The 534,873-nt window shown below is 48.3% G+C and overlaps 30 protein-coding genes, 3 long non-coding RNA genes and 1 pseudogene across 35 annotated transcripts; all 34 read right to left on the reverse strand.

Annotated features, from left to right (window-relative positions):
• Window positions 1-29,722: 29,722 nt before the first annotated feature.
• Window positions 29,723-96,795, reverse strand: LOC143956091 (uncharacterized). Its single transcript, XM_077466222.1, has 3 exons — window positions 94,281-96,795; window positions 53,749-54,590; window positions 29,723-30,997 (listed from the first exon to the last, which is right to left on the reverse strand). Exons 1-3 carry the CDS (start codon window positions 96,275-96,277, stop codon window positions 29,886-29,888), a joined length of 3,951 nt encoding a protein of 1,316 aa, XP_077322348.1. The 5' UTR covers window positions 96,278-96,795; the 3' UTR covers window positions 29,723-29,885.
• LOC143956006 (uncharacterized) lies at window positions 34,526-36,130 on the reverse strand. The gene is made up of 2 exons (XM_077466135.1): window positions 35,624-36,130; window positions 34,526-35,495 (listed from the first exon to the last, which is right to left on the reverse strand). Exons 1-2 carry the CDS (start codon window positions 35,858-35,860, stop codon window positions 35,292-35,294), a joined length of 441 nt encoding a protein of 146 aa, XP_077322261.1. The 5' UTR covers window positions 35,861-36,130; the 3' UTR covers window positions 34,526-35,291.
• On the reverse strand, window positions 60,710-212,652 carry LOC143955957 (uncharacterized). Its single transcript, XM_077466082.1, has 3 exons — window positions 211,374-212,652; window positions 61,654-62,013; window positions 60,710-61,536 (listed from the first exon to the last, which is right to left on the reverse strand). Exons 2-3 carry the CDS (start codon window positions 61,939-61,941, stop codon window positions 61,333-61,335), a joined length of 492 nt encoding a protein of 163 aa, XP_077322208.1. The 5' UTR covers window positions 61,942-62,013; window positions 211,374-212,652; the 3' UTR covers window positions 60,710-61,332.
• Window positions 62,037-62,721, reverse strand: LOC143955229 (uncharacterized). Its single transcript, XM_077465311.1, has 2 exons — window positions 62,452-62,721; window positions 62,037-62,335 (listed from the first exon to the last, which is right to left on the reverse strand). Exons 1-2 carry the CDS (start codon window positions 62,534-62,536, stop codon window positions 62,037-62,039), a joined length of 384 nt encoding a protein of 127 aa, XP_077321437.1. The 5' UTR covers window positions 62,537-62,721.
• Window positions 99,308-155,255, reverse strand: LOC143955934 (uncharacterized). The gene is made up of 4 exons (XM_077466058.1): window positions 154,668-155,255; window positions 154,363-154,578; window positions 100,413-100,619; window positions 99,308-100,289 (listed from the first exon to the last, which is right to left on the reverse strand). The coding sequence occupies exons 2-4, from the start codon at window positions 154,510-154,512 to the stop codon at window positions 100,086-100,088; spliced, it is 561 nt and encodes a 186-aa protein (XP_077322184.1). The 5' UTR covers window positions 154,513-154,578; window positions 154,668-155,255; the 3' UTR covers window positions 99,308-100,085.
• LOC143956026 (gastrula zinc finger protein XlCGF66.1-like) lies at window positions 101,003-108,791 on the reverse strand. Its single transcript, XM_077466159.1, has 3 exons — window positions 108,638-108,791; window positions 101,427-101,561; window positions 101,003-101,338 (listed from the first exon to the last, which is right to left on the reverse strand). Exons 1-3 carry the CDS (start codon window positions 108,731-108,733, stop codon window positions 101,147-101,149), a joined length of 423 nt encoding a protein of 140 aa, XP_077322285.1. The 5' UTR covers window positions 108,734-108,791; the 3' UTR covers window positions 101,003-101,146.
• LOC143956109 (uncharacterized) lies at window positions 115,513-150,298 on the reverse strand. Its single transcript, XM_077466244.1, has 2 exons — window positions 147,340-150,298; window positions 115,513-127,020 (listed from the first exon to the last, which is right to left on the reverse strand). The coding sequence occupies exons 1-2, from the start codon at window positions 149,541-149,543 to the stop codon at window positions 125,898-125,900; spliced, it is 3,327 nt and encodes a 1,108-aa protein (XP_077322370.1). The 5' UTR covers window positions 149,544-150,298; the 3' UTR covers window positions 115,513-125,897.
• On the reverse strand, window positions 171,897-203,405 carry LOC143955430 (uncharacterized). The gene is made up of 3 exons (XM_077465478.1): window positions 199,845-203,405; window positions 175,097-175,122; window positions 171,897-174,985 (listed from the first exon to the last, which is right to left on the reverse strand). Exons 1-3 carry the CDS (start codon window positions 202,204-202,206, stop codon window positions 173,324-173,326), a joined length of 4,050 nt encoding a protein of 1,349 aa, XP_077321604.1. The 5' UTR covers window positions 202,207-203,405; the 3' UTR covers window positions 171,897-173,323.
• On the reverse strand, window positions 174,981-180,894 carry LOC143955882 (uncharacterized). The gene is made up of 5 exons (XM_077466003.1): window positions 180,332-180,894; window positions 180,118-180,215; window positions 179,834-180,040; window positions 179,535-179,744; window positions 174,981-179,441 (listed from the first exon to the last, which is right to left on the reverse strand). The coding sequence occupies exons 1-5, from the start codon at window positions 180,414-180,416 to the stop codon at window positions 179,259-179,261; spliced, it is 783 nt and encodes a 260-aa protein (XP_077322129.1). The 5' UTR covers window positions 180,417-180,894; the 3' UTR covers window positions 174,981-179,258.
• Window positions 210,185-378,890, reverse strand: LOC143955898 (uncharacterized). Its single transcript, XM_077466021.1, has 4 exons — window positions 378,780-378,890; window positions 378,496-378,699; window positions 210,791-210,991; window positions 210,185-210,695 (listed from the first exon to the last, which is right to left on the reverse strand). Exons 2-4 carry the CDS (start codon window positions 378,628-378,630, stop codon window positions 210,315-210,317), a joined length of 717 nt encoding a protein of 238 aa, XP_077322147.1. The 5' UTR covers window positions 378,631-378,699; window positions 378,780-378,890; the 3' UTR covers window positions 210,185-210,314.
• Window positions 247,616-251,382, reverse strand: LOC143955610 (uncharacterized). Its single transcript, XM_077465699.1, has one exon. The coding sequence runs from the start codon at window positions 251,269-251,271 to the stop codon at window positions 248,989-248,991; it is 2,283 nt and encodes a 760-aa protein (XP_077321825.1). The 5' UTR covers window positions 251,272-251,382; the 3' UTR covers window positions 247,616-248,988.
• LOC143955969 (oocyte zinc finger protein XlCOF29-like) lies at window positions 257,567-259,962 on the reverse strand. The gene is made up of 3 exons (XM_077466095.1): window positions 259,523-259,962; window positions 258,306-258,414; window positions 257,567-257,965 (listed from the first exon to the last, which is right to left on the reverse strand). The coding sequence occupies exons 2-3, from the start codon at window positions 258,387-258,389 to the stop codon at window positions 257,582-257,584; spliced, it is 468 nt and encodes a 155-aa protein (XP_077322221.1). The 5' UTR covers window positions 258,390-258,414; window positions 259,523-259,962; the 3' UTR covers window positions 257,567-257,581.
• LOC143955603 (uncharacterized) lies at window positions 260,517-263,174 on the reverse strand. Its single transcript, XM_077465688.1, has one exon. It carries the CDS (start codon window positions 263,132-263,134, stop codon window positions 260,792-260,794), a length of 2,343 nt encoding a protein of 780 aa, XP_077321814.1. The 5' UTR covers window positions 263,135-263,174; the 3' UTR covers window positions 260,517-260,791.
• LOC143956104 (uncharacterized) lies at window positions 271,502-289,486 on the reverse strand. Its single transcript, XM_077466239.1, has 2 exons — window positions 283,896-289,486; window positions 271,502-272,839 (listed from the first exon to the last, which is right to left on the reverse strand). Exons 1-2 carry the CDS (start codon window positions 287,515-287,517, stop codon window positions 272,037-272,039), a joined length of 4,425 nt encoding a protein of 1,474 aa, XP_077322365.1. The 5' UTR covers window positions 287,518-289,486; the 3' UTR covers window positions 271,502-272,036.
• LOC143955324 (uncharacterized) lies at window positions 272,858-283,852 on the reverse strand. Its single transcript, XM_077465396.1, has 8 exons — window positions 281,819-283,852; window positions 281,245-281,624; window positions 281,031-281,128; window positions 280,729-280,941; window positions 280,517-280,646; window positions 274,031-274,627; window positions 272,980-273,133; window positions 272,858-272,879 (listed from the first exon to the last, which is right to left on the reverse strand). The coding sequence occupies exons 2-8, from the start codon at window positions 281,327-281,329 to the stop codon at window positions 272,858-272,860; spliced, it is 1,299 nt and encodes a 432-aa protein (XP_077321522.1). The 5' UTR covers window positions 281,330-281,624; window positions 281,819-283,852.
• On the reverse strand, window positions 292,013-293,256 carry LOC143955325 (uncharacterized; the record flags this gene model as incomplete). Its single annotated transcript, XR_013269798.1, has 2 exons — window positions 292,013-293,069; window positions 293,152-293,256. It is a non-coding gene; the product is annotated as an uncharacterized LOC143955325 (long non-coding RNA).
• Window positions 293,340-310,633, reverse strand: LOC143956011 (uncharacterized). Of its 2 annotated transcripts, none has more exons than XM_077466141.1 (3): window positions 310,563-310,633; window positions 309,882-309,990; window positions 293,340-293,712 (listed from the first exon to the last, which is right to left on the reverse strand). In XM_077466141.1, exons 2-3 carry the CDS (start codon window positions 309,963-309,965, stop codon window positions 293,362-293,364), a joined length of 435 nt encoding a protein of 144 aa, XP_077322267.1. In that variant the 5' UTR covers window positions 309,966-309,990; window positions 310,563-310,633; the 3' UTR covers window positions 293,340-293,361. The 2 variants fall into 2 exon arrangements, with proteins under 2 accessions (XP_077322267.1, XP_077322268.1); XM_077466142.1 differs by lacking the exons at window positions 309,882-309,990; window positions 310,563-310,633 and adding exons at window positions 295,320-295,422; window positions 301,154-302,015 and having other exon boundaries at window positions 293,347-293,712.
• LOC143955570 (uncharacterized) lies at window positions 302,163-305,122 on the reverse strand. The gene has a single exon (XM_077465647.1). The coding sequence runs from the start codon at window positions 305,065-305,067 to the stop codon at window positions 302,443-302,445; it is 2,625 nt and encodes an 874-aa protein (XP_077321773.1). The 5' UTR covers window positions 305,068-305,122; the 3' UTR covers window positions 302,163-302,442.
• Window positions 312,210-312,291, reverse strand: LOC143956433 (U2 spliceosomal RNA; annotated as a pseudogene).
• Window positions 323,008-344,485, reverse strand: LOC143956122 (uncharacterized). Its single transcript, XM_077466255.1, has 3 exons — window positions 341,805-344,485; window positions 331,744-331,757; window positions 323,008-324,237 (listed from the first exon to the last, which is right to left on the reverse strand). Exons 1-3 carry the CDS (start codon window positions 343,410-343,412, stop codon window positions 323,295-323,297), a joined length of 2,565 nt encoding a protein of 854 aa, XP_077322381.1. The 5' UTR covers window positions 343,413-344,485; the 3' UTR covers window positions 323,008-323,294.
• On the reverse strand, window positions 324,269-326,227 carry LOC143955326 (uncharacterized). The gene is made up of 3 exons (XM_077465397.1): window positions 326,085-326,227; window positions 324,857-325,963; window positions 324,269-324,284 (listed from the first exon to the last, which is right to left on the reverse strand). Exons 2-3 carry the CDS (start codon window positions 325,339-325,341, stop codon window positions 324,269-324,271), a joined length of 501 nt encoding a protein of 166 aa, XP_077321523.1. The 5' UTR covers window positions 325,342-325,963; window positions 326,085-326,227.
• On the reverse strand, window positions 345,300-346,926 carry LOC143956146 (uncharacterized). Its single transcript, XR_013269845.1, has 3 exons — window positions 346,856-346,926; window positions 346,218-346,326; window positions 345,300-345,950 (listed from the first exon to the last, which is right to left on the reverse strand). It is a non-coding gene; the product is annotated as an uncharacterized LOC143956146 (long non-coding RNA).
• Window positions 354,623-374,807, reverse strand: LOC143956105 (uncharacterized). Its single transcript, XM_077466240.1, has 3 exons — window positions 370,809-374,807; window positions 370,294-370,300; window positions 354,623-355,654 (listed from the first exon to the last, which is right to left on the reverse strand). The coding sequence occupies exons 1-3, from the start codon at window positions 373,004-373,006 to the stop codon at window positions 354,893-354,895; spliced, it is 2,967 nt and encodes a 988-aa protein (XP_077322366.1). The 5' UTR covers window positions 373,007-374,807; the 3' UTR covers window positions 354,623-354,892.
• Window positions 359,418-362,606, reverse strand: LOC143955968 (oocyte zinc finger protein XlCOF29-like). Its single transcript, XM_077466094.1, has 3 exons — window positions 361,248-362,606; window positions 360,616-360,724; window positions 359,418-359,833 (listed from the first exon to the last, which is right to left on the reverse strand). The coding sequence occupies exons 2-3, from the start codon at window positions 360,697-360,699 to the stop codon at window positions 359,450-359,452; spliced, it is 468 nt and encodes a 155-aa protein (XP_077322220.1). The 5' UTR covers window positions 360,700-360,724; window positions 361,248-362,606; the 3' UTR covers window positions 359,418-359,449.
• Window positions 378,891-379,207: 317 nt separating the features above from the next.
• LOC143956134 (uncharacterized) lies at window positions 379,208-380,062 on the reverse strand. The gene is made up of 3 exons (XR_013269833.1): window positions 379,982-380,062; window positions 379,461-379,566; window positions 379,208-379,334 (listed from the first exon to the last, which is right to left on the reverse strand). It is a non-coding gene; the product is annotated as an uncharacterized LOC143956134 (long non-coding RNA).
• An 8,058-nt stretch (window positions 380,063-388,120) lies between these two features.
• LOC143955876 (uncharacterized) lies at window positions 388,121-389,916 on the reverse strand. Its single transcript, XM_077465995.1, has one exon. It carries the CDS (start codon window positions 389,208-389,210, stop codon window positions 388,389-388,391), a length of 822 nt encoding a protein of 273 aa, XP_077322121.1. The 5' UTR covers window positions 389,211-389,916; the 3' UTR covers window positions 388,121-388,388.
• A 146-nt stretch (window positions 389,917-390,062) lies between these two features.
• LOC143955912 (uncharacterized) lies at window positions 390,063-397,013 on the reverse strand. The gene is made up of 5 exons (XM_077466035.1): window positions 396,928-397,013; window positions 396,326-396,434; window positions 395,699-395,833; window positions 395,365-395,571; window positions 390,063-395,275 (listed from the first exon to the last, which is right to left on the reverse strand). Exons 2-5 carry the CDS (start codon window positions 396,407-396,409, stop codon window positions 395,069-395,071), a joined length of 633 nt encoding a protein of 210 aa, XP_077322161.1. The 5' UTR covers window positions 396,410-396,434; window positions 396,928-397,013; the 3' UTR covers window positions 390,063-395,068.
• A 5,856-nt stretch (window positions 397,014-402,869) lies between these two features.
• Window positions 402,870-476,961, reverse strand: LOC143955431 (uncharacterized). The gene is given in 7 exon segments (XM_077465479.1): window positions 402,870-404,595; window positions 437,665-438,956; window positions 439,513-439,657; window positions 439,783-440,142; window positions 440,232-440,330; window positions 450,801-453,524; window positions 470,587-476,961. Coding segments are annotated over 7 exon segments (8,619 nt in total). The 5' UTR covers window positions 473,215-476,961; the 3' UTR covers window positions 402,870-403,224.
• Window positions 411,043-419,546, reverse strand: LOC143956062 (uncharacterized). 2 transcript variants are annotated; one of them, XM_077466189.1, is made up of 4 exons: window positions 419,422-419,546; window positions 411,821-413,070; window positions 411,535-411,741; window positions 411,043-411,394 (listed from the first exon to the last, which is right to left on the reverse strand). In XM_077466189.1, the coding sequence occupies exons 3-4, from the start codon at window positions 411,667-411,669 to the stop codon at window positions 411,209-411,211; spliced, it is 321 nt and encodes a 106-aa protein (XP_077322315.1). In that variant the 5' UTR covers window positions 411,670-411,741; window positions 411,821-413,070; window positions 419,422-419,546; the 3' UTR covers window positions 411,043-411,208. The 2 variants fall into 2 exon arrangements, 1 of the variants encoding a protein (XP_077322315.1); XR_013269823.1 differs by lacking the exon at window positions 411,535-411,741 and having other exon boundaries at window positions 411,274-411,394.
• Window positions 453,509-461,656, reverse strand: LOC143955926 (uncharacterized). The gene is made up of 2 exons (XM_077466049.1): window positions 460,721-461,656; window positions 453,509-460,592 (listed from the first exon to the last, which is right to left on the reverse strand). The coding sequence occupies exons 1-2, from the start codon at window positions 461,102-461,104 to the stop codon at window positions 460,389-460,391; spliced, it is 588 nt and encodes a 195-aa protein (XP_077322175.1). The 5' UTR covers window positions 461,105-461,656; the 3' UTR covers window positions 453,509-460,388.
• A 5,173-nt stretch (window positions 476,962-482,134) lies between the features above and the next one.
• Window positions 482,135-484,877, reverse strand: LOC143955685 (uncharacterized). Its single transcript, XM_077465795.1, has one exon. The coding sequence runs from the start codon at window positions 484,687-484,689 to the stop codon at window positions 482,842-482,844; it is 1,848 nt and encodes a 615-aa protein (XP_077321921.1). The 5' UTR covers window positions 484,690-484,877; the 3' UTR covers window positions 482,135-482,841.
• Window positions 484,878-497,809: 12,932 nt separating this feature from the next.
• Window positions 497,810-500,938, reverse strand: LOC143955825 (uncharacterized). The gene has a single exon (XM_077465944.1). It carries the CDS (start codon window positions 499,203-499,205, stop codon window positions 498,090-498,092), a length of 1,116 nt encoding a protein of 371 aa, XP_077322070.1. The 5' UTR covers window positions 499,206-500,938; the 3' UTR covers window positions 497,810-498,089.
• Window positions 500,939-508,550: 7,612 nt separating this feature from the next.
• On the reverse strand, window positions 508,551-509,764 carry LOC143955964 (uncharacterized). The gene is made up of 3 exons (XM_077466091.1): window positions 509,297-509,764; window positions 508,848-509,207; window positions 508,551-508,737 (listed from the first exon to the last, which is right to left on the reverse strand). Exons 2-3 carry the CDS (start codon window positions 509,133-509,135, stop codon window positions 508,552-508,554), a joined length of 474 nt encoding a protein of 157 aa, XP_077322217.1. The 5' UTR covers window positions 509,136-509,207; window positions 509,297-509,764; the 3' UTR covers window position 508,551.
• Window positions 509,765-516,883: 7,119 nt separating this feature from the next.
• On the reverse strand, window positions 516,884-524,005 carry LOC143955601 (uncharacterized). The gene is made up of 2 exons (XM_077465685.1): window positions 522,038-524,005; window positions 516,884-521,626 (listed from the first exon to the last, which is right to left on the reverse strand). Exon 2 carries the CDS (start codon window positions 519,528-519,530, stop codon window positions 517,167-517,169), a length of 2,364 nt encoding a protein of 787 aa, XP_077321811.1. The 5' UTR covers window positions 519,531-521,626; window positions 522,038-524,005; the 3' UTR covers window positions 516,884-517,166.
• Window positions 524,006-534,873: the final 10,868 nt, after the last annotated feature.

Here is a 534,873-nt window from a genome sequence, read left to right on the forward strand (position 1 = left end):
CCAATTACACAGAAGGAATGTACTTTCCCCGGGTGAATTTCTATGCAAATGTTTTATGTTTCAAGACACATCACAGGAAGCCCCTCCATGGTTATTAGAGGACAGAATTAAAATTAGACTTGGGAAACTTAACATTAATAAATCACGGGGACCAGATGTCTTGCACCCGAGGGTACTTAGGGAACTCAGTCAAGTAATTGCCAGACCATGGTTCCTCATTTTTACTGACAGTCTACTGACTGGAATGGTACCAGCTGATTGGAGAAAAGCCAATGTAGCACCAATATTTAAAAAGGGCCCAAACTACATCCCTGGGAATTAATAGTATGTAAACTCTTGGAGGGGATGATAAGGGACTATATACAAGATTTTAGTAATGAGAACGCTATCATTAGCAGTAATCACCATGGATTCTAGACATGTGCAAAAGGAAAAAATTTGTTTAGTTTCGCTTCGTTTTAATTAGTTAATTTCGTTTAGTTATATTAGTTAAATTCGTTTTCAGATTTCGTTTTCTACTGAATTCGAAAAATCGGTCGCATTCGAAAATATTCCAACCAAATTCGAAAATATTTCTACCGGATTCTAAATGATTTCAACTGCATTGGAAACTTTCAACCGGATTCGAAAATATTTAGCGACCCCACTTATCTCTATCCATGTATCTCGGGGTCACTTGGTGCTAGTAACCCCAAATTTGGAGATGTTGTAGTGCTAGTTCTATTGTGTTTGCATACCAAATTTCGGGTTTCTAGCTATAAGTGACCCCCGAGACACGTGGCCCCAAATTCGGGTTGCAAAATGTCATTCTCTGCTGCAGAAAAGTGCTTGACATTTTACGACCCGACTTTGGGGCCACGTAACTCGGGGTCACTTAGAGCTAGAAACACCAAATTTGGTATACAAACAGAATAGACCTAGCACTACAACATCTCCAATTTGGGGTTACTAGCACCAAGTCACCCCGAGATGCATGGCCCTAAAGTCGGGTCACAAAATATTTTCAAATCCGGTTGAAATAGTTTCAAATGCGGTTGAAATAATTTTGAATCATGTTGAAATCATTTAAAATCTGGTAGAAATATTTTAAAATTTGGTTGAAATAACCCCAAGTGGTGATTTTGTAGTGCTAGTTCTACTCTGTTTGCATACCAAATTTTGGGGTTCCTAGCCACAAGTGGCCCCGAGATACGTGGCCCCAAAGTCGGGTCGCAAAAGCACATTCTCTTCTGCAGAAAAGTACTTGACATATTGTCCATATCTCTGGGTCACTTGGTGCTAGGAACCCCACAACTTGTGGCAGGTGATGTGTCAAGTGGACAATCCACAACTTGGTCATGTGGCAGGTCACGTGGCACTCGTGGCAGGTGTCATGGCAAGTGGACAATACACAACTTGTGGCAGGTGATGTAGCAAGTGGACAATACACAACTTGTGGCAGGTGACGTGGCAAGTGGACAATGACATACAGCATATGTACTTGCCTTGCGATCGACATCTGGAATCCGGTAGAAATATTTTCGAATTTGGTTGAAATAACCCCAATTGGTGATTTTGTAGTGCTAGTTCTACTCTGTTTGCATACCAAATTTGGGGTTCCTAGCTACAAGTGGCCCTGAGATACGTGGCCCCAAAGTCAGGTCGCAAAATGTCATTCTCTGCTGCAGAAAAGTACTTGGCATATTGCCCATATCTGGGGTCACTTGGTGGCAGGTGACATGGCAAGTGGACAATCCACAACTTGGCCATGTGGCACTCGTGGCCGATCACATGGCACTTGTGTCAGGTCACGTGGCACTCGTGGCCGGCCATGTGGCAGGTCATGTGGCACTCATGGCAGGTCACGTGGCACTTGTGGCAAGTGGACAATACACAACTTGTGGCAAGTGGACAATACACAACTTGTGGCAAGTGGGCAATACACAACTTGTGGCAGGTGACGTGGCAAGTGGACAATACACAACTTGTGGCAGGTGACGTGGCAAGTGGACAATACACAACTTGTGGCAGGTGACGTGGCAAGTGGACAATACACAACTTGTGGCAAGTGGACAATGACAAGTATGAAAAGTTGATGTGACAGATATATATATATATATATAAGTAAGTAACTAACCATCTTCCAAAATTTCTAATTCAAATAGAAAAGATTAGAACAGAATAGAAAAAAAATATAATTTAATAGAATAAAATAGAATATACAACCATCTTCTGAAATTCAAATTTGAATAGAATAAATTTTGAATAGTATGAATTCAAAATTTTTAATTAATTAATTTTAAATTTGGATAGAAAAGATTATAATAAAATAGAAAATAGACTAGAAAAACGATAGAACAGGATAGAATATATTATACTTTATTCTGTTCTGTTCTATTGTTTTTCTAGTCTATTCTTTAATATTCTATTAAAATCGAAATCATTATATACTAAATTCGAATTTCGGAAGATGGTTTTATATATATATATATATATATATATATATATATATATATTTCTTTCCGTAATTCGAATTTCGTATAGAATGAATTCGAATTTGAATAAGAAAGATTAGAATAGAAATAGAGAATAGACTAGAACAATAGAACAGAATAGAATATAGATACTATCTATTTCATTTTACATTTTTTTGCAGATTACCATTTGTTTTAATAAGATCTCCTGCAGACTATTAGTATCTATTTCATTTTTTCAACAGATCTGCAGACTATTAGCATCTATTTCATTTTTTTTGCAGATCTCATGCAGACTATTAGTATCTACTTTGTTTTCTCACCAGATCTCCTGTAGACTATTAGCATTTTTTTTTGCAGATCTCCTGCAGACTGTTAGAATCTATTTCATTTTTCTTTTTTTCAGATTACTATTTATTTCCATCAGATCTCCTGCAGTATATTAACATCTATTTCGTTTTTTTTGCAGATCTCCTGCAGACTATTAGCATCTATTTCATTTTTTTTGCATTAGAACAGCCATTTCCTTTAGTTCAGCAGATCTCCTGCAGACTATTAGCATCTATTTCATTTTTTTTGCAGATTACTATTTATTTCCATCAGATCTCCTGCAGACTATTAGCATTTATATATTTTTTTTGCAGATCTCCTACAAACTATTAGTATCTATTTAATTTTCTCATCAGATCTGCAGACTATAAGCATCTATTTATTTTTTGCTGGACTCCTGCCGACTATTAGCAGCCATTTCCCTGTGTATAGAGATATAAGCGGTGATGTCTTTCTTGTTGTCTCTTCCTCATACCGTTCCTCCATTCATAAATGAAATAGATGCTAATAGTCTGCAGGAGATCTGCTGAAATAAAGGAAATGGCTGCTCTAATGCAAAATAAGAAAAGAAAAATGAAATAGATGCTAATAGTCTGCAGGAGATCTGCAAAAAAAATGAAATAGATGTTAATATACTGCAGGAGATCTGATGGAAATAAATAGTAATCTGCAAAAAAAAAATGAAATTGATTCTAACAGTCTGCAGGAGGTCTGCAAAAAAAAAGTGAAATGGCTGTTAATAGTCTACATGAGATCTGCTAAAAAAAGAAATAGATGCTAATAGTCTGCAGGAGATCTGGCGAGAAAAGGAAATAAATTCCAATAGTCTGCAGAAGATCTGCAAAAAATGAAATAGATGCTAATGGTTACAAATAGTAATCTGCAAAAGAAATTTAAAATGAAATAGATAGTATATATATTCTATTCTGTTCTATTGTTTTTCTAGTCTATTCTCTATTTCTTTTCAAATCTTTTCTATTCAAATTCATTCTATACGAAATTCGAATGTCGGAAATATATATTATAAAACCACCATCTTCCGAAATTCGAATTTAGTATATAATGATTTCGATTTTAATAGAATATAAAAGAATAGACTAGAAAATCAATAGAACAGAACAGAATAAAATATAATCTATTCTATTCTGTTCTATCGTTTTTCTAGTCTATTTTCTATTTTATTATAATCTTTTCTATCCAAATTTAAAATTAATTAAAAAATTTGAATTCATACTATTCGAAATTCTAATTTATTCTATTTGAATTTCAGAAGATGGTTGTATATTCTTTCTATTTTATTCTATTAAATTGTATTTTTTTCTAATCTTTTCTATTTGAATTAGAAATTTTGGAAGATGGTTAGTTACTTATATACATCTGTCACATCAACTTCTCATACTTGCAGTGTACAGTGCATAAAAAAAAAAAACATCTTATTTCATTTATATTTATCACATCAATGAAGTTGTCAGCATGCCTGATTGAAGAAGTCACGGATGTCGATCGCAAGGCAAGTGCATATGCTGTATGTCATTGTCCACTTGCTACGTCACCTACCACAAGTTGTGTATTGTCCACTTGCCATTAAACCTGCCACGAGTGCCACGTGACCTGCCACATGACCAAGTTGTGGATTGTCCACTTGCCACATCACCTGCCACAAGTTGTGTATTGTCCACTTGCCATGACACCTGCCACGAGTGCCACGTGACCTGCCACATGACCAAGTTGTGGATTGTCCATTTGCCACATCACCTGCCACAATTTGTGGGGTTCCTAGCACCAAGTGACCCCGAGATATGGACAATATGTCAAGTACTTTTCTGCAGAAGAGAATGAGCTTTTGCGACCCGACTTTGGGGCCACGTATCTCGGGGCCACTTGTAGCTAGGAACCCCAAAATTTGGTATGCAAACAGAGTAGAACTAGCACTACAAAATCACCACTTGGGGTTATTTCAACCAAATTCGAAAATATTTCTACCGGATTCTAAATAATTTCAACATGATTCGAAATTATTTCAACCGCATTTGAAACTATTTCTACCGGATTCGAAAATATTTTCCATCCCGAATTTAGGGCCATGTATCTCGGGGTGACTCGGTGCCAGAAACCCCAAATTTCTAGATGTTGTAGTGCTAGTTCTATTGTGTTTGTATACCAAATTTGGTGTTTCTAGCTCTAAGTGACCCCGAGATACGTAGCCCCAAAGTCGGATCACAAAATGCCATTCTCTGCTGCAGAAAAGTGCTTGACGTTTTGTGACCAGACTTTGGGGCACTGTAACTCGGGGTCACTTGGAGCTAGAAACCCCGAGATACGTGGCCCCAAATTCGGGTCGCAAAATGTAATTTTTTGAATTCGTTAGCATTGTAATTCGGTAATTTGGATGCATCCGAATGTCCGAATAATGAAAATTCGTCCGAATTTCGATTCGGAACTAAACAAAATGCACATGTCTAATGGATTCATGAAGAATCGTTCTTGCCAAACCAATCCACTAACCTTCTATGAGGAGGTGAGTTGCCATCTCAAAAAAAGAAGGCCTGTAGACGTGGTGTATCTGGATAAAATGAAGGCTCGTAGATGTGGTGTAGCTTGATAAAGGAAGGCCCGTAGACATGGTGTAGCTGGATAAAGGAAGGCCCGTAGACGTGGTGTATCTAGATAAAGGAAGGCCCGTAGACATGGTGTAGCTGGATAAAGGAAGGCCCGTAGATGTGGCGTATATGGATAAAGGAAGGCCCGTAGACGTGGTGTATCTAGATAAAGGAAGGCCCGTAGACGTGGTGTATCTAGATAAAGGAAGGCCCGTAGACGTGGTGTATCTAGATAAAGGAAGGCCCGTAGACGTGGTGTATCTAGATAAAGGAAGGCCCGTAGACGTGGTGTATCTAGATAAAGGAAGACCTGTAGACGTGTATCTAGATAAAGTAAGGCCCGTAGACGTGGTGTATCTAGATAAAGGAAGGCCCGTAGACGTGGTGTATCTAGATAAAGGAAGGCCTGTAGATGTGTATCTAGATAAAGTAAGGCCCGTAGACATGGTGTAGCTGGATAAAGGAAGGCCCGTAGATGTGGCGTATATGGATAAAGGAAGGCCCGTAGACGTGCTGTATCTAGATAAAGGAAGGCCCGTAGACGTGGTGTATCTAGACAAAGGAAGACCTGTAGACGTGTATCTAGATAAAGGAAGGTCCGTAGACGTGGTGTATCTAGATAAAGGAAGGCCCGTAGACGTGGTGTATCTAGATAAAGGAAGGCCCGTAGACGTGGTGTATCTAGATAAAGGAAGGCCCGTAGACGTGGTGTATCTAGATAAAGGAAGACCCGTAGACGTGGTGTATCTAGATAAAGGAATGCCCGTAGACATGGTGTATCTAGATAAAGGAAGGCCCGTAGACGTGGTGTATCTGGATAAAGGAAGGCCCGTAGACGTGGTGTATCTAGATAAAGGAAGACCTGTAGACGTGTATCTAGATAAAGGAAGGTCCGTAGACGTGGTGTATCTAGATAAAGGAAGGCCCGTAGACGTGGTGTATCTAGATAAAGGAAGGCCCGTAGACGTGGTGTATCTAGATAAAGGAAGGCCCGTAGACATGGTGTATCTAGATAAAGGAAGACCCGTAGACGTGGTGTATCTAGATAAAGGAATGCCCGTAGACATGGTGTATCTAGATAAAGGAAGGCCCGTAGACGTGGTGTATCTGGATAAAGGAAGGCCCGTAGACGTGGTGTATCTAGATAAAGGAAGGCCCGTAGATGTGGTGTATCTAGATAAAGGAAGGCCCGTAGACGTGGTGTATCTGGATAAAGGAAGGCCCGTAGACGTGGTGTATCTAGATAAAGGAAGGCCCGTAGATGTGGTGTATCTAGATAAAGGAAGGCCCGTAGACGTGGTGTATCTAGATAAAGGAAGGCCCGTAGACGTGGTGTATCTAGATAAAGGAAGGCCCGTAGATGTGGTGTATCTAGATAAAGGAAGGTCCGTAGACGTGGTGTATCTAGATAAAGGAAGGCCCGTAGACGTGGTGTATCTAGATAAAGGAAGGCCCGTAGATGTGGTGTATCTAGATAAAGGAAGGTCCGTAGACGTGGTGTATCTAGATAAAGGAAGGCCCGTAGACGTGGTGTATCTAGATAAAGGAAGGCCCGTAGATGTGGTGTATCTAGATAAAGGAAGGCCCGTAGACGTGGTGTATCTAGATAAAGGAAGGCCTGTAGATGTGGTGTATCTAGATAAAGGAAGGCCCGTAGACGTGGTGTATCTAGATAAAGGAAGGCCCGTAGACGTGGTGTATCTAGATAAAGGAAGACCCGTAGACGTGGTGTATCTAGATAAAGGAAGGCCCGTAGACGTGGTGTATCTAGATAAAGGAAGGCCCGTAGACGTGGTGTATCTGGATTTTGCAAAAACATTTGACACAATTCCCCATAAACATTTAATGTACAAAATAAGGTGGGTTGCCATGGACCATAGGGTGAGTACATGGATTGAAAACTGGCTACAAGGAGTTCAGAGGGTAGTGATAAATGGGGGGTACTCGGAATGGTCGGGGTGGGTAGTGGGGTCCCCCAGGGTTCGGTGCTGGGACCAATCCTATTTAATTTGTACATAGATGACCTGGAGGAGGGGGATGGGGGAAACAGTTCAATCTCTGTATTTGCAGACAATACTAAGCTAAGCAGGGCAATAAATTCTCCGCAGGATGTGGAAACCTTCCAAGAAGATCTGAACAAATGAATGGGGGGGAGGGGCAACTACATGGCAAATGAGGTTCAATGTAGAAAAATGTAAAATAATGCATTTGGGGGGTAAAAATCTGAATGCAATCTATAGACTGGGGGGAGGGGAACCTCTGGGGGGATCTAGGATGGAGAAGGACCTGGGGGTCCTAGTAGATGATGGGCTCAGCAATGCCAAGCTGCTGCTAACAAAGCAAACAGAATATTGGCATTAAAAAGAGATCAACTCCAGAGATAAAAGGATAATTCTCCCCTCTACAAGACTCTGGTCCGGCCGCACCTGGAGTATACTGTCCAGTTCTGGGCACCAGTCCTCAGGAAGGATGTACTGGAAATGGAGCGACTACAAAGAAGGGCAACAAAGCTAATAAAGGGTCTGGAGGATATTAGATATGAGGAAAGGTTGTGAGCTCTGAACTTATTCTCTCTGGAGAAGAGACGCCTGAGAGGGGATATGATGTCATTATATAAATACCGGACTGGTGACCCCACAATATATAAATACCGGACTGGTGACCCCACAATATATAAATACCGGACTGGTGACCCCACAATATATAAATACCGGACTGGAGACCCCACAATGTATAAATACCGGACTGGAGACCCCACAATATATAAATACTGGACTGGTGACCCCACAATATATAAATACTGGACTGGTGACCCCGCAATATATAAATACCGGACTGGTTACCACGCAATATATAAATACTGGACTGGTGACCCCACAATATATAAATACTGGACTGGTGACCCCACAATGTATAAATACCGGACTGGTGACCCCACAATATATAAATACCGGACTGGTGACCCCACAATATATAAATACCGGACTGGTGACCCCACAATATATAAATACCGGACTGGTGACCCCACAATATATAAATACCAGACTGGTGACCCCACAATAGGGAAAAAACTTTTTCGCAGAAGGGAGTTTAACAAGACTCGTGGTCACTCATTAAAATGAGAAGAAAAGAGATTTAACCTTAAACTACGTAGAGGGTTTTTTACTGTAAGAGCGGCAAGGATGTGGAATTCCCTTCCACCGGCGGTGGTCTCAGCGGGGGGCATCTATAGTTTCAAGAATTTATTAGATAATCACCTGAACGACCACAACATACAGGATATACAATGTAATACTGATATATAATCACACAACATACATGATATACAATGTAATGATGACATATAATCACACAACATACATGATATACAATGTAATGATGACATATAATCACACAACATACATGATATACAATGTAATGATGACATATAATCACACAACATACATGATATACAATGTAATACTGACATATAATCACATAACATACATGATATACAATGTAATACTGACATATAATCACACAACATACATGATATACAATGTAATACTGACATATAATCACACACATAGGTTGGACTCGATGGACTTGTGTCTTTTTTCGACCTCACCTACTATGTAACTGGGGAGAAATCAGTGGCCCTTTTGGGGGTGAGCAATGCAGTAGCATGCAGGCTGAGAGGGCAAGAATAAAGGCTTCCACCAGTGCCTTCTCACACAGGTATTTTCTTTTTTTTATTTTTTTTTAACAAAGTTCTTTTTAGAAACAAGCCTGTCCTCACCTATGGGAGCTGCGATGCACATTGTGGGCTCCTCCCCCTCCTCCCTGTACATATAATTTTTATGTCCGGGAGGTTCGGGTGGTTGTCCCTCCGTGCATCGACGCCACGGTTTGCGCGCCATGCGCGTCACGTGGGTTTTTTTTTTTTTTTCCGCGTCATCGCGCTGACGCTGCAGGAACCACCTACGTGACCCTGACGGGGGTGTTTGGTCGGCGCCAATTGCTGGGCGGCTCCACCTGCTCTAGTGCTGGCGCCCCTCCCCCCCCCCCCCCCTCGGTTCACACACGTGGCGCTGGCGGCTTGTATTTGGGCTTTCCCAGTTGAGGATGGCTGTTGATACAGCCGGTTTCCTCCTGTGGTTCCTGCACACCAGTTGATTTCTTACTGGGTGATGCTGGGCTTACAGCTATCGGGTAGGTGTAATTTGGTCCTGGGTTTACTTTGATTGTTATGCTTTTGTTTGCCCACCTTTTGTTATATCACTTCATATTTTATTTTATTTTTATCACCCATACACTCACTTGCTTTACATTTTTACCCTCTCACCACACTCACTTAGCACTCCCTCTGCTTTGGCTCACTTCATTTCACACCCCACACTTTTATCACACTGTTCACCTCTGCAGGCACATCACAACCAACATATATATGTCTATACTTCATCCTCGAGTTTTTACTCGCATTGTTCTACACTCTTCCTATATTTTATTCCCATACACTTTTATTCCCAAACACTATTTCTCATTATCATGTAATTTTTGTAGATTCATCTTTTCACCCCCCACACATTTACAATCTCTTTCAGTTCATCACATTTTTTTTTTTTTTTTTTTTACATGCTCACTTAACGTTCATGTACATACTTTGTTTTAGATACGTCTATTTGATGATCTATATACCAGCACTGTTAGCACATGGAACTCATCTTCATACCCAGCACCTGTTCACTATATCCGTCGCCCAAATATGCCGCCTCAGCTCCCGGGGGGGGGGGGGGGGGGGGGGGCGATCTGGGCCTCCGACACACCATGGACCAGTTACTGTTTGCTGTGTTCACTGCGGGGGATGGTAGATATGCTTAGTTAATCTCTTTTGAAAGCACTCTATGTACTGTACCTATTCCCCTCTATACAGAGTGTGGTTTACCATATCCATATATTTTACAGGTGTCTGTCGCATCTGCTCCTGATGAGTGGAGAATACATCCACGAAACGCGTAGAGCTACATTTGATGCCACAGTGATACTTACTACGTCCCGACGTTACTTTTAATATTAATTCAGTACATTTATGTTTACATTATGTGATTATAAACATAGGTACCGGATATGTCGCCCTGAGGCATTTTTAGGCTATGCTGTTGCTCCACATACTATTTATTGTTTATATATGTTTTTTGACTTTATGTGTCTTTACATACACCTTGATGTCTTCATATAACACATTTTGTGCCCTACAATGGCACATGTATGTATGTATATATATGAATTTACTTTGTATCATATATTATGAATTCAATTAAATTACCTTTTTCTGACCCTCACACTTCAGCCGCTTCATTTTAAAGTCCCACTTTTCCCTCTTTATTGTGTTTAGAAACAAGCCTGTCACTTGGATGATTGTGTTTAGGTCAGAAAGGGGCCTAAAAATACAAACTTCATGGTGCTTCTATGTACTCTATGGATTCCATGTACTCTATGGATTCTATGTACTCTATGGATTCTATGTACTCTATGGATTCCATGCACTCTATGGATTCTATGTACTCTATGGATTCCATGTACTCTATGGATTCTATATACTCTATGGATTCCATGTACTCTATGGATTCTATGTACTCTATGGATTCCATGTACTCTATGGATTCTATGTACTCTATTGGTTCTATGGATTCCATGCACTCTATGGATTCTATGTACTCTATTGGTTCTATGGATTCCATGTACTCTATGGATTCTATGTACTCTATGGATTCCATGTACTCTATGGATTCTATGTACTCTATGGATTCTATGTACTCTATGGATTCCATGTACTCTATGGATTCTATGTACTCTATTGGTTCTATGGATTCTATGTACTCTATTGGTTCTATGGATTCTATGTACTCTATTGGTTCTATGGATTCTATGTACTCTATGGATTCCATGTACTCTATGGATTCTATGTACTCTATGGATTCCATGTACTCTATGGATTCTATGTACTCTATGGATTCCATGTACTCTATGGATTCTATGTACTCTATGGATTCCATGTACTCTATGGATTCTATTGGTTCTATGGATTCCATGTACTCTATGGATTCTATGTACTCTATGGATTCCATGTACTCTATGGATTCTATGTACTCTATGGATTCCATGTACTCTATGGATTCCATGTACTCTATGGATTCTATGTACTCTATGGATTCTATGTACTCTATGGATTCCATGTACTCTATGGATTCTATGTACTCTATTGGTTCTATGGATTCCATGCACTCTATGGATTCTATGTACTCTATTGGTTCTATGGATTCTATGTACTCTATTGGTTCTATGGATTCCATGCACTCTATGGATTCTATGTACTCTATTGGTTCTATGGATTCCATGTACTCTATGGATTCTATGTACTCTATGGATTCTATGTACTCTATGGATTCCATGTACTCTATGGATTCTATGTACTCTATGGATTCCATGCACTCTATGGATTCTATGTACTCTATTGGTTCTATGGATTCTATGTACTCTATTGGTTCTATGTACTCTATTGGTTCTATGGATTCCATGTACTCTATGGATTCTATGTACCTTATTGGTTCTATGGATTCCATGCACTCTATGGATTCTATGTACTCTATTGGTTCTATGGATTCTATGTACTCTATTGGTTCTATGTACTCTATTGGTTCTATGGATTCCATGTACTCTATGGATTCCATGTACTCTATGGATTCTATTGGTTCTATGGATTCCATGTACTCTATGGATTCTATGTACTCTATGGATTCTATGTACTCTATGGATTCCATGTACTCTATGGATTCCATGTACTCTATGGATTCTATGTACTCTATGGATTCTATGTACTCTATGGATTCCATGTACTCTATGGATTCTATGTACTCTATTGGTTCTATGGATTCCATGCACTCTATGGATTCTATGTACTCTATTGGTTCTATGGATTCTATGTACTCTATTGGTTCTATGGATTCCATGTACTCTATGGATTCTATGTACCTTATTGGTTCTATGGATTCCATGTACTCTATGAACTCTATGGATCTATGAACTCTGTGTACTCTATGGACTCTATGGGCTCTTAGTTCTGAAGGGCCCCATGTAAAGCACAGAGCGTCAATTTGGAAAGCCCGTATGTTCCTCAGGCATTGCAGAGTGCTGTGTTCATCTGAAGGTCACATGCATTTATTGGCCTGGGCTGGGCCCTCATGCCAATAGCTTTCTGCCAGGGGAGCGATAGCAGCTCAGTCTGGTTGTCGGCCAAAATAGACTCAGCTTCTGGATGTGCTTTGCATCCAATGTCCATGTAGATGCCTTCTAACTGAGCCTGGACCCATAAAGATAACCTGCCAGGATAAAAAATAAAATTGTAGCCACCAACCACCAGTGTCTAATTTTGGAAGCTGTAACCCGTACCTTTTGCTTTACTGCTTAGTGACTCTCTAACCCGGCACTGATTTGTGGCCAATAAAATGAGGGCTGAATTTATCACGTAGAAAGGTCTGCAGAGGAGATGACGATGTGCTCTTCATGTAGCTCAATGTATAGAGCGCTCGTCTTGCACCTTCAAGGTGGTGTGTTCAAATCTGCATGTAGAAAGCCCAATCTTCATGTTTTACGAGCCACCAAATGCTTTTCAATCGTTCTCACATGTCGTATGTGGGATATAGTTACTACAGAGAAGGTATATGGTGGGTTAGAGCATGTGGTGCATGGTGTTGGTGTGTTCCTGTTGAATGCTGAAAGCTCTGGATTTCTTAGTTTGATTATGATGTGGTAACAATAAAGTCTTTTGTGGGCCACTAAATGTTTTCTGATTGTTCCCATCATGTCGTCTTCGGTATAGAAGTCCTATTGCTACCTGGAGCCTGTGGTGCACGGTGTTGGTGTGTTGATGTTCAATGTAGGGACCTGTGCATTTCTTAGTTCGAATCTCTGATGTGGTAATTGTTTTATGCTTTCAAAGGGTAAGATAGCCTAGATCCATGATATAGGGAAACTAGCAACTACTCCTTCTGTCTTCTGGTTCTGTGGCGCATCGTGTAAGCTCCTGATGGTTGGACCAGAAGGCTGAAGGTTCGATTCCCATGTGTGAGCAGAGATGGTTCCTCAAAGTTATCACCAAGACTTTGGGGATTGTGTGACGGGCGGATGAAATTGCAAAGAGGTGGTTGGGACTTGACCAAGTTGGTGCTGTGAGCCACTGAGGGAGCCTGTGACCCTAGAACTGGGGCAGGGATACTGTGAAGGAGATGCAGGCATGTTGCTGAAAAACATGAGATTTATTGGTTAAAAATAAAAAAAAAAGAAGAGTTTGCCTATGCTATGTTTACTTGATCATTGTGGTTTGTTCTTAACCCTTCATCCCTCATTGTATAATCTCTCCTGTGCTTTCTATGTGCCCCAGTATCCACTGATTGCAGCTTTCAAGGACACCCACTTGATGGTTACGTGGCTGGAATGCATTTCATTGAGACTTTATTCACATGGTGCCAAGGTTGGTTACCCATGTGGTGGTTACATGGCTGACACTCATTTCATTGCAACTTCTGTGACATGGTGCCAAGGTCACCGACTGGGTGATTACATAGCTGGAATTCACTTCATTGAGACTTCATCCACATGGTGCCAAGGTCACCTAGTTGGTGATTACATAGCTGGAACTCATTTCATTGAGGCTTCATCCACATGGTGCCAAGGTCACCTAGTTGGTGATTACATAGCTGGAACTCATTTCATTGAGGCTTCAATCACATGGTGCCAAGGTCACCCACAACATGGTTACTGAGTGAGAAGGTCTGCTCCTTAACCTCTTCCAACACAGAGATGCCTCTTGACCACCAAGCACGTGGTTTCTGTTCCGCCCCAAACCGCAGTGGGTAGACACCTCTTTGATACGCTTTGGGAATCGAACTCATCGCCTTCAGATTCCACATTCGCCGCCCTGCATGCCGCGCCACAGATCTGGACACTCAAGCCTGACAACAGTGCCTATAGATCCTAAACTCAACCTGCAAAGTGTACTAACCGATATGCAGAGGATGCAAAAGAGGATTGGCTGCTATTGGTTTCGGCAGTTTGTACAGCGTTAATAAATAAATATGGAAAGGTGACCACCTGAGGAATTGAACCTACGACCATTCCAATGATATTATTACCGACAAACCCCCAAGACCATAGTCTCAGATGGTGGGTTTTTCCTCAAACCAGAGTTGTAATATCATGACATACCATGTGATCAGTGGATTAATGTTCAAACATTGAACTAAACTGCCCTCATCTAACAAAAACTTGTCTCTCAGTGGACCTTCCGATATAAAGAGGATTGGTTGCTATTGGTTTCGGCAGTTTGTACAGAGTTAATAAATAAATGTGGAAAGGTGACCACCAGAGGAATTGAACTTACGACCATTGCAATGATGATGTTACCAAGAAACCCTCAAGACCATAGTCTCAGATGGTGGAAATAACCTCAAACCAGAGTTGTAATATCATGACATACCATGTGATCAGTGGATTAATGTTCAAACATTGAACTAAACTGCCCTCATCTAACAAAAACTTGTCAGTTGACCTTCCAAAGGATATTCCCATCTGGTATAAATGTACCTTCAATAATACGTTGTCTTCATCATTATCTTAGTTGCTGTTTGCAAAGTACAATAACCCAAAGCTACCATAATGAAATAATACGTAAGTCTGAAAGTTGATTGGTTATTACGGAGAGTCTTCGGTTTGTGTAATGTTAATAAATGAACGGTGGAAAGGTGGTGGCTCGAGGATTTGAACCTGCAAACTTATCGTTTGTGAGATTGGCGGCGTACATGGAAGGCCATAGTCTCAGATGGTGGGTGGGGCCTAAAACTAGAGCTTGAATATCATGAAATAACACATGACGGGGGGCTTAATATTTGAATATTGCGTTCATCAGATCCTGGACTGGTCTGCCGCTTGGCCTAGAGGAAATTCTGATTTGGTAAAACTGTACTTTGATGAGTCCATTGCCACGAACCACAGAGAACTCAACTGCTGCCTACAAAGTGCAATAATCCACAGCAATTCATGAGAAAGGATAAGTCATCTATCTGAAATGTGATTGGTTACTTTAGGTTTTTTGCATGTTTAATAAATGAATGTGGAAAGGTGACCACCTGGGGATTCGAACCTCCAAACCTTTTACTTGCTAGTCTAGTGTCTTACATACAAGTCCATTGCCTCGGATGGTGGGTGGCACTCAAAACCAGATCTTTAATGGGATGGAATACCATATGACTAGTGGATTAATAGTCACACGATTTACTAAAACTGCTACCATCAGACCTAGGGAAATCTCTCACCCGGCCTAGAGGAAATTCCCATCCGGAAAATCTGTATATTCAAGAGTTCATGGCCACAAACCACAGGGCACTATCTTAATTGATGCCTACAAAGTGCAATAACACATGGCAACCAATATGGAAGGACACCTCGTCTCAAAGATGATTGGTTGTATAAGGTTTCTGTTACTTTAATAACTCAATCTGGAAAGGCAGCCACCTAAGGATTTGAACTTGCAACCAATTTACTTGCTAGCTCAGAGGAATCACATACAAGGGCATGTCCTCTGATGGTAAGCAGTTCTCAGAACTAGAGCTTTAATATCATGGAATGCCGTATGACCAGCGCATTCATATTCAAACATTTTACTAAATTGCTACCATCTGACCTAGACTAGTCTTGAAAGTGCACCCCATTGCCTTGAACCACAGGACACCATCTCAACTGCTGCCTACAAGGTGCAGCAACCCCCAGCAACCAAGTACCTAAGACTGAAAGACAATTGGTTGCTATGAGTTTCTGCATTTTTTTTAATAAATAAGACCAACTGAGGATTCAAACTCACAAGCATGGAACCACTGTCCTACACACAATGTGTTTGCTGTCCTGTATACTGCACCACAGAGCTGGACGCTCAAGCCTGACAGCAGTGCCTATACATCCTAAATTCAACCTACAAAGTGTAGTAACCCATAGCAACCGATATGAAGAGGATTCAAAAGAGGATTGGTTTCTAATGGTTTTGGCAGTATTAATAAATATGGAAAGGTGATCACCTGAGAAATTGAACGTAAGCCCATGCCGATGATGAGATTACCAACAAACCCCCAAGGCCATAGTCTCAGACAGTGGGTGTTACCTCAAACCAGAGTTGTAATATCATGACATACCATGTGATCAGTGGATTAATGTTCAAACATTGAACTAAACTGCCCTCATCTAACAAAAACTTGTCTCTCAGTTGACCTTCCAAAGGATATTCCCATCTGGTAAAAATGTACCTTCAATAATACGTTGCCTTCATCATTATCTTAGTTGCTGTTTGCAAAGTACAATAACCCAAAGATACCATAATGAAATAATACGTAAGTCTGAAAGTTGATTGGTTATTACGGGCGTCTTCGGTTTATGTAACGTTAATAAATGAATCGTGGAAAGGTGGTGGCTTGAGGATTTGAACTTGCAAACTTATTGTTTGTGAGATTGGCAACATACATGGAAGGCCATTGTCTCAGACAGAGGGTAGTGTATCTAGATAAAGGAAGGCCCGTAGACGTGGTGTATCTGGATAAAGGAAGGCCCGTAGACGTGGTGTATCTAGATAAAGGAAGACCCGTAGACGTGGTGTATCTAGATAAAGGAAGGCCCGTAGACGTAGAGTATCTGGATAAAGGAAGGCCCGTAGACATGGTGTATCTAGATAAAGGAAGGCCCGTAGACGTGGTGTATCTAGATAAATGAAGGCCCGTAGATGTGGTGTATCTGGATGAAGGAAGGCCCGTAGATGTGGTGTATCTAGATAAAGGAAGGCCCATAGACGTGGTGTACCTAGATAAAGGAAGGCCCGTAGACGTGGTGTATCTAGATAAAGGAAGGCCCGTAGACGTGGTGTATCTGGATAAAGGAAGGCCCGTAGACGTGGTGTATCTGAATAAAGAAAGGTCCGTAGACGTGGTGTACCTAGATAAAGGAAGGTCCGTAGACGTGGTGTATCTAGATAAAGGAAGGCCCGTAGATGTGGAGTACCTAGATAAAGGAAGGCCCGTAGGCATGGTGTATCTGGATAAAGGAAGGCCCGTAGACGTGGTGTATCTAGATAAAGGAAGGCCCGTAGACGTGGTGTACCTAGATAAAGGAAGGCCCGTAGACGTGGTGTATCTAGATAAAGGAAGGCCCGTAGACGTGGTGTATCTGGATAAATGAAGGTCCATAGACGTGGTGTATCTAGATAAAGAAAGGCCCGTGGATGTGGTGTATCTAGATAAAGGAAGGCCCGTAGATGTGGTGTATCTAGATAAAGGAAGGCCCGTAGACGTGGTGTATCTATATAAAGGAAGACCCGTAGATGTGGTGTATCTAGATAAAGGAAGGCCCGTAGATGTGGTGTATCTAGATAAAGGAAGGCCCGTAGACGTGGTGTATCTGGATAAATGAAGGCCCGTAGATGTGGTGTATCTAGATAAAGGAAGGCCCGTAGACGTGGTGTATCTGGATAAATGAAGGCCCGTAGATGTGGTGTATCTAGATAAAGGAAGGCCCGTAGACGTGGTGTATCTAGATAAAGGAAGACCCGTAGATGTGGTGTATCTAGATAAAGGAAGGCCAGTAGACGTGGTGTATCTGGATAAATGAAGGCCCGTAGATGTGGTGTATCTAGATAAAGGAAGGCCCGTAGACGTGGTGTATCTAGATAAAGGAAGACCCGTAGACGTGGTGTATCTAGATAAAGGAAGGCCTGTAGACGTGGTGTATCTAGATAAAGGAAGGCCGGTAGATGTGGTGTATCTAGATAAAGGAAAGCCTGTAGACGTGGTGTATCTAGATAAAGGAAGGCCCGTAGATGTGGTGTATCTAGATAAAGGAAGGCCCATAGATGTGGTGTATCTGGATAAAGGAAGGCCCGTAGACGTGGTGTATCTAGATAAAGGAAGGCCCGTAGACGTGGTGTATCTAGATAAAGGGAAGACCCGTAGATGTGGTGTATCTAGATAAAGGAAGGCCCGTAGACGTGGTGTATCTAGATAAAGGAAGGCCCGTAGACGTGGTGTATCTAGATAAAGGAAGGCCCGTAGACGTGGTGTATCTAGATAAAGGAAGGCCCGTAGATGTGGTGTATCTAGATAAAGGAAGGCCCGTAGATGTGGTGTATCTGGATAAAGGAAGGCCCGTAGACGTGGTGTATCTAGATAAAGGAAGGCCCGTAGACGTGGTGTATCTAGATAAAGGGAAGACCCATAGATGTGGTGTATCTAGATAAAGGAAGGCCCATAGACGTGGTGTATCTAGATAAAGGAAGGCCCGTAGACGTGGTGTATCTAGATAAAGGAAGGCCCGTAGACGTGGTGTATCTAGATAAAGGAAGGCCCGTAGATGTGGTGTATCTGGATAAAGTAAGGCCCGTAGACGTGGTGTATCTAGATAAAGGAAGGACTGTAGACGTGGTGTATTTGGATTTTGCAAAAGCATTTGACACAGTTCCCCATAAACATTTACTGTACAAAGTAAGGTGGGTTGGCATGGACCATAGGGTGAGTACATGGATTGAAAACTGGCTACAAGGGTGAGTTCAGAGGGTGGTGATAAATGGGGGGTACTCGGAATGGTCGGGGGTGGGTAGTGGGGTCCCCCAGGGTTCTGTGCTGGGACCAATCCTATTTAATTTGTACATAGATGATCTGGAGGATGGGGATGGGGGAAACAGCTCAATCTCTGTATTTGTGGACGATACTAAGCTAAGCAGGGCAATAACTTCTCCGCAGGATGTGGAAAACTTCCAAGAAGATCTGAACAAATGAATGGGGGGAGGGGCAACTACATGGCAAATGAGGATCAATGTAGAAAAATGTAAAATAATGCATTTGGGTGGCAAAAATTTGAATGCAATCTATAGACTGGGGGGAGGGGAACCTCTGGGGGGATGTAGGATGGAGAAGGACCTGGGGGGAGAACCTCTGGGGGGATGTAGGATAGAGAAGGACCTGGGGGGAGGGGAACCTCTGGGGGGGTCTAGGATGAAGAAGGATCTGGGGGTCCTAGTAGATGATGGGCTCAGCAATGCCAAGCTGCTGCTAACAAAGCAAACAGAATATTGGCATTAAAAAAGGGATCAACTCCAGAGATAAAAGGATAATTCTCCCTCTACAAGACTCTGGTCCGGCCGCACCTGGAGTATACTGTCCAGTTCTGGGCACCAGTCCTCAGGAAGGATGTACTGGAAATGGAGCGACTACAAAGAAGGGCAACAAAGCTAATAAAGGGTCTGGAGGATATTAGATATGAGGAAAGGTTGTGAGCTCTGAACTTATTCTCTCTGGAGAAGAGACGCCTGAGAGGGGATATGATTTCATTATATAAATACCGGACTGGTGACCCCACATTATATAAATACCGGACTGGTGATCCCACAATATAGAAATACCGGACTGGAGACCCCACAATATATAAATACCGGACTGGTGACCCCACAATATATAAATACCAGACTGGTGACCCCACAATATATAAATACCGGACTGGTGACCCCACAATAGGGGGAAAACTTTTTTGCAGAAGGGAGTATAACAAAACTTGTGGCCACTCATTAAAATTAGAAGAAAAGAGGTTTAACCTTAAACGATGTAGAGGGTTTTTTACTGTAAGTAAGCGACATGGATGTGGATTTCCCTTCCACAGGCGGTGGTCTCAGCGGGGGGCATCGATCGTTTCAAGAATTTATTAGATAATCACCTGAACGACCACAACATACAGGATATACAATGTAATACTGACATATAATCACACAACATACATGATATACAACGTAATACTGACATATAATCACACACATGGGTTGGACTCGATGGACTTGTGTCTTTTTTCGACCTCACCTACTATGTAACTGGGGGGAAATCAGTGGCCCTTTTGGGGGTGAGCAATGCAGTAGCATGCAGGCTGAGAGGGCAAGAATAAAGGCTTCCACCAGTGCCTTCTCACACAGGTATTTTATTTTTTATTTTTTTAACAAAGTCCTTTTTAGAAACAAGCCTGTCACTTGGATGATTGTGTTTAGGTCAGAAAGGGGCCTAAAAGTACAAACTTCATGGTGCTTCTATGTACTCTATGGATTCCATGTACTCTATGGATTCTATGTACTCTATGGATTCTATGTACTCTATGGATTCCATGTACTCTATGGATTCCATGTAATCTATGGATTCCATGTACTCTATGGATTCCATGTACTCTATGGATTCTATGTACTCTATGGATTCTATGTACTCTATGGATCTATGAACTCTGTGTACTCTATGGATCTATGAACTCTATGGGCTCTATGAACTCTATGGGCTCTTAGTTCTGAAGGGCCCCATGTAAAGCACAGAGCGTCAATTTGGAAAGCCCGTATGTTCCTCAGGCATTGCAGAGTGCTGTGTTCATCTGAAGGTCACATGCATTTATTGGCCTGGGCTGGGCACTCATTCCAATAGCCTTCTGCCAGGGGAGCGATAGCAACTCAGTCTGGTTGTCGGCCAAAATAGACTCAGCTTCTGGATGTGCTTTGCATCCAATGTCCATGTAGATGCCTTCTAACTGAGCCTGGACCCATAAAGATAACCTGCCAGGATAAAAAATAAAATTGTAGCCACCAACCACCAGTGTCTAATTTTGGAAGCTGTAGCCGGTACCTTTTGCTTTACTGCTTAGTGACTCTCTAACCCGGCACTGATTTGTGGTCAATAAAATGAGGGCTGAATTTATCACGTAGAAAGGTCTGCAGAGGTGATGGCTCTGTGCTCTTCATGTAGCTCAATGTATAGAGCACTCGTCTTGTAGCTTCAAGCTGGTGTGTTCAAATCTGCATGTAGAAAGCCCAATCTTCATGTTTTACGAGCCACCAAATGCTTTTCAATCGTTCTCACATGTGGTATGTGGGATATAGTTACTACAGAGAAAGCACATGGCAGGTTAGAGCATGTGGTGCTTGGTGTTGGTGTGTTGCTGTTGAATGCTGAAAGCTCTGGATTTGTTAGTTTGATTCTCTTGTGGTAACAATAAAGTCTTTTGTGGACCACTAAATGTTTTCTGATTGTTCCCATCATGTCGTCTTCGGTATATAGCTCTACAGAGAAGTCCTATTGCTCCCTGGAGCCTGTGGTGCATGGTGTTGGTGTGTTGATGTACAATGAAGGAACCTGTGCATTTCTTAGTTCGAATCTCTGATGTGGTAATCATTTTATGCTTTTAAAGGGTAAGATAGCCTAGATCCATGATATAGGGGAACTAGCAACTATTCCTTATGTCTTCTGGTTCTGTGGCGCATTGTGTAACCTCCTGATGGTTGGACCAGAAGGCTGAAGGTTCGATTCCCATGAGTGAGCAGAGATGGTTCCTCAAAGTTATCACCAAGACTTTGGGGATTGTGTGACGGGCGGGTGAAATTGCAAAGAAGTGGTCAGGACTTGACCAAGTTGGTGCTGTGAGCCACTGTTGGTTGTGCTTGAGGGAGCCTGTGACCCGAGACCAGGGGTGGAGATACTGTGAAGGAGATGGGGGCATGTTGCTGAAAAATATGAGGTTTAGTGGTTAAAATTCACAAAAAAGTGGTTTTCCTCTGAATTGTGGTTCGTTCTTAAGCCTTCATTGCCCATTCTAATCTCTCCTATGTTTTACATGTCCCTTTGTGGCACATTATCCACTGCTTGCGGCTCACATGGTTTCAAGGACCCACTTGATGGTTACGTGGCTGGAATGCATTTCATTGAGACCTTATTGACATGGTGCCAAGGTTACCCATGTGGTGGTTACATGGCTGAACGTCATTTCATTGCGGCTTCATTCACATGGTGCCAAGGTCACCTACTGGGTGATTGCATAGCTGGAATTCACTTCATTGAGGCTTCATTCACATGGTGCCAAGGTCTCCCACACCATGGTTACTGAGTGAGAAGGTCCACTCCTTAATCTCTCCCAACACCGATATGCCTCTAGGCCACCAAGCACGTGGTTTCTGTTCCGCCCCCAAGCCACACTGAATAGACACCTCTTTGATATGCTTTGGGAATCGAACTCATGGCCTTCAGATTCCACATTCACCCCCCTGCATGCCGCGCCACAGATCTGGACACTCAAGCCTGACAACAGTGCCTATAGATCTTAAACTCAACCTGCAAAGTGTAGTAACCCATAGCAACCGATATGCGGAGGATGCAAAAGAGGAATGGCTGCTATTGGTTTCGGCAGTTTGTGCAGCATTAATTAATATGGAGAGGTGACCACCTGAAGAATTGAACTTGCGACCATTCCAATGTAGCGATTACCAACAAACCCCCAAGACCATAGTCTCAGACAGTGGGCAGTACCTCAAACCAGAGTTGTAATATCATGACATACCATGTGATCAGTGGATTAATGTTCAAACATTGAACTAAACTGCCCTCATCTAACAAAAACTTGTCTCTCAGTGGACCTTTCCGATATAAAGAGGATTGGTTGCTATTGGTTTCGGCAGTTTGTACAGCGTTAATAAATAAATATGGAAAGGTGACCACCAGAGGAATTGAACTTATGACCATTCCAATGATGATGTTACCAACAAACCCTCAAGGCCATAGTCTCAGATAGTGGGTGGTGCCTCAAACCAGAGTTGTAATATCATGACATACGACATGATCAATATTCAAACATTGAACTAAACTGCCCTCATCTAACAAAAACTTGTCTCTCAGTTGACCTTCCAAAGGATATTCCCATCTGGTAAAAATTTACCTTCAGTAATACGTTGTCTTCATCATTATCTTAATTGCTGTTTGCAAAGTACAATAACCCAAAGCAACCATAATGAAATAATACGTAAGTCTGAAAGTTGATTGGTTATTACGGGCGTCTTCGGTTTATGTAATGTTAATAAATGAATCGTGGAAAGGTGGTGGCTTGAGGATTTGAACTTGCAAACTTATCGTTTGTGAGATTGGCGGTATACATGGAAGGCCATTGTCTCAGATGGTGGGTGGTCCCTAAAACTAGAGCTTGAATATCATGAAATAACACATGACGAGGGGCTTAATATTTGAATATTGCGTTCATCAGATCCTGGACTGGTCTGCCGCTTGGCCTAGAGGAAATTCTGATTTGGTAAAACTGTACTTTGACGAGTCCATTGCCACGAACCACAGAGAACTCAACTGCTGCCTACAAAGTGCAATAATCCACAGCAATTCATGAGAAAGGATAAGTCGTCTATCTGAAATGTGATTGGTTACTTTAGGTTTTTTGCATGTTTAATAAATGAATGTGAAAAGGTGACCACCTGGGGATTCGAACCTCCAAACCTTTTACTTGCTAGTCTAGAGTCTTACATACAAGTCCATTGCCTTGGATGGGGGGGTGGGGCTCAAAACCAGATCTTTAATGGAATGGAATACCATATGACTAGTGGATTAATAGTCACACGATTTACTAAAACTGCTACCATCAGACCCAGACAAATCTCTCACCCGGCCTAGAGGAAATTCCCATCTGGAAAATCTGTATATTCAAGAGTTCATGGCCACAAACCACAGGGCACTATCTCAATTGATGTCTACAAAGTGCAATAACACATGGCAACCAATATGGAAGGACACCTCGTCTCAAAGATGATTGATTATATAAGGTTTCTGCTACTTTAATAACTCAATCTGGAAAGGTAGACACCTAAGGATTTGAACTTGCAACCAATTTACTTGCTAGCTCAGAGGAATCACATACAAGGGCATGTCCTCTGATGGTAAGCAGTTCTCAGAACTAGAGCTTTAATATCATGGAATTCCATATGACCAGCGCATTCATATTCAAACATTTTACTAAATTGCTAACATCTGACCTAGACTAGTCTTGAAAGTGCACCCCATTGCCTTGAACCACAGGACACCATCTCAACTGCTGCCTACAAGGTGCAGCAACCCCCAGCAACCAAGTACCTGAGACTGAAAGACAATTGGTTGCTATGAGTTTCTGCATTTTCTTAATAAATAAGACCAAATGAGGATTCAAACTCACAAGCATGGAACCACTGCCCTACACACAATGTGTTTGCTGTCCTGTATACTGCACCACTGAGCTGGACACTCAAGCCTGACAGCAGTGCCTATACATCCTAAATTCAACCTGCAAAGTGTAGTAACCCATAGCAACCGATATGAAGAGGATTCAAAAGAGGATTGGTTTCTATTGGTTTCGGCAGTTTGTGCAGCATTAATAAATATGGAGAGGTGACCACCTGAGGAATTTAACGTAAGCCCATGCCGATGATGAGATTACCAGCAAACACCCAAGGCCATAGTCTCAGACGGTGGGTGGTGCCTCAAACCAGAGTTGTAATATCATGACATACCATATGATCAGTGGATTAATGTTTAAACATTGAACTAAACTGCCCTCATCTAACAAAAAATTGTCTCTCAGTTGACCTTCCAAAGGATATTCCCATCTGGTAAAAATGTACCTTCAATAATGCGTTGCCTTCATCATTATATTAGTTGCTGTTTGCAAAGTACAATAACCCAAAGATACCATAATGAAATGATACGTAAGTCTGAAAGTTGATTGGTTATTACGGAGCGTCTTCAGTTTATGTAACGTTAATAAATGAATGGTGGAAAGGTGGTGGCTTGAGGATTTGAACTTGCAAACTTATTGTTTGTGAGATTGGCAGCATACATGGAAGGCCATTGTCTCAGACGGAGGGTAGTGTATCTTGATAAAGGAAGGTCTGTAGACATGGTGTATCTAGATAAAGGAAGGCCCGTAGACGTGGTGTATCTAGATAAAGGAAGGCCCGTAGACGTGGTGTATCTGGATAAAGGAAGGCCCGTAGACGTGGTGTATCTAGATAAAGGAAGGCCCGTAGACGTGGTGTATCTAGATAAAGGAAGGCCCGTAGACGTGGTGTATCTAGATAAAGGAAGGCCCGTAGATGTGGTGTATCTGGATAAAAGAAGGCCCGTAGACGTGGTGTATCTGGATAAAGGAAGGCCTGTAGACGTGGTTTATCTAGATAAAAGAAGGCCCGTAGACTTGGTGTATCTAGATAAAGGAAGGCCCGTAGATGTGGTGTATCTGGATAAAAGATGTGACTCTTCAGGGTGATTATCTGTAACTATCCTGTAAGAAATAAAGCCCAGAGAAGTATCCTTTGTTTCCCAGTAGAAGTGTTTTCTGTAAGTAAGGTAGAGTGGCCTTAAACAGATCCTCCTTGGCTAGTAATGGTTGAGGGGGGGGAGGGGCATTCACAGATGCAATAATTGCACCCGAGGCAGAGAACTGTAATGACTCCAAGTAGCCCATATGGCGTAGAACCTTTCTTATCTCCCCTTGCACGTTGCCATCCATTCCTGAGCCGCCATTTTATCTGCAACTTTCTTTATCCGATCTCCTGAGCTCGGCTCTTGAGGTCTCTTCCAAAAGATGGGAATGAGTCTTCTGGCAGCATCGAAGGGAAGTGGCAACACATGTTTCTTATAATGGCTGATGGGGATGGTGGGTACATGGAGAAAAAAAGTGTATTGAGAATCAGGTGTGTCTACATCTAAGATAGATTGAATCTGGGACCTAATGTCTGACCAGAACAGACCAATCTTGAGACGGTCCCACCAAATATGTAGGAGACCTCCATGTCCACAACCCCTCCAGCAACGCTTGGACTGCAAGGGATACATGTTCCTGACCACTGCACTCTGTTGTGGTATTTTGGGGTCAGGATCTCTAGCCAGCCATAAAAGCAAACAGTTTTTATTTCTTCAAAATCAGGAAAAGTAGCTTTTCTTTAACATAAACCAGTGCACACACTTCTGGTACGAAAACAAAGCTTGGGCTCACCGCCAGCATAAACCTGTCCCACCATAGGGGTTAGAGTTCCCACTTGCTTCGGGCAAAAGGTCTCTGCAGATGAACACCCTACAGCCCTCTCACCACTGTGTGCTGTTCTATACAACCCCTCGTGGACCACCATTGGCTGCTAATAGTGTGAATTATAGGATTTTTACAAGCATTTTCACTCGATTCACACTGGGGATTCCTAAAAGACAAGGAGGGAGAGAAGACACACTACATAAGACCTACCCAAATAAGCCCTAGTGCGTCCTTTGATGCCAAAATTAATATAAGACGTGGGCTTATTTTCGGGGGAAACACAGTATGTATGTGTCCTGGAATTCAGGGGCTCAGAGAGATCTCTGGGTGGGAAACTAACACTGACTATGGGTACTTTGGACCTGAAATGGGTAACCTACCTGTGAGAGAGGGCTGACCAGGGCAGGAAGTAGCCAATGGTGGTCCATGAGGGGTTGTATAGAACAGCACACAGTGGTGAGAGGGCTGTAGGCTGTTTATCTGCTGAGACCTTTTGCCCGAAGCAAGTGGGAACTCTAACCCCTATGGTGAGACAGGTTTATGCTGGCGGTGAGCCCAAGCTTTGTTTTCGTACCAGAAGTGTGTGCACTGGTTTATGTTAAAGAAAAGCTACTTTTCCTGATTTTGAAGAAATAAAAACTGTTTGCTTTTATGGCTGGCTACAGATCCTGACCCCAAAATACCACAACAGAGTGCAGTGGTCAGGAACATGTAATATACTGCCCTTTGTATATGGTGCAGTGCAGACTCTTTCCAGTTCTGTAGGCACTAAGATGCAGGAGAACGATTACAAATGACTTACCCGTTGGTACAGAGTCCCCTCCAAGCTAGCCACCATTTATCCCTTGCAGTCCAAGCGTTGCTGGAGGGGTTGTGGACATGGAGGTCTCCTACATATTTGGTGGGACCGTCTCAAGATTACTATAATAATGTGGATTATAGGATTTTTTACAAGCATTTTAAACCAGGGCTTATTTTCGGTTCAGGGCTTATATTGCAGCCCTCTTGGAAAATAACAGTAGGTCTTATTTTGTGAGTAGGCCTTATTTCCCGGGGAAATACGGCAGACTTAATAATCCCTGTGGGGGAATTGCAAAACTGTTTTATACCCAGCATGGGGGAGAATCCACCAATACTATACCTGCTTCTTTTGTCATCCTCCAGGTCTGGTTATATACTCCTGACCACTGCACAGGATATACTCCTGACCACTGCACTCTATACCCATTATCATTTAATAGGCAAGCATGATGGAGTGTCATCATCCCAATGTATATAGGAAACCAAATATCCTCCAAGCAACAGACGGGACTATAAATCTATAATATATAAATCTATAATATATAACTCTGTAGTCCCGTTGGGTTGCTTGGAGGGCATTTCTGTTTTCTGGTCCCATTATTGAGGGGTTCACTCAACACTGATGACCTGTGAAGGTTTTTTGTAGCGTCTCCTATGAGTAATATTTGGATACAAAGTTTGTCCTCATTGCACCGACACACACAATCTTTTCCTCATTGCAGGAGGAGGGTCTCTCGTTGAAGCCAAAAGAGTGGAATATAGCAGTTGATTTCATTAAGAACCAAGTGTTTCTGATCCCTATAACTTGGGATCCATCCTTTCTGGTAAGAGGCTGCATTTTCCCTATGGATGGATCCCATCCTTTCTTACCAGAAAGGATGGGATCCATCCTCTCTGGTAAGAGGCTGAAAACACAGCATAGGACAGCATGGAATCCTCATGATTCTACACTAAGAATAATAATGGACCAACTTTGATTATTAATGTGGACTTTACACATGTAGAGAATTTGTTTACTTTTTCTATTTTTTACCTTATTGGAAATGTATCCTTAGGGTTGCGCACTTTCTTCTATACACAGTATATAAATCTATACTATATCAATCTATATAAATCTATAGCACATAAATCTATAATATATAAATCTATAGCACATAAATATACAATATATAAATCTATAATATATAAATCTATAATATATAACTCTGTAGTCCTGTTGGGTTGCTTGGAGGGTATTTCTGTTTTCTGGTCCCGTTATTGGAGGTTCCCTCTACACTGATGACCTGTGAAGGCTTTTATAGCGTCTCCTATGAGTAATATTTGGATACAAAGTTTGTCCTCATTGCACCGACACACAATCTTTTCCTCATTGCAGGAGGAGGGGTCTCTCGAAGCCAAGAGTGGAATATCACAGTTGGTTTCCTTAAGAACCAAGCGTGTCTGATCCCTGTAACTTGGGATCCATCCTTTCTGGTAAGAGGCTGAATTTTCCCTATGGATGGATCCCATCAGAAAGGATGGGGTCCATCCTTTCTGGTAAGAGGCTGAAAACACACCATAGGACAGCATGGAATCTCATGATTCTACACTAAGAACAATAATGGACCAACTTTGATTATTAATGTGGACTTTACACATGTAGAGAATTTGTTTACTTTTTCTATTTTTTACCTTATTGGAAATTCATCCTTAGGGTTGCGCACTTTCTACTATACACAGTATATAAATCTATATTATATCAATCTATATAAATCTATAAAATAAATCTATAATATATAAATCTATAGCACATAAATATACAATATATAAATCTATAATATATAACTCTGTAGTCCCGTTGGGTTGCTTGGAGGGTATTTTCTGGGCCCGTTATTGGGGGTTCCCTCTACACTGATGACCTGTGAAGGCTTTTTGTTGCGTCTCCTATGAGCAATATTTGGATACAAAGTTTGTCCTCATTGCACCGACACACACAATCTTTTCCTCATTGCAGGAGGGGTCTCTCGTTGAAGCCAAAAGAGTGGAATATCACAGTTGGTTTCATTAAGAACCAAGCATGTCTGATCCCTATAACTTGGGATCCATCCTTTCTGGTAAGAGGCTGAATTTTCCCTATGGATGGATTCCATCCTTTCTTACCAGACTTTGGGATCCATCCTTTCTGGTAAGAGGCTGAATTTTCCCTATGGATGGATCCAATCCTTTCTGGTAAGAGGCTGAAAACACACTAAGAACAATAATGGACCAACTTTGATTATTAATGTGGACTTTACACATGTAGAGAATTTGTTTACTTTTTCTATTTTTTACCTTATTGGAAATTCATCCTTAGGGTTGCGCACTTTCTTCTATACACAGTATATAAATATATAATATAGCAATCTATATAAATCTTTAACATAAATCTATAATATATAAATCTATAGCACATAAATATACAATATATAAATCTATAAAATCTAACTCTGTAGTCCCGTTGGGTTGCTTGGAGGGTATTTCTGTTTTCTGGGCCCGTTATTGGGGGTTCCCTCTACACTGATGACCTGTGAAGGCTTTTATAGCGTCTCCTATGAGTAATATTTGGATACAAAGTTTGTCCTCATTGCACCGACACACACAATCTTTTCCTCATTCAATACAATTTTTATTATCATTTTACTTTTAACAAGACTGCAGTCATCAAATCAGGAAATAGTAAAGGTCGAAATCCAACGAATACACCTCGAGGGTTGTGTGGGACCCCCTGATGTACAGGAAGACAGGACTTCAGCGAGGAACATTTCCCTCACTCAGGACAGGGATACAGCTTCTCCCCCCCTGTGTGAGATCTCTGATGTGCGTTAAGACCGGACTTCTGTGAAAAACATTTCCCGCACTCAGGACAGGAATACGGCTTCTCCCCCGTGTGCAATCTGTGATGTGTGTAAAGATTGGACTTCCGAGAAAAACATTTCCCGCACTCGGGACAGGGAAACGGCTTCTCCCCCGTGTGGGAGCTCTGATGAGCGTTAAGACCGGACTTCTGTGAAAAACATTTCCCGCACACAGGACAGGAATACGGCTTCTCCCCCGTGTGCAATCTGTGATGTTTGAAAAGGCTGGCCTTTTCTGAAAAACATTTCCCGCAATCGGCACAGGAATAGGGCTTCTCCCCCGTGTGAGACCTTCGGTGTTTGGTGAGATTGGATTTCCTTGAAAAACATTTCCCGCAATCGAAACAGATATACGGTTTTTCCCCCGTGTGACACCTTTGATGTGTGGCAAGTTTTGATTTTCTTATAAAACATTTTCCGCACTCAGAACAGGAATACAGCTTCTCACCCGTGTGAAATCTCTGATGATTACAAAGATCAGATGTGTTTGAAAAACATTTACCGCACTCAGCACAGGAATACGGCTTCTCAGTCAAGTGAGACCTCTGATGTATGGTAAGAAGGGACTTCTGTGAAAACATTTTCCCACACTCAGGACAGGAAAATGGCTTCTCCCCTGTGTGAGATCTCTGATGTATGATAAGTACTGATTTTTGTACAAAAGATTTTCCACACTCAGGACAGGAATACGGCTTATCCCCCGTGTGAGACCTTTGGTGTCTGTTGAGGTCTGATTTCCCTGAAAAGCATTTCCCGCACTCAGGACAAGAATACGGCTTCTCCCCCGTGTGAGCCCTTTGGTGTCTGTTGAGGTCTGATTTCCCTGAAAAACATTTCCCGCACTCAGAACAGAAATATGGTTTTTCCCCCGTGTGAGATCTCTGATGTCTGTATAGATGTGACGTCTGTGAAAAACATTTCCCGCACTCAGGACAAGAATACGGCTTCTCTCCCGTGTGCAATCTCTGATGAATATAAAGTTCGGACTTCTTTGAAAAACATTTCCCGCATTCAAGGCAGGAATGTGGCTTCTCACCTGTGTGAGATCTTTTATGCGCATTAAGAGTGAATTTATAACGAAAACACTTCCCGCACTCAGGACAGGAAAACTTCTTTTCTGCTGGAAGGACGGCACCGTCCCGCACAGTCTGAGGTTCCTCAGGATAAGAGGAATACGATGGTCTGGCACCGTCCCGCACAGTCTGAGGTTCCTCGGGATAAGAGGAATACGATGGTCCGGCACCGTCCCGCACAGTCTGAGGTTCCTCGGGATAAGAGGAATACGATGGTCCGGCACCGTCCCGCACAGTCTGAGGTTCCTCGGGATAAGAGGAATACGATGGTACGGCACCGTCCCTCACAGTCTGAGGTTCCTCGGGATAAGAGGAATACGATGGTCCGGCACCGTCCCGCACAGTCTGAGGTTCCTCAGGATAAGAGGAATACGATGGTCCGGCACCGTCCCGCACAGTCTGAGGTTCCTCGGGATAAGAGGAATACGATGGTCCATCTACACTGTGTGGTGCCGGATGGACATTTGAGGTAGTCGGGTTTTCTCCTGGACTATACTGTGTGATGTCCTCATCTTCTACTTTACAGTCTGGAGACAAAGTGAGACAATCCTCTGAGGTTTTCCTCATCTCCCGTCCATCTACTAAAATAGAAATACAAAGATTATTACTAGACATCAGATGATTGGTTCATTTAAATCAAGTGGTTTTCCTCTTAAGGTGGCTTGATGGATAATCTACAGCAGGGGTTGGCCGGGCCGATGGGTAGATCGTGAATACATTGTTGATTTGCCAGCCCCCACCCTAAACCAGGACTCCGCCCACATCAGGCAGCTTTGTCTCTGAGGATCATTCAAAAGTCATTCAAATTATACATATTATATTCCAGGCCACAGATACGATTACAATTTTAGTATCTACTGACCTAATGATAATTCTGTAATAAGGTAAAAATATAAAGGTTGTGACTTAGGACAAATTATAAGTAGAATTGTTTAACCACTTTAGCCCCGGACCATTTGGCTTATTATTACTAGACATGAGCTGATTGGTTCCCCTAAACCAGGACTCCGCCCACATCAGGCAGCTTTGTCTCTGAGGATCTTACAATTCCCCCCTCAAGGTAACTAGTAAATGGGTCCTCTGATCTCCTACCAGATCATTTCTTTATTCATGGACCTTAGTCAGAGAGGGAGGAAACAACGAGAACTGTCTTCTATAGGAGTGACAGTGATGAGGGGATTATAGGACGAGTGTCCCCTCCCCCTCTATCACTCACTGTTTCGAATGCTTAGGCAAAATCCAGATACACCACATCCACTGACCTACCCCTGTCTAGAATGTTAACAGATAGGTCTGGCAGGAACAACCCTTCGTAAACCCATGCTGGTTACTACTAATGATACTGTTTTCATCTGCAAACTCTTGGATATAGTCCCTTATCATCTCCTCCAATAATTTACATACTATTAATGTTAGGCTGACCGGCCTGTAGTTCCCCCAGAATATGTCTCTGCTCTTTTTTAAACATTGGTACCACGTTGGCTTTTCTCCAATCAGCTGGTACCATTCCTGTCAGTATGCTTCCCACAAACATTAGGAATAATGGTCTGGCTGTAACCCAACTAAGTTCTTTGAGGACTCTCGGGTGTAAGCCATCCGGTCCTGGTGATTTATTTGTGTTAAGCTCTTCTAGTCTTTTATTGACTCCGGCCTCTGTTAGCCACAAGAGTACGTCCTGTGATGTGTTATTAACAATACTGTCGTGGTCGGTATACCCCTCCTTTTCCTGTATATAGACTGAGAAGAAGGCATTTGGTACAGTTTCCTTCTCTGTGTCATCTATAACCATCCTCCCACCCTTGTCTTTTATGTGTGCAATGTGCTCTGATTTTGCTTTTTTACTGTTAATATATCTAAAAAATTCCTTGGGATTTTTTTTTTTTACTTTCCTCTGCTATGTGTCTCTCGTAGTCTTTTGCATTCTTACACTTTTTATTGCATTCCATGTAGTGTTGGAATGCTGACAATGCCCCCTCTGCTTTATATTTTCTAAAGACCATTTTCTTACTCTTTAATAAGACTTTTTTACGTTACAATTTAGCTACTCAGGTTTAACCTTCTCTCTTCTATATTTATTGCTCATTGGAAAGCAATGTGTGAGACCTTTGTTTAATATGTTCCTAAAACATTCCCATTTTTTTTTCCTGTGTTCAATGTTTCTAGGATTTGGTCCCAATTGATATGTCATGTAGTATTGGACACAGTTCAGAAAAGTTTGCCCGTTTGAAATTTAGAGTTCTTGTGCTGCCATCATGCATTCCTTTCCTATGATTTACACCAGGGGTCTCCAAACTTTCTAAGCAAAGGGCCATTTTATTGTCCTTAAGGCTTTTGTGGGGCCAGACTATGGCCATTGGGAGCAGAAAAGGTCTCGATGTCAATGGAAAAAAAAAAAAACAATTCCCCATCTTTGGTGTCAGTGGGAGACATTGTGCCCTATCGGTGTCATTGGGAGGAATTTTGCCCCATTATTAGTATCATTGGGAGGAATTTTGCCCCATTATTAGTATCATTGGGAGGAATTTTGATCCATTATTAGTATCATTGAGAGGAATTGTCTCCCTTTATTGGGGTCAAGTGAATTATGCCCCATTGTTGGGATCAATGGATGAAATAGTGCCCCAGGGGCCAGATAAAACAAGCAAAGGGCTGCATCTGCCCCCCCCCCCCCCCCCCGGGCCGCAGTTTGAAGACCACTGATTTACACTAAATGTGTTGATCCCGTGAACCCTAGATCCCAAGTTGTCTCATATTGCCACATCTGAGATCAGACTTGGATCGTTCGTAATTAATAGATGCAATAGCAATGCATTCTTTCTAGTCGGGGGGAGTCCACCAATCGGGACATGAAGTTGTCCTGTAAGACATTCATGAAATGACGGGCCTTTAATGAGTGAGCTGTCCCCCTCTGCCCAGTCAATGTCTGGACAATGGAAGTCCCCCATTATGATGACATTTCCCTGCCTCACCGCTATTTATAACTGTGATCGTAGGTCCAGCTCCTCCTTCAGCTTGGGGGGGGGCCTGTAACATACCCAACTATTAATCTCCCACTTACTTCTTCTCTTTGGAGTCCTACCCACAAGGTTTCCACCTCCCCCTCCTCATGGCATTCACACTCTCTGCCACCCTTACGTCGTTTTTGATATACAGACACACCCCTCCCCCCCTCTTCTACCTTCCAATACAAGGAATACCCCTGGATATTTGCCAGCCAGTCGCGTGAGCCGTCAAGCCAAGTTTCTGTTATTCCCGCAAAGTCTAGGTCCTCCTCGTGTAATAGCAGCTCCTCCATTTTGTTAGCCTCTCAGTGTTGTATGAGTGCAAATTAATTTCTCCTTGTGTTTTCTCAGGCTTTGTTCTTGGTTTGTCCACTCACACCCCCCACCCCCCCCCCCCCCCCACTACCGCTATATCATCACTACTGGCTCCACTATTACCCTCTGTCCTTTGCTCACCTCCGGCTGTCGTTCCCTCTGAACTCCACCCCCCCCCCCCCACCAACAGCTAGTTTAAAAGCCCCTTCAACTTTGCGGCCATCTTTCTTCCCAATAGAGCTGAACTATCCCCATTAAGGTGCAGCCCGTCCATAATAAAGAGCCGGTAACCGACTGAGAATTCAGCCCAGTTCTCACCGAACCCGTCCTTCCTACACCAGTTCCTCAGCCATTTGTTCAGCTCCCTGATCTTCTGCTGCCTCTGTGGTGTGGCTCGAGGCACAGGTAGCATTTCTGAGAAAACCACTTTGGAGGTCCTTTTCTTCAATCCACCTTCCTCTTAATGTCATTGGTTCCAATGTGTACCATGACCGCTGGGTCCACCCCAGCCCCGCCCAATAATCTGCCCACTCCGATCCATGATGTACCGATAAGCAACATGTAAAAGTCTGCGCTCCAATCACATCATCAGATATAAAATGTCCAGCTGGTAGGAAATGGGTGTAACAAAATAGAATACATATTATGTGTATATATAGCAGTGGGGGGAGGGGAGAGAGCAGAAGTCAGGACTATGTAATGTACAATATAAATGGTTTATGATAGGATTAGCAATGCCTATGGTGAAAATCAACATTTTGCTGCCAGCTGATCCCCAGAATCTCCATAAATCCAGTCTAGATCCATAAATTGTGTCGGCAGCACAGAGAAGGAAGATTATCGGAGAGAAATCCAGGAATACAGGACGGGGAACACAGCTCAGGAAAGTGACCAGGGGATTACAGGCTGATATCACCCAGCCCCCGCCCTACTCTGGACCAATCAGTGAGCAGTATGGGTGGAGGAATGTATTTAGTGTTAATGACCCACCTGTGCTGATCTCTGTAGGAGTGTCCTCCTCTATAAATGTCCCCGTTATTCCATCCTCCTCCATAGACTGCGGATCATCCCTCACACACCTCTCTTCTTCTTCTGATTTCACCTCAACTTTTATATCCATTGGATCTTCACCCTAAACCAAGGAAAAAGATAGAAAATGTCATCTATAAAATATAAGCTTTAATATTGTGACATAATATTTAAAAAAAATTCACACATTGTCTCTAGGAGTCCATGTTCTAGATACTCCGTCCCACCAACCTTGTAATGGTGGGGGATGGTGTGACCTTCCTGTGTGGAATCCCGGGAATACAGAGGACGGGGACATCTCTCTGGTGGGTTCCTGTATCTGGATGACTCCTCCATGGTGTCCTGGTACAGATCTTTGTGTTCTTCCTCCATCACCCCATCCTCATCATCCTCCTCTTTTATCTCTTCTTTCACCTGAACTTTAGGATCTCTCAGGTTTCCACTCTGAATATATAATAAAAATGACATCAATGGTAACAATGCAGATAATGTACAGATCCTAATGATACTATCAGTGATTGTTCCTCATCTACCTGATGATGGTGGGGGATGGTGTGACCTTCCTGTGTGGAATCCCGGGAATACAGAGGACGGGGACATCTCTCTGGTGGGTTCCTGGTATTTGGTGGCTCCATCATATCCTTGTGTCCTTCAGAAAACGCCTCCATCACTCCATACTCCTCATCCTCCTCTTTATACTCTTCTTTAACAACAATATTATCATCCCCGAGGTTTCCACTCTGAATATATAATAAAATATTCATTGTAATAAACATGCTGTGTATAAATCATGACTACCAATAATTGTTCCTCACCTACCTGGTGATGGTGGGGGATGGTGTGACCTTCCTGTGTGGAATCCCGGGAATACAGAGGACGGGGACATCTCTCTGGTGGGTTCCCATTACTGGATCCATCTGTAGGAAACACACACACTGACTGAATACATTGTTTCTATGTGTTTATCAGATGATGGGGGATCTAGGTGGAGCCTCCGTACTGCTCTCTCCTTTACAATAAAGTCTCCTCTTACCCGGTGATGTGAGGGGCGGCTGATTGTCCATCATGACGTCCTTGTAGAGATCCTTGTGTCCTTCTAAATACTCCCACTCCTCCATGGAGAAATAGACAGTGACATCCTGACACCTTATAGGAACCTGACACACACAATGATACAGTCAATCATCCACCTCTAAATAAAGCCCCCACCCCGTATCATTGCATAATCCGTTATATATACTGAAGTATAAACTGAAAAGGTAAAATTGATGGAACAACGACACATCTCCTATATGAAGAGAATGTTCCGGCCCCGTAAGTGGGGGAATGTTGTGCCCCTGAAGGGGGTAATCTAGGTTTCCACACTATATATGTGAGTATCATCATCTGCTGGAGATAAAAGACATCACAGTGACTATGGAGGAAGAGGACGGACATGACGGGGGGTTACTGGGTGTAAATAGAAGATAAAATATTATTACCTCCTCTACTGCCACTTCCAGCTTTGTCTCCTCTCTACTTCTTCCCGACTCACCTCTTACCCGGAACTTCCTGTCTGTACCTGACATCACTTCCTGTCTTCCATAGAGACTTCCTGTCTGGGTAGAATTGAGATTACCACCTTGTGGAGATCAGAGGAACTGCAGCCCCGAGAAACGTCTCATAGTGTGAACACGGCCTTGTGCTGTGTGTGTATGTACTGTATATCCTTATCGATGGGGTCATCTCCACTCCTATCAAGGGGGAGAGAAATACAGACCTCCCATCTTTTTTAAATGGGAATGAAGAACACCTATTAGCAAATGTATGTAGGCATGGGACACACCCCCTGCCACGCCGCTTTAAAGGAGAATTATGAAAAAAAATTATTGGATTAGTTAAACCCACACATTGTCAGGTCTGCCAGGAAATTCCAACTGCCTCTCCAGTTTCCTGACCGGTAGTCTTGTTATCCCAGTATCAGGTGGAGAGACAGTTGAGATCCTGCAGCCAGAATAAAGGGACCGCAATAGATGGTGAAAACAGCCTAACAGGGAGCCATCAATAAATAACTCACGAGTTAGTAGAGGCCGAAGACAGGAACCCGGTGGGTGAAAGGACAGCGGACCAAGGCAGAATTACACAGGGGTCAACCAGAAGGCACGGTCAAGGCAGGGTCGAGATCAGAGTAAATCCAAGGGGTAATCCAAGAATCAGAGTCAGGAACGAGCAAAGTCAGCAACCAGAAGATCAGAGTAAATCCAAGGGGTAATTCAAGAATCAGGGTCAGGAACGAGCAAAGTCAGCAACCAGAAGATCAGAGTAAATCCAAGGGGTAATCCAAAAATCAGAGTCAGGAACGAGCAAAGTCAGCAACCAGAAGATCAGAGTAAATCCAAGGGGTAATCCAAAAATCAGAGTCAGGAACGAGCAAAGTCAGCAACCAGAAGATCAGAGTAAATCCAAGGGGTAATTCAAGAATCAGAGTCAGGAACGAGCAAAGTCAGCAACCAGAAGATCAGAGTAAATCCAAGGGGTAATCCAAGAATCAGAGTCAGGAACAAGCAAAGTCAGCAACCAGAAGATCAGAGTAAATCCAAGGGGTAATCCAAGAATCAGGGTCAGGAACGAGCAAAGTCAGCAACCAGAAGATCAGAGTAAATCCAAGGGGTAATCCAAAAATCAGAGTCAGGAACGAGCAAAGTCAGCAACCAGAAGATCAGAGTAAATCCAAGGGGTAATCCAAGAATCAGGGTCAGGAACAAGCAAAGTCAGCAACCAGAAGATCAGAGTAAATCCAAGGGGTAATCCAAGAATCAGGGTCAGGAACGAGCAAAGTCAGCAACCAGAAGATCAGAGTAAATCCAAGGGGTAATCCAAGAATCAGAGTCAGGAACGAGCAAAGTCAGCAACCAGAAGATCAGAGTAAATCCAAGGGGTAATCCAAGAATTAGAGTCAGGAACGAGCAAAGTCAGCAACCAGAAGATCAGAGTAAATCCAAGGGGTAATCCAAGAATTAGAGTCAGGAACGAGCAAAATCAGCAACCAGAAGATCAGAGTAAATCCAAGGGGTAATCCAAGAATTAGAGTCAGGAACGAGCAAAGTCAGCAACCAGAAGATCAGAGTAAATCCAAGGGGTAATCCAAAAATCAGAGTCAGGAACGAGCAAAGTCAGCAACCAGAAGATCAGAGTAAATCCAAGGGGTAATCCAAAAATCAGAGTCAGGAACGAGCAAAGTCAGCAACCAGAAGATCAGAGTAAATCCAAGGGGTAATCCAAGAATTAGAGTCAGGAACGAGCAAAGTCAGCAACCAGAAGATCAGAGTAAATCCAAGGGGTAATCCAAGAATTAGAGTCAGGAACGAGCAAAGTCAGCAACCAGAAGATCAGAGTAAATCCAAGGGGTAATCCAAAAATCAGAGTCAGGAACGAGCAAAGTCAGCAACCAGAAGATCAGAGTAAATCCAAGGGGTAATCCAAGAATCAGAGTCAGGAACGAGCAAAGTCAGCAACCAGAAGATCAGAGTAAATCCAAGGGGTAATCCAAGAATCAGAGTCAGGAACGAGCAAAGTCAGCAACCAGAAGATCAGAGTAAATCCAAGGGGTAATCCTAGAAATAGAGTCAGGAACGAGCAAAGTCAGCAACCAGAAGATCAGAGTAAATCCAAGGGGTAATCCAAAAATCAGAGTCAGGAACGAGCAAAGTCAGCAACCAGAAGATCAGAGTAAATCCAAGGGGTAATCCAAAAATCAGAGTCAGGAACGAGCAAAGTCAGCAACCAGAAGATCAGAGTAAATCCAAGGGGTAATCCAAGAATTAGAGTCAGGAACGAGCAAAGTCAGCAACCAGAAGATCAGAGTAAATCCAAGGGGTAATCCAAGAATCAGGGTCAGGAACGAGCAAAGTCAGCAACCAGAAGATCAGAGTAAATCCAAGGGGTAATCCAAAAATCAGAGTCAGGAACGAGCAAAGTCAGCAACCAGAAGATCAGAGTAAATCCAAGGGGTAATCCAAAAATCAGAGTCAGGAACGAGCAAAGTCAGCAACCAGAAGATCAGAGTAAATCCAAGGGGTAATCCAAAAATCAGAGTCAGGAACGAGCAAAGTCAGCAACCAGAAGATCAGAGTAAATCCAAGGGGTAATTCAAGAATCAGAGTCAGGAACGAGCAAAGTCAGCAACCAGAAGATCAGAGTAAATCCAAGGGGTAATCCAAAAATCAGAGTCAGGAACGAGCAAAGTCAGCAACCAGAAGATCAGAGTAAATCCAAGGGGTAATCCAAAAATCAGAGTCAGGAACGAGCAAAGTCAGCAACCAGAAGATCAGAGTAAATCCAAGGGGTAATCCAAGAATCAGAGTCAGGAACGAGCAAAGTCAGCAACCAGAAGATCAGAGTAAATCCAAGGGGTAATTCAAGAATCAGGGTCAGGAACGAGCAAAGTCAGCAACCAGAAACAAATGGCATCCACCAAACTAGCACCAACAGGAACCCATACTAGGGCAAGGACAGGAAGGGAAAGTGAAAATTTATAGGGTCACTGACTCATCCTTGATGCTTTCCGCCAAACCTTGCCAGAAGGTGGCCATAAGTGCTTCATTGTCCCAGGAAAGCTTAACTGCAAGGGTGCAGAACTGAATAGCGTACTGTCCAATGGTGAGGTTGCCTTGACGGAGGCGAAGAAGTGCCCCTGCAGTGGGCAGCAGAGCAATAAATGCTGTGATATCATGGAATGCAGGATCGACCTTTTCCCACAGCGGAGAGGCCCATGCCAAAGCCTCACCAGAAAGAAAAGACATCCTGCATGCGACCTTGGCCCGACCAGAAGGGAAATTCTGCAGGTGTAATTCCAAATGAATGTTTAGAAACCCATGGCAGGCTTAGGACGGTGCTGGCGATCCTTGGCACCCCAGAAGTTTTGGAACTACATTTCCCATGATGCTGAACTACACTGCAGAGTGCATGAGAAATGTAATTCCAAAACATCTGGGGTGCCGAGGTTCGTCATCATTGCTTTAGGATCTCCAGTGGGGTCAGAAGGTGAAGCGTGGACGACACCACAAGAGTGGTTTGCGGCACGGGGACCACCTGAGGTAAGTCTCCAGGTGCCGGAAACAAAGTTTGGAATTGCTCCACACGAGTGGTTAAAGTCTGGAGGTGACGAATGACTTGACCCTGACTAGATTCTTAAGCAGGGAGCCTTTAGAGAAATTGCTCATGGTTTGCTCATGTCATGGTTTGAGCAGGCTGTCACAATCAGGGGGAAAGATCACCTGGGACTGTAACTCAAGGTCTAGCGACCAACACAACAACTAAACCAATGTACCCGGGTACAGGTCCTCGCAGTGTGACCACAATGCAAACAAAGGTGTGCCAGAGTTGCAGGGTCCAAGGAGCCGCCCAATCTTCACCAGACCCACTGGTGGTGTGGATGTTGCCTTGTGTGGCAGCCCCCCGAGGGTTGTGGCTCTCTAGCTCACCCGTGGGGGCACAGTGCAACCAAATAGCACGCAGGAAGGACACGGGGAGCACACAGAGACTATACTGAGGTAGACACACACAGCAACAGGATATGAGGAACCCACGGACAGAAAGCTAAGGGAATATAATGCACATCCAGAGGGAAACACTGAGAACAAAGACAGGATCAAACAACACACAGAATACGGGGAATCCTTAGCAACAGCAAACTTCAGAGGAACAGGAGGGTCCGGGTTCAGCATGGAGACACGTTTCTCGAACACTAAGCCACGGGTGCAGAGGCCCAATAACACCTAGGTTCAAGGCGGATCTTCAGGAACCTGAGGAGCTTGAACCGGAGGTAAAACCCGGAGCCGGATCAATGGACACGGAACCGTGACACCGAGTGTCTGAACTAACCTCAGCCAAGTCGAACCTCCACCATTTGCAGTATTATTATCGCTGCTAAATGTGGTAGCTTCCCGCTCAGGCTGGTTGATGGGGAGCCAGAGGCTGCAGGCAAAACCTTCATGGGGCCTCCAAAAAAAAAAAAATCACACTAGGCCCTTGAGGTCTGTATGTATTTTAGGAGGCAACCCTATGCAAAATAAAGGAAGAATAAATATGTGGGGTACCCCCAAAATCCATACCGGATCCTCAGCTGAGCATGCAGCCTGACTGGACAGGGAAGGGTGGGGAGTGGGGACAGAGAATGCCTATATAATACATAAATCTATAATATATATGTAGCACCCTGATTTTTAGGCAGGGTTGCTCCTAAATTTACGTGCCAGGACTAGTTGCCTCGCCAATCGCTGGGATCAATTGGTTTCACCCCAAGTCTGGAAATGCTGCACTTCTTCCTTCTGTCAATAGGTGGCCGGGTGATTGGTGACATTAGATAAGACAAGGGCATTGCAAGGACCGATTAGGAGTATATGGGGAATCTCAGCCAATGGGCAGGCGTTTTATTGGATCCCTTGGCCTGCTGGGAGAACCCATTTATTTGGGTGGAGTCAGGCGATCGGTATTTTTGCCTTCTGCAAACTCCGAGACGTAGTTTTGTAGGCAGGGGGAGGATGTAGCACCCTGAAGTTGAAGCAGAGTTGCTCCTCAATTTACCTGCCAGGCATAGTTGCCTTGGCCAATTGTTAGGGATCAATTGATTTCACCCTAAGTCTGGAATTTCTGCACTTCTCTCTTCTGTCACTAGGTGGCTGGGTGATTGGTGACATTAGATAAGACAAGGGCATTGCAAGGCCCGATTAGGAGTATATGGGGAATCTCAGCCAATGGGCAGGGATTTTCTTGGATCCCTTGGCCTGCTGGGAGAACCCATTTATTTGGGTGGAGTCAGGTGATCGGTGTTCTGTGGATAGCTGTCTGGGGGGGGGACATGTGTTGTATTGCCCAGGCTTCTAGGCCGGAGATTGGGCCTATCCTAGGGGCACCTGGCTGCTAGGCTGTATGAGGGCCTATCCAGAAAAGGAGAGCAGCATAGGGTTGGGATTGCGGCTTGCAGTCCAACCAGAAGTGACTGTTCTGCCAGACAGAGAAGCTGTCGTGGTCGGACGTAGAGGGGAAGCTGTCGCCAATAAGGGACCAACCACCTTATTACCAGGGACCACAGTGAGTAGCTGAAGCAAGTACCGGAGCAGTATTCTCACCAACCGGGGACGGTGAAGAAGTGGGAAACTTCAGCAGGTGTCAAGTCAGGGACCCAGCCAGCGGAGGTGACGCTTGCAGAGCAGCCTTGTGTGCCAAGCCACAGAGCGAGCAGACCAGTGGGGTGACGCTTGAGGAGTATCTGTGAATGCCAAGCTAGGGACCCAGCAGGGAAGCGGGGGGGTGACGCTTTAGGAAGATACTCAGAGAGAAGGTTGGAGGAGCTCAGGTGATCCAGTGGCAGTGAATCAGCAAGTTCTATTGAGAGAGACTGGGAGCTCAGTTGAGTGAAGATCTACAAGAAGTGATTGTAGGAAGTACAGAAGTTCATTACAACTTGTGTTAGAAACTGCTATAAGACTGTTGCCATAGGAGACAGCGATCCTACGCCTGCAGATGTGGTGTCTTGCTGGAGGCCTTTCCCTGCATGGCTGTCTACCTGTAGAAGTCTCAGAGTCTGCTAATTAGCATTGCAACTACTTAAGGGTGCCCTGGCCCTAAACCCTCTCTCCCACAGTTCTGTTCGAGAAAATAAATCTCTTTGCATTCAAGAAGTGTCTGGCGCCCATGAATCTACCTTTCATTACAACCACCATGCCTTGTAACCCACTCTACATTGAAGGATGTCAGCTTTCCCTAACTCTGGAGGTAACTATTAGGCCTAAAGAGGTGCCGGGATCTTGCTACATTTGGCGCCCAACATGGGGCAAAGGCGTTATCCTCGAGGCAGTTGCCCATAGCAACCGGCTACAGCTCCATCAGGATTTCGTCTTGCTCTGTGGGAAAGTGGCAAGTAACATCTCTAATGCCGCGTACACACGTAGCCAACTATCCAGCGGACTTAGTCTGTTGGACTTCCCGCCGGACTATCCGCTGTACTTTTGAAATGAACGGACTCGCCCACACGCGGAGAAAAGTCCACTCATTTTGAGCGCGTCTCCAGGTAGCCAGGGCCAGCGAAGGAGGCGTCACTAGCCCCGTCACCTGGTATGGAGTTAAAGGGGAATCCCTACGCCGAAAAATCGGCGTGGGGGTTCCCCCCTAGGTCCACATCAGACCCTTATCCGAGCACGCTACCCGGCCAGCCAGGAAAGGGGATGGGGACAAGCGAGCGCCCCCCCCCCCTCCTGAGCCATGCCAGGCCGCGTGCCCTCAACATGGGGGGTGCCTTGGGGAAGGGGGGCCGCGCGGCCCCCCCACCCAAAGCACCTTGTCCCCATGTTGAGGAGGACAAGGGCCTCTTCCCGACAACCCTGGCCGTTGGTTGTCGAGGTCTGCAGGCGGGGGGCTTATCAGAATCCGGGAGCCCCCTTTAATAAGGGGGCCCCCGGATACCGGCCCCCCACCCTATGTGAATGAGTATGGGGTACAATGTACCCCTACCCATTCACCTGTAAAAAAAAAGTAAAAAAAAAAACACAACACACAAGGGTTAAAATAGTTTATTGCACAGCTCCGGGGGTGTTCTCTCCGTCTTCAGGGGTCTTCCCGCCGGACTCCTCCGCTATCTTCTGCTCTTTTGCTAGCTATTTCACTAGCGGAGGAGTCCGGCTTTCTTCTTCGCCGCCGCCCTCTTCTTCCGACTTCGGGGGTCTTGTCCCCCTCGGTTCTTCTTGCCAGGCCACCGCGCCTTCTTCTAGCTCTTTTACAGGCGGTGGCCCGGTCTACTGTCGCCGTCTTCTGTTCTTCTCTTCTTCTGTTCGCTTGTTCCCACCCCCTTTCCTGGCTGGCCGGGTAGCGTGCTCGGATAAGGGTCTGATGTGGACCTAGGGGGGAACCCCCACGCCGATTTTTCAGCGTAGGGATTCCCCTTAAACTCCATACCAGGTGATGGCACCAGCGACGCCTCCTTCGCTGGCCCCGGCTACCTGGAGACGCACTCAAAATGAGCGGACTTTTCTCCGCGCGGGAAAAGTCCGCTCATTTCAAAAGTACGGCGGACTAGCACACACACGGCCGGATTGTCTGCCGAAAAGCTAGTCCGGCGGACAGATTGGAGTGCAAAAATACTTTCTTAGTCCGACAGACTTTTGGGTAAAAAAAAGTCAGCCGGAGGCTACACACGGGCGGATTGTCCGGCGGACTTGAGTTTGCCGGACTTTTCCACCGGATTGTTTGATCGTGTGTACGCGGCATTATTCTTATAGCCTGTGTTATCATGCATTTTAACAACCTGTGGAAGAACCAACAAGTCTCATTGCTCATGAGAGAGTACCAGGCTGGTCTTTTGACACTTCCCGCCAGTGCTGTGAGGGTTAAAACAGAGTCCATTAAAGATTTGGCGTGCTACAGAAGCAAACAGGCTGGCGCTAAAGTTTCCAGAAAGTATCTGCCCCAATCTTCCGCTCTGCAGAGGAGGATAAGGAAGTGCTGCCACGTGTGCCTGGTTGTGGGTTGGAGAAGATGGCACAGTTGGGAAATGAAATGACGGATTGGAGAAAGTACGCTCCGGGTGTTGGCTTTGGTCTGAACGAGTCCAAACCTGTTCTGACTGACACCGGAGTGAGGTATACACCTAAGGGTAGTATAGGGTAGGTAAGCTTGCCCTGTATACGGCTGGAGGCTATGAGGCCTTGGGACTGATGTATGGGAAGCAGGGGCGGACTAACAACTCATGGGGCCCCCGGGCAATAGGAGATTATGGGGCCCCCAGGCAATCAGAGATTATGGGGCCACACAGTATACACACACACAATATACAATCACACAGTATACACAGACATGTTTCTATTGGCTGAGAAGGTACTGGAGAGGCGGGGCAGCTATAATCTCGGGATTTTTAGACCAAAAGGATGTCGGTAAGGGACATTTCAGAGACAGATGTAAAAAAAAAAAAAACACAGATTTTTACATACTGTCCCTGGTTTTACTTAGGCTGGCAACCCTGATGGGGCCCCCTAGTGGCCTGGGGCCCTCGGGCAGTGCCCGAATGGCTGAATGGTCAGTCTGCCCCTGACGGGAAGTGTTCCAGTCTGGTCATGCATTTGAGGCCTTGGATCGTCTGTGGACGTTGCGGGGAACACCTGCTCGAGGTAGTCTCACCAGCTCAACCTCCACGGATACTAGAGGCCGATTGATTGCCATCCCCCGTGTCGTGCAGGAAGCTGTTACCCCCGTTTTAATGACTGCCCCAGGACCCAGTGCTCCGGTCGCACCTTGAGGTCGCAGTCGGGGACATCTGCTCGCTTTAATTTCTGAGTCACCGGGGAAAAGATTACTGGAGTCGGGTAAGCCTGCAAGGGGTGAAAGCAATGTGCCTGTAGGGGAGGGGATACCTGTGGCCATTAAGGGAGACAACACAGTTGTGCCAGCTAAATTCGGTGCCAAGTGCAACTACCTCCCGGCCGAAGAGTGCTCCACCATAACTAATTCAGACATCCCCTCTGATGGATGGTCTGAACTGTTTTCGGACACTTTGTCTCGGACGGGGAAGTGGAGTGACAGTGATGAGGAGCAAATGTGCGACATAGAGGGGGATGAAGTTCCCTTTGCTACTGCTGCTAGTGTAAAAATTTAGCTGTCTACCAATGCAGCTCCATCAGTACGGATTACCAGATCCCTTGAAGAGGATCGTTGGGCCCGTTGGGTTCCCAAAGTCCACACTACTAAGCCAAAACCTGTGACCAAACCTGATTGCAAGCCAGATGTTGTTGCTGGGTATACCCGGTTTGGGCGTGCTCCAGATACACGGGTTCTACCCGGGTATTGAGATCCTAAGACCCTGCCCAGGCTGTCCAAAGTGCAGCGAATTATCAGAAAGAAAGCGGCTGAGGACTACGGGTACGTGTATCACTACATACCGGCTCACCAAGAGGAGGAAATTCTGGATAAAGACACCCAGAGGGTAGATGAAGCTGTGGGCAGTTTCCTCCGGATCCCCCTGCAAGTAGAATATCCAAAGCTGTCACCAAAAGTTTGCTGAGAGGTATGTCTGGGGCTAAGGCCGGAAAATCGATCTGGGCAGTGTAATCCTCCGCAGGCCAGACAAGAAGGACATTAAACACTATGTCGTCACAGTAAATGCCAAAGGAGAAGATGTAGCATTGCCAGATCTCAGATACTACTGGTAAATTCCATGGAAATACATCTGTTCACTAAACCTTGTGGATTACAAATGTGTGCTGTGTGAAGTTAAGGACGCTATGCTGGAAGCCACTTCATATCTGCACAAAAGTTGTTGTCAGTGGGGAACATTCCTGCCGGCTGTACCGCCAAGATTGTGCTGGACTGAATGGTGCCGGCAGAAACACGGAGTGCCCACTTGAGTCATGCTGCCCAGTGCTTTGAAAGTTGCCAGTCTCCCTCGGAAAATTAACCTGCGATGTGATGCTCAGCAGGGTTGCTTCTCAAGTGATGGGGAAATCTTCCTTAGCTCCTGGCTGTCGTGCGGACAGACTGAGGCAACCATTGCAAGGGGACCTGTCTTCAAAGTGCGATCGTGGCCTGGCTGCTTGTGTCCTGAATGCAGCTGTGCCTCCTATTCCCAGAGTCACCTTTAAAGAAGAAGGGAAACTGCTGGGAAGTATTGTTCTCCCCGAGTGAAAATTCGATGGACTGTGACAGGGCAAGGACATTGGGGGTGTTGAGCTGTGGCAAAGGGGGAAATTCTCACCTTCCATGTGAATACTGGACTAATCCATGCATCAAAACCCGTTTCTAGTGTTGGTCACCAGGTGGCGTGAGCGGTGCTGACCTGAGTGAACCTCTGTTCATTTTATGAGAACATGCTAAGTAAAGTTCTTTAGATTAATGGAAAAGGGGTGGCATTCTCACCTGAGAATGGGGCCACCTTCCATATGTATATGGTTCAGACCTGTTATGCCGTGTACAAATGATCAGACTATCCGGCGGACTTGGTCCGGCAGACAATCTGCCCGTGTGTGGGCTCCGGCTGACTTTTTTTCCCCAAAAGGCCGCCGGACTTGGAAAGAAGTTTTGACTCAAAAATTGTCCGCCGGACCTTGAAATGAACGGAATTTCCCGCACACGGAGCATCCTCTGGGACCAGCATCCTCTGGGACTGTGACATCATAAGGGGTGGGACATCACCCGGTGACCCCACCCATTGTCCCTATATAAGTCGCCGCACAACGCATCCCTGTCATTAGGGCCAGAGACAGCGTCGAGTCAACATCTGAAGGAAGAAGAGGAAGAAGAAGAAAAGAGAAGGCGGCGACAGCGACGATGACAGAAGACCGGGCCACCGCTAGTAAAAGAGCTGGAAGAAGGAGCGGAGGCCCGGCGAGAAGAACCCAAGAGGGGGACAAGACCCCCGAAGTCGGAAGAAGAGGCGGCGGTGACAGAAGACCGGGCCACCGCTAGTAAAAGGGCTATAGGAAGAAAGCGGAGGCCCGGCAAGAAGAACTGAAGAGTGGGACAAGACCCCCGAAGTCGGAAGAAGAGGCGGCGGTGACAGAAGACCGGGCCACCGCTAGTAAAAGGGTTATAGGAAGAAAGCGGAGGCCCGGCAAGAAGAACCGAAGAGGGGGACAAGACCCCCGAAGTCGGAAGAAGACCCCCGGACGGCGAGGAAGAAGAAAGCCGGGCTCCTCTACTAGTAAAAGAGCTAGCAAAACAGCAGAAGATAGCGGAGGAGTCCGGCGAAAAGACCCCCCCAAGACGGAAGAAGACCCCCAGAGCTGTGCAATGAATTATTTTAAAACCTTGTGTTGTGTTTTATTTCCATTTTTTTTCACCAGGTGAATGGGTAGGGGTACATTGTACCCCATACTCATTCACATAGGGCGGGGGGCCGGTATCTGGGGGCACCCGGATTCCTGATAAGCCCCCCGCCCGCAGACCCCGACAACCAACGGCCAGGGTTGTCGGGAAGAGGCCCTTGTCCTCATCAACATGGGGACAAGGTGCTTTGGGGTGGGGGCACATTGACTTCCTTTACTAGTCCCTTCTACCTGGAGCCGTGTTCAAAATGAACGGACTTTCCTCCATGTGTGGGCAAGTTCGTTCATTTCAAAAGTCCGGCGGACTCCCGCCGTAGTCTGGCGGACCTAGTCTGCCGGAAAAGTCCGGTTGTTTGTGGGCAGGTCCGCTCGTTCGGAAAGTCCGGCGGACTTTCCGGCGGTTTGTCCGCCAGACTAAGTCCGCCGGATAGTCTGATCGTGTGTACGTGGCATTATAGGGTGTACTTACACTGCTATGCTGTCCTTGGCTAAGGACAAGTGTCCATTACTTAACCACTCATGTATATATTGCACTATGTTATTATAGGGATAGGGTGCATTTGCATTACGTTTTTTTCTCTTTTAGGTGTTTTTGTACCGCTTACACTGTACTGTGTCTTCCTTGGATAAGAAGAGACAGTGATCCAACGTGGATGATAATGCTAACCATTCATGCTGTCTTTATTACTGTAAATATTAAATAGATAGTTAGGATATAAGGCCATTATTTATATTTTCCTCTCCATTATTTGGGTGGTACGCCACACGTAAATTGTACATAGTGTCTGATATTCATCTGTCCTGTGTGAACTTCCAGTTATACATGTTTATTCCATGTGGTACACCACGTGCATTGTTTGTTATTGTTATTCTTTCCTTGTTTCCCCACCCATCACAGTTTTTGCCAGGACATTCGCTCTCAGGCTTGAGAGCACAAATTATTTTTTTCCTTCTGCAAACTCCGAGACGTAGTTTTGTAGGCAAGGGGAGGATGTGGCACCCTGATGTTGAGGCAGGGTTGCTCCTCAATTTACCTGCCAGGCATATTTGCCTTGGCCAATTGTAAGCCCTTGTACACACGGTCGGAGAATCCGTCGGAATGTGTCCTATCGGACCGTGTTGTCGGATAATCCGACTGTGTGTGGTCTGCATCGGACTGTTTCCGTCGGAATATCCGTCGGACCAAATTTTCAAACTTGCTGGAAATATTTTCCGACAAACTGGTCCGATAGGACATACTCCGATCATGTGTAGAGAATTCCGATCGGACAAAGTGCCACGCATGCTCAGATCAAATTCCTACATCAAAGCTATTGGCTACTAGCCTGAACGTAGTCCCATCGTAACGAAATTACGTCATCACGTTCTGAAAGATCGGATTTTTCGACAACTTTTTCCGACCGTGTGTAAGCAACAGTTTCGGACAAAATCCGACGGATTTGGTTGTCGGAATCTCCGACCGTGTGTACAAGGGCTTAGTGATCAATTGATTTCACCCTAAGTCTGGAATTGCTGCACTTCTCTCTTCTGTCACTAGGTGGCCCGGGTGATTGGTGACATTAGATAAGGCAAGGGCAATGCAAGGACCGATTAGGAGTATATGGGTTATCTCAGCCAATGGGCAGGGCTTTTTTTTTTCTAATCCATTGGCCTGCTGGGAGCACCTATATATTTGGGTGGGGTCAAGTGATCTTGCTTCGGTGTCACCTGGATGACTGGGTGGACGTGTGTTGCGCTGCCCGTGTTGCTAGGCCAGAGTCTGAGGCCTATCTCAGGGACATACGGCTGCTAGGCTGTCTGAAGGCCTATCCAGAAGCAAGAGAGCAAAGAAGGGTTGGGAATGTGGCTTGTAGTCCAACCAGAAGTGACGTTTCTGCTGGCCGGAGTACCTGCCGTGGTCGGAAGTGGTCAGGAAGCTGTCGCCACTAAGGGACCAACCACCTTATTGAAAAAGAAAAAAGAAAGAGCATCTCCTGCGCTCGTGAAGGCGTTATAAATGAAGGGTGGTAGTACTTTCAAATAAATAAAAAAAATATATATATTTTGAAACAAGAGATCATCTTGCGTGTCCCGCCGCCTAAACCAACCAGGGGTGGTCCGAAAGAAGCCAAGTGGAAAGTAAGGAGTGGAAGGCGCGTGATCTGACGCTTAGATGAACAAAATATATATATAAAAAATATGTATAAAAATATGTGTATGAATTAAAGTACTTCTTTTACATTCTACATATATTATATATATATTTTCTTAATCTAAGCATCAGATCACACGCTTTCCACTCCTTTCTTTCCACTTGACCAATCACCTTATTACCAGGGACCACAGTGAGTAGCTTAAGCAAGTACCGTCAAGCCAGCGGAGGTGACGCTTGCAGAGCAGCCTTGTGCCCCAAGCAGGCCAGTGGGGTGACGCTTGAGGAGTATCTATGAATGCCAAGCTAGGGACCCAGCAGGGAAACGGGGGGGGGGGGGGGGGTGAGGAGAAGGTTGGAGGAGGTTTGAGGAGCTCGGGAGGTGCAGTGGATCAGCAAATTCTACTGAGAGAGACTGGGAGCTCAGTTGAGTGAAGATCTACAAGAAGTGATTGTAGAGGAAGTACAGAAGTTCATTACAACTTGTGTTAGAAACTGCTATAAGACTGTTGCCATAGGAGACAGCGATCCTACGCCTGCAGATGTGGTGTCTTGCTGGAGGCCTTTCCCTGCATGGCTGTCTACCCGTAGAAGTCTCAGAGTCTGCTAATTAGCATTGCAACTACTTAAGGGTGCCCCGGCCCTAAACCCTCTCTCCCACAGTTCTGTTCGAGAAAATAAATCTCTTTGCATTCAAGAAGTGTCTGGCGCCCATGAATCTACCTTGCATTACAACCGCCATGCCTTGTAACCCACTCTACATTGAAGGATGTCAGCTGTCCCTAACTCTGGGAGGTAACTATTAAGCCTAAAGAGGCCCGGGACCTTGCTACATTTGGCGCCCAATGTGGGGCAAAGGCGTTATCCTCGTGGCAATTGCCCATAGCAACCAGCTACAGCTCCATCAGGATTTCGTCTTGCTCTGTGGGAAAGCGGCAAGTAACATCTCTAATTCTCATAGACTGTGTTATCATGCATTCTAATAACCTGTGGAAGAACCAACAAGTCTCATTGCTCATGAGAGAGTACCAGCCTGGTCTTTTGACACTTCCCGCCAGTGCTGTGAGGGTTAAAACAGACTCCGTACAGAAGTTCGTCACAACTTGTGTTAGAAACTGCTATAAGCCCTTGTGCACGCGGTCGGACATTCCGACGGAAAGGGTCCGATCGGACTGCGTTGTCGGATAATCCGACCGTGTGTGGGCACCATCGGACTTTTTCCGTCGGAATGTCCGACCAACAAAGTTTGAGAGCTGGATATAAAATTTTCCGACAACAAGATCCGATCGCACTTTGTCCGATCCGATTGTAGAGAATTCCGTGCCACGCATGCTCAGATCAAATTACGAGATCAAAGCTATTGGCTACTGGCCTGAACGTAGTCCCGTCGTGACGACAGAACGTCATCACATTCCCAACTATCGGATTTTCCGACAACTTTGTCCGACCGCGCGTATGCAACACCACTTTCGGACAAAATCCCTCGGGGGAAAAAAATACGACGGATTTTGTTGTCGGAATGTCCGACCCGTGTGTACAATGGGCTAAGACTGTTGCCATAGGAGACAGCGATCCTACACCTGCAGATGCGGTGTCTTGCTGGAGGCCTTTCCCTGCATGGCTGTCTATCCTGTAGAAGTCTCGGAGTCTGCTAATTAGCATTGCAACTACTTAAGGGTGCACCCGGCCCTAAACCCTCTCTCCCACAGTTCTGTTCCAAGAGAAAATAAACCTCTTTGCATTCAAGAAGTGTCTGGCGCCCATGAATCTAACTTGCATTACACCCACCATGCCTTGTAACCCACTCTACATAGAAGGATGTCAGCTCTCCCTGACTCTGGAGGTAACGGTTAGGCTTAAAGCTACATTTGGCGCCAAATGTGGGGGAAATGCATTATCCTCACAGCAGTTGCCCATAGCAACTGGCTACACCTCCAACGATTAGGCCTAAAGAGGCCCGGGACCTCGTTTCATATAAATATATAATATATAACTCTGTAGTCCTGTTGGGTTGCTTTGAGGGTATTTTCTGTTTTCTGGGCCCGTTATTGGGGGTTCCCTCTACACTGATGACCTGTGAAGGCTTTTATAGCGTCTCCTATGAGTAATATTTGGATACAAAGTTTGTCCTCATTGCACCGACACACACAATCTTTTCCTCATTGCAGGAGGAGGGGTCTCTCATTGAAGCCAAAAGAGTGGAATATCGCAGTTGGTTTCATTAAGAACCAAGCCTGTCTGATCCCTGTAACTTGGGATCCATCCTTTCTGGTAAGAGGCTGAATTTTCCCTATGGATGGATCCAATCCTTTCTGGTAAGAGGCTGAAAACACACTAAGAACAATAATTGACCAACTTTGATTATTAATGTGGACTTTACACATGTAGAGAATTTGTTTACTTTTTCTATTTTTTACCTTATTGGAAATTCATCCTTAGGGTTGCGCACTTTCTTCTATACACAGTATATAAATCTATAATATAGCAATCTATATAAATCTTTAACATAAATCTATAATATATAAATCTATAATATATAACTCTGTAGTCCCGTTGGGTTGCTTTGAGGGTATTTTCTGTTTTCTGGGCCCGTTATTGGGGGTTCCCTCTACACTGATGACCTGTGAAGGCTTTTATAGCGTCTCCTATGAGTAATATTTGGATACAAAGTTTGTCCTCATTGCGCCGACACACACAATCTTTTACTCATTGCAGGAGGAGGGGTCTCTCATTGAAGCCAAAAGAGTGGAATATCGCAGTTGGTTTCATTAAGAACCAAGCCTGTCTGATCCCTGTAACTTGGGATCCATCCTTTCTGGTAAGAGGCTGAATTTTCCCTATGGATGGATCCAATCCTTTCTGGTAAGAGGCTGAAAACACACTAAGAACAATAGTGGACCAACTTTGATTATTAATGTGGACTTTACACATGTAGAGAATTTGTTTACTTTTTCTATTTTTTACCTTATTGGAAATTCATCCTTAGGGTTGCGCACTTTCTTCTATACACAGTATATAAATATATAATATATAAATCTATACTATATCAATCTATATAAATTTTTAACATAAATCTATAATATATAAATCTATAATATATAACTCTGTAGTCCCGTTGGGTTGCTTGGAGGGTATTTTCTGTTTTCTGGGCCCGTTATTGGGGGTTCCCTCTACACTGATGACCTGTGAAGGCTTTTATAGCGTCTCCTATGAGTAATATTTGGATACAAAGTTTGTCCTCATTGCACCGACACACACAATCTTTTCCTCATTCAATACAATTTTTATTATCATTTTACTTTTAACAAGACTGCAGTCATCAAATCAGGAAATATTGAAGGTCGAAATCCAACGAATACACCTCGAGGGTTGTGTGGGACCCCCTGATGTACAGGAAGACAGGACTTCAGCGTGGAACATTTCCCTCGTTCAGGAATGCGGCTTCTCCCCTGTGTGCAATCTCCGATGATTGTAAACACTGGCCCGATCTGAAAAACATTTCCCGCACTCGGGACAGGAATACGGCTTCTCCCCCGTGTGAGATCTCCGATGTCTGCAAAGAGTGGCCTTCTCTGAAAAAGATTTCCCACACTCAGGACAGGAATACGGCTTCTCCCCAGTGTGAGACCTCTGATGTCTGGAAAGATGGGACTTCTCTGAAAAACATTTCCCGCACTCGGGACAGGAATACGGCTTCTCCCCCGTGTGCAATCTCTGATGTGCGTTAAGACTGGACTTCAGTGAAAAACATTTCTTGCACTCAGGACAGGAATACGGCTTCTCCCCCGTGTGGGTTCTCTGATGTATGACAAGACTGGACTTCACTGAAAAACATTTCCCGCACTCAGGACAGGGATACGGCTTCTCTCCCGTGTGCAATCTCTGATGTTTGTAAAGACTGACACTTTGTGTAAAACATTTCCCGCACTCGGAACAGGAATAGGGCTTCTCCCCCGTGTGAGACCTTTGGTGTTTGTCGAGATCGAATTTCCTTGAAAAACATTTCCCACAATCAAAACAGAAATATGGTTTTTCCCCCGTGTGAGACATTTGATGTGTGACGAGTTTTGATTTTTTTACAAAACATTTTCCACACTCAGAACAGGAATACAGATTTTCACCAGTGTGAAATCTCTGATGATTATAAAGATCGGACTTATCTGAAAAACATTTCCCGCACTCAGTACAGGTATATGGTTTTTCCCCCGTGTGAGATCTCTGATGTCTGGAAAGATGTGACTTCTGTGAAAAACATTTGCCGCACTCAGTACAGGGAAACCTCTTATGTGTTGGAAGGACGGCACCGTCCCGCACAGTCTGAGGTTCCTCGGGATAAGAGGAATACGATGGTCCGGCACCGTCCCGCACAGTCTGAGGTTCCTCGGGATAAGAGGAATACGATGGTCCGGCACCGTCCCGCACAGTCTGAGGTTCCTCGGGATAAGAGGAATACGATGGTCCGGCACCGTCCCGCACAGTCTGAGGTTCCTCGGGATAAGAGGAATACGATGGTCCATGTACACTGTGTGGTGCCGGATGGACATTTGAGGTAGTCGGGTTTTCTCCTGGACTATACTGTGTGATGTCCTCATCTTCTACTTTACAGTCTGGAGACAAAGTGAGACAATCCTCTGAGGTTTTCCTCATCTCCCGTCCATCTACTAAAATAGAAATACAAAGATTATTACTAGACATCAGCTGATTGGTTCCCCTAAACCAGGACTCCGCCCACATCAGGCAGCTTTGTCTCTGAGGATCTTACAATTCCCCCCTCAAGGTAACTAGTAAATGGGTCCTCTGATCTCCTACCAGATCATTTCTTTATTCATGGACCTTAGTCAGAGAGTGAGGAAACAACGAGAACTGTCTTTTATAGGAGTGACAGTGATGAGGGGATTATAGGACGAGTGTCCCCTCCCCCTCTATCACTCATTGCCATCTTCCCAACACAAGAAGTCCTGCACTTCCTTATTTAGTCCATGATTTAGTCATGAATAACAGCGGGGCTGAGCCCCACCAGAGGTCAGAGAGTGAGGATGGGGGGAGGACAACCAAGATGAAGACTGGACTGATCCTGAAGACCCCATCATTGGGTTATTGACTCCTCCCACATTATCACTTTCTGTTTAAGGGTCCAAAGTTTGAGGAAGTTATCACATTATTATCACCATGTAAAAGTCTGTCCTCCAATCACATCATCAGATATAAAATGTCCAGCTGGTAGGAAATGGGTGTAACAAAAGAGAATACATATTATGTGTATATATTAGGGATGAGCTTGGTGTTCGACTCGAACACCGGCTGTTCGCCCGTTCGGCGAAGCCAGAACTCTGTGGGCCGTTTGCGCCAAATTCGTGTGGCGCTCGCGGTCCACAATGCACTGCGCCATCGCAGTGCATTGCTGGCTCATGATTGGCCAAGCATGCACTGTGACCTCGCATGCTTGGCCAATCACAGCGCCAGCAACGAGGAGAGCCATGATTGGCCAATTATAGCTCAGGCTGTGTAGTACATGCCCCACACTATATAAGGCCGCCAGCGCAGCGGCCTTGTGTAGTGTTCTGGCGTCTGCAGGAGTTAGTGGATGTTGTCTGTGTGCCTCCAGCGCAGTATACGCCTGTATCTACCTATATTGCTCTTCTCTAATTGAGCCATCTGCCATCTGCAGGAGTTAGTGGGTGTTGTGTGCCTCCAGCCCAGTATACACCTATATCTGCCCTTTATTGCTGGTGTTCTATAATAAAGGCATCTGCAGGAGTTAGTGGGTGTTGTGTGCCTCCAGCACAATATACACTACCCAATTGCTGGTTTTCCCATCTCCCTGCAGGCCATTACCATGTCTGGAAGGCCAGCAAGGAGAGGCAGACAGGCGCGAGCCGATAAAAGAGGGCAAGCAGGCTCTGTGTCTAGAGACAACAGTGCTGGTCATGGACGCGGTGCATTGTCATCAGCACGTGGCCATGGGACACGCTTGTCCTTCTTTTCGGCAGCTGGACATGTTGAACCGCAACATGCCAACGACTTGGTAGAGTGGATGACCAAGCCCTCTTCATCCTCCTCATCCTCTCTCACCCAGTCTCAGGGTACTAGCAAAGCAGCTGCCAACGCATCGTCTTCCCTCGTCTTAAAGTCATCATCAGTGACTCCTTCCCTAGACCCACCACGTCCTCCTGAGGAGTCTCCTGAACTCTTTGAGCACAGTGTTGGGTACATGCTCCAGGAGGATGCCCAGTGTTTTGTAGGCTCTGATGATGACATCAGCTAGAGGAAGGCAGTAACGTGAGCGCAGAGAGAGGGGATGCTCAAGAAGGACAGCAATCTGGCAGTCATGTTCCATAAGCTGCAGCATACTGCCAGGTTTGCTACAGCGATGAAGAGGGAGGGGATGATGAGGTCACTGACTCCACGTGGGTGCCTGGTAGGAGAGTGGAGGAGGAGGAGGCACATGTCCAACGAGGCAGGATGCCCTCCGGGGGCCAGCTTAGGGGCAGCACACCGACTGAATCACACCGCAGAGCTCCGCCTGTGCAGGGCGCTGCCTCTGCACGTTATTCTAGAAGTTCTTTGGTGTGGGCCTTTTTTGAGACGAGTGCATCAGATCGCACCGCTGCTATTTGCAACATATGTCTCAAGCGTATCTCACGTGGCCAAAACATCAGCCGCTTGGGCACCACATGCTTGACCAGACATATGTTGACCTGCCATGCAGCTCGTTGACAAGCGTACCTCAAAGACCCACACCAAAGAACAAAGCGGACCTCTCCTTGCTCCTCATCAGCTGGGATCTCCAACCCCACTAGACCTTCAGTCCTCTCTGAAACCTGCTCTGAGAGGAATGAAGGTGTAGAATTAGGTGTGTCACAGCCAAGTGCTTGCGGGCAATCTGCTAGTTTGGAGGAAACACCTATTGGAGTTTCTCTCCTTGTGGGTGGCAGCAACCTGATATAATTAGTATTTGGCCGTAGCCACTGCTATTGCTATCCTTTCCTACTTCCCACCGTTGTTGAGCGCGGTTTTTCCTTAACTTTATACTTAATTAATCTGCTAGCAGTACACCCACGTCCGATTATAGCAGGCAAATGTCCCTGCCCCAGCTGCTGGACCGTAGAAAGAAGTTCACTCCCAGCCATCCACATGCCCAGCGGTTGAATGTTAGCTTGGCTAAATTGCTAGCACTTCAACTGCTGCCTTTTCAGTTGGTAGACTCGGCCCCCTTCCGTGAGTTTGTACAATGTGCGGTTCCTCAGTGGCAGGTACCCAAACGCCACTTTTTCTCACGGAAGGTGATTCCGGCTCTCTACCGGCATGTGGAAGGCAATGTCCTTGCCTCGCTGGACAGGGCGGTCAGCGGTAAGGTGAATATTACCGCTGACTCATGGTCCAGCAGGCATGGACAGGGATGTTACCTGTCTTTCACGACCCATTGGGTCACTCTTCTGGCAGCTGGGAAGGATGCAGGACAAGGTGCAGTAGTGTTGGAGGTTGTTCCGCCACCACGCCTCCAAAATGCTACTATTGGTTGTGACACACCTCTCTCCTCCACCCCCTCCTCTTCTTCTTCCTCCATGGCCTCTTCCAGTGCTCTGTCCTCAGAACCAGCGGTGCTCCGTAGGCGTTCCAGGGGCTACGCAAGTACGCAGGCAAAAAGATACCATGCCGTGCTTGCGCTGGTTTGTTTGGGGGACAGGAGCCACACTGGGGCAGATATTTTGTCAGCTCTGCAGGGGCAGGCCGAGAGGTTGTTGACGCCACTTCAGCTTAAGCCAGGAATGGTGGTTTGCGACAATGGCACCAGCCTCCTCTCCGCCCTCCGACAGGGACAACTGACCCATGTGCCCTGTGTAGCTCACGTCCTTAACCTGGTGGTGCAGCGGTTCTTGGGCAGGTACCCCGGCTTACAGGATGTCCTGAAGCAAGCCAGGAAAGTCTGTGTGCAATTCCACCAATCATTTAAAGCCTGTGCTCGGCTGGCTGAGCTCCAAAAGGAGTTGAACCTGCCCAAGAACCGCCTTATATGTGACATGCCCACCAGGTGGAACTCAATGTTGGCCATGCTGCATCGGCTGCACACGCAACAGAGGGCCATCAATGAGTACCTGTGTGACTACGGCACCAGGATAGGGTCAGGGGAGCTCGGTTTTTTCTCACCACGCCAGTGGGGCATGATCAGGGATGCATGCACTGTCCTGTCACCGTTTGAGGAGGCCACAAGGATGGTGAGCAGTGACAGTGCATGCATCAGTGACACTGTACCTCTTGTCCACCTATTGGAGCATACACTGCGTGGAATAATGGACAGGGCACTTGAGGCAGAACAGAGGCAGGAAGAGGAGGACTTCCTTGCCTCTCAAGGCCCCCTTTATCCAGACAGTGTTCCTGCTGTGCCACCCATCACACAGGAAGAGGAGGAGGAGGAGGATGATTGTGTCAGCATGGAGGTGTAGCCTGGCACTCAGTAGCAACAGTCTTGTAGGGATGATTTACAGTCCTAAGAAACCTGTGGACTTGTATGTGGCTAGGAGGAGGTAGCTGAGGATCATGTTGTCCTTAGTGACCCAGAGGACTCTGGACCGAATGCCTCAGCTAACCTATGCTGCATGGCCTCCCTGATCCTGCAAAGCCTGCGGAAGGATCCTCGTATTCTTCGGATCAAGGAGAGGGACCATTACTGGCTGGCCACTCTCCTTGATCCACGGTACAAGGGTAAGGTTGCCGACCTTATCTTACCGTTGCAGAGGGAGAAGAGGATGAGACATCTCCGGGAGGCCTTGCAGAAAGATCTGTGCAACGCGTTCCCAGAGACTGGGAGGTCACAAACTCCTGGTCCTGGACAACGTGTTGCTGAGGCATCAGTCAGAAGGAGCGGTGGAGAAGGTGGCCGTCTGACCGATGCTTTCAGGCAATTTTTTAGTCCGCAGCCCCAAGGTATGATCGGTTCCAGCAACCATCGCCAGCGTCTGATTTACATGGTGCAGGAATACCTAGGGGCAAGGTCAGACTTGGACACCTTTCCCACCGAAAATCCTCTGGCTTACTGGGTCTTGAGGATGGATCACTGGCCAGAGCTTGCACAGTATGCAATTGAGCTACTGGCCTGTCCTGCATCCAGCGTTCTTTCGGAACGCACCTTCAGTGCTGCTGGTGGCTTTGTAACCGATCACAGGGTGCGCCTGTCCACCGACTCGGTTGATCGACTGACCTTCATAAAGATGAATCAATCTTGGATCCCCCACAGCTACCAAGCACCTGAAGCTGATGTAACCGAATAATTTTTTTTGAAATATCACATCCCTTCAAGACTGCCTATGCTGATGCTGAGTGACTGTCCTGTTATGTTGATTGTCTATCCTCTTCCTCCTCCGCTGATATCTTGGAAGAACATTTTTGGTTCTGGGTGATGCCACGAGCCCAATTTTTCAGCCCCTGTTGAACAGGGGCGTTTAATTACAATTTTTGATGCAATGCTTTGCAGCAGGGCTAATTCCTGCACTAAAACTAGAGTATATGGGAGAGGTTGCAGTGTTGTGGCACCAGCAAGCATTGCCTAAGGTCCAATTTTTCAGCCCCTGTTTAACAGGGACATGTAATTACAATTCTTGATATAATATTTCACAGGAGGGCCCGTTCCTGTGCCCACCCAGAGTAACTGTGAGGACTTATAGTGTTGTGGCACCAGCACCACAACCACCAAAGGCCCTATTTTTCTACCACTGTTCAACAATTCTTGGTATAATCGTTCACAGCAGGGCGCTCCAGCGCCCACCAAGAGTCACTTTGAGGGCTTACAATGTTGTGGCAACACCAACACCTTGTTCCGCCATTTCTGCAGAGCATATAGGGCAGGCCCCTACTTTCAAACATCCAACTTACAAACGTCTCCTACTTGCAAACGGAAGGAGACAGCAGCAAGTGAGATGAAAAAAGATGGACGACAAAACAAATTATACAGGGGTGATAACCCTTCCCTATGTTTTCCAAAAAGCTTAAAAATATTTTTTTTGGACTGGAGCTACACTTTAAAAATGTACCAGTTGAAAATTACAAACAGATTCAACTTAACACAACAAACCTACACAGTCCCTGTCTTGTTTGCACCGCCTGTATACTGCTGTTCTGAGTATATAGGGCCTGGGGGCCACACGTATTTCCTTTTTTTAATATGGGTACGGGGTTGCCCTTAATATGCGTACAAGACCCAAAGGGGCTGGTAATGGGCAGGGAGGGCTACCCATGCCATTTTTCTCAATGATTTTCATCCATATTGCAGGAACCAGATATAACATTAAAAAACGCAAGCAGTTTTAAATGACTTTTTTTCCATTAAATGTAATTTTGCGCAGGGACTGTTCTAAACACGGGAAACACGTGGCACTTCACAGGCATACTACAGACACCCCCCAGGCACCATATTTAAAGGAATATTTCACTTTTTTTTCCACTTTAATCATCATTAAAATCAGTGCTCCCGCCAAAACAGCCATTTTTAAAAACATTTTAGGCATTGACCCATGTCCCCTGAGGCAGGAGCCAGGTCCCCAAACCCTTTTTAGGACAGTATCTTGCATATTATCCATTAAAATTAGCACTTTTTATTTTGAACGTTCGAGTCCCATAGACTTCAATGGGGTTCTAAAGTTACACAAATTTTCAGTCCGTTCGAAAGTTCTGGTGTGAACCGAACCGGGGGGGGGTGTTGGGCTCATCCCTAGTATATATAGCAGTGGGTGGAGGAGAGAGAGCAGAAGTCAGGAGTATGTAATGTACAGCATAGTGCAGGGGTCAGGAGTATGTAATGTATAATATAAATGATTTATGATAGGTTTAGCAACGCCTATGGTGAAAACCATAATTTTGCTGCCAGCTGATCCCCAGAATCTCCATAAATCCAGTCTAGATACATAAATTGTGTCGGCAGCACAGAGAAGGAAGATTATCGGAGAGAAATCCAGGAATACAGGATGGGGAACACAGCTCAGGAAAGTGACCAGGGGATTACAGGCTGATATCACCCAGCCCCCGCCCTACTCTGGACCAATCAGTGAGCAGTATGGGGGGAGGAATGTATTTAGTGTTAATGACCCACCTGTGCTGATCTCTGTAGGAGTGTCCTCCTCTATAAATGTCCCTGTTATTCCATCCTCCTCCATAGACTGCTGATCATCCCTCACATACCTCTCTTCTTCTTCTGATTTCACCTCAAATTCTATATCCATTGGATCTCCACTCTAAACCAAGAAAATGAGAGAGAAAATATCAGATATAAGCTTTATTATGGTGACATCACATAGTAAAGCCACACATCGTCCCATAAGTCTGTGTTTTATAATCTCCGTCCCACCAACCTTGCAATATTGAGGGATGGTGTGACCTTCCTGTGTGGAATCCCGGGAATACAGAGGACGGGGACATCTCTCTGGGGGGTTCCTGGTATTTGGTGGCTCCATCATATCCTTGTGTCCTTCTGAAAACTCCTCCATCACTCCATACTCCTCATCCTCCTCTTTATACTCTTCTTTAATATCAATATTATCATCCCCGAGGTTTCCACGGGGACATCTCTCTGGTGGGTTCCTGTATCTGGATGACTCCTCCATGGTGTCCTGGTACAGATCTTTGTGTTCTTCCTCCATCCCCCCATCCTCATCATCCTCCTCTTTTATCTCTTCTTTAACCTCAACTTTAGGATCTCTCAGGTTTCCACTCTGAATATATAATAAAAATGACATCAATGGTAACAATGCAGATAATGTACAGATCCTAATGATACTATCAGTGATTGTTCCTCATCTACCTGAGGATGGTGGGGGATGGTGTGACCTCCCTGTGGGGAATCCCGGGAATACAGAGGACGGGGACATCTCTCTGGTGGGTTCCTGGTATTTGGTGGCTCCATCATATCCTTGTGTCCTTCAGAAAACTCCTCCATCACTCCATACTCCTCATCCTCCTCTTTATACTCTTCTTTAACAACAATATTATAATCACCACGACTTCTCTCTGGTGGGTTCCCATTACTGGATCCATCTGTAGGAAACACACACACTGACTGAATACATTGTTTCTATGTGTTTATCAGATGATGGGGGATCTAGGTGGAGCCTCCGTACTGCTCTCTCCTTTACAATAAAGTCTCCTCTTACCCGGTGATGTGAGGGGCGGCTGATTGGCCATCATGACGTCCTTGTAGAGATCCTTGTGTCCTTCTAAATACTCCCACTCCTCCATGGAGAAATAGACAGTGACATCCTGACACCTTATAGGAACCTGACACACACAATGATACAGTCAATCATCCACCTCTGTATAAAACCCTCATCCATCCCGTGTCATCGCACGATCCATTCGTATAAACTGAAAAGGTGACATTAATGGAACAAGCGACACATCTCCAAAATGAAGAGAATGTTTCGCCGCCCCCCACCCCCCCGTAATAAGGGTTTTGCTACCCGTCGGAGATTCACCCAGACGGTCTGGTTTTTTAATCATGTTTCCAGCTGCCAGACACCCGGACACACAGTGGCAGCGCCACCCCCCAAAACTTCAGAGTACCCTCACAGCACCCCCAAAAATCAGATGCCACTACATATGTGACTATTTTTTATTTATTTTTTTATTGTACCTGCACATCTTATTTTGATGTCAAAAGACTGGGGACTCTTTTTTTTTTTCCTGTGGAGGGATACAGCTGCTTCCGGCCGCATAAGTCGATAATCTTTAGTTAGACCCAGCAGGCAGGATTCAGAGGTGGTCTGAACTGATATACAGCCTCTCTGCTGCCTCCTCAGCCAATGAGAAAGAAATGTACCCGCCCCCCTTCCTCAGCCGGCCTGTGCTGACTTCTAAGCTAATCTATATCAGGAGGAGGTGCCAGCAGATCGATAAGAGGAGGAGAGAACACAGCCTGCTATGGGGGATGCAGGGATGTCTTTAACGCGGGGCAAAAGGGACAGCCGCCCAGGGCCCTGTCATAGTTGGGGGGCCCTTAGCTGCCCGCCTCTTGAGCCCCACGCTGCCCGCCGGAGTTCGACCTCCTCCGGCGCTGGTCGCTGGCTGGCTGCTCGCTAATGTCACCACCTCACTCTCTGCACTCTGCATCCACCTCACCCCCTGCACTCACCTCACCTACCTCATACTCTGCACCCACCTCACCCACCTCATACTCTGCACCCACCTCACCCACCTCATACTCTGCACCCACCTCACACTCTGCACCCACCTCACCCACCTCATACTCTGCACCCACCTCACCCACCTCATACTCTGCACCCACCTCACCCACCTCATACTCTGCACCCACCTCACCCACCTCATACTCTGCACCCACCTCACCCACCTCATACTCTGCACCCACCTCACCCACCTCATACTCTGCACCCACCTCACCCACCTCATACTCTGCACCCACCTCACACTCTGCACCCACCTCACCCACCTCACACTCTGCACCCACCTCACCCACCTCATACTCTGCACCCACCTCACCCACCTCATACTCTGCACCCACCTCACACTCTGCACCCACCTCACCCACCTCATACTCTGCACCCACCTCACCCACCTCATACTCTGCACCCACCTCACCCACCTCATACTCTGCACCCACCTCACCCACCTCATACTCTGCACCCACCTCATACTCTGCACCCACCTCACCCACCTCATACTCTGCACCCACCTCACCCACCTCATACTCTGCATCCACCTCACCCCCTGCACTCACCTCACCTACCTCATACTCTGCACCCACCTCACCCACCTCATACTCTGCACCCACCTCACCCACCTCATACTCTGCACCCACCTCACCCACCTCATACTCTGCACCCACCTCATACTCTGCACCCACCTCATACTCTGCACCCACCTCATACTCTGCACCCACCTCACCCACCTCATACTCTGCACCCACCTCATACTCTGCACCCACCTCACCCACCTCATACTCTGCACCCACCTCACTCCCTGCACTCACCTCATACTCTGCACCCAGCTCACCCCCTGCACTCACCTCACCTACCTCATACTTTGCACCCACCGCACCCACCTCACCCCCTGCACTCACCTCACCCACCTCACCCCCTGCACTCACCTCATACTCTGCACCCAGCTCACCCCCTGCACTCACCTCACCTACCTCATACTTTGCACCCACCTCACCCCCCTGCACTCACCTCACCCACTTCACTCCCTGCACTCACCTCACCCCCTGCACTCTGCACCCACCTCACCCCCTGCACTCTGCACCCACCTCACCCCCTGCACTCTGCACCCACCTCACCACATAGCACACTCCTGATCTCTGCACTGTGTACATAGCACACTCCTGATCTCTGCACATCTCTTCACTCTGTACATAGCACACTCCTGATCTCTGCACTGTGTACATAACACACTCCTGATCTCTGCACATCTCTGCACTCTGTACATAGCACACTCCTGATCTCTGCACTCTGTACATAGCACACTCCTGATCTCTGCACTCTGTACATAGCACACTCCTGATCTCTGCACTCTGTACATAGCACACTCCTGATCTCTGCACTCTGTACATAGCACACTCCTGATCTCTGCACTCTGTACATAGCACACTCCTGATCTCTGCACTCTGTACATAGCACACTCCTGATCTCTGCACTGTGTACATAGCACACTCTTGATCTCTGCACTCTGTACAAAGCTCACTCCTGATCTCTGCACTGTGTACATATCGCACTCTTAAGCTCTGTATGTAGTGCACTCCTGATCTCTGAACTGTGTACATCAATCCGCTACTCTCCAGTCCACCCCACTGCCCCGTCCATCCCACTGCCCCCCTGACCACTCTGCAGCCCCCCGGTCCACCCCTCTGCCTCCCCCTGTGCATCCCTCGCCCCCCCCCCCCCCGAGTCCATCTGGCTGCTGTAAGGTTGTTTTGGGTGCTGTAGTTAGGGTAGTCCGCTTTGGATATGATGGACTGATTTGGGGGTGTTGTAGACAGAATGGGCCATTTTGGTGTGGTGTTGATGGTGTGGGTTGCTATAGGTAGGTGGAGGCTACTTTGGACTGTCAGTGGAAGGTTGGGTTGGTTGCACTGGATAGTAAGGGGTGCTTTCGGTAGGGTGGGCTAATGTAGGCCCCTCCCACTGTTAACGCAATGTGGCCATACCCTCTATTCGCCACGGGACGCACAGCACGCCGTGTTACTATTCTCTTCAAGCCACTCCAAAAGTGTCCAAGGCCTTTTACAATCCTATTTTGTCTGTATTGTATACTACAAAAAAAAAAATGCCGTGCGCCAGTAAAGTGTTTGGGTTCGTCTTCAAGAAAGGGCAACCCCTCCCGTAACTCTGGGAATGTTCTGCCCCTGAAGGGGGTAATCTAGGTCTCCACACTATATATGTGTGTATCATCATCTGCTGGAGATAAAAGACGTCACAGTGACTATGGAGGAAGAGGACGGACATGACGGGGGATTACTGGGTGTAAATAGAAAATAAGATCTTATTACCTCGTCTTCTGCCACTTCCAGCAACGTCTTCTCTCCACTTCCTCCCGCCTCACCTCTCACCCGGAACTTCCTGTCTGTGCCTGACATCACTTCCTGTCTTCCATAGAGACTTCCTGTGTGTACCAGACATCACTTCCTGTCTTCCCTAGAGACTTCCTGCCTGGGCCGACGTGAGAAGATCACCACCTTGTGGAGCTCAGAGGAACTGCAGCCCCCAAGAGACATCTCACGGCCTTGTGCTGTGTGTGTGTATGTACTGTATATCCTTATAGATGGGGGTCGTCTCCGCTCCCACCAAGGGGGAATAGAAATACTTACCTCCCATCTTTTAAAAATGGGAATGAAGGACACTAATTATCAAAAGTATGTAGGCACAGGACACACGCCCCCTTAAAGAAGAATTATAAAAAAAAAAGATCAGTTAAACCCACTCGTGTTTTTTTTTTTTTTAACCACTACTATTCCTTTATATTGGCTTTTAAAGATTACAAACGTCGCAATTTAGAAATTGGATGAAAGGTTTAGCTCTGGGGAACACTCTTTGAAAGATAAATAGTGTACTTTATATACAACTGTATGGATCAGACCAACGTGAGGGACAAATGCGGGGGGGGGGAAAGAGGGACTTTGTTCCAAATCTGGGACAGTCCCTCGAAATGAGGGACAGTTGGGAGCTATGGCAACTATTTTTTTTTTTTTTTCGAATATTTTATTTAAACCAGGAAAAGACAGTCCCAGGTCCTCACGTCTATGGTACATAGATATCGGTAACGTAGCGTATAGCATGTCTAATCAGCAAGTGACCGCTAAATCTTAATAGGCTTCAAGGCATCAAAAAAGGGGGACTTTTTTTTTAGCATAGATTAATCAACTACTTACAGAGCCTACAAGATCTCATAAGGTTGGACACTGAAAGATATGGGGCTGCCCATTTCCATTTTCATTTTTCTTTAACCACTTGCAGACCGGACCATTTTGCTGGTCAAAGACCAGACCACTTTTTGCGATTCGGCACTGCGTCGCTTTAACTGACAATCGCGCGGTCGTGCGACGTGGCTCCCAAACAAAATTGACGTCCTTTTTTTTCCCCACAAATAGAGCTTTCTTTTGGTGGTATTTGATCACCCCTGCGGTTTTTATTTTTTGCGCTATAAACAAAAATAGAGCGACAATTTTGAAAAAAAAAACGCATTATTTTTTACTTTTTGTTATAATAAATATCCCCCAAAAATATATAAAAAAAAATTTTTTCCCTCAGTTGAGGCCGATGCGTATTCTTCTACATATTTTTGGTAAAAAAAATCGCAATAAGCAATTATTGATTGGTTTGCGCAAAAGTTATAGCGTTTACAAAATAGGGATAGTTTTTTTTTTTTTTTTATCAGAAAATAACTTTTATTTCGCTTGTTGCACAGTACAAAATATACAACAGACAGTGCAGAAAGAGACATAAAAATCAAAAACAAAATATTGATTACAACAACATAAGATGCAGTGAGAGAAGAATCAAGTCCCAAAAAGAGTGATTTCACAACCCATTCCCTTGCATTTGTGCATTTAATCTCTTCCGTTACATACCCTCGTTATTCCCAGGTTCTTGTTACAACGTACCATTATTCTGTCTACTGACTCTCCCCTTCATCTCTTATACACCAATCTATCCACTGTGCAACAATTCCAATATCGTGTATCTTAGATAGAAGATACCATAACAACTGATATGTCGAAAACAAACATTACATCCAAAGTAAACCTTTGCAGTACTTTTAGTTCCTTGTGTACACATTCTAGATAAGAACATCATAATAAAGTGGTATTCCAACGTTCCCTCTTCCATTGGCAGAAATGCCTTGGTTTCGTACGGCCCACTCTCTGCCCCTATCAGCAACCTTTGGGCAATCATGCTCCGAGTGTCTATCCCAGAATCAGTCTGTCTTTGATAAGTTGGTAGGGGACCAACCCCGGAACCTCCAGCCATGCTTGCCACATTAAATAAAATTTTTGTGGGACTTTCCTATGCTGGTATGTTAATTTTTCTTTAATTAATAATTTGCTCACACTGTCCACCCATTGCCCCCTGGTAGGCACTCTTGGGGTGATCCACCGTTGGGCAATCAGTTTACGTGCTTCATAGAGCAATCTTAGGACTGCGGTGCGTGTGTGTGAAGTCAGCGTATCATCTTCCAGCGCACCCAGCAGGCAAACGGCCGGGTCCATTGGGATGGTCACATTATATACTGTAGAAATCATTACTGTAATCTCCTTCCAGAATCTAAAAAGCTTGGGGCACTTCCACAGCATATGAAGAAGATCACCATGGTCTGTCTCACACTTTGGGCACAGGGGGGAATCTCTAATGCCCCATGAATGGAGTCTCTTGGGTGTCCTATAGGCCCTATGTAATAGGTATACAGTGGTGTGAAAAAGTGTTTGCCCCCTTCCTCATTTCCTGTTCCTTTGCATGTTTGTCACACTTAAGTGTTTCGGAACATCAAACCAATTTAAACAATAGTCAAGGACAACACAAGTAAACACAAAATGCAATTTGTAAATGAAGGTGTTTATTATTAAAGGTGAAAAAAAATCCAAACCATCATGGCCCTGTGTGAAAAAGTGATTGCCCCCTAAACCTAATAACTGGTTGGGCCACCCTTAGCAGCAACAACTGCAACCAAGCGTTTGCGATAACGTGCAATGAGGCTTTTACAGCGTCCTGGAGGAATTTTGGCCCACTCATCTTTGCAGAATTGTCCTAATTCAGTTACATTAGAGGGTTTTCGAGCATGAACGGCCTTTTTAAGGTCATACCACAACATCTCAATAGGATTCAGGTCAGGACTTTGGCTAGGCCACTCCAAAGTCTTCATTTTGTTTTTCTTCAGCCATTCGGTGGTGGACTTGCTGGTGTGTTTAGGATCATTGTCCTGCTGCAGAACCCAAGTTGGTTTCAGCTTGAGTACACGAACAGATGGTCGGACATTCTCCTTCAGGATCTCTTGGTAGACAGCAGAATTCATAGTTCCTTTTATCACGGCAAGTCTTCCAGGTCCTGAAGCAGCAAAACAGCCCCAGACCATCACACTACCACCACCATATTTTACTGTTGGTATAATGTTCTTTTTATGAAATGCAGTGTTCCTTCTACGCCAGATATACTTGGACACACACCTTCCAAAGAGTTCCACTTTTGTCTCATCGCTCCACAGAATGTTGTCCCAAAAGTCTTGGGGATCATCAAGATGTGTTGTGGAGAAATTGAGACGAGCTTTGATGTTCTTTTTGCTCAGCAATGGTTTTCTCCTTGGAACTCTGCCATGCAGGCCATTTTTGCCCAGTCTTTTCCTGATGGTGGAGGCATGAACGCTGACCTTAACTGAGGCAAGTGAGGCCTGCAGTTCCTTGGACGTTGTTGTGGGGTCTTTTGTGACCTCTTGGATGAGTCGTCGCTGCGCTCTTGGGGTAATTTTGGGCGGCCGGCCACTCCTGGGAAGGTTTACCACTGTTCCATGTCTTCGCCATTTGTGGATAATGGCTCTCACTGTGGTTCGCTGGATTCCCAAAGCTTTGAAATGGCTTTATAACCCTTTCCAGACTGATAGATCTCAATTACTTTCTTTCTCAATTGTTCCTGAATTTCTTTGGGTCTCGGCATGATGTGTAGCTTTTAAGGATCTTCTGGTGGACCTTACTGTGTCAAGCAGCTCCTATTTAAGTGATGCCTTGATTGTGAACAGGTGTGGCAATAATCAGGCCTGGGTGTGGCTAGAGAAATTGAACTCAGGTGTGGACAACCACAGTTATAGTATGTTTTAACAAGGGGGGCAATCACTTTTTCACACAGGGCCATGATGGTTTGGATTTTTTTTCACCTTTAATAATAAACACCTTCATTTACAAATTGCATTTTGTGTTTACTTGTGTTGTCCTTGACTATTGTTTAAATTGGTTTGATGTTCCGAAACACTTAAGTGTGACAAACATGCAAAGGAACAGGAAATGAGGAAGGGGGCAAACACTTTTTCACACCACTGTAATTGTGACAGTTTGTGGGACGCTGACAGTGAGACTAAAGGGGTTGCCGCTAGACACAATTCCCATTTTTCCCCGTCAATGGGGCCAAGATCTGCCTCCCACCCCTGTCTACATGGCAGCTTAGCAGGGTCCTGTATTCGTGCAAGGAGTATACTGTAGCAGCCCGAGATCATCCCCTTCTTGTCCTGTTTCATAAGGATGGATTGAAGAATAGCGTGATCTGCAGGCCGCAGCACAGTGGACCTTGCCTGTATTTGCAGCGCATGACACAGCTGTAGGTATTTAAAAAAATTGTTGTGCGGAACCCCAAATTCCATTTGAATATCAGAGAACAACTTAAATATATGACCAGCATACAGCTGGGAGACATATTTAATACCCGCCCTTTCCCAGTTGCTAAAGCCTGTCAGTTTCTGAAGTTCTTTGAATTGTTTGTTACGCCATATAGGTGTGTCGGGCAGGTACCCCCGTAATCCGAGTGTCTTTTTGACATACGGCCACAAAGTATTCAACAGTTTCACAGTGGGAGCCATTGAATCTAGATGCGGATAACCCGCCTCCAACCTCGTGAGTGCAGTCTCGCTGTCCCCCTTAGTGTCTAACAGCTTACGGATAGGGTCGGTCAGGTCTATCAAGCCCCACCCCCCTAGTTGTTGCAGTTGGGATGCTAAAAAGTAAGTCCTGGGATGCGGGACCGCCATCCCACCTTCTTCCTTATTATAATGGAGGGTAGACAACTTAATCCTGGCTGTTTTTTTCCGCCAAATCAACTCCCGAAATTGCGACTCAATTTTTTCAAACCATCTCCTAGGGATCCACACCGGAGAATTATGAAATATATATAGTAATTGCGGAGCCCAGATCATTTTAATTAGGTTAATTCTCCCGGCAATCGACAGAGGCAGTTTACACCAGGCCGTGCATTTTTTCCTAAAGTTGCTAAGAAGGGGGCCAAGTTGCGCGCAATATAGTGGGATGGGTGCAGGGTTACCTGAACCCCCAAATACTTAAATTCAGTTACTATCTGGACCATCGCTGCACAACTAGGGATAGGGACAAGCAAGGGATCCAAGGGCATCAGCACTGACTTATCCCAATTGATGGCAAAACCTGACAATTCCCCAAAGGCTTTAATAAGGCCCATAACTGCCTGCAAAGATCCCTGCGTGTCTCCCAGGTACAGCAGGGTGTCATCAGCGTACAGGGACACCACATCCGTATTCATAGATCTTTGGAACCCAATTATATCTTTGTCCCCGCGTATCCTGGCCGCCAGTGGCTCCAGAGCCAGAGCAAACAACAGGGGTGTCACGGTCGTTCCGCTACCCCGATCGTACAGAGGAGACGTACCTGCAGGGTTCCTGTACGAAAGGATCTCCGACGCCCTCGGACGCGGGTTGGCGCGAACAAACACGCGCGGGTGCACGCAGGTTCCAACAGACGTTCACAGGTGCGCGTTGACACAAGCGGGCGCTCGCACCGTACGGACGTGCGCGGGGTCACGAGCGTAACCACGGCCACCCGCGGGGGTACGCAAACGTGCCGCACGACCAATCCTGGCGCCCAATAGACTATTTAAGGCCACAGCTCCTGCTCCTCAGTGCTGTTCGGTCTACAGCGTTCCTGAGACTTCTGCTGTTTGTTTGTGATCGTGTTCCTGATATTATACCCGACCTGTTCCTGGACTTTGCCTGTTTTCCGCCTGCCTTGACCTTTTGCCTGATTGACTACGCCTCTGCCTTCCGCTTCTGTACCTCCGCTGCCAGATTGTTGCCGACCCAGCCTGATTGACTACGCCTCTGTCTTCCGCTCCTGTACCTCCACTGCCAGACTGTTGCCGACCCAGCCTGATTGACTACGCCTGTCTGCCTGAAGTCCGGCACCCGTTGCCTCTACCACCTTGCCGGTCCACTTGTGCCAGCTGTTCAGCAGTCCTTGACCGATATCCAGCGCTGGTTGCACCCGCCGTTCCTGTCTACCATCTGTTCCGGCTGTACCCGCTATCTGCTATCCGGCCAGGCACTTGTGTTCTCCGGGCTCCTGAACCCCTGTCTCCATCACCAGGGGCTCGAGAGCCGGAGGCTTACGAGGCGCCACTCCCTGCACGTTGGGGCTCTCTAACCAGGTACGTGACAGTACCGAACAGCCAGAATGTCTGAGCCCTCGCAGGGAGCATCTCCTATGGATGAACTCTGTCATCATCTAGCCGGCCTCACCCAGGCCGTGAAGAGCCTACAAGAAGGCTACGGACGCTTGGAGGAACAGATCCAGGTCCTATCTGCCGCAGCCCCGGCTGCCTCTGGGTCTACAGGACCACCGTCAGTGGTCATGATGCCGCCAGAACCAAGGGTACCTACACCAGATCGCTTCTCCGGTAACCGGAACAAGTTCAGGGCCTTCCGGAACTCCTGCGAGCTCTTTTTCGCCCTCCAACCCCGGACTTTTTCTCTCGAGGCGACAAAGGTGGGGTTCGTCATTTCTCTATTAACCGACGAACCTCAGGCCTGGGCACATCGTCTCCTCGAACGAAAGGACCCCTCTCTGGACTCTTTGAACGCTTTCTTCCAAGCCATGTCTCAACTGTATGAGGACCCGCAACTTGCCGCCACCGCAGAAGCAGCTTTGCACGCACTCCAACAGGGTCGCAGGCCAGTGGAGGACTATGTGTCTGAATTCAGGCGTTGGAGTGCCGACACCGAGTGGAATAGCTCAGCCCTCCGCTACCAGTTCCGCATGGGACTCTCGGAAGCATTGAAGGATGAACTGGCTCGCGTGGGAATCCCTGAAACCCTCGAAGCGCTCATCGACCTTTCGATCCAGATCGACAGGCGTTTGAGAGAGCGTCGTTTAGAGCGCTCAACCCCCACTTCTCGCCCAGTCTGGATGATGCCACGGGTTCCAAGTCCCAACCCGCCGGTCCTGCCTGCTCCACCTTCTCTGGATCCTTCGGAGCCTATGCAATTGGGTCTACTTCGTCCCTCCTTGACGCCCGAGGAGCGCCAACGCCGGAGAACTGGCAACCTTTGCCTCTATTGTGGGGAATCTGGACATTTTGTTCGCACCTGTCCCGCCAAGTCACGTAAGTGCCTTCTTGCACCTTCTGCTTCTCCTACCACTCTGCCCAGTACCAATACCGCTTCTCACCTGGTTGTACCTCTTCTCCTACAGTTCTCCGGAGAGACTCTCAGCGTTGACGCCATCATAGACTCTGGAGCTTGCAGCGGCTTCATGGACTTGTCTTTTGCCCTGAGAAATAACATTCCTCTTCGGCCTAGGGTAAAGGGACTTTCAATCTTTCTGGCCGACGGCTCCTCCCTTAAATCCGGACCTGTTACCCAGGAGACGTCCCCGCTTCTTGTCACCATTGCCGGAGCTCACCAGGAACTCCTGAGTCTGGATATCATCAAATCCCCCCTGTTTCCTGTGATCCTGGGCATGCCCTGGTTGAAGGCCCACAACCCTCTGATTAACTGGTGCACTGGAGAAGTAGAATTCCCATCTGCGTATTGTCATCAAAACTGCTTCCCAGCCACCAATACTGATCCTGCCTCTTCTTCTCTGCTCTGCATGGAGACAGACACCGGGCTCCGACAGGCTGTGCCCGAAGCTTACCACCAGTTTTTAGATGTGTTCAGTAAAAAGGGCGCAGAGACTTTACCTCCCCACAGACAATACGATTGCCCTATTGACCTACTCCCTGGAGCAGAGATTCCGTTCGGGAGGATCTTCCCCTTATCTGAAACCGAGCTGGGTGCTTTGAAAACTTACCTGGACGACAACCTGAAGAAGGGCTTCATACGACCATCCACTTCCCCAGCAGGCGCAGGGATCTTCTTTGTTCAGAAGAAGGACCATTCCTTACGGCCCTGTGTGGACTACCGAGCACTCAACAAAGTCACAATTAAGAACCGTTACCCCTTACCGTTAGTGCCCGAATTATTTCAGAGACTGGGGTCGGCCAAGGTGTTCTCCAAGTTAGATTTACGGGGCGCTTACAACCTCATTCGCATCCGTAAAGGCGACGAATGGAAGACCGCCTTCCGTACCCGCTTCGGACATTACGAGTACCGAGTTATGCCCTTTGGACTTTGTAACGCTCCCGCTACATTTCAACACTTCGTTAACGATGTCTTTAGAGAGTACCTTGATTTGTTTGTTGTTATATATCTTGATGACATCTTGATCTTCTCTTCCTCTTTAGCTGAACACCGGGAGCATGTGAAGAGTGTCCTAGCCCGTCTCCGCCTCCATGGCCTTTACGCCAAACCAGAAAAGTGCGTTTTCGAACAGCGAAGCGTCCAATTCCTGGGCTTGATCATTTCCGTAAACGGCATAGAAATGGACCCCCAGAAGATTTCAGCTATCGTAGACTGGCCCGCTCCCTCGGACAAAAAAGGGGTCCAACGCTTCGTGGGATTCGCGAACTTTTACAGGAAGTTCATCAGGGGATTTTCTTCCATTATTTCCCCCATCACTGAACTGACCAAACAGAACCGGAAATTTCAGTGGACCCCTAGGGCTCAGGAGGCCTTCGAAACCCTGAAAAACCTGTTTGTCTCTGCCTCAATCCTAAAACACCCCGACGCTTCGCTGCCTTATATCCTGGAGGTGGATGCTTCGGAAGTGGCCGTTGGGGCAGTACTTTCCCAGAGACAGGGACCTAAGTCACTACTGTACCCGGTGGCTTTCTTCTCCCGCAAACTCTCGGAAGCAGAGCGCAACTATGATGTCGGTGACCGAGAGCTCCTAGCAATCAAGGCAGCATTGGAGGAATGGCGCTATCTCCTTGAAGGCGCTTCTCATCCAATCCTGGTCTATACCGACCACAAAAACCTCGAATACTTGAAAGCAGCCAAGCGACTGAAACCTCGACAGGCCCGGTGGGCACTTTTCTTTTCTAGATTCGTGTTCCACATCACGTACCGGCCCGGGTCGAAGAATGTGAAGCCTGATGCTCTTTCCCGGATGTACAACGAAGCTGTGGAACTTCCTACCCCCGACACCATCCTGCCTCCAGGAAACTTCCTTCTGCTCCAGGAAGGTCTCCTATCCCAAATTAAACAGGCCTCCAGCGATCCAGCCATCCCACCGGACATCTCCTTAACCTCCAAGGACGGTCTTCTCTGGCATCAGGACAGAATCTTCGTCCCCCAAGTGACACGTACGGCGGTCCTCAGTTCCTGTCACGACCACCCATTGGCCGGTCACTTTGGGGTGTTCAAAACCACGGACCTGCTCCAGCGCACGTTTTGGTGGCCCCAGATGAAGAAGCATTGCAGGGAATATGTGAAGGCATGCACCACCTGCATCAGGAATAAAGGTAGCAAATTAGGGGCATGGGGCTTGTTGAGACCATTACCCATCCCGGACAGACCATGGAAAATGATATCTATGGATTTTATAGTGGATCTGCCCCTCTCTGAAGGCTTCTCCTCTGTCCTGGTAGTGGTAGACAGGTTTACCAAGATGGCCCACTTCATACCTATGAGGGGGACCCCGTCGGCCACAGAAACGGCCAGGGCCTTTATTAAGGAAGTAGTAAGGCTCCACGGTATTCCTGCTGACATTACCTCCGACAGAGGAGTACAGTTTACGTCCAGGTTCTGGAAAGCTCTCTGTGAAACTCTGAAAATTGAGCTTCGTCTCTCTTCGGCCTATCACCCTCAAACCAATGGCCAGACCGAGCGAACCAACCAGACGTTGGAGCAATATCTGCGTTGTTTCTCCTCCTTCTCTCAGGACGATTGGGCATCACTTTTACCGCTTGCAGAGTTTGCTTATAATAACTCTACTCATTCTGCCACTAAACAGTCACCATTTTTCGCAAATTTTGGTTTCCATCCATCTTTTTTGTCCGGTAGTCTCCCCGAATGTTCAGTACCTGCAGTCCTGGAGGACCTTAATTTTTTTTTGAACAACAACAAGTTTCTTCAAGAGACCCTGGCGAAGACCCAGAAATGTTATAAAGAGGCCTTTGACAAGAGGAGAAGAGGGGAACTTGACCTCCAGGTCGGGGACCAGGTCTGGTTGTCTACACTAAATTTGAAGCTAGCCTGCCCATCCAAAAAGCTGGGCCCGAAGTTTGTGGGTCCATTTCCCATTATAAGGAAACTAAATGACGTGGCCGTTGAGCTGAAACTCCCGGAGTCATTTCGGATACACCCGGTCTTTCATGTCTCGCTACTGAAGCCCGCAGTTCCTGATCCCTTTGCTGACCGGAATATCAACCCTCCTGAGCCCGTGACAATTGATGGGGAACTAGAGTACGAGGTCGAGTCCATTCTGGACTGCAGGAAGAGACAGAACCAGATCCAGTTCTTGGTTAAGTGGAAGGGCTATGGTCCTGAGGAAAATTCGTGGGAACCAGAGTCCAACCTGCATGCTGAAAAACTAATCCAAGCCTTCAAGAGGTCCCATCCAGATAGGATGACACAGTTGGGCATCCGGAGGTTGCCCCTTGGGGGGGGGCAATGTCACGGTCGTTCCGCTACCCCGATCGTACAGAGGAGACGTACCTGCAGGGTTCCTGTACGAAAGGATCTCCGACGCCCTCGGACGCGGGTTGGCACGAACAAACACGCGCGGGTGCACGCAGGTTCCAACAGACGTTCACAGGTGCGCGTTGACACAAGCGGGCGCTCGCACCGTACGGACGTGCGCGGGGTCACGAGCGTAACCACGGCCACCCGCGGGGGTACGCAAACGTGCCGCACGACCAATCCTGGCGCCCAATAGACTATTTAAGGCCACAGCTCCTGCTCCTCAGTGCTGTTCGGTCTACAGCGTTCCTGAGACTTCTGCTGTTTGTTTGTGATCGTGTTCCTGATATTATACCCGACCTGTTCCTGGACTTTGCCTGTTTTCCGCCTGCCTTGACCTTTTGCCTGATTGACTACGCCTCTGCCTTCCGCTTCTGTACCTCCGCTGCCAGATTGTTGCCGACCCAGCCTGATTGACTACGCCTCTGTCTTCCGCTCCTGTACCTCCACTGCCAGACTGTTGCCGACCCAGCCTGATTGACTACGCCTGTCTGCCTGAAGTCCGGCACCCGTTGCCTCTACCACCTTGCCGGTCCACTTGTGCCAGCTGTTCAGCAGTCCTTGACCGATATCCAGCGCTGGTTGCACCCGCCGTTCCTGTCTACCATCTGTTCCGGCTGTACCCGCTATCTGCTATCCGGCCAGGCACTTGTGTCCTCCGGGCTCCTGAACCCCTGTCTCCATCACCAGGGGCTCGAGAGCCGGAGGCTTACGAGGCGCCACTCCCTGCACGTTGGGGCTCTCTAACCAGGTACGTGACAAGGGGTGACAAAGGACACCCCTGCCGAGTGCCCATGTACAATGAAAACGGCTCAGACAAGTCCCCATTTACCCTAAGTCTCGCTGTGGGCCTAGCGTATAGTAACTGAACCCATTTGATAAAAGTGTCTCCCAGTCCCACACACCGCAGCACTTGCCACAGATAAGGCCACTCAACACTGTCAAAGGCCTTAGCTGCGTCAAGGGAGAAAATTGCTCTATTGCCAGTGTTATCTGTTGGGATTTGCAGGTTCAAAAAGAGCCTCCTAATATTTTGCGCTGTGGATCTAGAAGGGATAAATCCGGATTGGTCTTTATGCACTAATTTATGTATTACCCTGGCCAGTCTGTTCGCCAATACCCTTGCCAGCAGCTTAACATCCGCCGTCAGCAAGGATATGGGCCTATATGAGCCCGGGGATCTAGCCTCCTTGCCTGGTTTCAACAAGACCACAATAATTGCCTCATTCATGGAGCTCGGCAAAGACCCTTGCTCAAGAGCCTCAGTATAAACTTTCAAAAGGGTGGGGAGTAAAGTACAGGGGTACCCAGAGGCGGCTCTCTAATTAGGCAAATTAGGCGGCCGCCTAAGGCCTCGCCCTCACAGGGGCCTCGTGGCCGCCTAATTTACATCTGCTCGATCACTGGACTGAACAACAGGCTCCAGGTGCCATCTGTAAAAGCCGTGCGGGCAGCCATAGGGCACACCGGGCGGGCCGCAAGTCCATGTGGGGCCCTAAAGCAACTGAGCTGCTCCTGCTCCTGCAGCCCGCGCCGCTCACCCACCTGGCCTCTCCACGTCTGGCCGGCTGCCTATTGGGGTCAGGAGTCCGGCCAGGCTGCGGAAAATATCCCTGCCCTATGACTGTGAAGGGGAAGGAGGAGCTCCGGTGATCCCATCCCAGCGCCTGCTGCATTCTGGCCGACTACCCCCAGAGATCGTGAGTGCCCGGCCGTGCCGCCCTCCTGTGTGCCTGGATAGGAGGAGCGGCGGGGACAGCTGCATATGGAGGAATTGAGCTTTCCATATTCCTCCTGCAGCCGCTGAATGACCGCTTCTTCTGCGGGCATTCGCCGACTGCAGAAAGAATATGGAAAGCTCAATTCCTCCATATGCAGCTGTCCCCGCCGCTCCTCCTATCCAGGCACACAGGAGGGCGGCACGGCCGGGCACTCACGATCTCTGGCGGGGGTCGGCCAGGCTGCAGCAAGCGCTGGGATGGGATCACCGGAGCTCCTCCTATCTAACTCTTTTACTGCCCCGATGCTTCCTGGTTCCTCACAGTTCTCCCTGCATACCCTCTCTGCTTCCTGGCTCCCCCCAGTGCTCTCTGGTCCTCCGTGCTCTCCCACTGTGCTGTCCAGCCCCCCCCCACTTCTCCCCCCATGCTCTCCCCCCACTGTGCTGTCCAGTCCCCCATTCCTGTGCTCCCTCACAGTGCTCCCCCACAGTGCTCTCTGGTCCCCACAGTGCTCTGTGCTCCCTGGCTCCCCCCATGCTCTCCCCCCACTGTCATGTTCAGTCGCCTCCCCACTTCTCTCCACCTCTCCCCCAGTGCTCTGTGCTCCCTGGCTCCCCCCCCACTGATTCCCCCCCCCCCCAGTGCTCTCTGGTCCTCCCTGTCTCCCCCATACACTCCCCCAGTGCTCTCCGACCAACCCGTGCTCCCTGGCTCCCCCCAACAGTGCTCTCCAGCTCCCCCGAGCTCTCTGCTCCCAGTGCTCCCTAACCTCTCCCAGTTCTAACTGCACCCCCAGTGTCCAGTGCTGTCCAGTCCCCCCCCCCAGTGCTCTCTGCCCCCCATGCTCCCGCTGTGCTTTCAACTTACCCCTGTGCTCTCCAGCTCCCCCCACAGTGCTCTCCAGCTCCCCTTTGTGCTTTCCAGCCCCCACTATTCTCCCTGGCTCCCCCCATGCTCTCCACTCCACTATGCTATCCAGCTCCCCCCAGTACTTTCCAACTCCCCCCACCTCCCCCGTGCTCCCTGGCTTCCCCCATGCTCTCTACCACACTGTGCTATCCAGCTCCCCCGGTGCTCTCCACCCCCCACCCTCCCTATGCTCTTCTGCCCCTTCCCCAGGTCTCTCTGGCCCCTATGCTCTCCATCACCCCCCATGCTCTCTGCCCCTGCCAGGCTCCCCACTCCCGCCAGTGCACCCCTCCAGTGCCCTAGCTCCCCCAGTGCTCTCTTCCCCCTAGTGCTTATGCCCCCCACACTCTTGCCCCCCCTGCTGCTCTCAGCCTCACTCCAATGCTCTCCGCCACCCCTGTTCTCTTTCTGGGTTCACCCCCGGGCAGCTCTGCTAGGTTTCCCCTCTTTTCACTTAGGCTGCTGCAGGGGTCTCTCAGGCTGGGGAGTGTGGAAGAGACCGCTATTATGGGCTGCTCAGTCTATTTTTTGTCCCAGTCTGGGCCTGGTGGGCAAGTTGAGCAGCGAGACTTGCAAGGATCGATAGTCCTGGAGACGAGCTCTAAAGACTTCCCAGGACTGGAGTACAGGCTGACTGGGGCCGGAAAACGAGGACAGATGGAAGGTACCAGATCCTCTGGAAGGAGCAGGACACTGTCCCCACCCAGACTGAAAATGGACCCTGCCTGCTGCTGGCCGTCATGAACACCCTGCTGGCATGGAAGGTAACGTACCGAGCATCACACACAGCTTTCCATAGACAGGCACTGCAGACTGGGACATGGTACACAGGAGGGGCTACAGACAGGAACGGGGCTAGAGATCTCTCTCTCCACCTTCCTCCCTCTCCCCCTCCCCTCTCTTCCCCTCTCTCTCCCCCGCTCCCCCTCTCTCTTTCTTCCTCCCCCCTCTCTCCCGCCTTCCCCCCTCCCCTCTCTCTCTCCCTTCCCCCCTCTCTCTCTCTCTCCCTTCCCCCCTCTCTCTCTCACCCTTCCCCCCTCTCTCTCCCTTCCCCCCCTCTCACCCTTCCCCCTTCTCTCTCTCCCTTCCCCCTTCTCTCTCTCCTCCCTCTCTTCCCCTCCCCCCCTCTCTCTCTCTTCCCCTCCCCCTCTCTCTCTCTTCCTCTCCCCCTCTCTCTTTCTTCCTCCCTCTCTCCCCCTCTCTCTCTCTTCCTCCCTCCCTCCCCCTTTCCTCTCCCTCCCCCCCTCTTCCTCCCCCTCCCTCCCTCTCCCTCTTCCCCTCCCCCTCTCTCTCTTCCTTCCTCTCCCCCCTCTCCCTCTCTCTTCCTCCCTCTCTCACTCCCTCTCTTCCCCTCCCCCCTCTCTCTCTCCCCCGCTCCCTCACTCTCTTTCCCTCCCTGTCACCCTCCCTCACTGCGCTGGGATCCCCCCACTCTCCTTCCTCTGTGGATGTGGAATGATTCAATGACACCTCTTCCCATTCTCCCAAGGCAAAGGGGGAAATCCTAGAGGGCTTGTCACCTGTCCCAGATGTTGTATTGGCTGCATATATCTGAGGAGGGTGCTCTGGAGGTGGTGCTGATCGCCTGTGAGCTAGATCCACGCATCTTTCTGCAGCCATTTTTACTTGCTTGAATTTTTTTTTTATCCATTATGGGCGTGAGTGGGGCCTCGTGTCTAAATTTTGCCTAAGGCCTCACAAAGCCTAGAGCCGCCTCTGGGGGTACCGTTTATAAAATTCAGACGGAAGGCCATCCATCCCTGGCGACTTGTTATTTTGGGAATGTGACAGAGCCACACCCAGTTCTTCCTCTGTCAGTGGCGCATTAAGCATGTCGGTGTCTTCTAATGACAGGACCGGGAGTTCGCTTCTATTTAGAAAGTCCCCAATCTCCTCCTCCATGGGCCTCACTTTAGATGTGTACAGGTCCTCATAGAAATCTTTAAAAATACGAACAATGTCTGAGGTGGATGAATATTCAATCCCCTGGTCGTCGCAGATAGCTGAAATGGTGGAGGACAACTGTTGCGCCCGCGCCATAACCGCCAGCATATGTCCAGTCGCCTCACCCTCCTCAAAATGTGTCTGTCGCAAAAAAAAGCGTTTATTTTCAGCCAGCTGCAAGGCCAGTTGCCTAGACATTGATTGTGCTCCTAACCACGCCCTTTTTGTGTCGTCTGTGGGATTGGCAATATACCTGTCTTCTGTGTCGGAGACCACTCCGCGCACTGTCACCTCCCAAGTGTCTGTTTTGATTCGATTGATAATATGTATGCATTGCCCCCTTGTATAAGCCTTCAATGCATCCCACACCACCCCCAGATTCGTAGTGCCAACATTATCCAGTAGAAAGGATTTAATTGCGTCCCGGAGTGGGTCTGGCTCCGGGAACAGCGTAAGCCAGAAGGGGTTGAGCTTCCAAACTGTGCACCCAACCATGTCAGGAAATGATACCTGGATGCGGAGCGAGGAGTGGTCAGAAAGGTGTCTGTCAGCGTAGTCCGAGTCTCTAATATGTGGCAACATCCTGTCATTACCCAGGCCCAGGTCTATTCTAGAGAGGCCCCCATAGGAGGCCGAGTGGCAAGAATACTTTTTAAGGTCCGGGTTCCTGCTACGCCATACGTCTGTCAGCCCCAATTCCTTCAAGACCCTGGCAAAAGGAGTACAGCCCGCTGCGCCTGGCTCTATATTACTGGGTATGGGGAACTTGTCTTTGGTATGACTCAAGTAGTTGTTGAAGTCTCCCACTGCCAGTAGGGGAACCTCCTGATATTGTGCCATAAATTTTGCCAGGCTCCCGAGAACCCCTGCCGAGTACGGCGGAGGCACATAAATATTAGCCAGGATGCAGGTTAGCCTATGGACCTTGCACAGTAAAAAAATATATCTGCCACCTGGGTCAATCTGTACCTGAGAACATTGAAACTGGACACCTTTACGTACAAGCACGCTTACCCCCCTGGAGTATGAGGAATACGTGGAGTGGTACTGAACATCATACATACGTGGGCTCAGGCTAGGGGGGGGATCAGCCGCAAAATGTGTTTCCTGCAAACATACAACACTTGCATTCATTGATTTTAAATGTCTCAATACAGCTATTTTTTTCACCGGGTTACCTAGACCCCGCACATTCCAAGTGAGGACATTTAACTCAACCGCCATTGGGGCCTACCACAAATAATGCCAGGAGAACATACAATACTCGGCACCACCCCACAGCCAAAAAGGTCATGGCATTGTACCAAGGAAAAATTACAGTTAACAGAGCATCAAAATTACCCAGTATGCAAATAAGTATCCGTACATAGGCAAACATCATAACTACTATGAGCAGAAGAGTGGAAGAGTCAAAAAAGGAACAGGAGAAACCTTGGAACACTTTGCGATTGTAGATAACAGACTGCGAGCTCAGTTCTATGTGTGGGACCAACAGGGCCCCCAGCCGCTCGGGCTGCGGAACAAACAAACCCCCTGCTTCTGCCGAGGGGGGGGAAGGCAGAGGAAGCTCCCATGAACCCACAGGTTAGTTCAACTAGGAGCTTCACATCAACGGCACCTGAGAAGTGCGCCGTGTCGCGTAGGGTATATCGTGACAGTTGGTCTCCCTCTGCTGCCTTGCTCTTAATGTAGGACGGAGATCAGACATGTAATGAGAAAGGAGAAAAAATAACTCAAACAGAATGAGCCCATACATGGCCACTGCAGAATTTGACTTAGCTTCTTCAAGGCAGTCAGCAGCGTCCAGGTCCCCGAAACCTTCTCCTCAGGCCGGGGCATTGTGTTGCACACGGTTAGCTTTGAGGGCCCTATCTTCTCTGTCCAACCATTGAGCTGCGTTGATAGGCCGATCAAAGAAATGGGTTTCTCCCAGAGCAACAACTCTGAGGCACGCTGGGTAAAGCATGGCATAAGGAAGGTTAAGCTCCCGCAATCTTTTCTTTACATCAATGAACTTTGCATGTTGCTTCTGCAGCTCAGCTGAAAAATCCGGGTACAAGGAAACTTTAGCATTGTCAATAGCCAGTGTGCCTCCCATAATTCTGGCCTTGGATAGTATAGCGTCCCTGTCCTTGTAATTCAACAATTTAAAGAGGAAAGCCCTAGGATGATTGCCAGGTGGCAGGGGCCTGGACGGGACTCTGTGCGCGCGTTCAACTGCAAAGAGTGGAGAAAAGGCCTCCTTGCCAAATACTGTAAGCAGCCAATTCTCAATAAATGCGACCGGGTCTTTGCCCTCAGCCCGCTCCGGGATGCCTATTGCACGGATGTTGTTTCGTCTCATGCGATTTTCGAGGTCGTCTAGGCGAGACGCATGCTGTGCAGTAAGGTGACAGTTGTATTGCAAGTCTCTTTGCATAGGGGGGATATCATCCTCTATGGCACTCACTCTGTCTTCAATGGCTGCCGCGCGTTCCCGCAGCTTTTGCATGTCCTGCCGCACATAAGAAATCTCAGCTTTCACCCCTTTCACTTCATTAGCAAGTGCTGAGATAGACATATTGCAAGCGGTTACAGCGGAGAAAATGTCCCTGAGAGTGGGTTCTGTGCCATCAGATGGAGAGGGAAGAGAAGTAGGCCCCACTAATCCGCCCCGTGGTGTACTCACAGCGTTCCAGGCCGGGGACAATCCGTCTGCATCCTCCAGCGGGACCGTGTCATCCGCAGCCGAGTGATCGCTCATGGCATCCTCAGTACCTGAGGGGGGAGAGGGCATCCCTTTCGAGGCTTTACCTCCATAAAGAAGCTTCTGGGCAGCCTCCCTGTATTGATCCCTGGAGGAGCGCTGTGGCAAGGCGCCATCTTGGGATAGTTCGGCCTGCATGCTCCGGGAGTCTCTACCGCTCCTGGACATGGATGTAAGCGTCCCGGATCCCCTCGAGACGTGCCGCCGTCTCCGTGGTATCGTGGCGGTCGCAGCGGGGCTCGCTCCGGAGCGTGTCCTCAACAATGCCGGATAAGTGTCAGGATTTTCGGCGGGGCAGGAGAGAAGTGCGACCGTCTACATGCACCGCTCAGCCACGCCCCCTCAAAATAGGGATAGTTTTATAGCATTTTTATTAATAATTTTTTATTATTATTTTTTTTTACTAGTAATGGCGGCGATCACCGATTTTTATTGTGACTGCGACATTGTGGGGGACCCATCGGACATTTTTGGGACCATTGTCATTTATACAGTAATCAGTGCTATATAAATGCAGTGATTCCTGTGTAAATGACACTGGCAGTGAAGGGGTTAACCAGTGGGTGGCAGTGTAGGGGTTAAGTGTTCCTAGGGGTGTGTTACTAACTGTGGGGGGCTGGGCTTTCATTTAGTGAACACTGATCTCTGCTCCAATCACATGGAGCAGAGATCAGCGTCACTAGTTGCTAGGCAGAATGGAGAAATGCTGTTTACACGGCATTTCCTCCATTCGGCCGCTCCGTGAGATGATCGCGGGTATGCCCGCGGCGATCGAGTCCATGGGTCCCGCGACCAGACTCACGGGGGTCCCAACCAGATGGCAGGGCGGCATTGAATATTGGACGTACCTGTACGCCAATATGCCTACCCGTGCCATTCTGTCGACGTACATCGTCGTGCGCTGGTCGGGAACCGGTTAAAGATAGAAAATAGAGGAAACAGAAAAGACTGGAGGTGAGGAGCGATGAAGGGGGGTGGAGGACAAAAAAAAATTAGGCTTTGAAATGGAGAAGGGAGATTTGAGGTGGTGTGATCAGGGCCATCTTTAATATTGATTGGACCTTGGGCAAACATTTTCTTGGGCCCACTTATCAACTATTTGCAGAAAGTGCAGGCTCAAGGGGAGGCTGCCTTTGGGCCCCACAACAATGATGGGCCCTGGGGCAGCTGCCCACTTTGCCCTGCGCTAAAGACGCCCCCTGCTCCGGGCCATCTTTAATATTGATTGGACCCTGGGAAAACATTTTTTTTCTTGAGCCCTCTGAAATCCACTTATCAACTATTTGCGGGCAGTGCAGGCTCAAGGGGAAGCTGCCTTGGGCCCCACAAAAATGACTGGGCCTGGGGCAGCTGCCCCTTTTGCCCTGCCTTAAAGAGAGCCCTGGGTGTGATGGTACGTTACAATAAAGGCAGTTAGAACGAAATTATTTGATGGGTAAGTCATGGTTCAAAAAGAGCTGCCCCCTCTTCAGAGAGGACAAACATATTCCATAGCCTCCGAGTCTCATGCCGCGTACACACACGATCGGAATTCTCGTGGGAAAAAGCTCTGATGGTTTTCCCGACCGAATTCCGCTCAAGCTGTCTCGCCTACACACGGCCCACACCAGATTTCCAATCGTTAAGAACGCGGTGACGTACAACACGTACGGCGGGACTAGAAAAAGGAAGTTCAATAGCCAGTAGCCAATAGCTTCCGTCTCGTAGTTGAATCTGAGCATTGCGTGATTTTTGGCGTGTCGGAATTGCATTACACACGATCGGAATTTCCGATAGAACGTTTTTTTCCGTCTGGGAAATGTGCAAAGATAGTTGGAAGGGGATTATCACGGTGCTTACAAATAATAATGGAAACCATATATATGTAAAAATAAACACATTTATTATAAACATGTTTAAAAACTAAACCTATCAAGTCGTTGAGTTTTATTGGACATCTCCATTATGGTGGTCATGTAGGAAGAGTTCCAGTTTTACAAACATTAGATATTCGTATGATATCCCGACATGTTTCACCTTATGGCTTCATCAGGGGATATACAAATCAACCAATGAACACGAGAAACACCTCAAGGGCCCCAGGAAGGTCACCACTGGAGGAAGGACCACCAAGAAGAGGAGGCACCATGCTGCCACAGAGAACACATAATAACCAGGTTAGAGGAAATGTATTCCGAGCCTACACAAGGGGGCGCCTGTATGTGGGGCAACGTATGTCCAATGGAAATGAGTTTTAACTAATGCTGGCAAGCAAACAAATGTTGTTCACAGGTCGCCCTCGATCTCTGGACTTTGGAACTATATTACGGCCTAGTCCAGCCATTCTCAACCAGGGTTCCTCCAAAGGTTTCTAGGGGTTCTTTGATCAATGAACAATTTCTGTCTCAAACATATCAAGTCGTTGAGTTTTATTGGACATCTCCATTATGGTGGTCATGTAGGAAGAGTTCCAGTTTTACAAAGATTAGATATTCGTATAATATCCTGACATGTTTCACCTTATGTCTTCATCAGGGGATATATACGAATCAACCAATGAACATGAAAAACACCCCAGGAAGGTCACCAATGGAGGAAGGACTGTTGTGGAAATTTTATGAAGATGTATTTTAATATGTATTGTCACAGTGTCTCCCAGTGTAAGTTCTCGCGCGGGTTTAAGTAACACAGATTATTTAAAGATGTATTATACCGTTATAGTGAAAGGGTGCTTATTAGCGCAAGAGTATAGTGGAATATCCACGACAGTTAAGATGGCGGGCCATGGTACGAGTGAACAGAACCTCCATAGTTGCCAACTGTCCCGAATTTCCCGGGACATTCCCGGGATTAGGACATTTGTCCCGAATTAATTTTGTCCCGGGAAATTCGGTTTGTCCCTGGAAATTGAATTTCATGTTTTTTTGCCGCCGGCCGCCATTTTTAAGAAGACCAGAAGCTGGTCTTCAATAGAGAACCTGTTGCGCCACCCACCCCCGCTGCCAGTGTGTGTGAAGAGCACAGTTCAAAGTCAGCGCGGCAACGACGGCTGCTGCTTGGAGGCCAGGAGATGTAATGTCCTCCGTGCAGTGAGTATGTGGGGGCCAGTCTGTGGATGTGGGGGCCAGGATGTGGGGGCCAGTCTGTGGATGTGGGGGCCAGTCTGTAGATGTGGGGGCCAGTCTGTGGATGCGGGGGCCAGTCTGTGGATGCGGGGGCCAGTCTGTGGATGCGGGGGCCAGTCTGTGGATGCGGGGGCCAGTCTGTGGATGTCGGGGCCAGTCTGTGGATGTGGGGGCCAGTCTGTGGATGCGGGGGTCAGTCTGTGAATGTGAGGGTCAGTCTGTTGATGTGGGGGCCAGTTTTTGGATGTGGGGGTCAGTCTGTGGATGCGGGGGCCAGTCTGTGGATGCGGGGGACAGTCTGTGAATGCGGGGGCCAGGATGTGGGGGCCAGTCTGTGGATGTGGGGGCCAGTCTGTGGATGTGGGGGCCAGTCTGTGGATGTGGGGGGCGGTCTGTGGAGTATGTGGGGGGGGGCGGTCTGTGGATGTGGGGGGGGCGGTCTGTGGATGTGGGGGGGGGCGGTCTGTGGATGTGGGGGGGGCGGTCTGTGGATGTGGGGGGGGCGGTCTGTGGATGTGGGGGGGGCGGTCTGTGAAGTATGTGGGGGCCGGTCTGTGGATGTGGGGGGGGCGGTCTGTGGATGTCAGAGGGGCACCAGATGTAAGGAGGGGCTCCGCTGATGGACACAGATGTGAGGAAGGTACCTCTGATGGGGCACCTGATGTAAGGACAGACTCCGCTTGGGACACCTGATGGCATCTGGTGGCAGGCAACGTGGCTAGTGACGCGCTCAGGGCTCCCACTGATTCTGCATTATGGTGAGTTGAATGATTTCATTTCATATTACAATGTAACAATAGAAATAATGCGCTTCAATCACCCTGACACCATAACAATCATGGCGCCGGGATGATTGAAGCGCCAACACCAGGTATTTGGAGTATCTTTATCTGCTGATTGTCAAACTCTGGCAAACACATATTGCTATTGTGGTGTAGGATCGGGGGGCTGCTGTCCCTCCTTTCTCTCTGCCCCCCCCCTCCTTTCCCGCATTTTCACCTTTTTTATGCCACACCTATAACCGCATGCCCCGCCCCCTAATTATAATAAAACTCCGCCTACTGCCAAAAAAAGTGTCCTGAATTTATTTTTATTTTTTTACAATGTTGGCAACTATGAGCCTCCTCCACATCGGATCAATCTTTGTCCCAAGCTTTAGGTAGGTTCTGCTTTGCAAAGGAACACATTATCCATGTGTTGGTGTTTTAGTGTGGCCCTTTTGTCATCGGTCCATTTTGTGGTCGCCGCGCGGCCGCGGCTCGACGTTCGTCTGTTGCAACTACCATTTTGTGTTTTATGTAACTTTGTCTTTTTCGGATGTGTTGTTTGGTTGGAGAGCCCTGCGTTTGAGGCCTCCCAAAGTCCCAAGTGGTGTGTAGAATGAAATGTTCATTTGGGGTCTCAAATGTGTCATTTTGTGGGGAGAAGTTTATGTGAAATCTCGATTTTTGGCGGGATCAACAACTACATTTTCACGTGTTAATTTTGTTGTGGCCTGGCTTTCGTCTGCCCTTTTCTTTTGTTTTTTGTCTGCCGTGCGGCCATTGTCGGCGGGCATTTTGAGAAGCGCAGTTTAAGGATTTTGTGCTGTTTGGTAGACTTGAGCACAACGGAAAATTTCGTTTCGTTTCGTTGTCATTCGTAAAATACATCATTTTGTTCTTTTATATTCGTTGTGTTACGTTAATACGTTTTCGGCTAATTCATAGTTGCCAACATTGTAAAAAAAAAAAAATTCGGGACACTTTTTTGGCAGTGGGCGGAGTCGTGGTATAATTAGGGGGGCGGGGCATGCGTTTATAGGTGTAGCATAGGAAAAGGTAAAAATGCGGCGTGGTTTACGTAAAATAGTGGGTGTGGCTTACATGGGGCGTGGCTCAAAGGGGTGTGGTTAGAGTCTGAGATGAATGTGGGATGGAGAGGGAAATGAGGGGGATGGAGGGACAGCAGCCCCCCGATCCTACACCACAATAGCAATATGTGATTTCAAGAGTTTGGCAATCAGCAGATAAAGATACTCCAAATACCTGGTGTTGGCGCTTCAATCATCCCGGCGCCATGATTGTTATGGTGTCAGGATGATTGAAGCGCATTATTTCTATTATTACATTGTAATATAAAATGAAATCATTCAACTCACCATAATGCAGAATCAGTGGGAGCCCTGAGCGCGTCACTAGCCACGTTGCCTGCCACCAGATGCCATCAGGTGTCCCAAGCGGAGTCTGTCCTTACATCAAGTGCCCCATCAGAGGTACCTTCCTCACATCTGTGTCCATCAGCGGAGCCCCTCCTTACATCTGGTGCCCCTCTGACATCCACAGACCGCCCCCCCCCCCACATCCACAGACCGCCCCCCCCACATCCTGCACGGACCTGCCCCCACATCTCCAGACTGGCCCCCGACATACCATTGGCCCCCCACATCCACAGACCGCCCCCCCCCACATCCTGCACAGACCTGCCCCCACATCTCCAGACTGGCCCCCGACATACCATTGGCCCCCAACATCCACAGACTGGCCCCCAACATACCACTGGCCCCCGACATCCACAGACTAGCCCCCACATCCACAGACTGGCCCGCGACATCCACAGACTGGCCCCCACATTCACAGACTGGCCCCTGACATCCACAGACTGGCCCCCACATTCACAGACTGGCCCCCGACATCCACAGACTGGCCCCCAACATCCACAGACTGGCCCCCACATTCACAGACTGGCCCCCGACATCCACAGACTGGCCCCCACATTCACAGACTGGCCCCCGACATCCACAGACTGGCCCCAACATCCACAGACTGGCCCCCACATTCACAGACTGGCCCCCAACATCCACAGACTGGCCCCCGACATCCACAGACTGGCCCCCACATACATTCACAGACTGGCCCCCGACATCCACAGACTGGCCCCCACATTCACAGACTGGCCCCCCCGACATCCACAGACTGGCCCCCACATTCACAGACTGGCCCCCACATTCACAGACTGGCCCCCGACATCCACAGACTGGCCCCCACATTCACAGACTGGCCCCCACATCCACAGACTGGCCCCCGACATACCACTGGCCCCCACATTCCCAGACTGGCCCCCGACATCCACATACCATGACTGTCACTGGCCCCCGACATCCGACTGGCCCCCGACATCCACATTGACAGACTTGCCCCCGTCATGCCTCCGTTGCCGCGCGGAGACATTTAACTGTGGCGCCGCCCACCGCCCTTTACACTGACACACACTAGCAGCGGGGGTGGGCGGCGCCACAGGTGTAGACCAACTTCTGGTCTTCTTAAAAATGCTTATATATAAATATTTGTCTGTCTGCTTGAAACGTATATTTTCAGTTATTGAGATAGGTGCCTTTAAGCGCTGCACTGATTTATATATCTCAAAACTTGTGGTTTGACTTCCCAGGGGTTTTGTGAGTCAAGGGGGATTCCCTCCCATTTGCAATAAGGGGGATCCACCCTTTCCTGGACAAAAGATTTTTAAATTGTTGAAATGTATATGACTTCAAGGGAACATTCATAGAAAAATCTATCGGTTATATCAGCATCAGGTGCTTGGTAGCCGGTGATCCAAGACTGATTCATTTTTGTGGAGGTGAGCCGATCAACAGAGTCTGTGGACAGGCACACTCTGTGATCGTTTACAAAGCCTCCAGCAGCACTGAATGCCATGCTCGGGGCGAAACTTGCCCTGAGCATAGCTAATCTTTTCATGGCTAAGTGGGAGGAGGATGTCGTCTATCAGGAGTCCAGATCTGAGCTGGTACTCTGAAGGAGATACATAGACGACATCTTCCTCCTATGGTATGGTAGCCTTGAACCCCACAACAATTTCATCACTGGCTTGAATGGTAATGATAGGGGTATCTGTCTAACACATGAAGCCAGTAGAAGCCAGTAGAACGGAGATTCATTTTCTCGATCTCAGAATAAGGGTGATAGATGGACAATTTGTAAGATCAATGTATTTCAAGGAAACCGACCGATTGTCACAGGGAAGCCTCAATCCTTAGAGGACGTTTTCTGGAAAAAGGTTATGGGGAAAGAAAACTTGGTGATGCATTTGATGTAGCCGTAATGAAGAGTAGAGATGACTTATTGGTTACTAGACTAAAAACACAGTATGATTCATTCAAGTTCTCTTTTATTACTGGTTATTCCAACCAGCACTATGAAGTAAAAAAAATAATGCAAAAGTATTGGAAAGTGTTGAAAGGGGATCAGGTTTTAGGCCCGGTTCTACCTGAACAACCTCAAATTGTTTATCGAGGTGTTCCTCCCTTGAAGTTGCAAATTGTCCCCAATAGAGTTGACCCATCCAAACAACTGTCTTTTTTCCAAAACATGGGAGGTTTCTATCCATGCAGAAAGTGTCCTATCTGCAAATTAAATGCTTGTAGAAGAAGGAAGGTAGATTCCTTTCAGTCAACATCAACTCAAGAGAACTTTCCCATTAAACCCTTCATCACGTGCACTACTAAATATGTGGTTTATGTGATTAAGTGTCCATGTGGAAAGCAATACATAGGACGAACGAAGCGCATGCTTCATGTGAGGCTGAGTGAGCATGTGGCCAACATCAGACATGGCTTCCCTAAACATAGTCTCTTTCAGAAATACACATTGAAGCATGATTGCTTTCAGGATGGTACCATATTTTTGGGTATAGACAAATTTTGTGGACATTGGATGGGCAGTAACATGGTCAGGGAGGTGTCACGCCTGGAAACAAAGTGGATCTACCAAGCTCAGACTTATACCCCATTCGGTATGAACATTGAATGGGACAACTCCTGAATCATACCAGACAACCTACCTCACGGACAACAACTTTCTCGACCCCCTACAGTCTGGCTTCCGTCCACAACATTCTACTGAAACTGCCCTACTAACTGCTAAAACTCCATACTCATACACTTAGACCTCTCTGTTGCCTTCAACACAGTTGACCACCTGCTCCTCCGCAGCAAACTACACTCCCTTGGATTCCATGATTCTACTTTATACTGGTTCTCCTCCTACCTATCTCAGCGTCACTTACAACTCCATCTCCTCCGCTCCTCTTCCTCTCTCTGTTGGGGCACCCCAAGGCTCCGTCCTTGGGCCCCTCCTATTCTCGCTCTATACCTCTTCCCTGGGACAGTTGATAACCTTCCGTTGGCTTCCAATACCACCTCTACGCTGTGGTCTATCTCTCCACTCCTCAACTCACCCCCTTGATCTCCTCACGGATCACAAACTTACTGAATGACATCTCGGTATGGATGTCACACCACTTCCTCCAACTCAATCTTTCTACAACTGAGCTTGTAATATTTCCTCCTTCCCGGTCCCCTCCCCCCATACCATGCAGACATTCACCCTTATCTGAAGCCAGGTTTTCGTAATAAGAATTATTGGGGAAGGTCCTCGAATTGCAGGAAGTTCACAGCCGTGCTGTCAGGTCACCTTGAGGCGAGGTGACAGATGCACACTGTAGGGATCAGGAGTGCACCGCAAGGAAGGTTGTGGACCCTATGGCTGACTGCTGCGGACGGGAGACAGATCCCACTGGGGTTAGAGCGTAAGATTCCCTGGGGCGCGGAGTCTAAGAGCCAGAAGGTGTTCACCAGCGCCTCTAGTGGTGAGGATGGACTTGGCTGCAACTGGCTCCAGGTCGCAACCCCCAGCTCACACCCACAGTAAGCAACAGGAGGATAGGGATGGTGAGGGACAAAGCCAAGGTCAGGGCCACAAGCAGACAGGAATAGTCAGGGACACGCCAAAAGGTCAGGATCACAGGCAAACGGGGATAGTCAAGGACACGCCAAAGTCGGTAACGGAACAACAGAAGAGCACACGGCAGGTAACAGGAAGCTAAACACACAAAGGTTGATCAGCAGGTTTGGCCTGCAGTGCACAGGTTAATATAGAGCTCTCTGATAGGAGCTAGGGTGGAGCCATGCCAGAGGATGGATTACAAAAGCAGTCAGGTGAGGGTCGGCTGGTCTCTAGAGATGAACACATGGAAACAGGTAAGCAAACTATTGCAAAACCATGACACTTGCTGTTGTCATGGCTTGAAGAGCCTGCAGGCATTTTCTTGCCTATCCCATAGAGAGATGTCAGCCAGCATGGCAGGCAGGGGAGCCAATCCGGTTCTATTATGGCGAATTCTTTCAGCATTACTGATGGGCTTAGAAGTCCTCACTATACTTGTCTTTGGCAGGACTTACTCACTTTCTTATGATAGAATTTGCCGGAGCTTCCCACCCTGATAGCTAGTTATCTATCTATCACCCGTATGCTGCCACGGAGGCACCAGGAAAACAGAAAATTGTATCCTACTTACCGTAAATTTTCTTTTCCTGGTGCCCATCCATGGCAGCATACCGAAGCCACCCAGTTGGTTCCTAGCGATGTACGGGGAATGGGCTGTTGTGTGGGGGGGGGGGTTAACTTTTTATAGCTATGCATTGGTCCTGTGGGCAGAAGTGGGCGGGGCTACTATAACACGTATGCTGCCACGGAGGCACCAGGAAAACAGAAAATTGTATCCTACTTACCGTAAATTTTATTTTCCTGATGCCCATCCATGGCAGCATACCGAAGCCACCCAGTTGGTTCCTAGCGATGTACGGGGAATGGGCTGTTGTGTGGACAGGTGGGGGCTTAACTTTTTATAGCTATGCATTGGTCCTGTGGGCGGGGCTACTATAACACGTATGCTGCCATGGAGAGGCACCAGGAAAAGAAAATTATGGTAAGTAGGATCCAATTTTCTGTTTTCTGGGCGCGTTATTGGGGGTTCCCTCTACACTGATGACCTGTGAAGGCTTTTATAGCGTCTCCTATGAGTAATATTTGGATACAAAGTTTGTCCTCATTGCACCGACACACACAATCTTTTCCTCATTCAATACAATTTTTTATTATCATTTTACTTTTAACAAGACTGCAACACTACAATCTTTTCCTCATTGCAGGTGCAGGGGTCTCTCGTTGAAGCCAAAAAGAGTGGAATATCGCAGTTGGTTTCATTAAGAACCAAGTGTTTCTGATCCCTATAACTTGGGATCCATCCTTTCTGGTAAGAGGCAGAATTTTCCCTATGGATGGATCCCATCCTTTCTTACCAGAAAGGATGAGATCCATCCTTTCTGGTAAGAGGCTGAAAACACCAACAACGTTTGTCCTCATTGCACCGACACACACACAATCTTTTCCTCATTCAATACATTTTTTATTATCATTTTCCTTTGAAAAAGACTGCAGTCATAAAATCAGGAAATAGTAAAGGTCGAAATCCAACGAACACACCTCGAGGGTTGTCTGGGACCCCCTGATGTACAGGAAGACAGGACTTCGGTTTGGAACAATTCCCTCACTCAGGACAGGAATACGGCTTCTCCCCCCGTGTGCAATCTCTGATGTCTGCAAAGACTGGACTTGTCTAAAAAACATTTCCCGCACTCAGGACAGGAATACGGCTTCTCCCCCGTGTGAGATCTCTGATGTCTGCAAAGACTGGACTTCAGTGAAAAACATTTCCCGCACTCAGGACAGGAAAGTGGCTTCTCCCTCGTGTGCAATCTCTGATGTGTGTTAAGATTAGACTTCTGCGAAAAACATTTCCCGCACTCAGGACAGGAATACGGCTTCTCCCCCGTGTGAGATCTCTGATGTTTGCAAAAATTGGACTGATCTGAAAAACATTTCCCGCACTCAGAACAGGAATACGGCTTGTCTCCCGTGTGGGATCTCTGATGTGTGATAAGACTGGACTTTTCCGAAAAACATTTCCCGCATTCGGGACAGGAATACGGCTTCTCCCCCGTGTGAGACCTCTGATGTGTGATAAGACTAGACTTATGTGAAAAACATTTTCCGCACTCAGGACAGGAATACGACATCACGCTCGTGTGCAATTTGTGATGTTTGTAAAGACTGGCCTTGTCTGAAAAACATTTCCCGCACTCAGAACAGGAATACGGCTTGTCTCCTGTGTGGGATCTCTGATGTGTGTTAAGATTGGACTTTTCTGAAAAACATTTCCCACATTCGGGACAGGAATACGGTTTCTCCCCCGTGTGAGACCTTCGGTGTTTGTTGAGATTGGATTTCCTTGAAAAACATTTCCCACAATCAAAGCAGAAATATGGTTTTTCCCCCGTTTGACAAATTTGATGTGTGATGAGTTTTGATTTTTTTAAAAAACATTTTCCGCACTCAGATTGGGAATATGTTTTTTCCCCCGTGTCAGACCTCAGATGTCTGTAAAGATGCGACTTCTGTGAAAAACATTTCCCACACTCAGGACAGGGAAAGCTCTTATGTGTTTGAAGGACGGCACCGTCCCGCACAGTCTGAGGTTCCTCAGGATAAGAGGAATATGATGGTCCGGCACCGTCCCGCACAGTCTGAGGTTCCTCAGGATAAGAGGAATACGATGGTCCGGCACCGTCCCGCACAGTCTGAGGTTCCTCAGGATAAGAGGAATACGATGGTCCGGCACCGTCCCGCACAGTCTGAGGTTCCTCAGGATAAGAGGAATACGATGGTCCGGCACCGTCCCGCACAGTCTGAGGTTCCTCGGGATAAGAGGAATACGATGGTCCGGCACCGTCCCGCACAGTCTGAGGTTCCTCGGGATAAGAGGAATACGATGGTCCGGCACCGTCCCGCACAGTCTGAGGTTCCTCAGGATAAGAGGAATACGATGGTCCGGCACCGTCCCGCACAGTCTGAGGTTCCTCGGGATAAGAAGAATACGATGGTCCGGCACCGTCCCGCACAGTCTGAGGTTCCTCGGGATAAGAAGAATACGATGGTCCGGCACCGTCCCGCACAGTCTGAGGTTCCTCGGGATAAGAGGAATACGATGGTCCGGCACCGTCCCGCACAGTCTGAGGTTCCTCGGGATAAGAGGAATACGATGGTCCGGCACCGTCCCGCACAGTCTGAGGTTCCTCGGGATAAGAGGAATACGATGGTCCGGCACCGTCCCGCACAGTCTGAGGTTCCTCGGGATAAAAGGAATACGATGGTCCGGCACCGTCCCGCACAGTCTGAGGTTCCTCAGGATAAGAGGAATACGATGGTCCGGCACCGTCCCGCACAGTCTGAGGTTCCTCGGGATAAGAGGAATACGATGGTCCGGCACCGTCCCGCACAGTCTGAGGTTCCTCGGGATAAGAGGAATACGATGGTCCGGCACCGTCCCGCACAGTCTGAGGTTCCTCAGGATAAGAGGAATACGATGGTCCATCTACACTGTGTGGTGCCGGATGGACATTTGAGGTAGTCGGGTTTTCTCCTGGACTATACTGTGTGATGTCCTCATCTTCTACTTTACAGTCTGGAGACAAAGTGAGACAATCCTCTGAGGTTTTCCTCATCTCCCGTCCATCTACTAAAATAGAAATACAAAGATTATTACTAGACATGAGCTGATTGGTTCCCCTAAACCAGGACTCCGCCCACATCGGGCAGCTTTGTCTCTGAGGATCTTACAATTCCCCCCTCAAGGTAACTAGTAAATGGGTCCTCTGATCTCCTACCAGATCATTTCTTTATTCATGGACCTTAGTCAGAGAGGGAGGAAACAACGAGAACTGTCTTCTATAGGAGTGACAAAACAAAAAAATGGCGGATCCATTGAAAACTTGGAAAACATATGATTTCAATGGATCAACCATTTTTAGATTATACAAACCTGGTGTTGAAACAGATTTGCCTGAACAATAAAGTCCCATTTCACAAAACAAAGAAGATATTTTCCTATCTTTGGTGGGTAAAGAAAAGCGACAGACAGCCTTAGACAAAAGGGTTATACAGACTGTTATCACGTAGAAATCACCCTCGTCCAGCAAAACCCATTGTGTTAGATTTTAGGAGCTGTGTAGATACCTAATCCATCTCTAAATATCCACTGAGTTTGTCCAAAGTTCACTTCAAATGGTGCAGTCAGTATTGTGTTTAAAATACATGTGGTTATAAGTCATTCAAAGACAAAGGGGGGTAATAGATATGGCGCTTATACCTATATGTGGGGACTAGTAGTGTGTTGGTGTATAAAAATGTATTGTATTGTATAGGTCAATTTTCACATGTGTGGCAATATATAATTCTTAAAGTGCTGACTAATTTTGGGCCAAAGTGTATATAATATATATTTTCCAGCGTGCTGGTTCAAAACCCAAAATTTTAAAATTAAATGAAAATTAAATAAAAATACAATAAACTCAAAGTGCACGCCAATGGCAACAGGTTACAATGTAGCAAACCATATAACTTATTAATCTAAATAGCAATATGCAGTTATTAAAGTATTAATCTAAATGGCAATATGCAGTTATTAAAGTGCGCGTGCAAATAAATTCTTACAGACCTATAGGTGAAGACTAATTGTGATAGCTGGTGGATTAGTCGTGAAAAAAGAATATTAAAGTATATTACGTATACTGTGGTGCCAAACTATAATAAATAAACATATATGAAATATCACGGTGGTAGCATAAACTGGTCTGATAGTGATGCTTTACATAAATTAGTATAAAATTAATGAAAATTAAAAATTAAAAATTAAAATACCATCTACATGAAGCATAAATGTGCTAAAATGATAAAACACAGAAAAATTAAATAAAATTAAAAAATCCAAAAAAAAAAAAAAAAAAAAAAAACGTGCAAAATTAGTGCAAGAAAATGTGCAAACAATGCAGGCAAATTTTAAACATTGGACGTGATGGAGCAAGTCTCTATTGGGTGGCGGAAAAAACCGCAGGTGCAGAAAAGGAGGGGGGTGATGTTTTCCAACTGTGTTCTTCACATTCGGTGGCTTAAAAGGGTGTTAAAATTATTATGCTCTCACCAGAAGGAGGACCCCATCCGGGGTGGATCAACATTCACAATATTAGCTATTGTGCGGCTCTCTGGCTTCCTTCCACTTTAAAGATTAGGGATCCCTCGTTCCTCCGTGAGTAGCAATAAGCCCCGTTTATATGGAGTAGAGAAGAGGCACAACCATAGTGTGATACCGTTTTTAAAGAATTTTATTGCAGAAAATAGTTAAAAAATTACTCACAAACAACTGGTTTAAAAGTGCGGTGTGTACAGCTTTTAAAATTCCCGCTGTTGCAATCTCCGTCTGAGCTCGAGGTGTACGCTGCCTGGCCACGCCCAGATGACGTCCGTGTGACGAAACGCGTAGGGCGTGGCCAGGCAGCGTACACCTCGAGCTCAGACGGAGATTGCAACAGCGGGAATTTTAAAAGCTGTACACACCGCACTTTTAAACCAGTTGTTTGTGAGTAATTTTTTAACTATTTTCTGCAATAAAATTCTTTAAAAACGGTATCACACTATGGTTGTGCCTCTTCTCTACTCCATATAAACGGGGCTTATTGCTACTCACGGAGGAACGAGGGATCCCTAATCTTTAAAGTGGAAGGAAGCCAGAGAGCCGCACAATAGCTAATATTGTGAATGTTGATCCACCCCGGATGGGGTCCTCCTTCTGGTGAGAGCATAATAATTTTAACACCCTTTTAAGCCACCGAATGTGAAGAACACAGTTGGAAAACATCACCCCCCTCCTTTTCTGCACCTGCGGTTTTTTCCGCCACCCAATAGAGACTTGCTCCATCACGTCCAATGTTTAAAATTTGCCTGCATTGTTTGCACATTTTCTTGCACTAATTTTGCACGTTTTTTTTTTTTTTTTTTTGGATTTTTTAATTTTATTTAATTTTTCTGTGTTTTATCATTTTAGCACATTTATGCTTCATGTAGATGGTATTTTAATTTTTAATTTTTAATTTTCATTAATTTTATACTAATTTATGTAAAGCATCACTATCAGACCAGTTTATGCTACCACCGTGATATTTCATATATGTTTATTTATTATAGTTTGGCACCACAGTATACGTAATATACTTTAATATTCTTTTTTCACGACTAATCCACCAGCTATCACAATTAGTCTTCACCTATAGGTCTGTAAGAATTTATTTGCACGCGCACTTTAATAACTGCATATTGCCATTTAGATTAATACTTTAATAACTGCATATTGCTATTTAGATTAATAAGTTATATGGTTTGCTACATTGTAACCTGTTGCCATTGGCGTGCACTTTGAGTTTATTGTATTTTTATTTAATTTTCATTTAATTTTAAAATTTTGGGTTTTGAACCAGCACGCTGGAAAATATATATTATATACACTTTGGCCCAAAATTAGTCAGCACTTTAAGAATTATATATTGCCACACATGTGAAAATTGACCTATACAATACAATACATTTTTATACACCAACACACTACTAGTCCCCACATATAGGTATAAGCGCCATATCTATTACCCCCCTTTGTCTTTGCATCGTTCCACCCGTGGGTGGAAATCAATAGAGGCTGCTCTTACCTTTTAACTTTTCTTTTCTTTTCCTTTCTACATTCACTCTTAAGGATCCATAGCGCAACCCACCCCCCAGTTATACATCTTTATAAGTCATTCAAATTATACATATTATATTCCAGGCCACAGATACGATTACAATTTTAGTATCTACTGACCTAATGATAATTCTGTTATAAGGTAAAAATATAAAGGTTGTGACTTAGGACAAATTATAAGTAGAATTGTTTAACCTCTTCAGCCCCGGACCATTTGGCTTATTATTATCTCCTACCAGTTAATTTCTTTATTCATGGACCTTAGTCAGAGAGGGAGGAAACAACGAGAACTGTCTTCTATAGGAGTGACAGTGATGAGGGAATTATAGGACGAGTGTCAGGACTATGTAATGTACAATATAGAGTATATAGTGCAGGGGTCAGGACTCATAATATTGACAATCAGTGGTGGATGAAATGTTTACATGAGACAAGTTGCAGAGGTCCCACACCGCTCCTCCCATCTCCTGAGACTGCACTCAGTGACTTGGGTCTGAGACTATACAGACATATCCCTCCACCCGGCACAGCCAGCAAATAACAGAGCAAGAAACCCCGGGGGGGATTGTTCTGTCTGAGATCTTACTAGACCCGGGTATGGGGCAGAAGACCCAAATCACATACCCCAGGTGTCTAGGTCAAGCAACACCTATGGTGAAAATCAACATTTTGATTGAACCCCAGAATCTCCATAAATCCAGTCTAGATCCATAAATTGTGTCGGCAGCACAGAGAAGGAAGATTATCGGAGAGAAATCCAGGAATACAGGACGGGGAACACAGCTCAGGAAAGTGACCAGGGGATTACAGGCTGATATCACCCAGCCCCCGCCCTACTCTGGACCAATCAGTGAGCAGTATGGGTGGAGGAATGTATTTAGTGTTAATGACCCACCTGTGCTGATCTCTGTAGGAGTGTCCTCCTCTATAAATGTCCCCGTTATTCCATCCTCCTCCATAGACTGCTGATCATCCCTCACATACCTCTCTTCTTCTTCTGATTTCACCTCAAATTCTATATCCATTGGATCTCCACTCTAAACCAAGAAAATGAGAGAAAATATCATCTGTAAGATAGAAGATTTATTATTGTGACATCACATAGAAAATCCACACATCATCTCTAGGAGTCCATGTTCTAGATGTTCCATCCCACCAACCTTGTAACAGTGGGGGATGGTGTGATCTTCCTGTGTGGAATCCCGGGAATACAGAGGACGGGGACATCTCTCTGGTGGATTCCTGGTATTTGGTGGCTCCATCATATCCTTGTGTCCTTCTGAAAACTCCTTCATCACCCCATACTCCTCATCCTCCTCTTTATACTCTTCTTTAACATCAATATTATCATCCCCGAGGTTTCCACTCTGAATATATAATAAAACATTCATTGTAACAATCATGCTGTGTATAAATCAGAACTACCAATAATTGTTCCTCATCTACCTGATGATGTTTTGTGTAGTTGTGATCTTCCTGTGTAGAGTAACGGGAATACAGAGGACGGGGACATCTCTCTGGTGGGTTCCTGTATCTGGATGACTCCTCCATGGTGTCCTGGTACAGATCTTTGTGTTCTTCCTCCATCACCCCATCCTCATCATCCTCCTCTTTTATCTCTTCTTTAACCTCAACTTTAGGATCTCTCAGGCTTCCACTCTGAATATATAATAAAAATGACATCAATGGTAACAATGCAGATAATGTACAGATCCTAATGATACTATCAGTGATTGTTCCTCATCTACCTGATGATGGTGGGGGATGGTGTGATCTTCCTGTGTGGAATCCCGGGAATACAGAGGACGGGGACATCTCTCTGGTGGGTTCCCATTACTGGATCCATCTGTAGGAAACACACACACTGACTGAATACATTGTTTCTATGTGTTTATCAGATGATGGGGGATCTAGGTGGAGCCTCCGTACTGCTCTCTCCTTTACAATAAAGTCTCCTCTTACCCGGTGATGTGAGGGGCGGCTGATTGTCCATCATGACGTCCTTGTAGAGATCCTTGTGTCCTTCTAAATACTCCCACTCCTCCATGGAGAAATAGACAGTGACATCCTGACACCTTATAGGAACCTGACACACACAATGATACAGTCACCATCCAGACACATCCCTTGTCTGTTACTGGATAATGTCCCAGAATTCCCAGAATCCTCCTCACCTCTCCTGTCAGCAGCTCCATCATCTTCTTGGTGACTTCTAGAATCTTCTCCATGTTGTGTCTCTCAGGTTTTAGGGAGTCACATGGAGGCACTGTGATGGTCATATGATCACCGGACTTCACAAGAGGAAATCTCTGTAATGAGGAACCAATAGGAATATCATGTTAGAATCCCAGAATCCTCCTCACCTCTCCAGTCAGGTCTGTGTTTTATTAATAGAGATAAGAGTGATGTCATGTGACCTCCCAGAATCCTCCTCACCTCTCCGGTCAGGTCTGTGTTTTATATAATAGAGATAAGAGTGATGTCATGTGACCTCCCAGAATCCTCCTCACCTCTCCGGTCAGGTCTGTGTTTTATATAATAGAGATAAGAGTGATGTCATGTGACCTCCCAGAATCCTCCTCACCTCTCCGGTCAGATCTGTGTTTTATTAATAGAGATAAGAGTGATGTCATGTGACCTCCCAGAATCCTCCTCACCTCTCCGGTCAGGTCTGTGTTTTATTAATAGAGATAAGAGTGATGTCATGTGACCTCCCAGAATCCTCCTCACCTCTCCGGTCAGGTCTGTGTTTTATTAATAGAGATAAGAGTGATGTCATGTGACCTCCCAGAATCCTCCTCACCTCTCCGGTCAGGTCTGTGTTTTATTAATAGAGATAAGAGTGATGTCATGTGACCTCCCAGAATCATCCTCACCTCTCCGGTCAGGTCCGTGTATTATTAATAGAGATAAGAGTGATGTCATGTGACCTCCCAGAATCCTCCTCACCTCTCCAGTCAGCAGGTAGATGATCTCCAGGGTGAGGTTTAGTATCTTCTCAGTCATGTGACTCTGGTCCTCCTCCATCCTCATTGGTCATGTGATCTATAAAGGTTTCCTGTAGACCAATAATTTATGACAGAGAATGATCTGGACTGTACTGGTTGTATAATATTAGGATGGGGGTTTGGGGGGGGGGGGGGGGGTTAATATGAGGGTTCTATCAGGGAGGAACCATCCCCAATGGGATTACACACAGAGGAACGTTCCTTTTAACATATATGCCATGGTTTTGGGGTCCAGTAGCCTCTTACTCTTTATATCTATAGGAATCCCCTATCCTCTGTACCTCTCTAAAATGAAATTAATTTTCCAGCCCCGTAAGTGGGGGAATGTTCTGCCCCTGAAGGGGTTAATCTAGGTTTCCACACTATATATGTGTGTATCATCATCTGCTGGAGATAAAAGACGTCACAGTGACTATGGAGGAAGAGGACGGACATGACGGGGGGTTACTGGGTGTAAATAGAAAATAAGATCTTATTACCTCCTCTACTGCCGATTCCAGCAACGTCTCCTCTCTATTTTCTCCCGACTCAGCTCTCACCCGGAACTTCCTATTTATAACCTGACATCACTTCCTGTCTTCCATAGAGACTTCCTGTCTGGGTAGAAGTGAGATCACCATCTTGTGGAGATCAGAGGAAATGCAGCCCCGAGAAACACCTCATAGTGTGAACACGGCCTTATGGTGTGTGTATGTACTGTATATCCTTATAGATTGATAATTAGGGGATAATTCTCCCATTGTTTACCAATGTAAGGGACTACTACACTGACCATTGATATAAGGGGGTCCTTATCCCATTGGTCACCAATGTAATAGTGATTTTAATGATGCTTAAAGTTGTAGCGGCGGCTCCTGAAGAGAACGCACTATGGGTTTTTTCAAAGTTAAAGTTTTGCCTAAACGGCAGTTTGGTTTGGGTGCAATTGTCTAAATTTAGACTTCAGCATCAGTCTGACTGGACTATGAGATGTTCAGCCTGGCCACAGGGGACTCTGTCTCTTCTGGCAGGCATGGAACTATGGTCTGGTTGGGTGCTTAAGTTACTCTCTCTCGGAAGCTTGCCCAGTGGGAGTGGCGCTCTCGCTGTGATTTCTGGGAAAGGGTATTTAAGATGCGGACGTCACGTGGTTCGGGGTTCCGGTATAGAATGATGTACTGACTTCATGGTCCTGGTCCTCCTGACCAGCCCCCAGGAAGGCTATGGCCTGGGGTGCGGATCCACTCGATTTTGATGTCTCGGGGTTGGCTAGCCCGAGGCAAGGAAACTAAAGAAGGATTCTGAGGTGGTTGGGTGCCGTCTCTGGTTTGGGAGAGACCCAGTGACTTTAAGCATTCCAGGGAAGGACTCTTCAGAAGAACACCACATACGGGTTGGTTTTCTTAGTAAGAGCCTGGAAGGGCCGAAGTACCCGAGAGAATCCGGTCTTGTGGATGTCACCAAGCTGGCTGAAAGATCCAGGTATCCTACAAGTGTTCTTCAAGCTTAGGTTCCTACGTGTTCTACAACAACATCTGTGGCAGAGACATTATCTTGTACGTTCTACAACAACGTCTGTGGCAGAGACTTGTTCCTGAGGAAGCACCTTGTTGGCTGCTAGGCCTTGTGAGAGAGGGACTGTCCAACCTGAGTGATCATCCAGTTGTGAATGGCTATTCTCTGGATGCAGTCATAGTGAGCAAGTTCTTCAACATTTTGACTTTGACACTAAGAGTACCTGAACTTCCTTTCCATCCCTCTGATCCCAATTTAAGAGACTGTTCATTGTCTACGTTTTGCAAATAAAATCCACTCAAGTGGATCTGTTGTCGGTCTTTCAAGTTACTGGGCCATTTACCATGGGACACCCCTAGACGTGAAGTGAGGAGAACAGAAGGTAACGGTAAGCCCAAATCTAACCAGCAGCTCCTTCGGGGGGGGTTAGTGCTACAAAGTGAAACAATATAAATGAAAAATTCCTTTAAATGTCGTGCCTGGGTGGTCCCCTTAGTCTGCCTATAAAGTGGCACATCTGTGTGATGTATAGAAATGTCTGGTAGTGTGAACACGGCCTTGTGCTGTGTGTGTATGTACTGTATATCCTTATAGATGGGGGTCATCTCCACTCCCACCAAGGGGGAGAGAAATATATTACTGCCTAGTCCAGCCTTTCTCAGCCAGGGTTCCTCCAAAGGGTTCCCTGAGCAATTAACAATTTCTGTCTCTAAGTAACAACTGACATCAATAATCTTTACGGGGGTCCTTCTCCCATTGACCACTGATATAAGGGGGTCTTTCTCCCATTTGTCACTAATGTAAGGGACCACTACACTGACCACTGATATAAGGGGGTCTTTCTCCCATTGGTCACCAATGTAAGGGACCACTACACCAACCTCTGATATAAGGGGGTCCTTCTCCCATTAGGTCCCTGAAGGGACCACTACACTGACCACCAGGGATGGGCTGAGCACCCCCCCTGTTCGTTTCGCAGCAGAACTTCCGAACATGGGAAGTGTTCTAACCTGAAAAGCGAACGCCATTGAAGGCAAAAATCAAAAGTGCCCATTTTGAAGGGTTATATTCAAGTAATTGGCCATAAAAGGGGTATGGGGGCCCTGGGTTCTGCCCCAGGGGACATAGTTCAATAAGATTTTTTTTTTTTTTTAAATGATCATTTTTTCAGGAACAGTGATTTTAATGATGCTTAAAGTGAAACAATAAAAATGAAAAATTCCTTTAAATCTCATGCCTGGTGGTCCCCTTAGTCTGCCTGTGTGATGTATAGACCATGCCACAGCAATAATGACATTTCTAAAGGAAAAAATGTAATTTAAACTTGCTTGCGGCTGTAATGCATTGCTGGTTCTCTGAAATACAGATAAAAAAAAACGAAAAAAAAAAAAAACAGCGTAGGTCCCCCCCCCCCCCCCAGTTCCTACCAGGTGCCCCTCAGGTTGGATCTTAAGGGGAACGTCATGCCAAAATGTTGAAAAAACAAATGGCATGGGGTCCCCCCAAAATTTATACCAGACCCTTATCCGAGCAAGCAGCCTGGAAGGTCAGGATAGGGGGAGATGAGCGTGCATCCCCCCATCCTGAACCGTAACATGGTCTCAACATGGGGCTGTGGGTGCTTTGGGGGAGGGGGGCTCTGCGCCTACCCCCCCCCGCCCAAAAGCACCTTGTCCTCATGTTGATGGGGACAAGGGCCTCTTCCCAATAACCCTGGGCTGTGGTTGTGGGGGGCTTATCGGAATCTTGTTATCCTGATCCCGTCATATGTTGTCCAATCAGGATAACAGAACCACTTTGCGGTTGCTATATGGCGGGCGGCAAGTAGTTAAGCATCATTAAAATCACTGCTCCCCGAAAAAAAACTTTATTTTTTTAAAATTATTGATACATGTCCCCCCCCGGGGCAGTAGAGAGAGGCTTCCGTCCAGCCACTCTTCCATAAAGCCCCCAGATTGCTGGAGGGCTGCAGTGATGGTTGTCCTTCTGGAACTTTGTCCCATCTCCATCCAGGATCAGACAAAGTGACCATCAGGTTCTTGGTCACCTCTCTTAGTAAGGGTTCTTGGTCACCTCTCTTAGTAAGGGTTCTTGGTCACCTCTCTTAGTAAGGGTTCTTGGTCACCTCTCTTAGTAAGGGTTCTTGGTCACCTCTCTTAGTAAGGGTTCTTGGTCGTAAGGGTTCTTGGTCACCTCTCTTAGTAAGGGTTCTTGGTTACCTCTCTTAGTAAGGGTTCTTGGTCACCTCTCTTAGTAAGGGTTCTTGGTCACCTCTCTTAGTAAGGGTTCTTGGTCGTAAGGGTTCTTGGTCACCTCTCTTGGTAAGGGTTCTTGGACACCTCTCTTGGTAAGGGTTCTTGGTCAACTCTCTTAGTAAGGGTTCTTGGTCACCTCTCTTAGTAAGGGTTCTTGGTCACCTCTCTTGGTAAGGGTTCTTGGTCACCTCTCTTGGTAAGGGTTCTTGGTCACCTCTCTTAGTAAGGGTTCTTGGTTACCTCTCTTGGTAAGGGTTCTTGGTCACCTCTCTTGGTAAGGGTTCTTAGTCACCTCTCTTAGTAAGGGTTCTTGGTTACCTCTCTTGGTAAGGGTTCTCGGTTACCTCTCTTGGTAAGGGTTCTCGGTTACCTCTCTTGGTAAGGGTTCTTGGTCACCTCTCTTGGTAAGGGTTCTTGGTCACCTCTCTTAGTAAGGGTTCTTGGTCACCTCTCTTAGTAAGGGTTCTTGGTCACCTCTCTTAGTAAGGGTTCTTGGTCACCTCTTAGTAAGGGTTCTTGGTCACCTCTCTTGGTAAGGGTTCTTGGCCACCTCTCTTAGTAAGGGTTCTTGGACACCTCTCTTAGTAAGGGTTCTTGGTCACCTCTCTTAGTAAGGGTTCTTGGTCACCTCTATTAGTAAGGGTTCTCGGTCACCTCTCTTGGTAAGGGTTCTCGGTTACCTCTCTTGGTAAGGGTTCTCGGTTACCTCTCTTGGTAAGGGTTCTCGGTCACCTCTCTTGGTAAGGGTTCTTGGTCACCTCTCTTGGTAAGGGTTCTTGGTCACCTCTCTTAGTAAGGGTTCTTGGTCACCTCTCTTAGTAAGGGTTCTTGGTCACCTCTCTTATTAAGGGTTCTTGGTCACCTCTCTTGGTAAGGGTTCTTGGTCACCTCTCTTGGTAAGGGTTCTTGGTCACCTCTCTTGGTAAGGGTTCTTGGTCACCTCTCTTGGTAAGGGTTCTTGGTCACCTCTCTTGGTAAGGGTCCTTGGTCACCTCTCTTGGTAAGGGTCCTTGGTCACCTCTCTCTACTGCTCAGTTTGGCCAGGTGAACAGCTCTAGGAAGAGTCCTGGTTGTACCAGACTTCTTCCATTCGAGAATTATGGAGGCCACTGTGCTCTTGAAAACCTTCGGTGCAGCAGAACTTATTTTAGACTTCCCCAGATTCGTGCCTTGCAATACTAACCTGGCTCTAAGCTCTGCAGGCACTTCCTTTGACCTCATGGCTTTTGCTCTGATACAGTATGCATTGTCAGCTGTGAGGACTTTTATGTGTGCCTTTCCAGATCACGTCCAATCAATTGAGTTGACCACAGGTGGAGCTCACTCAAGGTGTAGAAAAATCTTAGGAAACCATCAAGATTAATGGGAGGCACTTGAGCTAAATTTGAAATGTTGTTGCAAAGAGTCCCCTCCCCCTCTATCACTCATTGCCATCTTCCCAACACAAGAAGTCCTGCACTTCCTTATTTAGTCCATGATTTAGTCATGAATAACAGCGGGGCTGAGCCCCACCAGAGGTCAGAGAGTGAGAGTCAGGACTATGTAATGTACAACATAGAGTATATAGTGAAGTGGCCAAAACTCATATATTGGTATTCAGTGGAAGCTGAATTTTTTTTATCAGTGACAAGTTGCAGAGATCCCACACCGCTCCTCCCATCTCCTGAGACTGCACTCAGTGACTTGGGTCTGAGACTATACAGACATATCCCTCCACCCGGCACAGCCAGCAAATAACAGAGCAAGTAACCCCGGGGGGGATTGTTCTGTCAGAGGTCTTACTAGACCCGGGTATGGGGCAGAAGACCCAAGGTACATACCCCGGGTGTCTAGGCCAGTGATGGCGAACCTTGGAACCCCAGATGTTTTGGAACTGCTCTCTCCTTTACAATAAAGTCTCCTCTTACCCGGTGATGTGAGGGGCGGCTGATTGTCCATCATGACGTCCTTGTAGAGATCCTTGTGTCCTTCTAAATACTCCCACTCCTCCATGGAGAAATAGACAGTGACATCCTGACACCTTATAGGAACCTGACACACACAATGATACAGTCACCATCCAGACACATCCCTTGTGTGTTACTGGATAATGTCCCAGAATTCCCAGAATCCTCCTCACCTCTCCTGTCAGCAGATGGACCATCATGGTGGTCAGTTCCAGGATCTTCTGCTCTTTGCTCCTCTCAGGTATGGGAGGAGGAGGGGGAGGCACCATGGTGGGGCTCTGGGGTCCTGCTCCATCCTCCTGAGATTGGCTCCCCACTAGACTTCTTCACTACAACATAATCCTACAGATCAGGAGAAAGATAAACCGACATCAATCATCTGACATCATCTACAAGAAGAACATGGACTACTGACCACACTAGACCAGAGTGATGTCATGTGACCTCCCAGAATCCTCCTCACCTCTCCGGTCAGGTCTGTGTTTTATTAATAGAGATAAGAGTGATGTCATGTGACCTCCCAGAATCCTCCTCACCTCTCCGGTCAGGTCTGTGTTTTATTACTAGAGATAAGAGTGATGTCATGTGACCTCCCAGAATCCTCCTCACCTCTCCGGTCAGGTCTGTGTCTTATTAATAGAGATAAGAGTGATGTCATGTGACCTCCCAGAATCCTCCTCACCTCTCCGGTCAGCAGGTAGATGATCTCCAGGGTGAGGTTTAGTATCTTCTCAGTCATGTGACTCCGGTCCTCCTCCGTTCTGATTTGGATAGTCATGTGGTTTATACAGATTTCTGCCTAGGCAGGTAAGGATTATATTGGAGGTATAATAACAAGATGTGGATGGGGGGGGGGGGGGGTGGGGGGTAATATTTTCCATGAAGGAAGAAGATAATCATTGTCCATAATCTGGACTCCTCCCCTTTACACTTTCAGCCGGTGATGGGAAAAGGAAAACAACTTTGTGATCCTGAGCCAGCGGACTACATTATGCCTTCTGGAACCTCCAACAACGAATTAGAATGGAGGTTTCGATGGAGCACTTGGTCTTTTTCTCTCGTCATTCTTGGTGACTTTGAGCGAGCCGGTGATAACTTTGGCGCATTAAGCACTTGCCGGCTGTGCTATAGCCGAAAGGCGGCTACAGCGGGGTTGTCCAGTTCTGGGGGGGGATCTACTGACTTCCTCCCAGAACTGCACCCCCAGTGCGCCCGCTGCGGTGTGCCCCTGGTGCACTCTGTAATTGCTGTATCCTTCGGACACAGCTGATCACAGATCAGGGTAAAGGACCAATCACAGCTGATCAGAATGTAAACACACTTGCCGGTTATCGGCATGCCTTTCCTCACTCTGACAGCATGAGGAGAGGAGAGCCGGTAAACAGCCAACGTGACAGCCGACATCTACACTGATAATCAGGGCACTGATCATTGGTGTCCTGGTTATCAGTGCAGTCCCAACAGTGCCCAGCAGTGCTGCCAATCAGTGCCTCCTCATCATTTCCGCCTATCAGTGCCCTTCCGTGCAGCCTACTAGTACCCATTAGTAATGCATATCAGTGCCCATAAGTACATTCTCATCAGAGAGATAGAGAGAGGGGGGAGATAGAGAGTGGGGAGAGAGACAGAGAGAGAGAGGGGGAGAGAGACAGAGATAGAGAGAGATAGAGAGTGGGGGAGAGGAGATAGAGAGAGGGGTGAGAGAGGAGAGAGACAGGGAGAGGGGGGAGAGACAGAGAGAGAGGGGGGGGAGAGAGAGACAGAGATAGAGAGGGGGAGAAAGGGGGGAGGAGATAGAGAGGGGTGAGAGGAGAGAGACAGAGATAGAGAGGGGGGGGAGAGACAGAGATAGAGAGAGGGGGGAGAGAAGTGAGAGAGGAGAGAGACAGAGAAAGAGAGAGGGGGAGACAGAGATAGAGAGAAGGGGGAGAGAGAGGGGGCGAGAGAGGGGGCGAGAGAGGGGGAGAGAGAGGGGGAGAGAGAGGGGGAGGAGATAGAGAGAGGGGTGAGAGAGGAGAGAGACAGAGATAGAGAGAGGGGGAGAGAGAGGAGAGAGACAGAGATAGAGAGAGGGGGAGAGAGAGAGGGGAGAGGAGATAGAGAGGGGTGAGAGAGGAGAGAGACAGAGATAGAGAGAGGGGGAGAGAGAGCGGGGGTAAAGAGACAGAGATAGAGAGAGGGGGAGAGAGAGAGGGAGAGGAGATAGAGAGGGGCGAGAGAGGAGAGAGACAGAGATAGAGAGAGGGGGAGAGAGAGAGAGGGGGTAGAGACAGAGATAGAGAGGGGGGGAGGAGATAGAGAGAGGGGTGAGAGATAGAGAGGGGGGAGGAGATAGAGAGAGGGGTAAGAGATAGAGAGGGGGGAGGAGATAGAGAGAGGGGTGAGAGATAGAGAGGGAGAGAGGGGGAGAGAGACAGAGATAGAGAGAGAGAGAGGGGGGAGATAGAGAGCGGGGTGAGAGAGGCGAGAGACAGAGATAGAGAGAGGGGGGGAGAGAGAGGAGATAGAGAGGGGGTGAGAGAGGAGAGAGATAGAGAGAGAGGGGGAGAGAGATAGAGAGAGGGGAGAGAGACAGAGAGAGAGGGGGAGAGAGACAGAGATAGAGAGAGGGGGAGAGAGAGAGGAGGTAGAGAGACAGAGATAGAGAGAGGGGGGAGAACGAGGGGGGATGAGATAGAGAGAGGGGTGAGAGATAGAGAGAGAGGGGGAGAGAGACAAAGATAGAGAGAGGGGGGGAGGGGATAGAGAGAGAGACAGAGATAGAGAGAGAGAGGGGGGAGGAGATAGAGAGAGGGGGAAGAGAGAGGAGATAGAGAGAGGGGTGAGAGAGGAGAGAGAGACAGAGATAGAGAGAGAGGGGGGGAGGGGATAGAGAGAGAGAGAGATAGAGAGAGAGAGGGGGGAGGAGATAGAGAGAGGGGTGAGAGAGGAGAGAGACAGAGATAGAGAGAGGGGGAAGAGAGAGGAGATAGAGAGAGGGGTGAGAGAGGAGAGAGACAGAGATAGAGAGAGGGAGAGAGAGAGGAGATAGAGATAGAGAGAGGGGAGAGAAACAGAGAGAGAGGGGGAGAGAGACAGAGAGAGAGAGAGGGGGAGAGAGAGAGGGGAGGAGAGAGACAGAGAAGAAAAGAGAGAAGAGAAAGGGGGAAGAGAGAGAGAAGGAAAAGAAAGAGGGGGGAAGAGATGGAGGAAGGTTGAGAGGAGAAGAGAGAGATGGAGAAGAAAGAGGTGAAGGGGAAGAGATGGATGGAGAAGAGGGGGGAGAGAGAGAAAGAGAGGGAGAAGAGAGAGAGAGCTAGTGAAGAGAGAGACAGAGAGGTGGAGAAGAGAGAGTGGGAGAGAGAGAGAGGTAAAGAGAGAGATATGGAGAAGAGGGCGATAGGGAGGTGCCCATGCCGTGAATATCTCTTGCCTTTGCCTATACTCCAGCTTACCTTCTCCCAGATCAGGTTCTGCTTCTCTGCTTTTCCTGCCCAGCTTGGCTCCTTCTCTCCACAAGTCCGCTCCGCTCCTCCTACATATCTGCAATCTCCCTCTTATCTTCTCAGTCACTGGTAGGCTCTGGAAGGGGCGGGTTACAGCAGCTCCCATTGGCTGGGAAAAAAATTTGCAACTTTCCTGGTGAAGATTCTTAGTGTACCCCAGTGTTTCCTGGTGAAGATTCCTAGTGTACCCCAGTGTTTCCTGGTGAAGATTCCTAGTGTACCCCAGTGTTTCCTGGTGAAGATTCCTAGTGTACCCCAGTGTTTCCTGGTGAAGATTCTTAGTGTACCCCAGTGTTTCCTGGTGAAGATTCCTAGTGTACCCCAGTGTTTCCTGGTGAAGATTCCTAGTGTCCCCCAGTGTTTCCTGGTGAAGATTCTTAGTGTACCCCAGTGTTTCCTAGAGGAGAAGATTCCTAGTGTCCCCCAGTGTTTCCTGGTGAAGATTCTTAGTGTACCCCAGTGTTTCCTAGAGGAGAAGATTCCTAGTGTCCACCAGTGTTCCCTAGTGCAGAGGATCCCTAATGCCCCCCAGTTTTTCCTGGTGGAGAAGATTCCTAGTGTCCCCAAGTGTTTCCTATTGGGGAAGATGTCTAGTGTCCTCCAGTGCTTCCTAGTGAAGATTCCCAGTATCCTCCGGTGTTTCCTAGTGGAGAAGATCCCTAGTGTCCCCAAGTGTTTCCTAGTTGAGAAAATACCTAGTGTCCTCTAGTGTTTCCTAGCAGAGAAGATCCCCAGTGTTTCCTGGTGAAGATTCTTAGTGTACCCCAGTGTTTCCTAGTGGAGAAGATTCCTAGTGTCCCCCAGTGTTCCCTAGTGGAGAGGATCCCTAATGCCCCCCCCCCCCCAGTGTTTCCTAGTGGGAAGATTTCTAAACTCCTCCAATGTTTCTAGTGGAGAAGTTTCCCAGTATCCTCTCGTGTTTCCTAGTGGAGAATATCCCTAGTGTCCCTCAGTGTTTCCTAGTGGAGAGAATTCCTAGTGTTCTCTAGTGGAGAAGATTCCCAGTATCCTCCAGTGTTTCCTGGTGGAGAAGATCCCTAGTGTCCCCCAGTGCTTCCTAGTGGAGAAAATTCCTAGTGTCCTCTAGTGTTTCCTAGCAGAGAAGATCCCCAGTGTTTCCTGGTGAAGATTCTTAGTGTACCCCAGTGTTTCCTGGTGAAGATTCATAGTGTACCCCAGTGTTTCCTGGTGAAGATTCCCAGTGTCCCCAAGTGTTTCCTGGTGAAGATTCCTAGTGTCCCCCAGTGTTTCCTGGTGAAGATTCTTAGTGTACCCCAGTGTTTCCTAGTGGAGAAGATTCCTAGTGTCCACCAGTGTTCCCTAGTGCAGAGGATCCCTAATGCCCCCCAGTTTTTCCTGGTGGAGAAGATTCCTAGTGTCCCCAAGTGTTTCCTATTGGGGAAGATGTCTAGTGTCCTCCAGTGTTTCCTAGTGAAGATTCCCAGTATCCTCTGGTGTTTCCTAGTGGAGATGATTCCTAGTGTCCCCCAGTGTTTCCTAGTGGATATGATTCCCAGTGTCCCCAAGTGTTTCCTAGTGGAGAAGATCCCTAGTGTCCCCAAGTGTTTCCTAGTGGAGAAGATCCCTAGTGTCCCCAAGTGTTTCCTAGTGGAGAAAATTCCTAGTGTCCTCTAGTGTTTCCTAGCAGAGAAGATCCCCAGTGTTTCCTGGTGAAGATTCTTAGTGTACCCCAGTGTTTCCTAGAGGAGAAGATTCCTAGTGTCCTCCAGTGTTTCTTAGTGGAGGGGATCCCCAATGCCCCCAGTTTTTCCTGGTGGAGAAGATTCCTAGTGTCCCCAAGTGTTTCCTATTGGGGAAGATGTCTACTGTCCTCCAGTGTTTCCTAGTGAAGATTCCCAGTGTCCTCCAGTGTTTCCTAGTGGAGATGATTCCTAGTGTCCCCCAGTGTTTCCTAGTGGAGAAGATTCCCAGTAGCCTCTTGTGTTTCCTAGTGGAGAAAAATCCTAGTGTCCCTCAGTGTTTCCTAGCAGAGAAGATCCCCAGTGTTTCCTGGTGAAGATTCTTAGTGTACCCCAGTGTTTCCTAGTGGAAAGAATTCCTAGTGTTCTCTAGAGGAGAAGATTCCTGGTGTTCTCCAGTGTTTCCTAGTGGAGAAGATCCCCAGCATCCTCCAGTGTTTCCTGGTGGAGAAGATCCCTAGTGTCCCCCAGTGCTTCCTAGTGGAGAAGATCCCTAGTGTCCCCAAGTGTTTCCTAGTGGAGAAGATCCCTAGTGTCCCCAAGTGCTTCCTAGTGGAGAAAATACCTAGTGTCCTCTAGTGTTTCCTAGCAGAGAAGATCTCCAGTGTTTCCTGGTGAAGATTCTTAGTGTACCCCAGTGTTTCCTAGTGGAGAAGATTCCTAGTGTCCACCAGTGTTCCCTAGTGCAGAGGATCCCTAATGCCCCCCAGTGTTTCCTGGTGGAGAAGATTCCTAGTGTCCCCAAGTGTTTCCTATTGGGGAAGATGTCTAGTGTCCTCCAGTGTTTCCTAGTGAAGATTCCCAGTGTTCTCTAGTGTTTCCTCATGGAGATGATTCCTAGTGTCCCCCAGTGTTTCCTAGTGGAGAATATTCCCAGTATTCTCTCGTGTTTCCTAGTGGAGAAGATTCGTAGTGTTCTCCAGTGTCTCGTAGTGGAGAAGATTCCTAGTGTTCTCCAGTGTCTCGTAGCAGAGAAGATTCCTAGTGTTCTCCAGTGTCTCGTAGCGGAGAAGATTCCTAGTGTTCTCCAGTGTCTCGTAGCGGAGAAGATTCCTTGTGTTCTCCAGTGTCTGGTAGCGGAGAAGATTCCTAGTGTTCTCCAGTGTCTCGTAGCGGAGAAGATTCCTTGTGTTCTCCAGTGTCACGTAGTGGAGAAGATTCCTAGTGTCCCCCAGTGTTTCCTAGCAGAGAAGATCCCTAGTGGAGAAGATTCGTAGTGCCTCCGAGTGGAGAAGATTTCTAGTTTCTTCCAGTGTTTCCTAGTGGAGAAGATTCCTAGTGTCCCCCAGTGTTTCCTAGCAGAGAAGATCCCTAGTGGAGAAGATTCGTAGTGCCTCCGAGTGGAGAAGATTTCTAGTTTCTTCCGGTGTTTCCTAGTGGAGAAGATTCTCGGTGTCCCCCAGTGTTTCCTAATGAAGAAGATTCCAAATATACTCTTATGCTCCGTACACACGATAGGATTTTCTGACGGAAAATGTTTGATAGGAGCTTGTTGTCGTAAATTCCGACCGTGTGTGGGCTCCATCAGACATTTTTCCATCGGAATTTCCGTCACACAAAACTTGAGAGCTGGTTCTCAAAAATTTTCCCACAACAAAATCAGTTTTCGTAAATTCCGATCGGGTGTACACAATTCCGACGCACAAAGTGCCGCGCATGCTCGGAATCAAGCAGAAGAGCCGCACTGGCTATTGAACTTCATTTTTCTTGGCTCGTCGTACGTGTTGTACGTCACCGCGTTCTTGACGTTCGGAATTTCCGACAACATTTGTGTGACTGTGTGTATGCAAGACAAGTTTCAGCCAACATCCTTCGGAAAATCCTATTGTGTGTACAGGGCATAAGTGTTCTATGTTCTGAGAGACTCCTAGAGCCCCTGATATTCCTAGTGATCATGAGGTTGGATTCCTTTGTTTCTAGTGCCTATATGAAAGCTTCTTCCAGTGTTTTTCCAGGGTGAACCCCATATCCTTGTGGGTCTATGAAATGGACTTATCAAGGCAGTCTACTACAGACGTCCTGAGATTTAGGAAAAGCGGGATTGTGAGCTCCTAAAACAAAAACCAACGTGGCTCAACCAAATAAACACAGTGGCTAAGTGGTTAGCACCTCCATGTGGCAGCACCGGTGTTCGATGGTCTGCATCCCAACCATGGCACTACCTGCAAAGAGTTTGCATGTTCTCCTCGTGGCTCCGGGGTATACTCCCACACTACAAAGACATGATGGTGGATAAATTGGCTGAAATATATGAATGTGAGTTAGGGACCTTAGATTGTGAGCTCCTTGGGGCAGGGACTGATATGAATGTATAAGCATATAAATGGATTGTGCTAAATACAGTATGAACCTGTAATAATAAATAACAAACATTTAATAGCACTGTTCTGAAGACAGACTTTTATTGATCAGTTTTCAAAGAAAATAATGATTTTCAATATAAAATGTATCTTTTCACCACTTCAGCTCTGGAAGATTTACCCCCTTCCTGACCAGTCCGTTCTGCTCCTCTCTGGCTTCTGAGGAGTTCACGGTGAGCCAAAATGCCCTTTGAGCTCAAATTGCAACTTGAGAACCACATTGTCAGGTCACCTTGAGGCCAGGTGACAGGTGCACGCCGTAGGGCTTAGGAGTGCACCGCAAGGTTGTGGACCCTACGGCTGACTGCTGCGGACGGGAGTCAAGGTGATAGGAAGGCAGGGCTGCCAGAACACCAAGACGGATCCCACCGGGGTTAGAGCGTAAGATTCCCTGGGGCGCGGAGTCTAAGAGCCAGCAGGTGTTCACCAGAGCCTCTAGTGGTGAGGATGGACTTGGCTGCAACTGGCTCCAAGTCGTGACCCCCAGGGTCCCCCAGCTCACACCCACAGTAGGCAACAGGAGGATAGGGATGGTGAGGGACAAGCCAAGATCAGGGCCACAAGCAGACAGGAATAGTCAGGGACACGCCAAAAGGTCAGGATCACAGGCAAACAGGGATAGTCAAGGACACGCCAAAGTCGGTAACGGAATAACAGCAGAGCACACGGCAGGAAACAGGAAGCTAACACACAAAGGTTGATCAGCAGGATTGGCTAGCAGTGCACAGGTTAATATAGAGTTCTCTGATAGGAGCTAGGGTGGAGCCATGCCAGAGGATGGATTATAAAAGCAGTCAGGTGAGGTTCGGCTGGTCTCTAGAAATGAACACATGGAGACAGGTAAGCAGACGAACTCTATTGCATAACCACGACAGTACCCCCCCCTCTTACGAGGCCTCCCCCTTCCCCGCCTGGGACCAGGTTTAGAGGGGATCTTCAAATGAAACTTCCTCAACAGACGAGGTGCAAAGACCTCGGAAGCCGAAATCCACGACCTCTCCTCAGGACCAAATCCTTTCCAGTGCACGAGGTACTGGAGAATGCCTCTACAGAGTCGGGAATCCAAAATTTGGCTAACCTCGTACTCCTGATCATTCTCAGAGACCGGTGCTACGGTAGAGAGAGGACTTGTTGAGGACTAAAGGCTGCAGAAGGGCAACATGGAAGGAGTTAGAGATTTTGAGGCTTTTGGGAATCTGGAGCTTGAAACAAACTGGATTCAGTTTAGAAATTATGGTGTACGGACCAATGAATCTTGGGGCAAATTTGAGGGAAGGAACCCGGAGTTTGATGTTCCTGGTGGAGAGCCAGACTTTGTCTCCTGGCTGAAGAGAATTTGGCTTACGCCTGCGACGGTCAGAAAAACTCTTGAATTTGTTGGCAACTTTCTGGAGGGAATCATGAACGTCAGCCCACATGGAATTGAATGATTCCTGAACAGTAGCCAAAGCTGGAATGTCAGAAGAACAAGTCATAGGAAGAGGAAGCTGAGGATGTCTTCCATAAACAGTGACAAAGGGTGTTTTCTGAGAACTGACGTTGACATGATTATTGTGGGAGAACTCAGCCCACGGTAATAGTGATGCCCAATCATCATGATGGGCAGAGACCAAGGTACGGAGAAAGACCTCCAACTCCTGATTAACTCTCTCAGTCTGGCCATTGGATTGGGGATGATAAGAAGAGGTAAAATCCAAGGTAATGTCGAGGGATTTGCAAAAGGCTCTCCAAAAAACGAGAAGTAAACTGCACACCCCTGTCCGAAACGACATGAGAAGGAACACCATGAAGGCGGAAAATCTCTCGTACAAAAATGGGAACCAAGGCAGGGGCAGAAGGGAGACCAGGAGGGAACAAAATGAGCCATCTTGGAGAACCGATCGATTACTACCCAAATGGCCGTATTATTCTCCGACAGTGGAAGATCAGTGATAAAATCCATGGCCATATGAGACCAGGGCTCCTTAGGAATGGGCAAGGGCATGAGATGACCAGCAGGGGCTTGAGTGGAAGATTTAGACTGAGCACAGACGTGACAAGCCTTAACGTAGTATTTAACATCCGAGCGGAGATTAGGCCACCAGTAGTGACGACTGATGAGCAGGAAGGATCGGAGGAACCCAGCATGACCTGCCACCTTGGAATCATGTCCCCAACGAAGGATCTTAGTTCTTAGCTTCATGGGAACAAAGGTCTTACCAGGAGGAATTTTTGATTCCAGGGTGGTAGAATGGGCAACAATGCATGGAGGTAGGAATGATCGGCTCAGGATCAGGGTTGGACTCCTCGTCCAAAGTGTCAAATGACCTAGAGAGCGCATCAGCTCGACCGTTGCAGGAACCAGGTTTGTATGTAATCGTGAATTTAAAAACGGGAAAAGAAGAGACTCCACCTGGCCTGTCTGGGGTTCAGACGTTTAGCATTCTGTAGGTACTGTAGATTCTTATGATCAGTAAAGATCGTTATGGAGTGAGGGGAACCTTCCAAGAGATGACGCCACTCCTCCAACGCCAATTTAATTGCGAGAAGTTCCCGATCACCAATGGCATAATTTCTCTCTGCCTGAGAATTTTTTTTTGGAGAAGAACACACATGGTTGACGTTTCTTCTCAAAGTCCTGAAGAAGCACAGCTCCCACCCCCATCGAAGAAGCGTCTACTTCAATAAAAAATGGGTCCTCAGGATTTGGTCTCCTCAAGAGAGGTCCAGAGACAAAGGCCTGTTTCAGATCGTGAAACGCAGAGATAGGCGCAGCAATGGAAGAGTAATTCCTTATGAACTGCCTATAATAATTTGTGAAGCCAAGAAAGCGCTGTGTGGCCTTGAGGCTAGCAGGAAGGGGCCAGTTGGTAATGGCTGAGACCTTTCCAGGATCCATGCGAAGACCCGCACTAGAAACAAAACATCCCAAAAACAGGACCTCGGAACGTTCAAAGGAACATTTCTCCATCTTGGCATAGAGATTGTTCTCTCTAAGGCGCTGAAGTACGGTGCGTACATGGTTTCTGTGAGCAGGCAGATTTTCGGAAAAGATGAGAATATCATCCAGATAGATGACAACAAACTGGTACAGTAGATCCCTGAATATTTCATTGACAAAGTTCTGGAACACAGCTGGAGCATTACACAAACCAAAAGGCATAACCGTAATGCCGTAATGCCCGTCCCTAGTGTTAAACGCGGTCTTCCATTTGTCACCTTCCCGTATTCGAATGAGATTGTATGCACCTCTGAGATCCAACTTAGTAAAAATGGAAGCCCCCTTCAACCTGTCAAATAGCTCAGATATTAGAGGTAAGGGGTATCGGTTTTTGATAGTCACAGCGTTTAAACCTCTATAGTCGATGCAGGATCTGAGGGTACCTCCTTTTTGGCAACGAAAAAGAACCCTGCTCCTGCAGGAGATGAGTATTTCCGGATGAAACCTGTCTCCAGATTCTCGGCGACATACTCAGACATGGCCTGGGTCTCTGGAATGGACAGAGGGTAGGTACGACCCCTGGGCAGGGTTGCTCTAGGGACAAGGTCAATAGCACAGTCAAAAGATCTGTGGGGAGGAAGCACCTCAGCAGACTTCTTACAGAACACATCCCGGAAATCGCTGTATGCCGCGGGAAGATCAGACGATACGGATGTGGTAGCAATGGGAAGTTTCCCCTTGGGGGTCACCTTGAGAAGACAGGATGAGAAACACGAAGGACCCCAAGCCAGGATCTGCCCAGAGACCCAGTCCACATGTGGCGAGTGGAGCTGTAGCCAAGGAAGGCCCAATACAATGGGGGTAGAGGCCTTGGGTAGGATGAGGAAGGAGATCCACTGCTGGTGGAGTATCCCTACCGACATCCTAATAGGTAGCGTCTGGAAACGGATAGGGCCCCCTGGGAGCACAGTGCCATCAATTGCCGAGACTACCAGTGGAGTAGCGAGGGGAGAAAGGGAAAGCTTCATAGAAGAAGCAGTTCCCCAGTCCATAAAATTGCCGGCAGCCCCGGAGTCCAGATATGCTTGGACCGATTGGAGAGAATTGCCTACATGGAGGAACACTGGAAGAAGAAGACGAGAAGGTGATGTTTCTGGGTCCAATACTCAAAGCGAGCAGGAGTCACGAAAATGACCCTTGCCCCCACAATAAAGACACAAGCCCAGAGTTCTGCGTCTAGCACGTTCTTCGGGGGTTAGTCTGGTCCGGCCCAGCTGCATGGGTTCCTCGGCAGACAGAGGAAGCTCCACAGGGTGACTGGGAAAAAGCTCAGGCTGACTAGGACCTGGGGGGTACTGGCGTCTTTTTTTCTAAGGACCTCTCCTGGAAACGAATGTCAATCTGATTACATAAGGAAATTACATCGTCCAGACCGGCGGGGATAGCTCTTCCTGCTAATTCGTCCTTCACTCGGTCAGAGAGGCCATGTAAAAAGGTTGAGACCAGGGCCTCATTGTTCCAACTCAATTCCGCTGTGAGGATACGGAACTGAAGTGCATATTGGCCCACTGAACAAGATTCTTGGCGAAGGCGTAAAAGGGCACTAGCCGCAGAAGAAACCCGAGCTGGCTCCTCGAAGATGTTACGAAAGAGCTTCAAGAAGTTGGACAGGCTGGAAACCACCGGATCATTTTTCTCCCACAGGGGAGCAGCCCAGGCTAAAGCTTCACCGGAGAGGAGGGAAATTATATAGGCTACCTTTGCCCGATCAGACAGAAAGTTTTGAGGCTGGAGCTCAAAATGAATGGTGCATTGGCTGAGGAAGCCCCTGCAGGCCTTGGAGTCCCCAGAGAAACGGGACGGAGCTGGCAGTAATAATGAATGCGTGGATGCTACTGGTGCGATAGGTGCATTCGCAGACTGTACTTGAGGCTGCAGGTTCGGGGTCCCCAAGGAAGCCTGTAGCTGCTCGAAGCGGGAAGCCAGATCTTGAAGGAATCGCATCACCTGAGTCTGATTAGATTCCTGGGTCTCAAGTCTCTGAACTAAGCCCTGCAAAGGATCGACTGCAGGAAGCGGCACGTCAGCCGGGTCCATGGCTGATCAAACTGTCAGGTCACCTTGAGGCGAGGTGACAGATGCACACCGTAGGGATCAGGAGTGCACCGCAAGGTTGTGGACCCTACGGCTGACTGCTGCGGACGGGGGTCAAGGTGATAGGAAGGCAGGGCCGCCAGAACACCAAGATGGATCCCACCTGGGTTAGAGCGTAAGATTCCCTGGGGCGCGGAGTCAAAGAGCCAGTAGGTGTTCACCAGAGCCTCTAGTGGTGAGGATGGACTTGGCTGCAACTGGCTCCAGGTCGCACCCCCAGGGTCCCCCAGCTCACACCCATAGTAGGCAACAGGAGGATAGGGATAGTGAGGGACAAAGCCAAGGTCGGGGCCACAAGCAGACAGGAATAGTCAGGGACACGCCAAAAGGTCAGGATCACAGGCAAACAGGGATAGTCAAGGACACGCCAAAGTCGGTAACGGAACAACAGCAGAGCACACGGCAGGTAACAGGAAGCCAAACACACAAAGGTTGATCAGCAGGGCTGGCCTGCAGTGCACAGGTTAATATAGAGTTCTCTGATAGGAGCTAGGGTGGAGCCATGCCAGAGGATGGATTATAAAAGTAGTCAGGTGAGGCTCGGCTGGTCTCTAGCAATGAACACATGGAGACAGGTAAGGAGACAAACTCTATTGCATAACCATGACACACATTTGGTTTGTTGGCCACCAAAACCCAGCCAGCAGGTGGCACTCTACATCTGTGAAGGCAACATAGCGCTACCGCTGCACGGAAATAGTCAGTCTTGGCATTTGGTCTGATCTTCCCTGCTGTTCATCCACTAGCGTATCTAGCACACCTCTCACCATGGTTTCTTTCTTTGAAGCTCCTGTTGAAGAGTAGGGGAGATCAGACTCCACAACAGGAGGAGGGGAGATGAGGCTCCACAACAGGAGGAGGGGAGATGAGGCTCCACAACAGGAGGAGGGGAGATGAGACTCCACAACAGGAGGAGGGGAGATGAGACTCCACAACAGGAGGAGGGGAGATGAGACTCCACAACAGGAGGAGGGGAGATCAGACTCCCCAACAGGAGGAGGGGAGATGAGACTCCACAAGAAGGTAGCAATGAAATGCTCCTCCTCTCCCTTAGCAGAGTATGACTGGCAGAGCTTTGTGAAATGTGATGTCTTTGGTGAGCTCTGACATTCATATGAAGGATTCCCCACACTGTGAAGATCAGAAGAGCGCTCGGTCATGTGGTGGTCGTGGTGGTCGTGGTGTTCCTCCTTCCCTGAGTGACATCTCAGATTTACAGCAAAAAAAACAAAAAACTAAAAGATTGTTTTGAAATTCTTCACTTATGGCAGAAGGTTGGCTTCTTCCTTGTGTGGAATCTCTGATGTTTAGTTCCGATATGATTTACATGCAATGAGATAGTTTGTGGACACAAAATACCACCAACGTTCCCCAGGGTCCACCCACTGGCCGTCCACTGAATCCACTCACTGGACGCCCCACCAAATCTGCTGACTGGCCATACCACCGAATCCGCTCACTGGCCATACCACCGAATCCGCTCACTGGCCATACCACCAAATCTGCAAACTGCCCATCCCACCGAAACAGCTCACTGGCCATACCACCGAATCTGCAAACTGCCCATCCCACTGAATCTGGAAACTGCCCATACCACCGAATCCGCTCACTGGCCATACCACCGAATCTGCAAACTGCCCATCCCACTGAATCTGGAAACTGCCCATCCCACCGAATCCGCTCACTGGCCATACCACCGAATCTGCAAACTGCCCATCCCACCGAATCTGCAAACTGCCCATCCCACCGAATCTGCAAACTGCCCATCCCACTGAATCCGCTCACTGGCCATACCACCGAATCTGCAAACTGCCCATCCCACCGAATCTGCAAACTGCCCATCCCACCGAATCCGCTCACTGGCCATACCACCGAATCTGCAAACTGCCCATCCCACCGAATCTGCAAACTGCCCATCCCACCGAATCCGCTCACTGGCCATACCACCGAATCTGCAAACTGCCCATCCCACCGAATCTGCAAACTGCCCATCCCACCGAATCTGCAAACTGCCCATCCCACTGAATCCGCTCACTGGCCATACCACCGAATCTGCAAACTGCCCATCCCACCGAATCCGCTCACTGGCCATGCCACCGAATCTGCAAACTGCCCATCCCACTGAATCTGCAAACTGCCCATCCCACCGAATCCGCTCACTGGCCATACCACCGAATCTGCAAACTGCCCATCCCACCGAATCTGCAAACTGCCCATCCCACCGAATCTGCAAACTGCCCATCCCACTGAATCCGCTCACTGGCCATACCACCGAATCTGCAAACTGCCCATCCCACCGAATCTGCAAACTGCCCCTCCCACCGAATCTGCTCACTGGCCATACCACCGAATCCGCTCACTGGCCATACCACCGAATCTGCAAACTGTCCATCCCACCGAATCCACTCACTGGCCATACCACCGAATCTGCAAACTGCCCATCCCATCGAATGTGCAAACTGCCCATCCCACCGAATCTGCAAACTGCCCATCCCACCGAATCCACTCACTGCCCATCCCATCGAATCCGCTCACTGGCCATACCACTGAATCTACTTACTGGCCATACTACCAAATCTGCAAACTGCCCATCCCACCGAATCCACTCACTGCCATACCACCGAATCTGCAAACTGCCCATCCCATCGAATGTGCAAACTGCCCATCCCGCCGAATCTGCAAACTGCCCATCCCACCGAATCCACTCACTGCCCATCCCACCGAATCTGCAAACTGCCCATCCCACCGAATCCGCTCACTGGCCATACCACTGAATCTACTTACTGGCCATACTACCAAATCTGCAAACTGCCCATCCCACCGAATCCACTCACTGCCATACCACCGAATCTGCAAACTGCCCATCCCATCGAATGTGCAAACTGCCCATCCCACCGAATCTGCAAACTGCCCATCCCACCGAATCCGCTCACTGCCCATCCCACCGAATCTGCAAACTGCCCATCCCACCAAATCTGCAAACTGCCCATCCCACCGAATCCGCTCACTGGCCATACCACCGAATCTGCAAACTAGCCATACCACTGAATCTACTTACTGGCCATACTACCGAATCCGCTCACTGGCCATACCACCGAATCCGCAAACTGCCCATCCCACTGAATCCGCTGACTTGCTACCCCACCGAGCCCTTCAGTGCACCCATCTTTATTTTAACACTCAAAACAAAAGTGTGTGCCATGTCATCAGTGCTTTCAAGATTTGATAAGTAAGGAATTATCATTTTGGCCAAAAAATATGAAGCCGGGCACCATGACAAGGTAGACTCTTTTGAGCAGAACCCTACACTGACACAAACTGCACAGAGAGGGCCCAATCTACCAAAGAGACATCCCCATTCAGCAAAGAGACATCTTCATCCAGCAAAGAGACAGCCAAGGCACACCTCCAAACCCTGCTCAACCCACACAGCTTTTCCCACTTCAGCAGTGCCTACCTCTCCCCCTCAATCTCAAAGCAAAAGAAGCATCCCCATCCAGCAAAGAGACACCCCCCATCAAGCAAGAGACAGCCCAATCCAGCAAAGGGACAGCACAATCCGGCAAAGGGACAGCCCAATCCAGTAAAGGGACAGCCCAATCCAGTAAAGGGAAAGTCCCATCCAATAAAGAGAAAACCCCATCCAACAAAGAGAAAGCCACATCCAGAAAAAATACAGCCCAATCCAGAAAAGAGAAAGCGCCAATCTAGCAAAGAGTCATCCCCATCCAATAAAGAGACAGCCCAATCCAGTAAAGAGACATCCCCATTCAGCAAAGAGACATCTCCATCCAGCAAAAAGACATGCCCATATAGCGGAGAGACAACCCAATCCAGCAAAGAGACAGCCCAATCCAGCAAAGAGACAGCCCAATCCAGCAAAGAGACTGCCCAATCCAGCAAAGAGACTGCCCAATCCAGCAAAGAGACATCCTCATCCAGCAAAGTGACAGCCCTATCCAAATACATCCACAGCCCAATCTAAAGAGACAGCCCGATCCAGCAAAGAGGCACCCCCATCCAGCAAAGAGACATCCCAATCCAAAGAGGCATCCCCATCCAAAGAGACAACCTCATTCAGAAAAGAGATATCCCCATCCACCAAATACACAGCCCAATCCAGAAAAGAGACAGCCCCATTCAGCAAAGACATCCCCATCCAGCAAAGACACAGACCAATCCATAAAAGAGACATTACCATCCAGCAAAGAGACATCCCCATCCAATAAAGAGACAGCCCAATCCAGCAAAGATACATCACCATCAAAGAGACAGCCCCATTCAGAAAAGACATCCACATCCAGCAAAGACACAACCCAATTCAGAGAGACAGCCCAACCCAAAGATACATCCCTATCTAATAAAGAGACAGCCAAATCCAGTAAAGAGACATCCCCATCCAAAGACACAGCCCAATCCAATAAAGACACATCCCCATCCAGAAAAGACAACCCAATCCAGCAAAGACAAATCTCCATCCAAAGAGACATCTTCATCCAGCAAAGACACAGACTCATTCAGCAAAGAGACAGCCTAATCCAGCAGAGACATCCCCATCCAAAGACACAGCCCAATCTAAAGACACAGCCCAATTCAGCAAAGACACAGCCCCATATAGCGAAGAGACAGCCTAATCCAGCAGAGATATCCCCATCCAAAGACACAGCCCAATCCAGCAAAGAGAGTCACAGCACACCTCCAAGCCCTGCTCAGCCCTTACAGATGTTCCCACTTCAGCAGTGCCTACCTCTCCTCTCTCCCTTGCACCTCTCCTCAGGGGCCCCCCCTGATCTCCTGCACTAGGTAAGATCTCCAAAAGGTCCCCCTCACCAAAGTCTTATTTCTGTTCTCAGCAGCAGGACAGAAGGTGGAAGCCAGAGAACTAGCATGCGGTGGAGCAGGGAGGAGGAAGTTACATCTCCCTCCTCTGTCAGGGCCTGTGATTGCATGCGATTGGCTGCTCGGACGTCAGGCAGTCCTGGCTACCAATAAGTCTGACAGCGGCATTCAGGGGGAGGCTGGGAGTCAGGAGCCAGCGAAGCGGGTGGCATCAGCGGGAGTCGGGACTAGTTGTCAGTATAGGGGAGGAAAGGAGCAAAGGGGAGGTGCCAACTTGGGCCTGGGCGTCCCAAGGACCCGGCCCCCTCGGGATGCCTGGACCCCCTACATCTAGAAGGGGCTGTACCCCCCGATGGTGGCCCTGTTTACATGGAAATTGGTTCCTGAACTCAGAGCAGAAATATCAATCCCCCCCTCCCCTAGTGTGACATTGCTAATGTTCTGAAAGATAGGCCTTCCCTAATAAACCTTTCCCGCACTTAGGTCAGGAACGCAGCTCCTGGCAAGCGTGAGATCTTTGATGCCTTACAAGAGTCGATTTCAGCGGATAACATTTCCCGCACTCAGGACAGGAAAACGGCTTCTGCCCCGTGTGAGATCTCTGATGTCCAACAAGGTCAAATTTCAGTCCAAAACATTTTCCGCACACAGGACATGAATACGGCTTCTCCCCTGTGTGAGATCTCTGATGCGAGACAAGTCCAGAATTCCCTGTAAAACATTTCCCGCACTCAGGGCAGGAATACGGTTTTTCTCCTGTGTGAGATCTCTGATGGGTTACAAGTGCACATTTCCATCTAAAACATTTCCCGCACTCAGGGCAGGAATACGGCTTCACGCCTGTGTGAGATTTTTGATGTGCAATAAGTCCGGATTTCCATTCAAAATATTTCCCGCACTCAGCGCAGGAAAACAGCCTCTCCCCTGTGTGAGATCTTTGATGCGTGGCAAGTGCGGCTTTCCATCTAAAACAATTCCCGCACTCAGGACAGGGATACGGCTTCTCCCCTGTGTGAGATCTTTCATGCGCAACAAGTGCGGATTTCCATGAAAAACATTTCTCGCACTCAGGGCAGGAATATGGCCTCTCCCCCGTGTGGGACCTCTGATGTGTGACAAGTGCTGATCTCTTTAAAAAACATTTCCCGCACTCGGGACATGAATACTGCTTCTCCCCTGTGTGAGATCGTAAGTGTGTGACAAGTGATGATTTTGCCGAATAACATTTCCCGCACTCAGGACAGGAGTGCGGTTTTTCCCCTGTGTGAGATCTCTGATGTGCGACAAGTTTTGATATCCGTGGATAACACTTCCCGCACTCAGAGCAGGAAAACAGCTTCTCGCTTGTGTGAGATCTTCGATGCATGAGAAGATCTGACTTCCTTGGATAACATTTCTCACATTCAGGGCAGGAATACGGCCTCTCCTCTGTGTGACATTTCTGATGTTCAGAAAGATAAGATTTCTGTGAAAAACATTTCCCGCACTCAGTACAGGAATACGGCTTCTCCCCCGTGTGTGACCTTAGATGACTGGCAATTTCTGATTTGCGCGAGTAACATTTCCCACACTCAGGGCAGGAATACGGCTTCTCCCGTGTGTGAGATCTTAGATGCCTGACAAGTTCTGAACACCATGAAAAACACTTCCCGCACACAGGACAGGAAAACATATTTTGAAGGACTGGTCCGGCACCGTCCCGCACAGTCTGAGGTTCCTCGGGATAAGAGGAATACGATGATCCGGCACCGTCCCGCACAGTCTGAGGTTCCTCGGGATAAGAGGAATACGATGGTCCGGCACCGTCCCGCACAGTCTGAGGTTCCTCAGGATAAGAGGAATACGATGGTCCGGCACCGTCCCGCACAGTCTGAGGTTCCTCAGGATAAGAGGAATACGATGGTCCGGCACCGTCCCGCACAGTCTGAGGTTCCTCAGGATAAGAGGAATACGATGGTCCGGCACCGTCCCGCACAGTCTGAGGTTCCTCGGGATAAGAGGAATACGATGGTCCGGCACCGTCCCGCACAGTCTGAGGTTCCTCGGGATAAGAGGAATACGATGGTCCGGCACCGTCCCGCACAGTCTGAGGTTCCTCGGGATAAGAGGAATACGATGGTCCGGCACCGTCCCGCACAGTCTGAGGTTCCTCGGGATAAGAGGAATACGATGGTCCGGCACCGTCCCGCACAGTCTGAGGTTCCTCGGGATAAGAGGAATACGATGGTCCGGTACCGTCCCTCACAGTCTGAGGTTCCTCAGGATAAGAGGAATACGATGGTCCGGCACCGTCCCGCACAGTCTGAGGTTCCTCGGGATAAGAGGAATACGATGGTCCGGCACCGTCCCACACAGTCTGAGGTTCCTCGGGATAAGAGGAATACGATGGTCCATCTACACTGTGTGGTGCCGGATGGACATTTGAGGTAGTCGGGTTTTCTCCTGGACTATACTGTGTGATGTCCTCATCTTCTACTTTACAGTCTGGAGACAAAGTGAGACAATCCTCTGAGGTTTTCCTCATCTCCCGTCCATCTACTAAAATAGAAAGACAAAGATTATTACTAGACATGAGCTGATTGGTTCCCCTAAACCAGGACTCCGCCCACATCGGGCAGCTTTGTCCCTGAGGATCTTACAATTCCCCCCTCAAGGTAACTAGTAAATGGGTCCTCTGATCTCCTACCAGATCATTTCTTTATTCATGGACCTTAGTCAGAGAGGGAGGAAACAACGAGAACTGTCTTCTATAGGAGTGACAAAATAAAAAAATGGCGGATCCATTGAAAACTTGGAAAACATATGATTTCAATGGATCAACCATTTTTAGATTATACAAACCTGGTGTTGAAACAGATTTGCCTGAACAATAATGTCCCATTTCACAAAACAAAGAAGATATTTTCCTATCTTTGGTGGGTAAAGAAAAGCGACAGACAGCCTTAGACAAAAGGGTTATACAGACTGTTATCACGTAGAAATCACCCTCGTCCAGCAAAACCCATTGTGTTAGATTTTAGGAGCTGTGTAGATACCTAATCCATCTCTAAATATCCACTGAGTTTGTCCAAAGTTCACTTCAAATGGTGCAGTCAGTATTGTGTTTAAAATACATGTGGTTATAAGTCATTCAAATTATACATATTATATTCCAGGCCACAGATACGATTACAATTTTAGTATCTACTGACCTAATGATAATTCTGTTATAAGGTAAAAATATAAAGGTTGTGACTTAGGACAAATTATAAGTAGAATTGTTTAACCACTTCAGCCCCGGACCATTTGGCTTATTATTACTAGACACAAGCAGATTGGTTCCCCTAAACCAGGACTCCGCCCACATCAGGCAGCTTTGTCTCTGAGGATCTTACAATTCCCCCCTCAAGGTAACTAGTAAATGGGTCCTCTGATCTCCTACCAGATCATTTCTTTATTCATGGACCTTAGTCAGAGAGGGAGGAAACAACGAGAACTGTCTTCTATAGGAGTGACAGTGATGAGGGGATTATAGGACGAGTGTCCCCTCCCCCTCTATCACTCATTGCCATCTTCCCAACACAAGAAGTCCTGCACTTCCTTATTTAGTCCATGATTTAGTCATGAATAACAGCGGGGCTGAGCCCCACCAGAGGTCAGAGAGTGAGGATGGGGGGAGAGCAACCAAGATGAAGACTGGACTGATCCTGAAGACCCCCATCATTGGGTTATTGACTCCTCCCTCATTATCACTTTATGTTTAAGGCTCCAAACTTGGAGGATGTTATCACATTATTATCACCATGTAGTAAGTATCAATGCGTACAACTGTTACCAGCTTACACTGGTCTGGTGACACTGAACTGGGATGGTTAGTGGTTAGGGTCACTGTGACTGGCTGCACTGGTCTGGTGACACTGTGTAAAAAAAAAAAAAAAAAAAAAAAAAACCATACCCGTGCAGATCGCTGTGGAAATATTCTATTTCCTCTCACAGCCAATCAATGAGATCGGAAACAGAATGCCTTTGTTTACATATGTGGCCCCTGTGATTGGCCGCAGTGATCACATAGTATAGGGCCCATTTCATTGGCCACGTACCCTGTTCTATGATCTGCTGTGCATTTTCCTGCCAGATGAATTCCTGAATCTCCATAAACCCACATTAGATATAGACGTTTTTTTTTTAGCAGCACAGAAAAGGGGGGGGGGGCTTATCTGAGGGAAAGAAGATCCTAAATGTGCATAACAGGGAGCGCAGTTCAGGGAAGAGACCAGCTTATTGATAAAAGGAGGAAGTATTCCGGTGCAAGATCAGTAGCTATGTCCATATAGGAAGTCCCATTTAAAAAAATGACACTAATGCCGCGTACACACGAGCGGAATTTCCTTCAGAAAAACCTTGGATGGTTTTCCAGACGGAGTTCCGCTGAAGCTTGGCTTGCCTACACGTGGGCAACACAAAAGTTCTCCGAACGTTCGAGCGTCAAGAACGCAGTGACGTACAACACGTACGACGGGACTAGAAAAGGGAAGTTCGATAGCCAGTAGCCGACAGCTTCCGTCTCGTAGTAAAATCTGAGCATGCGTGAGTTTTTCCGCATCGGAATTGCATACACGCGATCGGAATTTCCGATAGAAAACGTTTTTCCGTCGGGAAAATTGAGAACACGTTCTCAAAATTGCTGCTGGCGGGAATTCGGCCAGCTAAATTTCCGATGGAGCCTACGCGCGGTCGTATTTTCTGACCAAAGGCTCTCATCGGACTTTTGCTGGCCGAAATTCCGATCGTGTGTACGCGGCATAAGGGCAAGCCACCTCAAGGGTAGGAAACAAGAAAGGGGAAGAGGAGGAAGCGCCAGCTCAGTGCGGAGTTTTAGCAATCCATTTAATAGTAGGTTAAAAATGCACCTACACAATGCAAGTGAGTATCCGGCTCAGTAGATGGAGGGTCAGTGGAAGGGAGATGTGTCCCAGTCAGACCATCGATAATAGTAGGTTAGAAATGCACCTACAAGTGATTATCCAGCTCAGTAGATGGAGGGTCAGTAGAAGGGAGATGTGTCCCAGTCAGACCAGACCATCGATAATAGTAGGTTAGAAATGCACCTACAAGTGATTATCCAGCTCAGTAGATGGAGGGTCAGTAGAAGGGAGATGTGTCCCAGTCAGACCATCGATAATAGTAGGTTAGAAATGCACCTACAAGTGATTATCCAGCTCAGTGGAAGGGAGATGTGTCCCCAGTCAGACCATCGATAATAGTAGGTTAGAAATGCACCTACAAGTGATTATACAGCTCAGTAGATGGAGGGTCAGTAGAAGGGAGATGTGTCCCAGTCAGACCATCAATAATAGTAGGTTAGAAATGCACCTACAAGTGATTATCCAGCTCAGTAGATGGAGGGTCAGTGGAAGGGAGATGTGTCCCCAGTCAGACCATCGATAATAGGTTAGAAATGCACCTACAAGTGATTATCCAGCTCAGTAGATGGAGGGTCAGTAGAAGGGAGATGTGTCCCAGTCAGACCATCGATAATAGTAGGTTAGAAATGCACCTACAAGTGATTATCCAGCTCAGTAGATGGAGGGTCAGTAGAAGGGAGATGTGTCCCAGTCAGACCAGACCATCGATAATAGTAGGTTAGAAATGCACCTACAAGTGATTATCCAGCTCAGTAGATGGAGGGTCAGTAGAATGGAGATGTGTCCCAGTCAGACCATCGATAATAGTAGGTTAGAAATGCACCTACAAGTGATTATCCAGCTCAGTGGAAGGGAGATGTGTCCCCAGTCAGACCATCGATAATAGTAGGTTAGAAATGCACCTACAAGTGATTATCCAGCTCAGTAGATGGAGGGTCAGTAGAAGGGAGATGTGTCCCAGTCAGACCATCGATAATAGTAGGTTAGAAATGCACCTACAAGTGATTATCCAGCTCAGTGGAAGGGAGATGTGTCCCCAGTCAGACCATCGATAATAGTAGGTTAGAAATGCACCTACAAGTGATTATCCAGCTCAGTAGATGGAGGGTCAGTAGAATGGAGATGTGTCCCAGTCAGACCATCGATAATAGTAGGTTAGAAATGCACCTACAAGTGATTATCCAGCTCAGTAGATGGAGGGTCAGTAGAAGGGAGATGTGTCCCAGTCAGACCAGACCATCGATAATAGTAGGTTAGAAATGCACCTACAAGTGATTATCCAGCTCAGTAGATGGAGGGTCAGTAGAAGGGAGATGTGTCCCAGTCAGACCATCGATAATAGTAGGTTAAAAATGCACCTACAAGTGATTATCCAGCTCAGTGGAAGGGAGATGTGTCCCCAGTCAGACCATCGATAATAGTAGGTTAGAAATGCACCTACAAGTGATTATCCAGCTCAGTAGATGGAGGGTCAGTAGAAGGGAGATGTGTCCCAGTCAGACCATCGATAATAGTAGGTTAGAAATGCACCTACAAGTGATTATCCAGCTCAGTAGATGGAGGGTCAGTAGAAGGGAGATGTGTCCCAGTCAGACCAGACCATCGATAATAGTAGGTTAGAAATGCACCTACAAGTGATTATCCAGCTCAGTAGATGGAGGGTCAGTAGAATGGAGATGTGTCCCAGTCAGACCATCGATAATAGTAGGTTAGAAATGCACCTACAAGTGATTATCCAGCTCAGTGGAAGGGAGATGTGTCCCCAGTCAGACCATCGATAATAGTAGGTTAGAAATGCACCTACAAGTGATTATCCAGCTCAGTAGATGGAGGGTCAGTAGAAGGGAGATGTGTCCCAGTCAGACCATCGATAATAGTAGGTTAGAAATGCACCTACAAGTGATTATCCAGCTCAGTGGAAGGGAGATGTGTCCCCAGTCAGACCATCGATAATAGTAGGTTAGAAATGCACCTACAAGTGATTATCCAGCTCAGTAGATGGAGGGTCAGTAGAAGGGAGATGTGTCCCAGTCAGACCATCGATAATAGTAGGTTAGAAATGCACCTACAAGTGATTATCCAGCTCAGTAGATGGAGGGTCAGTAGAAGGGAGATGTGTCCCAGTCAGACCATCGATAATAGTAGGTTAGAAATGCACCTACAAGTGATTATCCAGCTCAGTGGAAGGGAGATGTGTCCCCAGTCAGACCATCGATAATAGTAGGTTAGAAATGCACCTACAAGTGATTATCCAGCTCAGTAGATGGAGGGTCAGTAGAAGGGAGATGTGTCCCAGTCAGACCATCGATAATAGTAGGTTAGAAATGCACCTACAAGTGATTATCCAGCTCAGTGGAAGGGAGATGTGTCCCCAGTCAGACCATCGATAATAGTAGGTTAGAAATGCACCTACAAGTGATTATCCAGCTCAGTAGATGGAGGGTCAGTAGAAGGGAGATGTGTCCCAGTCAGACCAGACCATCGATAATAGTAGGTTGAAATGCACCTACAAGTGATTATCCAGCTCAGTAGATGGAGGGTCAGTGGAAGGGAGATGTGTCCCAGTCAGACCATCGATAATAGTAGGTTAGAAATGCACCTACAAGTGATTATCCAGCTCAGTGGAAGGGAGATGTGTCCCCAGTCAGACCATCGATAATAGTAGGTTAGAAATGCACCTACAAGTGATTATCCAGCTCAGTAGATGGAGGGTCAGTAGAAGGGAGATGTGTCCCAGTCAGACCATCGATAATAGTAGGTTAGAAATGCACCTACAAGTGATTATCCAGCTCAGTAGATGGAGGGTCAGTAGAAGGGAGATGTGTCCCAGTCAGACCAGACCATCGATAATAGTAGGTTAGAAATGCACCTACAAGTGATTATCCAGCTCAGTAGATGGAGGGTCAGTAGAATGGAGATGTGTCCCAGTCAGACCATCGATAATAGTAGGTTAGAAATGCACCTACAAGTGATTATCCAGCTCAGTAGATGGAGGGTCAGTAGAAGGGAGATGTGTCCCCAGTCAGACCATCGATAATAGTAGGTTAGAAATGCACCTACAAGTGATTATCCAGCTCAGTGGAAGGGAGATGTGTCCCCAGTCAGACCATCGATAATAGTAGGTTAGAAATGCACCTACAAGTGATTATCCAGCTCAGTAGATGGAGGGTCAGTAGAAGGGAGATGTGTCCCAGTCAGACCATCGATAATAGTAGGTTAGAAATGCACCTACAAGTGATTATCCAGCTCAGTGGAAGGGAGATGTGTCCCCAGTCAGACCATCGATAATAGTAGGTTAGAAATGCACCTACAAGTGATTATCCAGCTCAGTAGATGGAGGGTCAGTAGAAGGGAGATGTGTCCCAGTCAGACCAGACCATCGATAATAGTAGGTTGAAATGCACCTACAAGTGATTATCCAGCTCAGTAGATGGAGGGTCAGTGGAAGGGAGATGTGTCCCAGTCAGACCATCGATGTGGCATCGTCCGCAGGCGGAAGTGACATCCTACCAGGAAGTGAAACCAGCGTGGAACGCAGGCGGAAGTGACGCCACTTCCGCCTGCGTTCCCACGCTGGTTTCACTTCCTGGTGGCCACAGGACGTCTATGGAGCCGAACAATCCGTTGATGCATCCGATGGACTGACTGGGGACACATCTCCTTTTCCACTGGCCCTCCGTCTACTGAGCCGTATACTCACTAGCATTGTGTAGGTGCATTTTTAACCTACTATTAAATGGATTGCTAAAACTCCGCACTGAGCTGGCGCTTCCTCCTCTTCCCCTTATTACAGGCTGATATCACCCAGTCCCCGCCCTACTCTGGGCCAATCAGTGAGCAGTATGGGTGGAGGAATGGATTTAGTGTTAATGACCCACCTGTGCTGATCTCTGTAGGAGTGTCCTCCTCTATAAATGTCCCCGTTATTCCATCCTCCTCCACAGACTGCTGATCATCCCTCACATACCTCTCTTCTTCTGATTTCACCTCAACTTTTATATCCATCAGATCTTCACCCTAAACCAAGAGAATGAGAGAGAAAATATCATCTGTAAGATATAAGCTCTACTGAGCTCTGTCAGACCACATAGAATATATCATCATGTAGGGTCCCCACATCGATCCCACCAGTGAATACATTTCATGTTCTATATATTCCGTCCTACCAACCTGATAATGTTGGGAATAACTGTGACCTTCCTGTGTGGAATCCCGGGAATACAGAGGACGGGGACATCTCTCTGGTGGGTTCCTGGTATTTGGTGGCTCCATCATATCCTTGTGTCCTTCTGAAAACTCCTCCATCACTCCATACTCCTCATCCTCCTCTTTATACTCTTCTTTAATATCAATATTATAATCACTACGAAATCTCTCTGGTGGGTTCCCATTACTGGATCCATCTGTAGGAAACACACACACTGACTGAATACATTGTTTCTATGTGTTTATCAGATGATGGGGGATCTAGGTGGAGCCTCCGTACTGCTCTCTCCTTTACAATAAAGTCTCCTCTTACCCGGTGATGTGAGGGGCGGCTGATTGTCCATCATGACGTCCTTGTAGAGATCCTTGTGTCCTTCTAAATACTCCCACTCCTCCATGGAGAAATAGACAGTGACATCCTGACACCTTATAGGAACCTGACACACACAATGATACAGTCACCATCCAGACACATCCCCGGAGAGAGACATCAGGAATCGTTATGAACCCCTCAATATATCTACATAAAGCTTATAAAATACAAAATGTAGAGTTTGTATTATAAATCCTCCTCTAAATAAAACCAACATCCTGTATTATAATATCTGTTAATTATAGAGCAATAAGACGAAACGCGTGGGAAAGGTGACATCTCCAAAATGAGGAGAACGTTTTGGCCCCCGTGAGTGGGGGAATGTTCTGCCCACTGAAGTTTGAAAACTTGAAGAAGGATGAAAGTTTTTTTTCCTCAAATGAACAAACTTGTAACTGTGGATGTGGTTTTTCATTCTGAAAATTCGTACACATCGTCCATGAAAACCCATTTAATACGTCCCGGGACTCCATTGCCATAGCGGGTCTGGACGAATTTTGGTTTTCATCAAAATTCGCCATCTTCAGAGAGGAAAACCCTCAAGAGGAGAGAGGTAGGTCCTCTCCGGAGGGATGGACTGATGGAGACACATCTCTAAAATGAAGAGAATGTTCCTACACCCTGTAAGTAGGAGGAATGTTCTGCCCTTTAAGGGGTTAATCTAGGTTACCACACTATGGTGCCCCATTGATGGTGTCAGTGGAGGGAATGGTGCTCTATCATTGGTGCAGTGACTGAGGAGGTGAGAAGGTGATTGGTGGGAAAAGTGACAAATCCCCAAAATGAAGAGAATGTTCCGGCCCTGTAAGTGGGGGGAATGTTCTGCCCCTGAAGGGGGTAATCTAGGGTTCCACACTATATATGTGTGTATCATCATCTGCTGGAGATAAAAGACGTCACAGTGACTATGGAGGAAGAGGACGGAACATGACGGGGGGGGTTACTGGGTGTAAATAGAAGATAAGATCTTATTACCTCCTCTGCTGAAACTTCCAGCGATGTCTCCTCTCTACTTCCTTCCAACTCGCCTCTCAGCTGGAACTTCCTATTTATACCTGATATCACTTCCTGTCTGTAACTGACATCACTTCCTGTCTTCCATAGAGACTTCCTATCTGGGTAGAAGTGAGATCACCATCTTGTGGAGCTCAGAGGAACTGCAGCCTCGAGAAACATCTCGTAGTGTGAACACGGCCTTATAGATGGAGTCATCTCCACTCCCACCAAGTGACTATGGAGGAAGAGGACGGACATGACGGGGGGGGGGGGGGTGGTTACTGGGTGAAAATAGAAAATAAGATCTTATTACCCCCTCTGGTGCCACTTCCAGCGATGTCTCCTCTCTACTTCCTCCTGACTCGCCTCTCATCTGGAACTTCCTATTTATACCTGACATCACTTCCTGTCTTCCATAGAGACTTCCTATCTGGGTAGAAGTGAGATCACCATCTTGTGGAGCTCAGAGGAACTGCAGCCTCGAGAAACGTCTCATAGTGTGAACACAGCCTTGTGCTGTGTGTGTATGTACTGTATATCCTTATAGATGGGGTCATCTCCACTCCCACCAAGTGACTATGGAGGAAGAGGACGGACATGACGGGAGGGGTTACTGGGTGTAAATAGAAAATAAGATCTTATTACCTCCTCTACTGCCACTTCCAGCAATGTCTCCTCTCTACTCACCTCTCATCAGGAATGTCTTATTTATACCTGACATCACTTCCTGTCTTCCATAGAGACTTCCTGTCTGGGTAGAAGTGAGATCACCACCTTGTGGAGCTCAGAGGAACTGCAGCCCCCGAGAAATGTCTCGTTGTTTGAACACAGATAAGACTCAGCCAATCCTCTCACCTTGGCCTGGCCTTCAGCAGCAGAAAGCCGTCCAAGATGGAGCACTTGGAGTGAAGAAAAAAAAATAGTCAGCATTCATAATCTCGGCTCCCTCCCTCACAATGTCAGCGGGTCACCAGAAAAGGAAATCCTTTCCATCATCCTGACCCTATAGACTACCCTTTGCCTTGTGTAACACCTAACATTTGATTACAGGAGAAGACTTGATGGACCGTTTGGTCTTTTTCTTCTATTTTTCCATTGTTGGTATGACTATGGAAATCCAGAGCTAAGTGTCAGGGCTGGCTTAGCCCTTCCTCCTCTGGGCTGGCCGCTCAGCTGTCGGCTAATTGCCAGCTCTCTTCTCTTTCCACAGTTACCGACTGTTCCCGATAATGCTCGTCTGACCTGCCTATTTAAAGCCTTCCAGCTCACTTTTTCCTTTGCCTTTGCGTACTGGCAGAAACCATGAAACTGTCTGAGACAGAAGTACAATCAAATCACACTTGTTTATTAATAAAAATAAAAAGGTAAATAGAAAAAAGCATAGTCAAGCATAGCCAGAGTCCAGTAGCCAGATTGGGTAGTCAGCCAGTCCAAAGTTCATAAACCAGATTGGGTAATCAGCCAGGCCAGAAGTCAGGGATCCAAGGAGAGCAACTGCAAGTAGGATAAGAAGCCAGGAGGGATGTCAGCAAGCCAGTCTTGAAACAAACAGCAGGAGATGGTTCCTTGTGATGTGACCAATGCGAAGGCAAAGGAAAAAGTGAGCTGGAAGGCTTTAAATAGGCAGGTTAGCCGAGCATCATCGGGAACAGCTGGTAACTGTGGAAAGAGAAGAGAGCCGGCAATTAGCCGACAGCTGAGCGGCCAGCCCAGAGGAGGAAGGGCTAAGCCAACCCTGACACTAAGAGAGGAAAATAAATATGTGTAGGGGCAGTACGGCTCGGTGAGAAGTAGTGATGGACGAACTTCCGACGGGACGTTTCGCGAACGCGAAATGCGAACGGACCCAAACGTTCGCGAAACCGAACGTTCGCCGCGGGCCCCATTGACTTCAATGGGAGGCGAACTTTGCAAACCTTCATGTCGAATTTGCGGCCACGTGGTAATTATTAGGGGGTAAAACGTAGTCCCACCATCTGGACAATGACATAATACATGTATGAGGTGAATTTGGGATCGATAACTACAAGCATTTTTATTTTATTTGGGAAATTGTTCTAACAATTCAGGACTATGGAGCTAATGAAGGCAATGGAGGAGAGGGAAGGTCAGGGACCAGGGTAGGCAAAGAAGAGGGTGCAGGAGATGATCACCAGCAGCGTGACATACCGGAATGACACATGCACCGTGATAGAGGCATCTGACAGCAGCACCGTAATACAGAGCACTGACAGCAGCACCGTGACATACAGCGCTGACAGCAGCACCGTGACATACAGCGCTGACAGCAGCACCGTGACATACAGCGCTGACAGCAGCACCGTGACATACAGCGCTGACAGCAGCACCGTGACATACAGCGCTGACAGCAGCACCGTGACATACAGCGCTGACAGCAGCACCGTGACATACAGCGCTGACAGCAGCACCGTGACATACAGCGCTGACAGCAGCACCGTAAGCAGCCCCAGGAGGAAGTCAGCACAGCACAGGGATGGTGTGATCCCCTCATAATAAGAACCCCCAGGAGGAAGTCAGCACAGCACAGGGATAGTGTGATCCCTTCATAATAAGAACCCCCAGGAGGAAGTCAGCACAGCACAGGGATATCATAAGCAGCCCCAGTAGAAATATGACACCGCTCAACCTCTTCAAAGAGGAGGGTAGGGGCATATAGTACGGTGTGCTTTTTTGGGTCAAGGAAGTGAGCCAAATGAATTAAGAAGGTCTGTGTGCTTGATTAAAAAAATAGTTTATAGACATATACATGGTCTACTGGTCACATGTGTTGAATTCCTCCGAGATCCATGCCTCATTCATTTTTAGAAATGTGAGGTAGTTAACACTGTGGTGAGCTAGGCGAGTACGCTTATCGGTCACAATCCCCCCTGCTGCGCTGAACGTCCTTTCGGACAGGACACTGGATGAGGGGCAAGCCAACAGTTCGATTGCAAATTGGGCAAGCTCTGGCCAGAGGTCAAGCCTGCCCACCCAGTAGTCTAGGGGTTCATCACTCCTCAGAGCGTCCACATCGGCCGTTAACCCAATGTAGTCGGACACCTGACGGTCTAGGCGTTCCCTGATGCTGGATCCGGATGACACCTGTCGATGGGTCGGCTGAAAGAATGACCTCATATCCGAAGTCACCAACACATCTTCAAACCGGCCTCTTCTTGCAGGCGCTGTTGGATTGGTACCCGCAAATCCTTCTCTGGGAGTGGGAATTGCTCCTCTGCCAACACACGCAAAAGCAGAATGCAGCATTTCTCGAAGCAAGGCCTGGAAGTGCTGCATTCTGACAGCCCTCTGCGACGGTGGTAACATTTCCGCCATTTTGTGTTTGTACCGGGGGGTCTAAGTACGTTGCCACCCAGTACTGGTCCTTGACCCTCATGCTTTTTATACGGGGGTCCCTATTAAAACACTGGAGCATGAAGGCCCCCATTTGCACTAAAGTGGAAGCGGTGTGGTGGCCTGGCTCCTGCTCATCATCCAGGATAATGTCGTCCTCTTCATTCTCCTCTCCCCATCCTCGCACAACAGGGATCCCAGAAAGGTTTAAAGCATGCTCTTCTTGCTCCTGCTCATCCGCCCCGGCACCATCCTCCTCTGACTCCTCATCAGACTCCTGTTGTTGACTTGTCTCAGATAGAGTAGCCCCCCCTGGGAATTCATCCAGCATTGCGACTTCCTCATCTTCCCGCTCCTGCTCCTCCACAGCCTGATCAATGACACGACGCAATGCACGCTCCAGAAAGAAGGCATAAGGTACCATGTCACTGATGGCGCCATGGCTGCGACTGACCAGTTTGGTGATCTCCTCAAATGGCCGCAGAAGTCTGCATGTGTCGCGCATGAGCAGCCACTGGCGCGGTGAAAAAAAACCCAGCTCCCCAGAACCGTTTCTTTCGCAGAGTTCATACAGGTAGACGTTAACTGCACGTTTCTGCTGGAGCAGCCTATCAAGCATATAGAAGGTTGAGTTCCATCGCGTCGGGCAATCGCAAATAAGACGTCTGACCGGCAGATGGTGTCGCCGCTGAATGTCAGCAAGGCGAGCCATGGCCGTGTAAGATCTTCTGAAATGGGCCGAGATTTTCCTTGCCTGCCGCAAGATGTCCTGGACCCCAGGGTATTTGACAAGGAATCGCTGCACGACCAAGTTTAAGACGTGTGCCATGCACGGCACGTGCGTGATTTTGCCCTGTTTCAATGCGCTAAGCAGATTGGCACCGTTGTCACACACCACTTTACCAACTGTCAAATTGAGCGGTGTTAGCCACTCATCTGCCTGTGAACGCAAAGCTGAAAGGAGTGCCGGGCCAGTGTGGCTCTTTGCTTCCAGGCACAACAGACGCAGCACGGCATGGCAACGTCTCACCTGGCATGTGGAATAGGTTCTGGGGAGCTTGGGCGGTGCAGTGGAAGAGACGCTAGCAGCGGAAAAGGAGGAGGCAGCTGAGGAGGAGAGGGAGGAGGATGGAGTAGGAGGAGGAGAAGAAGAGTCAGGCCTGCATGCAATCCGTGGCGGTAAAACCAAATCTACACGGGTGCCACGGGTTACATGCTTGACGGCCGTCAGAAGGTTCACCCAGTGGGCAGTAAAACTGATATACCTTCCCTGCCCGTGTTTGCTAGACCACGTGTCTGTGGTCAGATGTATCTTGGCACCGACACTGTGTGCCAGAGATACATTCACTTGCCGCTGAACATGGCCATATAGCTCTGGGATGCCCTTCTCTGAGAAATACTTCCTTCCTGGGACCTTCCATTGTGGTGTTCCAATGGCCACAAATTTGCGAAAGGCCTCCGAGTCCACCAGTTTATATGGCAGTAGTTGGCGGGCTATGAGTTCTGACAAGCCAGCCGCCAACCGTTGGGCAAGAGGGTTATCCGGCGTCATCATTTTTTTACGCTCAAACATTAGGCCCACGGAAGCCTGCCTTTTTGCAGAAAAATGTGAGCTTGGCGTGATGGAAGGTGGAGTGGAGGACAATTGTGAGGAGAGAGGAGAAGGAGAAGTAGAAGACGAGGCTGGACGGTGAGAGCCTGCAGTGTGGCTTTGTGTGTTCCGTTGCTCCCACTGGGCTCGGTGATGGCTGCTCATGTGCCTTCTTAAGGCGGTCGTCCCTAGGTGAGTATTGGGCTTACCGCGACTAACGCGTTGACTGCAAAGATTGCAGATGGCAACGCTATTGTCAGCAGCGGACACGTTAAAAAAAGCCCACACTGCGGAGCCATGTGCCGGTGTCCTGGGAGCGCCAGATGTGACCGTACATGGTCGATGACTCGCTCCTGATACATTTGCAGTCTGCTTTGTCCCTGCTGTGCAATGTAAGTCATTGCTGCTTCTCCTCCCTATCTGCTGGTCCATATCTCCCTCTGAACTCCCCTCCTCTTCCTCTCTTGTGGGCACCCACGTGACATCACTAGACACGTCATCATCAACGTCACCTTCCCCACCGCTATAAGTAGAGATCTCGGAGTAGGCAGCAACACCGGGGACCAACCTCCTCCTTGGGCTGATCTGGGTACTGGCGTCAGACTGCTGAGTAGCGCTTGTTGCTACCTCCTCTTCCTGATCCAATACCAAGAGTGGCTGCGCATCAGAAATGTCCTCTTGATATGGATCGGAAAATAATTCCAGTGACTCAAGCGGAAGGTATGTGGTGGTGGTGGTGGTGGTCGTGTTGTTGGTGGTAGTGTCTTTGGGGGTGCACATAGCAGAGAGTGAAGAAGAGGGTGCAGATCGAGAGGATGAGGAGGGTGCAGAAGAGTAAGGCTGAGTGAGCCACTCAACCAAGTCTGGTGCATCCTTTAAAGTAATTGAACGCACCTTCTGCAACTTCCCACTTTGGCTCAAGCCTGTTGCTCCTGCCCTACCCCTACCACCCCTGCGGAAGGGCCTGCCTCTTCCTCTGCCTGTCATTTTTTAAATGACCCTGTGACAAAACTCTTAGTCCCTATACCGATGAAGGACTGCTGCAGTATAGGGCAGCGGTCAGCAGTGGTGCACGTCAACCCTATCTATTGTGGACCGATAGCGGTCCTTACAGAACAGCAGACTGTACCGCACTCAAGCCTATGTACCGTAGCACCCTATACCAAGTTACCAGTCCTTATAAGAACTTTTGTGGACCAAGCAGGTTGTGTATTAGTGTTTAGCAGACTGTACGTCAGTCCCTATACCGCTGAAGGACTGCTGCAGTATAGGGCAGCGGTCAGCAGTGGTGCACGTCAACCCTATCTATTGTGGACCGATAGCGGTCCTTACAGAACAGCAGACTGTACCGCACTCAAGCCTATGTACCGTAGCACCCTATACCAAGTTACCAGTCCTTATAAGAACTTTTGTGGACCAAGCAGGTTGTGTATTAGTGTTTAGCAGACTGTACGTCAGTCCCTATACCGCTGAAGGACTGCTGCAGTATAGGGCAGCGGTCAGCAGTGGTGCACGTCAACCCTATCTATTGTGGACCGATAGCGGTCCTTACAGAACAGCAGACTGTACCGCACTCAAGCCTATGTACCGTAGCACCCTATACCAAGTTACCAGTCCTTATAAGAACTTTTGTGGAACAAGCAGGTTGTGTGTTAGTGATTAGCAGACTGTACGTCAGTCCCTATACCGCTGAAGGACTGCTGCAGTATAGGGCAGCGGTCAGCAGTGGTGCACGTCAACCCTATCTATTGTGGACCGATAGCGGTCCTTACAGAACAGCAGACTGTACCGCACTCAAGCCTATGTACCGTAGCACCCTATACCAAGTTACCAGTCCTTATAAGAACTTTTGTGGAACAAGTGAGTTGTGAATGTTTAGCAGACTGCAGCAGAAGGGCAGCAGTCAAGTATAATATCCTTTCTATATTTGGAAGAAAGAATATTATACATGTACAAGCCTATTACTGTACCACTGATACCAGTCCTGAAAAGAACCTTTGTGGAACTAATAATAACAGCAAGTCTTTAAAATTACCCTCACTGCCTGACAACACTGCTTCCTTCCTGTCCCTATACAAATTGGCAAAAAAAGAGAACGATTAGTGGTTACTGGAACAGCTCTTTTGTGGACCTTGATAGTAACAGCTAATGATGATGATGATGATGATGATGATGAAAGACTAATCTGGCTGTCCCTGTAGCATACACCGTCCTTTCCCTTTCTCTAAACTAACAAAAGACACTCAGGCTGCTGCAAGAATCAGCAGCACAGCAAACCTATCAACACCTAACACCTATACCAGTCCTGAAAAGAACTTTTGTGTACCAAATAGCTAGTGGTTTATCTCTCCCTACTCCACACAGGAACCTGTCCCTATCGTAACAGAAGAAAGAATGTAAAATGGCCACCGGATCGGGTGTATTTATAGGTTAGGGGGAATGTACAAGTGTCCATGTGCTGTCATGTCTCAATTGGCTGTCCTGTATCACATGATAAACGTGTCACCAAAGGTTAAAGTTCTTGTATACATTAAACACGTAAGTCCGCCGCGGCGAACGACGGAAAAAGGCGTTCGAACGTGCGGACCGCGAATGTCGGAAATTCGCCGCGAAACGACCGCCGGGCGAACCGTTCGGCCATCACTAGTGAGAAGTGGAGCCATGCAAAGGTAGGTTAATTGGTGAGCCAGGAGGTTAAAGAAAGGACACGTACCTGATTGGTCGGATGTGGGATGGTTGGGAGGCGCTCCATAAGGGGTTCAAGTGATGAAACTTCAGTTGGAGATTTGCAGACAACGAGGGAGCTTTCCTTCCACACCTTCTACACTACTATTGGTTGATCTGGAATCCAGTCGTACCTATTGGTGTTCGAGGTTGGGTTTAATTTGGTGGAATTGTAAAACGGTTGGCGACTCATTTGCAGTGCGGTGTCCTCTCTTCTGTGTGGTCAACTTGTAGTGACCAGGTAGGTATATGTAGGTGGGGCTTATGTGTGGCTATGGCGCAGAGGGATCAGGCAACACAAGTTTCCCCTCACACCAGACCGGTATGCTGGCTGCATTCAGAGAAGTTCCTTCTTCCCTTCACGGGGTACAAACTGGAGGTTTTTCGGGATGTCCCTAGACCATCCCCTCTTTAAAGAAACCTGTGCCTAGGCTCAGCTGCACAAGGGGTTGTCTGAACCTACCTGCTTCCCCCACATAGAATGACTTACCACATTGACCACAGTGGGTGAAATATATGACTCCTTTCTATCAAAAAAACTGCCCAAATCTCAAGGGAACTTTGCACGCCATCTTGGGGGAACCCGTGTCTGATTGGATGCAGAGACCATGGCAAAGGACACACTGGTGCCAAGCCTGACTCCACCTAGACAAGAGAACAAAAGGAAGTACTTCTCCTAAACATGATTCCAAGCAAGGAAATTAAGGACATCTAGTGGTAGAAAGTGAGAACTGCACCAGAAATCTCGCTAGAGCAGTGATCCTCAACCAGGGTTCCTCCAGAGGTTGATAGGGGTTCCTTCAGCATTGGGCAATTTCTACCTCTCACATAACTTCCCACTGACACCATTGATCTTGTTAACTATCTGTAAGGAGGTAATTCTTCCCAATGACCACAAGTGTAAGGAGAATTCTTCCCGCCGACCATCACACTGATGTATCATGAGCTGTAGATTTCTAATTTTTAGCAGGGGGTTCCCCCGACACCGGAGAACTATTTAAAGGGTTCCTCTGTGTTGCAATGGTTGAGAAAGGCTGCACTAGGAGGGAAACAACGTGAGACTAACACCCTGTTACATATGGATCGGTATGCCTCTGCAGTCAGTTGATATCCTAACACCCTGTTACATATGGATCGGTATGCCTCTGCAGTCAATTGATATCCTCCCGGGGGGGGGGGGGGGTTCTTGTCCTCATCAACAACCCTTTGATGTTGAAGACATGTGGCTTGGTAAGGTTCAGAAGAAGCGTATGGGGAGCAAAGCCCCCCCCCCCACACCTTTCACGACTTCTTCAGATAATGGTCTGGTAACAATAATTGTTTGGGGGACCTCATGGCTTTTTTCCCCCCCCCTTGAGATTTACATTACATGATTTTTCCCCCTCCCAATCCATACCATGCCCTAAGGGTCTGGTAAAGAACTTGGGGGGGGACTTCATGCAGTTTTTTTTTGGGGGGGGGGGCAGTGAAGGTTGAGGAATCTGTAAATTGTAGCCCTCTTTTAAGCTATGGGGGTGTTGTGGAAATTTTATTAAGATGTATTTAATAACGTATTGTCATAAGTGTCTCCCAGTGTTAGCGCCCCCCGCAGCCCCGCTCTTAAGAGCTGACTGGGGGCAGACTGACGCTGGCTGAGATCCGTTTGGTAGTGAAAAGCTCCTTGGGGGGATGTAGAGAAGTGTCCGCGGAGTGGGGAGAAGTCCGCCAGCTAAGGGCCCCTGTGCATTGCACAGAACGATCGTCTGGTGAGGGGGGTGGGATGTGATCAGAGACAGGGGGCTGCAGATTGTGCATGCTGCCCCTTTGCCCAGACACGCCCATAAGACTCCCCTAGTCATTGTTGTATTTCCTGTGTTGTTACATCCTTATTTGGTCATTTCCTGTGAGGTCACAAACTGTGTAAGAGGCGATTGGCTGTTGGAGGCAAACCCTCCAGTTTGGGACTTTCTGTTTATGTGTAAATAAAAGCAGATGCCCGGCTCAGAAAGGCAGCGATGCTGATGGGGGCGATTGAATGTAAGCTAGAGTGGTGTCTCTTTACTCGGGGATATATGGGAAATGGAATGATAGGAAAGGTACATTATATCATTAGACGCAACTAGGGGATATGTGCATAGCGTACAGCCAAATTTCCCGGACAGGGGGGGCCTATGAGAAATGGCCCTCCCCAAACAGGATATCATGTCAAAGGAAAACAGGTGCATAGGTGCTACAACCTTCCCACATAACGGCTCCTCCCGGTGCTCAGACCTCGAGTCTGCCGACACCTCCAACGTACCGGAGTAAGGAAAGGGGTGGTCGGCGCTCAGGATGACATCCAAAAACTAGTATTCCTTTATTGAAAAGACATGCACAATGCTGTAAAAACAGCCTACGTGTTTCGAACGTCATGACGAACGTACGAAACGCGTAGGCTGTTCTCACAGCGTTGTTGTACATGTCTTTTCATTAAAGGAATACCCTTTTTTTGGGTGTCATCTTGAGTGCCGACCACCCCTTTCCTTACTCTGGTACGTTGGAGGTGTCAGCAGCCTTGAGGTCTGAGCAGCGGGAGGCGCTGTTAGGTTCTACAACCTTCCCACTTAACAGCTCCTCCCAGTGCTCAGACCTCGAGGCTGCCGACACCTCCAACGTAGCAGAGTAAAGAACGCGTTTCGTACGTTAGTCCGTAGTCATGACGTCCAAAACACGTAGGCTGTTTTTACAGCATTGTGCATGTCTTTTCAATAAAAAAAATAGCATTTTTTGGGCGTCATCTTGAGTGCCGACCACCCCTTTCCTTACTCTGGTACGTTGGAGGTGTCGGCAGCCTCGAGGTCTGAGCACTGGGAGGAGCTGTTAGGTTCTACAACCTTCCCACTTAACAGCTCCTCCCGGTGCTCAGACCTCAAGGCTGCCGACACCTCCAACGTACCAGAGTAAGGAAAGGGGTGGTCGGCACTCAAGATGGCGCCCAAAAAATGCTATTTTTTTTTTTTTTTTTAAAAGACATGCACAATGCTGTAAAAACAGCCTACGTGTTTCGGACGTCATGACTACGGACTAACGTACGAAACGCGTAGGCTGTTCTCACAGCGTTGTTGTACATGTCTTTTCATTAAAGGAATACCCATTTTTTGGGCGTCATCTTGAGTGCCGACCACCCCTTTCCTTACTCTGGTACGTTGGAGGTGTCGGCAGCCTCGAGGTCTGGGCACCGGGAGGAGCCGTTATGTCGGAAGGTTGTAGAACCTTCACCAAGTGGAAGAGTGGTATTTGATAAGTATATAAGTATAGAGATGGACACCAGTACGGAAATAATACAAGCTTTATATAAACAGAGATTAATAACAGTACATACATCCAATGTACAAACAGGTCCTCTCAGCAAAGGGGGTCCAGGGGGGATTGTGCACATAAACCCGAGTATATATATATATATATATATATATAATTTTTATTTATTTATTTATTAACAGAGATTGCTCCAGATGAATGTTGCAGTAAAGTCCAGATGCGGGGGCCTCTGAGGATGAAGCAGCCTCTGTCTATGGGGAGATCCTCCAACTGTTGTCCAACCAGCCTGGAACGCAGCTTCTCACATGCAGACTGCGGTGTGGCTCTGGAACCACTTAGCCCCTAGAAGTATCTAATCTGTCCTACAACAGGACCTCTAAACTAGCAGAAGTGGCCTGTCGGATGCCTAATCTGGCTCTAGCCTATCCTGGTTGTGTGGGTTCTCTGATGTTTGACGAGACTGGACTGTTGCGAAAAGCACCTCCCGCACTCGGGACAGGAATACGGCTTCTCCCCCGTGTGGCATCTCTGATGTTTAGCAAGGTCTGACTTGCGTACAAAACATTTCCCGCACGCACTGCAAGAATACGGCTTCTCCAATGTGTGGCATCGCTGATGAACCGAAAGGTAGGACTTCTCTACAAAACATTTCCCGCACTCGAGGCAGGCATACGGCTTCTCCCCCGTGTGCGATCTCTGATGCCTGACAAGCGTTGATTTCAGCGGGTAACATTTGCCGCACTCGGGACAGGAGAACGGCTTCTCCCCCGTGTGAGTTCTTTTATGCGTGACGAGTTCCGATTTCCGCGGATAACATTTCCCGCACTCGGGGCAGGAATGTGGCTTGTTGCCCGAGTGGCATCTCAGATGTACAGAGAGATGGGAGTGCTGCGTAAAACATTTCCCGCACTCCGGGCAGGAATACGGCTTCTCCCCCGTGTGAGATCTCTGATGTCTGATGAGTGTTGATTTGAGGGGGAAACGTTGCCCACACTCAGAACAGAAATAAGGTTTCTCCCCCGTGTGAGTCCTCTGATGCGAAAGGAGATCTGGTTTTCTCAGAAAACGTTTCCCACACTCAGGACAGGAATACGGCTGCTCCCCTGAGTGAGACCTCTGATGTGCCAAAAGATAGGAGTTCCGTGAAAAACATTTCCCGCACTCATGACAGGAATACGGCTTCTCCCCCGTGTGAGACGTTTGATGTCTGGCAAGGGCTGATTTCAATGGGAAATATTTCCCGCACTCAGGACAGGAATACGGCATCTGGCCCGTATGATTTAACTGATGTCTGACAAGTTGGGATTGCCAAAGAAAACATTTTCCGCACTCAGGACAGGAATACGGCTTCTCCCCGGTGTGAGATCTCCGATGTCTGACAAGTGCTGATTTCAATGGGTAACATTTCCCGCACTCATTACAGGAATACGGCTTCTCACCTGTGTGGGATCTTAGATGTCTGACGAGTTGTGATTTCTGTGGATAACATTTCCCGCACTCTGGACAGGAAAAAGTATTTTCCCCCGTGTGAGATATTTGGTGTCTGCCTAAACCTGAATTTTTGACAAAACATTTCCCACGCTCATTACAGGAAAACATCCTTTGAAGGACGGCACCGTCCCGCACAGTCTGAGGTTCCTCGGGATAAGAGGAATACGATGGTCCGGCACCGTCCCGCACAGTCTGAGGTTCCTCAGGATAAGAGGAATACGATGGTCCGGCACCGTCCCGCACAGTCTGAGGTTCCTCAGGATAAGAGGAATACGATGGTCCGGCACCGTCCCGCACAGTCTGAGGTTCCTCGGGATAAGAGGAATACGATGGTCCGGCACCGTCCCGCACAGTCTGAGGTTCCTCAGGATAAGAGGAATACGATGGTCCGGCACCGTCCCGCACAGTCTGAGGTTCCTCAGGATAAGAGGAATACGATGGTCCGGCACCGTCCCGCACAGTCTGAGGTTCCTCGGGATAAGAGGAATACGATGGTCCGGCACCGTCCCGCACAGTCTGAGGTCCCTCAGGATAAGAGGAATACGATGGTCCGGCACCGTCCCGCACAGTCTGAGGTTCCTCAGGATAAGAGGAATACGATGGTCCGGCACCGTCCCGCACAGTCTGAGGTTCCTCGGGATAAGAGGAATACGATGGTCCGGCACCGTCCCGCACAGTCTGAGGTTCCTCAGGATAAGAGGAATACGATGGTCCGGCACCGTCCCGCACAGTCTGAGGTTCCTCAGGATAAGAGGAATACGATGGCCTGGCACAGTCCCGCACAGTCTGAGGTTCCTCAGGATAAGAGGAATACGATGGTCCGGCACCGTCCCGCACAGTCTGAGGTTCCTCGGGATAAGAGGAATACGATGGTCCGGCACCGTCCCGCACAGTCTGAGGTTCCTCAGGATAAGAGGAATACGATGGTCCGGCACCGTCCCGCACAGTCTGAGGTTCCTCGGGATAAGAGGAATACGATGGTCCGGCACCGTCCCGCACAGTCTGAGGTTCCTCGGGATAAGAGGAATACGATGGTCCATCTACACTGTGTGGTGCCGGATGGACATTTGAGGTAGTCGGGTTTTCTCCTGGACTATACTGTGTGATGTCCTCATCTTCTACTTTACAGTCTGGAGACAAAGTGAGACAATCCTCTGAGGTTTTCCTCATCTCCCGTCCATCTACTAAAATAGAAATACAAAGATTATTACTAGACATCAGCTGATTGGTTCATTTAAATAAAGTGGTTTTCCTCTTAAGGTGGCTTGATGGATAATCTACAGCAGGGGTTGACCGGGGCTTCCCCAGTGACGTACGGGTGACCTCGCCCCCTCTGATGTAAAGCAGGTTTCCGTTACATCAGAGGGGGGCGGGGTCACCCGCACGTCATTGGGGAAGCCGGGCTTTCCCCTAGCGTCAGAGGGGGGCGGGGTCAGGTGACGGATGGCCCCGCCCTCCTCAGATAAGAAGTGTCAGGCGGCCGGGATTCCCGCAGTGTCTCCAGTGGAGACAGAGGATGGATGCGCTGCGCAGGAGGGAGAGATCACCTGTCACTGGACCCCGGAGAGATGATCATCCGTCACTGGATAGCAAGAGTGGATTACCACCGCTGGAATCTTTTTTTATTTTTAATAAAGGACTTTTGCAACGGTATGTGTGTCTCATTTAACCATTTTGTACACTTTCTTTGTGAAATGGTAGGGGTACTTTAGTACCCCCTTACCATTTCAAACAGGGGGGGGCGGGATCTGGGGGTCCCCTTGTTAAAGGGGGCATCCAGATTCCAATAAGCCCCCACAACTACCGGCCAGGGTTGTGGGGATGAGGCCCTTGTCCTCATCAACATGACCCCAAAAGTATCCTCCCAATGTTGAGGGCATGTGGCCTGGTATGGTACAGGGGGGGGCGCTCTCTCGTCCCCCCCCCTCTTTTCCCATGCCTGTCAGGGTGCGTGGATGGATAAAGGGTCTGGTATGGATTTTTAAAGGGGAACTCCACGCAATTTATTTATTTTTTTATTTGGCATGGAGTTCCCCTTAAAATCCATACCGGTCTGGTATGGATATTTGGGGGGAACCCCACGTTATTTTTTTAAATTTGATGCAGGGTTCCCCTTAATATCAATACCAGACCTGAAGGGCCTGGTAATTGAATTTGGGGGAACCCCACGCTTTTTTTTTTTTTTTATTAAAGACTTTCAATGACTGGTCTCTAAAATACTTTTTTTCCTGCATAAATGACACTTTGTGCAGGGACAGTTCTAAGCACCAGAAACATGCGCCCCTTCACATGCATACTATAGACACCCCACCAGGTACGAAATTTAAAGAAATATTACACTTTTATTGTATCACTTTTATCATTATTAAAATCACTGCTCCTGAAAAAACGTCCGTTTTTAAAGCTTTGTTTTTGCATTGATCCATGTCCCCTGGGGCAGGACCCGGGTCCCCAAACACTTTTTAGGACAGTAACTTAAAAAATTAACACTTTAAATTTCTCCCATAGACTTGTACAGGGTGTTCCGGCTTTTCGAATTTGCCGCGAACACCCCAAATTGTTCACTGTTTGGCGAACAGGCAATGTTCGAGTCGAACATGAGTTTGACTCGAACTCGAAAGCTCATTCCTATAAGGGGGCAAAAAAAAAAAAAAGACTACAGGGGAGGGGGTGGGGTGATGTGAAGGGTGCAGAGGGATATAGGAAACTGCAGTGAGGGGGGGAATGTGCAGGGGCAGAGGATGCTACTGTTGTCATGATGTAAAGGGGGGCAGCGGTCACTACTGTGGGGGGGGTAGATGATGTAAAGGGGGGGAGGGGGGGAAGAAGATACTACTGTGAGGGGGAGTGAAGTGAAGGGGGGCAGAGGTCACTACTGTTGTGGGGGGGGGGTTGATGTGAAGGGGGGCAGAGGATGCTACTGTTGTCATGATGTAAAGGGGGGCAGAGGTCACTACTATTGGGGGAGATGATGTGAATGGGGCAGAGGTCACTGCTGTGTGGGGGGGGAGATGATGTAAAGGGGAGAGGGGGGAAGAAGATACTACTGTGAGGGGGAGTGAAGTGAAGGGGGTAGAGGTCACTACTGTTGTGGGGGGGATGATGTGAAGGGGGGCAGATGATACTACTGTTGGTGGGGGGGGAGTGATGTGAAGGGGGGAAGAGGTCACTACTGTTGGGGGGGGGGTGATGTAAAGGGGGGGCAGAGGATACTACTGTGGGGGGGTGGAGTGATGTGAAGGGGAGCAGAGGTCGCTATTGTTGGGGATGATGTGAAGGGGGGGCAGAGGATACTACTGTGGGGGGGGGTGATGTGAAGGGGGGCAGAGGTCACTACTGTTGCCATGATGTAAAGGGGGGCATAGGATACTACTGTGGGGGGAAGGGGGAGTGATGTGAAGGGGGCAGAGGTCACTACTGTTGGGGATGATGTAAAGGGGGCAAAGGTCACTACTGTGGGGTGGGGGAGTAATGTGAAGGGAGCAGAGGTCACTACTGTTGGGGATGAAGTGAAGGGGGGCATAGGATACTACTGTGGGGGGGGGGGGGGAGTGATGTGAAGGGGGGCAGAGGTCACTACTGTGGGGTGGGGGAGTAATGTGAAGGGAGCAGAGGTCACTACTGTTGGCATGATGTAAAAGGGGGCAGGGGATACTACTGTGGGGGGGGGGGGAGTGATAAGAAGGGGGCAAAGGACACTACTGTGGGTGTGATGTAAATGGGGGCAGAGCATACAACATAATGTATAGGGGTGAGGGGTGTGGAGTATGTAACAAACAATTAATATATGGAGCGCAGGGGTCAGGGGGCGTAGCACCTCAATGATTTTTGGCAAATGGGAGGAAAGCAACACCCCCATTAGCGGTTAGCAGCAGTAATAAAGAAGGCTGTAAATTTCCTTTATAAAAGCAGATTTTTCATATCTATGCTCATGTTACAAAGGCCAGGCGACTTTTGCCACGGCCAATCAGAGAATGAGCTCTCAAGAGGGAACTCTTAGGTACTACAACGTACCCCTACCCATTCACCTGTGAAAAAAATGTAAAAAAAAAAAAAAAAAACACACACACAAGGGTTAAATTAGTTTATTGCACAGCAACCGGGGGTCTTCCGTCTTCGGGGGTCTTCTCGCCGGACTCCTCCTAGCTCTTTTGCTAGCGGAGGAGCCCTGCATTCTTCCGACTTCGGGGGTCTTGTCCCCCTCTTCGGTTCTTCTTGCCGGGCCACCGCTTCTTCTTTCAGCTCTTTTACTAGCGGTGGCCCGGTCTTCTGTCACCGCCGCCGCCTTCCGTTCTTCTTCTCCTGGAGATGTTGACTTGACGCTCTCTCCGGCCGCAATGCCAGGGACACGGTGCGCGGCGACTTATATAGGGACAAGGGGCGGGGTCGCCGGTTGATGTCACATGGTGACCCCGCCCCCTTACGATGTCACAGTCCCAGCATCCTCCGGGAGAAGGAGAAGGAGAAGGAGAAGGAGAACGGAAGGCGGCGGCGGCAACAGAAGACCGGACCACCGCTAGTAAAAGAGCTATAAGAAGGCGCGGTGGCCCGGCAAGAAGAACCGAAGAGGGGGACAAGACCCCCGAAGTCGGAAGAACAGGCCACGCCGACGAAGAAGAAAGCCAGGCTCCTCCGCTAGCAAAAGAGCTAGCAGAAAATAGCAGAGGAGTCCGGCGAGAAGACCCCCGGAGCTGTGCAATAAACTATTTTAACCCTTGTGTGTTGTGTTTTTTTTACATTTTTTTCACAGGTGAATGGGTAGGGGTACGTTGTACCCCATACTCATTCACATAGGGTGGGGGGCCAGGATCTGGGGGCCCCCTTATTAAAGGGGTCTCCCGGATTCCGATAAGCCCCCCCCGCCCGCAGACCCCGACCACCAACGTCCAGGGTTGTCGGGAAGAGGCCCTTGTCCTCATCAACATGGGGACAAGGTGCTTTGGGGTGGGGGGGGGGGCGCTTGGCCCCCCCTTCCCCAAGGCACCCCCCCATGTTGAGGGCACACGGCCTGGTATGGCTCAGGAGGGGGAGGGGGCACACGCTCGTCCCCACCCCCTTTCCTGGCCGGCCGGGTAGCGTGCCGGATCAGGGTCTGGTATGGATCTGGGGGAGACCCCCACGCCGTTTTTTTGGCGTAGGGGGTTCCCCTTAATATCCATACCAGACCTAAGGGCCTGGTATGCTCTCGGAGGGGGAACCCACGCCAAATTTTTTTTTCATAAATTTGGTGTGGAGTTCCCTCTTGAGAGCTGATAATTCTGTCAGAGTCGCCTCCGTATAGACGGAGATCTGACTTGGAGGCGACCTCCATTGAAATCAACGGGTACCAGTCGGATTCAAGTAGTACAGGAACCTTTTCTGAAGTCGGAGCTACTTCAGTAGTGTAGCATTAAGACGGCTCCATTCACTTCCATATATTTTTAAATGTTGTCCGACTAGGGGCCACCTGAAGTCGGATCTGAGTTGCCCCTGTGTGAACGGACCCTTAGTGTTAATGACCCACCTGTGCTGATCTCTGTAGGAGTGTCCTCCTCTATAAATGTCCCCGTTATTCCATCCTCCTCCATAGACTGCTGATCATCCCTCACATACCTCTCTTCTTCTTCTGATTTCACCTCAAATTCTATATCCATTGGATCTCCACTCTAAACCAAGAAAATGAGAGAGAATATTATCTGTAAAATATAAATCATGACACTACATCTCTTTGTGAGTCCATGTTCTAGATACTCCGTCCCACCAACCTTAAAATGATGAGGGATGGTGTGATCTTCCTGTGTGGAATCCCGGGAATACAGAGGACGGGGACATCTCTCTGGTGGGTTCCTGGTATTTGGTGGCTCCATCATATCCTTGTGTCCTTCTGAAAACTCCTCCATCACTCCATACTCCTCATCCTCCTCTTTATACTCTTCTTTAACAACAATATTATAATCTTCAAGGTTTCCACTCTAAATATAAAATTAAAAAAAGAAAAACATTGTAACAAACATGCTTGTGTAGAAATGTTAACCACCACTGATTGTTCCTCATCTACCTGATGATGGTGGGGGATGGTGTGACCTTCCTGTGTGGAATCCCGGGAATACAGAGGACGGGGACATCTCTCTGGTGGGTTTCTGTAGCTGGATGACTCCTCCATGGTGTCCTGGTACAGATCTCTGGGTTCCTTTAGAGACTCCTCCATCACCCCATCCTCATCCTCTTTTATCTCTTCTTTAACTTCAACTTTAGGATCTCTCAGGTTTCCACTCTGAATATATAATAAAAATGACATCAATGGTAACAATGCAGATAATGTACAGATCCTAATGATACTATCAGTGATTGTTCCTCATCTACCTGATGATGGTGGGGGATGGTGTGACCTTCCTGTGTGGAATCCCGGGAATACAGAGGACGGGGACATCTCTCTGGTGGGTTCCCATTACTGGATCCATCTGTAGGAAACACACACACTGACTGAATACATTGTTTCTATGTGTTTATCAGATGATGGGGGATCTAGGTGGAGCCTCCGTACTGCTCTCTCCTTTACAATAAAGTCTCCTCTTACCCGGTGATGTGAGGGGCGGCTGATTGTCCATCATGATGTCCTTGTAGAGATCCTTGTGTCCTTCTAAATACTCCCACTCCTCCATGGAGAAATAGACAGTGACATCCTGACACCTTATAGGAACCTGACACACACAATGAATGAAGATGGGGGTAATTATATGCAATCCTTTCCAGAATCCTCCTCTAAGGATGAGTAAATCTGCTTGGATTTGAAACAAAGTCTTGCAAACTTTGTGAACTCTTCGTAGGGGTCCTCGTTACTGAATTCTGGTCATGTGTAAGGCCAATAAGGACAAGCTATCACCCAACCAAATGTACGGGAAGCTGGACACTGCCATGGGGCACACGACTCCTGATGTCTTTGCTTCCCCCCCCCCCCCAGAACATCCTCCATGTTCTCCCGCCTCATCCTTCTTTTTTTCCCCCAAGTTCTAAAGTTGGGCAGTATGGAGACACCATGACATGGATCAGTGGAGAACCTTCACATACGTTGGGAATATTTATTTTTCCCGTTATAATTCATTCATAAAGACATCCCTATTATAAATTCCCCCTTGAAAAAAAATAAAACCACCCCCATCACCCACTGCGATAAACATTCGTTACTATAGACCCGGGGTGTGCAAACTTTCTAAGCAAAGGGCCAGTTTACTGTCCTTCGGGCTTTGGAGGGGCCAGGGGGCTGTGGCCAGTGGGAGTGGAAAATGCCCCAACATCAGTGCTCTATCATTGGTTTTAATGAGAGGAATAGTGTCACATTGATGGTGTCAGTGGAGGGAAAGGTGCTCCGTCATTGGTGTCAGTGGAGGGAATGGTGCTCCGTCATTGGTGTCAGTGGAGGGAATGGTGCTCTATCATTGGTGTTAGTGGAGGGAATGGTGCCCCATTGATGGTGTCAGTGGAGGGAACGGTGCCCCATTGATGGTGCCAGTGGAGGGAATGGTGCTCCGTCATTGGTGTCAGGGGAGGGAATGGTGCCCCATTGATGGTGTCAGTGGAGGGAATGGTGCCCCATTGATGGTGTCAGTGGAGGGAACAGTGCCCCATTCATGGTGTCAGTGGAGGGAATGGTGTTCTATCATTGGTGTCAGTGGAGGGAACGGTGCCCCATTGATGGTGTCAGTGGAGGGAACGGTGCCCCATTGATGGTGTCAGTGGAGGGAACGGTGCCCCATTGATGGTGTCAGTGGAGGGAACGGTGCCCCATTGATGGTGCCAGTGGAGGGAACGGTGCCCCATTGATGGTGCCAGTGGAGGGAATGGTGCCCCATTCATGGTGCCAGTGGAGGGAATGGTGCCCCATTCATGGTGTCAGTGGAGAGAATGGTGCCCCATTCATGGTGTCAGTGGAGAGAATGGTGCCCCATTCATGGTGTCAGTGGAGAGAATGGTGCCCCATTCATGGTGTCAGTGGAGAGAATGGTGCCCCATTCATGGTGTCAGTGGAGGGAATGGTGCCCCATTCATGGTGTCAGTGGAGGGAATGGTGCCCCATTCATGGTGTCAGTGGAGGGAATGGTGCTCTATCATTGGTGTCAGTGGAGGGAATGGTGCCCCATTGATGGTGTCAGTGGAGGGAACGGTGCCCCATTGATGGTGTCAGTAGAGGGAACGGTGCCCCATTGATGGTGTCAGTGGAGGGAACGGTGCCCTATCATTGGTGTCAGTGGAGGGAATGGTGCTCCATCATTATTGTCTGTTGGTTGGAATAATGCACCAAGGGCCAGATAAAGGCAAGCAAATGGTCATATCTGGCTCCTGGGTCACAGCTTGGAGACCACTGCTATAGACGGATGAGGTGATTGGTGGGAAAGGTGACACATCTCCAATATGAAGAGAATGTTCCGGCCCCGTAAGCGGGGGAATGTTCTGCCCCTGAAGGGGGTAATCTAGGTTCCCACACTATATATGTGTGTATGATCATCTGCTGGAGATAAAAGACGTCACAGTGACTATGGAGGAAGAGGACGGACATGACGGGGGGGTTACTGGGTGTAAATAGAAAATAAGATCTTATTACCTCCTCTACTGCCACTTCCAGCAATGTCTCCTCTCGACTTCCTCCCGACTCACCTCTCCCCCGGAACATCTTATTTATACCTGACATCACTTCCTGTCCTCCATAGAGACTTCCTGTCTGGGTAGAAGTGAGATCACCACCTTGTGGAGCTCAGAGGAACTGCAGCCCCCGAGAAACGTCTCGTAGTGTGAACAGGTCCTTGTGTTGTGTGTGTATGTACTGTATATCCTTATAGATGGGGGTCATCTCCACTCCCATCTATGGAATCGAAATGTTGAGTTTATATATATATATCAGTTTTGAGTAAGCTCTAGCTAGAAAATTCATGTAGCAAGGTCTTTTACCTCTTTTGGTCTAATGAGGACCTCCAAAGCCTTCAATTACAGACTTTCTCAACCATTTCAACACGGAGGAAACCTTGAAATAACCTTTCGGTCTCAGGGAACCTGTGCCAAACATTGCTATATCTACAACTCGTGATACATCGGTGGGATGGTCAATGGAAGAGTGCTCCTTACATCTGTGGTCTTGGCAAAGAATTCCCCCCTACAGATAGCTAAAAAGATCATTGGTGTCACTGGGAACTTATCTGAGAGGCAAAAATTGGTCATTGTTTAAGGAACCCCTAGCAACCATTGGAGGAACCCTGGTTGTGAAACCCTGCTTCAATATGTGGTGGGTTGTGAGGCATGGTGGGTGCAAAGATGGTGAAAGTCATTGGGCGCCAGACACTTCTTGGATGTATAAGAGGTTTTTTCTTTTGACAGTCCCTTCTATATATTTTTGAGGGAAAGAGGGTTAAGGCCAGGACACCCTTAGATAGTTGCAAACTCAATTGGCCGACTCCGAGACTTCAATAAGAGAACAGCCGTACAGGGAAAGGCCCCAACAAGGCACCACTTCTGCATGGTAACAGTTCTTTTAACAGTTGCTAACTCAAACGTATCAGTTCTTTCAGCTCCACTACAACTGCTACTTGTAGTTCTTCAATACTCCCGGTCTGTCACTAGACCCACTGATTCGCTGACTATGAATCCCTTGTGCTCCTCCAAGGTTGGCGGTGGTATGCCCTCAAGGGTTGCCCACGTTTCTCTGCTGGGTCACTAGCTTGGCACTCCAGATACACCTCAAGCTTCATCCCTGCTGACCGGCTCGGCCCCTGGCTTGATACACAAGGCTGCTCTGCACGCGTCTCCTCCGCGGGTTGGGTCCCTCACTTGATCACCGTCTGAAGTTTCCCGATTCTCCATCGTGCCCCTCGGTGAGAATATGATTCCGGTAATTGCTTCAGTTACTCACTGTGGTCCCTGGTAAAGGTGGTTGGTCCCTTTGTGAAGACATCTTCCCCTCTACCTCCGACTATATGACAGATTCTTCGGCCGGCAGAACCGTCACTTTTGGTTGGACTGCAAGCCGCAATCCCAACCCTACGCTGCTCTCTTACTTCTGGATAGGCCCAATCTCTGGCCTAGCAGCCCGGGTGACAACCCGCCCCTTCTCTTTTGAGTGACGGGCAAAGCCTTAATTGGATGGTGTGTAGAAGAGGGCGTGTCCCCTGATCTGTGAGTGAAATCAGAGAGTGTGACTCCACCTCCTCACCTCAGGACTGATGATGGAGGTATGAAGATCTGTGAGAGAGTTCTATAGAGACAGGAGGATGGGGGAGAGCGAGGAGGATGGGGCAGAGTGGGGAGGATGGGGAGAGCGAGGAGGATAGGGGGTAGAATGGAGGAGGATGGGGGGAGAGCGGGGAGGATGGGGAGAGGGAGGAGGACGGGGGAGAACTGGGAGGATGGGGTAGAGCAGGGAGGATGGGGGAGAGCGGGGAGGATGGGAGAGAGCGGGAAGGATGGGGAGAGTGAGGAGGATGGGGGGTAGGATGGAGGGGAATGGGGAAGAGCTGGGAGGATGGGGGAGAACAGGGAGGATGGGGAGAGCAAGGAGGATGGGGGGTAGGATGGAGGGGGGTGGGGGAGAACTGGGAGGATGGGGTAGAGCAGGGAGGATGGAGTAGAGCGGGGAGGATGGGGGAGAGCGGGGAGGATGGGGGAGAGCGGGGAGGATGGGGGAGAGCGGGGAGGATGGGGAAGAGCGGGGAGGATGGGAGAGAGCGGGGAGGATGGGGGAGAACTGGGTGGATGGGGAGAGCGGGGAGGATGGAGGAGGATGGGGGAGAGCGGGGAGGATGGGGAGAGGGAGGAGGACGGGGGAGAGCAGGGAGGATGGGAGAGAGTGGGAAAGATGGGGAGAGCGAGGAGGATGGGGGGTAGGATGGAGGGGGATGGGGGAGAACTGGGAGGATGGGGTAGAGCAGGGAGGATGGGGGAGAGCGGGGAGGATAGGAGAGAGCAGGGAGGATGGGGAGAGGGAGGAGGACGGGGGAGAACTGAGAGGATGGGGTAGAGCGGGGAGGATGGGGGAGAGCGGGGAGGATGGGGGAGAGCGGGGAGGATGGGGAGAGGGAGGAGGACGGGGGAGAACTGGGAGGATGGGGTAGAGCAGGGAGGATGGGGGAGAGCGGGGAGGATGGGAGAGAGCGGGAAGGATGGGGAGAGTGAGGAGGATGGGGGGTAGGATGGAGGGGGATGGGGGAGAACTGGGAGGATGGGGTAGAGCAGGGAGGATAGAGTAGAGCGGGGGAGGATGGGGGAGAGCGGGGAGGATGGGGGGTAGGGTGGAGGGGAATGGGGAAGAGCTGGGAGGATGGGGGAGAACAGGGAGGATGGGGAGAGCAAGGAGGATGGGGGGTAGGATGGAGGGGGATGGGGGAGAACTGGGAGGATGGGGTAGAGCAGGGAGGATAGAGTAGAGCGGGGAGGATGGGGGAGAGCGGGGAGGATGGGGAAAGAGCGGGGAGGATGGGGGAGAGCGGGGAGGATGGGGGAGAGCAGGGAGGATGGAGGAGGATGGGAGAGAGTGGGGAGGATGGGGAGCAGGGGGGAGGATGGGAGAGAGTGGGGAGGATGGGGAGCGGGCGGGAGGATGGAGGAGGATGGGGGAGAGCAGGGAGGATGGAGGAGGATGGGAGAGAGTGGGGAGGATGGGGGAGAGCGGGGAGGATGGGGGAGAGCGGGGAGGATGGGGAAAGAGCGGGGAGGATGGAAGAGCATGGGGAAAGCGAGGTGGATGTGGGTAGGATGGAAGAGGATGGGGGAGAGCGGGGGAGGATGGGGAGAGCAGAAAGGATGGAGAAGGATGGGAAAGAGTGGGGAGGATGGGGGGTAGGATGGAGGAGAGCAGGGAGGATGGAGGAGGATGAGGAAGAGCTGGGAGGATGGGGGAGAGCAGGGAGGATGGAGGAGGATGAGGGAGAGCTGGGAGGATGGGGGAGAGCAGGGAGGATGGAGGAGGATGGGGAGAGCAGGGAGAAATAAGGAGGATGGGGGAGAGTGGGGGGGATGGAGGAGGATGGGGGAGAGGGAGGAGGATGGGGAGAGCAGGAGGATGGAGGAGGATAAGGGAGAGCAGGGAGAATGGGGAGAGCAGAGAGGATGGAGGAGGATGGAGAAGAGCAGGGAGGAATGAGGAGGATGGGGGAGAACGGGAAAGAAATGAGGAGGATGGGGGAGAGCGGGGAGGAATGAGGATGGGGGAGAGCGGGGAGGATGGGGGAGAGCGGGGAGGAATGAGGAGGATGGGGGAGAGCAGGGAGGATGGGGGAGAGCGGGGAGGATGGAAGAGAGTGGGGAGGATGGGGGAGAGCGAGGAGTATGGGGGGAGGATGGGGGAGGACGAGGGAAGAACGGGGAGGATAGGGAAGAGCAGGGAGGATGGAGGAGGATGGGGGAGAGCGAGGAGGATGGGAGAGACCGGGAAGGATGGGAGTGAGAATGGGGGAGAGTGAAAAGGATGGATGAAAGTGAGGAGGATGGGGGAGAGCATGGAGGATGGGTAGAGCAAGGAGGAAGCGAGGATGGAAGAGGATGGGAGAGAGCGGGGAGGAATGAGGAGGATGGGGGAGAGCGGGGAGGATGGGGGAGAGCGGGGAGGATGGGGAGAGCGGGGAGGATAGGAGAGAGCGGGGAGGATGGGAGAGGGAGGAGGACGGGGGAGAACTGGGAGGATGGGGAGAGCAGGGAGATGGGGGAGAGCGGGAGGATGGGAGAGAGCGGGAAGGATGGGAGAGTGAGGAGGATGGGGGGTAGGATGGAGGGGGAGAACTGGGAGGATGGGTAGAGCAGGGAGGATAGAGTAGAGCGGGGAGGATGGGGAGAGCGGGGAGGATGGGGGGTAGGGTGGAGGGGAATGGGGAAGAGCTGGGAGGATGGGGAGAACAGGGAGGATGGGGAGAGCAAGGAGGATGGGGGGTAGGATGGAGGGGGATGGGGGAGAACTGGGAGGATGGGGTAGAGCAGGGAGGATAGAGTAGAGCGGGGAGGATGGGGAGAGCGGGGAGGATGGGGAAAGAGCGGGGAGGATGGGGAGAGCGGGAGGATGGGGGAGAGCAGGGAGGATGGAGGAGGATGGGAGAGAGTGGGGAGGATGGGGAGCAGGGGGGAGGATGGGAGAGAGTGGGGAGGATGGGGAGCGGGCGGGAGGATGGAGGGAGGATGGGGGAGAGCAGGGAGGATGGAGGAGGATGGGAGAGAGTGGGGAGGATGGGAGCAGGGGGGAGGATGGGGGAGAGCGGGGAGGATGGGGGAGAGCGGGAGGATGGGGAAAGAGCGGGGAGGATGGAAGAGCATGGGGAAAGCGAGGAGGATGTGGGTAGATGGAAGAGGATGGGGAAGAGCGGGGGAGGATGGGGAGAGCAGAAAGGATGGAGAAGGATGGGAAAGAGTGGGGAGGATGGGGGGTAGGATGGAGGAGAGCAGGGAGGATGGAGGGGATGAGGGAGAGCTGGGAGGATGGGGGAGAGCAGGGAGGATGGAGGAGGATGGGGAGAGCAGGGAGAAATAAGGAGGATGGGGGAGAGTGGGGGGATGGAGGAGGATGGGGGAGAGGGAGGAGGATGGGGAGAGCAGGGAGGATGGAGGAGGATGAGGGAGAGCAGGGAGAATGGGGAGAGCAGAGAGGATGGAGGAGGATGGAGAAGAGCAGGGAGGAATGAGGAGGATGGGGAGAACGGGAAAGAAATGAGGAGGATGGGGGAGAGCGGGGAGGAATGAGGATGGGGGAGAGCGGGGAGGATGGGGGAGAGCGGGAGGAATGAGGGAGGATGGGGGAGAGCAGGGAGGATGGGGGAGAGCGGGAGGATGGAAGAGAGTGGGGAGGATGGGGGAGAGCGAGGAGTATGGGGGGAGGATGGGGGAGGACGAGGGAAGAACGGGGGAGGATAGGGAAGAGCAGGGAGGATGGAGGAGGATGGGGGAGAGCAAGGAGGATGGGAGAGACCGGGAAGGATGGAGTGAGAATGGGGGAGAGTGAAAAGGATGGATGAAAGTGAGGAGGATGGGGAGAGCATGGAGGATGGGTAGAGCAAGGAGGAAGCGAGGATGGAAGAGGATGGGAGAGAGCGGGGAGGAATGAGGAGGATGGGGGAGAGCAGGGAGGATGGGAGAGCGGGGAGGATGGAAGAGAGTGGGGAGGATGGGGGAGAGCGAGGAGTATGGGGGAGGATGGGGAGAGCGGGGAGGACGAGGGAAGAACGGGGGAGGATAGGGAAGGGCAGGGAGGATGGAGGAGGATGGGGGAGAGCGAGGAGGATGGGAGAGAGCGGGAAGGATGGGAGAGAGCGGGGAAGATGGAGGAGGATAGGAGAGAGTGAGGAGGATGGGGGAGAGTGAAGAGGATGGGGGAAAGTGAGGAGGATGGGGGAGAGCATGGAGGATGAGTAGAGCAAGGAGGAAGGGGAATGGAAGAGCGAGGAGGAAGGGGGGATGGAAGAGGATGGGGGAGAGCGGGGAGGATGGGGGAGAGCAAGGGGGTCTCGCATGCAAAAAACAAGAGAAAAAAAGCATAGGGACCCCCTCCCCCGAACTCCATACCAGACCATTTCTTCCAGCATACAGGATAAGGAGGGAGGATGGGCATGAGCTCCCCTATACCTATACTATACCAGGCCACCTAATGTTGATTAGATCAGGGGCCTCTTTTGGTTTACATCACCAGCAAAACAATTGTGGCTTCTGACATCACCGGTTGCGAAGTACATGACAGGTGACGGGATCCGAAGTTCCTTAACAGCCATTGACAGAAGAAGGAAGCGGTCACATATTGTAGCTGGCGGAAAAAAACGTTGCTGTAAATTATAAAATTCTGCTGTTTAGATAAACGCCCAAACCAGCAAGGTGTTGTCTGATCCCGTATTAAAACTGAACCGGGAGCTCCTAGCTCCTCAGGAGCAAAGCATCAGTGAACTAAATCTGGGGAATCAGTACAACAAGGAGCAGCAAATATTTGGACCCTAATCATGTGCTTTCATCTATGTTCTTCGTCTTGACTCTGCTGACTCTGCTTGATCTGATCCAGATATTCCATTTCTGACCCTGGCTTGTTACCTGACCTTGTCTTCTGCTTGCTGATCCGAACACCTTCGGTGCTCACCTGATACTGACCTTGGCCTGGCCCCGACTCTGCCTCTGTTTTCTGATTCGGAACTTCTGCCACCCGGGTGTTGTTGCTGACTCCTGCCCACCTGGGCTTGCCTTCTGCTTGCTGATCTGATACCTTTATGATACACAGCATGCGAGCTGGGCTAGCACCTGACTAGTGTGTGTGTGTGGGGATTAACTGGAGACTCATTGACCTGGATCAGCTTTCTTTGCTTCATTGACACCTTCTCGGCTCACCTAATAATGACCTTGCCCTGGCCCCTGACTCTGTATCCTGATTTGAAACTTCTGCCACCCGACTGCTGCCGTCTGGCCATGCTTCAAGATCCTGCATCTGTGCTGTGGCCCAAGTGCCTTTGAAATGTAGCAATAATCCTCTACTATACTTGGTAACATCCATTGCATCAATTTTTTATTGGCTACATGGCAGGATACAGCAGTAACAAGCTAACGTGTTTCGGCCTAGGCCGAAATGCGTTGGGGCGTTACTGCTGTATCCAGCCATGTAGCCAATAAAGAGCTGATGATGTGAGCTGGAGAAATGTCCTACCTTCTAGGGCACCAAGTTAAACTGGGCTTGTTCACTGTGCGCTGGGATATAACCACTACGTGCTTTCGATTTTTGATGGCAGGATACAGCAGTAACACGCTAACGTGTTTTGGCCTAGGCCGAAATGCGTTGGGGCGTTACTGCTGTATCCAGCCATGTAACCAATAAAGAAATGATGCAGTGAGCTGGAGAAATGTCCTACCTTCTAGGGCACCAAGTTAAACTGGGCTTGTTCACTGTGCGCTGGGGTATAACCACTACGTGCTTTCGATTTTTGATGGCAGGATACAGCAGTAACGTGCTAATGTGTTTTGGCCTAAGCTGAAATGCGTTGGAGCGTTACTGCTGTATCCAGCCATGTAACCAATAAAGAAATTATGCAGTAAGCTGGAGAAATTTCTTACCTTCCGGGACACCAAGTTAAACTGGGCTTGTTCACTATGTGCTGGAATATAATCACTACATGCTTTTGATTTTACCGAGTGTCTACCCTCTGCTAAGAAGTTAGATGCTATATCACCCAATGAACACTCGGAGAAACATGGTTTGAAGTAAAAATATAAAAGAGTCTACCCTGGGAAGACTTCTGTGATGGTTGGGTGGTTATTTCAAATGGGTTGGTGGGTAAGGAAATGGGGTTGGGCAGCAGATTATCGGTGTTACAGAAACACGGCTTGACTCCTCACCAGACTGGGCCGTTTGTATTTTGTATTCATGCTGATCTTCTTGTTTATAGGGACATAGAAAACATGGAGGGGGGTTCTCTAAGAAAGATGATCTTGTGGTTGGAGGTGGTGATGGTGTGGAGGAGGAATTACGGGTGGAAATATATATGGGAATGAGAATGTAGTTGGTATTCCAGAAACACGACTTGACTGCTCACAAGACTGGGCTGTTTGTATACATGCTGATCCTCTTGTTTATAGGGACATAGAAAACATGGAGGGGGTTTCTCTAAGAAAGATGATCTTGTGGTTGGAGGTGGTGATGGTGCGGAGGAGAAATTACAGGTGGAAATATATATGGGAATGAGAATGTAGTTGGCGTTTCAGAAACATGACTTGACTGCTCACAAGACTGGGCTGTTTGTATTCATGCTGATCTTCTTGTTTATAGGGACACAGAAAACATGGAGGGGGGGTTCTCTAAGAAAGATGATCTTGTGGTTGGAGGTGGTGATGGTGCGGAGGAGGAATTACGGGTGGAAATATATATGGGAATGAGAATGTAGTTGGCGTTTCAGAAACACGACTTGACTGCTTACAAGACTGGGCTGTTTGTATTCAAGCTGATCTTCTTTTTTATAGGGAAAGAGAAAACATGGAGGGGGTTCTCTAAGAAAGATGATCTTGTGGTTGGAGGTGGTGATGGTGTGGAGGAGGAATTACGGGTGGAAATATATATGGGAATGAGAATGTAGTTGGCGTTTCAGAAACGAGGCTTGACTCCTCACAAGACTGGGCTGTTTGTATTCATACTGATCTTTTTGTTTATAGGGACATGGGACATAGAAAACATGGAGGGGGGTTCTCTAAGAAAGATGATCTTGTGGTTGGAGGTGGTGATGGTGCGGAGGAGGAATTACGGGTGGAAATATATATGGGAATGAGAATGTAGTTGGCGTTTCAGAAACACGACTTGACTGCTCACAAGACTGGGCTGTTTGTATTCATACTGATCTTCTTGTTTATAGGGACATGGGACATAAAATACATGGAGGGAGTTTCTCTAAGAAAGATGATCTTGTGGTTGGAGGTGGTGATGGTGCGGAGGAGGAATTACGGGTGGAAATATATATGGGAATGAGAATGTAGTTGGCGTTTCAGAAACACGACTTGACTGCTTACAAGACTGGGCTGTTTGTATTCATGCTGATCTTCTTTTTTATAGGGACATAGAAAACATGGAGGGGGTTCTCTAAGAAAGATGATCTTGTGGTTGGAGGTGGTGATGGTGTGGAGGAGGAATTACGGGTGGAAATATATATGGGAATGAGAATGTAGTTGGCGTTTCAGAAACATGACTTGACTGCTCACAAGACTGGGCTGTTTGTATTCATGCTGATCTTCTTGTTTATAGGGACACAGAAAACATGGAGGGGGGGTTCTCTAAGAAAGATGATCTTGTGGTTGGAGGTGGTGATGGTGTGGAGGAGGAATTACGGGTGGAAATATATATGGGAATGAGAATGTAGTTGGCGTTTCAGAAACATGACTTGACTGCTCACAAGACTGGGCTGTTTGTATTCATGCTGATCTTCTTGTTTATAGGGACACAGAAAACATGGAGGGGGGGTTCTCTAAGAAAGATGATCTTGTGGTTGGAGGTGGTGATGATGCGGAGGAGAAATTACAGGTGGAAATATATATGGGAATGAGAATGTAGTTGGCGTTTCAGAAACATGACTTGACTGCTCACAAGACTGGGCTGTTTGTATTCATGCTGATCTTCTTGTTTATAGGGACACAGAAAACATGGAGGGGGGGTTCTCTAAGGCCGCGTACACACGGGCGGACTGTTTGCCCAACCTTGTTCGGCAAACAGTTTCATCAAACAGTCCGCTCAAAATTTGCATGAGCGGACTTGCCCACACACGAGCGGACTGTTTGACGAACAAGGTTGGGCAAACAGTTCGCTCAACTTTTGAAATGAACGGACTCGCCCACGTAAGGCGGAGGCAAATCCGCCCATTTCGAGCGCGTGTACAGGTAGGCGGGGCCCGCAAAGGAGACGTCGCGGGCTCCGCCGCCTGGAATGGGCTTAAAGGGGAACCCCAACGCCGAAAAAAATCGGCGTGGGGGTTCCCCCCAAGTCCACACCAGACCCTTGTCCGAGCACGCTACCCGGCCGGCCAGGAAAGGGGGGCGAGCGAGCGCGCCCCCCCTCCTGAGCCGTACCAGGCCGCGTGCCCTCAACATGGGGGGTGCCTTGGGGAAGGGGGGGCCGCGCGGCCCCCCCACCCCAAAGCACCTTGTCCCCATGTTGATGAGGACAAGGGCCTCTTCCCGACAACCCTGGCCGTTGGTTGTCGGGGTCTGCGGGCGGGGGGCTTATCGGAATCCGGGAGCCCCCTTTAAGAAGGGGGCCCCCGGATACCGGCCCCCCACCCTATGTGAATGAGTATGGGGTACAATGTACCCCTACCCATTCACCTGTGAAATAAAGTACAATAAAAAACACAACACAGAGAAAAAATATTTTATTGCACAGCTCCGGGGGTCTTCCGTCTTCGGGGGTCTTCTCGCCGGACTCCTCCGCTATGTGTGTGTAGCTCTTTTGCTAGCGGAGGAGTCCGGCTTTCTTCCTCCCCGCCGCCGGCCTCTTCTCCCGACTTCGGGGGTCTTGTCCCCCTCTTCGGTTCTTCTGCCGGGCCACCGCGCCTGGTCCGGTCTTCTGTCGCCGTCTTCCGTTCTTCTGTCGCCGCCTTCGGTTCTTCTGCCGGGCCACCGCGCCTTCTTGTAGCTCTTTTACAGGCGGTGGCCCGGTCTTGTCGCCGCTGTCGTCGCCGCCGCCGCCGCCTTCCGTTCTTGTTCTTCTTGTTCTTCTTCTTCTTCTCCTGGAGATGTTGACTCGACGATCTCTCCGGCCGGAATGCCAGAGCCGCGCTGTGCGGTCACTTATATAGTGACAATGGGGCGGTGTCACATGGTATATGTCACATGGGTTGGTCACATGGTGACCCCGCCCCCTTACGATGTCATAGTCCCCATGTGACATCAACCCATGTGACCAACCCATGTGACATATACCATGTGACACCGCCCCATTGTCACTATATAAGTGGCAGCGGAGCGTGTCCCTGGCATTCCGGCCGGAGAGATCGTCGAGTCAACATCTCCAGGAGAAGAAGAAGAAGAACAAGAAGAAGAACAAGAACGGAAGGCGGCGGCGGCGGCGACGACAGCGGCGACAGAAGACCGGGCCACCGCCTGTAAAAGAGCTACAAGAAGGCGCGGTGGCCCGGCAGAAGAACCGAAGGCGGCGACAGAAGAACGGAAGACGGCGACAGAAGACCGGACCAGGCGCGGTGGCCCGGCAGAAGAACCGAAGAGGGGGACAAGACCCCCGAAGTCGGGAGAAGAGGCCGGCGGCGGGGAGGAAGAAAGCCGGACTCCTCCGCTAGCAAAAGAGCTACACACACATAGCGGAGGAGTCCGGCGAGAAGACCCCCGAAGACGGAAGACCCCCGGAGCTGTGCAATAAAATATTTTTTCTCTGTGTTGTGTTTTTTATTGTACTTTATTTCACAGGTGAATGGGTAGGGGTACATTGTACCCCATACTCATTCACATAGGGTGGGGGGCCGGTATCCGGGGGCCCCCTTCTTAAAGGGGGCTCCCGGATTCCGATAAGCCCCCCGCCCGCAGACCCCGACAACCAACGGCCAGGGTTGTCGGGAAGAGGCCCTTGTTCTCATCAACATGGGGACAAGGTGCTTTGGGGTGGGGGGGCCGCGCGGCCCCCCCTTCCCCAAGGCACCCCCCATGTTGAGGGCACGCGGCCTGGTACGGCTCAGGAGGGGGGGCGCGCTCGCTCGCCCCCCTTTCCTGGCCGGCCGGGTAGCGTGCTCGGACAAGGGTCTGGTGTGGACTTGGGGGGAACCCCCACGCCGATTTTTTTCGGCGTTGGGGCTCCCCTTTAAGCCCATTCCAGGCGGCGGAGCCCGCAACGTCTCCTTCGCGGGCCCCGCCTACCTGTACACGCGCTCGAAATGGGCGGACTTTCCGAGCGGGAACAGTCCGCTCATTTCGAAAGTACAGCGGACAAGCCCACACACGGGCGAACTGTTCGCTCAAACACAGTTTTTCGGAATTTCCGAAAGACTTTGTCCGTCCAACTGTCCGCTGAAACTGTCCGCTGAAAGCCCACACACGAGCGGACTGTCCGCCCAAACACTGTTCAGCGGACAAGGTTGGGCGAACAGTCCGCCCGTGTGTACGCGGCCTAAGAAAGATGATCTTGTGGTTGGAGGTGGTGATGGTGCGGAGGAGGAATTACGGGTGGAAATATATATGGGAATGAGAATGTAGTTGGCGTTTCAGAAACACGACTTGACTGCTTACAAGACTGGGCTGTTTGTATTCATGCTGATCTTCTTTTTTATAGGGAAAGAGAAAACATGGAGGGGGTTCTCTAAGAAAGATGATCTTGTGGTTGGAGGTGGTGATGGTGTGGAGGAGGAATTACGGGTGGAAATATATATGGGAATGAGAATGTAGTTGGCGTTTCAGAAACACGGCTTGACTCCTCACAAGACTGGGCTGTTTGTATTCATACTGATCTTTTTGTTTATAGGGACATGGGACATAGAAAACATGGAGGGGGGTTCTCTATCTTAGATGTGATCTAATAAAGATGATCTTGTGGTTGTAGGTTGTGTGTCAGCAAACGAATACAGCTAATGGTCATTGTCTTGCAGCTAATGCTCGTGCATCAGCACATAGACGAGCTCGGGCTAGTATCCAGAGTGCACTGACACGTAGGTGCATTTGTGTGCGCCAGCATGCACGTCCACGCGCATTGGCGCCAAGCTGCCTATTTAAAATAGATCCTGCTGTGCGTTAATCGCTGGATGTTGTTCATCTTCCCTGTGTTCCTGCTTACGCTGACTGATCTCGCGTTGCTGACCCGGCTAGTTTCTGACCTTGCTCTGTGGATTTTTGAATCCTCGGACTACTTACTGCCTGCTTGATTAGTACTGACCTCAGCCTACTGCTGGACCTTACTTTGCCTCCTCCTCTGGTACTGACCTTGGTCTGCTACCTGACCATACTTCAGTCTCATCGTGTATGACCCTGGCTTTCACTGATGAGGTCTCTGTCCCTGGCAGTCACCTGCTACCCAGCTACTGGAACCTGTGCTTCTTTGAGCCTTCAGGGGTGCTTGCTTGGACCACAGCTGCAAGGGAAGCCCTCTTGCCAGCTTGGCCTCCAACCAAGGTACATGACAGAGTCATGGCACAGAGGAGGAATTACGGGTGGAATGATATATATGTGTATGATCTGATGAACATATAGGGAAGGGAGGGTAGGGAAAGGGTCGGAGCAACATCAGGAAGGATTTAACACCCCCCCCCCCCCCCAATAACTGGAGATCCATGGATTTCTTCCATTTCTTGACCTTGCCTAGCAAGACCGCTGCCATTTTTTCATTAACCAGATACCAGGAAATCTTGGCTTTAACCTGTGCAATGGTCGGGAACCCCAGATTTCCAATTTCTCGCCAAGGTCCTTTTGGCGACTGTACAAAATAAAAGATATCGGCCTAAATTGGTTGGCCGCGCATTGAGCAGGTTTCAGGGTAACGCCTCATAAAGGTTCTTAGGCCGCGTACATACGGGCGGATTGTCTGCCCAACTTAGTCCGCTGAACCGTGTTTCAGCGGACAATCCGCTCGTGTGTGGGCTTCAGCGGACTTTTTCAGCGGACAGTCTGACGGACTTTGTCTTTCGGAATTTCCGTAATATTGTCCGCTGAAACTTGGTTTTGTCCGTCCAAACTTGGTTTCAGCGGACAGTCCGCTCGTGTGTAGGCAAGTTGGATGGACTAAGTATGGCGCATGCTCAGAAAGGATTTACACGGCCGAAGGTTGCATTGCAGTGTATTGGACGTCGTATTTCTAGTCCCGTCGTACGTGCTGTACACGTCATCGCGCAAGTTTTCAGCGGACTGTCTGTTCATCGTGTGTGGTCAAGTCCGTTCATTCAAAATTTGGACGGACTGTCTGTCGGATTGTCTGACGAACTTAGTTGGGCAGACAATCCGCCCGTGTGTACGCGGCCTTAGGGATACTGGTGTCCACAAGTGTATAAATAAGTGGGCATACCCACCTCCAGAATCTTTTTTTTATCCTGGGTCACTGCCACCACACATGCACCATGGTACCAGCCGAACCACAGCCCCGGAAACAACCACCCGTTGAAACTGGAGTCTACTACAGACGCCCCGAGATTTATGAGGAGGGTGAATGTCAATGTGGGTCACTTGTGATAGAAAAAGAACAAAAAGGAACTAAACTTTTAATAAAAAAAAAACATCAGACTTTTATTCATCAACTTACAAAAGAATATTGTGATTTTAAGTAGAAATATCGATTTTAAACCATTATTAGGTTACACAATTGCACGGGGTCAACGTTGTAGCTTTATTGTCCCAGACAAAATATACACTCCATCAGATTCTACCCCTCCGGGGCAACCGATATGTGCAGTAGAGCCCCAACCCCAGGCCGCGGACCTGCGCCAGGCTGTGGGGCAGAGTAACCTGTACACCAACCTCCAGAGGGCACTGGTCCCCTTTTAATGGTATCACTACACCCTTCTCTCTGGTGTAGTGGTGGGAGGAGAGACGGGCTGGGGGCAGGATCTATTAGCACTGGTGAAACCCAGGCTGCACCACAACCCCCTGAGGTGACAGGCTGCAACAACCCCCCCCCCCCTCCAAAATCACAGGCTGCAAACACCACCCCCCCCCCCCCAGGTTATAATCTGTCTCCCCCCCAAAGATGACAGGCTGCAACACCCCCTCGGCACCTCCCGAAACCCCCCTCCCGAGGAGAACAGCTGCAACCACCACACAAATATCAACCAACCCCCCTGGTCAGTGAAGGGACTTCATTGCCCGGTGAGTGGAGGGATTGCCTTCCAAGCAGCTGGTCCCTGGTGTGGGGTGGGTTGGGGACTTCTGCAGTACAGTACCCTATGAACGGTGCTGTTCTAACTTGAGAGTCCGTTTTTGTTGGCTTGCTACCAAAACCCATCCAGTAGGTGGCTCTCTCCAAGAAAATGCAGGCGTCTGTGAAGGTCCATGGTACCACCCCCTACATTGACAGTCTTGTCTGATCTCTCCTGCTCTTCATCCACTAGGAATATCGAACATCTGTCTCTCCAGGGGAGATCAAGCTACATTGCAGGAGGAACTCAACCACTAGTGACCTGCCCCCCCCCCCCCCCTCCCGTCTTCTATTGTCTTTGGTCGGTTTCTGTCTCTGATGGATTCCCAGTTTGACTTCAGCTAGTTCCTGACCATGGCTTGTCTATAATGATTCCCAGTTTGACCTCAGCTAATTCCTGACCATAGCTTGTCTCTGCCGATTCCTGGTTCAACTCCAGCTAGTCCCTGACCATGGCTTGTCTCTGCTGATTCCTAGTTCAACCTCAGCTATTAGCTGACCTCAACTAGTTCCTGACCTCGGCTTGTCTCGTATGATTCCCATTTTGACTTCAGCTAGCTCCTGACCATGGCTTGTCTCTGTTGATTCCTGGTTCAACCTCAGCTAGTAGCTAACCTCAGCTAGTTCCTGACCACGGCTTGGCTCGAATGATTCCCAGTTTGACCTCAGCTAGTTCCTGACTATAACATGTATGGTACCACCCCTACATTGACAGTCTTGTCTGATCTCTCCTGCTGCTCTTCATCCACTAGGAATATCGAACATCTGTCTCACCAGGGGAGATCAAGCTACATTGCAGGAGGAACTCAACCACTAGTGACCTGCCCCCCCTCCCGTCTTCTATTGTCTTTGGTCGGTTTCTGTCTCTGATGGATTCCCAGTTTGACTTCAGCTAGTTCCTGACCATAGCTTGTCTATAATGATTCCCAGTTTGACCTCAGCTAGTTCCTGACCATAGCTTGTCTCTGCTGATTCCTGGTTCAACTCCAGCTAGTCCCTGACCATGGCTTGTCTCTGCTGATTCCTGGTTCAACCTCAGCTATTAGCTGACCTCAACTAGTTCCTGACCTCGGCTTGTCTCGTATGATTCCCATTTTGACTTCAGCTAGCTCCTGACCATGGCTTGTCTCGATTGATTCCCAGTTTGACTTTAGCTAGTTCCTGACCATGGCTTGTCTCTGTTGATTCCTGGTTCAACCTCAGCTATTAGCTGACCTCAACTAGTTCCTGACAATGGCTTGTCTCGTATGATTCCCATTTTGACTTCAGCTAGTTCCTGACCACGGCTTGTCTCTGTTGATTCCTGGTTCAACCTCAGCTAGTAGCTAACCTCAGCTAGTTCCTGACCACGGCTTGGCTCGAATGATTCCCAGTTTGACCTCAGCTAGTTCCTGACCATAACATGTATGGTACCACCCCTACATTGACAGTCTTGTCTGATCTCCCCTGCTGCTCTTCATCCACTAGGAATATCGAACATCTGTCTCACCAGGGGAGATCAAGCTACATTGCAGGAGGAACTCAACCACTAGTAACCTGCCCCCCCCCCCTCCCGTCTTCTATTGTCTTTGGTCGGTTCTCATATTCTTTTGAAGCCTCTTTTACATTTTTGAAGATCGGAGAACCGTTCAGTCGGCGTTCTGAGGTTTGCATCAAGATGTCCTTTTTCCAATCCAAGTAGAAGACACCTCCCACACTCCAGACCCTAAAAGTTGTGCGGGGTTCTAACATGTTTGGCAAGACTGCACTGCTGTGAAAAACTTTTCCCGCACTTGGGGCAGGAATACGGCTTCTCGCCCGTGTGGCATCTCTGATGTTTACCAAGATCTGACTTCCGCACAAAACATTTCTGGCACTCGGAGCACGAAAAAGGCTTCTCCCCCGTGTGACATAGCTGATGTACCGAAAGATAGGACTTCTCCGAAAAACATTTCCCGCACTCAGGGCAGGAAAACGGCTTCTCCCCCGTGTGAGATCTCTGATGCCTGACAAGTGTTGATTTCAGCGTATAACTCTGCCCGCAGTCAGGGCAGGAGTACGGCTTTTCCCCCGTGTGAGATCTTTGATGTGTGACAAGTTCTGATTTCCGCGGATAGCTTTTCCCGCATTCGGGACAGGAATACGGCTTCATGCCCGAGTGGCATCTCAGATGTACGGAAAGGTGAGACTTCTGCGAAAAGCATTTCCCGCACTCAGGGCAAGAGAACGGCTTCTCCCCCGTGTGAGACCTCTGATGTGCGGCCAGATCTGGTTTACGTAGAAAACGTTTCTCACACTCAGGACAGGAGTACGGCTTCTCCCCCGTGTGACACCTCTGATGTTCAGACAGATAAGACATCCGTGAAAAACGTTTCCCGCACTCATTACAGGAATACGGCTTTTCCCCAGTGTGAGTCCTCTCATGTCTGATAAGTGCTGATTTCAATGGGAAGTATTTCCCGCACTCAGCACAGGAAAAGGGCATGTTGCCTGTGTGATTTATTTGATGCCTGATAAGTTGAGATTGCCACAGAAAACATTTCCCGCACTCAGAGCAGGAATACAGCTTCTCCCCGGTGTGAGACCTTTGATGTCTGACAAGAGCCGATTTCCATGGGTAACATTTTCCGCACACAGTACAGGAATACGGCTTTTCCCCGGTATGAGATCTTAGATGTCTGACAAGAGCAGATTTCCGCGGATAACATTTCCCGCATTCGGGACAGGAATGTGGCTTTTCACCTCTGTGAGATAGTTGGTGTTTATCTAAATCCGATTTCCTGCCGAAACACATTCCACACTCGGTACAGGTAAAAATCTGTTGAAGGACGGCACCGTCCCTCACAGTCTCATAAGTCAGATAAGAGGAATACGATGGTCCGGCACCGTCCCGCACAGTCTGAGTTTCCTCGGGATAAGAGGAATACGGTGGTCCGGCACCGTCCCGCACAGTCTGAGGTTCCTCGGGATAAGAGGAATACGATGGTCCGGCACCGTCCCGCACAGTCTGAGTTTCCTCGGGATTAGAGGAATACGATGGTCCGGCACCGTCCCGCACAGTCTGAGGTTCCTCGGGATAAGAGGAATACGATGGTCCGGCACCGTCCCGCACAGTCTGAGGTTCCTCGGGATAAGAGGAATACGATGGTCCGGCACCGTCCCGCACAGTCTGAGGTTCCTCGGGATAAGAGGAATACGATGGTCCATCTACACTGTGTGGTGCCGGATGGACATTTGAGGTAGTCGGGTTTTCTCCTGGACTATACTGTGTGATGTCCTCATCTTCTACTTTACAGTCTGGAGACAAAGTGAGACAATCCTCTGAGGTTTTCCTCATCTCCCGTCCATCTACTAAAATAGAAATACAAAGATTATTACTAGACATCAGCTGATTGGTTCTTCAATCACTATGATCTATCAATGAAGGTTCATTCAGAACATGGAAGGGACTTTGAGAGTAAACTCATCATCAAAAAGCTATTGAATATTCGGGGGATACCAAAGACACAAACTGCTCCTTAGCACCTGAAATAGACAGTCAGGACGGGTTAAGAAGCCGCATAAAAATGGGTAATTTCCATTCCGTTTCCTGTGCATACGCATTTGTGAGGTCGTACTACGCAAACATATTCGCTTACAGTGTAAAATCAATTCCAATCTTGGCACCAGGAAGCCTATTTAAAGAGCAGAGCTGAACTAGAACGTTGCCGGATAGTCTTCAGCTATAGCCTGTGGAAATCGGAGTTCCCACTACTAACCTGGCCTGCCCTTGGACTTGTTTCTGCTCTGCCTTTCTGCTACTGACCTCAGTTAGTTCCTGACCATGGCTTGTCTCTGCTGATTCTTGGTTCAATCTTAGCTAATATCTGACCTCAGCTAGTTCCTGACCATGGCTTGTCTCTAATGATTCCCAGTTTGACCTCAGCTAGTTGCGGACTATGGCTAATGCAAATTTTTGGTTCAACCTCAGCTAGTAGCTCACTTCAGCTAGTTCCTGACCATAGCTTGTCTCTGCTGATTCCTGGTTCAACCTCAGCTAGTCCCTGACCACAGCTTGTCTCCTGGGTTGACCTTCACTAGTTTCTGACCACAGATTGTCTCTGATGGATTCCCAGTTTGACTTCAGCTAGTTCCTGACCATAGCTTGTCTCCGCTGATTCCTGGTTCAATTCCAGCTAGTCCCTGACCATGGCTTGTCTCTGCTGATTCCTGGTTCAACCTCAGCTATTAGCTGACCTCAACTAGTTCCTGACCACGGCTTGTCTCGAATGATTCCCATTTTGACTTCACCTAGCTCCTGACCATGGCTTGTCTCGATTGATTCCCAGTTTGACTTTAGCTAGTTCCTGACCATGGCTTGTCTCTGCTGATTCCTGGTTCAACCTCAGCTAGTAGCTAACCTCAGCTAGTTCTTGACCACAGCTTGGCTCGAATGATTCCCAGTTTCACCTCAGCTAGTTCCTGACCATAGCTTGTCTCTGCCAATTCCTGGTTCAACTCCAGCTAGTCCCTGACCATGGCTTGTCTGTGCTGATTCCCAGTTTGACCTCGGCTAGTTCCTGACCATGGTTTGTCTCAAATGATTCCCAGTTTGACTTCAGCTAGTTCCTAACCATGGCTTGTCTCGAATGATTCCCAGTTTGACCTCAGCTAATTCCTGAACATGGCTTGTCTCGAATGATTCCCAGTTTGACCTCGGGCTAGATCCTGACCATGGCTTGTCTCTGCTGATTCCTGCTTCAACTTCAGCTAGTAGCTGACCTCGGCTAGTTCCTGACCACAGCAGGTCTCTAATGATTCCCAGTTTGACCACAGCTAGTTCTTGACTATTCCTGGTTCAACTCCAGCTAGTCTCTGACCATGGCTTGTCTCGAATCATTCCCAGTTTGACCTTGGCTAGTTCCTGATCACGGCTTGTCTCAAATGATTCCCGGTTTGACCCCAGCTAGTTCCTGACCATGGCTTGTCTCGAATGATTCCCAGTTGGACCTCAGCTAGTTCCTGACTATGGCTTGTCTCTGCTGATTCCTGGTTCAACCTCAGCTAGTAGCTGACCTTGGCTAGTTCTGGACCACGGCTTGCCTCGAATGATTCCCAGTTTGACTTCAGCTAATTCCTGACCCTGGCTTGTCTCTGCCTATTCCTGGTTCAACTCCAGATAGTAGCTGACCTCAGCTAGTTCCTGACCACTGCTTGTCTCGAATGATTCTCAGTTTGACTTCAGCTAGTTCCTGATCATGGCTTGTTTCGAATGATTCCCAGTTTGACCTCGGGTACTTCCTGACCACAGCTTGTCCCAAATGATTCCCAGTTTGACCTCAGCTAGTTCCTGATCATGGCTTGTCTTGAATGATTCCCAGTTTGACCTCAGCTAGTTCCTGACCATAGCTTGTCTCTGCCGATTTCTGGTTCGGCTTCAGCCAGTCCCTGACCATTGCCTGTCTGTGCTGATTCCCAATTTGACCTCAGCTGGTTCCTGATCATGGCTTCTCTCTGCTGATTCCTGGTTCAACCTCAGCTAGTTCCTGACCATAGCTTGTCTCCTGGGTTGACCTCTGCTAGTTCCTAACCGCGGCTTGTCTCAAATGATTCCCAGTTTGACCCCAGCTAGTTCCTGATCATGGCTTGTCTCTAATGATTCCCAGTTGGCCCTCAGCTAGTTCCTGACTATGGCTTGTCTCTGCTGATTCCTGGTTAAACCTCAGCTATTAGCTGACCTCAGCTAGTTCCTGACCATGGCTTGTCTCTAATTATTCCCAGTTTGACCTCAGCTAGTTCCTGACCATAGCTTGTCTCCTGGGTTGACCTCCGCTAGTTCCTGACCACAGCTTGCCTCTGATGATTCCCAATTTGACCTCAGCTAGTTTCTGACCATGGCTTGTCTCTGCTGATTCCTGGTTCAACCTCAGCTGGTAGCTGACCTCAGCTAGTTTCTGCCCACGGCTTGTCTCAAATGATTCACAGTTTGACCTCAGCTAGTTCCTGACCATGGCTTGTCTCTGCTGATTCCTGGTTCAACCTCAGCTAGTAGCTGACCTCGGCTAGTTCCTGACCACGGCTTGTCTCAAATGATTCACAGTTTGACTTCAGCTAGTTCCTGACCACAGCTTGTCTCTGATGATCCCCAGTTTAACCTCAGCTAGTTTTTAACCATGACTTGTCTCTGCCGATTTCTGGTTTAACCTCAGCTAGTACCTGACCACGTGCTTGTCTCTGCTCATTCCCGGTTGACATCAGCTAGACCTTGACTACTGCTCACCTCTGCTGACCTTCTTGGTGTGATCTCAGCTTATCTCCTGCTGTCCTCTTGGTTACTGACCACAGCCCACCCAGACCATATTTATAGCCTGCTGTGTGTCTCAGTGTTCTTTGCAGCTACCTTCCAGTTGGTCTGCACATGCACCCCACACCCAAGCCTGCCTGCAGAAGGGAGCTTCCGTAGACTGGAGTCATGGCACCCGTTTGGCTCTGTGCCCTCCCACTCCCTGTACTGCACTCCAAGGCTGTCTGGACCAAAGGTGTAGAGGAAGTCTTCCTGTCACCTCGGCCTCCAGCCAGATATTTGATAGGGACCCACAGCCTGAGCGGTTCAATTGTACCCTTCTGAACATTTGATAAACACTCATGTTGAGGAAGAAATAACACTGGCATAGACATACAGTATAAGCAGTGTTTCGTGTAAAAACCTTGATGTGACGGGGTATTTACATTACATGCCTACGTTCAAGAGAGAAGCTTAGTTACCAGTGGATGGGAAACAGTTCTGAAAAAGCCATCACTGCGGTGTGTTAAGCCACTGTACCCGTGGGTGAAAACCCCCTACCCTATACCATACACACCACAGTGGGCCATTCCCTTTATCGCATATTATGCTGTAAACAATTCTGTGTAGGTGCTAAGATAAGTATATTTCATTTGAAACTGCAAATTCTGTTTCTTTGGGGACCAAAGACTTTTAGTGGGGGGGGGGGGGGACTCTGTTTTAGGAATATCTCAAACTGGGTATTCTTGTGGCTGTGCTGCAGCCTGCGATTCCTTCCTATCAAGAAACTCATCAAGGAAAGAGAGAGAGAGAGAGGTGAACGAAGGTGCAGGTTCGCCACAAAAGGAAACAAAAATTGTAGTAGGGGACAGCCCTGTATAGATCCAAGGGACCACCAGGTTAGATCCATGTGGACCACCAGGAAAATAAAAATGAGTGTGGAGCTGGCAGGGGAAAAAAGGACTGAACCCTCATTGGCATTAAATTATGCTGATCCCTGGAGAAGCTAGAGGGTGACCCATTCGCTGAGCAAAGATTGTCCAGCCCATCTCTCCAGTGAACACCAGAGGGCAGACTGCATCCAGGTGGCCATTCATCAGACGGGTGAGCAGCCTCTGGCCACCCATTGTAATGTCATGACTATATAATGTACGAAAAAGTGTATACAGTGCAGGAGTCAGGAGTATGTAACATACAACAATGTAGAATGCAGGGGTCTGGAGTATATAACATACACCATAATGCATAGAGTGCAGTGGTCAGCAGAATCCCAGAATGCAACACAGAGAAGGAGGATTGTCCAGAAGATAGAAAATCTAATGTGCAGGACAGTGACCATTACCAGATTATTACAGGCTGATATTGCTCAGTCCCCACCCTACCCTGAACCAATCCGAGATCAGTATGAACAGAGGGATGTATTTAATGTTAATGACCCACCTGTGCTGATCTCTGTAGGAGTGTCCTCCTCTATAAATGTCCCCGTTATTCCATCCTCCTCCATAGACTGCTGATCATCCCTCACATACCTCTCTTCTTCTTCTGATTTCACCTCAACTTTTATATTTATCAGATCTTCACCCTAAACCAAGAGAATGAGAGACAATAACGTCTTGGAAGGTCTATAAATAATCTTCATGAGTCACTTATGTTCTAGACGCACTGTCCCACCAACCTGATGATGATGGTGGGGGGTGGTGTGACCTCCCTGCGTGGAATCCCGGGAATACAGAGGACGGGGACATCTCTCTGGTGGGTTCCTGTAGCTGGATGACTCCACCATTCCACTTTTTGGAAACTCAGGCTTCTCTATCACTCCATCCTCATCATCCTCCTCTTTTATCTCTTCTTTCACCTCAACTTTAGGATCTCTCAGGTTTCCACTCTGAATATATAATAAAAATGACATGAATGGTAACAATGCAGATAATGTACAGATCCTAATGATACTATCAGTGATTGTTCCTCATCTACCTGATGATGGTGGGGGATGGTGTGACCTTCCTGTGTGGAATCCCGGGAATACAGAGGACGGGGACATCTCTCTGGTGGGTTCCTGGTATTTGGTGGCTCCATCATATCCTTGTGTCCTTCTGAAAACTCCTCCATCACTCCATACTCCTCATCCTCCTCTTTATACTCTTCTTTTACAACAATATTATAATTCTCAAAGTTCACACTCTGAAAATATAAAACATTCATTGTAACAAACATTCTTGTATATAAATCATGACTACCAATAATTGTTCCTCATCTACCTGATGATGGTGGGGGATGGTGTCTTCTTCCTGTGTGGAATCCCGGGAATACAGAGGACGGGGACATCTCTCTGGTGGGTTCCCATTACTGGATCCATCTGTAGGAAACACACACACTGACTGAATACATTGTTTCTATGTGTTTATCAGATGATGGGGGATCTAGGTGGAGCCTCCGTACTGCTCTCTCCTTTACAATAAAGTCTCCTCTTACCCGGTGATGTGAGGGGCGGCTGATTGGCCATCATGACGTCCTTGTAGAGATCCTTGTGTCCTTCTAAATACTCCCACTCCTCCATGGAGAAATAGACAGTGACATCCTGACACCTTATAGGAACCTGACACACACAATGATACAGTCACCATCCAGACACAAGATTATCAGGATACCAAGATGTTGGTGAAGATCTCTAGTTTTCTATGATTGTATGGAGGTGTCATCCATCAATTCACCTTAGCACGCCGCATGAGCTGTGGGAAAGTCTGTAAGGCGTGTGAGGGATACAATACAACTTCTCTTCTTATTGTTTCTCCTGTCTGTCCGGGTCAGTGAGGTGTGGGCACTGTGATGGTCATATGGACGAGAAGGTTCACTGGAGCAATCCTCCTCACCTCTCCGGTCAGGTCTGTGTTTTATTAATAGAGATAAGAGTGATGTCATGTGACCTCCCAGAATCCTCCTCACCTCTCCGGTCAGGTCTGTGTTTTATTAATAGAGATAAGAGTGATGTCATGTGACCTCCCAGAATCCTCCTCACCTCTCCGGTCAGGTCTGTGTTTTATTAATAGAGATAAGAGTGATGTCATGTGACCTCCCAGAATCCTCCTCACCTCTCCGGTCAGGTCTGTGTTTTATTAATAGAGATAAGAGTGATGTCATGTGACCTCCCAGAATCCTCCTCACCTCTCCGGTCAGGTCTGTGTTTTATTAATAGAGATAAGAGAGATGTCATGTGACCTCCCAGAATCCTCCTCACCTCTCCGGTCAGGTCTGTGTTTTATTAATAGAGATAAGAGTGATGTCATGTGACCTCCTCCCAGAATCCTCCTCACCTCTCCGGTCAGGTCTGTGTTTTATTAATAGAGATAAGAGTGATGTCATGTGACCTCCCAGAATCCTCCTCACCAACAGGCCCACATAGGAAATAGGTTCGAGAAGGGCTAGACAGACTCAGGGAGCAGCATGTAGCACCTTACACCCAAAAATGGCTTTAGAAGAGGTCTGAACATTCACCTGGTAGAACTTAAGAAATGTGTAAACAGAAGCTGAGGCGGTAGCCTTAAAAATCTGAGAAACAGATGACTGATGCTGGAAACCCTAGGAAGCACCAACATATCTGGTAGAGTGCAATTTAACAGGGAAAGAATGAAACCCAATCCTTTAGACCAGGGATATCCAATTAGCGGACCTCCAGCTGTTGCAAAACTACAAGTCCCACCATGGCTCTGCCTCTGGGTGTCATGCTCCTGGCTGTCAGAGTCTTGCTATGCCTCATGGGACTTGTAGTTCTGCAACAGCCGGAGGTCCGCTAATTGGATATCCCTGCTTTAGACCAAAAGCTTGAACGATGACTTGTCTAATTCACCCAGCAATGGTGGAGCGAGAACAGGGAGTCCTCTGTGGGAACAGAGCTAAGCCCCCAGAAGAGCGGCCCTGGACCCCGTGCAACTTAACACGATGCAGCACATGCCAAGCTGGACACCCACAGGATCCAGTGTCTAAAGTAACATTATAGACTGACCCCACATTTTTTATCCAAGTGGGGTCAGGGTTGGGTTCCCTCAAGGTTGGGCCAAGGATTCAACTGATCTAGAAGTTGCAGAAAGAGCCGCAGTGGTTGTGGTAAAGCCAGGAATCTGGATAGAAGAATCATCTGAAGATGACCACACGTCAGTAGAACTTTTTTTGGAATGTTTGATCGATTTTCTAGTAGACATGTGCAAAAGGAAAAAAATTTGTTTAGTTTCGTTTCATTTTAATTCATTAATTTCGTTTAGTTATATTCGTTAACTTCCTTAAATTCGTTTTCGGATTTCGTTTAGTTTTCTACCGAATTCGAAAAATCGGCCACATTCGAAATTATTTCAACCAAATTCGAAAATATTTCTACCGGATTCAAAATGATTTCAACATGATTCGAAATTATTTCAACCGCATTCGAAATTATTTCAACATGATTCGAAATTATTTCAACCGCATTCTAAAATATTTTGTGACCCGACTTTAGGGCCATGTATCTCGGGGTCACTTGGTGCTAGAAACTCCACATTTGGATATGTTGTAGTGCTAGTACTATTGTGTTTGCATACCAAATTTGGGGTGTCTAGCTATAAGTGACCCCGAGATATGTGGCCCCAAAATCGGGTCGCAAAATGTCATTCTCTGCTTCAGAAAAGTGCTTGACATTTTGTGACCCGAATTTGGGGCCACGTATCTCGGGGTCACTTGGTGCTAGAAACTCTAAATTTGGTATGCAAACACAATTGTACTAGCACTACAACATATCCAAATTTTTAGTTTATAGCACCAAGTGACCCAGAGATACATGGCCCTAAAGTTGGGTCACAAAATATTTTCGAATGCGGTTGAAATAATGTCGAATCATGTTGAAATAATGTCGAATCCGATATTGAGTCGAATTTCGGCCGAATTTGGTTGAATTCGTTAGCATTGTAATTCAGTAATTCGGATGCATCCGAATAATGAAAATTCGTTCGAATTTCGAATCGGAACGAAACGAAATGCACATGTCTATACACCACCCCCCCAGGTGAAATGATTTCAACATGATTCAAAATTATTTCAACCGCATTCGAAAATATTTTGTGACACGACTTTAGAGCCATGTATCTTGGGATCACTTGGGGTCACTCCAAATTCGGATATGTTGTAGTGCTAGTACTATTGTGTTTGCATAACAAATTTGGAGTTTCTAGCTATAAATGACCCCGAGATACGTGGCCCAAAATTCAGGTCACAAAATGTCAAGCACTTTTCTGCAGCAGAGAATGACATTTTGCGACCCGAATTGGGGCCACACATCTCAGGGTCACTTATAGCTAGAAACCCCAAATTTGGTATGCAAACACAATAGTACTAGCACTACAACATATCCAAATTTGGAGTTTCTAGCACTAAGTGACCCCGAGATACATGGCCCTAAAGTCGGGTCACAAAATATTTTCGAATGCGGTTGAAATAATATTGAATCATGTTGAAATCATTTCAAATCCGGTAGAAATATTTTCGAATTTGGTTGAAATATTTTCGAATTTGGTTGAAATCATTTCGAATGCGGTTGAAATCATTTCGAATCATGTTGAAATCATTTAGTACTTCGGCTCAAATACAATACATCACCCTTCTAACTCAGCACTTTGCCAGTAATCCATCCTCCAGAAAAAAATTTATTAGCTGATTGGACTATAAGATTTACTTTGAGCTGACCTTTTGTTTCATTAGATCTTTAAAGAATTACCGAATCATGTCGAATTCATTCGTTATATTTCTTTCGTATTCGTTGTAATTCGTTATTTTTTTATTCGGATGCATCCGAATGTCCGAAAGACGCAAAATTCGGCCGAATTTTGATTTGTTACGAAACGAATTGCACAAGCCTATTTTCTAGTGGGGGTCAAATCGGCATTTGTTTTCGACCGAAGTATGAAAGTTCAAAGAAGGATGGAAATTTTTTTTTTTTTTTTAATCAAATGAACGAACTTCTGCGGATGTGGTTTTTCATTCTGAAAATGTGTACACATCGTAATGAAAACCCATTTGATACGTCTGGGCCTCCATCCCCCAAAGCGGGTCTGGACAAATTTAGCTTTTCATCGAAATTCGCCATCTTCAGAGAGGAAAACCTCAAGAGGAAAGAGGTAGGTCCTCTCCGGAGGGATGGACTGATAGAGACACATCTAGGGTTACCACCTCATCCCTTTAAACCCAAACACATATGAATTACACGGGTTCTGTGGCTCATTAAGGTGGTAATTAAACTCACTTGATGCCCCGTCTGCATTCAGTTAGCCTCAGAACCCGTGTAATTCATATGTGCTCAGGTTTAAAGGGATGAGGTGTTCTGCCCCTGAATCTGAACCCTAAATCTAGGTCTGCACACTATATATGTGTGTATCATCATCTGCTGGAGATAAAAGACCTCACAATGACTATGGAGGAAGAGGACGGACATGACGGGGGGTTACTGGGTGTAAATAGAAAATAAGATCTTATTACCTTCTCTGCTGCCACTTCCAGCAACGTCTCCTCTCTACTTCCTCCCGACTCAACTCTAACCTGGAACTACCTATTTATACCTGACATCACTTCCTGTCTTCCATAGAGACTTTCCGTCCTGTACGTGAGAGCTCCACCCTGTGGAGGTCAGGGGAAGTGCAGCCCTGAGAAACGTCAATGAGTGTATTGAGAAGGGGCTGAATATTTTGTGTTGTTTGGATGGGGGTTGTACTCCTCCGCCTTCTTCCACCCAAAAATAATGTGTTCCCTGTGGTTCCCAGTCCTGCTGTCTCCGTTTCCCCCCAGATATGCAGTCTCTGCGCACACCCCCCCCCCCCATATAATCCTGCTGTTCCTCCCCAATCCCAGTGTCTCTGTGTTTCCCAATCAGTCCCCCCCACCAGTCCTCAACTCTCTGTGTCCCCCTTCTTTATGTCCCCCTCTCCATGAAGCCTCTAAACACTTCCAGTCCTGCCATCTCGGTTTTTCCTCCCCAATCCTGTGGTCTCCATGTCCCCCCACTAGTCTTGCTGTGTCTTCTCCCCTACATCCTTTGGTCTCTGTGGGCCCCTCACCAGTCCTGCGGTCACTTTGCCTAACCTGTTCTGTGGTCTGTGCGTCCCTCAATAATCCTGTAGTCTGTGTTTTACCCCTTCATTTTGGCTGACTCTGTTTCCTCCCGAGTCCCACGATCCCTTTGTTCCCCAACCAGTCCTGCAATGTCTATGTCCCCCCCACCAGTTCTGCAGTATCTGTCCCACCCAGTCCTCTGGTCTCTGTTTTCCCCACCAGTCCTGCGGTCTATGTCCCTCCACCAGTCCTGCAGTCTCTGTTTCCCCAAACAGTCCTGCAATGTGTCCCTCTACCAGTCCTGCAGGCTCAGTCCCCCCCCCCCACCAGTCCTGCAGTATGTCCCTCTACCAGTCCCGTGGTCTCGGTTCCCTCACCAGTCCTACAGTCTTTGTCCCACACCAGTCCTGCAATATGTCCCCCTACCAGTCCTGTGGTCTCGGTTCCCTCACCAGTCCTACAGTCTTTGTCCCACACCAGTCCTGCAGTATGTCCCTCTACTAGTCCTGTGGTCTCGGTTCCCTCACCAGTCCTACAGTCTTTGTCCCACACCAGTCCTGCAATATGTCCCTCTACCAGTCCTGTGGTCTCGATTCCCCCACCAGTCCTGCAGTCTGTGTCCCCCCACCAGTCCTGCAGTATGTCCCTCTACCAGTCCCGTGGTCTCGGTTCCCTCACCAGTCCTACAGTCTTTGTCCCACACCAGTCCTGCAATATGTCCCTCTACCAGTCCTGTGGTCTCGGTTCCCCCACCAGTCCTGCAGTCTGTGTCCCCCCACCAGTCCTGCAGTATGTCCCTCTACCAGTCCCGTGGTCTCGGTTCCCTCACCAGTCCTACAGTCTTTGTCCCACACCAGTCCTGCAATATGTCCCTCTACCAGTCCTGTGGTCTCGGTTCCCTCACCAGTCCTGCAGTCTGTGTCCCCCCCACCAGTCCTGCAGTATGTCCCTCTACCAGTCTTGTCGTCTCGGTTCCCCCACCAGTCCTGCAGTCTGTGTCCCTCCACCAGTCCTGCAGTATGTCCCTCTACCAGTCTTGTCGTCTCGGTTCCCCCACCAGTCCTGCAGTCTGTGTCCCCCCACCAGTCCTGCAGTATGTCCCTCTACCAGTCTTGTGGTCTCGGTTCCCTGACCAGTCCTACAGTCTTTGTCCCAAACCAGTCCTGCAATATGTCCCTCTACCAGTCCTGTGGTCTCGGTTCCCCCACCAGCCATGCAGTCTGTGTCCCCCCACCAGTCCTGCAATACATCCCTCTACCAGTCCTGCATTCTCGGTTTTCCCCCACCAGTCTTTTGGTCTGTGTACCCCCAACCAGTGAAGAAAAAGGTCATTTGAAGTCATTGGTTTATGACCCCAAAGCTTTCCATCTGGGATAGTTCACCACACTCCTTAGTAAATGTGTAAAAAGAAAATTAGAGCCCTGATGAAAGGGGGGTGATTTGACCTTTGAAACACGTTGGGTTCTTCTATTGGTTGTAGGAAGGAAATGTGCACATTTAATTTGTAATTTGATGCTTGATTTCTTCCTTTCACCTAAACTCCTCAAGTAGGGCGAGGAGTAAAGGGAGACGGAGGGGGGGGGGGGGGTCTTTTCTGAGAGAAAAGTTTGATTTCCTTTTTTGCAAAATATGCTAAGACTTCAATAAAAATGATCAGATTAAAAAAAAATTCAAATAAAATAAAATAATAGAGAAGGACCTCTTGAGATGAAGAATAGATATGGTGTGAAGAGTGTGCCTGGCAGGCATGAGCATGGCAAATGTCTAAGACCCATACATTGCTGGACAATGGGAGGAAAAATGCCCCAGTATAAGCTGTGGGTAAAAATTTCCTGCAGTTTGAAGGGGGGATGGGGCAGTTGGGGCGATCAGGGACACCTGGGATACCCTGGAAACAAGAGTACCTTGGATCAGTGGGTGGAAAAAATGTCGGTTAGTGTGTGTGGGAGGAAGAATGCCCTGAAGTTGGTGGCCAGTGGAGGCAAAAAAGATGCATTGCTATCAGTGAGGTATTGTGGGGGGCACTTGGAACAATAGTGTCCAGTTGTAGATGGTGGAGAATGATAGGGCATGAATAGGGGAGGGCAGGTGTAGTTGGCACTCCTTAGTACCCCATGAACGTCCGTTAATAACACTGCTAACGAAAACCAATCATAATTGGTGTTCCAGTAACACGGCTTTGCTCCTCACAAGACTGGGCTGTTGGTATTTATGCTGATCCTCTTGTTTAGAGGGACACGGGACATAGAAAATATGGGGAGGGGGTTCCTCTATATTAGATGTTAAGTGAAAGTGAGGAAGAAAGATAGTGGTTGGAGGTTGTGATGGTACGGAAAAGGAATTACGGGTGAAAAGATAGATGGGTCTATGAAGTGATGCACTTATAATTGGAGTCTACAACAGACGTCCTGAAATTTATACTGAGGGTGAGGATGTGGTTGGAGTTCCAGAAACATGGCTGGACTCCTGACAAGACTGGGCTGTTTGTTTTCATTCTGATCCTCTTGTTTAGAGGGACACAGGACATATAAAAGATGGAGGTGATTTCTCTATGTTAGATGTGATTCGAAAGTGAGAAAGAATGATGATCTTGTGGTTGGAGGATGTGGTTGGAGTTCCAGAAACACAACTTGGCTCCTCACAAGACTGGGCTGTTGGTATTCATGCTGATCCCCTTGTTTAGAGGGACACGGGACATAGAAAAAATGGGGAGGGGGTTCCTGTATGTTAGATGTGATGTGAAAGTGAGGAAGAAAGTTGATCTTGTGGATGGAGGTGGTGATGATGCGGAGGAGGAACTACGGGTGGTATGATAGATGGGTCTATGAACTGATGAACTTATAATTGGAGTGTCATGGTTATGCAGTGTTCTTCCTGTGTTTGCTTACCTCCCCTCATGTCTTCAGCCTAAGAGACCAGCCACTTCCACCTGGTGGTTTTTATAACCTCTCCTCTAAGCATGGCTCCACCCCAGGCCCTATCAGGGAGCCCTATATTAACCTGTGCACTGCAGGCCTTCAGGGCTGATCAACCATTGTGTATTCCTTTGTGTGTTAGCTTCCTGTTGCCTGCCGTGTGCTCTGCTACTGTTTTCCGTTACCGACTTTGGCGTGTCTTGACTATCCTTGTTTGCCTGTGATCCTGACCTTTTGGCGTGTACCCGACTATTCTTGTCTGCTTGTGGCCCCGACCTTGGCTTTGTCCCTCACCATCCCTATCCTCCTGTTGCCTACTGTGGGTGTGAGCTGGGGGACCCTGGGGGTCGCGACCTGGAGCCAGTTGCAGCCAAGTCCATCCTCACCACCAAAGGCGCTGGTGAACACCTGCTGGCTCTTAGACTCCGCGCCACAGGTAATCTTACGCTCTAACCCCAGTGGTATCTGTCCCCCGTCTGCAGCAGTCAGCCGTAGGGTCCACAACCTTGCGGTGCACTCCTGATCCCTACGGTGGGCACTTGTCACCTCGCCTCAAGGTGACCTGACATGTAGTTTACTACAGACATTCTGAAATTGATGGAGAGGGTGAGAATAAACAACCAATCTGGGTCATTTGTGGTAGAAAAGGAATAAGAGGAAATAAACTTTTATATAACAAATCCAAAGTCAAACTTTTTTTAAGCAACTTACAAAGAATCTCTCCTTAGTCCCCCATGACCTAAGAGTTAATAACATTGCTTGGGGAAACCCATCATTTAGTTGGTGTTCAAGAAACACGGCTGGACTCCTGACTAGACTGGGCTGTTTGTATTCATGCTGATCCTCTTGTTTAGAGGGACATGGGACATAGAAAAGATGGAGAGGGAGGTCCTCTATGTTAGATGTTAAGTAGGGATGAGCTTCGTGTTCGAGTCGAACGTACGTTCGACTCGAACATTGGCTGCTCGTCCGTTCGGCGAAATCCGAACTCTTGGTCCGTTTGCGTCAAAATTCGTGTGGCGCGCACGGCCCACAATGCACTGCGATGGCGCAGTGCATTGCTGGCTCGTGATTGGCCAAGCATGCACTGTGACCCCGCATGCTTGGCCAATCGCAGCGCCAGCAGAGAGGAGAGCCATGATTGGCCACAGGCATCCTGCCTGTGGCCAATCATAGCTCAGGCTGTGTAGTGCACGCCCCACACTATATAAGGACGCCTTTGAGGCGGCCTCGTGTAGTGTGTTAGCATCTGAAGCAGTGGGTGTTCTGTGCACCTTCAACACAGTACACACCAATCGTTTTTGGCTGATTTCCTATCTTGCTGCTGTGTAGTGGTTATTGTCTGTGCCCTGACCGCAGTATACACCACTATATTCACCTCACCTATATAGCTAGTGATCTAGCTTTAATAATAGAGCTTGCAGTCAGTAGTGTTAGGAGATAGTGCGTGCTGTCTGCGTGCTCTGTACCCAGTACATACCGCTATAATCCACCTACATAGCTCTTCTCTATTTGGGCCCAATTGTCATCTGCAGGAGTTATTGGAAGTTGTGTGTGCTTCCAGCACAGCACAGTATACATCTGTATATACCCCTTTATCTCTGCTGTTCTCTGGTTATTGTCTGCGTGCCCTGACCGCAGTATACACCGCTATATTCACCTCACCTATATAGCTAGTGGTCCATCTTTAATAATAGAGCTTGCAGTCAGTAGTGTTAGGAGATAGTGCGTGCTGTCTGCGTGCTCTGTACCCAGTACATACCGCTATAATACACCTACATAGCTCTTCTCTATTTGGGCCCAATTGTCATCTGCAGGAGTTATTGGAAGTTGTGTGTGCTTCCAGCACAGCACAGTATACATCTGTATATACCCCTTTATCTCTGGTGTTCTCTGGTTATTGTCTGCGTGCCCTGACCGCAGTATACACCGCTATATTCACCTCACCTATATAGCTAGTGGTCCATCTTTAATAATAGAGCTTGCAGTCAGTAGTGTTAGGAGATAGTGCGTGCTGTCTGCGTGCTCTGTACCCAGTACATACCGCTATAATCCACCTACATAGCTGTTCTCTATTTGAGCCCACTTGCCATCTGCAGGAGTTATTGGAAGTTGTGTGTGCCTCCAGCACAGCACAGTATACATCTGTATACACCCCTTTATCTCTGGTGTTCTATAAAAAAAGGCATCTGCAGGAGTTAGTGGGTGTTGTGTGCCTCCAGCACAATATAAACTACCCAACTGCTGTTTTACCCAACTCCCTTCAGGCCATTACCATGTCTGGAAGGCCAGCAAGGAGAGGCAGACAGGCGCGAGCCGATAAAAGAGGGCAAGCAGGCTCTGTGTCTAGAGACAACAGTGCTGGTCATGGACGTGGTGCATTGTCATCAGCACATGGCCATGGGACACGCTTGTCCTTCTTTTCTGCAGCTGGACATGTTGAACCGCAACATGCCAACGACTTGGTAGAGTGGATGACCAAGCCCTCTTCATCCTCCTCATCCTCTCAGCCAACGCATCGTCTTCCCTCCTCTCAATGTCATCATCAGTGACTCCTTCCCTAGACCCACCACGTCCTCCTGAGGAGTCTCCTGAACTCTTTGAGCACAGTGTTGGGTACATGCTCCAGGAGGATGCCCAGTGTTTTGTGGGCTCTGATGATGACACTCAGCTACAGGAAGGCAGTAGCGTGAGCGCAGAGAGAGGGGATGCTCAAGAAGGACAGCAATCTGGCAGTCATGTTCCACAAGCTGCAGCATACTGCCAGGTTTGCTCCAGCGATGAAGAGGGAGGGGATGATGAGGGCACTGACTCCACGTGGGTGCCTGGTAGGAGAGAGGAGGAGGAGGCACATGTCCAACGAGGCAGGATGCCCTCCGGGGGCCAGCTTAGGGGTAGCACACCGACTGAATCACACCGCAGAGCTCCGCCTGTGCAGGGCGCTGCCTCTGCGCGTTATTCTAAAAGTTCTTTGGTGTGGACATTTTTTGAGACGAGTGCATCAGATCGCACCGCTGCTATTTGCAACATATGTCTCAAGCGTATCTCGTGTGGCCAAAACATCAGCCGCTTGGGCACCACATGCTTGACCAAACATATGTTGACCTGCCATGCAGCTCGTTGGCAAGCGTACCTCAAAGACCCACACCAAAGAACAAAGCGGACCTCTCCTTGCTCCTCATCAGCTGGCATCTCCAACCCCACTAGACCTTCAGTCCTCTCTGAAACCTGCTCTGAGAGGAATGAAGGTGTAGAATTAGGTGTGTCACAGCCAAGTGCCTTCGGGAACTCTGCTAGTGGTACATCCACGTCCAATTGTAGCAGGCAAATGTCCCTGCCCCAGCTGCTGGACCGGCGGAAGAAGTTTACTCCCAGCCATCCACATGCCCAGCGGTTGAATGCTAGCTTGGCTAAATTGCTAGCACTTCAACTGCTGCCTTTTCAGTTGGTAGACTCGGCCCCCTTCCGTGAGTTTGTACAATGTGCGGTTCCTCAGTGGCCGGTCCCCAAACGCCACTTTTTCTCACGGAAGGCGATTCCGGCTCTCTACCGGCATGTGGAAGGCAATGTCCTTGCCTCGCTGGACAGGGCGGTCAGCGGTAAGGTGCATATTACCGCTGACTCATGGTCCAGCAGGCATGGACAGGGACGTTACCTGTCTTTCACGGCCCATTGGGTCACTCTTCTGGCTGCTGGGAAGGATGCAGGACAAGGTGCAGTAGTGTTGGAGGTTGTTCCGCCACCACGCCTCCAAAATGCTACTATTGGTTGTGACACACCTCTCTCCTCCACCTCCTCCTCTTCTTCTTCCTCCATGGCCTCTTCCAGTGCTCTGTCCTCAGAACCAGCGGTGCTCCGTAGGCGTTCCAGGGGCTACGCAAGTACACAGGCAAAACGATGCCATGCCGTGCTTGCGCTGGTTTGTTTGGGGGACAGGAGCCACACTGGGGCAGATGTTTTGTCAGCTCTGCAGGGGCAGGCCGAGAGGTGGTTGACGCCACGCCAGCTTAAGCCAGGAATGGTGGTTTGCGACAATGGCACCAACCTCCTCTTCGCCCTCCGACAGGGACAACTGACCCATGTGCCCTGTGTAGCTCACGTCCTTAACCTGGTGGTGCAGCGGTTCTTGGGCAGGTACCCCGGCTTACAGGATGTCCTGAAGCAGGCCAAGAAAGTCTGTGTGCATTTCCGCCGATCATTTAATGCCTGTGCTTGGCTGGCTGAGCTCCAAAAGGAGTTGAACCTGCCCAAGAACCGCCTTATATGTGACATGCCCACCAGATGGAACTCAACATTGGCCATGCTGCAGCGGCTGCACACGCAGCAGAGGACCATCAATGAGTACCTGTGCGACTACGGCACCAGGACAGGGTCAGGGGAGCTTGGTTTTTTCTCACCACGCCAGTGGGGCATGATCAGGGAGGCATGCACTGTCCTGTCACCGTTTGAGGAGGCCACAAGGATGGTGAGCAGTGACAGTGCATGCATCAGTGACACTGTACCTCTTGTCCACCTCTTGGAGCATACGCTGCGTGGAATAATGGACAGGGCACTTGAGGCAGAACAGAGGCAGGAAGAGGAGGACTTCCTTGCCTCTCAAGGCCCCCTTTATCCAGACAGTGTTCCTGCTGTGCCACCCATCACACAGGAAGAGGGTGAGGAGGAGGAAGAGGAGGAGGATGATTGTGTCAGCATGGAGGTGGAGGCTGGCACTCAGCATCAGCATCAGCAGTCTTATAGGGATGATTTACAGTCCCAAGAAACACGTGGACTTGTACGTGGCTGGGAGGAGGTAGCTGCGGATCATGTTGTCCTTAGTGACCCAGAGGACTCCGGACCGAATGCCTCAGCTAACCTACGCTGCATGGCCTCCCTGATCCTGCAAAGCCTGCGGAAGGATCCTCGTATTCTTCGGATCAAGGAGAGGGACCATTACTGGCTGGCCACTCTCCTTGATCCACGGTACAAGGGTAAGGTTGCCGACCTTATCTTGCCATCGCAGAGGGAGCAGAGAATGAGACATCTCCGGGAGGCCTTGTAGAAAGCTCTGTGCAACGCGTTCCCAGAGACTGGGAGGTCACAAACCCCTGGTCCTGGACAACGTGTTGCTGAGGCATCGGTCAGAAGGAGCGGTGGAGAAGGTGGCTGTCTGACTGATGCTTTCAGACAATTTTTTAGTCCGCAGCCCCAAGGTATGATTGGTTCCAGCACCCATCGCCAGCGTCTAATTTACATGGTGCAGGAATACCTAGGGGCAAGGTCAGACTTGGACACCTTTCCCACCGAAAATCCTCTGGCTTACTGGGTCTTGAGGATGGATCACTGGCCAGAGCTTGCACAGTATGCAATTGAGCTACTGGCCTGTCCTGCATCCAGCGTTCTTTCGGAACGCACCTTCAGTGCTGCTGGTGGCTTTGTTACCGATCACAGGGTGCGCCTGTCCACCGAATCAGTTGATCGACTGACCTTCATCAAGATGAATCAGTCTTGGATCACCCACAGCTACCAAGCACCTGAAGCTGATGTAACCGAATAATTTTTTTTGAAATATCACATCCCTTCAAGACTGCCTATGCTGATGCTGAGTGACTGTCCTGTTATGTTGATTGTCTATCCTCTTCCTCCTCCGCTGATATGTTGGAAGAACATTTCTGGCTCTGGGTGATGCCATCAGCCCAATTTTTCTGCCCCTGTTTAACAGGGGTGTTTAATTACAATTTTTGATGCAATGCTTTGCAGCAGGGCTAATTCCTGCACTACAACTAGAGTATCTGGGAGAGGTTGCAGTGTGGTGGCACCAGCACCAGTGCCTAAGGCTCAATTTTTCTGCCCCTGTTTAACAGGGACATGTAATTACAATTCTTGATATAATATTTCACAGGAGGGCCCCTTCCTGTGCCCACCCAGAGTAACTGTGAGGACTTATAGTGTTGTGGCACCAGCACCACAACCACCAAAGGTCAATTTTTCTACCACTGTTCAACAATGGCATGTAATTACAATTCTTGATATAATCGTTCACAGCAGGGCGCTCCAGCGCCCACCAAGAGTCACTTTGAGGGCTTACAATGTTGTGGCAAAACCAACACCTTCTTCCACCATTTCTGCAGAGCATATAGGGCAGGCCCCTACTTTCAAACATCCAACTTACAAACGTCTCCTACTTGCAAACGGAAGGAGACAACAGCAAGTGAGATGAAAAAAGATGGACGACAAAACAAATTATACAGGGGTGATAACCCTTCCCTATGTTTTCCAAAAAGCTTAAAAATAGTTTTTTTTTTTTTTGAGTGGAGCTACACTTTAAAAATGTACCAGTTGAAAATTACAAACAGATTCAACTTAACACAACAAACCTACACAGTCCCTGTCTTGTTTGCACCGCCTGTATACTGCTGTTCTGAGTATATAGGGCCTGGGGGCCACACGCATTTCCTTTTTTTAATATGGGTACGGGGTTCCCTTTAATATGCGTACAAGACCCAAATAGGCTGGTAATGGGCAGGGAGGGCTACCCACGCCATTTTTCTCAATGATTTTCAACCATATTGCAGGAACCAGATATAACATTAAAACCGCAAGCAGTTTTAAATGATGTTATTTCCGTTTAATGTCATTTTGTGCAGGGACTGTTCTAAACACGGGAAACACGTGGCACTTCACAGGCATACTACAGACACCCCCCAGGCACCATATTTAAAGGAATATTTCACTTTTTTTTTTCACTTTAATCGTCATTAAAATCAGTGCTCCCGCCAAAACGGCCATTTTTAAAAACATATTAGGCATTGACCCATGTCCCCTGGGGCAGGAGTCAGGTCCCCAAACCCTTTTTAGGACAGTATCTTGCATATTAGCCATTAAAATTAGCACTTTCCATTTCGAACGTTCGAGTCCCATAGACTTCAATGGGGTTCTAACGTTCGTAACGAATGTGGGGTCCGTTCGAAAGTTCTGGTGCGAACCGAACCGGGGGGTGTTCGGCTCATCCCTAATGTTAAGTGAAAGTGAGGAAGAAAGATAGTGGTTGGAGGTTGTGATGGTGCGGAGAAGGAATTACGGGTGCCAAGATAGATGGGTCTATGAAGTGATGTACTTATAATTGGAGTATACAACAGACGTTCTAAAATTTATAAAGAGGGTGTGGTTGGAGTTCCAGAAACATGGCTGGATTCCTGACAAGACTGGGCTGTTTGTATTCAGGCTGATCCTCTTGTTTAGAGGGACATAGAAAAGATGGAGGGCGTTCCCTACTTTAGATGTGATCCGAAAGTGAAGAAGAAAGACGATCTTGTGGTTGGAGTTCCAGAAACACGACTTGACTCCTGACAAGACTGGGCTGTTTGTATTCATGCTGATCCTCTTGGTTAGAGGGACACGGGACATAGAAAATATGGAGATGGGGTTTGTATATATGTTAGATGTGATCTGAAAGTGAGGAAGAAAGATAGTGGTTGGAGGTTGTGATGGTGCGGAGAAGGAATTACGGGTGAAAAGATAGATGGGTCTATGAAGTGATGTACTTATAATTGGAGTCTACAACAGACGTCCTGAAATTTATACTGAGGGTGAGGGTGTGGTTGGAGTTCCAGAAACACGGCTGGACTCCTGACAAGACTGGGCTGTTTGTATTCATGCTGATCCTCTTGTTTAGAGGGACACAGGACATATAAAAGACGGAGGTGATTTCTCTATGTTAGATGTGATTCGAAAGTGAGGAAGAATGATGATCTTGTGGTTGGAGGATGTGGTTGGAGTTCCAGAAACACAACTTGACTTCTCACAAGACTGGGCTGCTGGTATTCATGCTGATCCCCTTGTTTAGAGGGACACGGGACATAGAAAAGATGGAGAGGGGGTTCCTATAGGTTAGATGTGATCTGAAAGTGAGGAAGAAAGATAGTGGTTGGAGGTGGTGATGGTGCGGAAAAGGAATTACTGGTGAAAAGATAGATGGGTCTATGAAGTGATGTACTTATAATTGGAGTATACAACAGACGTCCTGAAATTTATACTGAGAGTGAAGATGTAGTTGGAGTTCCAGAAACATGGCTGGACTCCTGACAAGACTGGGCTGTTTGTATTCATGCTGATCCCCTTGTTTAGAGGGACACAGGACTTAGATAAGATGGAGGCGAGTTCTTTATGTTAGATGTGATTCGAAAGTGAGGAAGAAAAACGATCTTGTGGTTGGAGGATGTGGTTGGAGTCGCCGAAACACGACTTGACTTCTCACAAGACTGGGCTGCTGGTATTCATGCTGATCCCCTTGTTTAGAGGGACACGGGACATAGAAAAGATGGAGGGGGGTTCCACTATGTTAGATGTGATGTGAAAGTGAGGAAGAAAGTTTATCTTGTGGTTGGAGGTGGTGATGATGCGGAGGAGGAACTACGGGTGGAATGATAGATGGGTCTATGAACTGATAAACTTATAATTGGAGTCTACTACAGACATTCTAAAATTTATGGAGAGGGTGAGAATAAGCAACCAATCTGGGTCACTTGTGGTAGAAAAGGAATAAGAGGAAATAAACTTTTATATAACAAATCCAAAGTCAAACTTTTTTTAATCAACTTACAAAGAATCTCCCCTTTATCCGCCATGACCTAAGAGTTAATAACATTGCTTGGGGAAACCCATCATTTAGTTGGTGTTCCAGAAACTCCTGACTAGACCGGGCTGTTCGTATTTATGCTGATCCTCTTGTTTAGAGGGACATGAGACATAGAAAAGATGGAGAGGGAGGTCCTCTATGTTAGATGTTAAGTGAAAGTGAGGAAGAAAGATAGTGGTTGGAGGTTGTGATGGTGCGGAGAAGGAATTACAGATGGAAAGATAGATGGGTCTATGAAGTTGTGTACTTATAATTGGAGTATACAACAGACGTTCTGAAGTTTATAAAGAGGGTGAGGATGTGGTTGGAGTTCCAGAAACATGGCTGGACCCCTGACAAGACTGGGCTGTTTATATTCATGCTGATCATCTTGTTTAGAGGGACACGGGACATAGAAATTATGGAGGGGGGTTTTCTATGTTAGATGTGATTCCTAAAGTGAGGAAGAAAGACGATCTTGTGGTTGGAGGATGTGGTTGAAGTTGCCGAAACACGACTTGACTCCTCACAAGACTGGGCCATTTGTATTCATGCTGATCCCCTTGTTTAGAGGAACACGGGACATAGAAAAGATGGAGGGGGGTTCCACTATGTTAGATGTGATGTGAAAGTGAGGAAGAAAGTTGATCTTGTGGTTGGAGATGTGGTGATGATGCGGAGGAGGAATTACGGGTGGAAGATAAAATGGGAATGAGAACGTAGTTGGTGTTCCAGAAACACGGCTTGACTCCTCATAAGACTGGGCTGTTTGTATTCATGATCATAATCTTGTTTAAAGGAACATGGAACATAGAAAAGGTGGAGGGGGGGGGGGGAGATTTCTCTATATTGGATGTGATGTGAAAGTGAGGAAGAATGATGATCTTGTGGTTGGAGATGTGGTTGGTGTTCCAGAAACATGGCTTGACTCCTCACAAGACTGGGCTGTTCGTCTTTCATGCTGATCCTCTTGTTTAGAGGGACATGGGGCATAAAAAAGATGGAGAGGGGGTTCCTCTATGTTAGATGTGAAAGCAAGGAAGAAAGTTGGAGGTGGTGATGATGCGGAGGAGGAATTACGGGTGGAAGATAAATGGGAATGAGAATGTAGTTGGTGTTCCAGAAACACGGCTTGACTCCTCATAAGACTGGGCTGTTTGTATTCATGATCATAATCTTGTTTAGAGGAACATGGAACATAGAAAAGGTGGAGGGGGGGGGGGGGGGGGAGGTTTTTTTTATGTTAGATGTGATGTGAGGTAAAAGTGAGGAAGAATGATGATCTTGTGGTTGGAGATGTGGTTGGTGTTCCAGAAACACGGCTTGACTCCTCTAAAGACTGGGCTGTTCGTATTCATGCTGATCCTCTTGTTTACAGGGACATGGGGCATAAAAAAGATGGAGGGGGGTTCCTCTATGTTAGATGTGATGTGAAAGTGAGGAAGAAAGTTTATCTTGTGGTTGGAGGTGGTGATGATGCGGAGGAGGAATTACGGGTGTAAGATAAATGGGAATGAGAATGTAGTTGGTGTTCCAGAAACACGGCTTGACTCCTCATAAGACTGGGCTGTTTGTATTCATGATCATAATCTTGTTTAGAGGAACATGGAACATAGAAAAGGTGGAGGGGGGGGGGGGAGGTTTCTCTATGTTAGATGTGATGTGAAAGTGAGGAAGAAAGATGATCTTGTGGTTGGAGATGTGGTTGGTGTTCCAGAAACACGGCTTGACTCCTCATAAGACTGGGCTGTTTGCATTCATGATCATAATCTTGTTTAGAGGAACATGGAACATAGAAAAGGTGGAGGGGGGGGGGGGTTTCTCTATGTTAGATGTGATGTGAAAGTGAGAAAGAATGATGATCTTGTGGTTGGAGATGTGGTTGGTGTTCCAGAAACATGGCTTGACTCCTCACAAGACTGGGCTGTTCGTCTTTCATGCTGATCCTCTTGTTTTGGGGGACACGGGACATAGAAAAGATGGAGAGGGGGTTCCTGTATGTTAGATGTGATGTGAAAGCAAGGAAGAAAGTTGGAGGTGATGATGATGCGGAGGAGGAATTACGGGTGGAAGATAAATGGGAATGAGAATGTAGTTGGTGTTCCAGAAACACAGCTTGACTCCTCATAAGACTGGGCTGTTTGTATTCATGATCATAATCTTGTTTAGAGGAACATGGAACATAGAAAAGGTGGAGGGGGGGGGGGGTTTCTCTATATTAGATGTGATGTGAAAGTGAGGAAGAATGATGATCTTGTGGTTGGAGATGTGGTTGGTGTTCCAGAAACACGGCTTGACTCCTCATAAGACTGGGCTGTTTGTATTCATGATCATAATCTTGTTTAGAGGAACATGGAACATAGAAAAGGTGGGGGGGGGGGGGGGAGGTTTCTCTATATTAGATGTGATGTGAAAGTGAGGAAGAAAGATGATCTTGTGGTTGGAGATGTGGTTGGTGTTCCAGAAACAAGGCTTGACTCCTCACAAGACTGGGCTGTTCGTCTTTCATGCTGATCCTCTTGTTTAGAGGGACACGGGGCATAGAAAAGATGGAGAGGGGTTCCACTATGTTAGATGTGATGTGAAAGTGAGGAAGAAAGTTTATCTTGTGGTTGGAGATGTGGTGATGGCGCGGAGGAGGAATTACGGGTGGAAGATAAATGGGAATGAGAATGTAGTTGGTGTTCCAGAAACACGGCTTGACTCCTCATAAGACTGGGCTGTTTGTATTCATGATCATAATCTTGTTTAGAGGGACATGGGGCATAAAAAAGATGGAGAGGGGTTCCTCTATGTTAGATGTGATGTGAAAGTGAGGAAGAATGATGATCTTGTGGTTGGAGATGTGGTTGGTGTTCCAGAAACATGGCTTGACTCCTCATAAGACTGGGCTGTTCGTCTTTCATGCTGATCCTCTTGTTTTGAGGGACACGGGGCATAGAAAAGATGGAGGGGGGTTCCTCTATGTTAGATGTGACATGAAAGCGAGGAAGAAAGTTGGAGGTGGTGATGATGCGGAGGAGGAATTACGGGAGGAACGATAGATGGGTCTATGAAGTGATGGCCTTATAATTGGAGTCTACAACAGACGTTCCTGAGATTTATGGGGGTCAAAGACCAAAGCGGGTCACTTCTGGTAGAAAAGGAATAAAGAAAAATAAGCCAAGTCTAAAATCAAACTTTTATTCATCAACTTACAAAGAATATCGTGACTAAGTAGAAATATAGATTTCGATCTTCGGGAGGCAACGCCTTGCTCAGGTCAATGTTGGGGCTCCATTGTTCCTGGTGAAATTTACCCCCCACCAGATTCTGCTCCTCCAGGGCACCCAATAGCCGATATGTGACACAAAAAACAAATTCAAGTAGACGACATTTCCCGAACAACCCGGACACTGATATGTCCCTCAAGGGTCGTGTGGGCTTGGCAAGACCGCACTGCTTTGAGAATCTTTTCCCGCACTCGGGGCAGGAACTTTCTTCAGGGGCTTCTCCCCCGCGTGGCACCTCTGATGCCGAAGAAGATCTGCTTTACGTACAAAACATTTCCCGCACTCAGAGCAGGAAAACGGCTTCTCCGCTGTGTGGCACAGCCGATGCACGGAAAGATTGGACTTCCCCGAAAAACATTTCCCGCACTCAGGGCAGGAATACGGCTTCTCCCCCATGTGAGATTTCTGATGTTTGACAAGCGAGGATTTCATCGCATAGCGTTGCCCACAGTCAGGACAGGAGTACGGCTTTTCCCCCGTGTGAGATCTCTGATGCGAGGCAAGCTCCGATTTCCTTGTATAACACTTCCCGCACTCGGAGCAGGAATACGGCTTCATGCCTGAGTGGGACCTCAGATGTACGTAAAGATTGGACTTCTGTGAAAAAGACTTCCCGCACTCAGGACAGGGAAAGGGCTTCTCCCCCGTGTGACACCTCTGATGTGCAGCTAGATCCGGTTTACGCAGAAAACGTTTGCCGCACTCGGGACAGGCATGCGGTTTCTCCCCGGTGTGACACCTCTGATGTTCAGACAGATAAGACATCCGTGAAAAACATTTCCCGCACTCATTGCAGGAATGCGGCTTTTCCCCTGCGTGAGACCTCTCATGCCTGACAAGTGATGATTTCAATGGGAAACATTTCCCGCACTCAGCACAGGAAAAAGGCATGCTGCCTGTATGAATTACCTGATGCCTGATAAGTTGGGACTGCCACAGAAAACATTTCCCGCACTCAGAGCAGGAGTACACCTTCTCCCCGGTGTGAGACCTCTCATGTCTGACAAGAGCCGATTTCACGGTGAAACTTTTCCCGCACTCAGAACAGGAAAAGGGCACGTTGCCTGTATGAGTGATCTGATGCTTGAGAAGTTGAGATTGCCACAAAAAGCATTTCCCGCACTCAGAGCAGGAATACGGCTTCTCACCCGTGTGAGATCTTTGATGTCTGACAAGTGCCCATTTCCATGGGTAACATTTCCCGCACACGGCACAAGAATACGGCTTCTCGCCCGTGTGCGATCTTAGATGTCTGACCAGTGCCAATTTCCGTGGATAACTTTTCCCGCACTCGGGACAGGAATGGGGCTTTTCCTGCTCGTGAGAAAGTTGGTGGTCATCTAAATCGGATTTTTTGACAAAACACATTCCACACTCAATACAAGCAAAAATTACGCCGTCCCCCACAGTCTGAGGTTCCTCGGGATAAGAGGAATACGATGGTCCGGCACCGTCCCGCACAGTCTGAGGTTCCTCAGGATAGGAGGAATACGATGGTCCGGCACCGTCCCGCACAGTCTGAGGTTCCTCAGGATAGGAGGAATACGATGGTCCGGAACCGTCCCGCACAGTCTGAGGTTCCTCGGGATAAGAGGAATACGATGGTCCGGCACCGTCCCGCACAGTCTGAGGTTCCTTGGGATAAGAGGAATACGATGATCCGGAACCGTCCCGCACAGTCTGAGGTTCCTCGGGATAAGAGGAATACGATGGTCCGGCACCGTCCCGCACAGTCTGAGGTTCCTCAGGATAAGAGGAATACGATGGTCCGGCACCGTCCCGCACCGTCTGAGGTTCCTCGGGATAAGAGGAATACGATGGTCCGGCACCGTCCCGCACAGTCTGAGGTTCCTCGGGATAAGAGGAATACGATGGTCCGGCACCGTCCCGCACAGTCTGAGGTTCCTTGGGATAAGAGGAATACGATGATACGGAACCGTCCCGCACAGTCTGAGGTTCCTTGGGATAAGAGGAATACGATGGTCCGGCACCGTCCCTCACAGTCTGAGGTTCCTCAGGATAAGAGGAATACGATGGTCCGGCACCGTCCCGCACAGTCTGAGGTTCCTCAGGATAAGAGGAATACGATGGTCCGGCACCGTCCCTCACAGTCTGAGGTTCCTTGGGATAAGAGGAATACGATGATCCGGAACCGTCCCGCACAGTCTGAGGTTCCTCGGGATAAGAGGAATACGATGGTCCGGCACCGTCCCGCACAGTCTGAGGTTCCTTGGGATAAGAGGAATACGATGATACGGAACCGTCCCGCACAGTCTGAGGTTCCTCGGGATAAGAGGAATACGATGGTCCGGAACCGTCCGGGTTTTCTCCTGGACTATACTGTGTGATGTCCTCATCTTCTACTTTACAGTCTGGAGACAAAGTGAGACAATCCTCTGAGGTTTTCCTCATCTCCCGTCCATCTACTAAAATAGAAATACAAAGATTATTACTAGACATGAGCTGATTGGTTCCCCTAAACCAGGACTCCGCCCACATCAGGCAGCTTTGTCCCTGAGGATCTTACAATCCCCCCCCCCCCCATCAAGGCAACTGGTCTGCTGGATCTCCAACATCTATTCAAAGACCCACATCGGAGACTTATGCCGCGTACACACGACCGGACTTGTTTCGAAGGACTAGGTCCGATGGACTTTTCCGAATGAACGGACTTGGCCACACGCAATCACGCCAAAGTCCGAGGGATTCGAACGCGTTGACGTACGACTGGACTAGAATAAGGAAGTTCATAGCCAGTAGCCAATAGCTGCCCTCGCGTCGGTTTTTGTCCGTCGGACCAGCACACACACGAACGGATTTCTCGGTTCCGGCGGAAAAATGTAAAACGCGTTCTATTTCTAAAGTCCGCCGGATTTTTGGCAAGCAAAGGTCCGATGGAGCCCCACACACGATCGAACGAGTCCGTCGGACCTTTGCTGTCAAAAAGTCCGGTCGGGTGTACGCGGCATAAGAAGAATAATGAGGACTCTGTTTTAGAAGGGTGACAGTTTGGGGATTTTAGTCCAGTTGGTGGCTCTTTTAAATGGGAGGAGCTGCTCAGCTTGCAGTCTGCATCTCCTCCTCGCAGCTGATAGGCTACAGCATCAGGGAAAGAGGGTACGAGAAATGCAATTGGCTGCATTTGTGTCCTGGATCTAAGCCCCACCTCCATGATGACAAATACCTTCACTTGAGGGTTTGAGCGCTCCACCATAAAATAGGGCCCCACCGCCAGCAGACTCTGTGGCAGTTTTACCCACTGGTCAGTGATAAGTCATGATCTAAAGGGAGTGTTAAAGCTGTCTGATGCGGCCTTTGATACGGTTGACCACCCGCTCCTTCTCAAACTACATTCCCTTGAGAAATGCAATTGGCTGCATTAGTGTCCTGGATCTAAGCCCCACCTCCACGATGACAAATACCTTCACTTGAGGGTTTGAGCGCTCCACCATCAAATAGGGCCCCACCGCCAGCAGACTCTGTGGCAGTTTTACCCACTGGTCAGTGATAAGTCATGATCTAAAGGGAGTATTAAAGCTGTCTGATGCGGCCTTTGATACTGCTGACCACCCGCTCCTTCTCAAACTACATTCCCTTGAGAAATGCAATTGGCTGCATTAGTGTCCTGGATCTAAGCCCCACCTCCACGATGACAAATACCTTCACTTGAGGGTTTGAGCGCTCCACCATAAAATAGGGCCCCACCGCCAGCAGACTCTGTGGCAGTTTTACCCACTGGTCAGTGATAAGTCACGATCTAAAGGGAGTATTAAAGCTGTCTGATGTGGCCTTTGATACTGCTGACCACCCGCTCCTTCTCAAACTACATTCCCTTGAGAAATGCAATTGGCTGCATTAGTGTCCTGGATCTAAGTCCCACCTCCACGATGACAAATACCTTCACTTGAGGGTTTGAGCGCTCCACCATCAAATAGGGCCCCACCGCCAGCAGATTCTCTGGCAGTTTTACCCACTGGCCAGTGATAAGTCATGATCTAAAGGGAGTATTAAAGCTGTCTGATGCGGCCTTTGATACTGCTGACCACCCGCTCCTTCTCAAACTACATTCCCTTGAGAAATGCAATTGGCTGCATTAGTGTCCTGGATCTAAGCCCCACCTCCACGATGACAAATACCTTCACTTGAGGGTTTTGAGCGCTCCACCATCAAATAGGGCCCCACCGCCAGCAGACTCTGTGGCAGTTTTACCCACTGGCCAGTGATAAGTCATGATCTAAAGGGAGTATTAAAGCTGTCTGATGCGGCCTTTGATACTGGTGACCACCCGCTCCTTCTCAAACTACATTCCCTTGGCCTCCAAGATTCTGCTCTATCCTGGTTCTCTGCCTACCTATCACATCGCTCCTTCAGTGTTACCTACAACTGTCTCCTCCTCTCGATTGCCCCTTTCTGTGGGGGTCCCCCAAGGCTCTGTTCTTGGACTCCTTCTCTTCTCTATCTACACCTCCTCCCTTGGTCACCTGATAACCGCCCACGGCTTCCAATACCACCACCGATGACACCCAAATCTATCTGTCTACTCCTCACCTCACTCCTTCAGTCTCCTCTCCATTACTAACTTACTGACATCTCAGCATGGATGTCCCACCACTTCCTTAAACGAAATCTCTCTAAAACTGGGCTATTAATATAATATTCCCCCCCCCCCCGCCCGTGCCCCCCTCCATGACTTTGCCATCAAATTTAACAATGCAACCATCAGTCCCTCCCCTCCCCCAGAGTACTCGGTGTAACCCTAGACTCCGACTTGTCATTTCAGCCCCAAGTCCAATCGTTGTCAAAAGTTTGTACGTCGGCAACATCTCTCTTAACACATGAAACCACCAAGATCCTCATTCACCCCCTCGTTATCTCTCGCCTTGACTATTGCAACTCCCTTCTCATTGGCCTGCCTCTCCATAGGCTCCTCCCCTCTCCCATCTATCATGAATGCTGCTGTCAGACTTATCCAGCTTACCAACCGCTTAGTGTCCACCACCCCTCTCCTCCAATCCCTACACTGGCTCCCACTCAGTGTCTGCCATCCCTCTCCTCCAATCCCTCCACTGGCTCCCAATCAGTGTCTGCCAACCCTCTCCTCCAATCCCTACACTGGCTCCCAATCAGTGTCTGCCAACCCTCTCCTCCAATCCCTACACTGGCTCCCACTCAGTGTCTGCCATCCCTCTCCTCCAATCCCTACACTGGCTCCCAATCAGTGTCTGCCAACCCTCTCCTCCAATCCCTCCACTGGCTCCCAATCAGTGTCTGCCAACCCTCTCCTCCAATCCCTACACTGGCTCCCAATCAGTGTCTGCCAATCCTCTCCTCCAATCCCTCCACTGGCTCCCAATCAGTGTCTGCCAACCCTCTCCTCCAATCCCTCCACTGGCTCCCAATCAGTGTCTGCCAACCCTCTCCTCCAATCCCTACACTGGCTCCCAATCAGTGTATGCCAACCCTCTCCTCCAATCCCTACACTAGTCTACCAATCAGTGTCTGCCATCCCTCTCCTCCAATCCCTACACTAGTCTCCCAATCAGTGTCTGCCAACCCTCTCCTCCAATCCCTACACTGGCTCCCAATCAGTGTATGCCAACCTTCTCCTCCAATCCCTACACTAGTCTCCCAATCAGTGTCTGCCAACCCTCTCCTTCAATCCCTACACTAGTCTCCCAATCAGTGTCTGCCAAACCTCTCCTCCAATCCCTACACTGGCTCCCAATCAGTGTCTGCCAACCCTCTCCTCCAATCCCTACACTGGCTCCCAATCAGTGTATGCCAACCCTCTCCTCCAATCCCTACACTAGTCTCCCAATCAGTGTCTGCCATCCCTCTCCTCCAATCCCTACACTAGTCTCCCAATCAGTGTCTGCCAACCCTCTCCTCCAATCCCTCCACTGGCTCCCAATCAGTGTCTGCCAACCCTCTCCTCCAATCCCTACACTAGTCTCCCAATCAGTGTCTGCCAACCCTCTCCTCCAATCCCTCCACTGGCTCCCAATCAGTGTCTGCCATCCCTCTCCTCCAATCCCTACACTAGTCTCCCAATCAGTGTCTGCCAACCCTCTCCTCCAATCCCTCCACTGGCTCCCAATCAGTATCTGCCAAACCTCTCCTCCAATCCCTACACTGGCTCCCAATCAGTGTCCACCAACCCTCTCCTCCAATCCCTACACTGGCTCCCAATCAGTGTCTGCCAACCCTCTCCTCCAATCCCTACACTGGCTCCCAATCAGTGTCCACCAACCCTCTCCTACAATCCCTACACTAGTCTCCAATCAGTGTCCACCAACCCTCTCCTCCAATCCCTACACTGGCTCCCAATCAGTGTCTGCCAACCCTCTCCTCCAATCCCTACACTGGCTCCCAATCAGTGTCCACCAACCCTCTCCTACAATCCCTACACTAGTCTCCAATCAGTGTCCACCAACCCTCTCCTCCAATCCCTACACTGGCTCCCAATCAGTGTCTGCCAACCCTCTCCTCCAATCCCTACACTGGCTCCCAATCAGTGTCTGCCATCCCTCTCCTCCAATCCCTACACTGGCTCCCAGTCACCCAGCGGATTAAATTCAAAATACTAACCACAACATACAAAGCCATTCACAACTCTGCCCCGAGCGTCATCACCGACCTTGTCTCCAAATATCACCCAAACCGTCCCCTCCGCTCTTCTCAAGACCTCCTATTCTCAAGCTCTCTCGTCTCCTCCTCCCACACTCGTCTCCAGGATTTCTCCAGAGCCTCTCCAATCCTCTGGAACTCGCTACCTCCACCGTCCGGCTATCCCCTACTCTTCTACCTTCAGGCAATCCCTGAAAACTCGTCTCTTCCAGAAAGCCCATCACGTCTCCAACTGATCTCCTACCACTTCCATCAGCTCAATCCCCACAGTTACGACCTTTTGTACCACCCGACCCACCCTATTAGATTGTAAGCTCTTCTGAGCAGGGCCCTCTTTTATTTTATTGTATTGTAACTGTATTGTCTCCCTTTTATATTGTAAAGCGTAAACTGTTGGCTATTATTGGCTATGTATTGCTACATGTGCGGGACCTCATTCAGTATTCGAACCCTCTTCCCGGAGCAATGACTGCTCCGGGAAGTGTGAGCTTAGCCAGCAAGATGAACCCGGTCACCGCCGCTCGGTGGTGTGAAGAACCAAACGGGCACCTGGAAATACCAGTGGTGATGAACATCTCCATCGAAAGATGGAGAGGACCAATTGATTGTTGAGTGTTCATTCCAGACACACAGACAGACCCTCTGTCTTTCTTCGAGGGTATGCATTTACAGCAGAGAGGCGACACCAAATTCCAGCAGACCCAAATTATTCGGTAGGCGACCAACTCGGTAGGGCATCCCAGCTAGAAGGCAGCTATTCCAAGGGAAGTCCCCACCATCTCTGAAGCCCCCCACATCAAAAATCCCCAGGATGTTTGGTTGTTTCCAGTGCATACACGTTTGTGTGGACATGCCACGTGAACATACGCACTTACAGCACACAATCATTCCCAATCTTGCCACTAGATGGCCTATTTTAAGAAGAAAGCTGAACTTAGAAGTTGCCAGATGGTCTTCAGCTGTAACCTGTGGCTTGAACCCTGAACCTGTTCCTGAGATCTGCTTTCCCACTGCTGATCCAGTGGACTTGTCTCTGCTTTGCCTTTCTGCTACTGACCTCGGCTAGTTCCTGGCCCTTGCTTGGCTCCGATTCCTGTGTTGCCCTCAGCTAGTTCTTGACCATGACTTGTGTCTTAGGTTGACCTGAGCTAGTACAAAAGCATTTTGTTGCTCCCCACATTGCAATTACTTTGTTTTTATGTATCACATGATTTTTATAGACTATTAGTCCTGTTTTAATTTTAATTATTTTCAATAAACCATCATTGGTTGTATTTCACCAAGCGAGGCGTTTTTTATGCTTTGTCCCCCCTTATGGTGAATCCTTACGAGAATTCTGGCACCAAGTCCTACAGCGATCCATGGTTCAGAAACTTTATCCATCCTTTCTGCTACTGACTTTGGCTAGTTCCTGACCATGGCTTGTCTCTGATTTTGGTGCTGACCTCAGCTAGTTCCTGACCATGACTTGTCTCTTGGGTTGACCTCAGCTAGTACCTGGTCACGGCTTGTCTCTGATTCCTGGTTCAACCACAGCTAGGCTTCTGACCATGGCTGTCTCTGCTGATTCTCAGGTTGACATCAGCTACACATTGACTACAGCTATTCCAAGGGAAGTCCCCACCATCTATGGTGCCTCCACGTCAACAATCCCCAGGATATTCAGTTTCCAAGGCATACACGTTTGTGCGGACATGCCAGATGAAAATATGCACTTACAGCACACAACAATTTCCAATCTTGGCGCCAGACAGTCTATTTAAAGAAGAGAGCTGAACTAGGTAGTTAGTCTTCAGCTGTAACCTGTGGCTTGAACCTTGAAACTGTTCCTGAGATTCCCACTGCTGACCCAGTCTGCCCTTAGACTTGTTTCTGCTTTGCCTTTCTGCTACTGACTTTGGCTAGTTCCTGACCATGGCTTGTCTCTAATTTTGGTGCTGACCTCAGCTAGTTCCTGACCATGGCTTGTCTCTGATTTTGGTGCTGACCTCAGCTAGTTCCTGACAATGGCTTGTATCTGATTTCGGTGCTGACCTCAGCTAGTTCCTGACCATGACTTGTCTCTTGGGTTGACCTCAGCTAGTACCTGGTCACAGCTTGTTTCTGATTCCTGGTTCAACCACAGCTAGGCTTCTGACCATGGCTGTCTCTGACGATTCTCAGGTTGACATCAGCTACACATTGAATGACTACAGCTATTCCAAGGGAAGTGCCTTGGTGGCTATTCCAAGGGAAGTCCCCACCATCTCTGGTGCCTCCACGTCAACAATCCCCAGGATATTCAGTTTCCAAGGCATACACGTTTGTGCGGACATGCCAGATGAAAATATGCACTTACAGCACACAACAATTTCCAATCTTGGCTCCAGACAGTCTATTTAAAGAAGAGAGCTGAACTAGGTAGTTAGTCTTCAGCTATAACCTGTGGCTTGAACCTTGAAACTGTTCCTGAGATTCCCACTGCTGACCCAGTCTGCCCTTAGACTTGTTTCTGCTTTGCCTTTCTGCTACTGACTTTGGCTAGTTCCTGACCATGGCTTGTCTCTAATTTTGGTGCTGACCTCAGCTAGTTCCTGACCATGGCTTGTCTCTAATTTTGGTGCTGACCTCAGCTAGTTCCTGACCATGGCTTGGCTCTAATTTTGGTGCTGACCTCAGCTAGTTCCTGACCATGGCCTGTCTCTGATTTTGGTGCTGACCTCAGCTAGTTCCTGACCATGACTTGTCTCTTGGGTTGACCTCAGCTAGTACCTGGTCACAGTTTGTCTCCAATTACTGGTTCAACCACAGCTAGGCTTCTGATCATGGCTCGTCTCTGTTGATTCTCAGGTTGACATCAGCTAGACCTTGACTACAGCTTACCTTACTTTTGTTTTTAACGCTGCCTCCGACCCTGTCTCCTTGGCTGCTGACTACAGCCCATCCAGACCAAGCTCCCAGCCTGATTTTTCTGTTGGTCTGCATATGCACGTCACAGCCCAGCCTGCCTCCAGACTCCTGGCACCTATTACACTCTGTGCTCGCTCACTCCCTGTGCTACACACCGAGGGTGTCTAAACAAAATGCATAGAGCATGCTTGCGCAACCTGTGGCCCTCCAGCCATTGCAGAACTACAAGTCCCAGGAGGCCTTGCAAGGCTGACTGTTACATACATGCCTCCCAAAGGCAGAGGCATGATGGGACTTGTAGTTTCACAGCAGCTGGGGGGTCACGGGTGTACAGAGGAAGCCCTCTTGTTATCTCGGTCTCATGCCAGATATGTGATAGAGACCCACAGTCTTCAATCGTACCCTTGTGAACATGTTAGGGACACCCACATCAGAAAATAAATAACACCGGAACAGACATATATAGGCAGTGTTCCGTGTAAAAGCCATGACGTGGAGGGGTATTCACTTTACATGCTAATGTTCCACAGAGAAGCTTGGATACCGGTGGATGAGGAACAGTTCTGAAAAGGCCTTCACTGCTGTTCATTAAGCCACGGTACCAGTGGGTGATAACCCCTACCCTGTAAACTGACATACCATGGTGGGCCACAACATTGCTTGCAAGTTATGCTAAAAACAGTTACTTGGTTCCATGCAGATGCTAAGATAACTATAGTTAATTTGAAACTACAAATTATGTTTCTTTGGGGACCAAAGACCTTTAGTGGGGGGAATGTGTAACTCATCCTGCGCCTCCTTTAATTTTAGTACCCTGTGCTGAATAGAGGGCGTGGGTTAAAGGGGAATGGGTAAACTGAGTCTGAATACCCGAGTACAAGACTATGTAATGTACAACAAAGTGTATACAATGTAGGTGACAGGAGTATGTAGCATGTAACAATGTAGAGTGCAGGGGCCCCCGAGTATGTGACAACATAATACATAGAGTGGGCGGGGGGGGGTCTGAAATATGCAACACACAACATGACATATACTGTGCAGGAGTCAGGAGTATGCAACATACAACATAACTTATAGGGTGCATGGAGTCAGAAGTACAGTAGGTAACATACCATATAGCATGCAGGGGTCAGGAGTATGTAGCATACAATACAACATAATGCATAGAGTTCAGGGGTCCAAGAGAAATAAGATTGGATTAGCAGAATGGGGAACACATTCAGGAAAGTGCACATTACCAGATTATTATCAGTCAGTCGCCACCCTACTGGACCAATCAGTGAGCAGTATCGGTGGAGGAATGTATTTAGTGTTAATGACCCACCTGTGCTGATCTCTGTAGGAGTGTCCTCCTCTATAAATGTCCCCGTTATTCCATCCTCCTCCATAGACTGCTGATCATCCCCCACATAAGTCTCTTCTTCTTCTTCTGATTTAACCTCAACCTTTATATCTATCAGATCTTCACCCTAAACCAAGAACATGAGAGAACAGTTCATCTTATGGGATCTATACATCATCTCTATGAGTTACTTTCATATTCTAGATGCTTTGTCCCACCTACCTGATGATGGTGGGGGGTGGTGTGACCTTCCTGTGTGGAATACAGAGGACGGGGACATCTCTCTGGTGGGTTTCTGTAGCTGGATGACCCCACCATGGTGTCCTGGTACATATCTTTGTGTTCTTTTAGATACTCCTCCATCACCCCATCCTCCTCTTTTATCTCTTCTTTGACCTCAACTTTAGAATTCAGGTTTCCACTCTGAAAATATAATAAAAATGACATCAATGGTAACAATGCAGATAATGTACAGATCCTAATGATACTATCAGTGATTGTTCCTCATCTACCTGATGATGGTGGGGGATGGTGTGACCTTCCTGTGTGGAATCCCGGGAATACAGAGGATGGGGACATCTCTCTGGTGGGTTCCTGGTATTTGGTGGCTCCATCATATCCTTGTGTCCTTCTGAAAACTCCTCCATCACTCCATACTCCTCATCCTCCTCTTTATACTCTTCTTTAACAACAATATTATAATCTTCAAGGTTTCCACTCTAAATATAAAATTAAAAAAAGAAAAACATTGTAACAAACATGCTTGTGTAGAAATGTTAACCACCAGCGATTATTCCTCACCTACCTGATGATGGTGGGGGATGGTGAGATCTTCCTGTGTGGAATCCCGGGAATACAGAGGACGGGGACATCTCTCTGGTGGGTTCCCATTACTGGATCCATCTGTAGGAAACACACACACTGACTGAATACATTGTTTCTATGTGTTTATCAGATGATGGGGGATCTAGGTGGAGCCTCCGTACTGCTCTCTCCTTTACAATAAAGTCTCCTCTTACCCGGTGATGTGAGGGGCGGCTGATTGTCCATCATGACGTCCTTGTAGAGATCCTTGTGTCCTTCTAAATACTCCCACTCCTCCATGGAGAAATAGACAGTGACATCCTGACACCTTATAGGAACCTGACACACACAATGATACAGTCACCATCCAGACACAAGGTTATCATGATATAAGATGTTGAAGATCCCTAACGGATATAGTAGAGGGCACCCTAACAGGGAAGGGAGGGACCCAAACTTTTAGACCATTAGCTCAAATGAACACTTCTCAGATCCCCCCAGTAATGGTGGAGTAAGAAACCCTCTGCGGGATCCCTTGGGAAGCACAAATCTGATTGTCTAGAAAAGGCTGTAGAGAAGTCTCACAATGCAGACTATGTCAAGACCGTGGACAGGAATCTTCTTGAGATGTTTCAGAGTAGAACATAAGGAGGGAAAAACAATGTTCTGGTTGAGATGGAAATAGGAAACCACCTCAAGGACAAACGTGGCTTTGGGCCTCGGGACAAGCCTAAAAAAAAAAAAAAAGGTTGTTGTTTTTTTACAGGACAAAGTTGCTGGAGACCTTCTGCATGGAGGTAGCAGCAATGAGAAAGGCCACCTTGCGAGTATGGTCAAAGGAACATTCCTAACAGGTTCATTGTGCGTCCTTTGGAGAACCTAAAGAACCAGATTAAGGTCTTGTGGAGTCACAGAACAGGGGAAAGAGACATGTGTGCGACACCCCCCCAACAAAAGCCTCAGCTAAAGAACGAGAGGCCAATGGTCTCAGAAACAAAACCAAGGCAAGGATTCGATGGTTCTCCGAGACAGATGCCGATCAAGACCAGACTGGAGGAAGGGCAGGATGCATCTCATAGAGTAAACCGTACGATGAAATATCCCATTCTTTCACCACTTTAAAGACGCCATAGTAGACTCATAGTAGACTTTGCAAGATGGTGACTTGGTAGCGTTCAAAAGGGTAGGGATGACCAAACCTGAGAGGGCTCCGTCCCTTAAGACTTGGGCTTCAACAGCCATGCTTCTAAAGCCAATGGCCAAGATGCAGGATGGCGGACTGGCCCTGGGGCAGAATGTCCACATAAAAATAGGCTTTAAAGACGCCATGGTAGACTTTGCAAGACGGTGACTTGGTAGCGTTCAAAAGGGTAGAGATAACCAAACCTGATAGGGCTCCGTCCCTTAAGACTTGGGCTTCAACAGCCATGCTTCTAAAGCCAATGGCCAAGACGCAGGATGGCGGACAGAAGCTCTGGAAGGGGCCCATAGATCGTTTTTCAGGAGTGTAAATATCCCCCGAGTACCACGTTCTCTTGGGCCAATTCAAGGCAAAAGAGAATCACCAGAATGTTCTGCATCTCATAGAGTAACCCGTACGATGAAATATCCCATTCTTTCATCACTTTAAAAACGCCATGGTAGACTTTGCAAGATGGTGACTTGGTAGCGTTCAAAAGGGTAGGGATGACCAAACCTGAGAGGGCTCCGTCCCTTAAGACTTGGGCTTCAACAGCCATGCTTCTAAAGCCAATGGCCAAGACGCAGTATGGCGGACTGGCCATGGGGCAGAATGTCCACATAAAAATAGGCTTTAAAGACGCCATGGTAGACTTTGCAAGACGGTGACTTGGTAGCGTTCAAAAGGGTAGAGATGACCAAACCTGATAGGGCTCCATCCCTTAAGACTTGGGCTTCAACAGCCATGCTTCTAAAGCCAATGGCCAAGACGCAGGATGGTGGACTGGCCCTTGGGGCAGAATGTCCACATAAAAATAGGCTTTAAAAACGCCATGGTAGACTTGGCAAGATGGTGACTTGGTAGCGTTCAAAAGGGTAGGGATGACCAAACCTGAGAGGGCTCCGTCCCTTAAGACTTGGGCTTCAACAGCCATGCTTCTAAAGCCAATGGCCAAGACGCAGGATGGCGGACAGAAGCTCTGGAAGGGGCCCATAGATCGTTTTTCAGGAGTGTAAATATCCCCCGAGTACCACGTTCTCTTGGGCCAATTCAAGGCAAAAGAGAATCACCAGAATGTTCTGCATCTCATAGAGTAAACCGTACGATGAAATATCCCATTCTTTCACCACTTTAAAGACGCCATGGTAGACTTTGCAAGATGGTGACTTGGTAGCGTTCAAAAGGGTAGGGATGACCAAACCTGAGAGGGCTCCGTCCCTTAAGACTTGAGCTTCAACAGCCATGCTTCTAAAGCCAATGGCCAAGACGCAGGATGGCGGACTGGCCCTTGGGGCAGAATGTCCACATAAAAATAGGCTTTAAAGACGCCATGGTAGACTTTGCAAGATGGTGACTTGGTAGCGTTCAAAAGGGTAGGGATGACCAAACCTGAGAGGGCTCCGTCCCTTAAGACTTGGGCTTCAACAGCCATGCTTCAACAGCCATGCTTCTAAAGCCAATGGTCAAGATGCAGGATGGCGGACTGGCCCTTGGGGCAGAATGTCCACATAAGAATAGGCTTTAAAGACGCCATGGTAGACTTTGCAAGATGGTGACTTGGTAGCGTTCAAAAGGGTAGGGATGACCAAACCTGAGAGGGCTCCGTCCCTTAAGACTTGGGCTTCAACAGCCATGCTTCTAAAGCCAATGGCCAAGACGCAGGATGGCGGACTGGCCCTTGGGGCAGAATGTCCAGAAGCTCTGGAAGAGGCCCATAGATCGTTTTTCAGGAGTGTAAATATCCCCCGAGTACCACGTTCTCTTGGGCCAATTCAAGGCAAAAGAGAATCACCAGAATGTTCTGCATCTCAAACCTGAAAAGCAAACATGGGAGAAGCTGGAAAGATAAAAAAGGGGGCAAAGAGAAGGTGGAACTGACCCCACAGTCTCCAGAGGAGTACACTGCGAAAGGGCTAAGGGTCCCCGGGGGAACATGGGACAAACCTGTCCAATTTGTTGTTGAATGCGGAAGACAGGAGATCCACGTTTAGCTCCCGCCGCTTGTGGCACAGGACTTGGAACACCCCCTCGGGCGGGGAGCCATTCTCATAGATTCAGACGCCGACACCGCATGGGAGGACAGCGGCCAAAATCTCCACGCCTGGGATGTGGACAGCAGAAAGGTGCAGCAGGTCCTCCATAATTCAGTAGAATGAAGTCCTCTTTCCCATTAACCACTTCAATACCGGCCACTTAAACCCCCCCCCCCCCCCCCCGTGCCCAGGGCAATTTTCAGCTTTCAGCGCTGTCACTCTTTGAACGACAATTGCGCGGTCGTGCTACATTGTGCACACAGGACATTTTTATCATTTTTATTCCCCACAAATAGAGATTTCTTTTGGTGGTATTTGATCACCTCTGCGTTTTTTTTTTTTTTCTTTTTTGTTAAGAAAAAATGTAAAAAGCCTGAAAATGTTTTAAATAAAAATACAAAACCGTTTTATATTTTGTTATTAAATTTTGCAAACTGGTAATTTTTCTCCTTCATTGATGTATGGTGATAGGCTGCACTGATGGGCACCGATAGGTGGCAGTGATGGGCACTAATAGGTGGCACTGATGGGTGGCAGTGGTGGGCATCGATGGGTGGCACTGAAGGACACTCAACAACCGTTGAGTCATCAGCTGTCAGCGGGGTTCCTCACTGAATGTAAGTATTGCCACCATTAAAAAAAAATCTCGGGGGGTGGGGGGGAAAAAAAATGGTGTGGGGTACTTGTATGGATTGAGGGGGACCCCCACGCAGTTTTTTTTTGTCCCCTGAGATTTTTTTAATGTCGGGAATACTTTTATTTACATTGGGATGTCAGTGGGGAACCCCGTTGACAGCTGAATGTAAATAAAAGTATTTTATACTTTTGGATCTGGTATGAATTTTGAGGGGAACCCCCCAGCCGATATTGTAAAAAACAAAACAAAAAAAACACGGGGTGGGTTTCCCCCAAAATCCATACCAGACCCTTTTTCCGAGGTTGCAACCTGGCAGAGGGATGGGATCTGGGGATCCCCTTGTTAAAGGGGGGCTTACAGATTCTGATAAGCCCCCCGCCCCCGTAGATCCCCACAGCCACCAGCCAGGGTTGTGAGGAAGAGGCCCTTGTTCCCAACATGGGTACAATGTGCTTTGGGTGAGTCCCTGCTCCAAAGCATCCCTTCCATGTTGAGGGCATGTGGCCTGGTATGGTCCCGGGGGGCGCTCACGGTGATTCCAGACCCCCACAGCCACCAGCCAGGGTTGTGGGGAAGAGGCCCTTGTTCCCATCAACATGGGAACAAGGTGCTTTGGTGGGGGGGGGGGCCTTGCTCCAAAGCATCCCTTCCACGATGAGGGCATGTGGCCTGGTATGGTCCCCGGGGGTGCTCACTTGCTCCCCTCTTTTCCTGGCCTGCTTGGATAAGGGCATTGTATGGATTGTATGGATTGGGGTGGACCCCGCGCCGATTTTTTCTTCTGATTTTTTTTTTTTTTAATGGCGGCAACTCTTTTCTTTATATTCAGCTGTCAACGGGGAACCGCTCCTAAACGTCCATTTACCAGCTGCAGTGTACATGAGGCCTTAAACTGCTAGAAACCCCTTTGTGAATGGAGCCTAATAATCTGGAGAGAGAGAGAGAGAGACTGGGCATACAGACCTACCTCAAAAGGAGGGACCACCATCCGGCCCGAGAACCTCATACAAGGTACAAATTGGAGTGTTGACCAAAAGGTCTCCAGAACTAGAGAAGAGACAGAAGTCTGTCCTGTAGAGATACAACGGAATCTCTGGAGAGTGTGTTCCGTCCACCGGACATCGGCCGACAGGGATAGGAAGGGCTGATCTTTAAGCAAGAGATTGCCCAGGTAAGCCACAACATTCCCATTCCACAACCCCCAACATTCCCATTCCACAACCCCCAACATTCCACAACCCACAACCCCCAACATTCCACAACCCACAACCCCCAACATTCCCATTCCACAACCTCCAACATTCCCATTCCACAACCCCCAACATTCCCATTCCACAACCCCCAACATTCCCATTCCACAACCCCCAACATTCCCATTCCACAACCCCCAACATTCCCATTCCACAACCCCCAACATTCCCATTCCACAACCCCCAACATTCCCATTCCACAACCCCCAACATTCCCATTCCACAACCCCCAACATTCCCATTCCACAACCCCCAACATTCCCATTCCACAACCCCCAACATTCCCATTCCACAACCCCCAACATTCCCATTCCACAACCCCCAACATTCCCATTCCACAACCCCCAACATTCCACAACCCACAACCCCCAACATTCCCATTCCACAACCCACAACCCCCAACATTCCCGTTCCACAACCTCCAACATTCCCGTTCCACAACCCCCAACATTCCCATTCCACAACCCCCAACATTCCCATTCCACAACCCCCAACATTCCCGTTCCACAACCCCCAACATTCCCATTCCACAACCCCCAACATTCCCATTCCACAACCCCCAACATTCCCATTCCACAACCCCCAACATTCCCATTCCACAACCCCCAACATTCCCATTCCACAACCCCCATCATTCCCATTCCACAACCCCCAACATTCCCATTCCACAACCCCCAACATTCCCATTCCACAACCCCCAACATTCCACAACCCACAACCCCCAACATTCCACAACCCACAACCCCCAACATTCCCATTCCACAACCTCCAACATTCCCGTTCCACAACCCCCAACATTCCCGTTCCACAACCCCCAACATTCCCGTTCCACAACCCCCAACATTCCCGTTCCACAACCCCCAACATTCCCGTTCCACAACCCCCAACATTCCCGTTCCACAACCCCCAACATTCCCGTTCCACAACCCCCAACATTCCCGTTCCACAACCCCCAACATTCCCGTTCCACAACCCCCAACATTCCCGTTCCACAACCCCCAACATTCCCGTTCCACAACCCCCAACATTCCCGTTCCACAACCCACAACATTCCCATTCCACAACCCACAACATTCCCATTCCACAACCCACAACATTCCCATTCCACAACCCCCAACATTCCCATTCCACAACATTCCCGTTCCACAACATTCCCGTTCCACAACATTCCCGTTCCACAACATTCCCGTTGCACAACATTCCCGTTGCACAACATTCCCGTTGCACAACATTCCCGTTCCACAACATTCCGGTTCCACAACATTCCCGTTCCACAACATTCCCATTCCAAAACATTCCCATTCCACAACATTCCCATTCCACAACATTCCCATTCCACAACCCACAACATTCCCGTTCCACAACATTCCCATTCCACAACCCCCAACATGTATTCTCTAGGAAAGCAGCAGAGCTAGGACCAGTGCAAGCACATGGTGAAAACTTGGGGGGGGGGGGGCCTTGGACAGGCCTAAGGGAAGGGTGACAAATCGGTAATGCTGGTCACCCACTACAATATGCAGATGTTTGTGAAGAGGAAAAAATAGAATGCATAAGACGTGGGTGCTCAACCTGTGCCCCTCACCAAGCTGTTGTTGAACTACAAGTCCCATGAGGCATTGCAAGGCTGACACTTACAAGCATGACTCTCAAAGGCCGAGTTCTACAACAGTTGGAGGGCCACAGGTTGAGCACCCACGGTATAAAAAAGCTACTGAGGCCAAAAAATTCTACTGGAAGGAGGGAGGCAACGACCGACCAAGCCGCTTCTCTTGAACCTGCAGGAACAAATTGAGAGTCTTCAGACCCAGAACTGGCCAAACTCCTCCATATGGCTTGGGAACTGTTCATAGGTTCAAGTAGAAACCCTGAAAGTGCTCCTCATTCAGAACTGGAGTGATGATGACCTCCTGCGAGAAGAGCTGCTGAACACCAAACCCGGAAGATCTGCCCGTCGAGGCACATTGGAGAGCATGAAGCGGGTCGGAGGCAAATTCCTTGTCATTTTTGGAGGGTTTGTTCAATTTTTCTATTGGGGTCAAATCGACACTTGCTTTCCGATAAAGGATGAAATCCCCAAAAAAAAGGAGCAGGATGGAAAACTTTTCTTAAATTAAGAAAGATCTAACTGTGGATTTCCTTACGAAAAACCAAACGCATAGTAATGGAAACCCATTGAATACTAATGGTCTAGCGCAGTAGGGTTCCTCCAGAGGTTGTAGGGGTTCCTTCAGCATTGGGCAATTTCTGCCTCTCAGATAAGTTCCCACCGACACCATTGATCTTTTTAGCCATCTGTAAGGAGGTAATTCTTCCCACTGACCACAAGTGTGAGGACCATTCTTCCCACTGACCACAAGTGTGAGGACCATTCTTCCCAATGACCACAAGTGTAAGGACCATTCTTCCCACTGACCACAAGTGTGAGGACCATTCTTCCCACTGACCACAAGTGTGAGGACCATTCTTCCCAATGACCACAAGTGTGAGGACCATTCTTCCCAATGACCACAAGTGTGAGGACCATTCTTCCCAATGACCACAAGTGTGAGGACCATTCTTCCCAATGACCACAAGTGTGAGGACCATTCTTCCCAATGACCACAAGTGTGAGGACCTCTCTTCCCAATGACCACAAGTGTGAGGACCATTCTTCCCAATGACCACAAGTGGAAGGACCATTCTTCCCAATGACCACAAGTGTGAGGACCATTCTTCCCAATGACCACAAGTGGAAGGACCATTCTTCCCAATGACCACAAGTGTAAGGACCATTCTTCCCACTGACCACAAGTGTGAGGACCATTCTTCCCAATGACCACAAGTGTAAGGACCATTCTTCCCACTGACCACAAGTGTGAGGACCATTCTTCCCACTGACCACAAGTGTGAGGACCATTCTTCCCAATGACCACAAGTGTGAGGACCATTCTTCCCAATGACCACAAGTGTGAGGACCATTCTTCCCACTGACCACAAGTGTGAGGACCATTCTTCCCAATGACCACAAGTGTGAGGACCATTCTTCCCAATGACCACAAGTGTGAGGACCATTCTTCCCACTGACCACAAGTGTGAGGACCATTCTTCCCAATGACCACAAGTGTAAGGACCATTCTTCCCAATGACCACAAGTGTGAGGACCATTCTTCCCAATGACCACAAGTGTGAGGACCATTCTTCCCACTGACCACAAGTGTGAGGACCATTCTTCCCACTGACCACAAGTGTGAGAACCATTCTTCCCACTGACCACAAGTGTGAGAACCATTCTTCCCAATGACCACAAGTGTGAGGACCATTCTTCCCAATGACCACAAGTGTGAGAACCATTCTTCCCACTGACCACAAGTGTGAGAACCATTCTTCCCAATGACCATCACACTAATGTATCATGAGTTGTAGAGTTCTAATTTTTAGAAGGGGTTTCCCGAGACCGGAGAAGTATGTCAAGGGTGTTGAAAAGGTTGAGAAAGGCTGGTCTAGCGGGATTGGGAAAAAAAAAAACTCGCTTTCAAATGAAATTGGCCAACTCAGTGATGGCAAGAAAGAAAGTCCTGATGAACGAACGTTCTACTAACACTCATGAGAAAATCCAACCCCGTATGGGCAGCTTTAGAACCTCCAGAAGCAGGAGGTAGGTCTTCTTAGCCCTTGTACACACGGTCGGACATTCTGCCAACCAAATCCGTCGGATTTTGTCCGAAACTGTTGCATACACACAGTCGGACTAAGTTGTCGAAAAATCCGATCTTTCAGAACGTGATGACGTAATTTCATTACGACGGGACTACATTCAGGCTAGTAGCCAATAGCTTTGATGTAGGAATTTGATCTGAGCATGCGTGGCACTTGGTCCGATCAAAATTCTCTACACATGATCGGAGTGTCCGATCGAACCAGTTGGTCAGGAAATATTTCCAACATGTTGGAAAATTGGGTCCGACAGAATCAGTCCGATGCATACCACACACAGTCGGATTATCCGACAACGTGGTCCGATAGGACACATTCCGACGGATTCTCCGACCGTGTGTACAAGGGCTTAGAGGGGATGGACTGATGGGTCGAAACTGGTGGGAAAGGAGACACATCTCGAAAATGAAGAGAATGTTCCGGCCCCGTAAGTAGGGGAAATGTTCTGCCCCTGAAGGGGGTAATCTAGGTTCCCACACTATATATGTGTGTATCATCATCTGCTGGAGATAAAAGACGTCACAGTGACTATGGAGGAAGAGGACGGAACATGACGGGGGGTTACTGGGTGTAAATAGAAAATAAGATCTTATTACCTCATCTGCTGCTTCTTCCAGCAACGTCTCCTCTCTACTTCCTCCCGACTCACCTCTCACCCGGAACTTCCTGTCTTCATATGACCTCACTTCCTGTTTGTATTCAATCCCGACTCCCTATTTGAGTAGATGTGAGATTGCCATCTTGTGGATGTCAGAGGAACTGCAGCCCCAATAAACTTTTCAGTGGGTGTATTGAGAAGGGGGCTGAATGTTCTGTATTGTCTGGATCCGGGCTGTACCCCCCTGCCCTTCCTTCCACTAAGCAATGCGCTTCCTCTGTATCCCTCCCCCAGTCCTATGGTCTTTGCATCCCTTCCCCCAGTCCAACTGTCTTTGCGCCCCTCCCCCCCAGTCATACGGTCTTTGCGCTCCTCCCCCTAAGTCCTATCGTCTTTGCGCCCCTCCCCCTCAGTCCCACGGTCTTTGCGCCCCTCCACCCAGCTCTGCAGTCTTTTCCTCCCAGTCTGGCGGGGATCTGAGTTTCTTCTCCATCTTAGGGTCTGTGATTTCCCCCAGTCATGCAGTCTCTGACCCCCCCCCCCCAGTCGTGCAATCTCTGTTCCCATTTGTGCTGTCTCTGCCCCTCCAGTCATATGGTCTCCCCCCCAGTTGTGTGGTCTCTATTTCCCCCTCACTCGTGCATTCTCTGTCTCCACCCCCACACTTGTGCAGTCTCTGCCCCCCCCAGTCATACGGTCTCTGTCCCCTCCCTCGTCATGCGGTCTCTGTCCATCCCCCCATCGTGCAGTCCCCTCCAGTTGTGTGGTCTCTGTCCCCCCCCCCGTCCTGCGCCCCCCCCCAGTCCTGCAGTATCTCCCCCCAGTCATGCAGTCTCTGTTTTCCCTCTCTAGTTCTGCAGTCTCTGCCCCCCGTGTCTCTGTTCCCCCCAGTCGTGCAATCTCTATTTCCCCCCTCTAGTTCTGTAGTCTCTGTTCCCCCAGTCATGCAGTCTCTATTTCCCCCCTCTAGTTCTGTAGTCTCTGTTCCCCCAGTCATGCAGTCTCTATCCCCCCCCCCCCCCCACACCCAGTCCTGTGGTCTCTGTGCTTTCTCCACAGTCCAGCAGTCTTTGTTCCCACCCTAGTAATGCAGTCTCTGTTTCCCCCCACTAGTCCTGCAGTCTCCATCCCTCGCCCAGTCCTCTGGTTTCTGCATCCCCTCCAGTCTTGTGGTCCTTGCTTCCCTCCCAACCCTGCAATAATTTGTGTTATCTTCCCAGTCCTGTGGTCTCTCGACCCATCCTGTAGGCTCCTAGCTCCCCCACCAGTCCAGGAGTCTCTGTCTCCCCAACCACCACCAGTCCTGTGGTCTCTGTACCCTGCCAGTCCTGGGCTATCTGTGCTCCCAGTCCTGTAGTCCCTGCCCCTGTCTTGCAGTCTCTATTCCCCACCAGCCCTACGGTCTGTGTCCCCCCACCAGCCCTACGGTCTGTGTCCCCCCACCAGCCCTACGGTCTGTGTGCCCCCACCAGCCCTACGGTCTGTGTGCCCACCAGCCCTACGGTCTGTGTCCCCCCACCAGCCCTACGGTCTGTGTCCCCACACCAGCCCTACGGTCTGTGTGCCCCCACCAGCCCTACGGTCTGTATCCCCCCACCAGCCCTACGGTCTGTGTCCCCCCCACCAGCCCTACGGTCTGTGTCCCCACACCAGCCCTACGGTCTGTGTCCCCACACCAGCCCTACGGTCTGTGTCCCCACACCAGCCCTACGGTCTGTGTCCCCACACCAGCCCTACGGTCTGTGTCCCCGCCAGCCCTACGGTCTGTGTGTCCCCGCCAGCCCTACGGTCTGTGTGTCCCCGCCAGCCCTACGGTCTGTGTCCCCACCAGCCCTACGGTCTGTGTCCCCCCACCAGCCCTACGGTCTGTGTCCCCCCACCAGCCCTACGGTCTGTGTCCCCACACCAGCCCTACGGTCTGTGTCCCCACACCAGCCCTACGGTCTGTGTCCCCACACCAGCCCTACGGTCTGTGTCCCCACACCAGCCCTACGGTCTGTGTCCCCACACCAGCCCTACGGTCTGTGTGCCCCCCCCGACCTACGGTCTGTGTGCCCCCCCGTCCTACAGTCTGTGTGCCCCCCAGTCCTACAGTCTGTGTCCCCACCAGCCCTACAGTCTGTATCCCCCCACCATCCCTACAGTCTGTGTCCCCCCACCAGCCATACAGTCTGTGTCCCCCCACCAGCCATACAGTCTATGTCCCCCCACCAGCCCTACAGTCTGTGTGCCCCCCAGTCCTACAGTCTGTGTGCCCCCCCGTCCTACAGTCTGTGTGCCCCCCAGTCCTACAGTCTGTGTCCCCACCAGCCCTACAGTCTGTATCCCCCCACCATCCCTACAGTCTGTGTCCCCCCATCAGCCATACAGTCTGTGTCCCCCCACCAGCCATACAGTCTATGTCCCCCCACCAGCCCTACAGTCTGTTCCCCACCAGCCCTACAGTCTGAGTCCCCCCACCAGCCCTACAGTCTGTATCCCCCCACCAGCCCTACAGTCTGTGTCCCCCCCCCCCCCCACCAGTCCTTCAGTCTGTGTGCCCCCACCAGTCCTTCAGTCTGTGTCCCCCTACCAGCTCTACAGTCTGTGTCCCCCCACCAGTCTTTCAGTCTGTGTCCCCCCCCCCACCAGTCCTTCAGTCTGTGTCCCCCCCACCAGTGAAATAATCAATTTATGTCCCCAAAGATTTCCATCTGGGAATGCTCACTACAGTCCTTAGTGGATCTTTAACAATCTGGTTTGGGTACTGATGAAGGGGGGAGCTTTGGCCCCTAAAATGTGTTGATTTTACATTTTCTTCTGGTTGTAGGAAGGATCCATGGACAATTAATTGATGATTTGGGGTTTGGTTCCTTCCATTCACCTAATATCTTTAAGTAGGGTGGTTCCCACTTCTCTAGGTCCGACCCCTTATGCCGCATACACACAACCGGACTTTCTGGCAAACTAGCTCCGACGGTCTTCCCGATGGACTTTCGGCAGAGTTCCGACTGACTTTTCGAACAAACGGACTTGGCCACATACGAACGGACTAAGTCTGATCAAAAGTCTGTTAGTGCAAACGTGGTGACGTAAACGGGACAAAAAAATAGCCAGTAGCCAATAGCTGCCCTTGCATTCTATTTGGTCAGTCGGGAACGTTTTTCCAGATTTTAGTCCGTCGGATAGATTTGAAACATGTTCTATTTCTAGGTCCGCCGGAATTTTTTCCCGAAAAACGAAGGGATTAGCCCACATACGATCGGATTGTCCGACAGACTAATCCCGCCGGACCTAGTTTGCCGGAAAGTCTGGTCGTGTGTACGTGGCATTACTTTGTGTCTCCCGAATGGTTGTACGACAAGAACTACTATCAGCTTAAACATAAGCCCTCACCAGCCCTACAGTCTGTGTCCCCCCCACCAGCCCTACTGTCTGTGTCTCCCCACCAGCCCTACAGTCTGTGTCCCCCAACCAGCTCTACAGTCTGTGTCCCCCCACCAGCCCTACAGTCTGTGTCCCCCCACCAGCCCTACAGTCTGTGTCCCCCCACCAGCCCTACAGTCAGTGTCCCCCCCACCAGCCCTACAGTCTGTGTCCCCCCACCAGCCCTACAGTTTGTGTCCCCCCACCAGTCCTACAGTCTGTGTCCACCCACCAGCTCTACAGTCTGTGCCCCCCCACCAGCCCTACAGTCTGTGTCCCCCCCACCAGCCCTTCAGTCTGTGTCCCCCCACCATCCCTTCAGTCTGTGTCCCTTCCACCAGCTCTACAGTCTGTGCCCCCCACCATCCCTTCAGTCTGTGTCCCCCCACCAGCTCTACAGTCTATTCCCCCCCACCAGCCCTACAGTCTGTGTCCCCCCACCAGCCCTACAGTCTGTGTCCCAACAGCTCTACAGTCTGTGTCCCCCCACCAGCTCTACAGTCTCTGTCCCCCCAATAGCCCTACAGTCTGTGTCCCCCCACCAGCCCTGCAGTCCGTATCCCCCCACCAGCCCTACAGTCTCTGTCCCCCCAATAGCCCTACAGTCTGTGTCTCCCCACCAGTCCTACAGTCTGTGTCCCCCCCACCAGCCCTTCAGTCTGTGTCCCCTCCACCAATCCTCTAGTCTGTGTCCCCCCACCATCCCTTCAGTCTGCGTGCCCCCACCAATCCTCTAGTATGTGTCTACTCACCAATCTTCTAGTCTGTGTCCCCCCACCAGCCCTTCAGTCTGTGTCCCCTCCACCAATCCTCTAGTCTGTGTCCCCCCACCAGTCCTGCAGTCTGTGTCCCCCCCCACCATTCCTTCAGTCTGTGTCCCCCACACCAGTCCTACAGTCTGTGTCCCCCCCCACCAGCCCTACAGTCTGTGTGTCCCCCAGCAGCCCTCCAGTCTGTGTCCCCCCACCAGCCCTTCAGTCTGTGTCCCCCCCCACCAATCCTCTAGTATGTGTCTACTCACCAATCTTCTAGTCTGTGTCCCCTCCACCATTCCTCTAGTCTGTGTCCCCCCACCAGTCCTGCAGTCTCTGCCCCCCCCCCCCACCATTCCTGCAATCTTTGTGTCCCCTCACCAGTCCTGTGGTTTCTGTGACCCACCACAAGCCCTTCAGTCTGTGTCCCTTCCACCAATCCTACAGTCTGTGTCCCCCCACCAGCCCTACAGTCTGTGTCCCCCCACCAGCCCTACAGTCTGTGTCCCCCCACCAGTCCTACAGTCTGTGTCCCCCCACCAGCTCTACAGTCTGTGCCCCCCCCACCAGCCCTACAGTCTGTGCCCCCCCCCCCCACCAGCCCTTCAGTCTGTGTCCCCCCACCATCCCTTCAGTCTGTGTCCCCTCCACCAGCTCTACAGTCTGTGCCCCCCCCCCACCAGCCCTACAGTCTCTGTCCCCCCAATAGCCCTACAGTCTGTGTCTCCCCACCAGTAGTGATGGCCGAACGGTTCGCCCGGCGGTCGTTTCGCTGCGAATTTCGGTCGTTCGCGGTCCGCACGTTCGAACGACTTTTGGCGTCGTTCGCCCCGGCGGACTTACGTGTTTTATGTGTAAAAGAACTTTGACCTATGATGACACGTCTATCATGGGGTACAGGACAGCCAATTGAGACATGACAGCACATGGACACTAGGACATTCCCCCTAACTTATAAAAACACCCGATCCGGCGGCCATAGGCACATAGGCCTGAGTGCGTTACAGTCTGCTGTTCTGTAAGGACCGCTATCGGTCCACAATACATAGGGTTGCCGTGCACTACTGCTGACCGCTGCCCTATACTGCAGCAGTCCTTCAGCGGTATAGGGACTGACGCACAGTCTGCTAAACACTAACACACAACCTGCTTGGTCCACAAAAGTTTTTATAAGGACTGGTAACTTGGTATAGGGTGCTACGGTACATAGGCCTGAGTGCAGTACAGTCTGCTGTTCTGTAAGGACCGCTATCGGTCCACAATACATAGGGTTGCCGTGCACTACTGCTGACCGCTGCCCTATACTGCAGCAGTCCTTCATTGGTATAGGGACTGACGTACAGTCTGCTAATCACTAACACACAACCTGCTTGGTCCACAAAAGTTCTTATAAGGACTGGTAACTTGGTATAGGGTGCTACGGTACATAGGCCTGAGTGCGTTACAGTCTGCTGTTCTGTAAGGACCGCTATCGGTCCACAATACATAGGGTTGCCGTGCACTACTGCTGACCGCTGCCCTATACTGCAGCAGTCCTTCATTGGTATAGGGACTGACGTACAGTCTGCTAATCACTAACACACAACCTGCTTGGTCCACAAAAGTTCTTATAAGGACTGGTAACTTGGTATAGGGTGCTACGGTACATAGGCCTGAGTGCGTTACAGTCTGCTGTTCTGTAAGGACCGCTATCGGTCCACAATACATAGGGTTGCCGTGCACTACTGCTGACCGCTGCCCTATACTGCAGCAGTCCTTCATTGGTATAGGGACTGACGTACAGTCTGCTAATCACTAACACACAACCTGCTTGTTCCACAAAAGTTCTTATAAGGACTGGTAACTTGGTATAGGGTGCTACGGTACATAGGCTTGAGTGCGGTACAGTCTGCTGTTCTGTAAGGACCGCTATCGGTCCACAATAGATAGGGTTGACGTGCACCACTGCTGACCGCTGCCCTATACTGCAGCAGTCCTTCGTTGGTATAGGGACTGACGTACAGTCTGCTAATCACAAACACACAACCTGCTTGGTCCACAAAAGTCCTTATAAGGACTGGTAACTTGGTCTAGGGTGCTACAGTACATAGGGTTGAGTGAGATACAGTCTGCCATTCTATAAGGACTGGTATCAGTCCACAATACATAGGGTTGAGGTGCACTACTGCTGACCGCTGCCCTATACTGCAGCAGTCCTTCATCGGTATAGGGACTGACGTACAGTCTGCTAATCACTCACACACAACCTACTTGGTCCACAAAAGTCCTTATAAGGACTGGTAAGGTATATAGGGTGCTACAGTACATAGGGTTGAGTGCGGTACAGTCTGCTGTTCTGTAAGGACCGCTATCGGTCCACAATAGATAGGGTTGAGGTGCACCACTGCTGACCGCTGCCCTATACTGCAGCAGTCCTTCATTGGTATAGGGACTGACGTACAGTCTGCTAATCACTAATAGTGATGGCCGAACGGTTCGCCCGGCGGTCGTTTCGCGGCGAATTTCCGACTTTCGCCGTCCGCGGGTTCGAACGCCTTTTTCCGTCGTTCGCCCCGGCGGACTTACGTGTTTAATGTATACAAGAACTTTAACCTTTCGTGACACGTTTATCATGTGTTACAGGACAACCAATTGAGACATGACAGCTCATGGACACTTGGACATTCCCCCTAACCTATAAATACACCCGATCCGGTGGCCATTTTACATTCTTTCTTCTGTCACTGTAGGGAAAGGATCCTGTGTGGAGTAGGGACAGAGAAAACGCTAGCTATTTGGTACACAAAAGTTCTTTTCAGGACTGGTATAGGTGTTAGGTCAGCAGCCTGAGTTTCTTTTGTCAGTTTAGATAAAGGGACAGAGCGCTGTATGCTGCTATTTTAGGGACAGCTCAGCCAGATTAGTCTTTCTTCATCATCATCATCATTAGCTGTTACTATCAGGTCCACAAAAGAGCTGTTCCAGCTAATCGTTCCAGCCTACTCTTTTTTGCCAATTTGTATAGGGACAGGCAGGAAGCAGTGTGTCAGGCAGTGAGGATAATTTTAAAGACTTGCTGTTACTATTAGTTCCACAAAGGTTCTTTTCAGGACTGGTATCAGTGGTACGGTAATAGGCTTGTACACGTATAATATTCTTTCTTCCAAATATAGAAAGAATATTATACTTGACTGCTGCCCTTCTGCTGCAGTCTGCTAATCATTCACAACTCACTTGTTCCACAAAGCTCTTTATCAGGACTGGTAACTTGGTCTGTCTAGGGTGCTACGGTACATAGGCTTGGGTGCGGTACAGTCTGCTGTTCTGTAAGGACCGCTATCGGTCCACAATACATAGGGTTGCCGTGCACTACTGCTGACCGCTGCCCTATACTGCAGCAGTCCTTCAGCGGTATAGGGACTGACGCACAGTCTGCTAAACACTAATACACAACCTGCTTGGTCCACAAAAGTTCTTATAAGGACTGGTAACTTGGTATAGGGTGCTACGGTACATAGGCCTGAGTGCAGTACAGTCTGCTGTTCTGTAAGGACCGCTATCGGTCCACAATACATAGGGTTGCCGTGCACTACTGCTGACCGCTGCCCTATACTGCAGCAGTCCTTCATTGGTATAGGGACTGACGTACAGTCTGCTAATCACTAACACACAACCTGCTTGGTCCACAAAAGTTCTTATAAGGACTGGTAACTTGGTATAGGGTGCTACGGTACATAGGCCTGAGTGCAGTACAGTCTGCTGTTCTGTAAGGACCGCTATCGGTCCACAATACATAGGGTTGCCGTGCACTACTGCTGACCGCTGCCCTATACTGCAGCAGTCCTTCATTGGTATAGGGACTGACGTACAGTCTGCTAATCACTAACACACAACCTGCTTGGTCCACAAAAGTTCTTATAAGGACTGGTAACTTGGTATAGGGTGCTACGGTACATAGGCCTGAGTGCGTTACAGTCTGCTGTTCTGTAAGGACCGCTATCGGTCCACAATACATAGGGTTGCCGTGCACTACTGCTGACCGCTGCCCTATACTGCAGCAGTCCTTCAGCGGTATAGGGACTGACGCACAGTCTGCTAAACACTAACACACAACCTGCTTGGTCCACAAAAGTTTTTATAAGGACTGGTAACTTGGTATAGGGTGCTACGGTACATAGGCCTGAGTGCAGTACAGTCTGCTGTTCTGTAAGGACCGCTATCGGTCCACAATACATAGGGTTGCCGTGCACTACTGCTGACCGCTGCCCTATACTGCAGCAGTCCTTCATTGGTATAGGGACTGACGTACAGTCTGCTAATCACTAACACACAACCTGCTTGGTCCACAAAAGTTCTTATAAGGACTGGTAACTTGGTATAGGGTGCTACGGTACATAGGCCTGAGTGCGTTACAGTCTGCTGTTCTGTAAGGACCGCTATCGGTCCACAATACATAGGGTTGCCGTGCACTACTGCTGACCGCTGCCCTATACTGCAGCAGTCCTTCATTGGTATAGGGACTGACGTACAGTCTGCTAATCACTAACACACAACCTGCTTGGTCCACAAAAGTTCTTATAAGGACTGGTAACTTGGTATAGGGTGCTACGGTACATAGGCCTGAGTGCGTTACAGTCTGCTGTTCTGTAAGGACCGCTATCGGTCCACAATACATAGGGTTGCCGTGCACTACTGCTGACCGCTGCCCTATACTGCAGCAGTCCTTCATTGGTATAGGGACTGACGTACAGTCTGCTAATCACTAACACACAACCTGCTTGGTCCACAAAAGTTCTTATAAGGACTGGTAACTTGGTATAGGGTGCTACGGTACATAGGCCTGAGTGCAGTACAGTCTGCTGTTCTGTAAGGACCGCTATCGGTCCACAATACATAGGGTTGCCGTGCACTACTGCTGACCGCTGCCCTATACTGCAGCAGTCCTTCATTGGTATAGGGACTGACGTACAGTCTGCTAATCACTAACACACAACCTGCTTGGTCCACAAAAGTTCTTATAAGGACTGGTAACTTGGTATAGGGTGCTACGGTACATAGGCCTGAGTGCGTTACAGTCTGCTGTTCTGTAAGGACCGCTATCGGTCCACAATACATAGGGTTGCCGTGCACTACTGCTGACCGCTGCCCTATACTGCAGCAGTCCTTCATTGGTATAGGGACTGACGTACAGTCTGCTAATCACTAACACACAACCTGCTTGGTCCACAAAAGTTCTTATAAGGACTGGTAACTTGGTATAGGGTGCTACGGTACATAGGCCTGAGTGCGTTACAGTCTGCTGTTCTGTAAGGACCGCTATCGGTCCACAATACATAGGGTTGCCGTGCACTACTGCTGACCGCTGCCCTATACTGCAGCAGTCCTTCATTGGTATAGGGACTGACGTACAGTCTGCTAATCACTAACACACAACCTGCTTGGTCCACAAAAGTTCTTATAAGGACTGGTAACTTGGTATAGGGTGCTACGGTACATAGGCCTGAGTGCGTTACAGTCTGCTGTTCTGTAAGGACCGCTATCGGTCCACAATACATAGGGTTGCCGTGCACTACTGCTGACCGCTGCCCTATACTGCAGCAGTCCTTCAGCGGTATAGGGACTGACGCACAGTCTGCTAAACACTAACACACAACCTGCTTGGTCCACAAAAGTTTTTATAAGGACTGGTAACTTGGTATAGGGTGCTACGGTACATAGGCCTGAGTGCGTTACAGTCTGCTGTTCTGTAAGGACCGCTATCGGTCCACAATACATAGGGTTGCCGTGCACTACTGCTGACCGCTGCCCTATACTGCAGCAGTCCTTCATTGGTATAGGGACTGACGTACAGTCTGCTAATCACTAACACACAACCTGCTTGGTCCACAAAAGTTCTTATAAGGACTGGTAACTTGGTATAGGGTGCTACGGTACATAGGCCTGAGTGCGTTACAGTCTGCTGTTCTGTAAGGACCGCTATCGGTCCACAATACATAGGGTTGCCGTGCACTACTGCTGACCGCTGCCCTATACTGCAGCAGTCCTTCAGCGGTATAGGGACTGACGCACAGTCTGCTAAACACTAACACACAACCTGCTTGGTCCACAAAAGTTTTTATAAGGACTGGTAACTTGGTATAGGGTGCTACGGTACATAGGCCTGAGTGCAGTACAGTCTGCTGTTCTGTAAGGACCGCTATCGGTCCACAATACATAGGGTTGCCGTGCACTACTGCTGACCGCTGCCCTATACTGCAGCAGTCCTTCATTGGTATAGGGACTGACGTACAGTCTGCTAATCACTAACACACAACCTGCTTGGTCCACAAAAGTTCTTATAAGGACTGGTAACTTGGTATAGGGTGCTACGGTACATAGGCCTGAGTGCGTTACAGTCTGCTGTTCTGTAAGGACCGCTATCGGTCCACAATACATAGGGTTGCCGTGCACTACTGCTGACCGCTGCCCTATACTGCAGCAGTCCTTCATTGGTATAGGGACTGACGTACAGTCTGCTAATCACTAACACACAACCTGCTTGGTCCACAAAAGTTCTTATAAGGACTGGTAACTTGGTATAGGGTGCTACGGTACATAGGCCTGAGTGCGTTACAGTCTGCTGTTCTGTAAGGACCGCTATCGGTCCACAATACATAGGGTTGCCGTGCACTACTGCTGACCGCTGCCCTATACTGCAGCAGTCCTTCATTGGTATAGGGACTGACGTACAGTCTGCTAATCACTAACACACAACCTGCTTGTTCCACAAAAGTTCTTATAAGGACTGGTAACTTGGTATAGGGTGCTACGGTACATAGGCTTGAGTGCGGTACAGTCTGCTGTTCTGTAAGGACCGCTATCGGTCCACAATAGATAGGGTTGACGTGCACCACTGCTGACCGCTGCCCTATACTGCAGCAGTCCTTCAGCGGTATAGGGACTGACGTACAGTCTGCTAAACACTAATACACAACCTGCTTGGTCCACAAAAGTTCTTATAAGGACTGGTAACTTGGTATAGGGTGCTACGGTACATAGGCTTGAGTGCGGTACAGTCTGCTGTTCTGTAAGGACCGCTATCGGTCCACAATAGATAGGGTTGACGTGCACCACTGCTGACCGCTGCCCTATACTGCAGCAGTCCTTCAGCGGTATAGGGACTGACGTACAGTCTGCTAAACACTAATACACAACCTGCTTGGTCCACAAAAGTTCTTATAAGGACTGGTAACTTGGTATAGGGTGCTACGGTACATAGGCTTGAGTGCGGTACAGTCTGCTGTTCTGTAAGGACCGCTATCGGTCCACAATAGATAGGGTTGACGTGCACCACTGCTGACCGCTCACCTATACTGCAGCAGTCCTTCAGCGGTATAGGGACTGACGTACAGTCTGCTAATCACTAACACACAACCTGCTTGTTCCACAAAAGTTCTTATAAGGACTGGTAACTTGGTATAGGGTGCTACGGTACATAGGCTTGAGTGCGGTACAGTCTGCTGTTCTGTAAGGACCGCTATCGGTCCACAATAGATAGGGTTGACGTGCACCACTGCTGACCGCTGCCCTATACTGCAGCAGTCCTTCAGCGGTATAGGGACTGACGTACAGTCTGCTAAACACTAATACACAACCTGCTTGGTCCACAAAAGTTCTTATAAGGACTGGTAACTTGGTATAGGGTGCTACGGTACATAGGCTTGAGTGCGGTACAGTCTGCTGTTCTGTAAGGACCGCTATCGGTCCACAATAGATAGGGTTGACGTGCACCACTGCTGACCGCTCACCTATACTGCAGCAGTCCTTCAGCGGTATAGGGACTGACGTACAGTCTGCTAATCACTAACACACAACCTGCTTGTTCCACAAAAGTTCTTATAAGGACTGGTAACTTGGTATAGGGTGCTACGGTACATAGGCTTGAGTGCGGTACAGTCTGCTGTTCTGTAAGGACCGCTATCGGTCCACAATAGATAGGGTTGACGTGCACCACTGCTGACCGCTGCCCTATACTGCAGCAGTCCTTCAGCGGTATAGGGACTGACGTACAGTCTGCTAAACACTAATACACAACCTGCTTGGTCCACAAAAGTTCTTATAAGGACTGGTAACTTGGTATAGGGTGCTACGGTACATAGGCTTGAGTGCGGTACAGTCTGCTGTTCTGTAAGGACCGCTATCGGTCCACAATAGATAGGGTTGACGTGCACCACTGCTGACCGCTGCCCTATACTGCAGCAGTCCTTCAGCGGTATAGGGACTGACGTACAGTCTGCTAAACACTAATACACAACCTGCTTGGTCCACAAAAGTTCTTATAAGGACTGGTAACTTGGTATAGGGTGCTACGGTACATAGGCTTGAGTGCGGTACAGTCTGCTGTTCTGTAAGGACCGCTATAGGTCCACAATAGATAGGGTTGACGTGCACCACTGCTGACCGCTCACCTATACTGCAGCAGTCCTTCAGCGGTATAGGGACTAAGAGTTTTGTCACAGGGTCATTTAAAAAATGACATGCAGAGGAAGAGGCAGGCCCTTCCGCAGGGGTGGTAGGGGTAGGGCAGGAGCAACAGGCTTGAGCCAAAGTGGGAAGTTGCAGAAGGTGCGTTCAATTACTTTAAAGGATGCACCAGACTTGGTTGAGTGGCTCGCTCAGCCTTACTCTTCTGCACCCTCCTCATCCTCTCGATCTGCACCCTCTTCTTCACTCTCTGCTATGTGCACCCCCAAAGACACTACCACCAACAACACGACCACCACCACCACCACCACATACCTTCCGCTTGAGTCACTGGAATTATTTTCCGATCCATATCAAGAGGACATTTCTGATGCGCAGCCACTCTTGGTATTGGATCAGGAAGAGGAGGTAGCAACAAGCGCTACTCAGCAGTCTGACGCCAGTACCCAGATCAGCCCAAGGAGGAGGTTGGTCCCCGGTGTTGCTGCCTACTCTACTTATAGCGGTGGGGAAGGTGACGTTGATGATGACGTGTCTAGTGATGTCACGTGGGTGCCCACAAGAGAGGAAGAGGAGGGGAGTTCAGAGGGAGATATGGACCAGCAGATAGGGAGGAGAAGCAGCAATGACTTACATTGCACAGCAGGGACAAAGCAGACTGCAAATGTATCAGGAGCGAGTCATCGACCATGTACGGTCACATCTGGCGCTCCCAGGACACCGGCACATGGCTCCGCAGTGTGGGCTTTTTTTAACGTGTCCGCTGCTGACAATAGCGTTGCCATCTGCAATCTTTGCAGTCAACGCGTTAGTCGCGGTAAGCCCAATACTCACCTAGGGACGACCGCCTTAAGAAGGCACATGAGCAGCCATCACCGAGCCCAGTGGGAGCAACGGAACACACAAAGCCACACTGCAGGCTCTCACCGTCCAGCCTCGTCTTCTACTTCTCCTTCTCCTCTCTCCTCACAATTGTCCTCCACTCCACCTTCCATCACGCCAAGCTCACATTTTTCTGCAAAAAGGCAGGCTTCCGTGGGCCTAATGTTTGAGCGTAAAAAAATGATGACGCCGGATAACCCTCTTGCCCAACGGTTGGCGGCTGGCTTGTCAGAACTCATAGCCCGCCAACTACTGCCATATAAACTGGTGGACTCGGAGGCCTTTCGCAAATTTGTGGCCATTGGAACACCACAATGGAAGGTCCCAGGAAGGAAGTATTTCTCAGAGAAGGGCATCCCAGAGCTATATGGCCATGTTCAGCGGCAAGTGAATGTATCTCTGGCACACAGTGTCGGTGCCAAGATACATCTGACCACAGACACGTGGTCTAGCAAACACGGGCAGGGAAGGTATATCAGTTTTACTGCCCACTGGGTGAACCTTCTGACGGCCGTCAAGCATGTAACCCGTGGCACCCGTGTAGATTTGGTTTTACCGCCACGGATTGCATGCAGGCCTGACTCTTCTTCTCCTCCTCCTACTCCATCCTCCTCCCTCTCCTCCTCAGCTGCCTCCTCCTTTTCCGCTGCTAGCGTCTCTTCCACTGCACCGCCCAAGCTCCCCAGAACCTATTCCACATGCCAGGTGAGACGTTGCCATGCCGTGCTGCGTCTGTTGTGCCTGGAAGCAAAGAGCCACACTGGCCCGGCACTCCTTTCAGCTTTGCGTTCACAGGCAGATGAGTGGCTAACACCGCTCAATTTGACAGTTGGTAAAGTGGTGTGTGACAACGGTGCCAATCTGCTTAGCGCATTGAAACAGGGCAAAATCACGCACGTGCCGTGCATGGCACACGTCTTAAACTTGGTCGTGCAGCGATTCCTTGTCAAATACCCTGGGGTCCAGGACATCTTGCGGCAGGCAAGGAAAATCTCGGCCCATTTCAGAAGATCTTACACGGCCATGGCTCGCCTTGCTGACATTCAGCGGCGACACCATCTGCCGGTCAGACGTCTTATTTGCGATTGCCCGACGCGATGGAACTCAACCTTCTATATGCTTGATAGGCTGCTCCAGCAGAAACGTGCAGTTAACGTCTACCTGTATGAACTCTGCGAAAGAAACGGTTCTGGGGAGCTGGGTTTTTTTTCACCGCGCCAGTGGCTGCTCATGCGCGACACATGCAGACTTCTGCGGCCATTTGAGGAGATCACCAAACTGGTCAGTCGCAGCCATGGCGCCATCAGTGACATGGTACCTTATGCCTTCTTTCTGGAGCGTGCATTGCGTCGTGTCATTGATCAGGCTGTGGAGGAGCAGGAGCGGGAAGATGAGGAAGTCGCAATGCTGGATGAATTCCCAGGGGGGGCTACTCTATCTGAGACAAGTCAACAACAGGAGTCTGATGAGGAGTCAGAGGAGGATGGTGCCGGGGCGGATGAGCAGGAGCAAGAAGAGCATGCTTTAAACCTTTCTGGGATCCCTGTTGTGCGAGGATGGGGAGAGGAGAATGAAGAGGACGACATTATCCTGGATGATGAGCAGGAGCCAGGCCACCACACCGCTTCCACTTTAGTGCAAATGGGGGCCTTCATGCTCCAGTGTTTTAATAGGGACCCCCGTATAAAAAGCATGAGGGTCAAGGACCAGTACTGGGTGGCAACGTACTTAGACCCCCGGTACAAACACAAAATGGCGGAAATGTTACCGCCGTCGCAGAGGGCTGTCAGAATGCAGCACTTCCAGGCCTTGCTTCGAGAAATGCTGCATTCTGCTTTTGCGTGCGCTGGCAGAGGAGCAATTCCCACTCCCAGAGAAGGATTTGCGGGTACCAATCCAACAGCGCCTGCAAGAAGAGGCCGGTTTGAAGATGTGTTGGTGACTTCGGATATGAGGTCATTCTTTCAGCCGACCCATCGACAGGTGTCATCCGGATCCAGCATCAGGGAACGCCTAGACCGTCAGGTGTCCGACTACATTGGGTTAACGGCCGATGTGGACGCTCTGAGGAGTGATGAACCCCTAGACTACTGGGTGGGCAGGCTTGACCTCTGGCCAGAGCTTGCCCAATTTGCAATCGAACTGTTGGCTTGCCCCTCATCCAGTGTCCTGTCCGAAAGGACGTTCAGCGCAGCAGGGGGGATTGTGACCGATAAGCGTACTCGCCTAGCTCACCACAGTGTTAACTACCTCACATTTCTAAAAATGAATGAGGCATGGATCTCGGAGGAATTCAACACATGTGATCAGTAGACCATGTATATGTCTATAAACAATTTTTGGAATCAAGCACACAGACCTTCTTAATTCATTTGGCTCACTTCCCTGACCCAAAAAAGCACACCGTACTATATGCCCCTACCCTCCTCTTTGAAGAGGTTGAGCGGTGTCATATTTCTACTGGGGCTGCTTATTATGAGGGGTTCCCACCATCCCTGTGCTGTGCTGACTTCCTCCTGGGTGTTCTTATTATGAGGGGCTCCCACCATCCCTGTGCTGTGCTGACTTCCTCCTGGGGGTTCTTATTATGAGGGGATCACACCATCCCTGTGCTGTGCTGACTTCCTCCTGGGGCTGCTTACGGTGCTGCTGTCAGCGCTGTATGTCACGGAGCTGCTGTCAGCGCTGTATGTCACGGAGCTGCTGTCAGCGCTGTATGTCACGGAGCTGCTGTCAGCGCTGTATGTCACGGAGCTGCTGTCAGCGCTGTATGTCACGGAGCTGCTGTCAGCGCTGTATGTCACGGAGCTGCTGTCAGCGCTGTATGTCACGGAGCTGCTGTCAGCGCTGTATGTCACGGAGCTGCTGTCAGCGCTGTATGTCACGGAGCTGCTGTCAGCGCTGTATGTCACGGAGCTGCTGTCAGCGCTGTATGTCACGGTGCTGCTGTCAGCGCTGTATGTCACGGAGCTGCTGTCAGCGCTGTATGTCACGGAGCTGCTGTCAGTGCTGTATGTCACGGAGCTGCTGTCAGCGCTGTATGTCACGGAGCTGCTGTCAGCGCTGTATGTCACGGAGCTGCTGTCAGCGCTGTATGTCACGGTGCTGCTGTCAGCGCTGTATGTCACGGAGCTGCTGTCAGCGCTGTATGTCACGGAGCTGCTGTCAGCGCTGTATGTCACGGAGCTGCTGTCAGCGCTGTATGTCACGGAGCTGCTGTCAGCGCTGTATGTCACGGTGCTGCTGTCAGCGCTGTATGTCACGGAGCTGCTGTCAGCGCTGTATGTCACGGAGCTGCTGTCAGCGCTGTATGTCACGGAGCTGCTGTCAGCGCTGTATGTCACGGAGCTGCTGTCAGCGCTGTATGTCACGGAGCTGCTGTCAGCGCTGTATGTCACGGTGCTGATGTCAGTGCTCTGTATTACGGTGCTGCTGTCAGTGCTCTGTATCTCCTGCACCCTCTTGTTTGCCTACCCTGGTCCCTGACCTTCCCTCTCCTCCATTGCCTTCATTAGCTCCATAGTCCTGAATTGTCAGAACAATTTCCCAAATAAAAAAAAAATGCTTGTAGTTATCGATCCCAAATTCACCTCATACATGTATTATGCTATTGTCCAGGTGGTGGGACTACGTGCTACCCCCTAATAATTACCCCGTGGCCGCAAATTCGACCTAAAGGTTTGCGAAATTCGCCTCCCATTGAAGTCAATGGAGCCCGCGGCGAACGGTCGTTTTCGCGAACGTTTGTGTCCGTTCGCGTTTCGCGTTCGCGAAACGTCCCGTCGGAAGTTCGTCCATCACTAATCACTAACACACAACCTGCTTGGTCCACAAAAGTTCTTATAAGGACTGGTAACTTGGTCTAGGGTGCTACAGTACATAGGGTTGAGTGCGGCACAGTCTGCTGTTCTGTAAGGACCGCTATCGGTCCACAATAGATAGGGTTGAGGTGCACCACTGCTGACCGCTGCCCTATACTGCATCAGTCCTTCAGCAGTATAGGGACTGACGTACAGTCTGCTAATCACTAACACACAACCTGCTTGGTCCACAAAAGTTCTTATAAGGACTGGTAACTTGGTCTAGGGTGCTACAGTACATAGGGTTGAGTGCGGTACAGTCTGCTGTTCTGTAAGGACCGCTATCGGTCCACAATAGATAGGGTTGAGGTGCACCACTGCTGACCGCTGCCCTATACTGCAGCAGTTCTTCATTGGTATAGGGACTGACGTACAGTCTGCTAATCACTAACACACAACCTGCTTGGTCCACAAAAGTTCTTATAAGGCCTGGTAACTTGGTCTAGGGTGCTACAGTACATAGGGTTGAGTGCGGTACAGTCTGCTGTTCTGTAAGGACCGCTATCGGTCCACAATAGATAGGGTTGAGGTGCACCACTGCTGACCGCTGCCCTATACTGCAGCAGTCCTTCATTGGTATAGGGACTGACGTACAGTCTGCTAATCACTAACACACAACCTGCTTGGTCCACAAAAGTTCCTATAAGGACTGGTAACTTGGTCTAGGGTGCTACAGTACATAGGGTTGAGTGCGGTACAGTCTGCTGTTCTGTAAGGACCGCTATCGGTCCACAATAGATAGGGTTGAGGTGCACCACTGCTGACCGCTGCCCTATACTGCAGCAGTCCTTCAGCGGTATAGGGACTAAGAGTTTTGTCACAGGGTGATTTAAAAAATGACAGGCAGAGGAAGAGGCAGGCCCTTCCGCAGGGGTGGTAGGGGTAGGGCAGGAGCAACAGCCTTGAGCCAAAGTGGGAAGTTGCAGAAGGTGCGTTCAATTACTTTAAAGGACGCACCAGACTTGGTTGAGTGGCTCGCTCAGCCTTACTCTTCTGCACCCTCCTCATCCTCTCGATCTGCACCCTCTTCTTCACTCTCTGCTGCGTGCACCCCCAAAGACACTACCACCAACAACACCACCACCACATACCTTCCGCTTGAGTCACAGGAATTATTTTCCGATCCATATCAAGAGGACTTTTCCGATGCGCAGCCACTCTTGGTATTGGATCAGGAAGAGGAGGTAGCAACAACCGCCACTCAGCAGTCTGACGACAGTACCCAGATCAGCCCAAGGAGGAGGTTGGTCTCCGGTGTTGCTGCCTACTCCGAGATCTCTACTTATAGCGGTGGGGAAGGTGACGTCGATGATGACGTGTCTAGTGATGTCACGTGGGTGCCCACAAGAGAGGAAGAGGAGGGGAGTTCAGAGGGAGATATGGACCAGCAGATAGGGAGGAGAAGCAGGAATAACTTACATTGCACAGGAGGGACAAAGCAGACTGCAAATGTATCAGGAGCGAGTCATCGACCATGTACGGTCACATACCGTACATGGGCCTGCTTACTATGAGGGGATCACACCATCCCTGTGCTGTGCTGACTTCCTCCTGGGGGTTCTTATTATGAGGGGATCACACCATCCCTGTGCTGTGTTTCTCATGGGCCTGCTTACTATGAGGGGATCACACCATCCCTGTGCTGTGCTGACTTCCTCCTGGGGGTTCTTATTATGAGGGGATCACACCATCCCTGTGCTGTGCTGAGTTTCTCCTGGGCCTACTTACTATGAGGGGATCAGACCATCCCTGTGCTGTGCTGACTTACTCCTGGGGGTTCTTATTATGAGGGGATCACACCATCCCTGTGCTGTGCTGAGTTTCTCCTGGGCCTGCTTATTATGAGGGGATCACACCATCCCTGTGCTGTGCTGACTTCCTCCTGGGGGTTCTTATTATGAGGGGATCACACCATCCCTGTGCTGTGCTGAGTTTCTCCTGGGCCTGCTTACTATGAGGGGATCACACCATCCCTGTGCTGTGCTGAGTTTCTCCTGGGCCTGCTTACTATGAGGGGATCACACCATCCCTGTGCTGTGCTGACTTACTCCTGGGGGTTCTTATTATGAGGGGATCACACCATCCCTGTGCTGTACTGAGTTTCTCCTGGGCCTGCTTATTATGAGGGGATCACACCATCCCTGTGCTGTGCTGACTTCCTCCTGGGGGTTCTTATTATGAGGGGATCACACCATCCCTGTGCTGTGCTGAGTTTCTCCTGGGCCTGCTTATTATGAAGGGATCACACCATCCGTGTGCTGTGCTGACTTACTCCTGGGGGTTCTTACTATGAGGGGATCACACCATCCCTGTGCTGTGCTGAGTTTCTCCTGGGCCTGCTTACTATGAGGGGATCACACCATCCCTGTGCTGTGCTGACTTCCTCCTGGGGGTTCTTATTATGAGGGGATCACACCATCCCTGTGCTGTGCTGACTTACTCCTGGGGCTGCTTACGGTGCTGCTGTCAGTGCTGTATATCACGGTGCTGGTGTGAGTGCTTAATGTCACTGTGCTGCTGTCAGTGCTGTATATCACGGTGCTGATGTCAGTGCTTAATGTCACGCTTCTGATGTCAGTACTCTCTATCACGGTGCTGCTGTCAGTGCTGTATATCACGGTGCTGATGTCAGTGCTTAATGTCACGCTTCTGATGTCAGTACTCTCTATCACGGTGTTGCTGTCAATGCTGTATGTCACGGTGCTTGTGTTAATGCTTAATGTCACGCTTCTGATGTTAGTACTCTCTATCATGGTGCTGCTGTCAGTGCTGTATATCACTGTGCTGATGTCAGTGCTGTATGTCACGCTTCTGATGTCAGTGCCCTCTATCACGGTGCTGCTGTCAGTGCTGTATATCACGGTGCTGATGTCAGTGCTTAATGTCATGCTGCTGATGTCAGTACTCTCTATCACGGTGCTGCTGTCAGTGCTGTATATCACGGTGCTGATGTCAGTGCTGTATGTCACGCTGCTGATGTCAGTGCTCTCTATCACGGTGCTGCTGTCAGTGCTGTATATCACGGTGCTGATGTCAGTGCTTAATGTCACACTTCTGATGTCAGTACTCTCTATCACGGTGCTGCTGTCAGTGCTGTATATCACGGTGCTGATGTCAGTGCTGTATGTCACGCTTCTGATGTCAGTGCCCTCTATCACGGTGCTGTTGTCAGATGACTCTATCACGGTGCATGTGTCATTGCTGTATGTCACGCTGCTGATGTCAGTGCTCTCTATCACGGTGCTGCTGTCAGTGCTGTATATCACGGTGCTGGTGTGAGTGCTCTCTATCACGGTGCTGGTGTCAGATGACTCTATCACGGTGCAGGTGTCATTGCTGTATGTCACACTGCTGGTGATCATCTCCTGCACCCTCTTCTTTGCCTACCCTGGTCCCTGACCTTCCCTCTCCTCCATTGCCTTCATGCGCTCCACAGTCCTGAATTGTCAGAACAATTTCCCATATAAAAAAAGAATGCTTGTAGTTATCGATCCCAAATTCACCTCATACATGTGTTATGTCATTGGCCATGTGGTGGGACTATGTTTTCCCTGCTAATAATTACCTCGTGGCTGCAAATTCGACCTAAAGGTTTGAAACGTTCGCCTCCCATTGAAGTCAATGGGGCCCGCCGCGATCGTTCGGTTTCGCGAACGGTCGGCCTCGTTCGCGGTCCGCGTTCGCGAAACGTCCCGTCGGAGGTTCGGCCCATCACTACCCACCAGCCCTACAGTCCGTATCCCCCCACCAGCCCTACAGTCTCTGTCCCCTCAATAGCCCTACAGTCTGTGTCTCCCCACCAGTCCTACAGTCTGTGTCCCCCCCACTAGCCCTTCAGTCTGTGTCCCCTCCACCAGCCCTTCAGTCTGTGTACCCTCCACCAATCCTCTAGTCTGTGCCCCCCCACCATCCCTTCAGTCTGCGTCCCCCCACCAATCCTCTAGTATGTGTCTACTCACCAATCTTCTAGTCTGTGTCCCCTCCACCAGCCCTTCAGTCTGTGTCCCCTCCACCAATCCTCTAGTCTGTGCCCCCCCACCATCCCTTCAGTCTGCGTCCCCCCACCAATCCTCTAGTATGTGTCTACTCACCAATCTTCTAGTCTGTGTCCCCTCCACCAGCCCTTCAGTCTGTGTCCCCTCCACCAATCCTCTAGTCTGTGTCCCGCCACCAGTCCTGCAGTCTGTGTCCCCCCCACCATTCCTTCAGTCTGTGTCCCCCACACCAGTCCTACAGTCTGTGTCCCCCCCACCAGCCCTACAGTCTGTATGCCCCCCACCAGCCCTTCTGTCTGTGTCCCCTCCACCAATCCTCTAGTCTGTGTCCCCCCACCATCCCTTCAGTCTGCGTCTCCCCACCAATCCTCTAGTATGTGTCTACTCACCAATCTTCTAGTCTGTGTCCCCTCCACCAGCCCTTCAGTCTGTGTCCCCTCCACCATTCCTCTAGTGTGTGTCCCCCCACCAGTCCTGCAGTCTCTGCCCCCCCCCCCCACCATTCCTGCAATCTTTGTGTCCCCTCACCAGTCCTGTGGTTTCTGTGACCCACCACAAGCCCTTCAGTCTGTGTCCCTTCCACCAATCCTCTAGTCTGTGTCCCCCCCACCAGCCCTCTAGTCTATGCCCCCCCCCACCAATCCTCTAGTCTATGCCCCCCCCACCAGCCCTCTAGTCTATGCCCCCCCCACCAGCACTCTAGTCTGTGTCCCCTCCACCAGCCCTCTAGTCTGTGTCCCCCCACCAGCCCTCTAGTCTATGCCCCCCCCCACCAGCACTCTAGTCTGTGTCCCCTCCACCAGCCCTCTAGTCTGTGTCCCCTCCACCAATCCTCTAGTCTATGCCCCCCCACCAGCACTCTAGTCTGTGTCCCCTCCAGTCTGTGTCCCCTCCACCAGTCCTTCAGTCCGTGTCAACCCTCCTCCACCAGTGAATAAAGATCAGTGAAATAATATATTTATGTCCCCAAAGATTTCCATCTGGGAAGGCTCACTACAGTCCTTAGTGGATTTTTAAAAATCTGGTTTAGGTCTCCTGATGAAGGGGGGGGGAGCTTTGGCCCCTGAAATGTGTTGATTTTACCTTTTCATCTGGTTGTAGGAAGAATCCATGGACTATTCATTTGTGATTTGGTTCCTTCCATTCACCAAATCTCTTTAAGTAGGGCGGTTCCCACTTCTGTAGACCCCTTCCTTAGTTTTTATCGAAGAACTGCTCGGAAGACACAATCAGCTTAAACCTAAGCTCCAAGTCCAGAGCCTCCCCCTCTTCATTACCTCTTCTTAGTGGCCACCAGTGCGTAGGAGGAATCCCTTCACTTCTCCCACATAGAGGAGTTTGGCTCCGATGGTTGAGATGCAGGTTCTTTAATTCTATTACTAGGGAAGGACCCACTAATTCGGGGTACTTTGTCGCAGTAAGTGGGCTTAGCACTCTATGACCATATAGTGTGACCAAACCCCCGTATTTTTGTATGTGTGCGCTGTAATCTGTTTTACAGATCCTCTACCTCTCCTCTTCCTTTATTCCAGTTCTCCGGCACTAATAACATACCTCCCGACTTTTGAACTCGAGAAAGAGCGACCCCTTGGCATGGAGAAGTGTCAATTGTGTTAAAACCCTAAAACAATCCCATGGAATCCACGATGGCCCAGTTCCCCGTCCTCCTTTTTTGACAATAACTTACCTCTTCGCCTTGAAAATGGCCAAAATCTAGTTACGAGATCCCCCAGAAGGACTTCAATAGAGTTCAATTTTAAGTTTGGAGTTTGAAAGGATTTCTGGACTGACCGAAAAAGACATTTCTACATAGACAGATCTTAAGGTGGACTTTTATTAATCAACTTACAAAGAATTTCATGATTTTAAGTATAAGCATTTATTTTAATATCCATCCACTAGCAATATTTTACATAGTTGGTGAGGTAAAGACCAGTCCATCCGGTTCAACCTGTGTCAATGTGTGGGTGCGTGTCTATGCGATTATGCCATTACCAATTCCCATATCCCTATATATTGTGTTTACTAAGATGCCCATCCAAAGGGTTTTTGAAATTATCATCACTTCCTGCTGACACCACCAACTGTGGAAGGGAGTTCCACATCCTTACCATTCTAGCAGTAGAGAAGACCCTATGCAGTTTAAGGTTAAACCACTTCTCATCCAAGTTCATTGAGTGTCCTTTTGAGCGACCCGAGACTGAATAGTTTCCCACCCAATGCTACAATCACCAATTAGATATTTATATATCGTTATCATACTGTATCTCCTCTCTTGAGTCTCTTCTCCAGGGAAAATAAGCTTAGTGTGTTACTCCATCCCCAAAACTGAGGTCGTCCATCCTACATCACTGAGGTCATTAACCTCTTATAACTGAGGCGCTCCATTCCCCATAAAAGGAGGTCCTCCATCCCTCTTAACTGAGGTTCTTCTCCAGCCTCCATAACTGAGGTCTACCATTGTCAATAACTGAGCTCCTCCATCCCCATAACTGAGCTTCTCCATCCCCCATTACTGAGGTCCTCCTGTCCCTCATAACTGAGGTCTCCCATCCTACATCACTGAGGTCATCCACCTCTTATAACTGAGGCGCTCCATCCCACATAACTGAGCTCCTCCATGCCCCATAACTGGAGGTCCTCCATCCCTCTTAACTGAGGTTCTCCAGCCCCTAAAACTGAGGTCTTCCATCCCCCATAACTGAGCTTCTCCATCCCCCATAACTGAGCTTCTCCATCCCCCATAACTGAGCTTCTCCATCCCCCATAACTGAGCTCCTCCATCCCCCATAACTGAGCTTCTCCATCCCCCATAACTGAGGTCCTCCATTCCCCATAACTGAGCTCCTCCATCCCCTATAACTGAGCTTCTCCATCCCCCATAACTGAGCTTCTCCATCCCCCATTACTGAGGTCCTCCATAACTGAGGTCTTTCATCCTCAATAACTAAGGTCTTCTATGCTGAATAACAGAGGTCCTCCATACCCCATAACTGAGCTCCTCCATCCCCTATAACCGAGGTCCTCCATTCCCCATAAGTGAACTCCTCCATTCCCCATAACTGAGCTCCTCCATCCCCCATAACTGAGCTCCTCCATTCGCCATAACCGAGGTCCTCCATTCCCCATAACTGATCTCCTCCATCCCCCATAACTGAGGTCCTCCATAACTGAGGTCCTCCATCCTCCATAACTGAGGTCCTCCATAACTGAACTCCTCCATCCCCCATAACTGAGCTCCTCCATTCGCCATAACCGAGGTCCTCCATTCCCCATAACTGATCTCCTCCATCCCCCATAACTGAGGTCCTCCATCCTCCATAACTGAGCTCCTCCATTCGCCATAACCGAGGTCCTCCATTCCCCATAACTGATCTCCTCCATAACTGATCTCCTCCATCCCCCATAACCGAGGTCCTCCATCCTCCATAACTGAGGTCCTCCATAACTAAGGTCCTCCATCCTCCATAACTGAACTCCTCCATCCCCCATAACTGAGCTCCTCCATCCCCCATAACTGAGCTCCTCCATCCCCCATAACTGAGCTCCTCCATCCCCCATTACTGAGGTCCTCCATACCTGAGGTCCTTCATCCTCAATAACTAAGGTCTTCTATGCTGAATAACAGAGGTCCTCCATACCCCATAACTGAACTCCTCCATCTTCAATAACTGAATCCCTCCATTCCCCATAACTGAGGTCTTTCATCCTCAAAAACTAAAGTCTTCTATCCTGAATAACACAGGGTCGCCATCCTAAATAACTGACGTCCTCCATTCCCCATATCTGAGCTCCTCCATCCCCCATAACCGAGGTCCTCCATCCCCCATAACTGAGCTCCTCCATCCCCCATAACTGAGCTCCTCCATCCCCCATAACTGATCTCCTCCATCCCCCATAACTGATCTCCTCCATTCCCCATAACTAATCTCCTCCATCCCCCATAACTGATCTCCTCCATCCCCCATAACTGGGCTCCTCTATCCCCCATAACGGAGGTCCTCCATCCCCCATAACGGAGGTCCTCCATCCCCCATAACAGAGGTCCTCCATCCCCCATAACTGAGCTCCTCCATCCCCAATAACTGAGCTCCTCCATCCCCCATAACTGAGCTCCTCCATCCCCCATAACTGAGCTCCTCCATCCCCCATTACTGAGGTCCTCCATACCTGAGGTCCTTCATCCTCAATAACTAAGGTCTTCTATGCTGAATAACAGAGGTCCTCCATACCCCATAACTGAACTCCTCCATCTTCAATAACTGAATCCCTCCATTCCCCATAACTGAGGTCTTTCATCCTCAAAAACTAAAGTCTTCTATCCTGAATAACACAGGGTCGCCATCCTAAATAACTGACGTCCTCCATTCCCCATATCTGAGCTCCTCCATCCCCCATAACCGAGGTCCTCCATCCCCCATAACTGAGCTCCTCCATCCCCCATAACTGAGCTCCTCCATCCCCCATAACTGATCTCCTCCATCCCCCATAACTGATCTCCTCCATTCCCCATAACTAATCTCCTCCATCCCCCATAACTGATCTCCTCCATCCCCCATAACTGGGCTCCTCTATCCCCCATAACGGAGGTCCTCCATCCCCCATAACGGAGGTCCTCCATCCCCCATAACAGAGGTCCTCCATCCCCCATAACTGAGCTCCTCCATCCCCAATAACTGAGCTCCTCCATCCCCCATAACTGAGCTTCTCCATCCCCCATAACCGAGGTCCTCCATCCCCAATAACTGAGCTCCTCCATCCCCCATAACTGAGCTTCTCCATCCCCCATAACCAAGGTCCTCCATCCTCAATAACTGAGCTCCTCCATTTCCCATAACTGAACTTCTCCATCCCCCATAACCGAGGTCCTCCATCCCCCATAACTGAGCTCCTCCATCGCCCATAACTGAGCTCCTCCATTTCCCATAACTGAACTTCTCCATCCCCCATAACCGAGGTCCTCCATCCCCAATAACTGAGCTCCTCCATCCCCCATAACTGAGCTCCTCCATCGCCCATAACTGAGCTCCTCCATTTCCCATAACTGAGCTTCTCCATCCCCCATAACCGAGGTCCTCCATCCCCAATAACTGAGCTCCTCCATCCCCCATAACTGAGCTTCTCCATCCCCCATAACCAAGGTCCTCCATCCTCAATAACTGAGCTCCTCCATTTCCCATAACTGAACTTCTCCATCCCCCATAACCGAGGTCCTCCATCCCCCATAACTGAGCTCCTCCATCGCCCATAACTGAGCTCCTCCATTTCCCATAACTGAACTTCTCCATCCCCCATAACCGAGGTCCTCCATTCCCCATAACTGAACTCCTCCATCCCCCATAACTGAACTCCTCCCTCCCCCATAACGGAACTCCTCCATTCTCCAAAACTGAGATCTTCCATCTCCCATAACTGAGGTCTTCTATCCTAAATAACAGATGTCCTCCATCCTCAATAACTGAATACCTCCATTCCCCATAACTGAGCTCCTCCACCCCCCATAACTGAACTCCTCTATCCCCCATAACTGAACTCCTCCATTCCCCATAACTGAGGTCCTCCATCCCCCATAACTGAACTCCTCCATCCCCCATAACTGAGCTCCTCCATCCCCCATAACTGAGCTTCTCCATCCCCCATAACTGAGCTCCTCCATCCCCCATAACTGAGCTCATCCAGCCCCCTTATTAGCTTTGTTGCCCTTCTCTGGACTCTCTCCAGTTCCAGCACATCCTTTGTGAGGACCGGTGACCCCGAACTGGTCGGAATACTCCCGACGTGACCAAACCAGAGTTTTGCAAAGCGGGAGAATTCTAGTTTTATCTCTGCAGTAAATCCCCCTTTTTAATTCATGCGAATAGTCGGCCGGCTTTGCTTGCTGCGGCTTGGCATTACACGATATGGCTGAGTCTGTTCCGGCTTTGCTTGCTGCGGCTTGGCATTACACGATATGGCTGAGTCTGTTCCGGCTTTGCTTGCTGCGGCTTGGCATTACACGATATGGCTGAGTCTGTTCCGGCTTTGCTTGCTGCGGCTTGGCATTACACGATATGGCTGAGTCTGCCGGCTTTGCTTGCTGCGGCTTGGCATTACACGATATGGCTGAGTCTGCCGGCTTTGCTTGCTGCGGCTTGGCATTACACGATATGGCTGAGTCTGTTCCGGCTTGGCATTACACGATATGGCTGAGTCTGTTCCGGCTTTGCTTGCTGCGGCTTGGCATTACACGATATGGCTGAGTCTGTTCCGGCTTTGCTTGCTGCGGCTTGGCATTACACGATATGGCTGAGTCTGTTCCGGCTTTGCTTGCTGCGGCTTGGCATTACACGATATGGCTGAGTCTGTTCCGGCTTTGCTTGCTGCGGCTTGGCATTACACGATATGGCTGAGTCTGTTCCGGCTTTGCTTGCTGCGGCTTGGCATTACACGATATGGCTGAGTCTGTTCCGGCTTTGCTTGCTGCAGCTTGGCATTACACGATATGGCTGAGTCTGTTCCGGCTTTGCTTGCTGCGGCTTGGCATTACATGATATGGCTGAGTCTGTTCCGGCTTTGCTTGCTGCGGCTTGGCATTACACGATATGGCTGTTATCTTCTAGGACCCCCAGAACCCGTCTTTCTCATTGAATCCCCCAGAAGTTCTCTTGTTCCTCTTTCGTTTTGGGGTTTCTCTCTTTAAATCCTTGAAGGACAAGGCAGGAGGAACTTCAACAGAGGTGAAATGCCCCCCCCCCTTTCTAGGGCCAGAGAGAACTTTGAGCTCTTTGGTTATATTGTTTTGTAGCTTAGTTTCATGTTACGAGCCCTATGAGGTGTATATGCTTCATCCCAGTGTTAAATATGCTGCAAAATAATTCATTTTGAAACACTTCCCGCACTCCGGACACTAACAAGTCTCAAAAGCAGTGTGGTTTCTCTGATGCTTGGCAAGACTGGACTGTTCTGTAAAACTTTTCCCGCACGTGGGGCAGGAATACGGCTTCTCCCCCGTGTGGCATCTCTGATGTTTAGCCAGATCCGATTTATTTACGAAACCTTTCCCGCACTCGCTGCAGGGGTACGGCTTTTCCCCCGAGTGAAACTTCTGATGCCTGGCAAGATAGGACTTCTCATAAAAACATTTTCCGCACTCGGGGCAGGAATGCGGCTTCTCCCCCGTGTGGGATCTCTGATGCCTGACGAGCGCTGATTTCAGCAGATAACATTGCCCGCACGTAGGACAGGGATACGGCTTCTCCCCCGTGTGATACCTCTGATGTGTGGCAAGTTCTGATTTCCGTGGATAACATTTCCCGCACTCAGGGCAGGAATACGGCTTGTCCCCTGTGTGACATTTTAAATGCGTGACAAGCGTTGATTTCAGAGAATAACATTTCCCGCACTCAGGGCAGGAGAACGGCTTCTCCCCCGTGTGAGACCTCCGGTGTGCATCGAGATTTGATTTACCAAAAAAACATTTCCCGCACTCAGAACAGGAATATCTCTTCTCCCCCGTGTGACACGTCTGATGTGTCGAAAGATAGGACTTCCGTGAAAAACATTTCCCGCACTCAGGGCAGGAATACGGCTTCTCTTCTGTGTGAGACCTCTGATGCCTGACAAGGTCTGATTTCATTGGGAAGCATTTCCCGCACTCTGGGCAGGAAAATGAAATCTTGTTTGTGTGATTCATTTGATGCCTCATCAGCTGGGTATGCCACGCAAAACATTTCCCACACTCTGCGCAGGAATATGGCTTCTCTCCCGTGTGGGATCTTAGATGTCTGACAAGCGCAGATTTCACCGGGAAACATTTATCACACTCATTACAGGAATATGGCTTCTCCCCTGTGTGGGACGTTAGATGTCTGACCAGTGCCGATTTATACGGGTAACTTTTCCCGCACTCAGGACAGGAATACGGCTTCTCCTCTGTGTGAGCTGCTAGATGTCTGACAAGTGCGGCTTTCCGTGGACAACACTTCCCGCACACGGGACAGGAAAATGGCTTCTCTTCTGTGTGAGAACTCTGATGTCTGAGAAGGTACGATTTCATTGGGAAGCATTTCCCGCACTCTGGGCAGGAAAATGAAATCTTGTTTGTGTGATTCATTTGATGCCTCATCAGCTGGGTATGCCACGCAAAACATTTCCCACACTCTGCGCAGGAATATGGCTTCTCTCCCGTGTGGGATCTTAGATGTCTGACAAGCGCAGATTTCACTGGGAAACATTTCTCACACTCGTTACAGGAATATGGCTTCTCCCCCGTGTGGGACGTTAGATGTCTGGCCAGTGCCGATTTATATGGGTAACTTTTCCCGCACTCAGGACAGGAAAACATCTTGGGAAGGGCAGTACCATCACCCAGATTCTGAGGTTCCTCAGAATAAGAGGAATACGATGGTCCGGCACCGTCCCGCACAGTCTGAGGTTCCTCGGGATAATAGGAATACGATGGTCCGGCACCGTCCCGCACAGTCTGAGGTTCCTCAGGATAAGAGGAATACGATGGTCCGGCACCGTCCCGCACAGTCTGAGGTTCCTCAGGATAAGAGGAATACGATGGTCCGGCACCCTCCCGCACAGTCTGAGGTTCCTCGGGATAAGAGGAATACGATGGTCCGGCACCGTCCCGCACAGTCTGAGGTTCCTCGGGATAAGAGGAATACGATGGTCCGGCACCGTCCCGCACAGTCTGAGGTTCCTCGGGATAAGAGGAATACGATGGTCCGGCACCGTCCCGCACAGTCTGAGGTTCCTCGGGATAAGAGGAATACGATGGTCCGGCACCGTCCCGCACAGTCTGAGGTTCCTCAGGATAAGAGGAATACGATGGTCCGGCACCGTCCCGCACAGTCTGAGGTTCCTCGGGATAAGAGGAATACGATGGTCCGGCACCGTCCCGCACAGTCTGAGGTTCCTCAGGATAAGAGGAATACGATGGTCCGGCACTGTCCCGCACAGTCTGAGGTTCCTCAGGATAAGAGGAATACGATGGTCCGGCACCGTCCCGCACAGTCTGAGGTTCCTCAGGATAAGAGGAATACGATGGTCCATCTACACTGTGTGGTGCCGGATGGACATTTGAGGTAGTCGGGTTTTCTCCTGGACTATACTGTGTGATGTCCTCATCTTCTACTTTACAGTCTGGAGACAAAGTGAGACAATCCTCTGAGGTTTTCCTCATCTCCCGTCCATCTACTAAAATAGAAATAGAAAAGTTCTGGTTAGATACGAGTTAGGACAATGTAACATACAACAGTGTGCAGAGTGCAGGGGTCAGAGGTATATAACATGCACCATAACATATAGAGCGCAGGGGTCAGAATTTAATAAACTAAAATCTGGAGGAACCAATTGCCTTTAGAAGTCACTTAATTAGTAAATAGAGTCCACCTGTGTGTCATTGTATCTCAGTATAAATACAGCTGTTCTGTGAAGCCCTCAGAGGTTTGTTAGAGAACCTTAGTGAACAAACAGCATCATGAAGGCCAAGCAACACACCAGACAGGTCAGGGATAAAGTTGTGGAGAAGTATAAAGCAGGGTTCGGCTATAAAAAAAATCTTTTTAAGCTTTGAACATCTCACAGAGCTCTGTTCAATCCATCATCGGAAAATGGAAAGAGTATGGCACAACTGCAAACCTACCATATGGGAAATGTCTAGGGGTATGAATACTTTTTCCAGGCACTGTATGTAACATATGACAATGTATATACAGTATATTATAGTAACCCCCAGCTCCGCTGATCCTCCTCTCTCTCCGGTCCCCGTTCACCCACTGTTTTGGATTTTACTCTCAGTATTGCTTTGCTACAAAACAGAGGAATGCTGATCAGGAACGGAATGGATAGTCAGACAAGCCAAAACGTCAGGGAGCCAGAGAACAGCGTAGTACAACAGCAAGCAGGATCTGGAGCCAGAAGGAATGTCAGCCAAGCAAGTCTTTAACAGGAACACAGGAGAGCGTCTCTAGAGATGTGCTCAATAGAAGGCAGAGATCATCTGGGCTGGACGGCTTAAAGCGGGATTCCGCTCTTTTTTTTTTTCTTTCTTACCTGTGTTACAGGTGGGCGACTGCTACCTTCGCTTAGCATCCACATCCGGCGTTTTTTTGACCCCCGGCGCGACGATTCTTTTCCTCAGGATGACTTTTAAAAAAGTGCTCTGGCATTTTCCATTTTAAGTGTGGGCGTCTGAAGCCCACAGGCATTTACTTCCTGTATATCGATGACGCTCGGCTCCCAGCATGCTCCGCTCCATCTCGCACATGCTCAGTGTGCAATGGTGGTAATGGCAGATACAGCTGCCTGCCCACTTTAAAAATGGCAAATTCGGACACGCCCTCGTCACGTGACCGGCATCCTAACGAAATCTCACGAGATTTCGCAATTTCATTGTCCCCCCATGGATTCTTGGGAAATTTCCCAGGGACCATTGCGAGGACGATAACCACGCCTACTCCCACGGGAGGACAACCCGGAAGTCAGCAGAAACATCTGAAATAAAAGATAAGTAAAGAATATTTTTTTTATTCAGAGTTCATTTAGGTAAGTATTCTATCTTGTGATTTTAATAATATGAAGTTTAATTTTTAGGTACCAAACCGCTTTAAGTAGGCAGGACTGACGAGCAGGATATCATCAACAGGTGAGTCACTGTAGAGAGATAGGAGCTGGCAATTAGCCAACAGCTGAGCAGCCCAGCTCAGAGAAGGAAGGGCTGAGCTCAGCCCTGACAGTACCCCCGCCTCAATGACCCCTCCCCCTCGGAGAACCACCAGGCTTGAGGGGAAAACGTCAATGGAAATCTAACGCAGGAATACTCTGCGGAACAAACGAGTCAGGCAACATGGAAGGTTGGAAACCATAATTCACCATAAATGGAGACAATCGGGAGGCAGAATTCAAGGCGCTGTTGTGAGCAAACTCTGCCCAAGGTAAGAGATCAGACCAGTTGTTATGATGGTCAGAAATATAGCAACGTAGGAATTGCTCCAAGCACTGATTGGCTCGTTCTGCGGCCCCATTAGACTGCGGGTGATACGCAGAAGAGAACGCAAGCTGGATTCCCAACTGTGCACAAAAGGCTCGCCAGACCCGGGAGACAAACTGACTGCCCCTATCCGAGACAATCACCTTGGGTAGCCCATGTAAGAGAAAGATCTCCCGAGCAAAAATGGAGGCCAGTTCTTTTTAAGTGAGCAACTTAAGTGGAATACAATGACACATCTTTGAGAACCGGTCAACCACCATAAGGATAACAGTGTTGCCTTGGGAGTTGGGCAATTCCACAATGAAATCCATAGACAGGTGAGTCCAGGGCCTCTCTCCATTGGGTATGGGTTGTAGGAGGCCCACTGGAAGGTGTCGTGGAGTCTTACTCTGAGCACACACGGGACAGGCAGCTACGAAGGCAGTAACATCAGCCCGTAGACTAGGCCACCAGAATTGTTGGGAGATGGCCCAAATGAGTTGATTCTTCCCAGGATAGCCAGGGAGAATGGTAAGTCTGGAGCACTGCAGTACGGAGACTCTCTGGGACAAAGCAGCGGTCACAAGGTTTATCAGGAGGAGCATAGACCTGAGCAGCAAGAATTTTGTCACCCAAAGGAGAAGTAAGACTGGTGCGAACCGTAGCCAAGATAAGATCAGGAGGAATCATAGGAACCGGAACCAACTCCGACTTGGAAGTGGAGGAAAATTGTCGTGACAAGGCGTCAGCCCTTACATTCTTAGTACCGGGTAAGAATGAGACAATGTAATTGAAACTTGACAAGAAAAGAGCCCATCGCGCCCTTCTGGGAGAGTCGCTTAGCCTCAGACAAGAATGTGAGATTCTTATGGTCAGTAAGAATGAGAACGGGCACAGTGGTACCTTCAAGGAGATGTCTCCATTTTTTCAGGGCTAAAATGATCGCCAACAGCTCTGTCACCAATCTCATAATTGCACTCAGCAGGTGACAATTTCTTGGAAAAGTATCCACACGGATGCATAGCGCTCTCATAGGTGGGACATGGAGACAGAATGGCGCCAACTCCAGTCCAGGGACTTGACCAGAGACGAGAAGTTACGAATAAACTTCTGATAATAGTTGGCAAAGCCAAGAAAACTCTGCAGAGGACGTAAACCCACGGGGTCGGGCCACTGTAGGACTGTCAAAAGTTTCTCTGGGTCCATCGAAAAACCAGCAGTGGAAATGACATAGCCCGGGAATGTAACCTGTTCATGATGGAACTCGCACTTCTCCAGTTTACAATAGAGATTGTTCTCTCTTAGTTTCTGAAGCACACGACAGACATCTGTGTGGTGGCTCTCCAGGGACTTGGAAAATATGAGGATATCATTGTGATAAACCACCACACACACAACGGCAACAAATCTCAGAGGACATCGTTAATAAATTCCTGGAAAACTGCCGGGGCGTTACAAAGGCCAAAAGGCATTACCAGGTACTCATAATGGCCTGTTCTGGTATTAAACGCAGTTTTCCACACGTCGCCCTCCTTAATCCACACGAGAGTGTATGCCCCTCTCAAATCAAGCTTTGTAAAAAACGTTGCTAACTTGAGGCAGTCAAATAACTCCATAATCAATGCAATCGAATAGGCGATTGAGCCCCTATAATCAATACAAGGTCTCAGTTCCCCACTCTTTTTCTTCACGAAGAAGAAACCAGAATCAGCAGGAGATGAGGATTTGTGGATGGAACCTCGAGAAAGTGCGTCTGCAACATACTCCTCCATGGCTATATCCTCCAAGACCGACAAAGGGTAAACCCAGCCATGAGGGGGTATGGCACCAGGTTGGAGGTCAATTACGCAATCATATGGCCGGTGTGGAGGTAAAATACCATCTTGACCTTTGTCAAAGACATCGCTAAAATCGCGGTACTCTTCTGGCTGGGAGGAGAGAGAAGAGGTGCACAGGACCTTGGATACCTTCTGGAAGCATGACTTTCCGCATTGTGGCGACCAGGAGAGAACCTCAGCATGGAGCCAATCAAAAGAGGGGTAACCAATTATGTAATCAATAAGCAGCGGAAACTTAGGTGAGGAAATGACTTGGAATTGGATTATCTCATGGTGAAGAGCCCCTACGTCCATGGACAACGGAATAGTCTCATGAGTCACATGGGCAGGCTGTAAAGGTCTCCCGTCAAGAGCCTCAATGGCAAGTGGAGTGCAGAATCGAGTGCTTCAATACAAAGGCAGTATCAATGAACAGGCCTGCAGCCCCAGAGTCAATTAGAGCCTGTATCTCGATGGACGACTCAGCCCAAGAAAGGGTGACCGAAACCAGGGGCTTATCCTTCTGGATAACTGGGGACAAAACAACGCCACCTAAGGTGTGTCCATGACAGGACCTCAAGGGTCGGGCGTTCCCTGGACGGGTAGGACAAGACCTCAAAAAGTGACCTGCCTGGCCACAATAAAGGCACAATCTCTCCCTCCTCCTAAAGGCTCTCTCATCCGCAGAGAGACGCGTGAAGCCCAGGTGCATGGGTTCATCTTCACTGACCAACTCCGTACCAGGAGGCATGTGAGGACAGGGAGGTGAGGGAGGCACGGGAGGTATGGGAGGTGAGGGAGGTATGGGAGGTGAGGGAGGCATGGGAGGTGAGGGAGGCATGGGTGGTGAGGGAGGCATGGGAGGTGAGGGAGGCATAGGAGGTGAGGGAGGCATGGGAGGTGAGGGAGGCATGGGTGGGACTACAAAGCTCGGAGGCAAACGTACAGGAGGCTTCTGCAAGCGCTCCTTAAGAGAAAGTCTTCCTCTGAGTCTGGAGTCAATGAGGATGGCAAACGAGATCAAGCTCTCCAGCTCAGTGGGTATATCTCGGGCTGCTATCTCATCCTTGATGGAATCCGAGAGACCATGAGAAAAAGCAGCCACGAGGGCCTCATTGTTCCAAGCAACCTCTGCTGCCAGAGTACGGAATTCAATGGCGTAGTCGGCAACAGTTCTCGTACTCTGTTTGATGGACATGAGGCACTTGGCAGCAAAAGTGGAGCGTGCGGGAACATCAAATACCCTTTTAAAGGAGGCCACAAACTGAGGGTAACTCGACAACAGGTATTTGTGTCTCCCATAGAAGATTAGCCCAGGCCAAGGCTCTCTCAGAAAGCAAAGATATCATGAAACCTACTTTGCTTCTGTCCGTGGGAAACGCCTGGGGCAGCATCTCGAAGTATATCTCAACCTGATTGAGAAACCCTCTGCATTGGACTGGGTCGCCCCCAAATCGCTGGGGAAGCGGAGCAGAACCAGACATACCTCTTATAGAGGTAATACTTGAGGCGGGTGCCTGCACAGAGACTGGCGCAGCGGCAGGGACGGCCTGCAACTCAGGTTGTACCGGAGCAGCCACCGTGGGGGGATTCCAGGTGAGCTGTGCGATTCGGGAGCGTTTGTAACGCCAAGGCAAACTGATCCATGCGGTGATCCAGTTCATCCAATCTGGAAAAAATATTACCAACAAGTGGATTGACTGTATCTTCTGAATTCATGGCCTTCGCCTACTGTCATAAACCATGAAATCAGACTGAGACAGAAGTACAATTAGATCACACTTGTTTAATAATAGTAATAAAAAAAAAGGTAAACAGAGTAAACATAGTCAAAACATAGCCAGAGTTCAGGAACCGAACGGATAGTCAGACAAGCCAAAACGTCAGGGAGCCAGAGATGAGCGTAGTAGAACAGCAAGCAGGATCTGGAGCCAGAAGGAATGTCAGCCAAGCAAGTCTAACAGGAACGCAGGAGAGCGTCTCTAGAGATGTGACCAAGGCGAAGGCAGAGATCATCTGGGCTGGACGGCTTAAGTAGGCAGGACTGACGAGCAGAATATCATCAGCAGGTGAGTCACTGTAGAGAGATGGGAGCTGGCAATTAGCCGACAGCTGAGTGAAGGAAGGGCTGAGCCCAGCCCTGACAGCTCCTCAATCAATTACAGAACGTGATTTTACAGCGAGTACGTATATACTATTTTATCTTCTGTAAAAAGCAAAATAGTCAAACAATTTTGTGCCGGCAGTATGGGTGGAGATATGTATTTAGTGTTAATGACCCACCTGTGCAGATCTTTGTGTCCTCCTCTTTAAAGGTCCCCGTTATTCCCTCCTCCTCCATAGACTGCCAACCATCCCCGACGTACGTCTCTTCTTCTTTAACCTCAACTTTTATATCTATCAGATCTTCACCCTAAACCAAGAATAGAAAATAACATCTTGTAGGGTCTATAGATCTTCTCTATGAGTCACTTTCAAGTTCTAGATGCACCTACCTGATGATGGTGGGGGATGGTGTGATTTTCCTGTGTGGAATCCCGGGAATACAGAGGACGGGGACATCTCTCTGGTGGGTTCCCATTACTGGATCCATCTGTAGGAAACACACACACTGACTGAATACATTGTTTCTATGTGTTTATCAGATGATGGGGGATCTAGGTGGAGCCTCCGTACTGCTCTCTCCTTTACAATAAAGTCTCCTCTTACCCGGTGATGTGAGGGGCGGCTGATTGGCCATCATGACGTCCTTGTAGAGATCCTTGTGTCCTTCTAAATACTCCCACTCCTCCATGGAGAAATAGACAGCGACATCCTGACACCTTATAGGAACCTGACACACACAATGATACAGTCACCATCCAGACACATCCCTTGTCTGTTACTGGATAATGTCCCAGAATTCCCAGAATCCTCCTCACCTCTCCTGTCAGCAGATGGACCATCATGGTGGTCAGTTCCAGGATCTTCTGCTCTTTGCTCCTCTCAGGTATGGGAGGAGGAGGGGGAGGCACCATGGTGGGGCTCTGGGTCCTGCTCCATCCTCCTGAGATTGGCTCCCCACTAGACTTCTTCACTACAACATAATCCTACAGATCAGGAGAAAGATAAACCGACATCAATCATCTGACATCATCTACAAGAAGAACATGGACTACTGACCACACTAGACCAGAGTGATGTCATGTGACCTCCCAGAATCCTCCTCACCTCTCCGGTCAGGTCTGTGTTTTATTAATAGAGATAAGAGTGATGTCATGTGACCTCCCAGAATCCTCCTCACCTCTCCGGTCAGGTCTGTGTTTTATTAATAGAGATAAGAGTGATGTCATGTGACCTCCCAGAATCCTCCTCACCTCTCCGGTCAGGTCTGTGTTTTATTAATAGAGATAAGAGTGATGTCATGTGACCTTCCAGAATCCTCCTCACCTCTCCGGTCAGCAGGTAGATGATCTCCAGGGTGAGGTTTAGTATCTTCTCAGTCATGTGACTCTGGTCCTCCTCCATCCTCATTGGTCATGTGATCTATAAAGGTTCCCTGTAGACCAATAATTGATGAGAGAGAATGATCTGGACTGTACAATATTAGGATGGGGGTGTAGGGGGGGTGTAATATGAGGGCATTTATCAGGGAAGAACAGCCCCCCCGGTGGTATTACATACAGAGGAACATTCAAGAGGAAGTAAACCCTGATGGGTTTACTTCCTCTTTTTTTCCCTGCAAAGGTAAAGCATAATGGACTACTATGCATCGCATAGTAGCTCATTATGTGTCACTTACCTGACACAGGAGCCAGCGAAGTCGCCGCTGTCACCTGTAGTCCGCCGCATCCATCTTGGTTGTGGCGTCTCTCGCAGCTCCGACGAATGACAGCGGAGAAGCCGCGATGACGTCACTCCCGCGCATGCGCACGGGAGTCGCGTCTCGGAGCTCCGACGCTGCCATTCGCCGGAGCCGCGATGACGTCACTCCCGCGCATGCGCACGGGAGTAGACAAATTTGGCAAATCCATTCTTGGACTTGCCGCATTTAGTGCGCCTGCGCGCCGCTGTCTACGGCGCATGCGCCGTAGACAGCGGTGCCCATTTTCGGGCAAATATCTCCTAAACCATATAGGTTTAGGAGATATTACTTGGACCTACAGGTAAGCCTTAATCTAGGCTTACCTGTAGGTCAAAGTTGTTTGGAAGGGTTTACTTCCATTTTAAGTTTAGGGTTTGCTATGTTTTTGTGATCCGGGAGCCTCTAACCCTTTGGCTCGATGGATCACAAAGTTATTTTTCTGTAAAGTCCATTTTGCTTCATTCTTTATCCACCAGCAAAGAAAACTGATTAAGATCCCCTCTATGTCTTCATAAACCCCCCATCCCCCCCCCCCCCCACTAATAAAAGTGGTATAATCCGTTTAGTATAGACTGATGAGCTGATTGGTGGGAAAGGTGACACATCTCCAATATGAAGAGAATGTTCCGGCCCTGCAAGTGGGGGAATGTTCTGCCCCTGAAGGGGTTAATCTAGGTTCCCACACTATATATGTGTGTATCATCATCTGCTGGAGATAAAAGACGTCACAGTGACTATGGAGGAAGAGGACGGACATGACGGGGGGGTTACTGGGTGTAAATAGAAAATAAGATCTTATTACCTCCTCTGCTGCTAATTCCAAGATCTCCTCTCTACTTCTTCCCGACTCAACTCTCACCCGGAACTTCCTGTCTGTACCTGACATCACTTCCTTTCTTCCATAGAGATTTCCTGTCTGGGTAGAAGTGAGATCACCATCTTGTGGAGCTCAGAGGAACTGCAACCCCCAAGGAAACGTCTCGTAGTGTGAACACGGCCTTGTGCTGTGTGTGTATGTACTGTATATCCTTATAGATGGGGTCATCTCCACTCCCACCAAGAGGGAGAGAAATATATTACTGCCTAGTCCAGACTTTCTCAGCCAGGGTTCCTCCAAAGGTCTCTAGAGGTTCCTTGAGCAATGGGCAATTTCTGTCTCTCAGTAACAACTGATGTCAATGATCAGTAAGGGGGGCAATCTTCCCACTGATGATGTAAGAATGTCCTCCCATTTGTCACTGATATAAAGGGGTCCTTCTTACATTGGTCACCAATGTAAGGGACCCCTAAACTGATATAAGGGGGTCCTTCTCCCATTGGTCACCAATGTAAGGGACACCCGAGCACTTAAACCCCCTTTTCCCCCCAAATTTTTGGAACCCTTACACACCTGAGTGAGGACAATTCTCGGCCCATTATTCCTGATAAACTCCAAACTGATGACCTGTAAAGACTTTTAAGGCTTCAGCTAGGAGAGATTTTACAGACAGAGATATTTATCGTCATTCCACCGACACACAGAATTATTTTTTCATTCAATACGTCTTTTAATTATAATTTTACTTTTATAAGATTGCCGTCATAAAATCAGGAAGTAGTAAAAGGTAGAAATCAGATTGGACAGGAAATGACAATGAGAGGTAATGACTCCATTTTTATTTTAAAAGCCCTAGAGGACTGCCTTTTAAGTGGTGGGGTTAACGCGTTTCGTCCTGGAAGACGTCTTGAGAAAACAGACCTCTTGCAAGAGAATAATAGACCTCTAAGTCTCCATACCACAAAATGTACTCAGCCAATGAGAGGTAATGACTCCATTTTTATTTTTCTCCTGCTATTAATGGCCGACACGGTACAACACTTCATCCATGTCTTTGGTGATCTCTGATCTCCTTATCAACTGTTTCTTCCATGATGAAGATCAGCCATGGAGTATATCTGAGGTGTATATCAGGGGGTGCTTCTTCCCCACATGTCCAGCAACATTCATATACAAGACATTTCCCGCACTCACTAATACACCTCCAGGGTTGTGTGGGACCCCCTGATGTACAGGAAGTGAGGAACATTCCCCTCACTCAGGACAGGAAAGTGGCTTCTCCCCCGTGTGAAATTTCTGATGCGTGGTAAGACTAGACTTCTGTGTAAAACATTTCCCGCACGTGGGGCAGGAATACGGCTTCTCCCCCGTGTGAGATCGCTGATGCGTGTTAAGACTAGACTTCTGTATAAAACATTTCCTACACTCGGGGCAGGAATACGGCTTCTCCCCTGTGTGAGATCTCTGATGTATAAAAAGACCGGACTTCACGTAAAAACATTTCCCGCACGTAGGGCAGGGATACGGCTTCTCCCCTGTGTGACATCTTTGATGTGTGGCAAGTTCTGATTCTCTTGCATAACATTTCCCGCACTCAGGGCAGGAATACGGCTTCTCCCCCGTGTGATATTTTATATGTGAGACAAGCGTTGATTTCCTCGAAAAACATTTCCCGCACTCAGGGCAGAAAAACGGCTTCTCACCTGTGTGAGACCTCTGGTGTTCAACGAGCTTTGATTTATGAAAAAAACATTTCCCGCACTCAGAACAGGAATATCGCTTCTCCCCCGTGTGAGATCTCTGATGTTTATCAAAATCGGACTTATCTGAAAAACATTTCCCGCACTCAGGACAGGAATACGGCTTTTTCCCCATGTGCAATCTCTGATGTGTGGAAAGATGGCACTTCCTTGAAAAACATTTCCTGCACTCAGGACAGGAATACGGCTTCTCCCCCGTGTGAAATCTCTGATGCGTGTTAAGACTAGACTTCTCTGAAAAACATTTCCCGCACTCAGAGCAGGAATACGGCTTCTCCCCCGTGTGAGATCGCTGATGCGTGGTAAGACTAGACTTGTGTGTAAACCATTTCCCGCACACGGGACAGGAATACGGCTTCTTCCCCGTGTGAGATCTCTGATGCGTGTTAAGACTGGACTTCTGTGAAAAACATTTCCCGCACTCGGGGCAGGAATACGGCTTCTCCCCCGTGTGAGATCTCTGATGTATAAAAAGACCGGACTTCACGGAAAAACATTTCCCGCACTCAGGACAGGAATATGGCTTTTCCCCCGTATGCAATCTCTGATGTGTGGAAAGATGGCACTTCTTTGAAAAACATTTCCTGCACTCGGGGCAGGAATACGGCTTCTCCCCTATGTGAGCTGTTAGATGTCTGACAAGTGCGGCTTTCCGTGGATAAGATTTCCCGCCCATAGGACAGGAAAATGGCTTCTCTTCTGTGTGAGATAATTGGTGTCTATGTAAACCTGATTGATTGACAAAACATTTCCCGCTAGCGGTACAAGAAAACATCTTGGGAAGGGTGGTACCATCACCCAGATTCTGAGGTTCCTCGGGATAAGAGGAATACGATGGTCCGGCACCGTCCCGCACAGTCTGAGGTTCCTCAGGATAAGAGGAATACGATGGTCCGGCACCGTCCCGCACAGTCTGAGGTTCCTCGGGATAAGAGGAATACGATGGTCCGGCACCGTCCCGCACAGTCTGAGGTTCCTCAGGATAAGAGGAATACGATGGTCCGGCACCATCCCGCACAGTCTGAGGTTCCTCAGGATAAGAGGAATACGATGGTCCGGCACCGTCCCGCACAGTCTGAGGTTCCTCAGGATAAGAGGAATACGATGGTCCGGCACCATCCCGCACAGTCTGAGGTTCCTCGGGATAAGAGGAATACGATGGTCCGGCACCGTCCCGCACAGTCTGAGGTTCCTCGGGATAAGAGGAATACGATGGTCCGGCACCGTCCCGCACAGTCTGAGGTTCCTCAGGATAAGAGGAATACGATGGTCCGGCACCGTCCCGCACAGTCTGAGGTTCCTCGGGATAAGAGGAATACGATGGTCCAGCACCGTCCCGCACAGTCTGAGGATCCTCGGGATAAGAGGAATACGATGGTCCGGCACCGTCCCGCACAGTCTGAGGTTCCTCAGGATAAGAGGAATACGATGGTCCGGCACCGTCCCGCACAGTCTGAGGTTCCTCGGGATAAGAGGAATACGATGGTCCGGCACCGTCCCGCACAGTCTGAGGTTCCTCGGGATAAGAGGAATACGATGGTCCGGCACCGTCCCGCACAGTCTGAGGTTCCTCAGGATAAGAGGAATACGATGGTCCGGCACCGTCCCGCACATTCTGAGGTTCCTCGGGATAAGAGGAATACGATGGTCCGGCACCGTCCCGCACAGTCTGAGGTTCCTCGGGATAAGAGGAATACGATGGTCCATCTACACTGTGTGGTGCCGGATGGACATTTGAGGTGGTCGGGTTTTCTCCTGGACTATACTGTGTGATGTCCTCATCTTCTACTTTACAGTCTGGAGACAAAGTGAGACAATCCTCTGAGGTTTTCCTCATCTCCCGTCCATCTACTAAAATAGAAATAGAAAAGTTCTGGTTAGATACGAGTTAGGACAATGTAACATACAACAGTGTGCAGGGGTCAGAGGTATATAACATACACCATAACATATAGAGCGCAGGGGTCAGAATTTAATAAACTAAAATCTGGAGGAACCAATTGCCTTTAGAAGTCACTTAATTAGTAAATAGAGTCCACCTGTGTGTCATTTAATCTCAGTATAAATACAGCTGTTCTGTGAAGCCCTCAGAGGTTTGTTAGAGAACCTTAGTGAACAAACAGCATCATGAAGGCCAAGCAAGACACCAGACAGGTCAGGGATGAAGTTGTGGAGAAGTATAAAGCAGGGTTAGGTTATAAAAAAATCTCTCAAGCTTTGAACATCTCACGGAGCTCTGTTCAATCCATCATCGGAAAATGGAAAGAGTATGGCACAACCGCAAACCTACCATGTGGGAAATGTCTAGGGGTATGAATACTTTTTCCAGGCACTGTATGTAACATATGACAATGTATATACAGTATATTATAGTAACCCCCAGCTCCGCTGATCCTCCTCTCTCTCCGGTCCCCGCTCACCCACTGTTTTGGATTTTACTCTCGGTATTGCTTTGCTACAAAACAGAGGAATGCTGATCAGGAACGGAATGGATAGTCAGACAAGTCAAAACGTCAGGGAGCCAGAGAAGAGCGTAGTACAACAGCAAGCAGGATCTGGAGCCAGAAGGAATGTCAGCCAAGCAAGTCTTTAACAAGAACACAGGAGAGCGTCTCTAGAGATGTGCTCAATAGAAGGCAGAGATCATCTGGGCTGGACGGCTTAAGTAGGCAGGACTGACGAGCAGGATATCATCAACAGGTGAGTCACTGTAGAGAGATAGGAGCTGGCAATTAGCCAACAGCTGAGCAGCCCAGCTCAGAGAAGGAAGGGCTCAGCCCAGCCCTGACAGTACCCCCTCCTCAATAACCCCTCCCCCTCAAAGGACCACCAGGCTTGAGGGGAAAACGTCAATGGAAATCACGGAGGAGGACAGGGGCATGTACCTCCGAGGATGAGACCCAAGAGTGTTCCTCCGGACCGTACCCCTTCCAATGCACCTGGTACTGTATGGGCCCAGGGAACCTACAGGAGTCAACAATGGACTGTACTTCATACTCCTCATGGTTCTCAACCTGTACAGGGTGAGGACGTGGCACTGAGGTGGTAAAGCGGTTGCAGACCAAAGGTTTTATTAAGGAGACATGAAATACACATATCAGAAGGAAGGTCTAATGTGTAAGTCACTGGGTTCATCCTGCGAAGGATACGGAAAGGCCCAATAAACCGAGGTGAGAACTTCAGTGAGGGAACACGAAGCCGGAGGTTGGGAGATGACAGCCAGACCCTGTCCCCAACCTGGTAGGAAGGCGCAGGCAGGCGTCTGCGGTCAGCATGGAGTCTGTACCTATCATTAGCATGACGCAAAGCCTCCTGGACTTGTGCCCAAGTGGAACGACGACCACGGAGAGGCTCCTCTAACGCAGGAATACTCTGCGGAACAAACGAGTCAGGCAACATGGAAGGTTGGAAACCATAATTCACCATAAATGGAGACAATCAGGAGGTGGAATTCAAGGCACTGTTGTGAGGAAACTCTGCCCAAGGTAAGAGGTCAGACCAGTTGTTATGATGGTCAGAAATATAGCAACGTAGGAATTGCTCCAAGGACTGATTGGCTCGTTCTGCGGCCCCATTAGACTGCGGGTGATACGCAGAAGAGAACACAAGCTGGATTCCCAACTGTGCACAAAAGGCTCGCCAGAACCGGGAGACAAACTGACTGCCCCTATCCGAGACAATCACCTTGGGTAGCCCATGTAAGTGAAAGATCTCCCGAGCAAAAAAAATGGAAGCCAGTTCCTTAGAGGTGGGCAACTTCTTAAGTGGAATACAATGACACATCTTTGAGAACCGGTCAACCACCATAAGGATAACAGTGTTGCCTTGGGAGTTGGGCAATTCCACAATGAAATCCATAGACAGGTGAGTCCAGGGCCTCTCTCCATTGGGTATGGGTTGTAGGAGGCCCACTGGAAGGTGTCGTGGAGTCTTACTCTGAGCACACACGGGACAGGCAGCTACGAAGGCAGTAACATCAGCCCGCAGACTAGGCCACCAGAATTGTTGGGAGATGAGCCAAATGAGTTGATTCTTCCCAGGATGGCCAGCTGCCTTGGGAGAATGGTAAGTCTGGAGCACTGCAGTACAGAGACTCTGTGGGACAAAGCAGCGGTCACAAGGTTTATCAGGAGGAGCATGGACCTGAGCAGCAAGAATTTTGTCACCCAAAGGAGAAGTAAGACCGGTGCGAACCGTAGCCAAGATAAGATCAGGAGGAATCACAGGAACCGGAACCAACTCCGACTTGAAAGTGGAGGAAAATCGTTGTGACAAGGCATCAGCCCTCACATTCTTAGTACCGGGTAAGAATGAGACAATGTAATTGAAACTTGACAAGAAAAGAGCCCATCGCGCCCTTCTGGGAGAGAGTCGCTTAGCCTCAGACAAGAATGTGAGATTCTTATGGTCAGTAAGAATAAGAACGGGCACAGTGGTACCTTCAAGGAGATGTCTCCATTTTTTCAGGGCTAAAATGATCGCCAACAGCTCTCTGTCACCAATCTCATAATTACACTCCGCAGGTGACAATTTCTTGGAAAAGTAGGTCATAGGTGGGACATGGAGACAGAAGGGCGCCAACTCCAGTCTAGGGACTTGACCAGAGACGAGAAGTTACGAATAAACTTCTGATAATAGTTGGCAAAGCCAAGAAAACTCTGCAGAGGATGTAAACCCATGGGTCGGGCCACTGTAGGACTGTCAAAAGTTTCTCTGGGTCCATCGAAAAACCAGCAGTGGAAATGACATAGCCCGGGAATGTAACCTGTTCATGATGGAACTCGCACTTCTCCAGTTTACAATAGAGATTGTTCTCTCTTAGTTTCTGAAGCACACGACAGACATCTGTGTGGTGGCTCTCCAGGGACTTGGAAAATATGAGGATATCATTGTGATAAACCACCACACACACAACGGCAACAAATCTCAGAGGACATCGTTAATAAATTCCTGGAAAACTGCCGGGGCGTTACAAAGGCCAAAAGGCATTACCAGGTACTCATAATGGCCTGTTCTGGTATTAAACGCAGTTTTCCACACGTCGCCCTCCTTAATCCACACGAGAGTGTATGCCCCTCTCAAATCAAGCTTTGTAAAAAACATTGCTAACTTGAGGCAGTCAAATAACTCCATAATCAATGCAATCGAATAGGCGATTGAGCCCCTATAATCAATACAAGGTCTCAGTTCCCCACTCTTTTTCTTCACGAAGAAGAAACCAGAATCAGCAGGAGATGAGGATTTGTGGATGGAACCTCGAGAAAGTGCGTCTGCAACATACTCCTCCATGGCTATATCCTCCAAGACCGACAAAGGGTAAACCCAGCCATGAGGGGGTATGGCACCAGGTTGGAGGTCAATTACGCAATCATATGGCCGGTGTGGAGGTAAAATACCATCTTGACCTTTGTCAAAGACATCGCTAAAATCGCGGTACTCTTCTGGCTGGGAGGAGAGAGAAGAGGTGCACAGGACCTTGGATACCTTCTGGAAGCATGACTTTCCGCATTGTGGCGACCAGGAGAGAACCTCAGCATGGAGCCAATCAAAAGAGGGGTAACCAATTAGGTAATCAATAAGCAGCGGAAACTTAGGTGAGGAAATGACTTGGAATTGGATTATCTCATGGTGAAGAGCCCCTACGTCCATGGACAACAGAATAGTCTCATGAGTCACATGGGCAGGCTGTAAAGGTCTCCCGTCAAGAGCCTCAATGGCAAGTGGAGTGCAGAATCGAGTGCTTCAATACAAAGGCAGTATCAATGAACAGGCCTGCAGCCCCAGAGTCAATTAGAGCCTGTATCTCGATGGACGACTCAGCCCAAGAAAGGGTGACCGAAACCAGGGGCTTATCCTTCTGGATAACTGGGGACAAAACAACGCCACCTAAGGTGTGTCCATGACAGGACCTCAAGGGTCGGGCGTTCCCTGGACGGGTAGGACAAGACCTCAAAAAGTGACCTGCCTGGCCACAATAAAGGCACAATCTCTCCCTCCTCCTAAAGGCTCTCTCATCCGCAGAGAGACGCATGAAGCCCAGGTGCATGGGTTCATCTTCACTGACCAACTCGGTACCAGGAGGCATGTGAGGACAGGGAGGGATGGGAGGTGAGGGAGGCACGGGAGGTATGGGAGGTGAGGGAGGCATGGGAGGTGAGGGAGGCATGGGTGGTGAGGGAGGCATGGGAGGTGAGGGAGGGATGGGAGGTGAGGGAGGCATAGGAGGTGAGGGAGGCATGGGAGGTGAGGGAGGCATGGGTGGGACTACAAAGCTCGGAGGCAAACGTACAGGAGGCTTCCGCAAGCGCTCCTTAAGAGAAAGCCTTTCTCTGAGTCTGGAGTCAATGAGGATGGCAAACGAGATCAAGCTCTCCAGCTCAGTGGGTATATCTCGGGCTGATATCTCATCCTTGATGGAATCCGAGAGACCATGAGAAAAAGCAGCCACGAGGGCCTCATTGTTCCAAGCAACCTCTGCTGCCAGAGTACGTAATTCAATGGCGTAGTCGGCAACAGTTCTCGTACTCTGTTTGATGGACATGAGGCACTTGGCAGCAAAAGTGGAGCGTGCGGGAACGTCAAATACCCTTTTAAAGGAGGCCACAAACTGAGGGTAACTCGACAACAGGTATTTGTGTCTCCCATAGAAGATTAGCCCAGGCCAAGGCTCTCTCAGAAAGCAAAGATATCATGAAACCTACTTTGCTTCTGTCCGTGGGAAACGCCTGGGGCAGCATCTCGAAGTATATCTCAACCTGATTGAGAAACCCTCTGCATTTGACTGGGTCGCCCCCAAATCGCTGGGGAAGCGGAGCAGAACCAGACATACCTCTTATAGAGGTAATACTCGAGGCGGGTGCCTGCACAGAGACTGGCGCAGCGGCAGGGACGGCCTGCGACTCAGGTTGTACCGGAGCAGCCACCGTGGGGGATTCCAGGTGAGCCGTGCGATTCGGGAGCATTTGTAACGCCAAGGCAAACTGATCCATGCGGTGATCCAGTTCATCCAATCTGGAAAAAATATTACCAACAAGTGGATTGACTGTATCTTCTGAATTCATGGCCTTCGCCTACTGTCATAAACCATGAAATCAGACTGAGACAGAAGTACAATTAGATCACACTTGTTTAATAATAGTAATAAAAAAAAAAGGTAAACAGAGTAAACTTAGTCAAAACATAGCCAGAGTTCAGGAACCGAACGGATAGTCAGACAAGCCAAAACGTCAGGGAGCCAGAGATGAGCGTAGTAGAACAGCAAGCAGGATCTGGAGCCAGAAGGAATGTCAGCCAAGCAAGTCTAACAGGAACGCAGGAGAGCGTCTCTAGAGATGTGACCAAGGCGAAGGCAGAGATCATCTGGGCTGGACGGCTTAAGTAGGCAGGACTGACGAGCAGAATATCATCAGCAGGTGAGTCACTGTAGAGAGATGGGAGCTGGCAATTAGCCGACAGCTGAGTGAAGGAAGGGCTGAGCCCAGCCCTGACAGCTCCTCAATCAATTACAGAACGTGATTTTACAGCGAGTACGGAAATACTATTTTATCTTCCGTAAAAAGCAAAATAGTCAAACAATTTTGTGCCGGCAGTATGGGTGGAGATATGTATTTAGTGTTAATGACCCACCTGTGCAGATCTTTGTGTCCTCCTCTTTAAAGGTCCCCGTTATTCCCTCCTCCTCCATAGACTGCCAATCATCCCTGATGTACGTCTCTTCTTCTTTAACCTCAACTTTTATATCTATCAGATCTTCACCCTAAACCAAGAATAGAAAATAACATCTTGTAGGGTCTATAGATCTTCTCCATGAGTCACTTTCAAGTTCTAGATGCACCTACCTGATGATGGTGGGGGATGGTGTGACCTTCCTGTGTGGAATCCCGGGAATACAGAGGACGGGGACATCTCTCTGGTGGGTTCCCATTACTGGATCCATCTGTAGGAAACACACACACTGACTGAATACATTGTTTCTATGTGTTTATCAGATGATGGGGGATCTAGGTGGAGCCTCCGTACTGCTCTCTCCTTTACAATAAAGTCTCCTCTTACCCGGTGATGTGAGGGGCGGCTGATTGGCCATCATGACGTCCTTGTAGAGATCCTTGTGTCCTTCTAAATACTCCCACTCCTCCATGGAGAAATAGACAGCGACATCCTGACACCTTATAGAAACCTGACACACACAATGATACAGTCACCATCCAGACACATCCCTTGTCTGTTACTGGATAATGTCCCAGAATTCCCAGAATCCTCCTCACCTCTCCTGTCAGCAGATGGACCATCATGGTGGTCAGTTCCAGGATCTTCTGCTCTTTGCTCCTCTCAGGTATGGGAGGAGGAGGGGGAGGCACCATGGTGGGGCTCTGGGTCCTGCTCCATCCTCCTGAGATTGGCTCCCCACTAGACTTCTTCACTACAACATAATCCTACAGATCAGGAGAAAGATAAACCGACATCAATCATCTGACATCATCTACAAGAAGAACATGGACTACTGACCACACTAGACCAGAGTGATGTCATGTGACCTCCCAGAATCCTCCTCACCTCTCCGGTCAGGTCTGTGTTTTATTAATAGAGATAAGAGTGATGTCATGTGACCTCCCAGAATCCTCCTCACCTCTCCGGTCAGGTCTGTGTTTTATTAATAGAGATAAGAGTGATGTCATGTGACCTCCCAGAATCCTCCTCACCTCTCCGGTCAGGTCTGTGTTTTATTAATAGAGATAAGAGTGATGTCATGTGACCTCCCAGAATCCTCCTCACCTCTCCGGTCAGCAGGTAGATGATCTCCAGGGTGAGGTTTAGTATCTTTCCAGTCATGTGACTCTGGTCCTCCTCCATCCTCATTGGTCATGTGATCTATAAAGGTTCCCTGTAGACCAATAATTGATGAGAGAGAATGATCTGGACTGTACTGGTTGTACAATATTAGGATGGGGGTGTAGGGGGGGTGTAATATGAGGGCATTTATCAGGAAAGAACAGCCCCCCCGGTGGTATTACACACAGAGGAACATTCAGTTTAGGGTTTGCTATGTTTTTGTGATCCGGGAGCCTCTAACCCTTTGGTTCGATGGATCACAAAGTTATTTTTCTGTAAAGTCCATTTTGCTTCGTTCTTTATCCACCAGCAAAGAAAACTGATTAAGATCCCCTCTATGTCTTCATAAACCCCCCATCCCCCCCCCCCACTAATAAAAGTGGTATAATCCGTTTAGTATAGACTGATGAGCTGATTGGTGGGAAAGGTGACACATCTCCAATATGAAGAGAATGTTCCGGCCCTGCAAGTGGGGGAATGTTCTGCCCCTGAAGGGGTTAATCTAGGTTCCCACACTATATATGTGTGTATCATCATCTGCTGGAGATAAAAGACGTCACAGTGACTATGGAGGAAGAGGACGGACATGACGGGGGGGTTACTGGGTGTAAATAGAAAATAAGATCTTATTACCTCCTCTACTGCTAATTCCAAGATATCTCCTCTCTACTTCTTCCCGACTCAACTCTCACCCGGAACTTCCTGTCTGTACCTGACATCACTTCCTTTCTTCCATAGAGATTTCCTGTTTTGGTAGAAGTGAGATCACCACCTTGTGGAGCTCAGAGGAACTGCAACCCCCAAGGAAACGTCTGGTAGTGTGAACACGGCCTTGTGCTGTGTGTGTATGTACTGTATATCCTTATAGATGGGGTCATCTCCACTCCCACCAAGGGGGAGAGAAATATATTACTGCCTAGTCCAGACTTTCTCAGCCAGGGTTCCTCCAAAGGTCTCTAGGGGTTCCTTGAGTAATGGACAACTTCTGTCTCTCAGTAACAACTGATGTCAATGATCAGTAAGGGGGGCAATCTTCCCACTGATGATGTAAGAATGTCCTTCCATTTGTCACTGATATAAAGGGGTCCTTCTCCCATTGGTCACCAATGTAAGGGACCCCTACACTGATATAAGGGGGTCCTTCTCCCATTGGTCACCAATGTAAGGGACACCCGAGCACTTAAACCCCCTTTTCCCCCCAAATTTTTGGAACCCTTACACACCTGAGTGAGGACAATTCTCGGCCCATTATTCCTGATAAACTCCAAACTGATGACTTGTAAAGACTTTTAAGGCTTCAGCTGGGAGAGATTTTACAGACAGAGATATTTATCGTCATTCCACCGACACACAGAATTATTTTTACATTCAATACGTCTTTTAATTATAATTTTACTTTTATAAGATTGCCGTCATAAAATCAGGAAGTAGTAAAAGGTAGAAAACTGATTGGACAGGAAATGACAATGAGAGGTAATGACTCCATTTTTATTTTAAAAGCCCTAGAGGACCGCCTTTTATGTGGTGGGGTTAACGCGTTTCGTCCTGGAAGACGTCTTGAGAAAACAGACCTCTTGCAAGAGAATAATAGACCTCTAAGTCTCCATACCACAAAATGTACTCAGCCAATGAGAGGTAATGACTCCATTTTTCTCCTGCTATCAATGGCCGACACGGTACAACACTTCATCCATGTCTTTGGTGATCTCTGATCTCCTTATCAACTGTTTCTTCCATGATGAAGATCAGCCATGGAGTATATCTGAGGTGTATATCAGGGGGTGCTTCTTCCCCACATGTCCAGCAACATTCATATACAAGACATTTCCCGCACTCACTAATACACCTCCAGGGTTGTGTGAGACCCCCTGATGTACAGGAAGACCGGACTTCAGTGAGGAACATTTCCCTCACTCAGGACAGGAAAGTGGCTTCTCCCCCGTGTGAAATTTCTGATGCGTGGTAAGACTAGACTTCTGTGTAAAACATTTCCCGCACGTGGGGCAGGAATACGGCTTCTCCCCCGTGTGAGATCTCTGATGTATAAAAAGACCGGACTTCACGTAAAAACATTTCCCGCACTCAGGGCAGGAATACGGCTTCTCCCCCGTGTGATATTTTATATGTGAGACAAGCATTGATTTCTTCGAAAAACATTTCCCACACTCAGGGCAGAAAAACGGCTTCTCACCTGTGTGAGACCTCTGGTGTTCAACGAGCTTTGATTTATGAAAAAAACATTTCCCGCACTCAGAACAGGAATATCGCTTCTCCCCCGTGTGAGATCTCTGATGTTTATCAAAATCGGACTTATCTGAAAAACATTTCCCGCACTCAGGACAGGAATACGGCTTTTTCCCCGTGTGCAATCTCTGATGTGTGGAAAGATGGCACTTCCTTGAAAAACATTTCCTGCACTCAGGACAGGAATACGGCTTCTCCCCCGTGTGAAATCTCTGATGTGTGTTAAGACTAGACTTCTCTGAAAAACATTTCCCGCACTCAGAGCAGGAATACGGCTTCTCCCCCGTGTGAGATCGCTGATGCGTGGTAAGACTAGACTTGTGTGTAAACCATTTCCCGCACACGGGACAGGGATACGGCTTCTTCCCCGTGTGAGATCTCTGATGCGTGTTAAGACTGGACTTCTGTGAAAAACATTTCCCGCACTCGGGGCAGGAATACGGCTTCTCCCCCGTGTGAGATCTCTGATGTATAAAAAGACCGGACTTCACGGAAAAACATTTCCCGCACTCAGGACAGGAATATGGCTTTTCCCCCGTATGCAATCTCTGATGTGTGGAAAGATGGCACTTCTTTGAAAAACATTTCCTGCACTCGGGGCAGGAATACGGCTTCTCCCCTGTGTGAGCTGTTAGATGTCTGACAAGTGCGGCTTTCCGTGGATAAGATTTCCCGCCCATAGGACAGGAAAATGGCTTCTCTTCTGTGTGAGATAATTGGTGTCTATGTAAACCTGATTGATTGACAAAACATTTCCCGCTCTCTGTACAAGAAAACATCTTGGGAAGGGTGGTACCATCACCCAGATTCTGAGGTTCCTCGGGATAAGAGGAATACGATGGTCCGGCACCGTCCCGCACAGTCTGAGGTTCCTCGGGATAAGAGGAATACGATGGTCCGGCACCGTCCCGCACAGTCTGAGGTTCCTCGGGATAAGAGGAATACGATGGTCCGGCCCCGTCCCGCACAGTCTGAGGTTCCTCGGGATAAGAGGAATACGATGGTCCGGCACCGTCCCGCACAGTCTGAGGTTCCTCGGGATAAGAGGAATACGATGGTCCGGCACCGTCCCGCACAGTCTGAGGTTCCTCAGGATAAGAGGAATACGATGGTCCGGCACCGTCCCGCACAGTCTGAGGTTCCTCAGGATAAGAGGAATACGATGGTCCGGCACCGTCCCGCACAGTCTGAGGTTCTTCGGGATAAGAGGAATACGATGGTCCGGCACCGTCCCGCACAGTCTGAGGTTCCTCGGGATAAGAGGAATACGATGGTCCGGCACCGTCCCGCACAGTCTGAGGTTCCTCGGGATAAGAGGAATACGATGGTCCGGCACTGTCCCGCACAGTCTGAGGTTCCTCGGGATAAGAGGAATACGATGGTCCGGCACCGTCCCGCACAGTCTGAGGTTCCTCGGGATAAGAGGAATACGATGGTCCGGCACCGTCCCGCACAGTCTGAGGTTCCTCGGGATAAGAGGAATACGATGGTCCGGCACCGTCCCGCACAGTCTGAGGTTCCTCGGGATAAGAGGAATACGATGGTCCGGCACCGTCCCGCACAGTCTGAGGTTCCTCGGGATAAGAGGAATACGATGGTCCGGCACCGTCCCGCACAGTCTGAGGTTCCTCGGGATAAGAGGAATACGATGGTCCGGCACCGTCCCGCACAGTCTGAGGTTCCTCGGGATAAGAGGAATACGATGGTCCGGCACCGTCCCGCACAGTCTGAGGTTCCTCGGGATAAGAGGAATACGATGGTCCGGCACCGTCCCGCACAGTCTGAGGTTCCTCGGGATAAGAGGAATACGATGGTCCGGCACCGTCCCGCACAGTCTGAGGTTCCTCAGGATAAGAGGAATACGATGGTTCGGCACCGTCCCCCACAGTCTGAGGTTCCTCAGGATAAGAGGAATACGATGGTCCGGCACCGTCCCGCACAGTCTGAGTTTCCTCGGGATAAGAGGAATACGATGGTCCGGCACCGTCCCGCACAGTCTGAGGTTCCTCGGGATAAGAGGAATACGATGGTCCGGCACCGTCCCGCACAGTCTGAGGTTCCTCGGGATAAGAGGAATACGATGGTCCGGCACCGTCCCGCACAGTTGGAGGTTCCTCATGATAAGAGGAATACGATGGTCCGGAACCGTCCGGGTTTTCTCCTGGACTATACTGTGTGATGTCCTCATCTTCTACTTTACAGTCTGGAGACAAAGTGAGACAATCCTCTGAGGTTTTCCTCATCTCCCGTCCATCTACTAAAATAGAAATAGAAAAGTTCTGGTTAGATACGAGTTAGGACAACGTAACATACAGCAGAGTGCAGGGGTCAGAGGTATATAACATACACCATAACATATAGAGCACAGGGGTCAGAATTTAATAAACTAAAATCTGGAGGAACCAATTGCCTTTAGAAGTCACTTAATTAGTAAATAGAGTCCACCTGTGTGTCATTTAATCTCAGTATAAATACAGCTGCTCTGTGAAGCCCTCAGAGGTTTGTTAGAGAACCTTAGTGAACAAACAGCATCATGAAGGCCAAGCAAGACACCAGACAGGTCAGGGATGAAGTTGTGGAGAAGTATAAAGCAGGGTTTGGTTATAAAAAAATCTCTCAAGCTTTGAACATCTCACGGAGCTCTGTTCAATCCATCATCGGAGAATGGAAAGAGTATGGGCACAACTGCAAACCTACCATGTGGGAAATGTCTAGGGGTATGAATACTTTTTCCAGGCACTGTATGTAACATATGACAATGTATATACAGTATATTATAGTAACGCCCAGCTCCGCTGATCCTCCTCTCTCTCCGGTCCCCGTTCACCCACTGTTTTGGATTTTACTCTCGGTATTGCTTTGCTATAAAACAGAGGAATGCCGATCAGGAACGGAATGGATAGTCAGACAAGCCAAAACGTCAGGGAGCCAGAGAAGAGCGTAGTACAACAGCAAGCAGGATCTGGAGCCAGAAGGAATGTCAGCCAAGCAAGTCTTTAACAGGAACACAGGAGAGCGTCTCTAGAGATGTGACCAATAGAAGGCAGAGATCATCTGGGCTGGACGGCTTAAGTAGGCAGGACTGACGAGCAGGATATCATCAACAGGTGAGTCACTGTAGAGAGATGGGAGCTGGCAATTAGCCGACAGCTGAGCAGCCCAGCTCAGAGAAGGAAGGGCTCAGCCCAGCCCTGACAGTACCCCCGCCTCAATGACCCCTCCCCCTCGGAGGACCACCAGGCTTGAGGGGAAAACGTCAATGGAAATCACGGAGGAAGACAGGGGCATGTACCTCCGAGGATGAGACCCAAGAGTGTTCCTCCGGACCGTACCCCTTCCAATGCACCTGGTACTGTATGGGCCCAGAGAACCTACGGGAGTCAACAATGGACTGTACTTCATACTCCTCATGGTTCTCAGCCTGTACAGGGTGAGGACGTGGCACTGAGGTGGTAAAGCGGTTGCAGACCAAAGGTTTTAATAAGGAGACATGAAATACGCATATCAGAAGGAAGGTCTAATGTGTGAGGCACTGGGTTCATCCTGCGAAGGATACGGAGAGGCCCAATAAACCGAGGTGAGAACTTCAGTGAGGGAACACGAAGCCGGAGGTTGGGAGATGACAGCCAGACCCTGTCCCCAACCTGGTAGGAAGGTGCAGACAGGCGTCTGTGGTCAGCATGGAGTCTGTACCTATCATTAGCATGACGCAAAGCCTCCTGGACTTGTACCCAAGTGGAGCGAAGACCACGGAGATGCTCCTCTAATGCAGGAATACTCTGCGGAACAAACGAGTCAGGCAACATGGAAGGTTGGAAACCATAATTCACCATAAATGGAGACAATCAGGAGGCAGAATTCAAGGCACTGTTGTGAGGAAACTCTGCCCAAGGTAAGAGGTCAGACCAGTTGTTATGATGGTCAGAAATATAGCAACGTAGGAATTGCTCCAAGGACTGATTGGCTCGTTCTGCGGCCCCATTAGACTGCGGGTGATACGCAGAAGAGAACGCAAGCTGGATTCCCAACTGTGCACAAAAGGCTCGCCAGAACCGGGAGACAAACTGACTGCCCCTATCCGAGACAATCACCTTGGGTAGCCCATGTAAGAGAAAGATCTCCCGAGCAAAAATGGAAGCCAGTTCCTTAGAGGTGGGCAACTTCTTAAGTGGAATACAATGACACATCTTTGAGAACCGGTCAACCGCCATAAGGATAACAGTGTTGTCTTGGGAGTTGGGCAACTTCACAATGAAATCCATAGACGGGTGAGTCCAGGGCCTCTCTCCATTGGGTATGGGTTGTAGGAGGCCCACTGGAAGGTGTTGTGGAGTCTTACTCTGAGCACACACGGGACAGGCAGCTACGAAGGCAGTAACATCAGCCCGCAGACTAGGCCACCAGAATTGTTGGGAGATGAGCCCAAATGAGTTGATTCTTCCCAGGATGACCAGCTGCCTTGGGAGAATGGTAAGTCTGGAGCACTGCAGTACGGAGACTCTCTGGGACAAAGAGTCACAAGGTTTATCAGGAGGAGCATTGACCTGAGCAGCAAGAATTTTGTTACCCAAAGGAGAAGTAAGACTGGTGCGAACCGTAGCCAAGATACGATCAGGAGGAATCATAGGAACCGGAACCGACTCCGACTTGGAAGTGGAGGAAAATTGTGGTGACAAGGCATCAGCCCTTACATTCTTAGTACCGGGTAAGAATGAGACAATGTAATTAAAGCTCGACAAGAAAAGAGCCCATCGCACCTTCTGGGAGAGAGTCGCTTAGCCTCAGGCAAGAATGTGAGATTCTTATGGTCAGTAAGAATAAGAACGGGCACAGTGGTACCTTCAAGGAGATGTCTCCATTCTTTCAGGGCTAAAATGATCGCCAACAGCTCTCTGTCACCAATCTCATAATTGCACTCAGCGGGTGACAATTTCTGGGAAAAGTAGCCACACGGATGCATAGCGCTCTCATAGGTGGGACATGGAGACAGAAGGGCGCCAACTCCAGTCTCAGAAGCATCAACTTCTGGGATAAAAGGCAACGTAGGATCAGGATGTGCCAACACAGGAGCAGAAACAAAGGCAGCCTTGAGAGTCTCACAGGCCTTAATGGACTCCAGAGACCAACTCTGTGGGTTACCGTCCTTTCTGGTCATATCAGTCAGAGGCTGACCAGAGACGAGAAGTTATGAATAAACTTCTGATAATAGTTGGAAAATCCAAGAAAATGCTGCAGAGGACGTAAACCCACGGGTCGGGGCCACTGTAGGACTGCCAACAGTTTCTCTGGGTCCATCGAAAAACCAGCAGTGGAAATGACATAGCCCAGGAATGTAACCTGTTCACGATGGAACTCGCACTTCTCCAGTTTACAATAGAGATTGTTCTCCCTTAATATCTGAAGCACACGACAGACATCTGTGTGGTGGCTCTCCAGGGACTTGGAAAATATGAGGATATCATCGAGATAAACCACCACACACACAACTGCAACAAATCTCGTAGGACATCGTTAATAAATTCCTGGAAAACTCCCGGGGCGTTACAAAGGCCAAAAGACATTACCAGGTACTCATAATGGCCTGTTCTGGTCTCAAACGCAGTTTTCCACACGTCGCCCTCCTTAATCCACATGAGATTGTATGCCCCTCTCAAATCAAGCTTTGTAAAAAACATTGCTAACTTGAGGCAGTCAAATAACTCCATAATCAATGCAATCGAATAGGCGATTGAGCCCCTATAATCAATACAGGGTCTCAGTTCCCCACTCTTTTTCTTCGCGAAGAAGAAACCAGAATCAGCAGGAGATGAGGATTTGTGGATGGAACCTCGAGAAAGTGCATCTGCAACATACTCCTCCATGGCCTTATCCTCCAAGACCGACAAAGGGTAAACCCAGCCATGAGGGGGTATGGCACCAGGTTGAAGGTCAATTGCACAATCATATGGCCGGTGTGGAGGTAAAATACCATCTTGACCTTTGTCAAAGACATCGCCAAAATCACGGTACTCTTCTGGCTGGGAGGAGAGAGAAGAGGTGCACAGGACCTTGGCTACCTTCAGGAAGCATGTCTCACTGCATTGTGGCGACCAGGCGAGAACCTCAGCATGGAGCCAATCAAAAGAGGGGTAACCAATTATGTAACCAATAAGCAGCGGAAACTTAGGTGAGGAAATAACTTGGAATTGGATTATCTCATGGTGAAGAGCCCCTACGGCCATGGACAACGGAACTGTCTCATGAGTCACATGGGCAGGCTGTAAAGGTCTCCCGTCAAGAGCCTCAATGGCAAGTGGAGTGTAGAATCGAGTGCTTCAATACAAATGCAGCATCAATGAACAGGCCTGCAGCCCCAGAGTCGATTAGAGCCTGTATCTCGATGGACGACTCAGCCCAAGAAAGGGTGACCGAAACCAGGGGCTTATCCTTCTGGATAACTGGGGACTGAACAACGCCACCTAAAGGGCTGTCCATGACAGGACTTCAAGGTTCGGGCGTTCCCTGGACGGGTAGGACAAGACTTCAAAAAGTGACCTGCCTGACCACAATAAAGGCACAATCTCTCCCTCCTCCTAAAGGCTCTCTCATCCGCAGAGAGACGCGTGAAGCCCAGGTGCATGGGTTCATCTTCACTGACTGACTTGGTACCAGGAGGCATGGGAGGTGAGGGAGGCATGGGAGGTGAGTGAGGGAGGCACGGGAGGTGAGGGAGGCATGGGAGGTGAGGGAGGCATGGGAGGTGAGGGAGGAATGGGAGGTGAGGGAGGCATGGGTGGGACTACAAAGCTGGGAGGAAAACGTACAGGAGGCTTCCGCAAGCGCTCCTTAAGAGAAAGTCTTCCTCTGAGTCTGGAGTCAATGAGGATGGCAAACGAGATCAAGCTCTCCAGCTCAGTGGGTGTATCTCGGGCTGCTATCTCATCCTTGATGGAATCCGAGAGACCATGAGAAAAAGCAGCCACGAGGGCCTCATTGTTCCAAGCAACCTCTGCTGCCAGAGTACGGAATTCAATGGCGTAGTCGGCAACAGTTCTCGTACTCTGTTTGATGGACATGAGGCACTTGGCAGCAGAAGCGGAGCGTGCGGGGACGTCAAATATCTTTTTAAAGGAGGCCACAAACTGGGGGTAACTCAAGACAACAGGTTTTTGCATCTCCCATAGAGGGTTTGCCCAGGCCAAGGCTCTCTCAGAAAGCAAAGATATCATGAAACCTACTTTGCTTCTGTCCGTGAGAAACGCCTGGGACAGCATCTCGAAGTATATCTCAACCTGATTGAGAAACCCTCTACATTGGACTGGATCGCCCCCAAATTGCTGGGGAAGCAGAGCAGAACCAGACATACCCCTTATAGAGGTAATACTCGAGGCGGGTGCCTGCACAGAGATTGGCGCAGCGGCAGGGACGGCCTGCAACTCAGGTTGTACCGGAGCAGTCACCGTGGGGGATTCCAGGTGAGCCGTGCGATTCAGGAGCGTTTGTAATGCCAAGGCAAACTGATCCATGCGGTGATCCAGTTCATCCAATCTGGAAAAAATATTACCAACAAGTGGATTGACTGCATCTTCTGAATTCATGGCCTTCGCCTACTGTCAGAGACCATGAAATCAGGCCGAGACAGAAGTACACTTAGATCCCACTTGTTTAATAATAATAATAATAGTAATAAAAAAGAAAAGGGTAAACAGAGTAAACATAGTCAAAACATAGCCAGAGTTCAGTAACCGAACGGATAGTCAGACAAGCCAAAACGTCAGGGAGCCAGAGATGAGCGTAGTAGAACAGCAAGCAGGATCTGGAGCCAGAAGGAATGTCAGCCAAGCAAGTGTAACAGGAACGCAGGAGAGCGTCTCTAGAGATGTGACCAAGGCGAAGGCAGAGATCATCTGGGCTGGACGGCTTAAGTAGGCAGGACTGATGAGCAGGATATCATCAACAGCTGAGTCACTGTAGAGAGATGGGAGCTGGCAATTAGCCAACAGCTGAGTGAAGGAAGGGCTGAGCCCAGCCCTGACAGCTCCTCAATCAATTACAGAACGTGATTTTACAGCGAGTACGTAAATACTATTTTAGCTTCTGTAAAATAGTCAAACAATTTTGTGCCGGCAGTATGGGTGGAGATATGTATTTAGTGTTAATGACCCACCTGTGCAGATCTTTGTGTCCTCCTCTTTAAAGGTCCCCGTTATTCCATCCTCCTCCATAGACTGCCAACCATCCCTGACGTACGTCTCTTCTTCTTTAACCTCAAATTTTATATCTATAAGATCTTCACCCTAAACCAAGAATAGAAAATAACATCTTGTAGGATCTATAAATCCTCTCCATGAGTCATTTTCAAGTTCTAGATGCACCTACCTGATGATGGTGGGGGATGGTGTGACCTTCCTGTGTGGAATCCCGGGAATACAGAGGACGGGGACATCTCTCTGGTGGGTTCCTGTATCTGGATGACTCCACCATGGTGTCCTGGTACAGATCTTTGTGTTCTTCCTCCATCACCCCATCCTCATCATCCTCCTCTTTTATCTCTTCTTTAACCTCAACTTTAGGATCTCTCAGGTTTCCACTCTGAATATATAATAAAAATGACATCAATGGTAACAATGCAGATAATGTACAGATCCTAATGATACTATCAGTGATTGTTGCTCATCTACCTGATGATGGTGGGGGATGGTGTCTTCTTCCTGTGTGGAATCCCGGGAATACAGAGGACGGGGACATCTCTCTGGTGGGTTCCCATTACTGGATCCATCTGTAGGAAACACACACACTGACTGAATACATTGTTTCTATGTGTTTATCAGATGATGGGGGATCTAGGTGGAGCCTCCGTACTGCTCTCTCCTTTACAATAAAGTCTCCTCTTACCCGGTGATGTGAGGGGCGGCTGATTGGCCATCATGACGTCCTTGTAGAGATCCTTGTGTCCTTCTAAATACTCCCACTCCTCCATGGAGAAATAGACAGTGACATCCTGACACCTTATAGGAACCTGACACACACAATGATACAGTCACCATCCAGACACATCCCTTGTCTGTTACTGGATAATGTCCCAGAATTCCCAGAATCCTCCTCACCTCTCCTGTCAGCAGATGGACCATCATGGTGGTCAGTTCCAGGATCTTCTGCTCTTTGCTCCTCTCAGGTATGGGAGGAGGAGGGGGAGGCACCATGGTGGGGCTCTGGGTCCTGATCCATCCTCCTGAGATTGGCTCCCCACTAGACTTCTTCACTACAACATAATCCTACAGATCAGGAGAAAGATAAACCGACATCAATCATCTGACATCATCTACAAGAAGAACATGGACTACTGACCACACTAGACCAGAGTGATGTCATGTGACCTCCCAGAATCCTCCTCACCTCTCCGGTCAGGTCTGTGGTTTATTAATAGAGATAAGAGTGATGTCATGTGACCTCCCAGAATCCTCCTCACCTCTCCGGTCAGCAGGTAGATGATCTCCAGGGTGAGGTTTAGTATCTTCTCAGTCATGTGACTCCGGTCCTCCTCCATCCTCATTGGTCATGTGATCTATTCAGGTTTCCTGCAGACCAATAATTTATAACAGAGAATGATCTGGACTGTACAATATTAGGATGGGGGTGTAGGGGGGGGGGGTAATATGAGGGCATTTATCAGGGAAGAACAGCCCCCCCGGTGGTATTACACACAGAGGAACATTCAGTTTAGGGTTTGCTATGTTTTTGATCCGGGAGCCTCTAACCCTTTGGTTCGATGGATCACAAAGTTCTTTTTCTGTAAAGTCCATTTTGCTTCGTTCTTTATCCACCAGCAAAGAAAACTGATTAAGATCCCCTCTATGTCTTCATAAACCCCCCATCCCCCCCCACTAATAAAAGTGGTATAATCCGTTAGTATAGACTGATGAGCTGATTGGTGGGAAAGGTGACACATCTCCAATATGAAGAGAATGTTCTGCCCCGTAAGTGGGGGAATGTTCTGCCCCTGAAGGGGGTAATCTAGGTTCCCACACTATATATGTGTGTATCATCATCTGCTGGAGATAAAAGACATCACAGTGACTATGGAGGAAGAGGACGGACATGACAGGGGGGTTACTGGGTGTAAATAGAAAATAAGATCTTATTACCTCCTCTACTGCCACTTCCAGCAACGTCTCCTCTCTACTTCTTCCCGACTCACCTCTCACCCGGAACTTCCTGTGTGTACCCGACATCACTTCCTGACCTTCCATAGAGACTTCCTGTCTCTATGGTATACGTGAGATCACCACCTTGTGGAGATCAGAGGAACTGCAGCCCAGAGAAACGTCTCGTAGTGTGAACAGGTCCTTGTGCTGTGTGTGTATGTACTGTATATCCTTATAGATGGGTCATCTCCACTCCCACCAAGGGGGAGAGAAATATATTACTGCCTAGTCCAGCCTTTCTCAGCCAGGGTTCCTCCAAAGGTCTCTAGGGGTTCCTTGAGCAACGAACAATTTCTGTCTCTCAGTAACAACTGATGTCAATAATCAGTAAGGAGGGCAATCTTCCCACTGATGATGTAAGAATGTCCTTCCATTTGTCACTGATATAAGGGGGTCCTTCTCCCATTAATCACCAATGTAAGGGACCCCTACACTGACCACTGATATAAGGGGGTCCTTCTCCCATTGGTCACCAATGTAAGGGACCCCTACACTGACCACTGATATAAGGAGGTCCTTCTCCCATTGGTCACCAATGTAAGGGACACCCGAGCACTTAAACCCCCTTCCCCGCCCCCAAATTTTTGGAACCCTTACACACCTGAGTGAGGACAATTCTCGGCCCATTATTCCTGATAAACTCCAAACTGATGACCTGTAAAGACTTTTAAGGCTTCAGCTGGGAGAGATTTTACAGACAGAGATATTTATCGTCATTCCACCGACACACAGAATTATTTTTTCATTCAATACATCTTTTAATTATAATTTTACTTTTATAAGATTGCCGTCATAAAATCAGGAAGTAGTAAAAGGTAGAAATCTGATTGGACAGGAAATGACAATGAGAGGTAATGACTCCATTTTTATTTTAAAAGCCCTAGAGGACTGCCTTTTATGTGGTGGGGTTAACGCGTTTCGTCCTGGAAGACGTCTTGAGAAAACAGACCTCTTGCAAGTGAATAATAGACCTCTAAGTCTCCATACCACAAAATGTACTCAGCCAATGAGAGGTAATGACTCCATTTTTATTTTTCTCCCGCTATCAATGGCCGACACGGTACAACACTTCATCCATGTCTTTGGTGATCTCTGATCTCCTTATCAACTGTTTCTTCCATGATGAAGATCAGCCATGGAGTATATCTGAGGTGTATATCAGGGGGTGCTTCTTCCCCACATGTCCAGCAACATTCATATACAAGACATTTCCCGCACTCACTAATACACCTCCAGGGTTGTGTGGGACCCCCTGATGTACAGGAAAACAGGACTTCAGTGAGGAACATTTCCCTCACTCAGGACAGGAAAGTGGCTTCTCCCCCGTGTGAAATCTCTGATGCGTGGTAAGACTAGACTTCTGTGTAAAACATTTCCCGCACGTGGGGCAGGAATACGGCTTCTCCCCCGTGTGAGATCTCTGATGCGTGTTAAGACTAGACTTCTGTGTAAAACATTTCCCACACTCGGGGCAGGAATACGGCTTCTCCCCCGTGTGAGATCTCTGATGTATAAAAAGACCGGACTTCACGGAAAAACATTTCCCGCACGTAGGGCAGGGATACGGCTTCTCCCCTGTGTGACATCTTTGATGTGTGGCAAGTTCTGATTCTCTTGGATAACTTTTCCCGCACTCAGGGCAGGAATACGGCTTCTCCCCCGTGTGATATTTTAAATGTGTGACAAGATTTGATTTCTGGGAATAACATTTCCCGCACTCAGGGCAAGAATACGGCTGCTCCCCCGTGTGATATTTTATGTGTGTTACAAGCGTTGATTTCCTCGAAAAACATTTCCCGCACTCAGGGCAGGAGAACGGCTTCTCACCTGTGTGAGACCTCTGGTGTTCAACGAAATATGATTTATCAAAAAAACATTTCCCGCACTCAGAACAGGAATATCGCTTCTCCCCCGTGTGAGATCTCTGATGTTTGACAAAACCGGAGTTATCTGAAAAACATTTCCCACACTCAGGGCAGGAATACGGCTTTTTCCCCGTGTGCAATCTCTGATGCGTGTTAAGACTAGACTTCTGTGTAAAACATTTCCCACACTCGGGGCAGGAATACGGCTTCTCCCCCGTGTGAAATCTCTGATGCGTGTTAAGACTAGACTTCACTGAAAAACATTTCCCGCACTCAGAGCAGGAATACGGCTTCTCCCCCGTGTGAAATCTCTGATGCGTGTTAAGACTAGAGTTATCTGAAAAACATTTTCTGCACTCGGGGCAGGAATACGGCTTCTCCTCTGTGTGATATTTTCTATGTGTGACAAGCCTTGATTTCCTCGAAAAACATTTCCCGCACTCAGGGCAGGAGAACGGCTTCTCACCTGTGTGAGACCTCTGGTGTTCAACGAACTTTGTTTTATCAAAAAAACATTTCCCGCACTCAGAACAGGAATATCGCTTCTTCCCCGTGTGAGATCTCTGATGTTTATCAAAACCGGACTTATCTGAAAAACATTTCCTGCATTTGGGGCAGGAATACGGCTTCTCCCCTGTGTGAGCTGTTAGATGTCTGACAAGTGTGGCTTTCCGTGGATAACATTTCCCGCACTTAGGACAGGAAAATGGCTTCTCTTCTGTGTGAGATAATTGGTGTCTATGTAAACCTGATTGATTGACAAAACATTTCCCGCTCTCTGTACAAGAAAACATCTTGGGAAGGGTGGTACCATCACCCAGATTCTGAGGTTCCTCGGGATAAGAGGAATACGATGGTCCGGCACCGTCCCGCACAGTCTGAGGTTCCTCGGGATAAGAGGAATACGATGGTCCGGCACCGTCCCGCACAGTCTGAGGTTCCTCAGGATAAGAGGAATACGATGGTCCGGCACCGTCCCGCACAGTCTGAGGTTCCTCAGGATAAGAGGAATACGATGGTCCGGCACCGTCCCGCACAGTCTGAGGTTCCTCGGGATAAGAGGAATACGATGGTCCGGCACCGTCCCGCACAGTCTGAGGTTCCTCGGGATAAGAGGAATACGATGGTCCGGCACCGTCCCGCACAGTCTGAGGTTCCTCAGGATAAGAGGAATACGATGGTCCGGCACCGTCCCGCACAGTCTGAGGTTCCTCGGGATAAGAGGAATACGATGGTCCGGCACCGTCCCGCACAGTCTGAGGTTCCTCAGGATAAGAGGAATACGATGGTCCGGCACCGTCCCGCACAGTCTGAGGTTCCTCGGGATAAGAGGAATACGATGGTCCGGCACCGTCCCGCACAGTCTGAGGTTCCTCAGGATAAGAGGAATACGATGGTCCGGCACCGTCCCGCACAATCTGAGGCTCCTCGGGATAAGAGGAATACGATGGTCCGGCACCGTCCCGCACAGTCTGAGGTTCCTCAGGATAAGAGGAATACGATGGTCCGGCACCGTCCCGCACAGTCTGAGGTTCCTCGGGATAAGAGGAATACGATGGTCCGGCACCGTCCCGCACAGTCTGAGGTTCCTCAGGATAAGAGGAATACGATGGTCCGGCACCGTCCCGCACAGTCTGAGGTTCCTCGGGATAAGAGGAATACGATGGTCCGGCACCGTCCCGCACAGTCTGAGGTTCCTCAGGATAAGAGGAATACGATGGTCCGGCACCGTCCCGCACAGTCTGAGGTTCCTCAGGATAAGAGGAATACGATGGTCCGGCACCGTCCCGCACAGTCTGAGGTTCCTCAGGATAAGAAGAATACGATGGTCCGGCACCGTCCCGCACAGTCTGAGGCTCCTCAGGATAAGAGGAATACGATGGTCCGGCACCGTCCCGCACAGTCTGAGGTTCCTCGGGATAAGAGGAATACGATGGTCCGGCACCGTCCCGCATAGTCTGAGGTTCCTCGGGATAAGAGGAATACGATGGTCCGGCACCGTCCCGCACAGTCTGAGGTTCCTCGGGATAAGAGGAATACGATGGTCCGGCACCGTCCCGCACAGTCTGAGGTTCCTCAGGATAAGAGGAATACGATGGTCCGGCACCGTCCCGCACAGTCTGAGGTTCCTCGGGATAAGAGGAATACGATGGTCCGGCACCGTCCCGCACAGTCTGAGGTTCCTCAGGATAAGAGGAATACGATGGTCCGGCACCGTCCCGCACAGTCTGAGGTTCCTCGGGATAAGAGGAATACGATGGTCCGGCACCGTCCCGCACAGTCTGAGGTTCCTCAGGATAAGAGGAATACGATGGTCCGGAACCGTCCCGCACAGTCTGAGGTTCCTCAGGATAAGAGGAATACGATGGTCCGGCACGGTCCCGCACAGTCTGAGGTTCCTCGGGATAAGAGGAATACGATGGTCCGGCACCGTCCCGCACAGTCTGAGGTTCCTCGGGATAAGAGGAATACGATGGTCCGGCACCGTCCCGCACAGTCTGAGGTTCCTCGGGATAAGAGGAATACGATGGTCCGGCACCGTCCCGCACAGTCTGAGGTTCCTCAGGATAAGAGGAATACGATGGTCCGGCACCGTCCCGCACAGTCTGAGGTTCCTCGGGATAAGAGGAATACGATGGTCCGGCACCGTCCCGCACAGTCTGAGGCTCCTCAGGATAAGAGGAATACGATGGTCTGGCACCGTCCCGCACAGTCTGAGGTTCCTCGGGATAAGAGGAATACGATGGTCCGGCACCGTCCCGCACAGTCTGAGGTTCCTCAGGATAAGAGGAATACGATGGTCCGGCACCGTCCCGCACAGTCTGAGGTTCCTCGGGATAAGAGGAATATGATGGTCCGGCACCGTCCCGCACAGTCTGAGGTTCCTCAGGATAAGAGGAATACGATGGTCCGGCACCGTCCCGCACAGTCTGAGGTTCCTCAGGATAAGAGGAATACGATGGTCCATCTACACTGTGTGGTGCCGGATGGACATTTGAGGTAGTCGGGTTTTCTCCTGGACTATACTGTGTGATGTCCTCATCTTCTACTTTACAGTCTGGAGACAAAGTGAGACAATCCTCTGAGGTTTTCCTCATCTCCCGTCCATCTACTAAAATAGAAATAGAAAAGTTCTGGTTAGATACGAGTTAGGACAATGTAACATACAACAGTGTGCAGAGTGCAGGGGTCAGAGGTATATAACATACACCATAACATATAGAGCGCAGGGGTCAGAATTTAATAAACTAAAATCTGGAGGAACCAATTGCCTTTAGAAGTCACCTAATTAGTAAATAGAGTCCACCTGTGTGTCATTTAATCTCAGTATAAATACAGCTGTTCTGTGAAGCCCTCAGAGGTTTGTTAGAGAACCTTAGTGAACAAACAGCATCATGAAGGCCAAGCAACACACCAGACAGGTCAGGGATGAAGTTGTGGAGAAGTATAAAGCAGGGTTAGGTTATAAAATAAAACTCCCAAGCTTTGAACATCTCACGGAGCTCTGTTCAATCCATCATCGGAACATGGAAAGAGTATGGTGCAACTGCAAACCTACCATGTGGGAAATGTCTAGGGGTATGAATACTTTTTCCAGGCACTGTATGTAACATATGACAATGCATATACAGTATAATATAGTAACCCCCAGCTCCGCTGATCCTCCTCTCTCTCCGGTCCCTGCTCACCCACTGTTTTGGATTTTACTCTCGGTATTGCTTTGCTACAAAACAGAGGAATGCTGATCAGGAACGGAATGGATAGTCAGACAAGCCAACAGCAAGCAGGATCTGGAGCCAGAAGGAATGTCAGCCAAGCAAGTCTTTAACAAGAACACAGGAGAGCGTCTCTAGAGATGTGACCAATAGAAGACAGAGATCATCTGGGCTGGACGGCTTAAGTAGGCAGGACTGACGAGCAGGATATCATCAACAGGCGAGTCACTGTAGAGAGATGGGAGCTGGCAATTAGCCGACAGCTGAGCGGCCCAGCTCAGAGAAGGAAGGGCTGAGCCCAGCCTTGACAGTACCCCCGCCTCAATGACTCCTCCCCCTCAGAGAACCACCAGGCTCGAGGGGAAAACGTCAATGGAAATCACGGAGGAGGACAGGGGCATGTACGCCCGAGGATGAGACCCAAGAGCTTTCCTCCGGACCGAACCCCTTCCAATGCACCAGGTACTGTATGGGCCCAGGGAACCTACGGGAGTCAACAATGGACTGTACTTCCGAGACTGTCCGAGACAATCACCTTGGGTAGTCCATGTAAGCGAAAGATCTCCCGAGCATAAATGGAAGCCAGTTCCTTAGAGGTGGGCAACTTCTTAAGTGGAATACACAATGACACATCTTTGAGAAGCGGTCAACCACCATAAGGATAACAGTGTTGCCTTGGGAGTTGGGCAATTCCACAATGAAATCCATAGACAGGTGAGTCCAGGGCCTCTCTCCATTGGGTATGGGTTGTAGGAGGCCCACTGGAAGGTGTCTTGGATAGTGATGGATGAACTTCCGACGGGACGTTTCGCGAACGCGGCCGATAGTTCGCGAACCGTAACGTTCGCGGCGGGCCCCATTGACTTCAATGGGAGGCGAACTTTACAAACCTACAGGTCATATTTCCAGCCACAAAATAATTACTAGCTGTGCACACATAGTCCCACCACATGGCCACTGACATAACACATGTATGAGGTGAATCTGGGATCGACAACTACAAGCATTCTTTTTTTATATGGGAAATTCTGACAATTCAGGACTCAGGAGGCAATGCAGGAGAGGGAAGGTCAGGGAAGGCAAAGAAGAGGGTGCAGGAGATGATCACCAGCACCGTGACATAGAGCAATGACACCTGCACCATGATAGAGTGATCTGACACCAGCACCGTGATAGAGAGCACTGACATCAGCACCTTGACATAAAACACTGACATCAGCACCATGATATAGAGCACTGACACCTGCACTGTGATAGAGTGATCTGACACCAGCACCGTGATAGAGAGCACTGACATCAGCAGCGTGACATAAAGCACTGACACCTGCACCGTGATAGAGTGATCTGACACCAGCACCGTGATAGAGAGCACTGACATCAGCAGCGTGACATAAAGCACTGACACCAGCACCGTGATATACAGCACTGACACCTGCACCGTGATAGAGTGATCTGACACCAGCACCGTGATAGAGAGCACTGACATCAGCAGCGTGACATAAAGCACTGACACCAGAATAGGGCAGCAGTCAGTAGTAGTGCACCTCAACCCTATATATTGTGGACCTATACCAGTCCTTAAAGATTAGCAGACTGTACCTCACTCAACCCTATGTACTGTAGTACACTATACCTTACCAGTCCTTAGAAGGACCTTTGTAGAACTAGTAGGTTGTGATTAGCAGACTGTACCTCAGTCCTATACTGATAAAGGACTACTGCAGCAGAAGGGCAGCAGTCAAGTATAATATTCTTTCTATATTTGGAAGAAAGAATATTATACGTGTACAAGCCTATTACCATACCAGTCCTGAAAAGAACCTTTGTGGACCTAATAGTAACAGCTAATGATTAAACTGACTGTCCCTCACTGCTACACACAGCTTCCTGCCTGTCCCTATTTACACTGACAAAACACAGGCTGCTGCAACAATAACTTGAATAGCACTGCATTCAAAACTATATCCTGTACTACTACACCATACCAGTCCTGAAAAGGACCTTTGTGGACCTAATAGTAACAGCTAATGATTAAATTGACTGTCCCTCTCTGCTACACACAGCGTCCTGTCTGTCCCTATCTGCACTGACAAAAGACAATCTGCTGCAACAATGACTTGAATAGCAGTGCCTCAAACCTATATCCTGAACTACACCTAACACCTATACCATACCAGTCCTTAAAAGGACTTTTGTGGTCCTAATAGCTAGCGATTTGGGTCACTGCAGTTTCTCCCTGCTCCACACAGCAAACTCTCCCTATAGTGACAGTAGAAAGAATGTAAAATGGCCGCCGGATCGGGTGTATTTATAAGTTAGGGGGAATGTCCAAGTGTCCATGTGCTGTGATGTCTCAATTGGCTGTCCTGTACCCCATGATGGATGTGTCATCATAGGTCAAAGTTCTTTTACACAGTAAACACGTAAGTCCGCCGGGCGAACAGCGGCAATGCATCTGGGTGAGGAAATAACTTGGAATTGGATTATCTCATGGTGAAGAGCCCCTACGGCCACGGACAACGGAACCTTCTCATGAGTCACATGGGCAGGCTGTAGAGGTCTCCCGTCAAGAGCCTCAATGGCAAGTGGAGTGCAGAATCGAGTGCTTCAATACAAAGGCAGCATCAATGAACAGGCCTGCAGCCCCAGAGTCGATTAGAGCCTGTATCTCGATGGATGACTCAGCCCAAGAAAGGGTGACCGAAACCGGGAGGCTTATCCTTCTGGATAACTGGGGACTGAACAACGCCACCTAAGGTCTGTCCATGACAGGACCTCAAGGTTCGGGCGTTCCCTGGACGGGTAGGACAAGACTTCAAAAAGTGACCTGCCTGGCCACAATAAAGGCACAATCTCTCCCTCCTCCTAAAGGCTCTCTCATCCGCAGAGAGACGCGTGAAGCCCAGGTGCATGGGTTCATCTTCACTGACCAACTCGGTACCAGGAGGCATGGGAGGTGAGGGAGGCATGGGAGGTGAGTGAGGGAGGCACGGGAGGTGAGGGAGGCATGGGAGGTGAGGGAGGCATGGGTGGGACTACAAAGCTGGGAGGAAAACGTACAGGAGGCTTCCGCAAGCGCTCCTTAAGAGAAGGTATTTCTCTGAGTCTGGAGTCAATGAGGATGGCAAACGAGATGAAGCTCTCCAGCTCAGTGGGTATATCTCGGGCTGCTATCTCATCCTTGATGGAATCCGAGAGACCATGAGAAAAAGCAGCCAGGAGGGCCTCATTGTTCCAAGCAACCTCTGCTGCCAGAGTACGGAATTCAATGGAGTAGTCGGCAACAGTTTCTCGTACTCTGTTTGATGGACATGAGGCACTTGGCAGCAGAAGCGGAGCGTGCGGGAACCTCAAAAGCCCTTTTAAAAGAAGTCACAATCTGAGGGTAACTCAAGACAACAGGTTTTTGTATCTCCCATAGAGGGTTAGCCCAGGCCAAGGCTCTCTCAGAAAGATATCGCAAAACCTACTTTGCTTCTGTCTGTGGGAAACGCCTGGGGCAGCATCTCAAAGTATATCTCAACCTGATTGAGAAACCCTCTGCATTGGATCGGATCACCCCCAAATTGCTGGGGAAGCTAAGTGGAGCCAGACATACCTCTTATAGAGGTAATACTTGAGGCGGGTGCCTGCACAGAGACTGGCGCAGCGGCAGGGACGGCCTGCGACTCAGGTTGTACCGGAGCAGCCACCGTGGGGGATTCCAGGTGAGCCGTGCGATTCAGGAGCCTTTGTAACGCCAAGGCAAACTGATCCATGCGCTGATCCAGTTCATCCAATCTGGAAAAAATATTACCAACAAGTGGATTGCTTGTATCTTCTGAATTCATGGCCTTCACCTACTGTCATAAACCATGAAATCAGACTGAGACAGAAGTACAATCAAATCACACTTGTTTAATAATAATAATAGTAATTAAAAAAAAAGGTAAACAGAGTAAACTTATGCAGGCCATACACGGTCGAATTTCAAACAAATTTTCTTTTCAAAATCAGAAAATTTGTTTTTTTTGTGATCCGATGGCGCCACCATTGATTTTCGAAATTCGGCCGACCAAGCCTTCAATTTCACCTCATGTTGCTACAGAAAAGAATTTTCTTGGCTGGGAATCTTCTTTTATCTCCGTACATTTTCTTTTCTTATTACGTTTCTCTCACGATTCTCCCATCATTGATTAGAAAATCGTTCATTTTTCTAAAAATTTCCAACATGTTCGATTCCTCAAATTTTATTTCCGCACGAAAATCGGCTGTTGCTGCCGCCCCCACTAATGGTGCGAAGTTCATACGAAAATTCTTAGATACGATTTTCGAAAGAAAATTCTTCCGAAATTCGAACCGTGTATGGCCGGCATTAGTCATAACATAGCCAGAGTTCAGTAACCGAACGGATAGTCAGACAAGCCAAAACATCAGGGAGCCAGAGATGAGCGTAGTAGAACAGCAAGCAGGATCTGGAGCCAGAAGGAATGTCAGCCAAGCAAGTCTAACAGGAACACAGGAGAGCGTCTCTAGAGATGTGCTCAATAGAAGGCTGAGATCATCTGGGCTGGAGGGCTTAAGTAGGCAGGACTGACGAGCAGGATATCATCAACAGGTGAGTCACTGTAGAGAGATGGGAGCTGGCAATTAGCCGACAGCTGAGTGAAGGAAGGGCTGAGCCCAGCCCTGACAGATCCTCAATCAATTACAGAACGTGATTTTACAGCGAGTACGTAAATACTATTTTAGCTTCTGTAAAATAGTCAAACAATTTTGTGCCGGCAGTATGGGTGGAGATATGTATTTAGTGTCAATGACCCACCTGTGCAGATCTTTGTGTCCTCCTCTTTAAAGGTCCCCGTTATTCCATCCTCCTCCATAGACTGCCAATCATCCCTGACGTACGTCTCTTCTTCTTTAACCTCAACTTTTATATCTATCAGATATTCACCCTAAACCAAGAATAGAAAATAACATCTTGTAGGGTCTATAGATCCTCTCCATCAGTCACTTTCAAGTTCTAGATGCACCTACCTGATGATGGTGGGGGATGGTGTGACCTTCCTGTGTGGAATCCCGGGAATACAGAGGACGGGGACATCTCTCTGGTGGGTTCCCATTACTGGATCCATCTGTAGGAAACACACACACTGACTGAATACATTGTTTCTATGTGTTTATCAGATGATGGGGGATCTAGGTGGAGCCTCCGTACTGCTCTCTCCTTTACAATAAAGTCTCCTCTTACCCGGTGATGTGAGGGGCGGCTGATTGGCCATCATGACGTCCTTGTAGAGATCCTTGTGTCCTTCTAAATACTCCCACTCCTCCATGGAGAAATAGACAGTGACATCCTGACACCTTATAGGAACCTGACACACACAATGATACAGTCACCATCCAGACACATCCCTTGTCTGTTACTGGATAATGTCCCAGAATTCCCAGAATCCTCCTCACCTCTCCTGTCAGCAGCTCCATCATCTTCTTGGTGACTTCTAGAATCTTCTCCATGTTGTGTCTCTCAGGTTTTAGGGAGTCACATGGAGGCACTGTGATAGTCATATGATCACCGGACTTCACGGAAGGGAAACTCTACAATAAAGACCAATAATAATGATATAGTTGATAAGACACCAGTCCATCCAGTTCAGTTCAGTTGCACTCACAAGGTTTTTTATACATTAATGTAGAGAATGTCTTTAGAACCACTTTTAGCGTCTCTTTTCAGGAAAAGAAAGTTCAATGTTTTATATTTGTTCCTGATAACTGAGTTCCTCCATCCCTCATAACTGACCTCTCCATCCATCATAAAAAAGCTCCTACATTTCTCATAACTGAGCTCCTCCATCCCCCATAAATGAGGTCCTCTATCCCCAATAACTGAGCTCCTCTATCCTCCATGACCAAGGTCCTCCTTCTCCCATATCCAAGGTCCTCAATAACCAGGCTTCTCCATCCCCCATAACTAATCTCCTCCATTCCCTATAACGGAGCTCCTCCATCTCCCATGGCTGAGGTCCTCTACCCTCCATAACTAAGCAGCTCAATCCCCCATAACTGAGATCCTCCATAACCCTTTCTTGAGGTACTCCATCCCTAACAACCAAGCTCCTCCATGACTGGGGTGCTCCATGCCCAATTACTGAGCTCCTTAATCCCACATAACAGCTCCGTAATCCCTTATAACCAAGCTCCTCCGTCCCCCATAACTGAGGTTCTCCATGCCAAATAACTGAGGTCCCCCATAACTAAACTCCTCCATCCCCCATAACTAAACTCCTCCATCTCTCATAACTGATGACTAACTAACTGCTGCACCTTGGCATTGCATACTATTGATGAGCCCGTCATCTACTAGGACCCCCAGATCTTTCTCCGTCCTGGATTCCCCCCGAAGTTCTCCCTCTAGCAAGTAACTTGCATTTAGAGATAAGAGTGATGTCATGTGACCTCCCAGAATCCTCCTCACCTCTCCGGTCAGGTCTGTGTTTTATTAATAGAGATAAGAGAGATGTCATGTGACCTCCCAGAATCCTCCTCACCTCTCCGGTCAGGTCTGTGTTTTATTAATAGAGATAAGAGTGATGTCATGTGACCTCCCAGAATCCTCCTCACCTCTCCGGTCAGGTCTGTGTTTTATTAATAGAGATAAGAGTGATGTCATGTGACCTCCCAGAATCCTCCTCTCCTCTCCGGTCAGGTCTGTGTTTTATTAATAGAGATAAGAGTGATGTCATGTGACCTCCCAGAATCCTCCTCACCTCTCCGGTCAGGTCTGTGTTTTATTAATAGAGATAAGAGTGATGTCATGTGACCTCCCAGAATCCTCCTCACCTCTCCGGTCAGGTCTGTGTTTTATTAATAGAGATAAGAGTGATGTCATGTGACCTCCCAGAATCCTCCTCACCTCTCCGGTCAGGTCTGTGTTTTATTAATAGAGATAAGAGTGATGTCATGTGACCTCCCAGAATCCTCCTCACCTCTGCGGTCAGGTCTGTGTTTTATTAATAGAGATGAGAGTGATGTCATGTGACCTCCCAGAATCCTCCTCACCTCTCCGGTCAGGTCTGTGTTTTATTAATAGAGATGAGAGTGATGTCATGTGACCTCCCAGAATCCTCCTCACCTCTCCGGTCAGGTCTGTGTTTTATTAATAGAGATAAGAGTGATGTCATATGACCTCCCAGAATCCTCCTCACCTCTCCGGTCAGCAGGTAGATGATCTCCAGGGTGAGGTTTAGTATCTTCTCGGTCATGTGACTCCGGTCCTCCTCCATCCTGATTGGTTATGTGATCTGTTTCCTGTAGACCAATAATTGATAACAGAGAATGATCTGGACTGTACAATATTAGGATGGGGGTAATATGAGGGCATTTATCAGGGAAGAACAGCCCCCCCCGGTGGTATTACACACAGAGGAACATTCAGTTTAGGGTTTGCTATGTTTTTGTGATCTGGGAGCCTCTAACCCTTTGGCTCGATGGATCACAAAGTTCTTTTTCTGTAAAGTCCATTTTGCTTCGTTCTTTATTCACCAGCAAAGAAAACTGATTAAGATCCCCTCTATGTCTTCATAAACCCCCCCCCCCCCCCACTAATAAAAGTGGTATAATCCGTTAGTATAGACTGATGAGTAGTGATGGACGAACTTCCGACGGGACGTTTCGCGAACGCAGCCGATAGTTCGCGAACCGGAACGTTCATGGCGGGCCCCATTGACTTCAATGGGAGGCAAACTTTGCAAACCTACAGGTCAAATTTGCAGCCACAAAATAATTACTAGCTGTGCACACATAGTCCCACCACATGGCCAATGACATAACACATGTATGAGGTGAATCTGGGATCGACAACTACAAGCATTCTTTTTTTATATGGGAAATTGTGACAATTCAGGACTGTGGAGCGCATGAAGGCAATGGAGGAGAGGGAAGGTCGGGGTAGGCAAAGAAGAGGGTGCAGGAGATGATCACCAGCAGCGTGGCATACAGCACTGACACCTGCACCGTGATAGAGTCATCTGACACCAGCACCGTGATAGAGAGCACTGACATCAGCAGCGTGACATAAAGCACTGACACCAGCACCATGATATACAGCACTGACAACTGCACTGCAAGCAGCCCCAGGAGGAAGTCAGCATAGCACAGGGATGGTGGGAGCCCCTCATAATGAGCATAGCACAGGGATGGTGGGAGCCCCTCATAATGAGCATAGCACAGGGATGGTGGAAGCCCCTCATAATATGCACAGCAGAGGTACAGCCCCAGGAGGAAGTCAGCACAGCACAGGGATGGTGGGAGCCCCTCATAATAAGAAGCCCTGGGAGGAAGTCAGCACAGCACAGGGATGGTGGGAGCCCCTCATAATAAGCAGCCCCAGGAGGATGTCAGCACAGCACAGGGATGGTGGGAGCCCCTCATAATAAGCAGCCCCAGTAGAAATATGACACCGCTCAACCTCTTCAAACAGGAGGGTACGGGCATATAGTACGGTGTGCTTTTTTTGTACAAAGAAGTGAGCCAAATGAAGAAAGAAGGTCTCTGTGCTCAATTAAAAAAATTGTTTATAGACATATACATGGTCTAGTGGTCACATGTGTTGAATTCCTCCGAGATCCATGCATCATTCATTTTTAGAAATGTGAGGTAGTTAACACTGTCGTGAGCTATGCGAGTGTGCTTATCAGTCACGATCCCCCCTGCTGCGCTGAACGTCCTTTCGGACAGGACACTGGATGAGGGACAAGCCAACAGTTCCATTGCAAATTGGGCAAGCTCTGGCCAGAGGTCAAGCCTGCCCACCCAGTAGTCCAGGGGTTCATCACTCCTCAGAGCGAACACATCGGCCGTTAACCCGATGTAGTCGGACACCTGTCGGTCTAGGCGTTCCCTGATGCTGGATCCGGATGAGACCCGTCAATGGGTCGGCTGAAAGAATGACCTCATATCCGAAGTCACCAACACATCTTCAAACCAGCCTCTTCTTGCAGGCGCTGTTGGATTGGTACCCGCAACTCCTTCTCTGGGAGTGGGAATTGCTCCTCTGCCAGCGCACGCAAAAGCAGAATGCAGCATTTCTCGAAGCAAGGCCTGGAAGTGCTCCATTCTGACAGCTCTCTGTGACGGCGGTAACATTTCCGCCATTTTGTGTTTGTACCGGGGGTCTAAGTACTTTGCCACCCAGTACTGGTCCTTGACCCTTATGCTTTTTATACGGGAGTCCCTATTAAAACACTGGAGCATGAAGGCCCCCATTTGCACTAAACTAGAAACGGTGTGGTGGCCTGGCTCCTGCTCATCATCCAGGATAATGTCGTCCTCTTCATTCTCCTCTCCCCATCCACGCACAACAACAGGGGTCCCAGAAAGGTTTAAAGCATGCTCTTCTTGCTCCTCCTCATCCGCCCCGGCACCATCCTCCTCTGACTCCTCTTCAGACTCCTGTTGTTCACTTGTCTCAGATAGAGTAGCCCCCCCCTGGGAATTCATCCAGCATTGCGACTTCCTCATCTTCCCGCTCCTGCTCCTCCACAGCTTGATCAATGACACGATGCAATGCACGCTCCATAAAGAAGGCATAAGGTACCATGTCAATGATGGCGCCATGGCTGCGACTGATCAGTTTGGTGATCTCCTCAAATGGCAGCAGAAGTCTGCATGCGTCGCGCATGAGCAGCCACTGGCGCGGTGAAAAAAAACCCAGCTCCCCAGAACCTGTTCTGCCGCAGAGTTCATACAGGTAGACGTTAACTGCACGTTTCTGCTGGAGCAGCCTATCAAGCATATAGAAGGTTGAGTTCCATCGCGTCGGGCAATCGCAAATAAGACGTCTGACCGGCAGATTGTGTCGCCGCTGAATGTCAGCAAGGCGAGCCATGGCCTTGTAAGATCTTCTGAAATGGGCCGAGATTTTCCTTGCCTGCCGCAAGATGTCCTGGACCCCAGGGTATTTGACAATGAATCGCTGCACGACCAAGTTTAAGACGTGTGCCATGCATGGCACGTGCATAATTTTGCCCTGTTTCAATGCGCTAATCAGATTGGCACCGTTGTCACACACCACTTTACCAACTGTCAAATTGAGCGGTGTTAGCCACTTATCTGCCTGTGAACGCAAAGCTGAAAGGAGTGCCGGGCCAGTGTGGCTCTTGGCTTCCAGGCACAACAGACGCAGCACCGCATGGCAACGTCTCACCTGGCATGTCGAATAGGTTCTGGGGAGCTTGGGCGGCGCAGCGGAAGAGACGCTAGCAGCGGAAAAGGAGAAGTCAGCCGAGGAAGAGAGGGAGGAGGGCGGCGCAGCGGAAGAGATGCTAGCAGTGGAAAAGGAGGAGTCAGTCGAGGAGAAGAGGGAGGAGGATGGAGTTCCAGGAGGAGAAGAAGAGCCAGGCCTGCATGCAATCCGTGGCAGTAAAACCAAATTTACACGGGTGCCACGGGTTAAATGCTTGACGGCCGTCAGAAGGTTCACCCAGTGGGCAGTAAAAGTGATATACCTTCCCTGCCCGTGTTTGCTAGACCACGTGTCTGTGGTCAGATGTATCTTGGCACCGACACTGTGTGCCAGACATACATTCACTTGCCGCTGAACATGGCCATATAGCTCTGGGATGCCCTTCTCTGAGAAATACTTCCTTCCTGGGACCTTCCATTGTGGTGTTCCAATGGCCACAAATTTGCGAAAGGCCTCCGAGTCCACCAGTTTATATGGCAGTAGTTGGCGGGCTATGAGTTCTGACAAGCCAGCCGTCAACCGTTGGGCAAGAGGGTTATCCGGCGTCATCATTTTTTTACGCTCGAACATTAGGCCCACGGAAGCCTGCCTTTTTGCAGAAAAACGTGAGCTTGGCGTGATGGAAGGTGGAGTGGAGGACAATTGTGAGGAGAGAGGAGAAGTAGAAGACGAGGCTGGACGGTGAGAGCCTGCAGTGTGGCTTTGTGTGTTCCGTTGCTCCCACTCGGCTCGGTGATGGCTGCTCATGTGCCTTCTTAAGGCGGTCGTCCCTAGGTGAGTGTTGGGCTTACCGTGACTAATGCGTTGACTGCAAAGATTGCAGATGGCAACGCTATTGTCAGCAGCGGACACGTTAAAAAAAGCCCACACTGCGGAGCCATGTGCTGGTGTCCTGGGAGCGCCAGATGTGACCGTACATGGTCGATGACTCGCTCCTGATACATTTGCAGTCTGCTTTGTCCCTCCTGTGCAATGTAAGTTATTCCGGCTTCTCCTCCCTATCTGCTGGTCCATATCTCCCTCTGAACTCCCCTCCTCTTCCTCTCTTGTGGGCACCCACGTGACATCACTAGACACGTCATCATCAACGTCACCTTCCCCACCGCTATAAGTAGAGATCTTGGAGTAGGCAGCAACACCGGGAGCCAACCTCCTCCTTGGGCTGATCTGGGTACTGTCGTCAGACTGCTGAGTAGCGGTTGTTGCTTCCTCCTCTTCCTGATCCAATGCCAAGAGTGGCTGCGCATCAGAAATGTCTTGATATTGATCGGAAAATAATAAGCGGAAGGTATGTGGTGGTGGTGTTGTTGGTGGTAGTGTCTTTGGGGGTGCACATAGCAGAGAGTGAAGAAGAGGGTGCAGATCAAGAGGATGAGGAGGGTGCAGAAGAGTAAGGCTGAGTGAGCCACTCAACCAAGTCTGGTGTGTCCTTTGATGTAATCGCACGCACCTTCTGCAACTTCCCACTTTCTCTCAAGCCTGTTGCTCCTGCCCTACCCCTACAACCCCTGCGGAAGGGCCTGCCTCTTCCTCTGCCTGTCATTTTTTAAATGACCCTGTGACAAAACTCTCAGTCCCTATACCGATGAAGGACTGCTGCAGTATAAGGCAGCGGTCAGCAGTAGTGCACCTTAACCCTATGTATTGTGGACCTATACCAGTCCTTAGGAATAGCAGACTGTACCTCACTCAACCCTATGTACTGTAGTACCCTATACCTTACCAGTCCTTATAAGGACCTTTGTGGAACAAGTAGGTTGTGAATGATTAGCAGACTGTACCTCAGTCCCTATACTCATAAAGGACTACTGCAGCAGAAGGGCAGCAGTCAAGTATAATATTCTTTCTGTATTTGGAAGAAAGAATATTATACGTGTACAAGCCTATTACCATACCACTGATACCAGTCCTGAAAAGAACCTTTGTGGAACTAATAGTAACAGCAACTGTTTAAACTGACCCTCACTGCCTGACACACTGCTTCCTTCCTGTCCCTATATGAACTGGCAAAACAGAGGCTGCTGGAACAATAACTGGTTACTGGAATAGCACTTTTGTGGACCTGATAGTAACAGCTAATGATGATGATGATGACTAATCTGACTGTCCCTACAGCAGCAGACACAGCGCTCTGTCCCTTTCTCTACACTGACAAAAGACACTCAGGCTGCTGCAACAATCACTAGCACAGCAAACCTATATACACCTAACACCTATACCAGTCCTGAAAAGAACTTTTGTGTACCAAATAGCTAGCGATTTATCTCTCCCTACTCCACACAGCAACCTCTCCCTATAGTGACAGAAGAAAGAATGTAAAATGGCCGCCGGATCGGGTGTATTTATAAGTTAGGGGGAATGTCCAAGTGTCCATGTGCTGTAATGTCTCAATTGGCTGTCCTGTACCCCATGATGGATGTGTCATCATAGGTCAAAGTTCTTTTACACAGTAAAAACACGGAAGTCCGCCGGGCGAACGGCGGCAATAGTCCGCCGATCGGGCGGATGGCGAACAGCCGAAATTCGCCGTGAAACGACCGCCAGGCGAACCGTTCGGCCATCCCTACTGATGAGGTGATTGGTGGGAAAGGCGACACATCTCCAAAATGAAGAGAATGTTCTGGCCCTGTAAGTGGGGGAAGGTCTGCCCCTGAAGGGGGTAATCTAGGTTCCCACACTATATATGTGTGTATCATCATCTGCTGGAGATAAAAGACGTCACAGTTACTATGGAGGAAGAGGACGGAACATGACGGGGGGGTTACTGGGTGTAAATAGAAGATAAGATTTTATTACCTCCTCTACTACTTCTTCCAGCAACGTCGCTTCGCTACTTCCTCCTGACTCGCCTCTCACCCGGAACTTCCTGTGTGTACCCGACGTCACTTCCTGTCTTCCATAGAGACTTCCTGTCTCTATGGTGGAAGTGATAAGATCACCACCTTGTGGAGCTCAGAGGAACTGCAGCCCCCGAGAAACGTCTCGTAGTGTGAACACGGCCTTGTGCTGTGTGTGTATGTACTGTATATCCTTATAGATGGGGTCATCTCCACTCCCACCAAGGGGGGAGATAAATATATTACAGCCTTTCTCAGCCAGGGTTCCTCCAAAGGTCTCTAGGGGGTTCCTTGAGTAAGTGGACAATTTCTGTCTCTCAGTAACAACTGATGTCAGTGATCAGTAAGGGGGGCAATCTTCCCACTGATGATGTAAGAATGTCCTTCCATTTGTCACTGATATAAGGGGGTCCATCTCCCATTAATCACCAATATAAGGGACCACTACACCGACCACTGATATAAGGAGGTCCTTCTCCCATTGGTCACCAATGTAAGGGACACCCGAGCACTTAAACCCCCTTTCCCCCCCAAATTTTTGGAACCCTTACACACCTGAGTGAGGACAATTCTCGGCCCATTATTCCTGATAAACTCCAAACTGATGACCTGTAAAGACTTTTAAGGCTTCAGCTGGGAGAGATTTTACAGACAGAGATATTTATCGTCATTCCACCGACACACAGAATTATTTTTTCATTCAATACGTCTTTTAATTATAATTTTACTTTTATAAGATTGCCATTGTAAAATCAGGAAGTAGTAAAAGGTAGAAATCTGATTGGACAGAAAATGACAATGAGAGGTAATGACTCCATTTTTATATTAAAAGCCCTAGAGGACTGCCTTTTAAGTGGTGGGGTTAACGCGTTTCGTCCTGGAAGACGTCTTGAGAAAACAGACCTCTTGCAAGTGAATAATAGACCTCTAAGTCTCCATACCACAAAATGTACTCAGCCAACGAGAGGTAAGGACTCCATTTTTATTTTTCTCCTGCTATCAATGGCCGACACGGTACAACACTTCATCCATGTCTTTGGTGATCTCTGATCTCCTTATCAACTGTTTCTTCCATGATGAAGATCAGCCATGGAGTATATCTGAGGTGTATATCAGGGGGTGCTTCTTCCCCACATGTCCAGCAACATTCATATACAAGACATTTCCCGCACTCACTAATACACCTCCAGGGTTGTGTGGGACCCCCTGATGTACAGGAAGACAGGACTTCAGTGAGGAACATTTCCCTCACTCAGGACAGGAAAGTGGCTTCTCCTCCATGTGAGATCTCTGATGTACATATAAATATGACCTTCGTGAAAAACGTTTTCCGCACTCAGGACAGGAATACGGCTTCTCCCCCGTGTGCAATCTCTGATGCGTGTTAAGACTAGACTTCTGTGTAAAAAATTTCCCGCACTTGGGGCAGGAATACGGCTTCTCCCCCGTGTGAGATCTCTGATGTTTATCAAAACCGGACTTATCTGAAAAACATTTCCCGCACTCAGGACAGGAATACGGCTTTTTCCCCATGTGCAATCTCTGATGTGTGGAAAGATGGCACTTCTTTGAAAAACATTTCCCGCACTCAGGACAGGAATACGGCTTCTCTCCCGTGTGAAATCTCTGATGCGTGTTAAGACTAGACTTCTGTGTAAAACATTTCCCGCACCCAGGACAGGAATACGGCTTCTCCCCCGTGTGAGATCGCTGATGCGTGGTAAGTCTAAACTTTTGTGTAAAACATTTCCCGCACACGAGACAGGGATACGGCTTCTTCCCCGTGTGAGATCTCTGATGCGTGTTAAGACTGGACTTCTGTGAAAAACATTTCCCGCACTCGGGGCAGGAATACGGCTTCTCCCCTGTGTGAGATCTCTGATGTATAAAAAGACCGGACTTCACAGAAAAACATTTACCGCACGTAGGGCAGGAATACGGCTTCTCCCCAGTGTGATATTTTAAATGTGTGACAAGATTTGATTTCTTGGAATAACATTTCCCACACTCAGGGCAGGAATACGGCTTCTCCCCCGTGTGATATTTTAAATGTGTGACAAGCGTTTCTTTAATCGAAAAACATTTCCCGCACTCAGGGCAGGAGAATGGCTTCTCACCTGTGTGAGACCTCTGGTGTGAAACGAGATATGATTTATTAAAAAAACATTTCCCGCACTCAGAACAGGAATATCGCTTCTCCCCCGTGTGAGATCTCTGATGTTTGTCAAAACTGGACTTATCTGAAAAACATTTCCCGCACTCAGGACAGGAATACGGCTTTTTCCCCGTGTGCAATCTCTGATGTGTGGAAAGATGGCACTTCCTTGAAAAACATTTCCCACACTCAGGACAGGAATACGGCTTCTCCCCCGTGTGATATTTTAAATGTGTAACAAGATTTGATTTCTGGGAAAAACATTTCCCGCACTCAGGGCAGGAATACGGCTTCTCCCCCGTGTGATATTTTAAATGTGTAACAAGATTTGATTTCTGGGAATAACATTTCCCGCACTCAGAGCAGGAATACGGCTTCTCCCCCGTGTGATATTTTATATGTGTGAAAAGCGTTGATTTCCTCGAAAAACATTTCCCGCACTCAGGGCAGGAGAACGGCTTCTCACCCGTGTGAGACCTCTGGTGTTCAATGAGCTTTGATTTATCAAAATAACATTTCCCGCAGTCAGGACAGGAATATGGCTTTTTCCCCGTGTGCAATCTCTGATGTGTGGAAAGATGGCACTTCTTTGAAAAACATTTCCCGCACTCAGGACAGGAAAATGGCTTCTCTTCTGTGTGAGATAATTGGTGTCTACGTAAACCTGATTGATGGACAAAATATTTCCCGCACTCAGTACAAGAAAACATCTTGGGAAGGGTGGTACCATCACCCAGATTCTGAGGTTCCTCGGGATAAGAGGAATACGATGGTCCGGCACCGTCCCTCACAGTCTGAGGTTCCTCGGGATAAGAGGAATACGATGGTCTGGCACCGTCCCGCACAGTCTGAGGTTCCTCGGGATAAGAGGAATACGATGGTCCGGCACCGTCCCGCACAGTCTGAGGTTCCTTGGGATAAGAGGAATACGATGATACGGAACCGTCCCGCACAGTCTGAGGTTCCTTGGGATAAGAGGAATACGATGGTCCGGCACCGTCCCTCACAGTCTGAGGTTCCTCAGGATAAGAGGAATACGATGGTCCGGCACCGTCCCGCACAGTCTGAGGTTCCTCAGGATAAGAGGAATACGATGGTCCGGCACCGTCCCTCACAGTCTGAGGTTCCTTGGGATAAGAGGAATACGATGATCCGGAACCGTCCCGCACAGTCTGAGGTTCCTCGGGATAAGAGGAATACGATGGTCCGGCACCGTCCCGCACAGTCTGAGGTTCCTCGGGATAAGAGGAATACGATGGTCCGGCACCGTCCCGCACAGTCTGAGGTTCCTCAGGATAAGAGGAATACGATGGTCCGGCACCGTCCCGCACAGTCTGAGGTTCCTCGGGATAAGAGGAATACGATGGTCCGGCACCGTCCCGCACAGTCTGAGGTTCCTCGGGATAAGAGGAATACGATGGTCCGGCACCGTCCCGCACAGTCTGAGGTTCCTCGGGATAAGAGGAATACGATGGTCCGGCACCGTCCCGCACAGTCTGAGGTTCCTCGGGATAAGAGGAATACGATGGTCCGGCACCGTCCCGCACAGTCTGAGGTTCCTCAGGATAAGAGGAATACGATGGTCCATCTACACTGTGTGGTGCCGGATGGACATTTGAGGTAGTCGGGTTTTCTCCTGGACTATACTGTGTGATGTCCTCATCTTCTACTTTACAGTCTGGAGACAAAGTGAGACAATCCTCTGAGGTTTTCCTCATCTCCCGTCCATCTACTAAAATAGAAATAGAAAAGTTCTGGTTGGATACGAGTTAGGACAATGTAACATACAACATAGTTTGCAGAGCGCAGGGGTCAGAATTTCATAACAATGTGTATATAGTGCAGGGGTGAGGAGTACAGTGCCTTGAAAAAGTATTCATACCCCTTTCAAATTTCCCACATTTTGTTACAACCAAAAACATAAATGTATTTTATTGGGATTTTATGTGATGGACCAACACAAAGTGTCACATAATTGTGAAGTGGAAGGAAAATGATACAAATAAATATGTGAAAAGTGTGGGGAAAACTAACACTGCCCATCCCCCTGAACACACCATCCCTACCGTGAGACATGGTGGTGGCAGCATCATGTGGTGGGGATGGTTTTCTTCAGCAGGGACAGGGAAGCTGGTCAGAGTTGATGGGAAGATGGATGGAGACAAATACAGGACAATCTTAGAAGAAAACCTGTTAGAGTCGGCAGAAGACTTGAGACCGGGGCGGAGGTTCCCCTTCCAGCAGGACAACGACCCGAAACATCCAGCCAGAGCTACAATGGAATGGTTTACATCAAAGCATATTCATGTGTTAGAATGGCCCAGTCACAGTCCAGACCTAAATCCCATTGAGAATCTGTGGCAAGACTTGAAAATTGCTGATCACAGACGCTCTCCATCCAATCTGACAGAGCTTGAGATATTCTACAAAGAAGAAGAATGGGCAGAAATGTCCTCTCTAGATGTGCAAAGCTGGTAGAGACACCCCCAAAAAGACTTGTAGAGAAAGGGGGTTCTACAAAGTATTGACTCCGGGGGGCGCCATACAAATGCCCCTCCCCCACACTTTTCACATATTTATTTGTATCATTTATCATTTTCCTTCCACTTCACAATTATGTGACACTTTGTGTTGGTCCATCACATAAAATCCCAATAAAATACATTTAGGATTTTGGTTGTAACAAAATGTGGGGAATGTCAGCTTTTTTTATTTATTTTATTTGTTGATGTTAAATTTTCCTATAAGGACAATATGAGCCAAACGTTTCAGAGTTGCTGTGTTCCTCGACCAATTACAGAGCGGGATTTTACAGCGAGTGCGTGAAATGCTATTTCAGCCGTCGTAAAAAACAATATAGTGAAACAATTTTGTGGCGGCAGTATGAGCGGAGGAATGTATTCAGTGTTACACAGAGAATAGGTGCTGGAACTCCCACCTTCTGAGTCACTTCCTGTCTCTGCCCCCTACCCACCTCCGAGCAACATCTCTTGGTTCCACCCCCTACCCACCTCCGAGCAACATCTCTTGGTTCCATCCCCTACCCACCTCCGAGCAACATCTCTTGGTTCCATCCCCTACCCACCTCCGAGCAACATCTCTTGGTTCCACCCCCTACCCACCTCTGAGCAACATCTCTTGGTTCCACCTCCAAGCAACATCTCTTGGTTCCACCCACCACTAAGCAACATCTCTTGGTTCCACCCCCTACCCACCTCAGAGCAACATCTCTTGGTTCCACCCCCTACCCACCTCCGAGCAACATCTCTTGGTTCCACCCCCTACCCACCTCAGAGCAACATCTCTTGGTTCCACCCCCTACCCACCTCCGAGCAACATCTCTTGGTTCCACCTATGAGCAACATCTCTTGGTTCCACCCCCTACCCACCTCCGAGCAGCATCTCTTGGTTCCACCTCCAAGCAACATCTCTTGCTTCCACCCCCTACCCACCTCCGAGCAGCATCTCTTGGTTCCACCCACTACCCACCTCCAAGCAGCATCTCTTGGTTCCATCCCCTGTCCACCTCCGAGCAATATCTCTTGGTTCCACCCCCTACCCACCTCCCAGCAACATCTCTTGGTTCCACCCCCTACCCACCTCCGAGCATCATCTCTTGGTTCCACCCCCTACCCACCTCAGAGCAACATCTCTTGGTTCCACCCCCTACCCACCTCCGAGCAACATCTCTTGGTTCAACCTATGAGCAACATCTCTTGGTTCCACCCCCTACCCACCTCCGAGCAGCATCTCTTGGTTCCACCTCCAAGCAACATCTCTTGGTTCCACCCCCTACCCACCTCCGAGCAACATCTCTTGGTTCCACCCACCTCTGAGCAACATCTCTTGGTTCCACCCCCTACCCACCTCCGAGCAGCATCTCTTGGTTCCACCTCCAAGCAACATCTCTGGGTTCCACACCCTACCCACCTCCGAGCAACATCTCTTGGTTCCACCCACTACCCACCTCCAAGCAGCATCTCTTGGTTCCATCCCCTGTCCACCTCTGAGCAACATCTCTTGGTTCCACCCCCTACCCACCTCCGAGCAGCATCTCTTGGTTCCACCTCCAAGCAACATCTCTTGGTTCCACACCCTACTCACCTCCGAGCAACATCTCTTGGTTCCACCCACTACCCACCTCCGAGCAGCATCTCTTGATTCCATCCCCTGTCCACCTCCAAGCAACATCTCTTGGTTCCACCCCCTACCCACCTCCGAGCAGCATCTCTTGATTCCATCCCCTGTCCACCTCCAAGCAACATCTCTTGGTTCCACCCCCTACCCACCTCCGAGCAGCATCTCTTGGTTCCACCCCCTACCCACCTCTGAGCAACATCTCTTGGTTCCACCCCCTACCCACCTCTGAGCAACATCTCTTGGTTCCACCCCCTACCCACCTCCAAGTAACATCTCTTGGTTCCACCCCTACCCACCTCTGAGCAACATCTCTTGGTTCCACCCCCTACCCACCTCTGAGCAACATCTCTTGGTTCCACCCCCTACCCACCTCCGAGCAACATCTCTTGGTTCCACCCCCTACCCACCTCCGAGCAGCTTCTCTTGGCTCCACCCCCTACCCACCCCCAAGCAACATCTCCTGTACCACCCCCTACCCACCTCCGAGCAACATCTCTTGGTTCCATCCCCTACCCACCTCCCAGCACCGTCTCATTCAGAGAATACAAAGCCAAGTATGATTATGTCATGCTATGCTAAAGTCAATTGTATGGAAATTGGTAATGATAACAAGAAAAGCAGAACAATAGATCCACTGCAGACAGCAGCAATATGCCCCCCTCTCAGCAGCCATATACCCCCCTCTCAGCAGCAATATATCCCCCTCTCAGCAGCAATATACCCCCCTCTCAGCAGCAATATACCCCCCTCTCAGCAACAATAGACCCCCCAGCAACATAGGACCCCTGCATCAAAATATCATCCCAGCAACAATAGGCCCCTGGCAGCAAGACCAGATCTCACAGTAGCCAGCATTAATAGGCTCTCCAGCAGCCAGAATCAATAGACCTCTCCTTTAACAGTAGATCCCTTCCAGCAGCAGTTGCCCCCCCCCCCCCAAAGCAACAATACATCTCCTCAGCAATAACAGGCCACCACACAAAAACAGATCCCCTCCACCAACAATAGATCTTCCAGCAGCCAGCATCAGTAGACTCTCCAGCACACCCCAGCATCCCTTGCCATTAGATACATTCAGTGCTGGAGGTGCCGGAACTCTGTTCCCCCTGAAAAAAAGCCCTGAGTGTTAATGACCCACCTGTGCTGATCTCTGTAGGAGTGTCCTCCTCTATAAATGTCCCCGTTATTCCATCCTCCTCCATAGACTGCTGATCATCCCTCACATACCTCTCTTCTTCTTCTGATTTCACCTCAACTTTTATATCTATCAGATCTTCACCCTAAACCAAGAAAATGAGAGAGAATATCATCTGTAAGATATAAGCTTACATACAAAATCCACACATCTCCACCAGTCCATGTTCTAGATGCTCCGATCCACCAACCTTGTAATAGTGAGGGATGGTGAGACCTTCCTGTGTGGAATCCCGGGAATACAGAGGACGGGGACATCTCTCTGGTGGGTTCCCATTACTGGATCCATCTGTAGGAAACACACACACTGACTGAATACATTGTTTCTATGTGTTTATCAGATGATGGGGGATCTAGGTGGAGCCTCCGTACTGCTCTCTCCTTTACAATAAAGTCTCCTCTTACCCGGTGATGTGAGGGGCGGCTGATTGGCCATCATGACGTCCTTGTAGAGATCCTTGTGTCCTTCTAAATACTCCCACTCCTCCATGGAGAAATAGACAGTGACATCCTGACACCTTATAGGAACCTGACACACACAATGATACAGTCACCATCCAGACACATCCCTTGTCTGTTACTGGATAATGTCCCACAATTCCCAGAATCCTCCTCACCTCTCCTGTCAGCAGATGGACCATCATGGTGGTCAGTTCCAGGATCTTCTGCTCTTTGCTCCTCTCAGGTATGGGAGGAGGAGGGGGAGGCACCATGGTGGGGCTCTGGGTCCTGCTCCATCCTCCTGGGATTGGCTCCCCACTAGACTTCTTCACTACAACATAATCCTACAGATCAGGAGAAAGATAAACCGACATCAATCATCTGACATCATCTACAAGAAGAACATGGACTACTGACCACACTAGACCAGAGTGATGTCATGTGACCTCCCAGAATCCTCCTCACTTCTCCGGTCAGGTCTGTGTTTTATTAATAGAGATAAGAGTGATGTCATGTGACCTCCCAGAATCCTCCTCACCTCTCCGGTCAGGTCTGTGTTTTATTAATAGAGATAAGAGTGATGTCATGTGACCTCCCAGAATCCTCCTCACCTCTCCGGTCAGGTCTGTGTTTTATTAATAGGGATAAGAGTGATGTCATGTGACCTCCCAGAATCCTCCTCACCTCTCCGGTCAGGGGTGTGTTTTATTAATAGAGATAAGAGTGATGTCATGTGACCTCCCAGAATCCTCCTCACCTCTCCGGTCAGCAGGTAGATGATCTCCAGGGTGAGGTTTAGTATCTTCTCAGTCATGTGACTCCGGTCCTCCTCCATCCTCATTGGTCATGTGATCTATTCAGGTTTCCTGCAGACCAATAATTGATGAGAGAGAATGATCTGGACTGTACAATATTAGGATGGGGGTGTAGGGGGGGGGGTAATATGAGGGCATTTATCAGGAAAGAACAGCCCCCCCCCGGTGGTATTACATACAGAGGAACATTCAGTTTAGGGTTTGCTATGTTTTTGTGATCCGGGAGCCTCTAACCCTTTGGCTCGATGGATCACAAAGTTCTTTTTCTGTAAAGTCCATTTTGCTTCGTTCTTTATCCACCAGCAAAGAAAACTGATTAAGATCCCCTCTATGTCTTCATAAACCCCCCATCCCCCCCCCACTAATAAAAGTGGTATAATCCGATAGTATAGACTGATGAGGTGATTGGTGGGAAAGGTGACACATCTCCAAAATGAAGAGAATGTTGCGGCCCTGCAAGTGAGGGAATGTTCTGCCCCTGAAGGGGGTAATCTACATTCCCACACTATATATGTGTGTATCATCATCTGATGGAGATAAAAGACGTCACAGTGACTATGGAGGAAGAGGACGAACATGACGGGGGGGTTACTGGGTGTAAATAGAAAATAACATCTTATTACCTCCTCTACAACCACTTCCAGCAACGTCTCGTCCCGACTCACTTCTCACCCGGAACTTCCTATTTATACCTGACATCACTTCCTGTCTTCCATAGAGACTTCCTTTCTCTATGGTAGAATTGAGATCACCACCTTGTGGAGCTCAGAGGAACTGCAGCCCCCGAGAAACGTCTCGTAGTGTGAACACGGCCTTGTGCTGTGTGTGTATGTACTGTATATCCTTATAGATGGGGGTCATCTCCACTCCCACCAAGGGGGAGAGAAATATATTACTGCCTAGTCCAGCCTTTCCCAGCCAGGGTTCCTCCAAAGGTCTGTAGGGGTTCCTTGAGTAATGGACAATTTCTGTCTCTCAGTAATAACTGACATCAATGATCTGTATGGGGGGCAATCTTGATGTAAGAATTTCCTTCTCCCACTGATATAAAGGGGATCCTTCTCCCATGGGTCAATTCTCGGCCCATTATTCACAGTAAACTCTAAACTGATGACCTGTAAAGACTTTTAAGACCTCACGTAGGAGACATTTTACAGATAGTGATGTTTCTCGCCATTCCACCGACACCCATTTTTTTTTTTCTATTGAAAAAGCCCATGGCGTGCAAACACACCCAAAAAACTTCCACCCGGTGCATAAAAAAAGTGCACACACATAAAGAGTGAAACACTAAAAAGTGCAGACGGGTGCCTGATGTCCTCCAAAAGAAGGACCATACCCTGATCCCCCGGGGCGTTAGGCTCCAGACAGGGACTGAGGTACCAGACTCAACAAGTGGGCCCCGGACGAAACCGGAAGCCCTCCTTTCCCCGGGAGGACTGCCGAAACAGAACCTCCTAGGTACTTGGTACTGTGGGGGCTTCCCCGAAGGTAGGCCCCCCCTCATGGAGATTGGACCAAGCCATAAGGCCTATGTCCGCTCTCCCAGAGACTTTCAGGATTGGTCCGAGGACCGACACCCTACTCATCAAACGTGCAGTGACAGACTGTGACAAAACACACACAAATAAAATAAATAAAAAGTGAGGAAGGGATAGTGGAGAGGAGAGTGAAAAGTGGCCATTGTGCAATACAATGGCCGGCCCTCCGGCCAGGAATCAAAAATTCCTCTGGTCCTAGCCAAAAGGCCGGGCCCTAGAGGCAGGTGTAAAAAAAGCGTGTAATGGTGACGTGACCTAGGTGCCTAAATCAAAGTGCTGACGCACAGTGAAAGAAGGCACCCCTGGACTGCCACTCCAGGGGCACATCACCATGGGCTTTCCAACAAAAGCATCCCCGACAGCCCAGCCCAGACCACGACAGCCCCCACCACAGCCAGAAAGGCATGGAGATCAGCGAGCTTAGTGAGACCCTTTGCCATCAGGTCAAACCCTCACTCCCGTCACTCCTACCTAATTATATTCGAAAGGTACCGGCCGCCCCTCTGCTGGAACAGAAGAGCTAAGCGTTCCCTCCCGAAAAACTGACTGGGGCTAAAGCTGCCACAATCCAAGCCGGTCTGCCAGGGTCCCCTCCCCTGGCGCCGACCAGTGGTTCTCCGCCCTCATCAGGAGGCTTCCCGAACCGGCTACAAACCAGTCCGGGTCACCTTTACACCAACAGGCTTTGCATAGCAACCGCCACCCCTACTCCACCTCGCCGTAGAGCAGGGACGGTAAACAAGCGCCACCTATTGGCAACTGATAAGAACAGATACTACACTTGATCTTAGCCAAAAGGCCGAGAAGCGATAACTGGTGAGGCTGCTACATTGAAGGTAATGGTGAGGCTGCTGCATTAAAGGTAATGGTGAGGCTGCTACAATGAAGGCAATGGTGAGGCTGCTGCATTGATGGCAATGGTGAGGCTGCTGCATTGATGGCAATGGTGAGGCTGCTGCATTGATGGCACTGGTGAGGCTGCTGCATTAAAGGCAATGGCGAGGCTGCTGCATTGAAGGCAATGGTGAGGCTGCTGCATTGATGGCAATGGTGAGGCTGCTGCATTGAAGGCAATGGTGAGGCTGCTGCATTGAAGGCAATGGTGAGGCTGCTGCATTGAAGGCAATGGTGAGGCTGCTGCTGGGATGGAAATGGTAAGGCTGCTGCATTGATGGCACTGGTGAGGCTGCTGCCTTGAAGGTAATGGTGAGGCTGCTGCATTGAAGGTAATGGTGAGGCTGCTGCATTGATGGCAATGGTGAGGCTGCTGCATTGATGGCAATGGTGAGGCTACTGCATTGATGGCACTGGTGAGGCTGCTGCACTGAAGGTAATGGTGAGGCTGCTGCATTGATGGCAATGGTGAGGCTGCTGCATTGAAGGCAATGGTGAGGCTGCTGCATTGATGGCAATGGTGAGGCTGCTGCATTGATGGCAATGGTGAGGCTGCTGCATTGATGGCACTGGTGAGGCTGCTGCATTAAAGGCAATGGCGAGGCTGCTGCATTGAAGGCAATGGTGAGGCTGCTGCATTGATGGCAATGGGGAGGCTGCTGCATTGAAGGTAATAGTGAGGCTGCTGCATTGAAGGCAATGGTGAGGCTTCTGCATTGAAGGCAATGGTGAGGCTGCTGCATTGAAGGCAATGGTGAGGCTGCTGCATGGATGGCAATGGTGAGGCTGCTGCATGGATGGCAATGGTAAGGCTGCTGCATTGATGGCACTGGTGAGGCTGCTGCATTGAAGGTAATGGTGAGGCTGCTGCATTGAAGGTAATGGTGAGGCTGCTGCATTGATGGCAATGGTGAGGCTGCTGCATTGATGGCAATGGTGAGGCTACTGCATTGATGGTACTGGTGAGGCTGCTGCATTGAAGGTAATGGTGAGGCTGCTGCATTAAAGGTAATGGTGAGGCTGCTACAATGAAGGCAATGGTGAGGCTGCTGCATTGATGGCAATGGTGAGGCTGCTGCATTGATGGCAATGGTGAGGCTGCTGCATTGATGGCACTGGTGAGGCTGCTGCATTAAAGGCAATGGCGAGGCTGCTGCATTGAAGGCAATGGTGAGGCTGCTGCATTGATGGCAATGGTGAGGCTGCTGCATTGAAGGCAATGGTGAGGCTGCTGCATTGAAGGCAATGGTGAGGCTGCTGCATTGAAGGCAATGGTGAGGCTGCTGCATGGATGGCAATGGTAAGGCTGCTGCATTGATGGCACTGGTGAGGCTGCTGCATTGAAGGTAATGGTGAGGCTGCTGCATTGAAGGTAATGGTGAGGCTGCTGCATTGATGGCAATGGTGAGGCTGCTGCATTGATGGCAATGGTGAGGCTACTGCATTGATGGCACTAGTGAGGCTGCTGCACTGAAGGTAATGGTGAGGCTGCTGCATTGATGGCAATGGTGAGGCTGCTGCATTGAAGGCAATGGTGAGGCTGCTGCATTGATGGCAACGGTAAGGCTGCTGCATTGAAGGCAATGGTGAGGCTGCTGCATTGATGGCAATGGTGAGGCTGCTGCATTGAAGGCAATGGTGAGGCTGCTGCATTGAAGGCAATGGTGAGGCTGCATTGATGTGGACTGATGAGGCTGCATTGATAGCACTTGTGAGGCTGCAGATGGGCATTGATCAGGCTGCATTGTTGGCAATGGTGAGGCTGCAGATGATCACTGACCCTTATTTTGCTTCAAAGTTCCTTATTTAATATTTTTTCCCCCCCTATAACGAATGTGTTATACCCCGATAAATACGGTAATTCTTTTTTTTTTCGTTTAATACTTTTTTTTAATTATAATTTTACTTTTATAAGTTTGCCGTCATAAAATCAGGAAATAGTAAAAGGTAGAAATCTGATTGGTCAGAAAAATGACTTGTCTGGAATGTGGAGGCGGAGCCGTTAATAATTTGTGTACAATACACAACGTGTTACATTGTTCAACAACCGCAATACGAAAAAAAAAGCGCCACACTGTAACAGCGAGGCATGTGCAATTTGTTTGGTTCCTGAATTCAGAAATTTGGAAATTCAGAAAATATGAAAATTCAAAATCTTGAAAATTAGAAAAAATTTAAAAGTTGGGAAATCCAAAAATATAAACAAAAAATCCGAAAAAGATAACTAACTTAGAATAACTATTGCTAAACTATTAAATTATAGGTATTGGAATTTCCGTTCAAATTTGGCTGTTAGTGAACGTAACGAATACCAATTTATCCGAAGTTACGAATTATCGGAAATACCGAATGCCGCATCCAAATTAATGGAATGTAACAAATTAATAATAAAAATAATAATAAAACCTTTTTATTATTAATATTAAAAAGACCGATTGAAAAAAAAAATGGAAAAATTGTGTCGAATCGCTTACGTCTACAGTACCCAGTCCGACGCGTTTCATCCAATAGGATACCGTCAGAGGCGTGTCCATCCGACGCAAGCGCGACTATTTCCGTAAGACCCGGATTTTACATCAACCGGAAATCGTCAGATGGAACTCCTCACGTGGCCGCGACTGCACTCCACCAAACGAAAAGAGGAAAAAAGGATGGGTATTTTTTTTTCATCCGGAGGTAGAAAAACAAGGGACCCCCGCAGTCCCATATGCACTCCCACACCCTAAAAAAGTAAAGCAGGATTCAATTTCACATTGCTGGAGGTTCCCCATACATAAAAAGTTATACAGTGCCTTGAAAAAGTATTCATACCCCTTGAAATTCCCCACATTTTGATCTGTTACAAAAAAAAGTACCGTATATACTCGAGTATAGGCCGACCCGAATATAAGCCGAGGCCCCCAATTTACCCCCAAAAAACTGGAAAACTTATTGACTCGTGTATAAGCCGAGGGTGAGACATGGCTGTCCATCCCTGTGTGTCCGTCCATCCCTGTGTGTGTGTCCGTCCATCCATCCCTGTGTGTGTGTCCATCCATCCATCCATCCCTGTGTGTGTGTCCATCCATCCATCCATCCCTGTGTGTGTGTCCGTCCATCCATCCCTGTGTGTGTGTCCATCCATCCATCCATCCCTGTGTGTGTGTGTGTGTGTGTGTGTATCCATCCATCCATCCATCCATCCCTGTGTGTGTGTGTGTGTGTGTGTATCCATCCATCCATCCCTGTGTGTGTGTGTGTGTGTGTATCCATCCATCCATGTGTGTGTGTGTGTGTGTGTGTGTGTCCATCCATCCATCCCTGTGTGTGTGTCCGTGCAGCCTTGTGTGTGTGTCCAGCCTACCTGTGTCCCGAGCCTCCGTCCCGAGCCTCCTCCGTCCCGAGCCTCCTCCGTCCCGTGCCTCCCCCGTCCCGTGCCTCCTCCGTCCCGTGCCTCCTCCGTCCCGTGCCTCCTCCGTCCCGTGTCGTGCCGATGGATCGCCGCTCTTCTCGGCGGCCATTCTACAATTCAAAAGCCGCGCCTCCGCCTCCGCCTGTGATAGGCGGAACACTCAATTTCCCAGCAGCCTGTGTTCCGCCTATCACGGACATCCTCTCATCGTCGTCCGTAGTATGAGAATGAGCGGATGTCCGTGATAGGCGGAACACTGACTGCTGGGAAATTCAGTGTTCCGCCTATCACAGGCGGAGGCGGAGAAGGAGGCGCGGCTTTTGAATTTTAATGTCCGCCGTCTGTCTGCTCGATACGCTGATCGAGCAGTCAGACAGCGGTGACTCGAGTATAAGCCGAGGGGGCACTTTCAGCCTCAAAAAAGAGGCTGAAAATCTCGGCTTATACTCGAGTATATACGGTAAATGTATTTTATTGGGATTTTCTGTGATGGACCAACACAAAGTGTCACATAATTGTGAAGTGGAAGGAAAATGATACAAATAAATATGTGAAAAGTGTGGGGGGAGGGGCATTTGTATGGCGCCCCCCGGAGTGAATACTTTGTAGAACCCCCTTTCTCTACAAGTCTTTTTGGGGGTGTCTCTACCAGCTTTGCCCATCTAGAGAGGACATTTCTGCCCATTCTTCTTCTTTGTAGAATATCTCAAGCTCTGTCCGATTGGATGGAGAGCGTCTGTGATCAGCAATTTTCAAGTCTTGCCACAGATTCTCAATGGGATTTAGGTCTGGACTGTGACTGGGCCATTCTAACACATGAATATGCTTTGATGTAAACCATTCCATTGTAGCTCTGGCTGGATGTTTCGGGTCGTTGTCCTGCTGGAAGGGGAACCTCCGCCCCGGTCTCAAGTCTTCTGCCGACTCTAACAGGTTTTCTTCTAAGATTGTCCTGTATTTGTCTCCATCCATCTTCCCATCAACTCTGACCAGCTTCCCTGTCCCTGCTGAAGAAAACCATCCCCACCACATGATGCTGCCACCACCATGTCTCACGGTAGGGATGGTGTGTTCGGGGGATGGGCGGTGTTAGTTTCCCCCACACATAGCGTTTTGCTTTTAGGCCATAAAGTAGAATTTTGGTCTCCTCTGACCAGATCATGTTTGCTGCCCCCTCCCCCACATGGCTTCTCACAAACTACAAACAGGACTTCTTATGACTTTCTTTCTCCAATGTCTTTCTTCTTGTCACTCTTCCATAAAGGGCAGATTTGTGGAGAGACGACTAATAGTTGTCCTGTGGACAGATTCTCCCCCCTGAGCTGTGGATCTCTGCAGCTCCTCCAGAGTCACCATGGGCCTCTTGGCTCTTCTCTGATGAATGCTCTCCTTGCCCGGCCCGGTCAGTTTAGGTGGACGGCCATGTCTTGGTAGGTTTGCAGTTGTGCCATACTCTTTCCATTTTCCGATGATGGATTGAACAGAGCTCCGTGAGATGTGCAAAGCTTGGGAGATTTTATTATAACCCAACCCTGCTTTATACTTCTCCACAACTTCATCCCTGACCTGTCTGGTGTGTTCCTTGGCCTTCATGATGCTGTTTGTTCACTAATGCCATGTACACACAAGAGCGGAATTTACAACAGAAAATGTCAGACGGGAGCTTTACATCGTATATTCCGATCCTGTGTATGCCCCATCGGACTTTTTACATGGAAAATTCTGATGGACCTAGAAAGAGAACATGTTGTATATTTTTCAGACGGAACCAATGCCTATCGGGAAAACCGCTCACTGTATGCTGTTCCGACATACCTAAAACGACGCATGCTCTGAAGCAAGTGCGGAAGCTATTGCATTTCCTTTTTCTAGTCCCGTCATACGTGTTGTAGACGGTCAGACTTTGGTGTGATCGTGTGTAGGCAAGACCGCTTGAGCGGAATTCCGTCGGAGAAACCGTCAGAGTTTTTACCGACGGCAAAACCGTTTGATTGTAAGCTGAGGGCTTCACAGAACAGCTGTATTTATACGGAGATTAAATGACACACAGGTGGACTCTATTTATAATTCGGTGACTTCTGAAGGCAATTGGCTCCACTAGATTTTAGTTAGGGGTATCAAAGTAAAGGTGGGCTGAATACAAACGCCCCCCCCCCCACACACACAATTTTCACCTATTTATTTGTATCATTTTCCTTCCACTTCACAATTATGTGCCACTTTGTGTTGGTCCATCACATAAAATCCTTACGTTTTTGGTTGTAACATGACAAAATGTGGGAACGGGTGTACACAAATGTGAGGGGTGTACTTACTTTTGTGAGATACTGTATTTATTGTAAACTTTGGGGATAACAGCTCCGCGGGACCAAGTGTATAAACCGTTCAACGGTGAAACCAAAAGACCTTTATTTATAATTAAATCAAAAATAAGGCTTTTCTTCGACACACAAATCAAAAACGTAAATTAAAGTCCACTTACCTTCAGCACACAAACACAAGAATGAAAGAAAATCACCTCCAGTTCTGTAGCCGGGTCTTCGCCCCAAAGTTTTCAGAGTCCTTATAGAAATCAATTACCGGCCAGCGCCGGCGCTGCCCGACGCGATCACGCCAGGGGGGGTGCACGGAGACAGGAGGCCCCCAGCTGTGCTGCCCCAGGTCGCATTTGCGACTAGAATTAGCGACCTGGCGCTTGGGGCAGCACAGCTGGGGGTATCCTGTCTCCGTGCACCCCCCCGGCGTGATCGCGTCGGGCCGCGCCGCCGCCGGCCGGTAATTGAGGCCGCGGCTTTGAGGCCTTCTGCAGTTCTATGTTTTCCTTCTGGAATCTGGTGCCCTCTAGTGGCGGCTGTTGGTATGACAGCCAGCAATGCTAATGGAGCTTTCACTGCCCGCCCATCTCCTCCCCTTTACTTAGAACCCCTAAACATTATATATATATTTTTTAATTCTAACAACCTAGAAAATAAAATGGCGGTCGTTGCAATACTGTCTGTCACGCCGTATTTGTGCAGCGGACTTACAAGCGCACTTTTTTGGAGGAAAAATTATTTATTCAATTAAAAAAATAAGACAACAGTAAAGTTAGCCCAATTTTTTTTATATTGTGAAAAATAATGCCATGTCAGGCCAGGGACAGGTCCGGATTGCCGTTACGGACCCGGCTCCTAACTTTTTTAGCTGGCTCCTAGATTCCAAGCAAATTTGTCAAACCCTGCCTTGAAGGGACCACAACCCGAATACAGGTGCTACTTGTCCAGGACCCAACCATGAGGTCCTGTACATATCCCCCCTCCCCTCTGCCTCACCGCGGAGGTGTTGGAGACACCATTTGACATCATACAATGGACCCGGGAGAGGGCATCGGCACTCTGATGTTGTCTCCCGGATCTGTGCTCTACCACGAAATTGAACTCCTGGAGAGAAAGGAACCACCTTGTCACCCTGGCATTAGTGGGCTTATTTTGCCTCATCCAGGTCAGTGGGGGTGTGGTCGGATACCAGGCGAAACCTTCTGCCTAGAAGGAAATAACGTAAAGAGTCCAAAGCCCACTTAATGGCAAGACACTCCCGCTGCACCACCACGTAGTTTTTCTCCGCTGCCGTCAGCTTTCTACTTAGAAAAACGACGGGGTGCTCCTCCCCGTTGATCACTTGAGACAGGACTGCTCCTAACCCTTCATTTGAAGCATCTGTCTGTACTACAAAATCCTTTGTAAAGTCCGGAGCTACGAGCACCGGATCCCGGCACAATGCCGTCTTAAGCTTCTGAAAAGCTTTTTTGGCATCATCATTCCACTTTACCATCACCGACTTTCTGCCTTTGGTCAGGTCAGTCAATGGTGGCAAAGTTGGGGATAAACCTCCGTTAGTAGCCAACTATGCCCAAAAATGCTCTGACCTGCTTCTTGGTTAGGGGACGGGGCCAGTTCTGTATGGCTTTTACTTTACTCATTTGGGGCTTCACCAGCCCTCTACCCACAATGTACCCTAGGTACTTGGCTTCCTCCACCCCAACTGCACATTTTTCCGGATTGATGGTGAATCCTGCTCTTCTCAAGGCGTCTACGAGACTGCCTGAACTCGGGGAAGATGGGACTCCCAATCAGGGCTGAAGATGACTATGTCATCCAAATAAACAGAAGCATACCGATGATGTGGACGCAAAGTTTTGTCCATGGCCTTTTGGAACGTAGCGGGGGGGCAGAGTGTAAACCAAATGCCATTCTTTTGTATTGGAAGTGGCTTTCCTGGGTAGAGAAGGCTGTTTTCTCCCTAGCTTCTTTGGTCAGGGGAATCTGCCAGTACCCTTTCGTGAGGTCCAGCGTGGTAATATACCTGGCAGGCCCCAACCTCTCAATGAGCTCATCTACCCGTGGCATGGGATACGCATCAAACTTGGAGATTTCATTAAGTCGATGCAGAAGCGAAGAGTGCCGTTGGGTTTGGGTACCAACACGATTGGACTTGACCACTCGCTCTGCGATTCCTCAATGACATCAAGCTTGAGCATTCTTTTCACCTCTTCAGACACTGCCACTCTATGAGCTTCTGGGATACGGTAAGGCTTTAACCAAATTTTTACATTGGGTTCAGTTACAATGTCATGCTCGATAACATTGGCGAGACCCGGCTACCCTGAAAACATGTCCCTATTTCTTTGAAGGAACTCTTTTGCTTGCTGGGTTTGGGGCCTAGTTAAGGTAGCAGCCACCTGCACCAAGTTGATTCCTGCATGGTCTCCTGATCGTACCGCTACCACCATGGATACCTGTTCTCTGTCTCTCCAGGGTTTCAACAAATTTACGTGATAGATCTGGTATGGTTTTCTTTTCCCTGGTTGGTGTACCTTGTAGTTTACCTCCCCCACTTTTTCTACTACTTCAAACAGACCTTGCCACTTGGCCAGGAACTTGCTCTCCACTGTGGATATTAGGACAGCCACCCGGTCTCCTACTTGAAACTGTCTGATTTTTGCCGATCGGTTATACACCCTTCTTTGGGCTTCCTGAGCCTTCTGCATGTGCTCCCTCACCAGCGGCATCACTTTAGCCACCCTCTCTCGCATTTGAGAAATATGCTCTACTACGGTTTTGTGCGGTGAGGATTCACTTTCCCACGTTTCCTTTACCAGATCGAGCAACCCCCGGGGCCTTCGCCCATACACTAGCTTAAATGGCGAGAAGCCCATGGACGCTTGTGGAACCTCCCGGATGGCAAACAAGAGGGCAGGGAGTAATATATCCCAATCCTTCCCGTCCTTCTGCACCACTCTTTTTAGCATGGACTTTAGAGTTTTTATTAAACCTCTCAACTAGGCCATCGGTCTGCTGGTGATAGACGGAAGTCCGCAATTGTTTAATCTGAAATAGTTTGCACAAGTCCGCCATCACCTTTGACATAAAAGGGGTGCCCTGGTCCGTTAGTATCTCTTTGGGAAATACAGTTCATGAAGACATTTGAAATAATTCCCGGGCAATGGCCTTAGAGGAAGTATTCCTCAAAGGAACTGCTTCTGGATATCTGGTCGCGTAGTCTAGGATGACTAATATATATTGGTGCCCCCTTGCCGACTTTACCAGGGGTCCCACGAGATCCATAGCGATCCGCTCAAATGGAACCTCAATAATCGACAAGGGTACCAGAGGGCTTCTATAGTGGGGCACTGGGGCAGTTAACTGGCAAATGGGACAAGATGCACAATATCTTTTAACCTCAGCCTTCACCCCTGGCCAGTAAAACCGGTCGGTTATCCTGGCCTCTGTTTTCTCTGCCCCCAAGTGTCCTCCCAGTGCGTCGTTGCGGGCTAGATCAAGTAGCATCCGCCCATACAGTTGGGGAACCAGCAACTGCTCTATAGTTACACAGGCGCCCCCTGAAGTGGGCATTGCGACCGGGTATGTCCCCAGGACCGACATCGCCAACACTGTAGGTCTCCCATTCTTGGGACAGGAACCACCCTTCGAGGTTCTGCAGCAGGCGATGCAGTTTTGCGGGTCCCAGTGTCTGGCAGGGCTTCTCTCCTAGGTGCTATGGCTGGTCTGGTTGCCATTGGTGTGGGTTCCCGACACTTGGCAGGCCCAAGCAGGTCCTCCACCATGGTGTACCTTTCAACCAACTCAACCAGCTGGTCAGCGGTTGCAGGGTCTCCATGGCTTACCCAGCGCTGTAGGTCATCTGGCAGGGACCGAAGGTACCAGTCCATCACTACTCGTGACACCATCTGTGGGCCTGACAGTTTTTCTGGCTGCAGCCATTTTTTAACCAGCTGTACCAGTTCATGCATTTGGGACCTGGGTGGTCGGTCAGGTTTGTACCACCAGGGATGCACCCTCTGAGCCCGGACAGGTGTGGTCACTCCTAGGCGGGCCAGGATCTCTGCCTTCAGACGCTCATAGTCGCTGATGTGTTCCGTTGGGAGGTCAAAATAGGCCTTTTGCGGGTCACCGGTGAGAAAAGGGGAGATAATGCGGGCCCATTGTTCACGGGGCCACCCCTCTCTCTCTGCTATCCTCTCAAAGGTGGTGAGAAAGGCCTCTACATCATCACTGGGTGTCAGCTTTTGTAAAAAATGGCTGGCCCTCACAGACACCTGGTTGCCAGCGGCGACAGCCGCTTGTTCTCATCCCTGTGCCAGCCGCTGTACTACCTCCTGCAAGGCAGCCACCTGTGCTTGAGTGTACTCCTGCTGAGCAGTAAACTGGGCTTTAGAGTTTTATTAAACCTCTCAACTAGGCCCTCGGTCTGCGGGTGATAGACGGAAGTCCGCAATTGTTTCATCTGAAATAGTTTGCACAAGTCTGCCATCACCTTTGACATAAAAGGGGTGCCCTGGTCCATTAGTATCTCTTTGGGAAATCCAGTTTGTGAAGACATTTGAAAGAATTCCCGGGCAATGGCCTTAGAGGAAGTATTCCTCAAAGGAACTGCTTCTGGATATCTGGTCGCGTAGTCTAGGATGACTAATATATATTGGTGCCCCCTTGCCGACTTTACCAGGGGTCCCACGAGATCCATATCGATCCGCTCGAATGGAACCTCAATAATCGGCAAGGGTACCAGAGGGCTTCTATTGTAGGGCACTGGGGCAGTTAACTGGCAAATGGGACAAGATGCACAATATATTTTAACCTCAGCCTTCACCCCTGGCCAGTAAAACCGGTCGGTTGTCCTGGCCTCTGTTTTCTCTGCCCCCAAGTGTCCTCCGAGTAAGCCCTGCCACAAAATGTACTCAGCCAATGAGAGGTAATGACTCCATTTTTATTTTTCTCCTGCTATCAATGGCCAACACGGTACAACACTTCATCCATGTCTTTGGTGATCTCTGATCTCCTTATCAACTGTTTCTTCCATGATGAGGATCAGCCATGGAGTATATCTGAGGTGTATATCAGGGTGTGCTTCTTCCCCACATGTCCAGCAACATTCATATACAAGACATTTCCCGCACTCACTAATACACCTCGAGGGTTGTGTGGGACCCCCTGATGTACAGGAAGACAGGACTTCAGTGAGGAACATTTCCCTCACTCAGACCAGGAAAGTTCATTCTCCTCCGTGTCCAATCTCAGATGACTGTAAACAGAGGACTTCTGTGGGTTACAATTCTGCCACTCAGGACAGGAAAATGGCTCTACCTTCCTGTGAGATCTCTGATGGCTGTAAAGATTGGACTTCATTGAAAAACATTTTCCACACTCAGAACAGGAATACGGCTTCTTCCTCGTGTGAGACAGCTGGTGTTTGTAAAGAGTGCACTTCTGTGAAAAACATTTCCCGCACTCAGGACAGAAATGTGGCTTCTCCCCCGTGTGTGATCTCTGATGTCTGTAAAGATTGGACTTCATTGAAAAACATTTCCCGCACTCAGAACAGGAATACGGCTTCTCCCCCGTGTGAGACATCTGATGTTTGTACAGAATGCACTTCTGTGAAAAACATTTCCTGCACTCAGGACAGGAATACGGCTTCTCACCTGAGTGCGATCTCTGATGTCTGCAGAGACTGGACTTGTCTAAATAACATTTCCCGCACTCAGGACAGGAATGTGGTTTCACCCCCGCGTGAGACCATTGGTGTCTGCTGAAGCTGGATTTCTTTGAAAAATGTTTCCCACACTCAGAACAAGAAAACGGCTTCTCCCCCGTGTGAGATCTCTGATGTGTGACAAGCTCTGATTTTTGTACAAAACATTTTCCGCAATCAGAACAGGAATGCAGCTTCTCTCCAGTGTGAGATCTCTGATGAGTGTTAAGATTGGACTTAACTGAAAAACATTTCCCGCACTCAGGACAGGAATACGGCTTCTCCCCCGTGTGAGATCTCTGATGCGTGGAAAGATACCATTTATTTGAAAAAAGTTTCCCACACACAGGACAGGAATACGTCTTCTCTCCTGTGTGTGACCTCTGATGAATGGAGAGGTTGGTCTTCTTTGTAAAACATTTCCCACACTCAGTACAGGAAAACCTCTTATGTGTTGGAAGAACAGCACCGTCACTCACAGTCTGAGGTTCCTCGGGATAAGAGGAATACAATGGTCCGGCACCATCAGGCACAGTCTGAGGTTCCTCAGGATAAGAGGAATACGATGGTCCGGCACCGTCCCGCACAGTCTGAGGTTCCTCGGGATAAGAGGAATACGATGGTCCGGCACCGTCCCGCACAGTCTGAGGTTCCTCGGGATAAGAGGAATACGATGGTCCGGCACCGTCCCGCACAGTCTGAGGTTCCTCGGGATAAGAGGAATACAATGGTCCGGCACCGTCAGGCACAGTCTGAGGTTCCTCAGGATAAGAGGAATACGATGGTCCGGCACCGTCCCGCACAGTCTGAGGTTCCTCGGGATAAGAGGAATACGATGGTCCGGCACCGTCCCGCACAGTCTGAGGTTCCTCGGGATAAGAGGAATACGATGGTCCGGCACCGTCCCACACAGTCTGAGGTTCCTCGGCATAAGAGGAATACGATGGTCCGGCACCGTCCCGCACAGTCTGAGGTTCCTCGGGATAAGAGGAATACGATGGTCCGGCACCGTCCCGCACAGTCTGAGGTTCCTCGGGATAAGAGGAATACGATGGTCCGGCACCGTCCCGCACAGTCTAAGGGTTCCTCGGGATAAGAGGAATACGATGGTCCGGCACCGTCCCGCACAGTCTGAGGTTCCTCGGGATAAGAGGAATACGATGGTCCGGCACCGTCCCGCACAGTCTGAGGTTCCTCAGGATAAGAGGAATACGATGGTCCGGCACCGTCCCGCACAGTCTGAGGTTCCTCGGGATAAGAGGAATACGATGGTCCGGCACCGTCCCGCACAGTCTGAGGTTCCTCGGGATAAGAGGAATACGATGGTCCATCTACACTGTGTGGTGCCGGATGGACATTTGAGGTAGTCGGGTTTTCTCCTGGACTATTCTGTGTGATGTCCTCATCTTCTACTTTACAGTCTGGAGACAAAGTGAGACAATCCTCTGAGGTTTTCCTCATCTCCCGTCCATCTACTAAAATAGAAATACAAAGATTATTACTAGACATGAGCTGATTGGTTCCCCTAAACCAGGACTCCGCCCACATCAGGCAGCTTTGTCTCTGAGGATCTTACAATTCCCCCCTCAAGGTAACTAGTAAATGGGTCCTCTGATCTCCTACCAGATCATTTCTTTATTCATGGACCTTAGTCAGAGAGGGAGGAAACAACGAGAACTGTCTTCTATAGGAGTGACAGTGATGAGGGGATTATAGAACGAGTGTCCCCTCCCCCTCTATCACTCATTGCCATCTTCCCAACACAAGAAGTCCTGCACTTCCTTATTTAGTCCATGATTTAGTCATGAATAACAGCGGGGCTGAGCCCCACCAGTCTAGATACATAAATTGTGTCGGCAGCACAGAGAAGGAAGATTATCGGAGAGAAATCCAGGAATACAGGACGGGGAACACAGCTCAGGAAAGTGACCAGGGGATTACAGGCTGATATCACCCAGTCCCCGCCCTACTCTGGACCAATCAGTGAGCAGTATGGGTGGAGGAATGGATTTAGTGTTAATGACCCACCTGTGCTGATCTCTGTAGGAGTGTCCTCCTCTATAAATGTCCCCGTTATTCCATCCTCCTCCATAGACTGCTGATCATCCCTCACATACCTCTCTTCTTCTTCTGATTTCACCTCAAATTCTATATCCATTGGATCTCCACTCTAAACCAAGAAAATGAGAGAAAATATCATCTGTAAGATAGAAGATTTATTATTGTGAAATCACATAGAAAATCCACACATTGTCTCTATAAGTGTGTTTTATAACCTCCGTCCCACCAACCTTGCAATATGGAGGGATGGTGTGACCTTCCTGTGTGGAATCCCGGGAATACAGAGGACGGGGACATCTCTCTGGTGGGTTCCCATTACTGGATCCATCTGTAGGAAACACACACACTGACTGAATACATTGTTTCTATGTGTTTATCAGATGATGGGGGATCTAGGTGGAGCCTCCGTACTGCTCTCTCCTTTACAATAAAGTCTCCTCTTACCCGGTGATGTGAGGGGCGGCTGATTGGCCATCATGACGTCCTTGTAGAGATCCTTGTGTCCTTCTAAATACTCCCACTCCTCCATGGAGAAATAGACAGTGACATCCTGACACCTTATAGGAACCTGACACACACAATGATACAGTCACCATCCAGACACATCCCTTGTCTGTTACTGGATAATGTCCCAGAATTCCCAGAATCCTCCTCACCTCTCCTGTCAGCAGCTCCATCATCTTCTTGGTGACTTCTAGAATCTTCTCCATGTTGTGTCTCTCAGGTTTTAGGGAGTCACATGGAGGCACTGTGATGGTCATATGATCACCGGACTTCCCCAGAGGAAATCTCTGTATTGGAGAACCAATAGGAACATCATGTTAGACTCCCAGAATCCTCCTCACCTCTCCGGTCAGGTCTGTGTTTTATTAATAGAGATAAGAGTGATGTCATGTGACCTCCCAGAATCCTCCTCACCTCTCCGGTCAGGTCTGTGTTTTATTAATAGAGATAAGAGTCATGTCATGTGACCTCCCAGAATCCTCCTTACCTCTCCGGTCAGGTCTGTGTTTTATTAATAGAGATAAGAGTGATGTCATGTGACCTCCCAGAATCCTCCTCACCTCTCCGGTCAGGTCTGTGTTTTATTAATAGAGATAAGAGTGATGTCATGTGACCTCCCAGAATCCTCCTCACCTCTCCGGTCTGTGTTTTATTAATAGAGATAAGAGTGATGTCATGTGACCTCCCAGAATCCTCCTCACCTCTCCGGTCAGGTCTGTGTTTTATTAATAGAGATAAGAGTGATGTCATGTGACCTCCCAGAATCCTCCTCACCTCTCCGGTCAGGTCTGTGTTTTATTAATAGAGATAAGAGTCATGTCATGTGACCTCCCAGAATCCTCCTTACCTCTCCGGTCAGGTCTGTGTTTTATTAATAGAGATAAGAGTGATGTCATGTGACCTCCCAGAATCCTCCTCACCTCTCCGGTCAGGTCTGTGTTTTATTAATAGAGATAAGAGTGATGTCATGTGACCTCCCAGAATCCTCCTCACCTCTCCGGTCTGTGTTTTATTAATAGAGATAAGAGTGATGTCATGTGACCTCCCAGAATCCTCCTCACCTCTCCGGTCAGGTCTGTGTGTTATTAATAGAGATAAGAGTCATGTCATGTGACCTCCCAGAATCCTCCTTACCTCTCCGGTCAGGTCTGTGTTTTATTAATAGAGATAAGAGTGATGTCATGTGACCTCCCAGAATCCTCCTCACCTCTCCGGTCAGGTCTGTGTTTTATTAATAGAGATAAGAGTGATGTCATGTGACCTCCCAGAATCCTCCTCACCTCTCCGGTCAGGTCTGTGTATTATTAATAGAGATAAGAGTGATGTCATGTGACCTCCCAGAATCCTCCTCACCTCTCCGGTCAGGTCTGTGTTTTATTAATAGAGATAAGAGTGATGTCATGTGACCTCCCAGAATCCTCCTCACCTCTCCGGTCAGCAGGTAGATGATCTCCAGGGTGAGGTTTAGTATCTTCTCAGTCATGTGACTCCGGTCCTCCTCCATCCTCATTGGTCATGTGATCTATTCAGGTTTCCTGTAGACCAATAATTGAAAAGAGAGAATGATCTGGACTGTACTGGTTGTACAATATTAGGATGGGGGGGGGGGGGGGGGGGGTAATATGAGGGCAATTTTTCAGATAAGAACAGCCCCCCCCGGTGGGATTACACACAGAGGAACATTCAGTTTAGGGTTTGCTATGTTTTTGGAGCGATGAATCACAGTTATTTTTGTAAAGTCCGTCTTGCTTCGTTCTTGATTTGCCAGCAAAGAAAGACGATTATGAATCTCTTTATAAACCCCCCCATCCCCCCTGTTATAAAAGTGGTATGATCCGTTTAGTATAGACTGATGAGATGATTGGTGGGAAAGGTGACACATCTCCTAAATGAAGAGAATGTTCCGGCCCCGTAAATGGGGGGAATGTTCTGCCCCTGAAGGGGTTAATCTAGGTTCCCACACTATATATGTGTGTATCATCATCTGCTGGAGATAAAAGACGTCACAGTGACTATGGAGGAAGAGGACGGATATGACAGGGGGTTACTGGGTGTAAATAGAAAATAAGATCTTATCACCTCCTCTGCTACTTCTTCCAACAATGTCTCCTCTCTACTTCCTCCCGACTCACCTCTCACCCAGAACTTCCTGTCTGTACCTGACATCACTTCCTGTCTTCCATAGAGACTTCCTGTCTCTATGGTAGAGGCGAGATCACCACCTTCTGAAACTCAGAGGAACTGCAGCACCCGAGAAGCGTCTCGTAGTGTGAACACGGCCTTGTGCTGTGTGTGTATGTACTGTATATCCTTATAGATGGGGGTCATCTCCACTCCCACCAAGGGGGAGAGAAATATATTACTGCCTAGTCCAGCCTTTCTCAGCCAGGGTTCCTCCAAAGGGTTCTATGGGTTCCTTGAGCAATGCCTGCATCAATGATATGTAAGGGGGGGCAGTCTTCCCACTGATATAAGGGGGTCATTCTCCCATTAGTCACCAATGTAAGGGACCACCACACTGGCCCCTGATATAAGGGGGACCTTCTCCCATTGTTCACCAATGAAAGGGACCACCACACTGACCACTGATATAAGGGGGACCTTCTCCCATTGTTCACCAATGAAAGGGACCACCACACTGACCCCTGATATAAGGGGGACCTTCTTCCATTGTTCACCAATGAAAGGGACCACTACACTGACCATTGATATAAGGGGGTCCTTATCCCTTTGGTCACCAATGAAAGGGACCTTCTCCCATTGTTCACCAATGAAAGGGACCACCACACTGACCACTGATATAAGGGGGACCTTCTCCCATTGTTCACCAATGAAAGGGACCTTCTCCCATTGTTCACCAATGAAAGGGACCACCACACTGACCACTGATATAAGGGGGACCTTCTCCCATTGTTCACCAATGAAAGGGACCTTCTCCCATTGTTCACCAATGAAAGGGACCACCACACTGACCACTGATATAAGGGAGACCTTCTCCCATTGTTCACCAATGAAAGGGACCTCCTCCCATTGTTCACCAATGTAAGGGACCACCACACTGACCACTGATATAAGGGGGACCTTCTCCCATTGTTCACCAATGAAAGGGACCACCACACTGACCACAGATATAAGGGGGACCTTCTCCCATTGTTCACCAATGAAAGGGACCACCACACTGACCACTGATATAAGGGGGACCTTCTCGCATTGTTCACCAATGAAAGGAACCACTACACTGACCACTGATATAAGGGGGCCCTTCTCCCATTGGTCACCAATGATAAGGGACCACTAATATAAGGGGGTCCTTCTGCTGTACCTATAAGTACATGAGTATGACTAAGGATGATACACATAGCATATACATAGGAAACGAAGGATGCCATACATAGAAGATTTCAAGGCCGAATGTGACAATCATTCGTGCAGCCATAATAAACTTTGGCCATAATTTAACACAGTGGTTTCTTATGATCAACAGCTCCATCTAGTGGCCATATTGGGATCATTTTCCTGAATAACCTCAATAAGGAAAAATCATGAAATACCACATTATGGCCACCAGATGGAGCTGACAATTGTAGGAAACCAGCGTGTTAAATAAAATACTGGCAAAATTCATAATGTTCTGGATATTTTATAGATAGGCAACTCCTATCCTCAAAACGATTAGGGGTTCCAAATTATTAATAACTACTGCAGTAGGGAACAGACACAAAAGATGCGCTCCGCATCTTTCCATAATAACTGTTTCGTTTATTTTGACGCAATTGAAGGTTTTTATACACACGATTAGGTAACTCTCACATTATTATTACAATTGTACTTTTATGGTAACAAGGGGCGTAACATAGGCAGGCTAATTCTAATACAAGGGGCGTAACATAGGCAGGCTAATTCTAATACAAGGGGCGTAACATAGGCAGACTAATTATAATACAAGGGGCGTAACATAGGCAGGCTAATTCTAATACAAGGGGCGTAACATAGGCAGGCTAATTCTAATACAAGGGGCGTAACATAGGCAGGCTAATTCTAATACAAGGGGCGTAACATAGGCAGGCTAATTCTAATCAGGACTGGAAAGAATGCAAAACATGTAATGAAAACATTATTAGTGCTGTGTGCAATACATACAAAATACAATACAATTCTATACACAACTCACACATTTCCTTTACAATATCCATTGGGGGGATTGCGTGTCACATTTGCCAATTAGTTTTTTGTTTTGTTTTTAGAAACAGACCTGTAAGTGTCAGCGAAATCTTCCACCACAAAATGTACTCAGCGAATGAGAGGTAACGAATCCATTTTTATTTTAAAAGGTCGAGAGGGCCTTTTAAGGGCTGGAGTTAACGCGTTTCGTCCTGGAAGACGACTTGAGAAAACAGACCTCTTGCAAGAGTTTTCACCACAAAATGTTTCTTCCATGATGGAGATCAGCCATGGAGTATATCTGAGGTGTATATCAGGGGGTGCTTCTTCCCCACATGTCCAGCAACATTCATATACAAGACATTTCCCGCACTCACTAATATACCTCGAGGGTTGTGTGGGACCCCCTGATGTACAGGAAGACAGGACTTCAGTGAGGAACATTTCCCTCACTCAGACCAGGAAAGTTCATTCTCCTCCGTGTCCAATCTCAGATGACGGTAAACAGAGGACTTCTGTGGGTTACACTTCCTCCAATCAGAAGAGGAAAGTGGCTCTACCACTGTGTGAGATCTCTGATGTATGTTAACACCGGACTTAGTTTGAAAGCATTTCCCACACTCAGGACAGGAATACGGCATCTCCCGCGTGTGCAATCTCTGATGTGCGTTAAGATTGGACTTTAATGAAAAACATTTCCCGCACTCAGGACAGGAATACGGCTTCTCCCCCGTGTGAGATCTCTAATGTTTGTAAAGACTGGACTTTGCTGAAAAACATTTGCCGCACTCAGGACAGGTATACGGCTTCTCACCTGAGTGCAGTCACTGATGTCTGTAGAGACTGTACTTGTCTAAATAACATTTCCCGCACTCGGGACAGGAATGAGGTTTCAGCCCCGCGTGAGACCATTGGTGTCTGCTGAAGCTGTATTTCTTTGAAAAATGTTTCCCACACTCAGAACAAGAAAACGGCTTCTTTCCTGTGTGAGTCCTCTGATGTTTGACAAGGTCGGATTTTTGTACAAAACATTTTTCGCAATCAGAACAAGAATGCAGCTTCTCTTCCGTGTGAGATCTCTGATGAGTGTTAAGATTGGACTTATCTGAAAAAGATTTCCCGCACTCAGGACAGGAATACGGCTTCTCCCCAGCATGACACCTCTGATGCATGGAAAGATACCACTTGTTTGAAAAAAGTTTCCCACACACAGGACAGGAATACGGCTTCTCTCCTGTGTGTGACCTCTGATGAATGGAGAGGTTGGTCTTCTTTGTAAAACATTTCCCACACTCAGTACAGGAAAATCTCTTATGTGTTGGAAGAATGGCACCGTCACTCACAGTCTGAGGTTCCTCAGGATAAGAGGACTACAATGGTCCGGCAGCGTCCCGCACAGTCTGAGGTTCCTCAGGATAAGAGGAATACGATGGTCCGGCACCGTCCCGCACAGTCTGAGGTTCCTCAGGATAAGAGGAATACGATGGTCCGGCACCGTCCCGCACAGTCTGAGGTTCCTCGGGATAAGAGGAATACGATGGTCCGACACCGTCCCGCACAGTCTGAGGTTCCTCGGGATAAGAGGAATACGATGGTCCGGCACCGTCCCGCACAGTCTGAGGTTCCTCGGGATAAGAGGAATACGATGGTCCGGCACCGTCCCGCACAGTCTGAGGTTCCTCAGGATAAGAGGAATACGATGGTCCGGCACCGTCCCGCACAGTCTGAGGTTCCTCAGGATAAGATGAATACGATGGACCGGCACCGTCCCGCACAGTCTGAGGTTCCTCGGGATAAGAGGAATACGATGGTCCGGCACCGTCCCGCACAGTCTGAGGTTCCTCGGGATAAGAGGAATACGATGGTCCGGCACTGTCCCGCACAGTCTGAGGTTCCTCGGGATAAGAGGAATACGATGGTCCGGCACTGTCCCGCACAGTCTGAGGTTCCTCAGGATAAGATGAATACGATGGTCCGGCACCGTCCCGCACAGTCTGAGGTTCCTCGGGATAAGAGGAATACGATGGTCCGGCACCGTCCCGCACAGTCTGAGGTTCCTCAGGATAAGAGGAATACGATGGTCCGGCACCGTCCCGCACAGTCTGAGGTTCCTCGGGATAAGAGGAATACGATGGTCCGGCACCGTCCCGCACAGTCTGAGGTTCCTCAGGATAAGAGGAATACGATGGTCCGGCACCGTCCCGCACAGTCTGAGGTTCCTCAGGATAAGAGGAATACGATGGTCCGGCACCGTCCCGCACAGTCTGAGGTTCCTCAGGATAAGAGGAATACGATGATCCGGCACCGTCCCGCACAGTCTGAGGTTCCTCAGGATAAGAGGAATACGATGGTCCGGCACCGTCTCTCACAGTCTGAGGTTCCTCGGGATAAGAGGAATACGATGGTCCGGCACCGTCCCGCACAGTCTGAGGTTCCTCGGGATAAGAGAAATACGATGGTCTGGCACCGTCCCGCACAGTCTGAGGTTCCTCAGGATAAGAGGAATACGATGGTCCGGCACCGTCCCTCACAGTCTGAGGTTCCTCGGGATAAGAGGAATACGATGGTCCGGCACCGTCCCGCACAGTCGGAGGTTCCTCAGGATAAGAGGAATACGATGGCCCGGCACCGTCCCTCACAGTCTGAGGTTCCTCGGGATAAGAGGAATACGATGGTCCGGCACCGTCCCTCACAGTCTGAGGTTCCTCGGGATAAGAGGAATACGATGGTCCGGCACCGTCACTCACAGTCTGAGGTTCCTCGGGATAAGAGGAATACGATGGTCCGGCACCGTCCCGCACAGTCTGAGGTTCCTCGGGATAAGAGGAATACGATGGTCCGGCACCGTCCCGCACAGTCTGAGGTTCCTCAGGATAAGAGGAATACGATGGTCTGGCACCGTCCCGCACAGTCTGAGGTTCCTCGGGATAAGAGGAATACGATGGTCCGGCACCGTCCCGCACAGTCTGAGGTTCCTCAGGATAAGAGGAATACGATGGTCCGGCACCGTCCCGCACAGTCTGAGGTTCCTCAGGATAAGAGGAATACGATGGTCCGGCACCGTCCCGCACAGTCTGAGGTTCCTCGGGATAAGAGGAATACGATGGTCCGGCACCGTCCCGCACAGTCTGAGGTTCCTCGGGATAAGAGGAATACGATGGTCCATCTACACTGTGTGGTGGCGGATGGACATTTGAGGTAGTCGGGTTTTCTCCTGGACTATACTGTGTGATGTCCTCATCTTCTACTTTACAGTCTGGAGACAAAGTGAGACAATCCTCTGAGGTTTTCCTCATCTCCTGTCCATCTACTAAAATAGAAATACAAAGATTATTACTAGACATGAGCTGATTGGTTCCCCTAAACCAGGACTCCGCCCACATCAGGCAGCTTTGTCTCTGAGGATCTTACAATTCCGCCGTAGACTTGTGCATGCGGTGTGCTGGGAGTGCCTGGACACACCCTAATCACCCCATGCTCATTAAGCAAGCCATAGATCTCCGCTCGCCTGCTCACATTAGGCAAGTGGAAATAAGCTAAGGGCGAGCCGCCGGCAGGAGGGGTTGAACAGGAGCGGATTCTACTCCCAGCCTCTGATGCCTCATAAGAAGGTTGCACCGCTTCTGCCAGAAGCAACCGACCAGGAGACTGTGGGGAAGGGAGAAGAAAGCCGGCCGGCTCACACAGAGCGGGGATCTCCTTTTGTCACACAGCTTGGATCTGAAATGCTGCTGTCAAACCAAGTCCTGCCTCCTGGACCGACTCCTATGACAGACGACACACTGGTCCAATACCGGGAAATTGAAGTAGTGTGACGTCTATCATAGGAGCTGGTCCAGGAGGCAGGACCTTCTTCGACAGTGGCCGGCATTTCAGATCTAAACTGTGTCACAGCGGGAGATTCTCTTTCTGTGTGTTCTGGCCAGCTCTCATCCCATTTCCTCCCTCTGATCCCCATGCAGTGATAGGATGCACTGAAAGGCACTGATAGGCACTAATGAGGTGGCACTATTAGGGCTGCCCTATTGGGCGCTAATGAGGCTGCACTGATGGTCACAGATAATCTCCACTGATAGCCACTGATGAGGCTGCAATAATGGGCACTGATGGCCATTGATAATATGGCCATTATTAATTAGGCTGCACTGATGGACATTGATAATCTGCATTGATGGCCACTGATGAGACTACACTGGCGATAAGCTGCATGTCCAGCTAGTAGGAAATTAAGCCGCGTACACACGGGCGGACTGTATGGCCTACTTAGTCCGCTGAAACACATTTCAGCGGACAGTCCGCTCGTGTGTGGGCTTCAGCGGACTTTTTCAGCGTGCAGTCCGGCGTACTAAGTATTTCGGATTTTTCGAAATACTGTCCGTCGTACTCGCATTTCGGCGGACAATCCGCCCGTGTGTATGCCAGTCCGCCGTACTTTTGAAATGAGCGGACTTTTCCCGCCCGGAGAAAAGTCCGCTCATTTCGAGCGGGTATCCAGGTAGGCGGGGCCCGCGAAGGAGCCATGTGACACCGCCCCTTGTCCCTATATAAGTGGCCGCGCAGCGTGTCCCTGGCATTGTGGCCGGAGAGAGCGTCGAGTCAACATCTCCTGGAGAAGAAGAAGAAGAAGAAGAACAGAAGGTGGCGGCGACGAAAGACGACCGGGCCACCGCCTGTAAAAGAGCTATAAGAAGGCGCGGTGGCCCAGCAGAAGAACCGAAGAGGGGGACAAGACCCCCGAAGTCGGGAGAAGAGGCCAGCGGCGAGGAAGAAAGCCGGACTCCTCCGCTAGCAAAAGAGCTACAAGAAGATAGCGGAGGAGTCCGGCGAGAAGACCCCCGAAGACGGAAGACCCCCGGAGCTGTGCAATAAAGTTTTTTATCTCGTGTGTTGTGTTTTTTTTTGTACTTTTATTTTACAGGTGAATGGGTAGGGGTACATTGTACCCCATACTCATTCACATAGGGTGGGGGGCCGGTATCCGGGGGCCCCCTTATTAAAGGGGGCTCCCGGATTCCGATAAGCCCCCCGCCCGCAGACCCCGACAACCAACGGCCAGGGTTGTCGGGAAGAGGCCCTTGTCCTCATCAACATGGGGACAAGGTGATTTGGGCCCCCCCCCCTTCCCCAAGGCACCCCCCATGTTGAGGGCACGCGGCCTGGTACGGCTCAGGAGGGGGGCGCTCGCTCGCCCCTCTTTCCTGGCCGGCCGGGTAGCGTGCTCGGACAAGGGTCTGTTGTGGACTTGGGGGGGACCCCCACACCAATTTTTTCCGGCGTTGGGGTTCCCCTTTAAGTCCATACCAGGCGGCGGGGCAAGCAACGTCTCCTTCGCGGGCCCCGCCTACCTGGAGACGCGCTCGAAATGAGCGGACTTTCCTCCGCGTGTGTGGGCGAGTCCGTTCATTTCAAAAGTAGGGCGGATAGTACGGCGGACTTAGTACACCGTATTAGTCCGCTCAAAAAGTGCCGTGTGTGGTCAAGTCCGTTCATTCGAAAGTATGACGGACTGTCCGTCGGATTGTATGACGGACTAAGTAGGCCATACAGTCCGCCCGTGTGTACGCGGCTTTAGTGTAACAAAAGAGAATACATATTATGTGTATATATAGCAGTGGGTGGAGGGGAGAGAGCAGAATGTACAACATAGAGAATATGGTGCAGGGGTCAGGAGTATGTAATGTACAATTATACAATGTGTGGGTCAGGACTCATGATATTGGTGATCAGTAATCATTGAAAACATGCGAACAGGCAAAAAGTTCTAGCGAACCCTATTAACGTTTATGGGACACGTACATGAGAAATCAAAAGTGCTAATTTTAAAGGCTTATATACAAGTTATTGCCATAAAAGTGTTTGGGGTCCGGGGTCCTGCCCCTGGGGACATGTATCAATGCAAAACAAAGTTTTTAAAAAGCCGTTTTTTTAGGAGAAGTGATTTTAATAATGCTTAACCACTTTCAGACCGGACCAATTTGCTGGTCAAAGACCAGACCGCTTTTTGCGATTCGGCACTGCGTCGCTTTAACTGACAATCACGCGGTCGTGCGACGCGGCTCCCAAACAAAATTGACGTCCTTTTTTTCCCACAAATAGAGATTTCTTTTGGTGGTATTTGATCACCTCAGCGGTTTTTATTTTTTGCGCTATAAACAAAAATAGAGTGACAATTTTGAAAAAAACGCATTATTTTTTACTTTTTGTTATAATAAATATCCCCCAAAAATATATAAAAAAACATTTTTTTCCCTCAGTTTAGGCCGATACGTATTCTTCTACATATTTTTGGTAAAAAAAAAAATCGCAATAAGCGATTATTGATTGGTTTGCGCAAAAGTTATAGCGTTTACAAAATAGGGGATAGTTTTATGGCATTTTTATTAATAATTTTTTATTATTTTTTTTTTACTAGTAATGGCGGCGATCAGCGATTTTTATTGTGACTGCGACATTATGGCGGACACATCGGACATTTTTGACACATTTTTGGAACCATTGTCATTTATACAGTAATCAGTGCTATATAAATGCAGTGATTCCTGTGTAAATGACACTGGCAGTGAAGGGGTTAACCAGTGGGTGGCAGTGTAGGGGTTAAGTGTTCCTAGGGGTGTGTTACTAGCTGTGGGGGTGTTGGGCTTTCATTTAGTGAACACTGATCTCTGCTCCAATCACATGGAGCAGAGATCAGCGTCACTAGTTGCTAGGCAGAATGGAGAAATGTTGTTTACAACGGCACTTCTCCATTCACATGTACGCCCATTTTGCCTGCCCGTGCCATTCTGTCGACGTACATCGTCGTGCGCTGGTTGGCAAGTGGTTAAAGTGAAACAATAATAATGAAAAATTCCATTAAATATCATGCCTGGGGGAACCCCTTAGTCTTCCTGTAAAGCAGCGCATGTGTGCGATGTATAGAACATGCCGCCGCAAAATTACATTTCTAAAGCAAAAAATGTAATTTAAAATTGCTCGCAGCTGTAATGTATTGCTGACTCCCGGCAATATAGATGAAAAATCAAGGAAAAAAATTGGCATGGGTTCCCCCCCAGTCCATACCTGGTATGGATATTAAGGTGAACTCCACGCCAAAATGTTAAAAAAGATTGGTGTGGGGGCCCCCCCAAAATCCATACCAGACCCTTATCTAAGCATGCAGCCTGGAGGTCAGGATGGGGGGAGATAAGCGGGCGGCCCCCCTCCTGAACCATACCAGGCCACATGCCTTCAACATGGGTAGGTTGCTTTGGGGTCCCCCCAAAGCACCTTGTCCCCATCTTGATGGGGACAAGAGCCTCTCCCCGACCACCCTGGACATTGGTTGTTAGGGTCTGCAGGTGGGGGAACTTATCAGAATCTGGAAGCCCCCTTTAACAAGGGGGCCCCCAGATCCCACCCTCCCATGTGAATGGGTAGGGGTACATTGTACCCCTAACCATTCACCAAAAAATGTGTCAAAAATGTAAAACCACAATATACAGTTATTGACAATTCCTCTATTAAAAAAGAAAAAAAAAGTGTCCCGCGATTTCCATCTATCGTTAATCACAGCGTCCAACGATCCCGAAAAATAGAAAAAAAAAACGATGCCTGCATGGGAGGCGTCCCGCCGACTGCTGTCTCTTGGCTGTGACAGGTGTTATACAGGCAACGGCTGGGCCACCCGCTGACATAACTGGATTTCCCCGCCCCCTCTGATGTCACATGACATCGGAAGAGGGTGGGGTCACTCGGTTATGTCACCGCCCTTGCTTATATAACAGCTGTCACAACCAAGAGACAGCAGTTGCCGGGAGGCCTCTCATGGAGACAGAGCCTTTTCATTTTTTTCTAATTTTAGGGTCTATCAGGCGGCATGATTGAGGGTGAATGGACATTGCAAGACACTTTTCTTTTTTAAATAAAGGAATTGTCAAAAACTGTCTCTTGTGGTTTTTACTTTTTGACACTTTTTTTGGTGAATGGGTAGGGGTACAATGTACTTGTTAAAGGGGGCTTGCAGATTCGGATAAGCCCCCCTGCCCACAGACCCCGACAAAAAACAATGGCCAGGGTTTTCGGGCGGAGGCTATTGTCCCCACCAAGATGGGGACAAGGTGCTTTGGGGGGGGAACCCAAAGCATCCTCTCCATGTTGAGTTCTAGAGGCCTGGTATGGAGCAAGCCCCCCCCCCCCTTTCCTGGCTTGCCAGGCTGCTTTTTTGGATAAGGGTCTGGTGTGGATTTTGGGGAGGACCCCACAGCATTTTTTTTTTATTTTGGCGTGGAGTTCTCCTTAAAATCTATACCAGACCCAAAGGGCCTGGTCTGGATTTTGGGGGTGACCCCACGCTGTTTTTTTCTTAATTCTGTCATAGGGTTCCCCCTAACCACTTTAATACACTGTATTATATACTCTGCACTGTATTATATATACTACACTGACTGCACTATGTACTCTGAACTGCAGTATATATACTATACGGACTGCAACATTTACTCTAAACTGCAGTATATATATATATACTATACGGATTGAACTATATACTCTGCAGAAAAATTGGGCCTTGGGTGTTGGTGGTGCCAGAACACTGTAACCCCTCACAGTAACTCTTGTTGGGCACAGGAACGGGCCCTGCTGGTAAATCTTATTTAAAAAATTGTAATTACATGCCCCTGTTAAACAGATGCAGAAAAATTGGGCCTTGAGTGTTGGTGGTGCCCTAAACCAAAAATATTGTTGGAAGCTAGCATCATCAAGATTAAGGAGGAATAGGATAGGCAGCATAGGCAGTCTTCAAGGGATTCCAGATCCCTAGCAAATTCAATCTGTTACATCAGCATCAGGGGCTTGAAAGCTGCTGATCCTGGACTTGGACTGATTATTTTTTATAAATGTGAGCCTATCAACGGAGTCTGTGGACAGGCGCACTCTTTGATCCGTTACAAACCCCCCCAGCAGCACGGAATGTGCTTTCAGAAAGCACACTGGATGCAGGACAGGCCAGTAGCTCGATTGCATATTGAGCAAGTTCTGGCCAGTGGCCCATCCTCAAGACCCAGTAACCCAGTGGATGGTCTGTTGGAAAGGTCTCCAAGTCTGCTCTTGCCCCTAGATATTCCTGCACCATATAATGCAGACGCTGGTAATGATTGCTTGAACCTATCAGCCCTGGGCGCTGAGGACTTAAGAATTGTTTAAAAGCATTGGTCAGCTGGCCACCTTCTCCATCTGACCAAACGAAGCCTCAGAAACATGTTGTCCAGCACCAGGAAATGGTTCCCAGGGTCTGCAAAGGCGTTACACAAACCTTTCTTCAAAGCGTCCTGAAGATGTTTCATCCTCTGCAAAGGCAGGATAAGCTCTGCAATTTTACCCTTGTAACAAGGATCAAGAAGGGTTGAAAGCCAGTAATGATCCCTCTCCTCGATACCAGAAATCCTAGGGTCCTTTCGCAGGCTTTGCAGAATCAGGGAGGCCATACAGCGTAAGTTTGGAGAGGCATGAGATTCTGAGTGCTCTGGGTCACTAAGGATGACATTGTGAGGATCTACCTCCTCCCAGCCACGTACAACTCCTTGGGTTTCTGGGGACTGAAAACCATCCCTTGAAGACTGCTGCTTGTTATTCTCTACATCCATATTGACACAATCCTCCTCCTCTTCTTCCTGTGTGTTTGGTGGCCCCGCAGGAATGCTATCTTCATAAAGGGGACCTTGAGAGGAAAGGAATTCCCATTGAGCTGAGCACTGGCATTGTATGACCCCCGGAAATGCCCACAGACTTTTCTGGCCTGCCTCAGAAGATCTTGTAAGCCAGGGTATCTGGTCAAGAAACGCTGCACCACCAAATTCAGGATATGTGGCAAGCATATGATATGTGTCAAGTGTCCCTGTCGGAGGGCGGAGAGAATGTTGGTGCCATTGTCTTGAACAACCATTTCTGGCTCGAGCTGCCATGGCGTCAACCACCTCTGAGCCCGTCCCTGCAGAGCCGACAGAATCTCTGCCCCAGTGTGGCGCCTGTCCCCTAGACCAACTAAAGCACCACATGGCATCTCTTAGCCTGACTGCTTGCATAGCCCCTTGAACGCTTAGGGGGCACTGCTGGTTTAGAGGACAATTTAGCAGAAGAGGCCATAGAGGAAGAAGAAGAGGAGGGGGTGGAGAAGACAGATGTAGCAACACACAATTTTTTTTTATTCACCAAATTTTTTATTATAATCGTACTTTTAACAAGATTGCGGTTAAAAAAAACAAAACAGGAAATAGTAGTTAGAAATCTGATTGGTCAGAAAAATTGTTTGGAATGTGGAGGCGGAGTCGTTATTCATTTGTGTACAATACAATACACAAAATGTTACATTATTATAGGCTAGGAAGGGACGTCATCCCGCAGAGCACACCCGGGAAGTGACGTCACCCCACATAGCACACCCGGAAAGTGACGTCATCCCGCAGAGCACACCCGGGACGTGACCTCACCCCACATAGCATACCTGGGAAGTGACGTCACCCCACATAGCACACCTGGGAAGTGACGTCATCCCGCGGAGCACACCCGGGAAGTGACGTCACCCTACATAGCATACCTGGGAAGTGACGTCACCCCACATAGCATACCTGGGAAGTGACGTCACCCACATAGCACACCTGGGAAGTGACGTCACCCCACATAGCATACCTGGGAAGTGACGTCACCCCACATAGCATACCTGGGAAGTGACGACACCCCACACAGCACACCTGGGAAGTGACGTCATCTCGCAGAGCACACCTGGGAAGTGACGTCACCCCACATAGCACACCCGGGAAGTGACGTCACCCCACATAGCATACCTGGGAAATGAGGTCATCCCACAGAGCACACCCGGAAGTAGCGTGTGTACACCCGGGAAGGAGTAGGCTGGGAGTGCTTGGCATGGTATGGAGCTTGTACATCGGGAAATGTATATCTGTCTGCAGAACACAGGGGAGATATCGGAACTCTAATTCATGGTCACCTGCAAATAATGAAAAGGAGAAATTCCATCCAAACCATGAGATTGGTCAGAGACTAATTGGTATCATTCTGGGCATTGCCAGACTAGGACTTGGTGGCAGAGTGAAGGGTGATGCTATCTGAGGTGTATATCAGGGTGTGCTTCTTCCCCACGGGAGCTGCGATGTCCATCAACATTCATACAGAAGGCACTCAAGACACTAACACAGCTCAAGGGTTGTGCGGGACCCCTGATGTACAGGAAGACGGAACTTCAGTGAAGAACGATTCCCTCACTCAGATCAGGAAGGTTCATTCTCCCCCATGTGAGATCTCTGATGCCTGTAAAGATTGGACTTCACTGAAAAACATTTCCCGCACTCTAGACAGGAATACGGCTTCTCCCCAGTGTGGGATTTCTGATGGCTGTAAAGATTGGACTTCAATGAAAAACATTTCCCGCACTCAGCACAGGAATACGGCTTCTCCCCCGTGTGCAATCTCTGATGTTGGGAAAGATAGGACTTATCTGAAAAACATTTCCCGCACTCAGGACAGGAGTACGGCCTTTCCCCTGTGTGGGACCTCTGGTGCCTGACAAGATCTGATTTTTGTACAAAACATTTCCCGCACTCAGGACAGGAATACGGCTTCTCACCCGTGTGAGACCTCTGATGCGCGAAAAGATCTGATTTTTGTACAAAATGTTTCCCACACTCAGGACAGGAATACGGCTTCTCTCCTGTGTGAGATTTCTGATGTCTGTAAAGAATGGACTTCTGTGAAAAACATTTCCCGCACTCAGGACAGGAATACGGTTTCTCCCCCGTGTGCAATCTCTTATGCTGGCAAAGGTTGGACTTATCTGAAAAGCATTTCCCGCACTCAAGACAGGCATATGGCTTTTCCCCTGTGTGGGACCTCAGATGTCTGACCAGATCTGAATTTTGTACAAAACATTTTCCACAATTAGTACAGCAATACGGCTTCTCCCCCGTGTGAGACATCTGATGCGAGACCAGGTCTGATTTTTGTACAAAACTTTTCCCGCACTCAGAACAGCAATATGGTTTTTCTCCAATGTGCAATCTCTGATGTGTGTAAAGATTCGACTTCTGTGAAAAACATTTTCCGCACTCAGGACAGGAATACGGCTTCTCCCCCGTGTGAGTTCTTTTATGCACATTAAGTTTGGAGAGAAAATGAAAACATTTCCCGCACTCAGCACAGGAAAATCTCTTATCAGTCTGATGTTCCTCGGGATAAGAGGAATACGATGGTCCGGCACCGTCCCGCACAGTCTGAGGTTCCTCGGGATAAGAGGAATACGATGGTCCGGCACCGTCCCGCACAGTCTGAGGTTCCTCAGGATAAGAGGAATACGATGGTCCGGCACCGTCCCGCACAGTCTGAGGTTCCTCAGGATAAGAGGAATACGATGGTCCGGCACCGTCCCGCACAGTCTGAGGTTCCTCGGGATAAGAGGAATACGATGGTCCGGCACCGTCCCGCACAGTCTGAGGTTCCTCGGGATAAGAGGAATACGATGGTCCGGCACCGTCCCGCACAGTCTGAGGTTCCTCGGGATAAGAGGAATACGATGGTCCGGCACCGTCCCGCACAGTCTGAGGTTCCTCGGGATAAGAGGAATACGATGGTCCGGCACCGTCCCGCACAGTCTGAGGTTCCTCGGGATAAGAGGAATACGATGGTCCATCTACACTGTGTGGTGCCGGATGGACATTTGAGGTAGTCGGGTTTTCTCCTGGACTATACTGTGTGATGTCCTCATCTTCTACTTTACAGTCTGGAGACAAAGTGAGACAATCCTCTGAGGTTTTCCTCATCTCCCGTCCATCTACTAAAATAGAAATACAAAGATTATTACTAGACATCAGCTGATTGGTTCCCCTAAACCAGGACTCCGCCCACATCAGGCAGCTTTGTCTCTGAGGATCTTACAATTCCCCCCTCAAGGTAACTAGTAAATGGGTCCTCTGATCTCCTACCAGATCATTTCTTTATTCATGGACCTTAGTCAGAGAGGGAGGAAACAACGAGAACTGTCTTCTATAGGAGTGACAAAACAAAAAAATGGCGGATCCATTGAAAACTTGGAAAACATATGATTTCAATGGATCAACCATTTTTAGATTATACAAACCTGGTGTTGAAACAGATTTGCCTGAACAATAATGTCCCATTTCACAAAACAAAGAAGATATTTTGTATTGTATTGTGTTTAAAATACATGTGGTTATAAGTCATTCAAATTATACATATTATATTCCAGGCCACAGATACGATTACAATTTTAGTATCTACTGACCTAATGATAATTCTGTAATAAGGTAAAAATATAAAGGTTGTGACTTAGGACAAATTATAAGTAGAATTGTTTAACCACTTCAGCCCCGGACCATTTGGCTTATTATTACTTGACACAAGCTGATTGGTTCCTCTAAACCAGGACTCCGCCCACCTCAGGCAGCTTTGTCTCTGAGGATCTTACAATTCCCCCCTCAAGGTAACTAGTAAATGGGTCCTCTGATCTCCTACCAGATCATTTCTTTATTCATGGACCTTAGTCAGAGAGGAGGAAACAACGAGAACTGTCTTCTATAGGAGTGACAGTGATGAGGGGATTATAGGACGAGTGTCAGGAGTATGTAATGTACAACATAGAATATATAGTGCAGGGGTCAGGAGTATGTGCCATGCAATACACCAATCAGCCATGAAATCATGACCATCCACCTAAAATTGAGCAGGTTCTCCTTTTGCCAAGATCCAATACACATCCCCCAGGCTCCTAGGCCGAGCAACGCCTATACCAAAAATCAACATTTTCCTGCCAGCACAGAGAAGGAAGATTATCGGAGAGAAATCCAGGAATACAGGACGGGGAACACAGCTCAGGAAAGTGACCAGGGGATTACAGGCTGATATCACCCAGCCCCCGCCCTACTCTGGACCAATCAGTGAGCAGTATGGGTGGAGGAATGTATTTAGTGTTGATGACCCACCTGTGCTGATCTCTGTAGGAGTGTCCTCCTCTATAAATGTCCCCGTTATTCCATCCTCCTCCATAGACTGCTGATCATCCCTCACATACCTCTCTTCTTCTTCTGATTTCACCTCAAATTCTATATTTATCAAATCTTCACCCTAAACCAAGAAGAAATTAGAAAATGTCATCTTATAGGATTCATACATCACCTCCATGGGTCACTTTCCCGTTCTCGATGCCATGTCGCACCAACCTGATCATGGTGTCCATAGTTGTGACCTACCTGTGTGGAATCCCGGGAATACAGAGGACGGGGACATCTCTCTGGTGGGTTCCTGGTATTAGGTGGCTCCTTCTTGACATCCTTATAGAGATACTTGGGTCCTTCTGGAAACTCCATCACACCATAGTCCTCATCCTGGTCTTTATACTCTTCTTTAACAATTATCATACTATTATCATCTGGATCTCCACTCTAAATATATAATAAAACATTCACTATAACACACTTGTGTATAGATTACAACTACCAATAATTGCCCCTCATCTACCTGATGATGGTGGGGGATGGTGCGATCTTCCTGTGTGGAATCCCAGGAATACAGAGGACGGGGACATCTCTCTGGTGGGTTCCTGTATCTGGGTGACTCCTCCATGGTGTCCTGGTACAGACCTGTGTGTCCATTTGGAATCTCTGACTCTTTCATCACCCCATCCTCATCATCCTCCTCTTTTATCTCTTCTTTAATCTCAACTTTAGAATCTCTCAGGTTTCCACTCTGAATATATAATAAAAATTACATCAATGGTAACAATGCAGATAATGTACAGATCCTAATGATACTATCAGTGATTGTTCCTCATCTACCTGATGATGGTGGGGGATGGTGTGACCTTCCTGTGTGGAATCCCGGGAATACAGAGGACGGGGACATCTCTCTGGTGGGTTCCCATTACTGGATCCATCTGTAGGAAACACACACACTGACTGAATACATTGTTTCTATGTGTTTATCAGATGATGGGGGATCTAGGTGGAGCCTCCGTACTGCTCTCTCCTTTACAATAAAGTCTCCTCTTACCCGGTGATGTGAGGGGCGGCTGATTGTCCATCATGACGTCCTTGTAGAGATCCTTGTGTCCTTCTAAATACTCCCACTCCTCCATGGAGAAATAGACAGTGACATCCTGACACCTTATAGGAACCTGACACACACAATGATACAGTCACCATCCAGACACATCCCTTGTCTGTTACTGGATAATGTCCCACAATTCCCAGAATCCTCCTCACCTCTCCTGTCAGCAGATGGACCATCATGGTGGTCAGTTCCAGGATCTTCTGCTTTTTGTTCCTCTCAGGTATGGGAGAAGGAGGGGGAGGCACCATGGTGGGGCTCTGGGTCCTGCTCCATCCTCCTGAGATTGGCTCCCCACTAGACTTCTTCACTACAACATAATCCTACAGATCAGGAGAAAGATAAACCGACATCAATCATCTGACATCATCTACAAGAAGAACATGGACTACTGACCACACTAGACCAGAGTGATGTCATGTGACCTCCCAGAATCCTCCTCACCTCTCCGGTCAGGTCTGTGTTTTATTAATAGAGATAAGAGTGATGTCATGTGACCTCCCAGAATCCTCCTCACCTCTCCGGTCAGGTCTGTGTTTTATTAATAGAGATAAGAGTGATGTCATGTGACCTCCCAGAATCCTCCTCACCTCTCCGGTCAGCAGGTAGATGATTTTCAGGGTGAGATTTAGTATCTTCTCAGTCATGTGACTCCGGTCCTCCTCCATCCTCATTGGTCATGTGATCTTTAAAAGTTCCCTGTAGACCAATAATTGATGACAGAGAATGATCTGGACTGTACTGGTTGTATAATATTAGGATGGGGGTGTAGGGGGGGGGGGGGGCGGTAATATGAATGATTCTATCAGGGAAGAACAGTCCCCAGTGGGATTACACACAGAGGAACATTCATTTTGGTGTTTTTGTGATCTAGGGCCTCTTACTTGGCTTGATGGATCACAAACTCCTCTTTCGACGTAAAGTAAATTTTGCTAGTTTTTGATCTTCCGACAAAGAAAGACAAATTCCCTTTGTCTATGTCTAAATCCCCCCCCCCACTAATAAAAGTTATATAAGCCATTAAAAGCCAATGATAATATGAAGAGAATGTTCCGGCCCCGTAAGTGGGGGAATGTTCTGCCCCTGAAGGGGGTAATCTAGTTTCCCACACTATATATGTGTGTATCATCATCTGCTGGAGATAAAAGACGTCACAGTGACTATGGAGGAAGAGGGCGAAACATGACGGGGGGTTACTGGGTGTAAATAGAAAATAAGATCTTATTACCTCCTCTACTGAAACTTCCAGCAATGTCTCCTTTCTACTTCCTCCCGACTCACCTCTCACCCGGAACTTCCTGTCTGTATCTGACATCACTTCCTGTCTTCCATAGAGACTTCCTGTCTCTATGGTAGAAGTGAGAAGATCATCACCTTGTGGAGCTCAGAGGAACTGCAGCCCCCGAGAAACGACTCGTAGTGTGAACACGGCCTTGTGCTGCATGTGTATGTACTGTATATCCTTATAGATGCCAATTGTCTTTGTCCTGGGCAATGTCCCAAGAATCACTTGTAAATGTGTTTGTCTCAAAGCAATGGTGGACCAATCGGTGCCCAGGATGGGTCTGTAAGTGGCCAATGAGCGAGCAGTGATCAGCAGTCGGCGGCGGGCATCAGAGAACGCTCAGGCGGAGGCTTTCCTGCTCTCAGGATCCATCAGGACGTCGTGCACAGTGTGTGGAATGGGCTCCGCTCTGTGGGGTGTCCAGTGATGAGTGCCTGGCTTCTCCAACTCTGCCAGGTCTATACAAGTCATGGCTTCTCGCGGTGTATCCCGGTCCCTGAGAGGTGGTAATGTCCAGAGTAGTGGAGCGGAGGGCATTGTGTTTGGGGGGGGGGGGGGTTGAATGAGAGTCATCCTGTGTGTGGTGCAAGAAGGGAGGACTGGGGGTGCTGTGTGGTGTCCTGGTGGAAGGGGGAAGGTGGCCTTTTCTATGTTCCTTCACTTAGCCGGGGAAATGCTCTCAACTACCTATCTGCCCCATGCACCTGAAATAATAATGCTAGCCATCCTCTCCTAGGAGCAAATACACCCAAGTATCCTCTTCAATTCCCCCATCCCCTAATTACACCCCATGTCACCATCCTCACCCTACTCTTCTTCACTCTACTACCCCCTTTCATTGCCCCGTCTCCTCTCTTCATCTCTATGTTCCCGTGTTTACCAACTTATCTCCCTCTTCACCACCCCATCCCCATCTTCCCCCCTCTTCGCCATACTCAGTGCACTGTCATCCTCTTAACCTTCCATCACTTCCCCGCTTCACTTCTGTATCTTCCTCTTCTCCCCCCATTCCCATCCTCACTCCCCTTTTCCCCCTCTTCATCTCCTCTCCCTGCCCCTCTTCACCTAACCGATTCCCTCTTCACCCCCCCCCCCATTCTTCACTTCTCCATATCCTTCCTTCTTTTTCACCCTCCCCCCCTTCTCCTCTTTACCTCCCCATGCCCCCATTACCCAAATGTCCCCCTCTTCACTCTCCTGGCCCCCCTTCCAATCCCCTCTCTTCACCCCATCCCACTCTTCACCAACTTGCCCCCTTTTCATCTCCCCGTGCCTGCATCACTCCAATGTCCCACTCTTCACTCTCCTGGCCCCCCTTTCCATTTTCCGACCCCCCTCTTCATCCCATCCCACTCTTCACCAACTTGCCCCCCCTTCACCTCCCCATGCCTGCATCACCCCAATATCCCCCTCTTCACTCTACTGGCCCCCTCTCCATTTCCCCCGCTTCACCTCCCCATCCCCCTTCCTCTCTTTCCTGTCACCCTCTCCGCCTTCCCTTCCCCTACTTACCCCCTTTTCCCACTCCTCACCCCCACCCCCCCAAACAATCCCATATCCCCCATTTTTACCCTCTCTTTACCTCCCTGGCCCCCTCTTCACCTCCCCCTTCCTCATTCTTCATCTCCCCATCCTTCTGCTCCCCTTTTAACAACCTCCCCCATCTCCTTTATCACCCCTATGTGCTCCTTTTCATCCTTCTGTAACCATCTCCACCTCCTCTTCATTCCCATCACCTCCTCATCACTGCCAACCCTCTTTTCACCCTGCTTGTCAGTGTTACAACCTGTGGTGAGGAGGCAACCTATTGTCTCCCAGCCGCTTGTCAACCACCCTCTGAAAAGTGATCCACCATGGATAGATTTTTAGAGAGGCGGCAAGGACTGCTAAATGTGTAAAAGAGCCCCAAAATTTGTAACTAGATATCCAAATCCGAAAATTATTTGACTGATGACCAAGATCTTGTCTTTGTGTCTGTTCTTATTATGATAAGTCTTCCTGTATATACATTTATATATATATATATATACATTGTATTGTACAATAGGCTATCAGTGTGCGTCTTGTAGAACCACGCCCATTTTAAATGAATGCTCCGCCCCTAACTAAAGTGCATTCTTCACCTATGATGGCTTGCAGGACACACAGCAAAAAAAGGGGTGTCCCTGGAAATGTTGACTATATAGATGGGGTCATCTCCACTCCCACCAAGGGGGAGAGAAATATATTACTGCCTAGTCCAGCCTTTCTCAGCCAGGGTTCCTCCAAAGGTGTCTAGGGGTTTCCTGAGCAATGAACAATTTCTGTCTCTCAGTGACATCAATGATCAGTAAGGTGGGCAATCTTCCCACTGATGACAATGGGAGAGGGTCCTTTTTCCCACTGACCACTGATATAAGGGGGTCCTTCTCCCATTGGCCACCAATGTAAGAGACCACTACACTGACCACTGATATAAGGGGGTCCTTCTCCCATTGGTCACCAATGTAAGAGACCACTACACTGACCACTGATATAAGGGGGTCCTTCTCCCATTGGTCACCAATGTAAGAGACCACTACACTGACCACTGATATAAGGGGGTCTTTCTCCCATCGGTCACCAATGTAAGGGACCACTAAAAGACCACTGATAAAAGGTGATCCTTCTATCATTGGTCCCTGAAGGGACCACTACACTGACCACTGATATAAGGGGTCCTTCTCCCATTGGTCACCAATGTAAGGGACCACTACACTGACCACTGATATAAGGGGGTCCTTCTCCCATTGGTCACCAATATAAGGGACCACTACACTGACCTCTGATATAAGGGGTCCTTCTCCCATTGGTCACCAATGTAAGGGACCACTACACTGACCACTGATATAAGGGGGTCCTTCTCCCATTGGTCACCAATGTAAGAGACCACTACACTGACCACTGATATAAGGGGGTCCTTCTCCCATTGGCCACCAATGTAAGAGACCACTACACTAACCACTGATATAAGGGGGTCCTTCTCCCATTGGTCACCAATGTAAGAGACCACTACACTGACCACTGATATAAGAGGTCCTTCTCCCATTGGTCACCAATGTAAGAGACCACTACACTGACCACCGATATAAGGGGGTCCTTCTCCCATTTGTCACCAATGTAAGAGACCACTGATATAAGAGGTCCTTCTCCCATTGGTCACCAATGTAAGGGACCACTACACTGACCACTGATATAAGGGGGTCTTTCTCCCATCGGTCACCAATGTAAGGGACCACTAAAAGACCACTGATAAAAGGTGATCCTTCTATCATTGGTCCCTGAAGGGACCACTACACTGACCACTGATATAAGGGGTCCTTCTCCCATTGGTCACCAATGTAAGGGACCACTACACTGACCACTGATATAAGGGGTCCTTCTCCCATTGGTCACCAATATAAGGGACCACTACACTGGCCTCTGATATAAGGGGTCCTTCTCCCATTGGTCACCAATGTAAGGGACCACTACACTGACCACTGATATAAGGGGGTCTTTCTCCCATCGGTCACCAATGTAAGGGACCACTAAAAGACCACTGATAAAAGGTGATCCTTCTATCATTGGTCCCTGAAGGGACCACTACACTGACCACTGATATAAGGGGTCCTTCTCCCATTGGTCACCAATGTAAGGGACCACTACACTGACCACTGATATAAGGGGTCCTTCTCCCATTGGTCACCAATGTAAGGGACCACTACACTGACCACTGATATCAGGGGGTCCTTCTCCCATTGGTCTCCAATGTAAGGGACCACCACACTGACGACTGATATCAGGGGGTCCTTCTCCCATTGGTCACCAATGTAAGGGACCACTACACTGACCACTGATATAAGGGGGTCCTTCTCCCATTGGTCACCAATGTAAGGGACCACCACACTGACCACTGATATAAGGGGGTTCTTCTCCCATTGGTCACCAATGTAAGGGACCACTACACTGACCACTGATATCAGGGGGTCCTTCTCCCATTGGTCTCCAATGTAAGGGACCACCACACTGACCACTGATATCAGGGGGTCCTTCTCCCATTGGTCACCAATATAATGGACCACTACACTGACCACTGATAAAAGGGGGTCCTTCTCCCATCGGTCACCAATGCAATGAATTAGTTGTTTATGGGTTCAGCCAATGGTAGAACTAAACGTGTGTCCGGCTGAGTTGAACCTCCTAATACAGCATTGCCTTCACTGAAAAAAATATGGAGACTTCCCGCTCAGGCTGGTTGTTTAGGGGGCCAGTAACTGCCAGTGCCAATTCCCCCTAAAAAAAAAAAAGAGCGGGACCCCCCCTTCCACCACCCGCAGAAGTGATCGAGCCATTCAGAATCACATTCACCTTACTCAGAATCGCTGGCTGAAAAGATAGGTACCGCGATCATGCCTGTAGGTGCCCCCACCATCCCCGTATAACCGCTGAAACCCAAGGACGGCCATTTACGTACCTTTGGCGGCAAGCGGTTAACTTCTATTCTTCGATGTCTAAACTCGTAAGTGTGTGAGGAGGATCTCAGTCATTTGTAGTAAACCGCGCCCGACGAAAGGAAATTAAGGGGGCTACTTTCAGAAAATTTGTCGAACGAATGTGACAAGCATTCGCCCAGTGGCGACAAATTCTGCCCATGTTTTGATTTCCTATGACGGTCAGCTCCATCGACGAAATGGGGTTAGAAACCCACAGTGCCAGATTATGGCCACTAGACGAAGCCGACGATCTGATATTTGTTCTGATTGGACGAAATGTGTGTCACATTAACTAGTTTGTCAGGAAGGGCAACGCCAGCAATCAAGATGGCGACCGAAGATGTCCCCCCTGTTCGGCATGTCCCACTGAAAAAGGCTGCGCAGGCACGTTTGCGCGCACCTATGCACACGCGCATGCGCACTAGTGACGCACGAAATGCCAACGTTGGCGCGCGCACGTCCAGTGACGCTAACAAGCTATTTAAACTGCCTTACTTCATTGGATCGGTGCTGTCTGGTCTACAGCGTTACCTGTGATCCCTGATTATTGTTTGCCTGTACCTGCTCTAGTTGACCTACCCAGCTTGATCCTGACTATCCCTGTAATCTGCCTGCACCTGACCTCGGCCTGTCTTGACTACATTCCTGCCTGTTCCTTATGCTACCTCGCTGCCAGCCTGTACCAGAGACCACGTTCCTGCCTGCTCCATCTGCTACCTGCTGAACCTGCCTGCACCTGACCCTGCTCCAGTGTCCACCTGCTCTGGACCCGTGTGCCTGCACCTGACCCTGCTCCAGTGTCCACCTTCTCTGGACTCGTGTGCCTGCACCTGACCCTGCTCCAGTGTCCACCTTCTCTGGACTCGTGTGCCTGCACCTGACCCTGCTCCAGTGTCCACCTTCTCTGGACTCGTGTGCCTGCACCTGACCCTGCTCCAGTGTCCACCTTCTCTGGACTCGTGTGCCTGCACCTGACCCTGCTCCAGTGTCCACCTGCTCTGGACTCGTGTGCCTGCACCTGACCCTGCTCCAGTGTCCACCTGCTCTGGACTCGTGTGCCTGCACCTGACCCTGCTCCAGTGTCCACCTGCTCTGGACTCGTGTGCCTGCACCTGACCCTGCTCCAGTGTCCACCTGCTCTGGACTCGTGTGCCTGCACCTGACCCTGCTCCAGTGTCCACCTGCTCTGGACTCGTGTGCCTGCACCTGACCCTGCTCCAGTGTCCACCTGCTCTGGACTCGTGTGCCTGCACCTGACCCTGCTCCAGTGTCCACCTTCTCTGGACTCGTGTGCCTGCACCTGACCCTGCTCCAGTGTCCACCTGCTCTGGACTCGTGTGCCTGCACCTGACCCTGCTCCAGTGTCCACCTGCTCTGGACTCGTGTGCCTGCACCTGCCTAAGCTCCAGGTTCCAGTTTGACAGCTGTTCCTGGATCCGTTCCAGTTCCTACTTCAGTTCCAGTCCAGCTCCTCTACTAGCAATCTTGCCAGGCACTCATGTGATCTCTGCATTCCTGTTTTCTCTATCAGGGGCCTGGAGTCAGAGGGCCCCTGATAGAGAAGAGGCCTCCCTCTGCATATCAGACTCTACCACCAGGTACGGGACATAGTTGTTTTCTTTATCATAATAGACCTCTAAGTCTCCATACCACAAAATGTACTCAGCCAATAAGAGGTAATGACTCCATTTTTATTTTAAAATCCCCAGAGAGCCGCCTTTTAAGTAGGGGGGGGTTAACGTGTTTCGTCCCGGAAGACGACTTGATTAAACCAACCTCTTGCAAGAGAATAATAGGCCTCAAAGTCTCCATGCCACAAAATGTACTCAGCCAACCAGAGGTAATGACTCAATTTTTATTTTAAAAGGACTAGAGGACCGCCTTTGAAGTGGTGGGGTTAACATGTTTTGTCCCGGAAGACGACTTGATTAAACAGACCTCTTGCAAGAGAATAATACACATCCAAGTCTCCATACCACAAAATGTACTCAGCTAATGACTCCATTTTTATTTTAAAAGGCCTAGAGGACCGCCTTTTAAGTGGTGGGGGTTAACGTGTTTTGTCCCGGAAGACAACTTGATTAAACAGACCTCTTGCAAGAGAATAATAGACCTCTAAGTCTCCATACCACAAAATGTACTCAACCAATGAGAGGTAATGACTCCATTTTTATTTTAAAAAGCCTAGAGGACCGCCTTTGAAGTGGTGGGGTTAACGTGTTTTGTCCCGGAAGACGACTTGATTAAACAGACCTCTTGCAAGAAAAGAATAGGCCTCTAATGCCGCGTACACACGATCGGAATTCCGGCCAGAAAATCACCGGTGAGAGCTTTTCATCGGAAAATGCGACCGTGTGTACGCTCCATCGGAATTTAGCTGTCTGAATTTCTGCCAGCCAAAAATTGATAGCATGTTCTCAATTTTCCAGACGGAAAAACTTTCCATCGGAAATTCCGATCGTGTGTATGCAATTCCGACACGCCAAAAATCACGCAATGCTCAGATTCAACTACGAGACGGAAGCTATTGGCTACTGACTATTGAACTTCCTTTTTCTAGTCCCGTCGTACGCGTTGTACGTCACCGCGTTCTAAATGATCGGAATTTGGTGTGACCGTGTGTAGGCAAGACAGCTTGAGCCGAATTCCGTCGGAATTCCGTCGGGAAAACCATCAGAGCTTTTTCCGACGAGAATTCCGATCGTGTGTACGCGGCATAAGTCCCCATACCACAAAATGTACTCAGCCAATGAGAGGTAATGACACCATTTTTATTTTAAAAGGACTAGAGGACAGCCTTTAAAGTGGTGGGGTTAACGTGTTTCGTCCTGGAAGACGACTTGAGAAAACAGACCTCTTGCAAGAGAATAATAGACCTCTAAGTCTCCATACCGCAAAATGTACTCAGCCAATGAGAGGTAATGACTCCACTTTTATTATAATAAGCCTAGAGGACTGCCTTTTAAGTGGTGGGGTTAACGTGTTTCGTCCTGGAAGACGACTTGAGAAAACAGACCTCTTGCAAGAGAATAATAGACCTCTAAGTCTCCATACCACAAAGTGTACTCAGCCAATGAGAGGTAATGACTCCATTTTTATTATAATAAGCCTAGAGGACTGCCTTTTAAGTGGTGGGGTTTACGTGTTTCGTCCTGGAAAACGACTTGAGAAAACAGACCTCTTGCAAGAGTTTTCACCACAAAATGTACTCAGCCAATGAGAGGTAATGACTCCATTTTTATTTTTCTCCTGCTATCAATGGCCGACACGGTACAACACTTCATCCATGTCTTTGGTGATCTCTGATCTCCTTATCAACTGTTTCTTCCATGATGAAGATCAGCCATGGAGTATATCTGAGGTGTATATCAGGGGGTGCTTCTTCCCCACATGTCCAGCAACATTCATATATAAGACATTTCCCGCACTCACTAATACACCTCCAGGGTTGTGTGGGACCCCCCTGATGTACAGGAAGATGATTCCTTCACTTTGGCTTCTCCCTCATGTGCAATCTCTGATGCTTGTAAAGAGTGGATGCCCTCGAGAAACATTTTCTGCACTCGGGACAGAAATATGGCTTCTCCCCCGTGTGAGTTCTCTGATGTAGGGTGAGATCGTACTTATGGACAAAACTTTTCTCGCACACAGAACAGGAATACGGCTTATCACCCGCGTGAAATCTCTGATGTTTCAATAGGGAGGATTTATTCAGAAAAACGTTCTCACACTCAGAACAGGAATAGGTCTTCCTATCCAAGTGCAAAAGTTCATGTCTAGAAAGATGAGACTTCTCTGAAAAACATTTCCCACACTCAAAACAGGAATACAGATTATCCTCCGTGTGCAATCTCTTATGTCTTTTAAAACTGGACTTATCTGAATAACATTTCCCGCACTCAGGACAGCAATGCGGCTTCTCACCCGTGTGCACTCTCTGATGTGAGTAATAACTGGACTTATCTGAAAAACATTTCCCGCACTCAGGACAGGAATACGGCTTCTCCCCCGTGTGCAATCTGTGATGTCTGTAAAGATTGGAGACCACTGAAAAACATTTCCCGCACTCATTACAGGAATACGGCTTCTCCCCCGTGTGAGATCTCTGATGTATGTTAAGATAGGATTTATTTGGAAAACATTTCCCGCACTCATTACAGGAAAACGGCTTCTCCCCCGTGTGAGATCTCTGATGTACGGTAAGATGCCACTTCTGTATAAAACATTTCCCGCACTCAGGACAGGGAAACTTTGAGTCTGTTGGAAGGACAACACCGTCCCTCACAGTCTGAGGTTCCTCGGGATAAGAGGAATACGATGGTCCGGCACCGTCCCGCACAGTCTGAGGTTCCTCGGGATAAGAGGAATACGATGGTCCGGCACCGTCCCGCACAGTCTGAGGTTCCTCAGGATAAGAGGAATACGATGGTCCGGCACCGTCCCGCACAGTCTGAGGTTCCTCGGGATAAGAGGAATACGATGGTCCGGCACCGTCCCGCACAGTCTGAGGTTCCTCGGGATAAGAGGAATACGATGGTCCATCTACACTGTGTGGTGCCGGATGGACATTTGAGGTAGTCGGGTTTTCTCCTGGACTATACTGTGTGATGTCCTCATCTTCTACTTTACAGTCTGGAGACAAAGTGAGACAATCCTCTGAGGTTTTCCTCATCTCCCGTCCATCTACTAAAATAGAAATACAAAGATTATTACTAGACATCAGCTGATTGGTTCCCCTAAACCAGGACTCCGCCCACATCAGGCGGCTTTGTCTCTGAGGATCTTACAATTCCCCCCTCAAGGTAAGTTATTGTCATAAAAGGTGTTTGGGGACCTGGGTCCTGCCCCAGGGGACATGTATCAATCAAAAAAAGTTTTAAAAACTGCCATTTTTTTCGGGGCAGTGATTTTAATAATGCTTAAAGTGAAACAATAAAAGTGAAATATTCCTTTAAATTTCGTACCTGGGGGGTGTCTCTAGTATGCCTGTAAAGTGGCGCATGTTTCCCGTGTTTAGAACAGTCCGAGAGCAAAATTACATTTCTAAAGGAAAAAAAGTCATTTAAAACTGCTCGCAGATAGAATGAATTGTCGGGTCCCGGCAATACACATAAAAGTCATTAAAAAAAAAAACGGCATGGGATTCCCCCACAGTCCATTACCAGGCCCTTTGGGTCTGGTATGAATATTAAGGGAAACCCCGAACCAAAATTTTAACAGAATTTTTGCGTGAGGAGGTCCCCCCCCAAATTCCATATCAGGCCCTTCAGGTCTGGTATGGATATTAAGGTGGACCCCTCAAAATCCATACCATACCCTTATCCGAGCATGCAACCTGGCAGGCCGTAGGAAAAGAGGGGGGGGGGGGGGGCGAAAGAGCGGCTGTGACAGAGGCTTTTGGAGGGGACTGAATTCCAGCCTCATGCTTACCGATTATGGGCCCTGGCATTTGGGGGAACGTTGCTCTTTGTGAGCTGTATGCCTGGGGACCCTTGAGGTGGTGTTACTTTGGATTCAGGTCCATGTCCCTCAAAGAGACATAGACTCCGGGAATCCTGTATTTGCCATATTACAAATAGTGGCTGATTCATAATGCTGGGACAAATAGGCGATGCTGATGTCAATTCCAGCCACCTGTCTGTGTCTGCTATAATGTAAATTAGTCTAGTGTGACTTGTATCGGTTTCTAAAAAGTCTTTTTATCCAGTGTGCTAATTATCCCCAATTCTATGAATGAGATGTATGATAATGTGTATTGTATAGTCGGTGAGCTAGGAGACGTGAAGCCTGTCCTAAAGGTCATGTCTCTGAGTCACCTAGGCTGTCTAAAGGATTAGATAATTAGCTCATGTTAATTAGGTTTCTGGTTACAGTTTGTGTGAGAGCTCAAAATAAAGAGAGTCATTCCTATTTGACCCTCAAGACAGAGCCCTGTCTCGTACTTGGGGGGGAAGAATTATTCATATGGGGTCTTGTTCCGCTGATTGAAGTGTTCGGTAGCTGCCTTTGTGTTCAGGAATGGAATGTCTTAAATCCCTTTCATACTCTGGGGGGTCGTTACAGCGTCCCTACCCCCCCCCCCCCTCCTGACCCATATCAGGCAACATACCCACAACATGGGGAGGGTGCTTTGGGATAGCCACCCAGTACGTCCCCCTCTGACACTACGGGGAAGCCATAGGGATGTTCCTGTGCGTCAGAGGGGGGCGGGGTCACCGGGGATGTCATCGTGTGGCCCCGCCCTCAGTTATAAAAGAACTGTCATCTGTGATGACGCGTCATAAGGCGAGTGGCGGGTCGGTGCGGCTTTTTTTTTTGGTCCGTCGGCAGAGCAGGAGAAGAAGATGACTTAGTGGGACATTGTTATTTTTTTTTAAATAAAGGACTTGTCCCAAGACGTGTCATGTCATTTTTACCATTTTCACACTTTTTCTGTGAAATGGTAGGGGTACATTTGTACCCTGTTACCATTTTACACAGGGGCGGGAGGCTGAGATCTGGGGGTCCCCTTGTTAAAGGGGGTTTCCAGATTCCGATAAGCCCCCTGCATGCAGACCCCCACAACCACAGGACAAGGGTTGTGGGGATGAGGCCCTTGTCCCCATCAACATGGGGACAAGGTGTTTTGGGGGGCTACCCCAAATCACCCTCCTCATGTTGAGGGCATGTGGCCTGGTACAGTTCAGGAGGGGAGGGGGCACTCATCCCCCCACTCTTTTCCTGCAGCCTGCCAGGTTGCGTGCTCGGATAAGGGTCTGATATGGATTTTTGGGGGGATCCCCACGCCATTTTTTTTTTATTTTGGCACGGGGTTCCCCTTAAAATCCATACCAGTATGGAATTTGGGGGGACCACCACGCAATTCCGCTTAATATTCAAACCAGATCCAAAGGGCCTGGCATTTGACCGTGAGGGAATCACATGCTGGTTTTTTTCAATGACTTTTATGTGTATTGCTGGGACCCGACATTACATTACAGCCGTAAGTCACAAACAGGAAGCCCTGCCTTCTACACAGGATGTGACCAGGTCAAGCAAACCCTATGGTGAAATTCAGCATTTTTCTGCCGGCTGATCCCCAGAATCTCCATAAATCCAGTCTAGATCCATAAATTGTGTCGGCAGCACAGAGAAGGAAGATTATCGGAGAGAAATCCAGGAATACAGGATGGGGAACACAGCTCAGGAAAGTGACCAGGGGATTACAGGCTGATATCACCCAGCCCCCGCCCTACTCTGGACCAATCAGTGAGCAGTATGGGTGGAGGAATGGATTTGGTGTTAATGACCCACCTGTGCTGATCTCTGTAGGAGTGTCCTCCTCTATAAATGTCCCCGTTATTCCATCCTCCTCCATAGACTGCTGATCATCCCTCACATACCTCTCTTCTTCTTCTGATTTCACCTCAAATTTCATATTTATCAGATCTTCACCCTAAACCAACAGAATAATAGATTATAACATCTTGTATAGAATTCATTCATCATCTCCATAAGTCACTTTTGTGTTCTAGATGTTCCATCCCACCAACCTTGTAACAGTGGGGGATGGTGTGATCTTCCTGTGTGGAATTCCGGGAATACAGAGGACGGGGACATCTCTCTGGTGGGTTCCTGTAGCTGGATGACTCCTCCATGGTGTCCTGGTACAGATCTTTGTGTTCTTCCTCCATCACCGCATCCTCATCATCCTCCTCTTTTATCTCTTCTTTAACCTCAACTTTAGAATCTCTCAGGTTTCCACTCTGAATATATAATAAAAATGACATCAATGGTAACAATGCAGATAATGTACAGATCCTAATGATACTATCAGTGATTGTTCCTCATCTACCTGATGATGGTGGGGGATGGTGTGATCTTCCTGTGTGGAATCCCGGGAATACAGAGCACGGGGACATCTCTCTGGTGGGTTCCCATTACTGGATCCATCTGTAGGAAACACACACACTGACTGAATACATTGTTTCTATGTGTTTATCAGATGATGGGGGATCTAGTTGGAGCCTCCGTACTGCTCTCTCCTTTACAATAAAGTCTCCTCTTACCCGGTGATGTGAGGGGCGGCTGATTGTCCATCATGACGTCCTTGTAGAGATCCTTGTGTCCTTCTAAATACTCCCACTCCTCCATGGAGAAATAGACAGTGACATCCTGACACCTTATAGGAACCTGACACACACAATGATACAGTCACCATCCAGACACATCCCTTGTCTGTTACTGGATAATGTCCCACAATTCCCAGAATCCTCCTCACCTCTCCTGTCAGCAGATGGACCATCATGGCGGTCAGTTCCAGGATCTTCTGCTCTTTGTTCCTCTCAGGTATGGGAGAAGGAGGGGGAGGCACCATGGTGGGGCTCTGGGTCCTGCTCCATCCTCCTGAGATTGGCTCCCCACTAGACTTCTTCACTACAACATAATCCTACAGATCAGGAGAAAGATAAACCGACATCAATCATCTGACATCATCTACAAGAAGAACATGGACTACTGACCACACTAGACCAGAGTGATGTCATGTGACCTCCCAGAATCCTCCTCACCTCTCCAGTCAGGTCTGTGTTTTATTAATAGAGATAAGGGTGATGTCATGTGACCTCCCAGAATCCTCCTCACCTCTCCGGTCAGGTCTGTGTTTTATTAATAGAGATAAGAGTGATGTCATGTGACCTCCCAGAATCCTCCTCACCTCTCCGGTCAGGTCTGTGTTTTATTAATAGAGATAAGAGTGACGTCATGTGACCTCCCAGAATCCTCCTCACCTCTCTGGTCAGGTCTGTGTTTTATTAATAGAGATAAGAGTGATGTCATGTGACCTCCCAGAATCCTCCTCACCTCTCCGGTCAGGTCTGTGTTTTATTAATAGAGATAAGAGTGATATCATGTGACCTCCCAGAATCCTCCTCACCTCTCCGGTCAGGTCTGTGTTTTATATAATAGAGATAAGAGTGATGTCATGTGACCTCCCAGAATCCTCCTCACCTCTCCGGTCAGGTATGTGTTTTATTAATAGAGATAAGAGTGATGTCATGTGACCTCCCAGAATCCTCCTCACCTCTCCGGTCAGGTCTGTGTTTTATTAATAGAGATAAGAGTGATGTCATGTGACCTCCTCCCAGAATCCTCCTCACCTCTCCGGTCAGGTCTGTGTTTTATTAATAGAGATAAGAGTGATGTCATGTGACCTCCCAGAATCCTCCTCACCTCTCCGGTCAGCAGGTAGATGATCTCCAGGGTGAGATTTAGTATCTTCTCAGTCATGTGACTCCGGTCCTCCTCCATCCTCATTGGTCATGTGATCTATACAGGTTTCCTGTAGACCAATAATTGATAAGAGAGAATGATGAGGACTATACTGGTTGTACAATATTAGGATGGGGGTGTAGGGGGGGTAATTTGAGGGTTTCAATCAGGGAAGAACCATCCCCAATGGGATTACACACAGAGGAACATTCCTTTGGGTGTTTTTGTGATTACTTTTGGCTTGATGGATCACAAACTCCTATTTCTACGTAAAGTCTGTTTTTCTAGTTTTTGATCTTCCGACAAATTAAGACAAATACGATTCCCTTTATTTCTAAATAAACCCCCATCCCCCAGACCATATAAAAGTCATATAAGCCATTAAAAGCCACTGATAAAATGAAAAACATTAAGAGAATGTTCCGGCCCCGTAAGTGGGGGAATGTTCTGCCCCTGAAGGGGTTAATCTAGGTTCCCACACTATATATGTGTGTATCATCATCTGCTGGAGATAAAAGACATCACAGTGACTATGGAGGAAGAGGACGGACATGACGGGGGAGGGTTACTGGGTGTAAATAAGATCTTATTACCTCCTCTACTGCCAATTTCAGCAACGTCACCTTTGTACTTCGTACCTCAAGAACTTCCTGTCTGTAGCTGACATCACTTCCTGTCTTCCATAGAGACTTCCTGTCTCTATGGTAGACGTAATAAGATCGCCATCTTGTGGAGCTCATAGGAACTGCAGCCCCCGAGAAACGTCTCGTAGTGTGAACACGGCCTTGTGCTGTGTATATACTGTATATCCTTATAGATGGGTAGTTGCCAATTGTCTCAGACTTTGCCAGGACAGTCACTCTTTTCATCTATTTGTTCTGCAATGTCGATGTCCCGAGAATCACAGCAAAATATGTAAATGTCATCCACTCCTAGGAGCTAATACCCCCTTGTATCCCCTTCAATTCCCTCCATCCCCTAATTACACCCCATGTCGTCATCCTCACCCCACTCTTCTACCCCCCTTCATTGCTACACCCCCTCTTCATCATTACATTCCCCTCTTTACCACCCCATTCCTCTCTCCACTGCTACCCCCTTCTCATTCCCCTCTTTACTGCACTGCCCCCCTCTTCTTCCCCATATTCGCTGCACTCTATCTTCATATCACCGCCCCCCTTTTCACCTCCCTATCCAGTGTTGCCAACAGCCGGTATTTTTACTGGCAGCCAGTAAAAAATGGGCACTTTTCTCCTGCCAGTAAATGAAAGAAAAAGGTTGCCAATAAAAAATATGGTTGTGACGCTTGGCCGAGGTCATCCCAGTTCCTGCTACAGTGTGTCACGTGAAGTCATGGTGCAAGGGAACGGAGCAGCCGGAGCCTCATGTGCAGGTCTGCAGGACGGGAGGAAGGCAAGCCGGGAGTAGCCTGATGGGACCACCTGGCATGGAGAGAGAGGGTCACTGTGACTCCGGAGGGGACGTGTCATGTTGGTGAGGTGCCGTCTTCATCTGTGCTGCTGCACACTGCTGTCCATGCCACTGTGAGAGTCAATTTCATGTGTGTGTGCCCCCCAGTCTAAGTTCTTGCCCTCTCGATTCCTGTCCCTGAGTTACTTAATTACTATATTGAAAATAAAATAAGAAATATGTTTTTGCCTTAATATCTACCTTAAATCACTCAATCAGGTAGGTGGGCAAAACTGTCCCCATCTCCCTCTTCACTTCTCCCCTCCTTTCCCCTCTTAACTTCTAAATCTCCCTGCTTCACCTCACCGTCCCCCTCTTCACCTCCCTGTCCCCTTCTTCACCTCCCCATCCACCTCTTCACCTCCCTGTCACCCTCTTGTCCCCCTCTTCACCTCCCCGTCCCCTTCTTCACTCTCCTGTCCCCTTCTTCACCCTCTTGTCCCTTTCTTCACCCTCCTGTTCCCCTCCCTGTCCTCTTCTTCCCCCTTCTGTCCCCCTCTACATCTCCCCTTCCCCTTCTTCTCCTCCCACCCCCCTCTTCACCCCCATGTCCAATTCTTCACCCTCTTTTCCCCCTCTATACCTCCCTGTCCCCTTCTTCACCTCCCCATCCTCTTCTTCACCCTCCTGTCCCCCTCTTCACCCCCATGCCCCCTTCTTCACCCTCCTGCCCCCCTCTTTACCTCCCCATCCCATTCTTTAACGTCCTGTCCCCCTCCTCTTCTTCACCTCCCAGTCCCCTGCTTGACCTCCCCGCCCCTTTCTTCAATCTACTGTCCCCTTCTTCAACCTCCAGTCACCCTCTTCACCTACCTGTCCTCTTATTCACCTCCCCCTCTTCGCCCTGCTGTCCCCCTCTTCATCTCCCCAACCCCTTCTTCACCCTCCTGTCTCTCTCTTCACCTCCCCATTCCCTTCATCACACTCCTGTCCCCCTCTTCACCTCTCCATCTTCACCTCCCCATCCCCTTCTTCACCTCCCCATCCCTTTCTTTACCCTCATGTCCCCCTCTTCACTCTCGTCTCCCTCTTCACCTCCCTATCCCCTTCTTCACCCTCCTGTCCCCCTCTTCACCTCCCCAATACCTTCACTCTCCTGTCCCCTCTCCACCTCCCCATCCCCCCTCTGCTGGACCCCTCTTCAACTCCCCATCCCCCTCATCAACCCCATCTCCTCTTTACCTCCCCATCCCCTTCTTCAGCCTCCTGTCCCCCTCCCCTTTTTCACCTTCCAGTCCCTTTCTTCACTCTCCTGTCTCCCTCTTCATCTTCCCTTCTTCACCCTCCTGTCCCCCTCCTTCACTCTTCTGTCCCCCTTCTTCACCTCCCCAGCCTCCTCTTCATCTCCCTGTCCCCTTTTTCACCCTCCTGTCCCCCTCTTCACCCTCCTGTCCCCCTCTTCATCTCCCCATCCCCTTCATCACCTTCCTGTCTCTCTCTTCATCTCCCAATCCCCTGCTTCACCTCCTGCCCCCCTCTTTACCTCCCCATCCCCTTGTTTACCCTCCTGTCCCCCTCTTCATCTCCCCATCCCCTTCTTCACTCTCCTGTCTCCCTCTTCACCTCCCCATCCCCTTCTTCAATCTCCTGTCCCCTCTCCACCTCCACACCCCCCCCCCCTTCCCTCTGCTTGCCCATTCTTCCAACTCCCCATCGCCTTCATCAATCCCATGTCCCTTTTATCACCCTTTTGTTCGCCTCTTCCCCTCCTGTTCCCCCTCTATATTGCACTGTCCCCTCTTCACCCCCTTCCCTTCTTCACTACCCAGCTGATCTTCACTTCCCCTTCCTCCTCTTCACCTCTCCAACTCCCTCTTCACTCCCACAGCTACCTTTTCATCCCTGCCAAATAGCGCACATCAGTGCCCGTCAGTGCCTTAAAAATGTGTAAAAAAAAAAGTTAAATTTAATTTTCTTTGCACATTTCCCATAAACTTGTGGAAAAAAATGACATGTTCAAAAGACTCACCATGCCTCATGGAATATACGTTGATGTATTTGCTTTCCAAAATGGGGTCATTTTTTGTGTGTTTCCATTGTTCTAGTGCTCCAGGGCCTCCAAAAATAGTCAGTAGTCAGGAAATTAGATGTGCAATTTATGTCTCTAGAATGCCTGAAGGTGCTACTTGGATGTTGGGCCTCTGTAAGTCCCCAGGCTTTGAAAAAGTCTCACACATGTGGTATCGCCATACTCGGGAGGAGTAGCAGAATGTACTTTGGGGTTTATTTTTTAGGTATTTATATGCTGTGTGTTAGAAATATCTTATAAATGGACAGCTTTGAGTTTAAAAAAAAACTTTTTTTTTTTCCACATTTTCCGAAAACTTGTGTGAAAAAAAACACATGTTTAAAAGACTCATTATGCCTTATAGAATATACTGTACATCATGGTGTTTGCTTTCCAAAATGGGGTCATTTTGTGGGCATTTCCATTGTCCTGGTGCTCCAGGGCCTTCAAAAGTATAAGAGTTAGACAGGAAATTAGATGTGTCATTTATGTTTCTAAGACACCTGGAGGTGATCCTTGCATGTTGGGCCTCTGTATGTAATAGGTAGTCAGCAAATTAGATGTGTCATTTATGTCACTAGAACACCTGGAGGTGCTCCTCGCATGTTGGGCTCCTATATGTGGCCAGGTTGTAGAAAAGTCTCAAACATGTGGTATCGCCATACTCAGGAGTGGCAGAATGTGTTTTGGGGTGTAGTTGCAAATATACCTATGAAGCGTGAGACAAATAACCTGTTAATATGACAATTTTGTGGGGGGAAAAGGGACTTAAGAAATGAGTTAGGGTCCATGCACACCAGTGGTCCTCTCGGCAGACTCATCTTTGCTTAGCGGAGGATCGCTCCGCTGATCCCCGCTAAGCAAGCGGATGACAGGTCTGTCTCTTCTCACTGTGCAGAGCGGAGACAGACAGAACCCAGCTCTCCTCTATATGGAAATCGAGTGAAAACGGACCTGCCCTGTTTGGATCCAAATCAATCCTCCAGACGGATGAAAAATAGGGTCACCATCCGTCTGGATTTGGCAGACAGGATTGCATCGAATCGAATCAAGGCGGGTGTCAGCAAACATGTCATCCGTCACTCCATAGGGGTGAATTGAGGATCAGATCAGGTCCGCCTTAAAAACTGGCAGGTGGACCTGATCGGACCACCCGTGTGAAAGGCCCTATAGGCCATCAGTTCATCAGGCGTGATTCATTTTCAATGATTCCCCCCATAGTCAGGGTCATTGCTTAACTATTTTGTGACGTGGCAAGACAACCCCCCTGGCCCGCCTGTGCCATTAGTCTTGCCTAGGGCCACACAGATGACAGGATCAGAGAGCGAAACTAAAAATCCAAATCAACCAGCGCTGAACATATAAAGTAACAAAATAATAAAATAAATCCCTAAAATACTGCAGCTCGAATACTGTAGGTCAAAAATACCAAATCCCACACTGAAAACTAAAACAAAGCAGTACAGCGCAGATAATAAACTAAACTAAAATAAAAAATTAAAATAACAATAACTATCAATCAATAAGGAAATGCAGGATAGATGAAATAAAACATCAAGAGTCAACAAGTGCAGGGTGTCTCCTTCCAGCAGATCGAAGTGATAGATGTGATCCCTTCCACCAACAGATAAAGTGGACTCTCACCTTAAACAATGGACCCCTGACAAGTCAGACAGGTCAAGAAGGCATATCCCCATCAGGGGTTAATCAGAGGTATCCACATTCATATGATAGTACTCCTGAGGTGTGATCAATCTCGAATCCCATGTATCAGCAAAATTCCATAGTTTGTATATGAAAAACATAGAATGGCAACATCTAGTGCTCTCCGTATCACATTTATTAATAAAAAGCAAGATAAAATATAATGCACTCACATAATATAGCACTGCGCTCCAGTTCCCGAGTAACAAGCAAATCGAAACCTAATCAACAGGCATCCATGCACGGATCAGCGTCAAAGCAAGCGGGTGACGTCACGACTTAGGTCACGTTGTCCGTACGCGTTACGTCGCCCCAATGTAGGCGGGACTTCATCAGCGGCGACGGCGTGACGTCAAGCGGCCGCTTTATACTATTAACACTGATCTCAATAGCCAATAAGAACATCACCTACGCGCAGGTCAGATCATAAAGGAAAACGCAAAGTTGAGTCCGCCGAGAGGACCGCCGGTGTGCATGGACCCTAACTCATTTCTTAAGTCCCTTTCCCCCCCCCACAAAATTGTCATATTAACAGGTTATTTGTCTCACGCTTCATAGGTATATTTGCAACTACACCCCAAAACACATTCTGCCACTCCTGAGTATGGCGATACCACATGTTTGAGACTTTTCTACAACCTGGCCACATATAGGAGCCCAACATACGAGGAGCACCTCCAGGTGTTCTAGGGACATAAATGACACATCTAATATGCTGACTACCTCTTATATATTGAGGCCCAACATGCGAGGAGCACCTCCAGGTGTTCTAGGGACATAAATGACACATCTAATATGCTGACTACCTCTTATATATTGAGGCCCAACATGCGAGGAGCACCTCCAGGTGTTCTAGGGACATAAATGACACATCTAATATGCTGACTACCTCTTATATATTGAGGCCCAACATGCGAGGAGCACCTCCAGGTGTTCTAGTGACATAAATGACACATCTAATATACTGACTACCTCTTATATATTGAGGCCCAACATGCGAGGAGAACCTCCAGGTGTTCTAGTGACATAAATGACACATCTAATATGCTGACTACCTCTTATATATTGAGGCCCAACATGCGAGGAGCACCTCCAGGTGTTCTAGTGACATAAATGACACATCTAATATACTGACTACCTCTTATATATTGAGGCCCAACATGCGAGGAGAACCTCCAGGTGTTCTAGTGACATAAATGACACATCTAATATGCTGACTACCTCTTATATATTGAGGCCCAACATGCGAGGAGCACCTCCAGGTGTTCTAGTGACATAAATGACACATCTAATATACTGACTACCTCTTATATATTGAGGCCCAACATGCGAGGAGAACCTCCAGGTGTTCTAGTGACATAAATGACACATCTAATTTGCTGACTACCTATTACATACAGAGGCCCAACATGCAAGGATCACCTCCAGGTGTCTTAGAAACATAAATGACACATCTAATTTCCTGTCTAACTCTTATACTTTTGAAGGCCCTGGAGCACCAGGACAATGGAAATGCCCACAAAATGACCCCATTTTGGAAAGCAAACACCCTGATGTACAGTATATTCTATAAGGCATAATGAGTCTTTTAAACATGTCGTTTTTTCCCACAAGTTTTCGGAAAATGTGGAAAAAAAAAAGAATTTTTTTTAACTCAAAGCTGTCCATTTATAAGATATTTCTAACACACAGCATATAAATACCTAAAAAAGAAACCCCAAAGTACATTCTGCTACTCCTCCCGAGTATGGCGATACCGATGTGTGAGACTTTTTCAAAGCCTGGGGACTTACAGAGGCCCAACATCCAAGTAGCACCTTCAGGCATTCTAGAGACATAAATTGCACATCTAATTTCCTGACTACTGACTATTTTCGGAGGCCCTGGAGCACTAGAACAATGGAAACACACAAAAAATGACCCCATTTTGGAAAGCAAACACCCTTTTTTTATTTTATTTTAGTTCATTATCTGCGCTGTACTGCTTTGTTTTAGGATCAGAGAGCAGACTCACCGGACTGCAGCTATGTCTCCGCCTCCCCAGTTGTGCCCCTCACCTCCTCCGCTGACCTCATGCTCGGTGCCTCCCCCACCGTGTCCGCCTCCTCCGCTGACCTCATGTGTGGCGCTTCCCCAGCTGTGCCCGCCTCCCAAGCTGTGCTTGTCGCCTCCTCTGCTGACCTCTTGCCGGAAACCTCATCCTCCTCCCCAGTTGTGCCCATCGTCTCCCCCACTGACCTCATGCCCGGCACCCCCTCTGCCTCCCCAGTTGTGCCCATTGCCTCCTCCCCCCGACCTCATGCCTGGCACCTTCTCCACCTCCCCAGCTGATCCCGCCTCCTCTGCCAACCTCATGCTCGGCCCCTCCTCCACCACCCCAGCTGTGCCCGCATCCACCGGCGACCTCTTGCCTGGTGCCTCCACCTCGTGTTCCCCCTGGCCAGGCTAACGATGAAGTCAGCGGGCCGTGCTGAAATACTGAATACAGAGGACGCACCTTACGTAAAGTATCATCTATCTTCTTTTGTTTTAGTTGCTCTGAAGTCTACTTTTAGTGTTTTTTTGTTAGCATTCCTACTTTCTTGGCAAATAAAGGAGACCCTCGCTTATTTAACCAGTTGAGATCCGCACTATAGCCAAATGACGGCTACAGCGCGGACCTCCTTTGCCGGGACGATGTCTATTGACGCCGTCCTGTGCACGAGCAGCCTGCGCACCCCCCTGAGGGGTGCGCGCGGCGCGCTCTGTGATCGGCGAGTCTATGAGACTCGCCTAAACACGGATCCGAGCAAGGGGTCGATCCCGACCCCTTACTACGTGATCAGCTGTCAGCCAATGACAGCTGATCATGTGATACAACGGAGCCGGTAATCGGCTATTATTCCTCCTTGCGCTGACAGCGCGAGGAGAAAAAAAAAGAGCCGATCACCGGCGGCCGTGATCGGGACATCAGTCCCGATCACGGCCAGCCCTGCCAGTGCCCACCTGCCAGTGCCACCTCATCAATAAATAAGTGCCCCCCGTCAGTGCCCCCCAGCAGTGCCCATAGTGCCACCCAGCAGTGCCCACAGTGCCACCCATCAGTGCCTGCAATCTGCCTCAACAACGGTGCTGCACCCCAGTGCCACATATCCGTGCCCATCAGTGTCATCTACCAGTGCCCATCAGTGCCCCCTATCAGTGCCCATCAGTCTCATCTATCAGTGGTACCTATCAGTGCCCCTTAGTGCCACCCATCCGTGCCATCTTATCTGTGCCCATCAGTGCCGCCTTATCTGTGCCCATCAGTACTACCTTATCTGTGCCTATCGGTGCCACCTTAACTATGCCTATCAGTGTCCACCAGTGCAGCCTATCAGTGCCCACCAGTGCAGCCTATCAGTGCCCACCAGTGCAGCCTATCAGTGCCCACCAGTGCAGCCTATCAGTGCCGCCTCATCAGCGCACTTTAATAAAAGGAGAAAAATGACCTGTTTGCAAAATTTTATAACAAACTATTAAACATGATTTTTTTTTTTGCATTTTTTTTTGTTTGTTTAGCAAAAAATAAAACTCCCAACTGTAATTAAATACCACCAAAAGAAATCTCTATTTGTGGGAAAAAAATGATAAAAATTTCATTTGGGTACAGTGTTGTATGACCGCGTACTTGTCATTCAAAGTGCATCAGCGCCGAAAGCTGAAAATTGGTCTGGGCAGGAGGGGGGTTTAAGTGCCCAGTAAGCAAGTGGTTAAGCAGTGTGTATATTTTTATAGCTAACCTTCTTACTGTACCATCACCATTAACTATATCAGAGCTTTGATAGACTCGCTAATTAAAAGGACTAGACAAGTTAATAGATATTTATAATAAAATAGGGGGAATCCAAAAAACACCCCAATATTTATTTCAACTTGCATGTAAGATATAATATAATGCATAGTTATGTTAATGTTTAGATCATTGGTTCATTTACTGCCATCTTGTGGTTATTTTAGTTATTGCACCATCTTTTTCTGTTTCCTTCAGTGTTCCGCCCCTTTTGTGATGTACTTCCTTTTCCTGTTCCTTCATTATGCTGATGGGAATAAGAAATGGCGACTTGTCTAGGCCTTTCATGCAATCTGCTCGCATCCGGGAACAGATTACTACATTTTGACCTTCAAATATCGTCTTTCAATCATCTGCCACATCCCGTTGTCTGCTGTAGTCAATAAATATCTTGTGAATGGAAAAGACGTGTTTTGGGTGAGTTCAGCTGTCCGCGGTGATTGTATCTGCTTATACAGGCCGGGCATAGAGGTCTCAGCAAGGGATAAGTCCCTATTACAACAGCTGGAGTCAGAATATATCTTTCTTCCACCCCTGGCTGATCATAGAGATGGAGGAACGGAAGTTCCCCGATCACTTCTATGGTTTATGAAAGCGGAAGCGATTTTGTCACGTCCGTTTTTTTTTCTCGTTTGTAAGCCAGTACCAGCTTCCTAGCCCACCTTGAAGCATCAGGTCCAGGAGCGCTAGGAAGTGACGTCATCCCGCAGCACACCCGGACTTGACGTCATCCCGTAGAGCACACCCGGAAGTGACGTCATCCCGCAGCACACCCGGACTTGACGTCATCCCGTAGAGCACACCCGGAAGTGACGTCATCCCGCAGCACACCCGGACTTGATGTCATCCCGTAGAGCACACCCGGAAGTGACGTCATCCCATAGAGCACACCCGGACTTGACGTCCTCCCGTAGAGCACACCCGGAAGTGACGTCATCCCGCAGCACACCCGGACTTGACGTCATCCCGTAGAGCACACCCGGAAGTGACGTCATCCCGCAGCACACCCGGACTTGACGTCATCCCGTAGAGCACACCCGGAAGTGACGTCATCCCGTAGAGCACACCCGGAAGTGACGTCATCCTGCAGAGCACACACAGATGTGAAGTGTGTACACCCAGGAAGGAGCAGGCAGGGATCGCTTGGACCAGGAAAGTTACTTCTCCCCTGTGTGAGATCTCTGATGTCTGGAAAGATTGGACTTCACTGAGAAACATTTCCCGCACTCGGCACAGGAATACGGCTTCTCCCCCGTGTGCAATTTCTGATGTTGGGAACGATAGGACTTCTGTGAAAAACATTTTCCGCATTCAGGACAGGAATACGGCTTTTCCCCCGTGTGGGACCTCTGGTGTCTGACGAACTCTGATTTTTTAACAAAACATTTCCCGCACTCAGGACAGGAATATGGCTTCTCCCCTGTGTGAGACATCTGATGCAAGACCAGGTCTGATTTTTGTGCAAAACTTTTCCCACACTCGGGACAGGAATGAGGCTTTTCTCTCATGTGCGATCTTTGATGTATGGAGAGGTTGAACTTCTGTGAAAAACATTTCCCACACTCAGAACAGGAATATGGTTTCTCATCTGTGTGAGACCTTTGGTGTCTGCTGAGGCTGGATTTCTTTGAAAAACATTTCCAGCACTCAGGACAAGAAAACAGATTTTCCCCCGTGTGAGACCTCTGATGTGTGGCAAGCTCTGATTGTTGTACAAAACATTTCCCGCACTCAGAACAGGAATACGGCTTCTCACCTGTGTGAGATCTCTGATGTTTGTAAAGCGTGATCTTCTGTGAAAAACCTTTCCCGCACTCAGGACAGGAATACCGCTTCTCCCCCGTGTGCATTCTCTGATGATTGTAAAGATTGGATTTATCTGAAAAACATTTCCCGCACTCAGGACAGGGAAACGGCTTCTCCCCCGTGTGAGATCTCTGATGTATAGAAAGATACCTCTTATATGAAAAACCTTTCCCGCACTCAGGACAGGAATACGGCTTCTCTCCTGTATGAGATCTCTGATGATTATAAAGCAAGGACCTCACTGAAAAACATTTCCCGCACTCAGGACAGGAAAATGGCTTCTCCCCCGTGTGAGACCTCTGATGTATGGAAAGATACCTCTTATATGAAAAACCTTTCCCGCACTCAGGACAGGAATACGGCTTCTCACCCGTGTGAGATCTCTGATGATTATAAAGATTGGCCTTATCTGAAAAACACTTCCCACACTCAGGGCAGGAATATGGCTTCTCACCTGTGTGAAATCTCTGATGAATGGAGAGATTGGAGTTCTTTGAAAAACATTTCCCGCACTCAGCACAGGAATGCGGCTTCTCACCTGTGTGAGATCTTTTGTGTGCATTAAGATTGTATTTAAAACGGAAACACTTCCCACACTCAGTACAGGAAAACATCTGATGTGTTGGAAGGACGGCACCGTCCCTCATAGTCTGAGGTTCCTCGGGATAAGAGGAATACGATGGTCCGGCACCGTCCCGCACAGTCTGAGGTTCCTCAGGATAAGAGGAATACGATGGTGCGGCACCGTCCCGCACAGTCTGAGGTTCCTCAGGATAAGAGGAATACGATGGTCCGGCACCGTCCCGCACAGTCTGAGGTTCCTCGGGATAAGAGGAATACGATGGTCCGGCACCACCCCGCACAGTCTGAGGTTCCTCAGGATAAGAGGAATACGATGGTCCGGCACCGTCCCGCACAGTCTGAGGTTCCTCGGGATAAGAGGAATACGATGGTCTGGCACCGTCCCGCACAGTCTGAGGTTCCTCGGGATAAGAGGAATACGATGGTCCGGCACCGTCCCGCACAGTCTGAGGTTCCTCGGGATAAGAGGAATACGATGGTCCGGCACCGTCCCGCACAGTCTGAGGTTCCTCGGGATAAGAGGAATACGATGGTCCGGCACCGTCCCGCACAGTCTGAGGTTCCTCAGGATAAGAGGAATACGATGGTCCGGCACCGTCCCGCACAGTCTGAGGTTCCTCAGGATAAGAGGAATACGATGGTCCGGCACCGTCCCGCACAGTCTGAGGTTCCTCGGGATAAGAGGAATACGATGGTCCGGCACCGTCCCGCACAGTCTGAGGTTCCTCGGGATAAGAGGAATACGATGGTCCATCTACACTGTGTGGTGCCGGATGGACATTTGAGGTAGTCGGGTTTTCTCCTGGACTATACTGTGTGATGTCCTCATCTTCTACTTTACAGTCTGGAGACAAAGTGAGACAATCCTCTGAGGTTTTCCTCATCTCCCGTCCATCTACTAAAATAGAAATACAAAGATTATTACTAGACATGAGCTGATTGGTTCCCCTAAACCAGGACTCCGCCCACATCGGGCAGCTTTGTCTCTGAGGATCTTACAATTCCCCCCTCAAGGTAACTAGTAAATGGGTCCTCTGATCTCCTACCAGATCATTTCTTTATTCATCTTCCCAACACAAGAAGTCCTGCACTTCCTTATTTAGTCCATGATTTAGTCATGAATAACAGCGGGGCTGAGCCCCACCAGAGGTCAGAGAGTGAGGATGGGGGGAGAACAACCAAGATGAAGACTGGACTGATCCTGAAGACCCCCATCATTGGGTTATTGACTCCTCCCTCATTATCACTTTCTGTTTAGAGTTCCAAGGTTGGAGGATGTTATCACAATGTACACCATAGAGTATATAGTGCAGGGGTCAGGAGTATGTAATGTACCATATAAATTATATAGTGTAAGGATCACTGAAATGTTTACATGAGACAAGTTGCAGAGATCCCACACCGCTCCTCCCATCTCCTGAGACTGCACTCAGTGACTTGGGTCTGAGACTATACAGACATATCCCTCCACCCGGCATAGCCAGCAGACAACAGAGCAAGTAACCCCGGGGGGATTGTTCTGTCTGAGATCTTACTAGACCCGGGCATGGGGCAGAAGACCCAAGGTACATACCCCAGGTGTCTAGGTCAAGCAACACCTATGGTGAAAACCAACATTTTGCTGCCAGCTGAACCCCAGAATCTCCATAAATCCAGTCTAGATCCATAAATTGTGTCGGCAGCACAGAGAAGGAAGATTATCGGAGAGAAATCCAGGAATACAGGACGGGGAACACAGCTCAGGAAAGTGACCAGGGGATTACAGGCTGAAATCACCCAGCCCCCGCCCTACTCTGGACCAATCAGTGAGCAGTATGGGTGAAGGAATGGATTTAGTGTTAATGACCCACCTGTGCTGATCTCTGTAGGAGTGTCCTCCTCTATAAATGTCCCCGTTATTCCATCCTCCTCCATAGACTGCTGATCATCCCTCACATACCTCTCTTCTTCTTCTGATTTCACCTCAACTTTAGGATCTCTCAGGTTTCCACTCTGAAGATATAATAAAAATGACATCAATGGTAACAATGCATAGTTACATAGTAGGTGAGGTCGGAAAAAGACAAAAGTCCAACCTATGTTGTGTGATTATATGTCAGTATTACATTGTATATCATGTATGTTGCGGTCATTCAGGTGATTATCTAATAGTTTCTTGACACTATCAATTCCCCCCGCTGAGACCACCACCGCCTGTGGAAGGGAATTCCACATCCTTGCCGCTTTTACAGTAAAGAACCCTCTACGTAGTTTAAGGTTAAACCTCTTTTCTTCTAATTTTAACGAGTGGCCTCATTTGCCATGTAGTTGCCCCTCCCCCCATTCATTTGTTCAGATCTTCTTGGAAGGTTTCCACATCTTGCGGAGAAGTTATTGCCCTGCTTAGCTTCGTATCGTCCGCAAATACAGAGATTGAGCTGTTTCCCCCATCCCCCTCCTCCAGGTCATCTATGAACACATTAAATAGGATTGGTCCCAGCACAGAACCCTGGGGGACCCCACTACCCACCCCCGACCATTCCGAGTACTCCCCATTTATCACCACCCTCTGAACTCGCCCTTGTAGCCAGTTTTCAATCCATGTACTCACCCTATGGTCCATGCCAACGCACCTTATTTTGTACAGTAAATGTTTATGAGGAACTGTGTCAAATGGTTTTGCAAAATCCAGATACACCACGTCTACGGGCCTTCCTTTATCCAGATACACCACGTCTACGGGCCTTCCTTTATCCAGATACACCACGTCTACGGGCCTTCCTTTATCTAGATACACCACGTCTACGAGCCTGCCTTTATCTAGATACACCACGTCTACGGGCCTTCCTTTATCTAGATACACCACGTCTACGAGCCTTCCTTTATCCAGATACACCACGTCTACGGGCCTTCCTTTATCTAGATACACCACGTCTACGAGCCTTCCTTTATCCAGATACACCACGTCTACGGGCCTTCCTTTATCCAGATACACCACGTCTACGGGCCTTCCTTTATCTAGATAAACCACATCTACGGGCCTTCCTTTATCTAGATACACCACGTCTACGGGCCTTCCTTTATCCAGATACACCACGTCTACGGGCCTTCCTTTATCCAGATACACCACGCCTACGGGCCTTCCTTTATCTAGATGGTAACTCACCTCCTCATAGAAGGTTAGTAGATTGTTTGGCAAGAACGAATCCATGCTGATTACTGCTAATGATAGCGTTCTCATTACTAAAATCTTGTATATAGTCCCTTATCATCTCCTCCAAGAGTTTACATACTATTGATGTTAGACTGACTGGTCTGTAATTCCCAGGGATGTATTTTGGGCCCTTTTTAAATATTGGAGCTACATTGGCTTTTTCTCCAATCAGCTGGTACTATTCCAGTCAGTAGACTGTCAGTAAAAATGAGGAACAATGGTCTGGCAATTACTTGACTGAGTTCCCTAAGTACCCTCGGGTGCAAGCCATCTGGTCCCGGTGATTTATTAATGTTAAGTTTCCCAAGTCTAATTCTAATCCTGTCCTCTGTTAACCATGGAGGTGCTTCCTGTGATGTGTCTTGAGGATAAACACTGCAGTTTTGGTTACTGAAGCCCCTTGTTTCCTTTGTGAAGTCTGAGGAGAAGAATAAATCCAATACCTTCGCCATCTCCCCGTCCTTTGTAACCAGATGTCCTTCCTCATTCTTTATGGGGCCAATATGGTCTGTCCTCTCTTTTTTACATACTTAAAGAATTTCTTGGGATTTTTTTGCTCTCCTCCGCTATGTGTCTTTCATGTTCTGTCTTAGCCGTCCTTATTGCACCCTTACATTTCTTGTTGCATTCTTTATAAAGTCTGAATGCTGATGATGATCCCTCAACCTTGTATTTTTTGAAGGCCTTCTCCTTTGCTTTTATATGCATTTTTACATTGGAGTTAAGCCATCCAGGACTTTTGTTCACTCTTTTAAATGTATTACCCAATGGGATGCATTGGCTAATGCCCTTATTTAAGTGTCATTATTCTTGATATATAGGCATTCCCCTCCCCCTTTTTTACCCTCTCTATCCTTGCGATAAAGGGTATACCCTTGAATGGTTGCCAGCCAATCATGAGAGCTGTTGAACCAGGTCTCTGAAATTCCCACAAAATCCAAATCCTCCTCGTACAACAGTATTTCTAGTTCACCCATCTTGTCCGCCAGGCTTCTGGCATTGGTGAACATGCCACGTAGTTTAGATCGGTCGCATATTATCCTCTTATTGGGTGTTCCGAGATTGCAACTAGGACTTGCTACTATAATTACCTTGGGTTTATGTGCTTTGGTCAACCTACCACTAATGCCCCCAATACTACACTCTGGATTATGTTCCACGCTGACTATCTCTACCTCTGGACCCTCCCCCCGTCACCTAGTTTAAAAACCCCCTCTAACTTTTTGGGCATCTTCACTCCCAGCAGATCTGTGCCCTCCTCATTTAGGCGCAATCCGTCCCTTCTATAGTACCGGTTATTGACTGAGAAGACGGCCCAGTTTTCCAGGAACCCAAACCCCTCCTTACTACACCAGCTCTTCAGCCACTTGCTTACTTCCCTAATCTCCCTCGGCCTTTCTGGTGTGGCTCCATGTACCGGTAGTATTCCTGAGAATATTCCTGAGAATACCACCTTGGAGGTCCTTTTCCTCAATTTAGTTCCCAAATCCCTAAAATCGTTCGTTAGGACACTCCATCTGCCTCTGTGATTGGTGCCAACGTGCACCATGACAGCCGGGTCTTCCCCAGCCCCTCCCAGTAATCTGTCCACCAGATCAGTGATGTGCCGAACCCGAGCGCCCCGGTAGACAACATACTGTTCGGCGCTTCAGGTCTTTGTTACAGATTGGCCTCTCTGTCCTTCTAAGAATTGAGTCCCCTACAACCAGAATCTGTCTTTCCTTTCCCCCCCACTCTCACTGGAGGAGTTCTTCCCCTGGCAGCTAGGAGAGTCCCTCAGCTCCAGCAGTGCTGGTCCCTGGCTCAATGGAGCGTACTTATTGGGATGCTCCAGCCCTGGATCGGCCTCCCTGGCACTTCCCCCTCTACCCTTCCTGACTGTCACTCATCTACTCTTTGCTAGTGCCAGCACCTCTTTGTCTCCACCTACCTCTGTGCCTGCACCTTTGTCTCCACCCACCTCTGTGCCTGCACCTTTATCTCCACCCACCTCTGTGCCTGCACCTTTATCTCCACCCGCCTCTGTGCCTGCACCTTTGTCTCCACCCACCTCTGTGCCTGCACCTTTGTCTCCACCCACCTCTGTGCCTGCACCTTTGTCTCCACCCACCTCTGTGCCTGCACCTTTGTCTCCACCCGTCTCTGTGCCTGCACCTTTGTCTCCACCCACCTCTGTCCCTGCACCTTTGTCTCCACCCGCCTCTGTCCCTGCACCTTTGTCTCCACCCACCTCTGTGCCTGCACCTTTGTCTCCACCCACCTCTGTGCCTGCACCTTTGTCTCCACCCACCTCTGTGCCTGCACCTTTATCTCCACCCACCTCTGTGCCTGCACCTTTATCTCCACCCACCTCTGTGCCTGCACCTTTATCTCCACCCACCTCTGTGCCTGCACCTTTGTCTCCACCCACCTCTGTGCCTGCACCTTTGTCTCCACCCGTCTCTGTGCCTGCACCTTTGTCTCCACCCACCTCTGTCCCTGCACCTTTGTCTCCACCCACCTCTGTCCCTGCACCTTTGTCTCCACCCGCCTCTGTGCCTGCACCTTTGTCTCCACCCGCCTCTGTGCCTGCACCTTTGTCTCCACCAGCCTCTGTGCCTGCACCTTTGTCTCCACCCACCTCTGTGCCTGCACCTTTATCTCCACCCACCTCTGTGCCTGCACCTTTGTCTCCACCCACCTCTGTGCCTGCACCTTTGTCTCCGCCCACCTCTGTGCCTGCACCTTTGTCTCCACCCACCTCTGTGCCTGCACCTTTGTCTCCACCCACCTCTGTGCCTGCACCTTTGTCTCCACCCACCTCTGTGCCTGCACCTTTGTCTCCACCCACCTCTGTGCTTGCACCTTGTCTCCACCTGCCTCTGTGCCGGCCCCTGCCGTATACGTTCCTGGCTCTCCTTTAGTATGGAGGGACTTCTCAGTGCCAACAGTTGCTTCCACAAAGTCAGAACCTGAGCTTCCAAGGAAACAATGCACTTATATTTTACACAGCAGTATTCACCCTCGCTGATCAAGGAACGCATACATGCCACAAGATGTACAACGAGTCGCCTCTCCACACCTGCCGGGCATCGTAACTATTAAATTTAATGAGGATTGTGGATTATACCCTGTTCAAATTATCTAACAACTAGCTTCCTGACACTAATACTCAACAATACAATACACAGGTACTCACAGAAATACGTGCACTCGCTGACCTAACTGTACATTATGCAGATAATGTACAGATCCTAATGATACTATCAGTGATTGTTCCTCATCTACCTGATGATGGTGGGGGATGGTGTGACCTTCCTGTGTGGAATCCCGGGAATACAGAGGACGGGGACATCTCTCTGGTGGGTTCCTGGTATTTGGTGGCTCCATCATATCCTTGTGTCCTTCTGAAAACTCCTCCATCACTCCATACTCCTCATCCTCCTCTTTATACTCTTCTTTTACAACAATATGATCCTTGAAGTTTTCATTCTGAAAGATATAATGAAATATTTATTTTAACAACACGCTTGTGTATAAATCAGAACTACCAATAATTATTGATCATTTACCGGATGATGGTGGGGGATGGTGTGATCTCCCTGTGTGGAATACCGGGAATACAGAGGATGGGGACATCTCTCTGGTGGGTTCCCATTACTGGATCCATCTGTAGGAAACACACACACTGACTGAATACATTGTTTCTATGTGTTTATCAGATGATGGGGGATCTAGGTGGAGCCTCCGTACTGCTCTCTCCTTTACAATAAAGTCTCCTCTTACCCGGTGATGTGAGGGGCGGCTGATTGTCCATCATGACGTCCTTGTAGAGATCCTTGTGTCCTTCTAAATACTCCCACTCCTCCATGGAGAAATAGACAGTGACATCCTGACACCTTATAGGAACCTGACACACACAATGATACAGTCACCATCCAGACACATCCCTTGTCTGTTACTGGATAATGTCCCACAATTCCCAGAATCCTCCTCACCTCTCCTGTCAGCAGCTCCATCATCTTCTTAGTCAGTTCCAGGATCTTCTGGTCACTGTCTCCTGTAGGTTTCATGGACTGAGGAACCGTGATGGTGAGATGATCACCAGACTTTACAGGAGGAAAACTCTATATCAAAAAAGTAAAAAAGATGTCATGTGATCTCCCAGAATCCTCCTCACCTCTCCTCTCAGGTCTGTGTTTTATTAATAGAGATAAGAGTGATGTCATGTGACCTCCCAGAATCCTCCTCACCTCTCCGGTCAGCAGGTAGATGATCTCCAGGGTGAGGTTTATTATCTCAGTCATGTGACTCCGGTCCTCCTCCATCCTCATTGGTCAAGCAATCTATTCAGGTTTCCTGTAGACCAATAGTTGATAAGAGAGAATTATCTGGACTGTACTGGTTATATAATATTAGGATGGGGATGTATTGGGGGGGGGGGGGTAACATGAGGAAAGAACCATCCCCGGTGGGATTACATACAGAGGAACATTCCTTTTAGCATATGCCATGGTTTTGAGGCCTGGTAGCCTCTCGCCCTTTATGTCTATAGAAATCTCTTACGCTCTGCACATATCTAAAATGAAGAGAATGTTCCGGCCCCGTAAGTAGGGGGAATGTTCTGCCCCTGAAGGGGGTAATCTAGGTTCCCACACTATATATGTGTGTATCATCATCTGCTGGAGATAAAAGACGTCACAGTGACTATGGAGGAAGAGGACGGACATGACGGGGGGTTACTGGGTGTAAATAGAAAATAAGATCTTATTACCTCCTCTGCTGAAACTTCCAATAGTCGCCTCTCTACTTCCTCCCGACTCACCTCTCACCCGAAACTTCTTATGTGTACCTGACATCACTTCCTGTCTTCCATAGAGACTTCCTGTCTCTATGGTATGAGTGAGATCACCACCTTGTGGAGCTCAGAGGAACCGCAGCCTCCGAGAAACGTCTTGTAGTGTGAACACGTCCTTGTGCTGTGTGTGTATGTACTGTATATCCTTATAGATGGGGTCATCTTCACTCCCACCAAGGGGGAGAGAAAAATATTACTGCCTAGTCCAGCCTTTCTCAGCCAGGGTTCCTCCAAAGGTTTCTAGGGGTTCCTTGAGCAATGAACCATTTCTGTCTCTCAGTAACAACTGACATCAATGATCTATAAGGGGTTTCTTCTCCCACTGACCAATAATATAAAAGAGGAGCCATCTCCCATTGGCCACCAATGGAAGGGACCACTGATATAAGGGGGTTCTTCTTCCATTGGTCACCAATGTAAGGCACCATTACACTGACCACTGATATAAGGTGGTCCTTCTCCCATTCTTCACCAATGTAAGGGACTACTACAACAACCACTGTTATACAGGGGTCCTTCTCCCATTGGTCACCAATGTAAGGGAACAATACATTGACTACTGATATAAGGGGGTCCTTCTCCCATTGTTTACCAATGTAAGGGATCACTACACTGACTCCTGATATAAGGGGGTCCTTCTCCCACCGGTCCCCAATGTAAGGGACCACTACACTGACCACTGATATGAGGGGGTCATTCTACCATTGGCCTGCAGTGTAAGGGACCCTGCAGGCAGTTCTTTGTTCTGATACAGTATGCATTATCAGCTATGAGGCCCTTTTAACGGTGTGTCTTTCCAGATCATGTTAAATCAATTGATTTTACCCAACTCAATATTGAACCCCACGGAATAAGAATGGGATTCCATGTGCGTGTAAGGGCAAGCATCCCAATACTCTTCTCCATGCTCGCTTGTGACGGATTTACAGTTCTTTGGTGGGTTGGTTGGCAGTTGCTCCGTGCAGGTTACCATAGGGGAATCCTGGACGAGAACCCCAAATGTAGCGCTACCACCGCAGGAGCCATTGGATTTCTGGTTCCCCTTATTCTTGAACAGCCAGGCAACACGCATTTACAACTTGCATCCAGACACAAGTAATCTGGCCTTGGGCCTGTTTTTTGTTGTTTTCTTGGGGAAAACAACTTGGATAGGGTTTAGGGATTATGGGATGCCAAACTTGACTTGAATAAACAACAGATGGGGCAAAACCTTTCTATGTGCACAGAACGATGAAGATCTTGGACTGTATTCCCTCCGACATAATCGCAGTCTCTTTGGATCAGTGGCAAGGTCCTTTATGAACCAGGAGCTCTCAGTTGTGTCTCCCCAGTAAAACCTCACAGTTCTGAAACTACCAGACCACCTGGCTGCCTTGACTACCAGCCCACCGGGAACGTCCAAAGACAAGGGAATGGGATTTAAAGCAGCACAATGCTGTATTTGGAAATTTTGGCAGTCTCTCCCCTTGTATTCCCCTGGGTGTGCTGAGGTACTCACACTGTCCTTTTGCTCCCGCTGCACTGGGCAAGACTCCTATTCATGCCGCGTACACACAACCAAACTTTCCGGCATAAAAGGTCAGACGGAATCATTCCGTCAGATATTACGATCGCGTGTGGGCTTCATCTGACTTTTTTTCTTCAAAAAATCAGACAAACCTAGAAATAGAACATGTTTCAAATCTGTCCAACCGAATCAATTTCTATGGGGAAAACCGTTCGTCTGTATGCTGGCCCGGTGGACCAAATACGACGCTAGGGCAGCTGTTGGCTACTGGCTATTGAACTTCCTTTTCTTGTCCCGTCGTACGTCTTCACGTTCAAAACGAACAGACTTTGGTCCGTTCTTGTGTGTGGACAAGTCCGTTCGGTCGGAAGTCTCTGGGGATGACTGTCTGACCTTTTCTATAGGAAAGTCTGGTCATGTGTAAGTGGCGTTAGGCTTCCAACTCTTCAGATATTCCTATGCCAGCCCAGATGTCTTCTGCACAAGGCCCAAAGGTAATGGAGATTCCTCTCATAGGGGCTTTCTCTCCTTCCTTTCCTCAGCTCCCAGCCCTGTGGCAGAGTCCCCCAGCCCCCTCTCAATCCTCACGGCAGCAACCTTAGCACTCCATCTTCCACTCAACGCCCCTGCTGGCCAGGCTCCACAATAATTAAGGGCTGATCCAGCCACCCTGCCAGTGCCTTCTGTCTGGGGATTTAGCCAGATTAGAACCTCTGACCTCCGCCAATTAACTTCCAGAAGCTTCTCCAAGCTTCTAGATCAAGGGGGAAGTACCAGAGTCCTGCCCTGTAGAGCCCTCCAGCCTGACCTAGAGTAACCTGACCTAATTAGAGACTCACACAACTACCATGGGTCACAAATAAATTTACCTACACTAGTTGCACACTAGAAGGTGCGGTGCTATACTTGGTTTAAAAAATTGTCCTTCATCGTCTACTGCCCTCATAAGTGCATAAGGTGGCACAGTGGTGTAGTGGTTAGCACTCTCACCTAGCAGTAAGAAGGGTCGCTGGTTCGAATCCCAACCACGACACTACCTGCCTGGAGTTTGCATGTTCTCCCTGTGCCTGTGTGGGTTTCCTCCGGTTTCCTCCCACACTCCAAAGACATGCAGGTAGGTTAATTGGCTTCTGTCCAAAATTGTCCCTAGTATATGAATGGGGACCTTGGATTGTGGGCTCCTTGAGGGTAGGGACCTATGTGAGTGTGCAATGTACAGGGATAGGGACAATTGTAGACACTCACTCAGGTTGAACTGGATGGACTGGTGTCTTTATTCAACCTTACTAACTATGAAACTATAAGTATGATCTCAGTTATTTAGTAAATCACACCTGATGGAGGAAACAAAGGAGTCTATTTTATAGAAAATAAGCTCATGATTGTAAGAAACATTTGCCCAGCTGTGAAAAATTCTGGCCATATTTTAATGAACACAGTGTCAGCTCCATCTAGTATCTATAATGCAGTATTTCTTTTTCTGAAATACTTCCATCAGTAAAGATAGTGCAACACAGCATTAAAGCCACTAGATGGAGCCAATGATCATAGGAAATCATCCAAAAATTAAATATGGCTAAAATTTGTCACAGTTGGGTGAATGCTGGACATAGTGGTTCAACAGATTTTTAAAAAGCAGACCTCCCACATGACAACACGAGGAGTAGGGTCATCACCTCACTGGACGCCGAAAAGGCATTTGACTCAGTCGAGTGGGTATATCTTTGGGAGGTTTTTCGACGTTTTGGGTTTGGGACAAAATTCCTCCATTGACGTCAGCTGCTGTATTGTTCCCCTAGAGTACTGGCCCACACCAATGATCATCTCTCCACTTCCTTTCCCCTACACCACAGGTGTCAAACTGGCGGCCCTCCAGCTGTTGCGGAACTACAAGTCCCATGAGGCATTGTAAGGCTGACAGTTACAAGCATGATTCCCACAGGCAGAGACATGATGGGACTTGTAGTGCCACAACAGCTGGAGGGCTGCCAGTTTGTCACCCCTACTTATAACGTGGCACGTGTCAAGACTGTCCACATTCCCCTAGCCCAGGGGTCTCCAAATTGCGGCCCTCCAGTTGCTAAGGAACTACAATTCCCATCATGCTTAGTCATGTCTTTGAATGTCAGAGTTTTACAATGTCTCATGGGATGTGTAGTTCCGCAACAGCTGGAGGGCCGCAGTTTGGAGATCCCTGCCCTAGCCTATTTGCCCTGACCTTGGAAGCGCTGGCTATTTGATTCAGGAGTCTCTTGAGGTTCAGGGCTTGTAAGAAGGGAGGTTAGAGGAGAAGATACCATTAAAATGCAGACGACACTTTGCTATACCTTAATGATGCGGACCCGTCCCTATCGGCCACGTTACGCATCTTTAACACCTTTGGTTCTTTCTCGGGCATTAGAATCAGTTGGCCTAAGTCCCTACTTTTCCCATCAGCGAGCCATCACCTCTGCGTTGTGTTGGGTGTCCGAATTCAAATACCTGCGGGGTCCACGTGTCCTGCCACCTTCCTCACTTTTATGAAGTAGTCTTCTCCCGTTATTATCGGTTCTTAAAACTCACTATTCATCTTGGGCTGGGCTCCCCCTTAACCTTCTTGGTCGCATCAACCTTGTCAAAATGATGCTCCTGTCTACATTTTTTTGGAACTGTCCTATTTGGATCCCTGCTTCCTTCTTTCGTTAAGTTGATATACATGGGCCTGGTATGGCCTCATGTTACCAGTAGTGACACTGACCCTCTAGGGTCCAGGTATGGCCTCATGCTACCAGTAGTGACACTGACCCTCTAGGGTCCAGGTATGGCCTCATGCTACCAGTAGTGACACTGACCTCTATAGGGTCCTGGTATGGCCTCATGCTACCAGTGGCGACAGTGACTTCTACAGGGGCCTGGTATGTCCTCATGCTACCAGTAGTGACACTGACCCTCTAGGGTCCTGGTATGTCCTCATGCTACCAGTAGGGACACTGACCTGTATAGGGTTCAGGTATGGCCTCATGCTACCAGTAGTGACACTGACCCTCTAGGGTGCAGGTATGGCCTCATGCTACCAGTAGGGACACTGGCCTGTATAGGGTTCAGGTATGGCCTCATGCTATAAAAAGTGACACTGATCCTAGCCAAAGGCAAAACTAGTGAGAAACAGGCAGAAAAGATGAGTAGGGAAAAAAATGTCAGTGGCCTCCACCTATAAAACCATTCTTGTTTTGGAGGTCATCTCATTGCCCATCTGGTGTACCTGTTGTTCATTTCATTAACACCAAAGCAGCTGAAACTGATTAACAACCCTCCTCTGTCACTTACCTGACCAGATCAACATCCCAGGAGTCTCATTGACTTGATGCTATACTCTGATTAAATAGCTTTCCTTTCATTTATTTGAGCAGTGCAAATAAATCGGAGGTTGTTCCTGGAAGCATGAGAACCTTTGGTCTTCTTGGACCTCAAGCTTAAAGGGGTTGTAAAGGTTTTTTTTTTATTTTCTAAATAGGTTCCTTTAAGCTAGTGCATTGTTGGTTCACTTACCTTTTCCTTCCATTTCCCTTCTAAATGTTTTTTTTCTTTGTTTTCTTTGTCTGAGTTTCTCACTTCCTGTTCCTCCTCAGTAAGCTGTTCTGTCTGACTAAACACTGCTCGGATGATGGTGTAAAGTTTGAATGATTGAATGAATGAAATACTTGTATAGCGCACAATGCAAACTGAATCGCCTCTAGGCGCTGTGGCGAGCTTTGATCATCTGCTAAAAGAGGAAGGTCTTGAGTTTTTTCCTAAAAGCCAGGTGATTTTCTTCCAGGCGGATGTTGATTGGTAGAGCATTCCATAGCCGAGGCCCTTGGACAGCGAATCTCCGATCCCCCTTGGATTTATACCGGGCTTTGGGCACGAGGAGGAGGTTTTTGTTGGCTGATGGAAGACTGCGGTTTGGTGTGTAATGATTTATTTTCTCCATTAGGTATTGCGGAGCTTCTCTATGCACGCATTTGTGGGTGAGGCAAAGGGTCTTGAACGTGATCCGATTTTTTACGGTTAGCCAATGTAAGCTCCTCAGTGAAGGAGAAATGGATTCCCAGGGTTTTTTCCTGTTATCAGCCTTGCCGCCGTGTTTTGGATCAGTTGTAATCGCGCAAGTTGATATTGTGGTAATCCTATGTAAAGCGAGTTTGCGTAGTCCAGTCGTGAATTAATGATTGTTCCAACTACCACTGCTTTGTCATTCTTTGGGATAAAAGGGATGAGTCTGCGAAGCATGCGCAGCAGATGGTGAGATCCACTGACTACAGATCCTATTTGCGCATCCATTGACATTTGTGCGTCTAAAATAACCCCGAGACTCTTGGCTTTGGTCTTTGGGGAGATAGTCTGCCCAAAGACGGTTGGTGGAGACCAGGAGGTTTTGGTTGCGGGCTTATGATTTTGGTGTAAGATAAGAAGCTCTGTCTTTGATTGGTTCAGCTGGAGGGAGTTGGTGGTCATCCAGTCCTCTATTGATTTGAGGCAGTTTTCAAGTTGTTGTTGGTGATCTTTTTTTCCATTGATCCGGAAATAAAGTTGCATGTCGTCAGCGTAAGAGTGGAAGCAGAGATCTGAGCATCTGATGATTTGAAGGAGTGGGCGAATGTAAATGTTGAAGAGAACGGGTGACAACGGAGAGCCTTGAGGGACTCCGCAGGTGACTGCCCGAGTTTCGGAGAGGAATTTTCCTAGTTTCACTGTCTGTGACCGATTTCCTAGGAAGGACGCAAACCATTGGAGATCTATGTCTTGGACTCCGGCTACTTCTGTGAGGCGGACGAGTAGAGTATTGTGATCTACTGTATCAAACGCTGCACTTAGGTCTAGCAGTACGAGGAGACGCGGCTCTCCGTCATCTGCTGCTTCGAGGGCGTCACCCCAAATCTTGAGGAGAGCTGTTTCTGTTCCATGACCCGGGCGGAAGCCTGATTGCAGCGGGTCCAGGAGTTTGTGAGTATCCAGGTGAAGTTGTAGCTGATGTACTACAGCTTTCTCCATGATCTTAGAAATGGTGTTGAGGCTTGTAATCGGCCTACGGTTGTTTGGATCCTGAGGGTCCAGGTTTGGTTTCTTGAGTAGAGGTTTGACGATGCCTTGTTTGAGGATGCTGGGAACAATCCCTTCGTGGAATGATCGGTTTATGAGGTGGGTTATGGTTGGAGCCACGATGTCGGAGCATTCTTTCAGTAGTTTTGTGGGGATGATGTCAATAGGTGAGGTACTGTCACGCAGTTTATTAATGATGTTTTTTGCGGTGTCTACGGTAATTGGGGATAGTGAAAATTTCGGCGGTTGCGGTATGTTGGTGCAGACATCCTCTTTATGTATTTGCTGGCTGAGGTCGGATGTTTTCTTCTGACAAATTGTTTCCCTGATGGTTTTGACTTTATTCATGAAAAGTTTACTGAGGAGAAACAGGAAGTGAGAAATTCAGACAAAGAAAAAAAAACATTTAGAAGGGAAATCAAAGGAAAAGGTAAGTGAACCAACAATGCACTAGCTTAAAGGAACCTATTTAGAAAATAAAAAACGAACCTTTACAACCCCTTTAAATGCTGCTGACTATTTCCGTCTTACTCCTCCCCGTTGGGGGAATGGTTTACCAGCTATTGTTCTGTGCCCCGGAGATCTGACCCATAATCCTGCCAGTAGCATATGCTTGTCTCAAAGATTAAGCCATTCACGTGTAAGTACACACGGCCGGTACAGGGAAACTGCGAATGGCTCAATAAACCAGTTATGGTTCCTTTGATCGCTCCGTTACTTGGATAACGGTGGTAATTCTAGAGCGAATACACGCCGACCTGCCACATCTCATTTTTTTTATGTCACATTTTTGTTTCCGTCAGTGTAAGAGGTATATGTAACAGACCTGTGTTTGCCAAATTTTCCACCACAAAATGTACTCAGACAATGAGAGATAATGACTCATTTTTATGTTAAAAGCCCTACAGGGCCACCTTTTAAGTGGGGGGGTTAACGTGTTTTGTCCTGGAAGACGACTTGACAAAACAGACCTCTTGAAAGTGAATGATAGACTTCTAAGTCTCCATACCACAAAATGTACTCGGCCAATGAGAGGTAATGACTACATTTTTATTTTAAAAGGACTACAGGACCGCCTTTTAAGTGGTGGGGGTTAACGTGTTTTGTCCTGGAAGACGACTTGATTAAACAGACCTCTTTCAAGAGAATAATACACCTCTAAGTCTCCATACCACAAAATGTACTCAGCTAATGACTCCATTTTTATTTTAAAAGGACTAGAGGGCCACCTTTTAAGTGGTGGGGTTAACGTGTTTTGTCCTGGAAGACGTCTTGAAAAAAAAGACCTCTTGCAAGATTTTACACCACAAAATGTACTCAGCCAATGAGAGGTAATGACTCCATTTTTATTTTAAAAACCCTAGAGGACCGCCTTTTAACTGGAGGGGGTTACGTGTTTCGTCCTGGAAGACGACTTGAGAAAACAGACCTCTTGCAAGAGAATAATAGACCTCTAAGTCTCCATACCACAAAATGTACTCAGCCAATAAGAGGTAATGACTCCATTTTTATTTTTCTCCTGCTATCAATGGCCAACACGGTACAACACTTCATCCATGTCTTTGGTGATCTCTGATCTCCTTATCAACTGTTTCTTCCATGATGAAGATCAGCCATGGAGTATATCTGAGGTGTATATCAGGGGGTGCTTCTTCCCCACATGTCCAGCAACATTCATATACAAGACATTTCCCGCACTCACCAATACACCACGAGGGTTGCGTGGGACCACCTGATGTACAGGAAGACAGGACTTCAGTGAGGAACAATTCCTTCACTCACAGGACGTGTCTTCTTGCCCGTGTGACATCTTTGATGTTTATAAAGACTTGACTTATCTGCAAAACATTTCCCGCACTCTGGACAGGAATACGGCTTCTCCCCCGTGTGCAATCTCTGATGCCTGTAAAGATTGGAGTTCTGTGAAAAACGTTTCCCGCACTCAGAACAGCAATACGGCTTCTCCCCAGTATGCAATCTTTGATGTTTGTAAAGACTGGACTTCACTGAAAAACATCTCCCGCACTCAGGACAGGAATGTGGCTTCTCCCCCCTGTGCAATCTCTGATGTTTGTAAAGATTGGACTTATATGAAAAATATTTCCCGCACTCAGGACAGGAATACGACTTTCTCTCTGTGTGCAATTCCTGATGTCTCTTAAGACTGCACTTACGTGAAAAACGTTTCCCGCACGCAGGACAGGGATATGGCTTTTCCCCTGTGTGAGACCTCTGATGGTTGTAAAGAGAGGATTTCCCCGAAAAACATTTCCCGCACTCAGAACAGGAATAAGGTTTCTCACGTGTGTGAGATTTTATATGCTCTTTAGGACCAGAGTTAGACTGGAAACACTTCCCGCACTCAGTACAGGGAAACCTCTTCTCTGTTGGAAGGACGGCACCGTCCCGCACAGTCTGAGGTTCATTTGAGGTAGTCGGGTTTTCTCCTGGACTATACTGTGTGATGTCCTCATCTTCTACTTTACAGTCTGGAGACAAAGTGAGACAATCCTCTGAGGTTTTCCTCATCTCCCGTCCATCTACTAAAATAGAAATACAAAGATTATTACTAGACATGAGCTGATTGGTTCCCCTAACCAACCAAGATGGAGACCAGGTTGATCCTGAAGACCCCCATCATTGGGTTATTGACTCCTCCCAAAGTCTGAGGATGTTATCACATTATTATCACCATGTAAAAGTCTGTCCTCCAATCAAATCATCCGATATAAAATGTCCAGCTGGTAGGAAATGGGTGTAACAAAAGAGAATACATATTATGTGTATACAGTATCTGACAAAAGTCAGTACACCCCTAAGTGAAAATCTCCAAATTGGGCCCAATTAGCCATTTTCCTGCCCCGGTGTCATGTGACTTGTTAGTGTTACAAGGTCCCAGGTGTGTTAAATTTGGTGTTATCGCTCTCACTCTCTCATACTGGTCACTGGAAGTACATCATGGCACCTCATGGCAAAGAACTCTCTGAGGATCTGAAGATAAGAATTGTTGCTCTACATAAAGATGGCCTAGGCTATAAGAAGATTGCCAAGACCCTGAAATTGAGCTGCAGCACGGTGGCCAAGACCATACAGCGGTATAACAGGACGGGTTCCCCTCAGAACAGGCCTCGCCATGGTCCACCAATGAAGTTGAGGTCACGTGCTCAGCGTCATATCCAGAGGTTGTCTTTGGGAAACAGAGTACGAGAACTGTTGCCGACTACGCCATTGAATTCCGTACTACGGCAGCAGAGGTTGCTTGGAACAATGAGGCCCTCGTGGCTGCTTCCCTCACCTCCTATGCCTTCCTCACCTCCCATACCTCCCTCCCCTCCTATGCCTCCCTCACCACCCATGCCTCCCTCACCTCCCATGCCTCCCTCACCTCCCATGCCTCCTTCAGCTCCCGTGCCTCCCTCACCTCCCATGCCTCCCTCACCTCCCATGCCTCCTGGTACCGAGTTGGTCAGTGAAGATGAACCCATGCACCTGGGCTTCACGCGCCTCTCTGCGGATGAGAGAGCCTTTAGGAGGAGGGAGAGATTGTGCCTTTATTGTGGCCTGGCAGGTCACTTTTTGAAGTCTTGTCCTACCCGTCCAGGGAATGCCCGAACCTTGAGGTCCTGTCATGGACAGACCTTAGGTGGAGTTGTTTTGACTCCAGTTATCCAGAAGGATAAAGCCCCTGGTTTCGGTCGTCACCCTTTCTTGGGCTGAGTCGTCCATCGAGATACAGGCTCTAATCGACTCTGGGGCTGCAGGCCTGTTCATTGATGCTGCATTTGTTTCGCAGCACTCGATTCTGCTGCAGCTGCGTGACACTCCACTTGCCATTGAGGCTCTTGACGGGAGACCTTTACAGCCTGCCCATGTGACTCATGAGACGGTTCCATTGTCCATGGCCGTAGGGGCTCTTCACCATGAGATAATCCAATTCCAAGTTATTTCCTCACCCAGATTTCCGCTGGTTATTGGTTATCCTTGGTTACAGAGGCACAACTCCTCTTTTGATTGGCTCCATGCTGAGGTTCTCTCCTGGTCGCCACAATGCAGTGAGACATGCTTCCAGAAGGTATCCAAGGTCCTGTGCACCGCTTCACTCTCCTCTCTGCCGGAGGAGTACCGTGATTTTGGCGATGTCTTTGATAAAGGTCAAGCTGGTACTTTGCCTCCACACCGGTCGTATGTTTGCGCAATTGACCTCCAACCTTATGCCATACCCCCTCATGGCCGGGTTTACTCTTTGTTGGTATTAGAGGATAAGGCCATGGAGGAGTATGTTGCTGACGCACTTTCTTGAGGTTTCATCCACAAATCCTCGTCTCCTGCTGGTGCTGGTTTCTTCTATGTGAAGAAGAAGCGTGGTGAACTGAGACCTTGTATAGATTATAGGCGATTCAGTTTGCATTGTGCGCTATATAAGTATTTCATTCATTCATTCATTCATAGGGGTCTCAATCGTTTCACGATTAAGAATGCCTACCCAATTTAGTTGATTACGGAGTTATTTGACTGCCTCAAGCGAGCAACGGTTTTCACAATATTTGATATGAGAGGGGCATACAATCTCGTGAGAATTAAGGAGGGCGACGTGTGGAAAACTGCGTTTAATACCAGAACAGGCCATTATGAATACCTGGTAATGTCTTTTGGCCTTTGTAATGCCCCGGCAGTTTTCCAGGAATTCAAATCCTCTGAGATTTGTTGCAGTTGTGTGTGTGGTGGTTTATCTCGATGATATCCTCACATTTTCCAAGTCCCTGGAGAGCCACCACACAGATGTCTGTCGTGTGCTTCAGAAACTAAGAGAACAATCTCTATTGTAAACTGGAGAAGTGCGAATTCCATCGTGAACAGGTTCAATTCCTGGGTTATGTCATCTCCACTGCTGGTTTTTCGATGGACCCAGAGAATCTTTCGGCAGTCCTACAGTGTCCCGACCTGTGGGTTTACGTCCTCTGCAGCGTTTCCTGGGCTTTGCCAACTACTATCGGAAGTTTATTCCTAACTTCTTGTCTCTGGTCAAGCCCCTGACTTATATGACCAGAGAGGACGGTAACACACAGAGTTGGTCTCCGGAGTCCACTAAGGCCTCAGAGTCTCAATGCTGCCTTTGTTTCTGCTCCTGTGTTGGCACATCCTGATCCTACATTATCTTTTATCGTTGAGGTTGATGCTTCTGAGACTGGAGTTGGCGCCCTTCTGTCTCAACGTCCTAACTCTGAGAGCGCTATGCATCCGTGTGGCTACTTTTCCAAGAAATTGTCACCTGAGTGCAATTATGAGATTGGTGACAGAGAGCTGTTGGTGATCATTTTAGCCCTGAAAGAATGGAGACATCTCCTTGAAGGTACCACTGTGCCCGTTCTTATTCTTACTAACCATAAGAATCTTACATTCTTGTCTGTGGCTAAGCGACTCTCTCCCAGAAGGGCACGATGGGCTCTTTTCTTGTCAAGTTTCAATTACATTGTCTCATTCTTACCAGGTACTAAGAATGTAAGGGCTGACACCTTGTCACAACAATTTTCCTCCACTTCCAAGATGGAGTCGGTTCCGGTTCCTGTGATTCCTCCTGATTGTATTCTGGCTACGGTTCGCACCAGTCTTACTTTGGGTGACAAAATTCTTTCTGCTCAGGTCCATGCTCCTTCTGATAAACCTTGTGACTCTTTGTCCCAGAGAGTTTCTGTGCTCCAAACTTACCATTCTCCCAAGGCAGCTGGCCATCCTGGGAAGAACCAACTCATTTGGGCCATTTCCCAACAATTCTGGTGGCCTAGTCTAGGTGCTGATGTTACTGCCTTCGTAGCTGCCTGTCCCGTGTGTGCTCAGAGTAAGACTCCACGACACCTTCCAGTGGGCCTCCTACAACCCATACCCAATGGAGAGAGGCCCTGGATCCACCTGTCTATGGATTTCATTGTGGAGTTACCCGACTCCCAGGGCAACACAGTTATCCATATGGTTGTTGACCAGGTTCTCGAAAATGTCCCATTGTATTCCACTTAAGAAGTTGCCCACCTCTAAAGCCGCGTACACACGGGCGGACTGTCTGGCCAACTTAGTCCGTCGAAACACATTTCAGCGGACAGTCCGCTCGTGTGTGGGCTTCAGCGGACTTTTTCAGCGTGCAGTCTGGCGGACTAAGTATTTCGGAATTTCCGTAATATTGTCCGTCGTACTTTGGTTTCAGCGGACAATCCGCTCGTGAGTAGGCTAGTTCGACGGACTAAGTATGGCACATGCTCAGAAAGGATTTACACGGCGAAAGGTTGCATTGCTGTGTATTGGACTTCCTATTTCTAGTCCCGTCGTACGTGCTGTACACGTCATCGCGCAAGCTTTCAACGGACTGTTTTGCATCCGTGTGTGGTCAAGTCCATTCATTCGAAAGTAGGACGGACTGTCCGTCGGATTGCCTGACGGACTAAGTTGGCCATACAGTCCGCCCGTGTGTACGCGGCTTCAGGAACTGGCTTCCATTTTTTTCTCGGGAGATCTTTCGCTTACATGGGCTACCCAAGGTCATCGTTTCGGACAGGGGTAGTCAGTTTGTGTCCCAGTTCTGGGGAGCCTTTTGTACACAGTTGGGAATTCAGCTTGCCTTTTCCTCTGCGTAAGAACAAGCCAATCAGTCCTTGGAGAAATTCCTACGTTGCTATATTTCTGATCATCATAACAACTGGTCAAACCTATTACCGTGGGCGGAGTTTGCTCACAATAGTGCCTTGAATTCTGCCTCCCGTTTGTCTCCATTTATGGTGAATTATGGTTTCCAACCTTCCATGTTGCCTGAATCATTTGTTTTGCAGAGAATTCCTGCGTTAGAGGAGCATCTCCGTGGTCTCCGTTCCACTTGGGTACAAGTCCAGGAGGCTTTGCGTCATGCTAATGATAGGTACAGACTCTATGCTGACCACAGACACCTGCCTGCGCCTTCCTACCAGGTTGGGGGCAGGGTCTGGCTGTCATATCGCAACCTCCGACTTCGTGTTTCCTCTCTGAAGTTCGCACCTCGCTTTATTGGGCCTTTACGTATTCTTCGCAGGATTAACCCAGTGGTTTACGCATTAGACCTTCCTTCTAATATGCGTATTTCAAATGTATTTCATGTCTCCTTATTAAAACCTTTGGTCTGCAACCGATTTACCACCTCGGTGGCTCGTCCACACCCTGTACAGGTTGAAAACCACAAGGATTATGAAGTACAGAGCATTGTTTACTCCCATAGGTTCTGTGGGCGCATACAGTACCTGGTGCATTGGAAGGGGTATGTTCCGGAGGAACGCTCTTGGATCTCATCCTCGGACATACATGCCCCTGTCCTTCTCAGTGATTTCCATAGATGGTTTCCCCTCAAGCCTGGTGGTCCTCCGAGGGGGAGGGGGTACCGTCAGGGCTGGCTCAGCCCTCCCTTCTCAGAGCTGGCTGCTCAGCTGTTGGCTAATTGCCAGCTCCTATCTCTCTCCACAGTTACTCAGCTGTTGATGATATCCTGCTCGTCAGTCCTGCCTACTTAAGCCGTCCAGTCCAGAGGATCTCTGCCTTCGCCTTGGTCAACATTACAGAGACTATCTTCTGCGTTCCTGTTTAAAGACTTGCTTGGCTGACATCCCTTCTGGCTCCTGATTCTTCTTCCTGTGCCATTACATTGATCCCTGACTTCTGGCTTGGCTGCTTATCCGTTCTCGGCTTGATTTCATGGTTTCTGACACAGCAGTTTAGACATTAATGGCTGTGTGTTGAGTTATTAGGGGACAGGAAATTTACACGGTTATACAAGCTGTACACTCACTACTTTACATTGTAGACAAGTGTCATTTCTTCAGTGTTGTCACATGAAAAGATAGAAGAAAATGTTTACAAAAATGTGACTGAGGGGTGTACTCACTTTTCTTAGATACTGTATATATAGCAGTGGGTAGAGGGGAGAGAGCATAAGTTAGGGCTGTGTAATGTACAGCATATTGTATATAGTGTAATGTCAGGATTCATAATATTGGTGGCTAAAATGTTTACTGAAGACAAGTTGCAGAGGTCCCACACCGCTCCTCCCATCTCCTGAGACTGCACTCAGTGACTTGGGTCTGAGACTATACAGACATATCCCTCCACCCGGCACAGCCAGCAGACAACAGAGCAAGTAACCCCGGGGGGATTGTTCTGTCAGAGGTCTTACTAGACCCAGGCATGGGGCAGAAGACCCAAGGTACATACCCCAGGTGTCTGGGTCAAGCAAACCCTATGGTGAAAATCAACATTTTGCTGCCGGCTGATCCCCAGAATCTCCATAAATCCAGTCTAGATACATAAATTGTGTCGGCAGCACAGAGAAGGAAGATTATCGGAGAGAAATCCAGGAATACAGGACGGGGAACACAGCTCAGGAAAGTGACCAGGGGATTACAGGCTGATATCACCCAGCCCCCGCCCTACTCTGGACCAATCAGTGAGCAGTATGGGTGGAGGGAGGTATTTAGTGTTAATGACCCACCTGTGCTGATCTCTGTAGGAGTGTCCTCCTCTATAAATGTCCCCGTTATTCCATCCTCCTCCATAGACTGCTGATCATCCCTCACATACCTCTCTTCTTCTTCTTCTGCTTTAACCTCAGCTTTAGGATCTCTCAGGTTTCCACTCTGAATATATAATAAAAATGACATCAATGGTAACAATGCAGATAATGTACAGATCCTAATGATACTATCAGTGATTGTTCCTCATCTACCTGATGATGGTGGGGGATGGTGTGACCTTCCTGTGTGGAATCCCGGGAATACAGAGGACGGGGACATCTCTCTGGTGGGTTCCTGGTATTTGGTGGCTCCATCATATCCTTGTGTCCTACTGAAAACACCTCCATCACCCCATACTCCTCATCCTCCTCTTCATACTCTTCTTTAATGACAATTTTATAATCACTCAGGTTTTCACTCTGGATATAAAAGAAATAGACAGTGACATCCTGACACCTTATAGGAACCTGACACACACAATGATACAGTCACCATCCAGACACATCCCTTGTCTGTTACTGGATAATGTCCCAGAATCCTCCTCACCTCTCCTGTCAGCAGCTCCATCATCTTCTTGGTGACTTCTAGAATCTTCTCCATGTTGTGTCTCTCAGGTTTTAGGGAGTCACATGGAGGAACTGTGATGGTCATATGATCACCGGACTTCACCAGAGGAAATCTCTGTATTGGAGAGCCAATAGGAATATCATGTTAGAATCCCAGAATCCTCCTCACCTCTCCGGTCAGGTCTGTGTTTTATTAATAGAGATAAGAGTGATGTCATGTGACCTCCCAGAATCCTCCTCTCCTCTCCGGTCAGGTCTGTGTTTTATTAATAGAGATAAGAGTGATGTCATGTGACCTCCCAGAATCCTCCTCACCTCTCCGGTCAGGTCTGTGTTTTATTAATAGAGATAAGAGTGACGTCATGTGACCTCCCAGAATCCTCCTCACCTCTCCGGTCAGGTCTGTGTTTTATTAATAGAGATAAGAGTGATGTCATGTGACCTCCCAGAATCCTCCTCACCTCTCCGGTCAGGTCTGTGTTTTATTAATAGAGATAAGAGTGATGTCATGTGACCTCCCAGAATCCTCCTCACCTCTCCGGTCAGGTCTGTGTTTTATTAATAGAGATAAGAGTGATGTCATGTGACCTCCCAGAATCCTCCTCACCTCTCCGGTCAGCAGGTAGATGATCTCCAGGGTGAGATTTAGTATCTTCTCAGTCATGTGACTCCGGTCCTCCTCCATCCTCATTGGTCATGTGATCTATAAAGGTTCCCTGTAGACCAATAATTGATGACAGAGAATGATCTGGACTATACTGGTTGTACAATATTAGGATGGGGGTGTATGGGGGGTAATTTGAGGGTTTCTATCAGGGAAGAACGGTCCCCGGTGGGATTACACACAGAGGAACATTCCTTTTGACATTTTTGTGATCTGGGACCTCTTACTTGGCTTGATGGATCACAAACTCATTTTTCTACGTAAAGTCAGTTTTGCTAGTTTTTCACAATTCCCTTTTTGTCTAAATAAACTCCCCCCCCCCACACCAACATAAAACTCATATAAGACATTAGAGGCTAATGATAAAATGAAGACCCTGTAAGTGGGGGAATGTTCTGCCCCTGGAGGGGGTAATCTAAGTCTCCACACTATATATGTGTGTATCTTCATCTGCTGGAGATAAAAGACGTCACAGTGACTATGGAGGAAGAGGACGGACATGACGGGGGGTTACTGGGTGTAAATAGAAAATAAGATCTTATTACCTCCTCTGCTGAAACTTCCAGCTACGTCTCCTCTCTACTTCCTCCCGACTCACCTCTCACCCGGAACTTCCTTTCTGTGCCTGACATCACTTCCTGTCTTCCATAGAGACTTCCAGTCTCTATGGTAGAGGAGAGATCACCACCTTGTGGAGACCAGAGAAACTGCAGCCCCGCGAAATGTCTCGTAGTGTGAACACGTCCTTGTGCTGTGTGTGTATGTACTGTATATCCTTATAGATGGGGTCATCTCCACTCCCACCAAGGGGGAGAGAAATATATTACTGCCTAGTCCAGCCTTTCCCAGCCAGGGTTCCTCCAAAGGTCTCTAGGGGTTCCCCGAGCAATGAACAATTTCTGTCTCTCACTAACAACTGACTTCAATGATCTGTAAGGAGGGCAATCTTCCCACTGATGACAATGTAAGAATCTCCTTCTCCCACTGGTCACCGATATAAGGGGGATGCTTCTCCTATTGGTCACCAATGTAAGGGACCACTACACTGACCACTGATATAAGGGGGTCCTTCTCCCATTGGTCACCAATGTAAAGAACCACTACACTGACCACTGATATAGGGGTCCTTCTCCCATTGGTCTCCAATGTAAGGGATCACTAGATTGACCACTCCCCCTCCCAACAAGGATTTCTGCACCTGGGAAACAGTACCAGAGAAAAGGGGGTCCCAGCAGCAGAAGGCACCCCAGAATGATGACAACAACCCAGCTGAAGCCCTGCAACCGGACAGATGGTCCAAGACCTGCGGCAGTTTTGGTGGCCCAGGGTGAGGAGGTGGTGGTTCTTCTTCCTCAGTGGATTTCAAAGATGCAGGGAGGGGGAGCAGCCATTCCCCCTCCCAACAAGGATTTCTGCACCTGGGAGACAGTACCAGAGAAAAGGGGGTCCCAGCAGCAGAAGGCACCCCAGAATGATGACAACAACCCAGCTGAAGCCCTGCAACCGGACAGATGGTCCAAGACCTGAGGCAGTTTTGGTGGCCCAGGGTGAGGAGGTGGTGGTTCTTCTTCCTCAGTGGATTTCAAAGATGCAGGGAGGGGGAGCAGCCATTCCCCCTCCCAACAAGGATTTCTGCACCTGGGAGACAGTACCAGAGAAAAGGGGGTCCCAGCAGCAGAAGGCACCCCAGAATGATGACAACAACCCAGCCGAAGCCCTGCAACCGGACAGATGGTCCAAGACCTGAGGCAGTTCTGGGGGCCCAGGGTGAGGAGGTAGTGGTTCTTCTTCCTCTGTGGATTTCAAAGATAGAGGGAGGGGAAGCAGCCATTCCCCCTCCCAACAAGGATTTCTGCACCTGGGAGACAGTACCAGAGAAAAGGGGGTCCCAGCAGCAGAAGGCACCCCAGAATGATGACAACAACCCAGCTGAAGCCCTGCAACCGGACAGATGGTCCAAGACCTGAGGCAGTTTTGGTGGCCCAGGGTGAGGAGGTGGTGGTTCTTCTTCCTCAGTGGATTTCAAAGATGCAGGGAGGGGGAGCAGCCATTCCCCCTCCCAACAAGGATTTCTGCACCTGGGAGACAGTACCAGAGAAAAGGGGGTCCCAGCAGCAGAAGGCACCCCAGAATGATGACAACAACCCAGCCGAAGCCCTGCAACCGGACAGATGGTCCAAGACCTGAGGCAGTTCTGGGGGCCCAGGGTGAGGAGGTGGTGGTTCTTCTTCCTCTGTGGATTTCAAAGATAGAGGGAGGGGAAGCAGCCATTCCCCCTCCCAACAAGGATTTCTGCACCTGGGAGACAGTACCAGAGAAAAGGGGGTCCCAGCAGCAGAAGGCACCCCACAATGATGACAACAACCCAGCCAAAGCCCTGCAACCGGACAGATGGTCCAAGACCTGCGGCAGTTCTGGAACACTTCTCTGCCCACAACAATCCACTCCACAGGAGCTCCAGGGAGAGAATGCAATCGGCACCTCACAACTGATCTGGTGTCGGTGGATGGGGCCTGCGGTCTCCATTAACAGAAACCCAGCAGAAGTGCTGGCAACAGGGAAGAGTGCTACCAACCTCTGCCCAGCACCGGCAACAACTGCGGAAATTCCAGAGTTCATGCGGATGGACTGTGTGAGTTCACTCTGCCCGACTAACGCATGTCCGGGTGGAAGTCTGGGACCTCGTTACTCGAATTTTGATGGGGGGGAGGAATGTGACAGACCGAACCTAGATAGGGGCTTCTGGAGAAGACTAGGAGCGGGCCTCTTACCCACCGACTATGGCCCAGGGAGAGAGCAGATCATTCTCTAATGATGGACCTCCACTTAAGGGACACTAAGAACGTGGTTTGGATTACTTCAGATAGGGCAGTAATATTTATTCACAATATCTCCCAGGAAATATACAAAGACTATTCCTGGTTTGTTTGATTCTGAACTATACATGTTAATTGATATAGCCGATCACATTGGCCCCTGTTTATGTTCTTCACTGTAGGAGCCGAACAGTCTGCTATTGAGGTCCCCTGCCAGGGCCGTTTTTAAGGCAGGGCAAAAGGGGCAGCTGCCCTGGGCCCTGTCATTGTTTTGAGGCCCAAAGCAGCTGCCTCATGCTTCCCAAATATCCTGGTTTAAATTCCCTCGCCTCTTGAGGTTTTAGTCCTGTGCTGTGCCCTGATATCTCAGTGTGAAGTGCTGTTACTAATGCTGCCCAGCTCTGCCCTATTGTTGTGTGTGTACAGATGACTCACCTGCAGACCCCGTGTTTACATATAAATTACCAGCATTCATATTTAAATAGCGGCGACATTCATATGTAAATAGCGGCAGCCGGCAGCATTCATACGTATATCATGCCTCCCTGAGGTCATATCCACAGTAATCTCTAGCAACCAATCAACAAGCAGAAATCGTGTGCTGTAACCTCTAGTAACTAATCAGTGAGCCGTAATGTGTGCTGTAACCTCTAGCAACCAGTCAGTGAGTGGTAATGATACACTGTAACCTCTAGCAACCAGTCAGTGAGTGGTAATGATACACTGTAACCTCTAGCAACCAGTCAGTGAGCGGTAATGATACACTGTAACCTCTGGCAACCAATCGCAATCGCTGCCTGATCTGATTCAGTAAACTGATTTTGAGTCTAGCTGCTATTTATTGTATGTCTCAGAGCAGGTGGAGAGTGAAACTGCATTGTGGGGGGGGGGCCCTAGAAAAGTTTTGCCCAGGGTCCAATCAATATTAAAGACGGCCCTGTCCCCTGCTATAGTCTGTTGCCTACTAGGCTGAGGAGGGGGAGATCACTGTTTGTATTGCTAATTGGAACACCTTATGATGATGTGTCCTTTGTGTTCACTGTTGTAGGGGCCGAATAGTCTAGTCATCCAGGTGGCCAATTAAAGTGATTGTAAAGGAGTGGTCCGGATCCTCCTCTTCTGGGGTCCCCCGGCGGCTCCTCCCCACATCAGATAACCCCCTAGGAGAAGCGCTTTCCCGAGGGGGTTACCTTGTGGGCACGCGCCCGAGTCCAGCATTTGCCTCCGCCGGCACCCACGTCACTGGATCTGATTGACAGCAGGGGGAGCCAATGGCTGCACTGCTATCAATCTATCCAATTTAAGAGTCGGGACCCCCTGGAAAAAGGGACAGCGCGTCCCCGCCGAGGAAATGAAGGGGCTCAGGTAAGTAAAACGGGGGCGCTGGGGGGGCCGGTGACTGCCAGGTGTTTTTTCAACTAAGGTGAAAAAACACAAAGGTTTACAACCCCTTTAAGGTAATGTTTATAGTACGTCAGTTGTTGTAATTATGTTTCTGGGTACAGTTTGTATCGTTAGGGTAATATGATCAGGAGGGGGGAATGTCCTCCTGTGGTGTATATTTGGTGTGAGCTTGTTCAAATAAAACGTTCCATGTTGCAGGTTTGTAACTGAGCTAGTCTCACCTGGTTCTTGGTTACAACATGTGGCTGTAATATCTGGTATCTGAAGGTCCAGATTGGAGGAAGCAGTTCCGTGACAGTCCCCAATGTAAGGGACCACTAGACTGACCACTGATATAAGGGGGGGTCTTTCTCCCATTGGTCACCAATGTAAGGTATCATTACACTGACATAAGGAGGTCCTTCTCACATTGGTCACCAAAGTAAGGGACCACTACACTGACCACTGATATAAGGAGGTTCTTCTCCCATTGGTCACCAATGTAAGGGACTACTACACTGACCACTGATATAAGGAGGTTCTTCTCCCATTGGTCACCAATGTAAGGGACTACTACACTGACCACTGATATAAGGAGGTTCTTCTCCCATTGGTCACCAATGTAAGGGACCACTACACTGACCACTGATATAAGGAGGTTCTTCTCCCATTGGTCACCAATGTAAGAGACCACTACACTGACCACTGATATAAGGAGGTTCTTCTCCCATTGGTCACCAATGTAAGGGACCGCTACACTGACCACTGATATAAGGGGGTCCTTCTCCCATTGATCACCAATGTAAGGGACCACTACACTGACCACTGATATAAAGGGGTCCTTCTCCCATTGATCACCAATGTAAGGGACCGCTACACTGACCACTGATATAAGGGGGTCCTTCTCCCATTGATCACCAATGTAAGGGACTGCTACACTGACTACTGATATAAGGAGGTTCTTCTCCCATTGGTCACCAATGTAAGGGACCACTACACTGACCACTGATATAAGGAGGTTCTTCTCCCATTGGTCACCAATGTAAGAGACAACTACACTAACCACTGATATAAGGAGGTCCTTCTCCCATTGATCACCAATGTAGGGGACCACTACACTGACCTCTATGGATGACCTCCTTGTTTCGTTTTTATAAAGTAGGGGTGAGCATTTCGAACCGAACATTGGATTTTCAGGCCCCCTTCAGTTTGAGTCGTACAAAATACTGCATATAGAAGCGATAGTTCTACCACCCCTTCCCATTGTCACAAATGTTTAAAAGGAAGCAGCTGGTTCTTGCACCCGCCACATCTCTAGAACCTGCTGACCTCACGGGGACGGCAGTAAAACCACTGCCCAAATATGGCCACAGGGCAACGTCTCCACTATCTCCTCCCTTTCTTTGTAGATCTGATAACGGCTCGGGGATCTGTCATTCGGCTTGTGGTACCTTCAGGTACTATGTACCTCATAACCATTCATGCCGGTGGGGGTCAGCATCCTATTATTAAAGAAAGCTTCCAGATTTTCGATAACCACCGGCCAGGGTTGTAGGGAAGAGGCCCTTGATAAATTCTGGCCTTCATTTATTTGCCACAGTGATTTTCTAGAATCGTCAGCTCCACCTAGTGGCCATAATGTGGGCTTTTTCCTGAAAGGCCTAAGTCAGGAAAAATAGTGGAATACCACTTTATGGCCACTATATGGAGTGACCGATCATAGGAAGTTAATTAAAATACAGCCAGAATTTGTGGAGCAACGCTTGTCACATTTATCTAGACCTCTACGTGTTTTTTTACACCACAAAATGTACTCAGCTAATGAGAGGTAATGACTAAATTTTTTATTTTAAAAGCCCTAGAGGGCAGCCTTTTAAGCAGTAGTGTTAACGCGTTTCGTCCTGGAAGACGACTTGAGAAAACAGACCTCTTGCAAGAGAATAATAGACCTCTAAGTCTCCATACCACAAAATGTACTCAGCCAATGAGAGGTAATGACTCCAGTTTAATTTTAAAAGGCCTAGAGGACCACCTTTTAAGTGGTGGGGTTTACGCGTTTTGTCCTGAAAGACGACTTGAGAAAACAGACCTCTTGCAAGATGATAGACCTCTAAGGCTCCATACCACAAAATGTACTCAGCCAATGAGAAGGTAAAGACTCCAGTTTAATTTTAAAAGGCCTAGGCGACCACCTTTTAAGTGGCGGGGTTAACGCGTTTTGTCCTGAAAGACGACTTGCGAAAACAGACCTCTTGCAAAAGTTTACACCACAAAATGTACTCAGCCAATGAGAGGTAATGACTCCATTTTTATTTTTCTCCTGCTATCAATGGCCGACACGGTACAACACTTCATCCATGTCTTTGGTGATCTCTGATCTCCTTATCAACTGTTTCTTCCATGATGAAGATCAGCCATGGAGTATATCTGAGGTGTATATCAGGGGGTGCTTCTTCCCCACATGTCCAGCAACATTCATATACAAGACATTTCCCGCACTCACTAATACACCTCCAGGGTTGTGTGGGACCCCCTGATGTACAGAAAGACAGGACTTCAGTGAGGAACATTTCCCTCACTCAGGACAGGAATACGGCTTCTCCCCGGTATGAGATCTCTGATGTGTGACAAGTTGTGATTTTTTTAACATTTCCCGCACTCAGGACAGGAAAGTTACTTCTCCCCCGTGTGCAATCTCTGATGTTTGTAAAGATTGGACTTATCTGAAAAACATTTCCCGCACTCTGGACAGGGAAACGGCTTCTCCCCCGTGTGAGACCGCTGATGTGTTGTAAGATAGGACTTCTTTGAAAACAATTTCCCGCACACAGGGCAGGTATGTGCCTTCTCACCTGTGTGCAATCTCTGATGATTATTAAGAAAGGACTTATCCGAAAAACGTTTCCCGCACTCAGCGCAAGAAAATGGCTTCTCCCCCGTGTGAGACCTCACATGTATGGAGAGATTGGACTTCTTTGAAAAACATTTCCCACACTCAGGACAGGAATACGGCTTCTCACCCGTGTGAGACCTTTGGTGTCTGCTGAGGCTGGATTTCTTCGAAAAACTTTTCCCACACTCAGAACAAGAAAACGGCTTCTCCCCGGTGTGAGATCTCTGATGTGTGACAAGGTCTGATTTTTGTATAAAACATTTCTCGCAATCAGAACAGGAATACAGCTTCTCCCCCGTGTGCAATCTCCGATGATTGTAAAGATTGGACTTATCCGAAAAACTTTTCCCGCACTCGGGACAGGAAAACGGCTTCTCTCCCGTGTGCGATCTCTGATGTATGGAAAGGTACCACTTATTTGAAAAAGATTTCCCGCACACTGGACAAGGATACGGCTTCTCTCCCGTGTGAGATCTCTGATGATTGTAAAGAAAGGACTTCACTGAAAAACATTTCCCGCACTCAGAACAGGAATACGGCTTCTCCCCCGTGTGAGATCTCTGATGAATGGAAAGATTGGACTTCTTTGAAAAACATTTCCCGCACTCAGGGCAGGAATGTGGCTTCTCTCCCGTGTGAGATCTTTTATGCTCATTAAGACCGGATTTGAAACGGAAACTCTTCCCGCACTCAGTACAGGGAAACTTCTTATCTGTTGGAAGGACGGCACCGTCCCGCACAGTCTGAGGTTCCTCGGGATAAGAGGAATACGATGGTCCGGCACCGTCCCGCACAGTCTGAGGTTCCTCGGGATAAGAGGAATACGATGGTCCGGCACCGTCCCGCACAGTCTGAGGTTCCTCGGGATAAGAGGAATACGATGGTCCATCTACACTGTGTGGTGCCGGATGGACATTTGAGGTAGTCGGGTTTTCTCCTGGACTATACTGTGTGATGTCCTCATCTTCTACTTTACAGTCTGGAGACAAAGTGAGACAATCCTCTGAGGTTTTCCTCATCTCCCGTCCATCTACTAAAATAGAAATACAAAGATTATTACTAGACATCAGCTGATTGGTTCCCCTAAACCAGGACTCCGCCCACATCAGGCAGCTTTGTCTCTTAGGATCATTCAAAAGTCATTCAAATTATACATATTATATTCCAGGCCACAGATACGATTACAATTTTAGTATCTACTGACCTAATGATAATTCTGTTATAAGGTAAATATATAAAGGTTGTGACTTAGGACAAATTATAAGTAGAATTGTTTAACCACTTCAGCCCCGGACCATTTGGCTTATTATTACTAGACATGAGCTGATTGGTTCCCCTAAACCAGGACTCCGCCCACATCAGGGCAGCTTTGTCTCTGAGGATCTTACAATTCCCCCCTCAAGGTAACTAGTAAATGGGTCCTCTGATCTCCTACCAGATCATTTCTTTATTCATGGACCTTAGAGAGTGAGGAAACAATGAGAACTGTCTTCTATAGGAGTGACAGTGACGAGGGGCGTGACGGGAGTCAATTTGGGTGGGAGGCTTGTGGAACCCAGCACTGGAATCTCATCTGTATGTGTAAGTCACCCTGTGTCTATTAGGGGCACAGGGTGACCGAGAACCCCAGTCTGATCTGCACTAATTAGACTCACTGTACAATCACACTGGAATATATATATATATATATAATGTATTAGTCTCATATACTGTTGTAGACTCTTTTCTAGATCGTTTGAGGTGTGGCTGTATCCCAATATTCTATTCTGCCTTGGGAGCAACCTATTATCTGATGTACAAGTCTATGTGGATTAGCTGTGAGGAAGGGAGGGGGGGGGGAATTCCTGTGTTGCTATGGCCATTTGTATAGTGATTTTATTGCAATAATATATAGAGTTAGGTTTCGCAAGAGCGTATATTTACAGAGGCTCCCCCCCTCCATTGATATGTAAATAAACCAGTTGGATAGGTCTTGGAGCTGAGACAGGAAGTTGTCGGCAGGATGTGATGTAAGCAGGAGTTAGGGGGAGGCGATTTAGCTTTTGAAAGAGACATTTTCGGGGAAAAGAGATGCGTTTGGAAGGACAATGAGAAAAAAATAAAAAGACGTGGGTACCAGGAGCCGCAGAGTTTTGGAGACATTTTTGAGTTGGACTGAGCAAGGAACCATGAAGGACATTACATCTTAAACCCTAAGTTGAGTAACCGTTTAGTTTACTTAACCACTTGCCGACCGGCGCACGCCGATGTACGTCGGCAGAATGGCACGGGCAGGCAAATGGGCGTACCTGTACGTCCCTTTAAATTTGCCGCCCTGCCATCGGGAGCGCTCCCGCGCTGATCGGGACCCCCGTGAGTCCGGTCGCGGGACCCGATCGCTGCGGGCATACCCGCCATCGTCTCACGATGCGGCCGAATGAAGAAATGCCGTTGTAAACAGCATTTCTCCATTCTGCCTAGCAACTAGTGTCGCTGATCTCTGCTCCATGTGATTGGAGCAGAGATCAGTGTTCACTAAATTGAAGCCCAACCCCCCCCACAGTTAGTAACACGCCCCCTAGGAACACTTAACTCCTACACTGCCACCCACTGGTTAACCCCTTCACTGCCAGTGTCATTTACACAGGAATCAGTGCATTTGTATAGAACTGATTGCTGTATAAATGACAATGGTCCCAAAAATGTGTCAAAAATGTCCGATGTGTCCGCCACAATGTCGCAGTCACAATAAAAATCGCTGATCGCCGCCATTACTAGTAAAAAAATAATAATAAAAAATTATTAATAAAAATGCCATAAAACTATCCCCTATTTTGTAAACTTTTGCGCAAACCAATCAATAATCGCTTATTGCGATTTTTTTTTACCAAAAATATGTAGAAGAATACGTATCGGCCTAAACTGAGGGAAAAAAATGTTTTTTTATATATTTTTGGGGATATTTATCATAACAAAAAGTAAAAAATAATGCGTTTTTTTCAAAATTGTCGCTCTATTTTTGTTTATAGCGCAAAAAATAAAAACCGCAGGAGGTGATCAAATACCACCAAAATAAAGCTCTATTTGTGGGGGGAAAAAAGGACGTCAATTTTGTTTGGGAGCCACGTCGCACGACCGCGCAGTTGTCAGTTAAAGCGACGCAGTGTCGAATCGCAAAAAATGGTCTGGTCTTTGACCAGCAAAATGGTCCGGTCTGTAAGTGGTTAATACGGAAATATTGTACATGCTTATATTTGTAGGCATATTTTTGTAAGCTACAAGTTGTGTTGTATTGTGTATCCTACAGTTGTATGTGCACCTTTCCTGGTTAGTAAAGCATTGATACACTTACAGAAGTCTAAGCTTCCTTGGTTTTACCGTAAGAACCTTTAATAGCTATAGACGAAAAGCCTAACATTGGGGGCTCGTCCGGGATTTGTGCTAAAATCTCAACTGAAGCAGACCTGTTTTTTTGTGGGGTTTTGTTGCTTGTGCTGGGGGAGAAAAAAAATGTTGCATACATTGTATAGGAAGAGTAAGGCTGCAAAGGTTTCTGGTGTCTAGGAGGACTTGAAGGCGGGCACCCTTTCTGGACTTGGCATGGAGTCTCTGCTCTTTCCTCAGATTTTAGTCTCAAAAGTTTTGGGTTCAGTAAGGGAGAGATGTAGGCAGTTGCTGTGTTTGGTTTGCACTTCCTGCATGCTCTACATATTGAATCTGAAAAGAGGGAAAAGGCAGAATTAGAAAGCGATTTGGCACGGGGCCCCAAGGGCCACCAGCCCATGCCTGGGACTTTTAGCAATTCCAGAGACTGGGGATTTCATTGACTTTTCTGTAGAGGAGGAACCACCTAGTGAACCCCCAGCAGAAGTACTGGCAGCAGGACAGAATACCGCAGACCCCTGCTCCACACTCGTGGCAGTTTCAGAGGGCCAAGGTGGTTTCATTGACTTTTCTGTAGAGAAGGAACCACCTAGTGAACCCCCAGCAGAAGTACTGGCAGCAGGACAGAATACCGCAGACCCCTGCTCCACACTTGTGGCAGTTTCGGAGGGCCAAGGTGGTTTCATTGACTTTTCTGTAGAGGAGGAACCACCTAGTGAACCCCCAGCAGAAGTACTGGCAGCAGGACAGAATACCGCAGACCCCTGCTCCACTCTCGTGGCAGTTTCGGAGGGCCAAGGTGGTTTCATTGACTTTTCTGTAGAGGAGGAACCACCTAGTGAACCCCCATCAGAAGTACTGGCAGCAGGACAGAGCACTGCAGACCCCTGCTCCACTCTCGTGGCAGTTTCAGAGGGCCAAGGTGGTTTCATTGACTTTTCTGTAGAGGAGGAACCACCTAGTGAACCCCCAGCAGAAGTACTGGCAGCAGGACAGAATACTGCAGACCCCTGCTCCACACTTGTGGCAGTTTCGGAGGGCCAAGGTGGTTTCATTGACTTTTCTGTAGAGGAGGAACCACCTAGTGAACCCCCAGCAGAAGTACTGGCAGCAGGACAGAATACTGCAGACCCCTGCTCCACACTCGTGGCAGTTTCGGAGGGCCAAGGTGGTTTCATTGACTTTTCTGTAGAGGAGGAACCACCTAGTGAACCCCCAGCAGAAGTACTGGCAGCAGGACAGAATACTGCAGACCCCTGCTCCACTCTCGTGGCAGTTTCAGAGGGCCAAGGTGGTTTCATTGACTTTTCTGTAGAGGAGGAACCACCTAGTGAACCCCCAGCAGAAGTACTGGCAGCAGGACAGAATACTGCAGACCCCTGCTCCACTCTCGTGGCAGTTTCAGAGGGCCAAGGTGGTTTCATTGACTTTTCTGTAGAGGAGGAACCACCTAGTGAACCCCCAGCAGAAGTACTGGCAGCAGGACAGAGTACTGCAGACCCCTGCACCACTCTCGTGGCAGTTTCAGAGGGCCAAGGTGGTTTCATTGACTTTTCTGTAGAGGAGGAGCCACCTAGTGAACCCCCAGCAGAAGTACTGGCAGCAGGACAGAATACTGCAGACCCCTGCTCCATACTCGTGGCAGTTTTGGAGTGGTTCTTCTTCCCCAGTGGATTTCAGAGAGGCAGGGAGGGGGAGCAGCCATTCCCCCTCCCCAACAAGGATTCGTGGCACCTGGGAGACATTACCAGAGAAAGGGAGTCCCAGCAGCAGACGCCACCCCAGAATGATGACACCAACCCAGCTGAAGCACTAGCAACTGGACAGAGGGTCCAAGACCTCTGCCCCACACCTGCGACAGTTCTGGAGGCCCAGGGTGAGGAGGTGGTGGTCACTCCTGAGCAGCAGATAAAGATCCAGGGGGAGAAGGGAGAGGAGGTTGTCATCTTCCCTCCCTAACACTCAGCCACAGTGGAGGAAACTGGGGATTTCATTGACTTTTCTGTAGAGGAGGAACCACCTAGTGAACCCCCAGCAGAAGTACTGGCAGCAGGACAGAATACTGCAGACCCCTGCTCCACACTAGTGGCAGTTTCGGAGTGGTTCTTCTTCCCCAGTGGATTTCAGAGAGGCAGGGAGGGGGAGCAGCCATTCCCCCTCCCCAACAAGGATTCGTGGCACCTGGGAGACATTACCAGAGAAAGGGCATCCCAACAGCAGACAGTACCCCAGAATGATGACACCAACCCAGCTGAAGCACTAGCAACCGGACAGAGGATCCAAGACCTCTGCCCCACACCTGTGGCAGCTCTGGAGGCCCAGGGTGAGGAGGTGGTGGTCACTCCCGAGCAGCAGATCAGGATCTAGGGGGAGAAGGGACGACAAAGGTCGTTGTCTTCCCTCCCCAGCAGTTAGCAAGAGTGGATGTCGTGAGCGCTGAAGCGCTAACAGGGCAGAATGCTACTGGCCTCTGCACACAACAATCCACTCCGCAGGAGTTTTCGGGTAGAGAATGCGATCGTCACCTCACAACTGCAGCTTGAGCTGATATCGGTGGATGGGACTGCGGTTTCCACTGACACAACCCCAGAAAATGGTCCAACACTGGGACAGGTGGATATCAGCCATGCTCTGCAAGCACTGGAGGATTTTTATCTAGCAAAAGTGGATGGGACTTCAGTCTCCACCTATATACCCCAGCGATGCTGGGCAGTCGGCCCAGATCCCCAACAGCATGATGGACTGAGCCAAGCCACCCAGTCTTCTCCCCAGCAGCGGCATGTTTCCCAAGGGAGGCAGAGGTTGGCTGGGGGAGTAATGCTCCGTTTGGGACAATGTGTTTGGGGTACTGTGTGGGTACAGGCATTGTGGTTACTGGAACTACGGGATAACTTCTAAGTCAAGCCATTTGGGGTCTCCTTCTGTGTTAGTCTTCTGGCAAAAGGCGAGATGTGTGACGGGAGTCACTTTAGGCGGGGGAGCTTGTGGAACCCAGCTTGCCTTGGAGAGCTCTGTAAACTCCTTGTCCAGCTCCCCTGACCCTCCTACATGTAAGTTACCCTGTGTCTATTAGGGGCACAAGGTGACCAAGAAATCCAGTCTGATCTGCACCAATCAGACTCAATATACAACCACACTGGAATATTGTATACATAAATATATATATATATATATATATATATATATATATATATATATAGTCTTATATACTGTTGTAGATTGTTTGAGGTGTGGCTGTATCCCATTGTTCTATTGTTTGTGTCTGCCTTGGGAGCAACCTATTATGGCATGTACATGTCTATATGGATTTGCTGTGAGGGGGGAGGGGGGGGAATTCCTCCAAAAGCTCTCACTGCTGATAGGACAGTCTACTGATGAGAAGTTTGAATACACCTGTGTCATGCTACTGGTGGAGGTGAAGTCTACCCCGCCCTGTGTCATTATGCAATGGGGAGGGGGGGGGGGGTTATCCTCTGAGTGTATATCTATGTACCAGTGTTCAAATAAACAATTCATGTTCCAGCTTTGCAGCCAAACGAGTCCTGCCTAGTTCTTGGTTGTAATATGTGGCTATAATATCTAATATCTCTATTTAGACTGGAAGATATATATAAGGGAAGCACTCAAGTGGAGCGTAGGACGTTCCATTACAGGGGGATTATAGGACGAGTGTCCCCTCCCCCTCTATCACTCATTGCCATCTTCCCAACACAAGAAGTCCTGCACTTCCTTATTTAGTCCATGATTTAGTCATGAATAACAGCGGGGCTGAGCCCCACCAGAGGTCAGAGAGTGAGGATGGGGGGAGAACAACCAAGATGAAGACTGGACTGATCCTGAAGACCCCCATCATTGGGTTATTGACTCCTCCCACATTATCACTTTCTCTTGAAGGTTCCAAAGTTGTAGGATGTTATCACATTATTATCAACATGTACAAGTCTGTCCTCCAATCACATCATCCGATATAAAATGTCCAGCTGGTAGGAAATGGGTGTAACAAAAGAGAATACATATTATGTGTATATATATAGAAGTGGGGGGAGGGGAGAGAGCAGAAGTCAGGAGTATGTAATGTACAACATACAGTATATAGTGCAGGGGTCAGGAGTATGTAATGTACAACATACAGTATATAGTGCAGGGGTCAGGAGTATGTAATGTACAATAAACTGAACAGCCATGCCATCATGACCACCCGCCTAATGAGTTTTGCCCCCAGAATCTCCATAAATCCAGTCTAGATACATAAATTGTGTCGGCAGCACAGAGAAGGAAGATTATCGGAGAGAAATCCAGGAATACAGGACGGGGAACACAGCTCAGGAAAGTGACCAGGGGATTACAGGCTGATATCACCCAGCCCCCGCCCTACTCTGGACCAATCAGTGAGCAGTATGGGTGGAGGAATGGATTTGGTGTTAATGACCCACCTGTATTTGGTGGCTCCCTCATATCCTTGCGGCTTTCTGAAAACTCTTCCATCACTCCATACTCCTCATCCTCCTCTTTATACTCTTCTTTGACAATAATATTAAAATCCTCAAGATTTGCACTCTGAAATAAAAATAAAATATTTATTGGAACATTTATGCCTCTGTATAAACCTTAACTAATAATCTTAACTAACTTAACTAGTAACAATGCAGATAATGTACAGATCCTAATGATACTATCAGTGATTGTTCCTCATCTACCTGATGATGGTGGGGGATGGTGTGACCTTCCTGTGTGGAATCCTGGGAATACAGAGGACGGGGACATCTCTCTGGTGGCTTCCGGGTATTTGGTGGCCCCATCATATCCTTGTGTCCTTCAGAAACCTCCTCCATCACTCCATACTCCTCATCCTCCTCTTTATACTCTTCTTTGACAACAATATTGTAATCCCCGAGGTTTCCACTCTGAATATATAATAAAACATTCATTGTAACAAACATGCTGTGTATAAATCATAAGTACCAATAATTGTTCCTCACCTACCTGATGATGGTGGGGGATGGTGTGATCTTCCTGTGTGGAATCCCGGGAATACAGAGGACGGGGACATCTCTCTGGTGGGTTCCCATTACTGGATCCATCTGTAGGAAACACACACACTGACTGAATACATTGTTTCTATGTGTTTATCAGATGATGGGGGATCTAGGTGGAGCCTCCGTACTGCTCTCTCCTTTACAATAAAGTCTCCTCTTACCCGGTGATGTGAGGGGTGGCTGATTGGCCATCATGACGTCCTTGTAGAGATCCTTGTGTCCTTCTAAATACTCCCACTCCTCCATGGAGAAATAGACAGTGACATCCTGACACCTTATAGGAACCTGACACACACAATGATACAGTCACCATCCAGACACAAGGTTATTGTGATATAAAATGGTCCTGAAGAGCTCTAGTTTCCTATTAATGTATGGAGGTGTCAACCACAAATGTACCTAAGATCCTCCTCACCTCTCCGGTCAGGTCTGTGTTTTATTAATGGAGATAAGAGTGATGTCATGTGACCTCCCAGAATCCTCCTCACCTCTCCGGTCAGGTCTGTGTTTTATTAATAGAGATAAGAGTGATGTCATGTGACCTCCCAGAATCCTCCTCACCTCTCTGGTCAGGTCTGTGTATTATTAATAGAGATAAGAGTGATGTCATGTGACCTCCCAGAATCCTCCTCACCTCTCCGGTCAGGTCTGTGTTTTATTAATAGAGATAAGAGTGATGTCATGTGACCTCCCAGAATCCTCCTCACCTCTCCGGTCAGGTCTGTGTTTTATTAATAGAGATGAGAGTGATGTCATGTGACCTCCCAGAATCCTCCTCACCTCTCCGGTCAGGTCTGTGTATTATTAATAGAGATAAGAGTGATGTCATGTGACCTCCTCCCAGAATCCTCCTCACCTCTCCGGTCAGGTCTGTGTTTTCCCTCACCTTCCCCCATAGGGGGAGAAGAAAGGTTTCACATTTCTTAAGATTCAAAAGTTTGTGTATATATGAGAATGAAAGTTCTTTATATTACAATATTTCTTGAATAGGATATTAATAAGACCATCGGGTTTTCAATTAAAATAATATACATACTGATTGATGTAGTATTTGACCCAGATGTTATATTGTATACGTTTAATGTTTTCACACACATTGTTCTTACCCCCTCCTCAGGAATGTCAATGCATAGAGGACTGAACAACCCCCATCCTTGGGTGAGAAGTGGGAGGGAAGCTACGTCTTATTAGAAGAGTCTGTAGGACAAAAAGAGGAACGTTAAACCAGCCCTTTTTAAAGATAAAGTGGGGGGTCAGATTTTAGGAGTAAAAGCTAGGAAGAGAAGCACAGTTAGACTGATTCAGGCAGACATTGAGGGAAGCTGCCACAGCTTCACACACACACACACACACACACACACACACACACAAAGACACACATCTGATTCAATCTTCATCTTAAGAAATAATTACATTATTGATGTTATTTTTACGTTTTACATTTTGATATTGTTCTTGTAATATTTTGCCTTTTTATTATTAAATCATTTTTTGAGTTTGTACACAAGAACGGAACGGATTTTCTTGGAACTTTCCTCATCAATATAATTGACAGAATATCGGTAATAATACCATAAATAACGGTATTTTAACATGATCTTTAACGATCATGTCATATTTTATACAAATCTTGGGGTGTAGGATTGAGATCCCATTAACCTTATGGCCTCTTTCCTAATACACCTTGCAGATTAGAGAGTTTGGCAGTTATTTCAATTATTGTAGTCATTGCTTTGATATGTTCATAACATGTATGTGTTTATAGATGAAATTTATGGGTTATATTACTGCTATCAATTATTGTTTTTATCTTGATAATCGTGGTCCTATTGGACAAAAATAAACATATTTATATTTATACTATTGATAGTTGGTTGTCCCTGAGACTGCATGCTTCATACAAAGTCCCACCTGCCCTTATTGTCCCCCCTTTTCCCATATTTGTCAATAGATAAGGATGGAGGTTAATTGGTCTTGACCTCATATAAAGTCCCAAACAACTGTTTTCTTTTCAAGGTAAAAGTTCTAGTTGGTGGTGAAAAGGAGGGTTCTGGTAAAATAAAAGTCTCGGATCATTCAGTTAACCAAAAGGTTTTGATAGAACAAATAGCTTTTTAGGGGGAGGTCAGTCACCATATTCTATGCTCTAAGGGTAAGTAGACTTGGAAGGTCTTGGGCGGCTTGGAAGTAGACTTGGAAGGTCTTGGGTGACTTGGAAGGTCTTGGGCGACTTGGAAGTAGACTTGGAAGGTCTTGGGCGACTTGGAAGTAGACTTGGAAGGTCTTGGGCGACTTGGAAGTAGACTTGGAAGGTCTTGGGTGACTTGGAAGGTCTTGGGCGACTTGGAAGTAGACTTGGAAGGTCTTGGGCGACTTGGAAGGTCTTGGGCGACTTGGAAGTAGACTTGGAAGGTCTTGGAAGCAGAATTGGAAGGTCTTGGGCAACTTGGAAGTAGACTTGGAAGCTCTTGGGCAACTTGGAAGGTCTTGGGCAATTTTAGGGACCCCATGCTGGAGACCTGGGGGGGCGAGTAGACTGTTTCCTCCAATGCTAAACAGGAGCATACAGCATTGATACGGGTAGAAGTGATATCCTCAACCAAAAGGAGGGTTCTGGTAAAATAAAAGTCTCGGATCGTTCAGTTAACCAAAAGGTTTTGATAGAACAAATAGCTTTTTAGGGGGAGGTCAGTCACCATATTCTATGCTCTAAGGGTAAGTAGACTTGGAAGGTCTTGGGCGACTTGGAAGTAGACTTGGAAGGTCTTGGGCGACTTGGAAGTAGACTTGGAAGGTCTTGGGTGACTTGGAAGGTCTTGGGCGACTTGGAAGTAGACTTGGAAGGTCTTGGGCGACTTGGAAGTAGACTTGGAAGGTCTTGGGCGACTTGGAAGGTCTTGGGCGACTTGGAAGTAGACTTGGAAGGTCTTGGAAGCAGAATTGGAAGGTCTTGGGCAACTTGGAAGTAGACTTGGAAGCTCTTGGGCAACTTGGAAGGTCTTGGGCAATTTTAGGGACCCCATGCTGGAGACCTGGGGGGGGCAAGTAGACTGTTTCCTCCAATGCTAAACAGGAGCATACAGCATTGATACGGGTAGAAGTGATATCCTCAACCACTTCCCACCTGTGGACGTCATATGACATCCTGGACTTGAAGTGGCTACATCTGGTTGATGGCGGCACCTACAGGCATCACCTGGATATCTTTATTTTCGGCTGGCGATTCTCTCCAACATAAATGAAAAGGGTTTCTGATATGGAGAACTCAAGGAAGGTGTGCCACATCCCAAATGTTTTCAAGGAACAAGGAAGAACCCCCTACGAGTATGGCTTTACCGGCACTACCACATATACAAACAGTGTTTGAAAGAATATCAAATATATATTGAAAAACACATATAGAATATTGCACCTGAACTTGGATGTATAAATACAAAAAACACAAAGAAAAGATATGGCTTCCTGAACCCAGGTTTAGGAAGCCATATCTTTTCTTTGCATTTTTTGTATATGTGGTAGTGCCGGTAAATTCACACTCATAGGGGGTTCCTCCTTGTTCCTCTCTAACATAAAAGCCATCCTAGCAGCTGATTAGCAGCTGGATTGCTTTTACAGGCAGCAGGATGGACCGTTTTTTTTTTTCTACCACCACCCATCTGCGCCTCTCTGGGCTCTCCTGTCTGATAGGAGAACCATGTCCTGTGGTCTGATGAGACCAAGATAAATGTATTTGGTGTCAGATGGTGACAAGCGTGTGTGGGGGCAACCAGGTGAGGAGGACAAAGACAAGTGTGTCTTGTCTACAGTCAGGCATGGTGGTGGGGGTGTCATGGTCTGGGGCTGCATGAGTGCTGCCGGCACTGGGGGGCTACAGATCATTGAGGGGACCATGAATGCCAACATGTACTGTGACATACTGAAGCAGAGCATGATCCCCTCCCTTCAGAGACTGGGCCGCAGGGCAGTATTCCAACATGATAACCACCCCAAACACACCTCCAACACCACCACTGCCTTGCTAAAGAAGCTGAGGGTGAAGGTGATGGACTGGCCAAGTATGTTTCCAGACCTAAACCCTATTGATCATCTGTGGGACATCCTCACATGGAAGGTGGAGGAGCGCAAGGTCTCCAACATCCACCAGCTCCGTGATGTCATCATGGGGGAGGGGAAGAGGACTCCAGTGACAACCTGTGAAGCTCTGGTGAACTCCAAGCCCTAGAGGGTTAAGGCAGTGCTGGAAAATAATGGAGGCCACACAAAATATTGACACTTTGGCCACTTAGGGGTGTACTGACTTTTGTTTCCAGCGGTTTAGATATTAATGGCTGTGTGTTGAGTACTCACTACTTTACATTGTAGACAGGTGTCATTTCTTCAGTGTTGTCACATGAAAAGAGAGAAGAAAAGATTTACACACATGTGAGGGGTGTACTAACTTTTGTGAGATACTGCACAAGTGTACATACATACATACATACATACAGGTAGGATCCAGTGCCCGAAGGAAACAGGATCCAGTGCCTGAAGAGACAGGATCCAGTACCCGAAGAGACAGGATCCAGTACCCGAAGAGACAGGATCCAGTACCCGAAGAGACAGGATCCAGTACCCGAAGAGACAGGATCCAGTACCCGAAGAGACAGGATCCAGTACCCGAAGAGACAGGATCCAGTACCCGAAGAGACAGGATCCAGTACCCGAAGAGACAGGACCCAGTACCCGAAGAGACAGGATCCAGTACCCGAAGAGACAGGATCCAGTACCCGAAGAGACAGGATCCAGTACCCGAAGAGACAGGATCCAGTACCCGAAGAGACAGGACCCAGTACCCGAAGAGACAGGATCCAGTACCCGAAGAAACAGGACCCAGTACCCGAAGAAACAGGACCCAGTACCCGAAGAAACAGGATCCAGTGCCCGAAGAGACAGGACACAGTACCCGAAGAGACAGGATCCAGTACCTGAAGAAACAGGACCCAGTACCCAAAGAGACAGGATCCAGTACCTGAAGAAACAGGACCCAGTACCCGAAGAGACAGGATCCAGTACCTGAAGAGACAGGATCCAGTACCCGAAGAGACAGGATCCAGTACCCGAAGAGACAGGATCCAGTACCCGAAGAGACAGGATCCAGTACCCGAAGAGACAGGATCCAGTACCCGAAGAAACAGGACCCAGTACCCGAAGAAACAGGACCCAGTACCCGAAGAAACAGGACCCAGTACCCGAAGAAACAGGATCCAGTACCCGAAGAGACAGGACACAGTACCCGAAGAGACAGGACCCAGTACCCGAAGAAACAGGATCCAGTACCCGAAGAGACAGGACCCAGTACCCGAAGAGACAGGACCCAGTACCCGAAGAGACAGGATCCAGTACCCGAAGAAACAGGACCCAGTACCCGAAGAAACAGGACCCAGTACCCGAAGAAACAGGATCCAGTGCCCGAAGAGACAGGACACAGTACCCGAAGAGACAGGATCCAGTACCTGAAGAAACAGGACCCAGTACCCAAAGAGACAGGATCCAGTACCTGAAGAAACAGGACCCAGTACCCGAAGAGACAGGATCCAGTACCTGAAGAGACAGGATCCAGTACCCGAAGAGACAGGATCCAGTACCCGAAGAGACAGGATCCAGTACCCGAAGAGACAGAATCCAGTACCCGAAGAGACAGGATCCAGTACCCGAAGAAACAGGACCCAGTACCCGAAGAAACAGGACCCAGTACCCGAAGAAACAGGACCCAGTACCCGAAGAAACAGGATCCAGTACCCGAAGAGACAGGACACAGTACCCGAAGAGACAGGATCCAGTACCCGAAGAGACAGGATCCAGTACCCGAAGAGACAGGATCCAGTACCCGAAGAGACAGGATCCAGTACCCGAAGAGACAGGATCCAGTACCCGAAGAGACAGGACCCAGTACCCGAAGAGACAGGACCCAGTACCCGAAGAAACAGGATCCAGTACCCGAAGAGACAGGATCCAGTACCCGAAGAGACAGGATCCAGTACCCGAAGAGACAGGATCCAGTACCCGAAGAGACAGGACCCAGTACCCGAAGAGACAGGATCCAGTACCCGAAGAAACAGGACCCAGTACCCGAAGAAACAGGACCCAGTACCCGAAGAAACAGGATCCAGTGCCCGAAGAGACAGGACACAGTACCCGAAGAGACAGGATCCAGTACCTGAAGAAACAGGACCCAGTACCCAAAGAGACAGGATCCAGTACCTGAAGAAACAGGACCCAGTACCCGAAGAGACAGGATCCAGTACCCGAAGAGACAGGATCCAGTACCCGAAGAGACAGGATCCAGTACCCGAAGAGACAGGATCCAGTACCCGAAGAGACAGGATCCAGTACCCGAAGAGACAGGATCCAGTACCCGAAGAGACAGGATCCAGTACCCGAAGAGACAGGATCCAGTACCCGAAGAAACAGGATCCAGTACCCGAAGAGACAGGATCCAGTACCCGAAGAGACAGGATCCAGTACCCGAAGAGACAGGATCCAGTACCCGAAGAGACAGGATCCAGTACCCGAAGAAACAGGACCCAGTACCCGAAGAAACAGGACCCAGTACCCGAAGAAACAGGACCCAGTACCCGAAGAAACAGGATCCAGTACCCGAAGAGACAGGACACAGTACCCGAAGAGACAGGATCCAGTACCTGAAGAAACAGGACCCAGTACCCGAAGAAACAGGATCCAGTACCCAAAGAAACATTAAAGCCTGACCCCGCATCTTTATCCAAATGGGGTCAGGGTAGGGTTCCCTCAAGGCTCAGCTGAGGAGTCAACCAATCTGGAAGCTGCAAAATGAGATGCGGTGGCTGTGGTGAAGCCAGGAGAAGAAGCATCTGAAGTTGACCACACATCAGTAGAACTTTGAAAATTTTGGTTCAATTTTCTAATGGTTAGTGAGGCGAAATCAGCCTTCGTTTTCGATCCATAGTGGACAAGAAGATCTGAAGGAGCAGGACGGAATGTTTTTCTCAAATGAACAAAAATCTATCTGTGGATGTGGTTTTTACTTCAGAAATATTGTACATAGTAATGTAATGAAACCCATTTAATTCACTCAGAAAAAAAAACGTACATATCGTAATGAAGCCCCAAACGTCTGGGATTCCGTTCAAATAGCGAGTCTGGATGAAACTCGCTTTCAAATGAAATGAGCTGATTCGACGATGGCAGGAAAATCGTTTTCTGAAGAAGGACTGTTTTACGATTGCTGGAAAGAAACCCTGAATGTCCATCTGCAGAAAGAAAAACCTTGAGAGGAAAGAGGCGGGTCCTCTCAGAAGGGATGGATTGACGAGTCAAAACTGGTGGAACAAACGAGACATCTCCAAAATGAAGAGAAGGTTCCGGCCCCATAAGTACGGGAATAATAAGTAGGGGGTAATCTAGGTTCCCACACTATATATGTGTGTATTATCATTTGCTGGAGATAAAAGACATCACAGTGACTATGGAGGAAGAGGACGGACATGACGGGGGGTTACTGGGTGTAAATAGAAGATAAGATCTTATTACCTCCTCTGCTGCCAGTCCCAACAATGTCTCCTCGCTACTTCGTACCTCATGGACCGTCTCGTCTTTACCTGACGTCACTTCCTGTCTGTACCTGACATCACTTCCTGTCTTCCATAGAGACTTCCCATCTGGGTAGAAGTGAGAAGATCACCACCGTGTGGAGCTCAGAGGAACTGCAGCAACCCCCGAGAAACGTCTCGTAGGGGTTGATTTTTCCAAAAGGCAAATATACTGAGCACTTTGCAAGTGCAGTTACTTCTCAGAGCTTAGTAAATTAGGTGAAGCTTGACTTTGCAAATAATACCCAATCGCAAATAAAAAAAAAAATACAAGAACATTTTTGCTTCCACATGATTGGATGATGGATATCAGTAGAGCTTTGCTTCATGCTGTGTGTGTATGTTCTGTATATCCTTATAGATGGGGTTTTCTCCACTCCCACCAATGGGGGATAGATATTCACAATGTTACCAAAAGTATTGGGACGCCTGCCTTTACACGCACATGAACTTTAATGGCATCCCAGTCTTAGTCCGGAGAGTTCAATATTGAGTTGGCTCTGCCCTTTGCAGCTATAACAGCTTCAACTCTTCTGGGAAGGCCGTCCACAAGGTTTAGGAGGGTGTCTATGGGAATGTTTGGCTATTCTTCCAGAAGGGCATTCCACAGGCGGTGGTCTCAGCGGGGGGCATTGGTAGTTTAAAAAAACGATTAGATAATCACCTGAACAACCGCAACATACAGGGATATACAATGTAACACTGACATATAATCACACACATGGGTTGGACTTGATGGACTTGTGTCTTTTTTCAACCTCACCTTCTATGTAACTATGTGAGGCCAGGCACTGATGTTGGATGAGAAGGCTTGGCTCGCAATCTCCGCTCTAGCATGGAGCCCGAGTGAAGAACTGTGAAACTCCTCCTCGGCTCCATGCTACAGTCATGGTAATTGGAGCTGTCAGGGGCACTTCTGCTGGAAAAAAGCACAGGAATATATAGTATTCTGTATTTGTAAGAGAGCTGGGGGCTGGGGCACTAGTAAGAGCAAGGCTTGGGGGAACTCATTTCTGGCATCTCCAGCACCGCATGTATGCAATGGCAAGGGGTACTAGAGTGTGCTGGAGGGTCTATTGTTGCTGGGTGGATATTTTGTTGCTTGGGGGGGGTCTATTGTTGTTGACTGCAGGGGATCTATGTTATTGCTTTTCTTGTTGTCAGTGTCAAATTCAATACAAATTTCTTCCATGCAAATTACTTGGTTCTATATTCCTTATAATGGGTGGTAATGAGAGGTGGGTAGGGGTGGAAACAAGGGGCGGTGCTTTAAGGTGGGTAGGTGGCGGATACAAGGGGTAATTTGGAAGGGGGAGTACCTGCACCTGTTCCTCAAGAAAAAAAAAAACCCTGAGTAAGAGAGGAGGGGGGCATTGGTGAGAGAGATGGGGGGTATTAGTAAGGGAGGAGGAGGGGCGTTGGTGAGAGAGCTGGGGGGGCATTGGTAAGGAAGCTGAGGGGGCATTAGTGATAGAGCTGGGGGGGCATTAGTGAGGGTTAAGGGGCATTAGTGAGAGAGCTAGCGGGGCATTAATGAGAGTTGGGGGGGCATTAGTGAGAGAGCTGGGGAGCATTGGTGAGAGCTGGGGGGCATTAGTAAGAGAGCTGGGGGGCATTAGTGAGGGCTGGGAGGGAATTGGTGAAAGAGCTGGGGGGTATTGGCGAGAGAGCTGAAGGGCATTAATGAGAGCTGGGGGGCATAAGTGAGAGCTGGGGGCATTGGTGAGAGAGCTGGAGGGGGCATTGGTGAGAAAGCTGAGGGGGGAATTGGTCAGAGAGCTGGGGGGCAATGGTGAGAGAGCTGGGGAGCATTGGTGAGAGCTGGGGGGCATTAGTAAGAGAGCTGGGGGCATTAGTGAGGGCTGGGAGGGAATTAGTGAAAGAGCTGGGGGGTATTGGCGAGAGAGCTGAAGGGCATTAATGAGAGCTGGGGGGCATAAGTGAGAGCTGGGGGCATTGGTGAGAGAGCTGGAGGGGGCATTGGTGAGAAAGCTGAGGGGGGAATTGGTCAGAGAGCTGGGGGGCAATGGTAAGAGAGCTGGGGGGCATTGGTGAGAGCTGGGGGGCATTGGTCAGAGAGCTGGGGGGCATTGGTGAGACAGCTGGGGGCATTGGTGAGAGAGCTGGGGGCATTAATGAGAGCTGAAGGGTATAAGTGAGATCTGGGGAGAATTGGTGAGAGAGCTGGAGGGGGCATTGGTGAGAAAGCTGAGGAGGGCATTGATCACAGAGCTGGGGGGCAATGGTAAGAGAGCTGGGGGCATTGGTGAGAGATGGGGGCATTGGTGAGAGAGCTGGGGGGCATTAGTGAGAGAGCTGGGAGGCATTGGTCTGAGAGCTGAGGGGGCATTGGTCAGAGAGCTGGGGGGGCATTGGTCAGAGAGCTGGGGGGCATTGGTCAGAGAGCTGGGGGGCATTGGTGAGAGAGCTGGGGGCATTAATGAGAGCTGAAGGGTATAAGTAAGATCTGGGGGGCATTGGTGAGAGAGCTGGAGGGGACATTGATGAGAAAGATGAGGGGGCATTGGTCAGAGAGCTGGGGGGCAATGGTGAGAGAGCTGACGGGGCATTGGTCAGAGAGATGGGGGGCATTGGTCAGAGAGCTGGGGGGGGCAATGGTGAGAGAGCTGGGGGGCAATGTTGAGAAAGTTGAGGGGCATTGGAGAGAGAGCTGGGGGCATTGGTGAGAGAGCTGAGGGGCAATGGTGAGAGAGCTGGGGGGCATGGTTGAGAAAGCTGGGGAGCATAGGTGAGAGAGGTGAGGGGCAATGGTGAGAGCTGGGGGCACTGTTGAGAGAGCTAGGGAGGCAATGGTGAGAGAGTTGGGGGGCATTGATGAGAGAGCTGGGGGGCATTGGTGAGAAAGCTGGGGGGACATTGGTCAGAGAGTTAGGGGCATTGGTAAGAGAGCTGAGGGAGCATTAGTGAGAGAGCTGGGGGGCATTGGTGAGAGCTGGGGGGCATTGATGAGAGAGCTGGGGGGCATTGGTCAGAGAGCTGAGGGGGCATTGGTCAGAGAGCTGGGGGGCATTGGTGAGAGAGCTGGGGGCATTGGTGAGAGAGCTGGGGGGCATTGGTGAGAGAGCTGGGGGGCAATGGTGAGAGAGCTGGGGGCATAGGTGAGAAAGCTGGGGGCATAGGTGAGAGAGCTGGGGACCAATGGTGAGACCTGGGGGCATTGGTGAGAAAGCTGGGGGGGGCAATGGTCAGAGTGCTGGGGGGCATTGGTGAGAGAGCTGAGGGGGCATTAGTGAGAGAGCTTTGGGGGGCAATGTTGAGAGAGCTGGGAAGGCAATGGTGAGAGAGTTGGGGGGCATTGGTGAGAGAGCTGGGGGGCATGGATGAGAAAGCTGGGGCATAGGTGAGAGAGCTGGTTGCAATGGTGAGAGTTGGGGGCATTGGTGAGAACCTCCATGAGGCCTCATGGAAGACCTAACCGGACTGTTATGATCTTCTTCCGTTCCTTCTCTCTCATATTTGTGTGCCATTTGTTGTTAGACGTACGGAGTACGAGACGATTGTTCGCTGCTCTGCTAAGTGATCTTTTCTCTTTGTTGTTTTCAAAATAACTAATAAAAACTATTGAAACAGAAGTAGTGGGCGGAGGTTGGGAGGAGCTGCTTGGCATATTTATGAGGTCCTGACCAATCCCCAGCAGAAAGCGGCTGTAAGAGGGCCTATGTTCCTCATAAATATGCATGGGTCAGGCCAGCAGGGGCAGTTGGGTGAAAGAAGGAGCTGGGGTTCTGAAGAAGCTGTCGGTGGACCTTGAGGGTGCCCCCTCGTCTGAGGGGAAGGGGGTGACCTCGGGCCTGGTTCTTGGACGGACCCTCTACAACACACGGAGGATATCCTTCCTGGAGGTACGGGGGCAAGGAAGGCACAGCAGGAGAGAGTCGGCACGTCTGGGAGATCTCTTGAGGAGTCAGCTGGGTGGGCTGGTAAGCTTTTCAGTCTGGAGAGGACTGTGGAGAAGTTAGCCAGGAGGGCAAGTGAAAGGGGCAGCAAACTATTAAACACGTACAATAGGGACTCTCGAGGCACACACAGTTATATGCTGAAATGGGAACAGGCTCGTTGGGAAGAGCTCGACAACGAACGGTGGCAGATCATATGGTCCTGGGCAGCCAAAAGTTTTATTTGTACCCTTTTGCAAGGAAAATACATATAAAATGGTATTCTTCGGGTACATGACTTCCACCCGCCTACGTGACGGATACTCATCCAGTTTCGGATTGTTGCCGGAGGTGTCGTAGAGACGGTGGCACTTTCCTTCACATCTCTTGGCAATGCCCATCTTTGCAACCATACTGGCGCTCGGTCCAAAATCTCCTCCACCGACTATTCAATGTTGATGTTCCCCTCCACCCAAAAATGTATTTTTTAGGGCTATCCCCCCCCCCCCCCCCCCCAAATTACAGAGATTAGCCAAGAAACTTACATAGTCCACATAAGTTGGACTTGGTGGACTTGTGTCTTTTTTCAACCTCACCTACTATGTAACTGACCAGTCACATCTTAACAGTGGCCAGATGCTTGATGGTTCTCCAATGGAAAAGGCAAACACTGCTGACTTGGACTGAGCTTTATGCTAGGAAAGTTGTTCAGATGTTTAGCCATGTTCGACTCTTCGTGACTTCATGGACCATGGCACGCCAAGCTTTTACAGTAGGTCCTCCATGTCATGGTTATGCAGTGATCTTCCTGTTTGCTTACCTCCCCTCATGTGTTCAGCCTAAGAGGCCAGCCACTTCCACCTGGTGGTTTTTATAACCTCTCCTCTAAGCATGGCTCCACCCCAGGCCCTATCAGGGAGCCCTATATTAACCTGTGCACTGCAAGCCAACAGTGCTGATCAACCATTGTGTATTCCTTTGTGTGTTTAGCTTCCTGTTACCTGCCGTGTGCTCTTCTGTTGTTCCGTTACCGACTTTGGCGTGTCCTTGACTATCCCTGTTTGCCTGTGTTCCTGACCTTTTGGCGTGTCCCCGACTATTCCTGTCTGCTTGTGGCCCCGACCTTGGCTTTGTCCCTCACTATCCCTATCCTCCTGTTGCCTACTGTGGGTGTGAGCTGGGGGACCCTGGGGGTCGCGACCTGGAGCCAGTTGCAGCCAAGTCCATCCTCACCACTAGAGGCGCTGGTGAACACCTGCTGGCTCTTAGACTCCGCGCCCCAGGGAATCTTACGCTCTAACCCCAGTGGGATCTGTCTCCCGTCTGCAGCAGTCAGCCGTAGGGTCCACAACCTTGCGGTGCACTCCTGATCCCTACGGTGTGCATCTGTCACCTCGCCTCAAGGTGACCCGACACTCCACTGTCTCCCAGAACTTGCTTAACTCCATGTTCATTGTGTCGATGGTGCTATTCTGTCGACCTCTTCTTCTTTTTCCTTCCATGTTTCCCAGCATCAGGGTCTTTTCCAACGAGTCTTCTCTTCGTGTTAGGTGGCCAAAGTATATTCAGGTTTCAGCTTCAGGATCTGTCCTTCCAGTGAATATTCAGGGTCGATTTTCTTCAAGATTGACTGGTTTGATCTTCTTGCCGTCCAAAGGGACATTCAAAAGTCTTCTCCAACACCATAGCTCAAAAGCATCAATTCTTCGGCATTCAGCCTTCCTTATGGTCCAACTTTCACAGCCATAGTTTACTACTGGGAATACCATAGCTTTGACTATACGCCACTTTATCGGTAAGGCGTGTCATTGCTGGGCTCAGCTCTTCCTTCTCAGAGCTGGGCCGCTCAGCTATCGGCTAATTGCCAGCTCCTATCTCTCTCCACAAGTGCTCAGCTGTTGATGATCTCCTGCTCGTCAGTCCAGCCTAATTAAGCCGTTCAGCCCAGTGGATCTCTGCCTTCGCCTTGGTCAACATCACAAGAAACTATCTCCTGCATTCCTTTTTAACCACTTCAATACAGGGCACTTAAACACCTTCCTGCCCAGACCAATTTTGAGCTTTCAGCACTGTCGCACTTTGAATGACAATTGCGCGGTCGTGCTACACTGTACCCAAATGAAATTTTTATCATTTTTTTCCCACAAATAGAGCTTTCTTTTGGTGGTATTTGATCACCTCTACGGTTTTTATTTTTTGCGCTACAAATAAAAAAATACCGAAAATTTTGAAAAAACTAATGTTTTTTTTTGTTTCAGTTTCAAAACTTTGTAAATAAGTACGTTTTCTCCTTCACTGATGGGGCTACACTGATGGGCACTGATAAGGCGGCACTGATGGGCACCAATGAAGTGGCACTGATAGGCGGCACGGATGGGCGACACGGACGGACACTGATAGGTGGCACAAATTGGCACTGATAGCTGGCACGGATGGGCGGCACGGATGGGCATGGATAGGCGGCACAGGTGGGCATGGATAGGCGGCACAGGTGGGCATGGATAGGCGGCACAGGTGGGCAATCATAGGCGGCACAGGTGGGCACTCAGGCGGCACAGGTGGGCACTCATAGGCGGCACAGGTGGGCACTCATAGGCGGCATCGGTGTTATACTATAGTAATGGATGCCAATCAGTGCCAAACAATAATGCATGGCAATCAGTGATGCCCATTATAAGCACTGATTGGCATCCATTATGGGCACTGATTGGCACCCATTGTGCTGACTGGCATCCCTGGTGGTCTAGGGAGGATTATGACCTTTATTACCTTTTCCCTGGTGGTCTGGTGGCGTCCCTGGTGGTCCAGTGTGGGCATCCTCGGGGGGGCTGTGCTGATAATCGATCAGCACAGACCCCCCCTGTCAGAGGAGCAGCCGATCGTCTCTCCTCTACTCGCGTCTGACAGACGCGAGTGAGGGAAAGCCGATCACCGGCTCTTCCCATTTACACTGTGATCAGCCGTGATTGGACACGGCTGATCACATGGTAAAGAGTCTCCGTCTGAGACTCTTTACCGAGATCGTAGTTGCCGGGTGTCAGACTGACACCCCGCAACAACGATCGCCGCGATGCGCGCCCCCGGGGGCGCGCAGCGGCTCATAATCCTGATCACGTCATATGACGTCCGGTCAGGATTATGAAACCACTTTGCCGCCGTCAATTGCCTATAGGGCGGGCGGCAAGTGGTTAAAGACTTGCTTTGCTGACATCCCTTCTGGCTCCAGATCCTGCTTGCTGTTCCACTACATTGATCCCTGACTTCTGGCTTGGCTGACTATCCGCTCCGGTTCCTGAACTCTGGCTATGTTTTGACTACGTTTGTTCTTTTTACTTTTATCATTAACCACTTGCTTACTGGGCACTTAAACCCCCCTCCTGCCCAGACCAATTTTCAGCTTTCAGCGCTGATGCACTTTGAATGACAATTACGCAGTCATACAACACTGTACCCAAATGACATTTTTATCATTTTTTTCCCACAAATAGAGCTTTCTTTTGGTGGTATTTAATCACAGTTGGGAGTTTTATTTTTTGCTAAACAAACAAAAAAAGATGCAAAAAAAAATAAAAATCATGTTTAATAGTTTGTTATATAATTTTGCAAACAGGTCATTTTTCTCCTTCATTGAAATGCGTTGATGAGGCGGCACTGATAGGCTGCACTGGTGGGCACTGATAGGCACAGTTCAGGTGGCACTAATAGGCACAGATAAGGTGGCACCGATAGGCACAGATAAGGCGGCACTGATGGGCACAGATAAGGCGGCACTGATGGGCAAAGATAAGATAGCACTGATGGGTGGCACAGATGGGTGGCACTGATAGGTACCACTGATAGATGGGACTGATGGGCACTGATAGGTGGCTCTGATAGGTGGCACTGCTGGGCGTCACTGATGGGCACTGGTAGATGACACTGATGGGCACGGATATGTGGCACTGAGGTGCAGCACTGTTGTTGAGGCAGATTGTGGGCACTGATAGGTGGCACTATGGGCACTGATGGGTGGCACTTTTTTTCATATTTAGGTGGCACTGGCAGGGGGCAGGTGGGCACTGATGAGCTGGCCGTGATCGGGACTGAAGTCCCTCTCATGGCCGCCGGTGATCGGCTTTTTTTTTTCTCCTCGCGCTGTTAGCCGATTACCGGCTCTGTTGTGTCACATGATCAGCTGTCATTGGCTGACAGCTGATCACGTGGTAAGGGTCGGGATCGACCCCCTGCTCCGATCTGTGATCAGGCGAGTCTCATAGACTCGCTGATCACAGAGCGTGCCGCGCGCTCCCCTCAGGGGGCGCGCAGGCCGCTCGTGCACGGGACGACGTCAGTAGACGTAGTCCCGGCAAAGCAGGTCCGCGCTGTAGCCGTCATTCGGCTATGGCGCGGATCTCCAGTGGTTAAACAAGTGTGATTTAACTGTACTTCTGTCTGGGTCTGATTTCATGGTTTCTGACAGTGTGATGTCTCCGCTTTTTATAACCTCGTCTAGGTTTGACATTGCTTTTCCTCCCGAGAAGCAAGCGTCTCTTAATTTCATGGCCACGGTCATCGTCTGCCGTGATCTTGGAGCCTAGGAAGATCAAATCTGTCACTGTTTCCGTTTCTTCTCCTTCGATTTGCCAAGGAGTGATGGGACCAGTTGCCAAGATCTTAATTTTCTTAATGTTCAATTTCAGGTCAGCTTTTGCGCTCTCCTCTTCCGCCTTCATTAAGAGACCCTTTAGTTCTTCTTCACTTTCTGCCACCAGTGTGGTTGATGACATTTCTCCCGGCTATCTTAATTCCGGCTTGTGATTCGTCGATCCTTGGCACTTGACATGATGCTAAGATTAAAGTTGTGGAAATTATCCCTAACGGCACGTCTGGCTGATAAAGTCACCATAACAGGAGATAGTCTCTGTGATGTTGACCAAGGCGAAGGCAGAGATGCACTGGGCTGAACGGCTTAAGTAGGCTGGACTGACGAGCAGGATATCATCAACAGCTCAGTAACTGTGGAGAGAGATAGGAGCTGGCAATTAGCCGATAGCTGAGCGGCCAGCTCTGAGAAGGAAGGGCTGAGCCCAACCCTGACATGCCCTACCGACAAAGTGCCGTATAGTCAAAGCTATGGTATTCCCAGTAGTAAACTATGGCTGTGAAAGTTGGACCATAAGGAAGGCTGAATGCCGAAGAATTGATGCTTTTGAGCTATGGTGTTGGAGAAGACTCTTGAATGTCCCTTTGGACGGCAAGAAGATCAAACCAGTCAATCTAGAAGAAAATCGACCCTGAATATTCACTGGAAGGACAGATCCTGAAGCTGAAACCTGAGTACTTTGGCCACCTAACGCGAAGAGAAGACTCGTTGGAAAAGACCCTAAGGTCACCATGCGGTTTGGATACCCTGGCATCTCAGAGAGCTTCTAAAGGCCCTTTCCCGTTTGTGGTAAGACTCGTTGGAAAAGACCCTGAGGTCACCATGCGGTTTGGAAAGCCTGGCATCTCAGAGAGCTTCTAAAGACCCTTTCCCGCTTGTGGTAAGACTCGTTGGAAAAGACCCTGAGGTCACCATGCGGTTTGGATACCCTGGCATCTCAGAGAGCTTCTAAAGACCCTTTCCCGTTTGTGGTAAGACTCGTTGGAAAAGACCCTAAGGTCACCATGCAGTTTGGATACCCTGGCATCTCAGAGAGCTTCTAAAGACCCTTTCCCGTTTGTGGTAAGACTCGTTGGAAAAGACCCTGAGGTCACCATGCGGTTTGGATACCCTGGCATCTGAGAGAGCTTCTAAAGGCCCTTTGCCGTTTGTGGTAAGACTCGTTGGAAAAGACCCTGAGGTCACCATGTGGTTTGGATACCCTGGCATCTCAGAGAGCTTCTAAAGACCCTTTCCCGTTTGGGTAAGACTCATTGGAAAAGACCCTGAGGTCACCATGCAGTTTGGATACCCTGGCATCTCAGAGAGCTTCTAAAGACCCTTTCCCGTTTGTGGTAAGACTCGTTGTAAAAGACCCTGAGGTCACCATGCGGTTTGGAAAGCCTGGCATCTCAGAGAGCTTCTAAAGGCCCTTTCCCGTTTGTGGTAAGACTCGTTGGAAAAGACACTGAGGTCACCATGCGGTTTGGATACCCTGGCATCTCAGAGAGCTTCTAAAGACCCTTTCCCGTTTGTGGTAAGACTCGTTGGAAAAGACCCTGAGGTCACCATGTGGTTTGGATAGCCTGGCATCCCAGAGAGCTTCTAAAGACCCTTTCCCGTTTGTGGTAAGACTCGTTGGAAAAGACCCTGAGGTCACCAATGCGGTTTGGATACCCTGGCATCTCAGAGAGCTTCTAAAGGCCCTTTCCCGTTTGTGGTAAGAGTCGTTGGAAAAGACCCTGAGGTCACCATGCGGTTTGGATAGCCTGGCATCTCAGAGAGCTTCTAAAGACCCTTTCCCGTTTGTGGTAAGACTCGTTGGAAAATACCCTGAGGTCACCATGTGGTTTGGATACCCTGGCATCTCAGAGAGCTTCTAAAGACCCTTTCCCGTTTGGGTAAGACTCATTGGAAAAGACCCTGAGGTCACCATGCAGTTTGGATACCCTGGCATCTCAGAGAGATTCTAAAGACCCTTTCCCGTTTGTGGTAAGACTCGTTGTAAAAGACCCTGAGGTCACCATGCGGTTTGGAAAGCCTGGCATCTCAGAGAGCTTCTAAAGGCCCTTTCCCGTTTGTGGTAAGACTCGTTGGAAAAGACACTGAGGTCACCATGCGGTTTGGATACCCTGGCATCTCAGAGAGCTTCTAAAGACCCTTTCCCGTTTGTGGTAAGACTCGTTGGAAAAGACCCTGAGGTCACCATGTGGTTTGGATAGCCTGGCATCCCAGAGAGCTTCTAAAGACCCTTTCCCGTTTGTGGTAAGACTCGTTGGAAAAGACCCTGAGGTCACCAATGCGGTTTGGATACCCTGGCATCTCAGAGAGCTTCTAAAGGCCCTTTCCCGTTTGTGGTAAGAGTCGTTGGAAAAGACCCTGAGGTCACCATGCGGTTTGGATAGCCTGGCATCTCAGAGAGCTTCTAAAGACCCTTTCCCGTTTGTGGTAAGACTCGTTGGAAAAGACCCTGAGGTCACCATGTGGTTTGGATACCCTGGCATCTCAGAGAGCTTCTAAAGGCCCTTTCCCGTTTGTGGTAAGACTCGTTGGAAAAGACCCTGAGGTCACCATGTGGTTTGGATACCCTGGCATCTCAGAGAGCTTCTAAAGACCCTTTCCCGTTTGTGGTAAGACTCGTTGGAAAAGACCCTGAGGTCACCATGTGGTTTGGATAGCCTGGCATCCCAGAGAGCTTCTAAAGACCCTTTCCCGTTTGTGGTAAGACTCGTTGGAAAAGACCCTGAGGTCACCAATGCGGTTTGGATACCCTGGCATCTCAGAGAGCTTCTAAAGGCCCTTTCCCTTTGTGGTAAGAGTCGTTGGAAAAGACCCTGAGGTCACCATGCGGTTTGGATACCCTGGCATCTCAGAGAGCTTCTAAAGGCCCTTTCCTGTTTGTGGTAAGACCCATTGGAAAAGACCCTGAGGTCACCATGTGGTTTGGATACCCTGGCATCTCAGAGAGCTTCTAAAGGCCCTTTTCCGTTTGTGGTAAGACTCGTTGGAAAAGACCCTGAGGTCACCATGTGGTTTGGATACCCTGGCATCTCAGAGAGCTTCTAAAGACCGTTTTCCGTTTGTGGTAAGACCCATTGGAAAAGACCCTGAGGTCACCATGCGGTTTGGATACCCTGGCATCTCAGAGAGCTTCTAAAGACCCTTTCCCGTTTGTGGTAAGACTCGTTGGAAAAGACCCTGAGGTCACCATGCGGTTTGGAAAGCCTGGCATCTCAGAGAGCTTCTAAAGACCCTTTCCCGTTTGTGGTAAGACCCATTGGAAAAGACCCTGAGGTCACCATGCGGTTTGGATACCCTGGCATCTCAGAGAGCTTCTAAAGACCCTTTCCCATTTGTGGTAAGACTCGTTGGAAAAGACCCTGAGATCACCATGCGGTTTGGATACCCTGGCATCTCAGAGAGCTTCTAAAGGCCCTTTCCTGTTTGTGGTAAGACCCATTGGAAAAGACCCTGAGGTCACCATGCGGTTTGGAAAGCCTGGCATCTCAGAGAGCTTCTAAAGGCCCTTTCCCATTTGTGGTAAGACTCGTTGGAAATGACCCTGAGGTCACCATGCGGTTTGGAAAGCCTGGCATCTCAGAGAGCTTCTAAAGACCCTTTCCCGTTTGTGGTAAGACTCGTTGGAAAAGACCCTGAGGTCACCATGCGGTTTGGAAAGCCTGGCATCTCAGAGAGCTTCTAAAGGCCCTTTCCCATTTGTGGTAAGACTCGTTGGAAAAGACCCTGAGGTCACCATGCGGTTTGGATACCCTGGCATCTCAGAGAGCTTCTAAAGACCCTTTCCCATTTGTGGTAAGACTCGTTGGAAAAGACCCTGAGGTCACCATGCGGTTTGGATACCCTGGCATCTCAGAGAGCTTCGAAAGGCCCTTTCCCATTTGTGGTAAGACTCGTTGGAAAAGACCCTGAGGTCACCATGCGGTTTGGAAAGCCTGGCATCTCAGAGAGCTTCTAAAGACCGTTTCCCGTTTGTGGTAAGACCCATTGGAAAAGACCCTGAGGTCACCATGCGGTTTGGATACCCTGGCATCTCAGAGAGCTTCTAAAGACCCTTTCCCGTTTGTGGTAAGACTCGTTGGAAAAGACCCTGAGGTCACCATGCGGTTTGGAAAGCCTGGCATCTCAGAGAGCTTCTAAAGACCCTTTCCCGTTTGTGGTAAGACCCATTGGAAAAGACCCTGAGGTCACCATGCGGTTTGGATACCCTGGCATCTCAGAGAGCTTCTAAAGACCCTTTCCCATTTGTGGTAAGACTCGTTGGAAAAGACCCTGAGGTCACCATGCGGTTTGGATACCCTGGCATCTCAGAGAGCTTCTAAAGGCCCTTTCCTGTTTGTGGTAAGACCCATTGGAAAAGACCCTGAGGTCACCATGCGGTTTGGAAAGCCTGGCATCTCAGAGAGCTTCTAAAGGCCCTTTCCCATTTGTGGTAAGACTCGTTGGAAATGACCCTGAGGTCACCATGCGGTTTGGAAAGCCTGGCATCTCAGAGAGCTTCTAAAGGCCCTTTCCCATTTGTGGTAAGACTCGTTGGAAAAGACCCTGAGGTCACCATGCGGTTTGGAAAGCCTGGCATCTCAGAGAGCTTCTAAAGACCCTTTCCCGTTTGTGGTAAGACTCGTTGGAAAAGACCCTGAGGTCACCATGCGGTTTGGAAAGCCTGGCATCTCAGAGAGCTTCTAAAGGCCCTTTCCCATTTGTGGTAAGACTCGTTGGAAAAGACCCTGAGGTCACCATGCGGTTTGGATACCCTGGCATCTCAGAGAGCTTCTAAAGACCCTTTCCCGTTTGTGGTAAGACTCGTTGGAAAAGACCCTGAGGTCACCATGCGGTTTGGAAAGCCTGGCATCTCAGAGAGCTTCTAAAGGCCCTTTCCCATTTGTGGTAAGACTCGTTGGAAAAGACCCTGAGGTCACCATGCGGTTTGGATACCCTGGCATCTCAGAGAGCTTCTAAAGACCCTTTCCCATTTGTGGTAAGACTCGTTGGAAAAGACCCTGAGGTCACCATGCGGTTTGGATACCCTGGCATCTCAGAGAGCTTCTAAAGACCCTTTCCCATTTGTGGTAAGACTCGTTGGAAAAGACCCTGAGGTCACCATGCGGTTTGGATACCCTGGCATCTTAGAGAGCTTCTAAAGACCCTTTCCCATTTGTGGTAAGACTCGTTGGAAAAGACCCTGAGGTCACCATGCGGTTTGGATACCCTGGCATCTCAGAGAGCTTCTAAAGGCCCTTTCCCGTTTGTGGTAAGACTCATTGGAAAAGACCCTGAGGTCACCATGCGGTTTGGATACCCTGGCATCTCAGAGAGCTTCTAAAGACCCTTTCCCATTTGTGGTAAGACTCGTTGGAAAAGACCCTGAGGTCACCATGCGGTTTGGATACCCTGGCATCTTAGAGAGCTTCTAAAGACCCTTTCCCATTTGTGGTAAGACTCGTTGGAAAAGACCCTGAGGTCACCATGCGGTTTGGATACCCTGGCATCTCAGAGAGCTTCTAAAGACCCTTTCCCGTTTGTGGTAAGACTCGTTGGAAAAGACCCTGAGGTCACCATGCGGTTTGGAAAGCCTGGCATCTCAGAGAGCTTCTAAAGGCCCTTTCCCATTTGTGGTAAGACTCGTTGGAAAAGACCCTGAGGTCACCATGCGGTTTGGATACCCTGGCATCTCAGAGAGCTTCTAAAGACCCTTTCCCATTTGTGGTAAGACTCGTTGGAAAAGACCCTGAGGTCACCATGCGGTTTGGATACCCTGGCATCTTAGAGAGCTTCTAAAGACCCTTTCCCATTTGTGGTAAGACTCGTTGGAAAAGACCCTGAGGTCACCATGCGGTTTGGATACCCTGGCATCTCAGAGAGCTTCTAAAGGCCCTTTCCCGTTTGTGGTAAGACTCATTGGAAAAGACCCTGAGGTCACCATGCGGTTTGGATACCCTGGCATCTCAGAGAGCTTCTAAAGACCCTTTCCCATTTGTGGTAAGACTCGTTGGAAAAGACCCTGAGGTCACCATGCGGTTTGGATACCCTGGCATCTTAGAGAGCTTCTAAAGACCCTTTCCCATTTGTGGTAAGACTCGTTGGAAAAGACCCTGAGGTCACCATGCGGTTTGGATACCCTGGCATCTCAGAGAGCTTCTAAAGGCCCTTTCCTGTTTGTGGTAAGACCCATTGGAAAAGACCCTGAGGTCACCATGCGGTTTGGATATATCCTGGCATCTCAGAGAGCTTCTAAAGGCCCTTTCCCGTTTGTGGTAAGACTCGTTAGAAAAGACCCTGAGGTCACCATGCGGTATGGATACCCTGGCATCTCAGAGAGCTTCTAAAGACCCTTTCCCATTTGTGGTAAGACTCGTTGGAAAAGACCCTGAGGTCACCATGCGGTTTGGATACCCTGGCATCTTAGAGAGCTTCTAAAGACCCTTTCCCATTTGTGGTAAGACTCGTTGGAAAAGACCCTGAGGTCACCATGCGGTTTGGATACCCTGGCATCTCAGAGAGCTTCGAAAGCCCTTTCCCATTTGTGGTAAGACTCGTTGGAAAAGACCCTGAGGTCACCATGCGGTTTGGATACCCTGGCATCTCAGAGAGCTTCGAAAGGCCCTTTCCCATTTGTGGTAAGACTCGTTGGAAAAGACCCTGAGGTCACCATGCGGTTTGGAAAGCCTGGCATCTCAGAGAGCTTCTAAAGACCCTTTCCCGTTTGTGGTAAGACTCGTTGGAAAAGACCCTGAGGTCACCATGCGGTTTGGATACCCTGGCATCTCAGAGAGCTTCTAAAGGCCCTTTCCTGTTTGTGGTAAGACCCATTGGAAAAGACCCTGAGGTCACCATGCGGTTTGGATACCCTGGCATCTCAGAGAGCTTCTAAAGGCCCTTTCCTGTTTGTGGTAAGACCCATTGGAAAAGACCCTGAGGTCACCATGCGGTTTGGATACCCTGGCATCTCAGAGAGCTTCTAAAGGCCCTTTCCCGTTTGTGGTAAGACTCGTTAGAAAAGACCCTGAGGTCACCATGCGGTTTGGATACCCTGGCATCTCAGAGAGCTTCTAAAGGCCCTTTCCTGTTTGTGGTAAGACCCATTGGAAAAGACCCTGAGGTCACCATGCGGTTTGGATACCCTGGCATCTCAGAGAGCTTCTAAAGGCCCTTTCCCATTTGTGGTAAGACTCGTTAGAAAAGACCCTGAGGTCACCATGCGGTTTGGATACCCTGGCATCTCAGAGAGCTTCTAAAGGCCCTTTCCCGTTTGTGGTAAGACCCATTGGAAAAGACCCTGAGGTCACCATGCGGTTTGGATACCCTGGCATCCTAGAGAGCTTCTAAAGGCCCTTTCCTGTTTGTGGTAAGACCCATTGGAAAAGACCCTGAGGTCACCATGCGGTTTGGATACCCTGGCATCTCAGAGAGCTTCTAAAGGCCCTTTCCCATTTGTGGTAAGACTCGTTAGAAAAGACCCTGAGGTCACCATGCGGTTTGGATACCCTGGCATCTCAGAGAGCTTCTAAACGCCCTTTCCCGTTTGTGGTAAGACTCGTTGGAAAAGACCCTGAGGTCACCGTGCGGTTTGGATACCCTGGCATCTCAGAGAGCTTCTAAAGACCCTTTCCCGTTTGTGGTAAGACTCGTTGGAAAAGACCCTGAGGTCACCATGCGGTTTGGATACCCTGGCATCTCAGAGAGCTTCTAAAGACCCTTTCCCATTTGTGGTAAGACTCGTTGGAAAAGACCCTGAGGTCACCATGCGGTTTGGATACCCTGGCATCTCAGAGAGCTTCTAAAGGCCCTTTCCTGTTTGTGGTAAGACCCATTGGAAAAGACCCTGAGGTCACCATGCGGTTTGGATACCTTGGCATCTCAGAGAGCTTCTAAAGACCCTTTCCCGTTTGTGGTAAGACTCGTTAGAAAAGACCCTGAGGTCACCATGCGGTTTGGATACCCTGGCATCTCAGAGAGCTTCTAAAGACCCTTTCCCGTTTGTGGTAAGACTCGTTAGAAAAGACCCTGAGGTCACCATGCGGTTTGGATACCCTGGCATCTCAGAGAGCTTCTAAAGACCCTTTCCCGTTTGTGGTCTTGACTCTCTTTCTATACCCAAGAGTGACAAGCCTCTTTTATCTCCCTTATCTTAGTTTTCTGGATTTCTTATATAAGAAACTAGGAGGCATCTGACCTACTGCTTTGGGTTTGAAGTTATTAGGAACGTTCTTTTTCAGGAAACTACGACAATCTTATTGTAGGACTAGTCTGATTCCTACGCACTGTATTGTAGCTGACCTTAGCTGCAGATTTGAAGGCTTTAGTCGTTATCTAACTGAATTAATATACAGTGCCTTGAAAAAGTATTCATACCCCTTGAAATTTTCCACATTTTGTCATGTTACAAGCAAAAACACATTTTATTGAGATTTTATGTGATGGACCAACACAAAGCGGCACATAATTGTGAAGTGGAAGCAAAATGATAAGTGTTTTTTACGGGTATTGGGGCGATACAAAAGTTTCTTGGCCGCGTGTGGCGAGCATTCGTCCAGCCGTGATAAACTTTGGCCATCATTGAAGACAGTGATTTCCTATGATCAACAGCTCCATCTAGTGGCCACAATGGGATATTTTTTCCTGAAATACCTCAATCAGGGAAAACGGCAAAATACCACATTTTGTCCACTAGATGGAGCTGATGATTATAGGAAATCACAGGGTTATTTAAAATAATACAGCCAAAAATTCATAAATTTTTCGGTGACTACATGCCACATACAGCGTGTCCAATAATTTTTCTTAAAAAGGACCTGTAAGTGTTTGTTAAATCTTCCACCACAAAATGTACTCAGCCAATGGGAGTTAATGACTCCATTTGTATTTTAAAAGCCCTAGAGGACCACCTTTTAAGTGGTGAGGTTAACGTGTTTCGTCCTGGAAGACGACTTGAGAAAACAGACCTCTTGCAAGAGAATAATAGACTTCTAAGTCTCCATACCACAAAATGTACTCAGTCAATGAGAGGTAATGACTCAATTTTTTCCGAACGGAATTCAGTGCTGCTGGAGGTTTTGTGACAGATAAAGGAGCGTTTCTGTCCACAGACTCCATTGACCGGCTAACATTTATCAAAATGAATCAGTCCTAGATTAGCAGCAGATATTAAGCCCCTTATGTTGATGTCGCTGATTAAGTGTTAATGGGATCTCAAATCTCTTCAAGACATCTAGTGGCCATAATTTTTTCTGAAATACTGCAATCGGAAAAATAGCAAAATAGTACATTATAGCCAATAGATGGAGCTGATGAATATAAAAAAAAACACAGAATTAAATAAAACATGGCGAAATCTTCCACCACAAAATGTACTCAGCCAATGAGAGGTAATGACTCCATTTTTATTTTTCTCCTGCTATCAATGGCCGACACGGTACAACACTTCATCCATGTCTTTGGTGATCTCTGATCTCCTTATCAACTGTTTCTTCCATGATGAAGATCAGCCATGGAGTATATCTGAGGTGTATATCAGGGGGTGCTTCTTCCCCACATGTCCAGCAACATTCATATACAAGACATGTCCCGCACTCACTAATACACCTCCAAGGTTGTGTGGGACCCCCTGATGTACAGGAAGACAGGACTTCAGTGAGGAACATTTCCCTCACTCAGGACAGGAAGATGGCTTCTCCCTCATGTGCAATCTCTGATGTGTGAGAAGGCTGGACCTCGTTGAAAAACATTTCCCGCACTCAGAACAGGGAAACGGCTTCTCCCCCGTGTGAGATCTCTGATGTCTGTAAAGACTGGACTTCACTGAAAAACATTTCCCACACTCAGAACAAGAATACGGCTTCTCCCCTGTGTGCAATCTCTGATGTTTGGAAAGACTGCACTTCACAGAAAAACATTTACCGCACTCAGGACAGGAATACGGCTTCAACCCTGTGTGAGATCTCTGATGTTTGTAAAGCTTGGGCTTATCCGAAAAACATTTCCCGCACTCAGAACAGGAATGCGGCTTTTCCCCCGTGTGCAATCTCTGGTGAGTGTAAAGATTGGACTTCACTGAAAAACATTTCCCGCACTCAGGACAGGAATGTGGCTTCTCCCCCGTGTGAGACCTCAGATGTGAGTAAAGATGGGCCTTTACTGGAAAACATTTTCCGCACTCAGGACACGAATACGGCTTCTCCCCCGTGTGAGACCGTTGGTGCCTGCTGAGAATGGATTTCCTGGTAAAACATTTCCCGCATTCAGAACAAGAATAAGGTTTTTCCCCCGTGTGAGTCCATTGATGTGTAACAAGCTCTGCTTTTTTTATAAAACACTTCCCGCACGTAGAACAGGAAAACGGCTTCTCCCCCGTGTGCAGTTGCCGATGAGTGTGAAGATTGGACTTATCTGAAAAACATTTCCCACACTCAGGACAGGAATACGGCTTCTCACCTGTGTGAGATCTCTTATGCACAATAAGATGGGCGTTAGAACGGAAACGCTTCCCGCACTCAGGACAGGGAAACCGTTTATGTTTTGGAAGGACGGCACCGTCCCGCACAGTCTGATGTTCCTCGGGATAAGAGGAATACGATGGTCCGGCACCGTCCCGCACAGTCTGAGGTTCCTCGGGATAAGAGGAATACGATGGTCCGGCACCGTCCCGCACAGTCTGAGGTTCCTCGGGATAAGAGGAATACGATGGTCCGGCACCGTCCCGCACAGTCTGAGGTTCCTCGGGATAAGAGGAATACGATGGTCCGGCACCGTCCCGCACAGTCTGAGGTTCCTCGGGATAAGAGGAATACGATGGTCCATCTACACTGTGTGGTGCCGGATGGACATTTGAGGTAGTCGGGTTTTCTCCTGGACTATACTGTGTGATGTCCTCATCTTCTACTTTACAGTCTGGAGACAAAGTGAGACAATCCTCGGAGGTTTTCCTCATCTTCCACCTACGTACTAAAAATAAAAATAATTCATTTATTTTATTATAAAATTATTACTAGACATGAGCTGATTGGTTCCCCTAAACCTAGGGGGTAGAGAGAGAAGTGTGACTTCTGCGACCCCGGGAGTTCCGCCACTGGTGTCAGATTTTTATTCTTTTTTTACTATTTTATTTTTCTATAATTTTTTAGGACCCCTGTTTGGGGGGGTGGGGCTTTGTTGAGACAGCAAGAGCCCAAATTGTGGGTCCCCAGTTGGGTTGCTGGCTGCAGTGCTCTGAGCTGAGAGCATCCCAGGTGTCTGGGTCTAGTAACGCCTATGGTGAAAATCAACCTTTTTCTGCCAGCTGATCCCCAGAATCTCCATAAATCCAGTCTAGATCCATAAATTGTGTCGGCAGCACAGAGAAGGAAGATTATCGGAGAGAAATCCAGGAATACAGGACGGGGAACACAGCTCAGGAAAGTGACCAGGGGATTACAGGCTGATATCACCCAGCCCCCGCCCTACTCTGGACCAATCAGTGAGCAGTATGGGTGGAGGAATGGATTTAGTGTTAATGACCCACCTGTGCTGATCTCTGTAGGAGTGTCCTCCTCTATAAATGTCCCCGTTATTCCATCATCCTCCATAGATTGAGGCTCATCGCTTACATAACTCTCTTCTTCTTCTTCTGATTTAACCTCAACTTTTATATCTATCAGATCTTCATCCTAAACCAAGAGAAGGAGAGAAATACCACCCGTAAAAAATAAGCTTCAATATTATGACATCACATAACAAATATCCACCACATTGTCTCCATGAGTCCATGTTCTAGATGCTCCATCCCACCAACCTTGCAATATGGAGGGATGGTGTGATCTTCCTGTGTGGAATCCCGGGAATACAGAGGACGGGGACATCTCTCTGGTGGGTTCCTGGTATTTGGTGGCTCCATCATATCCTTGTGTCCTTCTGAAAACTCCTCCATCACTCCATACTCCTCATCCTCCTCTTTATACTCTTCTTTAATATCAATATTATCATCCCCGAGGTTCCCACGGGGACATCTCTCTGGGGGGTTCCTGTATCTGGATGACTCCATCATGGTGTCCTGGTACAGATCTTTGTGCTCTTCCTCCATCACCCCATCCTCATCATCCTCCTCTTTTATCTCTTCTTTAACCTCAACTTTAGACTCTCTCAGGTTTCCACTCTGAATATATAATAAAAATGACATCAATGGTAACAATGCAGATAATGTACAGATCCTAATGATACTATCAGTGATTGTTGCTCATCTACCTGATGATGGTGGGGGATGGTGTGACCTTCCTGTGTGGAATCCCGGGAATACAGAGGACGGGGACATCTCTCTGGTGGGTTCCCATTACTGGATCCATCTGTAGGAAACACACACACTGACTGAATACATTGTTTCTATGTGTTTATCAGATGATGGGGGATCTAGGTGGAGCCTCCGTACTGCTCTCTCCTTTACAATAAAGTCTCCTCTTACCCGGTGATGTGAGGGGCGGCTGATTGTCCATCATGACGTCCTTGTAGAGATCCTTGTGTCCTTCTAAATACTCCCACTCCTCCATGGAGAAATAGACAGTGACATCCTGACACCTTATAGGAACCTGACACACACAATGATACAGTCACCATCCAGACACATCCCTTGTGTGGGACCTTCACAGACATCGGCAATAGTTATTTCCTCCTCCATAACGATTATAAAATCAAACACATGTATCATAAGTCCACCTCTAAATAAAACCCCCAACCCGTATTATAGTATAATCCCTTAGTATAGATTGAAAAGGTGAAATTGATGGAAGAAAAACACATTTCTGAGATGAAGAGAATGTTCCGGCCCCGTAAGTGGGGGAATGTTCTGCCCCTGAAGGGGGTAATCTAGGTCTCCACACTATATATGTGTGTATCATCATCTGCTGGAGATAAATGACGTCACAGTGACTATGGAGGAAGAGGACGGACATGACGGGGGGTTACTGGGTGTAAATAGAAAATAAGATCTTATTACCTCCTTTACTGCCACTCCCAGCTTTGTCCCTTATATACTTCCTCCCGACTCACCTCTCACCCGGAACTTCCCGTCTGTGCCTGACATCACTTCCTGTCTTCCATAGAGACTTCCTATCTGGGTAGAAGTGAGATCACCACCTTGTGGAGCTCAAAGGAACTGCAGCCCGCAGAAAACGTCTTGTGGGTGTTGATTTACTAAAGGCAAATATACTGTGCACCTTGCAAGTGTAGCACACCCCCCTTAAAGGGCGCAAGTAACTGGGATTCCCCCCACCCTGCACAGACAGGCACACCAAATTTTCACCGTCACTCCAAAGTAAGAGAACAGCCCGTTGCTTTGTTTTATTGAGGAATTAGAACTTGGATTGGGATTGGAGATAATGGGATGCCCATTAGACTTCATAACAACTTCAGGGTCAACTCTTCCTATATGAATGAATGAATGAATAAAATAATTTGTATAGCGCACAACGCGAACTGAATCGGCCTCAAGGCGCTGTGATGAGCTTTGTTGTCCAGCTTCTAGAGGAGGAAGGTCTTGAGTTTTTTCCTGAAGACCTGGTGGTTTTCTTCCAAGCGGATGCTGGTTAGTAGAGCGTTCCATAGCCGTGGTCCTTGGACAGTGAATCTCCGTTCCCCGTTGATTTGTACCGAGATTTGGGAACGAGGAGGAGGTTTTTGTTAGAAGATCGAAGACTGCGGTTGGGTGCGTAGTGTTTTATTTTCTCAAGTAGGTATTGAGGAGCGTCTCCATGCACGCATTTGTGGGTGAGGCAAAGGGTCTTCAATGTGATCCAATTCTTTACGGTTAGATAATGTAGGCTCCTCAGTGAAGGAGAGATGGATTCCCAGGGTTTTTTCCCTGTTATCAGCCTTGCCGCCGTGTTTTGGATAAGTTGTAAGCGCGCAAGTTGATATTGGGGTAATCCTATGCCAGATATACAGTCAATATACACTCCTCTGCTTTCTCCAGCTCTCGCTTGCAGTACTCCTCTGGCAAACTGATAGTGAACCTGACAAGGCCTGTTCTAGGCAGGAACCCGCAGCCCCGTACAGAATAGCACATCCCTGAAATGCAGCATAGTTCACCTGACAATGTCAGGGTTACAAACTTCGAGTCACAATAAATGGAACAGAAAACGCACAACAGGTGCAAGGCTATTCATTCCCTATTATCTAGACGGCGCATCAGATAGGTAAGCCTTGTGGGTGGGGTGGTATCGCATCAACCCAGGCAGATGCTTCCCATGGAGGGTTGAGGAAGCGGACCGTCTCCCCATCCTGGATCCGCAAAGGAGCAGGAAACCAAACACTGTATGTATACTGCGAGCCGGCAGTGCCACCTTCACCTGATCGAACGATTTCCTGAGCTTCTGTGTCTCCACCGAATAATCAGGGAAGATTAGTAGGTTGTTGTTCTGGAAATGTAAATCACTGTGGATTTGGAAGGCTCAGAGCACCTCATCCCTGTCATCAAAGTTGAGCAGCTGCAGGGTAAAGGTCTGTGGAGGAGAGCCAGGGGGCGCTCACAGTGTAGTGAGGCGAGAAGTGGGCATCAGGTAGCAGATTGCGCAGAAAATCTACAAAAAACGTTGGGTTAGCCCCCTCTGCCAACCCCACAATATGGAGGTTATTTCTCCTATGCCTATTCTCTGCGTCGTTACCTTTGTACTTTAGGGCATGGAACTTAGTCTGGAGAGAACGGATGGCCGTAGTGCGCTCCGTAACAGTGTCCTCTGCTTGGCCCACTTGATGCTCTCCTTTCGACACTCTGGAGCGGAGCTTATCTATGTCCTGCCATAGGAGACATACATCTAGCTGCACTGCCTTGATTTTTAGCAGTGAGCGTGGCCTGACAGGTATCAATAGCGGCCATCACATCGGTAAGGCTAGGCTGTGGGGAGGCAGCCGATTCTATAGGGTCAGTCTGTGAGGCCATGTGGAAGCAGAGCGAGAAGCAAGCCACCACGTGGGCACCGGGGACCGGGGTTATTTTCTCTTCTAGTGGCGGAAAACTACGCTTTTTTCCCCTACCGGAATTCGCACCAGAGGATCTGCATCGCATCTAGATGTCAGGAAACAAGCCACAGGTGTAATAAAGCTCCCATAAGCAGGATTTCAGTCAGCGGCAAAATAGAAGCAGCCAGTTAGGTCTCCATCTTGGACACGCCCCACCCGAGGCCCCTCTAGGTGTATATCAGAAAGTCAGTGTCCAGCATGCATCCCTGTGGCTACTAATCCCAGCACTACCTTTTCAGGCACTGCCAACCCACTGTCAGGGCTGGCTTAGCCCTTCCTCCTCTGGGCTGGCCGCTCAGCTGTCGGCTAATTGCCAACTCTCTTCTCTTTCCACAGTTACCAGCTGTTCCCAATGATGCTCGTCTGACCTGCCTATTTAAAGCCTTCCTGCACACTCTTTCCTTTGCCTTCGCGTTGGTCACATCACTAGGACCCATCTCCTGCTGTTTGTTTCAAGACTGGCTTGCTGACATCCCTCCTGGCGTCTATCCTGCTTGCAGTTGCTCTCCTTGGATCCCTGATGTCTGGACTCACTAATTACCCCATCTGGTTTATGAACTTTGGACTGGCTGACTACCCGATCTGGCTACTGGACTCTCGCTATGCTTGACTACGCTTTTTCCTATTTACCTTTTTATCTTTATTGATAAATAAGTGTGATTTGATTGTACTTCTGTCACTGTCTGTTTCATGGTTCCCGACAACACCAGTTACAGTGTACCTGATCACCACCACACCAGTTACAGTGTACCTGATCACCTCCACACCAGTTACAGTGTCCCTGATCACCCCCACACCAGTTACAGTGTCCCTGATCACCTCCACACCAGTTACAGTGTCCCTAATCACCTCCACACCAGTTACAGTGTCCCTAATCACCTCCACACCAGTTACAGTGTCCCTGATCACCACCACACCAGTTACAGTGTCCCTAATCACCTCCACACCAGTTACAGTGTCCCTGATCACCTCCACACCAGTTACAGTGTCCCTAATCACCTCCACACCAGTTACAGTGTCCCTGATCACCTCCACACCAGTTACAGTGTCCCTGATCACCACCACATCAGTTACAGTGTCCCTAATCACCTCCACACCAGTTACAGTGTCCCTGATCACCACCACACCAGTTACAGTGTCCCTAATCACCTCCACACCAGTTACAGTGTACCTGATCACCTCCACACCAGTTACAGTGTCCCTAATCACCTCCACACCAGTTACAGTGTCCCTGATCACCACCACACCAGTTACAGTGTCCCTAATCACCTCCACACCAGTTACAGTGTCCCTGATCACCTCCACACCAGTTACAGTGTCCCTGATCACCACCACACCAGTTACAGTGTCCCTAATCACCTCCACACCAGTTACAGTGTCCCTGATCACCTCCACACCAGTTACAGTGTCCCTGATCACCACCACACCAGTTACAGTGTCCCTGATCACCACCACACCAGTTACAGTGTCCCTAATCACCTCCACATCAGTTACAGTGTCCCTGATCACCTCCACACCAGTTACAGTGTCCCTGATCACCTCCACACCAGTTACAGTGTCCCTGATCACCACCACACCAGTTACAGTGTCCCTGATCACCAGCACACCAGTTACAGTGTCCCTGATCACCACCACACCAGTTACAGTGTCCCTAATCACCTCCACACCAGTTACAGTGTCCCTAATCACCTCCACACCAGTTACAGTGTACCTGATCACCTCCACACCAGTTACAGTGTACCTGATCACCTCCACACCAGTTACAGTGTACCCGATCACCTCCACACCAGTTACAGTGTCCCTGATCACCTCCACACCAGTTACAGTGTACCTAATCACCACACCAGTTACAGTGTACCTGATCCCCACCACACCAGTTACAGTGTACCTAATCACCACCACACCAGTTACAGTGTCCCTGATCCCCACCACACCAGTTACAGTGTCCCTGATCACCACCACACCAGTTACAGTGTCCCTAATCACCACCACACCAGTTACAATGTCCCTGATCACCACCACACCAGTTACAGTGTCCCTGATCACCACCACACCAGTTACAGTGTCCCTGATCACCACCGCACCAGTTACAGTGTACCTGATCACCACCACACCAGTTACAGTGTACCTGATCACCTCCACACCAGTTACAGTGTACCTGATCACCTCCACACCAGTTACAGTGTCCATGATCACCTCCACACCAGTTACAGTGTACCTGATCACCTCCACACCAGTTATAGTGTCCCTGATCACCTCCACACCAGTTACAGTGTTCCTGATCCCCACCACACCAGTTATAGTGTCCGTAATCACCAGCACACTGCTTACAGTGTCACTGATCACTACCACAGCAGGGACACGTTTACATGTACGATGCTCTCTGAAGAGCCATTCATGTTTGGATCATTCTTCAGAGAACATTGGACAGTAGTGATCAGTCATTGTACCGCACCCTCACCACCTCCTTCAACCCATTGGAATGAGAGACAATCCTGCCAGCATCGCAGCTTTGTCATGTGCCCCCCCTCCTTGGTCACAGCCTCTGCAACTAGAAGTTGTAGCAGCTGAAGGGCTGTATAACCAAGGCTCCACCATAAGGTTCTACCACCCCCCCCCCTCCAACCACATGTGTGAATGAGCCCTAATAGTGCATCCAGTTAGTGTCCCTGACTGTCGCCTGTAACAACCCCTGTCATTGGGTGTTTCCACTGTCCTAGTGCTCCAGGGCCTCCAAAAATGTGATGGGTAGTCAAGGAATTAGATGTGCAATTTATGCCTCAAGAAAGCCTGAAGGTGCTCCTTGGATTTTGGGCCCCTCTGTGTGGCCAGGCTGTGAAAAAGTCTCTTCCGTGTGGTACCGCCGTACCCGTGAGAAGTAGCAGAATGTGTTTTGGGGTGTAATTCTAGGTATGCCTATGCTGTGTGTCAGAAATGTCTTATTAATTCACAACTCTGTGTAACATTGTTTTTTTTTCTAGTCTTTCCCAAAAAAATTAAATTTTAAAAAGACTCGCTATGGCAGTCAGAAAATACTTTGGACTGTTTTCTTTCCAAAAGGGGGTAATTTTGTGGGTGTTTCCACTGTCCTAGTGCTCCAGGGCCTCCAAAAATGTGATGGGTAGTCAAGGAATTAGATGTGCAATTTATGCCTCAAGAAAGCCTGAAGGTGCTCCTTGGATTTTGGGCCACTCTGTGTGGCCAGGCTGTGAAAAAGTCACTTCCATGTGGTACCGCCGTACGCGTGAGAAGTAGCAGAATGTGTTTTGGGGTGTAATTCTAGGTATGCCTATGCTGTGTGTCAGAAATGTCTTATTAATTCACAACTCTGTGTAAAAAAAAAAAAAAATTTCTAGTATTTCCCAAAAAATTTAATTTTCAAAAGACTCACTATGGCTGTCAGAAAATACTTTGGACTGTTTCCTTTCCAAAAGGGGGTAATTTTGTGGGTGTTTCCACTGTCCTAGTGCTCCAGGGCCTCCAAAAATGTGATGGGTAGTCAAGGAATTAGATGTGCAATTTATGCCTCAAGAAAGCCTGAAGGTGCTCCTTGGATTTTGGGCCACTCTGTGTGGCCAGGCTGTGAAAAAGTCTCTTCCATGTGGTACCGCCGTACGCGTGAGAAGTAGCAGAATGTGTTTTTGGGGTGTAATTCTAGGTATGCCTATGCTGTGTGTCAGAAATGTCTTATTAATTCACAACTCTGTGTAAAAAAAAATAAATAATTTCTAGTATTTCCCAAAAAATTTAATTTTCAAAAGACTCACTATGGCTGTCAGAAAAAACTTTGGACTGTTTCCTTTCCAAAAGGGGGTAATTTTGTGGGTGTTTCCACTGTCCTAGTGCTCCAGGGCCTCCAAAAATGTGATGGGTAGTCAAGGAATTAGATGTGCAATTTATGCCTCAAGAAAGCCTGAAGGTGCTCCTTGGATTTTGGGCCACTCTGTGTGGCCAGGCTGTGAAAAAGTCTCTTCCATGTGGTACCGCCGTACGCGTGAGAAGTAGCAGAATGTGTTTTTGGGGTGTAATTCTAGGTATGCCTATGCTGTGTGTCAGAAATGTCTTATTAATTCACAACTCTGTGTAAAAAAAAAAAAATAATTTCTAGTATTTCCCAAAAAATTTAATTTTCAAAAGACTCACTATGGCTGTCAGAAAAAACTTTGGACTGTTTCCTTTCCAAAAGGGGGTAATTTTGTGGGTGTTTCCACTGTCCTAGTGCTTCAGGACTTTCACAAATGTGATGGGTATTTAAGGAATTAGATGTGCAATATATGCCTCAAGAAAGCCTGAAGGTGCTCCTTGGATTTTGGGCCCCTCTGTGTGGCCAGGCTGTGAAAAAGTCTCTTCCGTGTGGTACCGCCGTACTTGTGAGAAGTAGCAGAATGTGTTTTGGGGTGTAATTCTAGGTATGCCTATGCTGTGTGTCAGAAATGTCTTATTAATTCACAACTCTGTGTAAAATTTTTATTTTTTTTCTAGTATTTCCCAAAAAATTACATTTTCAAAAGACTCACTATGGCTGTCAGAAAATACTTTGGACTGTTTCCTTTCCAAAAGGGGGTAATTTTGTGGGTGTTTCCACTGTCCTAGTGCTTCAGGACTTTCACAAATGTGATGGGTATTTAAGGAATTAGATGTGCAATTTATGCCTCAAGAAAGCCTGAAGGTGCTCCTTGGATTTTGGGCCCCTCTGTGTGGCCAGGCTGTGAAAAAGTCTCTTGCATGTGGTACCGCCGTATGCGTGAGAAGTATCAGAATTTGTTTTGGGGTGTAATTCTAGGTATGCCTATGCTGTGTGTCAGAAATGTCTTATTAATTCACAACTCTGTGCAAAAAAATATTTTTTTTTCTAGTATTTCCCAAAAAATTACATTTTCAAAAGACTCACTATGGCAGTCAGAAAATACTTTGGACTGTTTTCTTTCCAAAAGGGGGTAATTTTGTGGGTGTTTCCACTGTCCTTATGCTCCAGGGCCTCCAAAAATTTGATGGGTAGTCAAGGAATAAGATGTGCAATTTATGCCTCAAGAAAGCCTGAAGGTGCTCCTTGGATTTTGGGCCCCTCTGTGTGGCCAGGCTGTGAAAAAGTCTCTTCCATGTGGTACCGCCGTACCCGTGAGAAGTAGCAGATTGTGTTTTGGGGTGTAATTCTAGGTATGCCTATGCTGTGTGTCAGAAATGTCTTATTAATTCACAACTCTGTGTAAAATTTTTTATTTTTTTTTTAGTCTTTCCCAAAAAATTAAATTTTCAAAAGACTCGCTATGGCTGTCAGAAAATACTTTGGACTGTTTCCTTTCCAAAAGGGGGTAATTTTGTGGGTGTTTCCACTGTCCTTATGCTCCAGGACTTTCACAAAAGTGATAGGTAGCCAGAAATTTAGATGCATCATTTACTGTATGTTTCTTGAAAGCCCAAAGGTGCTCCTTGGATTTTGGGCCCTTCCATGTTGTTAAGCTGTGAACAAGTCTCACACATACACATATGGTGTCCCCATATTCGGGAGGAGTAGCAGAATGTGTTTGGGGTATAATTATAAGTATGCCTACGCTGTGTGTAAGACATAAAACCTTTAAAAAAAAAAATTAAAACTTCCAAAAAAAAAAAAAAAACCTCACCATTCCTCTTACTAAATACCCCAGATTGTCTACTTTACAAAAAAGGGGATCATCTGGGGGATAATTGTACTATACTGGCATTTTAGGGCCTCACGATATACAGGGATATACAAGGTAATACTGACATATAATCACACACATAGGTTGGACTTGATGGACTTGTGTCTTTTTTTCAACCTCACCTACTATGTAAGAAATGAGATTGCCCGTCAGTACATCAGGATTGATGGATTTTCAGATATACACTATATTATCAGAAGTATTGGGACGCCTGCCTTTTACACGCACCTGAAATTTTATGGCACCCCAGTCTTAGTCCGGAAGGGTTCAATATTGAGTTGGCCCCCACCCTTTGCAGCTATAACAGCTTCAAATCTTCTGGGAAGGCCGTCCACAAGGTTTAGGAGGGTGTCTATGGGAATGTTTGACCATTCTTCCAGAACAGCATTTGCGAGGTCAGGCGCTGATGTTGGATGAGAAGGCTTGGCTCGCAATCTCTGCTCTAATTCATCCCAAAGGTCTTCTATCGGGTTGAGGTCAGGACAGTCAACATTCCTCCACCCCGAACTCGCTCATCCATGTTTTTATTGGACCTTGCTTTGTGCACTGGTGGGCAGTCATGCTGGAACAGAAAGGGGCTGTTCCCACAAAGTCAGGAGCATGAAATCGTCATAAATGTCTTGGTATGCTGACGCCTTAAGAGTTCCCTTCACTGGAACAAAGGGGCCAAACCCAACCCCTGAAAAAACAAACCCCACACCATAATCCACCCCTCCACCAAATGATTTGGACCAGTGCACAAAGCAAGGTCCATAAAGACATGGATGAGCGGGTTTGGGGGTGGAGGAACTTGACTGGCCTGCACAGAGTCCTGACCTCAACCCGATAGAACACCTTTGGGATGAATTAGAGCGGAGACTGCGAACCAGGCCTTCTCCTCCAACATCAGTGCTTGACCTCACAAATGTTCTTCTGGAAGAACGGTCAAACATTCCCATAGACACCCTCCTAAACCTTGTGGACGGCCTTCCCAGAAGAGGTGAAGGTTATTATTAAGTGATTTGGTTTGGTGAAACACGTTAACCTCGCTGCTATAATCCATTGGTGGTAGTATAGTCCATTGGTGGTAGTATAGTCCATTGGTGGTAGTATAGTCCATTGGTGGTAGTATAGTCCAGTGGTCTATTGACGTAGTGCGTGGATTTTTACGACGAAAGCAATTTTTACGATTAAAGCATTCATACTTCTGAAGATCGGAGTGCGGTCACCTCTTTTGCACTTACTTTGACGGCCTTCCCAGGAGAAGTTGAAGCTGTTATAGCTGCAAGGGTGGGGCCGGCTCAATATTGAACCCTACGGACCAAGACTAAGACTGGGATGCCATTAAAGTACATGTAAAGGCAGGCATCCCAATATCTTTGGTAATATAGTGTAGCACAGTTTTCGTCTTCAGTCCCTGTTAAGATATGCGAAGGCCCGTCAGAGTTGCTATGGGCAACAGCATAGAAACGGCACTTTTAGAAGAATGATACAGTTCTGGATGATAGATAACTCCACCCAACATCTCTTCTCCCGGCTCGCTTGGTAAAAGTTTTACAGTTCTTTGGCTCGTTGGTTGACTATGTGCAGGTTACCACAGGGGAATCCCCGGACGAGACCCCCCAATGTAGCGCAACCCTCGCAGAAGCTGCTGGACTTCTGTTTCCCCCCCCCCAATTCCTGCACAGCCAGGCAACATGCATTTCCAACATATCCCATAGTTTGTGGACTCTATAACTTTCCTACAGACTAAATATTATACACTGATTTGGTTTATTTTTACCAAAGAAATGGAGCAGAATACATAAATTCATGAAAAAAGAATCTTTATTGACAAAATTTTATAACAGAAAGAGAAAAACTTTTTTTTTTTTCGCTAAAACTTTTTTTGTTTTGTTTATACAGCAAAAAAATTAAAAACCCAGTGGCGATTAAATACCTCCAACATAAAGCTCCGCCCGTCTAAGGTGATGCTTTATATCAGAGTATATCTGAGGTGTATATCAGGGTGTGCTTCTTCCCCCACATGTCCAGCAACATTCATATACAAGACATTTCCCGCACTCACTAATACACCTCCAGGGTTGTGTGGGAACCCCTGATGTACAGGAAGACAGGACTTCAGTGAGGAACAATTCCCTCACTCAGGACAGGAATATGGCTTCTCCCCCGTGTGAGATCTCTGATGTCTGGAAAGACTGGACTTCGCTGAAAAACATTTCCCGCACTCAGGGCAGGAAAACGGCTTCTCCCCCGTGTGAGACCTCAGATGTATGTAAAGACTGGACTTCAGGGGTAAACCCTTCCCGCACTCAGGACAGGAATGCTGCCTGTCCCCTGCGTGAGGCCTCTGATGTGTGGAAAAAAAGGCCTTCACTGCAAAACATTTCCCGCAATCAGGACAGGAATACGGCTTCTCCCGCGTGTGCAATCTCTGATGTTTGTCAAGACTGGACTTCACTGAAAAACATTTCCCGCACTCGGGACAGGCGTACGGCTTCTCCCCCGTGTGAGACCTCAGATGTGTGTTAAGATGGGACTTTGCTGAAAAACATTTCCCGCACTCAGGACAGGAATGTGGCTTCTCCCCCGTGTGAGACCTCAGATGTGCGGTAAGATGGTCCTTCGTTGAAAAACATTTCCTGCACTCAGGACAGCAATGCGGCTTAGCCCCTGTGTGAGATCGCCGATGTGTGTAAAGATTGGACTTCAGTGAAAAACATTTCCCGCACTCTGGACAGGAATACGGCGTCTCCCCAGTGTGCAATCTCTGATGTGTGTAAAGACTGAACTTCAGTGAAAAACTTTTCCCGCACTCAGAACAGGAATAAGGCTTTTCCCCTGTGTGAGATCTTCGATGTTTGTTAAGACTGGACTTCATTGAGAAACATTTACCGCACTCAGGACAGGAGTACGGCTTCTCCCCCGTGTGAGACCTCAGATGTGTGTAAAGATGGGCCTTTACGGGATAACATTTCCCGCACTCAGGACAGGAATGTGGCTTTTCCCCTGTGTGAGACATTTGGTGTCTGCTGAGAATGGATTTCTTTGTAAAACATTTCCCGCACTCAGAACAAGAAAAAGGCTTTTCCCCCGTGTGAGATCTCTGATGTGTGACAAGTTCTGCTTTTTTTATAAAACATTTCCCGCACGTAGAACAGGAAAATGGCTTCTCCCCCGCGTGCAGTCGTTGATGAGTGTGAAGATTGGACTTATCTGAAAAACATTTCCCGCACTCAGGACAGGAAAACGGCTTCTCCCCTGTGTGAGATCTCTGATGTATGAAAAGATGGGCCTTCTTTGAAAAACACTTCCCGCACTCAGTACAGGAATACGGCTTCTGACCTGTGTGAGATCTCTGATGACTGTAAAGATTTGACATGTGTGAAAAACATTTCCCGCACTCAGTACAGGGAAACCTCTTATGTGTTGGAAGGACGGCACCGTCCCGCACAGTCTGAGGTTCCTCGGGATAAGAGGAATACGATGGTCCGGCACCGTCCCGCACAGTTGGAGGTTCCTCGGGATAAGAGGAATACGATGGTCCGGCACCGTCCCGCACAGTCTGAGGTTCCTCAGGATAAGAGGAATACGATGGTCCGGCACCGTCCCGCACAGTCTGAGGTTCCTCAGGATAAGAGGAATACGATGGTCCGGCACCGTCCCGCACAGTCTGAGGTTCCTCGGGATAAGAGGAATACGATAGTCCGGCACCGTCCCGCACAGTCTGAGGTTCCTCGGGATAAGAGGAATACGATGGTCCGGCACCGTCCCGCACAGTCTGAGGTTCCTCGGGATAAGAGGAATACGATGGTCCGGCACCGTCCCGCACAGTCTGAGGTTCCTCAGGATAAGAGGAATACGATGGTCCGGCACCGTCCCGCACAGTCTGAGGTTCCTCGGGATAAGAGGAATACGATGGTCCGGCACCGTCCCGCACAGTCTGAGGTTCCTCGGGATAAGAGGAATACGATGGTCCGGCACTGTCCCGCACAGTCTGAGGTTCCTCGGGATAAGAGGAATACGATGGTCCGGCACCGTCCCGCACAGTCTGAGGTTCCTCAGGATAAGAGGAATACGATGGTCCGGCACCGTCCCGCACAGTCTGAGGTTCCTCGGGATAAGAGGAATACGATGGTCCGGCACCGTCCCGCACAGTCTGAGGTTCCTCGGGATAAGAAGAATACGATGGTCCGGCACCGTCCCGCACAGTCTGAGGTTCCTCGGGATAAGAGGAATACGATGGTCCGGCACCGTCCCGCACAGTTGGAGGTTCCTCGGGATAAGAGGAATACGATGGTCCGGCACCGTCCCGCACAGTCTGAGGTTCCTCGGGATAAGAGGAATACGATGGTCCGGCACCGTCCCGCACAGTCTGGGGTTCCTCGGGATAAGAGGAATACGATGGTCCGGCACCGTCCCGCACAGTCTGAGGTTCCTCGGGATAAGAGGAATACGATGGTCCGGCACCGTCCCGCACAGTCTGAGGTTCCTCGGGATAAGAGGAATACGATGGTCCGGCACCGTCCCGCACAGTCTGAGGTTCCTCGGGATAAGAGGAATACGATGGTCCGGCACCGTCCCGCACAGTCTGAGGTTCCTCGGGGTAAGAGGAATACGATGGTCCATCTACACTGTGTGGTGCCGGATGGACATTTGAGGTAGTCGGGTTTTCTCCTGGACTATACTGTGTGATGTCCTCATCTTCTACTTTACAGTCTGGAGACAAAGTGAGACAATCCTCTGAGGTTTTCCTCATCTCCCGTCCATCTACTAAAATAGAAATACAAAGATTATTACTAGACATGAGCTGATTGGTTCCCCTAAACCAGGACTCCGCCCACATCGGGCAGCTTTGTCTCTGAGGATCTTACAATTCCCCCCTCAAGGTAACTAGTAAATGGGTCCTCTGATCTCCTACCAGATCATTTCTTTATTCATGGACCTTAGTCAGAGAGGGAGGAAACAACGAGAACTGTCTTCTATAGGAGTGACAAAAAAAAATGTCTGATCCATTGAAAACTTGGAAAACATATGATTTCAATGGATCAACCATTTTTAGATTATACAAACCTGGTGTTGTAACAGATTTGCCTGAACAATAATGTCCCATTTCACAAAACAAAGAAGATATTTTCTTATCTTCGGTGGGTAAAGAAAAGCGACAGACAGCCTTAGACAAAAGGGTTATACAGACTGTTATCACGTAGAAATCGCCCTCGTCCAGCAAAACCCATTGTGTTAGATTTTAGGAGCTGTGTAGATACCTAATCCATCTCTAAATATTCACTGAGTTTGTCCAAAGTTCACTTCAAATGGTGCAGTCAGTATTGTGTTTAAAATACATGTGGTTATAAGTCATTCAAATTATACATATTATATTCCAGGCCACAGATACGATTACAATTTTAGTATCTACTGACCTAATGATAATTCTGTTATAAGGTAAAAATATAAAGGTTATGACTTAGTACAAATTATAAGTAGAATTGTTTAACCACTTCAGCCCCAGACCATTTGGCTTATTATTATCTCCTACCAGATCATTTCTTTATTCATGGACCTTAGTCAGAGAGTGAGGAAACAACGAGAACTGTCTTCTATAGGAGTGACAGTGATGAGGGGATTATAGGACGAGTGTCCCCTCCCCCTCTATCACTCATTGTCATCTTCCCAACACAAGAAGTCCTGCACTTCCTTATTTAGTCCATGATTTAGTCATGAATAACAGCGGGGCTGAGCCCCACCAGAGGTCAGAGAGTGAGGATGGGGGGAGAACAACCAAGATGAAGACTGGACTGATCCTGAAGACCCCCATCATTGGGTTATTGACTCCTCCCCCATTATCACTTTCTGTTTAAGGGTCCAAAGTCTGAGGATGTTATCACATTATTATCAACATGTAAAAGTCTGTCCTCCAATCAAATCATCAGATATAAAATGTCCAGCTGGTAGGAAATGGGTGTAACAAAAGAGAATACATATTATGTGTATATATAGCAGTGGGGGGAGGGGAGAGAGAAGTGTGACCTTTGCGACCCGGTAGTTCCGTTACTGGTGGCAGAAGATTTTTATTATTTTTTACCACTTTATATTCTTACAAATTTAGTTTTTATCATGTATTACAACTTTTTTTTACGAGCCCCATTAGGGGGCTCTGGTGAGATTTCAGGGGTCTAAACAGACCTCTGAAGTTCCACATTCGAGACGGAGAAAGGAGATTGAGGACACAACCCCCCCGAGTGTGCTCACTCTTCCAGAGACTTCTGGACTCTCTCCAGCTTCCTGGACTTGCTCAGCTTTCTCTGCCTCCCGGACCCCTGTAGCAATCTAGGTTTTCTCAGTTCTGTGGCAAGGAATCTCCCCAACTAGGGATGTAGTCTCCTGGCAGGAACACCCAGCCCTCCTGATGTGGCTCGGTCTCCAAAAGGCAGCAACTGCTCCGGCAGCAGATCTGATCGGCTTATAATGACTTTGTGCCCCTGGACACGCACAACTGACAGGACCCCAGGAAAACCCGGACACAGGATTGCAGATTCTGCCCCAACCGCAACACTTTGGAGCCTTCAAACTCCAATCTAAGAATACCAGGCCTTGAGAAAGCGTCAAACACAGATTTCTCCGACCACAAATAATCTGGAGCTCCTCAAACTTTGGAGCCTTCAAACGCCAGGCCCCAATCTGGGAATACCAGACCCCAAGAAAGCTTCAAAACACAGATTTCTCCGACCACAAATAATCTGGAGCTTCTCAAACTTTGGAGCCTTCAAACTCCAGGCCCCAATCTGGGAATACCAGACCCCAAGAAAGCTTCAAACACAGATTTCTCCGACCACAAATAATCTGGAGCTCCTCAAACTTTCTAGCCTTCAAACTCAAGGCCTTGAGAAAGCTTCAAAACACAGATTTCTCAAACCATACCAAATACTCTGCAGCTTCTCAAACTTTGGAGCCTTCAAACTCCAGGCCCCAATCCGGGAATACCAGACCCCAAAAAAGCGTCAAACACAGATTTCTCCGACCACACCAAATACTCTGAAGCTTCTAAAACTTTGGAGCCTTCAAACGCCAGCCCCCGATCCAGGAATACCAGACCCCAAGAAAGCTTCAAACACAGATTTCTCCGACCATACCAAATACTCTGAAGCTTCTCAAACTTTGGAGCCTTCAAACTCCAGGCCCTGATCTGGGAATACCAGACCCCAAGAAAACGTCAAACACAGATTTCTCCGACCACAAATAATCTGGAGCTCCTCAAACTTTCTAGCCTTCAAACTCAAGGCCTTGAGAAAGCTTCAAAACACAGATTTCTCCAACCATACCAAATACTCTGCAGCTTCTCAAACTTTGGAGCCTTCAAACTCCAGGCCCCAATCCGGGAATACCAGACCCCAAGAAAACGTCAAACACAGATTTCTCCGACCACACCAAATACTCTGAAGCTTCTAAAACTTTGGAGCCTTCAAACGCCAGCCCCCGATCCAGGAATACCAGACCCCAAGAAAGCTTCAAACACAGATTTCTCCGACCATACCAAATACTCTGAAGCTTCTCAAACTTTGGAGCCTTCAAACTCCAGGCCCCGATCTGGGAATACCAGACCCCAAGAAAACGTCAAACACAGATTTCTCCGACCACAAATAATCTGGAGCTCCTCAAACTTTCTAGCCTTCAAACTCAAGGCCTTGAGAAAGCTTCAAAACACAGATTTCTCCAACCATACCAAATACTCTGCAGCTTCTCAAACTTTGGAGCCTTCAAACTCCAGGCCCCAATCCGGGAATACCAGACCCCAAAAAAGCGTCAAACACAGATTTCTCCGACCACACCAAATACTCTGAAGCTTCTAAAACTTTGGAGCCTTCAAACGCCAGCCCCCGATCCAGGAATACCAGACCCCAAGAAAGCTTCAAACACAGATTTCTCCGACCATACCAAATACTCTGAAGCTTCTCAAACTTTGGAGCCTTCAAACTCCAGGCCCCGATCTGGGAATACCAGACCCCAAGAAAACGTCAAACACAGATTTCTCCGACCACAAATAATCTGGAGCTCCTCAAACTTTCTAGCCTTCAAACTCAAGGCCTTGAGAAAGCTTCAAAACACAGATTTCTCCAACCATACCAAATACTCTGCAGCTTCTCAAACTTTGGAGCCTTCAAACTCCAGGCCCCAATCCGGGAATACCAGACCCCAAAAAAGCGTCAAACACAGATTTCTCCGACCACACCAAATACTCTGAAGCTTCTAAAACTTTGGAGCCTTCAAACGCCAGCCCCCGATCCAGGAATACCAGACCCCAAGAAAGCTTCAAACACAGATTTCTCCGACCATACCAAATACTCTGAAGCTTCTCAAACTTTGGAGCCTTCAAACTCCAGGCCCCGATCTGGGAATACCAGACCCCAAGAAAACGTCAAACACAGATTTCTCCGACCACAAATAATCTGGAGCTTCTCAAACTTTGGTGCCTTCAAACTCGAGGCCCCAATCCGTAAATACCAGGCCTTGAGAAAGCTTCAAAACACAGATTTTTCCAACAATACCAAATACTCTGAAGCTTCTCAAACTTTGGAGCCTTCAAACGCCAGTCCCCAATCCGTAAATACCAGGCCTTGAGAAAGCTTCAAAACACAGATTTATCCGACCATACCAAACACTCTGAAGCTTCTCAAACTTTGGAGCTTTCAAACTCCAGGCCCCAATCTGTAAATACCAGGCCTTGAGAAAGCTTCAAACACAGATTTCCCCGACCACAAATAATCTGGAGCTTCTCAAACTTTGGTGCCTTCAAACTCGAGGCCTTGAGAAAGCTTCAAAACACAGAGTTCTCCGATCATACCAAATACTCTGGAGCTTCTCAAACTTTGGAGCCTTCAAACGCCAGGCCCCAATCTGGGAATACCAGACCCCAAGAAAGCGTCAAACACAGATTTCTCCGACCACAAATAATCTGGAGCTTCTCAAACTTTGGTGCCTTCAAACTCGAGGCCTTGAGAAAGCTTCAAAACACAGAGTTCTCCGATCATACCAAATACTCTGGAGCTTCTCAAACTTTGGAGCCTTCAAACGCCAGGCCCCAATCTGGGAATACCAGACCCCAAGAAAGCGCCAAACACAGATTTCTCTGACCACAAATAATCTGGAGCTTCTCAAACTTTGGTGCCTTCAAACTCGAGGCCTAGAGAAAGCTTCAAAACACAGATTTCTCCAACCATACCAAATACTCTGGAGCTTCTAAAACTTTGGAGCCTTCAAACTCCAGGCCCCGATCCAGGAATACCAGGCCTTGAGAAAGCTTCAAACACAGATTTCTCCGACCATACCAAATACTCTGAAGCGTCTCAAACTTTGGAGCCTTCAAACGCCAGGCCCCAATCTGGGAATACCAGACCCCAAGAAAGCGTCAAACCCAGATTCCTCCGACCATACCAAATAATCTGGAGCTTCTCAAACTCGAGGCCTTGAGAAAGCTTCAAAACACAGAGTTCTCCGATCATACCAAATACTCTGGAGCTTCTCAAACTTTGGAGCCTTCAAACTCCAGGCCCCAATCCATAAATATCAGGCCTTGAGAAATCTTCAAAACACAGATTTTTCCAACCATACCAAATACTCAGGAGCTTCTCAAACTTTGGAGCCTTCAAACGCCAGTCCCCGATCCAGGAATACCAGACCCCAAGAAAGCTTCAAACACAGATTTCTACGACCATACCAAATACTCTGAAGCTTCTCAAACTTTGGAGCCTTCAAACGCCAGGCCCCAATCTGGGAATACCAGGCCTTGAGAAAGCTTCAAACACAGATTTCTCTGACCACAAATAATCTGGAGCTTCTCAAAACTTTGGAGCCTTCAAACTCGAGGCCCCAATCTAAGAATACCAGGCCTTGAGAAAGCTTCAAACACAGATTTCTCTGACCATACCAAATACTCTGGAGCTTCTCAAACTTTGGAACCTTCAAACTCCAGGCCCCAATCTGGGAACACCAGGCCTTGAGAAAGCTTCAAAACACAGATTTCTCCACTCAAATGCCCCAGAGCTTCTCAAACTGAAACTTTAAGAATCCCGTGTCATTTCCATATTGATTTCCTAAGCTCACATAGTTTCTTGTTTGTGCTGAAGACCAGGCAGGATGGACTGGATCAGTCACTGGTCATGGGTGGGCGATTGTGTGGGGGGAGTAGGGAGATGTCCCTCCGGTAGGGTGTGCCCAGTGATGGATCCAGGCAGTGAACCCTCTTAAGGCTTGAGTCCGGTGTCTTTTTTGGAATGGTCTTAATGTCATGTAAACTTGGAATAGTCAGAAAGAAGGAGCGCCCGGTGTCCGAAAGAATAACATTTTTATGGTAGATTAAGAGGCTTTTATTGAGAGTAGCGACAAGTACATCCAGCCAACGCATTTCGGCTTCTTCAGGGCTGTTGCTGCACGCTATGAGATATAGATATAACCAGCATGGGAATCTTTTTCCATCCAATGGTGTGAAGTAACAGCCCTGAAGAAGGGAAAGCCTCTCTCCCGGAACGTGTTGGCTTGATGTACTTGTCACTACTCTCAATAAACCTCTCTTAACCTCCCACCAAAATTGTATTCTTTTAGACCTCGGGAGCTCCTTCTTTCCTACTAGTCACACCGTGGCAGGGCCTCGCACCTGTCAGTGGTCATAAGGCTATGGCTGATTGGTGTATATTATATGGGGAACAGCAGTTAGGACTGTATAGTATCAGGACTATGAAGCATAAAACATAAAGTATATAGTGCAGGGGTCAGGAGTATGTAACGTACAATATAAAGTAATGTCAGGACATTGGTATTCAGTAATCCATGGAAGCCTAAAGGGGTTGTAAAGTCTTGTGGTTTGCATTCTATGCACTAAGGTGGTAACCCTTCTGTGCTGTAGCCCCCCCCCCCCCAGAGCCTCCCTTTTACTTACCTGAACCCGATCATTCCAGCATCTAGGATGAGCTCACCAGCTCCAGCCACTGTCTCCGGTCCTCATCGAATAGATTGATATTGGCTCCCGTTGCTGTCAAAAAAATCCAGTGACGCGAGAATTGGGGGAGGGGCCGAGTTCTGCTGTCTGTGTCAATGGATGCAGCAGCAGGACCTGGGCGCGCGCCCACACAGTTTCCCCCATGGAATCCGGCTCTCTCCATGAGGGCGCCCGATCAGGAGGAGGAGCCAGGAGCACCGTCAGGGGACCCCAGAAAAGGAGGATCGGGGGTGCTCTGTGCAAAACCCTTACACAGAGCAGATAAGTGTAACATGTTTGATTTAAAAAAAAAAAAAAACCTTTACAATCACTTTAAATGTTTACATGAGACAAGTTGCAGAGGTCCCACACCGCTCCTCCCATCTCCTGAGACTGCACTCAGTGACTTGGGTCTGAGACTATACAGACATATCCCTCCACCCGGCACAGCCAGCAGACAACACAACAAGTAATCCTGGGGGGATTGTTCTGTCAGAGATCTTACTAGACCCGGGTATGGGGCAGAAGTCCCAAGGTACATACCCCAGGTGCCTAGATCTAGTAATGCCTATGGGAAAAATCTACATTGTGACTGCCAGCTGACCCCCAGAATCTCCATAAATCCAGTCTAGAGACATAAATTGTGTCGGCAGCACAGAGAAGGAAGATTATCGGAGAGAAATCCAGGAATACAGGACGGGGAACACAGCTCAGGAAAGTGACCAGGGGATTACAGGCTGATATCACCCAGCCCCCGCCCTACTCTGGACCAATCAGTGAGCAGTATGGGTGGAGGAATGGATTTAGTGTTAATGACCCACCTGTGCTGATCTCTGTAGGAGTGTCCTCCTCTATAAATGTCCCCGTTATTCCATCCTCCTCCATAGACTGCTGATCATCCCTCACATACCTCTCTTCTTCTTCTGATTTCACCTCAAATTCTATATCTATCAGATCTTCATCCTAAACCAAGGAAAAAGATAGAAAATGTCATCTGTAAAATATAAGCTTTAATATTGTGACATAATATTTAAAAAAAATTCACACATTGTCTCTAGGAGTCCATGTTCTAGATACTCCGTCCCACCAACCTTGTAATGGTGGGGGATGGTGTGACCTTCCTGTGTGGAATCCCGGGAATACAGAGGACGGGGACATCTCTCTGGGGGGTTCCTGGTATTTGGTGGCTCCATCATATCCTTGTGTCCTTCAGAAAACTCCTCCATCACTCCATACTCCTCATCCTCCTCTTTATACTCTTCTTTAATATCAATATTATCATCCCCAAGGTTTTCACGGGGACATCTCTCTGGTGGGTTCCTGTATCTGGATGACTCCTCCATGGTGTCCTGGTACAGATCTTTGTGCTCTTCCCCCATCACCCCATCCTCATCATCCTCCTCTTTTATCTCTTCTTTAACCTCAACTTTAGGATCTCTCAGGTTTCCACTCTGAATATAGAATAAAAATGACATCAATGGTAACAATGCAGATAATGTACAGATCCTAATGATACTATCAGTGATTGTTCCTCATCTACCTGATGATGGTGGGGGATGGTGTGACCTTCCTGTGTGGAATCCCGGGAATACAGAGGACGGGGACATCTCTCTGGTGGGTTCCCATTACTGGATCCATCTGTAGGAAACACACACACTGACTGAATACATTGTTTCTATGTGTTTATCAGATGATGGGGGATCTAGGTGGAGCCTCCGTACTGCTCTCTCCTTTACAATAAAGTCTCCTCTTACCCGGTGATGTGAGGGGCGGCTGATTGTCCATCATGACGTCCTTGTAGAGATCCTTGTGTCCTTCTAAATACTCCCACTCCTCCATGGAGAAATAGACAGTGACATCCTGACACCTTATAGGAACCTGACACACACAATGATACAGTCACCATCCAGACACATCCCTTGTGTGGGACCTTCACAGACATCAGGAATAATTATTATCCCTCAAAATATCTACATACAGCTTATAAAATACAAAACTATGCATTATAAATCTACCCATAAAAAAAAAAACCCATCCCGTAATATCATATAATCCATTATTATAGACCAGTGATGGTGATCTTCGGCACTCCAGATGTTTTGGAACTACATTTCCCATGATGCTCAATTACAATGCAGAGTGCCTGAGCATCATGGGAAATGTAGTTCCAAAACATCGGGAGTGCCGAGGTTCACCATCACTGGTCTAGACTGATGAGGTGAGAAGGTTATTGGTGGGAAAGGTGAAGAGAATGTTCCGGCCACGTACGTGGGGGAATGTTCTGCCCCTGAAGGGATTAATCTAGGTTCCCACACTATATATGTGTGTATCATCATCTGCTGGAGATAAAAGACATCACAGTGACTATGGAGGAAGAGGACGGACATGACGGGGGGGGGGGGTTACTGGGTGTAAATAGAAAAGATCTTATTACCTGCTCTACTGCCACTTCCACCAACGTCTCCTCTCTACTTCCTCCCAACTCACTTCTGACCCGGAACTTCCTGTCTGCACCTGACATCACTTCCTGTCTTCCATAGAGACTTCCTGTCTGGGTAGAAGTGAGATCACCACCTTGTGGCTTTCAGAGGAACTGCAGTCCTAAGAAACGTCTCGTAAGGGCTGATTTACGAAAAGGCAAATAGACTTTGCACCTTGCAAGTGCAGCTCCAGACATCTCAAGCCTCTGGGATACTCCCGCATTTGACGGCGGGCTCACGGAAACACCCGCGAGTGCGGCACGATCTCCCGGCTGAGACTGCACTGCCACTCAGCCTGGAGCAGGGCCGGACTGGCCTACCGCATAGCTCCCAACTGTCCCTGATTTTGAGGGACTGTCCCTGATTTGTCCCTCTTTCCCCCTCATGTTGCTCTGATCTCTAGAGTTGTATATAAAATAAACTTTTGATCTATCAAAAAGTGATTCCCAGCGCTAAACCTTTCCTTCGATTTCTAAATTGCTGCATTTGTACATTTTAACCAGTTGCCGACCGCCGCACGACGATGTACGTCGACAGCATGGCACGGGCAGGCATATGGGCGTACATGTACGTCCCTTGCCTCCCGCGGGTCACCGGGAGCGATCCGGGACGAGGGGGCGGCCATTCATTCATGGCCACCCCCTCGCGATCGCTCCCGACGAATAGAAATCCCCCGTGACATCACTTCCTCTCCTGTAATGTAAACACAGGAGAGGAAGTGATGTAATCTCTCCTCCATGTCGGTATTTTTCGTTCCGACACGGAGGAGAGAGGATCGGTGAGTTGCACCAACACTCTACACACACAGTAGAACATGCCAGGCACACTCACACCCCCCCGATCACCCCCCCAATTACCCCTGCCCCCCAGTCACAGTGACACCAATGTCTTTTTTTTTTTTTTTTTTTGCATTGGTGTCATTTGTGACTGTAATAACTGTTAGGGCAGTTAGGGTTAGCCCCCTTTAGTTCTAATGTACCCCCCTAACCCCCCCAATAAAGGTTTAACCCCGTGATCACCCCCCGTCGCCAGTGTCACTAAGGCTGGGTTCACATTGCAGCGGTTTATGAGAACGAATGTGATTCGCACCGCACTGCAGTGCAAATCACATCCGATCTCTGTGCGATTCGAGTTCAGCCATTCGCCGCACCCGCCGCACCCGCCACACCCGCCGCAAACTCGCACGGGACCCTTTTTTTGGCCCGCAGCAGAATCGGATCGCATGGGTGTTCACACCATGCGATCCGAGTTTGCAGATCGCACTGCGATATGCGAACTGATCTGGGGGTGTCATTAACATTTCACTGACACTCCCAGCAGTTCGCATAGGGCAGTGTGAACTGCCGCCGGGAGGCATGCGATGCGGGAACCCGCCGCGGATTCGTGGCGTTCCCGCATCACTCCAGTGTGAACCCAGCCTAATAAGCGATCATTTTTCTGATCGCTGTATTAGTGTCACAGGTGACGCTAGTTAGGCAGGTAGGTATTTAGGTTCGCCGCAGCTTTTTATAGCACCAGGGACCCCCATATACTACCGCATAAAGCCCCCTGATTGCCCCCTAGTTAACCCTTTCACCAGTGATCACCATATAACTGTTACAGGTGACGCTGGTTGGTTAGTTATTTTTTTATAGTTTCAGGGCACCCGCCATTTATTACCTAGTCTCACTAGTGTACCCCTAAATTTAGGGGTGTCTACTTTCTAAAATGGGGTCATTTGTGGGGGTTTTGTGCCATCTTGGCATTTTATGGCCTTCAAAACTGTAATAGGTAGTGAGAAGTGAACTCAAAAATTTACGCCCTTAGAAAGCCTGAAGGCGGTGCTTGGTTTTCGGGGCCCCGTACGCGGCTAGGCTCCCAAAAAGTCCCACATATGTGGTATCCCCGTACTCAGGAGAAGCAGCAGAATTTATTTTGGGGTGTCATTTCACATACGCCCATAGCATGTGTGAGCAATATATCATTTAGTGACAACTTTGTGTAAAAAAAAAAAAAAAATTTTTTTTTTTTGTCATTATTCAATCGCTTGAGGCAAAAAAATAAAATATTCAATGGGCTCAACATGCCTCTTATCAATTTCCTTAGGGGGTCTACTTTCCAAAATGGGGTCATTTGGGGGGGTTTTGTACTGCCCTGCCATTTTAGCACCTCAAGAAATAAGATAGGCAGTCGTAAACTAAAAGCTGCGTAAATTCCAGAAAACGTACCTTAGTTTGTAGATGTGACAACTTTTGCGCAAACCAATAAATATACAATTATTGACTTTTTTTTTACCAAAGACATGTGGCTGAATACATTTTGGCCTAAATGTATGACTAAAATTGAGTTTATTGGATTTTTCTAATAACAAAAAGTAGAAAATATCATTTTTTTTCAAAATTTGCGGTCTTTTTACGTTTATAACGCAAAAAATAAAAATCGCAGAGGCAATCAAATACCATCAAAAGAAAGCTCTATTTGTGGGAAGAAAAGGACGCAAATTTTGTTTGGGTACAACATTGCATGACCGCGCAATTACCAGTTAAAGCAGCGCAGTGCCAAAGTGTAAAAAGACCTCTGGTCATTTACCAGCAAAATGGTCCGGTCTGAAAGTGGTTAAAAAGCCAATATAAAGGAATAGTTAGTGGTAAAACAAAAGCCCTTGTGGATTTAATTAACCTTTTTTATTTTTGGTTAATTCTCCTTTAAGGGGGTGTGGTTGGGGGCGTGTCCTATGCCTACATACATTTGCTAGTAGGTGTCCCTCATTCCCATCTCAAAATGTTGGGAGGTGTGCTACCGGGATACCAAGAAATTTCCCGGTAGGCCGCCTGCCCTGGGGCCGCGTTGAGCTGCGATCAGGCCCGACCCTCTTCCTCCCTCCGTGTAATCACAAACAGCGGGTGTGTCTCCCGCTGTGTCATGCAGCTGCAGTCTTAACTGTTCGGCGGCCATCCACTGTAACAAAGCCCAGCCTTCTTGTCCGTGATCAGGGCCGGGACAAGGGGTGGGCAGGAGGGGCGGCTGCCCCTGGCGCAATGGTTTATTGCAGGGGTAGGGGGCACCCTGACCCTAACCCTAAGGGAAAGGGGGGCTCAGTTTGGCATCTTTACCCTGGGCGCTGGATGACCTTGTCCCGGCATTGTCCGTGATACACGGAACACCCACTCAGTTTCCCAGCATTGTATCCGTGTTCAGTGTTCCGTCTATCATGGACGAGGAGGCGGGGCTTTGTTACAGTGGGCGGCCACAGAACAGTTAAGACTGCAGCTGCATGACACAGCGGGGGACACCCACTGTGTGTAATCAAGGTACTGGCGAGGCTGCAGATGGGCACTGATGAGGATATAGATGAGAAGGGCACAGTGAGGCTGCATTGTTGACACTAATGAGGCTGCAGATGGACACAGTGAGGCTGCATTGATGGGCACTGACGAGGCTGCAGTGTTGGCACAGTGAGGCTGCAGATGGGCACAGTGAGGCTGCAGTGTTGGCGCTGATGAGGCTGCAGATGGGCACAGTGAGACTGCATTGATGGGCATTAACGAGGCTGCAGATGGGCACAGTGAGGCTACAGATGGGAACAGTGAGGGTGCAGATTGGCACAGTAAGGCTGCAAATGGGCACAGTGAGGGTGCAGATTGGAACAGTGAGGTTGCAAATGGGCACAGTGAGGCTGCATTGATAGCTCAGTGAGGCTGCATTGATGGGCACTGACGAGGCTGCAGATTGGCACAGTGAGGCTGCAGATGGAAACAGTGAGGGTGCAGATTGGCACAGTAAGGCTGTAGATGGGCACAATGAGGCTGCATTGTTGGCACTGATGAGGCTGCAGATTGGCACAGTGAGGCTGCATTGATGGGCACTGATGAGGCTGCAGATGGGCACAGTGAGGCTGCAGATGGAAACAGTGAGGGTGCAGATTGGCACAGTAAGGCTGTAGATGGGCACAATGAGGCTGCATTGTTGGCACTGATGAGGCTGCAGATTGGCACAGTGAGGCTGCATTGATGGGCACTGATGAGGCTGCAGATGGGCACAGTGAGGCTGCAGATGGGAACAATGAGGGTGCAGATTGGCACAGTGAGGCTGCATTGTTGGCACTGATGAGGCTGCATATTGGCACAGTGAGGTTGCATTGATGGCTCAGTGAGGCTGCATTGATGGGCACTGACGAGGCTGCAGATGGGCACAGTGAGGCTGCAGATGGGAACAATGAGGGTGCAGATTGGCACAGTGAGGCTGCAGATGGGCACAGTGAGGGTGCAGATGGGCACAGTGAGGCTGCAGTGTTGGCACTGATGAGGCTGGAGATGGGCACAGTGAGGCTGCATTGATGGGCACTGACGAGGCTGCAGATGGGCACAGTAAGGCTGCAGATGGGCACAGCAAGGGTACATTGTTTGCACTGATGAGGTTAGAAATATGCACTTCACTCCAGACTACACTAAAGTGTACCCCCGGAGGAGTGACTTCCCTGAAATGAGTTTTTGTAGGTTGGGATGTCTGCAGCTTAGCCAATAAGCTGAGGCTTGACAGGGATACTTCAACTTCAAGTCAGACCTCCAACTCTAGAGATGGCCGTACATCGTGTACACTTGAAGAGTAAACTGTCCTCCAGTTGGCTCTCTCGTTCCCGTGTCAATGCCCACCTTCCCTATCACAGCCGGATTTAGGAGGGACACGCTGAGCCTCTATGCCCGCTCCTCCTGTCCGGCGTATCTCCACTACCTCACTCCCAGCAATGGAATGGAGTGCCACCGATCACCTAGCGCTGACTCCACGCGTCCTCTGTTATCTCTTCCTCTTCCGTACCTAGTGCCCAGCCTGAGAACCTCCGAGTGCTGATCTTCTCCCGTTGCCCAACAATTCTGCAGTTAGCCTTCATCGTGGGCGGCTTGTTTTTTATTTTTTTTCTGTTTTCGGGTCCGCCGGTGCGACGTGCGTCATGATTGATGATAGATCTACATCGGGAGGCCTGTTTTCTTTTTAATAAAGGAATTGTAAAAAACTGCCTGCTGCCTATATTTTTGATACTTTTTTTGTGAATGGGTAGGGATACACCTTACTCATTTACATAGGGGGGGGGGGGGTGGAATCTGGGGGCCCCATTGTTAAAGGGGGCTTCTGATAAGCGCCCTGCCCGCAGACCCCCACAACCACTGCGCAGGGTTGTCAGAAAGAGGCCATTGCCCCCATCAACATGGGAACAAGGTATTTTAGGGTGAGGAGGGCAGATCCACCCTCTGCCCCAAAGCGCCACCCCATCGAGGGAATGTGGCCTGGAATGCTTCAGGAGGGGGGTGCTCGCTCGCCCCCCCCCCCTTCCCGGGCCTGCCAGGCTGCATGCTCGGATAAGGGTCTGGTATGAATTATGGGGGTGACCCCATGCCATTTAAAAAAAAAAATGGCGTAAAATCCATACCAAACACAAAGGGCCTGGTATGCTTGGGGGGGGGCTGTTTTTTTTTTTAATTTTTTTTTTTTAATTTTTTTTTTTTTTCGGCAATGGCTTGCAATCACAATGATTGGTTTACATGTCAGTTTTTTCTCTTTATAAATGTCATTTTTGCTGCAACAGGTTCTATACATGGTACAGTTGCATCACTTTACAGGCAGACTAAGAGGACCCCCCCCGCCACCGGAACTGTATTTAAAGGAATTTTTTATTTTTATTGTTTTACATTAAACATCATTAAAATCACTGCTACTTTAAAAACAAAAATGTTTTGCATTGATACATGTCCCCCAGGGCAGTATGCGGACCCCAGTAGAAGTCTGTATTGGACGAAACACATCGGGCGAGGCACACTATTCCCCATATTGCTTTTATCACATGTGATTGTTTTTATACGTTTTTTGTACATTGGTTTTTACCCAGTATGCGGACACCAATACCCTTTTTTATGGCCAATAACTTGAATATAAGCCTTCAAAATGGCCACTTTTGATTTTTCATGTTCGGATCCAATGGACTTTAATAGAGTTTGTGGCTCGGGGTCGTTTTATTTGTCTGTTCGGGAGTTCTGGTGTGAACCGAACCCGGAGGGGTGTTTGGCCCAACTCTAACTTCTGACCACTGCACTCTGTACACTGGGCTGTATGTGATATACTCCTGACCACTGCACTCTACCCTAAGCTGTATATGATAAACGCCTAACCACTGCACTCTATACCCTGGGCTGTATATGATATACTCCTGCACTCTGTACCCTGGGCTTTATATGATATACTCCTGACCACTGAACTCTGTACCCTGAGCTGTATATGATATACTCCTTGCCACTGCACTCTATACACAGTGATGTATATGATATAGTCCTAACCACTGCACTCTATACACAGGGCTGTATATGATATACTCCTGACCACTGCACTCTGTACACAGGGCTGTATATGATATACTCCTGACCACTGCACTCTATACACAGGGCTGTATATGATATACTCCTGACCACTGCACTCTATACACAGGGCTGTATATGATATACTCCTGACCACTGCACTCTATACACAGGGCTGTATATGATATACTCCTGACCACTGCACTCTATACACAGGGCTGTATATGATATACTCCTGACCACTGCACTCCCTTCGTAGGCAGGTTGATGTAGGATATTATAGAGTATCTCTCAAAAGTTGGTACACCCCTCACATTTGTGTAAATCTTTCCTTCTCTCTTTTCATGTGACAACACTGAAGAAATGACACTTGTCTACAATGTAAAGTAGTGAGTGTACAGCTTGTATAACAGTGTAAATTTCCTGTCCCCTCAAAATAACTCAACACACAGCCATTAATGTCTAAACCACTGGCAACAAAAGTCAGGACACCCCCTAAGTGAAAATCTCCAAAATTGGGCCCAAAGTGTCAATATTTTGTGTGGCCGCCATTATTTTCCAGCACTGCCTTCACCCTCTTGGGCATGGAGGTCACCAGAGCTTCACAGGTCACCACTGGAGTCCTCTTCCCCTCCCCCATGATGACATCACAGAGCTGGTGGATGTTGGAGACCTTCCCCTCCTCCACCTTCCATGTGAGGATGTCCCACAGATGATCAATAGGGTTTAGGTCTGGAGACATGCTTGGCCAGTCCTTCACCTGTACCCTCAGCTTCTTTAGCAAGGCAGTGGTGGTGTTGGAGGTGTGTTTGGGGTGGTTATCATGTTGGAATACTGCCCTGCGGCCCAGCCTTAAGAGTTCCCTTCACTGGAACTAAAGGGCCAGGGCCAAACCCTGAAAAACCACCCCATCCCATAATCCCCCCCCCCCCACCAAATGGTTTGGACCAGTGCACAAAGCAAAGTCCATAAAGACATGGATGAGCAAGTTTGGGGTGGAGGAACTTGACTGGCCTCAACCTGATAGAACACCTTTGGCATGAATTAGAGCGGAGACTGCAAGCCAGGCCTTCTCGACCCACGTTAGCGCCTGGCCTCACAAATGCTCTTCTGGAAGAACGGTCAAACATTCTAATAGACACCCTCCTAAACCTTGTGGACAACCTTTCAAGAAGAGTTGAAGCTGTTAGAGCTGCAAAGGGCGGAGCCAACTCAATATTGAAGCCTTCCGGACTAAGACTGGGATGCCATTAAAGTTCATGTTGCGTGTAAAGGCAGGCGTCCCAATACTTTTGGTGATATAGCGTAGCACAGGTCTTCAGGTCCAGGCAGCAGGAAAACTCTAGTCCTTCCGATATGCGAAGGCCTGTCAGGGTTGCTACGGGCGACAGCATAGAAAAACGTCACTTTTAGTAGAATGATACAGCTCTGGGTGATAGATCACACAACATCTCTTCTCCCGGCTCGCTTGGTATAAGTTTTACAGTTCTCTGGCTCGTTGGTTGACTATGTGCAGGTGACCATAGAGGAATCCCCGGACGAGACCCCCCAATGTAGCGCAACCCTCACAGGAGCTGCTGGATTTCTGGTTCCCCCCCTAATTCCTGCAGAGACAGGCAACATGCATTTCTAACATATCCCATAGTTTGTGGACTCTTCCGACAGGCTGAATATTATACACTGATTTGGGTTATTTTCACCAAAGAAATGGAGCAGAATACATAAATTCACAAACAAAAGAATCTTTATTGGCAAAATGTTACAGAAACAGAAAAATTAGTTTTTTTCCCCAAAACTTTTGGTATTTTTTTTTTTGTTTATATAGCAAAAAACAAAAAAGTCCAGTGGCGATTAAATACCACCAAAATAAAGCTCCGCCCATCTAAGGTGATGCTTTATATCAGAGTATATCTGAGGTGTATATCAGGGTGAGATTCTTCCCCACATGTCCAGCAACATTCATATACAAGACATTTCCCGCACTCACTAATACGCCTCGAAGGTTGTGTGGGACCCCCCTGATGTACAGGAAGACAGGACTTCAGTGAGGAACATTTCCCCTTACTCAGGACAAGGAAAGTTAATTCTCCTCCGTGTCCAATCTCAGACGACTGTAAACAGAGGACTTCTGTGACGGACAATTCCCGGGGCTCAGGACAGGAAAGTGGCTTCTCCCCCAGTGTGAGATCTCTGATGTGCAGAAAGATTGGACTTCACTGTAAAACATTTTCCGCACTCATGACAGGAATATGGCTTCTCCCCCGTGTGAGATCTCTGATGTACGAAAAGATTGGACTTCCGTGAAAAACATTTCCCGCACTCAGCACAGGAATATGACTTCTCCCCCGTGTGGGATCTCTGATGCAGGTTAAGACTACACTTCTGTGAAAAACATTTCCCGCACTCAGCACAGGAATACGGCTTCTCCCCCGTGTGAGATCTCTGATGTGAGTTAAGACTAGACTTCTGTGAAAAACGTTTCCCGCACTCAGCGCAGGAATACGGCTTCTCCCCCGTGTGCAATCTCTGATGTGTGTAAAGATAGGGCTTCCGTGAAAAACATTTCCCGCACTCAGGACAGGAATACGGCTTCTCCCCCGTGTGCGATCTCTGATGCGTGTAAAGATCGGACTGCCGTGAAAAACATTTTCTGCACTCAGGACAGGAATACGGCTTCTCCCCTGTGTGAGATCTCTGATGCACGTAAAGACTGGACTTCAGTAAAAAACATTTCCCGCACTCAGGACAGGAATGCTGCTTCTCCCCTGTATGAGATCTCTGATGTCTGTAAAGAACGGCCTTCACTGCAAAACATTTCCCACACTCAGGACAGGAATATGGCTTCTCCCCAGTGTGCACGCTCTGGTGTTTGTCAACACTGGACTTAGCTGAAAAACATTTCCCACACTCAGGACAGGAAAACGGCTTCTCCCCCGTGTGAGACATTAGATGTGTGTAAAGCTGGGCCTTCACTGCAAAACATTTCCCGCACTCAGGACAGGAAAAAGGCTTCTCCCCCGTGTGCAATCTTTGATGTTTGTTAAAACTGGACTTATCTGAAAAACACTTCCCGCACTCAGGACAGGAATGCAGCTTCTCCCCCGTGTGAGATCTCTGATGGTTGCAAAGACTGGACTTTACTGAAAAACATTTCCCGCACTCAGGACAGGAATACGGCTTCTCCCCCGTGTGAGACCTCAGATGTCTATAAAGATGGGCCTTCGCTGAAAAACATTTCCCACACTCAGAACAGGAAAGTGACTTTTCCCCCGTGTGCAATCTCTGATGTGTGGAAAGTCTGGACTTCAGTGCAAAACATTTCCCGCACTCAGGGCAGGAATACGGCTTCTTCTCCATGTGAGAACTCTGATGGTTGTAAAGACTGGACTTTGCTGAAAAACATTTCCCGCACTCAGGACAGGAAAACGGCTTCTCCCCTGTGTGAGACCTTAGATGTGTGTAGAGATGGGCCTTTACCGAGAAACATTTCCCACACTCAGAACAGTTAAGTGGTTTCTCCCCCGTGTGCAATCTTTGATGTGTGGAAAGTCTGGACTGCAGTGAAAAACATTTTCCGCACTCAGTACAGGAATATGGCTTTTCACCTGTGTGAGATCTCTGATGTCTGTAAAGATTTGACATGTGTGAAAAACAGTTCCCGCACTCAGTACAGGAAAATCTCTTATGTGTTAGAAAGACAGCACCGTCCCGCACAGTCTGAGGTTTCTGAGTATTAGAGGAATACGATGGTCCGGCACCGTCCCGCACAGTCTGAGGTTCCTCGGGATAAGAGGAATACGATGGTCCGGTACCGTCCCGCACAGTCTGAGGTTCCTCGGGATAAGAGGAATACGATGGTCCGGCACCGTCCTGCACAGTCTGAGGTTCCTCGGGATAAGAGGAATACGATGGTCCGGCACCATCCCTCACAGTCTGAGGTTCCTCGGGATAAGAGGAATACGATGGTCCGGCACCGTCCCGCACAGTCTGAGGTTCCTCGGGATAAGAGGAATACGATGGTCCGGCACCGTCCCTCACAGTCTGAGGTTCCTCAGGATAAGAGGAATACGATGGTCCGGCACCGTCCCGCACAGTCTGAGGTTCCTCAGGATAAGAGGAATACGATGGTCCGGCACCGTCCCGCACAGTCTGAGGTTCCTCGGGATAAGAGGAATACGATGGTCCGGCACCGTCCCGCACAGTCTGAGGTTCCTCGGGATAAGAGGAATACGATGGTCCGGCACCGTCCCGCACAGTCTGAGGTTCCTCAGTATAAGAGGAATACGATGGTCCGGCACCGTCCCGCACAGTCTGAGGTTCCTCTGGATAAGAGGAATACGATGGTCCGGCACCGTCCCGCACAGTCTGAGGTTCCTCGGGATAAGAGGAATACGATGGTCCGGCACCGTCCCGCACAGTCTGAGGTTCCTCGGGATAAGAGGAATACGATGGTCCGGCACCGTCCCGCACAGTCTGAGGTTCCTCGGGATAAGAGGAATACGATGGTCCGGCACCGTCCCGCACAGTCTGAGGTTCCTCGGGATAAGAGGAATACGATGGTCCATCTACACTGTGTGGTGCCGGATGGACATTTGAGGTAGTCGGGTTTTCTCCTGGACTATACTGTGTGATGTCCTCATCTTCTACTTTACAGTCTGGAGACAAAGTGAGACAATCCTCTGAGGTTTTCCTCATCTCCCGTCCATCTACTAAAATAGAAATACAAAGATTATTACTAGACATGAGCTGATTGGTTCCCCTAAACCAGGACTCCGCCCACATCAGGCAGCTTTGTCTCTGAGGATCTTACAATTCCCCCCTCAAGGTAACTAGTAAATGGGTCCTCTGATCTCCTACCAGATCATTTCTTTATTCATGGACCTTAGTCAGAGAGGGAGGAAACAACGAGAACTGTCTTCTATAGGAGTGACAAAAAAAAAAAATGTCTGATCCATTGAAAACTTGGAAAACATATGATTTCAATGGATCAACCATTCTTAGATTATACAAACCTGGTGTTGAAACAGATTTGCCTGAACAATAAAGTCCCATTTCACAAAACAAAGAAGATATTTTCCTATCTTTGGTGGGTAAAGAAAAGCGACAGACAGCCTTAGACAAAAGGGTTATACAGACTGTTATCACGTAGAAATCACCCTCGTCCAGCAAAACCCATTGTGTTAGATTTTAGGAGCTGTGTAGATACCTAATCCATCTCTAAATATCCACTGAGTTTGTCCAAAGTTCACTTCAAATGGTGCAGTCAGTATTGTGTTTAAAATACATGTGGTTATAAGTCATTCAAATTATACATATTATATTCCAGGCCACAGATACGATTACAATTTTAGTATCTACTGACCTAATGATAATTCTGTTATAAGGTAAAAATATAAAGGTTGTGACTTAGGACAAATTATAAGTAGAATTGTTTAACCACTTCAGCCCCGGACCATTTGGCTTATTATTACTAGATATGATCTGATTGGTTCCCCTAAACCAGGACTCCGCCCACATCAGACAGCTTTGTCTCTGAGGATCTTACAATTCCCCCCTCAAGGTAACTAGTAAATGGGTCCTCTGATCTCCTACCACATCATTTCTTTATTCATGGACCTTAGTCAGAGAGGGAGGAAACAATGAGAACTGTCTTCTATAGGAGTGACAGTGATGAGGGGATTATAGGACGAGTGTCCCCTCCCCCTCTATCACTCATTGCCATCTTCCCAACACAAGAAGTCCTGCACTTCCTTATTTAGTCCATGATTTAGTCATGAATAACAGCGGGGCTGAGCCCCACCAGAGGTCAGAGAGTGAGGATGGGGGGAGAACAACCAAGATGAAGACTGGACTGATCCTGAAGACCCCCATCATTGGGTTATTGACTCCTCCCCCATTATCACTTTCTGTTTAAGGGTCCAAAGTCTGAAGATGTTATCACATTATTATCACCATGTAAAAGTCTGTCCTCCAATCACATCATCCGATATAAAATGTCCAGCTGGTAGGAAATGGGTGTAACAAAAGAGAATACATATTATGTGTATATAAAGCAGTGGGGGGAGGGGAGAGAGAGAAGTGAGACCTTTGTGACCTCTGTAGTTCCGCCACTGGTGGCAGAAGATTTTTATTTTTGTTACTATTTTTTACTGTTTTATATTTTTACAATTGTATTTATTATTATTCTTTACAATTTTTTTTTTTGAGGCGCCCCGTTGGGGGGGGGGGGGGTGGTCTGGTGAGATATCGGGGGGGATCTAAACAGACCTCTGATGCTCCACCTTTGAGACAGAGAAAGAAGACTGAGGACACAGCCCTCCAATCTCCATCCCTGAAGCCTCAGCTGCACACAATGAATGGACAGGAAGAGCTCTGTACAGAGGCTTCCCCTTCATTTACACACTGAAGCATAGGAAACACAGTCATGAATGAACACAGTTTACTATGCTTCAGTTATGAATGGACAGAGTGAGAGATTGGTACTGATCACTGATTCTGCCCATCCAGAAAAGGAAGGGGCTGGTTACATATTTTCCAGCCCCTTCCCTGCTCTCCATCCTAAAAGCATCTGGTAGAGCTGCAGGAGAAACCAGGAAAATACACAGGGGCCCGTGGGCAGAAGGACTTGGATAAGAGGGGCAGCATATTCAGAAGTCAATCCCTGCCCCCATTTTCCTCCTACAGCCGCCTAATACCTGTGGGAGGTAGAGGAGGAAAAGCCGACTTTCAGCATCTGCAGGTGGAAAATGGAGGGGATCTGTTCCTCTATAAGCTGCCCTCACCGCCCCTTTGTCACCGTTGGGGGTCCTGGAGTGCCCCGCAAGGTAGTGGACCCTACAGCTGACTGCTGCAGATGGAGCTCTGGGATATACAGGAGAGCAGGTACTCTGTAGTACCTACACAGATGACACTGGGAGCTCGAGCATGAGATTTCCCAGAGGGCAGAGTCTAAGAGCCAGCAGGTGTTCACCAGAAGCCCCTAGTGGTGGGGATGGATTTAGCTGCAGTCTGGTTCCAGGTCGCGACCCCTAGGGCCTCCCAGCTCACGCTCACAGTGGACTACAGGGAGGTAGAGTGGAAGCAGCCGACAGCGACAACAAAGGATAGTCAGGAGATAGTCAAAAGGTCAGGGTAACAAGCAGGTAGGGTTAGTCAGGAGAAAGCCAAAGGTCGGGTTAACAAGCAGGTAAGGATATTCAGGAGAAAACCAAAGGTCAGGGCAACAAGCAGGTAAGGTTAGTCAGGAGAAAGCCAAAGGTCAGGGCAACAAGCAGGTAAGGTTAGTTAGGAGAAAGCCAAAGGTCAGGGCAACAAGCAGGTAAGGTTAGTCAGGAGAAAGCCAAAGGTCGGGGGAACAAGCAGGTAAGGTTAGTCAGGAGAAAGCCAAAGGTCAGGGCAACAAGCAGGTAAGGTTAGTCAGGAGAAAGCCAAAGGTCAGGGCAACAAGCAGGTAAGGTTAGTTAGGAGAAAGCCAAAGGTCGGGGTAACAAGCAGGTAAGGTTAGTCAGGAGAAAGCCAAAGGTCAGGGCAACAAGCAGGTAAGGTTAGTCAGGAAAGAGCCAACGGTCAGGGCAACAAGCAGGTAAGGATAGTCAGGAGAAAGCCAAAGGTCAGGGTAACAAGCAGTTAAGGATAGTCAAGAACAAGCCAAGATCGGTAATGGAATCAGACATAGAAGACACAGCACGTCAAACAAGAAAGCTAAGCACACAATATTGATCAGCGGGGCTGGCTTGCAGTGCACATGTTATCGGGGGCTGGGGCGGAGCCATGCTTTGAGGATAGATTACTTAGAAAGCCAGGTGAGGGTGGTTGGCATCTCAAGGTGAGCACATGGAGGAGAGGTAAGCTGACAGACAAACATTACTGCATAACCATGACACCCTTCTATGCAGGTGTGCAGAGGAGCCGTACAGCCCCCCTGGAGTATGGGGCTGGGTCACAACTGTGACCCATGTAGTCACGCCCCTTTGGAACCACCCACCTAAAATTGAGTAGGTCCCCCTTTTGCCACCAAAACAGCCCTGATACGTCTAGGCATGGACTCCTCTAGACTTCTGAAGGTAAGCTGTGGTAGCTGGCACCAAGCCCTCAATAGCAGATCCTTAAACTCGTGTAAGTGGTGAGGTGGGGCTTCCATGGATCGGACTTGTTTTTTCAGCAAATCCCATGGCTTGATTAGCTTGAGATCTGGAGAAGTTGGAGGTCAAGTCTACCAACATCTCTAGCTTATTGTTGTGTTCCTCAAACCTATTCTTGAATTCCTCAGACCAGGCCACCTTCTTCCATGGCTTCATGGTCCAGTTCTGATTGCCACATGTCCATTGTAGCCCTACTCTGGACCAATCAGTGAGCAGTATGGGTGGAGGAATGGATTTAGTGTTAATGACCCACCTGTGCTGATCTCTGTAGGAGTGTCCTCCTCTATAAATGTCCCCGTTATTCCATCCTCCTCCATAGACTGCTGATCATCCCTCACATAAGTCTCTTCTTCTTCTGATTTCACCTCAACTTTTATATCTATCAGATCTTCACCCTAAACCAAGAAAATGAGAGAGAAAATATCATCTGTAACTTAGAAGCTGTAATATTGTGATATTACATAAAAATAATATCCACACATTGCTTCCATAAGTCCTTGTAGAAGAAGCTCCGTCCCACCAACCTTGTAACAGTGGGGGATGGTGTGACCTTCCTGTGTGGAATCCCGGGAATACAGAGGACGGGGACATCTCTCTGGTGGGTTCCTGGTATTTGGTGGCTCCATCATATCCTTGTGTCCTTCTGAAAACTCCTCCATCACTCCATACTCCTCATCCTCCTCTTTATACTCTTCTTTAATATCAATATTATCATCCCCGAGGTTTCCACGGGGACATCTCTCTGGTGGGTTCCTGTATCTGGATGACTCCTCCATGGTGTCCTGGTACAGATCTTTGTGTTCTTCCTCCATCACCCCATCCTCATCATCCTCCTCTTTTATCTCTTCTTTAATATCAACTTTAGGATCTCTCAGGTTTCCACTCTGAATATATAATAAAAATGACATCAATGGTAACAATGCAGATAATGTACAGATCCTAATGATACTATCAGTGATTGTTCCTCATCTACCTGATGATGGTGGGGGATGGTGTGACCTTCCTGTGTGGAATCCCGGGAATACAGAGGACGGGGACATCTCTCTGGTGGGTTCCTGGTATTTGGTGGCTCCATCATATCCTTGTGTCCTTCTGAAACCTCCTCCATCACTCCATACTCCTCATCCTCCTCTTTATACTCTTCTTTAACAACAATATTATAATCTTCAAGGTTTCCACTCTGCAATATAAAATTTAAAAAAATTAAAACATTGTAACAAACAAGCTTGTGTAGAAATGTTAACCACCAGTGATTGTTCCTCATCTACTTGATGATGGTGGGGGATGGTGTGACCTTCCTGACACCTTATAGGAACCTAAAACACACAATGATACAGTCAACCATCCACCTCTAAATAAAGCCCCCACCCCGTATCATTGCATAATCCGTTATTATAAACTGAAAAGGTGAAATTGATGGAAAGGAGACACATCTCCAAAATGAAGAGAATGTTCCGGCCCCGTAAGTGGGGGGAATGTTCTGCCCCTGAAGGGGGTAATCTAGGATCCCACGCTATATATGTGTGTATCATCATCTGCTGGAGATAAAAGACGTCACAGTGACTATGGAGGAAGAGGACGGACATGACGGGGGGTTACTGGGTGTAAATAGAGAATAAGATCTTATTACCTCCTCTGCTGAAACTTCAAGCGGCGTCTCCTCTCTACTTCCTCCCGACTCACCTCTCACCTGGAACTTCCTGTCTGTTTCTGACATCACTTCCTGTCTTCCATAGAGACTTCCTGTCTGGGTAAAAGTGAGATCCCCACCTTGTGGCCTTCAGAGGAACTGCAGCCCCCCGAGAAATGTCTCATAGGGTTTGATTTACTAAAGGTAAAATACCGCACACTGATTACCTTGCAAATGCAGCTTAGCAAATGAGATTAAGCTTGACTTTGCAAAGAATGCCCTCAAGGAAAATAAAAAAACAAAAACAGCATTTTTGCTTGAACATGATTGGATGATGGAAATCAGCAGAACTTTCCCTCATAGTGCACAGTCTATTAGCCTTTAGTAAATCAACCCCACAGTGCGAACCCAGCCTTGTGCTGTGTGTATGTACTGTATGTAGGGCACGCGGGTGACACTCTCTCCATGTTCCTCTCCTCGTTAGGTGCCAAGTGTGGTTCACATGAGAGGTCTACCCCGGTGTGGGTTCTTCTGGGTTACATTGGGCACCTTGAACAGGCTCATTCACCTTACATGCAGGGTAAGTTTGCTCATCAATGCCCCCAGACAAGGGGGAGGCCGCTTTTTGGGGTAACTCAACCCTAGAGCAGATCTCCAAACTGTCCTCCAGTTAGCTCTCTCGTTCCCATGTCAATGTACACCTTCCCTATCGCAGCCGCTGAACTTATGCCCACTCCACCTGTCCGGCGTATCTCCGCTACCTCACTCCCAGCAATGGAATGGATTTCCACCGAGCACCTAGCGCTGATACCACACACGCTCTGTTATCTCTTCCGTACCTAGCGCCAAGGCTGAGAACCTCTAAGTGCTGATCTGCTCCTGTTGCTATGGGAGACGGACTGCCAGGGGGAGATAATGCTGACAACAGCTCCCTTGCTAGAAGAGGATGTCCCACCAACCACGGGTACAGGCTGCTCGTTAAACCTCCGTCACCCTTGGTAACAACTGGACATGTGCAATTCGTTTCGATCCGAATATAAATTCAGAGACATTTTTGGTTATTCGGATGTATCCAAATCCCAGAATAAAGTAGTAATGGATTTCATTGAAATTATTTTAGCTTCATATATAAATTTTCTAATGAATTCCAGATTTTTGGAATGATTTAAATTCAGATCGGTTGAAAAAAAACCCCTTTAAATTCTGTGTGAAGAATAGCTGATCTGTGCAGCAATATGTTGATGAGGACAATGGCCTCTTCTCCACAACCCTGGCCTGGTAGTTTTGGCGGTGGGGGAGGTGACTTATCAGAATCTGGAAGCCTCCCCCTCCCCCCCATGTGAATAAGGATTCAAAACACAACATGTTTTTGACAAGTCCATTATTTGAAAAAAAAAAAAAAGTCCCCTGAAGTAGCTTCCAGATTCCGATAAGTCACCCCCGCACCCCCACAAACACCAGGCCAGGGTTGTGGGGAAGAGGCCCTTGTCACCAGCAACATAGGGGAAAAGGTGCTTTGGGGAGGGGGGAAACAGAGACCCCTTTTGAGGGCATGTGGGTTGGTATGGTTCAGGGGGTCAGTGACGTCACAAGGGGGTGGCAGAGGAAGCATTTGGCGGTCAGCCATGGTTGCGTGCAGAACTAATTTTTTTTCCGGGGCGGCGGGCGTCGTGATTGACGTTGGATCTACATCAGGGGACATTTTATTTACACTTTATTTTGGTGAATGAGTAGGGGTAGAATGAACCCATATACTCATTCATATGGTGGGGCGGGATATGAGGGCCCCCCTTGTTAAAGGGGGCTTTCAGAATTGAATAAACCCCCTGCCATAAACCCCCACAACCACTAGCCTGGGTAGTGGGGAAGAGGCCCCCCTGCCACAAAGCACCCACCCTCCCATGTTGAGGGCATGTGGCCTGGTATGGTCCAGGAGGGAGGGGCGCTTGTTCATCACCCCCTCTTTCCTGGCCTGCCAGGCTGCATGTTTGAATAAGGGGCTGGTATGGATTTCGGGGGCACGAAAAATCCATACCAGACCTAAGGGTATAACTCATTTTATGGGTGTTTCCACTGTCCTGGTGCTCCAAAGACCTTCAAAAATGTGATTAATAGTCAGGAAATTAGATGCGTAATTTATACCCCAAGGAAGCCTGAAGGTGCTCCTTGGATTTTGGGGCCCTCTGCATAGCCAGGTTGCGAAAAAGTCCATATTCCCTTACTCTGGAGGAGTAGCAGAATGCGTTCTGGGGTGTATTTCTAGTTAGGTCTATGCTGTGTGTTAGAAATATCTCATTGACAACTTTGTGTAAAAAAAAATAAAAAAATACATTTTTATTTTACTTGACCACGGCACTCTATACACAGAGCTGTTTATGATATACTCCTGTGCACTGCACTCTGTGCCCTGCGCTGTATATGATATACTCTTGACCACTGCACTCTGTACCCTGGATTGTATATGATATACTCCTGACCACTGCACTCTGTACCCTGGACTTTATATGATATACTGCTAACCACTGCACTCTGTACCGTGGGCTGTATAGAACATACTCCTGACTACTGCACTCTGTACCCTGGGCTGTATATGATATACTCCTGACCAATGCACTCTATACACAAGGCTGTATATGATATGCTCCTGACCCCTGCACTCTGTATATGATATACTTCTGACCACTGCACTCTGTGCCCTGGGCTGTATGTCATATACTCCTGACCACTGCACTCCCTTTGTAGGCAGATTGATGTCAGATATTATATATACACACAGTATTATGGACGAGATATTGACCAGGCCAGGGTTTGACCAACCCAGCTGTAGTCTACATAACAAAAGGATATCTAATGGCTGTTAAATTTATGCAAGACCACCTGGGCCACAATATAATTAAACAATTCACAGAGAGGTGATTTGCAAATTTGTACCTCTGCGCTGTGCTGGGACCCAATAAAATGCATCTCTCTGGAAAGAACCATCAAACTCATTGCTGTGGAGATGAACCCTCCAGGCCTCCGCCCCCCTCTAGCTTCTAGAAGTTTCTCCAACCTTCCAGATCCATGGCGGAGGCACCAGAGACCTGCCTCTGTGAGTCACCCAGCCCAGACCTGCAGCAAACCCTGACCCAGATTCCAGACTCACTCTTACCATGGGTCACACAAATACATTTACCTGTAGTAACCCGATAGCACACTAGTGGGTGCTACTTTTATATAAAAGTTTAGGGGTCTATTCATAAAAAATGTGCACAGCAATCCAACGGGTGCAAGTCCATGTACATTCCTTCTTTGTGCAAATATGGGTAAAAAAAAATGAATGCTATTAGGATATTTGCTGTGCTGGACGAATGTTTTTCATTGATTTAAGATATAAAATACCACATTTGGCCACTAGATGATGCTAATTCCTATGATCCTTAGCACCACCTAATGGCCAAATTCAGTATTTTCTGTTTGAAGTCAATGCTTGGTTTAATATTGTTGGTTTCATTATCTTATGTCCTCTCATGTGTGCTGTACTCATAAATACATGAGACTGATCTTAAGTATTAGGATGAAGTCATACCTGACATAGGAAGCTAAGGGATCGATACACAGAACATTTCAAGGCCGAGTGTGACGAGCATTCATCTGTTGCCATAATAAACTTTGCCTATAATTTAACACAGTGATTTCCTATGATTGTCAGCTCCATCTAGTGGCCATAATGGGATATTTTTCCTGAAATACCTCAAATAAGGAAAGATTGTGAAATACCACAATATGGCCACTGGATGGAGCTGACAATTATCGGAAATCACTGTGTTTAAACATTGCTAAAACTCGGGAACCATCGGGGGGGTCACATACGGTGTGTCTAATGATTATTTTTAAAAAACAGACGTGTAAGTGTTTGTGAAATCTTCCACCACAAAATGTACTCAGCCAATGAGAGGTAATGACTCCATTTTTATTTTAAAGGGCCTAGAGGACCACCTTTTAAGTGGTGGGGCTAACGTTTTTCGTCCCAGAAGACGACTTCAGAAAACAGACCTCTTACAAGAGTTTACACCACAAAATGTACTCAGCCAATGAGAGGCAATGACTCAATTTTTTCCGAACGGAATTCAGTGCTGCTGGAGGTTTTGTGACAGATAAAGGAGTGTGTCTGTCCACAGACTCCATTGACCGGCTAACATTTATCAAAATGAATCAGTCCTAGATTAGCAGCAGATATTAAGCCCCTTATGCTGATGTCGCTGATTAAGTGTTAATGGGTTTTGTCCTGGAAGACGACTTGAGAAAACAGACCTCTTGCAAGAGAATAATAGACCTCTAAGTCTCCATACCACAAAATGTACTCAGCCAATGAGAGGTAAGGACTCCATTTTTATTTTTCTCCTGCTATCAATGGCCAACACGGTACAACACTTCATCCATGTCTTTGGTGATCTCTGATCTCCTTATCAACTGTTTCTTCCATGATGAAGATCAGCCATGGAGTATATCTGAGGTGTATATCAGGGGGTGCTTCTTCCACACATGTCCAGCAACATTCATATACAAGACATTTCCCGCACTCACTAATACACCTCCAGGGTTGTGTGGGACCCCCTGATGTACAGGAAGACAGGACTTCAGTGAGGAACATTTCCCTCACTCAGGACAGGAATACGGCTTCTCCCTCGTGTGAGACCTCAGATGTCTGTAAAGATGGGCCTTTACTGAAAAACATTTCCCGCACTCAGAACAGGAATACGGCTTCTCGCCCGTGTGCAGTTGCTGATGAGTGTGAAGATTGGACTTATCTGAAAAACATTTCCCGCACTCAGGACAGGAATACGGCTTCTCACCTGTGTGCATTCTCTTATGTCTGTAAAGATGGGACTCCAGTGAAAAACATTTCCCGCACTCAGGACAGGAATACGGCTTTTCCCCCGTGTGAGACCTCAGATGTCTGTAAAGATGGGCCTTCACTGAATAACATTTCCCGCACTCAGGACAGGAATGTGGCTTCTCCCCTGTGTGAGACCTTTGGTGTCTGCCGAGGCTGGATTTCTTTGTAAAACATTTCCCGCACTCAGAACAAGAATAAGGCTTTTCCCCCGTGTGACACCATTGATGTGTGACAAGGTCTGCTTTTTTTATAAAACATTTCCCACAAAAGGAACAAGAATACGGCTTCTTCCCCATGTGCAGGTGCTGATGAGTGTTAAGGTTAGACTTATCTGAAAAACATTTCCCGCAATCAGAACAGGAATACGGCTTCTCCCCCGTGTGAGACCTCTTATGTATGGAAAGATAGGCCTTCTTTGAAAAACATTTCCCGCACTCAGGACAGGGAAATCTCTTATGTGCTGGAAGGACGGCACCGTCCCGCACAGTCTGAGGTTCCTCAGGATAAGAGGAATACGATGGTCCGGCACCGTCCCGCACAGTCTGAGGTTCCTCAGGATAAGAGGAATACGATGGTCCGGCACCGTCCCGCACAGTCTGAGGTTCCTCAGGATAAGAGGAATGCGATGGTCCGGCACCGTCCCGCACAGTCTGAGGTTCCTCGGGATAAGAGGAATACGATGGTCCGGCACCGTCCCGCACAGTCTGAGGTTCCTCGGGATAAGAGGAATACGATGGTCCGGCACCGTCCCGCACAGTCTGAGGTTCCTCAGGATAAGAGGAATACGATGGTCCGGCACCGTCCCGCACAGTCTGAGGTTCCTCGGGATAAGAGGAATACGATGGTCCGGCACCGTCCCGCACAGTCTGAGGTTCCTCGGGATAAGAGGAATACGATGGTCCGGCACCGTCCCGCACAGTCTGAGGTTCCTCAGGATAAGAGGAATACGATGGTCCGGCACCGTCCCGCACAGTCTGAGGTTCCTCAGGATAAGAGGAATACGATGGTCCGGCACCGTCCCGCACAGTCTGAGGTTCCTCGGGATAAGAGGAATACGATGGTCCGGCACCGTCCCGCACAGTCTGAGGTTCCTCGGGATAAGAGGAATACGATGGTCCGGCACCATCCCGCACAGTCTGAGGTTCCTCGGGATAAGAAGAATACGATGGTCCGGCACCGTCCCGCACAGTCTGAGGTTCCTCGGGATAAGGGGAATACGATGGTCCGGCACCGTCCCGCACAGTCTGAGGTTCCTCGGGATAAGAGGAATACGATGGTCCGGCACCGTCCCGCACAGTCTGAGGTTCCTCGGGATAAGAGGAATACGATGGTCCGGCACCGTCCCGCACAGTCTGAGGTTCCTCAGGATAAGAGGAATACGATGGTCCATCTACACTGTGTGGTGCCGGATGGACATTTGAGGTAGTCGGGTTTTCTCCTGGACTATACTGTGTGATGTCCTCATCTTCTACTTTACAGTCTGGAGACAAAGTGAGACAATCCTCTGAGGTTTTCCTCATCTCCCGTCCATCTACTAAAATAGAAATACAAAGATTATTACTAGACATGAGCTGATTGGTTCCCCTAAACCAGGACTCCGCCCACATCAGGCAGCTTTGTCTCTGAGGATCTTACAATTCCCCCCTCAAGGTAACTAGTAAATGGGTCCTCTGATCTCCTACCAGATCATTTCTTTATTCATGGACCTTAGTCAGAGAGCGAGGAAACAACGAGAACTGTCTTCTATAGGAGTGACAAAAAAAAATGGCGGATCCATTGAAAACTTGGAAAACAAATGATTTCAATGGATCAACCATTTTTCAATCAGGCAAATCTGTTTCAACACCAGGTTTGTATAAACAATAATGTCCCATTTCACAAAACAGAGAAGATATTTTCCTATCTTTGGTGGGTAAAGAAAAGCGACAGACAGCCTTAGACAAAAGGGTTATACAGACTGTTATCACGTAGAAATCACCCTCGTCCAGCAAAACCCATTGTGTTAGATTTTAGGAGCTGTGTAGATACCTAATCCATCTCTAAATATCCACTGAGTTTGTCCAAAGTTCACTTCAAATGGTGCAGTCAGTATTGTGTTTAAAATACATGTGGTTATAAGTCATTCAAATTATACATATTATATTCCAAGCCACAGATACGATTACAATTTTAGTATCTACTGACCTAATGATAATTCTGTTATAAGGTAAAAATATAAAGGTTGTGACTTAGGACAAATTATAAGTAGAATTGTTTAACCACTTCAGCCCCGGACCATTTGACTGGCCAAAGACCAGAGCATTTTCTGCGATTCGGCAATGTGCCGCTCGCTCGTCCCCACCCCCTTTTCTGACCGGCTGGGCTGCGTGCTCGGATAAGGGTCTGGTATGGATTCTGGGGGGACCCCCACTCTGTTTTTTTAGCGTTGGGGGGGTTCCCCTTCAAATCCCTACCAGACCTAAGAGCATGGTATGCTTTTGGAGGGGGAAACCATGCCGGTTTTTTATTTAGATCAGAGTCCACAGCATTACCCACCCTTAAATCAGAGTTCCCAGAGCCCCTTTTACAGCAGAGTTCCCCTTTACATTCCAGCGTCTACGGAGATCCACCTTGCAGTGTAAGTGAAAATTCTGTGGACTCAGATGAGAGGGATAACTCTGTGTACTCTGATGTAAAGGGGAACTCTGCAGATTCAGATGTAAACTGGATCTCTGTGGATTGAGATGTAAAGAGGGCCTTCCTTCGACCCCACCAGTCTTAACAACCTTTTTCCACCCTCTCCATGCTACCCTTTTCCTCCACACTCCTTGAATGCCTGGTCTGCAACCGACCGAGTGACCACCTCATTAAGAATGACCTTCTTGATCCGCCGCAGTGTGGATTTCGCCCTCAACACTCCACAGAAACTGCACTTTTAACACTCACACATGACTTACTAACAGCAAAAACCAAATGGACACGACTCTATGCTTCTCCTTCTGGACCTTTTGGCTGCATTTGTTATGGTTGAGCCCCCCTCCTCCTCCAAAAACTTGGCCCCTTTGGCCCTCGTGACTTCTCTGGGTTCTCATCCTACCTATCCCATCGCACCTCCAGTGTCACTTACAATTCTACTTCCTCCTCTCCCTTTTCCCTCCCCCAAGGTTCTGTTCTTGGGCTTCTCCTATTCTCAATCTACACCTCCTCCCCGGGTCAGCTTATAACCTCTGATGGCTTCCAAAACCATTTCTACGCCGACGACACCCAAATCTATGTCTCCACCCCTCAGTCCCCTCATATATTACTAATTTACTAACAGACATATCAGCCTGGATGTCCCATCACTTCCCCAAACTCAATCCATCCAAAACCGAGCTCATAATATTTCCTCCCCCCACGTGCCCCTTCCTGACTTCTCTGACAAGATCAACAACTCAACTATCTACCCATCATCCAGGGGCGGATCCAGGGGGGGGCAACGGGTCAATTGCCCCCTCCGAGAATATCGCCAGCTGATGACACCCGCGGCCGGTTCCGCGGGTACCAGCGCGCCCGGTTCCATGGCCGGTTCCGCGGGTGCCAGCGTGGCCGGTTCCGGTGAGTGGACAGGTGGGGGGGGGACAGCTGGGCGGCTTAGGAGGGCTGCTGGCCAATCAGGAAGCCAGCAGGCAGGGGAGCAGGGAGATGACATCATCTCTCACTGCCCTGCATCCCTCCAGTTCCGCCCTCACTGTGCAGTAAGCTGTGTGCAGTAGAGAGATTACATCATCTCTCTGCTGCCTATCTTCACTCTGGGACTCAACAAAAGACCACCTTAGCAGAAAAGTGACACAGTAGGTGACAATCCGCAATGTGTGGCAGGCTACGTGGCAATCCGCAATGTGTGGCAGACTACATGGCAAGTGGCAATCCGCAATGTATGGCAGACTATGTGGCAAGTGGAAATCCGCAATGTGTGGCAGGCGACGTGGCAAGTGACAATCTGCAATGTGTGGCAGGCTACGTGGCAATCCGCATCTGGTGGCAGGTGACGTGGCAAGTGACAATCCGCAATGTGTGGCAGACTACATGGCAAGTGGCAATCCGCAATGTGTGGCAGACTACATGGCAAGTGGCAATCCGCAATGTGTGGCAGACTACGTGGCAAGTGACAATCGGCAATGTGTGGCAGGTGACGTGGCAAGTGACAATCCGCAATGTGTGGCAGGCTACGTGGCAATCCGCATCTGGTGGCAGGTGACGTGGCAAGTGACAATCCGCAATGTGTGGCAGACTACATGGCAAGTGGCAATCCGCAATGTGTGGCAGACTACATGGCAAGTGGCAATCCGCAATGTGTGGCAGACTACGTGGCAAGTGACAATCGGCAATGTGTGGCAGGTGACGTGGCAAGTGACAATCCGCAATGTGTGGCAGGCTACGTGGCAATCCGCATCTGGTGGCAGGTGACGTGGCAAGTGACAATCCGCAATGTGTGGCAGACTACATGGCAAGTGGCAATCCGCAATGTGTGGCAGACTACATGGCAAGTGGCAATCCGCAATGTGTGGCAGACTACGTGGCAAGTGACAATCGGCAATGTGTGGCAGGTGACGTGGCAAGTGACAATCCGCAATGTGTGGCAGGCTACGTGGCAATCCGCATCTGGTGGCAGGTGACGTGGCAAATGACAATCCGCAATGTGTGGCAGGCAACGTGGCAAGTGACAATCCGCAATGTGTGGCAGGCAACGTGGCAAGTGACAATCCGCAATGTGTGGCAGGCAACGTGGCAAGTGACAATCCGCAATGTGTGGCAGGTGACGTGGCAATCCGCAATGTGTGGCAGGCAACGTGGCAAGTGACAATCCGCAATGTGTGGCAGGCAACGTGGCAAGTGACAATCCGCAATGTGTGGCAGGTGACGTGGCAAGTGGCAATCCGCAATGTGTGGCTGGTGACGTGGCAAGTGGCAAACCGCAATGTGTGGCAGGTGACGTGGCAAGTAACAATCCGCATTTGGTGACAAGTGACGTGGCAAGTGACAATCCGTGTTTGGTGGCAGGCGACATGGCAAATGACACCCTCAGGGCTCCCATCGATTCTGCATTATGGTGAGTTGAACCATTTAATTTTATACTACAATGTATTAATAGAAATAATGCGCTTCATCCTGACACCATAACAACCATGGTGCCGTAATGATTGAAGCGCCAATACCAGCCATTTCCAAATTAAATTGCCCCCAAAAAAAAAAATATTTTATAGCAGTGCCCCTCCTGAGACTGGACTCTGGATCCGCCCCTGCCATCATCTCATGCCAGGGTGCTAAGGGTAATCCCGACCTCTGATCTCTCCTTCCGGCCCCCACATCCAATCACTTTCTAAAACTTGCCTCCTCGACCTCCACAACATCTCCAAGACAACCCCTTTCCTAACCAATGGCAGCACAAAGCTGCTAAATCCCTTCCTTGTCCTCTCGCACCTCGACTACTGCAACCCCCTTGAAAAGAAAGTGCAAGTAGAGTAGAAATACAAATGTAGTAGAAACTCTACATACTCTACACTTCCCAGTAAAATACATATTACTCTAGTATTCTACTATACTCACAGGGGCGTTTCTTAATGAATAGCAAAGTCTTTGTGTAATATGTGAATCAGTATCCCTTCTCCTAAAGGGTGTGTAGCGGAGATATGCATGTCTTCATCCAAGGCCGCATTTTACTACGTATTTTCAGGAGTAGAAATTGAAGAATCCTTCGTTGTTCAATAGTTGATTTATTTTTCAGAAAGATAAGCAGACAAGATTGACATCTGGTAACACATGGCATGGTTTAGGCTTCAAAGGTGGTACTTCTGGTGTTGCATTTTCCAAAGTGTAGCGTTCCTTCTCTTCCCACCGATCTTCCCTACTCTCATAATCCTACTCCATTCTTATACTGTTTCATGATGTTATGTCAGCATATCCTAATAACACCCATATTTACATATATACCTAATATGGTTCAGTCTATAGATAAGTAGCATAACTCCACCCATTGTCCTGACATAGTAACTCAAAAATAGATACCTACTCAGCCAAACTACTCCTCTCTATACTCTGTGTTGTTCTGTGACCTTTAGAAACCATCACTTATTACCGTACATATAACTTACATATATTTTCAGAAACTTTTATCACTTAAAATATTAATTAACTCAAAAACTTCTAACACCCCTCCTCACTGGATCACCTTTACTTGTATTCAGTCCATCGTGGTGCCAGACTCATCCACCTTACCAACCCTTCAGTGTCAACTACCCCTCTCTGCCAATCCCTCCACTGGCATCCATTCCATGTCCTTCACCCCTCTCCGCCAATCCCTCCACTGGTCTCCATTCAGTGTCTTCCACCCCTCTCTACCAATCCCTCCACTGGTCTCCATTCAGTGTCCTCCACCCCTCTCTACCAATCCCCCCACTGACCTCCATTCAGTGTCCTCCACCCCTCTCTGCCAATCCCTCCACTGGTCTCCATTCACTGCCCTTCACCCCTCTCTGCCAATCCCTCCACTGACCTCCATTCAGTGTCCTCCACCCCTCTCTGCCAATCCCTCCACTGGCCTCCATTCAGTGCCCTCCACCCCTCTCTACCAATCCCTCCACTGACCTCCATTCAGTGTCCTCCACCCCCCTCTACCAATCCCTCCACTGGCTTCCATTCCATGTCCTTCACCCCTCTCCGCCAATCCCTCCACTGACCTCCATTCAGTGTCCTCCACCCCCCTCTACCAATCCCTCCACTGGCTTCCATTCCATGTCCTTCACCCCTCTCTACCAATCCCTCCACTGACCTCCATTCAGTGTCCTCCACCCCTCTCTACCAACCCTCCACTGACCTCCATTCAGTGTCCTCCACCCCTCTCTACCAATCTCTTCACTGGCCTCCATTCAGTGTCTTCCATCCCTCTCTGCCAATCCGTCCACTGGCTTCCATTCGTTTCCTCCACTTGACCCTTACAGTGCAGGGTTCAGGACTCGTAATATTGGTGATCAGTAATCAAAAGTGCCTTAAATGTTTACTGGAGACAAGTTGCAGAGCTCCCACACCACTGCCTCCCATCTCCTGAGACTGCACTCAGTGACTTGAGTCTGAGACTATACAGACACATCCCTCCACCCGGCACAGCCAGCAAATAACAGAGAAAGTAACCCCGGGGGGATTGTTCTGTCAGAGATCTTGCTGGACCTGGACATTGGGCAGAAGACCCAAGGTACATACCCCAGGTGCCTAGGCTGAGCAAAGCCTATGGTGAATATAAACATTTTTCTTCCAGCTGATCCCCAGAATCTCCATAAATCCAGTCTAGATCCATAAATTGTGTCGGCAGCACAGAGAAGGAAGATTATCGGAGAGAAATCCAGGAATACAGGACGGGGAACACAGCTCAGGAAAGTGACCAGGGGATTACAGGCTGATATCACCCAGCCCCCGCCCTACTCTGGACCAATCAGTGAGCAGTATGGGTGGAGGAATGGATTTAGTGTTAATGACCCACCTGTGCTGATCTCTGTAGGAGTGTCCTCCTCTATAAATGTCCCCGTTATTCCATCCTCCTCCATAGACTGCTGATCATCCCTCACATACCTCTCTTCTTCTTCTGATTTCACCTCAAATTCTATATCCATTGGATCTCCACTCTAAACCAAGAAAATCAGAGAGAAAATATCATCTGTAAGATAGAAGATTACATACAAAATCCACACATCTCCACTATTCTATGTTCTAGAAGCTCCGATCCACCAACCTTGTAACAGTGGGGGATGGTGTGATCTTCCTGTGTGGAATCCCGGGAATACAGAGGACGGGGACATCTCTCTGGTGGGTTCCTGGTATTTGGTGGCTCCATCATATCCTTGTGTCCTTCTGAAAACTCCTCCATCACTCCATACTCCTCATCCTCCTCTTTATACTCTTCTATAATCTCCTCATCCTCCTCTTTATACTCTTCTTTTACAACATTATACTTGCCGTTTTCATTCTGAAAGATAAAATAAAATATTAATTGTAACAAACACACTTCTATAACAATTTTAACTACCAATAATTGTTCCTCATCTACCTGATGATGGTGGGGGATGGTGTGACCTTCCTGTGTGGAATCCCGGGAATACAGAGGACGGGGACATCTCTCTGGTGGGTTCCCATTACTGGATCCATCTGTAGGAAACACACACACTGACTGAATACATTGTTTCTATGTGTTTATCAGATGATGGGGGATCTAGGTGGAGCCTCCGTACTGCTCTCTCCTTTACAATAAAGTCTCCTCTTACCCGGTGATGTGAGGGGCGGCTGATTGGCCATCATGACGTCCTTGTAGAGATCCTTGTGTCCTTCTAAATACTCCCACTCCTCCATGGAGAAATAGACAGTGACATCCTGACACCTTATAGGAACCTGACACACACAATGATACAGTCACCATCCAGACACATCCCTTGTGTGGGACCTTCACAGACATCAGGAATTGTTATTATCCTTCAAATCGTACATTTTGTAAACCCAACCCCCACCCCCCTCCTAAATAAAACCGCCATTCCGTATTATCGTATAAACTGAAAAGGTGAAATTGATGGAACAGCGACACATCTCCAAAATGAAGGAAATGTTCTGCCCCTGAAGGGGTTAATCTAGGTCTCCACACTATATGTGTGTGTATCATCATCTGCTGGAGATAAAAGACGTCACAGTTACTATGGAGGAAGAGGACGGACATGACGGGGGGGGGGGCACTGGGTGTAAATAGAAAATAAGATCTTATTACCCCCTCTACTGCCACTTCCAGGAACGTCTCCTCTTTACTTCCTCCCAACTCACTTCTCACCCGGAACTTCCTGTCTGTACCTGACATCACTTCCTGTCTTCCATAGAGACTTCCTGTCTGAGTAGATGTGAGATCACCACCTTGTGGAGCTCAGAGGAACGGCTGCCCCCGAGAAGCGTCTCGCAGTGTGAACACGGCCTTGTGCTGGGTGTATGTACTGTATATCCTTATAGATGGGTCATCTCCACTTAGGGTTGCCACCTTTTCTTCAAGCCAAACCCGAACACTTCAGCGGGGCTTAGCATTTTTTGTGTAGCATAGACTATGAGATTGTAAAATACCTGGGACACCTCTGTGTGCCCTAGGGAAGTAGTAATGCAGCAAGCGCAGCGTTGAATTGTGGGTGTAGCCAATTGCAAATAGTGCAGGTGTGTGTAATGTACTGTAATGTGTGTAATGTATAGTGTATATGTAGTGTGTAATGTTTGGTGGGGAGCCTCCCAGTGTAATTTTCCTGTAAGATATTGGTGGTGCATGATACATGAGCCTAAGTATGTATGCGTATTTTATGGGGGGGGGGGGGGTGACTCTGGTCACCATAGAGCACCTTCTGCAGAGTGAATGCAATAAGGTAAGGTGGGGGGGGGAGCTACTGATATAAGGGGTAACCTCTATATCAGTGCCCCTTTACCTTACTATATTCACTGCCCCCTACATCAGTGACCCCCCTCAGACAGGCCTTGCTACGCTGTCACTGACCACCACTCAGGTGCACCATATGCAGGGCTCAGTCAGATGGTCCTCTCTGAGCTCCAGCTTGGTGGCTCTCGTTTCATCCTATATTAGACTAGGAGACTGCGCTGCCATAATACAAGAGATTGTCAGAGACTGCAAACATGCTACAGGAGATGGTAAGGAACTGCATACATCATACAAGAGATGGAGAGTGTGCGGACATGGTACAAAAGATGGTCAGAGACTGCATACATGGTACAGGAGATGGTCAGAGACTGCAGACATAGTACAGGAGATGGTCAGAGACTGCAGACATAGTACAGGAGATGGTCAGAGACTGCAGACATAGTACAGGAGATGGTCAGAGACTGCAGACATAGTACAGGAGATGGTCAGAGACTGCAGACATGATACAGGAGATGGTCAGAGACTGCAGACATAGTACAGGAGATGATCAGAGACTGCAGACATAGTACAGGAGATGGTCAGAGACTGCAGACATGATACAGGAGATGGTCAGAGACTGCAGACATAGTACAGGAGATGATCAGAGACTGCAGACATAGTACAGGAGATGGTCAGAGACTGCAGACATAGTATAGGAGATGGTCAGAGACTGCATACATAATACAGGAGATGGTCAGAGTGTCTCAGCACATGGTACAGGAGATGGTCAGAGACTGCAGATATAGTACAGTAGATGTTAAGGAACTGCATACATGATACAGTAGATGGTCAGAGAGTGTGCAGACATGGTACAGTAGATGGTCAGAGACTTCAGACATAGTACAGGGAATGGTCAGAGACTGCATACATGATACAGGAGATGGCCAGAGACTGCATACATGATACAGGAAATGATCAGAGACTGCAGACATAGTACAGGGAATGGTCAGAGACTGCAGACATAGTACAGGAGATGGTCAGAGACTGCAGACATAGTACAGGAGATGGTCAGAGACTGCAGACATAGTACAGGAGATGGTCAGAGACTGCAGACATAGTACAGGAGATGGTCAGAGACTGCAGACATAATACAGGAGATGGTCAGAGACTGCAGACATAGTACAGGAGATGGTCAGAGACTGCAGACATAGTACAGGAGATGGTCAGAGACTGCAGACATAGTACAGGAGATGGTCAGAGACTGCAGACATAGTACAGGAGATGGTCAGAGACTGCAGACATAGTACAGGAGATGGTCAGAGACTGCAGACATAGTACAGGAGATGGTCAGAGACTGCAGACATAGTACAGGAGATGGTCAGAGACTGCAGACATAGTACAGGGAATGGTCAGAGACTGCAGACATAGTACAGGAGATGGTCAGAGACTGCAGACATAGTACAGGAGATGGTCAGAGACTGCAGACATAGTACAGGAGATGGTCAGAGACTGCAGACATAATACAGGAGATGGTCAGAGACTGCAGACATAATACAGGAGATGGTCAGAGACTGCAGACATAGTACAGGAGATGGTCAGAGACTGCAGACATAATACAGGAGATGGTCAGAGACTGCAGACATAATACAGGAGATGGTCAGAGACTGCAGACATAGTACAGGAGATGGTCAGAGACTGCAGACATAGTACAGGGAATGATCAGAGACTGCAGACATAGTACAGGGAATGGTCAGAGACTGCAGACATAGTACAGGAGATGGTCAGAGACTGCAGACATAGTACAGGAGATGGTCAGAGACTGCAGACATAGTACAGGAGATGGTCAGAGACTGCAGACATAGTACAGGAGATGGTCAGAGACTGCAGACATAATACAGGAGATGGTCAGAGACTGCAGACATAGTACAGGAGATGGTCAGAGACTGCAGACATAGTATAGGAGATGGTCAGAGACTGCAGACATAGTATAGGAGATGGTCAGAGACTGCATACATAATACAGGAGATGGTCAGAGTGTCTGAGCACATGGTACAGGGGATGGTCAGAGACTGCAGATATAGTACAGTAGATGTTAAGAAATTGCATACATGATACAGTAGATGGTCAGAGAGTGTGCGGACAAGGTACAGGAGATGGTCAGAGACTGCAGAAATAGTATAGGGAATGGTCAGAGACTGCATACATAATACAGGAGATGGTCAGAGACTGCAGACATAGTATAGGAGATGGTTAGAGACTGCAGACATAGTATAGGAGATGATCAGAGACTGCAGACATAGTATAGGAGATGGTCAGAGACTGCAGACATAGTACAGGAGATGGTCAGAGACTGCAGACATAGTATAGGAGATGGTCAGAGACTGCAGACATAGTATAGGAGATGGTCAGAGACTGCAGACATAGTATAGGAGATGGTCAGAGACTGCAGACATAGTACAGGAGATGGTCAGAGACTGCAGACATAGTATAGGAGATGGTCAGAGACTGCAGACATAGTATAGGAGATGGTCAGAGACTGCAGACATAGTATAGGAGATGGTCAGAGACTGCATACATAATACAGGAGATGGTCAGAGTGTCTGAGCACATGGTACAGGAGATGGTAAGAAACTGCAGATATAGTACAGTAGATGTTAAGAAACTGCATACATGATACAGGAGATGGTTAGAGAGTGTGCGGACATGGTACAGAAGATGGTCAGAGACTGCAGACATAATACTAGGGATGAGCTCAGGGTGTTTGCATGGAACATGTGCAGAGCCCGGCAGGAAGTCGGTGCAGCACTGCGCTAATCACAGTGAGACATTGCCTGATCTCTGCAGCCGCACTTCGGGACAATGTCTCACTGTCTGTGATTAGCACAGTGCTGCACCGACTTCCTGGCGGGCTCTGCACATGTTCCATGCAAACACACCTGAGCTCATCCCTACATACTACAGGAGACGGTCAGAGACTGCATATATAATTGGGCTGAAATTGCACCCGGGTATCACGTGAATCGCACATCGCGTTTCTGTGTTATCAAAGTGTGAACCTGCCCTGAGCTGGAACCCACACTTTGCTCCACTAACTTGCCTGGAGGGGGGGGGGGGGGGGCTAGTATGGGCACCAGGAGCAATTTTCCACATCTCTTGTGGGGTGCCAACGGTCATCCCCTCTGTGGCAGACATCATCTCTTTAATATTGGGAGGGGGATATGTGCTAAGGGGGGGTGGATTTCATATCCAAGCCCCCTTGTAGCACAGTTACTTAAGTGCCCCCTAGAAGATATCCCCCCCCCCAATCACACAAAGTGAACTGCAGGCTAGTTCCCCCCTCACCCTCTTGTTCATGCCCCCCACCTCTGGAAAACTCACTGTGTGGATTAGTTGATAGATGAACTCAGTCCAGCAGCGTTGTCGGCAGCGTGGTGAGCCTTCTCCCCCCTCCTCCTCTGTGTACACAGGAAAACAACACAGCAGGAGGAGGAGGGGCGGGCTCAGTTCTCTGCACAGCACTCTTTCTGCACTAGTCCGTGGAGCTGGGGACAGCAGGGAGACATGTCGAGCCCTGTCATGAAAAGTGAAGGCAATGGAGCTCATTGGCGGCGTGCGGGAACGAAGATCACCCGCACAAGCTGCAGAAGGCATTCTGTTTCTATAATTTACCGGGGAAGTTAAATAGCAGGCTGCCTGTCACTGTGTAGACAAGGCACGCTGCACAGGGAGCCACCAGCGGGTCTGAATAATGTGCCCGGGTCATAGGCGGCCAGAAACCCGGACAAATGTTTCAAAACCCGTACTGTCCGGGTGAATCCCGGACAGGTGGCAACCCTATCTCCACTGCCACTAAGGGGGAGAGAAATATATTACTGCCTAGTCCAGCCAGGGTTCCTTTAAAGGTTTCTAGGGGCATCTTGAAAATGTAATAGTTGCTGTCTCTCACTCAGGATGAGATTTGGCTACTTCCTCCTGACTCACCTCTCACCCGGAGCTTCCTGTCTGTACCTGACATCACTTCCTGTTTTCCATAGAGACTTCCTGTCTGGGTAGATGTGATCACCACCTTGTGGCCATCAGAGGAACTGCAACCCTGAGAAACGTCTCATAGGGGTTGATTTAATAAAGGCAAATAGCTAGTACTCCTTGCAAGTGCAGCTTAGCTAATGAGGCAAAGCTTGACTTTGCAAAGAATACCCAATCACATTCAAGGAAAAAAAACAATTTTTTTACTTACACATGATTGGAAGATGGAAATCAGAAGAGTTTTCCCTCATTTACTATATATTAAATTATATATTATATTTATTTAAACTCAGACTTGTGCTGCATGTATGTACTGTATGTAGGGCACACGGGTGACACTCTCTCCACGTTCCCCTTTTCACTGGGTGCCAAATGTGGGTCACGTGAGAGGCCTGCCCTGTGGTGGGTTCTTCTGGGTTATACGTTGGGCACCTTCAACAGGCTCACTCACCTTACACACGGGGTAAGTTTGCTCATAATTGCCCCAAGATAAGGGGGAGGCATCGTTCAGGGATAACGCAACCTTTAAGCCCCATACACACGGTCGGACTTGTACAAACTTTTCCGTGGACTTTTGTACAAAGTGTGTTGTCCACAAGTTTGTATTGCATACACACGGTCTGACTTTTTGACAACAAACACGAACGTAATGACGTCACAACGTACTGACGCCGCTTCAAAAGAGGACGTTCAATGACTCCAGCGCCACCTTTGGTCAACTTCTGTATTGTAGTCTGATCGTTTGCAATGGTTCTGAGCATGCGTGTTTGTACCTTGTACAAAAGTCCGATGCTTTTGCATACACACGGTCGGACTTTGCTCCATCGGACTTCTGTTGTCAAAAAGTTTGTCCGTTCGCAGAGCCAACAAAAGTCCGATGAAAACAGAAAAAGTTTGTCCGATGGAGCGTACACACAGTCGGATGTTGCTCCAAAACAGCTAATTTGCATGTTTGTTGTCAAAAAGTCCGACCGTGTGTACGGGCCTTAAGACAGATCTCCAACTCTAGAAATGGCCGTACATCGTGTAGACTTGAGCAATAAACTGTCCTCCAGTTTGCTCTCTCTCGTTCCCGTGTCAATGTCCACCTTCCCCATCACAGACACATTTAGAAGGGACACGCTGGGCCTATGCCCACTCCACCTGTCCGACATATCTCTGCTACCTCACTCCCAGCAACGGAATGGAGTCCCGCAGGGCACCTAGCGCTGACTCCACATGTGGTGGAGTTAACGTGTTTCGTCCTGGAAGACGACTTGAGAAAACAGACCTCTTGCAAGAGTTTACACCACAAAATGTACTCAGCCAATGAGAGGTAATGACTCCATTTTTATTTTTCTCCGGCTATCAATGTCCGACACGGTACAACACTTCATCCATGTCTTTGGTGATCTCTGATCTCCTTATCAACTGTTTCTTCCATGATGAGGATCAGCCATGGAGTATATCTGAGGTGTATATCAGGGGGTGCTTCTTCCCCACATGTCCAGCAACATTCATATACAAGACATTTCCCGCACTCACTAATACACCTCAAGGGTTGTATGGGACCCCCTGATGTACAGGAAGACAGGACTTCAGTGAGGAACATTTCCCTCACTCAGGACAGGAATATGGCTTCTCCCCCATGTGAGACCTCAGATGCCTGTAAAGATTGGCCTTTAATGAAAAACATTTCCCGCACTCAGAACAGGAATACGGCTTCTCCCCGGTGTGCAGTTGCTGATGAGTGTGAAGATTGGACTTATCTGAAAAACATTTCCCGCACTCAGGACAGGAATACGGCTTCTCCCCCGTGTGAGACCTCTGATGTCTGGAAAGATGGGCCTTTACTGAATAACATTTCCCGCACTCAGGACAAGAATGTGGCTTCTCCCCTGTGTGAGACCTTTGGTGTCTGTTGAGGCTGGATTTCATTGTAAAACATTTCCCGCACTCAGAACAAAAATAAGGCTTTTCCCCTGTGTGAGACCACTGATGTGTGACAAGGTCTGTTTTTTTTATAAAACATTTACCGCAAAAGGAACAAGAATATGGCTTCTTCCCCATGTGCAGGTGCTGATGAGTGTTAAGATTGGACTTATGTGAAAAATATTTCCCGCACTCAGAACAGGAATACGGCTTGTCGCCTGTGTGAGACCTCTTATGTATGGAAAGATAGGCCTTCTTTGGAAAACATTTCCCACACTCAGGGCAGGTAAACCTCTTATGTGCTGGAAGGACGGCACCGTCCCGCACAGTCTGAGGTTCCTCGGGATAAGAGGAATACGATGGTCCGGCACCGTCCCGCACAGTCTGAGGTTCCTCGGGATAAGAGGAATACGATGGTCCGACACCGTCCCGCACAGTCTGAGGTTCCTCGGGATAAGAGGAATACGATGGTCCGGCACCGTCCCGCACAGTCTGAGGTTCCTCGGGATAAGAGGAATACGATGGTCCGGCACCGTCCCGCACAGTCTGAGGTTCCTCAGGATAAGAGGAATACGATGGTCCATCTACACTGTGTGGTGCCGGATGGACATTTGAGGTAGTCGGGTTTTCTCCTGGACTATACTGTGTGATGTCCTCATCTTCTACTTTACAGTCTGGAGACAAAGTGAGACAATCCTCTGAGGTTTTCCTCATCTCCCGTCCATCTACTAAAATAGAAATACAAAGATTATTACTAGACATGAGCTGATTGGTTCCTCTAAACCAGGACTCCGCCCACATCAGGCAGCTTTGTCTCTGAGGATCTTACAATTCCCCCCTCAAGGTAACTAGTAAATGGGTCCTCTGATCTCCTACCAGATCATTTCTTTATTCATGGACCTTAGTCAGAGAGGGAGGAAACAACGAGAACTGTCTTCTATAGGAGTGACAAAACAAAAAAATGTCTGATCCATTGAAAACTTGGAAAACAAATGATTTCAAGGGATCAACCATTTTTAGATTATACAAACCTGGTGTTGAAACAGATTTGCCTGAACAATAATGTCCCATTTCACAAAACAAAGAAGATATTTTCCTATCTTTGGTGGGTAAAGAAAAGCGACAGACAGCCTTAGACAAAAGGGTTATACAGACTGTTATCACGTAGAAATCACCCTCGTCCAGCAAAACCCATTGTGTTAGATTTTAGGAGCTGTGTAGATACCTAATCCATCTCTAAATATCCACTGAGTTTGTCCAAAGTTCACTTCAAATGGTGCAGTCAGTATTGTGTTTAAAATACATGTGGTTATAAGTCATTCAAATTATACATATTATATTCCAGGCCACAGATACGATTACAATTTTAGTATCTACTGACCTAATGATAATTCTGTTATAAGGTAAAAATATAAAGGTTGTGACTTAGGACAAATTATAAGTAGAATAGTTTAACCACTTCAGCCCCGGACCATTTGGCTTATTATTACTAGACATGAGCTGATTGGTTCCCCTAAACCAGGACTCCGCCCACATCAGGCAGCTTTGTCTCTGAGGATCTTACAATTCCCCCCTCAAGGTAACTAGTAAATGGGTCCTCTGATCTCCTACCAGATCATTTCTTTATTCATGGACCTTAGTCAGAGAGTGAGGAAACAACGAGAACTGTCTTCTATAGGAGTGACAGTGATGAGGAGATTATAGGACGAGTGTCCCCTCCCCCTCTATCACTCATTGCCATCTTCCCAACACAAGAAGTCCTGCACTTCCTTATTTACTCCATGATTTAGTCATGAATAACAGCGGAGCTGAGCCCCACCAGAGGTCAGAGAGTGAGGATGGGGGGAGAACAACCAAGATGAAGACTGGACTGATCCTGAAGACCCCCATCATTGGGTTATTGACTCCTCCCTCATTATCACTTTCTGTTTAAGGTTCCAAAGTTGGAGGATGTTATCACATTATTATCACCATGTAAAAGTCTGTGCTCCAATCACATCATCCGATATAAAATGTCCAGCTGGTAGGAAATGGGTGTAACAAAAGAGAATAAATATTATGTGTATATATAGCAGTGGGGGAGGGGAGAGAGAGAAGTGAGACCTTTGTGACCCCAGTAGTTATGCCACTGATGTCAGTAGATTTTTATAATTTTTTCACAATTTTTTTTTTTACAACATTTTTAGGAGTCCTATTGGGGGGGCTATTGAGGTATCTGAGGTCTAAACAGAACTCTGATGTTCTACCTTTGAGACAGAGAAAGGAGATTGAGGACACAGCCCTCAATCTCCATCCCTGAAGCCTCAGCTGCACACAATGAATGGACAGGAAGAGCTCTGTACAGAGGCTTCCCCTTCATTCACACACTGAAGCATAGGAAACACAGTCATGAATGAACACAATTTACTATGCTTCAGTTCGGTATGGATCACTAACCCTGTCCATTCAGAAAAGGAAGGGTCCGGTAAATTACATATTTACGGGCCCCTTCCCTGCTCTCCATCCTGAAAGCATCTGTCAGGAATATCCTGCCAGCGGGAATCAGTCTGGACCTTCCACCGCGCGTTCGTGTGTGCGCGCGGGCGTGCGCCTGTTGGCACCAGGTGGGCTATTTAACTCAGTCTGTCACATCCGGTTCTTGCTGTCTGATCTACAGCATGCGAGTATCCAGACTCTGAGAACCTGCCTTCTGTGACTTGTTGACCCGGCTTGTCTACCTACCACTCCTGCTATCCGCCTGCACCTGATCCCGGCCTGTCTGACTTCCCCTCTGCTTAATCCTTCGGTACTTTTGCTGCCTGCCTGTTTATCGACCCGGCTTGTCCGACTATCCACCTGCTTGATCCTTGGTACCTTCGCTGACCGCCTGACCTCCGACCCAGATTGTCTTGACTGCTGTGCTGCCAGCATCCTGTTCCTGGTGCCTGTCTGCTGCTCTACCTCCAGTTGTGGTTCCAGCTCCTACCTGAAGTCCTGCTTCTGCCTGAGTTCCTGCATCGGTGTTCCAGGTCCAGCTACCCCACCTGCTGCTCTGCTCCAGCTTGCTGCACCTGCCTGCTGATCCTGTTCCTTCCTGGTCTCAGCCGTCTCCTGATCCAGCTGGGGGTCCTGCTACAAGTTCTTCCTGGACTCCAGACCCCTCTGCTGCCGTTGATCCTGCCAGGCACTCGTGCCACTCCAGATTCTTGTGCTACCTGTATACTCTACCAGGGCCCTCGAGTCGGAGCCGCAAGAGAGGTCTCTTCCTGCAGGTCGGGTTCTACCACCAGGTAAGTGACAGCACCCCTTGCAGTAGAAAGGGGGGAGAATGGAGGGAGGAGGCCCGAAGAGATGGTTGCTCACGTGCTCCCATGGCAGCAACTGCCCCGGCAGTAGATCAGATCAGCGTATAATGAGTTTGTGCCCCTGGACTCAGACAACTGTCAGGACTCCAGGAAAACCCGGACACAGGATCTCAGGTTCTGTCCCAACCACAACACTTTGGAGCCTTCAAACTCCAGGCCCCAAATCTAGGAATACCAGACCCGGAGAAAGCTTAAAAACACAGATTTCTTCGACCATACCAAAAGCTCCGGAGCTTCTCAAACTGCAACATTAAGAATCCCGCATCATTTCCATGTCCTAAACTCACACCATGGCAGGGTCTCACACTGTCACACCTCTCAGTTTGAAGCCCAGCAGCCGGATGATGAAAGGTGTCGACAGTCGTCGCCTGAGCCTCCGTCCTTGGGTGAGCTCACTCACTATCCAGTCTCCCCCTCCCTCTCTTCTTCCTCCTGCCTCAGAGAGTGCATTAAGGTAAGGGGGACTTTGTTGTAAGGGAGGGGGGGGGGGGCTTTGGTGAGCAGAGACCCTCTTAAAAAAGATTTCCTCTTTACACCACAGCATTACCCACCCTTAAATCAGGGTTCCCAGAGCAGTCCTTACAGCAGAGTTCCCCTTTACATTCCAGAGTCTCCAGAGATCCACCTTACGGTGTAAGTGAAAATTCTGTGGACTCAGATGAGAGGGATAACTCTGTGTACTCTGATCTAAGGGGGGCTCTGTGAACTCAGATGGACACTACTCTATGCTTCTCCTTCTGGACCTTTCGGCTGCCTTTGATATGGTTGAGCGCCCCTCCTCCTCCAAAAAACGTTGACGCCTTTGGTCTCCGTGACTTCTCTGGGTTCTCATCCTACCTATCCCATCGCACCTCCAGTGTCACTTACAATTCTACTCCCTCCTCTCCCTTTCCCCTCCCCCAAGGTTCTGTTCTTGGACTTCTCCTATTCTCAATCTACACCTCCTCCCCGGGTCAGCTTATAACCTCCCATGGCTTCCAAAACCATCTCTACACCGACGCCACCCAAATCTATGTCTCTACCTCTCAGCTCACCCCATCAGTCCCCTCATATAGTACTAATTTACTAACAGACATATCAGCCTGGATGTCCCATCACTTCCCCCAACTCAATCCATCCAAAACCGAGCTCATAATATTTCCTCCCCCCACCTGCCTCTTCCTGACTTCTCTGACAAGATCGACAACTCAACTATCTACCCATCATCTCATGCCAGGGTTCTACGTGTAATCCCGACCTCTGAACTCTCCTTCCGGCCCCCCACATCCAATCACTTTCCAAAACTTGTTAAAGCCCCGAAACGCGTAGGGTGATTTTCTCTACATGGACTATATGGCACAATCAAGTGCTGTATAACATTATAAATACCGGTTGTATATGTATACCCCTAGATATGTATTTTAGATGTATACTAGATTTCTTTTGTGTGTTTTATGAAATAAAATAATTTTTTGTACTATTCTATAAACATTGTTGGACGTGCCTTAAAAATCCACCCCCAGGGGATTCTTCTGCTAGTATTTATGTTAAACAAAGGTTTTATTTAAAAAAAAAAAAACGGTGCATGCATGTTACAATGATTTTGTACATAACGTTGAAAAGAACGTTACTTGGCGAATCTCATATACTGTGTATAAGAAGGAGGTACACTTTGCCATAAGGGCCAGTTCTATGATTACGTATATTACAAATAAAAGGAAGTTATATTCAGAGATGTCCCAGTGGTGATTGCAAGCCTCTACGGTTACACTATCCACAGGTATCAGACTCTATTAATCCCTTATCTTATTATATTTTTCAGGACAGCCTCTATTAATATATACCGTATTTATCGGCGTATAACACGCGCCCCAATATTGGGAGGGAATTTTAAGGAAAAAAACATTACATTTAAATGTCAATCAATGCAGCCTTATCAGTGTCCATCTGAAGCCTCGTCAGTATCATTTGCAGCCTTGTCATGCAGCCTGTCCATCGTTGCAGCCTGTCCATCATTGCAGCCTGTCCATCATTGCAGCCTTGTCCATCATTGCAGCCTTGTCCTCATGGCAGCCTTGCCTTTTATTTTTAAAAATGGCGATACACAGGACATCTCGGCGGCGCCTGGTAGTTCTCGGCCACCTTCGGCGGCTTTCGGCCTTGGCGGCTTTCGACCGCCTTCGGCCATCCTTGGCGGCTTTCGACCGCCTTCGGCCATCCTTGGTGGCTTTCGACCTTTCTCGGCGGCTTTCGGCCTTGGCGGCTTTCGACCGCCTTCGGCCATCCTTGGCGGCTTTCGACCTTTCTCGGCGGGTTTCGGCCTTGGCGGCTTTCGACCGCCTTCGGCCATCCTTGGCGGCTTTCGACCTTTCTCGGCGGCTTTCGGCCTTGGCGGCTTTCGACCTTTCTCGGCAGCTTTCGGCCGCTCTCGACCCTTCTCGCGGCTTTTGCCCGCCAAGAAGGGCCGAAGGTGGCCGAAAGCCGCCGAGAAAGGCCGAAGGTGGCCCGAAAGCCGCCGAGAAGGGCCGAAGGCGGCCGAAAGCCGCCGAGAAAGGCCGAAGGCGGCCCGAAAGCCGCCGAGAAGGGCCGAAGGCGGCCCGAAAAGCCGCCGAGAAGGGCCAAAGGTGGCTTAAAGCCGCCCAGAGCCCAGAAATCGCGGCAGAGCGGCGTATAACACGCACCCGCGATTTCCCCCTGATTTTAAGGGGAAAAAAGTGCGTATTATACGCCGATAAATACAGTATACATTTTTTGATATGGTAAATTATTATTCACTTCAAGTTTCTAGTCTACCATCTTAGGGGGTGATTGTCTCATCCATTTTTTGGGCTATGATTTTCCTAGCTGAAAATAGTGTCTCGTGCAAAAATATTTTGGTATACTTGTCAATGGCATCCGGTAGGATACCAAGAAGGCACTGTGTTTTGGATCCAGCGCTAGAGGTGACCCAATGGTATCATGCAAGAATGCCACAATTTGCATCCATAACCCCCGTATCCTGGGACAGGTCCAGATTAAATGAAAAAACGGCGCCCGTTTCCAGTCCACAGAGCAGACATAATGTGGATTGAGTACGTTTATACCTTGCCACCCTAAGAGGTGTAAGTTATGCCCTGTGTAGAATATAGAGCTGTAATAAGCGGTCCGACAGTTTAGGGGGTGTGACAGACCTAGCTGGGACCGAGGCTCTTGGAGGGGACTGAATGCGAGCCTCTTGCCTTGTGATTATGGGCCCTGGCATTTGGGGGAACGGTGCTCTTTGTGAGCTGTATGCCTGGGGACCCCTGAGGTGGTGTTACTTGGATTCAGGTCCATGTCCCTCCAAGACACACAGACTCTGGATATGTAAATGCCATGTTAGCAATAGACTGAATCACACTATTGGGACACAAACTCTTAGATGCTAATATCATCAACTCCAGCCACCTGTCTGTCTTGTATAATGTAAATGGGTCTAGTCTGGCTTGACACAGATTCTAAAGAGTATTTCACCAATTGTTGTTTTGTTGTTTGTGCTAATTAACCTGCAATTGAATTGTTAGTGAGCTAGGAGCCGAAAAGTCTTATCCCTCAGTCAACTAGTCTGAGTGTTGATTTAGATAATTAGCTCATGCTAATTAGGTTAGGTTTTAGTCACCCCGCTGTATATATATTTTGTGTGAGATCTCAAATAAAGGTCATTCCTGATGTCCTCCAAGACTGGTGTTGTCTAGTTCTTGGGGGTTCCTATAGCCAGATCCATTGGACTTGTGTTCCAGGACTTAGGAAGCGGTACATAGATGGAAACACTCAATCGGAGCGTGGGGGACGTTCCGTCACAGGGGGATACTGCCTTGCATGTCTCCAACGCCTCCCCCCATTCTTCATCTTCCATTGGACCCACCTCTCTCTCCCACCTAGGTTTTAGATCATACGCTATTTTGGTAGAAATTGGGGTGGAAAGCATGTTATAGAATGCCGAGATTAACTTGTGTGGATCGGTGCCCTTGATCACTGCCATAAGGGCATTGGGGGTAGAGTCTGGAATTGAGTCATGAAACTGAGACTGTGTTGCGTGGCGGATTTGCAGATATCTAAAGAACATTCGGTTTTGGAGGAGGAATTCATTTTTGAGCGAATCAAAGGTTTGAAGGCTTCCATCTCTTAGTATGTGGTGTAAATAGAACACTGCATGTCTGATCCATAGACTTGCGTCTTGAAGTTTGGTGAATTCAGGTAGGTTTTTGTTATGCCATAGTAGTGTGTGGTCATTATATCGTGGGATGTCCAGCTTCGAGGAGGCCAAGTCCCATATCCTCCTATAATGATACAACGTGGTGTGTCAATGTCCCCCTTGCGCCAGCCCCCGCGTGCCCGCCGCTATCACACGTAACGGGTCTTTGGTGTGCTGCGCCCACCTGTGACATAGGAGAGTTAAAAATCTCTCATCCGTTTTATCCATGTGGAATAATTGCGATAACTGGGATGTGACATAATATAAAATAAATCCAGGCAAGGCCGTGCCTCCCTGGTCTATAAACTGAAATCGGGCAAGGCCGTGCCTCCCTGGTCTATAAACTGAAATCGGGCAAGGCCGTGCCTCCCAGGTCTATAAACTGAAATCAGGCAAGGCCGTGCCTCCCTGGTCTATAAACTGAAATCAGGCAAGGCCGTGCCTCCCTGGTCTATAAACTGAAATTGGGCAAGGCCGTGCCTCCCAGGTCTATAAATTGAAATTGGGCAAGGCCGTGCCTCCCTGGTCTATAAACTGAAATTGGGCAAGGCCGTGCCTCCCAGGTCTATAAATTGAAATCGGGCAAGGCCGTGCCTCCCAGATCTATAAATTGATATCGGGCAAGGCCGTGCCTCCCAGGTCTATAAATTGATATCGGGCAAGGCCGTGCCTCCCAGATCTATAAATTGATATCGGGCAAGGCCGTGCCTCCCAGATCTATAAATTGAAATCGGGCAAGGCCGTGCCTCCCAGGTCTATAAACTGAAATTGGGCAAGGCCGTGCCTCCCAGGTCTATAAATTGAAATCGGGCAAGGCCGTGCCTCCCAGGTCTATAAATTGAAATCGGGCAAGGCCGTGCATCCCAGGTCTATAAATTGAAATCGGGCAAGGCCGTGCCTCCCAGGTCTATAAATTGAAATCGGGCAAGGCCGTGCATCCCAGGTCTATAAATTGAAATCGGGCAAGGCCGTGCCTCCCAGGTCTATAAATTGAAATCGGGCAAGGCCGTGTCTCCCAGGTCTATAAATTGATATCGGGCAAGGCCGTGCCTCCCAGGTCTATAAACTGAATTCGGGCAAGGCCGTGCCTCCCAGGTCTATAAACTGAAATCGGGCAAGGCCGTGTCTCCCAGGTCTATAAATTGATATCGGGCAAGGCCGTGCCTCCCAGGTCTATAAACTGAAATTGGGCAAGGCCGTGCATCCCAGGTCTATAAACTGAATTCGGGCAAGGCCGTGCCTCCCAGGTCTATAAACTGAAATTGGGCAAGGCCGTGCCTCCCAGGTCTATAAACTGAAATTGGGCAAGGCCGTGCCTTCCAGGTCTATAAATTGAAATCGGGCAAGGCCGTGCATCCCAGGTCTATAAATTGAAATCGGGCAAGGCCGTGTCTCCCAGGTCTATAAATTGAAATCGGGCAAGGCCGTGTCTCCCAGGTCTATAAATTGATATCGGGCAAGGCCGTGCCTCCCAGGTCTATAAACTGAAATTGGGCAAGGCCGTGCCTCCCAGGTCTATAAACTGAAATTGGGCAAGGCCGTGCATCCCAGGTCTATAAACTGAAATTGGGCAAGGTCGTGCATCCCAGGTCTATAAACTGAAATTGGGCAAGGTCGTGCATCCCAGGTCTATAAACTGAAATTGGGCAAGGCCGTGCCTCCCAGGTCTATAAATTGATATCGGGCAAGGCCGTGCATCCCAGGTCTATAAACTGAAATTGGGCAAGGCCGTGCCTCCCAGATCTATAAATTGATATCGGGCAAGGCCGTGCATCCCAGGTCTATAAATTGAAATCAGGCAAGGCCGTGCCTCCCAGATCTATAAATTGATATTGGGCAAGGCCGTGCCTCCCAGGTCTATAAACTGAAATTGGGCAAGGCCGTGCCTCCCAGGTCTATAAACTGAATTCGGGCAAGGCCGTGCCTCCCAGGTCTATAAACTGAATTCGGGCAAGGCCGTGCCTCCCAGGTCTATAAACTGAAATCGGGCAAGGCCGTGCCTCCCAGGTCTATAAACTGAACTCGGGCAAGGCCGTGCCTCCCAGGTCTATAAACTGAAATCGGGCAAGGCCGTGCCTCCCAGGTCTATAAACTGAAATCGGGCAAGGCCGTGCCTCCCAGGTCAGTGGGATTCTTGAGGGACTGCCACGCTAATTTGTGTCTGTTAGCACCCCACACAAAGGGCTTTAAAAGGGCCTCTAGAGATTTAAAGTGTTTCAGGGGGAGGTATACCGGGGTATGCCATAGTACATAGAGTATTTTTAGGGAGCAGGACCATTTTCATTACATTTATGCGGCCCCAGATCCCCAGTGGAAGTCGAGACCAAATCCTCACTTTAGTTTTGACCAAGGAGATCAGAGGTTCTATATTAAGGGAAATGTAATCTGCAGGGGATCTAGATATGTGTATCCCTAAGTATTTAATGACACTAACTCTTTTCAATGGAAGACCAGCTTGGGACTCCGGGGGTGGGAAGCTGTCAAGTGGTAGAACCTGAGACTTATCCCAGTTAATTTTTAACCCTGAGAAAATTCAGATTTGTTCGATCGTGTGGAGTGCAGTCGGTGTCATCTGCATACATGCCAATTTTCTCAATCAAGGAGCCCATTTTCAGACCTCTGATTGGAGGGATGGATTTAGTGTTAGTGACCCACCTGTGCTGATCTCTGTAGGAGTGTCCTCCTCTATAAATGTCCCCGTTATTCCATCCTCCTCCATAGACTGCTGATCATCCCTCACATACCTCTCTTCTTCTTCTGATTTCACCTCAAATTCTATATCCATTGGATCTCCACTCTAAACCAAGAAAATGAGAGAGAAAATATCATCTGTAAGATAGAAGATTTATTATTGTGACATCACATAGAAAATACACACATCATCTCCATGACCTTCGCCCCACCAACCTTGTAACAGTGGGGGATGGTGTGATCTTCCTGTGTGGAATCCCGGGAATACAGAGGACGGGGACATCTCTCTGGTGGGTTCCTGGTATTTGGTGGCTCCATCATATCCTTGTGTCCTTCAGAAAACTCCTCCATCACTCCATACTCCTCATCCTCCTCTTTATACTCTTCTTTAACATCAATATTATCATCCCCGAGGTTTCCACAGGGACGTCTCTCTGGGGGGTTCCTGTATCTGGATGACTCCACCATGGTGTCCTGGTACAGATCTTTATGCTCTTCCTCCATCACCCCATCCTCATCATCCTCCTCTTTTATCTCTTCTTTAATCTCAACTTTAGAATCTCTCAGGTTTCCACTCTGAATATATAATAAAAATGACATCAATGGTAACAATGCAGATAATGTACAGATCCTAATGATACTATCAGTGATTGTTCCTCATCTACCTGATGATGGTGGGGGATGGTGTGACCTTCCTGTGTGGAATCCCGGGAATACAGAGGACGGGGACATCTCTCTGGTGGGTTCCCATTACTGGATCCATCTGTAGGAAACACACACACTGACTGAATACATTGTTTCTATGTGTTTATCAGATGATGGGGGATCTAGGTGGAGCCTCCGTACTGCTCTCTCCTTTACAATAAAGTCTCCTCTTACCCGGTGATGTGAGGGGCGGCTGATTGGCCATCATGACGTCCTTGTAGAGATCCTTGTGTCCTTCTAAATACTCCCACTCCTCCATGGAGAAATAGACAGTGACATCCTGACACCTTATAGGAACCTGACACACACAATGATACAGTCACCATCCAGACACATCCCTTGTGTGGGACCTTCACAGACATCGGCAATAGTTATTATCCCTCAAAATATCTACATACAGCTTATAAAATACAAAAGTATGCATTATAAATCTAATGGAAAACAAAAAAACACCCATCCTCTAATATCCTATAGGTCTATTAGTATAGACTGATGAGGTGAGAAGGTTATTGGTGAGAAAGTTGAAGAGAATGTTCCGGCCTGGTAAGTGGGGGAATGTTCTGCCCCTGAAGGGGGTAATCTAGGTTCCCACACTATATATGTCATATGTGTGTATCATCATCTGCTGGACATAAAAGACGTCACAGTGACTATGGAGGAAGAGGACGGAACATGACGGGGGGGGGGGGGGGGGGGGGCGTTACTGGGTGTAAATAGAAGATCTTATTACCTCCTCTGCTGAAACTTCAAGCGAACTCTCCTCTCTACTTCCTCCCGACTCACCTCTCACCCAGAACTTCTTATTTATAACCTGACATCACTTCCTGTCTGTACATGACATCACTTCCTGTCTTCCATTAGAGACTTCCTGCTGGGTAGAAGTGAGATCACCACCTTGTGGCCTTTAGAGGAACTGCATTCCTTAGAAACATCTCATAGACTAGGTTGATTTACTAAAGGCACATAGACTTTCCACCTTGCAAGTGCAGCTTAGCAAATCAGGCATGGGCGTCCGCAGCAGGGGGCAAGGGGGGTCAAGTGCCCCCCCTGGAATCCCCAAGGTGTTGCCACCGCCGCTACCGCCATGCTGCATTTTTTTTTCTGAGTCTGCTCTCTCCTCTGGATCACAGCGCTGGATGGCTATGTTCGGCGGCCGCTCTGTACACAGTCCCGCCCCCCCCTAGACCAGCTCGTGTGATAGTAGAGAGAATCAACGTTCCGCCTATCACATAAGCCGGTCTGGGGGGGCGGGACTGTGTTACAGAGCGGCCGCCGAACACAGCCATCCAGCGCTGTTGATCCAGAGGAGTAGATGTCCATCCGTGCTACAGTGCCTGGATAGGAGGATCGAGGGGGCAGGGGGGGGGGGCTGCAGTGCTCTCCTCCACCACCGCACTCTCCTGCCCCCCCCAGTGCTCTCTTCCACCACCGCACTCTCCTGCCCCCCCAGTGCTCTCTTCCACCACCGCACTCTCCTGCCCCCCCAGTGCTCTCCCTCCACCACCGCACTCTCCTGCCCCCCCAGTGCTCTCCTCGACCACCGCACTATCCTGCCCCCCAGTGCTCTCTTCCACCACCGCACTCTCCTGCCCCCCCAGTGCTCTCTTCCACCACCGCACTCTCCTGCACCCCCAGTGCTCTCCTCCACCACCGCACTCTCCTGCCCCCCCCCCAAGTGCTCTCCTCCACCACCGCACTCTCCTGCCCCTCCAGTGCTCTCCTCCACCACCGCACTCTCCTGCCCCCCCAGTGCTCTTCCACCACCGCACTCTCCTGCCCCCCAGTGCTCTCTTCCACCACTGCACTCTCCTGCCCCCCCCAAGTGCTCTCCTCCACCACCGCACTCTCCTGCCCTCCCAGTGCTCTCCTCCACCACCGCACTCTCCTGCCCCCCCCCCAGTGCTCTCTTCCACCACCGCACTCTCCTGCCCCCCCCCAGTGCTCTCTTCCACCACCGCACTCTCCTGCCCCCCCCAGTGCTCTCTTCCACCACCGCACTCTCCTGCCCCCCCCCCCCAGTGCTCTCCTTCCACCACCGCACTCTCCTGCCCCCCCCCCAGTGCTCTCTTCCACCACGCACTCTCCTGCCCCCCAGTGCTCTCTTCCACCACCCGCACTCTCCTGCTCCCCCCCAGTGCTCCCTTCCACCACCGCACTCTCCTGCCCCCCCCAGTGCTCTCTTCCACCACGCACTCTCCTGCCCCCCCCAGTGCTCTCTTCCACCACCGTACTCTCCTGCCCCCCCCAGTGCTCTCCTCCACCACTGCACTCTCCTGCCCCCCCAGTGCTCTTCTCTTCCACCACCGCACTCTCCGCCCCCCCCCCCAGTGCTCTCCTCCACCACCGCACTCTCCTGCCCCCCCCCCCAGTGCTCTCCTCCCACCACCGCATTCTCCTGCCCCCCCCCAGTGCTCCCCACCACCGCACTCTCCTGCCCCCCCATGCTCTCTTCCACCACTGTGCTCTCCTCCACCCCCACCACACTCTCCCCCCCCCCCCAGTTTTCTCCTCCCCTGTTCTTGCTGCTCTCCAGCTCTCCCCATCCTTCTCTAGCCACCATCCCAGTGCTTTCCCCCCAGTGCTCTCCCCCCTGTTCCCCCCCAGTGCTCTCCCCCTGTTCCCCCAGTGCTCTCCGCCCCAGTTCCCCCCAGTGCTCTCCCCCCCCGTGCCCTCACCTCCCCCCAGTGCTTTCTCCCCCCAGTGCTCTCCTCTCTCCCCCTGTTCTTTCCCCCCCAGTGCTCTCGCCTCAGTGCTCTCCACTCCCCCCAATGCTCCCCCCCTGTTCTTTCCCCCCCCAGTACTCTTCAGCTCTCCCCATCACTCTCCAGCCCCCACCCCAGTGCTCTCCAGCCCTCCTTACTCCCCACCCCTGTTCTTTCTGCCCCCCTGGTGCTCTCCAGCCCCCCCAGTGCTCTCTAACCTCCGTGCTCTCCACCCCTGTTCTTTTTGCCCCCCCCCCCAGCACTCTCCACTCCCCTACCCTGTACTCTCCACTCCCCCTGCCTCTTGCGCCCACCCATGTGCTCTCCACCCCCCATAGTGCTCTCCAGTCCCCCGTGCTTTCCACCCCTGTTCTTTCTGGCCCCCACTGGTGCTCTCAAGCTCCCCCCATTGCTCTCCACTTCCCCCTGCTCTTTGTGCCCCCCCAGTGCTCTTCACCACCCCACACTCTTAGCCCCCCAGTGCTCTCAGCCTACCGTGCTCTCTACCCCTGTTCTTGTTGGCCCCCCAGTGCTCTCAAGTTCCCCCCAAGTGCTCTCCACTCCCCACCCCTGTGATCTCCACTCCCCCTCGCTCTTTGCCCCCACCCGTGTGTTCTCCAACCCCGCCAGTACTCTTTGCTCCCCCTTCTCTCCAATTCCCACTCAGTGCTCTCCACTTCCCCAGGACCAGAGGGCAGGCTGACTGGGGCCAGAAAATGAGGATGGCTGAAGGTGCAGGTGGCCAGGGACCACTCCATCTCACAGCAGACAGATCCTCTGGAAGGAGCACCGTCCCCATCCAAAACGAGAACAGACCCTGCCTGCTGCTGCCCATCATGGATATCCTGCTGACATGCAAGGTACTGTACCGAGCATCAACAACACACCTTCCCACAGACAGGGACTGCAGACTGGGACATGGGGCACAGGAGGGGCTGCATTTGATGGGCACAGTGAGACTGCATTCACGGCACAGTAAAGCTGCATTTGATGGGCACAGTGAGGCTGCATTTGAAGGGCACAGTGAGGCTGAATTTGGTGGGCACAATGAGGCTGCATTTGGTGGGCACAGTGAGGCTGCATTTGGTGGGCACAGTGAAGCTTCATTTGGTGGGCACAGTGAGGCTGCATTTGGTGGGCACAGTGAGGCTGCATTGGTGGGCACAGTGAGGCTGAATTTGATGGGCACTGGTGAGGCTGAATTGAGCTCTTGCATCAAGTCTGCAGTCTCTGTCCATCTCCTGTAGCATGTCTGAAGTCTCAGAGGGAGTCTGGAGAGGAGTTAAGAGTGGGAGCACCACCGGGATGGGGGTCATGGGAGAAGTCAGACTTGTGTGGACTGTGGACAGGAGACTATAGGATAAAACCAGAGCCACCAAGCTGGAGCCGACTGACTGAGCCCTGCACAGTGCACCTGAGAGGAGGTCAGTGAAAGCGCCGCCAGGCCAGTCGGGGGGGGGGGGGGTCACTGATGTAAGGGGGGAGTGAATACGATAATGTAAGGGGCACTGATATAAAGGGTTTCCTCCTTATATTAGTAACCCACCCCCCTTACCTTAGAGTATTCTTTCTGCAGAAGGTGGTCCCCCCCACGTTCTGAGTTCCTGGGGTCCCCCTTGATGATTGATCACTTACCACTATTAACTGGAATTTGAATATATATATATATATCTATCCCTATGTGATTTCATATCTATATCTAATACTCTCTTCATCAAATGTACTTTAAAATGCATGTTTTTTCCCTTTCATGAACAAGAAAATAATGACGTTATGCTGTTGGGCTGGTATAATAATGCTGTTGGGCTGGTATAATAATGCTGTTGGGCTGGTATAATAATACTGTTGGGTTGGTATAATAATGCTGTGAGGCTGGTATAATAATGCTGTTGGGCTGGTATAATAATGCTGTGAGGCTGGTATAATAATGCTGTTGGGCTGGTATAATAATGCTGTTGGGCTGGTATAATAATGCTGTTGGGCTGGTATAATAATACTGTTGGGTTGGTATAATAATGCTGTGAGGCTGGTATAATAATGCTGTGAGGCTGGTATAATAATGCTGTTGGGCTGGTATAATAATGCTGTTGGGCTGGTATAATAATACTGTTGGGCTGGTATAATAATGCTGTCGGGCTGGTATAATAATGCTGTCGGGCTGGTATAATAATACTGTTGGGCTGGTATAATAATGCTGTTGGGCTGGTATAATAATGCTGTTGGGCTGGTATAATAATGCTGTTGGGCTGGTATGACATTTTTTCCAGGGCTGGTTTTTGAAAGCATGGGCGTCCGCAAGGTTCCTCAGGTGGCTGGGTACCATGCCCATATAGCCTAGAGAATGTACATCTCTTTACATTGCAATACATCTGTTGTTGTCATATTTTTATCTTGATGAAAACAGCCAATCCAGTGACAGTATGAGATGAATATATGACCACAACAGATGTATTGCAATGTAAAGAGATGTCCATTCTCTAGGCTATATGGGCTATATGGGCTTGCTGGTCCCCCACTTTCCTGGCTGCGTGCTCGGATAAGGGTTTGATATGGATTTTGGGGGGGCGACAACTATTTTTTTAAATTTTGGCGTAGGGTTCCCCTTAAAATCAATACCAGACCTAAAGGGCCTGATATGCATGGGGGAGGGGGGGGCGCACCCCACTGTGTTTTTTTTTCCTTTTTTTGTATTGCCGGAAATGGCTTGCAGCCACGATAATCAGATTAAATATCATTTATTTTTTCTTTACAAATATCAGCTTTGCTGCAGCAGGTTCCATACATGGTACAGATCCACCAGTTTACAGGCAGACTAAAGGGGCCCCCCATTCACTATATATTTTTTCTGTCTCAATTGAAACATCATTAAAATAAATGCTCCTTTAAAAACAATCTTTTTTTATTCATTTTTTTTAAATTGCATTTGATAGATGTCCCCCAGGGAAGTACCCGGATCCGCATACCCTTGTTTATGGCCAATCACTTACATAGGCCTTCAAAATGGGGACTTTAAATTTTTCATGTTCGGGGTCCCATTAGACGTTAATAGAGTTTGCGGCTCAGGAGCGATATTTTTCTCTGTTTGGGAGTTCTGCTGTGAACCAAACGGGGGGTGTTCTGCCCATCCCTGACCACTACGCTCCTATTGTAGGCAAGTTGATGTAGGATATATATATATATATATATATATATATACATATACATGCAGTATTAGGGCTGAGATATTGACCAACAAACCAGGGTCTGACCATTCCAGCTGTATTCTTCACAACAAAAGGTTATTTGCTGTTAATTTTATACCCGACCACCTGGGCCCTTGAGGGCCAATCTAAATAAACAGATCACAGAGAGGCAATTTGCAAATTTGTTAGATAAAGAACAATCTGCTACGCCATACATGCTGAAACGCGTTGACTACATGCTGAAACGCGTCGACCTCTGCTGTGCTTTTATCTTTTATGGAGATACAATAAATTTGGACTGATTTGAAGAGCATGTATGGAGATGCGGCTTGTTCTTTATCTATTTAATCACATTGGCAGCCGAGCGACTGCACATCCTGCACCCGACAGCTCAGGAGGAGTTTAATTAAACTTGGGGTAGTAGCACCTTTCTTTGTTGCTTACGATTTGAAAATTTGTACCTCTGAGCTGTGCCAATCAAATGATTCTCTCTGGAAAGTACCATCAAACTCATAGCTGCAGGGATCAACCCTCCGCCCTCTAGCTTCCAGAAGTTTTTCCAAACTTCCAGATCAAGGTGGGGGGGGGAGGCACCAGAGACCTGCCTCTGTGAGTCATCCAGCCCTGACCTGCAGTTAACCCTGACCCAGATTCCAGACTCACACTCACCTGTGGGGAATTTCAAGGGGTGTGAATACTTTTGAAAGGCGCTGTAGATGCATCACTGGCGTCCATTAAACAGGTTGAACAGCAAAGAAGCATCTTATCACATATGTGATTGTTTATATATTTCGTTTCTGTGGTGTGTACATATTTGTGAGTGCCGCTGTCGTGTCATTTACTTATTTATTAAAATTCACTAAAATTAAAATTCATTAAAATGCAGCCAAAACTCAGGACCATTGGGGGAGGGGGTGGGGGAATGTGTGTCACATAAGGTTTGTCTAATGATTATTTTTAACAAACAGACCTTTAAGTGTTTGTGAAATCTTCCACCACAAAATGTACTCAGCCAATAAGAGGTAATGACTCCATTTTTATTTTAAAGGGCCTAGAGGGCCGCCTTTTAAGTGGTGGGGTTAACGTTTTTTCATCCTGGAAGACGACTTCAGAAAACAGACCTGTTACAAGAGTTTACACCACAAAATGTACTCAGCCAATGAGAGGTAAGTGACTCAATTTTTTCCGAACGGTATTCAGTGCTGCTGGAGGTTTTGTGACAGATAAAGGAGCGTTTCTGTCCACAGACTCCATTGACCGGCTAACATTTATCAAAATGAATCAGTCCTAGATTAGCAGCAGATATTAAGCCCCTTATGCTGATGTCGCTGATTAAGTGTTAATGGGATCTCAAATCTCTTCAAGACATCTAGTGGCCATAATTTTTTCTGAAATACTGCAATCGGAAAAATAGCAAAATAGTACATTATAGCCAATAGATGGAGCTGATGAATATAAAAAAAACACAGAATTAAATAAAACATGGCGAAAGCTTCCACCACAAAATGTACTCAGCCAATGAGAGGTAATGACTCAATTTTTATTATAATAAGCCTAGAGGACCACCTTTTAAGTGGTGGGGGTTAACGTGTTTCGTCCTGGAAGACGACTTGAGAAAACAGACCTCTTGAAAGAGTTTACACCACAAAATGTACTCAGCCAATGAGAGGTAATGACTCCATTTTTATTTTTCTCCTGCTATCAATGGCCGACACGGTACAACACTTCATCCATGTCTTTGGTGATCTCTGATCTCCTTATCAACTGTTTCTTCTATGATGAAGATCAGCCATGGAGTATATCTGAGGTGTATATCAGGGGGTGCTTCTTCCCCACATGTCCAGCAACATTCATATACAAGACATTTCCCGCACTCACTAATACACCTCCAGGGTTGTGTGGGACCCCCTGATGTACAGAAAGGATTTCAGTGAGGAACATTTCCCTCACTCAGACCAGGAAAGTTCATTCTCCTCCGTGTCCAATCTCAGATGACTGTAAACAGAGGACTTCTGTGACGGACAATTCCCATTCTCAGGAGAGGAAAGTGGCTTTTGCCTCATGTGAGAGCTCTGATGTCTATAAAGATGGGACTTCACTGAATAACATTTCCCGCACTCAGGACAAGAATATGGCTTCTCCCCCGTGTGAGACCTCAGATGTGTGTGTAGTTGGCTCTTCAATGCAAATTTTTTTCCACACTCAGGACAAGAATACGGCTTCTCCCCCGTGTGCGATCTCTGATGTATGTAAAGATGGGACTTCACTGAAAAACATTTCCCGCACTCAGGACAGGAATACGGCTTCTCCCCCGTGTGCATTCTCTGATGTATGTAAAGAGGGGATGCCGATAGAAAACATTTCCCACACTCAGGACAGGAATACAGATTTTCCCCTGTGTGAGACTTCAGATGTTTGTAAAGATCAGAGTTCATTGAAAAACGTTTCCCGCACACAGGACAGGAATGTGTCTTCTCCCCTGCGTGAGACATTTTGTGTGCACCGAGGGTGTATTTACTTGTAAAACATTTCCCGCACTCAGAACAAGAATACGGCTTCTCCCCCGTGTGAGACCTCTCATGTGTGACAAGCTCTGCTTTTTGTATAAAACATTTACCGCACATAGGACAGGAATACAGCTTCTCCCCCGTGTGCAGTCGCTGATGAGTGTGAAGATTGGACTTATCTAAAAAACACTTCCCGCATTCTGGACAGGCAAACCTCTTATCTTTTGTAAGGGCGGCACCGTCCCGCACAGTCTGAGGTTCCTCGGGATAAGAGGAATACGATGGTCCGGCACCGTCCCGCACAGTCTGAGGTTCCTCAGGATAAGAGGAATACGATGGTCCGGCACCGTCCTGCACAGTCTGAGGTTCCTCAGGATAAGAGGAATACGATGGTCCGGCACCGTCCCGCACAGTCTGAGGTTCCTCGGGATAAGAGGAATACGATGGTCCGGCACCGTCCCGCACAGTCTGAGGTTCCTCGGGATAAGAGGAATACGATGGTCCGGCACCGTCCCGCACAGTCTGAGGTTCCTCAGGATAAGAGGAATACGATGGTCCGGCACCGTCCCGCACAGTCTGAGGTTCCTCAGGATAAGAGGAATACGATGGTCCGGCCCCGTCCCTCACAGTCTGAGGTTCCTCGGGATAAGAGGAATACGATGGTCCATCTACACTGTGTGGTGCCGGATGGACATTTGAGGGAGTCGGGTTTTCTCCTGGACTATTTTGCTTATGAGATCTCCAGTGTGTGATAAAAATTGATTTCCGTGCAAAACATTTCCCACATGTAGGACAGAAAAAAAGCTTCTCTCCCGTGTGAGATGTCTGGTGTGATAAAAGATGGGACTTCTGTGTAAAACTTTTACCGCACTCAGAGCAGGAAAACGGTTTCTCACCAGTGTGAGTTCTCATATGTACCTTAAGATTGCCTTTCCAATTGAAACACTTCCCACACTCAGGACAAGGAAACACATCCTCTGTTGTAAGGACGGCACCATCCCGCACAGTCTGAGGTTCCTCGGGATAAGAGGAATACGATGGTCCGGCACCGTCCCGCACAGTCTGAGGTTCCTCGGGATAAGAGGAATACGATGGTCCGGCACCGTCCCGCACAGTCTGAGGTTCCTCAGTATAAGAGGAATACGATGGTCCGGCACCGTCCCGCACAGTCTGAGGTTCATCAGGATAAGAGGAATACGATGGTCCGGCACCGTCCCGCACAGTCTGAGGTTCCTCGGGATAAGAGGAATACGATGGTCCGGCACCGTCCCGCACAGTCTGAGGTTCCTCAGGATAAGAGGAATACGATGGTCCGGCACCGTCCCGCACAGTCTGAGGTTCCTCGGGATAAGAGGAATACGATGGTCCGGCACCGTCCCGCACAGTCTGAGGTTCCTCAGGATAAGAGGAATACGATGGTCCGGCACCGTCCCGCACAGTCTGAGGTTCCTCGGGATAAGAGGAATACGATGGTCCGGCACCGTCCCGCACAGTCTGAGGTTCCTCGGGATAAGAGGAATACGATGGTCCGGCACCGTCCCGCACAGTCTGAGGTTCCTCGGGATAAGAGGAATACGATGGTCCATCTACACTGTGTGGTGCCGGATGGACATTTGAGGTAGTCGGGTTTTCTCCTGGACTATACTGTGTGATGTCCTCATCTTCTACTTTACAGTCTGGAGACAAAGTGAGACAATCCTCTGAGGTTTTCCTCATCTCCCGTCCATCTACTAAAATAGAAATACAAAGATTATTACTAGACATGAGCTGATTGGTTCCCCTAAACCAGGACTCCGCCCACATCAGGCAGCTTTGTCTCTGAGGATCATTTAAAAATCATTCAAATTATACATATTATATTCCAGGCCACAGATACGATTACAATTTTAGTATCTACTGACCTAATGATAATTCTGTTATAAGGTAAATATATAAAGGTTGTGACTTAGGACAAATTATAAGTAGAATTGTTTAACCACTTCAGCCCCGGACCATTTGGCTTATTATTACTAGACATGAGCTGATTGGTTCCCCTAAACCAGGACTCCGCCCACATCAGGCAGCTTTGTCTCTGAGGATCTTACAATTCCCCCCTCAAGGTAACTAGTAAATGGGTCCTCTGATCTCCTACCAGATCATTTCTTTATTCATGGACCTTAGTCAGAGAGGGAGGAAACAACGAGAACTGTCTTCTATAGGAGTGACAGTGATGAGGGGATTATAGGACGAGTGTCCCCTCCCCCTCTATCACTCATTACAGATGGGCTGAAAACCCCTCAGTTCGGTTCGCACTACAACTCTACTAAAGTCTATGGGACCCGAATTTGAAAAATCAAAATTTCCCATTATGAAGATTTATATGCACATTATTGACCATAAAAAGTGTATGGAGGTCCGGGCACTGCCCTGGGGGACATGTATGGGGTGCAAAATATATATATATTTTAAATATTGTTTTTTCAGGACAAATCATTTTAATGATGCTTAAAGTTAAACAATAAAAATGAAAAATTCCTTTAAAATATCATGCCTGGGTGGTCCCTTTAGTCTGCCTGTAGAGTGGCGCATCTGTACCATGTATAGAACCTGCTGCAGCAAAACTGACATTTATAAAGGAATAAAAATGAATGGAATTACATTTAAATTCCTGGCAATAGGAAAAAAATCTGCCCTTTAGGTCTGGTATGGATATTAAGGGGAACCCCACGGCAAAAAATAAATAAAAAGGACATGGGGCCCCCCCAAAACCCATACCAGACCCTTATCCGTGCATGCAGCCCAGACACTTACAGAACTGAGGTGCAGGGCTCATAGGGTGACTGGCGTACAGGAGTATGGATGCTCTACAGCAGCGGGAAGCTTATAGTGATTCCCACTAGGAAAACGCTGGAGGACACAACCCTTATTACAGGCTGATACCCCCCAGTCCCTGCCCTACTCTGGACCAATCAGTGAGCAGTATGGGTGGAGGAATGGATTTAGTGTTAATGACCCACCTGTGCTGATCTCTGTAGGAGTGTCCTCCTCTATAAATGTCCCCGTTATTCCATCCTCCTCCATAGACTGCTGATCATCCCTCACATACCTCTCTTCTTCTTCTGATTTCACCTCAAATTCTATATCCATTGGATCTCCACTCTAAACCAAGAAAATTAGAGAGAATATCATCTGTAAGATAGAAACTTTATTATTATGACATCACATAAGAAATCCACACATCATCCCATTAGTCCATGTTCTAGATTCTCCGTCCCACCAACCTTGTAACAGTGGGGGATGGTGTGACCTTCCTGTGTGGAATCCCGGGAATACAGAGGACGGGGACATCTCTCTGGGGGTTTCTGTATCTGGATGACTCCCCCATGGTGTCCTGGTACAGATCTTTGTGTTCTTCCTCCATCCCCCCATCCTCATCATCCTCCTCTTTTATCTCTTCTTTCACCTCAACTTTAGGATCTCTCAGGTTTCCACTCTGAATATATAATAAAAATGACATCAATGGTAACAATGCAGATAATGTACAGATCCTAATGATACTATCAGTGATTGTTCCTCATCTACCTGATGATGGTGGGGGATGGTGTGACCTTCCTGTGTGGAATCCCGGGAATACAGAGGACGGGGACATCTCTCTGGTGGGTTCCCATTACTGGATCCATCTGTAGGAAACACACACACTGACTGAATACATTGTTTCTATGTGTTTATCAGATGATGGGGGATCTAGGTGGAGCCTCCGTACTGCTCTCTCCTTTACAATAAAGTCTCCTCTTACCCGGTGATGTGAGGGGCGGCTGATTGTCCATCATGACGTCCTTGTAGAGATCCTTGTGTCCTTCTAAATACTCCCACTCCTCCATGGAGAAATAGACAGTGACATCCTGACACCTTATAGGAACCTGACACACACAATGATACAGTCACCATCCAGACACATCCCTTGTGTGGGACCATCACAGACATCGGCAATAGTTATCCCTCAAAATATCTACATACAGCTTATAAAATACAAAAGTATGCATCATAAATCTAACGGAAAACAAAAAAAACACCCATCCCCTAATATCTTATAGTCTATTAGTATAGACTGATGAGGTGAGAAGGTTATTGGTGAGAAAGTTGAAGAGAATGTTCCGGCCCCCGTAAGTGGGGGAATGTTCTGCCCCTGAAGGGGGTAATCTAGGTTCCCACACTATATATGTGTGTATCTTCATCTGCTGGAGATAAAAGACGTCACAGTGACTATGGAGGAAGAGGACGGACATGACGGGGGGATTACTGGGTGTAAATAGAGAATAAGATCTTATTACCTCCTCTGCTGAAACTTCAAGCGACGTCTCCTCTCTACTTCCTCCCGACTCACCTCTCACCCGGAACTTCCTATTTATAACCTGACATCACTTCCTGTCTGTACATGACATCACTTCCTGTCTACCATAGAGACTTCCCTGTCTGGGTAGAAGTGAGATCACCACCTTGTGGCCTTTAGAGGAATTGCATTCCTTAGAAACATCTCATAGACTAGGTTGATTTACTAAAGGCACATAGACCTTCCACCTTGCAAGTGCAGCTTAGCAAATCAGGTGAAGCTTGACTTTGCCAAAAATTCCCAATCACATTCAAGGGGGAAAAAAAAACAGCAATTTTGCTTACACATGTTTGGATGATGGAAATCAGCAGAGCTTTCCATAATTTACTAAGCTCTGGAGCAACAGCATTTGCAAAGGTCTATTAGCCTTTAGTAATTTAACCCCACAGTGTGAACCCGGTCTTGTGCTGTGTGTATGTACTGTATGTAAGGCACACGGGTGACACTCTCTCCATGTTCCTCCCCATGTTGGGTGCCAAGTGTGGGTCACATGAGAGGCCTGCCCTGTGGTGGGTTCTTATGGGTTATGCTGGGCACCTTGAACAGGTCCACTCACCTTACATATGGGGTAAGTTTGCTCATCATTGCCCCTGGACAAGGGGGAGGCCGCATTCAGGGATAACCCAACCTTAGGATCTCATTAATTGACAACTTTTTGTAAAAAGATATATTTTCTTTCCTGCATTTCCCAAAAACTTGCGACAAAAAAAAATTAATTTTCAAAAGACACACTATGGCTTTCATAAAACGCCTTGGAGTATTTTCTTTCCAAAAACGGGGTCATTTTTTGGGGGGGGTTTCCCCTGTCATGCTCCAGGACCTCCAGACATGTGATAGGTGCTCCTTGGATTTTGGGCTCCTCTATGTGGTTAGGCTGTGAAAAAGTCTCACATGTGTACTCGGGAGGGTATGGCTGGCATGGTCCTAATACTCTACTTTACTTGACCACTGCACTCTATGCACAGGGCCATATATAACATGTTCCTGACCACTGCACTCTGTACCCTGGGCTGTATATGATATACTCCTGACCACTGCACTCTATACATTGGACTGTATATGATATATTCCTGACCGCTGCACTCTTTACACAGGCCTGTATAGGATATACTCCTGACAATTGCACTCTATACACAGGGCTGTATATGATATACTCCTGACAACTGCACTCTATATGCAGGGATGTATATGATATATGCCTGACCGCTGCACTATATACACAGGAGTATATTATATACAGCCCTGACCACTGCACTCCATACACAGGGCTGTATATGATATACTCCCAACCACTGCACACTGTACACAGGGCTGTATATGATATACTCCTGACCACTGCACACAGGGCTGTATATGATATACTTCTGACCACTGCACTCTGTACACAGGGCTGTATAGGACATGTTCCTGATAGGGATGGGCAAACATTGCCCAAATTTTCTGTGCGCTCAGTGGGAAAGTTTAAAAAAACTGCCTCCTGTTTTTATTTTGACACTTTTTTGCTGAATGGGCAGGGGTACACCACACTCATTCACACTATGGAAGGGGATCTGGGGGATTCTAGATTGCGATAAACTCCCCGCCCACATACCCCCACAACCACCGCCCAGGGATGTCGAGAAGAGGCCTTTGTCCCCATCAACCATGGGGACAAGGTGTTTTTGGGTGGGGGGCAGAGCTCCCCCCTTCCCCAATATACCCCCCTGTTGAGGACATGTGGCCTGGTATAGTTCAGGAGGGGGGGTGCTTGCTGGTCCCCCACTTTCCTGGCTGCGTGCTCGGATAAGGGTTTGACATGGATTTTGGGGGGGGGGGGCGACAACTATTTTTTTTAATTTTGGCATAGGGTTCCCCTTAAAATCAATACCAGACCTAAAGGGCCTGATATGCATGGGGGGGGCACCCCACTGTGTTTTTTTTCCCTTTTTTTGTATTGCCGGAAATGGCTTGCAGCCACGATAATCAGTTTAAATATCATTTATTTTTTCTTTACAAATATCAGCTTTGCTGCAGCAGGTTCCATACATGGTACAGATCCACCAGTTTACAGGCAGACTAAAGGGGCCCCCCCATTCACTATATATTTTTTCTGTCTCAATTGAAACATCATTAAAATAAATGCTCCTTTAAAAACAATCTTTTTTTATTCATTTTTTTAAAATTGCATTTGATAGATGTCCCCCAGGGCAGTACCCGGATCCGCATACCCTTGTTTATGGCCAATCACTTACATAGGCCTTCAAAATGGGGACTTTAAATTTTTCATGTTCGGGGTCCCATTAGACGTTAATAGAGTTTGCGGCTCAGGAGCGATATTTTTCTCTGTTTGGGAGTTCTGCTGTGAACCAAACGGGGGGTGTTCTGCCCATCCCTGACCACTACGCTCCTATTGTAGGCAAGTTGATGTAGGATATATATATATATATATATATATATATATATATATATATATATATACACACATACATATACATGCAGTATTAGGGCTGAGATATTGACCAACAAACCAGGGTCTGACCATTCCAGCTGTATTCTTCACAACAAAAGGTTATTTGCTGTTAATTTTATACCCGACCACCTGGCCCCTTTGAGGGCCAATCTAAAAAAACAGATCACAGAGAGGCAGTTTGCAAATTTGTTAGATAAAGAACAATCTGCTACGCCATACATGCTGAAACGCGTCGACTACATGCTGAAACGCGTCGACCTCTGCTGTGCTTTTATCTTTTATGGAGATACAATAAATTTGAACTGATTTGAAGAGCATGTATGGAGATGCGGCTTGTTCTTTATCTATTTAATCACATTGGCAGCCGAGCGACTGCACATCCTGCACCCGACAGCTCAGGAGGAGTTTAATTAAACTTGGGGTAGTAGCACCTTTCTTTGTTGCTTACGATTTGAAAATTTGTACCTCCGAGCTGTGCCGGGACCCAATCAAATGATTCTCTCTGGAAAGTACCATCAAACTCATAGCTGCAGGGATCAACCCTCCGCCCTCTAGCTTCCAGAAGTTTTTCCAAACTTCCAGATCAATAGAGGGAGGCACCAGAGACCTGCCTCTGTGAGTCATCCAGCCCTGACCTGCAGTTAACCCTGACCCAGATTCCAGACTCACACTCACCTGTGGGGAATTTCAAGGGGTGTGAATACTTTTGCAAGGCGCTGTAGATGCATCACTGGCGTCCATTAAACAGGTTGAACAGCAAAGAAGCATCTTATCACATATGTGATTGTTTATATATTTCGTTTCTGTGGTGTGTACATATTTGTGAGTGCCGCTGTTGTGTCATTTACTTATTTATTAAAATTCACTAAAATTAAAATTCATTAAAATGCAGCCAAAACTCAGGACCATTGGGGGAGGGGGTGGGGGAATGTGTGTCACATAAGGTGTGTCTAATGATTATTTTTAACAAACAGACCTTTAAGTGTTTGTGAAATCTTCCACCACAAAATGTACTCAGCCAATAAGAGGTAATGACTCCATTTTTATTTTAAAGGGCCTAGAGGGCCGCCTTTTAAGTGGTGGGGTTAACGTTTTTTCGTCCTGGAAGACGACTTGAGAAAACAGACCTCTTACAAGAGTTTACACCACAAAATGTACTCAGCCAATGACAGGTAATGACTCCATTTTTTCCAAACGGAATTCAGTGCTGCTGGAGGTTTTGTGACAGATAAAGGAGCGTTTCTGTCCACAGACTCCATTGACCGGCTAACATTTATCAAAATGAATCAGTCCTAGATTAGCAGCAGATATTAAGCCCCTTATGCTGATGTCGCTGATTAAGTGTTAATGGGATCTCAAATCTCTTCAAGACATCTAGTGGCCATCATTTTTTCAGAAATACTGCAATCGGAAAAATAGCAAAATAGTACATTATAGCCAATAGATGGAGCTGATGAATATAAAAAAAACACAGAATTAAATAAAACATGGCGAAAGCTTCCACCACAAAATGTACTCAGCCAATGAGAGGTAATGACTCCATTTTTATTATAATAAGCCTAGAGGACCACCTTTTAAGTGGTGGGGGTTAACGTGTTTCGTCCTGGAAGACGACTTGAGAAAACAGACCTCTTGAAAGAGTTTACACCACAAAATGTACTCAGCCAATGAGAGGTAATGACTCCATTTTTATTTTTCTCCTGCTATCAATGGCCGACACGGTACAACACTTCATCCATGTCTTTGGTGATCTCTGATCTCCTTATCAACTGTTTCTTCCATGATGAAGATCAGCCATGGAGTATATCTGAGGTGTATATCAGGGGGTGCTTCTTCCCCACATGTCCAGTAACATTCATATACAAGACATTTCCCGCACTCACTAATACACCTCGAGGGTTGTGTGGGACCCCCTGATGTACAGAAAGGATTTCAGTGAGGAACATTTCCCTCACTCAGACCAGGAAAGTTCATTCTCCTCCGTGTCCAATCTCAGATGACTGTAAACAGAGGACTTCTGTGACGGACAATTCCCATTCTCAGGAGAGGAAAGTGGCTTTTGCCTCATGTGAGAGCTCTGATGTCTATAAAGATGGGACTTCACTGAATAACATTTCCCGCACTCAGGACAAGAATATGGCTTCTCCCCCGTGTGAGACCTCAGATGTGTGTGTAGTTGGCTCTTCAATGCAAATTTTTTTCCACACTCAGGACAAGAATACGGCTTCTCCCCCGTGTGCGATCTCTGATGTATGTAAAGATGGGACTTCACTGAAAAACATTTCCCGCACTCAGGACAGGAATACGGCTTCTCCCCCGTGTGCATTCTCTGATGTATGTAAAGAGGGGATGCCGATAGAAAACATTTCCCACACTCAGGACAGGAATACAGATTTTCCCCTGTGTGAGACTTCAGATGTTTGTAAAGATCAGAGTTCATTGAAAAACGTTTCCCGCACACAGGACAGGAATGTGTCTTCTCCCCTGCGTGAGACATTTTGTGTGCACCGAGGGTGTATTTACTTGTAAAACATTTCCCGCACTCAGAACAAGAATACGGCTTCTCCCCCGTGTGAGACCTCTCATGTGTGACAAGCTCTGCTTTTTGTATAAAACATTTACCGCACATAGGACAGGAATACAGCTTCTCCCCCGTGTGCAGTCGCTGATGAGTGTGAAGATTGGACTTATCTAAAAAACACTTCCCGCATTCTGGACAGGCAAACCTCTTATCTTTTGTAAGGGCGGCACCGTCCCGCACAGTCTGAGGTTCCTCGGGATAAGAGGAATACGATGGTCCGGCACCGTCCCGCACAGTCTGAGGTTCCTCGGGATAAGAGGAATACGATGGTCCATCTACACTGTGTGGTGCCGGATGGACATTTGAGGGAGTCGGGTTTTCTCCTGGACTATTTTGCTTATGAGATCTCCAGTGTGTGATAAAAATTGATTTCCGTGCAAAACATTTCCCACACGTAGGACAGAAAAAAAGCTTCTCTCCCGTGTGAGATGTCTGGTGTGATAAAAGATGGGACTTCTGTGTAAAACGTTTCCCGCACTCAGAGCAGGAAAACGGTTTCTCACCAGTGTGAGTTCTCATATGTACCTTAAGATTGCCTTTCCAATTGAAACACTTCCCACACTCAGGACAAGGAAACACATCCTCTGTTGTAAGGACGGCACCGTCCCGCACAGTCTGAGGTTCCTCGGGATAAGAGGAATACGATGGTCCGGCACCGTCCCGCACAGTCTGAGGTTCCTCGGGATAAGAGGAATACGATGGTCCGGCACCGTCCCGCACAGTCTGAGGTTCCTCAGGATAAGAGGAATACGATGGTCCGGCACCGTCCCGCACAGTCTGAGGTTCCTCGGGATAAGAGGAATACGATGGTCCGGCACCGTCCCGCACAGTCTGAGGTTCCTCGGGATAAGAGGAATACGATGGTCCGGCACCGTCCCGCACAGTCTGAGGTTCCTCAGTATAAGAGGAATACGATGGTCCGGCACCGTCCCTCACAGTCTGAGGTTCCTCGGGATAAGAGGAATACGATGGTCCGGCACCGTCCCGCACAGTCTGAGGTTCCTCGGGATAAGAGGAATACGATGGTCCGGCACCGTCCCGCACAGTCTGATGTTCCTCAGGATAAGAGGAATACGATGGTCCGGCACCGTCCCGCACAGTCTGAGGTTCCTCAGGATAAGAGGAATACGATGGTCCGGCACCATCCCTCACAGTCTGAGGTTCCTCAGGATAAGAGGAATACGATGGTCCGGCACCGTCCCGCACAGTCTGAGGTTCCTCGGGATAAGAGGAATACGATGGTCCATCTACACTGTGTGGTCCCGGATGGACATTTGAGGTAGTCGGGTTTTCTCCTGGACTATACTGTGTGATGTCCTCATCTTCTCCTTTACAGTCTGGAGACAAAGTGAGACAATCCTCTGAGGTTTTCCTCATCTCCCGTCCATCTACTAAAATAGAAATACAAAGATTATTACTAGACATCAGCTGATTGGTTCCCCTAAACCAGGACTCCGCCCACATCAGGCAGCTTTGTCTCTGAGGATCTTACAATTCCCCCCTCAAGGTAACTAGTAAATGGGTCCTCTGATCTCCTACCAGATCATTTCTTTATTCATGGACCTTAGTCAGAGAGTGAGGAAACAACGAGAACTGTCTTCTATAGGAGTGACAGTGATGAGGGGATTATAGGACGAGTGTCCCCTCCCCCTCTATCACTCATTACAGATGGGCTGAAAACCCCTCAGTTCGGTTCGCACTACAACTCTACTAAAGTCTATGGGACCCGAATTAGAAAAATCTAAATTTCCCATTATGAAGATTTATATGCACATTATTGACCATAAAAAGTGTATGGAGGTCCGGGCACTGCCCTGGGGGACTTGTATGGGGTGAAAAATATATATATATTTTAAATATTGTTTTTTCAGGACCAATCATTTTAATGATGCTTAAAGTTAAACAATAAAAATTAAAAATTCCTTTAAAATATCATGCCTGGGGGGTCCCTTTAGTCTGCCTGTAGAGTGGCGCATCTGTACCATGTATAGAACCTGCTGCAGCAAAACTGACATTTATAAAGGAATAAAAATGAATGAAATTACATTTAAATTCCTGGCAATAGGAAAAAAATCTGCCCTTTAGGTCTGGTATGGATATTAAGGGGAACCCCACGGCAAAAAAAATAAAAAGGACATGGGGCCCCCCCAAAACCCATACCAGACCCTTATCCGTGCATGCAGCCCAGACACTTACAGAACTGAGGTGCAGGGCTCATAGGGTGACTGGCATACAGGAGTATGGATGCTCTACAGCAGCGGGAATCTTATAGTGATTCCCACTAGGAAAACGCTGGAGGACACAACCCTTATTACAGGCTGATATCACCCAGCCCCCGCCCTACTCTGGACCAATCAGTGAGCAGTATGGGTGGAGGAATGGATTTAGTATTAATGACCCACCTGTGCTGATCTCTGTAGGAGTGTCCTCCTCTATAAATGTCCCCGTTATTCCATCCTCCTCCATAGACTGCTGATCATCCCTCACATACCTCTCTTCTTCTTCTGATTTCACCTCAAATTCTATATCCATTGGATCTCCACTCTAAACCAAGAAAATTAGAGAGAATATCATCTGTAAGATAGAAACTTTATTATTATGACATCACATAAGAAATCTACACATCATCCCATTAGTCCATGTTCTAGATTCTCCGTCCCACCAACCTTGTAACAGTGGGGGATGGTGAGATCTTCCTGTGTGGAATCCCGGGAATACAGAGGACGGGGACATCTCTCTGGTGGGTTCCTGGTATTTGGTGGCTCCATCATATCCTTGTGTCCTTCTGAAAACTCCTCCATCACTCCATATTCCTCATCCTCCTCTTTATACTCTTCTTTAATATCAATATTATCATCCCCGAGGTTACCACGGGGACATCTCTCTGGTGGGTTCCTGTATCTGGATGACTCCTCCATGGTGTCCTGGTACAGATCTTTGTGCTCTTCCTCCATCACCCCATCCTCATCATCCTCCTCTTTTATCTCTTCTTTCACCTCAACTTTAGGATCTCTCAGGTTTCCACTCTGAATATATAATAAAAATGACATCAATGGTAACAATGCAGATAATGTACAGATCCTAATGATACTATCAGTGATTGTTCCTCACCTACCTGATGATGGTGGGGGATGGTGTGACCTTCCTGTGTGGAATCCCGGGAATACAGAGGACGGGGACATCTCTCTGGGGGGTTCCCATTACTGGATCCATCTGTAGGAAACACACACACTGACTGAATACATTGTTTCTATGTGTTTATCAGATGATGGGGGATGGGTGGAGCCTCCGTACTGCTCTCTCCTTTACAATAAAGTCTCCTCTTACCCGGTGATGTGAGGGGCGGCTGATTGTCCATCATGACGTCCTTGTAGAGATCCTTGTGTCCTTCTAAATACTCCCACTCCTCCATGGAGAAATAGACAGTGACATCCTGACACCTTATAGGAACCTGACACACACAATGATACAGTCACCATCCAGACACATCCCTTGTGTGGGACCATCACAGACATCGGGAATAGTTATCCCTCAAAATATCTACATACAGCTTATAAAATACAAAAGTATGCATCATAAATCTAACGGAAAACAAAAAAAACACCCATCCTCTAATATCTTATAGTCTATTAGTATAGACTGATGAGGTGAGAAGGTTATTGGTGAGAAAGTTGAAGAGAATGTTCCGGCCCCGTAAGTGGGGGAATGTTCTGCCCCTGAAGGGGGTAATCTAGGTTCCCACAATATATATGTGTGTATCTTCATCTGCTGGAGATAAAAGACGTCACAGTGACTATGGAGGAAGAGGACGGACATGACGGGGAGTTACTGGGTGTAAATAGAGAATAAGATCTTATTACCTCCTCTGCTGAAACTTCAAGCAACGTCTCCTCTCTACTTCCTCCCGACTCACCTCTCACCCGGAACTTCCTATTTATAACCTGACATCACTTCCTGTCTGTACATGACATCACTTCCTGTCTACCATAGAGACTTCCTGTCTGGGTAGAAGTGAGATCACCACCTTGTGGCCTTTAGAGGAACTGCATTCCTTAGAAACATCTCAAACACTAGGTTGATTTACTAAAGGCACATAGACCTTCCACCTTGCAAGTGCAGCTTAGCAAATCAGGTGAAGCTTGACTTTGCCAAAAATTCCCAATCACATTCAAGGGGGAAAAAAAAACAGCAATTTTGCTTACACATGTTTGGATGATGGAAATCAGCAGAGCTTTCCCTAATTTACTAAGCTCTGGAGCAACAGCATTTGCAAAGGTCTATTAGCCTTTAGTAATTTAACCCCACAGTGTGAACCCGGTCTTGTGCTGTGTGTATGTACTGTATGTAAGGCACACGGGTGACACTCTCTCCATGTTCCTCCCCATGTTGGGTGCCAAGTGTGGGTCACATGAGAGGCCTGCCCTGTGGTGGGTTCTTATGGGTTATGCTGGGCACCTTGAACAGGTCCACTCACCTTACATACGGGGTAAGTTTGCTCATCATTGCCCCTGGACAAGGGGGAGGCCGCATTCAGGGATAACCCAACCTTAGGATCTCATTAATTGACAACTTTTTGTAAAAAGATACATTTTCTTTTCTGCATTTCCCAAAAACTTGCGACAAAAAAAATTAATTTTCAAAAGACACACTATGGCTTTCATAAAACGCCTTGGAGTATTTTCTTTCCAAAAACGGGGTCATTTTTTTGGGGGGTTTCCCCTGTCATGCTCCAGGACCTCCAGACATGTGATAGGTGCTCCTTGGATTTTGGGCTCCTCTATGTGGTTAGGCTGTGAAAAAGTCTCACATGTGTACTCGGGAGGGTATGGCTGGCATGGTCCTAATACTCTACTTTACTTGACCACTGAACTCTATGCACAGGGCCATATATAACATGTTCCTGACCACTGCCCTCTGTACCCTGGGCTGTATATGATATACTCCTGACCACTGCACTCTATACATTGGACTGTATATGATATATTCCTGACCGCTGCACTCTTTACACAGGCCTGTATAGGATATACTCCTGACAATTGCACTCTATACACAGGGCTGTATATGATATACTCCTGACAACTGCACTCTATATGCAGGGATGTATATGATATATGCCTGACCGCTGCACTATATACACAGGAGTATATTATATACAGCCCTGACCACTGCACTCCATACACAGGGCTGTATATGATATACTCCCAACCACTGCACACTGTACACAGGGCTGTATATGATATACTCCTGACCACTGCACACAGGGCTGTATATGATATACTTCTGACCACTGCACTCTGTACACAGGGCTGTATAGGACATGTTCCTGATAGGGATGGGCAAACATTGCCCAAATTTTCTGTGCGCTCAGTGGGAAAGTTTAAAAAAACTGCCTCCTGTTTTTATTTTGACACTTTTTTGCTGAATGGGCAGGGGTACACCACACTCATTCACACTATGGAAGGGGATCTGGGGGATTCTAGATTGCGATAAACTCCCCGCCCACATACCCCCACAACCACCGCCCAGGGATGTCGAGAAGAGGCCTTTGTCCCCATCAACCATGGGGACAAGGTGTTTTTGGGTGGGGGGCAGAGCTCCCCCCTTCCCCAATATACCCCCCTGTTGAGGACATGTGGCCTGATATATTTCAGGAGGGGGGGTGCTTGCTGGTCCCCCACTTTCCTGGCTGCGTGCTCGGATAAGGGTTTGATATGGATTTTGGGGGGGCGACAACTATTTTTTTTTAATTTTGGCGTAGGGTTCCCCTTAAAATCAATACCAGACCTAAAGGGCCTGGTATGCATTGAGGGGGGGGGGCACCCCACTGTGTTTTTTTTTCCTTTTTTTGTATTGCCGGAAATGGCTTGTAGCCATGATAATCAGATTAAATATCATTTATTTTTTCTTTACAAATATCAGTTTTGCTGCAGCAGGTTCTATACATGGTACAGATCCACCAGTTTACAGGCAGACTAAAGGGGCCCCCCCATTCACTATATATTTTTTCTGTCTTAATTGAAACATCATTAAAATAAATGCTCCTTTAAAAACAATCTTTTTTTATTTATTTATTTTAAATTGCATTGATAGATGTCCCCCAGGGCAGTACCCGGTTCCGCATACCCCTGTTTATGGCCAATCACTTACATAGGCCTTCAAAATGGGGACTTTAGATTTTTCATGTTCGGGGTCCCATTAGACGTTAATAGAGTTTGCGGCTCAGGGGCGATATTTTTCTCTGTTTGGGAGTTCTGCTGTGAACCAAACGGGGGGGGGGGTTCCGCCCATCCCTGACCACTACGCTCCTATTGTAGGCAAAGTTGATGTAGGATATATATATATATACACACACACACATGCAGTATTAGGGCTGAGATATTGACCACCAGACCAGGGTCTGACCATTCCAGCTGTATTCTTCACAACAAAAGGTTATTTGCTGTTAATTTTATACCCGACCACCTGGGCCCTTGAGGGCCAATCTAATTAAACAAATCACAGAGAGGTGATTTGCAAATTTGTTAGATAAAGAACAATCTGCTACGCCATACATGCTGAAACGCGTCGACTACATGCTGAAACGCGTCGACCTCTGCTGTGCTTTTATCTTTTATGGAGATACAATAAATTTGAACTGATTTGAAGAGCATGTATGGAGATGCGGCTTGTTCTTTATCTATTTAATCACATTGGCAGCCGAGCGACTGCACATCCTGCACCCGACAGCTCAGGAGGAGTTTAATTAAACTTGGGGTAGTAGCACCTTTCTTTGTTGCTTACGATTTGAAAATTTGTACCTCCGAGCTGTGCCGGGACCCAATAAAATGATTCTCTCTGGAAAGTACCATCAAACTCATAGCTGCAGGGATCAACCCTCCGCCCTCTAGCTTCCAGAAGTTTTTCCAAACTTCCAGATCAAGGTGGGGGGGGGAGGCACCAGAGACCTGCCTCTGTGAGTCATCCAGCCCTGACCTGCAGTTAACCCTGACCCAGATTCCAGACTCACACTCACCTGTGGGGAATTTCAAGGGGTGTGAATACTTTTGCAAGGCGCTGTAGATGCATCACTGGTGTCCATTAAACAGGTTGAACAGCAAAGAAGCATCTTATCACATATGTGATTGTTTATATATTTCGTTTCTGTGGTGTGTACATATTTGTGAGTGCCGCTGTTGTGTCATTTACTTATTTATTAAAATTCACTAAAATTAAAATTCATTAAAATGCAGCCAAAACTCAGGACCATTGGGGGAGGGGGTGGGGGAATGTGTGTCACATAAGGTTTGTCTAATGATTATTTTTAACAAACAGACCTTTAAGTGTTTGTGAAATCTTCCACCACAAAATGTACTCAGCCAATAAGAGGTAATGACTCCATTTTTATTTTAAAGGGCCTAGAGGGCCGCCTTTTAAGTGGTGGGGTTAACGTTTTTTCATCCTGGAAGACGACTTCAGAAAACAGACCTGTTACAAGAGTTTACACCACAAAATGTACTCAGCCAATGAGAGGTAAGTGACTCAATTTTTTCCGAACGGTATTCAGTGCTGCTGGAGGTTTTGTGACAGATAAAGGAGCGTTTCTGTCCACAGACTCCATTGACCGGCTAACATTTATCAAAATTAATCAGTCCTAGATTAGCAGCAGATATTAAGCCCCTTATGCTGATGTCGCTGATTAAGTGTTAATGGGATCTCAAATCTCTTCAAGACATCTAGTGGCCATAATTTTTTCTGAAATACTGCAATC

This window comes from Lithobates pipiens, unplaced genomic scaffold (assembly GCF_037356315.1).
Source record: "Lithobates pipiens isolate NorthernLeopardFrog02 unplaced genomic scaffold, aLitPip1_a1.2 Scaffold_35, whole genome shotgun sequence".
NCBI classification, from domain to species: domain Eukaryota; kingdom Metazoa; phylum Chordata; class Amphibia; order Anura; family Ranidae; genus Lithobates; species Lithobates pipiens.

Bases quoted from the DNA above. Each gene is read 5' to 3' on its own strand.
- LOC143956006 (XM_077466135.1), bottom strand. From the start codon at position 35,860: ATGTCATTTTTATTATATATTCAGAGTGGAAACCTGAGAGATCCTAAA. The intron at 35,496-35,623 runs GTTGGTGGGACG...TCCTTGGTTTAG, and splicing joins CCATCCCCCACCATTACAAG to GGTGAAGATCCAATGGATAT.
- LOC143955957 (XM_077466082.1), bottom strand. From the start codon at position 61,941: ATGGAGGAAGAACACAAAGATCTGTACCAGGACACCATGGAGGAGTCA. The intron at 61,537-61,653 runs GTTGGTGGGACG...TTCTTGGTTTAG, and splicing joins CCATCCCTCAATATTGCAAG to AGTGGAGATCCAATGGATAT.
- LOC143955229 (XM_077465311.1), bottom strand. From the start codon at position 62,536: ATGGAGGAGTGGGAGTATTTAGAAGGACACAAGGATCTCTACAAGGAC. The intron at 62,336-62,451 runs GTAAGAGGAGAC...TGTTTCCTACAG, and splicing joins GCCGCCCCTCACATCACCGG to ATGGATCCAGTAATGGGAAC.
- LOC143956091 (XM_077466222.1), bottom strand. From the start codon at position 96,277: ATGTGGGCGGAGTCCTGGTTTAGGGGAACCAATCAGCTCATGTCTAGT. The intron at 54,591-94,280 runs GTATTCCTGTCC...AACACATAAGAG, and splicing joins TCTCACACGGGGGAGAAGCC to GTTTCCCTGTACTGAGTGCG. The intron at 30,998-53,748 runs ATTCCTGAACGA...GTGAGAAGCCAC, and splicing joins GCACACAGGGGAGAAGCCGC to ATTCCTGCCTTGAATGCGGG.
- LOC143956026 (XM_077466159.1), bottom strand. From the start codon at position 108,733: ATGACTATCCAAATCAGAACGGAGGAGGACCGGAGTCACATGACTGAG. The intron at 101,562-108,637 runs GTGAGGAGGATT...TCCTCATTACAG, and splicing joins TCTACCTGCTGACCGGAGAG to AGATTTCCTCTTGTGAAGTC. The intron at 101,339-101,426 runs GTGAGGAGGATT...TGTGTGTGTCAG, and splicing joins TGGAGCTGCTGACAGGAGAG to GTTCCTATAAGGTGTCAGGA.
- LOC143956109 (XM_077466244.1), bottom strand. From the start codon at position 149,543: ATGTCTAGTAATAATCTTTGTATTTCTATTTTAGTAGATGGACGGGAG. The intron at 127,021-147,339 runs GTATTCCTGTCC...CAGGCATCTAAG, and splicing joins TGCCACACGGGGGAGAAGCC to ATCTCACACACGGGAGAAGC.
- LOC143955934 (XM_077466058.1), bottom strand. From the start codon at position 154,512: ATGGAGGAGTCTCTAAAGGAACCCAGAGATCTGTACCAGGACACCATG. The intron at 100,620-154,362 runs GTAGATGAGGAA...TTATATATTCAG, and splicing joins CCATCCCCCACCATCATCAG to AGTGGAAACCTCGGGGATGA. The intron at 100,290-100,412 runs GTTGGTGGGATG...TTCTTGGTTTAG, and splicing joins CCATCCCCCACTGTTACAAG to AGTGGAGATCCAATGGATAT.
- LOC143955882 (XM_077466003.1), bottom strand. From the start codon at position 180,416: ATGGAGGAGTGGGAGTATTTAGAAGGACACAAGGATCTCTACAAGGAC. The intron at 180,041-180,117 runs GTAGATGAGGAA...TTATATTTTCAG, and splicing joins CCATCCCCCACCATCATCAG to AGTGTGAACTTTGAGAATTA. The intron at 179,442-179,534 runs GTTGGTGGGACA...CTCTTGGTTTAG, and splicing joins CCCCCCACCATCATCATCAG to GGTGAAGATCTGATAAATAT.
- LOC143955430 (XM_077465478.1), bottom strand. From the start codon at position 202,206: ATGTGGGCGGAGTCCTGGTTTAGGGGAACCAATCAGCTCATGTCTAGT. The intron at 175,123-199,844 runs GAGGGACATATC...TGTCTATTTCAG, and splicing joins GCCAAGCCCACACGACCCTT to GTGCTAAGGAGCAGTTTGTG. The intron at 174,986-175,096 runs GTATCCCCCGAA...AGAACCAATCAG, and splicing joins AGGAGCAGTTTGTGTCTTTG to CTGATGTCTAGTAATAATCT.
- LOC143955610 (XM_077465699.1), bottom strand. From the start codon at position 251,271: ATGAGGAAAACCTCAGAGGATTGTCTCACTTTGTCTCCAGACTGTAAA.
- LOC143955969 (XM_077466095.1), bottom strand. From the start codon at position 258,389: ATGAGGATGGAGGAGGACCAGAGTCACATGACTGAGAAGATACTAAAC. The intron at 257,966-258,305 runs GTGAGGAGGATT...CCTGATCTGTAG, and splicing joins TCTACCTGCTGACCGGAGAG to GATTATGTTGTAGTGAAGAA.
- LOC143955603 (XM_077465688.1), bottom strand. From the start codon at position 263,134: ATGAGGAAAACCTCAGAGGATTGTCTCACTTTGTCTCCAGACTGTAAA.
- LOC143955324 (XM_077465396.1), bottom strand. From the start codon at position 281,329: ATGGAGGAGTGGGAGTATTTAGAAGGACACAAGGATCTCTACAAGGAC. The intron at 274,628-280,516 runs GTGGGTCATTAA...TTTCTATTTTAG, and splicing joins GGACACAAAGATCTGCACAG to TAGATGGACGGGAGATGAGG. The intron at 273,134-274,030 runs GTGCCGGACCAT...TTTCTTGTACAG, and splicing joins ACCTCAGACTGTGCGGGACG to AGAGCGGGAAATGTTTTGTC.
- LOC143956104 (XM_077466239.1), bottom strand. From the start codon at position 287,517: ATGAGGAAAACCTCAGAGGATTGTCTCACTTTGTCTCCAGACTGTAAA. The intron at 272,840-283,895 runs ATCAGAGATTTC...GTCTTTTTATAC, and splicing joins GAAGTCTAGTCTTACCACGC to ATCAGAGATCTCACACGGGG.
- LOC143955570 (XM_077465647.1), bottom strand. From the start codon at position 305,067: ATGAGGAAAACCTCAGAGGATTGTCTCACTTTGTCTCCAGACTGTAAA.
- LOC143956011 (XM_077466141.1), bottom strand. From the start codon at position 309,965: ATGAGGATGGAGGAGGACCGGAGTCACATGACTGAGAAGATACTAAAC. The intron at 293,713-309,881 runs GTGAGGAGGATT...TCTTTATTGTAG, and splicing joins TCTACCTGCTGACCGGAGAG to AGTTTCCCTTCCGTGAAGTC.
- LOC143955326 (XM_077465397.1), bottom strand. From the start codon at position 325,341: ATGTGGGCGGAGTCCTGGTTTAGGGGAACCAATCAGCTCATGTCTAGT.
- LOC143956122 (XM_077466255.1), bottom strand. From the start codon at position 343,412: ATGTGGGCGGAGTCCTGGTTTAGGGGAACCAATCAGCTGATGTCTAGT.
- LOC143955968 (XM_077466094.1), bottom strand. From the start codon at position 360,699: ATGAGGATGGAGGAGGACCGGAGTCACATGACTGAGAAGATACTAAAT. The intron at 359,834-360,615 runs GTGAGGAGGATT...CCTGATCTGTAG, and splicing joins TCTACCTGCTGACCGGAGAG to GATTATGTTGTAGTGAAGAA.
- LOC143956105 (XM_077466240.1), bottom strand. From the start codon at position 373,006: ATGTGGGCGGAGTCCTGGTTTAGGGGAACCAATCAGCTCATGTCTAGT.
- LOC143955898 (XM_077466021.1), bottom strand. From the start codon at position 378,630: ATGGAGGAGTTTTCAGAAGGACACAAGGATATGATGGAGCCACCAAAT. The intron at 210,992-378,495 runs GTAGATGAGGAA...TTATATTTTCAG, and splicing joins CCATCCCCCACCATCATCAG to AGTGGAAACCTGAATTCTAA. The intron at 210,696-210,790 runs GTAGGTGGGACA...TTCTTGGTTTAG, and splicing joins CCACCCCCCACCATCATCAG to GGTGAAGATCTGATAGATAT.
- LOC143955876 (XM_077465995.1), bottom strand. From the start codon at position 389,210: ATGTCTAGTAATAATCTTTGTATTTCTATTTTAGTAGATGGACGGGAG.
- LOC143955912 (XM_077466035.1), bottom strand. From the start codon at position 396,409: ATGAGGATGGAGGAGGACCGGAGTCACATGACTGAGAAGATACTAAAT. The intron at 395,834-396,325 runs GTGAGGAGGATT...TCTCCAATACAG, and splicing joins TCTACCTGCTGACCGGAGAG to AGATTTCCTCTGGTGAAGTC. The intron at 395,276-395,364 runs GTAGATGAGGAA...TTATATATTCAG, and splicing joins CCATCCCCCACCATCATCAG to AGTGGAAACCTGAGAGATCC.
- LOC143956062 (XM_077466189.1), bottom strand. From the start codon at position 411,669: ATGGAGGAGGTTTCTGAAGGACACAAGGATATGATGGGGCCACCAAAT. The intron at 411,395-411,534 runs GTAGATGAGGAA...TTTTTATTTCAG, and splicing joins CCATCCCCCACCATCATCAG to AGTGCAAATCTTGAGGATTT.
- LOC143955926 (XM_077466049.1), bottom strand. From the start codon at position 461,104: ATGTCATTTTTATTCTATATTCAGAGTGGAAACCTGAGAGATCCTAAA. The intron at 460,593-460,720 runs GTTGGTGGGACG...TCCTTGGTTTAG, and splicing joins CCATCCCCCACCATTACAAG to GATGAAGATCTGATAGATAT.
- LOC143955685 (XM_077465795.1), bottom strand. From the start codon at position 484,689: ATGTGGGCGGAGTCCTGGTTTAGGGGAACCAATCAGCTCATGTCTAGT.
- LOC143955825 (XM_077465944.1), bottom strand. From the start codon at position 499,205: ATGTGGGCGGAGTCCTGGTTTAGAGGAACCAATCAGCTCATGTCTAGT.
- LOC143955964 (XM_077466091.1), bottom strand. From the start codon at position 509,135: ATGGAGGAAGAGCATAAAGATCTGTACCAGGACACCATGGTGGAGTCA. The intron at 508,738-508,847 runs GTTGGTGGGGCG...TTCTTGGTTTAG, and splicing joins CCATCCCCCACTGTTACAAG to AGTGGAGATCCAATGGATAT.
- LOC143955601 (XM_077465685.1), bottom strand. From the start codon at position 519,530: ATGTGGGCGGAGTCCTGGTTTAGGGGAACCAATCAGCTCATGTCTAGT.